The sequence below is a fragment of the Phytophthora ramorum genome (assembly GCF_020800215.1).
Source record: "Phytophthora ramorum isolate Pr-102 chromosome Unknown Phyram_PR-102_s0006, whole genome shotgun sequence".
NCBI classification, from domain to species: Eukaryota; Oomycota; class Peronosporomycetes; order Peronosporales; family Peronosporaceae; genus Phytophthora; species Phytophthora ramorum.
The window spans coordinates 190,693-727,386 of NW_027150652.1; the positions used below are offsets into that span (position 1 = coordinate 190,693).

Consider the following 536,694-nt stretch of genomic DNA (forward strand, 5'->3'; position numbering starts at 1 on the left):
GTACTTCGACACCGCGTCAAATGCACATGTGACGGGATATCGTTCACACTTTGCTTCCTTCACGGAGGATGCGACAATCTTGCGGAGCATACGCGGGGTGACGCCAACTATTGCCTCTCGTATTGAAGGAGTCGGGACAGTAGCTTTGGTTACGGAAGTCGAAGGGGAACAAGTTGTAATGTACGTGGATGATGTATTTTACGTCCCAGGAGCCGAGTTCGGATTGTTCTCACCAGGTCTCGCGTACGAGCAAGGTTTTGATTTTGATTTTGACAATGCTACGCGGAACTTCACGATCTCAATGGAAGGGAGAATTGTGGTTGTAGCCATACCACAAGAAGAAACGAGGGGGGGGGGTTCCAAGTTGCAGATACTTCTCATGGAATGAGATTGGAAGTGGAGAACCGGGCTTTGTGCAACTAAACTGTAGCAGATGGAATTGGCTCATTGACACGCTGGCACGAGCGGTTGTGCCATACCTGTCCGCAATATTTGAAGACTATGGCGGACCATTTAGGGAAACAGAAGAGGAAGGCGCACCGGAAGAAACTTGATCGGGCAACCATTGAGCCGAACCAAGTAGTGTACGCAGACTTGCTTTTTCCTGGCAAATCGAATGGAACGCAGTATGAAGCTGTGCTTGTCATTATGGATGAATATTCGCGCTTTGTCACGGTGCACTTGCTACATGACAAACACATCAAGGTGGTCAACAAGTACATGAAGGAGTATGTTCTATGGGCTGAGCGGCAAGCTGGGCGAAATCGCGAAGGGGCCGCGTACGAAGTGAAGCGGATTTTGTCAGACAAGGGCGGTGAATTCTTCAATGACGAGATCGACTATTGGTATCATTCGAAGGGCATTGAGCACGAGAAGGTCGGACCGAAGAGCTCGCAATTGAATTTGTGCGAGAGGACTCATCAATCGCTGGAGGGAATGACAAAGGCGACGATGGCGCAGGCTGGCTTCCCACGTAGTCTTTGGCCAGAGGCGATGCATAATGCAGTGTATGTAAAGAATCGAGTTTATAACAAAGGCACCCAGGGCATTCCGTACGAGATGATGTTTGGAGTGAAGCCGGATGTACATCATATCCGGAAGTTTGGCGCGCTAGCTTACGTTCACGTTCCGCTGGCTCCAGGACGGAAGAAACTACATCCAAATGCCAAGATTGACGTTCTTGGATATGCTGAAGATGTAGTGGGATACAAAGTCTTCTTTCCTGAAGAACGGGCTGCTAAGTTTGTGGCGGACCTACGAGTAGCGGAGGAAGTGGTGTACCGGGACCGCCATGATATTGACGTGGAAGATTCGGACTTGTCGTCGCTACACTTCACGCGAAACGGTGAAGGTGAGAGATGACATCAACAGTGCTTCTGATGATGATACCAGTGATGGACTGTCTTGGAGCCTAGAACACAACGGTGAAATGCAGTCCGATGTCCAGAACGATGTTCTCGAGGAGGGCGAAGAGTCAGCATTTCAAGACGAAGAGCAACAAGAGGATGTTGAGACAGCCATGCAAGACGTGATTGAGGATCAACGCGACACATTTGACGGCAAAGAGAAGCATGACATGCACGGTGGAAATGTAACGAGTCTCGAAGACATAAATGGAGATGCGGATGCTGGTCACGAACCTACTGCAAGTCTAGAGTATGATGATAAATGTAGCGGGGCTACACATTCGGTTCACCTCCTACCTTAGTGCAACATGCACTAAAGGATACATTCAGGTTGACCACTCCACAGGGTGGTCCACATTCATAGCAAAAGGCATATGACTGGTAGATAGTAACACCTTTCTACCAATGAGAGTCATTCAATAGATAGGGGTTCTGCCAGCCATCCAATGGCAGAACCTCTCATTAGAAATATCAGTTTTAGGAGGAAACCCCATTTACAATCAATACAGTTCTCATTTGGCACCAAAGCTATCGTTCGGTCCCTTTGTCTTAGTTTAAGTATACTTGCGGATACAAGTATACTGAACTTAAGTAAATTACTCCTACGCTTCCTCATACACGTGCGCACACGTGTAAGCTTAAGTAGTGGGTCTAAGCAGACCCACCACACCTGGTAGCACTTTGTAGTCCGTCCAACGACCGACTAACACGTTCGTATGGAATACGAACGCGGGGCTGAGAACCTGCCCTCGGACAGTAACATGTCCGTGGGTAACCCAAACACGTCTGCAACGCATGTTGCGCATGCAGACTGCCCCCCCCCTGTCGGAACCAGAGTGGGAGGCCCTCCAACGACTGTCAACAGTCATTGGGGAAGCGGCGGTAGCAACGATGTTGCGAACGCTATCGCCGACGGAGCAACACGGTGTTGCTCTGGGTTTCATCGTGAAGGAACAGCGTGAAACCACTGCTCGAGCTTCGGTGTCGCCATCGGCACACCGCGCGTGGAGTCTTTGAAACTCCACGTAAGCAGTTACGTTGGAAGAGAGGGCGAACCTCTCCTCCGTTGGCTTGTCGAGGTCGACACTGCCATTGCGGCTCGACGTATTGTCGACCCGTTGTCGAAGGTTGCGTTCGCCATGTCATGTCTTGGCGGACGAGCGAGGAGTTGGGCGTACGGACGCCGACTCACGGACCCCACGTGCTTCAGCACGTACGAGGATTTCAAGGAGGAGCTCAAACTAGCGTTTGAGCCCCCGCAAAACGAGTTCCGATCGAGGGCGGAGTTCCTCGATCTGCAACAGGGCAAGCATGACGTGCATGCTTACGCCCAAAGAGCACGGTACTTGGTCTCGAACATCGTGACCAACCCGATTGACGAGGCGACAAAGGTCGTCACGTTCATGAAGGGCCTTAGAGATGGGCCTGTGAAGACCTATCTCTTCCGAGAGTATCCAAATACTCTCGAGGCTGCAATTGCGCTCGCAATGCAAGAAGAGTTTAGCCTGCGGCAGGCTAAACTGCATGTGAACGCCCCACGGCTGATGCCACGACCGGTGGTAAGGCTGTCGGGAGGTCCCGAACCAATGGACCTCTCGAGTGCGACCGCTGCTGGTTCCCAGCAGCGTCGTGGATCAACGAATGTGCGTTGTTTCCGCTGCGGAAACATCGGTCACTATGCCCGCGAGTGCACAGCACCTGTGCACGCGGCGAGGAGCCGTCGTGGCGATACCGGGTATCGTCACGGGCAATCAGAAAACTAAAGGGACCAGCAGGCGCGGGGCGCCCTGCTGGTGATGCGGTCGAGCGTGTCGACATCGGACACGCTGCAATGAAGATCGCTGCCCCCAGTGAGAGTCAATCTCACTGCAAGAAGCAAGATGACAAGCCGAACCTTGTCATCCTGAAGGTAAGCTCGAAGAGAGAGAGGTCTCTTCGTGTTCTAGTGGACTGTGGTGCGTCGAACAACTTTGTTCGACTGCAGAGCCTTCCAAGGCTTGACTTCCAGGAGGTGAAAACACCTCGAAGTCTATTGGAAGTGAGGCTAGCAACGGGTGTCGTTGTTAGAACCGAGAAGCGTATCGTACGCGTACGCTTCTCGTATCAAGAGAAGGAGTTCGTCGACGAGCTTATCGTCCTGGAACTGGACGATAAGTTTGATATGGTGTTGGGCATACCGTGGCTTGCACGGCATGATCCAGTGATCGACTGGACGAAGCGCACGATCGTGCGCTTCGGGAGCAGCAGCAGCGCGACAGAGAGAGATGGCCCTGTCGGCGCAGCACATGCACCACATGGTGCATGCGGCCCTCCACCAGAGACAGCGCGGAATGCGGCTGTCTCCAATCACCCCAAGCGAACGCCAACGACTGAGAGAGTCGTTGGAAGAAGATATGAACCGAATCAGCAGGGCCTGATTTGATCGGATTCGAGAGGGTCTCGAAGCGTCCGGGGCGACGCGGTCGTGTCGACAGATAATGTCGACACACAATTTGTCGAAAGACACTCCGTCGTTAGGCGTAGAGGCAAAGAAGGCGCGTCGGCTCTGGGAGCCGACGCTGCAAGCAGTGCGGACGGTTGCAAACGTCCCGCACCGGAAATGCTTGCAAGCTCGCGTGCAGCCGGGCTGCACGACGAAGCGATGCGCGATCAAGCCGGGCTTGAACGCGTGCGCCCGCGGGTAAAACCCGCCGGCGAATACAAGGAACAACTGTCCACGGCCGGGCCTGGACAAGAAGAAACTCGCGGAGCCGGGTTCCGCACGAGAAGTGAACGGCGCAAGCGAGCAAAGATGCGCAAGTCTCGGTCAGGGACCGAGACGCTACAAGCAGTGTCTGCCGGGCAGACGCAGGGGTTGGAGACGACCGTCGAGACATTGAGTGTCTTGACGCGTACGAGTATTGGTCTCCAATACAAGAAGATGAGACTGGAGAATCCTCCGACGTTAGCGTCGGAGTTGATGTCGCTCCCAGTCACAAGCTGGAAGCGTTTCGCTCGCGAACTGCACGATGGACGCATCGAGCAGATCTGCATCCTCTCGGACGTCGAGAGAGTGACGTGTGAAACAGAAGAGCTGAGGCAGCTCATCTCTGAGGGTGCGGACGCCCTCAGCGCGAAGTCGAAGAAGGAACGCTTCGACGAGCAAGGCTGGGACTCGCTCAAGGCGAGCCCCTTTTACAAGGTCTTGCGTGAGTACAAGGATGTACTCCCGGACGACATTCCTGCGGAGTTACCGCAGGACAAGGGTGTTCAGCACGAGATTGATCTCGTGCCGGGAACGAAGTACTGCGTCACGCGACAGTGGCCACTGACGCGTGAGCAAGTCAAGGCAATCGACGACTTCTTTGAAAGTCGTCGCAATGCAGGACAAGTGCTGGAATCGAAGTCCCCGCACAGCGCGCCTACGTTCTGTGTGAAGAAACCACAGGGCGGGTGGCGCATCGTTCATGCGTACAACAAGCTGAACGATGCGACGGTACCGGCGCAGACGCCGATACCTCGAAAAGATGTGATCATCGATTCGATGACCTCGAGTACTATCTTCAGTACTCTGGATCTGAGAGACGGGTTCTATCAGATCCTAATGCGTGAGAGTGATATCCCTCTCACGGCGGTCAGCACTCCGAGCGGCATGCTCTGGGAGTGGCTCGTGATGCCGCAGGGGCTGAAGAACGCCCCAGCGACGTTCAACAGGTGCGTCACGCACTTGTTGCGCTCGGTGCGAAGCTGCGCACCGAGCTATTTCGATGATGTATTCATTCACAGCCGGGCTGTGAATGGGAGATCGGATGTGGAGATGCATACGGAGCATCTCCGCAAGTTGCTTGAGCTCATGCGAAAGCACAAGCTCTACGCGAACCTGAAGAAGTGTATCTTCGGGGCGACCGAGATACCCGTACTTGGGTGTCTCGTGGGGAAGAACGGCGTACGCCCTGACCCAGGAAAGGTCAGAGTGATCAATGAATGGCCTACGCCTTTAAACGTAAAGGAACTGCGGCAGTTCCTTGGACTCGCCACGTACTTGTGCAAGTACGTGAGCAACTACGCGGGCAAGATTCGCCCGCTGTCGCAGCTCTTAAAGAAAGAGGCTGCATGGGAATGAACTGCTGATTGTCAGCAGGCCTTTGAAGCAGTCAAGCAGGGCTTGACTGAGGCGCCGATCCTGGCGGTGGCCGACCAAGATCGCCCATTCCACGTTGTGTGCGATGCATCCGATTTCGCGATCGGATGCGCACTGATGCAACTCGATCACGAAGGTCGTGATCGTGTGGTTTACTACCAATCGCGTCAGCTGAAGCCAGCTGAGCGCAATTACCCGGTACATGACAAGGAACTCCTTGCCATGAAGTATGCACTCGCAAAGTTTCGAGTGTATCTACTTGGGAGTAGACCATTCGTGGTCTACACCGACCACGCATCGTTGCGTACGGCGATCAAGTCGCCGCGCATATCACAAAGAATGGCACGGTGGCTGTCATTCTTTGCTAAATACAACTTCCAGGTTGAGTACAAACCTGGAAGGTTGAATGTCGTGGCCGACGCGCTTTCGCGTCGACCAGATTATGCGGTATAAGAGGCCGACGCCAACTGCGTTGGCGTCGTCAGGACGACTATTCCCTCGTCGTCCTTGTTGGATGACGTGAAGGCCGCATACGCGCATGATGCGGATGCGAAGCAGTTGTTGGAGTACTTCTCCACACCTTCTGACAAGTCTCGTCAGAAGCTGGCCAAACACCTTCGTGCTCGTGTACACCGTTATCGTGTACACAATGGTCTGCTGCTTTACAGCGCAGTCGACGACAACGCAGATCGCATTGTCGTGCCGGATGATCATAAGTTGAAGCTCAAGATCACGTACGAGTACCACGATGCCCTGACATCGGAACATCCCGGCCGTGAGAAGACGTACTTGCTTCTCACGCGTGACTTCTACTGGAGTCACCAGTACAAATGGGTACGCAAGTACGTTCGTGCTTGCGAGGTATGCCAGCACGTTGAAGCCTGCGCCCAACTCGCAGGCTCCGCTTCAATCACTACCGACTCCGTCGGAGTGCTGGCAGTCCATTTCAATGGACTTTGGTTTTGGTCTTCCGCAAGACAACAAGCGGGGGACTGGTATAGTGGTCTTTGTTGACCGCTTCAGCAAGATGGTGCATCTTGCTACAGTACCAGCCGAGGTGACAGCCAAACAGACGGCATGTCTGTTTGTTGACCTGGTGTTTAGACACCATGGTATGCCACTCGACATCGTGTCGGATCGGGATCCGCGCTTTACAGCGCGATTCTGGCAAGAAGTGTTTACACTTTTTGGGACGCCGTTGTCCATGTCGACTGCGGATCACCCGCAGACCGACGGACAAACAGAGCGTGTCAACCGCCTGTTGGTTGACACCATGAAGAGCTACGCGCACTCGTTCCATCAATGGAGGGACTGCTTGCCGATGGCGGAGTTCGCCATCAACAACTCGGTGCTTGTCTCGACAGGACACACACCGTTCTACGTGAATGCCATGAGGCACCCACGCGTACCGAGCGTACTCGGTGCGGTAGCTCCTTCCTTAAGTGGGGGAGGATATCCGGTTAATTCAAAACAACCGGATATGCACGCTGATACAAGCAATGTATCAGCTGTGACGACTCGCGCACGTACTGCGCGCAGTCATGGCGACGACAAGACAGTGTCTACGACGGGCGTAGACACTTCAAACGACAACGAACAACACGCGCAGGCCGGGCCTGCTGCGAACAAGGAGCACGAACTTAACCAGGGGTTCAGCTCGGATGCAATGGACTTTGTCCAGCGCCGACAAGCCGTAATTCGGTTTGTCCAGGACGCAATAGCAGCTTCTGTCGATCGACAGAAGCTGAACGCCGATAACACCGGCAGAGGAAACACAAATGAATTCAAAGTGGGTTCATTAGTTCTGTTAGCTACGCAGAACCTAGCTAAAAATGCAGTTTCCGATTTCGGAGCAAGCAAACTTGCTCCGCGCTTCATTGGGCCATTCACCGTGTTGGCGAAGCATGGCAACGCGTGCATACTGGACATACCGTCCAGCATGCGCCTGCACCCAACGTAAAACGTTGGGCGACTGAAGCCGTACGTGCAGCACGAGTCACCTACGTCGGGTAACTCGTCAAAGCGCCCTCGAGAGCGGCGACGCGCTTCAAGGCGGCAGAGAGCCTCGTCCCGACCTCGACCTTTACGTTCGAGGTCGTCTGCGCAACCTCCGCAAGCTGGGCCTTCAACAAGCTGATCTCCTGACGCAGAGCAGCGAACTGCGACGCTTGGAGGTGTTCAACAGCCTCCAGGCGAGACTCAAGGTTTGGTTGGCCAAACCCGAGGCGTCTTCCCGCCGCTCCCACCCCCGTTGCGAGACGCACGCGGGGCAACTCGCTGGATCGTCCAGCGAATTGTTTGTCATTGGAACCGGACCTCGGGTCCGGTTCATTTTCGTATTCGTTGGAGAGGATTTCCTCTCCTACACGATACGTGGGAATCACGGAATGTCCTGATGGAGGACATTCCGGAAATGGCGACGGCGTACGAAGGCCGCCACCACCACCTCCGCCGAAGGGCGTAAAACTTGGGCGAGCGCTGTAGTCGCCTACAGCACTAGAAGACGCCTGCGCCTGAAAACTAGCGCGCAGGGTCTTGAGGTCGTCAGGTACACACATGGACGTGTACCCGTTGATGTCCCGTTCAGTAATGCGTACTGCTCCGGGGTAGCAGTACTCACAAGCAGTGTCGTAAGGCACTGCGCAAGGAAGTCCGATACCGATTGCACCATGGTGCAATCGTTCTAGTTTACCACGCTTTGAGAACTTCTCGTAGCGCTCCCGCGCCTGACTAATCCGGTCACGATAGCCAGCAGGATTTTTGTTGAAGTTTTCAACAAAGGCGCTCCAACTCTGACAAAGTGCCTGCCACTCGGGCACTTTGCTTCTGCGAGAAGTCTTCTTGCTCGCAAACCATCGGAGCTCATGGAAGAGCCCGATGTAGTAGTCGCGCCTTTGATTCGTCAGCGGATCAAAGTGCAATCGCTTCGCAACGTCATCGTCAACGATGGCGTTGCACGAATACAGCGCATACAGATTCGGTGGCGCGGTCGCACCGAATCGGCTGCTGATCTCAAGTTGAGACGGCATCCACGGCTCGCGCACTGGCTCAGTGCGCGAGGCCGCAACAACAGCGGATGGAGCGGAGTCATCTCCATCCCGCGGAGTCGTTAAGGCTCCAGCGACAGCGAGCGGTGTTCCACTGCCGCTGCGCGAACGCTTCGAGCCCGAAGCGTTCGAGTCGTCCTCGCGTGGACGACGCAGACCCACATTGGGGTCAGTATGACCCGGAGACAAGGTGTCCTTGTCTCCTTCGAGTTCCCCCTCCTCGACTTCACTTCCGTAGTCGAGGGGAACTCCCTCTCCACCAGGAGAGTAGATACCCACTCCGGTTTCGACAGCAATGATCTTGCCTGTCTTGTTTCGGATGGCATGTTTCTCATGCCATCTCGAGTGGTACCCAGCAACAGAGAGGCGACTCTCTGTTGCCACGCTTGTCAACATCGCCGTCGAGGCGATGTCAGTAGCGGTCGTGGCTGAGGCAGCGGCCATCGTCGCCTTGGAGGCGACGACAGCACTAGCTGTTGCCGAAGCGGCCGGCGTCTTAGACGAAGACGTCGTTGGCGTGCTCATTGGGAATGAGCACGTGTTCTCCCGAAGAAAATACGAATTGACGTGTCGAGACCGGCACGTCAAATCCTAACGGGGGGATGGTGTAGCCGGGCTACACATTCGGTTCACCTCCTACCTTAGTGCAACATGCACTAAAGGATACATTCAGGTGACCACTCCACAGGGCGGTCCACATTCATAGCAAAAGGCATATGACTGGTAGATAGTAACACCTTTCTACCAATGAGAGTCATTCAATAGATAGGGGTTCTGCCAGCCATCCAATGGCAGAACCTCTCATTAGAAATATCAGTTTTAGGAGGAAATCCCATTTACAATCAATACAGTTCTCATTTGGCACCAAAGCTATCGTTCGGTTCCTTTATCTAAGGTTTAAGTATACTTGCGGATACAAGTATACTGAACTTAAGTAAATTACACCTACGCTTCCTCCTACCCGTGCGCACACGTGTAAGCTTAAGTAATGGGTCTAAGCAGACCCATTACAAGATCATTATGGCTGAAAAAACAGTGCCCAAAGCATGCCACATTATTGCTGCAGCAGTTGTCATGCATAGCATTTTCATTTTGCTGGGAGACGGAACTGAAATTGACAAAGCAATCAAGCCTACCAATAATGACTCCAATGACGAGCCAGATTCAGTATCTGCTCGGACAGTTCGAGGAATAGCAATTGCTAAACGGAATGGGATCATGTCACTTGTTCTCGGGTAGATTCTCGCTGATTTTCGTGAGTTGGGCTAACATCAACTGCATTGCCTTCGATTGCTGCTGTTGGTGTTCAGAAGTTGGATCGTTAGTTGGTTTTGGCGCTGCTGGCTTTCAGCAAGCGTCTGCAGCACCAGCTGGTTCGTGGTCTCGGCGATGGTTTCACTTGCTGGCTTTGAAATTGCAGAGGCTACCTCCGATATGTTCTTGGATAAAAGTTTCATCCCTTCCGCAACATGTTCGCTTTGCGTCTTGTACTTTTTCTTTGGTCTTGTGTTTCAGGCTTGGGTTTTGACGGAGGGTTTTAAGTCGTGACCGATCCTTGAGCTGGGTTTTCGGAGAGACGGAATGATGCAATGGACTGGCTAACCGCCTCATCAGAGGTAAGTTCTTGAGCAGCGATGCCTTGTGTCGGCGCTGGGGGTCGAACGATGATGAGATGAATGGTGTCGAGCTCATACCGTTGCTTTTAGACCATAGGCGATGCATTAGATCGTAGCACGGTGGCTCTTCAGGCGGCGTAGCATTTTCTGTCTGGTCCCGCGCCTTGTTGTACGAGTGTTACAACCGCGGCATGTGTTTGATCTGTGTCCAACAATCGATTACAACATGTCAGAGACAACACGTCATCAAACATTATTCGGTACCTTATTCTTGCACTGATCCACGTCGATCTCTTCGCCCACGGCGGTGCTGACACTACTGGCCAGCAAACGCCAGCTCTCTTTACACAGTTGGTTTGACTTGCCGTTATCAAAGCGATCCTTCAGTTGGATGAAGCGATGGCGCAGAAGAATTTCAATGCGAGGGTCTGTCCAGTTAAACGGCGCCTTCGCCTTGTTTTTCGGTGGTCTCCCTCTCTTCGTTCGTCCCGATTTTCCTGCAGGAAGATCCCGATCTTGGGGTCCCTGTTGGGTCTCTGGTAGCTGGGTCTCTGGTGTCGCCCTTGTTGCCGGTGATTCCCACCGTTCTTGGGCATGGCCACATGCTGTTGTAGCGGATTGCGACTCTCTTGTCTCGAACGTTTAGCCCTGCTCGGCGAATCCTCTCTGATAGCTCTCGTTCAGCGAGGCTGCCTCCACTTACAAGCTGTACGGTTGAGCTAGCCACTGCGAGCCTGGATCACATAGACTTAGTTGAACAGCGCTAGCAGGAAACACACCGAACCCGTCGGTGCTCCCATCGGAGCCCTCGCCATCGCACGCCATCTTGAACTTTGGGGGTGAGACACGAACCGGTTAAGTGTTGACTCAACAAAGACGAAAAGCTCATCTCGTTAAGTTATCACATAACTGAACCAGACGGAAAGCGCTGGCAAAGACGCTCTTATTGTACTGGCCAAAATAGTTGATACCAGGAATTGTAACACGAGCACATTTGCTGTCATTGCTCATCTAATATTAGACGTATGGGAGTGTAACGACCCGCAAAATGATGCAGGGCGTCAGCGCTAGCGACTGCAGTTAGTTTTATACGCTGCCATCCACAAGAAGAATGGTAAGAGGTAAACGACTATGTGATGCTGAGCGGGATATGATCGTGAGCGCATACAAATTCCTCAAAAATCAGAGGCAAGGAGAACCCGAGGCGTCAGGGCGAACGCGCAGAATGGTTCACCAGTGTATTGGGACGCCAGAGGCCACGGTAGGACGCGTCTGGAAGGCGTATCAGGACCGCGAAAGCTCTCGACCTGCGGAGGTTTGTGTGATTTACTTACCTTAACGATACATATCAATAACCTGTAATAACTAATAATGCAGGCACCGGTCAAGGAGAGTCGACGACGCCCACGGAGCTATGAGCCCGAAGACGTCTCGCCCGCCATCAACGCGTACATTGAAAAGTGCCCATTACTGCACAAATGATTAGTGATGAAGTTCTTCGGTGCACGACTATTAAGATCTCTAGGCGTTCAATGAGCCGACTTTTACGACGTCTTGGCCATAGCTACATCAAGGTCGAAAGTCGCCATTACCTTGCCGACTCTGTGCAGAATGTGGCGTATCGAGCGACCTACCTACAACATACGGTGGCCAATCGGGATCGTAACAACAATCCGATCAGGCCTGAAGTCTATTTAGATGAATCCTACGTGAACGTCAACCATGTCCGTGGTGCAACGTGGCTGGGTAAAGATCGAAAGCGCTATGCAGCTAGTGGAAAGGGCCCCAGGTATGGCTGTTGGAATTGCGGTTGCTTTTATAAAAGTCCTACTGGAAGGCATCGTACAGACACGTACATCAGGAAGAGGTAATACACTTGCTAGCTCTAGAAGACAAAGACATCGCGTGCGTAGATGAAGGAGAAGCAGACATTGACAGTGAAGGAAGCGATTACCTCGAGGAAAACCCTTAAGATATAATAGTGATACCACGCTTGGATGTGTCATGTTACAATCAGCCAATATCTCCCTTCAGCTGAAACAGGCGACAGTACCCTAAACATCATATGATTTGGCATATGATGTGACTGTTCAGCCAATAGAATGCCTTTATGCTGATCATTCATCGTCTAACCCTTATTGGACCCTTTCCCCAAACTTTTGTGTGGCCGAGAGCGTTTTTTCTAGCGGCTATATCTCGACAACGACCTTGAATTCCTCAAATCTGACCTCAATATTGGAATCTACGGGTGCGAATTACCCTTATATCTAACTATCGTATATGGAAAGTCACCATTTTCCTTGTGTAAAACCACGTTGAATTTTGGTATCAACTATTTTGGCCAGTACAATAGTGGAATCTGAGTTATTCGTAATCAGCTTCTGATTGCAGAAGTTGCTGTGCTCCAAAATAATATTTTTATCTGTTCTCAAAAGACTGCATTACAGTTATAAAGTCTGACGAGTCAATTATCCAAAAAGATGGCGTAATCTCGCTATTGATACGTCAACAGCGACAAGGGGAGGTTAGGTGTACAAAACATATGGCGAGAATAGGGTGAGGAGTAGCCGAGGATCACGTCATTTGTGCCCAAATTCGGTCTTTATTTTTTTATAAATTCGTTGCTTTTTGCGGGGATATGGAGTATAGGAGGGATATCTGCGCGTAATCGGTAATATTACATTTTACAGCTCGCAAAAGAAGGGAAATTCTGTTTCTATCTTATTGACTTACTCTTTTTACCGCTCGTGTTGGTAAGCGGTGCCTGGGGGGGGGGGGGGGACACGTGCCCGCCAGCTCGCCAAGTCGCTCGCCTCGTAGCCGTTGAGCAAGACCTTGCCCTGGACCGTGCCGCTAGTCTTGCGACCGGCAATCACGTCCATGAGTGTCGTCTTGCCTGCTCCCGTTGACCCCATGAGTGCCGTGATGGAACCCAGAAGTGCATATCCGCTGATACCCTTGAGTAGCGTTAGCGACTCCTTCAGGTTGTGTGGATCCGGGACGGAGTACCATAGGTCCTGGAAGGCGATGATGACAGGCTCGAACTTCCGGGTGGTGGCCCTCACGTGGAGTGCGACGTGTAGTCATCGGTGGCGGCAGCAGTTTCCACAGTCAAAGTAACGTGCTCGGGGCTTTCGTAGCGCTTGTACTCGAGCACAGCCCAACCAAGCACCATGAAGATGGCGTAGATAGCAAACAGTACGAGGATACCCAGCCATATCCAGCTTGCGTCGAATGGCACGTCGTACAGTGAGAGGAAGTACTCACCCATTTTCATCTGGTATTGAGTGCAGTAGTTTACCCCAGCGTATTCGCACACGTCGAAGGCAGACGACCGGTACTGGCCAACAGCGACAGAACGGAGACACCAAGCGATAGGGTCCATCCAGTAGATCCAGATGAAATAGTCTGGGATTTGGTTTTTTGGGATCACGAAGCCGGCGAAGGCTACGAACGTAAAGATGGACATCATTGACACAAGCTTCGCAATGTGCATATCCGGCGTCACGGCTGCCATGAAGAAATACCACGCCGCAAATGCCATCAGCGTTTGGAATACAAGCAGCACGTACAATAAAAAATTCCACGCAGTAGCAACAAACCCGCACATCCAGTATACAATTGTACCGAATACAACCGTCTCACCAAGAGCCCACGGAATTTGGCAGTGGTGCAGATATAGTTGGCTCTGCGCTGCTTGTAGAAGATCGCACGGATGCTGCAGTAGCCCGGAACCTGGGCGTACTGTCCGAGCCCAAGGAAAAATAGGCTCTGAAACAGAATACCCATCGTCACTTGAACGTCGGTCGGCTCGAGCTGATAAAACAAGCTGTCGTACAAAAGCGCGATCACGATCACCATAAATCCACGGACGTGAATAAACGCTTTGTTTCGAATTGCTATCACCATTTTTCGCCACGTCACTGCCATCGCATTCTGTACGAACGTCTGCTGGAACGTTGGAGTAAACTCTATGAACTCGGCCGCGCTCGAAATCAGTTCATCTTTCCACGGTTCATCCAGGCGAGCAAGCGTATGGCGGTACATACCAGAGCGCTGGAAGAATTGTCCAAACTCAAACGGCCAGCGTGGGTGCTCCGTCATTCCAACAGGAAGTGCATTCTGATACTTGACCCGCTGGTTCGTGCCAAGATCCAACAAAAAATCTGCCGTGTCTCGATGCGGCGGACATTGGAAGCCTAGACTCTCGAAGTAAGGAAGTGCATGGTACATCACCTCACCGGCGTTCAGAATCAGCACGTTGTCAAACAACGCGAAGATTTCAGGTGATGGCTGCAGCAGCGAGATCACCACCGTCTTGCCGAGCGTCTTGGCAATGCTGCGCTGCGTAGTGATAATGTCGAATGCTGTGGCACTGTCCAGGCCCGTGCTGTGTTCCGAACTTGCTGTGAGTCTTCGCTGCCTCACATGTGCACGCTGGACCAAGTTGCCGGAGCATTGCTGATAGTGCCAAAGACTTCCGACCAGACCTATGTTCCTCGTACCAACAGTTTCGAAGGCAGTTTTCTGAAAATTCGAGGAAAAATCACAATTGGTGTGCAGCAACACACAAAAAACACAACTCGCACAAGTCATCGACTCGACGTGAAGAGAAGGCGAGAAGGTCCGCAGGCCGCACCGACAGGAACGCAGCGCACGACGGCGAGCCACGAGAGCGAACGCATGCACTCAGAGGCCGTGGACACGCAGGGGGAAGCTTCTGGAGACTGCCCGCCGCCCGCCGCAGCCGCCGCCGAGACCGTCGTGGCCTCCTGTGTGGCCCACGCGACTGGCGCCGAGTCGCCTGCGACGCCCATGGAGGTGGCGCTAGCGACCCACACGACCAGCGGCAGCACTAGCAGTGTAGAGCAGGAGCAGCAGCAACCGAATCACCAGGGACAGGAGCAGGACGAGCCTATGACGGCCGCACAGGTAACGCAGATGCAGAACGAGCAGCGACGAGCGCGACACTGGCGGCGGATGGTGCACAGCGAGCTCAGGGACCGACTCGTGGCTGAAATGTACGTTGGGTGTTGAAAGGGGAGACGAGGGAGCGTGTGTACTGATGTAAACTGTGCAGGATGGAGCAGTTGCAGCGGATAACAGGGGACCCGGACACTCGACACTTGCGGATGTGTGCAGCGCGCTACGAGTCGTTTGTATGGAAGAAGAGCGCGAACCAGGTGCAGTACAAGCAGAAGCTCGAGCATCGCATCGAGTCGCTGCGTCGCCAGCCGTCACATGGCGAGAACGGGGGCATGGAAGTTACTGTTCGACTGGTGGAAGGCCACCGCCTGAATCTGATCCGGTCTCCGAACCCGTCCTTTCAGCGGCAACCTGCTACTACCAACGCGGCTCCGTCGCTGGTGCCGTGTCCTTACAGTCGACATCAAGCTCAGCAGCACGAGAATCTAATTGATGGGGCCTGCCCGCTTTCAGGGAGACCACACCGACACAGCAGTCGGATGAGCAGTCGCAGCAGACCCAGTAGCTCTAGTGGCAGCAAGCGATCAGGGAAGCGGAAAATGCGCTCGTCCTCGGCGGCGTCGTCCTCGGCATCAAATAATGCGTCGTCCGCTCGACGCGACGCGATGTACTTCGCCAAGCTGCGCGTGATGAAGAATCAGTATCGCGACGAGGTCGCGTTGGTATTCCGCGAGCTCTGTCGCGTGAACACGGTGATCCAGCACTCGGCCAGTCTGCGACGCCACGAGTCCAACAACCTGGGCGACTTCCTGGCCAACCTCAAGAAGATAATTTATTTGCTGGAGCAGCAGCCCGGCGAGGCCTGCGGCATGATCCCGGCCCGCAAACGCACCGTCGAGTACCTGGACGTGGTGGAGTCGCACATCCAGCGCAAGGTGTTACCGATCCTCCACCGCCTGCGTCACACATACTCGACCATCCTGCGCCCCATCGTGCTCAACTACATGAAGAACAGCCACCGCTTCAACCGGCGATTCTAACACGAAAGTCACAGCGACCAGTAAGTAATTTCAAACAAACCCCCGAGAGGAGGAATCGGACCCTCTTATTATCAACAACTCTCTACTAGTTAGATAAAAGTTATGCAATTCTTTGTGTCACTATGTCACTAATCAATCAATTGCAGTGTTGCGTGGCACATTGCCGAGAGCTCAGGACGATGGCGTCGACGACCGAGGAGCTGCGCGCGCTGGACAAGCAGATCGCCGAGCTTATGCAGCAGAAGGCGGCGGTGCAGGCTCGACTGGAGCAAGAGGCAGGAGGCGCACGTGCCAAGCAGATGAGCGCTGAGGTGGTGGACAGCAACCCGTACAGTCGCCTCATGGCGCTCAAGCGCATGGGAATCGTCAACAACTACGAGCAGATCCGCGACTTTTCGGTGCTGGTGGTGGGGTTGGGAGGTATCGGATCCGTGGCTGCCGAGATGCTCACGCGCTGCGGCATCGGCAAGCTCATCATGTACGACTACGACACGGTGGAGATCGCCAACATGAACCGCCTCTTCTTCCGGCCGGAGCAGGCCGGCATGACTAAGACGTCAGCGGCTAAACAAACACTGCACAGTAGGTCAAAATGCTGTAGAAATGTGGGGCTTAGGGTGTAGATATTGAGGAAGTTGTGGTATTTTTTGTGTAGGTATCAATCCGGACGTGATCTTTGAGGAGTACACGATGGATATCACCACGACGGCCAACTTCGAGCAGCTGCTGGACCGCCTGCAGCATGGAGGAGTTGACGGCAAGAGCAAGGTGGACCTGGTGCTGAGCTGCGTGGACAACTATGCGGCGCGCACGTCTCTCAACCAGGCGTGCAACGAGCTCAACCAGGAGTGGATGGAGTCGGGCGTGTCAGAGGACGCAGTGTCGGGCCACATTCAGTTCTTGCTGCCGGGACGCACCGCGTGCTTCGAGTGCCTGCCGCCACTGATTGTTGCGAGTGGAATTGACGAGTCAACGCTGAAGCGCGAGGGCGTGTGTGCCGCCTCGCTGCCCACGACCATGGGACTGGTCGCTGCCATGCTGGTGCAGAACGTGCTCAAGTACCTTCTGGGATTCGGTCAGGTGTCGTACTACCTCGGCTACAGTGCCATGAAGGACTTTTTCCCGTCGGACGTCATGCGTCCGAACCCCGAGTGCTCGAACTCAGAGTGCCGCAAGCAACAGGCTGCGCCTGAGCATGCCAACTGGACTCCTATGGTCTGGAAGGCGCTCGGCCATGATGGACAGGAGAACATTGTTGTGGAGCACGACGACAACGAGTGGGGCATCGAGCTGGGCGGAGACGACGATGCTGCTGCTTCGGGAATTGCAGAGCCCCCTGCCGCCGCTAAGGCCGCGGACCTGGCTTCGGGTCTCTCCTTCGCGTATGACCAGCCTTCTGCAGCCCCGGTTGCTGCTGCTGCCGAGCAGTCCACTTCAGTAGCAGATGTGGACGTTAGCCTGGAGGACCTCATGGGTCAGTTGAACTCGCTGTAGACGTGCTCAGCAACCCGAACGTGAGTGGGCTCCGCTTCTTTCTGGAAGCCCCCTTGGCTGCTTAGCTACGGGGTAGTAAGTTAGATGGCGAATGAAGAGAGTTGGGCGCTGTAGAGTGCTTTCGGTTCGTCTCTTTATTCATATTATTGCGCGTCTAATACGTCCCGGAAGGCGTGAAGCAAAGCGATGCTCGATGTTTCGATGGCCTCGCTCCAGAAGCCTTCCTGTAATCGTCGATCTAAGGCTCGCGCTAGTTTGACAACATTAGCAAGAGTTTTGGTGGACTCTGGCGATGTCTCAACCATAATTCGCATGGCATCTAGCGCTGAAGAGCCTACGACCACTTCCGTGCAAGTTTCTAGCTCACGCAAGAAATCTTCAAACGTAAGTCCAAGCTCAGCGATTTCCTGTGCGTGGATCTGGTTGTTGGTACTCTGAAGTTGACTTCCACTTGATGTCACGTACAACTCGCGGATGCTCGCTGGCAGGAAGCTGTAGTTGATGCTCAGCGATTCTGCCTTGCGTGCACTATCCAGATCCTCATCCTCGATAAGTCTTTCAGCTGAAGATGATGACATGGAGAATGCAGACGACTGAAATGGGCAGACATACAAACGGTGAGACTACAGTAGAACGATAGTATCCGCCCAACAATCACAGTGTAGCTTACATGTTTTGAGAGTTCAGTTGACGACGAACCAAGGAGCGATTTCAACGACTTCCGAGAGAGATGGCCACGTCCAAGAGCTTGAATGCACGTGGCAGCCTCAATTTCCTCAATGCTGTGATCACGCGCGGCAAAGAACTGTCTCCAAAAGTTTTGAATGGTGCTAGCAGCAATTTGCTGAACGCTCAATCGTTCCTCATCCACTGCAGCTTGGTGAACTGCTGCTCTCTTTTCCTCGTAGCCCCGATAAACCTGTTGGATTGTACGAGCCGCGATACTGCGAACACCCTCATCGACTGCTCGCTGAGTGCTTCGTCGGTGTGATCGAAAAGACCTTTGAATCGTGCTTGCTGCAGTGTGAACCCCAGCCGTGATACATTCAGTCAGTAGACGGCTTTGCCGGCCACGCACAAGAGCCTGGATCTTGATTACACTGAGCTCTTCCAAAAAGTCTTGTTCCAGTGCCAGCTGCAAGAAACATAGCGTCGTAAAAAACAAATTTAAAAGGTTAAGCCAAGAAGGTCGGAAACACAGAGATCACAAAACGCGCCTTACCGCGTGGTCCAGTGTAACACTGAGGTGCTTCCGCTCGATGTACATCCGACTCAAATCGCCCGCAGTATCTTGAGCAATACGCCGACGAACTGCAACACTTCTGGTGAACGCTTGGATACGAATTGCTGCATCATTTTGGCGCTGAGTATTCATTTCTTCCCGTGTACTACGACTTGTTCGTGGGGTTGCTGATACTGAGCGCGGTTGCGGTGTTTTCAGCTCTTCCGCATTGCTACGGTGCGTACAGGGAGTTGAGTGTGCCGAATCCTGCGGAGGCGACTTCCATTCTGCATCGTCGTCATAAACGTCACTGCGTGGAGTTGACTCAACCTGTACTTTAGAAGGCAACGCTACTCCATCCAAGTCACTCAGGGGTATGGACGAAATAGTAGAGCTTCGACGAGGAGTGCTCGACTCCGGCTGATGACCAAGTTTGATGTGGGATACTGTAGCTGCCGGATTCAAATGGGGTGGGTCTTGTCTTCTTCCTTGGTTTAAAGGGGACTTGTTAACCGCGGCCCCAAGCGCGACGTCGGCGATAGAAAATGGCTGACGCCGAGGAACAGGGGACGACTTATCACCCTCGTCCTTACTTTTGACCAGACTCGCTCTTTTCTGGCTGAGGGCTCGGCGACACAGTCGTTGAATGAAGCAGGCGGCCATGTCCTCCACCTCTTCTTTCTGAAGTTCCAGCAGTAACCTCTCGTCTTCACGCCTTCTTTTCTCCTTTAACGTTTCAACATACTGCCGCACCTGCCGCTGAATCAAGTTTGCCGAGTCATTTTCAAGTTTCACCTAAACGGAAAAACAACGACTCAGTCAGACGGATGGAATGCAAAGAAGAAGCTCGTAGAGCTACTACAGTCGCTTACCTGTTTCATCTTCTTGACTTCAGCACGACAACATTGCCCGCGGAAAAATGATTGAAGTCGGCACCCTGCCGCAGCTCGAAACATTTGCTGCTCAGCATCGCGCGCTTCAGTCTCGGATTCAAAAACATGAGCTTCTTCTTGTAGCTCAATATCATCATCCTCTTCGACATTCTGGCTGCCCTCCGCTGGCATTAGTGATTGCAGCTGGTTCGCTTTACTGTCGCATGCTTCTGTATCCTGTAGGTTATCCTGTGAATCGCGTCTTGCTTGTTCAATACGATCGCGTAGCTTGGAAGTCGCACTGCGCGGGGTTGATACCCTTGAGCTGCACTCATTATTTGTCGGGTCGGTATCTCTTCGGTGGGTTGGGCTTGTAGAGTGATTCGCAGCAAGTTCTGCTGGTTTGACTTGCGGTGGACGGATCCCAGCTCCATTTAAATCGTCCTTGATACTTTCTGCGAGCTTTTTCATGCGGCGAAGGTACTCCATGTGGCATACACGCTGAGCTGGCAGATCAGAATCGGTGTCATCGTCTCCGTTATAGCCAGTGAGGGATGTACCAGGCGAACGCTCCTCTCGTCCTTGACTCGAAGGCGCCACAGATTCACTGTCATCATGCGATTCACTCTGGTCAAAGGATGACTGTGCGCGACTATCATCCAGAACCCTTTGATGCCGTTGCATTCCTGCCGCACCAGGGCGCTGTTTTCTTGGATTAGTAGGGAGCCGGTCACTATGCAACCTAGTTGTAGCTCCCTGTTTAACCTCCCTGTCTCGTTGAATATCTCTACAATCAGAGGGCACGGTGCCAGCGTAGTTGTCAAAGCCGCCATCACTATCATCATCGTCAAGTATAACACCGTAATCTTCGTCGTTCCCGATGATATCTTCATCACGGGCACCAAAGTACAGTTGCCCCTGCAGTTTTTGCTGTCGCTGAACCTCAATCGGTATCGGATTTCGTCGACGTGCTGCTGCAGTTGCACTGCCTGCGCTTTGAGGCCGACGAGTTTTTCCCTTCGTTGGTGGTGAAGGTGTTTGAAAGTCAGTAGCGTGCTCCTTCTCCAACTTATTCCAGTGCTGCTCAAACGTGTCTTCAGCTGAGTCACGGGATCCTCGAGAAGTGTTGCGATAGTTTACACGCGTAGCAGGCTTTGCGGAAACTGGTCGCTGCCGAGTCGTTGCTGAAGCTGGACGCTGAGGCTTTGCATATCGAGCTGCTGCTGCCGCGCTACGTGGAGATCCGTAACGTTGGCCTGCAGTGGAAGGTTTGGTCGCTTTGTAGCACTGAGAAGCGACCGTAGAGCTGTACGATACATCTCCTCTGTCGGCCTCATTCGCACCCCGCGATAATGCGTGTGCAGACCTCGGACGAGTAATTGGACAGCGCCCATTAACAGAATTGTTCGCTGTGCTAGCAGAAGCAGGGATTCCATTCTGCCGGACATTTGCTGTCTGCTGCTTCTTCTTGGCATCGAGAAATATTTTCTTGAAGGACTCGCAAAGTGCTTCGTTGGTTTCACGATACTTCCATACGAGCTGCAGAGCTTTCTTGTACCATTGCAAGCTCGCTTCGCCTCGTCCGTTAAACTCCAGCTCAACCGCCAAATTATGGTAAGCCACTGCAAGCGAGATGATTTTCTCCTCTCGATTCTTGGGGTCCAGCGCATCAACCAACGCAGTCTGTTCTCTAGTGTCGCTGTCGCGCTCGCCATCTTCACCACGCTCGCCCGTTGTCCCGTCTTCAAGGCTTACGAGCTCTTCTTGCGTGTGGAAGATTGCAGCTTGAGCGTGTTCTAGTGCTAAGTCATGTCGTCCGAGCTGAGACTGGATCGCACAAAGGTTGAGGTGGGTAATAGACAAGTTCTTCACGTGTGCTGAGCCTGATCCAATCTGTGCAGCCTCCTTCAGATACTTCAGAGCTGATTTCAGCTTGCCCAGTTTGCGATAGCAGCAACCGATGTTGTTGAACGTAAGAATCTGCAGAGCCTGGCATCTCTTGAAGTTGCCCGGGGTCGTAATGGCCTCAGCCTTTCGCAACATCGCCAAACATTGGTCAAACTGCCCCTGCGCGAGATACTGCATTGCTATCGAATTGTAACTCAACACCACCTCGTTGAGTGCCTTGTGCACCACCGAGTTATCCACGCCAAACATACGCCGCTTCAGCCACAAGCTTTGCTCAAGGCAACCTAGCGCCTCCAAGTCCATATTCTTCTGCTTCAAACACGCAACTGTCGAGCTCAACATCTCCAGGAGACTTTTGTCACTATCATGATTTGACGGTTGCTTGCGATCTGGGTGAGCTCGCATTTTAGTTGGGGAATAGCCTGTCGGGTTACCAGGTAAGTCGCGAGGCATACGCGAACTGTGTGACGGGGTCTGAAATGGAATCCTCTTTGGGGGGTGGGCTGTCGGAGCTGCTTCATGCTGGTTTTCATGTCGGTAGAAGTGGCTCATTTTTCAAGCCTAGGTGCTATCTTGCTGTCGGCGAGCAGGAACGAGAGGAGCGAAAATGCGTAGCACGGAAATAGCGGTCTCGAGTAAATCCTTCCAATGCGCCAAGATCATCCTCTGGGTATGCAATGCTTGACTCGCGCTCAGCCACGACCGAAGTTGAGTTCCTCGCTTGCAACCCGACAGCACGATGCTATTTTCCATGCATGTTTCACCCACGGTTTCAACGAGTCTCAGAATACAAAGTGTTGAAACGAACGCGAGCTGCAGGGTGAAGATTGCATTCCAGGAGCACCTGCGCATGAGATATACCAAGTCAATCACTCATAGGCAAGCACACAGGTGAGTCGATGATTTTGTCAAAACCACATCAATTCTCTCTACACAAAGCTCACTTCTCATATCTGGAAGCGTAGCAGGCCTTCGTCTTTGTTCACCTTTAGCAGCTCAACTAGACGTTTTGAAGCCGGGATTTCTTCAGCTGCAGCTCTAAGGACTGGATTTGCTTCTTCATTTGGGCAATCTCTTGAGCCTGGCTGGTCACCACCTTCAGCAAGTCGTGCTTTTCTCCTTCCAGTCGCGCAGTCATTTGCTTGTACATGTCTGAGAGCTTCAGCGAGTCATCCAAAGTTGACAGCATCGACATCCGGCTCGGGGCCATACTCGGGGCATTAGAAACAGCGTCGTCTTCACGTTTACCAGCGGGGAATTTCATGTGCCGTACGTCAAGGCCAGACTTGAGTGGGGACTTAGCAGGAGTTGATAGCTTCATGGAGCCGAAAGCAGGAGTAAGATGGTCTTCAGGTCTCATCACTGGAGACGCGGGAACTGTAACTTGAGGTCTCATGAGCGGAGATGAGGCGTTAATCATCGGCGAAGGCGGGGCGTGGACCGGAGGCTTCATTGGCGAGGGTGGGACGTTGACCGGAGATTTTGTCGGCGACGGTGGGATGCCGGCCTGGGGGTTCACCGGTGACGGCGAAAAACTGACCTGTGGCGGCGACGCACAGATCTGGGACTTGGATGGTGCTGGGGGGCTCGCCTCAAATTGTGACGGAGCACTACCACCAAACAAACTGCTAGCAGTAGGCGCCTCGCTGGTAAATGCGTTCTGCGTTTGTGCTGGGCTCGGTTCGGGCTGTGTAGCCTGTGCCCAAGCTCCGTTGTTTGACGGCGCAGGCGACGAAAACAGGCTGTCAGCACTCGCCATACGCTGATGTGCGCCGTCCGATGGAGCAGAAGAACCAAACAGGCTGCTACCCGAATGAGAAGGAGTGGAGGCGAATGGGTCCACCGATGCGTAAGTCGATTGAGAGGGAGCAGAAGCGAATGGGTCCGCTGGTGCAGCCGAATTAGAGGAGACAGCGGCAAATGGGCTCGCAGACGTCTCTGAGCTTGCCGGCCGTAGCTGCTCATGATGCTGCTGTTGCTGCTGGTATCCTTGCTGTTGATACTGCAATCCTGAGTCCATCGGCCGCTGGACCGCAAAAGGATCATGAGCACTGGCGCCTACAGATTCGCCTCCAAACATATTCCTTTTCTCCTTGGAGGGAGGAGTTGCGAACAGGTCATGCTGCGGGGCTTGTCCACCAAACCCTCCATTCTGCGACGGTGACGCAGCAAACGGATCATTTGGCGGCGATGTACTGTGTCCAATCAAACCCGCTCCATTCCCATTCGCTGGTGACGCAGTGAACGGATCCTCCACCGACTCGCTGTGTCCAAACATCGCGCCTCCATTCGCATTCACTGCCACTGAATTGTTCACGGGGTTCGACTGACGTCGGTACGGGTTCCCTCCGCTGCCAGAGCTCGACTGAGGCCCGCCAAAGAGCTCTCTCGCGGGCGGTGGCCCATTAGCAAACAACTCTCCAGTACTCCCCGGGGTTTTCTGCTGGTAGAACGGCGCTCTGTGGGCCTCTCGACTCCCTGGTGGGGTCGCCGTCTTGTACCCGAAGCTCTGCGCCTGACCATTGGGCGTGAATAGCCGCTGCTGCTGGCCGCTGTCGGCGTCCAGGTCCACAGTCTCGTACACGCCGCCCGTGGACTGCGACGTGAGCGGGATTTCCTCCAATCCGCTGCCGTTGCGCTGCTGGTAATGAGTCGGCGGCGGCTGGTAGTAGAACGGTCCTCCCGGCGCCGCGCGCTGGTACGAGCCGCGGTTGCCGGCGTTGTAGGAGCCCCCCGAAGACTGCGGGGGCGCGGGAATGGGCGGCCGCGACGCCGCGGACGCCTGCGACCCGCTCGAGTCCACGAAGTGCTGCAGCAACCGGTTCATTCTGGAGAAGCGTCTTCCAATTTGGTAGAATTTGTGTCGGTGTATACAGAATTGGTGTCGTGTGACGAGAATTGGTGTCGTGTGCAGATATTTTGTATCGTGAGTCATGATACATAATTGGTGTCGTATGGCGAAATGGATGCCCAAAGGACCAATTCGGACTATATTATTGTCACAGATTCTGTGACGACACACATCGCGAAAATGGCTACGCGCACTCGCACGCTCAAGTACCTGGACGTGCATGAGCTGCGCTACGCCATCGGGGTGGTGGCGCGCGACGAGACCTCAGGCGACGTAACAGAGGCCGTATGTCTGTTCTGCAAGCACTTCGGCCGCGAGCAGCGCGCCGACAAGAAGCGCAAGAACACGAGCACCGTCAAGTTTTTCCGAGAGTCCTTTCGGCCGGACCAATACACGCAGCACCACCTGCTGCAGCACCCGACGCAGTGGGAGCGATACAAATCCTGTAGCAATGAGGACAAGCAGCATTTTTTCCCTTCTAAAAGCACAGAAACCACTAATATACAACCATCTGCAGCGGTGGAGGCGCTGATCCCCAGCGTCGAGGAGAGAGGGCGCTGCTTCGACCTCAAGGCGGCAGTCGTAGAGGTTGTCGCGGTGCTGGCTGTGGGGCTCGGACCTGTAAACCCGACGGTGGAGACGAGAGATCGACGCAATTACCAGTACATGCTGCACCATGACTATGAGGAGGAGGAGCCCACGAACTGTCCACGCTGGTCGCCACCGCCCGACACGTTCCAGAGCTGCCAATTGGTGCAAATGGAGCCGCCCGTGTATCGTGTCGTGGTGTACTCGAAGGAGCAGATGGACCTGCTGATGGAGATGGCGGCCCAGGGACTGTCGTCGGCACAGATTTCGCGGACCCTTCAGGTGTTTAGAAATCGTGCAGTGACGTTGCTGGAGGATGTGATCGGAGACGCGCCGATGTCCAAGCGAGGTGTTATACTGGCGGGGGAACAAGCTGTGAAGTACAAAGTTCGAGTTGGGGGGATGACCCCGGAGTACAATGAGGACCAGACCGCAGAGTTTGTGAGGCTCGGCGTCGCGGCGAGTATAAGTATTATCGCAAGCCTGATGGAAGACTCTTGGGCGTTTTCATTGGAGCTATGCACTGTTGCGCAGCATTCGCTGTACTCATATCTGGATGTGCGCGTCAAGTTTTATAACCGTGCTAGTGGTTTGTGCAGTGCCCATTTGCTGGCAATCCCGAAGTATGTAGAGAAATGTGATATTATGATGTTCCGGACGCTGGATCGGGTGCTGACTGCAGTGCTTCCCAAATGGAGAAAGCGGTTGCTTGGTATCACTACGAACGGTGACATACCCATCCCAATTCGAATTGACAAAGTGATCGAACACTTCCACGACGCGGTAAGTGGTCCCGCTCTGCACCGCGCTAATTGCTGTGGCAACCAGCTCCAGCGCACTCTGGATACGTTCTACGCTTCAATCGACAGCGGGCACTTTCTCTTGACACTTCAAGCACTAAGCGAATATGCTCGCAATGAGCCCAACTTGTTGTCTGAGATGAAAAGACATCCAGATTTCAGAGACCTAGACAGCGATGTACACGGTTGTTCCGGCACGAGGGCGGGCTTTGGACGAGAAGTTGACAGAATTGCGACTCAGAGCACGCTGCTGCGAGCGTATTTCAAACTGATTGATTCCGCGTCAGAGCCGCCTGTATCGTGGTGGTTGGCGCTCGAAGTTTTGCAGTGGATAACCACCCGCTCAAATCCAGTGTTCGCGACGCTGGAGAAGCAGCACGCGACTATTTCGCAGCAGGGAACACTAGTGGCGAGCCTAGCAGAGGAGTGTATAACGGGACTCCACGCTCAAATTCGTAAGGAGAAAAGATCTGGACCCAAAGCAAGTACCAGCGAGTTTATCTCGGACGATGGGCGTGTCGTTCTGTCCAAGAGTGGCATGCTAGAATTTGTCATGGCCTCGAGCGCACTTGCACGCGAGCTAGTAAAGCACGGGGGCACCGCAACTGTGCATGCGACCACCGAGCATTTGGCTCCCGGTGCTGCAAACATGATCGCGTCGCTAGTTGAGCTCAGCATCTACCTAAAACAGCAGTATGCTGCTTGCACCAACAGTGAGAGCAACAAAGGTAGTCGCACTGTTGCAGTCACGGATATCCTGCCACCTGTGCTGCCTCACGAATTGGCTCGCTTCAGCCCAACCGAATTTCGCGAACTGCTTCAAGCACATGAGGTAGCGTCGCGAGGAGTTCTCAACGAAGCTGGCATCAAGACTATCCGTGAAGAACATGGGGCATTGTGCCACGATTTTGCTGAGGATGAAGATTTCAGGTGTGCTCTGAAGAACTGTACACAAGATACTCGATTCAACGAGGCTTGGGGCCTGACTAATGGACGCTTCAAGCACCTTGAGGCTCTCGCCGGTGGTCTTGCGACAGTGCGTCCATTAGATGCAATCAAACTGAGCGAGGCGAATGTTGGAGACCTTGTTCTCTGTCCTAAGGATATGGAGGAGGCTCGCCTGCTGTTCGCGGACTTGGAGCTGGAAAGTGTTTTGCACGCACAGCAATTCCAGCCACTGACAAAGCTCCAGGAAGAGATATACGATCAGCAGGAGGAAATGAGAAGCAGCAAGCGGCAGAAGAGAAATGTACATACAAAGTAGACCGTTTGTGACCGATGCAGACGAATGGACAAATATCTGGCCGGTCACTTCAACTTGATGCGTGTCATCCGATCTTTAGGGAATCTTTGACCGCCATCAAGACGCCTCTTGGATTCAAGTCGAGGTCTCTACTCATTTCTTGACTGGAGACGTCAAGCGCACATCGAACAGTTCAAGGCTACTCCGGCTCGACGTAATGCAGTTCTTCGCTTCGCAAGGCAAGGAAAGTTTGGCTGCAGCAGCGCTCGAGGCGTCGATGCGATCGGTCAGAATGTGTGGCGCGAATGCCAATTCTTTCGTCCTAGAGGAGCACCAAGTACGTTGCATATCCTCATGAATTGCGACGACAGGTTGGCATGCGTCTGACATCGATGTCTTTTTGGTAGCGATGGTGTGATGAGACTGTGCGAGAGCGTGTGGTTCTAAAGGTGAGCGCCCCGGAAGCTCGCGGCACGTACCTCCAGAAGCACACGACGTACCTCGTCACCCAAGAGCCTCGCCAAGAAGGTGTACGCCGTCGCTTCCGCGACTTTGAGTGGCTGCGTGCCGTGCTACACGCCCGATACGTTGGACTCTTGGTACCGTCGCTTCCGGACAAGACGACAACTGCGACGGTGATCAAGAACGATGCCTTCTTGCAAAGTCGTATGCGCGGGCTGCAGCGCTTCCTCAACGACATCATGCAGTCGCCATATCTGCGTTGCGATGCAGCTGTTGCGAGCTTCTTGGGTGAACCGGGCGATGAAGCGACGTGGGAGGCGATGAGGAAGGAGACGGCAGTGATGGACAACGCTGGAGAGGGACACATGCGCTGGCTGCAGCGCATTATGTGCGAACATATTGCCAGCTCACCAGACAGGTATGAATACGTCTACCTACAGCTCTCTTCTGTGCATTGTGCACTGGCTGACTCGTGTGTATGCTTGGTTCTCCAGCGAGATCTCCGTGTTTAAGCGGCACGTTGAGCAACGAGAGCGGCTACTCGGAGAGCTTGCTGCTTGTGCTAAACGCCTTGCGGACAAAAGCGCTGCCATGGCGAAGGATGTGAACACCTTGCACGCAATCTTCGCAGGGTGGCAATTGGCGGAGACGGGTACAGGCTCATTTGTTGCGCGCAACGACGCACATCTTGTAGCCCTTCTCGACAAGTCCAGTGAGTGTCGTGCTCTGTTGCTCCTCGGTCGGCATTGTGATGATTAACTGCGCTCTCAATGATGGTTTCAGCGGCAACAATCAGCGGCTGGAGCCAAGTGGAGAGCTTTCAACCGGCAATCTACGAGCTGCTACTGCTTGAGAACATCAAGTACATGCTCCACCAAGCCACCGCCATGAAGCAGCTGCTAGTCGAACGCGAAAAGGCGATTGTTGGGGAGTCTTCACCGGAGCACAAGCCGTCTCCGCCTCCGTCTGAGTCGCCTGCATCCTCACCGACTTCCGGCTTCTCTGTGGCGTCGTTCACGTCAGCAGCCTCCTCGGCGGCGTCGAGATTCATAAACGCAGTGGAGCCACCGTCCTTAAGCGTCGAAGAACAGCGACGACGTGCGCACCACACCAGCGAGCTCATAACGCGTGCCTTAATGGCCGAAGAGATGCAGCGGTTCCGGTCTGAGACCACGACGGCACTGGAAAATATCATGAACCACTTCTCCTGTGCCGAGGCTCAACTAACCAAGCGATCGGGCTCCGTGTGGCGTGAGTTCCTCAAAACTTCTCCAGTCGATCCTCAGGTACGAACCTGTCAGCTCCCCACAGTATCCAGGCTTCTCATCTCAACACACCTCACTTGATCACAGGCGCTCGCTCAGAGTACGAAGGAGCTGCTGGACTCGGCTTCAACCAGTAATCCACAACCACCTTCCGCTGCCGACGCGTTTTGAAGCAATTGCAACGTACATGTATGTAGCCATCTCAACTTCAACGTCAGAAAACAAGTTGCTCCTGCTGCAAGTCATTCATTACACAGCATACATATCCACTCCATCAACCACCACTCATTCTGCCTCCCTGATTGCGTGGTACTTCCCGTCCTCCGCCCCATACTAGAACATCCACTACTGCAGCATCGAGGAGGGCAGCTACATGCCTTTGCTTTGATGTCGCTCCATGGGCAGCAACTTGATGCGCTTTCGGGGCTTTGTCGGGAAGTCAGAGACAATTCTATCACCATAGAAGTAAGTTCAAAGCAGTTGGCCGGCCCACGAACTCTGTGCACGCGTGTAGTCTTTCTTCTATTGACGTCAAAACATGGAGTATTTTTTTCTTGATTGGTTTCATTTGCAATACATTTCCGACTACACTGCCGCTGGGAACGTCATCATGAAGCTGCAGAAGTCGATGAAGATGTACTCGGTCAGGAAGTAGAAGATCGTGGCTAAGAAGATCGAGATAGGCAGCGCCGGCAACGCCTTGTGCAGAACCGCCAGTAAGAATAGCGTTCCACCAAGACCCTGTTATCACGAAAGGGCATGCATGATCAGATGACCGGTAAACACCAACGAGTAGGTATTGGCCGAGTAAAACTTACCATCACGATGCACACGAAGGTAACAGCGAATGTTGAAAAGTCCTTGATAGCAGCGCGGCCGACCAGCACACTGTAGAAGATGAAATCACCCAGACCCAGCTTGATGGTCTTGTCGTCCTCATCTTCCTCCTCCTGCTGACGTTGGCGGCGGTCTCGTCTTGCCTGCACGGGGCAGGGCATGTCCATTGAGCACGAGCAGACGTAGTACTTGTGGAAGATGAGAAGCCATAGGCGGTCCTGGGTGGGGAAGAACTTTTCCGCAACCTGTGGGGCCTTCCACGTGTCTTCCGGACTAAACGTCTCGTAGAACACCGACAGCAGGCTGACGAGCGCCTCCATCGTCTCACACTCGTACGTGGTGAAGTTGGACTCGGCCACGTTACGAGGGCGTCCGGACGACATCAATGGGATTGGAGAAGATTCCGTGCGGTCTGTCGAGGGCTGAGTCATCGGGACGGGCTCCGCTACTGGAGCTTGGGGTGGCAGAGCGTGGGTGCTGTTAGTGACCGACGCGTTGTGGTTGCTGTTGCTAGATGACTGCGAAGTAGCAGACGACGACTGACGCTGTGCAGCGGTAACCTCGTCCGTCGGCGTGTTCTTGGGGCGACGCTGTTCCTGCTGCTGACGCTGTTGCTGCTGTTGTTGACGGTGGTGGTCGTGAGAAACTCCGTCTCGGACATCGGCTTCATACAACAAACCAGGCAGCGGTGCCTGCTTCTCCTGAATCAAGCCAATGAGATACTTGAGCGGTCCGCAGGGCGTCAAGACGGCACACAGGTCGTAGCACGCAAACATGACGCAGAACGTGATGGTCGTCCACTCGGGCCACATGGAAAACTCCCACGCGAGGATCACGCTCACCATGACGAGGTACCCGTTCTGCACGAACTTGGGCGTGCCCTTCTGGTAGAAGATGGAGATGACCCCAACGAAGCCAAAGTTGATCATCACGAAGAGAAACGAGGGCCAGTCCACAGCCCAGCCAAACTGGTCGTTCACGATCTCGTCCACGAGCTGACCGCCCACGAAGCTCAGGATGGCCGTGGACGCGAACATGATGTAGCCGCTCAGGAACTTCATGCAGTTGTACTTGTACAGCAGCGCCATGCCGAACGTGAGCACGGCGATGGCGCCGATGATCACGAGAGCGTTGACGAGCGACTCTCCGATGCCGGAGCCGCCGCTGCTGCTGCTGCTGCTCGTGTCCGCGCCCGAGTCTCCGTACACGAGGTACGTGGACATGGACGCCTCGATGCTGGAGCTGCGGTAGTTGACGACCACGAGACTGGCGATGATCATCGTCACGCACACGGGGAACACGATGGCCCAGAACGAGTTGATGCCGTGCATGAGGTCATCGTAGCCCTCGCCCTGATCCGCGGATGTCTCCTGCTCGTTCTGGTCGTTGCCCGCGCGGTGGGAGGCCGACACTGGCGTGTCTCCGCTGTTGGGCGTCACCAGTTTGTCGTAGCTGGCGCCGGCCAGCAGCGCCGTGTTGTCCGCGGGCATGGCACCGTCCTCGCCGTGCACCTGAGCGTCCGTCGCCATCTAAGAGAGACAAGCGTCGATCGGTTCTCTGCTCTGGGTCCTCTCGGTCTCACGTGCCAGCAACCGATAGCTCTCCGCCAGAGCACAATCCCAGAAATGAAAGACAGTTCGAATGATCCTGGAGAATGTATGGACGGCTCCCCTATCCGCATGAGAACGTACCGTACTTCATCTCGATTTCAGTGTCTTTGTGATATTATAACTTGTGTTTATAGATTGCTGTTATAGCGTTTGTTATATGCAATTTTACCTTCCATATCTAATATCACTGTAGTAATGACACGTATTGAAGGCGGAAAATATTGAGATGAAGCAAGTGAGCTGAGACTTTACTATTGGATTTTCTACTGCGGTTATCCAGGAATGGCTACAGACGCGGACTGCGCTGCTGGCACTTTTGTCTGCTTTGTGGGTTTCGTAGCGTGTGGCCAGAATCGAGGCATTCGAGGCTGTTGTTGATTGCCGTTTCGATGGGGAAGATGAATCGGAGCGCGATTGGCAAGTCGAGCATGGCGTCGTCAGAACGGGACGATCAGCCGACTCTCAAAGTCGGTGGACTGAATGACCTGCAAGTTGAAGTGGATGTGTCAATGGCACTCGTCCGGCACAATTAGCAATACGCAATGCAGCTTGCCTTGATAAAGTCGTCGTAGACAAGGAAATCCCGAGACGGCGCGGACGAGGCCTCGCTCATGACGTGCTCGATCAACGTCTCCAAAGCCTTGCATATTTGTCCAGAAATTGTTAGCGACGAGGGTTGGGTACCTAATGCGGATACAAGTTAGTTACCCCTTGCTGTGCCGTGACGGCCTCGCTGTCGGAGACCTTGGGGAAGACGAGGGCACAATACGCTCGAAGGTCGTCGCGGGAGATCTTGCCGTCGCCGTCAAAGTCGTGGATCTTGAACGCCTCTGTACGAACAGCAGTAAGTATCACTTTCTGAGAAGGTGTACTCTGCCATCCAGACCTTTGAGCTTGACGTCCTGCAGACTGCTGTAGCTGAAGATCTGTATGAACTTGGCAAACTCCTGCTCCAAAGGAAACGTCGATGTTGAGCGGAACGTTTTCAACAAAGCTAATCTTTGAACCTGAGCAGCTCACCGCGAATGTGATCGTCTGCGCCGGCGATAGCTCCAACGACTTGAACAACTGGTCTCGCAGTGGGTTCACCGAAATGGCCGGTAGTGCGTAGAACTCGTCTTTCGTCATGTCTTCGCCCTTCACCAGGGTCTTGTACTTCCGCCGGATGCGATGGATCTCTTTCGGGGGAACTGGAAGCACAACAGACAACGCCGAGGTTAGCCGATAGCAGGTCCCACGCCTTGAAGTGCAGCTCTGATCATGCATACGCGAGGTGGTCATGTGGATTTCCTCTATCTGTTCCTCGCTTAGATCGCAGACCTTGCGCGACGACCACAAGCTGCTTGCTTGCCCCATCCTGCATCGACAACAAACTACTATGCGTCCTTTCACAAAACTCTGTTTCGGTGCATTCATCCATTTGTTATTGTGAATGTCTATCCATCTTCTGGCCCATTCATCACGTTTACAACCTTCGTCCAGGCTCCCCCGTTTCGGCGGTTCTTCCTGTATCAACCTTCTTCCGCCGCACTTCCGACACTATTAAGCATCAAAATCGCGCAGGCGGTCAATCTTTCGGAGACCATTGAGCGCAGCCACGCGGTACGCTTCCGCCAGCGTCGGGTAGTTGAACACAGCATTGCGGAAGTACTCAAGATTCCCGCCAGTGGACATGACAACCTGGCCAATGTGAATAATCTCCGTGGCACCCTCGCCGATGGCGTGAACGCCGAGGATCTTGAGGGTGTCAGGGCAGAAGATGATTTTCAGGAATCCGGGCACACCGCCCAGCATCTGTCCCCTGGCCAGCTCCTCGTAACGAGCCATGCCCACCTCGTACGGAGTCTGCTCCTTCGTCAACTGCTGCTCGTTCTTGCCCACCATCGAGATCTCAGGCACAGTGTAAATGCCGAACGGGAACACTTCGCCAGAACGCATGCGAGTTCGCACGCGGTCCGGGTCATCCATCTTCTTGTCGTCAGACAGCACCTGGTTGTTGAGTGGTTTCGAGGTACGCATGTGCACGGAAGCAAGTCGTCCCTGCTCCATCGACGTGGAGGCGAGTCCTGGGAAACCGATGATATCACCCGCTGCATAACTGCCCAAGAACACAAACACATGAGTCTCTGTTCAGCGCTTCACTTGCTGTTCGGAGAGAACCATAACGTACATATGAGGCGCCGCAGTCTGGAAGTTGTTGTCCACCTTGATGCGTCCGCGTTTGTCGGGTGCGAGTCCCACAGCCTCCAGGTTCAGACCCTCCACGTTGCCCTGACGCCCAACGGTGTACAGCAGACCGTCGCCCACAACCGTCTTGCCACTCTCCAGGTGGACAAAGATCTCGCCGTTGTCCGCCTTCTCCACACTCTTAATCGTCTCCTCAGTGAGGAACCTGGTGCCTGTTTGCGCCATGGAGTAGCACAGCCCCTCGGACACTTCCTTGTCCGCCATGTTGAGGATCTCCTTGCGTCCGTCAATCACCGTGACATCCGTGCCGGGGATAATCGTCATCATCGAGGCGTACTCCATTCCGACAACACCAGCGCCGACAACGATCAGGCGGCGCGGAACCGTCTTCACCTTGCCCCACAGAAGCTGGTCGCTGTCGAAGATCGTCTCGCCATCGAACGGGATGTCCGGATGACGCGCTGGACGCGTGCCCACGCACACCAAGAACTTGTCCGCCGTCAGTACACTACAAAACCACACCAAAAACACTTCAGCACGACAATAAAGCATCAACAATCAAACTCAAAATTACCGCTTGCAGATATCTGCGCTCGTGTGTCGCTTCGCATCCGTAGCCGTCTCGTACGACTCGTTAGACAGAACGGCCACCATGTTCTTATTGCCAGGCAGGAACCTCGCCGTGCCATTGATGAGCTGGACGCCGTTACGCATCAACTGGTGTCGCGTAATGTCCGTCTCGGCGTCCTCCACCTTGCGCACGCGCTGCAGGATGTCCTCGACTCCGAAGCGCTTGCTGGGTCCCGCCTGGCCATTGTAGAACGCCTTGTGGCGGTAGCCCGTCAAGTGCAACGCCGCCTCCCGGAACGTCTGCAGCAAAAACACCAGTCGTGAGTTAAAACACCGCTTTGTCGCTCGTATTTCGGCGGCCCAGACCGCACCTTGGAGGGCACCGTGCCCGTGTGCACGCAGACGCCGCCCAGCATGTCGCGCTTGTCGATGATGGCCACGGACTTGCCGTGCTTGGCGCTGTCGATGGCGCACTTCTGGCCCGCGGGCCCGCTGCCGATCACGATCAGGTCGAAGTGCTCGCTGGCGCGCAGCTCGCGCAGCGTGTCGGTCAGCGGCTTGGGCTCGCAGGCGGCGGAGCTGAAGCAGGCGGCGCGCAGCACCGCGGGCCGCGAGGCCAGAAAAGACGACGCGGAGCGACGCAGGAACATCGAGAGATCCCTGCACCTCCGGTAAAGTGAAGTGTGGGGATGGCTTGTGCCACACCACCGCAACACAGTTGACGGTTCGGTTCGGACCGGTCCAACTTGAACATTGGATCCCCTGGACTAGAAAACTGGAAGCTGAAGCTAGAGCCAGGAGACGCTGGCCGCGTGGAGAGGTCCAAGCCGAAGCTTTTGTGGTTGATCGCTAGCAGATTCAACGTGGATATTCTATAAGGCGTATCTCAAGGAGCGATGCTTCCATTGCTGTTTTGGTTCGCACGGATTGAGGTTTGACGGGTCTTGGCAACGACGACAGCAATGAATACCACATCTTGGCCGGCGATGCAGATCCGTCTGGCTCAGCGGATTCAGTGCAGTGTGAGCCTCACAGTCTGGGCGGAGAGTGAAGCTCGTACGTGGCGCGAATAGGGCTCACTTTATCCACTGTGAAAGTGGCATGGAGTTACCATACTCTCTCCAAGTGACATTTTCTCAGCGGGTCTAGTCGAGATTCTCGAAAGTCTCCGTGTACACGCATGTACGCCGCCCGCAATGCATGAGCATGACAACTGAAGCCAAGCATCTCCGTGGCAGCAAGCAGCTTTACGACCGGAGAGGGCGGCGTCCACAGAGGTCGGACGTCTAAAAATCCAGAGCATTTCTCTTCTGCGACCTGGAAGGGAAAATGTCAAACGCATACGCCAATCGTATCACATTATCATTTCGTCGCCCAATCGGAGGCCGTGTTTACCCAAACATTTGTAGTAGCTTCTACCGACACTGAAACAAAACCAACTCGCCGACCGAACGACATCCAAAAGCGCGAGAAGCTTTGCAGCGCGAGACACAGCTCAGCACGCGCCTCCTCCTCGACACTCGGCCGCCGCACGCACCCGCAGCAGGCCGCAGCGTGGACACAGACCTTCTCGCCAGCGTCTCTACAAATCTCCGGCTCTGGTCGCCCCCAGGAACGACGCCAGCGCACACCGAATAGGGAGGGACCTTCGAGCGGATTCCTCGCGCTTCGGACCGGCCCCAGCTCCTGCAACAGGCCGCGCAGTGAGCCAGCGAGACCGCAACTCAATCAACCAAGCACGTACAGCGCCTGCAGCTACACAGCGCGCGTTTTCTCCGAGTTTTTGGCCCGACTATCAACCTTAGCGCAGTAGGCGACTCGAGGATGGCAGACACTACCAAGCTAGGGTGAGTGCAGCAGTTACTACATAGTGTCCGGAGGGCTGCGTGAGGTTAATGAGAAGAGTGAGGGGGGAGGGAGGGCGGTGACTGACCACGTGTTTCATGTTTTTTTATATGCAGGAAAATATTCATCGGGGGCCTCTCGTATGAGACGACGGACGGTGAGTTGGGATCGATTTGAGGGGAGGAAGGTGTTGTATTGGTGCTGATACCGGGCGCTACTTGTTATCTTTGCTTTGCAGAGAAGCTCCGGTCGTACTTCGGAGCGTACGGCGCGGTGACGGACGCCGTGGTGATGAAGGATCCGATTTCTAGACGATCGAGAGGCTTTGGATTTATTACGTATGCGGACCCCTCGTGTGTTGATAGAGCGTTGGCACAGCCCAACCACATCTTAGACAGCCGTAGAGTACGTCTGCCGACCATCTTGGTTTTCGTGCTGGTTTTAACTCTTGTGTTTTCTGCTTTCGCAGGTTGAAGCTAAGCGTGCCGTTCCGCGGGCAGAGAGCATGCGCGACATCGGGAATGGGACGTCGTCAAATCGTGGCACTGGTAGCAATTCAATCGCCAGCCTCACCACGAACAGTGCTGTCGGCGCCACGAAAAAAATCTTCGTGGGCGGGCTACATTATGAAACGAAGGATGGTACGTTTGCAACTAGGAACTGTGTGACGGGTATGTGAGGTGTTGGTCTGACCTGTTCATTATTGTCGTGTTGTGTGCTTGCAGCTGACTTTAAAAAGTATTTTATGCAGTATGGTAAAGTGGTGTCCGCTGAGGTGATGTTCAACCGCGAGACGAACAAGTCACGTGGATTTGGCTTCGTTATTTTCGAGAGTGAGGCCAGCGTGGAGTTGGTGCTGGAGGACAAAAACCACGTGATTGATGGTAAGTCCGTGGAGGTGAAGCGCGCTGTCCCGCGTACAGATGTGCCTCCTCCGAGGTCCGTCTCGTCGCGTGGAGGCAGTTTCAGCGGCCCCTCTGGCCCTGGCTCCGTGGGGAGCCTGGACGACCTGAGCACGATGACCACACCCCCGGTATCGCTCTCTGGCAGTATCCCATCTACTAGTGGGCTTGCCGCTGCGATGGGATCTGAGAAGTTGAGCCGAACATCTTCTGCGTCAGCTAATCTCACGCCCAATGGCACATTGCTTGGCTACGCTGCTGCTGTTCGCTACGGTAATCGAGGATTGTCGAAGACATCAAGCTCCAATGCCATGCTATCGTCGTCGTCAGTCACGTCACCCCGACCTCTTTCCAGTAATGGCGACACCGGCAGCATTAGCAATGGCTTCAACCTGGATACTTCCACGATCAGTGGGGTTGCAGATGCGCTCTCCAGCCTCGTGCTTGGTGATGGCAGTTCGTCGCGTGGCGGCGGTATCCTAGGTGGAGGCAGCAGCGCAGCGTCGCCACCGCTATCGGCGAGCTCTTCGTCGCGTGGGTCGTCGGACCACCTCGTTGATTCGGCAAATGTGTCAGCTGCGAACGGGCACTTGTCACCGTTGGACGTCGCGCTTCACCCTCTTGACAATGACCCGGTGATCGAGCAGTGGAAGCTATCTCCTAGCTCAGGTCCGCAGCTCTCTACTGACCCCCCCCTAGGTTCGCCTTCTGAGTCAACCTACCTCCCGCACGGACTTGTGAACGATAGCGCGGAATCGTCTTCGAACCTGTCGTGGCAAGCAACTCCATGGCAACAGCAGTCGTGGGGCTCTCCGCCGTTGCCACGGAGTCAGCAACAGCAGCAGCAACCTCCGTTACCACCGGCTCCTGCACCACTCTTTTCGATGTTCTCGAACCAGCGTAATGGTGGCACTCCGCTTCATGGATCGAGTGCATGGCACTCAAATGCAGACAGCGGCTACGGGAACAACGACGCTGCTGTGAACTCTGGTGGTGATGGCTTTGGGAATGGCGTCATGGGCATGGGTTTGTCAATCGATGGTGGATTTGGCAGCGATGGTGTCGGTCGTGGCACTTTTGGCTTGCACAACGAGGGCGACAACAGTGCGCCCTACAGTTCGTTGGGCGGATTTTTGCAGCAAGACTACCTCCCTCCTCACGAGCAACAGCACGAGACCGGAGTCGCTGAGCACCCGCTAGACTCGGCACCCTTCGGACGGATGATGAGCAATGAGGTCGCGCCTGGCACAGACGACTTGCGCAAGGAGCCAACCTCTTTGGAATACGACATGCCGTCATCCGCAGCAGAGTACCACCGGCAGTACAGATAGAAAGTGACGACGTGAATCCAGCAGGGCAATGCAAGTGTAGCGACGTAGGGGGCTGAGGCTCTCACCGTTGTTGTGCTTGGCATAGAAGCCCATCATGCAGCTCACGCTTGAGCATATTCGCACTCTTCTGCCGCTTACCCTACGTGCCAACGATAACGGGGTCAACGGGGGAAATGTGGCTGTGTTTCAAGCTGATGCGGCGTCTTTCACGGGCGTGTACGTCACATCGGCCGTTTCTCAAGACGAAGACAACGACGAACAATACTGAGCAGAACGAGGATCGGAGACGCGTGAGTATGCTTGGACAAGACGAAGCGGACGAGGGAGTGAACGATCGGAATGAGTTGACGGATTATTAGTCGTAGCGAAATAGTGGAGTAGGAGATAGCACCTAGGTAGTTTGCAGGCGAAGGAAAGACAAGCGAGAGATGAAAGATGAACGCGGATAATAGCAAAGGCATACAAGGCATGAATATACACTTTTGCTTGCTAAAACCACTTGTACGTCAACTTCAACGCTCTCCAACTGAATCCCAATCGTACCGTCCGCATCTGATCCTATAGCCACACAATTTAAGAGCGTTATGGGCACCGAGTGGGCCGCGGACGAGGAGAATCACTGGCGACGCACGTTCTGCCAGGTGCCGTTCGGCGCCATCTACGCGCACGCGGACAAGGGCAAGCGCAGTCTACAGGGACTGGCAGCCTTCTTCCGGCGCAAGGCGCAGGCGGAGCGCAGCGCAAGCGAACAGCTCCGGGAGCTCCTTTTGGATGAGATCGGGACGCTGGAGGAGCCGGGGACGGGAGTACGGCGCGCGCTGCTGGAGCTGCGCGGCTTCGTGGACGCCAGTTGCAGGCAGCAGCTGCTCATGGCGCAGGTGCTGGACGAGCAGGTCGCGCAGCCGCTCGAGTCGCTGCAAGACGCGTCCGAGACATACATCCAGACGCTGCAGGGCGAGATCCTGAACGCTGATAACGAGTACGAAGAGGCTGCTATATCCCATCGAGAAGCTGCAATGAGACTGCACAGAGCTACGAATGAGCTACGAGAAGCCAGGGACAGACAGAGACTCGCTCTGCATGTAAGAAGAGAAGTTGATGAGGTTTGAGAGGGGTTCTGAGGTCTGATTGGAGTTGTGACTGTGCTTTATGAGGACAGGGCATTGGTGTGCCCGAGTTTGAGCTGCAGAGACTGGCTGCGAAGGTGGCCAAGTGTGGGGAGGAGCAGGCACGAGCAGTGATGGCGAGGGCCAGAGCCAAGACGACGCTGTACAACCGGATTATTTCCAGGGACGAGATGACCATGGCCGTTAGTGTGGCGTATCAGAAGGCGGAGGAAGAGAGACTGGACCAACTCAACGCGAGCTTGCATCGCTTTCTTCATGTGGAGAAGGAGCGGCTGCAGGTCTCGCAGAAAATGCTGGCGTCGCTTGAAACGCACGTGCAGAGTTTGAGCCGTGCAGAGGATATCCAGTTGCTTATTCATAGCCAACGCGACCCAGACAATATGCACTTCCAGGGCAAGGCGCTGGCGCTGTTGGATTGGCAGTGGGGCAAGATGCAGGTGGACCATGTGGCAGCTACTAGACGGCATCCGCTGGGTCTCCTGGAGCGCAGAAGCAGCGCTGAGGATGGCTCATTTGCGTCACCGACTTCATCATCGGCTTCAACATCAACATCAGCTTCTCCGAGGCGGGGGCCCGCTATCAACACAGCCGCAATGGTGTCTGTAGCGCCCTTAGACAGCCCTCACACTGTTCTCACCCAGACCCCAATGAGTGCTGCACTTCACCAGTATTTTGCAGATGATGCAGAACATGGACCAACGTTCAGTGATATCGACGAAACGACCGAAGAACCTCCAAGACCGCCATATAGCGTAAATCGCAGCAAATCCGTCCCAGCGCCGTCGACACAAGTGTCAAGCAATGGCCAAGCAAAAACGTCAGCAGAAGAACTAGTACGCGAGACTTGCAAGACCGCAGAAGGCCGAGCCCTTTTTGTGAAGTGTCTGAATCGGCAGCGAAGTCTAGAAACCAAGGTGAAGGACCAAGCAAGTTTTGAAGCACTCGTCGCTTGCTTCAATGCGTTCCTCGACGAGTGCGTCCGCGAAGACGATATTAAGGCGGCGAAAACTGCAATGATATTGGCCGAAACATTCTACTTCCCCAAAGAACCTCGATCAGGATCAAACGGTGAAAAGCGAGATTCTGCAGACCCAGCACGCAATGGCTGTACGCACAGGGATGATGACGAGGCTGAAGATTTCAGGAGGCGTAGATCCTCTCTATGTGCGGATTGCAGAGACTACACTGAACGTACGAGCGAAGAGCTACTGCAGTATGTGGACGAAGCGCATCCGTTGCTTCACGGCGGAGGGATTGGACGCGGTGCCACACGGACGTATTTGCAGGAAGAGGTGAAGAAGCATGCTATTTGGAAGACGCCCTCGGTAAGTACTCCAGGATTCTTTACGGTTACTTGCTTGGCCTTCTGACATGCACATTTGCTGTATGTGCCACGATCTCATTGCTTGGACCGCGATAGTTTTGGGAAAAAGCGCTTCTGTTAGCGATCGGTGAAGAGCTTCAGCGGACACCTCAGCCTTGTCCGTGGGAAGAGCTGCCGAGTGGCGTGCCCAAGCATGATGGTACGTCTCGGCCTATCGTTGCTTCTGTGGCGAAACAGTTTCGCAAACTAGGCACTAACGAAGCGTGGCTCTGTGTTGTGTACGATGCTCTAGGTCTGCCATCGCGCGAGGAGGCCGTGTGCCGCGTGCACAATATCGTGTTCGGTCAGCTAGGCTCGTTCACGCTGAGTATGCTAGAGTTCGATGTGTCGCTTCCGCAGATTGAGTCATTTGTGGAAACCATGTGCGACGCTCATGAGTTGACGGAAGACCAGCGCTTCCTGCTGCGGAAAAACTTGCAAGAGATATTCGCCACATTGCGGTAATGGCAACATTTTTGTGTTTCCGAGGGTGTGATGCAAATGTACAGGCAGACTGTTGCTTTGCCGTTCATTTGGTTTTTAGTTGTTGCTGTTGTTGAAAGTTAAGACACTTGCGCCTTCCATCTAGTTCAAGCGTTCAATGACCATGGCACCAGCACCACCACCGCCGTTGCAGATGGACGCACAGCCAATAGTGGCATCCTTCTCCTTGAGGATGTGGATCAGCGTACCCACGATGCGCGTGCCAGACATACCGATCGGGTGGCCGATGGCAACGGCGCCACCGTTCACGTTAACGCGGTCGTGCGGGATGTCCATGAGACGCATGTTGGCTAGTGCCACCACGGAGAAGGCCTCGTTGATCTCATGGTAGTCCACGTCCCTTAACTGAAGCCCCGCGTGGTTCAGCGCGAGCGGAACTGCCTTCGAGGGAGCGATCGTGAACTCCACGGGGTCCTGGGCAGCATCAGCAAAGCCGCGGATACGCGCTAGGGGCGTGACGCCCAGCTCTCGAGCCTTGGCCCCAGTCATGAGCACCATCGCAGCAGCGCCATCGTTCAGTGTCGACGCGTTAGCAGCTGTAATCGTGCCGTTCTTCTTGAATGCTGTGCGCAGGCTCGGGATCTTGTCCACCTTAGTGTTGTACATCTCCTCGTCCGTGTCAAAGACATTGGGGGGGCCATGTCGTCCCTTGATACTCACCGGGGTGATCTCCGTCTTGAAGAACCCTCTCTCGCTCGCAGCCATTGCACGGCGGTAGCTCTCGATAGCGAAGGCATCCTGGTCCTCCCGGGAGAAGCCAAAGTCCTCCGCGCACTTTTCTCCGCACATGCCCATGTGCTGGTTGTTGTACGGGTCCCACAGTCCGTCGTGGATCACGCCGTCCACGAGCTCGCCGTTGCCCAGTCGGTAGCCCGCGCGGGCCTTGGGCAGGTAGTGCGGCACGTTAGTCATACTCTCAAAGCCGCCGGCCAGGACGACCTGTTGGCTGCCGCTCAGGAGACTTTGCGACGCGAGTGCCAGCGCCTTCATGCCGGACGCGCACACCTTGTTGACGGTCGTGCATGGGATGAAGTTGGGGAAGCCTGCCTTGAGCACAGACTGGCGTGCGGGTGCCTGGCCGATGCCGGCGCTCACCACGTTGCCCAGGAAGGCCTCCTGGATCTGCGCGGGCTGGATGCCGGCGCGCTTGACGGCCTCGACGTTGGCCACGGCGCCCAGCTCCGGCGCGTGGAGCGGCGCGAACGAGCCGTTGAAGCACGCGACCGGCGTGCGCGCGTAGCTGGCGATCACTACATCCGTGTCGGCCACACCCGTGCTGAAGAGGCGGCGAGAGGACGGCGCGGCGCGGCGCAGCAGCATGGACATGATAGCGACGTGTGCACTACGAGGCGGAACTGGAAGTGGCGGTTGAACAAGGATCGGATGTGGCCCACGTCAATCATCACGATAGGATGCAGCCGGTCTCATCTTCAACATGTATCAATATTTAATACCTGTCAAAGTAAGGAGTATCGATTTCAGAATACGTTTGTTATTGTTTACCTGTAAATTGATACCCTGATCAATTTGATATTTATTTATCTTTCAGATTGGATGACGAAAGGACTTGAAAAGGTTGCACGAAGGTATCGGAGTGCGTTGAAGGAATTGCTTGACCAGTTGACGTCATGCTGTTCCTGGAGCAGACCCAGGGCTTCGCGGGTGATGAGGGCGCGCAGACGGCGGTGGCGTCGCCCTCGCTGTTCGAGCTGCTGATGCAGCAGCGCATGGCTGCAGGCTTCAAGCCGGCGGTGCAGTACCTGGCGCACACGCTGTGCGAGTCGTACCCGAACCTGGCGCTGGCGCTTCCCGTGCGCCGCCTGGACGAGAGCTACGCGCTGCTGCGCTATTGCGTGGAGAGCTACTTTCTGTCACGCTACGACAGCCTGGCTACCGAAAAGTTCTACGGCATGAAGCGCGTGCTGCTGACCGGCGAGAATGGGGAGGCCAAGACGTCTCCGTTAACGCCGAGAGCCAGGAAACTCACAATGCTGTTCGCTGTACGTTGAGGGGGGAAGTAGTACTGTTGGAGATGATTTTGTAATAATGGAGAGTACTGTTGTGTTATGTTGCAGGTAGTGCTGCCGTACTTAAAAGCCAAGCTGGACGCGTACCACAAGGAGACGGCAGAGCAGCTCTCCAGGACGTCGACAGGTGCTGGAGAGCAGAGGATGGGGAACTTTCTGCATCAGCTGCGCGGGTTTGCCTACTTGCGGACACTCAAGAAGGGTCTTGTGGCCACGTACCCGTTCGCGCACTTTGCGTACGAAGGGTCCTTCTTCTTGTACCAGTGGCTGTATCTCTTTGGAGACACTCCGTACTTCTCGCCATTCTTGAGGTGCATGAAGACGGTGCTGGTGCGAGTTACTGCAGACGACGAGTCGGCATTCCGACAGAATGAGACATCCTATCGGGAGAAGCTGATGGAGAGGTTGGGCGGACCAGGTCTGTTCGACAGGATTCGGAGATTGGCGCTTCGCACAACGTGGGCGACACTAGACCACTCGTATGTGTTGCTGATGCTGGGTATCGCTGGCTACAAGTTTGTCGAGTGGATGTATTCGGAAGAGGGAGTAGCAGCCAAGCTGCGACTTACCGGCACGGACGCTCCGATCCCGCCTCCGCCGCTTCCACCACAATTTTCAGGCCATGCGTTGACGCTAGCTACCATGGACTCGTCACTTTGTCCGCTTTGCAAGCAGCAGCGCATCAATCCGGCCATGGCGCCTTCAGGATATGTATTCTGCTATCCGTGCATATACCGACACGTCGAGCAGCACGGAGAGTGCCCCATCACACAAATGAAATGCGAGCCCACCAGCATCGTCAAGATCTATGACGATGCACGAGATCCTTAAGTTTCGCCGGTTAGAGCGCACATGGAGCGGTGGTGGAAAGGTATATTGTAGCAGACAGGTACTGTGCAGACTAGGAGTAACGCCTGACAATCACAAGGGGTATTGGCGTCTTTTGGAGAGCAACACCTGAAGAGTACATGGCTTCGGTAGGGATTTCAACTGAGCTGGAGCAGAAGCTGGTCCAAGCTTGCACGGAGGGGGACCTGGAGGCGTCTCGCACAAGTGTACTAGAACTGCAGACGCGATGCGTAGTATCCGCCGAGCCTGTCCAAGAACTGGTTGGATACGCTTTCTCTTGTGCCGCTGCACACAACCAGGTCGAGATCATGTCGATGCTGCTGTATCCTGCAGGAACCAAGGATAGCGCTTCCACAAACTCCGGCGTGCCTTTGGCCAAGGATATTCATGAGTGCTTGCTGTACGGCATGTGTCGCTGGGAGAAGTATTTTCCTCGCAGACCACGGTTCCAGTGCTGCTACGCCGTACGCTACCTCGCCTACGCTGCGATCGTATGCGTTGAACAGAATTCATTGCTGGCGCTCGAGTTTCTAGTTCAACATCCAACACCACCAACGCCCGCACTGCTTGTGGACACGGATGTGGTACGCTGTTACCAACTTGCGCTGGAGCTGGGCAGTGACTTTCAAGCGCCAGCACCCGAGGCGTATCGTCCAATGCTCATACTACTCTTGCACCGATACTCGATGCTTCTACTGCCTCACGTGGATGGCAAACACGATCCAGATCTGGATGGGTCGGTGGATGGTATCACCCGGGAGCACATGGAGGCTTTGAGCGCAAGCTTGATGTACGAGTACGTCACGAACCCCCAGCTACAGACACCGATCACATAAGACGAGCTCTGGGAAACAGAAGTGTGCGTATGCAGCGAGAAACACAATTACGATAGAATAAAGCAAGAAGACCTGTCGGTAGCACTCAGCTGTGCATGACTTACTTGCCGGCACGAAGGCCCGATTACTTCTTGAAAGCAGCGTCGAAGAGCACGACGATGGCGCTCATGTTGTCGCGACTGCCCTTGGACAAACACTCGTCCAGCAGCATCTCGGAGATGTCCTTGGGGTTCTTGACACCGTTCTTAATCTTGCTGCGGATGAACTTGCGAAGTTGGTCGTTGCTCATGACGTCATAAATGCCGTCGCAGCAGAGCACCAGGAACTCGTCCGCCGGGTCACGACGCTGCACGCGAACGCAGGGCTCCGACGTCACGAGCTGCTGATGCGGCTTGAGCTCGTCATTGCGCTTGAACCACAAGTCGCCGAAGCTCCGCGACACCGCCACACCACCGCACACGCGGCCACGGAACACGGTCCCGCCCGCAGCCACAATCCGCTGCTTCTCGAACTCCAAGTCCGGCTTGTGGTCCACTGACAGCTGCACCACCTCGGGCGTCTTGGCGTTGCTCAAAATGCAGCGCGAGTCGCCCACGTTGGCGCAAACTATGTCCTTGGGCGTGACGATCGCAAAGAGCCCCGTGGAGCCCACTTCATCACTCGAAGTGGCAAACTCCGGGTCCGTCGTCAGCAGCTCGTCAGCGATCATGAAACCCTCACACAGAGCCACCGCCAGCGACTCCGGAGACTTGCAATCCTTCTTGAAAGCTTCAGTAGACGTAATAGCCTCCACGATCTTCTGAGCACTATAGCAACAATAAAAAAAAATCAATTAAACTAGTCAGCACAGTCCACAAACGTATCATAATTTGTGTATTTCGTCACATACATGAACGTGGAGACGGAGGCTCCTCCGTGGCCGTCAAACACAGCGATACACGTGGTGTCCGGCACATCTGGATGCATTGGAATATCCACAATATCCACGTCCTGGTGGAATAACATAATAATGTGTGTGTCAATAGGTTCAGTCCCCTGTGCACTGCGCTTTTGTATGGCGCCATACCTCCATCGTGTCGCGCCATCCTTGCATGCTGGCCTTGCCGATGGACATGCCTGGCGCCGAGAAGCTCTCGGACGTCTTGGTTGTGATGGGTTCCGCGAGGAAACGAGACATCGTTAGCGGCTTGCTTCGAGTAAAAGAAGAAAATGTGCTCTTGAATTATTTGGTAAATTAAAGTTAGTGTAGAATACATAACCACCACCGAATGGGTTCACTTGACTGACTTCAAAGTTGAAGCCAAATGACACATCGGAGACCGTGATTTACTGCAGCGCATATACAAGAGCACTACGTTTATTCAGGATGCAACCCTTTTACATGACGACAGTCATTGCACTGTTGGCTTCACTGTCCAGCTTCTCGTTGAGTACCATCAATGCTGGGAACTGCTGGGCGTGCAGGGATCCTTCCAACACAAAGTCCGCGAGCAACACACGAGCCGTGTCCATATCACTGCGGCAAATGGCCAGGTCACTGGTGCCGCCAAACGTGGCGATGGGGGCGCAGGAGAACACACTTGCGAATCCGCCGGCGAAGCACTCGAGCAGCTTAAAGCGCCGCTCGGTCAGCGCCCATGCTGCTTCGAATGGCGTGTCTGCGTTGCAATCAGCCAAGGCTGCACTGAGTACGGACTCGCGAACAGCGCCACGACGGAGGCCTTGAAGTTCTTGGTCCATAAGATCAATGTCTTCCTCGGGCAGGAAGTTGCGTACCATCGGACCGTAAGTCTGCAGCAGAGCCGCAAATTCATGACCGCTGAGCTGCGCCAGCTCGTGGGGAAGAGTCGGCGGCAGAAATTCGGTCACCTTCGGGTCGTTTGGTCTCCGGCTTGCGCTGGGACTCTGCTCTTCTTTGAGAGCGGTGCTCAGCTCCAACAGCGACTCGATCATGTTGACTCCGCAGATGGCCAAATTCTCTGCGACCAAGTCGACAAAAGGAGCTTCGGTAGTGTTGATGATGTGAATTGATGGCGGGTTGGTCTCCCTGAGGAATGCAACGATATTTGGCTTGCTCAGCGCAAATCGGCCCTTGCGCGACTTGTACATTTTGGCGTTTGCTACGCTAGCCATCAGCGGATCATCCAGAGGTCCCAGCGCATGGAAACCAGCAGCACATACTCTGGACAACGTAGCAACTGCTTCAATTTGATCGGCGATAGTTGCGTGGTTACGGAGCAGCTTGATGAAAGTCTCGTTCACACGAGTGGCCAACCAGTCAACTGCCGCAAAAAACAACCACCACGAGATATCAGGCGCGCTTTGAGGTTTCTCAGTCTCCAAATGCTCGCAAATTATCGCGCGGTGAGCCGCGATCCAATTGGTCTCTCTTCCTAGCCCAATCCATCTTTCCTTAGAGCTGATTGAAGTGCAATTTACCGACAATGGAGGCGGGGTATCCATCCTCGCGAGAAGATCCGGTTGTCGGCGAATGTAGGCAGAAAACTCCTTCAAAACCAAGAGGAAACAGCCACCCTGTAGAGACGAATAGAAGTTTGACACAATACAGTCCAGTTGGTGGCAGCCACTCGACGAGCGGTACACCACGAGACTTCCAGCTTCCTGCTGCAGACGCGCCACAATGTCCAGCACTCGAGCTGGCATTTGTGCATCGCCGTCAGTGGCCACTCCAATCAGCCGTTGCCTCCAATTAGGCAGAACAACATTCAGCACTCTCTCGAGCGTATTAAACATCATCATTTTACACTTGTTCTCGAACGCTGGAATCGAAAGCAGGTGCACGTTGTGGATGGCGCCACTACCATAGACCTTGACTCGAAACTCCAGGTACGACCGCACCGGTGCGTGTTCCATGGACGCTCGCAGTACCAACGAGAAAGCCCAGCATCCACGCAGCAGTCGTGCTATCACGTTTAAGTTCACGGCGATGATCAACCGTACAAACTCGGCCGTCTGTTCTTCGTTGTATTCAGGGCTCCAGTTCTGGTTGCTGCGGAGATGCCTCTCAGTGGCAGTTGCAGCGCTATCGCCCTCCCGACCTCGCCCCCCCACAAGGTCACACAGCAGCATCGGCGCATGCGAGCGGAACGACCTCATCACACTTGAAATCTGTTTAAACGACAGTCCCGCCGCCGCCAGCTCCACCAAGCAGTCAATCTGCGAGCGCGAGTACGCCACCACACGGTACAGTGGGTCCACAACAGTACCCACTAAGTGATACGACTGAAACGTGTTTTCAGGCGGGGACCAGCGTGCCACCGCGTTGGACGTCGGTTCATGGGCGTGGTTCATCAAATGGTGACTCTGTTTCTCAAAGGCATTGTCAACCGTCGGCTCCGTGGATCCAATGGCCATCACCGCCACCAGCTCCACAATGGCCGGTGCCACATCAAAACACCTCTGTCTCTCCTCGCGCGTGGGCTCCACCGCCCACACTTCACCGGGGGCGAGCTCGACCTTCAATTTCTGAGTCTGCGTCTCAAGAGGCACCTGCATCTCGTACGTTCCCCCTTCCGGCAGCGGGAAGAAGAGCTTCTTCTCCTCATTCGTGCACGCCTGATACTTCTGCCAAGTCTCGCAGTGCGACAGCTCGTGGTGTTGCTGATACTGGTCCGTCCGGAACGAGTTGCGGAAGTACTTGATGTTTTTAGTGGAGCGCCGCTGTTTGTCTGGCCGCTGCTCGCGTCCAAAGTGTTGACAGAACCGGCAAACCACGAGCGTCACGTCGCCTGACGCTTCGTCCCGTGCTACGGGCGTCAGACCATATTTGAGTTCGTGGGACTTGAGGAAGCGCAGGAATCGCTTGCGGTTCAGCGGCTTGGCAGGCGCTTCGGGGGTTGCTATGTCCTTGCGGCGCTTCTTGGGGTCGGGGCCGGACGCGGCTTGGGTATTGGGGGAACGGTGAGCGGGTGGCGGAGGCTGGCGGCCCTGGCGCGAAGGCGTCGCCATCGTGGTGGTTGATGTGTCAGACACTAAACGTTTCTAACTGGAATAGAAAAATACAAAATAACGAGCAGGAGGGGTTCTATTTGCTTGCCAAGATAATCTTGGTCGTTTTGACCGTGGCGCTCGTTCCGAGATGACTTCCCAAGTTCTAGACACATAAATTGTCTTTCATTGCGGGAAGAGCCTTGCACGAAAGATTCTTTTGCAAAGGGTGCTGTCACTTGAGAAGGATCGAGCAGTTAAATCTTTTTGGCGGCGAGTTCGGTGGTCTAGCTCTGTCCTTTGTATCGCCATTCAACCAGGAATGGCAGGAATGTGTTCCTCACGTTTGCATGCTCTGGATTGGCGATATTTCATTCGATTTCTGCATTACTTAGCATCCCGTCGGCCGGACATACGCCGCGCAGTGCTGCAGTGGCCGCCAAGGGCAACCAAATCGCCAACGTTGACCGTAACGTGGCGTTGGATGGCACCGATGACCCCTTCATGCAAGGACCTGCCCTGGCCGTGCCGTCACTGTATTACACTAAGCTGGCAGCTCAGATAACCTACTCGGTAACTCTCGCCGGAAGGACATCTTGGGCGGACTGACTGCGGCAAGGCCGTACAACATCGTGGAGAGCTTCAAAGCTGGGTATGCCTCACTCGAGAAGGCTGGAGTCATTCCGACCCCACAAGCACATGATAATAGTGATGAAATGTTCGGCGAAATGAGAGCCACACCACGAAAGTGGGAGTGGACCGATCCGCCCAGTCGCTCTTCGCAACGTGCCTGTGCGTGAGCAGTGCGATGCACCGAACATCCGAAGTGCCATCCAGAGGCACAGGGTGTTTGTGGAGGATTTCTCGGCTGTTGGACAGTTTACGGCCCCCCAGGGTAGCAGCAATGAAAAATACCCCAAATGTAGTCGGGTTCTTTTGCAACACGCAAAACGCGGTCTGCTGTTGCCTTTGGCGATCAGAATTATCGACATGGGACTCATATACACGAAGAAAGACTTGGAAACAGGTGAGACGGGATCGTGTAGTCACAGTTTTTTTACTCCGGTCTTCGTGGGAAAAGTAATTGTACATCACAGCAGGACTATACGGAGCTACCTGGTTGTGCCACGAAGCTCGCCCATTCGTGAAATGGTGCCTCACAACATTCTGGAGACGAGGTTGGTCACGATCTTAGTGAGGATATCAAACTCTCGGGACGAGAAAGGCACGTCCCGCAACTTCGAACAACAAAAAGCCCATATCTGTAGTTCTGTGTCAGTTTTGAATAGCTTTCAATGAAGGGTAGTAGGTGTGGTAGTAGGACACGCCTTGTGCCTACCTCCATGATTCACATATCGGCTTCTGGGTAGATATTTCAGCTCACGATTCTTGATGTAAGCAGGGTAGTCCTCCACTTGAATAGGAATGCAGGTGTGTCTGCACAAAGTGCATCGTTTGCCTGAAGCTTTTAACTCGGATGAATCCAGTGCCATTTTGGCCAGCTGCCACTCACCTGTTTCCAGTTGTATCGTTCATGGTTGGTGGGTTCTACGGCAGATCCCTTTATCTGTGACGCTTCTGCAAGTCTATATAGTGCGTTTCCCTTCGTAGATGAAGAAGTTCTCAAGGACCCTGTTTACAAGCTCCACCTCGCGATGAAATTGGTGGAGGCATTCATCAATTAGTCTGGGGCTTGCGAAGTGTATCCGATGGCCCATTTCAAACCATCCCAAGCACCGTGGTACGCGTTCATTTGAGCAAGAAGCAGCGAAGTCGAGCTCATGCGCTTTTGCAAATATATTTCCTTTACTAGTTATCTCAGTGCGGCATTCATATGAATAAATGGAATTCGCTGCCGCAGGTCGTTTCAATGTGCTCTGCTCCTTCGGATATGCTGCTTGGGAAAACGAGCTGCGATGACATGCCGCTCATTCCGACACCGCTTTCATCGATCACCAGAATATCCAAATGAGCCGAGGTCTCGTGGCTTTGATATTCCCACATGGGTCAACATCTCAGGAACTTTGTCTAGTGCGCTGATAGTAGGATACCATACGGGTCTCATTTGCTGTGTGGCAGACGACGAAAGCTTTTGAGTGTATTGATGGCTATATTGCTCTATACACAGATGATGTAGGGAGCATTTCAAGCTGGCCTAATGCTGCGATGCGGACTGCTAATCCACTATCGTCGGAAGAGCCCTGGAGTAAACAGAATCGACCGTCGAGTTTCTGGCCTTGTCTCCATGAGCGGCGCGTGCTTCGTTCCGAATCCTCTTTCTTGCTGTCTGGCACGTCTTCATGTAGAGCAAGAAATCCATCGCCTCTGTTGAGTGTCTCTTCCTGACCGCTGTGCGGTTTGACATCTTCAAAACTCTCAACCATCACGTCCAGATCGTCATCTTGGTTCGCGTACGAACTGTAGCTCGCGTCTGCCTCCTCGCGCTCTTCCTCTTCATCCGTGTCATACGGTACGATACCAGAGCCCAATCCCGCCGCTTCTTCCATTCGGTCTTCATCATAGACTTCGCTATCTGCACTCTCATCGCCCTCGCTGATGTTTTCCTCCTCCCAGCTCGTTCTACCCTGTGGGAATTCTCGTGCATGCTCTTCAGGAGAATCTACCTCCGCGTCTACTTTATCGCTTCCTTTGACAACATTATCATTAGATGCATGCTCCAGTGCCGGAAAAACAATCACTTCTTGACCAAATAAGTCCACGTCCAGCTGAAGGCGCGTCAACAACTCCTTCGCAAAGGTGTGTTGGTCGCTAATACCCTCTCGAGAGGTGCTTTTACTGGACAAAACCTCGAGCCTTTCCAAGAAAGCAGTGATGTTGTCCGGTAAAAGCCTCCTGCACGAGGATCGACCCGAGTTTGAGTTGAAAACGCTAACGACGAGGCCACGATCGACATCCCGAATTGATTGTCGTTGACTTCGCTGCTGAAACCACGAGTCGCTTGTGCTTTCGGCATTGTCGAGCGCAACCTCAGCCAGAAGATACGTATTCCTCCAGACCAGGCCGGACTGGAACAAAATCGTAGAGCGTATCGACTGAGTGAGCAATTGCGACGTTGAGTGTGGAAGTTGCTGCCTTAGTCGTTTTCTCTCCAGACTTGTTGTCCCCACTGGTCGACTGGGGCACGGTTGAAGTAGCGTGTTCACGTGAGCATTGACAATTAGCTCATTTCGTAGTGAGTTATCACCACTAGGAACTGCGATGATGTGGAGATGCCGAAGAGCAGTGATAACCACTCTATCCACGCTAAGTATTTGATTCTGATCCCGACACGAATCGAAAAGGATGCTGTATAGTTCATCGACACTCACGTCCACTTTGAGCGTCGAAGGAGAGGGAAAGCTTGACTCTGACAAAGGCGACGTGCATCGCGAAGGGGGTAAACCCTCTGTAATGTGAAAACGTATCATGAGTCCAGTAGTGGTGGATTTCCCACTTGCCGGGTAGCTTGTGGGAGGGCACGTAGACGCAAATACGTGGCGTTTCCGCTTGCTGCCGATGAGACGAGAGCTCGAGCCATGATTGCTTGGTATTTCATCACTCTCCGTCTCTCCTAACTCGACAGCTTGATGCAAGCAAAACGCCACAAGGGTCGGTGATGCGTCGAACCGCATCGCTTGTTCACTTTTCCGCTCAACACTTGGAGTGAGGAATATCATTTCGCCTTGATCCGTGCCAAGCAAGGCAAAGTTAATGTGGTCGCATATGTTGCGTGCAATCTCCTGCATTGACAGATTCGTTCCAGCCGCGGCTGCCGTCTCGGCGGCTAATGATGACGAGCTGCTTTTATCCAGAAGTTCGTGGGTCATCTCCTTAGTGATACTCAGTTTGTACTCGCATTTGAGTTCCCGATGATACGCGAAGACGTCAAAGCCGTAAGGGTTGGCAACACCATCTCCACAAAATACTGTCAGCACGAGATATGTGCCGCCCACAAAGCGTCCTGTCTTCAGCAATTGGTACTTCGCATCGCCCGAAACTTCATTCTCTGCTTGCTTCCCGTGAAGGTCCCCGATAAACTTTGTTGCGGCAATCGCTGTAGAGCTCCGGTATGGCAGACCACGCCCCATCCTGTTTTCCGTGAAGTCTTCATCCCTAGGACTATTGGGGCAGGAGTTTCGACCGCTTGGAGATGGCAACAGTGTGTTGTTCACACCTGAGCTGAAGTCGCTTGCCCCACCAGCATTCAAGACACTGTGAGGCGACGAGATTGGAGGTAGAGATGGATGCTGTGGCATTGCCTTTCGAAGCGATCGGAAGGCTGGGGACATATTGAGCTGTAATTTCTTTGGAGATGTCGGGATCGACTTGATCGGGTGGGCAACCACTGGGATACTTGGTAGAGTCTCTGCACGAGGTGATGGTTTGAGAAAGCTTGAGCGTCTAGGAGAAGGGCCGAAGCAGCTTCGGGTATCGTCTCCAGCGTTGTGGTGCTTGTGCCCAAGCTTTGGTGAAGTTAGCGAGTCCACTGAAACTGGAAACTCACTGATGGACGAAAGGTACGACAGATTCTGTTGCCATTCGCGCTGTAGATCATCGTTGCGGTAATGCGAGACGCTTTTTCGGATACGGTCGACTACGTCTGCGTTGTCAGCTTTGATTTCCTTCAGCCGTCTAGCACGAAATGACGCGTTCATTGATATCTTCCTCGAACCAGCAGGAGGTGGCGCGAGCTTGTTGGCAGGGTGTTTGGCAGGCACGACACTGCCTAAACCAGGAATGGGAGCTACTTCCCGGAACTCGTCCATTTTCGCCAATGAGCTCTGAAACTCGTCTAGCTGGTTCTGCTGTGAAGTGCTAGCGCATTGAACGCCACCGTCCAAAATTAATATGTCGGTGCTCCCCTCACAGATTTGCTGCTCTACATCCCTCAATGGTCCTGAATTTGCCAAGGATGTGCCGGCACTCAACGGCGGCTCTCCCCCCACAGACGAAAAGCTTCCCGTCATGGATCGTGCCGGTCTCAGACGAAAAGAGGTAGATGATCGTGACACAGCTGGCTTGGGGATCTTGCCGCACAGGTACGATTTAACACCATCGATTTTCTTTCGGTGAAGCTCCTGAGCTTTTTCCACTTCTCGAGTTCGGCAGATATTACTGCTCGATCTCTCAGCACGATGCATCCTGCTTCGCCCTCGATGTGCCTGGTCACCAAGACGCGTGAGTTGACCAGTTCAGAAGACGTAGGTCTACACAACCTTTCCCATCAAGCGTTGTTATCGTTCAGAAAACTAGAGCGCAGCAATGCCTCCCTCTCAAATTTGTGCCTAGAGCGCTCGACATAAATACATGTTGAATGCAGTGCATGCAACCAATTCCAGCTGCGTAAGAATAGCTCGTCTAAGTGCAAGCTGTCTGCCGCAAATACTTCATTAGGACCATGTGGGGTTGGCTGCATCAATTGACGAGCATTAATCAGCTGGCGACACCAGCTTCGTCCGCGAAATAGCGGTCTTCTGCATCTCGCTGCATTTCGTCGAAGTCGTCCAGGGTCTCATCAGCGTCGATCTCTGCATAGTTCACGTACTCAGCATCTTCCCCATTTAGGAACCTGGTACTCATAATCTCGACGAGTTGTTGGCGCCGTTCGTCCATACTGTGGACCGTCGGATCCTCCTCGTCATCTTCTTCCTCCTCTTCCTCTTCAACGGTAACTTCTTCATACAAGCGCTGCAGTCGACTCTGTTCCTGCTTCTCGTCCTCAGTCCTGAATGGCCCCCAAGTTTCTTGCTCCGCCACCCGTCGAGCTTCCATTTCGCTGCGTTGGCAAGTGTCCATCAGGAAGGAGGATAATGTCTTCTCCCCGGGTGGGGCGCCGCTCTCTAGGCCGCGATACTGCCCCAGATAGAAGTGGAAGAGTGCAGGACTGCGTTGCTGCATCATCGCATCCGAGAAGTACCGGTCCTCCTGAGCCGTCTCCTCCAGTAGCTGCTGCAGTCTCCGGTAGCGTCGGTTCTTCACGACTGCAGTGCGCCCATCTCGACCAGCAGCGCGACCAGCAGCGCGACCAGCATCACGCTCAGCTCGTGCCTGCGCCATTGACGTGGAGTTGTCGCCCGACGGCAGCTCCAGAGACGCCATGTAGACGTCCAACGAGTCCACTTCCTCCCCACTCATATTCCGGTGATGCGAAGACCTCGATTTGCGTCCAGTCCAAAGTGTCCCATTCGGGCGGGCGTTGGCGAGTGAAGGCAACGCAATGCAAGGAACAAAACACGAAGCAGCGTATGGTTACATTGCTATTCCATTGAGTATGTTCATGGCAGCAACTCGTACACTAGGAAATTGATTCATGAGCTAGACATCTCACTACCTCACCACCCTCTTCTCTTTACTCCATCCCAATAGCTCGTCTGTGTCTAGTTCTTCTTGAATTCCGCCAGCAGCTCTGCCAGCTCGCCCGACTTGCTCATGTCCGTGATGATGTCGCAGCCGCCCACGAACTCGCCCTTCACGTAGAGCTGCGGGATGGTCGGCCATTGGCTACATCAACCACCAACACAAGTCAGTACACTATCTCCCCTTGTCTATCACCTCCTACCGGTAGCAGCTACGTACGAGAACTCCTTGACGCCTTCGCGGATCTCCGGGTGGTCCAGCACGTTGACGCTGTCGAAGCTCACGCCCTGCGCGTGCAAAATGCGCACCACCTGCATACTGAAGCCGCACTGCGGGGCCGAGGGCGTTCCCTTCATGTAGAGCATCACCGGGTACGTCTGCACGTGGCTCTCGATCATCTTGAGGATCTCGTCCTTCTCCGAGGACTTGGCGGCGTGGAACTGCGGCTGGAAGTCCGAGTGCGAGTCGTCCTCGCTCTTGGCGGAGAACAGGCGGCGCGACGCAATCGAAGGAGCGACGTACTGCATGGTACGCGCAGCAACCGCGCGCTGGCTGCCGCGCACGGCGCCGCGGGCAACTCGGCGGACAATCGTCGTCATCATCTTGCAAGGCTTGGAATTGTGGGGGTTTGCACCATCGAGTCGTCCGTTCAATATCATTGGATTAAACTGGGCATTATCCACCAATGAAACACACGTCACTTTTCTGAACCTCTGTCACTCAAACGGAGTTCTTTCCCCCCACCGTCCAGAATTACAACTAACGCTCCTGGAAGGAGGAAGATGACGTCCAACCCGCCGCACGTGGCCACGCAGAGCGGAGGTCTGGCCGCCAAACAGGCTGCAGCCGCCGCCGCCGCGCGCTTCGCCGGCTACTCGTCGTTCTACGCGTCGCCGTCTAACGTTCCCGCGCCTTCTCAGACGCCGCAGTTCTTCCCGCACGGAGCTCCGCCGCCGCCTCGCCCCGGCATGTTCAACGGGCCTCCTCGCGGGCCACCGCCCCCACGACCCCCACATTTAACGACCAACTTCGGCCGTCCCCCGCCGCAGTTCGCGTTCAATGGCCGCGGACCGCCGCATCTGATGCGGCCGCCGCCCCGTAGCCAGGCGCCGTCTCCTCCCTCCACGTCCCAATGGCAATGGAGCAGTGGTCAGGCCTCGGCCCCGCCCCCTGTGAGATTTAATATCAGTCCTGCAGCTCGTGGCCCGCCCCCCAGAAACTTTACGGGGCCTCCTGGAGCCTTTGCAGAGCCGATGCCGACGCCCACTGCTGCTGCTTCACCCATGGGAGGCAACGCCAAGTGGCCCGATACGTTGCATAACTATGTGAAGCGGGCGTTCGCTCGCTGCAAGGGCGCGGCAGACCAGGCCATTACCCAGAACTCGCTCAAAGAGATGATCACCAACGCCATCATGGCCAACAATTTGTGGACCAGGAACTGGGCGGCCGAGCCGCTGCCAGTGCTCGTGGGAGACATGCCGACAGCGGCCATGCAGTCCAAGATCGGCATGGGGGGACCCATGGCAGGGGCGGGCCATAGGGTTGCTTCTTCACCTAGTAGCAGTAGTTTTCAGCCGAATCAGGCTTTCGTTCCGTTCAAAGAGCCCTCTGCCAAGAAGAACAAGAAGAACAAGAGGAAACATGACGGTTTTGAGATTGGCGACGCTGACCTGCACCGCAAGAATCAGAGGAGACAGCGATTCCATATGACCCAGCAGGAACTCAAGAGTTTGGTGACGCCTGAGGTGGATACCAAGAAACTACAGGTACTGACGCTGGACGGAGACCTGGACCTCGCAGCCATGGTCATTAAAGGTACTAGTCAGACCGTTGAAAAGGAATACTTGCGATTAACCTCTCCCCCGCATCCGTCGACGGTACGACCCGAACCAGTGCTGCACAAGGCGCTGGAACTCGTCAAGTCGAAGTGGAAGAAGGGTGACCACGATTATATTTATGCCTGTAGCCAGCTCAAGTCCATCCGCCAGGACTGCACAGTACAGCATATCAAGAACGAGTTTACGGTATCTGTGTACGAAGCCCACGCGCGGGTGGCACTCGAGTCCGGTGATATCAACGAGTTCAACCAGTGCCAGACGCAGCTACACGAGCTGTATGAGAAACTGATTCCAGGCGAGGCGCTGGAGTTCCTCGCGTACCGCATTTTGTATTGTGTGTACGTGTCTCTGCAGTCGAAGAAGGGTGACTCGAATGCAGGGCAGCTTGGCATGTATCACGTGCTGGGCATGGTAACACCCAAGCTGCGCGGCGATCCGGCGATCGCTCACGCTCTGGCCGTGCGCCAGGCGGTTGCTATGAATGATTACCATCGTTTTTTCAAACTCTATGTAGATGCTCCGAATATGGCAGGTTACCTGATGGACGTGATGGTCCCCGCGATCCGACTTGGCGCACTTCGAGCAATGTGCAAAGCGTAAGTTGAGCGACGTTATCTATCTCCCTATCTGGTGTTTGCTTCTAACATTTTCTGTGTGGTCTGTTTGTTGTAGTTATCGACCAACTATCTCAGTCCAGTATATTCGAGACGAGCTCAAGCTTGTAGGCAAGGAAGGAAAAGCGTTCATTCGTCAGTCTGGCCTTGCCTTCATGAAGGGGGACAAGACACGCGTGGACACCAAGGCCTCGAATATCGTCTGGGTGCTGAGCAATCAGTCTTCGCTTATTTAGCTTGTTGCTAGCGTGCGCCATCGACGGAACGATGAAGGATCATGTTGTCTTGAGAGGAAATACGCTGGGGATACCGTTGAGCGGCAGGGGCAAGCATTTCGTTGTCGTGTTTACTGCGTCAAGCATCGATAGGTGAACTGCTTGCCATGATAAAAGCATGTCCGTCGCATCTCTCCGCCTCTTCATTGCGAAGGGAGTTCACGTGAGAGTCTCAAATGTACGCCAAGCGTGTCGACCGATCAATTCACAAGGTTGGGTGCGGAGAGAGCAAGGCTGGATGTTGCTGGCGCAGCGATCGAGACGAGGTTAAAGGGAGGGAAGTGGAGAGCACCAACTATCGCAGCTGCGTATCTCCACGCAGCGTTGTGAAAAGCTTGCTTGTGTAGCTAGAGGTGAGGTAGCCAAGCTGTGGTGTGCTGTGCAACACGATCACGACTCAAGCTACTACTGCACTGCTAGCAAGAAGTACTCTACAGAAAAGGAGAGGGGCATGCATCTTGCATAACTATGATAATGAAAACTGCTTTTGAATTCGCTCGAGGAGCTTTATCTATGTTGTATCTACGCAGAAGAACTCGCTTTCGCGGCGAGGTTGCCTCGTACGTGCGTTACTACCGCCACTGCCTTCTTACAGCTTGCGCTTCTTCTGGGCGGGCTCATCCTGCTTGCTGCCATCACGAGCGAGCTGGATCATGGCGGCATCGGCGATGGCGAGCGCTGCCATGGACTCCACAAGAGGCACGACGCGAGGCAGCACACACGGGTCGTGGCGGCCCTTGGCCTCCAGGACAGTGTCCTTGCCGTCATAGTCGACAGTAGGCTGCGCACGACCGATGGTCGACACGGGCTTGATGGCCACACGGAAGTAGATGTCGGCGCCGCTCGTGATACCGCCTAGCACACCACCAGCGTCGTTCTTGGTCACGCCCAGCTTCTCCGGGTGCGACGAGTCCGAACCCGCACAGAAGGGATCGTTGTGCTCCGAGCCGCGCTTGCTGGTGCCCGAGAAACCCGAGCCGATCTCGAAGCCCTTGGTAGCTGGGATGGACATCATGGCGTGCGCCAGCACGGCCTGCATCTTGTCGAAGCACGGCTCGCCCAGGCCCACAGGCGCGTTGCGGATCACGCACGTGACGACTCCGCCGGTGGAGTCCTCGTCCGCCTTCATGGTGCGAACGACGGTGGACATGGCGCAAGCCGACGGCGGGTGCGGGCAACGCACGGGGATCAGGTCGTCCGTAAGCCACGCGTCCAGGTTCTCCGGGGCAGACACAACGCCACCGTTGCGGTTGTACACGATCTTCTCCGCGTCGATGTAGGCGGGCGTCGTGAGGTCGTCCCCGGCCTTGACGAACTCGGCGTCGTACGCCTTGTCGTTCTCGAGCTGCTCGGCCGCGTCGTTCACCTTGGTCCACTTGGCAGGGTCGCGCAGGATGCGGATGGAGCCGATCGTGTCCACATCCTCGCGGGTGTAGACGGCCTTCTTGGGGTCGTTAAGTAGCTCGCGTGGCATGTCGACCGTGCCGATGGAGCTCACCCAGCACACGATGGACGTGCCGAACTGCTGCTTGAGCCATTTCTCGGCCACGGCGCCAGATGCCACGCGGCCAATAGTCTCCCGGGCGCTGGCGCGGCCGCCGCCGCTGCTGGCGCGCGTGCCGTACTTCATCTGGTACGTGTAGTCGGCGTGGCCCGGGCGGGGCACGGCGTCCATCTCCTTGTAATCCTTGGGGCGCACGTTCTCATTGGGCACGAAGAGCGCCAGCGGCGTACCGAGCGTGAAGCCCTTCTCAGTGCCGCTCATGATGGTCACCAGGTCCTTCTCGTCGCGAGGGGTCGTGAGCTTGCTCTGGCCGGGGCGGCGGCGCGTGAGCTGTGGCTGGATGTCAGCCTCCGTGAGCGCAAGCGACGGGGGCACGCCGTCCACGATGCAGCCCACGCCCTTGCAGTGCGACTCGCCAAAGGTTGTGACGCGGAAGAAGCGGCCAAAGGTGCTCATTGTGTGTGGTAGGTTGAGGCGGCGGCGGCTACGTGTGCGCACGCGAGCGGATTCTGAAGTGACGAGCACCGCTAATTGCTCAAACACGAAATGACTGACGTACGTCCCGGGGATCGGCCCCGCGATATCTGATGTGCCTCATAGAGAGTATCTATCAACAATAGAATACTTGTTAAATAGATACATTAGTAGTTAAAATAGTTCTATGTACTGATGACCTGTTACCTCTAATATTATCATTTTGTAGTTCGTGTCTTTACCGCAATTGTGACCCGGAGCTACTATTTAGTAACCCCGGGCCACTGCTCGAAAGGTGGCTACATCTTCTGCGGTCATGCCATAAAACCATCATGGGGGAGTTTTAATGCGCGCTGCACAATATGAACGCGAGACTAGGCCCTTAGTTGCATCCAGACAACTTGTATCTAAAGGTTGCGAGTCTAACTAAGCTACCAAGAGGGCAATCACTTGTGATATAATGACATTTGCCGAATTCTGAAAGCTCTGACTCAGTATTTAATAATACAAACGGCATTTTAAGGTTGCGAACGTTTCCGAGACGTACACGATGAAACAAACGTTAGCCGAGCACTGGTAACCAATCAAAGTCTGGCTGAATCGCTTCGTGAACGCGACTGCTACGTACTACGTAGTAGTTTTTCTTTCTGTTGGGCCAATAGGCCGCAGCAGGCGTCGTTTCCGGCGTGATTCAAACACCCCGCAAGCAAAAGGCAGCAGGATTTGCTCGAAAAAGTATACTCACGGCGGGACTTGAACCCGCAATCTCTGCCTTAGGAGGGCAGCGCCGTATCCATTGGGCCACGCGAGCTGCATGATAAATTTGTACTTTTTGAGTACTCTGCACAGAACCGAGCTGTATCAGAGCACCAGAATTCAAACCTGTGAATGCCTCTGCCAGAAACCTTAGTGCACGCACTCGGCCAACGTACCATCAACAGCTCCACGCAGCAGTTTCGGTGCACGAAGCAGCTCGATCGCCGCGATGACGGATCCCTCCTTCGACCATTTTCAATGTCCATCATACCAGTACTTTTAAGTACTGATTTTCATGGATCGCTGCCATCGGCACCTCAGACGCATTTCCAGGCGTACCCCCCTAGGTGAGGTAGATACCGGTCAACCTCAATGAGAGTTGCTTGTAGCGGCAAAATCTCGATCTGTTCTCCTCCAAGAATCTCAAACAGCAAAAACACTCGCACTTAACTGTAGCGATTTATCCCCCCGGGGGCACTGTCAACCAAACACTGGTGGACATTTTCTTGTGGTGACGCTGTCAAACCGCACATCGAAGTTGTCATTCCTGAATTTGCCTCGTGCCTGTCAAGTCGATCCAACTGTCATCATGCCGAGCACACAGCCGCACCCCGAGCCCGAGACTGAGCCCGCTCACAAGCGCCAGCGCCTGGGAGACCGCAACGTGCTGGCCATCAAACCGCTGGTGCCGCCCGCCTGCGTGTTGGAGGAGCTGCCCGTGACCCCCGAGGTGCACGAGCTCGTGGACGCCACGCGCGACGCCGTGTCTCGCGTCCTGCACGGCCAGGACGACCGCCTCGTGGTGATTGTGGGCCCGTGCTCCATCCACGACGTGGACGCCGCCATGGACTACGCCAAACGCCTTAAGGTGCTGGCCGACGAACTGGACGGCGAGCTGCTGGTCATCATGCGCACGTACTTCGAGAAGCCCCGCACCACCGTCGGCTGGAAGGGCCTGATCAACGACCCGGACCTGGACCAGTCCTTCAATATCAACAAGGGCATCAGAATTGCCCGCAAGCTGCTGCTGGACGTGAACGCCCTGGGAGTGCCCGTGAGCCTCGAATTCCTGGACACCATCTCGCCGCAATTCACCTCCGACCTCATTTCGTGGGGAGCCATCGGTGCGCGCACTACCGAGTCGCAGCTGCACCGTGAGCTCACCAGTGGTCTGTCGATGCCGGTGGGCTTCAAGAACGGCACCGGTGGCAACGCCAAGGTGGCGGTAGACGCTGCTGTGGCGTCATCGCAGCCCCACAACTTCTTGGGTCTGAACGAGCATGGCTTGGCGTCCATCGTGCGCACCAAGGGTAACAAGGACTGCCACGTGATCCTGCGTGGAGGATCGAGCGGCCCCAACTACGAGCAAAAGTTCATTGACGAGGCTGCGGATCTGCTGGTTAAGGCCAAGCAACCTTCCAAGATCATGGTGGACTGCTCGCACGGCAACTCTCGCAAGCTGCACGCCAACCAGCCCAAGGTGGCCAGCTACTTGGCCGGTATTGTGGTAGAGGGCAACACTAACGTAATGGGCGTCATGATCGAGTCGAACATTGTCGAAGGCAACCAGTCGCTCGGCGACGACCCGTCCAAGCTCGTCTACGGCAAGAGCATCACGGACGCGTGCATCAACTGGGACGACACGGTGACCGTACTAAAGGAGCTCGCCGCCGCGGTTACGAAGCGCCGCAAACGCGCCGCTGCGAACCCGACCGTCAACTAGTTTGTCAGATATCTAATGCGTTCACCAATATAAACCCTTGCTAGACATTCAGATGCGTTGTAGCTTAGTGGAAATCGTGCCGCAGGAAAAGAGAAATGGCAAGTTGGACTTCAACCATTTTCACAGCATAATAAGTGGTAGCTGTCTTCCATCAAGCAAGGAAAACTAAAATATGCATGGCACATGCCCTTATAGATTAACAGAGCAAATGTTGCTGTTGTAGTCTGTTCTCATCAACTGTGGTACAGAGCTCTCATCTTCAAGCATAAACACCGTCGACGACTACAGCAAAGTTGGTATAATGCGCTTGCCAAAGCACCAGCATGCCGAGTTCATGCACGATTCACCGCTTCATTGATAGGATCAGTTTCGATTTCGTCGACCAACGAGCAAGTCCGTCTCGCGACATCCGAGTACTATGCGCATCTCCAGCGTCGCACTAATGCTGGCACCGGCACTGGCCGCCGTGTGTGTTGCCGACAACCTCGACAAGTACGGCGTCTTCACCCCCAAGAAGATTGCACTGGGCTCCTCGCCGTCGAAGGACGGCCTACCCTACTCGGGTGGTTTCGCGCTCACTCCAGATGAGCCGCTGGCCACGCTGGACTATGACTATGAAGTGGCAGGACTGCCGTACTTCGTGGTCTCCTCCGTCTCCAACGGGCCCGTGGAAGTCGAGGTCAAGTACGCGGAGCAATTCCCGGCTCTCTCGCTCAACTACTCGGATGGCCCATCCCAGTTCTCCACGTCCACCGCCAACTCGCGTCGTGTGGAGACTCACCGCTTCACAGAGAACGAGGTCGGCGCCACAACCACCTCCATGCTCAGCCAACCCGGTGAGCGATGGCAGACACTGCGTCTATTGACTGGCGACTCCGTCACATTCGAGACAGTCGGCTTGCAGGCATCCGTGGAGGTCATCGACGACCTGACCACCCTGCCAGGCAAGTTCTCCAGCTCCAATGCCAAGTACGACGATATTTGGAAACTGGGTGCTCGTGCTGTGACTGCAGCCTGCGTGGATGCAGGCAGCCAGGTGCCGTCCTGGAGCTCCTCTGAAGAGAACGGCACCTTCGTGCCTGGTACACGCCCCGGCATCTCGTACAAAACGTCAAACTTGACCGACTACGTGCTCACGTTCGAGTCGCAGATCATCCGCGGTGGTGCAGGCTACACGATCGCGTACGACCTCGCGGGCAACCGTGACGGCGTTCAGATCCACTTGGCATCCGAGTACCCGGACGACACGACCTACTCGAACACCAACACCACGCTCTTCCCTGCCAACACGGCGACTCTCGCTTACGGCTACGACTTTGCCAATGCCACGAGTGTAACGAGCTACATCCTGGGTCAGTACAACGTGCCGTTCAGTGTGAAGGAGAACGCCTGGTACCCCGTTGAGATCCGTGTCAACTCCTCAGCCGGCAACATCACCTTCTCCATCGACGGACAGCAGGTGTTCGACATCGTGTTGACCGAGATGGGGTTCACGGATTCCCAGCTCTCCTTCTACGGTTGGGCTTCTCGTGGTGAAGGTGCCATCGGCTTCGGCGGCTGGCAGGACCAGGCGTCTTTCGTGCGAAATGTGGTTGCCACCAGTCTGACCGACTCGTCCGAGGTGCTCTACTCGAACCCGATGACGGACAAGAGCGTGGTGGTGCCGGAATTTGGCGGCCAAACTAACACCTACGGCGCATGCCTGGATGGCGCCAAGCGTGATCGCTACATTTGGCTTGGTGACTTCTACCACACGACGCGCATCATGGGCGTGGCCAACTCAAAGCCCGAGCAGATCGCGGGCACCTGGGAGTTCCTGTTCGACTACCAAGCTGACTACGGTCAGCTCCCCGGCTTCATTCCCATTTCGTACCAGACACCGATGCCCACGCCGGAGGTCTTCCTATACAATGGCGACACAAGTGACGCCGTCTACTACTTCCCAGACTACGTGATCCTCGGTCTCATCGGTTTGGAATCTTACATGGACTACTACGATGACGTCGCATTTGTCGAGGCGCACTGGGAGCAGTTTACTCGCGCAATGACGTGGCTTCTAAGCTGTCAGGGCGGTAACGGGCTTATCGATCTTACGAAGTACGAGGTCGTGTTCCTCGGAACTGGGGCTGGAGCGGCTGTTAATACTGCTGCGGTACAGTGCCTCAACGGAATGGCCCGTGTCGCTCGTGCTGTTGGCGACTGGGAATCTGCCGACGCGTGGGTCGAAGGGGCTGCCTCTGTCAAGACTGCAATCAACGATCTTCTCTGGAACGATACGCTAGGCAACTACGCCTTGGACTTGTCGACGCCGGATGTGTACGGCGTCTCGGCTATCGCGTTCGCACTCACTTCCGGCGTGGCGAACGAGACGCAAATCAAGCTGTGTGTGGAAGGCCTCGAAGGTCTTCGTCAAGGTCCTGGTTATCTCGACACGAGTGAGACTGCCAATACGACCGCGATCTCACCGAACACGAACGGGTTCCTTCTTGACGCTCTGCTGCAGCACGGATACACTGATCAGGCCGTCTTCCTGCTGGACAACCTCTGGGACGCTATGATCTCCAACGAGTTGTATCGTTCCGGCGCAAGTTGGGAGTACGTAGCGCAGTCGCTGGAACCGGGGATTGATCTCTTCACCTCGCTGAGCCACCCTTGGGGTGGAGCTCCTACCTACGCACTCACGAACTACGTGGCGGGCATTCGCCCCGCCGAGTTCGGCTTCCGCCGCTGGGTCGTGAACCCGCTGGTCACTGGCCTGAACACGACCAGCGCCAGCGCCACGGTGAGCACTCCGTATGGAGATCTGTCGGCTTCCTGGGAGCTTGTTGACAACCAGCTCAGCGTGACCATCACTGCACCGGTGGGAACTGACGGCACTTTTGAAGTCGCCCAGCCTAGTTCCCCAATTGGCATCTACGAACAGCATCTCGTCGGCACTGGTGGAAGCACCTCGATCACCGTTCAACTTTGAGCGAAATGAATTTACACTTGCTGAACTATCCGATTGCGAGCGTACCAATACGTTTTAAGCTTATACAGGAAGTGAAGACAACACGGCATACATTTCGATACACTGTAGGTTTGTTGTTTGACCGAACAACCGAGCGAGCAATTAGACCGTAGCTCCGTTGGTACAACAGTTATACTATAACTTCAACGACATCTGACCGTGACTTCCAAGCAATCTAAGCAGAAATCAAGATGGGCTGTTGAACTTTAGCCATTCGCTGCAACTGATGATGCCTATCATAGCTTTCACCATCTTGCTTCAGTCCAAAATGCAGCCAGCGTCTTCGCGGGTTTTGGCAAGTCAACAAGCATTTCCAAGTTACTTTGAGCGGATGCTCTCTGCAAGTGCCCTTTGTCAGGGGGCTCAGATGATTCTCTTGTTTTGCATTGCGTTTGCCATAAAGTAACTGCAACTTGATCAGCTCATAGTGACAGCTCCAGCGAACCGCAAACGAGATTTGCTTACTGGTACTTCAACCGCCTCAGAGTTGCCCAGCAACTTGATTTCGTCCCAAGCTTCGCTGCATCTCAATTTCCATTTGGATCGAACGAGCGTGCATCACGTCGACGCAGTACTTCGAACGCGATGCGTGGACTGGTCTCTGTCGTTCTAGCGCTGGTGGCAATCTACGCTAGCAGCTCAGTGGAAGCAGGAAATGACTATGGAGTCTTCACGCCCAAGAAGATTGCGGTGGGCTCCGCACCGACAATGGGATCCGGTGCATATGCAAATGGCTTCACGCTCACTGCCGACGACCCCATCGCCACTCTTGACTACGAATACGAGGTCGCAGGACTCCCATACTTCGTGGTGTCTGCCGTCTCCAACACACCTGTTGACGTCGAAGTCAAGTACTCAGAGCAGTTCCCGGCGCTCTCAACTAACTTCTCGGATGGCCCCTCTCAATTCGCCACGGCTGTCGCCAATTCTCGTCGCGTGGAGACCCACCGTTTTACCGAGGAGCAAGTCGGCGTGACGGTGGCATCTATGCTGAGTCAACCAGGTCAGCGCTGGCAAACCCTGCGCTTGTTGAGTGGCGACTCGGTAACGTTCGAAGCTGTGGGTCTGCAGGCTTCAGTGGAGGTGATCGACGATCTGTCCACTCTCCCCGGCACGTTTTCGAGCTCGAACGCCAAGTACAACGAGATTTGGAGCCTTGGCGCTCGCGCAGTGAGTGCGGCGTGCTTGGATGCGGGCAGCCAGGTGTCCTCTTGGAGTTCGTCCGAAGAGAATGGCACTTTTGTACCAGGGACACGTCCTGGCGTGTCGTACAAAACCTGGAACTTGAGCGACTACATGCTTGAGTTCGAGACGAAGATCATCCGTGCGGGTGTTGCCTTTTACGTCGGCTATGACGTAGCAGGGAACCGAGGATCTCTCATGTTCCATTTGTCGTCGGAGTATCCCGTGGACTCGACCTATGTGAATGTCAACTCGACACTGTTCCCAGCCAATACGGTGACCCTCGACTACGGTTTCGACTTCGTCAACGCGTCGAGCATGACAAGTTATGTGCTGGGAAATTACGACGTGCCGTTCAATGTGAAGGAGCACGTTTGGTATCCAGTCAAGCTCGCTGTGAACTCGACCGCAGGCAATTTGGTCCTGTGGCTCGACGGCCAGCAAGTGCTGAATGTCACGATATCCGACCTTGGCTACAGCGAGACTCAGCTCTCTTCTCAAGGTTACTCGACGACTGGTGCGGGTGCCATTGGCTTTGGTGGCTGGCAGGACCAGGCATCGTTCGTGCGGAACGTCACCGCTAAAAGCTTGGGCGATTCATCGAATGTGCTGTACTACAACCCGATGACGGACGATACCGTGGTGCTGCCTGAATTCGGCGTGCAAACCAATACGTACGCCGCGTGTCTGGATGGCGCTAAACGCGACCGGTACATTTGGCTCGGTGACTTCTACCACACGAGGCGCATCATGGGAGTGGCTAACTCGAAGCCCGAGCAGATCACGGGCACTTGGGAATACCTGTTTGATTACCAGGCCTCCAACGGACAGTACCCGGGTCTGATGGTTATGACGTACGAGACCCCGATGCCCACGCCTGGGATCTTCATGGTGAACGCAGGCACGGATGACGCGTATTTCAACTTCCCGGACTACGATATCTTGGGGCTGATCGGATTCGTGTCCTACATGGAGTATTACGATGATGTGGAGTTCGCGAAAGCCAACTGGGGGTCGCTAAGCAACGCTACCGCTTGGCTCGTAAGCTGCCAAGGCAGTTCAATGTTACAAAATACGCAGTGGTGTTTCTTGGCTCAGGTACTGGTACCGCTGTAAATGCTGCCAGCGTGCAGTGCCTCCAAGGCATGGCAAAGGTGGCTGAAGCTGTAGGAGATACAGACTCTGCCAACGAGTGGGTGGAAGTCGCTGCCAGCATCAAAACTGCTGTCAACTCACTACTCTGGAATGATACGCTGGGCAACTACGTCGTCGATGCTTCGACACCCGAGATCTATGGGGTCTCGGCCACTGCGTTTGCCATTACGTCTGGCGTGGCCAACGAGACGCAAGTCGCTCTCAGTGTCAAGAGCCTAGAAAACCTTCGTCGAGGCCCTGGATATCTCGACACGAGTGCCACGGACAACACGACCTACATCTCGCCAAACACAAACGGGTTCTTGCTCGACGCGCTCTTACAAACTGGGCACACGGACGAGGCTGTCTTCTTGCTCGACAACCTCTGGGACGCCATGGTCTCGAACGAGTTGTACCGATCCGGCGCTAGCTGGGAGTACGTCTCGCAGTCGCTGGAGCCGGGCCTCCAAGAGTTCACGTCGTTGAGCCACCCGTGGGGCGGAGCTCCCACGTACGCGTTGACAAACTACGTGGCAGGTATTCGCCCCGTGGAGTTTGGATTCCGCCGCTGGATCGTGAATCCGTTGGCGTCAGGACTGGACATCAAGAGCGCGAACGCTACTGTGAGCACCCCGTACGGCTCTATCAGTGCTGCCTGGGAGCTCGTCGATACGCTGCTTTGCGTGACCATCACCGCGCCAGAAGGAACGGAAGGTGTGTTTGAGGTGGCACAGCTCAATTCAAGCACCTATGAGCTGAGCTTGAACGGTACTGGGGAACCGATCTCCTTTAGCGTTGAGCTCTAGCGAGACGCTCGGCTCTCTCGGTTGTGTCAGCAAAACGTTGTGCTAACTTATGAAAACAAGTTATACTGGAGTAGCAATGCATTTGCTCTTCCTTTTCGTGGTTCACATGCTGTTGGTATATATCTAGGACCATGTTCTCACGTTTTGAAGTCCCGTGGCGTTCACCCAACAGAGTGCGAGTTTAAAACGCTTTTGGACGCCGTCTGACGGACTTGGTGTTCAGTAGCTGCCAAATCGCTAACTACGCTGCATCGAAAGCTGACGCAGAACTGCAAACATGGACTTCTTTGCGCGAAGTTGCGCGACGTGAATGATTTTTCTTCCTCGTTCCGCGATAAAAATGATGGAGGCCTTCTTCACCAATGAGTATGAAGCCAGCGAAATGTATCCGATGAATTCAAGCCATTCGAATTGCCATGGTTCTCGTTTACCGGTAAGGGCATGTCGGGCTCGTTCATTTTAGCATGAAATCCTTACCTGATTATCTTTTCAATAACGTTACCAGCACAAACCTACGTACTTGCTTGGGTCGCATTAATCGTGAACGCAAGGCGAAATCCATTCGTGATTCACATTTATACAGCTCAGGCCAACTTGACGGAGCAGCGACACAACAGGGCAAATGAATCCATAGTTAGCACGCCTCGAACGAGATCAAAACGAGAACCGCTTTCTGCTTCCACACCCAGGTGCATCGATTTCCGGGCTATTCCAACATTGGACCCAGCAATTGTTCACACCGAGATGCAGATTCTCCACCGAGATTCTCCAAGGACACGACATTTTTTATTCTCTGCTCTCGAAATGTCGTCATTGCAGAAAGCAAAAATTCGGGAATGCTTTCGCGCACGCCAGCAATGCCAGATACGACTGCAGGGGTGGCTGGAATCGTGCTCGAGCCACTCGTACATAGCATTGGTGCTCTCCATTTGCACATGCGGAACCACATTAGCCAGGGGCAAACAGTCCAAACCTCGTCACCGAACTCTGAGTGCGAAGTCGCTCTCTGCCAAGTGCCCAGCAAGTTCCCGACTGATTCATGGCCCCTGGGCTCGTGCTAGCTGAACACCTTCGCGCTCCCTCTCGGGTAGGACCGTCGGCCCCTGCGTAGCGGCCAACCACCGAGCAAACGCAAGCTGCGTCGGCCCAGATTGCCCTGCGGTCCAGTGGCGGCGGCGAGGCGCCCGCGTCCAATCAGTTCTGCTTCAAGCGGACAAGCGAGCGCCACGTCAGGGCGACCTCCACCGAGAGCACGGCCAGCTCTTCGCGCGTGGCGGCCTCTTCATATCCGAAACCCGAACGATGATTAGAAGACCCCCGATCCGTTTTATCCAGACCTTTTTGGAACGCGGCGGTCTAATCATCCGATCCCACATTCGATTAGACTTGCTTCGCCTCGTTGACGCACGTTTGCAGAGCACGAGCTCATCTTGTCGGCGTCAAGGCAGTAATGAAACTGTATCCATCTCATGACTGGCGACGAGGCAGCCAGGTGCCACTGCGCCAAACGCGGCATGCTCTTTCGTAGGCTGCGCTGCACAAGTCGCAGATGCGCAGATACAGCTGGTGTCCACGATCAGCGTGACGATGCCTTCGGTAATGAGTCGCGTGCCAGTGAGTCGCAAGAAGGCAATGCATTACGAACAGCTCCGTCGCACCGCAACTAACTCTGGTGCATCTATCCGGTCTACACCTACTCGGCAGTGGCCGCGACCTTCGGGTAGCGCTCGAGCATCTGCTCCCAGGTGGCCTTGCCCTTGATCAGCTTGTTCACCTCGGCGCCGATGGCGTCCACGGGGATCCGCACCTGCGCCGTCGAGTCGCGCTCGCGCAGCGTCACCACGCGCTCCTTGACCGTGTCGAAGTCGATCGTGACGCCGAACGGGATGCCCAGCTCGTCCGCGCGGGCGTACTTGCGGCCGATGGCCACGCTCGACGTGTCCACCTTGCACTCCAGACCCTCCTCCACGAACACGTGCTCCAGCTCCGCCGCGAACGGCTCGAACGCCGGGTTGTTGCTCAGCGGCAGCACCGACACCTTGATGGGCGCGATCAGGGGCGAGAACGACATCACGCCGCGCTTCTCGTCGCCCTCGCGGGTCGAGAAGTTGTGCTCAAAGACAGCGGTCAGGATGCGGCCAATTCCGAACGAGGGCTCGATCACCGAGGGAACGAACTTCTCCTCGCTCACCATTTTTTCCACGACCTTGATCGCCACCATGTCGCGCTGTAGCGTGAACTGCTTGCCATCGCACAGCGGGCCAAGCGTCGCCTCGCCCTTGCTGGCGAGCTCGTCCTCGAAGGCCTGCGCGCGCGGCACATCGTCCTTCAGCGTCTCGAGCGCCTCCAGGATCGTAGCCACATCGGCCTTGAACGTGCGGCCCATTTTGCCCTTGTTGGGCTTGATCTCCACAATCTGGCGCTTCTCGGGCTTGTCGAACTTGTGCGTGCCCACCATCTCCACCTTGCTCTTCTTGGCGTGCACCGTCAGGTCGTAGCACGAGCGGTCAGCGTGACCGGCGCACTCGACCCAGCCGGAGCTCAGCTTGATCTCCAGGTCCCAGCAGTCCGTGGCGTAGTGGGCCATCTCTGTGTCCAGGTGCTGACGGAAACGCAGACGCTCCAGGTCAATGCCGATCGCCTTGCAGAACTTGTACGTACGCGCGAGGTAGTACGCCAGGCTCTCGTTGGCGATGATGCCCTGCTCCACCGCGGCGCCGCACGTCATCTGGATGGACTTGCCGTGCGTGAGCTGGTTCGTCTTAGTGAGCAGCGGCAGCTCCAGGTCGTTCACCGTCGAGAACTTGGCGTGACTCTTGTCCTTCGGGTTCACGAAGAGCTCGATCTCGGCCTGCTGGAACTCGCGCACACGCAGGAGCCCCGCGCGGGGCGAGATCTCGTTCCGGAAGGCGCTGCCGATCTGCGCGCAGCCGAACGGCACCTTGCCGGCGTTGTACTCCAAGAGCCGGCGGAAGTTAAGGAAAATGCCCTGCGCCGTCTCGGGACGCAGGTAGCCCACGAGACCGCCCTCGGGCCCAATGGCGCACTTGAACATGAGGTTGAACGGAATGGGGAAGCTGAGGTCGGCGCCCGTGCCGGGGGCCTTGATGGCGTATTCCTGGAACACGGCGTGGATCTCCTCGGGCGAGTAGGACTCGGCCATGGTGGCGTGCATCTCGTGCTGCTCGCGCTCGGCCTGGCTCAGGTCCGGGTGCTTGTCCAGGAAGTTCTCGACGTGGTCCTCCAGCAGCTTGTCGGCGCGGTAGCACTCGCCCGACTTGGTGCACTTGACCATGAGGTCCGTGAAGCGGTCCACGTGACCCGACGTCTTCAGCACCACCTCGGGCATGAGGTTGGTGCACTCGACCTCCAGCAGCTTGTCGGCGAATACGAAGTGGCGGCGCCAGAACTGCAGCAGGTTGCTCTTGAGCGCGCAGGCCGGCGGGCCGAAGTCGTAGAAGCCGCCCACGCCACCGTAGATCTCGAAGCTCGGCACCACGAACATCTTGCGCAGCAGCAGGTCGTCCAGCGCCTTCTTGTCGCTCTTACTGAGCCCGTCCAGCGCGGGCCCCTGCAGCGCCGTCTGCGTCTCCAGCTCCAGCTTGAGCTGCTTGAGCGCATCCACGGCCGCCTTGACCGCCTCGGCCGCCGCGCCCTGCTGCTTGAGCTCGCGCACCTGCGCGCCCTGGCGCGTCACGCTCGCGCGGAGCGCATCCAGATCCACCTCGGGCGTCGACATCCTTCAACGCTAAACTTGGCGTTTGTATATAAAGTGGGGGAATCGGTGGCTCGGCCAGTCGATGCGAGGTGGAAGATTCTCGTGGACGGTGTGCGACACATCAAATATATGCCGGAGAAGAGGGCGAGAAACATGCTGGACGAAAGGTATGCGCTTGCATGGTGTTGACGATCCGAGCGTCACCCTCCTTGAACTTCCATTGGCTGGCGAAGCGTCGCGCACGCGGCTCGTCTGTCGCACTCAACGGCAACAGGAAAAGGCAGTGGGAGGGAGGACCTGCCGTCTCCTCAACATGGCGCTCACATCGTTTTCGCCCAGCCCGAGCCCCAACGGCTTGCGGCCTCCACTCCCGAGCTCACATCGCAACTTGCCTCGTGGAGCTCAAGCGGCCCCCACCACCAGAAGCCACAGCCAACGTCCACTCGCGAGATGATGCTCCGCCACGCCGCGCGACTGCCGAAACCGACCGTGGCCCGCAGCAACTTGCAGCGCTCGGCCGTGGCCTTCTCGTCCAAGGCCTCGCCCCGGCCGTCGTCGGCCGCGCCCACGGCCGCGCTGGCCCACGCTGCGCCTCACGCGCACTCGCCCGCCGCTCACGATCAGAAGACGTCTATCGCGTCCGAGTTCTCCAACACGAAGCGCATCTTCGCCACCAAGAGCACCCCCGAGCTCGTACGCGCCTACGCCGTCTACTTTATGTCACAGTTTCGCCCACTCGTGCAGCACAGTGGCGAGCTGCTCGACGTGTCGTACAAGTTCCCGGGCGCCAAGTTCACGGACGCGCTGCTGCGCTCCACGTTCTTCGGTCACTTCTGCGCGGGCCAGGACGTGAACGAGATCCGGCCAGTGATCCAGAAGCTAGAGTCGGCCGGCATCGGCGCCATCCTCGACTTCGCCGCCGAGGCCGACGTCGAACAGCCCCGCGACCTCAATGGTGTGGACCAGAACCTCGTGTCAGCCCGCACGTACGCCTACGACGGCGAGGCGGCCTGCGACGCCAACGCGGCCATCTCACGCCACGCCATCATTGACGCCAGTGAGTCTGCGTCTGCCGGTGAGCCCGCCTTCGTGGCCATCAAGTGCACGGCGCTGGGCAAGCCGGAGCTGCTCATGCGCATGTCTGCCATCATTGTCCAGGCGCAGCTGCTGTTCCACACGCTGGACGGACCAAACCTCTCGCGCGCCAAGTCGCGCTACCTCGAGCGCATGATCGACTACCCGACGCTGAGCGCGGGCCTGCGCAACGCCGGCGTCGACTCCAGTGAGGAGGAGATCCAGCAGCTCTTTGCCGAGCTCGACCAGTCGTCTGGGGACGGCGTGATTGACTACGTCGACTGGGTCAGCTTCCTGGACCCGTTCGACCTGACCATGGGCCCGCTGACACAGTTCATCGAGGAGGAGCCGCTCTCAGACAACGAGAAGATGCAGCTGCGCAACATGATTGCGCGCCTAGAGTCGCTGGCTAACGACGCGGCTGAGCGCGGCGTGAAGCTCATGGTGGACGCCGAGCAGACCTACATGCAGCCGGCCATTGATCACCTCACGCTCAACCTGCAGCGCAAGTACAACCGCGACGGCGGCGACGTCATCTACAACACGTTCCAGTGCTACCTGAAGATGTCGAGCGACCGCATCGACATCGACCTGGAGCGCGCTCGCCGCGAGAAGTTCCGCTTCGCCGCCAAGCTGGTGCGCGGTGCCTACATGGTGCAGGAGCGCAAGCGCGCGCGCGACAAGGGATACACCGACCCGATCCACGACACCATCGAGGACACTCACGTCAACTACGACTCGCAGGTGGCCAAGCTACTTCGCCACAACCACCTGGCGAGCTTCATGGTGGCGTCTCACAACGAGCAGTCCGTGGTGAACACGGTGCAGCAGATGCAGGACATTGGCATCGACCGCGCCACTGGCGGCGTGTACTTCGGCCAGCTGCTTGGCATGTGCGACCACGTGTCGTACACGCTCGGCGCCAACGCCTACAAGGTGTTCAAGTACGTGCCGTACGGCCCTATCCACGAGGTGCTGCCGTACCTCATCCGCCGTGCACAGGAGAACTCGGGTCTCATGACCGGCGCTCAGCTGGAGATGCGCATGCTGAGCACGGAGATCAAGCGCCGCATGTTCGGATGAGCGTTGCCAGCATACAGCAAATTGTGAGTGTGCAGTTCGGCCTTGGAAGAAGGCCGGCAATGTTTGTCCTAACGTATTGACGCTTCTCCCGTCCGGGCTCCTGTCGGACCGGGAGAGCGTAGAAGCAGTGGAATGGCGACGGTCACCCCGCTGTTGCAACTGAGCCTGCGAAGCGAATGAAGCAGAACAAGAGATGAAGCCGAGGTAACTCGGCGAACCAAGTCGCAAGGGTGGAGCGCAGAGCGCGAAGCCCAGACGAAGTAGCGGACCTATTGAAGGTTCCAGGTAGGAGAGGATGCATGTTTCCCCTTGAATCCATGAACGATAAAACCAAATCGATGCAGATAGCGTTCAACCATTACTTGTGCAATACACTCAACTGCAACAATTTCCGGCACGGAAGCCTTGCGCTGGTGTCGCACGATGGTGAAGAACATTGACGTTGTAGTTGGAAATAATTCATGGGGCTGGTCAAAACTGTCACGTGCTAGACATTCTTCTTCACCATATCGGGATGATCAGTGTATCCGCGCTGCAGCAGCGCGTCGAGCAAGAACGTGTTTGGCGAAATCTTGGTGATGTTGTCACTGTCAACTGGTGCCGAGGTAGCCTGGGCCTTGACGAAGACCCTCGAGGCATTCCACACACCAGTTGATCTGCGCCTCATTCGATCTCGGGAGTGAGCGCGAACGCGATAGCCATAGATATCGACGGTTGCCGAGATCGTTGACAGCAGTCTTGACGGTCTCAATCCACGCGTTCACAAACTCCCAGTTGCCCACAGCACGTGTCGCCCGAGCTATACAACTTGCCATAACTCTCGGTCTGGAATCGTACATGGCAACTACGACGACATACCTTCGTCGAGACGCACTGGGGGTACACTCGCGCAGTCACAACTAGGGCAGCAACGTGCTCATCGACCTTGCCAAGTACGAAATGGTGTTTCTCGGCTCCTGGCAACACTGTTACTGTTCAGCGTCTTGATGATATCCTTAGGAAGCATCGGCCGTGCCTGCCGCCAAATTCCGGCACCACCACGCTCTCGTCCGTCATCGGGTTCGAGTAGAGCACCTCGGACGAGTCGGTCAGACTGGTGGCAACCACGTTTCGCACGAAAGACGCCTGGTCCTGCCAGCCGCCGAAGCCGATGGCACCTTCACCACGAGAAGCCCAACCGTAGAAGGAGAGCTGGGAATCCGTGAACCCCATCTCGGTCAACACGATGTCGAACACCTGCTGTCCGTCGATGGAGAAGGTGATGTTGCCGGCTGAGGAGTTGACACGGATCTCAACGGGGTACCAGGCGTTCTCCTTCACACTGAACGGCACGTTGTACTGACCCAGGATCAAATCGCCTCATCGTGCTCCTCGTTGTAGCTTGCGTGCAAGGCAAAGTTTATGCTGCTGCTACTTGAAGCTGCTCTTCTCGCGTTGCCTGTACAGACCGTTTTTGTTGCACTTCATGCTGAAATGGAAAATAGTTCATAGCAATGTATTCATTTGCACGCTCCAGTATGTACTGCATCGCACAGTGATCAGCAAATTCAAGACACAATCCACAACACCTGAATCAAACATTTCAGTTCAACTCACACCAACGCGACACCGTTAGCACCGGCTTCTTCATCGTCATCACCAACCTTCTTTTCCTCGCCATTGTCATTAGCCGTCAGTCGTCGACGCTTGCCTGAGCTTAAGTGACCGTCACTCACGTGGCCTTCAGCGCCCCCAAGCGCCGAGTTGTCGAATGCAAGATCATCGCCATCTACAGAACAGCAAAGAAAAGCAACAGTACGTTAGTTTGACGTCAACTCGGCAAGACAGATAATGATAGTGCCGTACATGGCGACACAAGGAAGGTTGTGTCCTCCTGGCCAGTAGCCACATCGTCCGTGTGTACTTCGCTGACGCTGGTACCGCGAGCAATCGGGATAGACACGGAAGACAGACGTTTGCAAGTACGCTTGTTGTGGCCCTTGACGCCGCACACACTGCACGAGAGCTTCTCCTGCTTCGGGTCGCCAAACTGCTGGATTTGCTGCACCTTGCGCGGACGACCGCGCGTCTTGGGCAGAGGCTGCGGAATCGTTACCCCGTCAGAAGTCACTGTGTCAATGTCAATTGGCGTAATGCGCCCGGCGTAGAGCGCTTTCAGAGATGTCATGAGAAAAATGCGCGGAATCACTTCCGTTTGCAGCATACCGGCGTGTGTTACCGCTAGGAACACGTGAAGACACGGGAAGCGAGAAACGTCATACTCTCCACAGGTGCAGGTCTGCTTCGCGAAGTTGACCACCCGACCGGCACTAGTCTGTTGATCAATAACCTCGAACTCACTCTCCGACGTGCGCACCACATCAAAGCGTGAGGCCTCTCCCTCGTATTCTGCCGCGAGTGAGTGAAACTCGGCAGGGTACTCCGAACTAAGGTGCCCGTAGCGTTCATAGCGCTGGAAGAGAGTTCGAGCCACCTGTGACACCCAACCGGCGAGGATCATCAGCGGAGACTTAGCGCATAGCGCTTCCATCCACTGCATGGACAAGTCCAGAGGCAGAGTGGCTCCAATTGCTCCAGGAGTGGCTGAAGGCACAGAAGACGCTTCCGAAGCAGCAGCAGCAGCAGCAGCAGCTTGGACTCCGTTGCGTATAAACATTTCCACTTCATTCGACTGTGGGCAATTGGGGAACACGTTGTGAGCAGCTCTAGTGAGTTCGTCACCGCGGTTGTGCACAAGCGAGGTGACGGAGCGTTCCAAGTCAGGAAAAGCGCGTCGCAAGTTCTGCAAGAAGAAGCTCCAGGCATTCTCCGACTCCGCTGGTGCCAGTCCAATCGCTATCGGCACGTTATCACCCATTGCGTCCTGTCCTGTGGCCGTGAACACCACTCCTCCAAATGGCGACGTCACCAAAAACACACTCAGCAGCATCGATCCTCGACAGTACCTCAGCGCATCATGCAGCGGCTTAGGGCACAAAAAGGCTCGTGCAAAAATCTTCGCGTTCGGCTTGCCAACGGGTGGCGGGACTTGGCTGCTATCTTGGTGCTCAAAGGCCACTAAACTTCCCGCGTTCGTCTCCGCGAACGACTGCAGGTACCCATTCAGCTTCATATACGACTTGGAGTCATCCTGTTTGCGTTGCTGTCTAAAGGCACTCAGCGCCCTCCACGCCGTCATGTACGACGGCTGCACGCCAAACTTCTCCTTCATAATGTTACTGATGTCCTTGGGCTTGACCGCATCTCGTCCTCCTCTCGAGCTCGCGAGTTCCCCCATAAAGGGCAGCGCCGTCTCCAGCAACGCCGACGCCGTGACCGTCGACGACACGCGGCCTTTCTCTCCTGCTGTACCGGATTCCCCAGTGTTCGCAGCATCGGCATTGGCCGCGAGCCGTGCGTGGAGCACCGAGCACGTCGGGGAGTGGGTCACCACTGCTCGAGTGACATACACGCGTCCGTTGGCGTGGCGATTGGCCGACACGACGAACTCACAGACCGGAGCTGCTGCTGTTGATACTTCAGCGTCGCTGTCTGCGCCTGCGCGGCGCTTGCGCTGCCTCCAGGAGGGACAGCGCGCCTCCACGCGCTGCGGACTGCTGTGCTGCATGTAGTAGGGGGCGTTTCTCTGCACGGAGAGCACTTTGAGAGCTCGGCGCAGCTCGTTCATGTCTGTGTAGCTTTCCTCGAACGGCGCGAACCTCGAGACGCTCGCCAAAGTCATCTCGGCTTTCGGGGAGGACGCGACGTAGACCGAGTCCGGCTCGTTTTCGCCTTCCAGTGCATCGTTGGAGTCCGCGGAGGTGTCAAGAGACGCATCGACATTCGGTGCAGAGGGCGGAGAGGGTTGCAGCGCGCCTGGGGTGCCCGCGGAGACGTCGTCGGCCGCCGGAGACGACGACGGATCGGTGAGGGATGGCATATCCAGTAATTTGGGCGGCTAGAATGGGAATATCGATAGAGTGGGAATTTTCATTGTGGCTGAGTATGCCGGAGCGTTGATGTCGCCTCTCCTGGAGATAGTTGAAAATGGGAGGGGTCGCTCCTCCTTGCCAAGTAACATGTAATAACCGCAATCAGTTCTGTTAATGTTACATTCATGTTGAAGTTACTCGCCAATCAAAAAGCTGGAGGTGCTGAGTCAGCACCGGAGCAGAGGTAGCATTATTGTGTAGATGATCTCAATGCATTACTTTCACGTGACGCACTAGCTCGACGCGGCCAGTTTCCGTCTAGGAGAGGCATGCTGAATGCGCTGGGTGCCGCCGTTGCCTTGACAAACCGTGCAGATATGCAACCTCAAGGCTCATAGGTAAACCGACCCTATGTCGTTGGAAGCGCACAAGAAACACCGCAGCCAGTGGAAGCTCACCAACCCCATCAACATCATTGCGAGACACATCAAACAGGGGACTTTGTAGCATATCCCCAACGGTATGCAGCCAGCACCTCGTCGCTTTTTCTCTGACGTCTAGTCTCACATCTCGTCTTATCGCCCTACACACAAAGACTGGGGGGGGGGGGGGCATTCGTTCATGAACGTGCTGATGAACTGGTTGCTAAACCAGGCAACTACGATAAATGGGAGGCGCAAAGGAAGAAGGCATCTATTACCGAGGAAATCGTCAAGGAGATGAAGGCAAACGGGATAAACGATCGCCCCCCGAGGCGTATACGTCAAGGTCTACAACTTGAAGCACCATTACAATACTGTGAAGAAGTGGCTTAAGGATGAAGGGCAGCTTGGTTTGCTTCGTGGCGACGAAGCTACCGCGAAAATTGAGGATGTTGTACAGCAACGTTGGCCGCATTTTCGAGAGCTCGCACTATTATTTGATCGAGACAAAGGCACGAGTGAAAATAGCGATGGTGAAGAGCAGGAGGATAGCGACACCGACGAAGATGACAATGGACCGAGTGACGTGGATGATGATGGCTTGGGCACCAAGTCGGGTGTCCATGTGGAATGTCCTCAGGATAAGAGGAAATTCACCTCCAACATCCCTGGTTCGAGTAAGCGAATAAAACGAGGGGCTGCACAGTCTCAAGCGTTGGTGGCGAAGCAGTCCGAGTTGCATGAAGTCGACTTGCTGGTCAAAAGTTACCCCGTCGGTCCCTCGTTTCGGGAAGATAATGAAGCTGGAGGTCACGATGGCATGAATGTCACCCTATCTGAAAAAGCGGGAGACGAACTAGGCCGGCGCTTGATTGAGTGCGAAGTCAAGCGCAAGGAAGCTCTGGCTGAGTGCCACCTTGAGGCTGAGAAAAAGCGCGAAGAAGTGCGGGCGAAGCTCGAGACGATGCTTTCGCGGCACAGGCTGAAGCGCGCAGGCTACTCGGAAAAGGACGTGAATGACGTCCTTCCGCTCTGAGGTCGATCCTCTCGTGGGCAATCCGTTCTCGTTTGTCACTGTCGAAGTCGTTCGCTTCAAAATGTTCTGTTAGACCGCTTTACATGCGCTCGGATCGCGAAGTCAAAGAGCAGTATACGCGCGCAATAAACCAGTACAACCAACGCAGCCCAGCAAAATACATTTGTCGTGCTCAATTTCCTGCAACTAAGCTCACCATCGCGGTCAAATACGCACAACACTGCAGTCTCACATACGTCGGCTTCGGCTGCTTCAGTCCTTTCCAAGTTGTAGCAGCGGCATGACACGATCCAATTCATATTCAGGGACGCCTCCGTTGTTCATTACTTGGGGAGCAATCACCATATCCAGTTGCAGCTTCAACTGATCGCGAACTCGCTTGGCCTTAAAATCGGACTTCATTATCTACTCACGCGTGGTGTCTTGTACCGCATCGCTGTGCTTCTTCAAGTGGTTCAGCTTGATTTTTTCTCGCACTTTTCAGTGCGCTGGAACCAATTCCGCGAACCATTAAAATCGAGGATGCCACGATGCATGGCGCCATAGCTCGTGGTCTAGCTCGTGGTCTGACGAATGCAATTCAAGTCACTAGACACTCCCGGGTGACTTTCACTTTTCGTCAGCAACCACTGCGAACTCGGACTCATCCCTCTTGTGCTGCTTATTTGGACGGCAACCCTGCTTCTCCTTTTTGCGCTTCTGCGTCGAGTTTGTCAATTTATCGCCTGAATTTGTCGTATCAACATAATCGTGAGTAGTCCCAGCAGCACTCTGCTGAGTTGGCGCCGTACCGTTGAAATAATTGGAGTGACGAAGTACTAGTGTGAGCTCACAGTAGAGAGGGCATAAGGCAAACACCTCTACATTGCCATTCACCACGTCGTCGCTGCTAACGTGCCTCTTTTCCAGCCAGGCTTGAGGAGAAAGGAATTGATTTTCAGTGGAGCGGATTTCACCGCGGATACTCGAGTCACTGCGGTGATGAATCCCGTTCTTCTTGAGCGAGAATGTTCTGCACTGCTTGGCGCCTTCATATTTCCCAGGCGTCATGATTCACTTTACTAAGATATCAAGCGACGTAGGGCCATCAAGTGTTGTGTGATCTACATCCCACGGAAATCGTACGTATCCTGTTGCTTCATACTTTTCTGGTACTCTTTAATCTGGCGCATGGTTCACAAGTGCCAACCTAACGGGATGCATCTCTAGCGTCGGGTCTCAGAGCGACAGCAACGGTGGCCACCAGCACAAAACATCTTTGCTTGAAGACCAAACTCTTTTGCGTTGTTCTTGCCTCCGTCTCAGTGTAATCGCTGTCATCGCAAGTGGTCCAGCCTTTCGGTGTCTTATTGCGAAAGGAGAACTTGCTGAATATTGGAGTCAGAGTCCGATGGTGCGGACAGCGCTTCAGGACTCTCGCGTCGATCTCGGTGTCAACTTCCTCGTTATCGAGGTAGTCACTAGTTAGCCTCTCCTCCAGCAACGATCGTGATGCAGCGATATATTGTTGCACCATTGTTTTCAACATGGAGTCGATAGCTCGTAGGGTTCGATGAGAGATTCCGTGTTTCGCCAAAGTCGCAAACACCTCTTTAACGGCAGCAGGTCTGCTTATACCCCCTCTGTGCCAGCGCGCGTAGTTGCCAGGGATACGAATCCATCGGAGGAGAATGCCAAGCGATGACAGTTCGCTAGGCGTCGTGTTGTCAGTGTCCCACGGAATGTTGCCTTTGTGTGGGGGGTTTGATCGGGATGAGATGTCTTCATTCCTTCTTGCTTTCTTCTTCTACACCCTTCTTACCTCGTGGTATGGGGCACGTTTCGGTCTAGCTGCAAACTTCGCGAATGAAGTCAACGGCGAACCGACCTGCTCCTGGTCCCATGCGGTGACAAACGGCTCAATCCTCGTTGCTTGCAAAATACCGAACGAGTTGCAGTTTCCGAAATTTAGCGGTGCACGACACTATGAATGTGCTGCATTCAACAATCCTAACGGACGAAGCTGCAAAGTCATGTCGAGGTGCTACGAGTATTCGGCTCTTCAATAGTTATATTACCTGTGGTAGAGGACACCAAGAGGAAATGATCTGGAACAGTGTTGGGTGGAATGCTGAAAACACGACTGAGCTCAAGCACAAACGGGTTTCTGGGTATGGTTCTGGCATCAGCAAGATCGAGTCCATCTTGAGGTGCATGTTGTCTTTAGCTCCGTTTCAGCTTCATGTGCCGGATGCCCTCGCTTAATCACCCTGCTTTTGCCGCTTCGCTTTGAGACGCCACACATAGCGTGCTGCAGAGCAGATCACGCAAGAGCTATGAGAACGTATCTAGGGCAACGAAGGTTCCGTACCTCTGTTGAAACACGCTGTGAAGAGCCCTAGTAGGTGCACTGTGGCAGTTTTCGATGACTATTCACATTGAAACCGAGGCGAAAGATCAGCACTTCATCGTCGAATCAACATCATTTTCAGGCTGCGATCGCATTAACAGTACTCGCATTATCTGGTCTGCACAGCACTCGCTCGGTCACTCTTCAGTTAATCCCGCCCTTCTTGGATGAGAGTAAGAGAGTGTAGTTGGTCCGACGAAAGCATACTCGCGTTCTTCTTACAGAAGCTTACGAAGCCTCGCATCTTCAGCTTGCTCTCAGGTGGACAAGACTTGATTGCGGTCTGCACCTTCGGATGTGTCAAGATTTTTGTCAAAGCCACAGAAAATTTCGGCGAAAACGGCGGCGCGACACGCGCGAACAGCATAGTGATGAAGTTGCGTAGCAGAGCCTGGTCCAGCTCCATTGTATTCGTGAACACGAACTCCAGGACAGGTAGCACATAGCCACTCGTGATCATAAACACCATGCATCGCAGTGTCTCCCTCTTCAATTCGAGCGCCTTCACGGGATTGATCTCGGGGTGCAACCGCAGCGACGTTACCAGAACACCGAAAGCAATTGGCCACTGCGCAACGTGAAGCTTGATAGATGCCTTGAGTACCCGGAGCAGACTAGGAAAACAAATGTGCAGGGGGGTACTGCTGAAAAACTCTGGCGAGGTGAGGATAACCTCCAGCCAGTGCAGCACGCCCATGGACACTACAGGGACGGACATCACCGAGATCAGCTTGTCCACCACTCCAGATTGGTTCATCTGTAGATTGCACACAGTAGCGCACAGTTAGTTCCGATCAGTTGAGCCACACATGTAGGTGGAACAAGGACCCACGTTATAGCCGAGGGTGTGATCCGATTTGCAGATCGCCGAAGCCTCAACAAGTGCCTTCTTCGTGGATTCGACACCATCGTCATCTACTGCAACTTGATCGGACGAGCCTTGAACGCCTGTCTGTAGCAAACTCCTGTCATCCTTAGTAGATGCCGCGTACGCCAGAAGGAACACGCAGTTCTGTACAAACGTCGGAGAGGTCGAGTCGGACGGGTTGAAAAGCCGATCCAACAAGCTTGACAAGACCTGGGCACGGAAAATCAAGCAGGGCAATGTTAACACTTGTCCATCAAAAACCCTAGATCAATTCGCGATCAATCGTACGATGGGGTCCCGCAGGTGAGCAACTGGGGGTGGTGCCTTTGACGTCTGAAACTCCTTGGCTAAAGTCTCTGCAGCCAGCTCGGAGCATTTTTTTGTCTTCACGATTGACAGAATTGCGTCACAGAACTTCGGGTTTGCATCGTAGATGTACCGCCGACGTAAAATGTGGAACGGCACGATCTTGGCACCAAACCTGCTACTCGCCGTTTCTTGGAGCTCGCCGCCCACACGGTTCAGCTTGGAGCGTACCATGCGGATGTGAGAGTACTTTGCGCTTTCAGCGCCAGCATCCTTCTGCATCAAATACAGCTTGTCGTCCATTGAACAAAGGAGCTCCTGTGCATAGACGTACGAGTGCGAAGACTGACAGCAAATCTTGTTGAGTGCGGTGATGTCCTCCACCACTTCTTCTTCGTTGGCAAATGGAATCTGTGGGAGACAATTGTCAGTTAGATTACGTAAGGTTAAAGCCGTAGGAGCAAGACCTTACTTACTCGGCTGAAGGCGTCTACCAACACACCGCCGAACACAGGGAAGAAAGCATTCGCGCTCGTGATAGAGGCAATTTCCTTGTGGTGTCCAGCCTCTGAGATTCGTCGGATCGCGTACTGCAGCAACGTGCATGTCTAAAAAACGAAAGCGACACCGTCAGCATCTGCCATCATCAACTCCACAACAAGATCACTACAAACCTTGTGTGTTTCGGCCAACTCAATCAGCATAAGTCGCCACTTGCGATCGTTCAGCATCTGTGTCAGCCACTCGGGTTCCACCGCCGACCCGCTCAGCACATTCGACACGAGTTTCGGGTCGTAGTTCTCATTAATAACGTCCTTCAGATGACTGTACAGAATCTCCTCGGCCGGGTCCCACGACGCGCCCTTGTTCGAGATCACCGCTCCCTCGTTCACATCAAACGTCATCTTGTTCTCCAACGCCGTCGTGGAAACCGGCAGCGTGTCCAGCCACGACGCCACGAGGCCGATCATCTGAGCATGGCCACGGTACGAGGACGACAGCTTTTCCACGAGAATCTCCGGGCCATTGGACTCGGTATGAGCTCTCAAGAACCCGTTAATCACCGAGAGCACGTTGGCTTCCATAATAGCGTCCGTCGTGGACAGCTCCTGTAGCAATCTAGTGGCTTCCTTGCCGTCCTCCGTATCCTTCTCCTCAATGCCCCGAGTAACATCCACTCCCTGCTCCTCATCATCCCAAATAATGAGTCGCTTTTCATCCTGTCGACGCCGTTTCCTCTGAGTGTCCACCACCGCAGTGTCCGCCTTGTCCCTCTTGGACTTTTTCTTCTTCTTCTTGCTATGCGTCGACGTCGGCGCTGCTTCTTGTGCATTAACATCGTCGTTCCGAGTCTGATTCGGATCTTCAGCCTGATTCTGCGTCTGATTCTCCTCCCGACTACTTTTAGCCTTGCTCTCCTCAGCCTCGGTAGGCTCGTTCTCCCGCGGGGTAGAACCGTTCTCGTCGCCCTTCCTGGCCTTGGTTCGGTGCTTGTCGTGTTTCTTGTCGCTCGCTCCCGCGCGGGGCTTGATCTCCACGCCCTCGGGTTTCTGCCATTGGGTCTTGCGCGTCGCCCGGTTGTAGTAATAGGCGCGTTCGTTCTTGGGGTCCCAGAGCTCCTCCCACTCGAGCCTCTTGGCGCCAAAGGGGGCAGGGGGTTCGTCTCCGTCAAAGTCCTCGGGCTTCTCCCACGCGCTTTGCTTCGTGGTGCGGTTGTAGAAGTATGTGCGGCCCTCCTTGGTCACGTGCGCGCTCCAGACACCCGGCATGGTAGGGCGCTCTACCTTTTTTAATGTATGGGTAGATGATGATTTGATTTTTAACGAATGAGGAGAGTGGAGGTAGGTGATTGGATGAAAAGACGTGAATGCGGCGTCATTATCGAATATTCCAGCAGATACGATGTCGAGCGGTGAGGAAGACGCCCCCAAGATGCACAGCGGGTACCACGGCTGGATGAAGACGATCCCCAAGACGTCGCAGGTGCGGGTGTAGTAGCATTAATTTACTGCTGAAATGGGGACTAAAATGCTGTTTTTGGTGCTGGAATTCCGCGGATTCAGGACTTCACCCCTGTGCGGATCGACCATTCGGCGGCGGTGACGGCTCCCGTGCATCGGAGCGACTCCAGCTCCGTGTGGAATGCGGCAGGCACTTGGTGCGCTGCGGAGTTACTGGTTGGTGTCGGCGGGGAAGGAGTTTTTCTAACTGGTGTCTGCAGGGAGGAGCGCGACAAGTCCGAGTGGGCTCGTGAGCGACTGAAACACCACATCCTCACGGCCTTCAGCTTCGAAGACGAGGCGCAGGGACTGTCCATCAAGGCCACGTCCATTGTGCGTTGTGACGGTGAAGCGAAGGTGAGTGGGTAAAAGTGTTTTGAAGAGGGGTTTGTGGCTGAGATTTCGTGCTTTGAGAAGATCGTCTTTAGTCGCGGCAAAAAGCGCTGCGGCTACGAACTGTCGGTCAAGTTCGCGTGGGAGGGCAGTGACGATGTATCGGGCCATGTGGAGCTGCAGGACTTTGACGACACGAGCGGCGACGACTATGAGGTGCTCGTCTCAACCAACGGTAGCAGCCAGCGCGAACTCGCCGCAAAGAAGGTGGTGAGTGACTGGGAGCCGGAGCTGCGCAAGATGCTCGCTATGTGGAAGCAGGAGCTGCTTCAGCAATAAATGAAATCAATACATTTGTGCAAACACGCACGTGTGCGCTGTTTACAATGACTAAATAGCCTTTACTACAGAATGTTGTCTATCTTTGAAGATGTGGAGACAGCGGCACCAGAGCCTCTTTTCGGATGCTGACAAGCGATTGCTCCATCAGATTCGACAAGTCTGTCATGGCGTTGGACGCTCGTCGGGATTGCGGATACATCATGCGGTACGACGCGTCCGAGTCCTCCTCCGTTCCGTGCGATGATGACGACATGCGCAGCGCTCCCTTCGTCGAACCCCCACCGCCAGCGTTCTTCATGGCCAGTTTGGCTTTCCGCTTCCACTTGCCTGCCTGTATGTTGAAGAGGTAATTCGCAGTCAGCAGGGCGTTGAATAAAACTGCGCAAAAGTACAAATTCTCACCGCTTCGCGAAGTTCATCCGTCTCCTTGTCAAGTTTTTGATGTACTTCCTTGAGTTCTTCTTCTGTTCGCTCTAACGCCATTCTCTGCAAAAAGTAGGAAGAACGTGGTGTCATCCATCAATGATGCAGAATAAAACATCGTGCGCACTATCTTACCAGCTCAACAAGCTCGTTCTTGGCATGGTTGGTGGCTCGCCGCTCTGCTTCGAGTACATCCCTCAATTGATTCGTCGCAGTCTGCCAAAACCCAATACACCGAGATTAGCGAGATTAGCGAGAGGGGAGAAAAGTTAGGCCTTCATAGTAACAATGACCGTACCTCATAATCCTGATCCGATTTCATAATTGATCGGTCGTGTCGCTGCTTCAACTGCTCGATGCGCACATCATACTCCGCACGAAGCTCTTGAAGCTCTTGCTCTTTCTTTTTTTGCAACGTTTGGCGGAGCAGATCCATCTCTCGCAGTAAGGTGTCCTTCTCAAAACGCAGCAAATTGTTGGCCTCTTGCCACTTCATCTTTTTCTCCAGCACCTCTTTTTTCTGCACTTCTTTTGCTGCAAGCTCCTGTCGAAGCGCTGACACCGTTTCCTCGTTCGCCTCCCGCTCTCTCCTGATAGTTCGGACAGAACGAAGATACCATGGAAGATGTCCGTCGTACTCACTATCACTAAGTACTGGCTCACTCCACAAAAACTTCAACGCCTTCTTTGCGGACTCCAATTCGGACACCAAAGGTGCACTGACGCCTTCCTTTGTGCTGACGGTCGCTTCAGCAATAGCGTTGTGAATCGCTTGAGCTTGGGATTCTTGGAGGCGTGCTGTTAGCTTACCCAATTCATCAGAGAACTGCCGACGCTCCCAAGCCGCTTGTTCGTCCCCAGCCCTCTCATGACTCTTTTCAGTAATAGCAGAGTCAGATCCACTCATTTTAGCAAGCGATGCGACGAATCCACGGTATTCTTCGCACATTGCTTTCCGTGTCTTCAATAAGGCACTCACGCGCTCCTTTTCCTGGGTCTCTTTGTGAATACCAGCCTGAGCAGCGGATAAGCGTTCCTCAAGGTGCGACTGCTCTACCAGCCGAAGCATCTGCTCCTCTTCAAGCTTCTGAATAGTTTGCTGTAAATCGGAGTTTAGGTCCAGTTGGGCAGTAAGCCGCGTCTCTAGCTCTTCTAATTCACGAACTTTTTTTCCCAAACGCTCCACAATCTGGTCATACTTGGACTGATCATTCACGCGTTGGCTGGACAACAATCCATCCATTTTCTTGTCTTTTTGAGCAATGCGCGTCTTCCACTCTTGTTTATCTTCTTTGGCTTTCCGTCTCCACACTGAGTCGGCTCCCTGAAGGAGATCATCCGTTCGTTTCTTCCACTCCACACCAGCCAAGGCGAGTTCCTTTTGCAAGTGTACCCAGCCAACATTCATTTCACTCGTAACACCCTTGCGTACTTCTTTCCAGTCGTGTACCAGTTGCTGCAGGCTCTGACGATAAGCACTCACGCATTTTTCACGCTCATTTTTGACTCGCTCAACAAGTTTTTCTGCCTTTAGCGCTCTCGTTTCAGCCGTGATGCGTTTTCCTCGTTCCTCTTCCACAGCTTCGTTTGCAGCGTTCACTCGACCATTCATGGATTCAGCGAGGTTCTTGTGCATACGTGACAAGTCGGCAAATTGTTTCCTGTGCTGAGTTATCTCAACTTTCTGCTGGTCCACCATAGCTTGCAAGGAATTCTTCGCAGCGGTCAATTCGTGCACAGACAACTCTAACTGACTGGCATTCGTTTCCTGTTCCAAGCGCCCCTGCTGTGACTCGTCGATTGTTTGTTGGAGTTTGCGCAAATGCGTGTCATACTGTGAGGACACGTTACGCAGCTCGCGTGTATTTGCCTCCTCTACGGCAGACATTTCCGCCTCAAAGTTTTCTTCTCGAACTTGAATGTGGTGTTCCAGCACTGCAATTCGGTCGAGCAGCTCCTTTTTCGATTGCTCACTTGATTCCACGGATGTGTCAAGAGAGTTTTCAAGACGAGCGGCTGCCTCAGTTAGGCGTCCAAGCTGTTCGCGAAGATTTTCGCTAACCTTGTGAGCATTATCAGCTGCAGCTTCACTTTCCTCTTTCTGCGCAACGGCGGTTTTGCACTGCTCCCCCAGTGATTGACACTTAGATTGCAAATCGCCCACAACATTCCGAAGTCTGCCGAGATTTTCGTTCGCCTCCTCCAGCCTCTGCACAAGCGTACGCTTTGTATCCTTGGATTCATCGTGCTCATTCTTCAGAGTGACAAATGCCTGACGCTCACTCAATAGCTGCTCCTCAATCCGCTTCTTTTCCGCTCTCGCCTCCTCCAGTGATACCTCCAGCTTTTGAATGCCCTTCCTCACATTCACCATTGCAGCCCGAAACTCGGATTCTTTTCGCTCCTGAAACTCTTGCATAAGCTTTTGCACTCTTTCTTCTGCACGCAAGGCAGCTTGAGCTTCTTTTGCTTGTATCTCAGCCGTATGCTGCGCAAGGGGAATACTGTCGTTGGTTTCCTCCTGCTCATGGCGTTCCCTTTCCGAAAATTTTCTACTGTGGCGACGGGTTGTAGGAGCTACTCTAACCACCGCATTACTCGTCGCTCGTTGATCTCCAACCTCGCCATCCTCGGCAGAGCCCATATTCAAAACGACAACACTTGGCGTAGTAGGTGCCGGAGGTGGGATTGCCGCCTTCTTCGCCTCTTCTTGCCTCCGGCGATCATCCCGTTTTTCTTTTTCTGCCAGCGCTTTTTCTCGTTCCAGAAGACGTCTCTCTCGCTCGTCAAATTCGTGCTGCATGCGCCTTTGGGAGAGTTGTAGCACTCGTTGCTCTTCTTTCCGTTCTTTTTCTCGAGCCGCATCTTCGGATCGGCGTCGACTTTCAAGCTCCTCGTCCTCCTTTTGAGCAAGCTTCGCCTTTTCCCACTTCACTGCTGCGGTATTAGCGGTTTCCAATGCCATTTGCCGAGCCTGAAGCAGTTCTGTCTGCTGGTTCTGCAATGCAGTATCGTACTTCTCCTTCAGCTCCTCGATCCTTGAATCCTGTTTAGCAACGAACTCATTCTGCCAACGTGTACGAGCCTCTAACTCCTTTTCTTGGGCCCCTTGTCGGTTTTGCCGGTTCATTGCGTCTTGAAGCGAAGAGATCTTCCGTTCGTATTTATCTCTCGCTTCTGCCAGCACATTTTGGAGAGTCATAACTTTTTCCTGTTCTTTTTCCAGTGCGTGCCGCCACTGGACAACTTCCTTCTCCAAGCCTCCAACTTTCTTCTCGTGCTGTAACTTGATATCTACTTGCTGGGCCTCCACCGCAGTCGCACGCTCTTCAAGGGATGCAATCTTTTTATCCGCCTTGATCAGTGCCTCTTGTCGAAATTTAACTTGATCCATTGCCCGTGCAATCTCACTTTGCTTGGTTTTGAGTGCATCTTGAGCTTGTCGGCCAACGGTATCCAGCTGGACCTGGAGTTGTTTTACCTGCTCGTCGCCCTTCAACACTAGCGCCGCTTTCTCTTGTGCCTGTTCATTCATGTACTGATCCACCTGCTCGCCGAACTCTTCATATCTCTTTTTAAGATCCTCATGGTTTTTTTCGGCGAGCACAGCCATTTGTTGTTGATGAGTCAGCTCGGACTCGAAGCGCGCCAATTTACTTGGGTAATCTTCACTCTGCAGTAGCTGTAGCGTCTGCCCTACTTCCCGGGTATTACTCTCCGAGATTGTCAGCAAGTGCTTCAAATGGAGCACCTCCTGTTCACTCGCCTGCTTCTCTAGCTCCAATTTCTGCAATCAACACAAATCAACAATCAACACGAGCCCCACCGCTTCATGAGCCTCCCAACGAGCACGTACATTTTTGGCCTCTTGCAAGCTCTTGACACTCCGTTCCAGCTCGCCACGAGCCTCTCGTGTCTCTTCACCTTCACGTTGCATCCTGTTCTTCAACATTTCATGCTCCTGTTGCAGCGTCTCCAGTGTCTGGACACTCTGCTTCAGCACGTCCACCTCCCTCCTCGCCGCATCTCGTTCTTCAATCACTGCACGGCCGCGCATCTTGAAATCCCCCTCCCTCCTCTTCTGTTCCTGTAATTCCTTCACCCTCACGTCCAGCTGATGGTGTAGCGCCTGGACATCCTGTTGCGCCAGTTTCCAATGCCGCTGCGCGTCGCTCTCTCGCTTCTGCACGACTCTTAGCTTCTGCTGCGCCTCCCGAAGATCGCTAGCCTGCCACGCGATCTGGTCGCTCATGGCCTTGACGTACCGCTCTCTCTCCCCGTAGAAGCACTCGTGGACGATCTCGCCCAGCCGTGCGCTCGCGTACTCATTGGTCAGCGCGTTCTCCTGCAGGCAGTGGATGGTGGCGTCTCCGTGCACCTGGCTCACGGCCTCCTGCACGCGATTGGCCAGAACTTCCAGGCGCTGCTCGTAGGCCAGTTGCAGCGACGCGTAGCGCAGCCGGAACTTCTTCTCGATGGAGCGCTTGAGTTCCCTGCGTGCCGAAGTTTTTTTGAGAATTTTCCTCGATTTTGGACGGATCTTGTGTCCCCTGGAGGACGTCAGAGAGCTCGAAACATCAGACGAGGAGCTGGAGGCGAGCTGCGGGTCCATGGTCTTTGTCTGTAGTGTCGCCATGCCGCTGGATTCGTTTCTAGAGCCCGAGGAAGGCCCATGCAGCGGAGCAGCTACAAGTTGCTCTCGTCGACGTTCAAATTTGAATTCTAATGGATATTTCCCTTGATTTTGATAGGTTGAAATGCTGGCTGCGTTTAGGCCAATAAGATGGAAATGTAATATGATTGGATTAAAAAGGGCACGGAGACGAGGCAGATGTTGAAGACGATGACAAGCTAGGATTCACATGTCAATACGGGTTGCTTCACTTCGTCCACTTCCTCACACTGCCAACAGCACGCTAAGGGTGCTTAGTGGTCCGTGGCCTTGAGCACACGAAGAGCCGGGCGGTCGAAAAGGCTCGGAGCCGAGCGACCGTCGTAGAACTTGACCAGCTTGCGGGCCTCGTCAGCGACGGTGTTCGGGTTGAAGCCGAAGTGCTCCTTCAGCTGGGCAATGGTGGCCGAAGCGCCGAAGCGGTCCAGGCCAAACTGCGTGTGCGAGTAGGTACCCCAGCCGAAGGTGGCAGCGGCCTCCACGCTCATGGCGGGGATGCCCTCACCCAGAACTTCCTTCTTGTACTCAATCGACTGCTCGTCGAACAGGTCGCGGCACGGCACCGACACGATGCGCACCTTGTAGTTGGTCAGCAGCTTGGCGGCGTCGATCGAGAGCGACACCTCCGAGCCGGAAGCAACCAGGACGAGATCCGGCTCACCCTCCAGCGACTCCACCTCGGCGCCGTTGGCAACGTTGGCGACGATGTAGGCGCCCTTGGCCACAACCTCGGCGGTCGAGTTGGCCAGGTTGGGCAGGCCCTGACGGGTCAGAGCGAGCACCGACGTCTTGTGCTGGTTCTCCACGGCGGCGATGTAGGCACCCACCGTCTCGTTACCGTCAGCGGGGCGGTACACGTACATGTTGGGCATGGCACGCAGCGAAGCGTTCATCTCAATCGGCTGGTGGGTCGGGCCGTCCTCACCCAGGAAGATCGAGTCGTGCGTGGCGATGTAGATCACACCGAAGCGCGACAGAGCGCTCACACGCACGCCACCCAGAGCGTACCCAATGAAGTTGTAGAAGGTAGCGCAGAACGGACGCACACCGCCGTGAGCGAACAGACCGTTCGAGATGGAAGCCATAGCGTGCTCACGCACACCGAAGCGGATGTAGCGGCCAATGGGGGTGTCCTTCTGGAAGTCGCCCGACATGGACAGGTGCGTCAGGTTGGACGGGGTCAGATCGGCCGAGCCGCCCACAATCTCGGGCAGAGCCGTGGCAACGGCGTTCAGGGCGATCTCCGAGTACTGGCGGGTGGCCTTGACGGCGTCCGCGGGCGTGTACTTGGGCATGTTCTTCTTCCAGTCAACAGGCAGCTTGCCCTCCATGCGGCGCGTGAACTCAGCAGCCTCCTTGGGGTATTTCTCCGAGTACTGGGCGAACAGGTCGTTCCAGTGCTTCTCGTTCTCGGCGCCCGAGACGGTCTTGTCGTAGAACTTCTTGACCTGCTCCGGGACGAAGAAGGACTCAGTTCCCTTGAGGCCGAACTTCTCCTTGGTGGCCGACAGGTCGTCGGGCTTGAGGGGGGCACCGTGCACAGAGTGGGTGTTCTCAAGCTTGGAACCGAGACCAATCGTCGTGTGGATCTTGATGAGCGACGGCTTGTCGGTCACGGACTTGGCCGTCTCGACGGCCTTGAGGATGGCGGCGTGGTCGTAGTTGCCGTCGTCCACAACCTGCACGTGCCAGTTGTAGGCCTCGTAGCGCTTCTGCACGTCCTCCGTGAACGAGATGTCGGTGCTGCCGTCAATGGTGATCTTGTTGTCGTCGTAGAGCACGATGAGCTTGCCCAGGCCCAGGTGACCAGCCAGCGACGAGGCCTCCGAAGAGACACCCTCCTGCAAGCAGCCGTCGCCGCAGATGACGTACGTGTGGTGGTCCACGATGTCGAGGCCGTCCTTGTTGAACTCGGCGGCCAAGTGCTTCTCGGCGATGGCGAGACCCACAGCATTGGTGATACCCTGGCCCAGCGGGCCCGTGGACACTTCCACGCCGGGAGTGCAGAAGTTCTCCGGGTGGCCAGGGGCCTTGGAGCCCCATTGACGGAACCTCTTGAGCTCGTCAATGGGCAGGTCGTAGCCCGTCAGGTGCAGCATCGAGTACTGCAGCGCGCAGGCGTGGCCGTTGGACAGCACGAAGCGGTCGCGGTTGCTCCACTTGGGGTTCTTCGGGTTGAACTTCATGGTCTTGCCGAAGAGCACGTGGGCCATGGGCGCGCAGCCCATGGGGGCGCCCGGGTGGCCCGACTTGCCGGCGCTCGGCTGGTCGGCCGACAGCATGCGGATCGTGTTGATGCACAGCTCCTCGCCGATGCGCGGCTTCTTGTCCACGTGGTCAGCCATAGCTACTTGAAGGGAGGAGGAGGTGAAGATTCGCTTGAGCCCCGCGGAGGAAATCCGGAAATGTCGTTGTTGGACCTCGCGATCCAAGCAACCGCGTCATGGCTGCTTTGCCCCCCCTGTCGAAATCGCTATGCCTTTCATTGGTTAATCGGACTTTCGACCAATGACAGAGCCGTCCGGCACGTAAACGAGATGGGACAGCTTGTGCAGGGCAAGAGCGTTGCGACACCGACCGCGAGATGATGCAATGCGCCCGACCCCAGGCCGGCCACGTCGCGATCGAGGCCAGGGCATCGCATTGTTGACCATGTTGCGAATCGATCCGCGGGACAAGTGTATACACTCGCTTTTCCTCGCCACGTCACAATGGAAGTTGAGGAGATCGCGAGATTCGTCCCTTAGCGCTGAAAGATACTTCTACACGTTGTCGCCGTTTGCCGATGCAAACCGAGTTGTCCACGTGAGCATGGCCGTCACGTGATACGTAGCTGCGGGTGCTTACTATTGTAGCGGTCCCCGCACTGGTTTTGGTAGATGTACAGTGAACAAGTAGCAAATCGAAGTACTAGAGCGACACAGCCCCGGCCTCGACGCTTTCTGGCAATTGGCAATACATGAACATGTATCTACAGCGACATCGGATAACCCCCACCATGTTGATACGCGATCTTGCCTTGCCACGTCGAATCGACGGTCGATTGAAGCCACAAAGTCAACATGAGCAAGCAAACCGCTAATATGTAGTGTGTAGAACACAACGTTCATGTGCAGGTACACCATACGTGCGCTGACATAGCATCGCTGCCAGTCGACATCAGCGAGAGCCGAGCTGCCTGCACGATGACGCTCGAGAAGCACACCTACGCGCTGTTCGGCGACCGGTGAGGCTGCCGCACTTCGACACTCGCACAGCACAATCCGGTTAACTCGAATCTCTGCGCTGATGCTGCAGGACGCTCCACGTGGGCTACTACACGGACGTGAAGAACAGCCCGGCGCTGCGTCAAGGCCTGCTGGACAAGAAGTTCGACGTCGCGCTGCTCAATGCTCAGCTGGTACGAATACACACTGGCATCACTGGCATTTGTCACTGGAAGGATCATACGCAGTGATTTAACCGTGTGTTTCGGCCAGATCGTCGGCCCGTTCCAGCTGCATGCGGCTGCCTCGCGAGCGCTGCTCTGCGACGCGTCCGGCCGCCTGACCACGCGCAGCTTGCACGCCGAGCTGGTCTTCAACATGGCCGGATCGAGGAACGTGTCCGAGTCGTTTAAGCGGTTTGGAGTCAACGATGACACGTCGTCGCTCGTGGTGTGTGTGTTCGACGCGGACGAGGCGGCCCTGAAAGAAGTGGAGACACTGGTGGAAGGCATGCAGCTGCCGTTCGAGGAGCTGGGATCGCACTTGACGGACGGAGACATGAAGCTCATCAAGAAATTCTACAAGATCTCCGAGCAGGAGCTCACCCAGTCGTCGTTGGTGGACGCCGCCACGTGCAGAATAGCGACTAAGAGCTGCAGCAAGTAAGGCGAGTTGCAATGGAGGGTAGAATGCCTCTTTATCAATGCTGCGATGTAGCAAAGCAATCTCGTGTTTGTTAAGCTGCAGTGGTGTATCACTACGCTGGTGTCAGGGCAGCTCGTACAGCTTCATGAGATCATCCACTTCGCGCTGTTGGGCCTCGTCGCCATCCTTGACCTGTTCTTGCAAGTTTGAAATCACCCAAATCATATCCTCCTTCTCGCTGTCTGACAAAAGCATGACCGTCATGTTGAACCGCGTAACTTTCGCAAGCTCGCTCGCATGTGCAAGCGCAAACGAGAAACTGTCATTTGACACGGCCGAGTCCGCGTCCGATAGAGCCAACACAGCATAACGAAGGACCTGAAAGATCTCACACAGCACATCTGACTCCATCCCAGTCTTGAAGACCGAACGGAGGGTAGTCGGGTTGATCATGCGTAGGTAGTCGGCGCGTAAGCTGAGCAGACGGATTTTGTGTTCGGCATCTCCACGCAAGGCAAGTGTCTTCCATACTCGACCGAATTCGTACGAAGTGGCCGGTGCCTTCTTCGGGAGCTTGGGCAGAATGGCCAACATCCTCTTCTTTTTGCTTTCAGGCGTTGTCTGTACAGACGTTGTGGTTGAAGATGGTGGAGATGCCGAAGCCAAGCCTGATTCCTGGAGTGGAGAAGGCTGCTGTTTCGTGTCAGTAAAGTCCGCGGATAGATTCACCTGCTGGTGCGAACCAAGGTTTTCCTTGTCCTCGAGCGCTTCACTGCCTACCTCTGGCTTGACCAGAGAACTCTCACCAACTACTTCAATGGAAAACTGCGTGCGCTTTGGAGAACGTTTGATAGCGGTTCGAATGAGGTCCCGCGTCGACTGAAGCTGCGTCTGAATCTGACGGCTCTTCGGATCCAACATTGCAGCGCGGTGAAAATCAAGCAACGCGAGTCGGTGCTTTCCTAACGAGTTGCGGGCAGTACCTCGACGTGAGAACGACTTGACGTGGGTCGGGTTGGCCTTCAACGCCAGCGTGCAGTCGTCTTCAGCGTTAGCAAACTCGCGATTCTTCAGGTACGCCATCGCTCGGTTTGACAGCACCACCGCGTTCTGCGGGTTGTAGCCTAGACAGCGCGTGTAGCTCTTGACAGCAGCCACATAGTCACCACGCTTGTAGTGCGCATTGCCCTCTTCCTTCTCCAACTCCTCCCGGCTTTTCGTTGTTGCCGAAGACGCAGCAGATTGGGCCATCACAACCACCCGACGTGGGACTGACGACGCTGGTGAATCTTCAAATATTGGCACTGCAGAACCCCCTCCATCCGCTTCTCTCAACGCTGCGTCCTGCACAACAATCATTGCACATATCCCCAGAAACTCAGCGTCGCCAATTCAATCGTCACCAACAGCAAAAGACGCAGCCTACCACATCGAATTTCTCCCACCGCTTGTATCCTTTGTCATAGGTATGTGCACCAGGTTGTTTCCCATCAGTAGCATCTCCTTCTCCACTCGATTCGCTGTTATTGCCAACACCAACGACTGTCGCCGTTCGTGGCGGTGGGGTTGCATCCAAACTCTTGGTAGTCCTCGCCGCTCGCTTCCGCGCCGAGTCTTCCTTGTCGATACTCTTCTCCCATGCGTACAGGTCCGAGAAGTAGTCCTGCAGCTGCGACGCGTTCGAGCGGATCTGGTGCTGCACTGCCACAACCGACGGCTCCGTCATCGCTGCTCGAATCCACAAGTGCATCAAGCGCCGCCGACTGTTCCTGTCACACTTTATGCGTATCCTCCAGCATATTACAGAGGCTATATGGTTACACAAGACCTGTAAACGTTGATTCGATAGACTCCCATTTGACGATGGCGATGGAGGTGGACCGCGCGCTGATCGACAAGGACTTCGACAGCTACGTGCTGGCTAGTGATGGGATCGATAAGCGCGCTATTGCTCTGCCAGTACCGGCTTTGACGCCGCTGGACGCGAGCCTGAGCATGCGCAAGGCGCAATGGGAGTCGCGTGTGCACCACAACGCGCTGGCCTCCGATCCGTTCCTGAGCAAGAGCTTCGGTGCCAGCGTCGCGTACTTCGTGGATGCAGAGTACCAACTTATGCAGGTCGTGGATCGTAAGGCGGACGGCGTGAAGCTCGAGAAAGTTTATACTTTCCCGATATTGACGGCTAGACAGGAGAATGTGACGGTGCAGGTGGCAGGCAAAGGATTGCTGGCGTACTGCGATGGCCACGGAACGCTGCACTTTTTGAAGGCGGAGAGCGACGAAGAGGGGCCCAAATGGAGTGTGGTGTACGAGTGTGCGCCATGGGGCGTTGTGTCACTGTTGCTACTGGGAGCTTTCTACGATGAGCAGAACCAGCACATTCACGTTGTGGTGGCGGAGCCGTTGACGGGGAACGAAGCTGACGGGGCCTTCCGACTTTCGATGGTTGGTGTGCTTGCAGCTACTACTTCTAGAGGTGGGATGGAGATTGACAGCGGAGCTGTCGGACTGGAGCATACGACGACGGGGATAGCCGTCGTGTCGGAGTTGCCGACGTATGTCTCTTTCAGTGGCCCTGAAGTGGTTCTGCTCGTCGAAGGAACGCACCAATTGCTACTGGAGCTGATTGCACAAAAGAAGGTGCAGACTTTGGTTAAGGGGGATCATGGGGCGGCTGGCAAGTCGTCGCCCCACAAACGTCCTCACGGCGAAGACGATCTGGACGATGATGAAATGGCCGCTCTGCTTTCCAAGCTCCCGCGAGCTGGAATTGGTTTCCACGGAGAAATTGCAAAGCCTAAGGATCCTAGTGAATTAGCCTCGCTCGACTTCAATACTCCGTTGAGTGAGCGGTTCCGCAAGTCGAGCACCCCGTTCAGCTCTGTAGATGTGCCTCTCCATGGCGCGCCTGACATCTCGACTCGCTACCGCAAGGAGAGTATTGGCAGCAATCACGACCGACCACTCGAAGTTCCCACGGCAGAGTCCATTCTAAGTGGTTTTGAAGAGTGTGATAACGGAGACCCGAATGCCAAGGCGGCACTGCTGTTGGTGAATTTCGAGCAGAAGGTGGTGCAGGAGCAGCTCGACATTGACTGCTTGAATTTCCAATTTTTGTGCCCAAGCGCTCGTGTGAACGGCTCCAGCGACTTCAAGTCCACTTTACTTTTCCGAAATGACGTGCATGGGCTGATCTACGAGTTGAATGTCGAATTGGCTCGACTGTCCTTGCGGCACGCGTCCACGCTGCCAGCGTTCGGCTTTGTCCAGGCGTCCAAGCAGGATAAGAAGTTCATGTCTTTTCACCCGTCAGGATCGTTTGCGTGTATTGGTGAGCTCGAGCGGCGAGTGTTTATATACCAGTGCATTAGCTCTGAGGAGGAATGCAAGTCGCACACGCGCAAGCAGCACGTGATGGAGCTCGGTGACCAGCAGCTTCTGGGACTGCAGATCGTCGATGACGACACCATCCTCGTACTCACTTCGACCCAAGTTTATTCGCTTCAGTTGCACGTACAATGCTGATTGATACCTTGGTGTCAAATGACTTCCAGAGGTAGTGGAAGCGTTAATAATGCGAGAATAAAAGCAACATGGAGGAACCACTTCAACACGTTGCACCATCGGAATATATTTTGATCCAATCAAAAATCGTCTTCGGTCAATCCTGATGCTGTGTCAGTCACGCGAGGGAGCCTACTGACGCGCAAGTGATGTCATCCACAAAAGCAGACAACCGCTCGTTCGAAGAGATGGTGCTCCCGATGCGACGCCTGCAGCCGGCCGCGATGGCCATGGCGCGCTCCACCACCCGCAGGTGCGTGCACCAATCACACCCCTGCTTCTCTTCAATGTACCCATTGCATCACCATATCCACTCTAATTGCCATCTACATGCTTGCGTATCATCAGTGGACCTCGCGTCGGACGCGCGCTGCGCTTCGAACACGCGGCCCAGCTGGGTGCTGTGCAGCTTATCCCGACGCACAGCTTCAGCGGTAGGTCGTTCTCCTCCACGCCAGCCACGGGGTACGAAGCGCTCGCAGGTGCATTGATGTTGGCTAGGTGAGACTCACTGTTGTTTTGCATTGCAGACTGTTTAACGACGACCAGATCGTTGCTGCGTCCCCTTTGGAGGCGGCGGAACAGGCGCTGGAAGTTTCCAGTACGATGCTGCTATACTCTCCTGAGTTTGATTGATGTGCAGGTGATGTCTGACGCTTTTTTGGCTGTTGTCTGTTTGCTGGCTACAGGTTCAATTGACTACGCGTCCGTTTCCGACCTTGGTTAGTGAATGTTATGGTAGTGCAATTGCAGACGGCTGGATGCTGACTTTGTGTTTGTTTTGCAGGTTACTCTCTGTCGGACATTGCCATCCGCTCGCTCGATGTGATCCACGCAACGACGGGGTTGCCATGGTGGGCCACTATCATCGCCACGACGGTTGCCGTCCGCACTGCTTTCTTCCCAATCACGGTCGTTTCGGTACGTGTCTGGGTGGGAACGAGATGAATTTATTGCAATTTTCAAATGCGTATTATGGTTTGCACTCGCGGTTCATTAGATGAGAAATGCGGCCAAGATGAAATTATTCCAGCCGGACATGGAGAAGCTACGTGACGAGATGGACGCGAACCCGACGCGTGACGAAAAATCTACGAGGGAGTTCCAGACGAAGTACAAGGCGTTGATGAAGAAGCACGGCGTGAACCCGTTCAAGAGCATGCTCACGCCACTGGCACAGGTACGACACAATCACCAGTATCCTGGCCTTTGATCCCCGGAGTCTGTGCTGATAGCCGTGCGTGTGGGTGTGCAGATCCCGGTATTCCTTGGATTCTTCTGGGGTCTCCAGGACATATCTAAGTACTTCCCTGAATACGCCCACGAGGGTATCGGCTGGGTCACGGACCTGTCTGCTTCTGACCCGACGATGGCGCTGCCCATAATTTCCTCTGCTTTGATGGTCGCATCTGTGGAGCTCGGTGGAGAGGCCATGGGTGATGAGATGAAGGGCAAGATGAAATTCGGCATGCGTTGCTTTGCGCTCATGATGATCCCGCTCACTATGAACTTCCAATCGGTATGACGGCACATGACTGCTTTCATCATTTAGCGTATGTCTTCTGACCTCCAATTTGCTGTGCCATCGTTTGTACAAATAGGGCATCTTTGTGTACTGGGTGTCGTCGAACATGTACACCTTGGTGCAGACAGCGTTGATGCGGCTCAACTTTGTGAAACGCGCGCTCAAGATTCCAGTGTCGGAGGTGCAGCGCCTGGAGGCATCCAGTATCACGACCCAGACGCCTTTCGAGGCTGCAGTGTCTCGTGCGAAGGAGGGCACTGTTGTGAAGACGCACATGTACAAGCCGAGCAAGAAGAACTAGACCCACCCATTTTTTGTTCTAAGGTGGACAAGCAAGGATGAGCAGTGGAGGTAGATTACATTCGTAGTTAATGCGGGCTATTCGTGAGCGGGTGATGCCTCTACTGCCTCAGTAGAGAAGAGTGCATACACCTAACTTGTCCCGAACGAAATGAAAGCATTGCATGCGTATTGGAATAGATCCCAGCTACCGGCTGCATCGCTTTACTGCGCATTTTCTACAGCGTTGCCTTCGTTTGGCTCTTGGACGATGCTGCACTTGTCCGGCAAGTTCTTTTCTCAGCAAGCACATCGTGTTAATCATTTGTATTACAGTAGTAGTGACCTAGGCGAAGATCTCTATCACACTCGTACCTGAATCTCGGGGCAAAGAGTGGAAGGCAAGAAGCGTGCGTGGTCCTCACAGAATGCGCTTCGCATATTGATCTCTTCTTGCTCTAGGAGAGCAAGTTTAGTCCTTGTATCTTCAATCTGTGAATCATCACAACCCATACACCACGCGGTCATTCTTGAGTTCGCATCGGTTAGTAACATGGCAACACGGGAAGATGTTACTTACAAATTGGCGAACTTTCGAGTCATACTGCTTGCGCCGAAGCAGTTCGGCTCCAACAGACTGGTAAGATGCTAGGAATTGGAGATAGAAGTCCCGAAGGCTTCGCAGCTCATCAAACAGAAGCTGTACATCGCCAAAAACCACCTCGTAGCTAGGTAGGCAGATCAGCTTTCGATGAAACAAGTCCTATGCATGAATCACGAAACTAAACGTACTGAGGATAGATATCGTTGATCGTGGTGAAGTATTGCAGCAAGAATCGATCACACTGCTCCATGTCGACGAAGAAGTTCACCTGCCAATGCAAGAAAACGCACAAGAGTGTAAGCAGCTCGTACGCTTGTAGCCATCTCCCAATACGCACTGCTGCTTCATAGATCTCTTCGATTGGCTTGCATTCGTCGTCACTACACGAAATAGAGACACAGCCTTAGCTCACGATCCAGAGCTGCGGTTACGCGAAAACCACCATACGCGATTGACGCGAGGTCTCGATGGTCTCCAACAAGCGCGTCAACATCGCTCGCGTGAACTTTGTCGAACATCCGGAAGAACTCGTAGATGGCTGTGATTCTCGTAATAGCGTGCTGATGCGCTGCTAGCAGCTCTTCCACTCTGCAATAGGCCAACGTTAGTCCCCAACGAAATCGACAAGCTTAGCTAGAACAGCCATAAACCCACTCCTTCGTCTGCTCCAGCGCGTCCTGCTGCAGCGATTGAACCGTTTCAGAGTCGACGAAGTCGAACAGCGTTTTGCCCCGTTCCCCGCCCACCATATTCGGGTCCACTGAGCTGCTTTGAAGCTGTCCAAACACGCGGTTCATCTCGTGCAGGAGCTGGTCCGATCCAGCAAGTTAACACGTCAATTTTAGTTTCAAAAGCTGGTGCGATCAGTTGCAGCAACCGCACCGGCGTCTGCGCAAAGACCGAGGCCTGCGCGATCTCCTGCGCGCTGTGGAGTTTCACGCGCGAGGCTTCCAGCATTTTGCCCAGCACCTGCAGACAATCGGCAACCGTGAGCCTACAGCTTTAGGAGGTTATATGCAGATGAAAAACGGCGTCGCGCCTGGCATTTCTCCGAGATAGTCTTGGCCACCTCGCGCGTCGCGACGGCGAAGTACTCGGCAGCGCGGACTCCCATGCTGTGGGGATTGACGATCTGAGCCGTTTTGACAGGTGTCTGATAATCTGATAACGTCTGATACCTGCGACACGCGCGTGATTATTCTGCCTACGCCACGTTGAACTACGCTGCTATTGGGCCAAAATAAGAATCTTGTGGAAACTGAACAATACGGAACACTAACTATTATATATATTTGTGTAATATCGAATATCAGAGACGTGAAAACAAGTACAGATATCCACATATACAACAATTTACATGGAAAGGAAACAACTATAGTCAGATCACCCATTTACGCGGGGAGCGAAGAAATCCACCACGATCAGCCATCGCCGCAATCACCACCATCAACGACCTCCGAGACGCTCCATTGTATGCTGTGACCATCATGGACGGCGGCGTGCTGGCGCTCCTGGTGAACGTGAGCTTCGTGGCCGTGCTGGCCATCGCGTTCTTCGTCATGCGGCGCAAGCTCGTGCGCGTGCACACGCGCCGGCTGCGCGAGCTGGCGGCCCCGCTGCTCGGCAAGTACGTTCCCCTCGCTTTTTAGCCACCTTTTAGCCCTCGAAACTGACGATTTGCGCGCAATTTACTGCAGCCCGGCGATTAATGACCACCGGCTAGACACTGCCACAAGGTAGGGCGGAAGAAGGGGAACCTGCTCGCTGGACGGAGACTGATACTGATGCTTGCTGTAGGGAGGCCGAGAAGGGCTTCGAGGTGTGCGGCGTGTGCGAGTTCGAGAACTTCAAGGACGCGCTCTTCTGCTCGATCTGCGGTCAGCGTATGCACACGGGCGAGGGTGCTGATTCCAGCGGCAAAAACAGGAGGAAACGCAGGAGGAAGGAGAAAAAGGAGCGGAAGGCCACGGAGGCGCTGCCTCGCCACTTGACGGAGCGGCAGCTCCGAGCGAGGAAGCGCAAGGAATGGACGCGGAAATTGGACGTGGAGGGCAATATGTTCTGGTTCCGCGTGAAAGAAGGCAGTGGACCCATGACTCCTGCGAGGGTTGGTAAGGTGATCCGGTTTGTGAAGCCCAACGAAAACGCCAAGATGCCAGGACAGGTGAAGGGCCCAGAGGCCACGCTCAGCGAGGTAGCAGTCGTGGAACCTGCCAAAGCGAAAGTGTTCGCGGAGGTGGCGGACATGGATATTATCCCGGCCACCAAGTGGGACGCCGCGGCTCGCGCGACCGGAGAAGTGCTGGAGGACGACACGCAGGCGGGTGTGGAGCGTCGTCGCGAGATGCTGGAGCTGGCGGAGAAGGATTTCCCGTCAAAATATGCGTACTTTGTCAAGAGCACGGCGTCTCTACTGGTCCCACCCGAAGTGGAGTTCCTCAAGCTCTCCATTCACCGAGACTACATGTTTGAGGAATCCATGGAGCACTTGGGATGCATAGAGGAGAAGTATATTCGATCCGCTATGCGCATCAACTTCCTCGAAGAGAGCGGCGTGGACGCTGGTGGACTGCATCGCGAGTGGTTCATGATGCTTACTGAGATGCTCACAGACCCGAGGGCGGGGCTCTTCAAGGCCACCAATGGGGAAGATCGAGCCTTCTTCCTGAATTCGAATTCCCGCTACGAAAATGGCGAGGAACATCTTATCTACTATTACGCGGCAGGGCGGCTTCTAGGCCGCGCTCTGCTGGAGGGCACGGTGTTGAATTTCCATTTGTGCGTTCCGCTGTTGAAGCTCATTCTCGGCACGCCGTTGTGCTTGGACGACCTAAAGTATTTTGACCCGGACGTGTTCAAGAGCATGTCTTGGATGCTGGAGAACGACGGCGTGGAGGCGCTGGACTTGGACTTTAGCGTACTGGAGCCCGTTGGCGATCGCACCATGACGGTCGACCTCATTCCAAATGGACGCAACATCGAAGTGACTGACGCCAACAAGCACGAGTATCTGGAGCGCAAATTCGAGCATTTGCTGCTTCGAAGCGTTGCTGATCAACTGTACGTGTTCCTCAAGGGCATCTACGAGGTGATCCCGCAGCAGCTGCTACTGCTGTTTGACTACGAGGAGCTGGATTATCTTATGTGTGGCTCACCCGAGATCGACGTGAACGACTGGGAGAAGAACACGTCGGTGGCCGAGAGCGTCGCGCGCTCTCCGGTGCTATTGTGGTTCTGGGAGATCGTGCGCGAAATGCCGAACGAGTACCGCCGGCGTTTGTTGCAGTTCACGACAGGATGCTCGCGCGTGCCGCTCGTGGGCTTCAAGGGACTGACCAGCTACGACGGGAAGGTGTGTCTGTTCACGATCCGGGGTATCGTCGGCGCGCCTGACGAGTTCGTGCGCAGCTACGCGTGTTTCAACCGGCTGGACCTGCCGTTGGGCATCTCGCGGACCGAGCTCAAGCGCATGCTGTACGCTGTGCTGGACACAGAGCTCTATGGATTCACTACGGACTAGTCGTCGGCTGGCGCGAGGTGAGATGCTGGAAATTCTGCTGGACAGCTGCATGTAGCTACGCACACTTGACCTTGAAGTGTATCATTTGTTTTTTTATTTGCGATGTTAGCTCCATAATCATGAAGACTACCCCATAATAACGGAGTTTGCTTTGCTTATTGTGTACGCACGCAACATGTGTGCGCACCTACGATGTGGTCACAACGTGACCAGATAAGCGAGCAAAACTATGGTAGAATTCGCTGTCGTGTTGCATGAAAGGGTGATTGGCGTGCATGGCGTTCGTGAGTTCAGTCAACTTTCTCGGCCCCGTTGCAACTTGCTTCAGCATCGCGTTGGCATGCTCAAACAGGTATACCGCATCGTTCACCGCGCATCAAGCTTATTGAGGGACCAGCACAGCCTTCGGCTTGCGATCTTGGCGACAAGCACAGCTTGATAAACGGAATTTAGCTTGGTTTACAGTATGCAATCATTCCTGAACCCCGCCAAAACGTGCCCTTGGAATGCATTTTTTAATTGCAATTAGTGCACGATTTGTCAATTGATTGTATTAGTTATACCAGGTTCTTCCCACGCGACGTTTCAAAAATACGATATCGCAGGTCTTCTGCCAGCCGTTTCGGCGTCATCGTTTCTTCTTCAGGATTTGCGATTCGCGAGGCAGCAGTAGCGATTTCGCCTGCTGCGATTGACTCCCCTTCGATGACGACGCTCGCGAGCAGAGGCGCCTCCCTCCTGGCTGCCAGCGACCTGTCCGTATGCTGCGCCGTGCTGCTATTAGCCGCCGTCCTCATCACCAGGCGAGCTGTGCGCAAAACCAGCTCCAGCGACGACGTCCCGCACCCTTTACTTCTCTCCGCGTACGTGGCATCGTATTAACTGCTGCAGGACCTGTACTAATCACCTCCGCTCTCATATCTTTCAATAGTGAACAACTGGCTGACCACCGCATGCTTGCCGCCCAACGGTGCGACTCCTTGAAGTCGACTAGTCCATAGTAAGACGACTAACTAATTTACCCATATGTATCATGCAACAGGGAAGCGGAGCGCGGATTCACGGCCTGTATGACCTGCGGCTTCAAGAACTTCGCGCGCGTGGTGCACTGTGCACTGTGCGGACTGTCCAGTACTTCTCAGGAGCTTCCAGTCGCTGTCCGTCCCGTTGTCGACGGTCCGAGTGAAGAACAGGCAGCTCCGACGTCGCTGCCTCGTGCTCACAAGCGCCGGGAATGGACAAGACAGTTAGATGTTCATAACCGGTTAGTGTGGCAACGTAGACTTGCGGAAGGCGGAGATCACTCGCCGGGCTACGTGCTGCAGTTTGACTTGCCGCCGGAGACGGAGCCCGAGTCGGAGCGGGGGCCGTTCAAGCACAGAGAACGTAGTCTTAGTACAGGCTACGATCCGTGTGCGGGCGTGCAATTTGAGCTTCTGGAGCCGCGCGACGTCGACCCGACGCAGTTCCCGCTGCCACCGCCGCGCGCAGACACGACAGACACGATGGAGGATCTGAAGCAGATGGCGGTGGACCTCGCTGCGCAGGATTTCCCCACCAAGTACGCGCAGTTTATTGCTCGTGCTTCCGCGGTGCTGCAAGCGGGAGACCGAAGCACGCGCTCCTTCTTGTCAGTGCACCGCGACTACGTTTTAGAGCAGTCGGTTCAACACATCAACTGTATCCGCGAGGCTGACATTCGCTCGGTTCGTCTCCATGTGAATTTTGCTGGTGAAGGAGACGTAGCTAGCGACGAGAAGGACGTCGGTGGACTGCATCGCGAGTGGCTGACTCTTCTCAACGAGAAGCTGGTGGATCCTGATGTCGGACTCTTCTCCTGCACGCAACGCTGTGACCAAACGTACTTCATCAACCCGCAGTCGAAGCGAGTGCTTGGGTCGGACCATTTGCAGCACTTCCACGCCTCTGGGAGGTTGATTGGGCGAGCTCTGCTTGAAGGAGCCGTGCTCAACTTCCACCTGTGCGCACCGCTGCTCAAGATGCTGCTGGGAATGCCTGTGGCTTTCGGGGATCTCGAGTACCTGGACGCCGACATGTACCGAAGCCTGACGTGGCTGTTAGACAACGATGGTGCCGAGGCTTTGGAGCTGGATTTCACCGTGACGCAGCGTCATGGCAACCATTCACAGATCGTCGCGCTGATCCCTGCCGGTCGCAACATCCATGTGAACGACGACAACAAGTTTGAGTTTGCGGATCGTAAGTTCCGCTTCATGATGTTCGAGAGCGTGGCACCGCAGCTGGCTGCATTCCTCAAGGGTTTCTACGAAGTTGTGCCTCAGCGGCTGTTGCTGCCGTTCGACTACGAAGAGCTAGACTATTTGCTGTGTGGTTCGGACGAGATTGACGTGCTGGACTGGAAGCATCACACGCACTTGGCACTGGAGTCGTCTCGACGTGAGGTCGAGTGGTTCTGGGACGTCGTGAAGGACATGTCCAGCGTGTACCAGAAGCGTCTGTTGCAATTCGCCACGGGCTGCTCTCGAGTGCCGCTGGTAGGCTTCCAAGGCCTCACGAGCTACGACGGTCAGCTGTGCAAGTTTACGCTGACCGATGCGGGCGATGTGAAATACTTCCGAAGTCACGCGTGCTACAACATGCTGGAGCTGCCAATCTTTAAGTCGAAGGACGAGCTGCGTGCTGCATTGTACGCCGCACTGTACAACGAATCCACCGTTTGCGATGCCTAGGTAATTGTCAACACTATCAGTACCATAGATGTAGGATGTGCTGTTCTACACGCTTTGTGTATGAACCTGTAAGACTCCAAGTTTTTTTATTTTCCCTCCAACCATCTAACGAAATTGTTGTGACGTTCGACCGCAGGTTGCTTGATGGTTATGCTGACAACTTCCCTGCATTTCACTACTCCATTGCCAAAACACCCCTTATTTGCACTAACGTTTGCCACCCAATGCAACGGAGCTGAAATTTGTGGCAAGGTCTCACTACTCGCACATGTCCTTGGTCATCACTACACGTACTGGGACTAGTCCAAACATGTACACACTAAAGCGGGAAAATTCGATCGACTTCTTTGGGAGAGATCCCCGCATCAAGTAGCTTTTTCCGTGCCAGCGTCTTCTCCAACACCAGCTGAATATTTCTCGTCTCAATCTCTGACTGAAGCCGCGTGCATTCCAGCTCAAACAGACGCCGTTTCTGGGCTCTGGTCTCATCATTGACGCTGTCATCTGGGGAGGACTCGGTGCTTTGTCGCCTAGATTTCTTGGCCGGGTTAAGAGTAGCATCATTGCTGCTGCTAGCATTATCTACTTGTTTTTCGGTTGCTTCGCTGCAGTTTACTTGCGTTGAAGGCTCAACGGTTGTTGGTGGAGGTGGAGTCGGGGCCGGGGCTGTATTACGTTGAACCACACCTCCCGCGCTCTCATCACAGTTAACGTACGGGGACAGCACAGACACCAGCCTCTCGTAGTGTGGACACATCTGAAGCACATGGCTCTTGATACGTTCCTGCTCTAGCGTAAGTTCGTTCGCGCCCAGCGGGTAGTTCAATCTCGCCTGACGCAGCCACATATGCGACGCCTGGAAAGTCGCTACAAAAGCCGTAAGCTGTTTCCGGATCTCTACGCTGGTCATACCCCGCAGTCCATGCGAGCGCAGGAACAAGTTGATCTCCTCACACAATGGCTCCTTATCGGCATCATTCTTCAGCAGCCACCACCTCGAGTAGCTCCCAGGCACTGCAATCCAGTCCAGCAGCAGCTCAGCCGTCGCGCGGCCCTCATCCGACACCCCCGTCCCCATCGCCTCCCACAAGTCTCCACCATTGCTCGTCGTAACCCGTCTCCGCTTCACACCCTGTATCGTCGCGTCCCCCCCAACCGTCTTCGTCGTCTCAATCTGCGCCTCCTGTTCCTCCTCACTCTCGTCCACATCCACTGCATGATCCACCTCCTCTTCCTCCTCTTCTATCTCCTCGTGCCTCATTTCCTCCTCGTGCTTCTCCTTCTCCACCTGCTCTGTCCTCTTCACCGCAGCCTGCACAGCGTCCGCCGTGGCCGCCAGCATCTCGTGTCTGTGGTTCTCCTGCTCTGCAGCGTTTCCTCCTCTCAAGTTGATCTGATGCCTGTTCATGAAGCTGCTGACCCACCCCTTGGAGAACGTCACGTCCGCGGGCAGCTGCATCTCCCTGGCCACCTCCATCGCCCTGTTCTGGATGGACACGCGCGTGACCGCCGCGTCGCCCTGCAGCTGTTGATGCACCCACAGGATCATACGCTGGTCCAGCTCCGGGTGGCGTACGCGCCGCGCCGAGCGGAAATCTGGTGGCACCGCCGTGTTGAGCAGCTTGTCCTTGCCGCGCAGCAGGTTGGAGATGGTAGCCTGCGTGGGCTTGGTCTCCAGGCGGAAGTGCTCCTTGGCCCACATCGCCAACACCCGTTGCGTCCACGCGGGCTCCTCCTCCTTCTTCTGGATGATCGCCAGCTTCTCCCGGTACGTCAGGTTGCGCCGCCCGCGCCGCGGAGCGCCAGCGCTTGGAGCAACCCTTGTACTGGCAGGTGTAGCCATGACAATAGATTAATGGACTTGAATTAAGTATATGATAGTACGTGAATGATAGTAGCGAAACGGATTGGAGCATCTAACATTATGTGGTAAACACGAATAAGACGCCATCATTGTGTACCACGTTGGTGCTAATCATAAAAGCGATGGGTCGGCACCCGGCACTGACGCCGGAGCAGAGGCTGGCGGTCGTGCGTCAGAGCGAGAAGCAGCCCGAGTGGAAGCAGAAGCAGTTGGGCCAGTGGGCGGCGGATGTGTTCCAGCTGGACTTTGTGCCGTCGCAGCCCACGATCTCCATTGTCCTCCGCCAGGGCGGGCGGCCCGTGAAGGTGCGAGGCCCCAAGAAGGCGCGGGGGACAAGGCCCAAGGTCGTCAAGTGTCCACAAGTGGAGAAGCAGATGCTGCAGTGGCTGGACAAAAAGATCGAGAAGGATGAGGCCGTTTCCGTTACAGCGGTGCAGACCAAGGCACAGGAACTCGTGCACCAGCTCAAAGCCGCGGTGGACGGGTTCGTGGTCTCGGACACGTGGGTGGACAGCTTCATGAGGCGTCACGTCCTCAATTGCCCATTTGGGCTGTCAGATTCGGAGGCGACGGATGTAGAGGAGGACGCGGAGGTGGTCGGAATTGCCTCGAAGAAGACGGCCAAGAAGGAGGCGGACACGAAGGACAAGGCCGGCAAGACAAGTCGGCGGGTGGCTAAAGTGTTGGTTGCTAAAACGGACTCACGTACCCCTGTGACGGCAAATGTGGCACCACCGGCGGGCAAGAGGAAGCGTGATGGACAGGAGAGTGAGCCGGAGAAGCGCGCGAAGGCGCACAGATAAGTTATACGTCAGTGATTAGTATTTTTTTCTAGGGTTGAATTTGTCGCTGTTATCGTTGACTGGACAAATTGAGTTCTGCATTTGTGAAGGAATGACAGTAGGATAGCCGTGACGCTGCGGTAGACCTCTATTGCGGCTACGGAAAGAAGACGGATGACGGTGATAAACAGCGTGCATTGTTTTAATGCCGTCACTCTATGCGGCAGGAGATCTGACATCCGTGGCCCACCGATACATGTATATGCATCGCGTCTATAAAATACTCGTGGACCTTAATCCAAGTTGAAGCACTGGCGGCAGCGGGGCTCGTACATTTCGATGCCACCAATGAGCTGCTCATGCAGACAAGTCAATAAACAATCACAAGGTGGTGAGATCGCTGAACTGCATAGGAGGAATGCAGAAGTGCTTACCTCGAGCGTCTTGTCGGCCACAAGGCGTCGTGTAAATGCTGTTCATCATTGATACAATGTTGCGGCATGAGTTAGTAGCTGGTCAACATCTCCGGCAACTTCAGTCCAAGCAACGCACCTGCATCTTGGCCACACGACGAGCAGATAGCGTTGAGCTTGATGACCTGCTCTGCCGTAGGAATTAGCTCGATCACGCTGTCAAACGCCTGCATCAATCAATACCAATTGTGTCAGCACGCCGCATTCATCAACTGCATAAATCAAATATTTCTCTCCACCTTGCGCTCGAACGTCGCATCCAGCGCCGCCACGACCACCACCTTGCCCATGTTCGCCGCATCCTGGCAGAACTTGACCAGCTAAGCGACAGTGTACATGTGCGTCAGCAAACCGACCCTTCCCACTGCATGTACAAACACTACGTACGTCGGGATAGAACTGTCCTTCGTCGATGCCAATCACGTCGTACTCGTCCAGGAATGGTCGCACCTCGGCCAACGTCTGCACCGGCATCGCCTCCACGAACACCTTGTCGTGCGTCGACAGCATCCTACGAAATGCACACAAACGAAACAATATGCAAATCAGCTTGTCTAGCATACCAATTGACGACATAAACTATTTTCATGGCCGCGTCACGTACTCCTCGGAGTGGCGCGTGTCGAAGAGGTACTTAACCACGAGGCACTCGAGCTTGGCGTGCTGGTAGCGGTGGATGCGGCGGATGAGCTCCGTGCTCTTGCCGCTGAACATGGGCCCGATGATGAGCTGCATGTTGCCCTCGATCCTCATCTTCATCTTCATCTCTCCTGGCGGATGGCGGCAAAGCGCGTGTGAAGCGCGCCAATGCACGTCAATGAGTGCCCAATCGCGAAGGCAATCACAGTTTATGGTAATATTGGCAAAATATTGGGGTCCGATTTGTAACGTCCGATTTACAGATTTTAACATTACTGTACCATTTTGGGAAACCGTCACTGTAAAGGCCTCCTTTTCCAAAAGTCGAGACAACAAAAACAGATAAGAGACTCACGAAAATAGTCGCCGTTTTAGATTGCAGGAATACATCGTAAGTGGCAGTAGTACATCGTCTTGGTTGCCAAGATATGAAAAGTTTAACACATGAATTTAGGTATCACAAACTGATTGGCTTCGGCACAAAGCCTCGAGCGCCGAATACCGGGTATCAAAGGACAGAACCGTACAAACACCCAATAAAATGATCTGGCACACAGATCATGTGATATCACTTAAATCCTGCAGTGCACACACTAAGTATGGGTTTAGCCACACTAAATTAATCTGGCTCGTAAGATCATACAAAGACTGGCGTTCATGACACGCTCGTGAGAGATCCACGCAAGCCCAAGCTCACTCCCAGACTGAAGGATTAGGGTCGGGAGATGGCGATACAAGGTTTGAAGCCGTCCCGCATTCGCATAGGGATGTGCAGTCGTTTCGGGTTGTCGGAATCCGAATTGCCAAGTTTGCGGCAAGTACAATGGTTCTCGAACGCCTTCATCAAGAAAACGCTGCATCAAAACGATGACTTTGACAACATCGTGAACCAGGTGCATGAGCTAGCGTATGTGTTTTCCATTGCTGATACGCAGCCGTTTTCGTTCGGATACCAATTAAACGTTCACGGAAAACCCGATCTCGGAAATGGTTCTGACGAACATCCGGTTTTGGTGGGACTAACGACCAAACAGCTGCTTCAGAATGCCAGAGGGTGACTGGACCGTTGACGTGAGATTGCGGACATGCGAATGTAAGTACAACTTCAAATTCGCGCTATGCATTCATGTGCTGTTTGGACTTTAGGTCAGGAACTACATCGGGCTAGATGGCAAGCGCACCCTTGTCAGCCGCTCCGTGGCGAAGAAGCGCTGCCAATCGAGAACGACCACTGTACGAGTTCCAGCAGACAGGCCACTTGTTAATGTACATGCACTGAGTGGAAATAATTAGTACAACCGTAGTAACATGTACTGCATTGCAGTTTGTTCATTTTTATTGTAATTGAGGCTGCTATATCATAAATAGATACATGAAACCAACATTATTCGATCTTCCCTCCATTTCAGAGCTCACGTTTGATCAACGAATGAAGATGGCAGCCCACGAGGACCCAGTAGCTACTAACGAGCCCCCCCCCCCCACCCCACCCCACCCGGCGCGTATATCGTTTTTTTAATGGTGCAAGCAGCATCTAAAGAAGGTGGATGGGGTCGCCTAGATGAGGCGGCAGCCCGTTACCTGAGGATATGGGTGCTTATTCCACGCAATTCCACCTCAACAGCCAGTGACGCTATCAAGGGACTACTCGACGCGGTACCTAATGCACGCATCACCAAGGCTCGTCTCATTGAGGTAGTTACCAAAGGTGATGATGCTGGCGAGGAGGTATGGGTCCTACCAACAGGTGTTGACCAACGGGGTAGGTCAAGATACCAGATGCGAACCATTCTCGATGACCAGCGAGTAAATGGGCGCGTGCTGTTCCTGATGTCATGGGAGTCAACGCGGGAGTGCCATCAGGTGAGATCAAGACGTACAGGCACCCCAAACGGCGCAAAGTGGAGCGCGCCTATATTGAAGCTGAAGCTGCCGAGAACTAACAACAAACATTTGTGCGATGGTAGTAATTACATATTTTCTTAAGCTTACTTAATACAACACACTACAGAAATGCAGTGGGTTTGTAGCGATTGCCACGCAGCCACCAGCTAAGGTGGTACAGGGCGAGCCCTTCAACACGCCTTGCACAAGCCACGCAACAACCGCTTTGCCCACACACTTCAACAGGCACCGCCGAGTCGGCACTGTGTCCGCCGTGGCACGCCGCGCTGGTCGCTGTTCGTCGTCGAAGGCGCCGATTGGGAAGTGAGGAACCTGTTGACTGGCCGAGCCGTGGGATGGATGGTCCGTGTTCTCCCACCTGGACCGGCCAAGTCCACGGATTTTATCTGTGTGGAGTGTGGATAGCTATGTGTTTTTACTATTTTTTCGTATCAAAGGGTGACTATTGTCCATGTTATGTTTCCTTACATACGTTTTAAAATCATCATGAATTAGCTATATCTGGATATGAAACGAATGGCGGGACCCCGGTGCTCTCACCACAAACCGGTATTCATGAAGTTATGTATATTACTACTAGTTGGAGTGCAATGAGGTAGCCTAGTAACGTACTATCTATCCGCTGTGTTTGTGCTGAAGAACTGCAGTATTGATGGTTGGCTGTTGCGCGGTCGTGAGTTGTTTTTGCGTGGTCGGCCTGGTCTTCGCTTGGGTTCCTTTTGCTGTTGGCCCCCCTCATCAGTTGAATCAGGTGTCTCCGCGATGGAATCAGCTTGAACTGAAGCATCGAGAATGGCTTCCGGTACGCTCGGGTAGTAGTGTAGATATTGTGGTGGAATTGTGAAGTATTTGGCCGACAGCGATTTCAACTTCTTTTCCGCTAGCTCTTTGATCGGATGGCGTGGAAGCTGAACAGACGCAATTGACGCCTGGAGTATGTCTGTGACAGCAGGACCAAACAGTTCCGCCAAGACGGCCCTCCGAATACTGTCAATGTTGTCAGATCTTAGCATTGCGAACGAGATTGACTCCGACTCCGGCGTACCAACGGTTTTGCGAGCGGTACAAGTGCCTTGATCAATCTCGAACAGATAGTTAGCAGTATACCCTGCAGGAGGCGGGAGGAAGTACTTGCTGAGCAAAGCGTTCCAGTCCACGAAAAACGGCCTCTTGGAGTCGTTGTGGTCAAAGAACACACCGTTCACGCCCTTTACTTTGTTTACTTCCTTCAAAAGATCCATCGGTGTGTAGAGGTTCAGACCTTGAGTTGCCTTACGGCACCAGGCAATAACGCGGTCCGCAACGTTATGAGAATGACCAGGAAGCAAAAAACACAGAACAACTTTCTGTAGGGGAACACTATCGAGAGCATTGCGAAAAACATCAGAACGGCTTTGGACTTATTTTGCCCAACACAGTTGTCCAGCAAACTGAAGCTGACTTCGGCAGCAGGCAGACAATTACTTGCTGCTTCTTGCACCTTTTTGAGATGGTAAAGCAGCCTTAAGCTGCAGAGGGCATCTGCATCTTTACCCTGAGCTCTCTCATCGTAGAAAAAGACATGGTTGACGCTGTTGCTGATGTCTGCCACGACAAAGTTCTGCAAAATGAGGTTGCTGTTATAATAGTCGATCGACGGGCGAGAGTGGCCAAAGTAAGGCATCGATATACCACCACCATAGTCCTCCGCTTGAATTTGCACCCGACAGTGCTGATTCGAGGGACGTTCGCCTGACTAGCATCGAAGGCGTCATCCACATTTTCCATACAGTCCACGTTGCCATCGTTGTCATCGGCTGTATCCGGAATGATTTCACAAGGCAGGTACTGCTCTGGTGCATGGAGGGCCGTGTAGTTTCTGATGAACGACGAAACAAATCGTCTTTGGGAGATAGCTTCAGCAAGATGAATTTGCTTTTGGAGAAGAAGACATTTCCGTTCATCAGGAGTGATATCCTCTTGTCGAAGCTGAATATCTAAACGAGTGCAGCAGTCACAATCGTCTTCTGTCGTTCTCGTTAGACGGACACCGGGATATAATTTGCGGACGTATTGAATGAAACGAGAGTAGCTCATTGTGCGAGCGCTGGGATCATCGCGCTTGACATCATCTTCATATCGCGCATGGACCACAGTCCAAGTTAGTCCTGCTTCGTTGAAGAATTGACGAGGTCGTCTATGGGGGCAAGGAAAGCCGTCTTCCAGTATCCATGTCGAGCAGTGTGTCTTAAACGCAGCCAGGTCTAAATCACTAAAGGCATGCCACGGAGCAGCAGGAGTACGTCGGGTGTGCAGTGTATCAACCCCTTCCTTCAAAACTGTCCTTAATCTTGCGATTCGACTTCCTCCTACGTGAAGCATGGCGCGAATAACTCGTTCAGACAACCCTTGCTGAAGAAGCTGCAAGATAGCGCCCTCTGACTGCTCCCATTCACGTCCTCCAACTCCTGTTTCCCAGGAAGCCCACTCACGCCTGATTGCGGCGATCTTCTCCTCGCTGAGGAGCTCAACAGCGCGGGCATATGCCGTCTCCTTGCGATCAGCTCGTTTGCGTCTCTTGCGTGGGGGTATAGTCGATCGGGAGCCCCCTGTGGCTCGAGATGACATGCTTGGCGCTGCTTCGAAGGACGCTAAGTGGTTAAGGGGGCATGCCACCTCGACAAAAATAAATAACTCCTCAAGCGAAAGGTATTTTATGCGGGACCCCGGGGTCCCGCCATCCGTTTCATATGTACGGCGTCACAGTAACCATTGATTGTCAACAGATAAGACGGATAGTTGCACGGCGAATTTCGCGATACCACTGGCTGAAACAGCCTTCCCCACGAAAAAGCGAGCAGCCCTCACACAGAAACGAAAGGTATCGCTGGTATGGTCCCTATCAAGCCTCTAGTGACACCCGCCCTCTTGACAGCTACCTCAACGCTCCGAGAGTTAGCAAGGACACCACCGATCCCTCCAGTTGATTGGTCGACTATCTCAGCGCTAATAACGTTCGACGTGCTTTCACGACCTCGAGAACCCAGCATGCGTACCGCAGCTATCGAAACGATATCAATGCATGGGTCTGCACGATCAAGACCACTCGTGCACCGTATTTTGATCCTAGCGGTGATATTGATATGAAAGTATTTACTCCAAATATTTCGAGGTATTTCTGCTATCTAAAATGAATTCACATGGGGAGAAAAACCTCAAAGTGACAATTCTCTCAACGGTTATCGAAGCGCTGTCAAAGCTGTCTACTGACAAAAGAAGCTGGCACTCCCGGTAGCATGCATGGACGACATGAAAACCGTCTTGGTTGGGCTCAAGCGCATCGATGCGGACTGCAACCAAAAAGGCCCAGGAAAGGAAATAATGGCGGAGAAAGTGGCACTACCGTATTCAGTATATGAGAGAGATGCTGTTGCTTAATGACGGCGGATTATCTTACCTGTTTTTGATGATGCAATGGAATCTCATGTGTCACTCTCAGGCTGTTGAAACAATGTATACTGGGCATATCTGCAACGAAGACGACAGCATTGTTTCGTTTTTCACAAGAGATAAGCTAATCAAGACGTCAAATGTCTCAAGACCCCAGACATGTTTATGTAATGGGTCTGCTTAGACCCAATACTATAGCTTACACGTGTGCGCACGTGTATGAGGAAGCGTAGGAGTGTTTAACTTAGGTTCAGTATACTTGTATCCGCAAGTATACTTAAACTAAGACGAAGGGACCGAACGATAGCTTTGGTGCCAAATGAGATTGTTAACTGGGTCTCCTCCTAAAACGGATATTTCTAATGAGGGGTTCTACCATTGGATGGCTGGCAGAACCCTTATTTATTGAATGACTCTCATTGGTAGAAAGATGTTGCTTTCTACCAGTCATATGATTTTGATATGAATGTGGACCACCCTGTGGAGTGGTCAACCTGAATGTATCCCTTAGTGCATGTTGGACTAAGGTAGGAGGTGAACCGACTGTGTAGCCCCGCTACAACGTGACCCTAGTGTAGGCCCTTGCCCCTGGAGGAATTGCAACAGGGCTGACCGCCCCATCACATCAAATGATGGTTTCCTGTGAACTCCAGCATTCGCAGAAACTCGTACCAACCCCACTTTTCGATGCACCAACTAACGAACTCCCGACGAGCACGACCGGCGGCCATCTTCTTCTTTCGATGTGCGGCTAACATCGCGTTGGTAGCTGGAACGCTTAGTTCAAAAAGCGGGTCGATGCAAATTCCAGAACCTCCAGTGCGCGAGATGTACACCCTCGTAATCTGCAGGGTCACACCACAAGTACACGCCCTCCCACGGGTACGCCTTATCGTACGGAAAAACTTCTTGGGTGTTCGTCTCCTCATTCATCTGATGAAGATTGCTCAAGACGACGACCGGGGTTTTCGCCGACGACTTGAGCTCGGGAATGGGTGCGGTGTTGACTACGATACCGTCGGTCTGGACAATCTGACCGAAGACGCCGTCTGCCTCCGTCAACCCTTTAGCATCAATATGTTCGTTGTACACGCAGCCGCCTTCGCCTTCTTGGGGAGCCCTGTCTCTCCTTCAGAGGCGCAGCTGGACGACATGCTATTGCGCTTTGCGGGTGGGACGCTGCCGTGGATTCGACGCAGGATCGCTGACGCTCGGGCCGGGGGAGAATCATCGCGGGCCTGCAGAACGCCTGTTCGGGTCAGGCCTGAACATTAATATTGGGCGCGGCGATGTAATCAAGCACCTCCAGGTTGTTCGACACCTCGTTGGCGACCAGCGCCGCCTTCATCTTGGCCCAAAACTCGGCTTTCACCTGCTGTGCCCTCTCCGCGGAGAACGTTTGAAACTAGGCCTACTGAATGCACGCTTTCTGCTCCACAAACGCCTTGCATCGCTCGATCAACTCTGCCTCCTCCTTGGGGGTGCCTATGGTGCTCATTTGCGCATGTAGGAAGGAGGTGGACTGCCGGGCGGCGGATTGGCGAATGAGAGTTTTGCTCTGTTGTCGACTCTGTGGATTTTTGATTGATGGGGCCCGACCTAAGTATGGTCCAACTGCCATCATAAAATGGCAACTTCAGTGGTGACTCAAGATTGTAGGGGCTCGCGTGGTTAACAGACTGACGATAGGACGTTACTGACGGTGAGGGGTGGGTGAGCGACGGAACGCCCCCAGAGCCCCTTGAACCGTGAGCCACATGCAGTAGCTGGATTGGACGTAACCACACACCGACGGGACGTGGTTACGAGATAGAACGCTTCTCTCGATTATTAGCGAGGAGGAGAACAGTGATGGATGACTAGCCTGAAGCTCGAGAGGTGCGAGAAGACAAAAGGCGGGTTGCTCTTAGCTAATCGTTTCCCGTGGCGATGGAGTTGTTCAGGGCGAGGAGGATTCTTAGGTCGATGGCCCACTCTGATCGATCATGGAAGCTCACTTTCGAAAAGACTTGAGGTGGCGCGGGTGAACGCCCCCGAGTCTTCTGAGCTGACCAAGTACGTCTCCGCTGAGTTTCTCCCTGCCAACTGCGCGGGACTGTGCTGCGTGGTCGGCTGGGCCCTGACGACTCCTCTTCCAAGTGTTGGCTGTGCGTTCATGCAACCCGGTTGGAGCGTGCTACTGCTACGCTGCGGTATGTGCTCGACGACGAAGGTATCTACGTTCTGGACGGGTCGGCCTACCTATATACCCTGAGAGGCGCCCTATTCGCTGTTCCTCTGCAAGTGTTGGGCAACGAGGAGATGAAGTACGGTCGTTATGGGCGTTTGATCTGCTCCTGGTGGACGGCTGGCTACTTGACGTTGTACGAATATCGGCCCGATCTACTCTTGCTCAGCATTAGATCTGCCGCTAAATAGTGCAGAGCAACTATGGAAGCCGTTTCAGCTTCATGGAAGCGATTCTGTGAGGCGATACGAGTCGTCGGATGGATGGTCATTTTCTTGCTGTCTCTACTCGTTTTCTTGCCTATCGCTGCTTACGAATTGCTGGAGTTCGTATTGTTGGGAGGTGTAAACATCACCCTCGTGGTCGCGTCGTGGAACGGCGTCGTGGGACGCTGCTAATATTAACTTCAGTAGGACGCCGTGGGGCTTGCATGCCAGTGCTGGTGTGTTCGTGGCGGGGCTGGCTTCTTACGTGCGTCACCTGGGACAAGCCAGACACAGACTGACGGTAATATCATCAACAAGTGTGCTGACGGATGCCCTGGCTGGTGTGAAGAGTAGTGCGGCTTCTCGTATCGAACATGAACGCGCTAGGCGACTGCGTCTACAAGACGATTTCGAGGTACCACTCGACTTCCAAAATGCCATTCTCGAGAACGTCGTTGAAGTTGAGCCTGAAGTGCGGGCCCCTGCTGCCATCACCGCTGATCTCCGTGCAGCAAGGTCGCGTATTGAAGGCCTTCATGACGAGCTGGAGCTACACCTTGGACGTTCACCGGAGACGGCAAACTCGGAGTCGGGGAGGATGTCCCGTACCCTGGAATTCGGAATGCCTGCCAGGCCCTCAAGTACTTGGGCGAGTGAAAGATCCACGGGCCAAAAGTGAACCCGTTGTACGGTCGAGCTTATACCGCCCCTAAGTGCCGTTCTTGCGCGTGAAAGCGTACAGCGTTGTGTGAACGATGTGTTGCTCGGCGGTCCTGACCTCGGAGGAAAGAGGCCGTGCTAGTCTAGCCCGACGCAATGCTGCACATTGGGCTGGGCGAGATCATGGTCGGCAAGCGTGGATACATGGCCGCGCCGTGCATTGGACTTTGGATGGTGCGTGCTCTTTTTAAGACGGGAGACACGCTTATGTGGACCTATTGCTGTGGATATTATACTACTTACTCATTTGTTAGGATGGGGTCTCAGACCTACGCGGCGAGGTCCTCGCCGTCGGTGCCTTGACTACTCGCAAGTCAGTCGTGGATTTCCCGAGTTAACTCCAAGACAAGACAACAATAACAAGCAAACTTTATTGTCCTTCTTTCTCCTCACCCTTCGCTTCGTATGAGCTTTCTACTCTTAAGCACAACATTCCCACCAAACTTGATCAGCCGACCTGGGAAGTACACAACAGCCCCAGCTTGTGAATGTTCAATCTTGTTGCGAAATCGAAGGCAGCCAACGAAGATATGTTTGAGTTCTAGTCAGACTTCCACTATAAATACGTTCCTGTCGTCACCCGTCGTGTTGAAGACGTAAGCAAACGGCTTGTTTGTTGCAGTCATGTTTGAACTGCAGCGATCAAATAGCCATAGCGGAATCAACGGTTCATCTGCGTTAGCATGCTGTGCGCCACCTGGACGGAGCGAATGTGACGAGAGCCCCTCCAATACGCCAGCCTTAGCTTAGCGTGAACTTGCAACCTTAAGCACCCGGCTGATATATCCTTGTATTTTCAATGATGTAGGCGTGTGGCGTTGAGACTTCGTCTATGTCGTCGTAATGTTTGGTCATTTTCGTTTCCACAGTCGGGTAGTGCCCCCGCTAACGACGTCGAGTCCCTTATTGGTGTGGAGTCGCTTTTGTCGATATCGGTAAATTGTGCAAGGTCGAGAATCGATGCCATCGGAAACGCTTGCATCGTAATCGCCATCTCAATTGCGCGCATCGGACACGTAACCAAGGAACTATTGTCAGGGAAGATAGAGAGGCCTTGTTCCTCAGATGTTTTGGCGCGGATCAGGCGGAGAAACAAAATATTTCCTGATGATACTGACAGATTGCTCTTCTGGATGAATGAATGATCAGATGCGCCCCCAAAAGCGTACCACATGATGCAAAAGAGAGCAGTGTCTTGGTATACTTCGGCAGTGTAAGCGTTAAAATACAGGCCATCGATCAAAGATAGTATGTCATTCTTGGTGTACGCTGGTAACCGTGTCACCGAGCTGTCGCTTCAGACAATAGCGCTCCATGATGCGTCCCATCTTGAGTAGAACCTCATCAATAAGACGGCGGTACTACGGAAAGTATTTATATTGCGTGGACCATCAAGAAGCTCAAACAGGGGGATGAATCGTCTATACTCCTTACAGGATGACATTATTTTCTATCAAGCTAAGGAAGACCAGACTTCAAGCTTGTATATCCCTAATGTCGAAGACATGAAGAATCTAGTCATTTGCAAGAATCCCGATGCAGTAGCGGCTGCACGCTCAGGATTTTATAAGATCTATTTTGCAGTACACGAGAAATGCCACTGGCCGAAGATAATGAAGTACATTCAGCTCTATGTCAACACATGTGAAATGTGTCAGCGCAATATGGCGAGGCAAACCAAACCGCAAGTACTACTTCAGCCACTAGGCATATCTTCGGGTAGGTGGACAGACATCTCAATGGATTTTATAGTGTCACTGCCTGTCACCGCCGAAGGTTACGATACCATTATGGCGATCGTTGACCGGATGACAAAGCGAGCGAAGTTCGCTGCGACGAAGACAACGGGCAACACCACAGATATCGTCAACGTGTTCATGAAGAATTACTTCAAGGATCATGGTTTACCCAAAACCATTGTATCCGATCGAGACACCAAATTTAAGTCCAAACTTTGGCAGAGTATTGTGAGTGCTCTTGGTACACAGGACAACTTGTCATCGGCTTTCCGACCCGAAATAGATGAACAAACAGAACGGGCAAATCCATTTATCGGAGATTATCTTCGAGGTGTCGTCAACCCAGCTTAAAATGATTGGGATCTATAAATTCATTTGGCAGAAATTGCTTATAACCGACGTGTACACTCCACAATTCAAATGCCGCCGTTCAAAGCGGATCTAGGATATGTTCCCTACATGCCAGACGGTGTGGCATCAGACCCGGAGTTTATGAAATTGGAGAAAACAGCGCAAGAGTTTCTACTTCAGCAAGAGACTCTTCTCAAGGTTGCACAGGACCGTATGAGCGAGGCGCAGGAGCGTATGAAGTATTACTACAACAAGAATAGTCTTGTCCAGAATTTCGATGTCAACGACATGGTGCTTTTTGACGGAAAGAATTTGGATATCCGTCACAAGGGGTATGCCCAGTCGAAGATAAATACATTGGACCTTTTCCAGTGATAAAGAAGATCTCAAAAGATTCTTATGAGTTGGGATTATCGAAGGGATTAAAGTTGCATCCTTTGTTCCACACATCATTACTGAAACCGTATCGCAAGGACCCAAAGCGAAGGCAGCAAGCGAGCAAGGTCGTGTTGGCCGATGGAACTGAAGGACATCTTGTTGAAGCAGTGATTAATCACCAAATGTACAAGGGCGTGAGTGCTGCACCCACCTCATGCACATGGGACAGGACCCCATTCTCCCCTACCCCTTGATATCCGTATCCGTCCTGCTGGTATACGTCGTATATCGGTATACTTTCTTCTCCCCCACTCATTTTTGTAGGGGGGGGGGGGGGGGGGGGGGGGGGGGGAGGGCCAGCAACCTGGAAGCTTTGATGAATGACCTGCGCGTCAAAGAAGTGGTACGACCGCGGCGTCAGGGCGAGGTGAGTGATAGGGAAGTGGTGGTGGACAGCGACGAAAATTGGCTTGACTCGTCAGCGGAGTCGTCGGGTACCGGCAGTGGAACGTCCAAGCAGCGTCGTTCGGATGATTCTGACTGCCCGCAGACAACGCAGAGCCGCGAACAATCAGTGGGGATGGCTCCGCCGCCCGAGAAGACCGAGTTTGATTCCTGGACCTGGCTGCGAGGAAACCCTTAGCGCTCAAGTCATGCAGATGATCCTACACAAATTATTTGGTGCAGATCATAGTGTTTGAGTGCTCGACCCGTCTAACCTGGGGATTTCGAACGGAGCTGTGACAACAGACAGCGGGCATTTTAAACGGGCGTTAGCTGGAATCACAAATAAGATGAAAGTGCTGTTACCAATCAACTGCAACAACAACCACTGGTGCACTGTACTGATGAATATGGTGAGCAGTAGAGTGTACGTCTACGACTCAATGTCGTCCTCCTACGCTGTCAGTATCCGTGCCGTGGCACAGCAGATGGTCGCGTTGCTACCAGACGATGTCAGACCCAGTGCTCGCTTGCCGATCCATGAGCCTGGTCTTGGCGCCCAGAGTGACAGCTACAACTGCGGTGTGTATGTCGTGCTGTCCTTCGAGATGTTCTGTGGGTCAGAGCCGATCGGCCACCTCGACAAGAAGACTCTACAATGCATGCGCTACCGCTACTTGCGCTTGTGTATGAATAAAGAAGGAAGTAGGAGTAGCTAAGTGGCTGTTAGCACGTAGGGAGTAGCAGCAGCTAGATCACTGAAATTGTTGCATTGAACGGCGTGTTTAGGCTCGATAATGATCTTAGAAATTGAAAGAGAAGATCTGCCCAGCAGAACACTTCTCACACTTCCGACTCTGGCTCTACCAAAACTAACCAATGTCATGACGCTCCGGCTCTTTTAAATCTTCCGGGTATACGCGTAAAGTGTATAACTTTTACGCCGGCTCTCCCGAGTTGGGCGCTGTAGTGGGCACAGGATGGGTGCCAAATGGTCACAAGTGGGTTTGACTGGGTGCTAGCTTGATGTCGTAACTCCATCCTGCCCCGTCCCATGTGCATGAGGTGGGTGCAGCAACGAGTGCCAATGTACAAGGGAAAACGTAGTACACGATTTGGTGGCTAGGTGAATTCAGAGCTGACTCAACCTTGGAGCCCACTGAGATTCAAAAGCAGGTTCCCGGACTCATCGACCTCTATTGAAAACACAAGAAGGGGCCGAAGACATTTTCAAAATAGGCGTCTTTTTGAAGGGAGGTCAGGTGACGCAGTCGCAGTCGGCGGCAGGCACTGCAACCAATCTGGTTGAACAATAAATTTTCTTTTGCATGTCTACCAATATGTGTATGGCGCAAGACATCCAACGATACGATCAAGCATCTGAAATGTCCCATATTCATTCATTTGATTGGTCTAAATCATCAAGATCTGCTATTATCGAGTATGGGATCTGGAGTTTTGATGAAACGACAACTACGCGGATATTTTAGACAAGATTATTGGTAGAACAGAGAGCAACTTGGATTAGAGAATCCTGTTTTGATTTGATTTAATTGCGGTTTAGTTGGTTGACTGTGCCCAAGGCCACGCAAGCGCAGCCCGCTTACGGGTGTACCCGCGACAGCAACTCATTGTGATTAGAGAATGCTATGCTTTAGGATAGGACACTTAAGCGGTCTCCGGATCATCCGTAAAAGCAAACAGCTCAATCTCAATCCCTTCTCGATTAGCTTTCAATAGCAACAGTACCTTCATCAACACCGTTACCTGCCAACTCAAGGACCTCACGCCGGACACGCCTGTCAAGACCTTCCTCGGCGCAAACTGTAACATATTAGCACTTGTCGTATCAAGCTTCGATTCAAGCTTCGGCTCAAGTTCAAGAATTCAAGGCTAGGGTACTTGTGGTCACACTGTGATAAGCGAGTATCATGTGACTATTGGTGCGATCCGCATCGTGGCCTTTCGGCGCAAAAATTTCACATCCACTGTTGATGCGCGGGGGAAAACCTTCTGCTGGTGCTTGTGTGAGCCTGTCGGTAGGTGCCAGTCTTCTCATAAATGTTAATCCAATTTCCAATTGTCTTGATCGACTTGTGGTAGATGTGAAGAGCTCTCCACGCGAATACCCTAGACAGAAAAATCCGTAGAGGCAATGGAAGACAGTCTTGGGATGAAAAACTGCCCCAACACTGCCCGTTCTATCTGTGCGCTGCAAACGTTGAGATATTATTAAGTAAATGATTATGAACAAACAAAGTTGCAAGGTATGAATGTACACATACCACGGGTTCTCCCGTCAAATCTGTGCAAAACGCCAAGTATGCTACCAATCACGCATGTGTAACTGACGGTGGCCTTGGTGCTGCAGCCGCCCACGCAGGCGTCGCTGACGGTGGCCTTGGTGTTGCTGCAGGGTACAGAGACGACTCTTATAGCGGTCTTGGCCCCGGAGACGACTTGCTGCTACAGGGGAAGAAAAGCAATTTCGACCAATCAAAGCAAACGCTTATTCGGTGGCGGTTGACTGGAAGGCAAATTTAGACGGAAATCACAATAACATTCTTTCGTAGTGAGCGCCAAGGCGTCTGGCTATCGGTAACACGGAAGTTTAACATTGCTGGGAAACTACTTTCTATTAGGTATCCGAGATGGAATGGTTCCAGAAAGACTGACCCAATATTTCTTCATTCGGTCAGTGCTTGTCTGTGTTTGGCATCAAGTCAAGCGCATATTGTATAGTCTAGTGATAGTTTCCGCACTCGAAATATCAAATAAATTTTGCGTTGAACCGTAAGATTTTACCAGTACCTTACGATTTTTACGGTAATATCAATTAAATTTGTAATATTAATTTGTTTCACGAAAAAGCAAGAAACGATGGTTGGAGAAGACGAGACCAAGCGCCAGAGCTTCTACGTGGTGTACATCCCGTCGAATGAGCGCAAGGAGCTGGAGGAGTGGGCCGTGGACCTGCCTGCCGACAAGGAGGCTCAGCTGGGCTGTCTGACGGAGCGTCTGCGCGCGCACTTCAAGGCCGGGGCCACGACCACGAGCAAACTGCAGCAGGAAGAGACCTTCAAGCAGCAACTGCTGGACCAACTACCCAAGGGAGCCACCATGACGGACGAGATGCTGCAGATGATGCTGCAAATGGACAGTCTCGTGGACTCGATCCCACTCGTGCTCAACACACCCGGCGTCAAGCACGTGGGCGTCAACATGTACGTGGATGACAAGGGCACGGCCAAGGCGCTACCCACCAACGTGCGCGCGTCGGCCATTGCCCAGGCGTGCGGCAAGATGCTGGAGGTCAAGGGCGACGCTTTTATCGGTCGGGTATTCGACAACGGTGAGTGGGGAGGTGTAAGACGAAGTTTGAGGGTGCTTTTCGTGATCTGACGTACTTTTATTGTGGTTGTCGCTGGGTAGACGATGACTTCGTGCGTATGGATTTTCGGTTGGGCGAGGTATCGGGCGACGCGCAGTGGGTGCAGACGGCCAAGCTGCAATCGGCTGCCGCTGCTGCTGGAAATGGAGGTGCGGCTGCGGGAGCGGCGCTGGCACGTGCCAAGGCTCCGGGCAAGATGATGCTGCCCGGATCGATCCAGCGCGTTTGCGGCGCTGACCGGTGCTCGAAGAATGGCACACTGCGTTGCTCGCGATGTAGGGCGCAGTTCTACTGTAGCCCCGAGTGCCAGAAGGCAGACTGGAAGCTGCACAAGATTGGATGCAAGAAATAAGAGATGCAATGCAACTTGTGAGAGTTTAGACGGACGATTCGTTGCGAGGTGGTGTTTTACTTGTTTAAGTTATCCAGGAAAGGGGCTGAGCCGCTAGCCTGACTGATGGGTTTTATCAATACCCACTGGAACCACCGTTCGCCTTTGTTGTCATTTAAAAACGCAAATCTTGTCGTTGGCATAATGCGGCCAAATTTACAATACAGGCCACTTCCTGAAAAACATCGCTGGTTCTTCCCCATACGTCTGCCATTCAGCACAATCGAGCATTTATCACGCCGTGAGATCAAAGCACTCTAAAATCTGCCGTTTCCAGGCATCAGAAACTTGCCTTCAGCAACCAATTCGCGTGAGGTCTGAGAATGGACAAGGAATCGTTGGAATTCGCACGAACGCCACGAATTATTAAAAGTCATGCACACCGAAAAATCTTTGTTCACCAAGAGAGCGGGAAACGGTATCTGGATAGGGTTTTTGGCGATCGCTGGCAGACCGTCGCAAAGCACTTCTCGAAGGCCATATTGTGCCGCGATGTGACCTTCAAGCATTTTTGGCATCTATTTATCCAGCGAAGAAGATACTAGAAGTACTTGTGTATTGAAAACACAACACTAGCCAATCTTTGTTTTAGCTTCGCACTCCAACGTTTGTCACGACATCATTTCATCGCCGACAGCTGGCATGTAGATACAAAATGAGACGCACTATTCACGGTCGCTCCTCCCTGCAGATTCCATACGCTACACTCACAGCGGCAGGATGAGGTCAATCTCTTCCTGAGAGAGACCAAGCTGATCAAGCTTCTTGCGCGCGGTAGCCTTCTCATACAGCACCTGAACCTGCTTAGCTTCGAGCTCACACTTGAGCTTGGCGCGCTCAAACGCATACATTTCTTGGCGTTGCTGCTCTTCGTCTTCAACACGTTTAAGGAGTGCCTTTCGCTCGATCTCTCGGACCAGCTTCCTCTCCGCGTCCATTTCCTCCTCTATTCGTGCGCGCTTGGCTGAAATCAACTCTTCCTCGTGTGCTTTTTGTTCAACAGCGTTGCTTTCCTTCGCAATTTCATGCGCACCATCCGCAGTGGCCTCGACTGAAGTCGACTCCTCATCAGGAGACTTTCGTTTACCAGTGTTGTTCTGCTTCGCCGTCTGTCTTTCCTCATTTGTCGGGCGCTTGGATGTAGTCGATTTCTGGATAGAAACCTTCTGTTTACCAGCGCTGCCCTTCTTCGTAAGTTGCTCTTGGCCATTCGCCGTGCCCTTGGCTGACATCGCTTCCTTCTCGTAGGCCTTTCGTCCCCCGGCAAGGCTCCGTTTCGCAGTTGTCTTTGCACTGCTTGATGTACGCTTCGACTCCTCTTTTTCCTCCTGAACATTTTGCTCATTGGCATTGGTTTGCATCCCGGCGCCACCCGTAGAGCGCGCAGCTCCGTTCGACTCTTCCTGGTCATTTTGATTGTTCGCACTCGAGTTCACAGCTGCTGGCTCCTTGTACGCTGTTCGTGTCGCAGCAGTACCTCGCTGCGCAGTTACCTTCTCAACACGCGTCGTGCCCTTCCCGGATGCCACCTCCCGAGTCTTTCGCTCACTTGCACTATTTTGCGTCGCCGCATCCTCAGCACCATTCCTCGCCACAACAGCCGCAGACTTCGGAGGTCGCCCTTTTCTCTTCTTGGGAGCCGCTGGAGAACTCTCGGCTGCAACTGCGTCCATAGCCACCTTCGCAGCCGACGACAATATGTCCTTAAACTTCTGCTGCTGAGCGCGAGGCTTCCCAGTGATCTCCTTCTCGACGGCAGCTTTCTTTCTCTCTTCACCCGCCCCACTCTGCTTCGCAATGTGTGTCAACATCGTATCCCTGGGAACAGAATCCTCCTCGCCGTCACTTTCCTCCTCGCCGATCTCACTGCTCACCTCATCATCACTCTCCATCGCCTTCTTCTCCTCCTCCTCCACGCTCTCTGCGCTGTCCGCATCCAGCTCAATTGTCTTTGCGTTCTTCTTCGTGAACGGAACGCCTCGGAATGCCGGGTCCAGCATTCTGAACGGCGGACACAAGTGCTCCACGTGGGCCTTCACCTCCTTCGTGGCCTTCGAGCGCATGAAGGCGTCGTGCATGCCTGTCTCCAGCAGCCACTGCTTGGCAGCGATATACTTCTTCTCGATAGCGTCCACCTTGTAGCGCACGAACTGCACGTCCCGGTGCTTGATGTCCACGGCCAGTAACGCGTCCACGATCTCTCGGCACAAGGGACCGCGTATCTCCGTGCGCCAGCGCTTCACGTTGCCGGCGGTCGTGAGCCAGCGCAGAATCACGTCCATGGACGTGGCCGAGCCTGGGTGCGCATTGTCCGCCGTCGCGGACGGGTGGCGCACGCGCTTGCCTCGTATCTTGGGCGGCATCTTAATTAGGGGGGGGGGGGGGGGGGGGGGGGGCGAATTTAACGCTGAAAATACGCGCTTAGTGTTATGTTCAATTATCCCGTGTATTATTCAAGAAAATTGACGGTGAACGAGGATTGCCCAGCTTGTACTTCTTTCAACTTGCTGCAATTGATATTTTGTTACGATTACAGCGGCAGCACGCGATCGACTTCAGCGAGTTCCACGCCGGCGCCCAGCAGCTTCTTGCGCGCGAGCGTCTTCTCCATCGCGAGGTGCACGCGTTTGGCTTCCAGCTCGCATTCGAGCTTGGCACGCTCGAGCTGGAATAGCTGCTGGCGTTGGGCTTGCTCCTGTTTCGCCCGCTGGATGTACGCCTCGCGCTCGAGCTCGTGTGTTACATTGCAAACGCGCTTGACGTGTGGGCCTGGGATCTCCTTCGAGCTGCGCTTGCGAGAACGGAGAGGGACCTCGGCGTCAGAATCACTGTGGTCGGCTCCGTCCATTTCGTCGTCATCGTTGCCGTCGTTTTCTGAATTGTGCTGGTCGTGGTCTGAGCTCTTTGCAGTCTTTGGTGTTGAGCCGGCTTCCGCCTCGTCGTTGGATTCTTCGCTTTCACTGGAACTGCTATCCCAGTCGTTGCTGGAAGTGTTCGCCTTGGCAGCATCAGCTTCATCCACCTCTTCTTCTTCTTCTTCACCATCGTCCTCATCACCTTGCTCCTCATTGTTGTCGCTTGCGTCATCTCTGTCAGCCTTGACTTCGCTGTTCGCCTTATCTTCTTCTGCCTGCTCCTCGTCAGGTTGAGCCAATGGAATGTGCTCTTCTACGTCAACGTCGTCCACTTCGTCCTCTTGACTGTCATGTGTCTCTTCGTCGCTACTGTCTTCCTCGGAGCTGCTTTCTTCAGCTTCGTGCTGCTTTGTTTTCAAAGAATACTTGCTTTTCGTAGCAACAGCGGCTTCTTGCGGTACCGGCTCTTCTTCCTCTGAACTTTCGTCCTCGCTCTCAACGTGAATTTGCGTTTTCGGCTCATCTTCGCTTTCGACATCCGCAAGTGTACCATCTTCTTCCTCCACAACATCATCTTTTCCGTTGATGTTGTTTTTCTGGTCACCGAACTTGCCGTCAGCACTCTTCTTCCAGCTTGCCACCACTGTAGCAACACCAGCAACGGAACCAGCACCCCTTTTCTCCTTGCTCGTTCTACTTTCTCCATTGGCAGCGTTGTTCTGCTTCACTAATCCACTCGCAGCTTGCTCCGCGTTCTCCTCCTCGCTTGCCGTCCTCGGCCTATTCTTCTCCAGACTTTCCTTCCACTTCCCCGCTGCGCTCTTTCTTCCTGCATCTATAGGCGACGACGCCACCCCGTTATTTTGCGCAACAGCAACAGCAGCTGCCGTCACTACGTGCACCTCTCTACCCGTCGAAAACCGCCCGAAAACCGTCAAGAGCTCGCGGTACTGCGGGCACAAGCGCAGCACGTGCTTCACCACGTCCGCGTCCCCCTGCTCAAAGGCCTCCCCCGTCTTCTTCCCGCTCAGGAACGCGCAGGCTTTCAAGAATTGTTTTTCCAGCACGCGCACCTTAATGTCCACGTCCCCCACCTCCCGGTGGGAGATGCCGTGCCCCTCCAACGCCGTCAGCACCTCCTGACACAATCCCTTGCTCGCGCGCGCCTGGCGCCAGCGCAGCGCGTTGCCTGGCGCTGTGAGCCAATGCATGAGCACGTCGAGCGACGAGGGCGAGCTGGGCGTCACGCGATCCGACTCCCACGGCGTGAACTTGCGCTGCCGTCGCTCGCCCGCGCCCTTGCTCTTTCGCTTCGTCATTTATTCTTGAGGGCGTTTCTATTTGACTAAATAATTAATGTATGCCACATCAAACAACTTCAACGTCAGGATGGATGGGGCAGATTTTAGAGGGGAAGGAGGCGGCTGACGTCATCGAGAGAGGAGCCGAGTTCCAGGAGCTCCTTGCGCGCTGTTGCGCGCACGCAGATAGCCTCGTCGTGCTTGGCCTGGATCTCGAGGCGGAAGAGCTCGAGGCGCAGATCGGAATCGGCTTCCAGAAGAGCCGAACGCTCGGCGCGGTCTTCCTCCTCTTGATCGGATGCTCGAGTGTTGCTCGTGTGGTTTTCCCATCGAACGCGTTTCGTGGCTTCGTCTTCGTAGGAGTCACTGGTACCGGCTCGCTTCGAGCCAACCTCATCGTCGTGACGCTCGTCTTGTTGCTGTTTGGGGGTCTGGTAACAGCGATGTAGACTTTGGGTATGATGGCCCTTGGAGAACGTGAAGGTTGCAGCAAGGGCTCGAGCTCTCGGTAGCATGGGCAGATTCGCAGCACCTTGCGCTGTGTCTTGCCGTTCGCATTGAAATGGTCAATGCTCTTGCGATCGAGCCACTTCTCGGCCTCTCCGAATTTTGTTTAAACATGAACCATATCTTCTTCTGGACGCTAGATGGAGTACGCTGTGTGATACCATGGGCGACCAGCAGATTGTGAATTTCGTTGTTCAGCTCATTGCGCCTCCCGTCCTTGAGCAACGTTGGCTCCAGCCACCGTGCGGCGTTCCCAGCAACCGAAAGCCATCGAAGCAACACATCCATCGACGACGATCCTCCATTGACAGCGTCGGAGTGCCAGCCCGTGTTCCCCATCACAAGCTTCGCCAAAGATATTGTGTGCGCTAAGATATATATGCTGGACTGGAGGTACTTCGAGGTATCTTTGCCGGATCGTTCACAACCTGGGTGCTCGTCAACTGCTCTTGTAGAGGAAGAATTTTCACTTCAACTTGACCCTTTGGACCGCACATGTTCACGCGTAGCATGCAGGGCAGTCATAGCAGTGACGATCGGTCGATATCTCGACAAGAGACGTTCGTGTCTAGCAATTCTTTGCGTGTATTTGCCCTTACACAAATCGCTTCATCACGCTGCCATGTAGCTCGAGGTCGAAGAACTCACAACGCTCTGTTGGCTCAGCTTCCAGTACCGGTACACTATCGGCACCATCTGTACCGGTACGCCTGAAGGATTGCCAGCAGCTCTCAATCCGAACACGCTTCGAGCTTGATGCTTGAGTCGACACGAGATCGTTTTTACGTATTCGTCTTACCGCGACCTTGAGAATGCTGCAGATCGACGTGCTGGTCGTAACACGGGATCAATCTTCGGATAAACATGGCACGCCTGCAGCAATGTACGCTCGGCCTCGGTGGTGGCTCTAAAATGGCGAAGTCTCTTGCACTTGAACCAGTTCTTGGCTTTATCGAATTGATCCTCCAGTGCACGAAGCTTTGATTCGGTGTGTGTGATGCCGTGAATCAACAACAAATCGTAAAACGCGCAGGTAGGATCGAACCGAGAGTCGTCCACCCTTTGTACTACTTCTTGTTCTTCGGGGTTTGAGAATCACAACCAGCAGCGACAGTCTCTCATTCACTCCACCAGAGTCCTACCCCCCCCCCATTTCCCGCGGATTTCAGCCTAGTTTCATCATTCCGAGAGACCGTCAGTCATTCCAGCAGCATTTTCATGAATGACGGGCCTCCTTGGGCGCCGTCCAAATCCCATTTGCTGCTCTGCCTTCCACGGCTTTTCAAGATATCTGACTATGCTCTTGTAAAGGAAGATTCGAGTGCGTGGCGCATCGGTTGCTGCTCGCACGGGGCAAAGGATGTATTAGACAACGTGTAGCCGCAACACAACTACAGAGGCATGAGTCGGTTAACGTCGTCGGTAGAGACACCCATGTCAAGCAACTCTTTCCTGGCTTTGGCTCGCACCAAAATGGCCTGATCTCGCTTCACTTGCAGTTCCAGCTTGAAAAACTCGCGGCGCTCATCTGGTTCAGCTTTTAGTAAAGCTACACACTTGGCTCCCCCTTGTAGTTGGTGTTCTACTCTGGCACGTTTGGGTTCTTCATCGTGAAGTTCGAGACAGCCTCCTCGTTTGAAACCAACTTTTGCCAGCTCGTCTTCCTCCTCATCACTACTGCGAAACCCAACTCCTGCATTTGATCCGACGTCCTCGTCCTCGCGGCAGTCGGTCTGAAACACTAGTGCTGCTGTAGGGGCTCCTTCTGAAACTGAAATTGCTGCCGACCGCATGGGTCTCAGCAGAGGTTCGATCTCCGGATAGTACGGACACATGTGCAGAACCTCTCGCTCCGTCATCTTGCTCGCGTTATAGTGTCGCAATCCCCTGCTCCTGAGCCAACGCTCTGCGTTCTGCAGCTGGTTCTCCAGCGTCCAGAGTCTGGCGTTGATGCTGCCGATGGTTCGGTAATTAATGCCGTGTCCCAGCAGTCGGTCGGAGATCTCGTAGGTCATCTCCAGACGCGATCCGTCGCCTTTGCCCGCCGACTTGAGCCACCGTGCTGCATTCCCGGGAGCCTCCAGCCACTGCAGCAGTACGTCCATGGACGACGGGCCGTCACTCACGCCGTCGTCGTCCCAGCTCGGCTTCCCCATGGCGCGACTCAACAGCCACTCACAAAGTCCAGGATTGGCAGGCCATGCGTGTCATTGCTCTTGTAGAGGGAGATATCACTTCAACGTGGAAACGTGCTGGATCTGTTGTCTTCTGTTGGCCGCAACTGGAAGCGGGTGTCATCTGCAACAAGGCTCTGAACCGGAAGAAGATCGTGTATGTGGGCATTGACCGAGGTGAGGTCGACCGACTTCTGCCCCAGTAGGTGGACGTTCGAAGTAGGCAATTTATTTTACGATTGTAGTTTTGCACAGATCAAGTTGAATTGGATGCAAACCATTAACCACGCAGGGGGTTGCTGCTATTTACCTGTGCTTGGCATGGAAATATTAACTTAACGCATTCTGCGCAGAATGCGGATATACCCGCTTCTTAGGGGTCGGCTGCGCTATTGTGAGCTGATACAGGCCACTGCAAATGGTGACGTTGTCCTCGCTCAGTAACACGCTCGAGAATTTGGGGTCGATGTCAACGCTAGAGACGAACATTTGCAAAGAGACGAAGGTGACGTTCCGACATGAAGTCGGTATCTGGCTCGGACTAAACCATCCCCACGTCGTTCAGCTTTCGGCGCCTGCAATGCTGGCCGTCATTCTTCGTGTGTGAATTCGCCACGAATGGGACATCGGTCAATTATTTGAGAGAGCACCCAAGGAATTATTGGGAGCGGAAAGAAAGCGAAAGTGACGACGGATGTTGGACTGAGTTCATTTGAGACCCCGCCTCCAATGTCATGCCTCGCATTGGGTGGCTCCAGAATGTTTCCTTGGCTGAGATGACCATGCGTTACGCCGTCGTGCACAGGAGGCAAATTCTCTGCAGGTTCTGCGACAGCATCGATGTCAAAATTCATAGTACTTGCAATGCCGCCCTCACTACACACCACATGTATCTGTGATCACTCCTTGCGCTCATTATTTGTAAACTCTAGTTGTAAGTTAGCAGAGCCCCAGTAGTCGGACATCCAAAAGAGACCAAAATGCTTCCTTACATGTTCATACTAAAGGAACTTACCAGAGCTATTACAGCCGCACTGCTAGCCACTACGCACGTATCGTACGATAGGTTGTCAGTTATCAAGGCATCACAAACAGTAGACTCGTTGCACAGTGCAGCGTACAATTTAGCACGCAGCTCGCCCTTCGACTCAAAAATCGGCAGCTCATGTGGTACTTCAGAAAAACTTTACATCGACCGCATTGGTCACCATGAACTTGCATAGCTGACCGATATAGCTTGTGGGACATTAAAAGCTTAGCAGCGCGTGGAAATTACAACAGAAAATGTCCTTCTCGACGTCCCAGGCACTTCGGCGCTGTTAATAGTCGACAATCCTCTTTGCTTGATCTGCTGAGGCAGGATTTCCCCTTCAGCTTGGCTGTAAATCGTTGGACGACACTGACAAATCAGAACGAACCCAACACACTATCAACAGCTCGCGTCACTTACGAATCATAAGTTACGATTGCTCTTCAATTACAGGGGCAAAAGTCGGTCGACATCTTCACGAACAACGCCCATGTCCAGCAACTCCTTGCGTACCTTTGCCCTCACACAAATCGCTTCATCCCGCTTTATCTGTAGCTCGAGTTCGAAGAACTCCCGACGCTCTTGTGGGTCAGCTTCCAGTACCGATACACCTCCTGTGTCTTTTGCATTTACACGCTGGGAGGATCGCCAATGGTGATCAATATGGATACGCCTCGGACGAGACAATCGAGCAGCCACGGGATCGTGTGCGACCTGCCTAAACCTGGTATCCACCCCCACGCTTTGGCTGGTCTGAGACCTTGTTGCAACTGTAGATGGCTGCACGTGCTGTAGCAATAGTTTGATGTCTGAGTAAACAGGACACATTTGCAGCACCGTCCGTTCTGCCTCACGGGTGTCTTCGTAGTGGCGAAGTCCCTTGCTCTTGAGCCAGTTCTCAGCTTTGTCAAATTGCTGCTCCAGCGAATAAAGTTTTCTATCCACGCCACCATGGGAGCGATGCGTGATGCCGTGAGTCAGTAACAGGTCGTAAATCTCGCCAACCAGCACCAGTCTTGACCCATCCGCTTTTCGTGCTGCATTCTGCCAGCGTGCGGCGTTCCCTGGAGTCACTATCCATTTCAGTAGCACACTCAGTGAAGATGGTCCCCCATCCACCCCATCCGAGTCCCATTTTGCATTCATGAAATGGAAGTTTCGTTGGGGCTTGCTCCATGATCGACGAGGATTATCGAAATGTTCTGAACTAGCATCAATCTCATCATCACTGTCTTCACACTCAGAATCGTCCGATGTGTCATTGGTCTCCACATGGGTTTGAAGCGTTGTGTCTCTTGAAAACCGTGAAAACCCAAGCGAAAGCGCGATTTCAGGATAATAGGGACAAATCTTCATCACCGCACGCTTAGTCGTCTCATTAACGTCATAATGGTCAAATCCTCTGCTCTTGAGCCACTCCTCGGCTTCATCAAACTGTTTGCTCAGCTCCCAAAGCTTACACCTGATCGCCTGACGGGAGCGATGGTCGACGCCGCGTCTGAGGAACAAGTCGTGAATTCTGTTGACTATCGCGGCCCGCAATCCACCTCTTCGCGCTGGTGACCTTTGCAAGCGCTTAGCGTTCCCAGCAGCCATTAACCACTCCAGCAGCACGTCCATCGAGGACGGGCCACCCAACGCTCCATCAGAATCCCAATCCATACCCCGCGGCATCACGCGACCTTTCAACAAATATCGTTTGAAATGAGAGATCGAGCCAGTGTTGGCAGGCAGGCTGAAATTTGGTTTTAACCCTTTCGCGGTGCGAGGGCGCATTTTTCGCCCTTTTACACTGTTTGCAAAACACGGTGAGAAATAGCCTCGATAAAGGACCCTTTTATCATTCTGCCGCTCTCAGCCTATCGTGTTTTATTACTACCAATCAGAACACTGTATGCAAAAGGGTTGGGGGTAATTTTGGAGTGCCTGCTGTTCCATGCTGTATTTTATTGCCAAAACGGCCCTATCGACGCGGTCCTGTCCCGCGCCATAAACGCGAATGGCCCGACGCCAGTCATCTCACCCATACAAAAGATAAGACCAATGCAATACTTTCTCTTTTCCTATATTCTACTCAATACGAATGCGTACAAGCTTCACAGACGCTGAAGACAAGTTGTTGGTGCAGATCGCCTTCCAGTTCAAGAGGGAGGGTTTGCGCATCACCTGGGCATATGTGGCCCGGCAGATGAAGACTCAGCGCGCGCCAGCTTCGACTCCGGTTGGCCAGCCTCAAGAGAACTTAAGGGAAGTCGCTTAGCGACTTCCCGCCTTGTTTTTTTAGAGGGGCAACTACGACGCGCCTTTATAACGGTCCGGGACGCGCAACCACCGCCGCTCCGCGTTTCGGCAGGCAGCGATAGCAGTCGTAGTTGGTGTGGTGGACTCGTGGGGCCTACAACTCGGCGGATTGACTGTCTTGCTGGAGTCCCAGGTAAACGCGTGGTAGTGCTTGGCTGTTTAAATAAGCTTATGTTGCTGATGGTGATGTATTGTGCTAGGTGCAACAGACTTAGTCGTACCGGGAGGTGATGATGGAGTGAGCGGTAAAGGTGCTGCTGTACCCTGCCATATCTCACCTATACTACGCGACGAACAAGCTGCCCAAGCAGTCAATTCCATATTCGGCAACATCAGTGCGTCCGAAGTTCGCCAACAAGCTGGCCGCATCTATGTCAACGCGGGCGAAGTGCTCCCAACAGGCGTCTCTCACGTACTTGCAGCTATTGGGTCCCTCGACGAAGCAGACGTCTTTCTCGATGTTGGAGCTGGAGTGGGCAACATCATTGCCCAAGTCGCTCTTACGACGGACGTCAGGCTTTGTGTTGGCGTCGATGTTCGTAGTGACCTCGTCTCGCTTGGGCAGCGTTGTATGCAACAGTATCTCAAGCGCCAGCCACGACTTGGTAAAGTGTTGATCAAGGCGGTAGATGTCAGGGATGCTTCCATGTCGAGGCAGCCGCCTATATGTCAAGCAACCATTGTCGTTGCGAATATTTCTCTATAAGAAGAGGATGCAAAGCTGGTAGTATCACGCGAGATCAGCGCTATGCCGGTGGCACGCGTTATTATAGCAACATCAACATTCTGTCCGCGACACCGCCCCTCATGTTCGGAGCCATTTTGCAAGCGCTGGACATTAGCCAAGCAGATAGAAGTGCATTGCAGCTGGAAGTCGTCGGTTCATCCAGTCTACATATATCGTAAAACAAAGACAGTCTAGATCGTTCAGCTTTTGTTGCGCTCTTGAACAGAAGCAGCCTGACCGCTAAGCCCGAGAACTGACTCGCCACCTTGCCCTTGGCCACAACTCGCCTGGCCGCCAAGTCCGTGAGTCGCTTGGCCCCCAAGTCCGCGAGATGTCGCGCCACCAAGTACGAGTGAAGCTTGGCCACCGAGCCCACGAGCTGCCTCGCCACCAAGTCCATGAGCAGCTTGGCCGCCAAGTCCGCGAACTGCCTCGTCACCAAATCCGAGATCGGCTTGGCCGCTAAGTCTGCAAGCGTTGCCACCAGGTCTATAAGCAGGCCCATCACCCAGCCCGCTAACGCTGTAAGGTCCGAGAGCGTTACCACCATGTGTAATGGGTCTGCTTAGACCCACTACTTAAGCTTACACGTGTGCGCACGTGTATGAGGAAGCGTAGGTGTATTTAACTTAAGTTCAGTATACTTGTATCCGCAGTATACTTAAACCTAGACAAAGGAACCGAACGATAGCTTTGGTGCCAAATGAGAACTGTATTGATTGTAAATGGGGTTTCCTCTTAAAACTGATATTTCTAATGAGAGGTTCTGCCATTGGATGGCTGGCAGAACCCTTATTTATTGAATGACTCTCATTGGTAGAAAGATGTTACTTTCTACCAGTCATATGATTTTGTTATGAATGTGGACCACCCTGTGGAGTGGTCAACCTGAATGTATCCATTAGTGCATGTTGCACCAAGGTAGGAGGTGAACCGACTGTGTAGCCCCGCTACAGCGGCAGTGGAACACCGCTCGCTGTCGCTGGAGCCTTAACGACTCCGCGGGGTGGAGATGACTCCACTCCGTCCGCTGATGTTGCGGCCTCGCGCACTGGCTCAGTGCGCGAGCCGTGGATGCCGTCTCAGTTTGAGATCAGCAGCCGATTCGGTGCGACCGTGCCACCGAATCCGTACGCGCTGTACTCGTGCAACGCCATCGTTGACGATGACGTCACGAAGCGATTACACTTTGATCCGATGACGGACCAAAGGCGCGACTACTACATCGGGCTCTTCCATGAGCTCCGATGGTTTGCGAGCAAGAAGACTTTTCGCAGAAGCAAAGTGCCCAGGTGGCAGGCACTTTGAGTTGGAGTGCCTTTGTTGAAAACTTCACCAAACCCCCCGCTGGCTATCGCGACCGGATTAGCCAGGCGCGGGAGCGCTACGAGAAGTTCTCGAAGCGTGGTAAACTTGAACGACTGCACCGTGGTGCAGTCGGTATCGGACTTCCTTGCGCAGTACTGCTTGTGAGTACTGCTACCCCGGAGTAGTACGCATCACCGAGCGGGACATTAACGGGTACACGCCCATGTGTGTACCTGATGACCTCAAGACCCTGCGCGCTAGTTTTCAGGCGCAGGCGTCTTCTAGTGCTCCGGATATTCGCAGCACTTATTCCAGTGTTGTAGGCGACTACAGCGCTCGCCCAAGTTTTACGCCCTTCGGCGGAGGTGGCGGTGGCGACCTTCGTACGCCGTCGCCATTTCCGGAATGTCCTCCATCAGGGCATTCCGTGATTCCCACGTATCGTGTTGGGGAGGAAATCCTCTCCAACGAATTCGAAAATGAGCCGGACCTCGGGTCTGGTTCCGATGACCAACAATTCGCTGGACGATCCAGCGAGTTGCCCCGCGTGCGTCTCGCAACGGGGGTGGAGTGGGGGTGGGGGGGCGGCGGGAAGACGCCCCGGGTTTGGTAAACCAAACCTTGAGTCTCGCTTGGAGGCTGTTGAGCGTCTCCAAGCGTCACAGTTCGCTGCTCTGCGTCAGGAGATGAGCTTGTTAAAGGCTCAGCTCGCGGAGGTTGCGCAGACGACCTCGAACGTAAAGGTCGAGGTCGGGACGAGGCTCTCTGGCGCCTTGAAGCGCGTCGCCGCGCTCGAGAGCGCTTTGGCGAGTCACCAGACGTAGGTGACTCGTGCTGCACGTACGGCTTCAGTCGCCCAACGTAAAACGTTGGGTGCAGGCGCATGCTGGACGGTATGTCCAGTATGCACGCGTTGCCATGCTTCGCCAACACGGTGAATGGCCCAATGAAGCGCGGAGCGAGCTTGCTTGCTCCGAAATCGGAAACTGCATGTTTAGCTAGGTTCTGCGTAGCTAACAGAACTAATGAACCAACTTTGAATTCATTTGTGTTTCCTCTGCCGATGTTATCGGCACTCAGCTTCTGTCGATCGACAGAAGCTGCTATTGCATCTTGGACAAACCGAATTACGGCTTGTCGGCGCTGGACAAAGTCCATTGCATCCGAGCTGAACCCCTGGTTCAGTTCGTGCTCCTTGTTCGCAGCAGGCCCGGCATGCGCGTGATATTCGTTGCCCATTAAAGTGTCTACGCCCGTCGTAGACACTGTGTTGTCGTCGCCATGACTGCGCGCAGTACGTGCGCGAGTCGTCACAGCTGATACATTGCTCGTATCAGCGTGCTTATCCGGTTGGTTTGAATTAACCGGATATCCTCCCCCACTTAAGGAAGGAGCTACCGCACCGAGTACGCTCGGTACGCGTGGGTGCCTCATCGCATTCACGTAGAACGGTATGTGTCCTGTCGAGACATGCACCGAGTTGTTGATGGCGAACTCCGCCATCGGCAAGCAGTCGCTCCATTGATGGAACGAGTGCGCGTAGCTCTTCATGGTGTCAACCAGCACGCGGTTGACACGCTCTGTTTGTCCGTCGGTCTGCGGGTGATCCGCAGTCGACATGGACAACTGCGTCCCAAGAAGTGTAAACACTTCTTGCCAGAATCGCGCTGTAAAGCGCGGATCCCGATCCGACACGATGTCGAGTGGCATACCATGGTGTCTAAACACCATGTCGACAAACAGACATGCCGTCTGTTTGGCTGTCACCTCGGCTGGTACTGCAGCAAGATGCACCATCTTGCTGAAGCGGTCAACAAAGACCACAATACCAGTCCTCCGCTTGTTGTCTTGCGGAAGACCAAAAACAAAGTCCATTGAAATGGACTGCCAGCACTCCGACGGAGTCGGTAGTGATTGAAGCGGAGCCTGCGAGTTGGGCGCAGGCTTCACGCGCTGGCATACCTCGCAAGCACGACCGTACTTGCGTACCCATTTGTACTGGTGACTCCAGTAGAAGTCACGCGTGAGAAGCAAGTATATCTTCTCACGGCCAGGATGTCCCGATGTCGGGGCATCGTGGTACTCGTACGTGATCTTGAGCTTCAGCTCATGATCATCCGGCACGACAATGCGATCTGCGTTGTCGTCGACTGCGCTGTAAAGCAGCAGACCATTGTGTACACGATAACAGTGTACACGGGCACGAAGGTGTTTGGCCAGCTTCTGACGAGACTTGTCAGAAGGTGTGGAGAAGTACTCCAACAACTGCTTCGCATCCGCATCATGTGCGTATGCGGCCTTCACGTCATCCAACAAGGATGACGAGGGTGTAGTCGTCCTGACGACGCCAACCGTGTTGGCGTCGGCCTCTTGCACCGCATAATCTGGTCGACGCGAAAGCGCGTCGGCCACGACATTCAACCTTCCAGGTTTGTACTCAACCTGGAAGTTGTATTCAGCAAAGAATGACAGCCACCGTGCCATTCTTTGTGATATGCGCGGCGACTTGATCGCCGTACGCAACGATGCGTGGTCGGTGTAGACCACGAATGGTCTACTCCCAAGTAGATACACTCGAAACTTTGCGAGTGCATACTTCATGGCAAGGAGTTCCTTGTCATGCACCGGGTAATTGCGCTCAGCTGGCTTCAGCTGACGCGATTGATAGTAAACCACACGATCACGACCTTCGTGATCGAGTTGCATCAGTGCGCATCCGATCGCGAAATCGGATGCATCGCACACAACGTGGAATGGGCGATCTTGGTCGGCCACCGCCAAGATCGGCGCCTCAGTCAAGCCCTGCTTGACTGCTTCAAAGGCCTGCTGACAATCAGCAGTTCATTCCCATGCAGCTTCTTTCTTCAAGAGCTGCGACAGCGGGCGAATCTTGCCCGCGTAGTTGCTCACGTACTTGCACAAGTACGTGGCGAGTCCAAGGAACTGCCGCGGTTCCTTTACGTTTGAAGGCGTAGGCCATTCATTGATCACTCTGACCTTTCCTGGGTCAGGGCGTACGCCGTTCTTCCCCACGAGACACCTAAGTACGGGTATCTCGGTCGCCGCGATGATACACTTCTTCAGGTTTGCATAGAGCTTGTGCTTTTGCATGAGCTCAAGCAACTTGCGGAGATGATCTGTATGCATCTCCACATCCGACCTCCCATTCACAGCCGGCTGTGAATGAACACATCATCAAAATAGCTCGGTGCGAAGTCGCGCACCGAGCGCAACAAGTGCGTGACGCACCTGTTGAACGTCGCTGGGGCGTTCTTTAGACCCTGCGGCGTCACGAGCCACTCCCAGAGCATGCCGCTCGGAGTGCTTACCGCTGTGAGAGGGATATCACTCTCACGAATGAGGATCTGATAGAACCCGTCTCTCAGATCAAGAGTACTAAAGATAGTACTCGAGGTCATCGAATCGATGATCACATCTTTTCGAGGTACCGTCGCATCGTTCAGCTTGTTCTACGCATGAACGATGCGCCACCCGCCCTGTGGCTTCTTGACACAGAACGTAGGCGCGCTGTGCGGGGACTTCGATTCCCGCACTTGTCCTGCCTTGCGACGACTTTCAAAGAAGTCGTCGATTGCCTTGACTTGCTCACGCGACAGTGGCCACTGTTGCGTGACGCAATACTTCGTTCCCGGCACGAGATCAATCTCGTGCTGAACACCCTTGTCCTGCGGTAACTCCGCAGGAATGTCGTCCGGGAGTACATCCTTGTACTCCCGCAAGACCTTGTAAAAGGGGCTCACCTTGAGCGAGTCCCAGCCTTGCTCGTCGAAGCGTTCCTTCTTCGACTTCACACTGAGAGCGTCCGCGCCTTCAGTGATGAGCTGATTCAGCACTTCTGCTTCACCCGTCATCCTCTCGACGTCCGAGAGGATGCAGATCTGCTCGATGCGTCCATCGTGGAGTTCGCGATCGAAACGCTTCCAGCTTGTGACTGGGAGCGACATCAACTCCGACGCTAACGTCGGAGGATTCTCCAGTCTCATCTTCTTGTATTGGAGACCAATACTCGTACGCGTCAAGACACTCAATGTCTCGACGGTTGTCTCCAACTCCTGTGTCTGCCAGGCAGACACTGCTTGTAGCGTCTCGGTCCCTGACCGAGACTTGCGCAGGTTTGATCGCTTACGCCGTTCACTTCTCGTGCGGAGCCCGGCTCCGCGAGTTTCTTCTTGTCCAGGCCCGGCCGTGGACAGTTGTTCCTTGTATTCGCCGGCGGGTTTTACCCGCGGGCGCACGCGTTTAAGCCCGGCTTGATCGCGTACCGCTTCGTCGTGCAGCCCGGCTGCACGCGAGCTCGCAAGCATTTCCGGTGCGGGATGTTTGCAACCGTCCGCACTGCTTGCAGCGTCGGCTCTGGGAGCCGACGCGTCTTCTTTACCTCGACGCCTAACGGCGGAGTGTCTTTCGACAAATTGTGTGTCGACATTATCTGTCGACACGACCGCGTCGCCCCGGACGCTTCGAGACCCTCTCGAATCCGATTGAATCAGGCCCTGCTGATTCGTTTCACATCTTCTTCCAACGACTCTCGCAGGCGTTGGCGTTCGCTTCGGGTGACCGGAGACAGCCGCATTTCGCGCTGTCTCTGATGGAGGGCCGCATGCACCACGTGGTGCGTGTGCTGCGCCGACAGGGCCATCGCTCTCTGTCGCGCTGCTGCTGCTGCTGCTCCCGAAGCGCACGATCGTGCGCTTCGTCCAGTCGATCACCGGATCATGCCGTGCAAGCCATGGCATGCCCAACACCATATCGAACTTATCGTCCAGTTCCAGGACGGTAAGCTCGTCGACGAACTCCTTCTCTTGATAAGAGAAGCGTACGCGTACGATACGCTTCTCGGTTCTAACAACGACACCCGTTGCTAGTCTCACTTCCAATAGACTTCGAGGTATTTTCACCTCCTCGAAGTCAAGCCTTGGAAGGCTCTGCAGTCGAACAAAGTTGTTCGACGCACCACAGTCCACTAGAGCACGAAGAGACTTCTCTCTCTTCGAGCTTACCTTCAGGATGACAAGGTTCGGCTTGTCATCTTGTTTCTTGCAGTGAGATTGACTCTCACTGGGGGCAGCGATCTTCATTGCAGCGTGTCCGATGTCGACACGCTCGATCGCATCACCAGCAGGGCGCCCCGCGCCTGCTGGTCCCTTTAGTTTTTTGATTGCCCGTGACGATACCCAGTATCGCCACGACGGCTCCTCGTCGCGTGCACAGGTGCTGTGCACTCGCGAGCGTAGTGACCGATGTTTCCGCAGCGGAAACAACGCACATTCGTTGATCCACGACGCTGCTGGGAACCAGCAGCCGTCGCACTCGAGAGGTCCATTGGTTCGGGACGTCCCGACGGCCTTACCACCGGTCGTGGCATCGGCCGCGGGGCGTTCACATGCAGTTTAGCCTGCCGCAGGCTAAACTTTTCTTGCATTGCGAGCGCAATTGCAGCCTCGAGAGTATTTGGATACTCTCGGAAGAGATAGGTCTTCACAGGCCCATCTCTAAGGCCCTTCATGAACGTGACGACCTTTGTCGCCTCGTCGATCGGATTGGTTACGATGTTCGAGACCAAGTACCGTGCTCTTTGGGCGTAAGCATGCACGTCATGCTTGCCCTGTTGCAGATCGAGGAACTCCGCCCTCGATCGGAACTCGTTTTGCGGGGGCTCAAACGCTAGTTTGAGCTCCTCCTTGAACTCTTCGTACGTGCTAAAGCACGTAGGATTTGTGAGTCGGCGTCCGTACGCCCAACTCCTCGCTCGTCCGCCAAGACATGACATGGCGAACGCAACCTTCGACAACGGGTCGACGATACGTCGAGCCGTAATGGCAGTGTCGACCTCGACAAGCCAACGGAGGAGAGGCTCCCCCTCTCTTCCAACGTAGCTGCTTACGTGGAGTTTCAATGACTCCACGCGCGGTGTGGCCGATGGCGACACCGAAGTTCGAGCAGCGGTTTCACGCTGTTCCTTCACGATGAAACCCAGAGCAACACCGTGTTGCTCCGTCGGCGATAGCGTTCGCAACATCGTTGCTACCGCCGCTTCCCCAATGACTGTTGACAGTCGTTGGAGGGCCTCCCACTCTGGTTCCGACAGGTGGGGGCAGTCTGCACGCGCAACATGCGTTGCAGACGTGTTTGGGCTACCCACGGACATGTTACTGTCCGAGGGCAGGTTCTCAGCCCCGCGTTCGTATTCCATACGAACGTGTTAGTCGGTCGTTGGACGGACTACAAAGTGCTACCAGGTGTAATGGGTCTGCTTAGACCCACTACTAAGCTTACACGTGTGCGCACGTGTATTAGGAGCGTAGGTGTATTTAACTTAAGTTCAGTATACTTGTATCCGCAAGTATACTTAAACCTAGACAAAGGAACCGAACGATAGCTTTGGTGCCAAATGAGAACTGTATTGATTGTAAATGGGGTTTCCTCTTAAAACTGATATTTCTAATGAGAGGTTCTGCCATTGGATGGCTGGCAGAACCCTTATTTATTGAATGACTCTCATTGGTAGAAAGATGTTACTTTCTACCAGTCATATGATTTTGTTATGAATGTGGACCACCCTGTGGAGTGGTCAACCTGAATGTATCCATTAGTGCATGTTGCACCAAGGTAGGAGGTGAACCGACTGTGTAGCCCCGCTACAAGCACTGGCAACCTCTGGTACCACGCCATCACCGATGACGACTCATGCAAGCAACACAGCAACACAGCGGTAGCGGTAACTAAGTCAATGTAAATCCAGAGTGGAACGGCCACCTTCAGCGCTCGCGTTGCTCGTGGCTTGTCCAGCACTGAGCCCTTCCTAACCTGTGACGGCTGGCTGGCTGGTCGGGGAGGGCGTGCATGTCCTCTATGTACCTGAGGACAGCAAGCTCGCTAAGTAGGTAGTCTTTTCCCTCTTCGCCTTCGTTCTTCAGCGAGGCCGAATATATTTTGAAGTGGAGTGCTTCCACTTATACAGTCAAGCGCAGAGAGAACAACGTCGATGCCAGTCGACGATCTTGGCGGCAAAAGCCACCTTTCAGGGACGGAGTGTATTCTCAACTGGGGCTTCTCGCCCGTTAGTTCCATATCTCAAGTATTGTCATACGTCTCCAGCAATTTCTCACAATTACAGCAAGTCCTATAGTGGGATCAGTATAAATCCTCAACAGCCCCACCTACTGATTTCCAGTATTACGCTCGGACTGCACAAACGTATCTTTTGATATTAGCCCCATGGCTGATCGATGCTTTTCAAAGGTCGTACGTGGCAACGGTTTTGTGAATGCATCTGCAACATTTTCAGAACCAGGAACTCGCCGTACATTAATTTCTTTCAGCTCCACACGTTCTCGCACGAATTGATGACGAACATCAATGTGTTTTGTTCGGTTGTGGATGACTGGGTTCTTGCCAGCTTCATAGCACTCTCATTATCCACGTACACTTCAGAGGGTTCATTCTGCATCAGCTTAAGCTCTTTCAACATTTGACGAAGGTGAATTACCTCCTGTACCAGTAAGATTTACGCCATATACTCGGCTTCTGTAGTGTGTAGTGCGACCGTCTTCTCTGTCTGGCTGCTCCAAGAAATTGTACTCCCACAAAACTTAGTCAGATAACCTGCGACAGACTTCCGATCATCAACACGGTTTGCAAAATCTGCATCCGCATACGCTTGCAGATGTTTGTCCAAATCTTGGTTCGTCCACTTTAGCCCCCCAAGACGTAATCTATAGTCTAAAATCTCCTGCAGATAACGAAGACCTCGCTTGGCTGCTCGCCAATGCATCAGGCCTGGATTCTCCAAGAATTGGCTGCATTCGCGTACAAGATAAGCTAGATCAGGACGTGTACCAAGCATCAAGTACATTAAACTTCCAATGACCGATCGATACGGCTTGCTAGACATGAGTTGTCGCTCATCATTTGCTGTAGGGCACATGGATTTGGTTAATTTCAGGTCTGCGGCACTGGGACTCTTGCAGCCATTGCAACTGTCCATATTGAATCGCTTCAGTACGGACGCAGCATACTTCATTTGCCCAATAAATATCGTTTTCTCTTTACAGTTTCGTTTGATCTCCCAGCCCAAAATGTAATGCAGCTCACCGAGATCCTTCATCTCAAATCGATCACGGAGCATTTGTTTCATCTGATCGATGGGCGCCATGGTAGGAGCAAACAAAATCAAATCGTCCACGTAGAGTGGAATGAACACCAACTGTCCATCAATAACTTGGACTGCAACACATGCTTCCGACTGTAGCATTGTGAAATCTTGCTCCTCCAAGAACGTTTTCAGCAACTGAAACCATACCCTATGTGCTTGCTTCAAGCCATAAAGGCTTTTAAGCAAATGACAAATCCATTCCTCCTTGCCTTTGACTGTGTAGCCCTCAGGCTGATTCATGTAGACCTCAATGTCTATCTTGCCATTCAAAAAGGCTGTGGTTACATCCATCTGATGCACTTCATAATCCCACACTGCTGCAAGAGTCAAAAGAAGACGTAGTGTTTCCAACCGTACAACAGGCGCACCGAATCCACGACCACCGAATCCACGACCACCACGCACTTGACCTCGGCCACGTCCACGTCCGCTGCTACAACCACCGCCACGTCCTCGACCACGACCTCCGCCAGCAAAGAAGGTTTTCTCCTCATCGTCACCTTTACCTCCTTCCGACTTTCGGCCTTGTCGATGATCATAAGCCATCTCCAACGCAAGTTCAAGCTGTTCATAATTTGGTGGATCATCAAATGTTTGCACCACGTGATCGTACTCGCGGGGAAGAGATCCAATTAGTAGGGGAGGCTTTGAATACTCATCAAGGGGTTGTCTAACTTCTGCAATTGTCTCCATGATCCGACGGATTTCAATTAGATGATCTGGTACGTCGCCGTTCGGGCTGAGACGGAGACGACTCAACTTGGCTCTCTCTTCAGCATACTTGAAGAATGTATTGCCCAAAAATCGCTTCTTCAAGCGCTCCATGACACGACACGGGGGTGGGCTCATACTTCACAGGCTTCATTATCTGGTTAGTCATCGCGTCATAAATAATCTCCTTCGTCCGCGAAGTTTCACTTGCCCAGGTTGCATGAGCGTCCTCGCTCTTGCTCTCCTCGGGCTCTGGTACGTCCTCTTTGCAGTACTCCCATAACTTTTTGCGCTGCAACTTCAACTTCAACCGCTCGTGCCAAACCTCGTAATCCTTGCCGTCGAAAGACGGAATGGTCTTCTTCTCGTCTCTCGACTCCTTCCCCTCTTTCTTTTGCTCCGCCATAATGACTCAATTGCTGGGCGTTCCTTGCGTGAGCTTTGGGCTCATAACCTGAAGTGGAGTGCTTCCACTTATACAGTCAAGCGCAGAGAGAACAACGTCGATGTCAGTCGACGATCTTGGCGGCAAAAGCCACCTTTCAGGGACGGAGTGTATTCTCAACTGGGGCTTCTCGCCCGTTAGTTCCATATCTCAAGTATTGTCATACGTCTCCAGCAATTTCTCACAATTACAGCAAGTCCTATAGTGGGATCAGTATAAATCCTCAACATATTTGAAGCGCGGGTCCAGGCTTTTGCCTCCGGGTCGCTTGGACTTCCATCCAGCTTTCAACAACACTCCCCACACATCCTTAAACGCGACAACGCCCCCGAGACTGCTGGCTGCCTCCGAAGAACCACCCTCGACGTTAGTTCTCGTGCGGCGGCGCTTCCTGGCACGGGATGGCTCGTCCCGCTTGCGTTTCTGTCCAGGCGGCGCTCCCTCCATAGCCGTCCTGATTTCTTGTGAGAGGGAATCGATGAGGGGGCTGGACGCGTCGTCTATTCGTCAAAAATATAAAGGTCCACAAATATGTTTTTGCATCTATTTTTATATTCCATATGTATTCAAAATACGTATCTATTTATGTTTAGAGTATCCAACAAATTTTGTTTGGCGCCAACAATTCAATGAATACTCCCCCCCCCCCTACTTCGATACAAAATCGTAAATGTATGCACCAGTGGGCAGCATTGATGTCACACGTACATAAACCACATACAAAATTGAACATATATGCATACAACGCGCCGAATGCCAATCAATTCACGACGGCATGTTCCTTGCTGGTGCTGGGTCCATATTGGGCCTTCTAATGCACTTAAAGCCCCCTCTCTGATCACCTGGAAAATAATCTAGCTCTGTTTTAGCGCTATAACGTTGACGTTAGGGCCCACGTCATATTGGCGCGGAATTAAAGCGCCAAACGCAAGCGGAGCGAAAGCGAGCATCATCCATCTACCAACACCGACGCGTCATCGTCCAGAAAATGGGCCACGATGCGGATACCCGTCCGTAAGTTTCGATATTATATTTCCACGGAGGTACGCGGTACCATACCGTGACGGTGCCGACACGGTGCCGACAGCGTGCCTACACGTGTTGATTGGTCAAAAAAATATATTTTTCTTTTATTGGCTAAAACGACATGAGTGGGCTCACACACAAAAAGAAGCAGCCAGGCAAGCAAGTGGGAGCGGCGCATGCGTGCAGGGCGTCCGCGCGCGGGGGGAGGCGGGTCCCCTTGCCTACAAGATGCAGCGGCAGGAGCAGCGGCAGGAGCAGCGGGGCGGCGCATGCGTGCAGGGCGTCCGCGCGCAGGGGGAGGTGGGTCCCCTTGCCTACAAGATGGATGTAGATAATACTCTAGGACCACTTCGCAACTCGCGCCGATTGGCTAAAGTGGTCTCCGGAATACCTCCAGCGCCTCTTCGGAGGATCCCCCTTTTCGGATGCGAAGTCCCCCCGCGTGGGGCCGAGAAGAAGGGATGGGGTGTTCCTGTACGCCGGGCGCGGAAGCAGCGCCGTGCTTGGCGAATACCACCAAGATTATCAACTACGCTGCAGCATGTGGGGCCTGGTGACCCCTGCGTGTACACAAGATCACACACCAAGCCGCGACGGACCTGGCGGACCCATCGCGTTCAAGATCTCGCTGCCAAAGCACGGAGGATCCGGTAACCCCTCCAGTGTTCCAGTTATCTACCAAGGCGCCAGGACATGGTACACCCTCGCGCTCGGACAGCTCAAGCATCAGCTGCTTAAGTACCAAGGCACGGAGGGCATGGTGACCCCTCCCGTGATCAAGATTTCCCACCACATCGCGACGGACCTGGTGCCCCGTAGCGATTCTGATCCAGCACCAAACCACTGAGGACGTGGTGACCCTCACGTGTTCAAGTCTGCCCATCAAAACGCGGAGGACTTGGTGGAGCCTTCGTGTTGCACGATTATCGTGATCCACCGTGGCGGGAGATCTTGGTGACTCTCCTGCTTCCGTACAGTTCATCTGCCGTTCACCTCGGCCTCGATACATCAACATTAGGTTAAAATCCCACAGAGATATTGGGCTTCGACGCCCCCAGCGACTTTCAGGGCTCTATAGTTTCTAGTTAAACACAAATAGAGGACCTCATTAACCCCCCCCCCCCCATAATACTCTAGGAGGAATACATGTTAATGTGCATTGATGGCTTTCTATGCTTAGTCTGGGTATGATTTAGTGATACTTCTTAGTGGAAAGTTTCGAGTTCTTAGCCAGCGGCTTCCCCATGCGTCCCTCAACGAAGGCCAAGTGAACACTGAAGCGATCCATGAGCCTCACGAACACAGCCCCACTCACATCTCCGATGAGAGAGGCAGCGATGAAGCCCATGGAGACGCCTTCTGCCGCAAGAAAGCGCCCAAATGCGTTGATAGTGGTTTGTAGAGCGCGCTGGGAGTTGACTGGCGCAAGGTCTTAGAGGCTCATACTGAGTTGGAGTGTTCTGTCGGCAGGAGCGCGAATATTCGAGAGATATGAAATGAACTGGTGATTTGTATTGGCGGTCAGCATATTTCCCCCCCGGTGCCTACATTATATGTCGGCACGGCGTCGGCGTCGTGTTACCCTACACCTAATTACTCTCATTGGTCGACGTTGAGTGTCTCTAGATGTCATTGGTCAATAAGCTGTTATCACGTCCACACTGCCTATACTAAAACAAAGTAAAAATAATATGTCGGCACCGTGATGATATTCATCCATATTGTTTTGACCAATCACAATCGTATATGCCTCCATTTTATAACGACGGCTCTAATGCTGACTTATTAGCCAATCAAAACGCAACCTAAAAAGGTGAATTTAAATCGAAAGTCATCATTCCCAGCTGCATCTTGTCTGATTTGCTCACACCCCTGTCTTTGTCAAGCACTAAAAGGGCGAGTTTTGCGCCCTTTTACATTAGTTTGACTTACATTTGTATGGTATAGTTCCGAAGAGACTATAGCAGCTCCTCGCGAAAGGGTTCACATGGGAATTTCGGCCAATACAAACAAGCCACGGCCAGCGCATTTAGGCGTTTAGAAAATGCTATCACTATCGATGTAACATTTAAGGCCTCCACGGGTACGATTTGGATTTTCAAACCGAATCCTGACGCGTGCGAAGTATAGCGCATTCTGGTCGGCCATGTGTTCCTGAGCAAGACCGTTTCACCATGGTCGAATATGCCACCTCTACACCAGGGGGTGAAAGATTTTCGAGTGCAACCACTGCAGTAGGACCCACAGAGCTGACACGAAAAATGATTCTCAATATTTTATCCAAGGTCGAGCCCGCAACTGGAGCCAGCTCAAGACCTACTGTTACTTTCATGGTTCGTAATCGCTGGTTGGTGTGACGCCTCTATCTGCCATGGTTGGAGGCAAGCGCTTGCGTTGTTCCGCTGGCATGGACGACTAGGCTTCACATTCTAAACGTTTTACCAGGCCACAGGCCTATCATCTACAGTGCTTGGTCGCAAACGCTCACGGTATTTCACCAACGCAGAGGATGACCAGCTGCCAAGCGAATTGCACGATCGCCAGCATTATCAAGCACGGAGATGAATGCAGAAAACTCAAGCGCTCTGTCGCTTGTCAACAAGACTACTCCTGGGCAGTTCTCAAGGGAGCGAAAATGGAAGGTTGAGCGAACGCTCGTCGAACTACGTATAAATAACAACATAGCAGACCGGTTCATTGAGCAGCCTCCAACGCGGCAATTTCTAGAGCTGTTATGCCTAGGGACATCCAGTATTTTGCCTTCACAGCGTGGCTTGGGTGACATTCTTCTTGATGATCACGCTGAGCGTTGCTACAAGAAAGCCACCAACGCTAACGCTCTGCGAGCGATGCAAGACATTGGCGGCCGCATGAAATTCGTATCTCATGTGTGGCAAAATGTGTGCTAAGGGCACTTAACGTGATTCCTACTGACACAGTCGCTGATGTATACCCATCCAAACGCTGAAGACCGACACGAAGGCATCGCAACTGCAGAACAAATTGAATTGTGTCCTGTTGCGTGCGCAGTCGTTAGGTCGGTGGAATTATCACTGATGATGCTAAACAGTGCTGGTGTGCGAAGCAGATTCTATTCCGGTGGTCTAAAATCGCTTTCCTGTCCTACTTCGCTCACGACATCAACAACCTGATGAAAGCGGTAATGAAAACTTCATTCCCGCAGATTCATGTGAGGCTGTGGCGGCTGCCAATGCCCTGAACGACTCATTTAACAAATGGTTAAAGCGGGCCAGAGATGTTATGGAGAAGGCGTATGGATGCAAACAGAGTCTGTGTTCACTTTGTGTGACTCGATGGAATTCAATGCAAGCATGCTTTGCTTCGCTACTTCGAGTGCTATCAGCACTGGTGATGTTGGCACGAAGATCGCATCGCGACGACGATTTCCCTGATGTATTGTCTGTGTTCCTGGAGAATTACTTCTGGGAGAAGCTGAAGCGCGCTGAGCGCGTGATTGCACCACTCTGGGTATCTTCGTATCGGTTGCAACGTGACCAAAACACTGATCAAGTAGGTTGGAGACATCTACCTAGGATTCAAGCAAGCACCTCAACACAGCACACGGCGTATTCAGTGCATGGTAAAACGGTGGAAGAAGTGCGAACTCTAATTATGTTGGGGTATGCACTTTGTGGTGTAGCGATTTCACGTTCCGATCCGCGTTGAGACCAGGATAAGCCTAACGTGGGCTCAACTGAGTCTTAGGACCCGTAATCTGCTGTACAAGCTCGGGTTATGTCTTGGGACTGGTGTTCCACGGTACTAAATCGCCTGTCCCGCACGACATGGCAAACAGTGTATTAGGACGAGTGTTGCACGGTACGAGATCAGTGGAAGATACACAGATGCCAAGCCGAGTCCAGAAGCCGTCAGGATAAATGGAGAGTTACTGACTAAGTCCCACCCGTCGCTGACCTCAGTCAAAGAGTTGGTGAGATCCGTAACGACTCCAACTCTGTTGGCAATTGTATAGGGACATATCATAGGTATCTTCTTCGCCAATGCTTTCGCTCCGACTTCTCTACCAACTCCTCTATAAATCGCTGGATCACGTGACATGGATCTTGTTTCGGATCTTGTTTCGTTTCAACGAAGCTGCTACATACATTCGCTATCATCACTCGTGTTTTGTTACCCCCATCACGTACACAAACAGGAGCTAGAGTGGTGAGGCGACGCGGGTGATCGCCTTTGTCGTCCAGGGTGTACAACGTGTTTGCACCAGAAAGACTCGGCCGGCCAGGAAGTCTAAGCTTCTCCCTTTCGTAAAACCCAATGGGGTCAGAACGACTTTCCAGAAGTACGGATATCCTTCTGGAACGCTTGTGTTAATCCCTATAAGCGTTGTTTACCTTCGTATGATCGGAATCCACCGGATGAGTTGTTTCTACACAGACAAATAGAATACAAAAAGTACGTTCACTTCTGGATGAAGCCAAAATACCCTGGGGTTTATATAATAGCAACGTCTTCCGTGATGATCTTAAAATATACAGGAGTTATGCACAATATACAGCTGCTATATGTACTTTTGGACCCTTGAGCAGTGGGTCCGTACACCAGTCATACTAGTGTTTCACTTGGAACACTGGTCAGTTCCAAATACACACTGTCGCGCACCACCCCAAAATAATGATTTATTACTCCTTCCAGAAGACATGTCACGACGCGTCCGAACGCTGGCTTCGCGAACAGCATTGGCACTCATTCGTTCCTGTTCTCAACAATTGCTCGTCCCATATCACTTAGTCTTTTGGACCAGTCACCACCCGAATATTCACTGGAGGCTGTTCCAGCATTTCATGCCAACTCGCCACGCGTCAGTGAATTTAGTGTCCACCATCGACACAACTGACTTCAGAATCGCTGCAGACTCGTCGCGATTCTCCGAACGCGTCAAACCCCTAGCAACAATTTGCCCAATTTCATTTGGTACTAAAAGAACCATGCGTTACATGTGTCGACTACCCTCAGGTCCGATCACCTTCAACTAACTGCAGAACATCTTCGAGTGATCGATGTGGAAGATTCGATTGCACCTTGTTTCATCAATATGAGCTTCCAGCAGCCTGGAACGCACCTCTGTTTGAGAAAGCCAGAGTCCTCGAAACATTCCTTCGTCGATACAGGCGTTAGCTCCCATGTGCTCTTCGATCGAGGCTAGCAAATGTCAGCATCAAAGTCGTAGCGACTGAACAGCGAATCACTATTGCCATTATCAGATCACAAAATATTCCCATAGCGGGAGCAATAGCGACTTCATCACTCGATGCGGGCCTTGTGATGCGCGTCTGTTAGCTTCGGAGCCTTGTTCATGGTCACGTACATGAAGAGCTCGGTGGAGTTCAAAAAACGGCGAACAGTACGGCTGGAAATAGTCAACTGTAGCTGCTCCTTGATCCCCGACGAGCTCAGCGTCTCTTGGTGTGTCGCTCGCACAACACGACGGCAGTCGCGCGGTGACATCTTCCGCGGGCGGCCGGGGCTGAAGCGCCTTCCATACGCGTCAGGATCACGCAGGTAACTGGATATAGGCTTTCTGGAGCGATCTATAGCAGCAGCTATCTGGCTAGCGCTGACACCTTGAGCTGCAAAGACATCGAAATGACCGCGCTCATACTCCGTGAGTTGGCCCTTCCGGCCCATGGCAAGACGGAAAATGAGCGTCCTGCTAAATGATATGTGGTACACATAACTTCTCAATCGACAATCTAAGTCAAAATTAGTGTGACCAGCCTCGTTTTCGAGGGCTTGTATAGAAACTCCCTCATTATGGCGCGGATTTCACTCAAAGTTGATTGGCGGAATCAACGCATAGAGCACGTTAATTGGTTCGAGTTTGGGCGCCACACTTGAAAAATTGACCGAGTTATACGGGAAAACATAGGGTGGACTATCCTTTTGGCCAGCATTGTATTGATCCATGATTTATTATGCTTTGTAACAGATACAATTACCAGTTGCTCACCTTCATGACAACGAACGAATTTGGGGAGGGCGCAGTGGTCCAGCTGTCTCTATTGGAAGCCAATTGAGACTGGCACATGGAGCGCGCAGTGGCCCACTTCAAGCTCCTCCATCCACACGTATTGACAGGCTTCGTGCCATCGTCGTTGACAAGGACCTCAACGAAATCAAGGTGCTGGAATCGAACTTTCCCAGGGCGCGCGTGTTAATTGGTCACTTTCACATGATCAAATATCTCAAGGAAAAGCTGGCTAAGCCAAAATTTTGCAAGACATCGGCAGATGACGCTACGTGGCTGTCCACGCTATGGTCTACGCAGACAGCGCAGACAATTACAAGATTTCGCATGACTCCTTCCAGGGCATTTGTGATCGTGTTGGTTTGCAGGATTTCTTCACTTACTTTGAGAAGAATTGGGATGCGTCGCAGGAACGCTGGGTGCTGTACCATCGGGCCGAACTTCCGCACTTCAGGAACCATACCAACAACAGGTTGGAGAATTTCTTTGCCAAGCTGAAGGATGCTGTGGACAGGTCCTTGTGCATGTCTGGGTGCGTGAAGGCCCTTGTTGCGTATGATCGCCGCATGGAGAATAAGTATGGCGAGGATTGGACAGTTCGTGAACAGCAACTTCGACGAGGAGATGTCCAACGTCCTTCGCTTCATGCCGCACTTCGGGGCCTAACAGATCGCAGACCAGTACACTAGAGCGCTTGCCAGCGCTGGACGGTACACGTTCGCAGTCTCCGGTGGAGAAGAAGGTCAAGTCGTGGTGCAAGGACCCCGGAAGATGCATCGCCTTAGCGTGGACACGTGGGAGTGCGTCTGCGAGATTGGAATGACGATGATGCTTCCTTGTAGACACACGATCGCCTACAGAAAGAAGGAAAATATTCCTGGGCAGATGATCCCTTGGGTGCACATCGACTTTACGTGCGTCCAGTGTTACTCAGTATTTATCCATGATTTTAATACTAGCAAGCCCATGAATAATCATGTTCTAACCCATGTATATCCCATGATTTGTCCACGATTTGTTTTACAGATGGACGAATACAACGATCGATTTGAAACGTGTGAACCGGTTCTCGTTTGAGACCTTCTCGACAGACTCCAAGCTTGCACGCAAGATTGAGAAGAGGACGCATGCTCAGCGCTACCGCGAAGCGGTCAGAGCGACTCATTTGATTTGCAGTAAACTGGCTGACATTGGCGATGAAGAGGAATTCGAGGATATGATGGAATTTGTGCTGAATCAGTGGAGAAACGTCAGGCAGCAGAAGATGTCCGGTGTTTCTCGTGCTGTGATAGCGAGCGAAACCTAGACGATAGCGGGTGGGACGCAGGGGCCACGGATGAAGACGTGAAATTGGGGTTTGGGGTCAATTCTAGCGACAGGGATGATTTACCCGATGGTGAAGACAATTACAAAGAGAATGCGCGTCTCCAGGGTGCTCAGGAGCAACGGGTGGCCGCGGGCGCAGGGCCCAAAATCCTCCTTAACCCTAAAACGAAGAAGGCCGGAGATCCGCGCAAACACATGAAATTCACAGCAGCTGACGTGAGGGCCGACAGGAAGTGGTATGATGTTGCACAACGAGGAAGAAAAGCGGCTGGCGAAGTAACATTGAACGATCTACTGGATTCTCTAGAAGATGAACAACCATCCCTGATGGACAAACAGCGCCGCCTATCAGGTGTTCTTGTCAAGTACGCCGAAGTGGAGAGCAAGAAACCGAAGTATAAGCTCATGAAGAACCCGGTTGCAGTCAAGGATCCATTTTACGCGCTTCCGGACAAGCTCCTCTCTGCGTGTGTGAAGGTTCTGCCTGTTGGAAACTCTGAAAACAGCGCAATTTCAGTAGACGACTCCCAAGAAGCTGCTGCTGGCGCTAGAAAAGGGTCCAGTGCTGGTCAAGTGGAAACCGCAGTTATCAAGGATGTCGGTAATTACACGCGGGCGCAGATTTAACGTTCGTGCGAATTCAGAATTTGCGGAAGGACGTGCAGCTTGGGCTTGATATGAACAAGTGGTTCACCGTGCAAGGTATTCCGGCCCTTCCCGCAGAGTATCACGACATTGGAAACAAGGTAGCAACAGAAATTCTGGAATCGTACCCACATAAGTTAATCGAGGGGCTCCTCAACACTGCTGACTTGGCATTCTCCCTGCTGTACTGCGCTACACCTCCGACATGGCTCACGGACGCGGCGATAAGGGCTCTGTGCTTGCGCCTGGCAGACGATTTCCCATCTTGCAGATTTGCCGGGTTCCAGGCAGCGGTGTCAGCAAAGAACAAGACCAGAAGTTCGAGTGGAGGATCTGTTGACCGGGCAATCTGTGACCGGGTGATCCTGCAAGTGGCGGAGAGTGGGGTGGAGGCCGTGTTATTTCCTCTGAACTTCCTGAAGGACCACTGGTGCTGCGTGGTGGTGAGCGTCGATGCCAGGCGCATGTTCTACTATGATCCCCTCAATCAAGCTCCCTACCTTAAGTCGGCGATGGCGATGGCGACGCAGCTGAAGATTGCAGGTCTCCAAGAGTACGATGTCATCGCGCAGAACAACCCCATCCAGTTCGACGCCTTCAGCTGCGGGGTGTATGTGTGCTGGATGTTCATCCGGCACATGGCCAAAGGGCCGCCCCTGGATATGAGCTTGGCGGTGCTGCCGAGACGCCGCTTCGAGCTTTTCTATTATTTGCTCAGCGGGCGACTCCTCCCGAAGGAAGGTGTGGTGCAGCACGACGAGAAAGAAGAGAAGACGCTTGCACCTCTGGCCGGGGGCAACGACCGCGATGAAGAGAACCTCCCTCCAACCCAAGTCACGAAGTAAAGCGGCAAGTTTTAACTACAGAATAGCTACTAATGCTTCCGATGATCGATTCTGCTATTGAGTTTTATCTTTCGTTGAAGACATTGCATTCTCGAATGCATGCTACTATTATGGTGTCTGCTCTCGTTCAATGCGGGATCAGCAAGACAAAGTTTATTTCACAGCACGTATTGAGTAATGTCCTTTTACGAAGTCGGTCTCTGCATTAGCCGCCGTGGGTCATGAGCTTACAGCAACTGAGATTGATGATGTGGTGAGCAAGAAGGTTATGTCTCGGGACACGTTGCGTCAGGCTGTCGACGTCATCAATGAGAGAGAAAAGTCGCAAATGTTTATTTGAGGTAAATGCAAAGCTCTCAAGGAGAACTATAGGTTTACTGCAACACTAGAGATAGACAGTCTGGAGATCGCTTACCGGCTTCAAATGACCACGTGCACAAGTGACAACGATCCCTTTCAAAAATGACGAATTGACGCGTCTTATTGAAGCGCTGCCTCCGATGTTGTCTGACTGTCGAATGGATTGTGCTGGAATGGGTTACATGCTGTCTTCATTGGTGATCTTGTTAAATCAGCATTGGTGGAATCATACAACGAGTTGCTATAAAATATCGAAATCGACTGTGAACGATTCCTTTTGCCGCTAACGTAAAGTGCACGCATTTGAATGAACTGGGAAAGCGGCTCGTGCGCGACAACCACAAATAATTAGCAGCTCGTGCTAACGTACATTTATTGCAGAAAAACAAGCAATCTCGATACTATTGACGTCCCGACTAGTTACGCACTGATACAGCAGATACGAACAATTGCATACAAGTCAATAGAAAAAAATGCAAGTGATCAATTGAGTGCACGCTGCTATTTTTATTCACGATGAACACTGAGAAACATCGTCATTACCTACCAGCACTCCGACAAATTCTTCATTAATTCTAGCTTTCCTCTGCAGCAGGTGGAAGCGTCAGTATCTCACTTCGTGACTCCAACCGGACCTCCTCACGCTTCTACTTCAGCCAATAGTATGTATCAATCTCGCCCTTTGTTCCACCGTCGGTTATACAGCTTCAGTCGTTTCGTCATGTTGGCGATCGATGGAGGAAACAACCCGGTGCGGGAAAACCCGCTAATAGCATTGTTGGGTCGCTCAATAATAGAAGTCTGGTTGGCCGCACGCGCAATCTGAATAGAGGCTCCTTAGGACAGCACCATGTCAACTGTATCGTGCAGCTTTGCCTGCAGTGCGTTCGTAACTGTATTCGTGAAAGACTTGAATACGGCGACGACTAGCGGCTGGTACATATGGATAGCATTTGGTGGCAACGCGAGCAGCAACATTCCATTGTCGTGCGCTACGCCAATTGACTCTTAAATAAAATACCCGTCCAAACTGATAGCCAAAATAATATCAGTTTGAGCGTATTTTGGTAAGTGCAGCACGTGCCGATGTAGACGTGAGTCGAGCAGTTGTCCAGCACTAATACGATAGGGAATTCAACGCCAAGACTTGTAACTTCATCCACAAACATTGACAACCACCAACGAAAGATACTTCCTTTGCTGAACCCCTTCGGTGCACCTGTCGCCCGTGCACCCTTGATGGAAAGTTTAGCCTTCTCTGTCTTGTAAATGAGCTTGCCTGGTAGAACAATAAGGGGAGGAATCGCAGATCCCGCAGCGTTTGCCGCAACCTCCACTGTCATGTGGAAGTTGGGGCGCATCTCCTTACTCCATACGTTGGGGGAGCCCTTAAGCGCGATCACCTTGGTTAACGTGCCCTTAGGCATAAATGAAGTCTCGTCCATATTAAAAACACGTTCTCCTGTTAAGCGCAACTCGATCACGCGCTTAGCGTGAAACAGAGCACGGAAGGCGTCATAGTCCACCGTGTTCCGCACACAGGCTGTCTTCTGTGCCGTGTGTGGTGCAAGCTCAGGGTGGCGGGTTTTAAACCGCCGGTACCAGCCTTTGGTGAGCGGATTAAACGGCGTCCCAGCATGGCTCACTGCACCATGAAGCTTCTCGTAGACCTTGTTCACGCGCTCAAGGACCCGCGCTACTCTGACAGGAAAGCCTGCACGCTGCATGCCTGCAATCCAGGTGACGAGGTCGGTTTCTTGCTCTACCAATAACGCTGGCGTGGGCCCTCGACGCTATTCCGTGATGGTCCCAGTAGCTTGGAGTTCCATGGACTTCTTGAAGAGCGTACGAAGGAGCACCGACGACGTTCGTGCCACAGCCGCAAATCCCCCCCCCCCCTCGTACGCCCTGTCTAAGGCTTCTTCGACGTCTACCTTCTTGCTGCCCCCCCCCGACGCACCACCATACTATCGTTTGGGCTTCACATTTCGTAGTGCCACCTGGAGACTCGGTAAAGGCAATGTAGTGCTAGCCACCACCCAAACAGAATAACTCTGATAGTTTTTACGCCCCTGCAAAAACGTGTAGTATACCAGTGCACTAAAGCGATGCTGGGATATCTAGCCAATCAGGGGGCGCCACTATAAAAACACGAGCTGTGATTGGACAAGAACTTGCATCTTGCACTAAAACTGATTCCAGGCACTGAATTGGCACTTTCCGTTATCTCTTTCCTCGTGAACGTTCGCCGCGTACGACGTTTGATTTAACAGGGGTAAGCCTTGAGCGAAAAATTGCGCACGAGTTTTTATCGATGGCTTTAACTACGAGATCATGGTCACATTTAAGTGTAACCACGGCATCCAGATTCTCCTTGCTGGGAGAGATGCAACAGAACGGATACACTACTGTACTAAATACGTGACAAAATAACAGAAAAGTCTTGACTCTGTAGTTGCGATGGCGTTGACATCATTCCAGCGACGTTAAGAATGTGAGCAGGCAGAATGCGGTACTGAATTACAATCCGCCAAATTGCTCGCAAAAGCAAGAAAAGGGGTGGCGTCAATGGTGTTTACTATGTCGAGCCGCCAAGAGTAGTAGCAGCCATCCCTGGCGGCACTTTATCTTTACCGCAGCTCTTGCTGTTATGAAAGTTCGAGGTGCTCATTTGTGCCGCAAACGATATAATTCGTCAGTTGTGTTCCACAGATGAGTACTCTTGTCTCCTAGTGAACGAGAGTAGTGATTCAGGAGTACCTTCTCATTTCCAGGACGTATCGTTTTTAGACGATTACATCTATCGCCCCGATGAATTGGAACATATCAATATCTACTAATTTGCTATGCTGCACTTCAGGAAGAAAGACATCCATTCTTTTATTGCCAAATTTCCGTTTAAGACGTCGCATCCACTCCACTGCTCACACAGTACCGGCAAACGAAAAAAGGAGGTGGTGCCCGTAATTCAGGGATTTCGGCTTCCATACGTTGCAGACGACTCGCCAAAAGCCATTCGATACAAGCATGTCATTTTGTAGTTAGTGCTGTCTAAGCCATTTCGGACACTGAAAGATTTAATAGATCCGACCACTGCCTCTGAAGATCAATGGCTTGATTCATATACACAATGGGAAGGTACTCGCAGTAGTTTCGTGATCAGAATCATGGAGGTGCTGCAGGCGTGCAATCGAACGCTATGCAATGTGAACGAATGCAGCGGTGTCGACCACCCCATATTACACGCGTCATTGCAGAGATGCTAACTAGTTGCGTCATAAAAATCGTTCTGGAAGCGTCAATCCTCTGAGTTTGTCTGGCAAAGTGCCAATGTAAAATCCATTCGAAATAGGACATTTGGGCATACAACCACGTTCGATGGCTTTATTGCAAACGTCGCAGATAGAAAACCAAGCTGTGGTGTTATCATTTCCATCTGTATAACACTGAAAGCTATTCGGAGCCACCATTACATTGGTCAAGCAGGTGATCCATGCAGGCGCACAGAAAGCTTCTCTGAAAGATTGAGCTAGTGTTACGTCCATCTCACCAAGCCTGCGCCTCATTTCATCCATAAATCTCCAGTCCGATACTTCTTTTCGCGTCGCAGCACTACGCGTAAGCAATTCGTCAAAATGCCACACTTCCAGATCGCCAGATCCCCCCCCCCCCCCCCCCGGAGTCGTTTCATGGTCTCCGCACGCTCATTATCGCTGAGACGTCGGAGTCGGTCGATTGACACAGCTTTGGCTTTCTTTCGTTCCCTAGTTCGATGTTTTCGCTGGTAGGCTTGGCTTCGGCACCGAAACATTTCACCACTATCGATAAAATGTTCAGTAGGCAGCGTCAAGATGACATAGAAGATCATCTTCATCAGATGTTGGGTCACCTTCCTCGCTGTAACTTCTTCGGCGTCCCTCGCTGCAACTTCCGCTTGACGGTAATGCTACACTTCTGTGTCGCCATTGCCAATCGAGCAGTGTGTAGGTGCTCGCGGAAGAGGCCAAATTTCTATATAGTGTGTACAGCATCTGCCTCCGTGTAGATGCTGGCGACGCCATCGCTCAAACCCCTTTCAGTGTCCACCTCGCAGGCTGCATCGAGAGCCCGAAGGAGGTCGCTCTCATCTCCCCGAGTGTCGTCAAGATCATGGCTTCCCCGCTTGGATCGTTTGCGTATCATGCCGGCCCCATGGACGTCGTGAGCATTGACACAGATATCTCCAGAATCCAGTCTATTCATTTCGTCAAGCTTACGTTTCGTGATACGGACTCCACCACCACATCTATTGAGGTCAAACCTCCTCCCTCGTTCACCGTATTCGCCACCGTGATCTCCAGCCACTCGATCGATACCAACACGTCAATCCACGAAAATTCTCCCGTGCTCTCCGCAATCTCCATTCTCGCCCGCACTTACCACACCTCCAGCTACCCCACCGACACCAAAACAGCCAACACCACTCATGGTTCGGTATCCGTCGTACACGCCCCACGGGCTCGCGCTCTCATCCTGCATGGAATCGTCCAGCAAACGAGAAATGAGAGCGCTGGCGAGCGACGCACCACGTGAAACCACCACATTGTCCTGCCGGCGGGCAAAGGAGGACAATTTGAGCCCAACGTGCTCTCAACTTCAAGCACGGCGTCCTGCCGCCAGACAAAGGAGGGCAATTTGAGCCCGACGCGCATTCAGCTTCAATGTGACGCTTGCAGTCTTACCTTGCCTACGCGACCTGTTGACACGTCGCTGCTTCAAATTATACGGGGCTCTGCTGCCAACGCGGTTTGGGCCCGCGGCGTTTATATTGTCGGGGAGGCCTGCCATGCAGTGAGGTTGCTCCGCCTTGCTAGAAGGGTAGTCGTCTGAAAAGTCGTCTGAAAAGAGCTACCTACTAACCGTTTGATGTGGATTTACATCAGTTTCCACCCGCATCACCCACCCCAGACTCCCGATAGAAACTCATCCCCACCACCCCCAGTACTTCACCGCGCTCGCAACTGAGTCCCCTCGGCCAGGCCGGGGTGTACCGGAAAACATCGCTCTCGCCACCCTTCGGGAGTACACGCTTCATGTCGAATGCCTACAGAACGCGAAGTCCGCTGCCCAAGAAACGTTCGCGACTAACCCCTTTAGAGACGTCCCAGATTCGCAAGCGATATCAGAAAGGGGAGAGAATTACCCAGCTGCATCGAAGCACGGGACACGCCCGCAGCACGATCGACGCCATCGTCCACGCCAAGCCCAATCAAGACGAGTCCAAGCCCGGTAAACCCTATCGGTGGACTTCGTGGTGGAAATGCTGAAACGAGGTCTTAGCGTCACGCAAACCCTATCGCTCAAGAACATCGCAAGGATAATGGGGGTCGACCGTCGAGTATTTGGCCGCATGGAGCATGACATATTGTGTAGACTACACACTGCAGTTGTAGACTACTGGTTTTCTCGCAACGAAGCTGCACCTCAGAAGCTCATTGATCTGCTCGACGGCGCAGAGACCTCAGTAGATATTGCTATGTTTATTTTGACGCATCCGGAACTGACCGACGCTATCATCCGGGCCTCCAAGCGTGTCACGGTTCGTGTTCTCGTTGATCGGGCACAAGTCACCGAGAAAAGTGCAGCTATGATAAAAAAAACTGGTCGAAAACGGGGTCAACGTATATCACGCAGGCCCCAGACTCATGCACTGGAAGGTAGCGATTATCGATGGAACCATGTTGACGATGGGAAGCTGCAATTGGAGTGTGGGGGGGGAATGACGATAAATTGGGAACATACTTTGTATTGCGTGGTCCTATTGTTGGAGCACACGCCGCTGAGTTTGACCAGCACATGTGGTCTTTTGCCGTGCAAAACAACTGGAGAGTTGAGATAGGTAACCGCGGTAATGTGCATCTGTAGCGTCAAGCGATGGTGAAAGCAGGTGCAGCAGCGGACCGGCAGTTTATTTTACAAGGCACGGGCAACTACAGCACGGGCAAATGACAGTGTCGTATTCTGTACCGGTACAATAGCGACCACGCATTTCATCCCAAGATATTTCATATGGCTACATTAACGTCCACCACACCATCTCTCATAATTCGATCGCATTCCAGCAGACATGAAGCTGGCCAAGGCCGCCGCGCAGCAGCTCAAGGGCGTGGTGATCGAGTACGACGTGCTGTGTAGCACTCTGCTGGGAAAATCTGCTGCTGAGCAGGCGGAGCAGCAGCACCGCAAGATCGCGACGGAGAAGATGCGCCAGCAGAGAGATTCGTCGTCGCTCTTCGGCGCGTCGTCCATCAAGTCGATGCTGATGAGCGACGTGCGCGGGCTGCTCAAGGGCCTAAACGAGGACTCGACGGGGAAACCGTGGGTCGTCAAGGAGCGGCTGCAGAGCACGCTACAGGGTCTACCGAGCCAGAGTAATGGGCGCTGGACGGTTGCAATTTGAATGTTTGAGGGACTGACGAGCTCGTGTCACTGCAGTTCTGGAGCGAGTCACGGGCTCTGAGGAGAAGGCGGCGGCCGGCAAGTCCGAGGACGAGATTTACCTGGAGAAGCAGCTGCAATCGGCGTCGCAGGAGTTGGAGAGGATGAAGGAGAAGAAGGAGCAGGAGAGACTCGAGCGAGAGCAGTGGAGCAACAAAGGCATGGGCGCCAAGAGCAGCAATCAGGACAGCACGCTGAGGGACAAGTACATGGACAAGATTAATAAACTCAAGAAAAAGAAACAGGAAGCAACTGTAGGAGGTGCGGGTGGATTGGGGGAGGTGGTGGCAACGCCGACGACATCCGCGGGATTGTCCACGTGGGTCGTGAATGATGGAGCGAATGAAGTACTGGTAATGTGGTGCTGGACTCGAGTAAGTATATAGGTAGCTGCTGATTTGAGCTATTTTCATGCTCGTGCTGCGTAGAGCTACTCGGATCTGCGAGGATTGTTCAAGGCTGTGATCCCGCCGCGAGACCCGCTCCAGGACGTACGTACTCGTGTAATGGCGTGCACTGTTTAGTGGTGGCGTAGATTTACTTATTGTTTTGCTGCTTTGTGGCCTCGTTGGATATGCAGGACGAGTACAAGTTTTTCTTAAAGGAGGTAAACGTGTCGTTCTATTCACTAGTTGATGGTCTCTTTGTACGCCACTGACAAACTACGGCATCTTGTTATCTCTCACCAAAGATGGTGGGTCAGTTCGATATGTTCATGCTGAAGGAGGAGCAAGAGAAGTTCCCGAGCCCGAAGCCGATCCTCCGCATCTGTGAGGAATTCGGCTTGAAGCCATCCGATGTTATGGTGCTCGCCCGGCATGCACCGACGATCAAATCGGCCAAGTACGTACTTACCCTCTATCTGATTTGTAATCTACATGTAGTCACCTCCAATGGTGCAACAGGGAGGCAGGAACGCACGTGTGTCACTACATGCCCGGGGACAAGGCCATCCCGAACCACACAGCGCACTACCACGTCATGCACCTGCACGAGTTCCAGCACCTAGTTGAGGACTTCAACGGCGTATCCTACCGCGACAAGATCAAGATGGGCTCCATCGAGTTCTAATGCGCTGCAAATGTTAATCGTTCGGTCTCAAAGGATTATGTAGCCATTTTGATGATGCGGTCAATTCAAATTTGAATCGCAGTTTGCTATTTCGTGTTCCGTACACACTTGAAAGATTTTGACTCGCACTCGGAAGCACAAGTTGGCGTCTGCAGAACCCCCGCTCCGCGCCTAGCATCTTCCGTTCTGCAGCTCCCCCACGTGCTCCTTATAGCTTTCCCGAAGCTCTTGCGTGTACCCTCTCCCCCTATACAAGTTGAACTCTTCACCGTTCCCTGTAGCGAGCGCAAGAAATCGACCCTAAACCGAGTGTATCCACGGGAGAATGGCATACAGCTACGTGGCCACGGCACAGAAGCCGACGAGCGTCACGCACTCGCTCACAGCGGCCTTCACGGGACCCAACGACACCAATTTGCTGCTGGCCAAGAGCACGCGTTTCGAGGTGCACCTGTTGACCCCCGAGGGGTTGCAGCCCCAGCACGACATCAACCTGTACGGCCGCATCGCCATCTTCGAGGTGTTTCGGGCCGCCAATGAGCCCCAAGACTGGCTCTTTATTGTCACGCAACGGTTCCAGTTCTGCGTGCTGGCCTACGATGCAGCCACGCAGCAGGTGGTGACCAAGGCCCACGGAACTATCCGTGACTCGATCGGTCGCAGCAGTGAGATCGTCACAAGTGGCAATATCGACCCGGAAGGACGCCTTATTGGCATGAACTTGTACGAGGGGTACTTTAAGGTAATCCCTATTGACAGCGGCAAGGGAATTTTGAAGGACACGTTCAATATTCGTCTGGATGAGCTGCGAGTCATTGATATCAAGTTCCTGCACGGATACAACAAACCGACGATTTGTGTGCTGTACGAGGACTACAAGGCCGCGAGGCACTTGAAGACGTACCATATCTTGCTCAAGGAGAAGGACTTTGCCGAGGGACCGTGGAGTCAGTCGAACGTCGAGTCCGGTGCCAGTTTACTGATCCCTGTACCGGCGCCGACGGGGGGGGTGCTGATTGTGTCGAACCAGACTATTGTGTACCACAATGGAAGCACGTTCCATGCGATCCCGATGCAGAGCACGGTGATTCAGGTGTATGGTGCTGTGGATAAGGATGGCTCGCGGTTCCTCTTGGCCGATCAATATGGCACTTTGTCGGTGGTGGCGCTTCAGCATACCGGAAAGGAGGTAACGGGTGTGCATCTGGAAGTGCTGGGGGATACTAGTATTGCGTCCTGTTTGTCGTACCTGGATAATGGTGTGGTGTTTATTGGAAGTACGTTCGGTGACTCGCAGCTGATCAAGCTCAATGCGGACCGCGATGAACATGGGTCCTATGTTGAGGTTTTGGACACTTACGTTAACGTAGGCCCGATTATCGACTTTTGCGTAATGGATCTAGACCGCCAGGGGCAGGGCCAAATTGTGACTTGCAGTGGTGCAGATAAGGATGGAACTCTGCGCGTGATCCGCAATGGAATTGGAATTAACGAGCAAGCCAGTGCAGAGCTGCCTGGTATCAAGGGTATGTGGGCGCTTCGTGAAACGTTTGCTGCAGAGCACGACAAGTATTTGCTGCAGAGTTACGTCAGTGAGATCCGCATTCTAGCTATCGGTGATGAGGACGAGATGGAGGAGAAAGAGATCCCGGCATTTACTAATGCCAAGACTCTGTTGTGCCGCAACATGTACGGTGATGCGTGGCTGCAAGTAACCGAGTCGGAGGTGCGACTTATCAGCTGCTCCACATTTTCGGTTGGCTCAACCTGGTCGCCCCCATCGGGATCGCGAATCACGGTTGCCGCCGCAAACCCCACGCAAGTGGTGGTTGCAACGTCGGGTGGTGTGCTTGTCTATCTGGAGGTTGAAAACGGCCAAATTACCGAAAAGACCAAGGCCACGATGGAGCATGAAATTGCTTGTGTGGATATCACCCCGCTGGCTCGCAACACTGCGTCAGACGGTGATGTTTCAATGACAGGTGCTTCGACTCACTGGGACATGGCTGCGCTGAGCAGCTCGTTCTGTGTCGTCGGTCTTTGGACTAACTTCTCGGTGTCCGTCGTGAAGCTACCAACACTCGAGAAGATAACTACAGAATCACTTGGAAATGATTTGCTTCCACGATCGGTGCTGTGCAACACATTTGAGGGCAAGGACTACCTGTTGGTGGGACTAGGCGATGGAAGTCTTATGAACTATGAACTGAACGCCGAAAAAGGAACACTTGGAACAAGAAAGCGGGTATCACTAGGCTCGCAGCCTCTTTCCTTGTCAACTTTCCGATCGAAGAACATGACGCACGTATTCGCAGCGTGTGATCGCCCGACGGTCATCTACTCCAATAACAATAAGCTGCTCTACTCCAACATCAACTCCAAGGAGGTCAATGTGATGTGCCCATTCGATTCGGAGTCCTTCCCGGAATGTCTTGCCCTTTCTTCCGAAGAAGAGTTGACGATTGGTACGGTCGATGATATCCAGAAGCTGCACATTCAAACGTTCCATTTGAACGAGTGGGCTCGCCGAGTTGCTCACGACCCAGACTCGCACACGCTTGGCGTGCTGACTGTGAATTTCACGGTGGACGACACAGGTGAAGAGGTGGATCAGGGGTTTGTGCGTTTGTTTGATGACCAAACATTCGAGGTGCTCCATTCATACCGTCTGGATCCCTTCGAGACTCCATGCTCGGTGGCTGTGTGTCCGTTTTCAGGAGATTCCTCGAGTACATCCTACTTTGTGGTTGGAACAGCCTACGTGCATGAAGAGGAAGCTGAACCCCACCAAGGTCGTATCCTCGTGTTTGCTGTTACAGGCATCCATGGTGAGCGGAAGCTGCAGCTGGTCACCGAAAAAGAAGTGAAGGGTGCCGTGTATTGCTTGAATTCTTTCAACGGAAAGATTCTGGCGGGTGTTAACAGCAAAGCGCAACTGTACAAATGGAGTGAAAGTGCTGACAACGAGAAGGAACTGGTTTCCGAATGCGGTCACTACGGGCACACACTGGTGCTGTACATGGAATCACGAGGCGATTTTATTGTTGTGGGTGATTTGATGAAGTCGATTTCTTTGCTGAGCTACAAGCAGCTGGATGGTACCATCGAAGAAATTGCAAAGGATCTCAACTCGAATTGGATGTCTGCTGTGGGAATCGTTGACGACGATACGTACATTGGCAGCGAGACAGATTTCAACCTATTTACTGTGCAGCGCAACAGCGGCGCGGCGTCTGATGAAGAGCGTGGCCGATTGGAGACTGTCGGTGAGTTCCACCTGGGTGAATTTGTGAATCGCTTCCGATATGGATCGCTTGTGATGCAGAACAACACTGCAATTACTCAAAACCCTGCTGCTATTATCACCGGTCCCACTGATATGGTTGACGTGGGCCAGCCAGCTCCTGTGGTTCCAGCCGTTCAAAACCAATCGATGCTATTCGGAACTGTCAGCGGCATGATTGGCGTCATTTTGCCGATTTCGAAAGACCAATACTCGTTCTTGGTACGTGTCCAGCAAGCGCTTACCCAGGTTGTGAAGGGCGTCGGCGGCTTTTCCCACAAAGATTGGCGCACGTTTGAAAATCGGCGATCGGTATCAGAAGCACGAAACTTCATCGATGGAGATTTGGTGGAAAGCTTCCTGGACTTGCCGAAGCCCCAGATGGCGAAGGTGGTGGACAAGCTGAATAATGATGGTATGCTGGACGGCACGGACCAACTCACACTGGAAGATCTGACTCTGCGAATTGAAGAGCTTGCCCAACTGCACTGAACCATAAGTTGTGAGCAGGAATGATGACTTTGCACCTAAAATACGCCCCTGCTACTTGCAGTTTTATTCTAATCGTGGTAGCACCTGTCAGAAGACGCATTTGTCCAGTTCAGCTATGACACAGAAGAACGGAAGCGGCAAGACTGTGCGCGTGAGTATGGACGCGCAGAAGGTGAGTGCTTTGATTTCCCATCGCAGCGAAATGACCTTGCATGGAAATGAGCCCTGTCGCTCGCAGGTGAAAGGTGAAAAGGTAGAAGTCAAGTTGCCTGCGTTGTCGCCACTTTTGCCAAACAAGAAGGTGTTTACACGAAACGTATAATATACCTGCTGCAGTTAGCTTGGGCACTGAACACCGTCTCTTTGAGCAGGTAAAAGATCCTCCGATGCCCAGCAAGCCTACACCAGTAGTACCCAACGGAGGAGCAAAAGCAGTGAAGGCACCGTCACCGAAATCTCCTTCAAAGCCTACAGCCCGCAATACTCCAACAAGACTGTCGGCACCTATAAAAACGCAATCAGTCCAATCAACACCTCCACATGCCGCTCAAGGCGAGCCCCCCGAAGAAGACACACGCTCGGATGCTAATAGTTCTGTCTCTGCCACTGAAGACAGAAGCGCTTCTCCAACTTTTGAAAACGTGCGGTTGGATGATAGCGAAGCTGTTGAAAAGGCGGAGGAGGGCCCGTCAATCTTTGCGGAAGGCCTCTCTGTAGGTGTTGCTGAACCATCTCCCGATGGAATAGCTGCTGCAGAAGCTGCGGCCGCAGCTCTACGAAAGCTAGATGGCAACGGAATGGTGAAACTTGTCTACGAACAATATGATGAACTGTTCCCCATCGAAGACGGATCAACGACACAGGCAAACATCGACGAAGTTTACTGTCTGTCCTTCGTAATGCCACTCTGCTTAGTGCGACTTTCACGGCACCCGACCCTCGAACGCTTTCAGCGTGAGGAAAACGGCATTTTTGACAGTCTAGTGCGTGAGGACCCGCGCGGCACGTACCACGACTTGGAGAAGGAGCAGACATACTATGTCGTGGTGGACCAAGAAGCCGATCAATTGCGCAGAGACCAGGAAGCGACGAAGGTGCTTTGGGACAGAGAACTTCAGAAGCAAAAGAAGGTAGACAAAGACGACGGTCGTGGGTTCGAGACTTGCTCGTGCATCTACGGCAATCCGTGCGTGGATGAGTATGGTTGCCGCGATTGGCACTCTCGGCTTGCAGTGGCTACAAAGAATGGGTGGAAGGGCTTTTGAGGTTGTTTAGGTCGATTCATGCTGGGAATGTCAATTCGCGATACTGCTGTCATCATCACCACCAGGAGGTCACAAATGGAAAGGCCGTAAATATTATCGTACGCGGCAAAATTGGCGACTTACGACGAACACGTTTTGTACTTCCGAGCTAGTACTTGATTCAGAGTTGCGGTACCATCAGCTGACCCTAATGCACGACTTTCGAAAGCTCGCGCTGGCAATCAGGTAAGTGGCGGGCAGCATGACGTAGCTCTTCCTCCATCCAACACAAGGCAGCGATCCATACTCGGTAAGTCGCCTGCTCCGTGAGCTGGACTCGCACTCACGGGACCCGCTGGCAAAATAAATGGTGACCGAGTGCGAGGGTGACGATGTGATCCAACATTAGACGGATGACGCCGACGCGGACGTACTCGGTAAAAGATCGGCGGGCAGCCGCCGAGATAGCCGTCTGCGACTTCGGTTCAGAAGGAGGCGCACCGTGGCCAGCGTTTTTTCGGTGCTGTCTGCGTCTGGTGACAAAAAGCCGAATTGATATATCTCAGCGGCATTGGACAGCATCGAGCGGCCATACAGGGACGCCTATCCACTCGGTTCCGCCGGCAGTGCTGTAAATCGAGAGGAAGGTAGCAGGAAGGCGTCGCCCGTGAGGCCAGACATTGGCGTCGGAACAGGGAGGGCAACAGGCCGCGTATCGAGGTGCATCGGTGGTCATCAAATAGATGGCGTTTGCATTTAATCTCTTCGCTTCCATGCTCACTGCCGGAAGGTGCGGGGTCGATTGGCCTTGGGCAATGACAATCAACCAAGCACGACGACATCGGACCAAAATGTGGTCAACACAGCACTTGCCCACTCATCAAAGATTTGATTGGTTGCACGCGTGCTTCACTTCAACGTCCAGCTAGTCGACTCTCGGTGCATGGGGCCACCTGCCACGTCTAAGGTGAAGTTGCCTGCCTCATTGCTGAAAAGTCCTCGCCCAGCGCAAGAGAGAGCGCTTGGAACAATAAAAAAAGTCATTTGCCAGCATGGCCCACGAGCTCGTGAGTCCGCACTGCTCGTCGTGGTCCTTCAGCAGCAGCTTCAGCCTCAGTGGCGGCAGCGGCTCTGCAGTGCCAAGTACGACCCGCAACAAGTTCGACGCGGCGTCTACAATCACTGCCAATCCGCAGGACGACGAGGACCGCGACAGCAATTCCTGCTTTTACGAGGCCTCGTTCTCCCCATTGGCAACAGTCTACGAGCAGGAGAACAGCCATCGGTCACGACGCAGTGCAGCGCTGCTGATCAACTACTTTGCCGCTGGGCTGTTCCACGGCGTCGCGCCAGCTCTCGTCTACCCACTGTTCAAGATCAGATTGGGGCTGCAAGGCTACCAAGCCAATGCAACGCAGACGCTACTGGGCTGTGCGTGGCACGGCAAAATTCTGCTGTGTCTGGTCACGGACTGCGTGCCGATCTGTGGCCGCAGACGCACGCCGTACCTGTACGTCGGCTGGGTGCTGGTGCTGTTAGTATTCGGGCTTATGATGATACTGCGGCCGGAACTGGCGGCTGATGGTGATGCATCGGACGCCCCGAGGCTGATTGTAGCCATCACGACTGCGTCCGTGGGATACTTACTGGTGGACGCAGCGTGTGACGGCCTTATGGTGGAAACGGTCCACCGGGACAGTCAGATTGAAGAGCACAGCCTGTTCCGATCGTCGAGGCTTTCGCAGAGCGCCGTGCATGCGGTGAGATTCCTTGCTGAGCTTTTGGGCACGCTTCTCGTCGCGTTCGGAATGAACTCGGAGCAGTACAATGGTGGCTTTTCAATCGAGCTGTCATTGCGGACGCTGCTGGTAATATTGACTGTAGTTGCAGTGCTTGCGATGAGTGCAACAGCATGGGGACTCAGCGAGCCTCGCGATGGTGTAGCCGAGGTTATTGGCAATATTCCAGTCGCTGTTGCGGTGCCGAATTTACGCACAAAACTGGGCGAGTTTTGGCGGATCATGCAGCAGCGCGCGACGTGGCAGGTTGCAAGCTTCGGCTTTCTCCAGAAAGCATGTCTATCGTTTGGAATGGATTCGGCACCCCACTCGCAGGCAATGCATGAATTCTGGCTGCAGACGGACCCTTTCATGAAGAACGTGTTCCTGGCGGTTGCGAACGGTGGTGTCTGCGTTGCAGCCTCTATCTTCGTTCACCGCTGCCTCTTGTCCACGAGCTGGCACTCGTCAGTTCTCTTTGCGCTGCTAGTTGGGCTCATTATCGGCTTCCCGGTGGTGATGGCGGTAGTTTTCGACGCGTGCCGCAGCAAGTTTTTCTTCCTGATCGCCACAGAATTTGTCGGGTTTGCTGATTGTGTCGCTATGGTTGTGCGAATGCTCGTCGTTGTGGAAATCGCCGAGCCCGGGTTCGAGAGCAGCACCTACGGACTCGTGACTTCTGTCTACAATCTTGCTGATCCGGTTGCAACTGCTTTGAGCAATGTGGTGGGAGCACACTTTCGCGTATTCGACAGTGACATCAAGCAGGACTCGGATGATGTTCGAATGCGAGCTGGGGCCTTTGCCGCTGTGCTTTTCAGTGTTCGTGCCTTTGTTGGTCTCGGAACACTACCGCTGCTACCCAAGCAAAGGCGTAGCGCTCGCGAGCTAAAGGCTCGAGGAGGGTCCAGCAAACGCGCGGCATTGGTTGTATTTTCAACTATTGGGATCGCATTCTCCGTCGCGCTCGCTGCCAATTTTCTTGCCGTTTTCGAGACCACATCCTGTCTACTGTTTGCTGGTGGTGCAGGTTGTTGAGGAAATTTCCAGACTCGCTATCGGTTAAATTTCCAGACTTGTTGTACTATGTAGTACTACAGATCGTGCTCAAGTGCACCCGGAACGTCTTGCGTTGTAAGTACCAAACAGTGAACGCAAGGCAAACTTCTGGAACCGAGACGTCAACGCCGCCAGGAGCATGTCCGGAGCGAACTGAAGGGGAAGCATGGAGCAAGAAGGCTGAGAGCGCTCCGTCGGAGGCAGCCGCACAAGTAGACGGGAAAAAATGTGGGTGGAAAGCCCGCGCTGCTTGCGCGCATGCAGGGCCTCATACCACCCACAAGCATATACGCGGAGCATAGGGAAACCAGTACGACATTCTCAGAGCTCTTTATACTATACTATTTCACCTGATCAATCTCTGCCACCTCGGCGCCTTCCTCAATAGATTTCTGCCCAACAGGCCGGTCGGCGAACCGGACGCCCAGATCAATATCCTCTTCGCCCCGCGAGACATCTCCGAAGAATCCGGCGATAAACGCCCCCTCGGGCGCTTCCACCGCCTTGCACAGCTCGCCACGCTTGGTGCCTCCGAAGCGATCCGACGTTCTCTGGTTCGTCACGAACTGAATCGCGTGGATCTCACGCCGCACTCGGAACAAAAAGACCTTAAGGATGGCCTCGTCCTGCTGCAGCTCGAAGCTCTGCATCTCGTCCTTCGTCCCCTCATCTGGTAAGTAGCAACCCTCCACCTTGACCAATAGCCCTTCGGACATCTCAATGCCCACGCTGAGCATCTTGTAGTCCACCGCCAGAGGCTCGTGCCCCCATTTCTCCTTGGACCCCACACGTCCCGCCGACTTGCACATGGCCTCGTCAAAGACGACGGACCCGTCGGTCGACACCTCGTCGTCCTCGTGCTCCGAGTCCGTGTCTGCAATTGCGTCCTCGTGGAAGAGAACGTCCGGCATCTTGTCCTCCAGCAGCGCTGTGCTCTCCCCGGGCAGCTCGTCCTTGTCCGCGTCCAAGAGAGGGAACGCCTCGTCGTGGTGCTCTCCTTCGCTCCTCATCTCCGTGGTCGACATCCTGCTGCTTGCGGTGTGTCTTCGGACTCGGCGCTCTCTGCTAAAAATGTGGAAATGCGGCTGGAACGCCGCCAGATCGTCCTCACACACTGCGCATAAGAGCCCACACCATCTGATCAGCTGCTCCTGCTTCATCTGGATAGTACACAAAATCACAAACTGCAACCCAAAAAAACTGTAGGAGCAAATTTGAACCAAATAAGAACACTAATGGAGATGGAGGAGCAGTTCACGGGGCTGTACACGTCCAAGCTGCTGGCCAAGCTGCGCGAGAGCGACAAGACGCCGGAGGCCGCCGCCGCCGAGCTCCAGAGCGCGTTGGTAGTGACGAAGTTATAAGTTGAGGTAAAATACGGTAAAATACTGACGCTATCGTTCGGCGGGCAGAGCAAACTGCGCGCGTTACAGAAGGAATTCGTGGCCACGCAGACGAAACAGAACCTGCTGGACCGACTGGCTCAAGTGGAAACGCTGGACGCGCTGCAGAAGGCGGCGGTGAGTCAGAAGGCAGCGGTGGAAGCAGGTTACGAGCAGGAGAAGAGGGAGCTGCAGCGTGCGACACAGGAGCGACAGGATGCGCTCCGAGTGCTGGAGCGACTGGCAGATGAGGTGCAGCAGGAGCAGCAGGAGGTCGTGAACCACGAGAGCACGAGAGAAGCTCACGAGAGCGAACTGGCACAGCTCAACGAGGTCTGGAAGCAGATCCAGAAGAGAAACGCACACCGAAAAGCTGCGGTTCAAGTGGCAACGGGGGTCATGATCACGGACGAAGAAGACTGCAGCCGCGTGCTGGATCACCAGACGCAAAGCATCCAGGAAATGCACCAGCGGCAGAAAAAACTCGAGGTTTGAAGCTGGTAGCGAGTTCTGGAGACGCTTGGGGATATGTCTAAAGGTGGTTTGTGCAGGACGAGAAGATTGACATCAGCACGCAAGTGAAGCGGACGAAGCGGAAGATTGAGAGTCTGTCCAAGCAGGTGTGTGCTTTGCTGCCGGTCGCCTTCTTGGGTTATGGGTGGATGCTGAGTTTGTGATCTCCTCGCTCAGAACGATCTGAGAAGCAAGGATGCCGAGGTGAAGCAACGAGAACAAGATTACATGACGCTCCAGCAAATGAAGCAATGGTACGTCGACTCGGCTAAAGCGTCACTGTTTATCAGGCTCGACCTCTTAACCACGGCAACGTGTTGCAGGTATGACCACGTCAGAAGCATCCAGGAGTCCCTTTCCGGAATAGAGACCACGAAGGTTGCTGATGACTACCTTGAAGTGCGAGTGTTGAAGTCGCATACCGTGCGGCTATTCTGTGACCCGGAATCTACGCATCTACAGCATGTTCAGGTGAGCCGTGTTCCTGTTGCTTGTATCGAATCTAAATATTCCTCACGCGGATGTGTTTCTTGCAGTTCCTCACCCCCGATGTGGACGCTACTGACCTTGTCGAGGTTGCTGTGCGTGGGAACAATGTGCAGTATCTGTTGTGTGAATATCGTGAACGCGTGCGAGAACAGTTAGCGCTGTAAAGTCGACAGGCAAGACAACATATCACTTGGTCAAGGGAAAGCAACAATGGGGACGCATTTTATACAGCTACACGTCCGTTTGCCAAGACTCTTGCTGCCGCTGATACGTAATTGAAGCTAATAGGGTTGCAGGAGGCAGCATCATTCCTCACTGAGTGTATACGATACCCCAGGGCACTTATTTGGGGAACAGCTCGTTCACCTGGGCTTCCGGCAGGCCTGCATCCATCAGCTTTCTACGAGCAAGAGCTCGGTCGATTGTGAGCTTCAGCTTTGCTGCTTCCACCTCATAGCGCAGCTTCTCGCACTCGAGTTTGTTGCGCTCCTCTTCCATGCAGAACCGTTTGCGTTCCCGCTCCTCGCGCACTGCCTCAGCCAGCATCCGTTGCGTGCTCTCCAGCGCCGCCGGGTTCGTCCACGTCGCAGTCAATCCAGCATTCTGCAGCGCACCACTCACAGCGAGTGACGCCGCTGCCCCCACCGGTGTCGACACCGTCTCAGCAACAGGAGCACTCTGCACACCCAGCTGCACGCGCGGTTCCTCCACGGCTGTCTCTGCTGCCGTCGTCTTGGGGTCCAGCTCCTGTACATCCTCTTCCCCTGGCAATTTCCTCTTCCGGATGGGCACGGGATACAGCGACGTCCGTGGATGATACGAGCGTCTCGCCCTCGCTCCCTTGTCATCTTCCTGTCCGAACACGTCGTTCAGTACGTGATAATAGCGACACATGCGCAGCACGTGGACTTCTGCAGGACCCTGACCGGCGTCCACCGTTGCAGTCTCTTCGTCCGTTACGTCCTCCGCCACGCGCTTGAACGCATACGGGTCAAGGCTGTTCTCTTTGAGCCACGTGCGCGCCGCATCGAAGCTGCGCTCCAGCTCGCTAATCTGCGTGCGGATGTTGGCGTTCTCCCGGTGGTGGATGCCGTGCTGCCGCATGTTGTTCTTGATCTCAGAGCACAGCGTCTCGCGCGTCTCGCCCGTCTGCGACTTGCCATCTCGCCATCGCGCGTAGTTGCCGGGCGTCGTGAGCCATTCCAGCAGGATGCCGATGGACGTCTTGCCGCCGCGCGTGGAGCTGTCACTGTCCCAGAGCACGCGCTGTCGCCGCGCAGTGGGCGCCGACGAGCTCCGAGAAGCGCCTGCCGATGTTGAAAACGATGCGGCCGAGCTCATTGAGTTAGAGTCTAGGTTGGTCGGTTGCCGTAGAAATCTAGAGAAAGTTTGAGAGTGGCGTGGTGTACATCAACACACGTCGTGCCAGTCATACTGGCCAAAGTTCAGGTCAATATTTGAGCACTCAGCGGCGTCGAGCTTCTTTGCGTACGCGTAGCCACTGAAGCAGCCGAAGGTGGCTTTGGATGCGATGATGCGCTTTCTTGACATCCTTTTCTACATGACCCTAGTGGATAAAGGTGAATACTCAAACTATTGGGGCTCTCAGGTTGGGGATAGCATTCTGAACGCTGATACTTTGGACGGTAATGTCACTCAAGCGATTCCAGCACATCTGCAAGAAGCTATGCTTCCGCAACGATGTCGATCGTGCGGGTCTTTCACGGGGTCCTGCAACCAGTGCTCGCCCGCTACCCGAGAGTCCCGACCTTATACAGCACGCTGATGGTTAGTTGAACAAACAATTGCCCCGGGGAAGCTACCAAAACTCCGGGGCGGTATTAATACGCAACTGTAATATATACACTAGCTCTTTCAGAGAGAGACCCCGCCGGCTATTGCCGTAAAATATTTATGGGGCGAGACCTTTAGAATACGAAGTGCTACTCCCGTGCCGGCTTGACCGCGCTCCGGGGCAACATATTTGGAATGCCTGGACATCATTGAGAAACCTTGGCAAATGTGATATGGTGTTACCTTCGGGGTAGTCTTCTAGCGTGGATCCCCGTGGCCACGGTCTTCTCCGTAGCTTGTAGTTGTCGAGCTCGAGCTCTGCGCTTAAAGGGAAAAAAGTAAAACTCGAGCTTGTTCTTGCGCGAGAAGATGTTCATCATGGCGTCTCTTGTCGTCTGCTGTGCCTGGCTAATGAGCGCCTTCCTCGCCTTCCTCGCCTTCCTCGTAAAACTGAATTCTGCTCCTGCTGAAGCGTCAACCCCAGCAAGAGGCTTAGCCCTATGGTATCTCTGGAGTCTGCTAACTGCTTGGTTTCACTAAAGGATGATGTGGACACATCAAGCCCAGGTCGCCCACGGGGGCATCTTGAACCTCTACCTTGGGGATCGTGTCTTAGCTGTCTGCAGGTCTGGGATCAACATACGCGGGCGATATATTCGCCTTCACAGGAAATTTCAGGGCACTATGCCACTCATAGGTTGATGGGTCAGTTGTGAGCATTTTTTCGCGTAGTCAGGTAGAGAGGTTCAGTTAGGGAGGTGTGACTGTACTATCCCATTTTTACTTAGTATTGTAAAAATGTTTTTACCAAAGTAAAATGCCACTGAAAAAGTGGCGACTGTTTTAACCCAATCAGAATTCACGCCCTGTAGAAGAACGAGCCGCAGTCTCGAACCATGGAGTCCATGGAGGAGTTCGAGCGCGCGCAGGCTCAGGCCATGGAGCTGTTGATCCAGCAGTGCGTCACTGCGCAGGACGGCTCTCTCTCTGTGTCCCTGAACGGCACAAGCGCGCGCGAAACCGCCGCAGCCAACGTCACGATCCTGGATCTGTTGGCTCAGTCCTGTGCGGACGCCAACGCGGCGGTGCAGAAGCTCAGCGTGGACCAAGTGGCGACCGGTCTGGCCAGCGCCGTGGCCGCCACGCAGGAAAGTCTACGCAGCGTGAGCATAAACGTGGGCGCGATCCTGCAGGACCCAGAGCAGATGCGCGAGCTGTGCTACCACGTGAAGCAGGCGGACGCTTCGGTGCTGGAAGCGCTGCACAGATCATCGTCGCTGCTGGAGGACGAGAGTATTGGGAGGCAAAGTAATGGTGCATTGGTGGAGACCGAGTCGACAGCGCTCATGGTCCCGCCGGATGAGGAGAACGTGCGCAACATGATGCTGTTCGCCGAGAACATGTGCACGACTATGGATCATGCTCTGAGCACGATCACGAAGGACGAGTTGGGTTTGGCGGCCCAATTGTCGCTGAATATTGCTCAGAAATTGCTGGATGCAGGCCAGACGTTGTTCACGTCGATGGGAGATGAGGAGAGAAGGAAAGTGCGAGCGGGGGATCGACGGGATCGTATTACAATTGAGGAGTTGGAAGAGGAAAAGGAAGTAGAAGCATCGGGTGATCGAGCAAAGCATAGTTGTCAGTTGAAACGTGCTGCGGTGCTACGCACATACGTGACGGATCTGTATAACCGGACGCGGGAAGAAGCGGTCGAGCACCCGTTCCTTGCTGGAGCACTCACTGCAGCGGGGTTGCCGTTTATTGGCTTAGCGGTAGGGCGTGGCCACTCCCAGTTGTTTTGACTATTGGAGGAGCTGATGTGACTTGTGTGCTACCTGATGTGTCAATTTGTAGATTCCAGTGGCAAGCTTGGTCGCGCTGGCGCTCATGATAGAGAAGTATTATCCGGAGCATGCGAAGCTGACACTGGAACTCTGCTCCAACTTCATCCAGGTAAAGGAAATATCTATAGACGACGCACTACATGCAATGCTGAAGAATTTACTCACGCTACTGTTTATGCTGCGTCTAAACACCTACATGTAGATGTCCAAGCTATGGTTCCTCCTGCTGAAGATTAGTGCGCGTCAGGTCAGTGTTGTCGCTAAGGAGTGCTTCAAGTCGTGGTACGAATACGCTTCCAAAAACGGCTTCATGGCAACGGGTCTGGAGCTGGCATCGACAGGATGCAGCCTTGGGTTTCTGGGCGTCTCGTATCTTTACCAGACCGCCATAGGTTTAACCAAGCAAATCCTTCAGTAGCGTGGGTGAAGTATGATGCTTGGTACGTCTCCGTGGGTCTCGCCTCACCAACTCGACGTTTCAACTTCTTTAGTTAGTCCTAATTTTTTTATTAACAAATGTTCCCCGTTATTTTTATCAGACGAGTGCTTGATGTTTGCCATATATAAATCACCACGCAGTGAGTAAGCCATGGGCGCGAAGCCAAGTGCCTTGAAGAGGGAAGTTGCCGCTTTACAAGCTGAGGCTCGGAAGAGGTCAACAAAACATCAAGAAGAATTAGAGGCCGCTTCGAAAGAGAAGCGCCTGCTACAAGTGAAAATCGATGAACTGCAAGCAGTTGTAAGCTAATCAAACATTGTGGGGCGTCTTCTAGCATTTACTGACGGAATTCGAGTGCGCAGGTGGCCCTGGCTCAGCAAGATGCAGAGAAGACGAAAAGCGAGGCTCGTGAGCGGGAGGAGCGCATGAAGGCGTTGAAGTGGGAGCTGGTTCGTCAACTCAAGTTGACCGGTTCTTCGTCGACCAGCCCGAGGGCTTCGTTGTCACCATCATCTTCAGCTCGTATTGCTTTGAGTTGGAGGTTGAACGAGGACGTGGCGCTGCGGCAATCCGTTGTATCCCCAAAGAAGGAGCCAAGCAATGCAGCAGCCAGCGACAGTACCCCAGAGACAACTGCCGCCACTGCCAGCCTGTTACTAGCGCCTCGTCGATCACTGAACAAAAGAGCGGAACCATCAGCTGCAAGTTCTCCCACCCCAAACCAAGCAATTGACGCCGATGCCAAAGAAGCTGAAACACCATCAGAAACGACGGTCAAGCTTGCACAAACAGTTGACAGCAAAACGAGCAGCGACGATCCTCCACCGTCTGAACTAAAACACAACGATCCATGTCCAGCCAAGACGAATCCACGCGAATCAAAAAGCGAGAACAGTAGCGACGACGATCGCTCACCATCCACCACCGACTCCAAAGACGACGACGACAACAAAGACGACGCCCCACAAATACTCCATGCCCCCAGCGCCGAGAGTAAAGACAGCGAGGCCGGCAGCCCAGAGACCAACGACATCTTCAACTTCTCCGATAGCAGCTAAACAAAAATGTAGCCACTTGCACTTCAACTTGACTGTACTCCACACATTCTCTACACCGTGCCACACCATCCAGAAACTCATTCGACAAAACCGATCCTCAGGCGTTGCTTTGGTATTTCGTCTTGTGGTCCCCAGTCCGCAGCCATGGAAGGCCGCGAGCGCCTCCAGATCGACACGGAGGTGCCGTCCAACGTGTACGCGCTGAACCTGCACAAGCTCAGCGAGCTGGCGCACATCCCCGAGGCTGAGCTGGTGCGCGGCATGCAGTCCGAGGACGCCGTGGACATGCAGGGCGTCGTGGTGAACCGCGGCCAGGAGGTGCCGTTCGAGGCCGTGGGCAAGTCGCCCGAGGACGACGAGGACGCAGGTAGTCCGTACGCCAGCCCCTCGTCCGTGGGTGTCTCGGACGTCGGCGTCAAGCAGGTTCTGCTCACTGCGGCCTCCAGCACCATGTGTCTGGACGGCTCGGACACGCCTAAGTGCCTCATTCTGCTCGGAGAGTACACGCTCATCGAGCACATTCTGGCGCAACTATTCGTGGCTGGCATGGAGCGTGTGGTGATCATCATCTCGTACTTTGGCCACGAGATCATGGAGCACGTCAAGGAGAGCTTCCTGTACGCCAAGCTTCAGATCGAGTTCCTGAATCTGGGCGAGGAGACGCCCTATGGACACGCCAGGACGCTGCTGTCGGCTCGAGAAATGTTCTCCAAGCCCTTTCTGATCCACACGGCGGACCATATCTTTGACCGGGCGATTATTAGTCGCTTGGCGCATTTTGAGCTCGAAGGGTGTGTGGCCTGCGTGCTGGTGGATGCAGACAAGGACAAGCTGACGGGGTTACCCTCGACGGCGGGGAAAGTGTTGCTGGACTCGACGAACGGAACGATTCGCAAGATTGGACGTGGCTTGAAGCACTTTGATGCTATCGACGCGGGGCTGTTCCTCACGACGGGGCGTCTCTTTGCGGCGCTGGAGATGCTTGCGTACGAGAAGCCCAAGTTTTCGCTGGCGGAGGCGCTCAATGTGCTGCGTCCGAGTTATGGGCTCAAGTATCTCGAGACGGATGGCGATGCTTGGCTCAGTGTTGAGACACAGGCGCAACTGAACGCTATCGTGGCGAATGACAGCGTTGCATCGTTGTCCCCGTGGCCGGTGTTTGTTGCTAAGGAACCATCAGAGAAGTCACCCGCACGGCCCGTGACTCCAGGAGGAAAGAATGTGTTCCTGGCTGTTTCTGCTGCTGATGACGACTCGATGCTGCGCGCGGTTGACGCGCATGTGCGCCAGTCTGCGGACGTCTTCGAAGGATTCGTGGTAGGAGTGAGCCAACTACAGGAAGTGGATTTAGGTTTTACCACTCCCACTGGAGCTTCCGTTCAAGCGCGGGAAACTACGCCGCTGCTTGGACTTTCAGCGAGATCGCCCTCACGCCGTGAACGTGAGGCTTCAGGTGCTCCGTTTGCTATCCGGCGTAAACGGAGTTCGTTCCTCGAACAGACTGAAGATTCGTTTGTGCTATCCATACCGTTCGAGCAACCGCCTGAAGCCACCACCGATACCAGCGTCTCACACGGTGAACGTGGCGTGCCATCCGTCATTGAACGAAATGCGTATCTGATTGAGCTTCCTCAAGTGACGACGACTGGAGGTGGACCTAGCGCTGTCCAGGAAACATCTCAGCAGTTTGTGCTGGCTGTACCTGATAGTGACACACTGTACAAGCGTCCTGGGCTGTTGCGTCGCCTGTCCTCGCTACCTACAGATGTGAAGGATATTGCTGTGGAGACGGTTGAACTCCGTGACGGTACGATGGAGCTGCAGTTACTTGTTAAACGCCAGGTGCCGTTCATCGGGTATGTGCTGCTACTAGCAGCACTATTTACTATTTCGTCCATGGGTGCGGCGTTGGACCTTCAGCGGAATGTGGACCCCTTCATGAAGCTGTTTTGGCGTACGACTGCGTCTTTGATCGTGTTCATCCCGCTTGCCGGCGCTGCAATGTACGACCAAGGTTTGCCACAATTCTCGACGCGGAATATGATCCTGTTCGTGACATGCTCGCTGTCCTACGCGGTCTTCCTTATGACATTCCTGTGGTCTCTGTCGCACACATCGATTGACCACGCCTACATATTTAACAACTGCCACTCGCTGCTCATGGTAGTGGGGCGCTTAATTCTCGGGCGCTATGTATCGCAGTTTGAGGGTCTGGGTACGGCCATTGGTGTGATTGGTGGCGCACTAACGACACTAGATCACCAGCAGCCATCGTCGTCGGGAGCTGAAGTAGTACAGGTGTCATTGGCCGGAGATCTTGTGGCTCTCGTCGGTGCTGTGGGCGGTGCGCTGTACCTCATCACGGCGAAGAAGTTGCGTACCGAGATGGACATCAGCGTCCTATTCGTGGGTATGTTCTCGTTGCTCGCCCTGCTGATATTCCCCGTGTTCTCGCTGCTTGAGATTCCGTTCGAGGCGTCTCGAGATCCGGAAATGGGGCTGTTCGGTTGGCTGGACCCGTCGCGTGCGGCGTCGGAAGCTTACATCGTCCTAGTGTGCACTCTCATTGGTACTCTCGGCTACATCGCCGTTATGAAGTACTTCGCTCCCATTGTCGTATCGGTCGTGATGCTCGTGGAGCCTGTGCTGGCCGCCTTCATGGGCGTGGCGGTGGGCGTGGACGTGTTCCCCGGCCTGCTCACGATCGTGGGCTCACTGCTGATTATCGCTGGTACGGCGCTGGTGGTCATGTCCAACTCGTCCAAGACTCAGACCATCGACGCGACAGAGGCCATGTCTTCCACCTCGTCAGCGTTGCCCCGAGGTCTCAGCTCGGCCACCGCCGCCGGCCTCAAGCTGCCGCAGACCACGAACCTGAGATATGTTTAACTGGGAACGCAGCCAAGCAGCCAATTCATCGACCAGGAACCTGCACAGCAAAGGCGATTACTATTACAGTAGCCAAAAGCGTCCACAAGGACATGTACGCTTGAAATGCAAACGCCGGGTGTATTTCACTTGAATTCAGTATTGTTTTCTTAAGTTGCTGGAGCGCTTCCGCTTATGTTGCTACTTGTCAATACATGAATTGCGAAATCTAGCAAACATGGAGGTCGTGGCGCTCAACGAGCGGCTCCGCGGGGTTTTCTCGGCGCTGCTGAAGGTGCTGCCGCCGCCCTACGCCGTGTCCACGCTGTCCACCACCAAGAGAAGTGTCTCTTCTTCCTCTGCGCCGGATTCTGCGCCTTCAAGCGACCGCTACACGCAGCACTGTCGCTTTATGTTGTGGCGTCTCAACTCGTACCAGTACGGTACTGCCAGCGCGTTTCTACTGGATCTGGAGCAGTTGGTGCGCGCCGCGGAGGCTCCAGAGCGCAAGAAACAAGTGCAGAATCTGTTGGACCAACTCGCAGTCTCTGAGGGCGAGAAACAAGGCCAGGAGAACGCACTGAAGACCTACACGAGTGGAGGAGGGACTGTCTTGTTGAGCGCGTGTTGTGGCGTCCCTGGTCTGCAAGAGGTCGCTGCCGTTGGCTCAGAGGGGGAGGAGACAGAGAACAAGACAGTGTGGCTCTGCAACGTGTCGCTGAAGGACCATATCGTGACTATCGGCACTTTCAAGACCCAGGAAGAGGCATTGGCAGGTTATGAAGAGCAGAGGGAGAAAATGGCGGACAGCACTGCGGGGTTTACCAAGTTGAGACAATTAGCTGATAAGGTGGAGGCAGAGCAACGTGCAGAAGACGAGCGGGTGTTGAACGAGGCGGTGGCACAGTGTCACCCGAGACTGACGTCATTGAAGGCGTCGGCGTTGGCCGCTTCGGCTGCAAGCGCGAACAGCTCGGTGTTGAATGCGAGTGGAGCAGGGCGAGCTATTCCACGGTCGGTGGCTAGGAGCATCGCAACTGCTGCCTCGTCGTCGCCTGCAGCGAGTCCTGCGCCTTCAGAGGCTGGAGCTTCGCCGCTGAGAGTGTCGAGAGCATCAAAGAGGCAGAAGGCGGAGAGCAGCAGCGCTGCTACGGCGCCGGCAAAGCGGCAGAGAGTGGAGTCGGCCAGCAACTCTGGAGCTAGCACGGCTTCCTCGTCGACCGGGCGCTCATATCTCAAACTGCGGCGGCTTATCCAGAAGCGCTTGTGTCGGCACTTGAAAGGCAAAGAAGTCTGCGTGCTCTCGAGTCCGGAGAAGCTTGACGAGGCCAGATTGCGGGCATCGGGGCGGCTAGAGGCTGGCAAGGTGTTCTCATTCCGTCGCAAGAAGCAGTTGACCTTCGCCAACTACGTTCAGGACGAGCTGGGCCGTGCCGAATCGGCGTGTGCGCACATGTTTCTCGTTCGGACGAAAGAGTGCATCGATGACCACTTGAAAGTCTGTGATGCCTTCTCAGACAGAGAGCGCGAGCTTGAGCCTAGCAGGCACCCGCAGCCAGCGAAAAGCCGGCGCCGAGCGCGCTAACAATGCGGGTTCTTTGTGTGCAACGTCTTCTAATATGAATTTCTGTGCAACTTGTCAGGCGCTTTCTACTACATTTTTCACACCAACTCGAGCTAACGAAGCATTGCTACGCTGCTAACTGCGAAGCTTGCTCAAGAGAAGCGCTCCCCCGTGACAGGGCAAAGCTGAAGATTGCTGTTGGTACAGTTGTAATGCACGACCTTGCCGTTCGGGTAAACAGCGAACACGATATCGCCAATGCGCTTGTGGCACACCGGGCAAAGCGTGTTCGGGTCGATCTGCACGCTTTGAGTTAAACGCTCAACGCGATCGCACTGGACCTGAAGGTTGTAGACGTTCGACAATGACTTGGTAATACTCATCTCGCGCACGTTGTGGGCGCTGTGTGGCAAGGCCTGTGCGAAGAATTCACCCAGCTTCGACAATGGTGTGCTGGGCGGCACCATCTCCAGCACCGTTTCGCCGTCCAGGTTTTTGCCGTGACGAGCGAGCAGTTGGAAGCCGAAGTCGTTAAATGCCGCTTTCTTGGACTCATCGCGAGGCGAAAAGCAAATCTTCAGCAGCTCCATCAGCGCCTCGTTACGCTCCATCGCAACAGCTCCAGCTCCGACCGATTTGTTCGTAGCTGCTGACGAGCCTACTGACGGTGCACGGGTTCCATACTTGACTGAGTAGCTCTCTGCACCACGCATATCGTTCAGTTCGTAAACCAACGAAGTCACGGCCTCCTCGTGCAGTGCACCGCGGCCACAGAGAATGACGAACTCGTTGTAGAGTGGCTTGCCCTTGATTTTCTCCACCAGCGGTGCCACGTCATAGCGTGATGAGCTAGCCTTCAGGAATTTGAGTAGTCGCTTACGTGCATCACCCAGCGCACCAGGCTCCTTGCCTGGCTGGGACTTGGATGGCACGTCTCCGCGGGCTACAAGCCGAAGCGTTTCATCCAGATATTCGAGTGCTAAGCGAGTGTGGTGCGGGTCAACCACGAGTGACGTTGCCCCTCCGTCTGGGCCACGCGTTGGTTCGTCATCGTCGTCGTTGTCTCCAGCCAAAAAGTGACTATAGCTATCGTTAACCCCAAGCTCTGCCGCGGCCGGGTCCGCGAAGGCGGTAAAGCCTCTGCTGCTGCCTTCAACTGCTGCGCTGCTTCCACCAACTCCGCTGTCAATTGCAGAGGCACCCGCCGCGCCACCAGCGAGTGCCGTTCCAGCTTCACCAGTGGCCTTGACTAGAGTTTCGAGATATCTTTGAACAATAGCGGGATCATCCGAGTGCTGCCGCAGATGCGCAACCACGTCATTCGAAGCCAACGGTGGCCGGCGGTCAGTGAAAATGCGCAGAGCCTGCTTAGCAGACGTCGCTTTAATAATCCAAATTGACTGCTTGAAGATAAACTCGCTCTCTGACTCGGGTATGGCAACAAGTACATCAATGGCTGCCTCAATTGGAGACTTGGGCATACCGCTGGACCCTCCACGCTGCTTGTACTCGCCGTGGTGCAACAGAGCAAATACTTCCAAGGCCTCGTCGTAACTTTGATGAGCACACAGGAGCTGGCCGGCTTCATAGTACAGTTTTTGCTTCGTCAGCAGCGAGCGGGATGATTCCAGCTCAAGTGCGCAGCCTCCAAGAGACCCTGGCGGACCTTCCACATCTGGATTCGGCTCCTGGATGAGAACAAGCAGCTCCTTGTAGCGCTTAAAGTGGACGTACAGACGGAAGAGCGCTGTATCAATAGCTTCAACGCGACGCGCGTCCTTAGGCGTTGCACTCGAGACTGCACGACCGCGCGCCGACGACATCGTACGCACGCGGGCACGAGCCTTGTCGCGCATGTGCTTCTTATACTGGTTCAAGAACTTGAGAAGTGCTTTCTGCGCAACATTAACGAGATCCGCCGCGTCAGTCTTGGCGACATCACTGTCTAGCGGGGCACGGGGCGAGGAAAGCAGCTCCTGGATAACGGATGAGATGTCGGGTGCAGAACTGTTGCCACGCGGCAGCACTTCGGGCTTGAGCACTGAGGGCTCGTACGCAAACGAGGAGCACTGGAGGTCCGGGAAGAAGGCAATAAACTCACAAGGCTCAATAGCTGCGCGGTACATGTAGTCTGCGGCTTGGTCAAATTCCAGCCGACGCAGCAGCGCCACTGTGGCCTGGCGCTGGAACCGTTTGATCTTGCTGCGCTGCTTGTCGCTCGACAGCGACGAGATGGATTTCCGCACCAAGTTCTGCGCCTCGTCAATCTGTCCTCGATCCAAAAGCTCGCCGACCTGTTGATCCAGTGGCATCGGTTCAATCTTCATGACACTGGAAGTGCCGTTCGCTTCTCTCACACCGACAATCACCACATCCTCAGTATCTCCACTCTGCCTGGGCTCCATATCCCACTTCATGCCGTTGCCAAACATGCACGCGGCTCGTGTAAGCGGCATAGTCTGCACCAGAGCTCCATCACTAGCTCGATGGATCTCCACGCCCACTCTGGGCACCAGCGCCAGCAGGTATGGCGCCGAGAACTCGACGTGCTGCGGGCTCTGAGACCACGTGAGCGAGTTCTTGGGCAGCGTGTCGCCCGTGAAGCCCACGAAGACCCCGACGCGGTCCATGACCGCCACCAGAATCTCCTCCTTGGGAAGCAGTTTGACTACGGGGAAGACCGTGGGGTCCTGAATCCCGGGGGAGTTGATCTGCGTGGCCTCTCCGGACTTGTCGTTGAGCAGGAAATAGTCCTTCCGGAAGCCCACGACCACCTTGTTTCGGTACCAGCTCATGGCCTCGGGTACGTCCTGCGTGCTGAACTCTCTCAGAAAGACGTAGCTCTTGTCGCTGCTGTGGTATTGGTAGATGGCGATGGCCTTGCGCTTGAGCAGCGCCACACCCAAGCGGAAGTGCGGCGGCCCGCGTTGGTTCACGCACACCAGACGCACGTGGTGCGCGTTGGCCTTCGAGAAGTCAAAGTCCAGCGGCTTGAGGTCCGTGGCGCCGTGGGCCGACAACTGCCCGTTGGACACGGCCACGAGCATGCGGATGTGGGGCACGGCCAGAAGCTGCTCCACGCGCTGGCCGTGTGGGAACGTGTACGAGGCTGTGCACGTGGACGTGCCCTTGCGCGTGTCGTACATGGCGAGACGTCCATCCTTGGAGCCTACCACCACGCGCGACGAGTAGTGTGTTACACACTCTATCTTGCCCTCGAATCCCGTGACCACGGCGCTCGACCGGAACGCCACGCGCTGCTCGGAGGTCGACATGGCGCCTACAAGGGGGCTCTGATACTTCTTGCGCGGATTGCGAAGTGAGGGAAGCGTGGTGTCCTGTACTTCAAATTGGAGTGGCAAACATTATAGATGATATTTTACCTTTTAAATAATGGCTACATTAACTTCAAAAACGATCTTTCATGAAGGTGGTCGTGTGGTTCCGGAGAGACCTGCGTCTGCATGACAATTTGGCGCTGAGTGCGGCGCTGCAGCTGATGCAGCAGCAGCAAGGGGTGGAGCTCATCCCGCTGTACGTCATCCACCGCCCGCAGATCATGCGCTGCGGCGCCAACCGCTTCCAGTTTGTGCTCGAGAGCGTCCAGGACTTGGCTCAAGCGCTGGAGACGCGCGGCTCGCGACTTGTGGTGGCAAAAGGAGACGCACTGCAAGTACTAAGACGGCTGCTTCCTACCTGGGGTGTGACGCACCTCATTTTTGATGCAGTGAGCGAGCCGTACGCCGTGGAAAGGGACAATCGCGTCCAGACGCTGGCCAAGCGCCTGGGCGTACAGACGCAAGTGACCCACGGCTACGAGCTGTTCGATTTGGATGCAGTGATCAAAGGTTATGGAGGCAGAGCTCCCAAGACTTACCAGATGTTCCTTCGCCAAGTGGGGAAGCAACGCAAACCGCCCAAGCCTCTTCCCACGCCAGAGACGCTGCCTGCTTTGGCCTCGAAGCCCAGTGAACTGTACCAACTAGTTCTGGACTACTGGAAGGATAGAAATAAGGTGGACTACGTGGTGAAACAGAAGGAGGAAGAGGAGGAGGAGGAGGAGGATCCGGAAGAAAAAAACAACCAACTTGATGAGATTGCGGGCCCTGACAAGCTGTTTACGCTTCCAGAATTGACGGACTTTGGCTACGAGGCTATCAAGAGACATTCATTCCTGTATGGTGGAGAGCAGAAAGCGCTGGGCATTTTGAAAGAGTACTGCAAAGATGAAGAGCGTGTCGCCAAGTTTGAAAAGCCCGATACGTCCCCGGCGCAGATACCCCCGACGCCCTCGACGACAGCGTTGAGCCCATACTTGTTTTACGGCTGCATGAGCCCCCGGACGTTTTTTCATCAACTGAAGGCGATTCAAGAACGCAGTAAAATGATGTCGCAGCCTCCTGTGAGCTTGGAAGGACAGCTTCTTTGGCGGGAGTTCTACCATTGCCATGGTCATGCGAATCCGTATTTTGACAAGATGGAAGAAAGCCCAACGTGTCTGCAGGTCAATTGGCGTTGGCACATAATTCCTGACAAGAAGGAGGACATGACTGATGACGACCAGCTCGCTCGCTCGCAGTTCCAGGCTTGGAAAGAGGGTCGGACTGGTTTCCCTTGGATCGACGCCATCATGACTCAGCTGAAGGAGGAAGGCTGGATGCATCACTTGGCGCGTCACTCAGTAGCATGTTTCCTAACACGCGGTGATCTGTACATCTCGTGGGTGCGTGGACTCGAGGTTTTCCAAGAGTACCTGATAGACCACGACTGGAGTCTTAACGCCGGCAACTGGCTCTGGCTTAGCAGCAGCTATTTCTTCACGGCCTACTTCCGCGTGTACTCCCCGATCAGCTTTGGCAAGAAATCGGACCCGGAAGGCCACTTCATTCGTAAATATATCCCGGCGCTGAAGAAGATGCCTGCCAAGTATATCTATGAACCGTGGAAGGCCCCAATGACTCTGCAGCATGCCACAGGGCAAAGACTATCCGTGCCCAATTGTAGACCACAAGGAATCGATGTCCCGATGCGTGGCCGGCATGAAGATGTCTTATGCCAATGGCCAGTATGGTACTCCACCGGTTCCTGACCCCTCTGCTCGCAACAAAAAGCGTCGGCGTGAGAACTCGGAGGCATCCGACGACTAGACCGCAGTTCAGTGTGCGCATCCGTATGCACACCACTAGTATGACGGCTTTGTGCAAGGCGTGCCTGAAAAAAAACAAGAGTTGTTCTCGTAGCGGGATCGAGTGGTGGTCTATTGTTTACCGCCTCCACGGTCGAAGCACCTCTCATTCATACAACTGCACCGAGCGTATCCACCGTGTCGAACATAAAGAAGACCTATGCTGCAAGCTTGAAAGCGCGATGAGCTCCGACAGAATGTCACTACAAGACAGCTCGGGCAGTGCACGTGGTCAAGCAATATCGGTTCTGCACTTGCCACGCATAACTAATGTTCAGGCGGCAGACAGCAATAAAACGGTGACATTCATCAACGTTTAATTGGAAATCTTTGAAAATGCGCAAGCTCCTCGAGCCACCCTAACACATGTAGAAGTACTGCATACTACCATCAATTAAGTCTTACCTCCTGCTTGCAATCCAACTTCTTCTTCATGAGCAAGATCCTCTCGACTGAGCTGGGCATTGTTACCGAATATCCATTCAAAGAAACGCTGTGGACGAACAACAAGATCAGTATCTGATCTCGCAGACGTCGCCGACACTGGCAGTGCCATTGGCAATGGGAACTGACTGGGCAGGTGCAGAGCTCCCCCGGGCACCTGGTTCGTGACGACTCCAACATTGTCTCCATCCCCACTTGGACGAGGTGGCTCCGTCGAAGGGGCTTGAGACGGCTGGTTGCCTTCGTCCTCCGAGCCACTTACGTTCACCCCATCGAACAAGAACTCGCCAACAATCGCGCCTCTGTCGCTGCTGCGTGGCGGAGGAGATCGGTAGCTCGTTGCTGGGTTGGCATCACGCCGTGGGGATGCCATTCTGCGGCGCTTTGGTGGTCCTGCAACAACAATTGTACTGCTTAATAGAGCTTGCATTGTACACCCGAGACTAATTCAAAATCGTACCGTAGATGTCCAGCCTGCTACGTCTGCCGCTGTCAGGTGATTCACAACGCTCGCGAGATTCTCGTCGGTCCTGGCGGCGCCCAGAGCGGCAGCTTGAGCGTCGTTCGTTCCCATGACCCAGCCGGGAAGAACGCACGTCAGGACGTACTAGCCCTCCTCGTCCTCGCCACTTGACACGGCCCCACATATCGTTGACCCAGACAATTCGTGAGGCAAGCTGCTGCAAGTCCCCCGAGACGGTGTCCCAAAAGCCTACGCAGTTGCGAGGTTATCAAACGATCGATAGCTCGACCATTTTCGACCAAGAACTTCCACTCACCGACGACCCAAACCTCCTTTCGGAGTGCATTGCGCACGTAACCAAGGGACGTATGAAAGTCTCCATCACCGCTGAAGACAATCAGGCGGTCGATGTGCTGTAAACAACCGCAGCGAGAATAACTAAAGCTGCCACATAAGACCTGTGCTTCGGAAGACGTACATTTTCCAGCGTCAGCGTTAGCATTTTAGTTGCCATTCTGTACAAACACAAGCGCGTTAGTCAGTCTTTTGCATATGCATTCTGCATAATCGTACCCGTTGTCGACACCTTTCTGCACATTTTGCGTAAACCTGTATCCGCACTTCGTGCAGTGGCAATTGTATCTCTTCGTGGAGAATACTTCGACCTGAAACTGCACGCAGAGAGCAACATCTTGTCAATAAGCAACGCTCAGTGTATCAGCTAGGCTAGAAGCTATACCTGCGCCCCCAGCGGACGTGCGAACTTCAAAGCATGGTACTGGGCAGCCAGCGCACTATTTCCCCGCGCGTCGCTCCTTTGGCTGTCGAAGTACCAGCATTCTGAGCAGAACAGCACTAGTAGTCAGCATCAAAACTGCTCAAATGGTTAACCGATCCTGTCTACCTAGCGTTACCTTCAAACTCGGTCGCAGCCAGCTCCTCGAGCTCGGTCCGAAGGCTTGCAAAGTCGATGTTTCCTCCCTTGGCCATTCAAACAATAAATGCACAAAGGTTAGTACTCCTCAGCGCAACAAGCAGCATCGTCTGCGTCGCACTCACCAAGCCTCGCGCTTGAATTCGAGCGTACGACCCATCTGCACACAAACACATCACTGGGTCAGCCCCATTACAGAAGAGGAAGCAACAAGCTCGCCATACCAATGATCAGCGCGGTGGTCTTGCTGCGGCCCTTCCTTTTCTTGGCCATAGTTCTCCCGCTTGTCAAATTGGAAACTAACTAGAAGAAAGAAGACGCCTTGTCGGCTACATCGTCCCTCGTCCCAAAGCTCGCGCACGCACGGTTAGCAAATCGTCACGCGGTTTACCGTATGCTTAACTGTCGTGCTCCGAGCCGTGTAACCATTCCCTCTTTTGCCAACGTTTCTTGTAGCTGCTACGATGTGAGCAGGTTGTTTGTAGCAAGAGCAACCGTGATAAATTCCTGCGCGAGGATGTCTTGTTAAAAAGCAAAAGCAGAACAGTGCACTTCGTAGATATAGTCCGTGTACATACAGCATATATTCTCTTTTCAGCCAAGGGTAATAATCATCGATGAACATACACGAATTTCTGTACAAGCATCATGGCTACATTCGACTTCAACGTGGTCAATTGCTCTCCTAGTAGTCGGTGTTGAGTGCGAGGGCGACACCTTGCAGTACCCAGTGCGAGGCGTGCTCGGTGGAGAAGAGATCTGCTTCGAAGACGAGTCCGACGCCCATGGCGTTTCGACGAGACTGGGTCACGTACACTGGTGTGCGGAACGTGTTCTGCAGCTTGAGGCGACTAGCCTCGATGGGGATGACCTGCAGAATGGGCAGCTCTTCCACGAGCTGCTTGGGTCGCTGTGGGGCGAGACATCCATGATCGAGGTCCCAGGATGCGCCTTCTAGGAAGAGCCCCTTGACGTAGCACCCGGCGTCGTCCTTCGTGCCGTCGAGCACAGGCAACTGCGAGTCGTGCGTGTAGCTCGTGACCCGCGTGTACAGCGTCGACTTGTCCAGCGGCCAGTTCTTCGCTCGGCAAGTGGCTTGCACGAGAGCGGTGAGATACGACTCAGGAATTCCTAACCCCGAAAGCCACATGACGCGCGGGTCGCCGTTTGCGATCCAGTCCATGTACTGCTTGAAGCGCTGTGTGAAGTGCTCCATCCAGCTGCCAAGCGGCTTCTCTGTCTTGGGACACAGTGAGCGCCACAGGTTGGGCAGGAACCCATCGTACAGCGCATTCCCCACGGCATCCAGCTCATCGCTCATGCCGATTTCTCCGACGAGAGCCTTCTGGAGATCTCCAAGCGATACGCGCATGCGCGCCGTAAGCAGGTTCCAGCGGTCGAGTTCTTGGAGCAGCACCACTTGCGTGGGCGTCGGTGTAAGGCCCAGCTTCTTGCGGATTTGGTCCACATCGACCGGCTCTGGAACCTTTGACTGGATGTCGCTAGCCACGTTACCGATATGGTCTTCACGGGATATACCTGCGCCCGACTGCGCCGACCTCGGCTGAAGAGAGATCAAGTCCTTCCACACGCTCTTCGACATATTCGTGTAATAGCCGATCTCGGCGTTGGGGTGTAGACCAAACACTGCAGGACTATTTGTCAATGGCAAAGTCTCAACCGTGGCCACGTAGTCGTCCAGCCGAAGTGCTAACGGGCTCGAGTTGCCGTCCAATGCACCAGGAAGTACGTAGTCGAAGCCTGAGCGGCTGAAGTAGAAGCGCTGGCAGTCGTCAAAAAGGAAGTCGCCCATGTACTCGGACAAATATGTGGTGAGGATCCGCCGGTCGTAGTCGTCGCTGACGCGGCCGCCGTACATGGCGTCGCCGATCAGGTACTTCAGCGAGCCCCAGGGAAGCTGCTCGTCGCCATCCTCGTACGCCTTGTAGAGGTAGAGGCTCAGCAACTTCCGCGAGATGGTGAAGTCCGACTCGTTAAAGTCGTAGCTCACGTTCCAGCCAATCTTGCCGTACTTGCGCCGCTCCAGCACCACAGCATGCAGGAAGCACAGCACGTAAACCACAGAGCGGAACGCTGCGTGAGGACATTCTTCCAGCATTGTCTGATCTAGTTTCGAGTAGAGACTTCGCATGTTCTGCTTGAGACCGTCAGGCGGCTCGGTGACCACCTTTAGCGAGCGCTGGAGGATACCCAAGGGGAATCTGTCCGTCGGCTCCGTGGTGAGCCACAATCGGAAGTCCTTGTGGGGCTTTGTCATAGCCAAAAGCATTTTCTCCAACGTTCGCAGCCAGCTAGCGAGCAGGTGACAGTTTTGCAACAGTACCCAGTGTCCACGCGTTGCTCCTGCTTCTAGCATTTGCTCAGCTAGAGGTCCTTGCCCCTGTCCCAGTGCCAGGAATTTGAATCGATGACCAGAAAAGCCGTACTCGTCGCCCAAGGTTTGGATGTCGCTCTGGGGATCAGCACCCGGACTCAAGATGCAAACAATTGGTGATGTGGCGGCGCTCTGGCTGTAAATCCGCGCGTAGTCCAGCACGGGGGGCTGGACGAACTTTTCTCCCATCATTGCCATCACGAAGAGCTTCATGGCATTGTACACACGGTCCTGTCGGAAGCACCTGAAGACCAGCAGCTTTTGCAAGCTGGACAGCTTCTCCGAGTATCCACAAGGAAGGTCTGCGAGCTCAGGAGCTTCGAGGTCGTACCAAGCTTTCCATTCGCTTGTCTTCTGTGCAAAGTCGGACATGAGTGACCCAAACACGCTGCCTTCTCCTTCGCCAAGCCTGCTGAGGCAAAGGAGGTCCTTCCATCCAGCAGTCGACACCCACGTAATGTCCTCCGGCTTCTGCTGAGATGCGGCATCCAGAGATGTGTCCCCCTTGAGGAAGAAGTCGAGCTCAGCTCGGTTGAGATCACCCGAAGCACCCAGGATCATGCACGTCATTTGGAACGAGAACATGAGTTTGTGCCGCTCAAAGATGCCTGTGCACGTGTAGTCGTACATCATCTCCGTGATCGAATGTACCATGAAGCGCAGTCGCTTCTCAAGGACAACATCGCGTTTGGCCGTCTCGAGAGCTGTGTGGAAGACCGTGAGGAAACTCGCAAGCGAGATTTCGTACATCTTCATAATCGTCGCGAGAGCTGCCATGGCAAAGTACATAATGGACCCGCGTAGCGCCACGGGTGTGTACACCTCGCGAGCCTTGGTGATCTCGTCCTTGGTGAAACTTGCCAGCTCGAGCTTCGCACTGATTTCAGTGGCCTTGTTCTTGGTCTCGTCAAGAGTAGCGATGAGCTCTTCATTGTCTAGGATGTTCCCGGAGCTGCTCGATAGTTCCCGCAGCAGGGTGTCTTCGAGCTCCACGATCAGCTGGGTGCTCTCCGACATCTCCGTCACGAGGTCGCTGTACTGCTCCTCCAGATCAGGTCTCTCGTGGGCGACCACAACATTCAGCAACTGGTTTGCAAGGCCGTCTTGAGTCACGCTGTAGTTCACGATCATGGTCTTGCCCATGACTTCAGGTGAATAGTGTGGATTAGCAAGCTTCGATGTGAAGTATAGGCGGAAGTTTGCATCCCACTCGACATTCTTGTCCCCTAGCTTGATGAGTCGCTGTGATCCCTCCATGAACGTGCTCTTCTCGAGCACCGGGTCCAGTATCGGATCCAGCTCTTCGTCGACGCTTTCAAACAGGAACGGGTTACCGAACTGAATTGCCAGCTCCAAGTGCTTCATGAAGTCTGGGTCGCTCAACGTCTTGACAGTCAAACTATTCTTCTCTTCCTTCTTCTTGATCCAGTTCACAGCTTGTTGCTGTGGATCGATACACAACGGGAAGCGACTGGCCTTCGTGGTCAGGATACCATTCTGGACTGAGTGTTCGTCTGCTGGTAAGCCTTCAGAGACCCACTTCTGGATAGTTGCATCGTCCGTGAGAGAGCTTTCTAGACGGAAAGGTGTCGTCACAGGAAGCTTGCGCGACTCGATGTCCTGGAAAAAGTCGCGGTAGATGAGGTCTGACCGGTAGTCGAAGCTGAAAGCCCCGGCATAACTTAGGAAACTGGCCGTGAGCAAGCAGTCACCCACGAGTCGCTCGCTCTGCAGGTTGAGTGAATCGACATCCTTTGTCCAGCGCGTACGCTCGGAGCCGAGACCAGCGAGCAATTTGCTTGCTGCCTGCAATCGCTTCTGCATCTGGTCTGCTTGAGTCTTGAGCCCTTGCAGCTCCGAGTTGGCTTCCTGGAACTGGGTGGACAAGGTATCGAGCTCTGTCTTCAGTCGATCGAGCGTAGCCTTGAGGTCCGCAAGCTCCTGTTCTTTAACGGTCTGCTCCTTCTCCATCGTCTTCACCTTGAGACGCAACGGCTCGACGTTTTTGGCCACATCGTGATACTTGACGATGGCCACTACCCACACGAGCAGCCCAGCCCCAGCCCTCGAGATCGATTTCATGTTCTCAATGTTGAGATCCGGGTTTTTGAAGAACGTCTTGATCTTCGTGATCATCTTGGACGAGATTTTGTCCTTCTCGTACTCCTTGAGCAACGTGATCAGGTTGGCGTTACTCAGCATGACCTTGGCACCTTTCCAGTCCAGGTCTAGCTCTTGGCCCGTGGGCTTGAGAATCAAGACGCACATACACACTGACATCACCAATGGCGGTGGCGACGCAAACGATTTAAGTTCCGTCAGATCCGCCTTGGAGAGATCCTGCAGTGCCGCGGCTGCTGCTTCCACGGCGGGAAGAGCTTCGAGCAAAGCTGCATCCGCTTCTTCTTTCTCGCGAGCGATGAGAACTGATGCTTTCTCGCACTCAATTTGTGTCGCAGCAGCAACCTCTTGCTGCTTCGACGCGACAGTTGACTTCTCCTCAATAGTCTTGATCAGTGCCTCGCATGCCAGCGTCTTCTCGTCCACGATCACCTTCTTCTCGGACAGTTCGATCTGCATCACATCCACAGCTTGGGCAGCTTCAACGAGCTTTGTGAGACCACCTTTTAGACGAGCGATACTGGCCGTGACCTTGAGCTTGTTCTCTTTGAGCTGCAAACGGTAGTTCGAAATGAAATCGAGGTAGTTCTTTGGCGTCACGTAGTAATGACGACGAAGCTCTTCACCAAACTGGTGGGCAACACGAACCACTCTTAAATGCGCGTGCACGAGATGGTTAGTCACCTGTTCGCGAGACTCCTCCGGAATCGCCTCTTCGGCCAAGAAGTACTGCGCCACGTTTCGCAGTGCATCTTCGGGCCACGCGAAGAACCAGTCGATAACTGTGGCTGACACAAGGCCAGGGAAGTTGCGGCATCGGGTTCGAAGTGTACTACCCGAAGGAGACATCGCTAGAATCACGTGGAGGTTCTGACGGCATAGGTTCACGTAGAATCTCCAGCAGCTTTCGTTTGTTTCAACAAGCCCAGCGGCCTTGACTTGATCACGCACGGAACTTGCAAGTACGTCACGCTCATCCGTCTCAAATAGCGCGGGGACAACACCTGTAGTAAGCATGTTGTTGATAAACTCGAGGAAGCCTTCTTCCACGGCGTGTGCATCTGTGAACAGGAAAACGACAGGCTTCTTGCCTAGCATACGATACAGGTCTTTGAGGTTCTCACGGAACTCCGTCTCGCCATATCCTCGAGTCAGGAAAATCTCAAAGAGGTCGTACCCGGCCGTGAAAGCTGCTAGCCGCGAAAGACTCTGCTTGCCACTGCCACCCACGCCTATCAACAGAGCGTGACCCAGCGGGTTACGGATGATACGCAAAATGCGCGACAGGTGCTCCAGTGCCATCTCAAACAGGACCAGAGCCATAGGTTTGTTGTCCAGGTTGTACGTCTCCAATGCTTCGTCGAATATGCCGCGAATGCGGCGGTACGACTCCATGTCCTGGTACAATCGAGCATCTTCAGTCGCAGCCTGCCCAGTGATACGTCCAATGCAGTCTGCATAGTCGCCAAAGATGAGAGGGTCTGCAGATGCTACCTCCGCCTCATCAGGGAACGAATCGCGTAGAATCTGAGAGATAGCACCATCCACTAGCGCGTTGTCGGACTCACTTGTAAGACGATCGCAGAAAATCCGCTTCACTTCGTTGCGCCACAGACGCACAATCGTGCCAACGCTGTCGAACTTGTCCGTTGTGGCCATGCAGATGCCTTCGCAAACTCGACCGAGGTCGCGAAGGTTGAAAATGTAGTGGAACTTGGACGGCGTGGGCGGCAATTTCTCGAGCGTGAACTCGAAGAATTGAAGCAGCGCCTCGGTCAGTTTAATCCCTTTAGCTTGAATTGCTTCGTTGAAATTGCGCAGATATGTGGTCACGATAGAGCCGTAGATGTGCTTCAGCACCTCTTTTGTCGGAGGTGTGAGGTTGTACACGTTGAACTGTGCCACGAAGCGCGGGTCGACTTGGTTTCGGCCACCACCGGGAGGTCCCATGGCCCCGATGAACAGCAAGTCTTTCAGAATACGGAGGTCAAGCTCCTTTCCACGATCATAGATACTGCCACGATTCATGACAAAGTGCAGAAGAGCAATCGGTTGCTGGGTTCCGTAGAGATCCACCTTGGGCATGTTCAAGTCATCGATGAAGATCAGCAGCTTCTTCCCCGCGGGAGGACCGTAAATCTTGCCCGAGCGCTTGTCCACGTTGGCTTGAATGTTCGTCTGGACGTCCAAACTGCTTGTACGGCTTGAGAAATTAATACTGAGCGTCGAGCATGTCTGCTGGTCCAAGTCCTTGAGGTAGCTCTGAATTGTCACCGTCTTTGCTGTGCCGCTTTCGCCTACGAAAAGAATCGGCTTCTCCGTGCGCATGCAGCTAGCGAGAATGAAGCTGTAGAGTACCGAGTCGGTGGTGGGGACAAACACACGAGAGAAATTGAACGGAGCGGGTTCAGCGTACGGCACGACTCGTGATTCCCACGGCTGCCATTTTCGCGTTTCCAAGTCAAAGAAATTGTAGTAGAGACTCGTAGCAGGGAGCGGGCAGTCTGCAATCTTGCGGATGAACTCGTTGAACCGCACTCGACTGCTTCCGAGCAGTGCCGCTCCCAATGACCATACAACACTGAACAAGAAGAGGCCTTCGACGCTCGCCCGGTCCGTAGTTGGGTCCAACGATCCATCACTTGGCAGGAATGCATCCAGTGAGATGCAGAGCTGCTTGCACATTTCCATGTTGCTAATGGGAATTACTTGCTGGCACTTGGCCACCACCTCGTCCGCTCCGAAGACCCCTTCCAGAATGAAGTCAATACACTTGGGCACGTATTTATCAAACAACTCGAGAAGCACTATGCGGTCTAGTGGAGTTGAAAGTGTTCCTGGAGGCGGTGAATTGGAGGTAGCAGGCGCATCCGCCGCTGGAGTCACTGCTACGAGCGGATACTTTTTCTTGAGCCACCGCTCGTAGTACGGTCGATAGCCGAGGTTCTTTGGATCGACCCAAACCATACCACAACGACTAATGGTAGCGGGTGAAGCGTACTGTAAATCAAAAGTCTCACAGATCATGCTGCAGTGAGTCTGCAGTCGTATGCGCTCACCGTTAGGCAGCGTCAGCAATTTGTTGTCATCCATGACACTGTTCATATTCTCCACCCAGACGGCGTCGACATCACCGTCGTAGATTAACCAGCGCTTTTCGTTCTCCTTCCCAGCGGGGAGAGGTTGATTGAGCTCACGGAAAAGCTTTGACAGCACACCGTCGGTCCAGTCGCGGGTGACTGGGTCCATGGTGCCATAAAGCTCGGCAATCGGCTGGGCTTTCGGGTTGAGCACAAAGATTTTAACCTGTTCGTCCAGAGCTGTTTTCGATGCGGCAGCAAGAGTGTTGAGTACCAGCGTCTTGCCGCCTCCTGTCGGTCCGACTATCATGGTCGTGTGACGCACAAGCATCGTCTCGTACATTTGAATGATCTTGTCAATCTGTTCGTTGTACACGGCGGTGTTAGTCGTGTTATACTCACCGGCAATGAGTTCTGCCTCGATGGCGTCTTTTAAGGCTGCGTATCCCACACGAGGGCAGTCCAGACCAGGGAAGAGGTCATTGATAAGTCCGTGGAAGAGCGGAACATCCTCGAATACGAACTTGGGCATATTACTATCACGCAGTGCCCGCATGAGCACCAAGTCTTCGTTCATGTCATTGTACTCACGTTTGAGCGATCCCGCCATAACCAACACACTCTTCAGAGCTCGGAGACCAAAATCGTAGTGGTACTGCTTCGACAGCTGCTCGCGCGAAAGCTTGTACAACACCGTCATCTTCTTTGCGAGCGACACAGCATTCTCAAAACCTTCAGAGAAGAGCATGATCTGACAAATTTGCAGCAAGTCGGGCACGATCATGGTCACTGGCCGGAAGAGCGCTTTGAGGTTGTCCGGAAGTTCCGTACGTCCTGCGTAACCAGGATTCATCGTGATGAAGAAGCCACAAGTGGCGAACCCTGCTGTGCGATGGATAGCAATCTCGGTTCCGAAACCAATATCAACAGTAGGCTTGTCGTAGTTGAGAGCGTTCTGGATAGCACGAAGTTGAGCAGAAACCACGGACAGCACTTCAATGTTGATTCGGTTGAACTCATCGAAGCAGCCCCAGGCACCCACTTGAACCAGTCCTGAGAAAATGCTACCCATGGCCTTGTAGTCAAGGCCTTCACCGCAGTTAATTACATAACACGGCAGTGCGAGAGATTTCGCGAGGTCTTTCACCGTTTCGGTCTTGCCGGTACCAGCAGGACCCGCAGGAGACCCTCCGAGCTTAAAGGTTAGTGCTTGAGTCAGTGTCATGTAACATCGATCCGTGAGTGGTGTGATAACAAGTCGCCCATTCAACCCCATGTACTCGTAGCCGTAGCGGAAGTTGCCTGTGCACTGACTGATAACAACGTCGTCCACGTCCTTCCGCCAGTAAAAGCGGAGCTGGGACTCCCACGCAAACTCTTTCTCGTTGAGGATGCTGTCACGCACGAATGAGTCCACAATATCGCGCGCGTGTACGTCAATGATCAATAGGGTGTTCACTTTCTTCCGTGTGAGCTTATCAAGTGGCTCGCGCACACGTCGCACGAGGCTGTTCAATTGTTCAGTTAGTCGTCCTTCCAGGCCTTTCATGGCGTACTTGTCGCCACCTTTGACCCGGTGGAACACGTCCTCCACTTCCCACGTCCACCAAATTTGACTTCCAACGAGCGACACCATCCCCAGTACGTCTTCCAGCCACTTCGTGCGATCCATATTAGCGTACTGAAACACACCCTCCTTAGCGATGCGCTGCAGGGTGGCTCGCATTTCGTCTTCCACACCGGTCATCCAGGATTCAACAGGACCTTCAACGGCCGATAACGTCCGGAATTGAAAGCCTTCACCTTCAGCGCTCTCCATAGCACCGACGCTCTTGTTGTTGCGTACAAAACTCAACAGCTTGACATTGTCAAAGAGCTTGAGCATGTGTATCTGGATAGATGTTGGGTCCGAAGATCCGAGAACACTCAGAAGCTCGTCATCAGAGATGAAGAAGAACCGTGGGAAGGAATTTCGCTTCGTGTCCAGATAGTCACTTAAGGACTTTTGACACTTGTCAAGTCTTTCGGAGAGAGAATGCAGCGTCTCCACTCGGTTTTCGGCCGTGCAAGCTTCCACTGCGTTGGCGTTCTTGTACGTAGCCCCCATGATGGTCTTCCACGCTTTGTCGATCGCGTCAAACTTCTTGGCTTCCTCTGGTAGCTGCTGGCGAATATCCTCCGCTCCAACAAAAATGCTCTCGAGGTACATCCACTTGCGCTGCACAACGAACCAAATATCCAAACACTCGTTCACCACGCCGAGACGCTTTTCCCACTTGCGAACACGCTCCGCAAAACTTGCAATGAAGCGTGAGCCAGACATCGTCTGCAAGTTCAGCATGTGGTCTTCCAGTGTGATCTTCAGCTCGTCTGCAGCTCGCAGCACCCAACCGCGATCAGTGCCATTCTTCTTGTACTTGACGAGCTCCAGCACTGCCTTTGACCACGAGTCTTCAATCTTCAATATCTCCTGCTCGATCTTTTGCTCCTGCATAGCTGCGTTTACAATCTCGCCGATCTCGGACGAGAATCGATGCAGCTTCATAGCAAACAGGTTGCCTAACGTGAAGGTTTTGAGGTTCATATCAAAGCGCACTTGGGTGACCGTCATGAGTTCTTCCCAGTGACGTGGCTTCATGGCTTCGTTCTTGAGGCTCTGGATTAGAGGGATACTCTCTTTGAAAGACAAAATCTGCTTCTCCACCTCCACGAATGTAGACATCGCTTTCAGGTCTTTCGGGATTTTGCGGCAGCGCTTCTCCAGCTCCTCAATGCCCTTGTTCATGGCCGCCACATCGAGCTCAGCCCAAAGCATACTCGAGAGGTTGCTGATAAACTCCTTTTGCTCTGTGTAGAGAGAATAGATCACGGCCTGCTTTTCCAGAGCCTCTGCAATTTGCTGCAGCTCCGGGTACGACGTAATTGGTAACGCAAAGAGGTTCTCAGCGTTTGCAAGCTCCTGACGCCGCGCCTTGAACACTGTGAGCTTCTTCTGAAAAGCCGATAGCATCTCGAGTCCAGCGTCTAGATCGATTGAACATGTCCCTGGTCCATGCTCAAGAAAGTCCTTCTTCATATTCTTGCACTCCTCGGCAAAGTTCACGGCGTCTTGCTTGGTCACACCTCTGAACTGGTCCTTTACTTTCACGAGCCGAAGGTCCTTTGTCTTCGATGAGAGGTACAGGTTCCTCCACCGCTGTTCCAGTGAGAACGCCTTGATGAATTCAGCGGGGTCTCCAGCAATGCTAAAAGTCTGGAGTGTGCGATAGCGCTCAATGATGTCGGCGTATTCGAGCTCCATCTCCATACCCATGTCGCTAATACTAGCAACGGTGTTTAACACCTTCTTGAGTGACTCGAGGTCTTCTGGGGTTGCATCCAGCTCTGCCTCAAGCTGGTCCATGGTAGCGCCGATCGAGAGCAGTTTTTTATTTGATACTTCCAACAGGATTTTGCCATAGTCGTCCTTCCACATCTCGGCTTGTTTGGCGATCGACACCGCCAAAGGCAGACAATTGATCTGCAAAAAGTCTGTGTCCTTCTCTGTGGGCTGATTGCGTACAGACTCTGCCAGTCGCGTGTACTGTGCCATACGCGTGTCGAAGTACACACACGGAGGTTTCTTGTCTGCAAGCTTTTCGAGAGCACTACGTCGCTTGGTGTTCCAGAGATTATACACCGTGTCGTATCGACGCCAGCTATCCAAGTATCGGTTCACGATATTGAAGACCTTGTGGATCTCCTGGTTCAGGGACAGCGTCATCTTAATGACGTACGGGTTCTGAGAGATGTCCGAGTAGAATGTAAACGTGATAGGCTCTTCATCCTCGTTGACAACGAGTGGCGCAGTCTCGCGGCAAGTTCCGTGCATCCAGCGGATAAAGGCTTTGGCACTCTCGACAATGTGCTTCACAGACTTGCTCAGGTACTTGTACATATCCGAGAGCGACGGTGTCACGATGATGTCCTTCCCGTTCATAGTAGCTTTCACCTTGCATAGTGGTGGCCGCTTGAGCTTGCCTCCTTCTCCAGGACCCATGACGGACATTGCACTGCTAATGTCCTTTGTGTGGACATTCAGCAGCGCCTGGAACGTCGTCATGGACGCGATGATCATCTTCGTGATTGCATTGAAAATGCGACGCTCCCAGTACATGTAGTACGTCGACATCTTCGGACTAGTGCCCGTGTTTACGCCGGCGACGATCTCTTCCACTTTGATCAATAGAGGGCCGATAGAACGATAACTTTGCACAAGCTCTTCAATACGCTGCATGCGGTTTCGCTCAACGAGCTCGTAGAACTCGCCCACCTCGGTCACGACGCCCTCCTCAAAGTCTTCGATCTTGATGAGTAGCGTGTTTTCGATGTCCATCACGATCTCCTCCACCATTTTGCTGCTCTTGTGAATCTGGCTTACGAGGTTTGCGAACTGGTTGAGCGCCTTGTTGCAGTTCTCAATGAAGCTCAGTACGCGCTGCGAGTTCCAGTTTAGAGGCGAAAACCCCACGCGCAGAACATCCTCGAGCGCTTTCAGCTGTGACCGCAGCAAGTGCGTCTCCACGGGTGTGAGCTCCGCGAGAAGTGAATCATAACGCCGGAGCATCAGCGTCAGTTCTTGGACGTACTGATGGTACTTGTCCTCCTGTAGCGTGACATTCAGAGCCTCCTCCGGGATTTCAAATCCAAGTCGGTCCAGATATTTGGACTCCTTGATTATCATCACCAACTCGGGTGCGAAGTTCGCGTAGAACGGTGGCGGTGGCAACTTGTAGAGCATAACTCCGGTTTCCGACTTGCCCGCCTCCAGCAGCTTTGGGCCCAGAATTGACTGCCTCAGACATTCGTTCGTGAGGGCAGGAACCTTCTCCTTCCAGTCTTTATGAAGCTGCTTGATGTACGCGTCCACGCCGCGCGCGAAAACCAAATATTTTTCTTTGACTTCTTCACCGTGGGGACTCTTAAGCAGGTCATTCATGGCACGAAAGCGCAGGATAGGCTTTTTGGCGCGTAAGTAGAGCGCGCGTGACCAACTGATGGCACCTGCAACAGGCGGGTGGTTCTTGTACACGGGTGGTCGGTGTTTGTGTCGGTGGAACTGATCCTCTAACTTTTCCAGCTCTTTCGTGTACTGCATGAGGATGTCCTTGTACTTCTCCATCATCTGCTTGTTAATTGACTCGCGCGACTGGATGTTTTGGAAGTTCTGCAGCAGATCAAACGCACCTTCAGCAGATCGGAGCTTTTGGAAAGACGTGTCGATGAACTTCCGCGTCATGTGCTCGATCTCGCTCACTTTGTCGCGAAACTGCACCATGACAGACTCCCAGCTCGTCTTGTAGCCACGGTCGAAAATCTTAAAGGGGACACTTTCGAACGGAGCGATGAGACTTTCCACGCGTGCCATGACTTCGTCAATGCCCTGGGAATCACCAGTCACAGACTTCAGCTCGGGTCCAAGGAACTTGTTGAACTGATCCAAGACCGTGGCAACCTCCTGCAGATTTTCACAGATCTTGGCCATGTAGTTTGTCTGTTCAAACAGCCGCTTTCGGTCGAACTCCCAGCGGTGGTCTGTCCCGCTGGCCTCGATGCGCTCACGTACTTTCATGTACGTCGAGTGCCACAACTCCAGTACCATTTTCGCCTCCTCAATGGCGTGCAGAGCATTTTCAGGACTTTTACGCAGGATCGTGTGGATGTTGATTTCCACCGCTACCTTGTCCACGATCTCTGACGCAATGCGCTCCATGAGAGGCACCATTCGCTCGTCTGTGTTGTAGTGACGTGAGATGATCCAGACCATGCGAATAGCATTCATCATTGACGGCAACGTGTCGGCGATCGTGGAAAAGGAGCCGCTCGCGATGTTCTTGAAGTGTCGCTCCAGAGTCGTGAGGAACTTGACATTGTCCTTCGCCTCGACGTAAAGTTTGCTGAGCTCTGAGAAATGGTACTTGAACGTGAGCAGCATGCTAGCCTCGACGAGTTCCAACAACTTCAGCATTTTCTGGACCGCCGGCATGTTGATCTGCTCGAAGATGGTGCTTAGCGTGGCGTTGCGCTCTCGCCAGAACTCGATCTCAGCCAGTGGCCCCTTGCGCTTAGGTGTCTTTCGCGTTTCCTGCTCCACAACGCTCGCTACGCTTTTTGACCATTCCTCCAAAGCCTGTTCGAGTGTGTTGATAAGTTCATAGTCATCCAAGTGAGACTCTGGCTTCGTGATGATGACGTCTGGAATGTTCAAGTGAATGTCGCCCTGGATCTGCTGAATCGCATTTGAGATCTGCGACGAGAACTTGACCAAGTTGCTCTTAAACTCGTTGCGTACAGCGTCAATCACCTTCAGCGCCTGGTGAGCAGCAGCGGAGTTCTTGGCGCCTGCATCGTCGCCTTCAGCACGTCCAGTAGCCTGATCCGCTCTCGAAAGTTGAGGATCCAACAGGGGCATGAACACGTGGCAAATGATCCCTTCCAGGTTTGACAGCAAGTCCCCTGTCGAGCAGCCAAGCTCGACGTTCGTATGCACCACTTTCTCATTCGCCTCAGTCACAACAGTCTGGATCGTCACTGGTCCCGCCGCCACCTTGATCAAAAACACTGTAGTCGACTCCGAGGACTCCGCGGGCAGCGAGTTCAAGAATGCGTGACACACTTGACGCGTAGCTGTCCGCGACCGCTTCACTAGTCTCTTCACTGTCTCCGTCTGTGGCGGAGGAGCCTCCGCATCAAGAAACAACTGCTCGTCCGTCGGCTCAATCGGTGATGCTCCATCACTTGGTGGCTCTGCATCGACAGCCACAACACAACATGCAATGAGTGATCAAGGCCTGACTAGTGCTATTATTCTTTCTCATCTGACCTGTCGGGGAGGCTTCTCGCGTCACTTCCACCTCTTCTTCCACCTCTTCTTCGAGTTCATACTGTTCTTCCCCCTTATAGATGAAGAGGACGCTGCCTGCCTCCGTCCGGGCTGAAAAGAACGACTGCACCAGCTCGGAAGCTACAGGGTCTGTTTGGTTGTCCGTGGCCTTAGCTGCCAGGAGCTGGTCGAAGACGGAAAGTTCCACATCCAGCGCTCGCGATACAAGGCGCCGCAGCCATCGACGCGTCTCATCGTCCAGCGACATGGTCTCTGTCCGAGCTGTGGTCTGCTTTACGGCGTTGCTGCTGCTGGCGGATCGCTGGCGCCGCTTTGGCTCGCGTCGTTTCGATCCGACGATCGGGTACCGGATCTGTGGCACATGGCTACAGACCACTTCAAGTTGAAGTGCAGGTTCGCATTGACGTTATCACTTTTCCAGTGTCCATGAGATGTTCAATCCATGGTTTTGGTGGAGTGGGGTGTTGGTTTTGAAACTCACGTTTTTGAACAGCTAAAACGAGCGAGTCCATCACTTAGGAAAGCGCTTGCCGAGGCGAATATGGAGTCGAAGCCACCTCCTCCTTCGTCGCTGTCTCGAGACGAGAATGGTGAGGCGTCAAGAATGTCACGTGTGACCAGCGATTTTGCTGCGGAAGTACCGCAGGTTATTTCCACGGCAGAAGGCAGAAGTGGAGCGCGATGGAGTCGATCATCTGCACTATCATCGTCGCCGCTGGATCTCCATCGGCGCTGCAGAGAGACTATTGAACGATGTGCTGCGCGATTGCGAGAACGACAGCGCAAGATGGAGCGACTGCAGGTCGCACTCCCTACTTCGAAGACAACGCGAACGACACGACAGCGTCAGGTTTGCCAGGATGCTGCGCCACCGTCACGCTCGACTCCGCCGAGACCAGCGAAGAGAAACAAACTTTCCATATTCGACAGGAAGGAGAATTCAGCAGGCGCAAGCCCACCAACTTGGTCGCCGTCTTCGATCTCGATGGTTGGCAGCAGACATTCGCTTCACACTACCCCGATTTCGCGTTTCAATGAAATGACAACGTCCCCATTTTTCAATCGGAAGTCTACGATGCAGACACGAACAAAGTACGCCACGGGGCCCTCGATTAGCAACTCCTCATCTCCAACCCCGAATCAGGAAACCAAGCAACAGGGAAAACACGAGAATACGCAAAGCAGCGAAGGCGCTCACCAGTTCAGTTCAACGAATGAGTCCTCAGGCCCCGAGGCCATTCCATCGATGACGTCGTCGCCAACGTGGTCACAACGACAGCAATCTTTCATGGAGGCGATAGAGGCGGAGGCCCACAGCAATGCGTCGAGCTTGACGGAGGCCTAACCAAACTTTTTGTTTTCGCAATTGTAAGAAAAGCTCCTCCTTGGAATTGTCATTTTTAGTCGTCATTGTTCCGCGTTTTTCATTGGTTGATACCTTTCAACGAAGTAATTTATCGTGTCAGTCAGTCAAGATCGCTATGGCGATGGCCGCAGTGGACGCTTCTTCCCGGCCGCTGGCCGAGGTGGTGCTGTACGCCGAATTCGACCTGACCAAGGGCAGCACTCTACGCGCGAGCTTCCCGACGCCCTTCGCGCACTACTCGCCCGAGTTCTTCGCCGACATTATGTTGCCCGAGGGCGTGCACAACCGCGAGGAGGACGTGACCATCTTCTTCCTCAACCGCCAGAACGCGTACAAGCCCGCAGAAGACCAGAACGACGCTGCAGTCAATGAGAAGACAGAAAACGACCCGCTGCAGAGTTTCATGTACTGCCTCAGCGTGGTCCGCACGACACACGACTCGGCGGCTCGTCGCGGCGCCAAAGTCACGGCCGTGGCGCTGTGCTCGACGCACAAGAGCTGCTTCGCTCTTAAAGACGTGCTCAACCTGGCCGTGCTCAAAATCGTGGGCGCTAAAAGCGAGGCAGAGAGCGAGAACGTGCTGAAAGAGCTTTTCGACGTCGTGAACGCCGTTGACGTCTCGGGGGTGCGCGGCTTGTCCAACATGGAGAGGAGACTCATGAAACGCACCATCAGCAGCACCGGACGCGCTGCTGCCAATCGGGAGGACGCCAAGACGCTCGAGAAGGCGCTTTTCTTCAGGACGCAGGCCATGTGGGACGACATCCCAGTCCCGCTGCAGTTCAAGATCTGCAGTACGGACGACCAGCACGATGACGGCACGTTGACGCAGTTGTTGCAGACTTTTGGAGACCAGACCATGGCGCTGTTTAATGCCGTGCTGACAGGACAACGCGTGATTTTTCTCGGATATAACCGACCGGCTGGCGAGGTGTGCAACTTTGTGCTGGCCACGAGCTCGCTCGTGTGTCCGCCGCTTTTCGGACTGATCCACCGCCAGTACCCGTAAGATGCTGCTGCTCTGGAAAGCGTGATGTCATTTTGTCTTTGCTTACTCGATCTGTGGAGACAGGTATGCGAATCTCACGGATCTGGGCTTCTTGTCCACGCCGGGATACATTGCTGGTGTGACGAATCCGATGTTCAAGACCAAGCGGGAGTGGTGGGACGTGTTGTGCGATATCTCTACAGGCGAAGTCTTTGTTTCAGCGCCAGTGGAAAAGGAAGATTACGACGCTACAGACCGTAACTTGGTGCTTGAGGTGGGTTGAGGAGGAGCGTGTACTAGTGATTCCTCTACCAAGTTATAACGCCAAGGAACAGGTTTTGGATGGTGTAGCAGCAGGGTACGACGAGGAGTGGGTGAGGTGCATGTTCGAGGAGTACACGCGCAAAAATGTCGTGGACATTGCGTTGGGTGAGGCCAACTACCTGAGCCCCGACGCGCTGGCGAAACGCTCAGCAGTTAACAACAAACGCATTACCAAGTGGGCCCGCACGGACAGCTACAAGCGCTTCATGGACTCGCCGCACCGAAAACTCTTCCACTCACCGGCGTTCGATATATCCTACTCACAGTTATCTTGTATTTGTTCGCTCTCGTAGTTAGCGTGCATGTTGCGGCATACTGAATGTGTTGCTGGTATGGTGTTCCTTAACTGTGTGAGGCATGTGCTGTGCTCTTTGCTGTGCTGTTGTTTACGTAGAGAAAACGGGCGTAGATCTGAAGCGGCACATCCGAAGTCTGCAGGGTGACATGGTGGTGCTTGACGACACGCTTGTGGAGAAAATCTACACAGACTTTGCGACACTATTGCACACAGAGCTCGAGCTGCAGGAGTTCCTCAGCTTTTTGCCGGTGCTGCGCGGTGGCTTGCAGACAATCGCGCAGGGAATCTTCCACCCCTCCATCGGCGTCAAGCACAACACTGTGGTACTGCTGAAGCGGCTTGAGCAATTCCCGTCCACTGCTGACAGCATGCGCCGCCTCAATGCGTTCCTGCTAATGTCCTACCAGCGGATTCACGACATTGTGAACCCGGACACGCGGGATTAAAAGCAAGGATGTAGATCGGATGGGAGAGCTAAAGTCAATGAGGCAGTCATGATGAACAAAACACTTGACCCTCTCACTATGGCGTTGCGAATGTTTTTATGCTGAAGCAATAGATCTATCGCAAGTACGAAGCTAGGGATTCAAGAGTTTCGTGAGCTCGTCGAAGCCTTCACCAAAGAGCTGATCCCCGCTGAATATATCGCTGCCAAGGGAGTTTGCGCCTTCTCGCAGAGCCATGGGCTTGAGGTCTGGCTCGGCTTGCTGGCAAAGTTGATCAAAGATGTGATCTCCGTGATCGATTTCTCCGGATTCTGCTCGCTGTGTTGTCTTCGTTGGCTGTAAGAACGCCATGGTTTCCTTGCGTTGGCCCTCCTGTGCCTTCCGCTGCCGCTCAGCCTCGCCAATATCGACGACTTTGCTGCGACTGAGAAGATTTACGTACGCCGACGACGGACGCCCCTCACTTGACCCCTCCGGGTATAAACTCGCTTTGGTCGAGTTGAGGAATCCTCGCTTCACTGCGCTACCACTCTTTTTCTTTTGCGGTGCTGTGGTCTGTGAGGTTCTGCTGGCTGAGGTCGTGGCCATTGTTGCAGTTGCAGATTGATCACCGCTGGCATTGTGCGCAGTCTTCGAAGGTGACGGTAGCTCTTCGATCAGCACTTTCTTGTTTTGCGGCTCTGTCACTGTTGCGTTTACAGGTGCTGGCGGGGGCTGAGCATGCTCCGACGAAGGTGCTTTCAGCAGCACCTTTGGTGTCTGGATAGTGTTTACCTCTTTGAACGGTGTGATTGTCAGCTCCTGCGTGGCTTCATCCTTCCCCGCTTCGTCAAGGTTGATCTGCTTCAGGAGGTCAGTCGGTGATTCCATGCGCTGCTTGGCTGGGTCGGCGTCCTCGATACGGAACTTGGACGTGATGATCTCATTGCCCACAGCCACGCCGCCTTTGTATCGAGCTTTGATGAATTTGCCTGTGGGCGTGACGAGCCGCACACCAGCGTCCTCCTGCACCCACTGCACAGCGAGCTTCATGACCTCCCGCTTGAAGTTTGCGTCCCATTCACAGCGACGCAGTACCCACGGGTTCACCACCACATCCACAGCGCAACAGACGGCGCCACTGAAGTCGGTGATTTCGTGCAGCCTGCCCACGACAAGAGGAACTTGCAAGTTGTTGGTGTTGGGCACGGCTCGCGTGTCGTCAGGCACCTCCTGACCGGAATTCGGGTTCTTGGGTGTGTCGACGAGCTTGTGCGCGCAGATATTCAAGAAGAGCTTGGTCTCTTTTTGCTGGCACTTGATCGAGTGATACATGGTGCACTTGACTACGAAGCCGGGGTCGGGAGTGAAGAAGCGAGGTGGTGGTGCGGCATCGTTGGTGGTCTGGTTCGACGATGGCGAGTCCGTGGAAGGAGGTGCCGGAGGTCCGTCCTGCAATTGCTCGTTGATAAAGGACTCGTAGCGCTTGGGATCCGACGTGGACAGGTCGTTGAGCGTCTGCCAAAGCGCCTGCGCCTCCCCGCCGAAGTCTTTGGGCTGCAGTCCCATTTGCTTTGCGATTTCACGCATGCGTGGATCAGCCAGAAGTGCATTCACGGAGGAGGCAGCGCCGGGCTTTCGCGCATCTGGCCGCCGATTGTTGATGATGCCGTAGTTCATGGCAGAGGTTGGTGAGCGTGTACGAGTGAGTGCTCGCAAGTAGAGCGAAGACCGAGATGTGGATCGCTGGAAGACGCTCAATGCCCGCGAAACGACGCGACCCTGAAATTTCGCACAACAGACCCTGTTTTTCTTCCTAATGATGCATTCCTACCTTTTGTCATCAAATACGCAAGACACACAGAACTTGCTAATCTCAGCTTCACCCCTGCATGACTTTGTCCTCACACCTGTGGTTTCTGCTTCGGCAGCTTCCGTTGCTTTGCAAGTTTTCGTCGTATCAGCTCTAGACGGAAGACGTCCACACTGTCTCGTTCGCTGAAAACTATGGTCGAGGTGCGCCCAAAGCGAAGTTGTCTACGTGCACCGGCAGTACCATCGCCTTCGTCTTGCTCGTCATCGCTGATAGTGAGATCAACCAGGTGGGCTTGCGTCTTTGGCGGAGGTGAAACTTCGATCGAATGTTTGGCAATCGATGCAGTTTGTGTGCGCCGTAGTTTTCTGCGCTGCAAGTCGACTTCCTCATTGCAAGGCGCATGCTGCTCCTTGGGCTGGGTGCGTGTTGGCGAGAAAACACCTCCGCACTTGCCTGTCCGGCAGCAAACAACAGCATTACCATCCGCACTGCTAAACAAACGAAACGAACTTACCGGACAGAAGCTCTCGCAAATGACGATCGCACGGGGAGATCATACGAGAGGTGCTTTTGGCGGCACGACGTGATACTTTCACTTTGTCTGCTGCGTCTCGGTCAGGAAGTGGAGTCACTTGACTCGGTTGATTTCCTCCTTCGCCAAAGCTATCACCTGTCTCGGTCGCCCATTTGCGCAGTGTTCTGTTCACAGCATCTAGTCCGTCTTCTTCAATGTACCTCGCGAGAGCTGCGCGGGGCTGCATTCCTGGTTAATCGTCTCATGGATCTAGCATGATAGCCCAAACGTTTAGCTCACCTGTTCGATGCGGTTGTCCAGAGTGGCGAGCAGCGTCCTTTGCTTCTCGCCAGCAACTTCGAGCACCGTGGTCAGCGCCCACAGAATGTCCTGAACAAACTTAGACGCAATAGGTGATACATCCTCAGGAGCAGAAGCAGGTTTTGTGTCTTCTTCCGCCACGGCAGTTGGCCTCTGCACCTTGCACCGCTTTACAAGCGGCGGCGTAGGCCCCTGCCGTTGGTCACTCGCTTCAGTGCAACACTGCGTTCGTCGTTTCTTCGAGCTGCGCTTGGTATGCGGGAATTGCAGCAGCAACGGCACGTAGTCGCCGATCTCATCGGCCGACACGCCCTCCGAGGACCCGTCCGAGTATCGGAGCACATACCGATCCGACACGGGGGAGTAACTGACCACTTTCCCTTCAATCTGCTCTTCGCATCCATGCCCATCCGCCTTCAGCTTGAAAACTGGCTGGCCGACCCATTGATTCCAATGGTGATCGCTCGGCTTCATCTCCACCAGCAGAAGAAGAAAAGCGGAGCTCCCCACCGTTAGGACAGTCCAACTTCAACCAGTAGCCTTGTTGGTGGAGCACGTGGTCCACACACTCGAATGTTCTTGTGGCCACATCACTTTCTCTACAAGCAACTTTCCCCTTATATACGGAATACAATTGGGAGCTCATTCCGGTCGTCACCAACACGCGCACAAGTCCCCAGTCCCCACGTCGCCATGTCCTTCCAGCCGCAATTGGAGCGCATCGCGCAGCTGCAGCAGCTGCCCGAACACGCGGACAAGAACCTCGTGCCCGTGTACCTGGATGCCGTGGCCGACCTGGACACGCCCGTGAGCGTGCTGCTGAAGCTGCGCAAGGGCCAGACGCACGCGTTCCTGCTCGAGTCCGTGGCGCCGGGCGAGAAGATCGCGCGCTACTCGTTCATCGGCGCCGGACCGCTCAAGGTCGTAGCCACGGGCGAGGGCCAGAGCTTCCAGGGCGACCCGCTCGTGAACCTCGAGCAGGAGATGCAGCAGTTCCGCACCGTGACGCTGCCCGAGCTCAACGTGCCCATGACGGGCGGCGCCGTGGGCTACTGCGGCTTCGACGCCATCCGCCATTTTGAGCCCAAGATCGCGCCCTACGTGGAGGCCCAGAAGGATGTGCTGCATGTGCCCGAGAGCATCTACATGTTCTTTGACACGGTCGTGATCTTCGACCACGTGTTCCACTCGCTCAAGATCGTGTCGCACTGCCGCTTAGACACGGGCGATCTCGCCACAGCCTACAAGGAGGCCACTGACAAGATCCTGGCCGTGAACGCCGCGCTCGAGAAGCCGCTGGTGCGCACATCCAGCGTCGCGCAGCACGCCAGCGCGCCCGCCACACCGTCCATCGACCTGGAGGAGGCCTCGAACGTCGGCAAGGCCGGGTACATGGGCTTCGTGGAAAAGCTCAAGGAGCACATCGTGGACGGCGATATCTTCCAGGCTGTGCCCTCGCAGCGACTGGCAGTGGACCTCCCGAAGGACGTGACTCCGCTGGATCTGTACCGTCAGATGCGCGCCATCAACCCGTCGCCGTACATGTTCTACCTGGAGATGGGTGAGGACTTCCAGATCGTGGGTGCGTCGCCCGAGATGCTGGTCAAGGTGGACCACGACCGTATCGTGGAGACGCACCCGATTGCCGGCACGCGCCACCGTGGCGCCAACGATGAAGAGGACGCCGCGCTGGTGGCCGAGCTGCTGGCCGACGAGAAGGAGCGTGCCGAACACATTATGCTGGTGGACCTGGGCCGTAACGACGTCGGTCGCGTGGCCAAGCCTGGCTCCGTTCGGGTGGAACACCTCATGCAGATCGAGAAGTACTCGCACGTGATGCACATTGTCTCGGTGGTCAAGGGTGACCTGCGCGAGGACCGGACAGTGTACGATGCGTACCGCGCCATGTTCCCGGCTGGCACGCTGTCCGGTGCGCCTAAGGTGCGTGCCATGGAGCTAATCTGCTCGCTGGAGACGGAGCGCCGCGGAGTGTACTCAGGCTCGGTGGGCTACTTCAGTTTCTCCGGCTTCCTGGACACGGCCATCGCCATCCGCACCATGGTGGTGAAGGACGGCAAGGTCTACTCGCAGGCGGGCGGCGGCATCGTGTACGACTCGGACCCGCAGGCCGAGTACATGGAGACGGTGAACAAGCTGGGATCGGCCATCAAGACTCTGGAGAAGTGCGCGGCGCACATGACGCCGAGTGCTCATTAGAGAGCTGCACAGGCCTGCTTTGCCCGGCTGCTGCTAGTCTAGTGCAAGTCGAGATACAATACACAGACGTTTGCATGTAGTACACTCTGACGGCTGGCGTCGCTCGAGCACCATTTTCACGACAGGAAATCACGTTTGCTCGCTGCAAAGTGTCCACACGGCTGCTCAGTATTTTTTGAAGCGGATATCCGTCATGAGCTTCTTGAGTAAATGATCACTAACGGATTTCCGGTAAGTACAAGGTACATGTGTGGAGCAAACAGTCGTGGAACGAGTCGCACGACGACAAATGATGCGTGTTTTGCAGAGATTCATATTGCGTGCTAATAGGAAGTACGAAGACACTTTGCGGTGGAGGAGAATGCAGTGCAGGTCTTCGTGGGGGAGCTCGTGCGTCTGACAAGCGTCGCTCGTTTCTTCACTTCAGCATGCCTCGAAAACACGTTATTGGGAAATCAAACGCTTTTTGCAGGTAAACCCGCGGGTTCTTGTCAGACACTGTGGCACAACCCGGCCCGTTTCCCCCTCGCACCAAGGCGGCGCTCAGTATCAAAAACGCCCCGTAGCCGCCATACGGGTCGAGAGGAAGCAAGTCCGCAATGGCGAGAGCTGACGACGACGAGGCGCAGCGTCGCCGCGGACGCCCGCGCCCTCGCCCACCTCCCGCGCCCACGTCCGTCGCCTCTATGTACGCTCCGCTGGATACCAGCAGCAGTCGCGCGGCGCCGTCCTCGTCCAAGATGAAGCTGGCGTCGCTCATGGCCGTCGCGGAGGACGCGCAGAGCCAACCCAAGCGCGTGAAGGTCGAGACAGACGAATCCTGGGACAGGAACGGACCAATAACTATCAGCAGCCTCACCGGCAGCCGCTTCTCCGTGGCCGACGAGCAGGCGGCCGCTCCGTCACTGTTCCAGAGCGAGATGCCTGTGATCCAGAGCTTCAGCGACGAGCGGCGCACTGCTAACGGAGAGTCCAAGAGCGGCGTGGCCAACGGAGACGCCAGTCCACCCGCCACTCGGTCCATGTACGACTTCTTCTTCCCTTCTGGCAGGACGGAAGGCGCCAGATCGCTCAAGAGGAAGCGGCGCAGCGCAAGACGCACAGAGGAGCTGGCGGCAGACGTGGACCTGCTGAGGTTCGGGGTGGATGCGGCCAAGCTCGTGCCGCAGGGACTCGCCGACCGCGTGGACGTCCATTTGAGCCGCGCGGTGCTCATCAAAGTCGTGGGCAACCACGTGGCCAATTGGTGCCGCCGCGCGGGATTCGCCCCGAGCTTCCTGCAGGAAATCACGACGCTGCTGGCGGCCTATTACCCGTGCAACTACCCGACGCTGCTGGATGAAGTGCTGGCCGGATTTTTGTTCAAGAGGCCCGAGTTTATAGACTTGTTGCTGCCGGCCATGGTAGAAAAAATGAGCAAGGCCGGCGAGTCGGTGTCCACAACCAAGTACCCGGTTGCAGATGCGTTGGTTCGCATGTGTGGATCGTCGGCTGTGAGGACGGACCCTCAAGCTGCGGGGCGCCATGAGCTGGCGTGCTTGACGCTGCTGCGCTGTCTCGTGGAACATAATGGTGACAGATTCGTTCTTAGTCCGTGGATCGCGGCGTGCGCGATCGAGTCAAGTGATAGTGTGCTGAGTAGTTTGTGGCGAGCGCTGCTGCCTCGCTATCTTGTTGCAGACGGCAGGGCTTCGCTAGCTGAAGATTGGCGGATTGAAGACCCGATGCAACAGATCGTGGAGTTATTGGCGGAGGAAGGGAAACTGCGCGCGTGCCGTATAACGTGTGGGTTCGTGAAGCTTCTTTTGGTTGATGACGAGCTGAAGAAGCAACTGCTGGATTCGCAGTCGTACCTGGTCCCAGACTGTCTGGAACGGGCATTCGCGTACGCTAATACAAGCTGGAGTGCATCGCTAATGGCAGAGTGGCTGGAACGGCGTCGGAAGGAACGATCGGAAGGGGCAGGCACAGCTGGATCATTCAAGGATCTGGTTGGCTTCTTAGTTCGCTTCAATTCGAAGTTGAGTGTGAAGAAACCAGAATGGTTTGTCAAACACGTTCTGAGCTTCGTACTGTCCCCTCAGTGCCATGTAGAAGAGCAGGAGTCGGCACTACGTACCATCCTGCGTGACTACATGTCTTTCGTTTTTGGCGGAGCAGTCGCCCAGTCGCTCGAACAGAAGAGCAAACAAAACGGAACGAGCGAATCGTCAATCGCCACTGCTAGTGTGGTCACGGGAGATCTTGATGTAGTTGGCAGCCAGGCTGTCGTGGAGGCGAAAAACAAGATAGAGGTACTTGCTGGCCTCTTGATTGCTGCGAATGCACGTACGAGTGCAATATTTCTGGACGTTTGGTCCGAAGCTTGGTCCGATAAGCGTGCGGCTCTTCCTTGGGGCTACGTGCATGCGCTCCTTTCCGTGACAGTCCAAGATACCATCGAGGACCGAAGTGAATTTGGCCAAAAGCTTCGGAGTTTCGCAACGCGCGTTTGCCGGTCCTATTATCACCGCCTGAGTCGCCACCTTGGCAAGGAAAACATGCAGGATGAAATCGCTGTCAAGTTCACGGAGGCGCTTAACCTTCTCCTGCCTTCTACACGTCCTATTGGGGGTGTCTTATTGCAAGAAATTCTTGGCTCCCTCGCGGACTTGGACCAAACGCACTCGACCGATGCGTGCACAATTTTCGGCAATGCCGTCATCCTGCACCTGGGCTGTAGTGGTGACCGTGGCGTGGATACCAGCGCGAAGCGAAGCGTTGTACAAAAGTCGCTTGTAGAATATGACCGCTCGCCTGCTAACTCCGCCATTTCGCTCAACACATCAACAATGACCGCGCAGCTTCTCGCCACGCTCAAGACACTAGCCTTGACGAAGAACGACACCGGAGACTTCACTCGACGCGTGCTTTCCACCGCGCCTGTAGTCCGTTTGTTAACAGGTCTGCTAAACTTTGGACGCCGGAGACGAAGACAGGAAATGATTTTGGACGTTATGAATACGGTGGTCACGACCAACATGTCGGCGAAGCTCAACCTGGACTGGACTCGCCAGTATGTTGTGCAGGAGCTTGTGTACTGTGCGTACACGGGTCCACCCAGCTCGGCAAGAAAAGCGATCGCGCTGCTGCAAAATCTTTTTCGGCATACCACCAACGGTATTCGGGCACTGTTGTGGGTCGTTTTACAGCAGTGCACCAAACTTTGCTGTGGACGCGAAGATATCAGCAACGGCGGCAATCATAGCCTCCCGTCTGATAGCAATTATCAGGGAAGAGCGGACACATTTGCGGAGCTTGTGAAGGCAATGGTGATCACGGTCCCAGCTAGTACAGTGCGTGGCGTACTCAGCTTTGTGGAGCAACAGCTTGCATCGTGCTCCGTAGGGAAGACGCGGATAAACCTGTTTTTGCTGCTGTTGCTCCGGAAACTTGTCGTTTGCGAGCTGCAGTGTGGCGTGCTCCTTCCGGTCGTGCAGCTCGCTGTTTGCCCGCTGGCACCGTCGGACCTGGATCAAATTCGCTTGATTCAGCTGCAGCTCCTTAAAGCTTTGTGCACGCGGCTAATTGCAGTTCGGCATCGGCCAGCGGTGTCGAAGCATTCCGACGTCGACAGAGAGTGGAAGCGCTGGGAAGATCTGGTGTGCAACGAACAATTGCAGTCTGATCTACGATCAATGGCGGCGGTATCGCCGCTAGCTTCTGGCGGTGCGTGCTGCAAGATGGAACGAACTAGTCGCGCCTCGGAAGTGTTGGCTCAGGGTATTTTGGCGTTCACAAACAAGCTCAAGCATCATAGCCCCATAGACGAAGAAGACGGGGCCCGAAGGATATTGAAGAAAGGCAGAATGATGAATCAACACGTGAATAAATAAAATGCCGGACGCAAATTCCCCCACTCCAGCTCGCCACACTGTCCCCAATGGTACGTTGATGCTCTTGCTGAGTGCAACTGACTTGCTTTGTGCTACAGTATTACAGGGTCGAGGCGTCCTTGAGCTCAACGGCTAGTATCGACGACTGGTCCTCTGTTGGAATCTCCCAGGTGCATTTGCCGGTACGAAGATCTTGAAAGAAGCGTTTTGGCCTCGGTGGCTGTGCTGTAGCGTCTTCCATCTCTCGCCACTGAGACTCCGGTCCTCGGCGATGGACCTCCTAAACAGGGAAACGGTATTAAGGAATGGCCAACTTCCAGGCAAGTTGGGACTGACTGACCAACGAACGTGCAAGTGCAATCTTTCCTGGTCCGGCAAAGGCGTACTGACCACCAGGGGCTCGCTCGGACAGTAGGCGTTGGTAGTTTGTCACGAACAGGTCGTTTACTGGATCCAAGTCAAGTGCTCGGCGATACAGGAGTTCAGCCTATGGAGAATTTTGGGTTAGGCGTTCCGGAAAACAAGCAACGATTGAGAGATGACGAAATGCACCTTGTCGATGTCGAGGTGGACGCACTGAAGATACGCAGCATAGTTTGCGATGGCCTGTATGGGGAAGCTTTAGTCTCGTCAAGACGTTTGGTTCACAGTGGGGTGAGTTCGGACAACTTACGTGAGGGTTCTTTGGCTGAAGAAACAAAGCCCAGCGGAAGGCATTCTGCTCGACTTCGTGCATTATGGTGACTATCTCATCGCCCACCAATGTGCGGACCTGCTGCAGACACGACAGCCCGCGTTTCCACGACTGTGCGGCGGGGTAGCGACAAGAGATTATGAGCAGTGTTGCGAAACAAACGAGCGTTTGAGGGTCGTCGGGCGATAACTGTGAGCAAGTAACAGACGGAGGTGCTGGAGTTAGCACGAAGCTCCAACTGGACTGCTACAAGTGCGAACCTTCAATGCCGCCTCGTAGATGGAGTAAGCTGCTTTGTACTGGTGACAGCGACATTACGCGTGAACAGAACGCAAGTTAGACGGCGAATACCCCCACGCGAGCAAAACTCAGGTGGTGTACCTGATGCAGCATTGCATGAAGCTGGAGACCATATCGCTTGAGGTTTTCCAGTTCGCCGGCGTCTGCCATATTCGTCGGCTTCTTAACGTTGTTTTGATAGCGCAGAGCGTGGACAGTGTCACGTAGTTTCCAGTTGTTGACCCCATTCCACATCTTGCCGCGAAACCAGCGCTGGATAGCTGTCGCCGCGAGAATATTGTTATACCGACTGTAAACCCCGCGCCGTGGGTTGAAGAAGCTTATGTTATTGTCTGAAGCAGATTCGAGCTGCCACGCATCTGGTGGCAACGGCACATCCTTGTCAAAGAGACTAAATGGTTTTCGTTCTCCCAACACGACGCGATTGCCTGACTGATACTGCAGAACGTACAAGAAGCGGCCACTCTCGCGATCGAAGTGCTTCGAGTAAGACGACTGCAAGGATCACTCAAGCGCACAAGGTGAGGACATACTTCGACTTTCGCTCAATAGTCCAACGTACCAGTGCGAGCTGTTGCCGAATTTTTCTTGCGAGGTTCTGCCGTAAGTGAGTCTGCACCATCACGATGAGCTGCCGTTCACGAGTTAGTTTTGCGCCGCGCTGCTCGGACTCGCGCTCTTGGTGCTTTCGTTCCCGCTCTGCAACGATATGAGGCATCATTGCGTACGTTGGCGTGCGCACGCCATACTTCAGCACGTAGCTGAGAATACTTTGAAGCGCGAGAACTTTGTGGGGGCCATTCAAGATGCGATGAATTTTGCGTGGAATGAACTGTGGACGGCCATTCAGAGTACACTCCGATTCAGCAGCTCTGTCTGCCTCCTGTATATCTGCACCGACGACATCGTCGTCTTCTACGTCTGAAATGGCTAGGCGCATCGATCGAAAGCCTGAAAACTGGAGAACGGATAAGACGAATGATGCATCCAGGTCGTATCGGCGTCTATCGGATGCATCGGGCGTGTACATGAGAAATTTAAAGGTGCCAGCCCACTCCAAGACTCGCACGACATGGCGTTGTACGAATATTCTCTCGCGGCTAACAGACTGAGCAGATTCAGATCGAAGAACTCCTTTGAAGACGAGCTGAACTTGCACCAACAGCAACACACAGGAGTGAGATTGCTACGACGGACAGGCAGTTGCCACCACGCAGTTGTACAGCGCAACGTACCTTTCCCAATGAGGTATCGGCCGGATCGTTGTACCAGCGCAAGTGTACAGAATCACGTTGTGCGTCGTTCAAAATGACCAGACGGCGCGCTAGCGCAAGCAGTATGATATTTGGCCCCAGCAGCGGATGCACAACTGAGTCTCGCGCGACGATAGCCTTTACCTGTCTGTGCCCACGTGGAAGCTTACTTTGCACCAATGTTGATGCGGAGGGCACGGAGCTGAGTGCCAGCTTTTGAGGGGGCTTGGCCAACGTTGTCCTCCCCAGCTCTAGCTGCAGCAACAGACGCTCAGTCTCTTCGGTAACGAATTGATCGACTTTATGCTGAGAGACGGAGAGCACATGACCGCACGAACGCCTAGAGTCAACGACTTCAAGGTCATACATCTCACTCGCTTCACTTTGCTGTGCAGCCAAGTCAACGGCACCGTCCACGCTTACCAACTCTTCAGTCAGAGGAACAGGCCTGGCTCGATACAATGAGAAGCGCACACACGACGTATCCAAGGGGAAAACGGCGACGCCCAGTCGCCGTAGCTGCTTTTCACGTATTCGGTCACGCCTGGCAGCTATCTTAGCATTGACTCGCTTCCACTCACGTAGAAGCCAGAGGTGATAGCGCATCCACTTGACCATGCGAAGCCTCATGCGCTCTACGAAGGCTGCCCGTTCGGCTCGAAGACGACGCAGCTCTGAACGTGCGTGTATTCGGAGTTGTGTTCTCGTGATAATTCGACGTACGCGATGGTATTCCAAGTAATGCTTCCGTTCACGAGCAATACTCTGGAGCTTGGTAACCGCCAAACGCTCTTCTTTCATGCGTTGCCGTCGCCGCGAGAATATCCTCCACGTGACCAAGCCGATCCAGCTTGCACGCAATCGAGTAGCTGCGCAGTACTGCAGAGCGTATTCCTGTAGAAACTGCTGCTTGCGCGCTCGCCGCCAAGAATCCATGATCTCGTGCCATGTCCAAGTCAAACTGGGTAGATGTACCAGTATTTCGTAGCAAAACCGTCGCAGTGATGCTAGCAAATGATCACGATTATTACTTCGAGATAGCTGCCACTTCATCATGGCGTGCTGGATACCAGGTAGCGCCTTACTCGGACTAGTCTTGACTTTCGTGGCAGTGTCGGCATAGAATTGCTGAGAAAGCCATTCGACCGCGCGCACGAAGCCATCAAAGTCCATTTCGTACGTGAACCCAGGCGTGATGTTGCTTGCGAACAGGAAGGCAGCATCGCCGATACCCAACATTGAAGGCTGGATTTTAGCTTCATACAGCAGCTTGCTGAATTTGACGCTATCTACGCCAAACGCCGGGGGATGTGAGCGACACAGCGCGTCGAAGATTTGGCGCAACACTGTGGCGTACAGGTCAGTCGAGCTTACGGTAGATGCCCAGTCAACATCTTTACTCCAAAAAGCAGCTTCGATGGCACGCTCTGCTGTGTGCCAAGGCATACGCACACGGAAATGGTTGACTAGCTGACAGCTAGACGCTTGAAAGTCGTATGTGGGGTGCTGAACGAATCGATAGAGGTCGATCATCCATTCAGTGGGCTGCGCAGGGCCCTCCCGGTCCTTGTGCGTTGTACGCGGCATCGTCAGCCAAGCGTAGACGTCTTTTAACTTGGCCAGCGATTCCAATGAACATGATTCATCGCGCACGAATGTGACGTCAAACACAGTTAGCTGGGCACCAAAAGCGTCACGCTCTGTTATCACCCGGTTGATTCGCGTCAAATGGATCACATTGGATTCTTCTGCCAGGACAAGGCGACATGGTGAAGCAAGTGCGTGCTCGACGTCTTGGCGGAATGGAGTCTTGCAAATTGCCGATGTGGGGGATGCAATGTCCACCACGGCGTACAGCGGTTGCAACCACTCCTTCTTTCTGTTGAATTTCTACACGAAACAGAGGAGATCGTAAGTGAGGAGGAATTGAGCACTGAGAACTAACTGGGAATGGATGCAGCGCGTACTTTTCGAGGAAGTGGCTGAGGGTGTGGTCCGTAGGGCACGCTTTCATCTCTGCCATCCTCGTCAGCGTTGTTCAAACGACGTTTTGATGACTTCTGCGGGGACTTCGTTTGCTTTTTCGGGGAACGCTGTGGTAGCTGGAATAGTACCGATGAGTCTTGCAATTGCTGGAAGTACACGAACGCTCGCCAGTGCGTGAAAAACTCGATAACGACTGAGGAAGTTGACACTCGTGGCGCTGTTGAACTGCACGCAGCTATCGTGGGCATAAGTGGTTGGTGCATGGCAAACACTTGTGTCGCAGTGGTAGGGGAAGCATCTGATGATCCGGGAACTACATGTAGTAGACTCTCAGTCTGTTGAAGATGTTCAGGCAATCCAGCATTCACGAGAGCTTGTGAGACACCACTGTGGTGGCGCCAGAGCTGGGAGGCACAACTAGCGACCCGATGTTCTTTCACGCGGTTGCTGTCGGATACAACAAGCAAGGCAAATGGCAGCAGTGAGACAGCAGGAAGATGCCGCTCTTGTGAGACTGCGAGATATGATCCGCGATACATGAAGCGGAAGCTGCTGCGATTTTCAGCAACGCTAGAAAGACGGGACATTATTGGCGAGGTTAACTGACTACGTAGGTCACCCACCGTGGTTTCCATTGTGATCAACGCATTTCCGATGCCCACGAGAGATAGTTGCTGCTGCGAATCGATGGCCACCACGTCAAACTTTAGCGTGACTACTGGTGGAGCTACCCGAGGAATTTTTGCATGGGGGATACTCTGCGCTGGGCGATCGAACAACTGCTCGTGAAGACCCAGCTGAAATAGTAGTGAGTGCTGTGCAAGCTGTGTCAACTGACATAATGCAAACGATTGCAATGTACTCGGCATCTGCGTCTCGATTTCGTGTGGAGGCTTCCACCAAGCTACGTTCAAAGGGAACGAGTCAAACCCAGACGCCTTGTGCTGTTGTCGTCCGATCCGGTTGGCATCAAGGCAGTAAACAGACCATTCACCAAATGACTCAGCAGACTTGACATCGAGGCTAACGTTACTCGCAAATCGAGTGTGGAAAAGCAAAAACCGACCACCAACTTTGATTCCGACGCGCCTCGATAACCGGAGGAAGCGATTTTGTGCCGTGATCGGCAATAATTTTGAAGCTGCAGCATTTTTCGCTGATGGAGATGTAACATGTCGGTGCGGATCTCGTTTTTGCTGTGATCGATGTCGTACCGCGGGCTTTATATCGGGCAATGCTTGAGCACTGTTGCCATTTTGTAAACTGGGAGCAGCAGAGCAAGGATTGATCGACAAAGGCGGCAAGACAGAACAGCACAGGCAGAATACGACCCATGCACCAAGTGAAGCTGCGATCGTGCTTACTTGTGCCAGCCGGCCAAGCTGCCATGTCCCGTGATGGTGAGGATTTTCGTGCTTTGGTGGCAGAATGAACGATACGAGCTCCTGGCATCCGAAACGAACTTGAACAGGGGATAGTGACTTGGCTCGAGTCTCCAGCTGCCATGCACGCTTTCGCATTTTTCGCCAAATCTGTGGGGTATCGTCGAGTAGTTGAAGTCTCAGCAGTGGCCATGGTGGGGCGCAAAGTTCGAGTGTTGTGTGTTCCGGCGCAAGTGATAAGAGCAGGCAATGTGCGACTGCAACAACGCGGCCGATGAGCTCGTGGGGTTCTACCGGAAAGCTGGCGAGTGCTGTAAGGTCATCCACGCTGAGCCGTTCGAAGTCTCGACGTAGCGCTGCAACGTTAAACCTTGACAGCAGGACGGTCGGTGCTGTTGACACATCGATCGTCGAGGAAGGGGTAGTCGATTCTTCTGTTCCCATGCACCTACCGTCGACTGCTAGGGGAGTCCAGACGCATGCAGGAGACGACTTCTGGCTTAACTTAGTGACGAAACGGACGCTATGGATGAGGAGAGGACACAGAAGATGGAAAGGGTTTATTGATGTATGAAGTTGACAGCGTGGATATGCTGCTTATAATGGTGGCTCGAATCGCTTAGCTTCCGATGGCTTGGGAATCGAGCAGATGGGTCGTTAGATCTTGCTATTAAAAAGTAGCGGAGACGAAGAGCGTGCCATCGTCAATAGCCACACCCACGCGCGAGGTTGTCGTCACAAGGACCGAATTATTCGCTGCGTAGATGTATTCAGCCGAGCTGGAATCCAACGAGTCGCCCTTCGCGACAAGGGCTCCCGATGTCGTCGCGTAATGGAACTCACCAGAAGCAAGTCCATCAACTTCCACCCGACCCTGAGTGGCAATGGCTGTGCCATCACTTGAAACGGACTGAATCACGCCAACAGGCTTGGTGAGGGTCTCAAGTACAATAAAGCGCTGGTGCACGATATTATCGCGGTAACCCACATAGGATGCCACAAAGCCATCAGCACCTACAGGTACCAAGTCTTGAGTGATACTGCCGGCCGAGTTCGCTGTGTCTGTAAGAGCCAACGAGACCCCTGGCAGCGCAACGGGAAGCACCGGAGTGAGTTCGTTGAAGGTCAGTGTCAGGGCCGAGTAGCCGACAATGCGAACACTCAGTCGACCAGCAAGAGCGGGGTTCAGGAAACTCACAGCAAGGCGGTTTCCAGACAGTAAGCGGAGGCGTGGCTCCGTGTTGAATTCATAGCCCTTGCCATAGTCGAAGCTACCGAAAACCTCCTTGAAGACGTAGCTGGTCTGGAACGTCAGTGCTGAACCCACCATCTTCAAGGTAACCAGCGTGAGTGCATTGCTGTTGGCCTTGTCGTAGAAAACAACAGCCATGGCGTTATCGCTTAAAGCAATCGGTTCAGGGTAGTGTGCCGGACGGTAATAGGTTGTGGCACATACGTCGGTGAAGCCCGTGATTGTGTTGCTGCTGAAGGCACTGTAGGCCACGCAAAGCCCCTTTAGGTCGGCATCGGTTTTGGCTGGAGTGGACGGTGCATACGTGTTGAGCGTCGTGTAGTACGGGATCGCGATTCCAGCGCCTTTGAGTGCTAGTGGGGCTCCAAACTGTGTGTTTAAGCCGTCAGCATTCTTGACACCAAAGTTCTTGGCGGATCCGAGAGTAATGGTACCGTCGGTTCCAACGGAGCCAACCACGAGATTCTGCCAGTACGCATCGTAGTATGCCACGACGAATGCTGAGCTGGAGAGTGGCGCGATAAAATTGGTAACGGAGCCGGCAGTGACTTGCTTGATGTTTCCCTGTACGAGCTTCACTGTCTTGCCGTCAAGAACGGCTGGCATCACGGAAGTCTTAATACTCGCGCCATCAGCCGAAGCCCACACAGTCAGCACAACCATCGCGGTATCCGAAAGTGTTGCAAGACCGCGGATCTTGTCCGTAACCACATTGTTGGTCCTATCAGTGTCGGCCGTCGTCAGTGTCTTGGTGCTGGCATCGTACGAAAAAGTTGTCAAGATGGATTCGGTGACACCGTCGGCAGTGGTTCGAAGGTAACTCATCACATTGGTAGTGAAGTATGCAGCCGAGGTGCCAATCGGAGCGAAGTTGATGTAGGAGACACTCTTCAGGTCAGCGCCAAGGTTGAGCTTATCCAGGTAGGCAGTGGTGCCAGCACCAGTGTGCAAAGCGTTGTCGCTGTCGAAGCTCACTGCGTCGCCCACATTTGGGGTTGCACCATCGGTTATGCCAAGATTAGTTGTCGTGAAGCGCGTCGTCGACCGCAAACTTCCCTTCGTCACCGGACGATCTGCGAAGTGCAGCGCCCACAGTGCCGCCAGGTTGAGAATCACAAAGACGAAGCCGAGGAGCGAGAGCAGCCAGCTTTTGTTCCCCAACTTGCAGCAGCCGCCCACTTTCGATGCGAATCCCATCTTGACCTGCGAAGCATCAACGTCGTTGCCCATCGCGAACACCGCAAAGCCGAAGTACCGGAGAGCGCGCGAAAAAGAGGAGAACTGATGCTGTGCCTTGAGTTGGAGGAGGCAAAAGCAAAGTGAGGATAGTATCGCCGGTTGCTCCGTCAAGCAAGTCAAGTGCAGAGGTGTTTCGAGCAGACCCAGTCAACCGAGAATAGTCGTCACCCCACACCACAGCAGTTTAGTCTCAGATCTGTCGCCAGCATGATCCCGTTGCAACATCCCAAAGCTATCGACAAGCCCCACACACTCTAATCATAGGCAGCGCTCGCCGCTGTGCCATCCTCCATTGGGTCGATCCCAGCAACGAACAACAAAGTGAATATAACTCACTTCAACTTGGCTTATACAAATCACAAGTCTTTTGGCAACCTTCCATTCAGCATATATGATGCAGCATTCCGACGGTCCAGTCTCCGTTATGTGGTGCACACCATCTCCATGAGAGGTTCATAATCAATCGCCCCTCAGTCCAAGAAGCCTCTTGTCCCAATGGTCCTCGGCAAGTTCATCCGTCACTACCTGGACCGCGAGCCCATGGTGGTGGTCTCGTGCGCCATCGGCGCCGTGGCCCTGTCGCTGCCGATCGTGGTGGTGCCCATCCGGCGGTCCATGGGCCTCCCCACGGACCAGTACGACGGCCCCATCATCCCGGACTACATCAAGAAGTCGCGCGGCCACCTAGCCACCCCCACGCCCCAAGAGTAAACGAGTTGCACCTGTGCATACAGACATCAAGATCAAGAAAAAAAATTATGCTCTGACTACCCAGAGATAATACACGGTCGATATTTGGTGACAGGTACAATCCATTCCGCACTACGAGTAAGTGGCGAATTTTAATGTTTTCTGTGCATATTTTTTTGTAGGTTGAGGGCATAACGACGTCAAGCTGCAAAAGGAGGAAATATATATTGCTCTCGTAATATATCGAAGGAAGGTTTCCGAGTCAAGGTGTCTGTACTGGCTGGGTGGAGCTCATGGCGTTGGCAGCCTTTTCTTTGCCGAAGAGAGTTTGGTACTGTGTCCATACAGGTGGGCAGGACTGGAGAGTGTCGAGCGCGAAACAATTGTCAAAGAGTTGGGAGACGACCGAGAAGTCATCGAGTGCGCAGACTGCGCTGGAGAGACGATGCATCTCGAACTTGTTGGCGTACGGAGCAATATGTGTGAGCACGCGCTTCTGAATGGACTTGTTGAAGTGAGCCACTTTGGCCAAGAACTGCAGGAACCGCACAGCTTGAGAACCCGTGAGCAAATACAACGCCCGAGCGGCGAGGGATTCTGAGGATCGACCATTGGTCTTCTTTGCCGGTTGGCTGGATACTGCATCGCTGCTGAAAAGCGCGTCTGCATCATCACTGAAGCTTGTTGGACGGGTGATTTGGTCGAGAAATCGAGCAGCTTCGACAGTGACGTTCTCCGCTACGTCCAGGCAGCTCCAGCAGATCAGGTTGAAAGCGTCGCCATACGATGCGTTGGCATACGCGTATAGCATTTTGCGAGCGAGATCATGCTTTTCGGCGATGCTTGCTATGGGGAGCACGGTCGAGAGGCCATGCCGGATATACTCTTCGTCGAGATTTCCCTTCAACATGATATGGAGCAGCTCACTTGTAGGAACTGTCACTGCGTCGTCCATTGCCATGTTGAGGCACCGCAGGGCTAGCAGTTTTTCGAAATCTTCCAGCTCCTGAGAAATCTCCTCGCGCAACGTGAGTACACTTCGCTTGCCGTGGACCTCGTTCATTTCTGCCATCATGTACACGAGTGTAAACGCTTTGTTGTACAAAGTGAAGCACCATCGAAGAACACTGTACGTACTTGTTGCGTACGCGTTAAACTTCCCCTCCACGATACGTATCGCTGCTTTTCCGTGACAGTGACGACCACTCAAGTTCAGCGCTTCGAAGAGAGGATCTGGATCAATTCCCCAGTCTACAAGAACAGTTAGTTTTATCAAGCGATTCGTGTCATACCAATTGGCCTGCATACCTTTTACGCAGGAAATCAGGAGATCCAGGCAATGCTGAGCAATCTCGTCGACCGAAAAAGTGTCCAACACACGTTGCTGTTCTTGCCGGAATCGAATATCAGCCTCCCAAGTGGCGCGACAATTGTCAAATGACTCAAACGACAATGCAAGGACACTGCGGTAGTCGCGAGCTACCAGATGAGCTGATTTTTTCCCGACTGCCTTACGAGTGAGGCGAAGACGAGCTAGGCGATCTAGATTAGATTGCTGGAAGGATAGAGACGTCTTCAGCATCCATCTTGGTGGGCCTGAATCATCTACCTCCAGTGTCTGTTGCTTCGGTCGCTGCACGTCCCCAGTGTTCATTCGACGGGCACTCGAAGAGAGACCAAATGTATCGTCGTATTGGTCTCTCAATCCGAGCAATAGTGCGGCGCTAACCTGGCTGTTTGAATACAGTCGTGGTGGGGCGTTAGCGTCAAATCCATGGGTCGAATCTCCAACACGAGAATACAGAGCTTGGTCCGGCACCTTGCCCAGATACGATGCCACTACGTCGCCAAAATTCGTCGAGCACCCAACTACCACCCCGTGCTCATTGTAGATACCTTGGACAAGCTGGGCAGACACACGAAATTCGTCATCGATAAAGTTCTCGGCCACATATCCTTGGATAACTTGCATGAGGAAAGCATGCCGCCGTCGCTCAGCCTCTGTGCTAAGTTCGCGAGCTCTGAGTCTTGGGTCTTTCATGTTCGCGGTCGCATGGTACAAGCTCGATCGAAAACCGTAAAATAAGTATTTTTCTCGCTCCACTTTCATCTCGCTGTATCGGCGTCGAGCGATGATACCTCGCTGCAAGGCTTGCAGCATTTGCGCTGCGCGCATTCGGACATGCCGCTTGTGGTCGTAGGATTTCTTCTGGGCGCTCATGCGGTACGTGGCTTGAACTTTACTTGCGTAGTGATCGTCGAACCCGCCTGAGTACTTTGCCGTTTGAATCTCGACACGACATTCAAACGCAATCAAATCAAGAATCATGTCGTCTACGATAGACACAAAGGCGATTTCCTGGTACGTCCAGCCAGACAAATAGTTGTAAGAACCAGACAAACGCGACCTAGCTAGTAGACCTTTTGGGCTTCGAAACTTGTACTTACCCTTAGTTTTGACATCCTGGCAGCCTCCAGGTTGTGTTCCACACGGGCATTAAACGCGGCCTCACTATCAATACTGGCAGCTTGTTGCATGAAAGCGGCCACGTTTAGCTGTATCGCTTCCTGCTGCTGGAAGTGCCGCAATGTCGACAGCATGCCGCTCTCCACATACGCCTGCACTAACAACGCTACAGTCCCAACCGACTTGTTTTCGTCGAGTAGCTCACGCACGAGGTTTGTCGAGCCTACTAGCTCAAGGTCGATCAGATCCCTCGCAGATACGTCAGTAGTTAACTCTGTGGATATTACTGGGCATTCACCGCTTAACAATGAATCGTCTAGCTCATCAGCAAACCCCGAGCAGCTCATACCAAGTCGAATCACATTACTCTTGGTGGCAACCTGGCTTAGAAACTCCGGATCATCGAGCAGCGAAGACGCCTCTTGATCAGCACCACCTTCACTCGGCGATTTGCCAAGTGATAGTGCAAGGCGTCGCAGATCAGCAGATCGAAGCAATATCTCGACGTCGTTGCGAGTTGACGCTGCCTCTCTAATACAAATGAGTAGGCTGGTTGTTGTCATTAGCGCGACCATTTCAACAGCGATATCTTTGCCATTGACACGAAGAACTTCAGAAAAACAGATGCGCTTTTCACGTTCTTCAGCATCAGTGAGATCCAAATAAAAACTCAACCTGGAGTCACAGTGCACTCTCGTAATGACCCATTTTGCCCACTTCGGCGTAAGCACTTGCAGGTCTGGGCGGACCATTTTTGACTGTTCTAGCTCCGAGTTAGCGATACCAAAGGTACATTCGTCAGCGCTTTCATTGGCTTTGCAGGTGATATGAGTTGCTCCACGCGAGTTGAGAAGTACAGTGACAAGAACATTTCTACCGCCAAGAGTTCGCAGATCCTTTCCCAATGTTTTATATACTACCATATCGGGCTTTGGAGTTCGATTAGCCGCAGACGGTGGCTTCAAATTCAAGCATGGTGTCGTAGTGGCTGGCGAAGCTATTTCGATGATATCTCGCATCCAGGTCAACTTTGGCCCCTCCGTCTTCAAAAAGGGCTCGTAGCAGGAAGAAATATCCAATTTCTTCAGCAGTAAAGGGCATCTATCTTCTGCTGTGTCGATACGTGATTGATTCACCTGAGTGGGAGCTCTCTCCTCCAAATTTCCCAAACCTTTACTGTTTCCAACGGGAGAAGTCGGTGAAATCGTTCTCGATTCATCTTGGTTCGATGCATCTCGAATCTCATCGGGTTCCAAGAGAACGCCGTTGTCCTCTCCACACCCGCACTTCGTTTTCAACACAGCAGGTCTCTCATCAACATCTAAATCATCCTCGACAGAACCCACACTCTCACCAGTTTCTCCTTTCTTCGTGCCTCGTCTCACTTTTCTCTTCGTGGATGGAGGCCTCGCTTCCTCCAAATCCCTCCTCTGCTTAAACAATGGCTTGATCGCCATCCGCTGCTCCGTCCCTTGACTGTACCTGTAGATATCCACGTCCGCCCGAGACGAAATCCCTGCCGGTGGTTGGGGCCGTAAAACACGTGGCGACTCTACTCCCTCCCTACTCTTCGGCCGTTGCGGCTGACTCGGCATCATCAACGGCGACTCCAATGCAATTACAACAGCCCCCAGCCCTCCCACATCTTCATGAGCGAGCTCCTTCTGCATCTTCACGGCGTTTGCGACCATATACGCCTTGGGCGAGGACGCCAGCACCGGCTCGAACTGGTGAATCACCGGCAGTGCAAACACATTCCTGCCCGCTCCTTCTTTCGCCTTGGATCGAGGCGAAGGCAGCGGCCGTCGCGGCGCAACCAAATGCTGCAGGGGATCCATGCACCCCGACTGGTCCCTGATGTTGAAGTGACTATTTCGGTGCAAAATTTGACCAATCACCAAAAATTGCACCCCGAAAATAGTCTCGCAGCACTCGGCCGTTATCTTCATTTGGCTTTTTGCAAGCATAAGACCGACGTGACGACAGAGGAATTGGCAGGTAGAATGAGCTCGGGAAAGCCCGTGTACGTGCCCACGCAGGTGCGCGACGCGTGGTTCCAGAAGCTGCGCTCGTCCGTGGCCAATAAAGGCTGCTTCGACTGCAACAAGCGTCACCCGACGTGGGCCACGGTCACATACGGCGTGTTCATCTGCCTGGACTGCTCGGGCTACCACCGCCGCCTGGGCGTGCACCTGTCGTTCGTGCGCTCCATCGACATGGATGAGTGGACGGAGGACCAGCTCAAGACCATGTCCGAGGGTGGCAACGCTGAGGCGCGTAAGTTCTTCAAGCAGTACGGCGCCGCGGAGATGACGAGCGTGAGTGTCGAGCTGTGGCAGGAAGAAGTTTTAGGGATAATGTGGCTGAAATTGATGGGGTTTGATGACAGATTGAGGCGAAATACAACTCCAAGGCGGCGCAGATGTACAAGATCGCGCTGGCGAAGAAGGTCAAGGCCTCGACGCTGCAGATCGTCGCCCCGGAAGTGGAGGTGGAGATTTTTCTTGTTTTGTTTTTTTGACGAAGTCGTGGACTATTGTGGGTTAATTGGAGATTTTTATTATGGCGTAGGAGACTCGGGATGAGGAGATTGATGGACTAGAGGCTCTGGTGAAGCACGTGGAGATCAAAAGCGAGACCAACGCGGCAGCTGTGCATGGACACCTGAAGCGGGAGGTTCCTGCTGCATCTGCGGGGAAGAAGCCGACACCGGTTGCAGCTCCTGTGCCGCAGTCGGGCCTGCTGACTGTCAACCGCCCGGTGGTGTTGCTCGGAGCGAAGGCTGGAGAGGCCACGACCCCCGCGACGACTAGCGCTGGAAGACTGAATACGCGTACTACCAAGGTAAACACTTTTTGCATGCAAGGCTGTGGTGTGGTCGCTTTGGTGTGCTAAGGTTTGGGCCTTTGGATATATATTGTGGACTATAGGCTACACGTCTCGGAGCCACGAAGCTGTCGACGGGCGGAAAGGCGACGCGTCTGGGAGCTACCAAGCTTTCGACTGGTGCCGACGATTTTGACTTCGATGACATTCCATTTGAGGTGCGTCAATATTTGCATTTGAGTTTAGTACTGTGGCGATTATGCTGCCGTCGTGCCGTACTAATTGAATACCGAATGTCTGCTTGACGCCATGCAGAACCCACCCCCGCCTGCTCCTACTGCCGAAGAGATCTCAACGGAGAAGCAGCTCAAGGACGATGAGGCGCTGGCACGGGCACTGCAAGAGGCTGAAAAGTGAGTTGCATGCTCTTCTCGTTGCGATGAATAGTTCCAATTCTTACATTTTGACGTTCGTGATCGCATAGTGAGGCCAGAGTTGCACCTGCAACTGCACCTGCACCGGCGGCGTATCAGCCCGCCCCGGTCCAAACCCAGACCCTTGACAAATACAAGAACGCCAAGTCGATTTCCTCCGACAACTTCTTCGGTGGTGAGGCGGTGCAGGCTGACAACTCGCAGCTTTCAAGATTCCAGGGTTCCCAGTCGATTTCAAGCGACGCTTTCTATGGCAACAACACCCGAGGCCGATCCGCCTCTGGAGAGAGTACGTTGATGACGGACATTGGCTAGTAATGTGGTTCCTAACATGTTGTGAATGATGCAGTGAGCGATGAGGCAGCGTATCAACTGCAGCTGATGAAGGACAACATGGCGAACAAGGCTGCAAAGGTCAGGACTGCTGTATTCTTTGTAGATATCAGTGGCGCTCACATACTTATTGTCATTTGTTTCAACAGCTCAAGAACATGACGAGCGGCTTCTTCAATGACTTGCAGTCACGCTACGGTTGAAAACAATAGGACTATTGAGCAAGTGCTTCAATTCTAATGCACATCACCGACACATATCCAAAAGTGTAGCCATGTTCGGATTGCACCGCTTCGGTCCACGTGGCAGCACATCAGAACCTGTGCACAGTTAATATAGCCGGATAGATATGGGCGACTTAACGTTTCACTGCATGTTTATATGTATTTAGATTTTTAAAACTCATACCCTTCCACGTTAAGCAAATCGAGTTGGAAAGGGAACTGGACACGCGTCGCTTCCAGCCGAACCATTTCTGGATATCCGCCGTCCTGCCAACGAAGATGTGGAGCACCAAGCGCGTTATGCTGCTGGCCCTCGTGGCCCTCGTGCTGGGCACCACCCCGGCCGTGCAGGCCGACGACAAGCAGTGCGAAGGTCTGTTCAAATGCAGCAATCAATTGCCATCGAAAGCTCTACGATTGACACACGAAGCTATTGGTTGATACAGTGTGCGTCAAGGTGATCGACGACCTGAAGGGCACGTACGCGCAGCTGGTGGAGGAGACGCCTAAGGCCAAGAAGCAGGAGCTGGCGGAGAAGGCCGTGACCAAGTATTGCAGCAAGAAGCTCAGCACCAAGGACAACAAGCTGGTACGTCGCTACTGGAAGGGACGGATACTTTGTGTCTGGGACTGACATTTGGTGATTGCAATGCAATGCTGCAGTGCTACAACCTGGAGCCGCTGAAGAAGGACGTGGCCCGCCAGGTATCGTTCAAGAAGGACTCGCTCAAGATCTGCAAGTCCCTCGAGAAGAAAAACCCGGACTTCTGCTCCATGCGATACCGTACGTTACGAAGGAGCGTGTTTAGTGTGCAGTTAGGCTAACTGGTTCTTCTGTGTGTTTGCTGCTCGCTTTGTCCTGCTGTAGCTGTCAAGACGGATGCCAACACAGACTACTCCAAGATGCGCGTCAAGCAGCTGCGGAAGATCCTGGGCGAACGCGGCGTTGAGTGCGTCGGGTGTGTGGAGAAGGCGGACTTCATCGCCAAGATCAAGGCCACGGAGTCCCTGCACTCTGAATTGTAGACAAGGAAGGCACCGCAACCAGGAGCAAGCAAGTCTCATTGCAAGAAACACTCTCTTGGCTACACACAGCCTATTGATTCAATAAAACATTCAAAAGTACCAGCTACAGTCGGACCTGCTTAGGCACAGCGATGGACACCAACTACAATCGGAAGGAACTGCTTCGTTTACTATTAAATTAGCGGCGGTGGGGCGTCAATTGCAGCGTATCACGGCTCTGAAGCCAGCACTCGAAAGATACGGCGTTGGAATCACCTCGTCATTGCAGCTGCATTTGTCTGCTCTTGCCGTCACTCCATACACACTGACGGACGCTTGGGCGCTGACTTACAGACCGAGCTGCGCCGTCCTCAGGATCTGGATCACGGATGATCCTACCAGCACGAACAGGAAGAAGCCCATGAGAATGGGACCCACGCTGTAGCCCTTTTCCTCCTGTAAATAATACACACACACACCAACAGTCACGACATGCAACGGATCCATGAAACACAGGCTCGAAGTGACTAACCGTCTGGGGCTGCGAGACGTGGCCGCGCTTGGTGATGTTGGCCAGGTGCTTCTCGGAGCGCAGACGCATCTTAGCGGGGGCGGCCTGCAGGAAGATAACAATGACAGACACACACAGAGGTGAGAGGTCTGTGCTTCACGCAGTCAGATTGGCAGAGCTGGCAGCGCACCATGGTTTTCAAGAGGTTGGTGCTTGTTGCTGCTGCGGATCCGGAAATGCGATCCGGAAATGGGCCGCAGAGGCACGGTTGTCTTGGTGTGCGATGCGAAGCAGATTGGATGAAATAACGTCGAAAATCTCGTTTTGGCCAATTGCGAGTCGGCCACGTGTCGCGACAGATCTTTCCTTGAATTTCGAAGCTGTGTGAGGCACACAAAGCGTACGTGGCCCACGCGACATTATTTTCCGGTGGTTGACAACTTCAAGGGCAACTTTGGCAACAGTACAGTATATTGACTGAAATAAAAGAATAAGGTCTGCGCTAGAGCGGCAGGACGCATGCTATATGCAGCAGTGCGGCAGGCGATGCAGCTTACTGGCGCGCGTCGATCTCGCTGGCGAGCTTGTTCTCCAGCAGCATGTGGCTCTCGGGTGTGAGCCCCACGCATGCGCGGAAGATGTTGATCATGCACTCGCGCTGCGCGAAGAGTGCGTTGACCACGGGCGTGCCGCGCGGCACGAGCGGCGCCTTGAGCATGTAGCTCAGGATGGACAGGATTGAGTGCAGGTGCTCAAAGTCCTTAGCGCCCTCCTTCTTGAGCGTGATGCGCTCGGCTAGTTCGCAGACGAGCACCAAGTCGAGGATCAGCGGCGACGCTAGCAGCGAGTCTTCGCACGTGTTGTGCATCGAAATGGTGTTCTGGCCGTTCATGAAGATCTTGGACGTGTACTCGTCCAGAGCCCGCTTGCTGTCGCCCACGAACGGCACGTACTTGATCACCACGACGTGGTCCGGGTGTTCGTTCTCCTTGTACAGCAGGCGGTTGGAGGCCACCATGTCGTCGACGACGTTCGACTTGGAGATCTCCTTGGAGCGGAACTGCTGCGGCGCCGACAGGTTCTTGCCGTCGTTGTTACCCAGGTGGTTGTAGCTCACGATGGACGTGGGCTTGATGCCGGCCGACACGAGGAAGTCCACGAGCACAGACTTCATCTTGGTCTGGCCCGACTTGAAGTCGTCGCCGCCCACGAAGATCTTCTTCTCCTCGGCCAGGTCCAGCACACCTGGCACGAACGTGTTCTGCGGGCTGCCGTTGATGTACGAGCAGCCCTCGAGGATCGAGGCCACTGCGAAGACAGTGGAGGGCGACACCTCGGGCTCGCCGGCCTTGATGGACTCGAGCAGGTTGGCAGAGGTGTCGTTCACGCCCTCGACGATGTCGGAGAAGCGCTCCGTGTTGGCGGACCAAAGCACGATGACCTTGTCGAGACCGTTGCTCTGCTTGAAGTCACGGATCTGCTGGCGGACGGCGTCCAAGTGCTCCTGCTTGGAGCCCTTGAGCAGGTTGTCGGCGCGGTCGGCCTGGTTGGCGGCAATGAAGTCCGGGTAGTAAATGGAGGGAAGCGGCTTGATCTGCTCGAGGTGCGGCACGAGCTGGCGCTGCAGGTCGTGGTCCAGCACCTGGGCGCGCTTCATGGCCTCAGCCAGGTTGAGCGACGAGATGTCCCATCCGCCGATGACCAGGTCATTGGGCGCAACCATGGGCAGGAGGTTGTGGAATGGGATGTACACGCCCTCGCCATTGGCGTTCGTGCCGAGACGCACCGTGGAGGCCTGCGTGACGGAGCCGAAGTAGTTGGGCTCCTGCACGCCCTCCTTGGTGGTCCACGTGATGTGTTGCTTGTTGGCGATGATACTGGCCAGCAGCGTGGAGCCGTTGTTGCCGCCCAGCCCCACGATCATGACGCCGAGCTTGGGCACCTTCCGCTGGGTCTTGAACGTGTACTTTTCCTCCACGGGCGTGGCCACCGTGCCCTCCACGCGCGTCGTGGTGTACGTGTACTGCGACGTGATCTCGTCGGCCGAGTACACCACGTTCTTGCTGTTCACAGTGAACGGTTCTTGGAAGAAGTCGGAGGACGCCATGGCGGAAAAGGAAGCGGAGTCTGGCTGGATGGAAGCTTGAGCTTGGCACGGAGAATTCGAAAGTGAGCAGCCAAAGTGGAGCTCGGCTGACGCCGCCCCCTTCAAAGCCGATGCTGTCCAAGATACCGCAAATTGCCCAACCGTCGTATGACTTGCAAGGCCAGGCGTTCGGATTGCCCGCGCCTTCTATCGCCGCTCGCGTCCTTCACTTGTTCTTCGTGAGCGCCGAAAATGTGCCGAGACTATCGAGGATAAGACCCGCGGCCTCTATCCATAGGATAGCGTCTTAGTCTTAGTATGGCGGACGTCGCTGGCAGGGCTGCAATTGGCACCGGTGAAGCGGTTGACCTGCATCGAGTCTGGCCGCTTAAAACTGAAGATCAGAAACGACAGCGGCATACTACAGGTAGTAACTCCCAGGCTTGCAAATCGAGAGAGCACACGCAGCATCCCCGGTCCAGCTCACGTGGCCGTTGAGCCAAGTGTTTTGCTTTAGTACCAGGAACCAGATATCCCTTCCTCGGTTCATCCTTGCTTACCAGAACCAAGGTCTTCGCCGCCACCGCCAGCGACTCGCTCTTGTAGTGCTTTGCTGAAACAGCGCTTCGTCTTCGCTCGGCACGTGCTGGCGCAGACCAAGAGCAGAGCACAATCGCGATCTGCGATGTCGGTGCTGCTCACAATCACGCCGCTGGCCTTGCCGTTCGCAGCGCGTGGACAAGCCAGACGTGATGTCATCTGCAACTTCAGGAACGGATCAGCGGTGGCTACGCGCACCGGAGATTCGCGGCACTTGGAAACAGCAGCGCTGCCGATGGATTTTCGGTCACTCGCCACGATTGCTCGAGGCTCGATTGCACGCCGCACACGTGGGTATCCGCAATGGCGCAGCAACTGTGGGCCCCACAGCAACAAGTGCACTTTGCACGATGGCCGCGCGCTCTCTGGATCACGCCGTTCCCCGAGCCCCGTCCTGCATCACGTCGGATTGCTGTACGCGCCGCAAAGTACTTTACGCACCGCCCTCAACGACAACAGCAACAGTGTTGCCCACGGCCGGTGGTATCACGTCCCATCGAGTTGCGCAAGCCTGGAAGTTCGTTCCTGCGAGAGAGAGAGAGCCGCTCCAACTCCTATTCAAGCGCGTTGCCATGAAGGAGTGCTGCCCTCAGTGCAGATTCATGACTGCCAAGCGCTTCGGCCGTTGGATCGAGCTTTGGCTTCAATACGGACGGATTCGGAATGATGGTAACGGTCAGAAACCGGACCAATGCGGTAAAAACCGAGCCAAATACCGTCATTCTGTCTGATTTGGTGCTTTTTGATGATTTTTGTACAGAACACTCGTTTTATGTGTCTATACATGTACCATCATTCCGGTGTCAGCTGTGGGCTGTAGGCAATTCACAAAATACGGAGTGCTGGGGAAATGTTTCACAATCCCAACTTTTTCTGACAAAGTACGGAGTGGTTAGCAGCTAACCACTCCGTGCTTTGGCCCCTAAGACTATAGTTGCTATCCGTTAGCAACTACCAACTATATTCGCAGGGGCCAACACAGCGAATCGTTGAGGTACCGACTTCCTTGGCTTATTACGGTTACTCATGTACATGGTACAATGTACCACCGATAAACCCCGTGTGCACCATTATCGATGTTTTACCCATAAAGTATGATATTTATTAGTACATCATTGTACCGAACAATGCACAGCGTGCATGTTGCTGTCTGTCGGTTCTGGCTCATACATGTACCAGTATTGATCTTGTATTTTTCCTCTCAGATCATTAGCACACCGTTTGCCGCGCTCAGCTTATGTTGTTACCAAATGAGCGGGAGTAACCATGGCAATAAAACCGTTATATAACGAACTTAATAAGCAGATAATAGCTGAAACACCAGTGTTGTGACGGGAGTCACACAGCACATTGCGCTTGAGGAAGTGTTAGGAGCATACAAACTCCAAGTGAACGGCAGTTCACAAGTTCCCGGTCTTGGGAAACGGTTGACTTAGACAACGTAGTTTATAGACTGATATATTTATAGTTAGTTTCCAAGAGATCGTCTTGCAATACAATTCCTAAGTCAACTTTAGTTTCTCCTATATGATTTATGTATGGGTGGGGTCATCATCCACCTGTCAGTGATGTTGTACCCAACTCGGAAGAGTGACAGGCACTCTTCATGTAACCCCGTTACAAGTATTGAGATGTGATTGGTTGGCCGTTGTATGCAGTCGACCGTAATCAGTATAGAAAGTCGGTATCGACACAGTAACAACCCCGCGAGGAAACGTGAACGCCGGTGAGGCCAACGGATGCTGGTCGATGCGTTGAAGAAAACGTACACGATCATACACAGTCTGATGTTTAAGTACATGTTCACTCGAGGCGAGATGATGAAAACCAGCGCGCGCAGATCTCACGATTAAATCCGTTTCGTCAAGTGCAGTACTCTGCGTAACTTTCTTTCCAGTGAGTCGACGCGGAGGAACATCCTTCGGGCTTTTAGTTGTGAACATCCGTCCTGGCTGTCGTCACTTTTCAAGATGCCGTCAGTGTTAGGAGGAAACGCCGAATCTGATGTCTGTGCCATCAGCAATTGCCGTACTGCTATTGGGTTTGAAACCAAAGATTCCTTAGCCGCTTGTCACCATGCCTCGAAGCCACTTGGAGTCCTTACGAATACGGCTATTAACGGTTAGTGTAGGGGGTCTGCTTAGACCCACTACTTTAGCTTACACGTGTGCGCACGTGTAGGAGGAAGTGTAATGGGCCCCTCCCATTTACATATGTAGGTAGATCTATATAGGTAGATCTACAAAGTAGGTACAAAGGCACGCGGCTAGCGTGTGCCTCGTTGTCATCCTGCGATTGGTTGAAAGTGGGGAGCCAGACCCATTTCGACCAATCAGGTGTCGACCTACATTTGAGTGGTTTACATGGATCCGAGGGCCACCCGCCCCGGTCCCAATAATAACCAGAGTTGATTTTACCCTAGACTAAACACTTGGTCTCAGTATACCTGAGCTTATTGGACGCTTCCTCACCGCTACGTGTAAGCTAGTGACGGGCACTCACCTGGCCCGTTACACAAAGCACACAAAGGTGCTGCAAAATCGTTGGGTTTTCGTCGCGTCTATCGAGTGGCAAGCGTTGCACCGCCTCGCGGCGGTGTCCGGAGAAACCGTCGTCACGTCGCTGCTGATCTCAGCGACCCCCGACCAACAGCACCAAGACATCCAAGAGTTCATGGACCGCGAGCTCGCCGAAGCAAAACGGCGAGTATCAACTCCCTCGCATGCGTCCAAGAACAATGCCGTCAAGATGGAGACATCCTCCTATTCTGGCGAGGGTCCTGATCGCCTACCTCTGAATCGCTGGTTCAGAGAGATCGACATCGCGATCGCCTCGAGGCGCCGTCAGCCAAGGTGAACTTCCTGCTATCCCGTTTGTCCGGAAAGGCCAAAGAATGGGCTCTCGGCAAATTTGTCGTCGACCAGTACGCGTTCCCGACTCTGGAGGCACTTCAGAGCGACCTGCGTCTCGCCTTCGAACCACCGCAGGATGAATCGCGCGTTCGAGATACATTCTTCGCCCTAAAGCAAGGCAAGATGGCCATGTGCGACTACGTCCAGAGAACCCGACACCTTGCATCGTGTATCGTCACGAAGCCGATCGACATGGCTTCCCAAGTCCATGTCTTTGTGTTTGGTATGTGCGAAGGTATGACGCGGTACTGTCTCACGCGCGCCGAGCCTGCCACGTTGGAAGAAGCCTTTGCTCTCGCGCTACGCGAGGACTACCTGGTGACGTCGTCATACGCCAAGATGATGCCTGCGCAGACTCGGGTGTCGGTACCCGAGCCAATTGAGATCGATACGATCGAGGCTTCGCAGAATCGACGGTGGTCGTCCTCTGGGAGAGGCCGCGGTGGTCAGAATGACCTCTCGCTGAATTATTTCCGCCGCGGAAAGCCTGGTCATCGCGCGGCGGTGTGCCGCGCGCCAGCTCCGATCCTCGCCCACATGAAGCACGTCACGCCCGACGAGAGGATTCCGGCCGCACAGCCAAAAAACGGCCGGGGCCAGTAGGTGCGGGGCGACCTACTGGCTGAAACGGAGGTCCGGGTCCCCCAGCGGCAGCCCGAACTCCTAGCCCCCCCCCTGTGCTCTATGCACACTTTAATGCCACCACTGCTAGTGGCGACTCGAGGCTGATTATTGTCGCCGGTGTCCGACGACCACTCCGCGCACTCCTGGACTCAGGAGCGACGAATAATTTCCTCCGCGCTTCATGCCTGTCGATCCTACCCGCGGGTGTTCCCGTGCGTGATGTGCCTGGTGATGTCGTTGTCAAGCTTGCGGATGGAAAGCCGTTCCGTGTCGCGCGACGAGAAGTCTCGTTACCGTATGTGTTCGACGGCTTCCGCAGCAATGACAACTTCATTGTGTTTGAGATGAACTACGGGTTTGACTGTATCCTGGGTATACCATGGCTGTCCTGGTATCAGCCCCAGATCGACTGGTTAGCCCGGTCAGTCAAACGGCGACGCGACTTCGATGTGAGCGAAGTCTTCACGCACCTCTTGGTGGCACCAAGAGACTGGCCCCATGTCACAGTCGTGCGCAGAGCGAGCGATGGCCCTCTCTGCACGACTTGCGCAGTACTGTTGACTGATGACGACAGCGTCGAACACCCGTCCGGTTACGGGCGCGCGAGGCGAGCGGTTGAGCATCCGCGGCTCCCGCGGACGAGGAACAAGACGGCGGAGCGCACGGCGCTCCCAACGACAAGCACGACGGTCGAGCAGGGGCTCCCGCATGTATACGAGACGGTCGAGCAGGGGCTCCCGTATGATGATGAAGCGGTCGAGCTGGGGCTCCCGCATGCCAACGAGGCGGTCGAGCAGAGGCTCCTGCATGCCATCAAGACGGTCGAGCAGGGGCTCCCGTATGCCAACGAAGCGGTCGAGCAGGGGCTCCTGCATGCCATCAAGACGGTCGAGCAGGGGCTCCCGTATGACGATACCGCGGTCGAGCAGGAGCTGCTCCCGCGTATGAGCGGCGCGGTTGAGCATGGCCTCTCGCGCCTAGAGGAGGGTGAAGCATCATCCGGCGACAGCGAAACATCGGTCTTGAGCAGGGGCTCGAGACGCACGAAGACATCCCGACGGTCGCGGAGACGTTTGAAGCCGCGCCGCAGTCCAGTGGAACTCACGACGCCACCGATCGAGTCGGTCTGTGCAGTCGAATATGTGGGAGGTGTTCCCAACCACGCTCGAAATGATCAAGGTCGCGAGTCCACCTCGCGACGCCAAGTCCATCACGGACCTGCCAGGTCTCTCCTGGAAGAGCTTCCTCCGGGATCTCAAGGCTGGTGACATCGAGCAAGTGTGCCTGATCACCGATGCCAACCCAGTGTCTGACGAGATGAACGCAATTGCCCATGATGACACGTCGTCGCGCCCGAAAAGCGCTGAACCAAAGTCAGTGCGCGAGAAGCGCTTCGCTGCGCAGTCGTGGGAATCACTGAAGGCGTCCGGCAATCCGGTCTACGAGACAGCTCGCGAGTTTGCCGACGTCTTTCCAGACAAGATCCCTGCGGAGCTGCCAGCGGATCGCGGAGTGCGCCACGAGATTGACCTCGTGCCTGGATCGAAGTACTGCGTGACGCGGCAGTGGCCACTGTCGCGTGATCAAGTCAAGGCCATCGACGACTTCTTCGAAGGCCGCCGCCAAGCCGGTCACGTCCGTGAGAGCATCTCGCCTCACTCGAGCCCGACCTTCTGTGTGAAGAAGGTTGTCGCATCGTACACGCCTTTAACAAGCTGAACGATGCCACCATCCCGGCGCAGACACCGATCCCGCGGAAGGACATGGTACCGGACTCCATGTCGGGCAGCGTCATTTACAGTGCCATCGACTTGACCGATGGCTTCTATCAGATCCTCATGAGAGAGAGCGATGTACCTCTCACGGCAGTCAGTACGCCCAGCGGTATGCTCTGGGAGTGGCTCGTGATGCCCCAAGGTCTGAAGAACGCACCAGCCACATTTAATCGCATGGTGTCCCATGTGCTACGCCCGCTTCGTGACTTTGCTCCGAGTTACTTCGATGACATTTTTGTGCACAGTCACACTGAAGAGGGTCTCAGCGCGGTAGACGTGCATCTGCGGCACTTGAGGCAGGTCTTTCAAGTGATGAGAGAGAACAAGCTCTACGCGAATCTCAAGAAGTGTGTCTTCTGCGCACCGGAAATTCCGGTGCTTGGGTGCTACGTATTGAGGGTATGGAGGGTTACCGGTTTGGTATCGGTTGTTGACCGTGAACCGGTTAACCCGAACCGGTCCAATCCGAACCCACACCGATTACGCCACCGACGATTACGCCACTGTCGATTACGCCACCTGTGGGTACAAGATTGTAGGTACAAGATGTGTAGCGGGGCTACACATTCGGTTCACCTCCTACCTTAGTGCAACATGCACTAAGGCATACATTCAGGTGACCACCACAGGGTGGTCCACATTCATAGCAAAAGGCATATGACTGGTAGAAAGTAACACCTTTCTACCAATGAGAGTCATTCAATAGATAGGGGTTCTGCCAGCCATCCAATGGCAGAACCTCTCATTAGAAATATCAGTTTTAGGAGGAAACCCCATTTACAATCAATACAGTTCTCATTTACCACCAAAGCTTCCGTTTGGTTCATTTATCTAGGTTTAAGTATACTTGTTGATACAAGTATACTGAACTTAAGTAATTTACTCCTACGCTTCCTCCTACACGTGCGCACACGTGTAAGCTTAAGTAGTGGGTCTAAGCAGACCCATTACACCTGGTAGCACTTTGTAGTCCGTCCAACGACCGACTAACACGTTCGTATGGAATACGAACGCGGGGCTGAGAACCTGCCCTCGGACAGTAACATGTCCGTGGGTAGCCCAAACACGTCTGCAACGCATGTTGCGCGTGCAGACTGCCCCCACCTGTCGGAACCAGAGTGGGAGGCCCTCCAACGACTGTCAACAGTCATTGGGGAAGCGGCGGTAGCAACGATGTTGCGAACGCTATCACCGACGGAGCAACACGGTGTTGCTCTGGGTTTCATCGTGAAGGAACAGCGTGAAACCGCTGCTCGAACTTCGGTGTCGCCATCGGCCACACCGCGCGTGGAGTCATTAAAACTCCACGTAAGCAGCTACGTTGGAAGAGAGGGCGAACCTCTCCTCCGTTGGCTTGTCGAGGTCGACACTGCCATTACGGCTCGACGTATCGTCGACCCGTTGTCGAAGGTTGCGTTCGCCATGTCATGTCTTGGCGGACGAGCGAGGAGTTGGGCGTACGGACGCCGACTCACAGATCCTACGTGCTTTAGCACGTACGAAGAGTTCAAGGAGGAGCTCAAACTAGCGTTTGAGCCCCCGCAAAACGAGTTCCGATCGAGGGCGGAGTTCCTCGATCTGCAACAGGGCAAGCATGACGTGCATGCTTACGCCCAAAGGGCACGGTACTTGGTCTCGAACATCGTGACCAACCCGATTGACGAGGCGACAAAGGTCGTCACGTTCATGAAGGGCCTTAGAGATGGGCCTGTGAAGACCTATCTCTTCCGAGAGTATCCCAATACTCTCGAAGCTGCCATTGCGCTCGCAATGCAAGAAGAGTTTAGCCTGCGGCAGGCTAAACTGCATGTGAACGCCCCACGGCTAATGCCACGACCGGTGGCAAGGCCGTCGGGAGGTCCCGAACCAATGGACCTCTCGAGTGCGACAGCTGCTGGTTCCCAGCAGCGTCGTGGATCAACGAATGTGCGTTGTTTCCGCTGCGGAAACATCGGTCACTACGCCCGCGAGTGCACAGCACCTGTGCACGCGGCGAGAAGCCGTCGTGGCGATACTGGGTATCGTCACGGGCAATCAAAAAACTAAAGGGACCAGCAGGCGCGGGGCGCCCTGCTGGTGATGCGATCGAGCGTGTCGACATCGGACACGCTGCAATGAAGATCGCTGCCCCCAGTGAGAGTCAATCTCACTGCAAGAAGCAAGATGACAAGCCGAACCTTGTCATCCTGAAGGTAAGCTCGAAGAGAGAGAAGTCTCTTCGTGCTCTAGTGGACTGTGGAGCGTCGAACAACTTTGTTCGACTGCAGAGCCTTCCAAGGCTTGACTTCGAGGAGGTGGAAACACCTCGAAGTCTATTGGAAGTGAGGCTAGCAACGGGTGTCGTTGTTAGAACCGAGAAGCGTATCGTACGCGTACGCTTCTCTTACCAAGAGAAGGAGTTCGTCGACGAGCTTATCGTCCTGGAACTGGACGATAAGTTCGATATGGTGTTGGGCATGCCGTGGCTTGCACGGCATGATCCGGTAATCGACTGGATGAAGCGCACGATCGTGCGCTTCGGGAGCAGCAGCAGCGCGACAGAGAGCGATGGCCCTGTCGGCGCAGCACATGCACCACGTGGTGCATGCGGCCCTCCATCAGAGGCAGCGCGGAATGCGGCTGTCTCCGGTCACCCGAAGCGAACGCCAACGACTGCGAGAGTCGTTGGAAGAAGATGTGAAATGAATCAGCAGGGCCTGGTTCAATCCGATTCGAGAGGGTCTCGAAGCGTCCGGGGCGACGCGGTCGTGTCGACAGATAATGTCGACACACAATTGGTCGAAAGACACTCCGCCGTTAGGCGTAGAGGTAAAGAAGACGCATCGGCTCTGGGAGCCGACGCTGCAAGCAGTGCGGACGGTTGCAAACGTCCCGCACCGGAAATGCTTGCGAGCTCGCGTGCAGCCGGGCTGCACGACGAAGCGGTGCGCGATCAAGCCGGGCTTGAACGCGTGCGCCCGCGGGTAAAACCCGCCGGCGAATACAAGGAACAACTGTCCACGGCCGGGCCTGGACAAGAAGAAACTCGCGGAGCCGGGCTCCGCACGAGAAGTGAACGGCGCAAGCGAGAAAAGCTGCGCAAGTCTCGGTCAGGGACCGAGACGCTACAAGCAGTGTCTGCCGGGCAGACACAGGAGTTGGAGACGACCGTCGAGACACTGAGTGTCTTGACGCGTACAAGTATTGGTCTCCAATACAAGAAGATGAGGCTGGATAATCCTCCGACGTTAGCGTCGGAGTTGATGTCGCTCCCAGTCACAAGCTGGAAGCGTTTCGCTCGCGAACTGCACGATGGACGCATCGAGCAGATCTGCATCCTCTCGGACGTCGAGAGGATGACGTGTGAAGCAGAAGAGCTGAATCAGCTCATCTCTGAGGGCGCGGACGCCCTCAGCGCGAAGTCGAAGAAGGAACGCTTCGACGAGCAAGGCTGGGACTCGCTCAAGGCGAGCCCCTTTTACAAGGTCTTGCGTGAGTACAAGGATGTACTCCCGGACGACATTCCTGCGGAGTTACCGCAGGACAAGGGTGTTCAGCACGAGATTGATCTCGTGCCGGGAACGAAGTACTGCGTCACGCGACAGTGGCCACTGCCGCGTGAGCAAGTCAAGGCAATCGACGACTTCTTTGAAAGTCGTCGCAATGCAGGACAAGTGCGGGAATCGAAGTCCCCGCACAGCGCGCCTACGTTCTGTGTGAAGAAACCACAGGGCGGGTGGCGCATCGTTCATGCGTATAACAAGCTGAACGATGCGACGGTACCGGCGCAGACGCCGATACCTCGAAAAGATGTGATCATCGATTCGATGACCTCGAGTACTATCTTCAGTACTCTGGATCTGAGAGACGGGTTCTATCAGATCCTCATGCGTGAGAGTGATATCCCTCTCACAGCGGTAAGCACTCCGAGCGGCATGCTCTGGGAGTGGCTCGTGATGCCGCAGGGGCTGAAGAACGCCCCAGCGACGTTCAACAGGTGCGTCACGCACTTGTTGCGCTCGGTGCGCGACTTCGCACCGAGCTATTTCGACGACGTGTTCATTCACAGCCGGGCTGTGAATGGGAAATCGGATGTGGAGATGCATACAGAGCATCTCCGCAAGTTGCTTGAGCTCATGCGAAAGCACAAGCTCTACGCGAACCTGAAGAAGTGTATCTTCGGGGCGACCGAGATACCCGTACTTGGGTGTCTCGTGGGGAAGAACGGCGTAGGCCCTGACCCAGGAAAGGTCAGAGTGATCAATGAATGGCCTACGCCTTCAAACGTAAAGGAACTGCGGCAGTTCCTTGGACTCGCCACGTACTTGTGCAAGTACGTGAGCAACTACGCGGGCAAGATTCGCCCGCTGTCGCAGCTCTTAAAGAAAGAGGCTGCATGGGAATGGACTGCTGATTGTCAGCAGGCCTTCGAAGCAGTCAAGCAGGGCTTGACTGAGGCGCCGATCTTGGCGGTGGCCGACCAAGATCGCCCATTCCACGTGGTGTGCGATGCATCCGATTTCGCGATCGGATGCGCACTGATGCAACTCGATCACGAAGGTCGTGATCGTGTGGTTTACTACCAATCGCGTCAGCTGAAGCCAGCTGAGCGCAATTACCCGGTACATGACAAGGAACTCCTTGCCATGAAGTATGCACTCGCAAAGTTTCGAGTGTATCTACTTGGGAGTAGACCATTCGTGGTCTACACCGACCACGCATCGTTGCGTACGGCGATCAAGTCGCCGCACATATCACAAAGAATGGCACGGTGGCTGTCATTCTTTGCTGAATACAACTTCCAGGTTGAGTACAAACCTGGAAGGTTGAATGTCGTGGCCGACGCGCTTTCGCGTCGACCAGATTATGCGGTGCAAGAGGCCGACGCCAACGCAGTTGGCGTCGTCAGGACGACTACACCCTCGTCGTCCTTGCTGAACGAAGTGAAGGCCGCATACGCACACGATGCGGATGCGAAGCAATTGTTGGAGTACTTCTCCACACCTTCTGACAAGTCTCGTCAGAAGCTGGCCAAACACCTTCGTGCCCGTGTACACCGTTATCGTGTACACAACGGTCTGCTGCTTTACAGCGCAGTCGACGACAACGCAGATCGCATTGTCCTGCCGGATGATCATGAGCTGAAGCTCAAGATCACGTACGAGTATCACTATGCCCCGACATCGGGACATCCTGGCCGTGAGAAGACATACTTGCTTCTCTCGCGTGACTTCTATTGGAGTCACCAGTACAAATGGGTACGCAAGTACGTTCGTGCTTGCGAGGTATGCCAGCGCGTGAAGCCTGCGCCCAACTCGCAGGCTCCGCTTCAATCACTACCGACTCCGTCGGAGTGCTGGCAGTCCATTTCAATGGACTTTGTTTTTGGTCTTCCGCAAGACAACAAGCGGAGGACTGGTATTGTGGTCTTTGTTGACCGCTTCAGCAAGATGGTGCATCTTGCTGCAGTACCAGCCGAGGTGACAGCCAAACAGACGGCATGTCTGTTTGTTGACCTGGTGTTTAGACACCATGGTATGCCACTCGACATCGTGTCGGATCGGGATCCGCGCTTTACAGCGCGATTCTGGCAAGAAGTGTTTACACTTCTTGGGACGCAGTTGTCCATGTCGACTGCGGATCACCCGCAGACCGACGGACAAACAGAGCGTGTCAACCGCGTGCTGGTTGACACCATGAAGAGCTACGCGCACTCGTTCCATCAATGGAGCGACTGCTTGCCGATGGCGGAGTTCGCCATCAACAACTCGGTGCATGTCTCGACAGGACACACACCGTTCTACGTGAATGCCATGAGGCACCCACGCGTACCGAGCGTACTCGGTGCGGTAGCTCCTTCCTTAAGTGGGGGAGGATATCCGGTTAATTCAAAACAACCGGATAAGCACGCTGATACAAGCAATGTATCAGCTGTGACGACTCGCGCACGTCCTGCGCGCAGTCATGACGACAACAAGACAGTGTCTACGACGGGCGTAGACACTTTAAACGACAACGAACATCACGCGCAGGCCGGGCCTGCTGCGAACAAGGAGCACGAACTGAACCAGGGGTTCAGCTCGGATGCAATGGACTTTGTCCAGCGTCGACAAGCCGTAATTCGGTTTGTCCAAGATGCAATAGCAGCTTCTGTCGATCGACAGAAGCTGAATGCCGATAACATCGGCAGGGGAAACACAAATGAATTCAAAGTTGGTTCATTAGTTCTGTTAGCTACTCAGAACCTAGCTAAACATGCAGTTTCCGATTTCGGAGCAAGCAAGCTTGCTCCGCGCTTCATTGGGCCATTCACCGTGTTGGCGAAGCATGGCAACGCGTACACACTGGACATACCGTCCAGCATGCGCTTGCACCCAACGTTTTACGTTGGGCGACTGAAGCCGTACGTGCAGCACGAGTCACCTACGTCTGGTGACTCGCCAAAGCGCTCTCGAGCGCGGCGACGCGCTTCGAGACGCCAGAGAGTCTCGTCCCGACCTCGACCTTTACGTTCGAGGTCGTCTGCGCAACCTCCGCGAGCTGAGCCTTCAACAAGCTCAGCTCCTGACGCAGAGCAGCGAACTGCGACGCTTGGAGACGCTCAACAGCCTCCAAGCGAGACTCAAGGTTTGGTTGACCAAACCCGGGGCGTCTTCCCGCCCCCCCCACCCCCGTTGCGAGACGCACGCGGGGCAACTCGCTGGATCGTCCAGCGAATTGTTGGTCATCGGAACCAGACCCAAGGTCCGGTTCATTTTCGTATTCGTTGGAGAGGATTTCCTCCACGTGGGAATCACGGAATGTCCTGATGGAGGACATTCCGGAAATGGTGACGGCGTACGAAGGCCGCCACCACCACCTCCGCCGAAGGATGTAAAACTTGGGCGAGCGCTGTAGTCGCCTACAGCACTCGAATAAGTGCTGCGATTATCCGCAGCACGAGAAGACGCCTGCGCCTGAAAACTGGCGCGCAGGGTCTTGAGGTCGTCAGGTACATGTACCCGTTAATGTCCCGCTCGGTGATGCGTACTGCTCCGGGGTAGCAGTACTCACAAGCAGTGTCGTAAAGCACTGCGCAAGGAAGTCCGATACCTACTGCACCATGGTGCAGTCGTTTAAGTTTACCACGCTTCGAGAACTTCTCGTAGCGCTCCCGCGCCTGGCTAATCCGGTCGCGATAGCCAGCGGGGTTCTTGTTGAAGTTTTCAACAAAGGCACTCCAACTTTGACAAAGTGCCTGCCACTCGGGCACTTTGCTTCTGCGAGAAGTCTTCTTGCTCGCAAACCATCGGAGCTCATGGAAGAGCCCGATGTAGTAGTCGCGCCTTTGATTCGTTAACGGATCAAAGTGTACTCGCTTCGCGACGTCATCGTCAACGATGGCGTTGCACGAATACAGCGCGTATAGATTCGGTGGCGCGGTCGCACCGAATCGGCTGCCGATCTCAGACTGAGACGGCATCCACGGCTCGCGCACTGGCTCAGTGTGCGAGGCCGCAACAACAGCGGATGGAGCAGAGTCATCTCCATCCCGCGGAGTCGATAAGGCTCCAGCGGCAGCGAGCGGTGTTCCACTGCCGCTGCGCGAACGCTTCGAGCTCGAAGCGTTCGGGTCGTCCTCGCGTGGACGACGCAGACCCACATTGAGGTCAGTGTGGCCCGGAGACAAGATGTCCTTGTCTCCTTCGAGTTCCCCCTCCTCGACTTCGCTTCCGTAGTCGAGGGGAACTCCCTCTCCACCCGGAGAGTAGATGCCCACTCCGGTTTCGACAGCAATTATCTTGCCTGTCTTGTTTCGGATGGCATGTTTCTCATGCCATCTCGAGTGGTATCCAGCAACAGAGAGGCGACTCTCTGTTGCCGCGCTTGTCGGCATCGCCGTCGAGGCGATGCCACTAGCGGTCGTGGCTGAGGCAGCGGCCGTCGTCGCCTTGGAGGCGACGACAGCACTTGCTGTTGCCGAAGCGGCCGGCGTCTTGGACGAAGACGTCGTTGGCGTGCTCATTGGGAATGAGCACGTGTTCTCCCGAAGAAAATACGGATTGACGTGTCGAGACCGGCACGTCAAATCCTAACGGGGGGATGGTGTAGCGGGGCTACACATTCGGTTCACCTCCTACCTTAGTGCAACATGCACTAAGGCATACATTCAGGTGACCACCACAGGGTGGTCCACATTCATAGCAAAAGGCATATGACTGGTAGAAAGTAACACCTTTCTACCAATGAGAGTCATTCAATAGATAGGGGTTCTGCCAGCCATCCAATGGCAGAACCTCTCATTAGAAATATCAGTTTTAGGAGGAAACCCCATTTACAATCAATACAGTTCTCATTTACCACCAAAGCTTCCGTTTGGTTCATTTATCTAGGTTTAAGTATACTTGTTGATACAAGTATACTGAACTTAAGTAATTTACTCCTACGCTTCCTCCTACACGTGCGCACACGTGTAAGCTTAAGTAGTGGGTCTAAGCAGACCCATTACAAGATGGGCTTCGACGTGGCGCTCTCTCATTGGCTGAAGTAACTCAGTATCCAGTAAAGAATCAAGTAGTGTGTATCCAGTAGGTCTAGAGTAGCGAGAAGGCTAGCGAGCTAAAGACCTCAATCAATCACTTTCGAATCTTCGTTCTACCCATCAAGTGGTTTCCAGTCTCCGCTCCGGTCTCGCCCAGAGTGCTGCCCTCCCTCCGCTCCGTCAAGCTTCACGGTGTCAAGATCCATACCTTCCATCAGGTTATGAGCCCAAGCACCATGTCCTCTGCCCACGACGCCTCCACCAAGGTCTCCATCGACAAGTTCAACGGAGACAACTACGCGATGTGGAACCGCTACATGCGTGGCGTGTTCCTGACCAAGTCGGTGTGGCATGTCGTGAACCGAGAGACGACGCCGAGTTTCACGGACTCGCGGCCCAAGGACGAGTACGTCAAGTCGAGCAACATCGCGTTCGGACTGATGTTGCTCCACATGGACGCGGACTACCACCATGTGGTCGACGACTGCGAGGAAGCGTGGGTTGCGTGGACGCGCTTGAAGACGCTGTACGGTGGTTCGCAGAAGGCTGGTCGCATCTACCTGAAGCGCCAACTCTTCAGCATGGAGATGTCGGAAGGCGGGAACGTGTTGCATCACTGCAACGAGGTCCTCAACATCAGCGCCAAGCTCAGCAGCATCGGCGCCAAGATGGAGGACGAGGACGTGGCGATCTGCCTGTTGCGCAGTCTCCCCAAGAGCTACGAGAACGTCGTGCTGAACTTGGAGATGAGCAGCGCTGAGCTGCGATCGCAAGACGTCGTGAAGGTGCTGACGAATGAGCACATCAAGCGGCAAGGCGAGAAGACGGCGACGGTGAAGACGGAGGACGCGGCCAAGGCGTTCAACACCGACCGAGAGTCTCGCCAGTGCACGTACTGCGGGAAATTGGGGCACACCATCGACAAGTGCTCGACCAAGCAGAAGGACGAGAATCGGGGCCCAAGACGCGGCGGCAATGGCAATGGCCGTGGACGCGGGGCCAACAATGCCCAGTGGAGGAACGACGACGCCAGCTACGACTACGGCTACGGCTATGATCGAGTGGCGTTCGCGGTCTCACTGGAGTGTGGCATTTCGACGGGCAAGGATATGCTCGGCATGTGGGCGGTCGACAGCGGCGCAACGCACCACATCTGCAACGACAAGGCCAAGTTCGCCCATTTGATTGAGCGAAACGAGGGCGAACTTTCGGTGGCCGACGGCAACAAGGCGGCCATCATGGGTGTGGGGACCATCGTGGAACGAGTGGTTCTGCCCAACGGTGACGAGCGCGACATCGAGATCAAGAACGCGCTGTACGTGCCGAGCATGAGCAAGAATCTGCTCTCCGTGCCACAGATCAACAAGAGTGGTCTGTTCCAAGTCGTGTTCGACGGCACCCAGATGCGCGTTGCGCACAAGGCCTCCAAGCAAGTGGTGGTGGCGGTGAACCTCGTGGATGGCCTCTACTGGCCCCAGACGCCTCAGCGATCGGCGAATGCGGCGACCAGTGGGAAGACGGTCGACCTGCACGCGCGTATGGGTCACGCTCCGGTGGAGGTGCTTCGCAAGATGGTCGACAACGACATGATCAAGGACGCGAAGCACCTTCCAAGTCGAGCGGACCAAGCGTGTGTCGCGGCTGTCAGCAAGGGAAAATGGTCCAGAAGCCGTTCCCAAGCAACCGTGACAAGCGTCGCTACGACACGTTCGAGCTGCTCCACTTCGACATCTGCGGCCCCATGGAAGAAGAGTCTCTGGGTGGCAGCAAGTATCTGCTGCTGATCGTGGACGAAGCCAGCGGATGCATGAAGGGGTTCTGCCTGCGTGCCAAGTCGGAGAGCGAAGACTGCATCAAGACGTACGTCACGAAGGTGCAGACGCAGTTCGGCAAGAAGATCAAGTTTGTGCGGCACGACGGAGCTCGTGAGTTCGCGACCAACTCGCTCAAGGCCTTCTACGAAGTCGAAGGCATCGAGCAGCAAACCACGATTCCGTACGCGCACCAGACCAACGGCACGGCAGAATGTGCCATCCGGACCATCGTCACGATCGGCCGCAGCATGCTGCATCACGCCAAGTTGGACAAGTGTTTCTGGGCTGAGGCGGCCATGACGGCCATCTACGTGAAGAACCGCCTGCCGTCACCCAAGGTGGAGCACAAGACTCCATTCGAGATCGTGTACAAGTCCAAGCCAAGTGTGAAGCACATGCGTGTGTTCGGATGCCAGACGTACATCCTGACGCCGAAGTAAAAGCGGCGCAAGTGGGACCCCAAGGCTCGCGCCGGGTTGTTCCTCGGCTACGAAGAAGTGTCCAAGGCGTATCGACTTTATGACATCGAGGCGGGGCAGGTGGTTGTCAGTCGCGATGTCAACTTCGATGAGTCGGCCTTTGGACTTTCGGCGCATACTTCGGATGAAGACGTCGATGATGCTGCGCTGGACCTGGACGCGCTGGACCTGGACGACAACGATGGACCGCGCCAAACGAGCTTCAAGCAGGCGGGGAAGCGCAAGAGCCGACCGAGTGGCGACGACGACACTGCCAGAAGATCGCGTCCCGTTCGCCACCGAGCTGGCTTCGAAGAAGCAAGTGCGCCGGATGTATCCTCCTCGCGCCGAGCTGAACCGGACGAAGAAGAAAAGTCTGGGGACCAAGATGAAGACGACGACTCGACGCCTCCAGTGTTTTGGCGTGCCAGTGCCAACGCTGTGGAAACAGCAGCCGATCTATCGGAGCCGACGACGTTCCAAGAGGCTGTGAACGGTCCGGATCAAGTGCACTGGCGCAAGGCGATCCGCGCGGAGCTCAAGTCGATGCGACTGCGTGGTGTGTTTCGAGCTGCCAAGTTGCCCAGCGGCCAGCGCGCCATCGGCACCAAGTGGGTGTTCAAGATCAAGCGCAAAGCGGACGGCTCGATCGAGAAGTACAAGGCGCGCCTCGTGGCCAAGGGCTTCAAGCAGAAGTACGGCATCGACTACACGGAGACGTTCTCGCCCGTGGCCAAGTACGTGACGCTGCGCATGATCATCGCGATCGCCAAGTACTTCGGCTGGCCTCTCGACCAACTCGACGTCGTGACAGCGTTCCTGTACGGGGTCATGAAGGAGGTGGTGTTCTGCGTGGTTTCCGAAGGCGCTGAGCTGGATGGTGACTTCGACTGCCTGGAACTGGTGAAGGCCATCTACGGTCTCAAGCAAGCTTCGCGCGTGTGGAACGAGACCTTCGACGAGTTCATGTGCTCTATCGGCTTCCAAGTGTCGGCCTTCGATCCGTGCCTCTACATCAAGGTGGTGGACGGTCAGTGCGTGCTCGTGCTGGTGTACGTGGACGACGTGCTGATTACCGGAAGTTCGCCCGAGCGGATCTCGCGCACGAAGACGGACCTGAAGACGCGCTTCGAGATGACCGACAGCGGCAAGTGCGCGTTTGTTCTCGGGATCGAGCTGGTGGACGGCCCGGACGGCAGCGTGACCATGTGCCAGCGTCGCTACGTGGACGACATCCTGAAACGCTTCGCCATGGACGAGTGCAAGGCTGTGGTGAGTCCGGTGGACATGAGCACTCGACTGGTTCCAAGCGACGCGGCGACCAAGGTGAACGCTCCGTTTCGCAAAGCTGTTGGTGCGCTGATGCACCTGATGACCGCCACGCGCCCGGACATCGCGTACGCCGTTGGCTATGTGTCGCGCTTCATGGAGAACCCCCAAGAGGAACACTGGGTTGCGGTCAAGCGCATCTTTCGCTACCTGCAAGGCACCAAGACGCATGGCATCTGCTTCAAGCCGGGCGACAAGGTCGACTTTCGTGGCTACTCGGACGCGGACTGGGCCGGCGACCTCGCGGACCGCAAGTCCACTTCAGGCTACACGTTCATGCTGATGAGTGCGCCTGTGAGCTGGGGAAGCAAGAAGCAGTCAAGTGTGTCGCTGTCCACGAGCGAAGCGGAGTACATCGCGCTCAGTCTGGCTATCCAAGAGGGCAAGTGGATCCATCGCCTGCTGTGCGAGATTCTGGCGGCTGCAAACGAGACGGGACCCGAGCTCATGATCCGTGAAGACAACCAGTCGTGCATCAAGATGACCAAGAACCCGGTGAACCACGGCCGCGCCAAGCACATCGACATCAAGTACCACCACATCCGCGACGAAGTGAAACGCGGTGAAGTGAAGCTCGAGTATTGCGAGACTTCTGTGATGCTGGCGGACATCATGACGAAGGCGCTTGCGGGACCACGCCACACGGAGCTGACGGCGGCTCTCGGCATTCATGGGAGTTCGCATTGAGGGGGCGTATTGAGGGTATGGAGGGTTACCGGTTTGGTATCGGTTGTTGACCGTGAACCGGTTAACCCGAACCGGTCCAATCCGAACCCACGCCGATTACGCCACCGACGATTACGCCACTGTCGATTACGCCACCTGTGGGTACAAGATTGTAGGTACAAGATGGGCTTCGACGTGGCGCTCTCTCATTGGCTGAAGTAACTCAGTATCCAGTAAAGAATCAAGTAGTGTGTATCCAGTAGGTCTAGAGTAGCGAGAAGGCTAGCGAGCTAAAGACCTCAATCAATCACTTTCGAATCTTCGTTCTACCCATCAAGTGGTTTCCAGTCTCCGCTCCGGTCTCGCCCAGAGTGCTGCCCTCCCTCCGCTCCGTCAAGCTTCACGGTGTCAAGATCCATACCTTCCATCACTACGTAAGCCAAAACGGAGTCCGTGCTGACCCGGAAAAAGTGTCGTCTACTTGCTCGTGGCCACCACCATCAAACCCCACTGAGTTGCGTCAGTGGTTGGGCCTCGCTAACTACTTGCACAAGTATACGAATGGATATGCCGGCTTGATACAGCCACTGTCGTCGCTGTTGAAGAAAGACGCCACGTGGTCGTGGCGCCCCGAGCATCAAGTAGCCTTCGACTCGGTGAAAAAGAGCTTGGCCTCGGCGCCAATACTGATGATCCCAGATGACGTGAAGCCGTTTCACGTCGTCTGCGATGCTAGAGACTTTGCTATTGGGTGCGCGCTCATGCAGTTTGACAACGAAGGCTGCGAACGAGTCGTGAGCTATCAATCACGACAGATGAAGCCGGCCGAACGCAACTATCCCGTCCACGATAAGGAACTTCTTGCGATGCGATACGCTCTGATCAAATTCAGAGTGTATCTGCTCGGAGAACAGACGTTCGCGGTGTACACGGATCACGCATCGCTGCGCACAGCGATGAAATCCCCACATCTGTCTCAACGCATGGCACGATGGTTGTCGTTCTTCGCTGAGTACAACTTCGTCGTGCACTACAAGCCCGGCAAGAACAATATCCTCGCCGATGCTCTGTCTCGGCGTCCAGACTATGATCCACGAGCGACGCGGGGTCGTCAAGTGATTGACGAAGACGAGGATGACGAAGATCACTGCACGATGTGCTTGACATCAGGTGTCAACCTGATGAACATGACTCCAGAAATGCCGCTACGCGAAGAAATCGCCGTTGCGTACAACGACGACGCGGTATATGCCGCCATCCTAGCACATCTTCTTTCCCCCAGTGATAAAACACTCCGCGCGCTGCCGAACAACACGCGCAATCAGATTAATCGATATCAACTCGACGGCGATCTGCTGACGTATAGCATCGATCGATTCGATGCTCCCCGCATCGCCATCCCGAACGACGATGATCTGCGCGCTCGTATCATCCACGAGTTCCACGACAGCCCTGTCGGTGGTCACTTGGGCCGCGAAAAGACGTTCGCGGCAGTGTCCCGCGACTTCTACTGGCCCCACATGTACAAATGGGTGCGCAAGTGGGTCCGTACTTGTGAGATTTGCCAGCGCGTGAAGCCGTCAAAGTCGTCGCAGGCTCCCCTGCGACCCCTGTCGATTGCAACTGAGGCGTGGCGCTCAGTGTCGATGGACTTCATCTTCGGGCTTCCACCCGATGCCGACGGTCGGACTGGCGTCTTGGTGTAGGTGGATAGGTTCAGCAAAATGGTGCATCTCATTCCGGTGTCCGACACGATCACCGCGGCTGAGTCCGCGATGCATTTCGTTGACGCGGTCTTTCGAAACCACGGCTTACCTGAATCGATCGTCTCTGACCGCGATCCGCGGTTCACGTCGGCATTCTGGTCGAGTCGTTTCCAACTTCTGGGAACGAAGCTGCTCATGTCAACGGCGGTGCATCCGGAGATGGATGGTCAAACGGAGCGGGTCAACCGAGTCCTCGAAGATGTCCTTCGAAGTTACGCGACTTCGTTCACTAATTGGAGCTCCTTTTTGCCGCTTGCCGAGTTTGCGCTAAACAACGCGGAACACGCATCGACGGGTCTGACCCCTTTTTTTGTAAATAACGCGCGGCACCCGCGCGTTCCCGCTCTGCTCGCCGTGGGCCTCCCCACGATGCCTCGTGGCTCCACTCTGGGTGGGGAAGGAAATGATGGTGCTGGTAGTACGAACACAGACACACCGATACCGATACCGGTATTACCAGTGGTGAGCACGGATGGTACACCACCACCACCAGCAGCTCCCTTGTCGAGTGCAGCCCACAAGTCCGTGACGCTGAATGCAGTCACCCGCGCGAAGTCGAGACGGACCCTTGCGACGCCGAACAACGCGGTGTCTTCACTGACAGATTGGACTGCGCGCACGTTAATCAACCATGGCCCGGCTACCGATCCCGTCGCAGCTAACTACGTGCCGAAGCCTCCGGCGCGTCCAGTCGATGATGCGGCCGTCTCTGAGTTCGTGCTGCAGCGACAATCGGTCACCCGATTTGTACGAGATGCACTGCAAGAAGCAGTGGATAAGCAGAAGGAGAACGCCGACAAACGTGGGCGCAAGAACGTGGCTACATTTACGACAGGAGATCGTGTGCTCTTGGCGACAGACGGCATACGCTCTTCGGCTGTAACGAATCTTGGCGCGAGCAAACTCGCGCCGCGCTTTATTGGTCCCTTCAGGGTTACGAAGGTAATCGGTGATGCCTACACACTGGACATACCATCTTCCCTACGACTACATCCGACGTTCTACGTCGGGCGACTCAAGAAATACCACGCAGATACAATCCCGTCGGCCCCGGAGCATCCGCCGGCGCAACATGAGCAGGACGTCCCTCCCGACGTGCCCGCCTTGCCATCGAGCCATCCGAGCCATCCGTCCGCTCGCGCGGACGTGCTGCCATCTGCGGAGCCCCGAACACGCGCCTTTCCAGCTCCCGCGTCCGTTACAGCAGTTCCGCACTCGTTTGGCGAGCAGCCGCTGCTGAACCCTCCGCCCGACGAGCCCGCTCCTCTGCCGCCTCAGCATCAAGCTGAGCGTCCCGCGCCCAATTCACTGCCTCGTCCACGTCATCCTGGGCGACCAGGACGCGAGGTCTATCGTCGCGAAGGTCCCCCGCCGATTGTCGACTCGGCTGGTGATATCCGCTGGATCGTGGACCGTATTGTGGAGCACGAGGCTCCACCTCGTACGTATGCCCATACCCGTACGAGTACGCGCTCCAAGCACGCGGTTCCGACCGCGCGACGTTACCGAGTACGCTGGCTCGGGTTCCCTCCGGACGAAGATACGTGGGAGCCTCGCGCCGCACTCCTCCGGGATGTCCCGGATGTTGTCCGCGAATACGAGAATGCGATCGTGAACAATAACGACGCCACAGCCGGTCCTGCGGTGAACGAAAACGAAAACGAAGGCAACGACGCAGTCGACCCTGCGGCGAATGAGAACACGAACGAGAATGATGCCTTCCACGTCCGCGTGCCGGCGGAGACGTCCAACACTGAGAGCGTCCACGGTGCGAGCCGCCGCGAGTAAAACAGAGTGGACCGCTTGGGTTTCAGCCGGTGACTCGCGTGGGGATCGAACCCACGCGCACTACACAAGGGTGTTGTGGCTAAACAGCCTTGTAGCGGGGCTACACATTCGGTTCACCTCCTACCTTAGTGCAACATGCACTAAGGAATACATTCAGGTGACCACTCCACAGGGTGGTCCACATTCATAGAAAAAGGCATATGACTGGTAGAAAGTAACACCTTTCTACCAATCAGAGTCATTCAATAGATAGGGGTTCTGCCAGCCATCCAATGGCAGAACCTCTCATTAGAAATATCAGTTTTAGGAGGAAACCCCATTTACAATCAATACAGTTCTCATTTGGCACCAAAGCTATCGTTCGGTCCCTTTGTCTTAGTTTAAGTATACTTGCGGATACAAGTATACTGAACTTAAGTTAAATACTCCTACGCTTCCTCATACACGTGCGCACACGTGTAAGCTTAAGTAGTGGCTCTAAGCAGACCCATTACACCTGGTAGCACTTTGTAGTCCGTCCAACGACCGACTAACACGTTCGTATGGAATACGAACGCGGGGCTGAGAACCTGCCCTCGGACAGTAACATGTCCGTGGGTAGCCCAAACACGTCTGCAACGCATGTTGCGCGTGCAGACTGCCCCCACCTGTCGGAACCAGAGTGGGAGGCCCTCCAACGACTGTCAATAGTCATTGGGGAAGCGGCGGTAGCAACGATGTTGCGAACGCTATCGCCGACGGAGCAACACGGTGTAGCTCTGGGTTTCATCGTGAAGGAACAGCGTGAAACCACTGCTCGAGCTTCGATGTCGCCATTGGCCACACCGCGCGTGGAGTCATTAAAACTCCACGTAAGCAGTTACGTTGGAAGAGAGGGGGAACCTCTCCTCCGTTGGATTGTCGAGGTCGACACTGCCATTACGGCTCGACGTATCGTCGACCCGTTGTCGAAGGTTGCGTTCGCCATGTCATGTCTTGGCGGACGGGCAAGGAGTTGAGCGTATGGACGCTGACTCACGGACCCTACGTGCTTTAGTACGTACGAAGAGTTCAAGGAGAAGCTCAAACTAGCGTTTGAGCCCCCGCAGAACGAGTTCCGATCGAGGGCGGAGTTCCTCGATCTGCAGCAGGGCAAGCATGACGTGCATGCTTACGCCAAAGAGCACGGTAATTGGTCTCGAACATCGTGACCAACCCGATCGACGAGGCGACAAAGGTCGTCACGTTCATGAAGGGCCTTAGAGATGGGCCTGTGAAGACCTATCTCTTCCGAGAGTATCCCAATACTCTCGAAGCTGCCATTGCGCTCGCAATGCAAGAAGAGTTTAGCCTGCGGCAGGCTAAACTGCATGTGAACGCGCCGCGGCTGATGCCACGACCGGTGGTAAGGCCGTCGGGAGGTCCCGAACCAATGGACCTCTCGAGTGCGACGGCTGCTGGGAACCAGCAGCGTCGTGGATCAACGAATGTGCGTTGTTTCCGCTGCGGAAACATCGGTCACTACGCCCGCGAGTGCACAGCACCTGGGCACGCAGCGAAGAGTCGTCGTGGCGATACTGGGTATCGTCACGGGCAATCAAAAAACTAAAGGGACCAGCAGGCGCGGGGCGCCCTGCTGGTGATGCGATCGAGCGTGTCGACATCGGACACGCTGCAATGAAGATCGCTGCCCCCAGTGAGAGTCAATCTCACTGCAAGAAGTAAGATGACAAGCCGAACCTTGTCATCCTGAAGGTAAGCTCGAAGAGAGAGAAGTCTCTTCGTGCTCTAGTGGACTGTGGAGCGTCGAACAACTTTGTTCGACTGCAGAGCCTTCCAAGGCTTGACTTCGAGGAGGTGAAAACACCTCGAAGTCTATTGGAAGTGAGGCTAGCAACGGGTGTCGTTGTTAGAACCGAGAAGTGTATCGTACGCGTACGCTTCTCTTATCAAGAGAAGGAGTTCGTCGACGAGCTTATCGTTCTGGAACTGGACGATAAGTTCGATATGGTGTTGGGCATGCCGTGGCTTGCACGGCATGATCCGGTGATCGACTGGACGAAGCGCACAATCGTGCGCTTCGGGAGCAGCAGCAGCGCGACAGGGAGCGATGGCCCTGTCGGCGCAGCACATGCACCACGTGGTGCATGCGGCCCTCCACCAGAGACAGCGCGGAATGCGGCTGTCTCCGGTCACCCGAAGCGAACGCCAACGACTGCGAGAGTCGTTGGAAGAAGATGTGAAACGAATCAGCAGGGCCTGATTCAATCGGATTCGAGAGGGTCTCGAAGCGTCCGGGGTGACGCGGTCGTGTCGACAGATAATGTCGACACACAATTGGTCGAAAGACACTCCGCCGTTAGGCGTCGAGGCAAAGAAGGCGCGTCGGCTCTGGGAGCCGACGCTGCAAGCAGTGCGGACGGTTGCAAACGTCCCGCACCGGAAATGCTTGCGAGCTCGCGTGCAGCCGGGCTGTACGACGAAGCGATGCGCGATCAAGCCGGGCTTGAACGCGTGCGCCCGCGGGTAAAACCCGCCGGCGAATACAAGGAACAACTGTCCACGGCCGGGCCTGGACAAGAAGAAACTCGCGGAGCCGGGCTCCGCACGAGAAGTGAACGGCGCAAGCGAGAAAAGCTGCGCAAGTCTCGGTCAGGGACCGAGACGCTCAAAGCAGTGTCTGCCTGGCAGACACAGGAGTTGGAGACGACCGTCGAGACATTGAGTGTCTTGACGCGTACGAGTATTGGTCTCCAATACAAGAAGATGAGGCTGGATAATCCTCCGACGTTAGCGTCGGAGTTGATGTCGCTCCCAGTCACAAGCTGGAAGCGTTTCGCTCGCGAACTGCACGATGGACGCATCGAGCAGATCTGCATCCTCTCGGACGTCGAGAGGGTGACGTGTGAAGCAGAAGAGCTGAATCAGCTCATCTCTGAGGGCGCGGACGCCCTCAGCGCAAAGTCGAAGAAGGAACGCTTCGACGAGCAAGGCTGGGACTCGCTCAAGGCGAGCCCCTTTTACAAGGTCTTGCGTGAGTACAAGGATGTACTCCCGGACGACATTCCTGCGGAGTTACCACAGGATAAGGGTGTTCAGCACGAGATTGATCTCGTGCCGGGAACGAAGTATTGCGTGAGCAAGTCAAGGCAACCGACGACTTCTTTGAAAGTCGTCGCAAGGCAGGACAAGCGCGGGAATCGAAGTCCCCGCATAGCGCGCCTACGTTCTGTGTCAAGAAGCCACAGGGCGGGTGGCGCATCGTTCATGCGTAGAACAAGCTGAACGATGCGACGGTACCGGCGCAGACGCCGATACCTCGAAAAGATGTGATCATCGATTCGATGACCTCGAGTACTATCTTCAGTACTCTTGATCTGAGAGACGGGTTCTATCAGATCCTCATGCGTGAGAGTGATATTCCTCTCACAGCGGTAAGCACTCCGAGCAGCATGCTCTGGGAGTGGCTCGTGATGCCGCAGGGGCTGAAGAACGCCCCAGCGACGTTCAACAGGTGCGTCACGCACTTGTTGCGCTCGGTGCGCAGCTTCGCACCGAGCTATTTCGATGATGTATTCATTCACAGCCGGGCTGTGAATGGACGGTCGGATGTGGAGATGCATACAGAGCATCTCCGCAAGTTGCTTGAGCTCATGCGAAAGCACAAGCTCTACGCGAACCTGAAGAAGTGTATCTTCGGGGCGACCGAGATACCCGTACTTGGGTGTCTCGTGGGGAAGAACGGCGTAGGCCCTGACCCAGGAAAGGTCAGAGTGATCAATGAATGGCCTACGCCTTCAAGCGTAAAGGAACTGCGGCAGTTCCTTGGACTCGCCACGTACTTGTGCAAGTACGTGAGCAACTACGCGGGCAAGATTCGCCCGCGGTCGCAGCTCTTGAAGAAAGAGGCTGCATGGGAATGGACTGCTGATTGTCAGCAGGCCTTCGAAGCAGTCAAGCAGGGCTTGACTGAGGCGCCGATCTTGGCGGTGGCCGACCAAGATCGCCCATTCCACGTTGTGTGTGATGAATCCGATTTCGCGATCGGATGCGCACTGATGCAACACGATCACGAAGGTGGTTTACTACCAATCGCGTCAGCTGAAGCCAGCTGAGCGCAATTACCCGGTACATGACAAGGAACTCCTTGCCATGAAGTATGCACTCGCAAAGTTTCGAGTGTATCTACTTGGGAGTAGACCATTCGTGGTCTACACCGACCACGCATCGTTGCGTACGGCGATCAAGTCGCCGCACATATCACAAAGAATGGCACGGTGGCTGTCATTCTTTGCTGAATACAACTTCCAGGTTGAGTACAAACCTGGAAGGTTGAATGTCGTGGCCGACGCGCTTTCGCGTCGACCAGATTATGCGGCGCAAGATGCCGACTACACCCTCGTCGTCCTTGTTGGATGACGTGAAGGCCGCATACACGCATGATGCGGATGCGAAGCAGTTGTTGGAGTACTTCTCCACACCTTCTGACAAGTCTCGTCAGAAGCTGGCCAAAACACCTTCGTGCTCGTGTACTCCGTTATCGTGTACACAATGGTCTGCTGCTTTACAGCGCAGTCGACGACAACGCAGATCGCATTGTCCTGCCGGATGATCATGAGTTGAAACTCAAGATCACGTACGAGTATCACTATGCCCCGACATCGGGACATCCTGGCCGTGAGAAGACATACTTGCTTCTCTCGCGTGACTTCTATTGGAGTCACCAGTACAAATGGGTACGCAAGTACGTTCGTGCTTGCGAGGTATGCCAGCGCGTGAAGCCTGCGCCCAACTCGCAGGCTCCGCTTCAATCACTACCGACTCCGTCGGAGTGTTGGCAGTCCATTTCAATGGACTTTGTTTTTGTTCTTTCGCAAGACAACAAGCGGAGGACTGGTATAGTGGTCTTTGTTGACCGCTTCAGCAAGATGGTACATCTTGCTGCAGTACCAGCCGGGGTGACAGCCAAACAGACGGCATGTCTGTTTGTTGACCTGGTGTTTAGACACCATGGTATGCCACTCGACATCGTGTCGGATCGGATCGGGATCCGCGCTTTACAGCGCGATTCTGGCAAGAAGCGTTTACACTTCTTGGGACGCAGTTGTCCATGTCGCCTGCGGATCACCCGCAGACCGACGGACAAACAGAGCGTGTCAACCGCGTGCTGGTTGACACCATGAAGAGCTACGCGCACTCGTTCCATCAATGGAGCGACTGCTTGCCGATGGCGGAGTTCGCCATCAACAACTCGGTGCATGTCTCGACAGGACACACACCGTTCTACGTGAATGCCATGAGGCACCCACGCGTACCGAGCGTACTCGGTGCGGTAGCTCCTTCCTTAAGTGGGGGAGGATATCCGGTTAATTCAAAACAACCGGATAAGCACGCTGATACAAGCAATGTATCAGCTGTGACGACTCGCGCACGTCCTGCGCGCAGTCATGACGACAACAAGACAGTGTCTACGACGGGCGTAGACACTTTAAACGACAACGAACATCACGCGCAGGCCGGGCCTGCTGCGAACAAGGAGCACGAACTGAACCAGGGGTTCAGCTCGGATGCAATGGACTTTGTCCAGCGCCGACAAGCCGTAATTCGGTTTGTCCAGGATGCAATTGCAGCTTCTGTCGGTCGACAGAAGCTGAGCGCCGATAACACCGGCAGGGGAAACACAAATGAATTTAAAGTTGGTTCATTAGTTCTGTTAGCTACGCAGAACCTAGCTAAACATGCAGTTTCCGATTTCGGAGCAAGCAAGCTTGCTCCGCGCTTCATTGGGCCAATCACCGTGTTGGCGAAGCATGGCAACGCGTACACACTGGACATACCGTCCAGCATGCGCCTGCACTAAACATTTTACGTTGGGCGACTGAAGCCGTACGTGCAGCACGAGTCACCTACGTCTGGTGACTCGCCAAGCGCTCTCGAGCGCGGCGACGCGCTTCAAGGCGCCAGAGAGCCTCGCCTCGACCTCGACCTTTACGTTCGAGGTCGTCTGCGCAACCTCCGCGAGCTGAGCCTTCAACAAGCTCAGCTCCTGACGCAGAGCAGCGAACTGCGACGCTTGGAGACGCTCAACAGCCTCCAAGCGAGACTCAAGGTTTGGTTGACCTAACCCGGGGGTGTCTTCCCGCCCCCCGCCCCCCCCCCCCCCCCCCCCTCCCCCACCCCACCCCCGTTGCGAGACGCACGCGGGGCAACTCGCTGGATCGTCCAGCGAATTGTTGGTCATCGGAACCAGATCCGAGGTCCGGTTCATTTTCGAATTCGTTGGAGAGGATTTCCTCCACGTGGGAATCACGGAATGTCCTGATGGAGGACATTCCGGAAATGGTGACGGCGTACGAAGGCCGCCACCACCACCTCCGCCGAAGGATGTAAAACTTGGGCGAGCGCTGTAGTCGCCTACAGCACTCGAATAAGTGCTGCGATTATCCGCAGCACGAGAAGACGCCTGCGCCTGAAAACTGGCGCGCAGGGTCTTGAGGTCGTCAGGTACATGTACCCGTTAATGTCCCGCTCGGTGATGCGTACTGCTCCGGGGTAGCAGTACTCACAAGCAGTGTCGTAAAGCACTGCGCAAGGAAGTCCGATACCTACTGCACCATGGTGCAGTCGTTTAAGTTTACCACGCTTCGAGAACTTCTCGTAGCGCTCCCGCGCCTGGCTAATCCGGTCGCGATAGCCAGCGGGGTTCTTGTTGAAGTTTTCAACAAAGGCACTCCAACTTTGACAAAGTGCCTGCCACTCGAGCACTTTGCTTCTGCGAGAAGTCGTCTTGGTCGCAAACCATCGGAGCTCATGGAAGAGCCCGATGTAGTAGTCGCGCCTTTGATCCATCATCGGATCAAAGTGCAATCGCTTCGCGACGTCATCATCAACGATGGAGTTGCACGAATACAGCGCGTACAGATTCGGTGGCACGGTCGCACCGAATCGGCTGCTGATCTCAAACTGAGACGGCATCCACGGCTCGCGCACTGGCTCAGTGCGCGAGGCCGCAACAACAGCGGATGGAGTGGAGTCATCTCCCTCCCGCGGAGTCGATAAGGCTCCAGCGGCAGCGAGCGGTGTTCCATTGCCGCTGCGCGAACGCTTCGAGCCCGAAGCGTTCGAGTCGTCCTCGCGTGGACGACGTAGACCCACATTGGGGACAGTGTGGCCCGGAGACAAGGTGTCCTTGTCTCCTTCGAGTTCCCCCTCCTCGTCTTCGCTCCCGTAGTCGAGGGGAACTCCCTCTCTACCCGGAGAGTAGATACCCACTCCGGTTTCGACAGCAATGATCTTGCCTGTCTTGTTTCGGATGGCATGTTTCTCATGCCATCTCGAGTGGTATCCAGCAACAGAGAGGTGACTCTCTGTTGCCGCGCTTGTCGACATCGCCGTCGAGGCGATGTCAGTAGCGGTCGTGACTGAGGCAGCGGCCGTCGTCGCCTCCAAGGCGACGACAGCACTAGCTGTTGCCGAAGCGGCCGGCGTCTTAGACGAAGACGTCGTTGGCGTGCTCATTGGGAATGAGCACGTGTTCTCCCGAAGAAAATACAGATTGACGTGTCGAGACCGGCACGTCAAACCGTAACGGGAGGATGGTGTAGCGGGGCTACACATTCGGTTCACCTCCTACCTTAGTGCAACATGCACTAAGGAATACATTCAGGTGACCACTCCACAGGGTGGTCCACATTCATAGAAAAAGGCATATGACTGGTAGAAAGTAACACCTTTCTACCAATCAGAGTCATTCAATAGATAGGGGTTCTGCCAGCCATCCAATGGCAGAACCTCTCATTAGAAATATCAGTTTTAGGAGGAAACCCCATTTACAATCAATACAGTTCTCATTTGGCACCAAAGCTATCGTTCGGTCCCTTTGTCTTAGTTTAAGTATACTTGCGGATACAAGTATACTGAACTTAAGTAAATTACTCCTACGCTTCCTCATACACGTGCGCACACGTGTAAGCTTAAGTAGTGGGTCTAAGCAGACCCATTACACAGCACCACCGCCAGGACGTACTTCAGATACCGCTGTAGCACGGGGCATCCATCAGCTGCTGAGACTCTGACTCGACTCAACGCGACTCGAGGCTCGCGGCTACCCCGCCTGCGAGCTGAGCCCGTACTTCCAAATGTCCTTGCACTGCTGCCTTCGAGTGCTGCTGCGCGATACCAAGCATTTGATCCCCAGCAGCGTAAGGGTGACGTCTTGGCCGTGTTGTGCTGTGCTCGCAAATGGCATGCAAAAAACAAAACACCTATTTATACAAAACCTCGTCGACTTGCAAAATCAAGTATGTCAGCTGCGTCGACTCGTCTGGATTTGCCTGGATTTCACTATAGGACGGCGTCCGGTCGGGACCGGAGATACCGGCTCGGTATGACAGAGGCGAAGTAGCGGGAGGTTCAAAACTTATAACTCTGAAATCCGATAACTATTCAAGTATAGAGGACCTCCGAAAACGAGTATCGGTTCCTCAAAAAGATTTATCCGTCCGTTCCGAAATAATCGATTCTATTTATACTCATCTACGTATTGGTCCGGTGTATTCATTTCAGTACACCTGACCATACGCTCCCTCAAGCTCCATTTATAGAAGTCAAAGCGCTAGCTAGACAAGACTGCGGCAGTGTGCATCGCTCCAACTCGCGCGCAACGATGGAGGTCCCCGCGCCGCTGCTGAACGGCTCCATCACGTACCTGGTGCTGACGCTGTTGGCCTGCTTCGCGGGCATCGGCATGGGCATCACGGGCAAAATGAGTCGCGAGAACTCGTCGTACGTGGGCAGTTTCGCCCCCTATCTAGCTCTTTGACACTAATTTGTTTCTTATTTGTGTCACTGCAGAGTCTTCACGTTGTTAGCCTTCATGACCGGCATCTGCCTCTGGATGTTCTGGTACGGAAAGAAATAGACCCGCGCTATTGTGTATGGGGTCTGCTCTTTTACTAATTGTTGTTTTTTGTGACGTAGGGCTTGCTGTTGGCTGCACCAGTGGCACATCCTAGTGGTCCCCACATACGGCGCCGAATAGGACGAAGCTGTCGACGGCAGCTGGAAGAAGAGAGCAGGCAACAGTTTTCTAGAGCCGACGGCGAGACTTGAGCTGTCGTCGGGCAGTCGCTATAATGGAGCGGAACACGAAGTCAGATTTATTTTTCACTTTCTGAAGCTTACCTGGGGTGTTGTGGTCTGTGAAAGGTGTCAGACAAGTCGAAACGCAATTGCTGCAAGGAGAATTCAAGTGCTTCCTTTTGTTGGGCTCAGTGAAGGTTATCTGCTGACCGTCGACTGGGCTTATCCACACGGGCGCACTCTCCTCGCTCCCCCTAACTAAAGTTAAAGCGCACGCTGCCTCCGTCGGCAATAGTACTTGCGGCTCCACCGCCCACCCCAAATGCAAACTGATGCGAGCCGTAGTCCATATCGGGTGCGATGTCAAAGTCTTCCTCGTCCTCGCCATCAAAGTAGTCTCGAACGATACGTACAGACTTCTCGTAAATGTCTGCACACGAGGCAAAAAAAAAGAAGCATCACAGGTTAGACACCACATGCACAATGTCAAACTTGGATCATGCATCGCCAGCGCACCTTCTTCTTGATGAAACTGCAGGTTCTGGATCAGGTCAATGCCGTCCGCTTCGTCAATGTATCGCGCCATGCGATTCTCGGTGTCTGTCAGCGACATGTCTGCCTCTCCTGCCCGAAGAATGTTTTCAAGAGCGTCCAAGGACACGTTAATTATACGCGGGTCTTGAACGTCCAGAAGCTTCACTAATGGAGGTATGCATCCTATAGACCGACGATAGTTAGTCACTGCATCTACACACCACGAAGCGAGTTGCCGTACCTTGCTGTACTAAATATTTGATCTGCTCTGTGCTGCCTCCGGATGTGGCATTTGAGATTGCCCAGGCTGCTTCTTTTCGGACGTCAAACTCGACTGACATCAGCTGAAACAGTAGCGGCGGAATCACGTTGGCGTCGATCACCTCCTGAATTTGACTCGGCGTGCCGGCGGTAATATTGGAAATAGCCCAGCACGCTTCCTTGCGAATGAGCTTCTTCTCGTGCTTCAGCAGAGGCACAAGCCGCGGCAACACTGCGAGGTCCAACATCAATTGCGTCTGGTGCTCATTACCAGTCACGATATTTCCAATCGTACGTAGTGCCGGCGTCTGAATAGCTGTAAGTGTATGGCCCACCAGGTCTACTACCCGCCTACATACGCCAGCATCGATAACGGCTTGAACAGTCTCGGTTGAGCCATCCGAGAGGTACGAGAGCGTCCAGCACGCATCCGTAACAATTTCCTCGTCCGGCGAATGAATAAGATGCGGGAGCAGCTTCAGCGCTGGGCTCACGAGTGCAAACTCTGGTCTGGGCTTACCACGACAAAAGTTCGACAGCGTCCACGTCGCGTTCCGGAGGATAGTGAGTTTTCCTGATGACCGTCGCAGGACCGCCAACAGCGGCATCATCGCGCCCGCGTTCAGTACCAAGTCACGACATTGCGGCGAATCACCCGATATATTTCCCAGCGCCCACACGGCCTGTTCGCAGACATCTTCATTCGGCGAAAGCAGCAGTCCGCACAGTAATTCAACCGCGCCGCAGCTGATGACCACCTCGGTGTGCTCTGTAGTGCCGGACGCGATATTAGTAAGCGCCCAAGCCGCCTCAAACTGCATCTCCGGTCTGTCATGCTGCCGCAAAAACTCCACCAGTAGCGGCACGACGCCCAGGTTGATCACCTCTTGAATCGGCGGGTTGTTCTCTGACCACCACCACCACCAAAATCAGTCACATTTAGACCAAAACCATCTCTCCAGCACCTCAATTTCTCCTTACCGAGCGACAAAAGCCGTCGGAGCTTGGACACTGCGTTCGACTGTGCCACGGGGTCGAGCGACTGGATTGTTGCGGCGATCTTGGGCAAGTCCACCACCTGTAGAAGCAGCCAGAGTCACCCAAATTATCTCTCCGTGCCTGCACCCCAGTCAGCAAATAGAAAGCGTACACTGACGCCATTAAGGGAGCGCATAGTCACGTCAGGATTCGTCTGCATAGGGGTCGCCATGTTCATGGCGCTGTGGTCCTGCTGCCATCATTGCACTGCATTAGTCCACCCTATCCGTGTCAGTAACTGCGTGTCGGTAAGTCTGTACCATGGGGATCATGCGTCTCCGCTGGTTCAGGCGCTCCTCGCGGCGGCTCTTGCGGATCTGCACAGTGGTGTCCTCGCGCCGCCGCCGCGTCTCGTCCGCGTCGATTCCCTTCTTGAAGCTGCGCATGCGCTCGGCGACCCGCGACGCAGAGCTGGAGACGCTCGTGGCCATGGCGGAACTGGTTGGTACTCGTGGAGTGGTGCCTGGCCGGCGCTAGTGACGTGCTCTCGGTCCGAGTAATCGTCGAGTGGCGGCACGCACGCACTTAAAACCCCGCCAAATTGTCTCGTAACAGGTATGAAGGGGATACCGGTCAAGTAGGATATAACGATAACCAGAGGTGGAGGTAAAAAGTTAAAGCATTTGCTATTTGTATTAGGGCGTAGAATGAAAACGGATATGGTGGGAGGGTAATCTGTAGTATGTGATAGAGCCGCAGCAACCAAGTCATTGACGCCTTGCAGGAAGGCCCATGCTGTTGCTAGAGGCGTGCGTGCCAGCCATTTGCTTCGGTGTTGCTTGGTGGAGGTGGCAAATAGGGCCGGAGCGCGCCTCACTGAACTCTTGAGCTACGGCGCGATCAAAGTTTAAGAAACAGATATACTATTGGGCGTCACTATTAATACATGTAGCTTGCTGCACGCGGTCTGCGTTCACCACTCGTCTGGTCAGATGCAGCTGGGCTGGTTGCTGGTTGGGGCGGAGTGCTTTCACCGTCGTTGTCTGTATCATTGCCTGCATGTTATGATCACGACCAGTGCTCGACCACGCAAATTGCAAAGTGTCCTCAGCTTTCGTTCAAGAATTTGCAGTTTCCTTTGCTGACCTCGCTTCATCAATGAGGGGCTAAGCCTATCTGCTAATAAAATATCTGTCATGGTGTTCACCGCTGTCAATATGCAGCAATCGCTGACATCAATCCACACGGCAGCGATCCGAACTTAGCTGCGCCCCTTGTCTCACACGTCCATGCATCCCTCATCACTTCCCAATCCGATCCAAGATGCTCGCAGCAGGCCGCTTCGTGTTCCCCCGCCGCCCAATTTGGCAGGTATCCCGTCACCACCATCGACCCAGTCGCCGTTGCAGTAGAACGCACCGCGTTTTCCGCACCCCGCAAGCTGCTCCGGAATCCACGGGAGCTCTCCTGGCTCTACTTGCGACGATGTGCGGCGTCCAAGTGTACTCCAGTCCAGTAACGGGCACTCTTGAGAGCGCAGACTTTGTTGCGAGACACTTTGAGACCTCGTGGAGCCAGGTGGAACGCGGTCGCGCCTACACGTTAGTCACCTCGACGCTGTACACTCCAGTGGCGGGTGCTGCGCTACTGAACGTCGTGTGGCTCGCGATCGCGGGGCGTCACGTGTGTCGAGCGGTGGGCAACGCCCGGTTCCTGTCGCTGTTTATCGGCAGTGGGACGCTCGCCAATGTGGTCTCGGTGACGTCCGGAGGTGAGCTGAGGGACGACCCAGTGTTCCCCAAGTTACAACTGCCTGGAGGCGCGTCCTGTGCTGTCGACTGCGTTGTGACGCTCAATGCTTTGATGTATCCGCCGTCACGAGTGGCTCTGACGCGACGGTGGAGGCGCTGGCCGCTGTGGCTCTTCAGCGCCATGTTCTTGACGAGAGATGAAGGAGAACGGCCGCCCTGGGTGCCCGATAGTGCTCCTCGAGAAGGACATATGACGGGGGTGCTATGTGGACTGGCGGCGTTCTTGGTACTGAGGCGCCCTCCTCGTTATATTTGAGCATGGCACTCGCGTGGGCAAGTTGATGAGCGTAAGTGAGAGAGATGCAGGAGGAAAATACCTGTTTTGAATGATTTGGCGTTCTCTTGGGACTGCTCTAAACTCACTCCGACGTTTTCATGTAAAGCAAAATCTTCGCGGCACTTGACGTCGCCTCGCTTACGACAATTCGTCCAAAATCTCCACCAGTCTCGTGACCAGAAACTCGAAACTCTCGCCTGCTCGCCCCTTGGCTAGCATATTACGTGGTGGAAAGGCTTGCAGGGAGGTGCAGCCTTGCTTCTTGGAAAGCTGGAAGACCAACCCTCGGAAATCCACAGTACCAGACACACTCTTGATGCTGACAAACTCGATTCGCAAGTCTTTGCTTGAGCAGGACACGAGACTCACTTTCGTCGTCAGTGGGTCGCCATTTGACTCGTCAAACAGCACAAGGTCCTTGATCGAACCCCACCAAGCTCTTCCTGGGGTTAAATACTGGGCACAGATTTTAATGCGAAAGTTGGTGCGGTTATCCAGAGAGAGATCGTGGCACGCGTACACATCAGACAGACCGCGTCCCTGCGCAAAGACCCACTTGCCGCCTTGACGAAAGTACAAAAGCTTGGCGTATTGAGGTCTTCCTTTTAAATTCAAGCAGCAGCGCATCGTTAGCTTGAGTTTTACCACCGCCATATCTACGTCCGAGTCTGCACGGTTCAATTCACTGATCAGCGCTTGGATGGCGGGTGCTTTATCATCGCAGACATTTGACCAGCTTGACTGGACATCGCTCGGATGGCGAATGTGAGTCAAATCACTGAGCTGGTAACTGCGACCAGCATGTAGAGAGTGCAGGCGGTACAGCGTCCGCCCAAAGCACGCCCTCACTAACATTGAACCGTCAATCGTGATTTCACGTAGCGCTCTCGCCGTCCTCAGGATGTAATCCCCGTCGAAGCAATCCAGAAAATAATTTGATACATCACGATCTGGTGGTTGCTGAACCAGCCACTGCTGCTGTCCATCTTGCTGCCATTGGTGTTCCCACTGTTGCCAATACTGTTGTTGATATAGGTGTTCCTCGTGGTTCATTTTAGCATCGGGGAGTGGTTCCTTGCGCACCAACTCAAAGGGGTATTTGAGGGTGTCAACATCGCACACAAGCTGCTGGACCGGTACAAACTCCCATGCGTAGCTTAGCGCGTTGCGTGCTGCTCGACCTCGGATAGTTGTGGTGTATATCTTCACTTGGCTAAACCAAAGGAGCTTTGGTCTTCTATATCTCTCGCGCGCGTAGCTTTCGTCATCCTCAGCAGTCCTATCTGGCGCTCTTGACACACTCGTTGCTCTCCCCGCAGAACGAAAACGTTGCGGGATCTTGAACACATTCCGCGAAACTCCGTTAGGGAGATCGTCAACGAAGTCCGTATACGTTTTCATGGGGTTGCCTACAAAAATCGCGAATGACTCCGTTGTCGAGAAGTTTGATCTTTTACTAAGCTTACAACTGAATGGTCTTGACTACCTTATTGCGTGGGTGTGAGCCGATCCTCGTCCCGGATTCAACAAGGCAACGGTGTCCATCGGTGTGCTGCGGGATGGGCTTCAAGCGCCGTAAAAAAGCAGTGACTGGGCTCCACTTACCATCCTCGCTGGGTTTAGAAAAAGAGTGGAAATTTTCTGAGAACGACCACGTCGTGATGTCGTTCATTAGCATCTCGATTTCTGGATTCGGTAAGATATATCTCTGACGTCTTGATTTTCCGTTCGGGCTCCCGTTGGTGGCCATATCGCGTCAGCCAAATCAGGTTGTCCACCCGCAAAACTCGTGGCGTTTACGTGTACATGTATGTTGAATACTTCGAAGTAGGTTTTTGACTCATGATGTCCGTGGTACAAAAGTGTGTTACTGAGAAGCAAACTCGCATTGCAAGCTCTCACGTGTACGCACCAGCAAGTCAAGCATATCATTAGGCAACTTCGCCTCTGTTGCACGCCAGTGGCTTTCCATGATGGCCAGGGATTTGAGAACGTCGCTGGGATCAATGGTCGAGGCTGAATGTCGTAGCTGCGTCGATCTTGGAGCTACTTCATCAAATAGCGTAATTTTAGTTCTACTACATATAGTACTACCAGCTCCTTCGGTTGTGTTAGCATTGCTTCCAGTAGCAAGAGTTTTGACATTGTCATCGCGACGTATCATCTCCACAATCTTCGAGACTGAAACATTTTTACCAAGCGCATTATTTGCGCCCAACTCGACGAAGTCAACTGCACTGTAAAGCGTCACAGGCAACTGACGCACCTGAAACTCTGCACGGAATACATTCAACACCTCCTGTAGTTCTTGAAGTGGCTTTAACACCAGTGTGTTGGTCATTTGAGACGGAACATGAGCAGTCTCAAAGTGACTTTCTTCGTGCTGCACTGGAAGTATATGTGTGTGCATCCAACAAGCTGCAATCCTTGCCGTCTCCACGTTTTGCCAGGCGGTCTTGGCTAAAGCCACTGCTTCCGGCAGGTCAATCTCGAAAAGGTTGTCACAAATTTTGCTGTTTCGAAGTCTGATCAAGGCACGGTGTACAACCAGTTGCCGGTAGTTTGCATGGAACGTATGGTTGAGACCAACGCAGCCGGGCTGCACAAAATCTGTCACTGCAGGCGAAAGAAACTCCAGCTGAATATTAGTTAAAGCCGCCAGGTCTGCCTTGTGGCCTCGAAACTTATCCACTAGAAGCAGGACACGGCGGCTAGCATTCACCAACTCTTGATTCCACGTTTTCAACCACGCACAGAAAATATCGCCCGTCATCCAAGCAGTAGAGTTGCAGTAGAACCTCCCACATCCCAAGAGCTTCATATCCTGACTCACGTGCCCAATAAAGATAGGCTCCAGACGCTCCGACCCCGTAGCATTAGTCGCCAACGTCACAGTCAACCTCGTTTCCACCTTCTTCATAGCATCCACCTCTATGTCCTCATCCACTGCAACCACCGGACTGCAGTCGTAGAAGAACGACGCTTCGTCCATATTCCATACATCGTTCATCGTCCTGCCTCCTCCAGCAGCAATAAACTCCTGAACCACCTCTTGCAGTCGAAACTGTTCCATCTCCACGCTATCAACTCCAGTATCACCTCCCCGAGTCTTGTGCAGTTTGAGGCCATGTCTCGCTTGGAAGCGACTGAGCCAGCCATTGGACAGCTCCAGTCTCTCGTCAGCTGGAACCCCCAGAGCGTCATAAATGCTCTTCGTCATGTACTTCACCTCTCTTCCTGTTAGCTTAATGTACTGGTTTAGTGGTAGCCGGTCCAGCCACAGACACAAACAGCGCTCCACTTGCGGATGCCTCACGCTCTTGTCCCTGATGATCGCCGCCTGGTGGCTCAACACGAGCTTCTTGAACTTGTCCTCGCTCCGCAGCCAGCGACTCACTGTGGTCTGGTTAAGGGACCTGAACCGCGGCTCTGAGGCCTGGAAATGGGCCGCTGTGTGTCTTTGATTGCACCCATTCGCACGATGCCAGGCCAAGACACGGAGCTTCTCTTCAGCACTGATTTCCGAGCGCTTCACAAGGTCTTCCGAGACGGAAACAGCATCATTAGAAAAAGGAGAACGCGGTGCACATGAAGATGAAGACGATAGTCCCATATAGACGCCGCTAGCCGCGACATCAGCGGCGGAAGCCGACGCAGCCCCCGCACAGACATGCTTCGTCGAGTGCATGAGTAGCATGATGTGGCGCCCACCAACCCATCACCCTTCGTATCCCACAACAGAGGTTCAACAGGCGCCACAGACTCACTTCCAGAGTATCTGCGATGTTGATGAAGATGTTGTCGCTGCGCGGACCCGCGCTCTCCGCTGCGCGCAAGCAGCTGTCCCCGATGCGCTTCAGCTCAACGCGCGCGCAGAACCCGAGCGTGTTCTTCGACGTGTCAATCGGCGGCCAGCCCAGCGGGCGCCTGGTGTTCGAGCTGCGCGCCGACGTGGTGCCCAAGACGGCCGAGAACTTCCGCCAGCTGTGCACAGGCGAGGCGGGCGTGGGCCAGAGTGGCAAGCCGCTGCACTACAAGGGCAGCAGCTTCCACCGCATCATCCCCAACTTCATGTGCCAGGGTGGCGACTTCACGCGCGGCAACGGCACGGGTGGCGAGTCCATCTACGGTGCCAAGTTCGCGGACGAGAAGTTCGCACTCAAGCACGAGGGCGCGGGTGTTCTGTCCATGGCCAACGCGGGCCCCAACACCAACGGTTCGCAGTTCTTCCTCACCACGGTGGACTGTCCTTGGCTGGACCAGGCGCACGTCGTCTTCGGAAAGGTCACGGAGGGCCACGACGTGCTCGAGGCCCTGGAGGCGGTGGGCAGCCAATCGGGCGCCACTAGGTACGGTTGTTAGTGTTTTATTGTTACTTTGGAGGAGTCTTATTGATGATTTTGCGTGTTGCAGCGCCCCGGTCGTGATTGAGGACTGCGGCGAGCTGAAGGACTAGAGAACCATGTTGCAAGATCGCAACGAGAAGGTCCTCAATGCTGAGCTTTTTAAGCTAAATTGAAGTTTTCGTTCTTCTGTTAGTTGGTGTGGAAGGTGAGACTTGCTACTGCCAGTTGGGTTGCTTCTGCTGAGGAAGAGAGCAGGAGAAGAGTATTGTTGTTGCGGGTTCTGGTCGGGATGCTGGCACTTCGACAGAGCTGGAGCTGCAAGGTGTGCGCTGTCTGGGTATCGACGGGGATTAGTAACTGGCGGATGTAGTCGAGAACTGCCACACGCCCTTGCGAATCCATCAACAGCACAACTTCCTCCGTTTCGGGAGAATCGGGTTTCAAGGTTGCGTGGACGCAGCGAAGGAGAACGGGGTCCTCAATGAGAGGGTCGGCAAATGCGAGACGCTGAATCACGCACTGTTGTGTACAGTCACGGATCTCCATACCCCAACTGCACCGATCTGTAGCTTGTGCTTCATCCTCAGAATCGCGCTCCAATCGCTCCTGCTTGTGAGTGTACAAGACTCGTACGGTTCCGGGTAAAGCTGCGATGAACACTGCAGCGAACTGATCAAGCTCGGGGCGAAAATTCAGCCTCCACTCGTCGGTCGGTGCTAACCCTTCTCCTCTCACCACGCTCATAGCTGGCTCAGCAAAAACTTTTACCACGAATCTCCCCTCTTTGTACCTTGCAGGGCCTGTGTACTTCACCACCACGAGGAAAGGGTGGATATTGGCATCACTAGCTGCCAACACATCGATTACCCCAACTTCCGCGTGCATTTGCTCGCTCTTCGCGAGAGATGGCAGCCGTTTTCGCCGAGTGTAACTTGACGGTAGCAGGTTCAGTTCTCGATACGCCACCTCACGACCATTTCTGCGGTTATCCGTCACGCGAGACTTTGTCTTCGTTTTACCTTTCTTGGGTGGGCGAGCATTCGGTCGTGGTGGCGTTGAGCGTATGCTCGTGCCTTGTGCACTCGGAGCTTCTTCAGTTAACTCCAAGGCGTTGGAAATGTCCACAAGCAGTATGGAGTGATCGTTCGTCTCTATGAGAGCGACGAACGGTCCCAGAAACACTATCCGGTGAAAGGCAGCTCCTTCGTACCGTGTGGATTTTGCAGGCGAAGGGGTGAGCTCAAATCGTGATAACAATCGCATTTCGTGAAGATCAAATACGCGAAGAGAGCCATCGTTGTAAGCTGCCATGACCATCGACTGGGGAACACCTTCGGGAGTCGTGGAAAACGGATTCACTGCGAAGCACGTGCAGGCTGCAGAGTCGACCTGGAAACTCGCCACTTCCCTCGAAATCTCGGGTAGCCAAACGCGGATCGTGCTGTCGTTGTGCGAGCAGGAGAGAAGTACGGCACCATCGAGTCCCCACGACGAATGTGACGGCGGAGAAGCTAGATTGCGATCGATGTCACCAGAAGGTGTCTCCCTTAGCACTTTTGTGGACGGTAATGCAGCAAATTGAACAAGCAAAACAGTTCTATCAGCCGTCGTCGCAATGCCAACATCGCGAGCTGGATCGACTGAGAGACCCCGCAATAAACCACCACCATTCAGGGCTACCTTGCACAAAAGTGACACCCCTGCTCGTGCCACACGTTGCCAATCTATTTGCACTCGAGAAGAATGTTTCGTAGACACCATGGGAAGTCCGTGCACGTACAACACGCTCTCGTTTCTGGATCCTGTTATGATGAGTGACTTCCCAGTAGTGGTCGCCCACTCCATAAACTCAACTATTTTCCGAGAAGTTGAGTTCGTTGTTGTGCTGCTCCGTTGGGAGCTGCCATTTTTGCTTTTGGATGGTAGTAGCAAAAGCTGTGTCGTTGCGATAAATGTACTGCGCTTGAGATCGTAGAAGTAGCAATATCGGTCGTTGTCGATCCCTGCAAGGTAGCGCAATTGGTCCACGTTCCCTTCCGGATTGTAGAGGCTGATCTGCCGAACTTGAGTTGGGAAAACACCAACCAGTGGCTGGAGGTCGGCGTCCGCTGAACAACACAGCTCAACACCATCTTGAGCCACTACATCTTGAAAAACAGTGAGTGTGCTCACGCTGCGGTGCTCGCAAGAAAGCAGCAGGAATTCAGAGTCAGACGTTGGTACGATTTGCCCAATGCTCGGTGGCTCTAATCCGTTGGAGTCCAAACTCGTCCAAATGATACTTTGCTGAGCGGTGCTTGCAACAACCACTGCGTCTTGCTGCTGAAGATGTAGTTTTCCAACCCGACAAGCCATACAAATGAGTTTGTCAGCTGGCTTGTGATGAGACTGCTGAGCAAAAGCCAGCGCAGAGACAGCACGTGTGTCTGGAAGGAGGTCGATCAAAATGCTATCGCTGTCTTGTATCCATGCGGCGTTCTTCTCGGTGGACGAAGTGTCCTCTCTGCGAACAAGTGATCGAACCGAAAGAACGTCAAAGTCAGATGAGACGACGGCGACATACTCTCCGCTCGGTGACAACACTATCAGGACGACTTCAACTGATGGAGCCTGTGTCCCAATTCCATCCATGACTCGATCTTTGCCGTAGCTCTTGAAATCATTACAAAGCATTTGCTGGCCAGACGAGATATCTTCCACAACTACGACAGAATTTCTTGTGTAGAGTAACTTACCTGTCGAGCAGGACCAAACAAACTTTGAAGGATCGAAACCACCGACAGCGTGAGTGATGACCAGATCACCGCCGACATTGGAAGACGCACTCACAGCCAGGGTCGGAGCATCAGCTCCCTGCATGTCGGTCTTGTCGCTGAGCACACTACCAACCTTTCCACAATCACTACCTGAACTCAGCTTAAGAGCGTCGGCCTCAAGACTCAGCTTGAAATTCGACTTGGACGTAGTTCCAGCGATACTGGAAAGACATAAGCTATCAGCGTTGTCGTCCACGTCACACTCAAAGGTTGCACCGTCGGCAGTATACTGCTGCTCAATACCTGCGTAACTTGAGATACCGCTCTTCGCTCTCGGTGACATTGGCGACGAGTCTCCGTGGAACTGCCAAATGCATATAGCGCTCGACTCCCCTGAGGCGACGATACTCTTGCCGTCTTTGGTGAAGGCTAACTCCTTCACTTTGCCCGCATGCCCGATAAACGACTGGTGCATTCGACCGATACGCCCTGTGTCATCCCAGTTCCAAACGCGAAGAGATCCGTCTGTGCCTCCTGTGGCCATGTATTTCGCGTTTGCACTCATCACTAAAGCACTGATACCATCTTGACCAAGCAAAGGCATCGACTGCACATAATCCCTGCCCGGTAAGGAGAAGATGTGTAGTCGATCACTTGCAGATAATACCAGCATCTCTGTTGAATGGTTTGAGAAACGCACAAGCTTCATCTTCTCTTCATGCCCGTTAGAGGAAATGGCTGATGTCTTCGGTGGTTGAACCGTGGACACCACACGTAGTGAGCATGGATCGAGCATGATAATACCTTGACGATCACCACTGACTAAAGCCAACCATTTCTTGTCTTGACTAAGCGCAAAGCGACCATCGTCTGGATCCAAGTCCACTAGCAGCATTTTCAGTGGCAAGTAATCTTGCTGGCGTGCATCATACAGGCATAATTGTTTACCTACAGCAGAAGTATAGAGATGCTGAGCATCTGCATCAAATTCGATGTGGCGAATTGAACTCTGGTGCTGGCGGAATTCGTGTAGCACACTTGAGTGCACCTCCTTGTTGGTATTGTCATCATTAGCAGCGTCGACTGAAGCGGACACGCGGTGTACATCGAAGATCCGTGTGCAGCCTGAAGCAAAGCCCACAGCAACGATGCCACTGTTGCTGGGCGATGCAGCTAGGGAAGTTACTTGATCTTGCTGCATGTCAAATTCGTACAATTGATGCCCCGACGACATATCCCAAACTCGTAACGTGCCATCAATGGATGCCGTTATAAGTTCGCTCTCTGCAGTGCCAATACCCCCGGGGCGCATATCCTCAAAAAGCAAGGAGGCTAGCGGGGACCCCCAAGGAGCTGGTGAAATTGCAGTTATCTCCTTTGTGTGAGATCGCAGCAAAGTTGTATAGTGTTGGTCTGCAATATCTAACACTCCGATGGCATTGTTGCGGCTTCCGACTAGTACTTTTGTTCCTTCGGTCGAGACGTCCAAAGAGCATACTCCAGCTTCATGGTGTGCTTCCAAGAAGAAATCCGTGAAGTCCAGAGGCCAAACACGCAAGAAACAGTCATCTGAGCCAGTGACGCAAAATCCCTCATTGACAGATAGGCAGTTAATGCTGGCATCGTGGAGCTGGTATACACACAAAACCTGTTTCAGGTCGTAGTCAATCACGAGCAGCGTACCTAGGCTCGATGCCACATACAGCGGACGCACACGACGGATGTCAGAAGGGTGTGACTCTACGATGGTGTCAAATCCGATATCCGTGAACACAGTTCCACGCGAGTACTCGTTCAGAATAACAGGGCAACCAGTGAGATGGCCTGTGTTGGGGTTCACACGCCAGTAGCGAACGTTTTCCCGACCGCAGGATACGAGGTGGTAATTATCGTGCTGCTCATACGGTGAGAAGGCAATACGATCAATCACAAAGTCCGATGTTTGTCGCGCCATGAGGCTGATTGCTGCACCGGCCGCTGTTGATACGGACCCCTCTTTTCCATGCTGAAGACACGAGCAGTCCCAGATAAAGATCTGCGTACGAAAACATTCGTCCCGACCGACAACACAAAGCAATAGACGTCTCTTTGAAGGCGTAGAGAAGCATAGCGCATGAACTCCTTTTGGTTGAGCCCTGAGGACAGTAAAGCATTCGCGACTTGAGAGATCCCAGAGCCTGACACCATTGTTAAGCTTCGACTCGGTTGGCAGTTCTGCTGATGCCAGGAGACTTCCATCGCACGTGACAGCAAGCGCGCAGATTGGAGCTGAGTGTCCATACAAGAAATTCTCTTGAGTGGCAATGGCTGAGCCTGAGCTCTCTACAGAACCTTTTACAGCTTCTGTGCTCCCACTGGTTTTAACAACTCTTCCAGATACACGCTGCGGATTATTTGTCCGACTTGGGGCGCTGTTGTCACCATAAAACTCTCGAACAATGATCGTTGATGAACTTGTGTAGATACAAGCAGAGCTATTGGGAAGCCACAGCAAGGTACGAGGATAAGTGTTGGAAAAACCGATGACCCGATCAAGCTCCAAAATTGGGTCTGGCCACTCTGCTTTCGTGGATGAGGAAACGATCCGAGATCGCAACCCTCTCTTCGTTAATGCTGCAAACCTCATCGAGGGTGAATCAAGTGGCGATTGATACGCAGCATTTATGGATTCTTGATTGGTTGCAGTGCTGACGTCAAAAATGCCTGCATCGCGAAGAATTTGATCTGCCTGAAAAGGTGAATAGCACTACCGAGTGAGTTTTTTGCATAGAAGCAAGTATCGTTAATTCGAACCAACCTTGGAGAGGATATCATTTCTGTCCCGACGGAGGTTTGAGTCTTTAGTTCTGGGTGACTCCTTCATTATAACTTCGACCTCAGCCTCGCGCGGTTGAGATACCTTTTCGCGCTCCGTGTAATTCTGATTGATATTCGTGGATTCATCGGAGTTTTGACATACTCGAATACCTGGCTTGGGTGTAGCAGCGATACGTTGCTCTTCCTGTTGTATCGCGTCACGGCGCGGATGTTCAAGTGACGGACTCACTTCTGAGGGCACCACGAGCCAGCGATATTGGTCTCCAAAGGCACCAGGAAAGCAAAGGTTGGCTGGCAAGGTCTGGTCCAGTCAAAAAGACAGTGGTCACACAACTTTACCATTGAAAAAGCCAACCGAGAAAATGCAGCGTACCCTTGGTGTGTACAGCGTCGGAGAGACAAAGAAGTTCCGTACATTCATGGACGCGCACAAGGTGATAGTCTACACGTAGTAGGATAACCAGTGGCTTACAGTCAGCAAAATCGAAATACGCAAGTCAATTGCGCGATGGTCACGTTACCTTGAGGTGCCGATAGGTGTCTCTTGCGTACTGGTTAAACGAATGTAGTTCCAGCAGCCGAACCATATCAATCACAACCACAGTCCACCGAGCATCCAAACTGCAACAATAAACAAAATCTTAGACAGCAGGTCATGAATGCTACTACAATGAACCAACCTTAGAGGTGCTCTCAGAGCCGTCCCCGTGCTCCGAAATGCCTGGTAAATGGAGCTCAGTGTAAAGCGTAATGCAACCTTCTTGTTCGTGACAAAGTCGAGATGAATCGTCATCGGTAGATCTCGCACCCGCCGCATCTGGATATACGCATATCGCCCCGTAAGGCCCAGGCCATGTGTCCCTTTTGTTGCATCCCTAATGTCAAGATACCAACGTTAGAGCTTTAGGCAATGACCATAGCAACTGTAACCCAACCTTGGGACCCGCAAGTAGTTGGTGGCGGCGATTGCCCCGCGAATACGAAATACGTTTTTGTGGATCTGCTGGTCCTGAGTCTGCTCCACCTCGCCCTGGGCATGCCAGCCAACGTTGCGATGCGTCATCCCGAACTTGATCACCTCCACGTACGGATCCTGCCATACTATTCAAGCATATGTCAACCACAGCCATGGGCATTTATCGCGCGATAAATGTTCACCTGGTATCACCGAAGCAAACGGAGACGCCATCGCCAATTCCAGGATACCCGACCTTTCACGACCTTGTTGGATCGACTGGGTTCGTATACTCGTACTTCGTCAATCAGATATCCCGCCATTCAATGGAAAACTGCACTTAACCGTATCAACCTCAATTTCGATTCTCAACCGCGTCGTCCTGATGTGCGAGCCACTTCTCCTCAAGTGCTTTTAGACTTGATCGAGATCAGGTCGCCACGACAATGAACTGCGTCACCCAGGTCATCTTCCTCGGTGTCGTTATCGTTTTTCTTGTTCTTGTCTGGCATCGTGAACCATAGGTCTGGAAGAATCTTGCTCATATCATCTCGGTGCAATTGCCATACTGAAATCGGCTCAAATAACGTTAATCATTTGAAGGTGATATCGAGGCACCTCGAAAGCGGAAGTCAAAGTCGACGGTAGCCAGTACAACGAGCTCTTTCGCGTGCACTAGCAAACTCCAAATCTAGGTTTTCACGTAAGATTGGTATATTATACCCGCCGCGGCAGGATTAAATGCTTGAGAGTTTGAGCTTGACTACAGAGAGAACATTGATCTCCTCCATGCTCCCATACGAATGCTAGACGGGATAGCCCTAACACCGAAGAGGTGCTGATTGGGGTTACACTCACTTGGTCGAGAGGCCACTCAAATACTCTTCCAACTCCTCAAAATCATCCGCTCCAAAATTCATAACGTCGTCGCTATCGTCACCAGCTTTTGGTGACAAGCCCTCGAGACCCTTAAGCTCGGCATCGAGAAGTTCTAACTGCGGGTCAATTTTACCATCCGGAAGACCAGCCAGATCGCTCGAAAATGATTGAAGACCCAGTTCCTTCTCCAAGTTTTTCATCTCATCAAATTCCTTCGAAAGGTCTGTCAGGTCATTCTTCCCGCTCGCGGATTTCGTTGCATCAGCAGTCTTCTCCTCCAAATCGACGTCATCGGCAGCCCTAGCCAATGCACCACTCGTTAACGACTCAAGCTCACTCATGAGTTCCTTGTCTTTCTCCTCATTCCAGCTGCCCTTTCGGTGGATCTTCTCTTTGACGCCAAATCCAGCGTCTTCGTCTGCTCCGCTGATACTGAATGAGTTTTGCTTTTGCGCAGCTTGTGCCTTTTTCGCGGCCTCGGCTTCAGCTTCAGCCTCAGCCTTAGCCTTAGCCTTGGCTTCAGCTTCGGCGGCAGCTTCTGCAGCAGCCTTAGCTTCTGCTTCTGCCTTCTTCTTCTTCAGTTGCTCCTCACGCTGCTTTTGAAGCCGCTTTTTCCTATCCTCAATATCCTGCCAGAAGGCTTCATCGCGATGAAGCATATCTTCATATGCTTGGCGGTCCTCTTCATTCAAGGAAACACCCTCGCTCTTGGGCTTATTGACAGATTCGTCATCTAAAAATCGGCAATGATGTTGGTGAGAAAGAGCAACGCGGGTTGCTTAAAACTTCAAAACGTACCATTCGATTCCGTAGTTGCAGCTTTGCCTTCAGTTTCAACATCCGCGAAGATCAAGTCGACAAAGAAATCTTGGTCAAAACGGGGATCGCTGCAAGCACCGTCCAACTGTGCCTTCGTCAGCCTATTATCAGTATATAACATCCATATCAAAACATTGGTGAGAACGAAACGAGTGTACGGAACTATTGGCGACAGCACATACCTCAAAATGCCCTGTGGGATGTAGCCAGTGTGGAATGCGCCACGGAACATCGAAACACGCTCACCAGCATCCGTGAGATGGCGACAACGGATTAAAATGTCCCCTTGCAGCATGCAGTTCACGTTGAACGACACAGACCCATCATCCGTGCTGGCCCACTGGATACCATTGCCATCCTCCATGTCACGCCAGGTTGTTGTGAAGACGAGTTTACCGCCCTTGAAAATCTGAAGATACGGGCAGCAACCCTCTTCAACGGTTTCATGCATCTCTTCTTCTTCTTCCACCTCCTCTTCTTCGGCGGCAGTTGCAGGAGACGTAAGCGACTCGCCTTCGACGCCTACAGTTTCAGATCCGTCATCTGTAGACGAGTCCTTCTTCGCAGGCTCCAGCACTCGTCGCTCTCCAAACACGGGAATAGTGTTAATGATCACTCGACGAAGTAGTAACGGCGACGATCGCGGCTTCACGCCCTCCATCACGTTGTTAAAATACTGAATATATCTGCAAAACAAAGTATGACGCACAATTCCCTCAGTCTCCAACACCGCAACAACAAAAAACTAACAGCACTCTGCTTTGAGCTGTACCTGCGCTGCGACGGGATCGTGAGCTTCTCCACCGACGTTTGTCTCTGCTCCGCCACATACTCCAAGCTCTCCATGGCATTAGGGAACTGGCCCACCCACGCTAAGTAGCACGCAATGACGGTGCCCGTGCGTCCTTTTCCCGTCAGACAATGGATCGCCGCAAGGTTCTTCTCGTCAGCCTGCAACCAGCTCTCAATGGACGAGCAGATCTTGAACACCAAGCCAAGCGGCGGCGCAGGGTGGCCTGGGAAGTTGAACTCCAGCACTTGGTTGTCAAAGTACGTGTAGTCGTATGTCTCTTCGCTCAGGTTCCAGATCATGTAGTGGCCGCCGTGCTTCCCGTTGAGGTACATAGCCACCAGGTCGATCGGGTTGTCCTTGAGCAGCGTGCGGTTCGTGCCCAGGTTCATGTTGGGGAAGCCCATGGCCACGAGGTTCTCGGTTACGTACGAAAAATTGAGCAGCTCCAGGTTTACTTCACCCGTGGAGCGGTCCAACGCGTAGCTGAGTCGGCGCTGCAGCGCGTCCATGTCGGCGGCGTCCAGCGCCTTGCGGGCCTTGACGGCGCCCTCTTTGGCCGCCGAGGCCGCCACCACCTGCGCCTTCTTCATCAAGCCCATCATGCTAGCGGCCGCGGCCGAGACGGACTCCGAGTTGAAGCGCTCGGTCAAAGTTGCCTTTAGGGTTGCGGTTTGGTCACCACTCTTTGTTTCCTCGCCGAAGAGCGTGGGCGGCGGCGGACTCGGCGCCGCCTTCTCATCTGATTCCTGCGCCGGGGACGGCGAGCCGGCGGTGTCTGCGTCCGAAGAAGGGGGCGTGGTCTTGGTGTCGTGGCCGCTAGCGCCCGTGTAGGCCTCCAGTCGCGTGGCCGCCGCGGGGAAGCGCTCCGACAGCCTCTTGAACATGGTCACTCCGATGCGGAACTCTTGCTTTTGATCCCTGATGGATGCGGAATGCTCCTGAACTAGCAACGTCGTTGCATGTAGTGACTTCGAATTAAGAACGTAAACAAAACGATCCGACCAGAGACCTTGTTTTAATGACAATGAAGAATACTGACAGTACCCTTGTTTGGAAACCCTGTGAAAGCCGATCGCTAAAGCAACGTGCGCCACACAAAGACGGCGAATAAAAAACTGAAGCCATTTCCAACTAAGACCGTCGACGATTATGGCCGAGCAATTTCTATGGCAGGTGGGCCGCGATGCGACTCGCGGGCGGTTGCTGCGGGCCACGCGCGCCGTCAAGACGGGCGAGAGCGTCTTGAGGGAGCGCGCGTACGGCAACGTGGTGCTGTCGGCGAACCGCGCGGTGCTGTGTGCCGTGTGTCTGTGCGCGGCCGACGCCGACGTGTGCTGCGACGACTGCTCCAAGGTGTTTTTCTGCAGCGAAGAGTGCCAGGAGGCGCTGCAGGATGTTCACGAAAAGGAGTGCGAGGCGCTGGAGGAGGTGGATCTGGCGGCGTCCAAGACAGGCACGGACGTGGACTTGCTGCGGCTCCTGATCCGGATCTTGGCGTCGCGCTCACTGGACGAAGCGGATGGCAAGCTGCACGCGGACGACCAAGGAGTTGTACGGGGCAGCTACGCCAATGTGAAGGACTTGGTACATGTGCTGGACAAGGAAGGCGGACTGTGGGCGGACCACGTGCGTGCTGGAGCCAGAAGGATCTTGGACGATCTACCCAGTGAGTGCCATTTGCCAGTGGAGGAGATCCTGGCTATTGCGGCGCAGATCAACGAGAACGCGTACTCGCTAGATGCCCTGGATGAAAAGCACTTGGTGGCAGCGGTGGGGCTGTTTCCGATCTGTGGACTGATCAATCACAGCTGTCAGCCGAATTGCACGTGGTCGAACGCTGGAGACGGAATAATGGAAGTGCGAGCACTGCGTGATATCAACGAAGGCGAGGAGATCACGCTGAGCTACATTGGCATCGACAGGGAGCGCAGCGAGCGCCGCAAGGAACTGCGGGAGACGAAGCACTTTGACTGTCAGTGTGAACGGTGCACTGCACCGCTGAATGAGTCGGTCGACCGATACTTAGAAGGCTTCTGCTGCCCGCCCTGCTCTGCTATGGCTGGTGAAGAGAAAACCTGCTTGCTTGTCCGGGTGGAAGATAAACTCGTGTGCCCGGACTGTCAGCTGGACACCCCGGTCGCTGCCGTTGCTACGGCAGTCCTGGCGGCGAAAACGAAGCTGGCTAAAGCGAAGCAGACTCTCAACCACTTCAGGTACGCCGACGTGGTGAGTCTGCTCGCGAGTTTTTCGAAGGGAATCGAGGTGCGTGGACAGGTGGTGCCTTTCCACCGCAGCCACGGTGTGGCCATCGCTGTGGCACGGGTGCTCTCAGACGCGCAAATCAAGTTGGGCAATGTTATCGAAGCCTACCATCTTCGCAAGCAGCTGCTGAGAGCCCTTGAGCTTGTATCGTGGCGCAACCACCTACCACTCGCGCTCGCTCATTTCGATTACGCGGAAGCGCTGCGCCGTATGCTGTTGCACCCCACCACTCCAATTCCTGAAAACTTGGACCGCGAAGAGCTCTACCAAGAGATGCGCGCGTCATACCAAGCCTTCAGCGACATCTGTGCCGTTTGTCTCGGCAAGCCTCATCCATTGCGCCACCGTGCACTTGCTGCTCTGAAATTCTGAGCACATATCTAACACTATGCTTTGATTCACCTAGAAACTTCTCACGGGCTGGACCAAGCACGCAGAGTAGTAGTCGCAGACTTGACTTCGCCACGACTACGTGGACACGAAGATCACAGACCCGACACGAAGAATAGGCAGATGATAAATCATTGTGTAAATAGCCACCACCCATGTCGAAGTAAGAGCCGCCCTACTCAATCATTTATTCAGCTTACGAGCAACCATCAAACACTTCCCGACAACTGTGTACTGCTCATTCAAACGAGTCCTTGCTCCGGCGAAGGTTCTCAAGAACACTAACGGGGTCTGTGCCCCCAACAGCGCTGCGGATTGTTTCGTTGTGCACGCGCAGGAACGGGTTATAGAGCATCTCTTCACGCAGTGAGGATGGCACGCTGGGCAGGTTCTTCGCTCTGCGGATACGGACGGACGCAATCTTGTCACGCAGCGCCTGGTTGGATGGGTCCACACTCAGCGCAAAGCGCAAGTTCGACATAGTGTACTCGTGACCGCAGTAAACTTTGGTGTCTTTTGGCAGCGTCAGAATCACCTCATACAGGGCCCTGTACATATCTTCGGCAGTCCCTTCAAAGAACCGACCGCACCCTCCAACAAACAGTGTGTCTCCTGGAAACAGCAGCGGTGGCGTCTCGGCGTCACCGGTAATGACATAGGCCACGTGCGCTTTCGTGTGGCACGACACGTTCAGCACCTTGACGTGTGCGGCTCCAATCTTGAATTTCTCTCCGCCGTTCACAGCACGATTCCTCGCGGGGATAAGCTCGCCCTCCGGGCCTGCGATCATGACGTTCGGGTACTTCTTAGCTATCTCCTCGTTGCCGCCAGCATGGTCTCTGCGGACAACACAACACAGCAAACCCAATCAACCTCCACTAGTGCATGTACAGCAACCCCAACACAAACCTACGCGTGCTTGTGCGTGGTCAAAACACCGAGGAACTCGCGCTTCCGAGTTGTCTCTTCCTCCTTCAACACTGGCAGGATCTTGCTGGGCTCGGCCGGGTCCACCGCGAACATGGTGTGGTTCGCCTCGTCCACCACCACGTAGCCTAACAAAACACACATCTATTAGCGTCTACGACATCTATTGTATTGCAAAGATACATTACAGCTCACCGTAGTTATCTTCCAGCATGGGTACAACGCGGACGCGGAGACTCGGATCATTCAGGTATTGCTTCTTCTTGGGTTTTGCCGCCTCTGCAGCGCTTTTGCCCGACGCAAACCTCCACGGAGACGTCGTCGAGGACAGCGGACTCACTGCCAGCGCCACAGGACGCCGCAAGCAGCGGCGCAGCATCACAACTCGGAATTTGAGGATCCGATTGGTGGAAATCTATATACCGGTAGTAAACCGGTGCGAGTTCTCCAAGGTTTTTAGGGGGGTGAAAAGCTCATCTTGGAGACGGCCATGGAGAGCTTCGGCACGGAGCTCAAGGAGACGCCGTATCCGCTGATCGCGGCGCTGGGCGCGCGCGAGCTGCAGGGCAAAGTGCTACCTCACGTGCGCGCGGCCAACGAGGAGTTCGTTCCCAAGTTGCACTTCGCGTCGCTGCCACGCGAGCACCGCTTCCCCGCCAAGAAGGAGCTACGCGAGAAGCACGGCACGTTCCCCAACCAGACGCAGCGTGACTTCGAGGGCTACCACGCACAGGGCGTGCTCAAGGCGCGCTGGCTCAAGAAGCACCACGAGCTCCTGCCGGCCGTCGTGCTGCTCTTCGACGAGTTTGACCCGCGCTGGAGCGCGCAGGACTGGCAGCAGAGGGAAACGGCGCTCCGGGAGGAGGTGGAGAAGCTCAAACGGACGTTATCTGGTGCGGCACTGGATACGGTTTTGGTGTTTTTTTAATTATGGGTTTAATGGGTTTTATTGCGTTGGGCTTTTGACAGCTAGGGAATGTCGCGTGATGCTGGTTCTCATGCAGCAAGTGGACGATGCAGGCGTGGCCCCGATGAATACGACGGAGGAGAGGCTGACGAATTTGAGGAGGAGACTGGATACGGACGCCAAGGGGCTGGTGCTGCTCAGATCGAGGGATTTGGTGCGTGGGTCCAGCGTGCTGGCTAAGTTGGAGTCGTCAGTACGCAACATGGCGCTGGAGTATTACAAGGCGCAGTCGAAGCGCGTCAAGAGGTATAAGAAGGCACTGGCCAAGACACCCGGGTATCAAGTACTGCATGCGAGATTGAGCTTCAAGATCGCACATTACTACGAGTTCCGACGTTACACGACGAAAGTGCTGCAGCACTACGAGGCGTCGTATCGCGCGATTATCGCCTTGCCACTGAGCGAGAACGAGGCGATGGATGGGATCGCGTACACACAGGTTATGACGATGGCAGAGTTCGTGAACTTTAAGCTGTGCTATCATTTGATTTTCTCGTCGAACAACATTAAGGGTGCTGTGGATCAACTGCATCGCCACATGGGTGTGTACTCGCGAGCGATTATTGTGGCAGATCGAGCGTACGAGCACTGGGAGTGGGTGTCTCGCCAATATCACGTCTTCGCGCAGTTATTGTCGGAGGCAGCTTCCATTCGAGGATCACTTCCCAGCACTGGGTTGGACTCGGATGTGTATAAGGAGCCATATTTATATTACTCCATTGCGGCAAAGTACGCTATGTTCCGGAGGAAGGCGGCTGCGAAGTTAGGTCTCACAGCCGCCACAGCCGTGCCTACTGCCACCCCTAATGGTGAAACTTTATCGGAACGCGATTTTGTGGTGGTACCTTCTGTTTTCGTGGGCGGTGATCCCGTAGTTTCCGAAGCGAGCGCGGCGTCGCAGGACCCGTCAGTGGCGGCACTTGTGAAGTACAGGCACGCCATGGAGAGAACTACCTCCCACGCCAAGCGGTCCATTCTGCTCCTGGAGCATGCGATTCAGCATTTAACGATGTTTGTGGCAGACCACAATGCGCCGCGTAGTCGGTTGAAAAGTCGATTGCTTGTGCATCTAGGCACGGAGCGTCTTGCGTCGGGCGAGTATGAGCGCTCGCGTGCCGAGTTACAAAAGGCGAAAGCAACTTTCAGTATCGAAAATTGCTGGGCACAAACTGCTCAGATTCTGAAGCAGTTGCTAATTTGCACCTTTCGTCAGGGAGATATTGCTGCGTATCTGGACTACTCGCTGCAGTTGTTATCTCCTGTTGTGGAGGAGTTCGTGTCTCCCAAGGAGCGTGGCCGCATTCAGGACTCCTTCCTAACAGCGTGGAGAAATCCAGCAGCTCTGGGAGCGCCTTTCACAGAAAACTCGGCGCTTGGAAATGGCCATGAGCTGGCACTTGACCGATCACGCCCAGTTTTCGCGTTAGCAGCGCAATTTGATCGCGCATCTGCTTGTGTGAAGGAAGATGTGACATTGGAGCTAGAATTACGATCGCATTTCCCCTCCTCGCTTGTGACGTCGAAGATAGAGTTGGTGTTTAACGACGAGCGCTACCGCACGGCGATCTACCACCAAGCCGATGTTGAAAGTGGATCATTGACTTGTGACGATGGAAAGTTTCTCGCTTCGCTGGAATTTACGCACAAGGCGATCAAGAATCTTCGAGTACCGTTGCATGTGTTGGATGGTCGGCAAATGTTGTCCATCCAGGAAGTTCGATTCTACTTGAGCGGTGGAGATCACGGTGCTAATGTGAACGGCGTGGAGGCAGATGGAGCTATGCCGGATGAAGAATTCTTGATTTTCAGTCTACTAGTTGAGCGTGCGTCTGTGGAGCAACGAGAAACGCCGCAACCGTATCTCGTTAATGGACGTGTACCTGCCATGGGCAACGGCTCTGCTTCTCCCAGCTTTTCTAGGAGAAAATCAATGTTTTCACTGGTTGAGGGTCCTCGGCCTAGCCATGCTGATGTGAGTGAGCCCATTCAAGAGGATGGCACTGTTCACCTTCGGGGTTCTTCACTGATGATTTTGCAGCCTCGTGCGAAGGCCACGCTGAAAATGCTGTCGACAGAGCCGCTCTTGACTGGGGACTTCCGTGAACTTGCATTCCAGCTGTCAGCGAACGAAGATACTCTAGAGAATGTGACGTTCCAGATTGTGTGCGAGCCTCCTCCAGCATCATTAGCTCCCGGTGATGCATTTTTCTTCACCGAGCAGTCAGGGGTTTTGACACCCGTGCCACTGGATGCTAATCTTCGACCACGAGATCTGATCTCACTCCCGAACAAGAACCCACAAAGCGAGGAAACTCTTCGCATTATTGTACGCTCCACAAGAGCGACTCCAGTGACACTTGTCATATCAGTTGCGTACTCTACAAAGGCTGGCGTGGCTGTGGGTGTTGATGAGCGGTTCGACCTGGTTTGCCACGACCCGTTTGCCATTCAGGGCGGTCTCATACACGACTTCCTTAGTGGGGGTGGTGTACCTGGCGCTGCCCAGATGCCGAAGGGCTCGTACGGATGCGTCGGGAACTCAGTGAACTTTCAAGGCAGCGTCACTTGCACATCAGGAGAGCCCCTCAACGTGCTGGCGCTGGAGTTTGAACCTCGTGAAACCAACATGATAAACGACTTGGCCGTCTCAGGATTCAGCACTCTGTCATCGGAGAGCAGCAGTGAAGATATTTGTTCAACTTTCAACGACGGTGATTCGCGATGTTTTTGCCTGCGGTTAGTGCCGAAGATCGCGTCCACCTTTGTCACGCTCGGCCGTGTCAAAATACTTTGGAGACGCGAGTCGTCGGCACTCGCGAGCGCAGCTGATGGCACCCGCAACGATATTGTGGGTACGTGGCTGGAGATCCCGATGGTGTCGTTCGTGGATGCTCCGCTCACTTTTAGCGTGGAGACGCCGCCATTTGGCGTCGAGGGCGTAGTCGTCTCCATGGACGTCCGTGTGAAGAACAACGAGGCTGTGTTCCATAGCCTGCGTGTCAAGCCGGTGGACGCAGAGGGGGCGTTTTTCATTTCAGGTCGCACCAACGCCACCGAGGACTTGCTCCCTTTCGACGAGCAAGTTTTCCGGCTGGGCCTGGTCCCCACGAAGACTGGTATGTTGCACACTGCTGATCCATGGCAGTGGTACCTCAATTGTTTCCTTACATTGCACTCATTTGTTCCATTAAACTAACTCGTCGCTGCCACTCGCAGGTTACCTTCGTCTGCCCCGCCTAGAGATCGTGTCGTTGACGTACAACCTCCCGTTCACGAACCCGGACGAGCGCCAGGAGTTGTTTGTGCTGCCTCGTGAATGTCCCGAGTGGGAGGCATGAGGCGAGAACCCTGCCGCCTAGAGCTGTGCGTGAGATAGACTTGAATGGAGCTCTCGGTTTCACGTGAGCAACCCAAAATGAACTTCAACACTTGTCTTCCAGGCACGCATGTGTCGCCAACTCTTTTCAGTCCACACAGGCGTCACTCTCACGCAATAGTGACCATACGTTACAAGCATCGAGTCACTACGTCGCACCGAAAATTTGGGCGTCCCGTTGCAAATGGTCGAGAAAGTCACCATCGCGCGATTCAACGACGCAGTTTAGTGGTTACACTGGTACCCGCAGACGAGGAAGAGGTCTCCCTCGAGTTGAGTGCAGCGTAACGTGGGAAAGCTCCGCGCCGCACTTCCCAGGGCGGAGAACCTCCGCGCATGAGTCTCTGGTGTCGCTGTCTGTCGCGACGACGCGGTGACGTGCAGAGACGCATGCTCTTCCAGGAACAGTTCGAGCGCATCAAGGCCGTGTACCCGGGCACCAGCTACGTGTGTCTCCTGGATGGCGATAGCGGAGACATGATGTGCGTCACTAACAGACCTATTTATCAATAGTTGACCCTCACTAATTCTTTTGACTGTTGATGCAGTGCCCAGTCCGAGACGACGGAAGTGAACACGGACGAGTTCACGCGCACAATTATCAACCTCAAGGACGCGGCGCTGCAGTTTGGTGCGTGGATGAAGGCGTTGAATGGAGTAGTATGGGGAATGACTAATGGAGATATTGACAGCGGCGACGCTTAACCAGATTGACCCGCAGGTGGTGCATGTCAGAGGCGCACAGGGCATGTTCTCGTGCTATGGCTCAGCACACATGGTGCGTTGATGAAGGATGGTGGTATTTAAGGAAGGGGACTCATGTGGTGGCTGCAGATTTTGGCGTTTTACAGTGAAATGCCCGGCGTAGACTTGGAGCTGTTCGACTGCTTTGAAGCGGACAAGAACATTGAGCCCATCACAGGGGAACTGCATCGAATTTTGGACGCCAACCAAGGTGGCAAACGACGGTATCGGTCGTAGTCCGGTGGACTGTTGGTGTCTAGGACGCTCTGCAGATTTGACAACCCGCGCCTTCCAAGTACGACGGACTCATACCAAGCAATAACGCTGCTGCGCGTAATTTGACCAGGTACAGACACAGGAACACCACTCCACGCATCGCAAACGACCTTTTGCTGAGTTTTCGGGAACGGACACTCGTCTGTTCAACATACGAGCTCAGGACGACCGCTTACGAGGATACAGGCTAGGACAAAAAGACACAAAACCAAATGAATATATTTAAGTGGGGATGCAGTCTGCACACAGCTCGTGCTTCCCTCTGTAGTCCCATTCCATCTCGCTTGTCCGGAACTCGTGCTGTGCTTTAAAATCGTTCGTTCATTCTACTAGCTACATTGCGCATCTTGTTGTACACCTTTCCGGGCGGAGCGCCCATGATAAGCGAGCAGATGGCGTCCCGCGCGAGCTTGATGTTGGCGAACGAGCCCAGGATGTGGATCTTCTGGTCGGCCAGCACGATACGCGTGCGGGTGGCGTTCTCCACGGCGTACTTGGTCTTGCCGTCCTGTCCCGCCACTCGGCCAATGGCGCGACTTAAGTGGTCGCCCTTGAGCATCTTGACGTCGTTCACCTCGAACGTGTCGATGAACAGGTCTTCGAGACGCAGCAGCGCCACGGCATCTTGCACCTCAAAGCCCATCATGTAGGCCTGTACGAAGTCGGCCGCCTTCTGCAGGGCGCCAGCGTCCGTCGTGTGCGGCGAGTTCTTGAGCTCGATGCAGCGCGTCTTGGTGTTCATGCGGATCTGCAGCTTCAGGTGCTCCACGATGGGCTTCATGATGTTGGGCCAGTCGTTCTTAAGTGGAGTGTAGCGGTGCGCGGGCACGCGCACGCGGCGGAAGTCGTTCTTGCCGCCGGCCTGCTGCTGCGCGCTCAGGGCCGGGAAGTTGGGGCGCACGACGCCGTCCTCCTCGATCTCCATGTCCACGCGCTCGGCGGCTTCCTGCGTGATCGCCTGCGCGTCGATCACCATGTCTTGTCCGGCCATCGAGTCCACCTCCATGATTGCTGTACTGTGCTGCGTAGACTGATCCAGAGGAAGCGCAAGTGATGGCCTTGACAGCCAACAACTCCGAAAACGACTGGAGTCGAGTATTCGATGAGATGATTGGCTGAAAATGCCAGCGAATGTAATTAATGGTACCGGTATATTGGACCGGTTTTCGATTGTCAGATGGCTTCAAAACGTGGTCATTGAAAGTTACGTAGTGAGCTGCTCATTGAGTTTTCAGCTCGTGCTTGGTGCGGAAGAAGAGGAATAGGCCAAGTACCGGTGCCCATCCACCGAAACAAAGCGCGATCGCCCACAGCGGTCTGCAACGAGAACGACAACGGTGGTAAATTAGTAGGAATTCACAACAACCGAGATCGTTCCAACATACCTGAACAGAATCCAGTTGACCCCCACAACAGAAAAGGTGAGCGCAATGCTCATGCTGCTCGCAAGCATGTGTTGCTGAATGCCAGCAAGAAGGGGGCCGAACCGCTCGATCAAAGGCTTGCGCAGCACCAGAAATCCCATGAAGCCCAGAACAGCTGCGAAGAGTCGAAAGAATCGGTTCTTGCGCACCTACAGAGAAGAACACAGCTGCATGAGATTCGAAGGGATATGCAAGGTTCTTCTCTGCAGCTCGTTGCCTTACCTCCGCGTGGGTCTTCTTACCGAAAAGTTCATTCGCCGTCATGATCCCGTCCTCCAACAGAAACAGCGAGTCACCAGAAGAAGTACTAAAAGGCACCACCTCATTGGTACTCTGTCTCGCACACACTGTCACCGGATAGTTGGGGGTCGCCTCAAAGTACACACGCTGGTCCCCCAGCACTGGTTCCCTCAGTTCATTCCGCAGGTAGAAAAAGTCTTCCTCAACCGTGACATTCGTCAGTGCACTGCCCTCGTCCCACCCGTCTCCTTTTCGCTGTTCCAGCAAATTCGCCATCACCCGTCGACTAGCAGCATCTAAGTGCACTACATCTCTGCGCTGAATTTGGTCAACCAATGCGTCCGGCAGCGAGAATTCACCAACCACCAAGTCGTCAGCCTTCACCACCAGCGATTTGTAACTCCAGGCCTCAGGTGGCGGGTTCCAGTAGCTCAGATCGTTAAACCCGCTGCTGTCAATCACTTCCTCTCTCCATCGTAAGTCGTACATGTAGATCCGCTCCCTGTCGTCGTCAAGCCGCCGATCCTCGTCTTCTGGCGTGCTGCTCGTCGAGGTGTGCGACGTCTCCACCCACTGTAGCGTCTCAACGTGTCGGTGAAGTCTCACACCTTTCACAGCGATGCCAAACGTTGAGTCCAGCACAAACGGACTCAGTCGGAGCTGCAGCTCAGGTATATCGTGTTTATTCCATTGTAGTTTGCCATTCCCCGCGGTGGTGGTGATCAGTCCCGAGAAATGAATCAATTCGCCATCGTTGCTGGGCGAAACTTCGGGCTTGGCCAGCGAAATCACCCTCGAACGGCCCTCCTCGAAGCTCTTGACGCTGCGTACCAATGTAGACTCGAACACGCACGTCGTAGCCACCGACGCCAGTAGCAGCAAGCCCCCGATCGTCACCTCCTTCATCAGATTCGTTTTGACCAATCAAAAATCTGGTTTGATGATTTTACTATTCTTGTTGTCCTAAATGACTGCATCATGCCAAACTGTAGTATTATCTGATATGAATCAATCATTACATTCAGACGAATTGTGATAAACCTTTGGCTAAACTGGTTTTCGCACAATTTGACAGTCCGTGGCCATCATGGGGCGGCCAGGCGGCTACACGAAGCAGTGCAAGTTCTTCCTGCAGGGCACGTGCCGCAACGGCATTAACTGCCGCTTCTCGCATGATTCTTTCAGCGGCAACCGCAACAATAACAACAGCAGCAGCAGCAGCAACAACGGCTTCGGGGGTCAAACGCAGTCTCCGTTCGGCAATGGGGGGCACAGTTTGGCGCCGTCTTCGGGCTCTCAGAGTGTCGCGATGACGGAGTCCGGCCGCGCTCTGGCCATTGAGGAGCTCAAGCACCCGCCCATGTGGCCGCTGTCAGGTTTCGCAGTCTCCAAGGGGCTGCCGAGCGTCGTGGCCGGGGATGTGAGCACGGAGGAGGCGCGGTGGGAAGCCTATCAAGAGCTCAAGACGGCGGGCAACTGCATACAGTCCACACAGAAACTGCAGGCACTGGCGGTAGAGCAGCAAACGCAGCGGCAACGCGTGGCCTCGCTGCTCGAGAACCACCAGGCGGCTCAGAAGCTCTTTGCAGGTGAACCGCTGCCTGGAACGTCAGGTTTTGGTGGACAGAGTGCAGCGGCCAACCCTTTTGGAGGGAGTCCGTTTGGAGGTGCGGCAGTGACACCGGCGGCAAGTCCGTTTGCTGGAAGCGCAGCTGCAGCGAATCCGTTCGGTGGTGGCGCTGCAGCGGCTCCGGCGGTATCGCCGTTTGGTGGAGCTGCTGCGAGTCCGTTTGGCGGAGGTGGTGGGTCCTCGACGGCGTTTGGATCACTGTCAGCGTTGGGGGCAGGAACAGGCTCAGCATTCGGAGGAGGTGCGGCCGCCAACCCATTTGGAGGTGTTGCTGCTCCAGCATCATCGCCGTTCGGAAAGCCGGCAACGTCTGCAGCAAGCCCGTTTGGAGCGCCCACCACGACATCTTTCGGAGGAGCGGCTACAGCACCATCTTCGTCACCATTTGGAAGTGGTTCCACGCCGACTGCTTCGCCATTTGGAGGTGCTGCTGTGGCTTCTACCACTACATTCGGAGGTGGTAATAGTGGGTCAGAATTTTCAGGTTTTGGCAGTGGTGGAGCAAAGCCGGCGGCGTCGCCGTTTGGTGGGGGTGCTGCTGCGGCTCCGACATCCTCGTCATTCGGTGGTGCATCAGCGGCTCCGGCAGCATCTCCGTTTGGCGCGCCTTCAAGCACACCTTTCGGCGGATCATCGGGCGCATCAACAGCTAGTTCAAACCCTTTCGGTGGTTCGACAAACGCTGCCGCCTCACCCTTCGGCGGATCCTCGTCAGGATTTGGTGCATCGACCGGTAGTACAACTGGAGCGGCCAATCTGTTCGGAGCCCAAGCTTCGACCAGTGCTGCGGCATCTTCTCCTTTCGGGGCGCCGGCAGCACCATCCAGCAGTGCACTTGGTGCTCCAGCGGTATCTACAAGCAATACCGGTGCATTTGGCGGGTTTGGCAAGCAGACTGCAAGTGGTTCAGCGTTTGGAGCGCCTGCAACCACAACGACCGCGCCTCCGCCTCCACCACCGGTAATTAGTGGTCCGCCGCCCGATGCTCGTGACGACGCATGGAATGCGGAGCAATTTCAGCATGCTGAGTTCATGTTGGGGATGGTGCCTACCGTACCGCCTCCCCCACAGTTTTGTTAGAAGGATTGTAGATAATGCTGCAAGCTTCACGGAATAAATCTATATAAATAAGGTGCGAGTTTGACGCTGATGCTACGACGTGCGCTCAATATCCATCCAGGCCGCTGAACGAGCCCGTATTGCGAGTCTTCTTCTTGACCACTTGGCCGACGCCAGCGTCCACAAAGTTTTTGCACCGCAAAGCGCGTAGCGGCACGTCCGCCGTGTGGCCGTGCGCACTGTTCAATTGCAGCAATAGTCGGTAGACGGCATTCTTTTGAGCCAGCGTTGCTCTTCCCACCAACCTCGGACTCTCCGCATAAAGGAAGAGTGGCTGCGTAGTCGTCATTGCCGAGCGGGAACTGCAATTAAATCGCTGCAACAGCTCGAACGGCACGGCCTTCCCGTCTCGGAATTTGGCCATCAGCGTTGCAGTCGGACTCGTCATGAAAAAGCCGAGCAGCAGGCCGTCCTGCTGCATGACGAACATGAATCGGCACTCGAAAACGCAGTCCGCTGCTGCGGCAATGTCGTCACACTTGCTACGAATACGTGAAGCATTCGTGCGAGCTGCAGTGCTCAGCTCCATGGCCCATTGTTGGCACATGGAGCTGTTCCAGAGCTCAATGTTGACGTCCACCTCTCGTCCGAAGAAGGACGTCACTCGAGAGATTCCAATCGGCCTGGACGCGCACGAGGACGCGGAGTCGCGGGGCTGCAAAGGGTGCGTGGCGATTGGCGACGACGTCATTGCATCTCGGTCGCGCGTTTCCAGCGGCGGGCGGCAGATGAGCTGCTGCAGCACATAGAACTCGACGCGGGCCGACACTTGCTTGCACAGCTGCGCCCACTTGTAGATCAAGCTCTGCGTCATTTTGCTGCGTGGGATGCAGTCGAAAAACAAAAACTGCAGCGGGCCGAAGTGGAAGCCGAAGGCCAGCAGCGCGTACACCAGGTACACGACCATAATGAGCAGCGACATGGTGTAGTACGCCGTGCCGTGGAACGCGTAGTCAATCTGCAGTCACAAGTTTGTTAGTATCCTACATGGGCATACTCACGTCTACAGCAACGCACCAGTCGAATCTTGAGCCAGCAGTACAGCAAGCCAATCCACATCCGTTGCAAGGGTGACAGGAACGACACGCGACAGCCGCGCAGACAGTGCTGCGCGATGCGGTAGCCCACGAACGTGGCCAGCGGCTCGGCCACTACGAAGTAGGCGGAAAAGAGGCGCAGGTCCAGCTCCAGGGAGCGGGCTGAGTCGTCGGGCGGTCCGTACGAGTGCGGCCAGGGTGCGGCCGGCCCAGAGAAACCGAAGCCCGGGCCTCGACGATACAGCGGCATTTTTGGCGAGTGTCGGGAAGCTCTTGCACGGCTCCTGCCAAGTTGCAAAGTGCGATGAGTGGCGCCGTTAAATTGGTGCGGGGCTGCACGGCGCCGTGGATACGTACCCGCTGCTGGTCGTCGCTCGCTTGCTCTGTGTATCCACGCGGGGACGGAGATGCAGCTCCGTTTCGCCAGCTTTTCGATAGTGAGCGCACGCGAGTTGAGTCTTGCATTTTTTTTTAGGACTACAAATGTCCCTGCTTTGTAGTGTGTTGACCCGAGAAATGTGATTTCGCTCGACGGCTGATTCTCTGAAAGCTCATGTTACCCGTGTTGTCATGTTTTTATGTTCACATAGTTTTTATGCGTAAAATATTTGTTTAGTTTGATTGTTGGTACCTTTGATGCGGTCTCAAACCGGTAAATTGGGGCCGGAAAGAGTTCGGAGTGCAAGAGACGAAAAACAGGCTAAAAGGCATCCGATGTGGCGCGGGCCAATCGGCATCTGCCACCGTCGATGCTGGATCCAAAACCAGTGGATCCGCAGTTGAATGAATCCTGGGCGGAGTCGGGGCGCGGGGTTGACTCTTACCACCGTTTGGCCAAGAGCCGGTGGTCAACACGATGTGGCGCGCACGGTGTTTCCAGCAAGCAAGCAAGCGCTGCTTGGTGCTGGGTATCGCCGCCGCAGATGAAGTGCTCACGACGGTGTTTGCGCTTGAGGCGCTTACGGTACGGGTGCTCGAGGCGCTTATGGTACGCCAGCACTTATTACAGACTGTACCGTACAGTACATATTATGGACGAAATCCGTTCCACTTCTGAAGCCGGATTCCGGCTGATTTGCGTAACATCACGGGTATACCGTCATAAACCGGTTTAGCACAAAACGCAGCCTGCTTGGAGCAATTAGCTCAAAATCGACGACCGTCCACCTGCTCTCTTCGCCGCTGTTGTCTTCGCTCCCGGCACGCCATACATGTATTCGCGTGCCGATCGTGTCGTGCATTGCATGGACGGCAAATCTTGGCGTTGTATTTGATCAGAACTGATCTAAGGGTACTTAGCGGTTGTCGAAAAGCTCACTCTTGGTTTCGTGCTTGTATCCGTACAAGTACATTGTACTGGCCTCGAGGAGGAGAACGTTACATTGAGAGGATCATGGGTAGCTCATGTCACTGCACTGGAGGTGCATACCTCACCCACAATCGTGGACAATCGCCACCCTTCGGTGAAAATGAGTTCAAACAAGCTTGTCAGTAAAATCACCGTTGCTGCCTCTGGGATGGCGTCCCTGAACATTGGTATGCTCACGCGATAAAGGACCTCTGGGAATACTGTGCTCTACTCGCTCAATTCTCGGAGAATCCGAACGACTTGTTTCACACGTTACTGTCGAATCGACAGCCCATCGTGTCCTTGACATATTTTATGAGGCTCGAGCCCTGTGGCCAAGGTAAACCCAGGAGGGTACCGTTGCAATTACAACCATCACACCACACGCTCCAGAACTTTTCCAGCAGCGAGTATGCACATCTTCCACAATAGACTTCATGCTGATGCGCCTCATGGTAATAAGTAGATCGAGACCAAGTTTTGAATCCCGCCTCCCTACACCACCAAGCACAACGCGTTTGTTATTATGACTGTAAAGTTGGATAGGAAAATGGAGATCGCAGCAAGGCAGGCAGGTAGAATTCCTTTGGAGCAGGGACATATCTTTCAGTTTCGGATCCATTTCACATTCTGCTGTAAATCTGGTTATCACACCGCTACAAGACGCTTAGTTGCAACAGGCATGTGAGAGGAGAGTTCCAAACGAAAGGTTATCCGCAAGAAGGATCATTTTCTTTGTCCATTTCACCTCCTCATTCTCCAAGAGATTCCGCAGTTGGCCGATCGTGTAGACCCCAGCGCTCTTCACGAAATCTACCCTCTTCTTCTCAATTCTATTGAGTTTGCGCACACTGTCCTCGCCCTTCGATGTCTCTAGCCCGCAGCCTTCTCCTCTGGTATCACAAAGAGTCATGCAACTTGCTGTGGGTGGGTTTCACCACCTCCAAAAGCCCCAACCACTCCAAAATGTGCGCCAATCCTTCTCCGCTCACAGGATAAGTCTGGACCACCGACGTTTGGAACAGCTACAATTGACCTTCGTCATTCAACATTTTGCCATTTGCTTCCTGTTTTGGGTATTGAAACAAGTCAATTGATATATAGTTTGCCACGCTCGGCACGTGGTACGGACCACTCTGCAGCACCGACGCGGAAAAATCGTTATCGAAGTAGCAGAAGAACTCGTCGTTTTTGGTTGAAATCGACTTTTCGCATTCAAATGCGACTGATGACATCGATTTGTCTTCATTAAGCCGCCGTGTCCCGAAACTAAAGTCAGAGTTAAGTTTCTCGTGCACGCCCACTTCAAATACCGTACCCCAGTGGCTTTGGCAACTCGCAAGTATTGAACGATCTCATTCGTTTTTGCGGGCCGGAGCCTGCTTAAGCACTCCACAAGTAACCGCCTCACAAATGTAGTCGGCTCTGCAATGGTGCATTCCTTCATTGAGCTCTTTGGGTTTGGCACATAGTGGCAGATGCAATGCTGTGTCGTCAATCCGGCCTCCGTTCTATCGAGGACCTTCCACAAGTAGTTGATTTTTTGAGCTGCTCGATAGTAGTCTTAACCTTGCGTTGCCGATCCTTGACGAAGGTTTCGTCGGTAGCGAAATATTCACGAACAACACCTCCAAAGAAGTGGAAGCGCTGCCTGACTAGGTCCACAAGACTGGATCCGCAACCATAACATCTTCGTCCGGGGCGTGAGATAATGCGTTGATCTTTTCTTTCTAACCCAGTGCACCTGCATGCTCAAGCGGTTCATCCATGGTAAGGTTGCGTTCTTTGGCAGCAATTTGGAGCTCTTTGAGATTCGCGGTATCGACTTGTTTGAACCACGCCTCGTCCGGACTCGTAAAGCAAGTTTTTCTGAATGTGATGGGATAAATCTATAATTCCAAACTGATTTTCATCCAATTACATTTGGAGAACACAACCATCATGGCGGACTCGGTGCGCTGCGTGGTCTTCGGGCACCAGGGCGACGCCGAGCTGGCCGAGGTGCTGACTTTCCTGCGCGGCTTCAGCGCGCTCTATGGACCCGGCCTTGCACTGCAGAGCGAGACCCGCGCCAGCACCGCGGAGGTGGCCGCGTTGGCCGCGCAGGAGCTTGCGAAGGACGCGACGCTAGTGAACCAGCAGGAACAGAGCCATGTCTTCGCGTGTATCTCAGTGGAGAAGCAGACACAGAAGTTCCTCGTGTTCGGCAAGGCGGCGCTGATGCAGTGGATGCGACAGCAGCTGCTGGAGACCAGATACTCCGCCGCTAGCAGCGTGGCCAGCGCTGATCAGACGCCGCCGCCTCTGCGACTGTTTATCAGCGGGGATAGAGCCCAAGTTGGCAAGTCCACCGTGTGTCTGGGGCTCGTGGGTGCGCTGCTGCAAAGTGGCTACGCGGCCAACGATATCGCGTACATCAAGCCGGCCACACAGTGCGAGAAGCCGCAGCTCGTGACCAAGTTCTGCAGACAGCAGGGCATCACGTGCTGCGAAGTGGGTCCCATTCTGTTCTACAAGGGCTTCACACGGGAATTTTTGAAGGGCGAGACGGACTCGTCGGCGCAATTGTTGGCGAAGGCCAAGGCTAAGGTGGAAGAAGTGGGCAGAGGCAAGAAGGTGGTGGTAGTGGATGGTGTCGGGTATCCGGCCGTGGGCTCCATCTGCGGAGTGTCGAACGCTCATGTGGCCAAGACGTTGGAGACGCCCGTGATTCTGGTTGGCAAGAAGGGCGTTGGCGACGCGGTGGATTCGTTCAACCTGAACGCAACGTTCTTTGAGAGCCACGGGGTCAAGGTGCTGGGCGGTATTTTCAACCGCTTACCGATTGATGGTTTTTACAGCCTAGAGCACTGCCAGGAGAACGTGACGGCGTACTTCGAGCAGTTCCAGTCCGAGAAGCGAGTCTACGGCTTTCTTCCGGAGCTGACAGACGGTGGACACAGTGCGCTTATCGCAGAAAAGGCCGATGAGGACGACCAGAACGAGCCCGTGCAAGGCGTGTTTCTAACGGATGCTGAGGATGACCTGGCTAAGAATGTTGTGAATGCATTCGTTCGTAGCATTGACTTAACGAAGTTGCTTGCGGATGCAGAAGCGAATCAAGGAGGCAAGAAGAAAGCTACTGGTGGGGCTACGAAGTCTGACGCTGCGGCTGCTAAGCCAAAGCCGAAGAAGGCAAAGAAGGCACGCAACTTTGACATCCCGACGTCGTTTGAGGTAATGGAGCTACCCGCGTTCGACGTTGTCCCAGTTCCAACGTCGCTCGAGACCATGGAGATCCCCACATCACTCGAGACCATGGCGATTCCCACATCTTTTGAGACCATGGCTATCCCTACATCCTCAGAGACAATGGCCATCCCTACGTCGCTCGAGACTATGGAGATCCCTACATCTTTTGACACTGTTCTCATCTGAACAAGGGTCAAGACGCGCAGTGCTGGGGCCAGAACACTGAAAATATATGAGTTTCGTGGTCGAAAATGTGGGCGCCTACCAATTTCGCCACTGATGTCCCGTTAGCTTAACAACGCGAGCTCCGTTCATAATTGACTCTAGTATTGTATTTGCCAGGAGCTCGACGCTACCTCGTTTTGCCATGACGCTCTCAATGAAGGCTGCATGTATGCAGCCGTCACCTTACATCACATCGGACTTATTCCTGTGCATGTATCGCACGCATAAATGTGGCCGCGCTGGCAACAACCGACATAGGCGGTCAGCAAGACTGGTTCCATTGGCGGTCTTCCCTTGCTAGTGGAGACCAAGGGTGGCAGGCAACAGCTCAAAGGCCCCAAACGCAATCGTCCAGCAGATATCACAGGCGCAGTGTGGTACATCCAAATGCATTGCAGCCATATGCAACACGAAGGTGTTCTCCCCGCTGGGCTCTTCCAACGGGTGGCGAGATCCACCAGGAGCGGCTGAACACCGACCTCGACGCCGACAACAGGCTCCATGCTGCTGCGAGTGACGATTAACGCAGAACGTTTTGCTGGAAGGCGACCAGCAGGGCAGTAGTGCAGCCTGCACTGCAGGTGTGGAAAGCGGATCCACTTGGTTTCTGCGGTTTTCAACGGATCGACACTTGCTGTCCGTGCGGTACTTTTCACTTCAACATGCAGCTTATCCGCCAATCGCAGTCGAGCTAGGAGCACATAAAACGTCGATTTTCAAAAAGCGAACGCCAATTGCCAAAACGTGCTCGCACCGAGAGCCTGAGAGAATACTGTTAGCACGTTTTGGCATGATGACCTTTTCGCTGTCCAGCGATATGGTCAGTCGGCGACCTGTCAGCAACTTGCCAGTCAAGCATAGAGCGCCACTCAGTGACTGCGTTTCCTCGAGCTCATCCATGTGATCCGCCACTCTTCGATTCGCGTCCCTGCGCTCAAGACACGCCACTGCATCTCCACCATGGGCGGCAAGGACAACGAGCCCAACGCCGACGGCGTGTTCACGCCCACGACCGACTACACCGGCGCGCCCTCCTCCTCCGCGCAGACCAAGCGCCAGAGCCTCCTCTTCGGTGGCGTCTCGATCTTCCTGCTGCTCAACGTCATCGCGCTCTACATCCTGCACTTTGTGGACCGCGGCAGCTCCGGCGACTCGGTCACGAGCACCATCTCAGCCTCGACGCTCTCGAGCGCCAACGCCAACTCGGCCACCGAGGGCCAGGCCGTGAGCTACACATCCGACGGTCAGCTCACGGCCGGAGCCGGCACGACCGCCTACCTGTCCGCAGCCTCGCTGCCGTCAGAGGACCAGTACGTGGCCTACATCACGTTCGCACCGCTCGGCACGTCCGAGAAGGCCTACGCCTCCAACCTCATGTCCTTCCAGACAGGCACGTCGCCCGACGTCTCCGGCACCGTGACTGTGTGCACGGCTGACGCTGACGCCAAGACGGTGAGCATCGCCGACGCCGCCAACAGCAACGTTTTCTCCGGAGCCACCGTCAAGGGGCTGGCTACGCTCTCGGACTCGCTGGCCGTCGCGCTCACGACGGTCACGGGCTCCGACGGACTCACCGTCACCACGTACGTGACACCCGTGCAGATCAGCGACGGCGGCGTTGCGGTGCAGCAGGACCAGACGCTGGAGGTCTACAACATGTCGAGCACCACGTTCATGACGCGCGTGTCGGACACGAGCTTCGCGCTGGTCTACTACGAGTCGTACCTTGAGAGCCCCTACTACCAGCGCGTTGTGGTCGGCACGATCGCGGACGACGGATCCATCTCGTTGTCCGACAGCCTCGAATTTGGCAACGCTAACGGTGCCACCTACACGCAGTTCGGCACCCCGCAGTCGGTCTTCAACTCCAGCGACACTGTCACGGTGCCCTGGTACGTGGAGGCGTCCACGGCTTCCAGCAACGACACAACTTCCTCGGCCGTGGGGTCAGTGGGGCTGTGCCTCTTTACGGCCAGCCTCTCCGACAGCACGCTGACGGAGACCGTGGAAGCGTGCGATACGACGGTGAGCCCGACGTACTACGTGGACTCGGCCAAGATTTCGGAGACCGTCATCGCACTGAGCTACTTCGACACAGCCAACAACTACGCGCTCACCGTGTCGCTCGTCGAGTTCTCCTCCATCACGGGATCACCCACTTTCCGCAGCAGCTACGTGATCGACGAGTCCGTGGGCCAGATCGACTTCGGCTCGGCCTTCGGCTTCTACCCGACCCCGATTGTGCGCGTGCTGGCCAACGACCGTCTCGCGGTGGGCTTTCTCAACCCTGCCAACTCCGGCAAGCCGAGCATCCAGGTGCTGTCGTACTCGTCGGACCTGTCTCTCACGATGGAGTCCCCAGTCCTTCCCGTGGCGAACGCTGACTTCTCGCTGGCTTCGGCAGACCCGAACGCTGTCGGGTCGATCGTCCTCGACGTGGTTGGGACGGAGACCGGTGCCATTATCGGCTACGCCGGTCTGTGGGCTGGCGCTCAGAACCAGCGCGTGGCTCTGGTGGAGTCGTACGGCAAGCCCGTGGGTGTTGTTTCAAACGTGGATGGCTCGGACCTCGATGTTGCGTTATCTGGCACCGTCGATGTCTCAAGCTCGCTCGTCAAGGGAACAACCTACTACGCCTCGACCGAGGGCACGCTGTACGCCGCCTCAACCACCTCGACGGACAACTACATCCTGGCCAACGACAACAGCGTCGTTATCTCCAAGGACGCGCTCGTGGGCGTTGCCGTCAGTGATAAGAAGCTGGTGGTCACGGTCTAGCCCGTCAGACCAACTGGATCCGTTGTTTTATAGTCTTCTGTCGTCAGTTCCAAGCGTCAGCTTTGTTTCTTGGTCAAGTAAGCACACGGCATTGTCACCACAGCGAACGAACGCGGATCCATAAGGCATTTTAACAAACGTATTTTTTCCGTCATACTTCGACGAACCAACATTGAATCGCGTCAAAGGTTGAAGTGAGAGTGATGCTGTCACCGCCACGTGATCTGTTTGTGCACTGCAACTATCACGAACGAAATTGTGACTCAACTCTGGCACCAACGCCAACAAGGCATGCAAGAGTGAGTCTACGAACTCTATTCCTTTTGTCGTTAGTATGTTCTACTTTTTCTCCTCCTCGTTGTGCTCGCGCTGGGCAATTTCTCTGTGCTTGCGGGTGCTGCCCTCGAGTCCACCCAGGACATCGTCGCCCTCCTGGCCGCTGCTCGGGATGACCATGTCGAACGTCTCGGTCACGACCGTGTACTGGTAGTAGCCGCAACGCGCGATCGGTTTGGTCTTCTTGACATCCAGGATGCCGTTCGTCAGCACCTCGTCCTTGATGTGCACGGCCACGACCTTGCCGATGATCACGTCCACGGAGCCCATGGGCGGATTGCCAGGAAGACGCAGCGTGCTGTAGTACTCGCACTCAAACTTGACGGGGCTGTCGGCCACCATGGGGACGCCGTGCTTGGACATCTCCTTGGCCAGGCCGGCGCGCTCGAACTCGTCCACGCCTGGAGCCACCTGCTCGGCCGTGATGTTGACCGCCTCACGAAGATCCCACGTGGCCAGATTCCAGCAGAACTTGCCAGTCGTCTCCGTGTTCACGGTCGTGTCTTTCTGCTTGCCCGAGGGCTTCTGGTTGGCACTGAACATGACGTACGGCGGGTCGAAGGTGAGGTTGTTGAACTGCGAGTACGGCGCGAGGTTGGCCTCGCCCGAGGCCGACACGGTGGAGATCCATCCGATCGGACGCGGAACCACGCAGGCTTTGAACGGGTCGTGCGGGAGGTTGTGCTCGGTTTTGCCAGGCTCGTAGAACATGGTGACGTCGATGTGGTTGGTGCTTGGTCGGCAGCAAATTTGAAAGTGATCAAAGGAGGGAACCTCGACAAGTGTGAGTCCGATCTGCGACTATCGGAGTCAACGTGCCACGTACACCTGATGAGTGCTTGCATTTTGTATTGCGCGCCTCCGCTATGAGACTTACGCGCCGGCGTTGTGACATTCAAATCGATTCCTTTGCATCTTCATCTGATCCTCCACAAGAGAAGAAGTCCTGCAAGCTGCCACGCAGTTGTCTTCCTCGTCGTCATTGACGCACCTATTATTTTCATTGTGCTGCGGGCCTCGAGTAGATGTAGCCTAGCCTGGCCACGAGGTCCCCTGGCGCAGCATCCTTGAATCACTCGTAGCTTCTCGAGCGAACCGGAAATGACCCGCTCAGCACTCCAGCGTGACTTCTCCAGCTTCAGATGTATCCTTCCTCTCCTTGTCCTCCTCCAAAGCTGTTGCCGCCGGTCGACTTGAGATGCTCGAGAGCACCGTCGTCCACACGAGGTTCACGCAGTTGATGAACAGAATGCGATACTGCAGCGGCACGCAGCCGTAGTTGACAATATTGGCGAGCGGCCAGATCGTGTAGTTGGCCTTGAGCGTCTGCGGCAAGCGGTCCACCGCGAAGTCGAGTCCGTGGCGGAGCGATTCGCCCTGCATCATTTGCGTCGACGTGAAGAAGAGCGTGTTGATGCTCGGAGCGAGCACGAACATGTCCAGCAGCATCTTCTTGACAACCACGACCTTGCCGTGACTGCCGACCGTGCGCTCGACGAAGTTCACCCACGTGTGCGCAATCGGCGCGAAGAGGACGCTGCCCCATATCATCATGCGCACAGTGCGAGCTGTGCTGCGACTCACGAGTGCTGCATCGTCATCCGCTTCCTCGACTCGGAAGCCACTGCCCTCCGACGCGCGAGACTTCTCCACCCGCTGTGCAAGGCGGTCTCCCAGTCCAAACAGAAATGCCGATGTGACGCACTTGGTCAGCACGGGCGAGCGGCGCAACCAGCCGTCATACAGCAAACCCAGACGCCGCATGACAGCAATCCTCCACTGATGTCATCGTCGGGGACCACCACACGATTCACCTCCGGTACAAAAACCAAGCAAAGCGCTCATGATGTGTTCGTCGAGTTAATAGGCTGCGAGAGCTTGGTGCTGGTCCTAATCTGCTCTTCATCGTCTGACACGGGTGTGCGCTTCAAGGGCGGCAGGAACGGCAGCGGTGGAAGGGGGTGGGTGGCCATGTACGAGAGGACGGAAGCCCACCCGACGTTCACAAGGTTGGCAAACAGGAGTCGGTACTCGAGCGGCATCACGCCGTACGTGATGGAGTTGGCTGCGGGCCACAACATGTAGTTGGCCATGAGCATCACCGGCTGCTTCTCCACGGCGTCATCGAGTGCCTGTGGGAACGGCTTGCCGGCCATGACGCCCGTGGTCGTGAAGAACCAGATAGGCATCTGCGGTGCTATGAAGACCATATCCGCTACGACCTTCTTCGCCGCCACAAGCTTCCCCGTGCCGACGAAGACTCTCTCCATGAGGTTGTACCAGTTGTGCATCATCGGGCTCAGGAAGAGTCCGCCCCAGACCATCATGCGGACGGTTTTCGCTGTACTCTCGCTTACGAGACGGTCTTCCTCGACGACGTTATCCTTGCCCATTTCTTCCAGCTCTTCGTCCGTCTTGCCAATCTTCTCCACGCGTTGGGAAAGTCGATCTCCCACACCGAAAAGCACGGACGACGTCACCATTTTGGTCAGAAGCGGCCGTCGACGCAGACACTCATCGTATATTAGTCGGAAGCTGCGCATGCTTAGGTTGGTCCTCTGCTTGCTGCTGGGTGAGTGTTCGATTGAGAAGTGATCTGTGCGGCATGCGGACCTTGTTGCGTGCACAGGGATTGCGAATTGGCAGGCACAATCATGGCGGATGCAAACTCTAAAGAGGGCACCAGTTGAGCAGGGACGAAACGACTTCAACGTGCCCAAGCAGAAATCGACTGTTGAATCGTTTCTTGACAAGCAGCTAGACAACTATGCATGTGCAGTATTCACAGTGTTGATACGTGGTGGCTGAAGCGACAGCTCCTGCCGCGAATGCAGCCGAGCGTTTAACAGCGGCGCAATGAGACACCGTGCTGTTCCCTTGCGTGTGCATCCCGTTTGTGCTCGGTCGACGTCATTTCGCGATCTCCACCGCACGGGCCACATCTCGATCAACGGAGACCTCGACAGCAGAAGATCAGGCCGACCATGCGCAGCTTCCGACTCCTCTACGACGAGTGGCTGCATCGCCGACCGCTGCTGACTAGGATGGTGACGTCGTCCGTGCTTTTCGGACTGGGTGATCGCCTCGCTCAACGCGTGGAGAAGATTGGCAAGACGGACGACGAGCTCGAGGAAATGGCCCAGGACGACATCGTCGAGGATGGCAGGATGTTGAGTGAGAGTGCGGCTAAGACGGTCCGGATGATGGTCTGGGGCGGCATGATCATGACTCCCTTGATGCACTCCTGGTACAACCTCATGGAGCGGGTGTTCGTTGGAACTGGAAAGCTCGTCGCGGCGAAGAAGGTTGTGGCAGACATGGTCTTCGTAGCGCCCCAGATGCCCATTTGGTTTTACTCAAGTACCGGGGTCATGGCTGGCAGGACACTGCAAGACGCCTTCGACGACTCGATCGAAAAGCTGCCGATGACATTGATGGCCAACTATATGTTGTGGCCCGCAGCCAACTCCATCACGTACGGCGTGATGCCGCTGCAGTATCGGCTTTTGTTTGCTAACTGCGTGCATCTTGGGTGGGCTTCGTTCCTCTCCTACATGGCGAACCACCCCCTACCAGCACTGCCGTTTTTGCCGTCCTTTCATCAGACAGCAGTGGAAAGCTCTACATGCAGTTCCAACGACCAAGAGAGCAAGCAGCAAAGCAAGGTTCTCTCGCGCAGACAGTCAACGTAGCTTGGTTGAACCCTTGTACAATAAGTCTTTGCCAATGACAACTCGCGCACTGCCAACCGGTAGCAGTGCGTTAAACTTGTGCGTCCTTGTGCTTATCCTTACTCGTCTACCAAAGGTGGGGTGACTTCCTCCTGAAGATATAGCGGAATGGTTTCGGCTTCGTGACTGGCCATCCCAGACAAGAAGGTCGACCACACGAGGCTGACGCAGTGCGTGAGCGGTGTGCGGTAGTGCAGTGGCACGAGCCCGAAGATGATCGCGTTGGCCGCCGGCCAGAGCATGTAGTCCGCCAGCAGTGTCGGAGGCAGCTTCACTTTGGCGACCTCGAACGATTCACGCAGCGGTTCTCCCTCCATACACTTGGTCGCGGTGAAGAAGGCCAGCGACGTCCCCGGCGCGATGACCATCATGTCGGCCGCCACCTTCTTGGCGACGACGAGCTTGCCGGTGCCCAGGATCACTCGCTCGATGAGATGGAACCACGTGTGCATGATCGGCGCTGCGAAGAGTCCTCCCCAGACCATCATGCGCAGCGTTCGTGCCGTGTTTGGGTCGACGAGTCCGTCATGGCCTTCGTCTCGGCTGAAGTCGACCAGAGCGCCCCTCGTCTCGATGCGTTGGGCGATTCGGTCCCCTGCACCGAATAGTGTGGCGGCCGTCAGCGCTTTCGTCAGCAACGGGGCCTCGTGCAACCAGTAGTGGTAGATCTGGCCAAGGCGACGCAGCATTGCTGATCAAACGCCAAAGAGAGACTGGCCAAACGGATCCCTCCGGTATTGCGCATTACACCTTGGCAAAGACACGATCTTGAGTTGTCCTTCGTGCGGCTGAACAGACCTTGACCATGGTAGATTTGCTACTGATCTGAGCGCTGTCCGAGCCTCATGGCGCTATTTGTAGCGTCCAGAAGGCTCGTCCTCTTGGCAATTTCGTTGCCCAGCCTTGCAACTGCTCGCACTCGAGACAATGCGACGCATCGGTGAGCTTTACCACTTCTGGCTGCACGAGGCCCCGCTGGTGACCAAGATCGTGACGGCGGCCACGCTCTTCGGCGCGGGCGATCGCATCGCCCAGAAGCTCGAGACTAAGACTCTGCCTCTTTTGGGGGAACTGTCGAGCGAGCATATCGAACATGACACAGAAGATGAACCACCCAAGCTGCTGAGTACCAGTACAGCTCGAACGCTGCGCATGATGGTCTGGGGAGGACTCTTCGCAGCGCCGATCATGCACACGTGGTTCCATCTCATCGAGCGAGTGATCCTGGGCACCGGCAAGCTCGTCGTCGCCAAGAAGGTGGCGGCCGACATGATGGTCATCGCGCCGGGGACGTCGCTGGCCTTCTTCACCGCGACCAAGTGTATGGAGGGAGAACCGCTGCGTGAATCGTTCGAGGTCGCCAAAGTGAAGCTGCCTCCGACACTGCTGGCGGACTACATGCTCTGGCCGGCGGCCAACGCGATCATCTTTGGGCTCGTGCCACTGCACTACCGCACACCGCTCACGCACTGCGTCAGCCTCGTGTGGTCGACCTTCCTGTCCGAGATGGCCAGCCACGAGCCTCCGAAGCTGACGTGGGGGACTGGTGCTCCTAAACCGTCCGTGCCACCAAGCGCGATTCCTCTGTGAACGGGGCCGAACAATTAAAATGCAACCAACTTAAGCTGAAGAATAGAGGCGTCTAGCATCGAAGCTGTATGCAAAGAATCATTATTATCTAACCGCCCTCAGCGCCCTTGACCTTCTTGCTGGCCATGCCGGACAAGAAGGTGGACCAGCCCAAGCTCACGCAGTTGACGAAAGGCGTGCGGTACTGGAACGGCACCAGCGCGAACACCATCAAGTTGGCGAGTGGCCAGATCTTGTAGTTCATGCTGAGCGTCGGCTGCAGCTTGTCCTTAGCCACCGCGAACGCGTCGCTGAGCCGTTCGCCCTCCATGCTCTTGGTCACCGTGAAGAAGCCCAGGGCCATGGCCGGCGCCATGATAACCATGTCGGCTGCCACTTTCTTGGCCACCGCCACCTTGCCGGTGCCCGGGATCGCGCGCTCAATGAGGTGGAACCACGTGTGCATGATGGGGGCCGTGAACAGCCCGCCCCACACCATCATGCGCAGCGTCCGAGCGATGCTGGACCTCGTCAGGCCATCGTTGGCTTCTGGCTCGGAATCGGTTGCCGGAGCGTTGCTGGCTTCGATTCGCTGCGCTATTCGGTCCCCGGCACATGACAGAGTGGCGGCCGTCAACGCCTTGGTCAACAACGGGGCTTCATGCAGCCAATAGTGGTAGAGTTGCCCAATGCGCCGCATTTTCACGAGTGTGCGGACTATTTCGTTTAACATTTTAAGAATTTAGAGCTACGTATTTTTTTACGATTAGTGCACGGAATTCTACTTTGTAGAATTAGAAACGCTTCAAGTTTTGAATGACATTTAGCTTAGATTTTGTGTATTGCGCTGAGCTCACGCGGCTCCCGAGTCCTCCATCTGCCCGAAGAAGTCCTCAATCTTGTCCGCGTTCGAGACATCTCCGTCCTTGCTGGCCATTCGGGATAGGAACGCCGACCAGCCAATGTTGACCACGTTGATGAACAAAATTCGGTACTGCAACGGCACAAAACCGAAGGTGCACACGTGCACGAGCGGCCACACGGCCCAATTCACTGCGAGCGTCGGTGGCAGCTTGGCCACCGCAGTGTCCACTGTTTCACGCAATGGTTTGCCCTCCGAGCAGCCGGCGTAAGCGAAGAACGCCAACGACAGCGGCGGCGAAAAGACCAACTGGTCCGCGGCGATCTTCTTGATGATGGAAGACGTGCCCTTGCCTCGAACAGCCTTCTCCAGGAAATTATACCATGCGTGGCCCACGGGAGCGAACAGGAGGCCGCCCCACGCCATCATTCGCGCTGTCCTTTGCAGTCCGCTGCGGTCTGCAGCATCGCTTTTATCATCGCCGTCGCTTTCGGAATTCTCGATCCGTTGGGCGATTCGGTCACCGATGCCGAAGAGCACGGCCGACGTGACGCCTTTCGTCAGCAGCGGCGAGTCCTGCAGCCACCGGTCGTACGTGAGTCGGAAGCCCCTCATGGCAAAAAGAGGAATGAAGCGGCTGTTGTAAGTGCAAGGGCAGTGGGTAACCGTTACGTGAACAGCGACACAAGACTGTCTTCGCCTTCCTGATGGTGTCTGTTAATCCACTGGTCTGCTAATCCACTTTGGGCACAGCCGATCGCGTGAGATGGTATCAAGACCTTACACCGATGTGTGGTTGAAGTGGAGGTGAAGAGCAACCCTATCCGATGGCAGAAGCGCTTTGCACGACGTTGAAGCCCGCTTCAACCACGACTGGTTTGGAATCACTACCCAGACAACACCAAACACTGCGTCATACAGTCTGCAAGAACAACCACTTGGGCTCACCTATGGCTAGGATGATTGACCAAAACTGGGAGAGCTTTGGCGCACCCCGTTGCGACGGCAGTCAGAACAAAGCACACAAAGTACAAACACGTTTTGCTCAGCATTTGCTGCTGATAATAAATAACAAAAATGATAGCACCTCGCTCGCTCGCTGCAGTATTCTACAGGCTCATCGGTCCTGCCACTATTATACAAGCAGCGAGTCCGCAAGACTTTCTCCATGATAGACCACGTCGCCCTCGCTCCCTTGGAATGATGCATTCACTGAACGGCGCACTGGCTTGAGCCGAACACACGGTCTGCATCTTCAGGCTCGGGTCGGAGTCGACGCGCCTCCGCAAGGAGCAGCTTCGCTCGTCGTCGCCGACGCCACCACAGCTGCAGAAGCACAACAGCCTTGTGGTCGATGCGCTCCTGCTCTTCTTGTGGCACGGAGCCCGGGCCATACACCGTGAGCAAACCAACTCCACCCGCATCGAACTCTCGTGGCTTTCGCACAATCACCTTCGTCATTGTGCGTTCTTCGGCGGCGTCGAAAGCATCCACTTCCTCGATGACAGCACGCTGGAAGGCAACTAGGTCTTCTTCAAAGGCTTTGCGCCTACCTTCAGGTACAAACGGTGTTAGGACAGCACCGAGAATGCCGGTCGCTCCTGCAACGATCTCGTAGCTGGCACTGATCGTGTTCATGGCCAACGATCGGACACCCAGATATGCGCCGCTGATGAGCTCTAGAGGGCTGCCAGAAGCTAAGCCACGCGCAGGCAGACGCACAAGCTCCACGACACCGTGACCTAAACGGTACACAATACGGAACGGATTTGCGTACACGGACACCGTGTGCAAACCACTGAGAACCAGGATGACGGCCTGCTGTGAGTACCGTCGTGTCACCTTCTCTACCACGCTAGCCTGAGGCTCGTACAGATGCGTAAATGACAGCTTTGTCAGATACAAACGGAAGTCCTTCACGTTCGACTCAGGAAGGTACACAGCCAGTCTTCGACCTGAGGGTCCCAGAGTCTTGATAAACCGTCCACCATGGAGCTCCATCGAGAACTTGATGCGGACGGCTTCGATTGACAACTCTTCAATGTACACGCCACTGGGCTCAGTTCCTGTAGTAGTTGTAGTTGTTCCGCCACCACCTACGGCACCAACAACGAGGCTCCGTTCGTCTACTCCAGCGGCAGGTACAACAACACCGCTAGTGAACCCGCCAGCATAGTCCAGTTGCGTGTTCACAATCTCTTCAAAGGTGTGGTGGCTTGTAAGGCCTTCCAAGCCTTGGAAAACGCTAATAAGATTGACGACAAACTTTTCGTCTGTTGACACCTCCAGTTCCTGCATAATTAGCTCGATGAGCTCGTAGTGCGTGAACTCCCCAGCGTGGCAGCTCGAATTCCACAGCATACGGAACTGAATGACACTCAAACTGTTAGTGTCGATCTCCTCGAAAATGCCGCGGTAGCGATAATTCATGAAACTGCGCCAGCGATCGCGCAACCGCACCGACACGCCCTCTTTCACACGGTGCACCTTGGGGCCAAGCACCACTTCACGCTCCATTTGATTGTCCATTTGCAAGTTGCCGAGTGAAAAGACCACCTCGCTACTGCCACCGGCGCACGAGTACAATAAACCGAGGCGCTGCATCGACAGATAAGCAACTTCCACCATGTTGGAGTTTGCGTTGTGAAGGAACGACAATCCAATGCTCGGGATTATCACGCTCATGTTGTAAATGCCCGTGGGCTGTATGTGCTCACGAACCGACGTGCGGAACTTCAGTGCCACCAGGACCTCGCCCACTAAATCGCCAGTCTCCGGGTCTCGCATTTCCCACCAGTGCCCTTCTACCCGACCAAGTGACCGACGCGCCTGCTCTGCCGTATTATAAGAAAGAGCGATAGATCGCTTTGCTCCGACACCTAGCTTTGTCCAAGCTTTCTTCGGAATCTTGATTTCAACAGTACCAGCTGCACCATATCCATGCTCCTTTTTGCGATTCGCCTCCTCATCCGACTGCTCCGAGCTGGCATAGGAATCGCTTACACGCCCGACATCACTTAGCTGCAGGCCTCCATCTAGATATGATAGGTCGCTGTCGTTACGGTAAAATCCTTGGTTTCGCGGTAGCGACACCATACTATCCGAAGAAAAATTGCCCGACAACGGTCGGCACCGTCGAACTGGAGAAGCTGCAGGTGTATGCATCATTTCAAATGACGTCGAGTCTTCACCAGTCCTAGGACTTCCAGGTTCTGCTAGCTCCGTAGCGTCCAGCGCAATCTCCGCGGAGCTGTTGCCAGTTCTGGCACGGTTACTGTTGAAGTAGCTTTCGTCATCGATACCAATCGAGGACGGGTTCATGTCATAGATCACGTCTTCTTGGTCTCCTTGCGTTTCGTAAAAGTTAAGAGTGAGCTTCTTTGGTCGTGTGTCGCATGCGAACTCTAGGTCGGAGTCGAAGCGATACACGTGAGCGGTTTTCAATTCTTTAGATTCCGTCGTTTTTGCCTGTACATTCATAAAATAAAACAGAATGTGATCGTATAAAATCTTAAACCTCCAATCAGTTTTTCGCCTTACCTCATGGTTATCTGTTTCTGCAATGAGTTCTGCAGTAGAATCCGGCTTCAAAGAGAACTCGTTGCGCAGACGCGCCGCAACGATCTTCACTTCCAAGATGTAACTTGGCGGTTTGTCAGGGTTATAATCACGGAATACCAGTACACGGGAAGCGCGGTCAACGACAATATCACCTGACACAGTCTTTGACTTACTTCCAAACATTCTGTAGCGTAAGGCATCGATATTTCGCTCCCGATCCAAATTCGCGAAATCATAAACACCATAATTTCGAGAAATCATTTCGTGTCGACCAACAACACTGCCAGTTCGACAAGCCACACGCCTACAAACGCACGACAGACAACATGGCTTAGTACCGTAGACATAGCATTGGAAAGGAGGCACAGTATTCAATTCCCCCCCTAAGCATGATAACTTACCAGGGTCCATCGGGCTTCACCCACGCGAAGGGAATAAACTCTTTGCTCCGAATAACCACCGTCTCGTCTGAACAATGCACCTGGTTCACAAAAACATCCGAGCTGGATTCGTTGCGGATCACATACATTGGTGGGTCGTCTCGCAAAAGCGTAACAACCATACTCGGGCCCATGTTGCTGATTCGGACTTTCACACGGTACATTTCCGCAACACTACGCCGGAAATCCTCATGTTTGTACGCGGATCCGCTTCCGTCCCTCCACGTATCCATCACTGAGCCATTCAGCTTCAGAGAAAACTCGTTTTCCTCGTCCACTGCAAACGGTCCACTCCATTCTGCCCCGTGGTGGTCCATCCGCAAGTATACTCGTCGGTTCGTCAAGCTTGTCGCCGCATCAAAATCAAAATGGTGGCTCGATGGATTTCCTTTGGCAGGCATTGCAGGCAGCTCTACCACTCGGTCGCTCGTCTTCATGTACTGCGATACCTTGAATGTGGCCCGAGTCTTATTCACGAACACGAAGTGCGAAGTGATTATCACTTGAGTAGTGCGATGAAACTGACCCAGCGGCCGCTGGATGGAAATCCCCAGCTCATTGCGCGTCTTTGGACCCAGCTTGCTCCCAAACTTCAGACTGATAGGCTCTTGTACGCCCACAACCGTCGTATGAATTTTGTCCGACCAACGAGAGACCTCCGTGTCAATAATGGTGCCTATCTCAAAGACTTGGCCAGGGCAATCCATCAAACGTGGCACGGGTCGCTGAGGAACCAGCTGAGGCACAACCAAGCTGGACGCATCAGGGTTATCGGCACAACGAAATAACAGTGTCTGCACGTGCGACTGATTGTACACCCACAGCGAACAGAACAGCACAATTCGCGGGCTTCCGTCATCTGCGGCTGTGTGATCAATACGTGTGATAACCTTGTTAGACGAGATATCACCCTCTTTGAAAGCAATACCAGGACTCTGTGGGGACGGAAGGAACTCCACAATTGGATCCCAAGCACCGATTGCACCCAGCATCGACTTTATCGATCTATCCATACCATCTCGATAGATGCAATCGCCGAGATTAATCGGGCGGCTCCAGATTGAATCCATTTCAGGTAGCCGCAGGATCAAGCATGCATCCAGCTGAAAATCGTGTATAGGAACTTCTTCGCCTGGGGAGAGTGTGCCCGTCCGAATAATTTCCTCTGTTAATCCACTCGCAACGATTTTGTACTGCACTCGAATCGGCAGGGTGTTCTCAAACATTAAGCAGGAGTGCAGGGATATCTGGTACTTTGTTGCGTATGTCTGCAACTCGCCGTCCTGGTTTGTGTTTCCACGAGTGATCATTTCCTGATGCTCCTCTCGGTACACCTTGCGCATATGTGACGTGATGTTCACGTACAGGCAATAGCCCAAGCTTTCAGCATCCTCTGCCTCGAGTGTTAAGATGGTGGAACCTGCTGCTAGCTTGTTCAAATCCGCAACAACAGTGGGCTTGCACCCGTCCACTTTCACGACGACGGAGTCTTTCTCGTCGCCAAACATCGCGCTAATTGGAACCGACATTTTGTTGCTTGCAGTCAACGTCATCAGCTTTCCCATCCGTGGAAGCGCACCACTCTGCACAAACGCAGCAAAGCAATCAATGCGAAACATTGTCAGCGTGAGTGAACAAAGAAATTTTGGTAATGAAGCTGCAGATCTACCTCGCCCGGCGCTAGACGCGTGCGACAAGTCCATAATTCCATGTCAATGCTTGTGTCTGTCCACACATACCACATTTCATGAGTCAACACTTGCCAGCGTACCATAATATTTGTGCAAGGTCCGTTCTGAAACAGTACAAACCATTTTTCAGCTGGACTGGTGAGCTGAGCAGCAGCACTCGCCGAGACTCGTCTCTCTGTGCAACCTTAACTTCAGCCAACACCTTTTCGCCCTGAATAAGAAACTTTCCTGCACGCCGGAGCGGGCACATCAAACTCATCCGTGATGCACCGATCATGACTTCCAGAGCCAAGGGCGGAATATAACTTCCTCGTAGGCCATCCGACAGCATGGCGTGATCTTTGCACTCGTCTGTGGGGCTGCTTGCGTTTGCAGTAACAATCTTCAGAGGATCAAATACCAAGAATTGGCCGTCTTTCACTTGCTGCGGTTCGTTCACCCTTGTGCGCTGGACGGGATTGTTCACGTCCGGTACGAATTGCAACCCCACAAAAATCTCTCCAGTAACATTCCCGCGCAAATCGTGAAGACGATACCATCGGTTGAGCCTCATTCGGTTGGGATCCAGCGAGGCCATGACGTTACCAGCTAGATTGATCTCTGCTGACCCAACTGAAGACCATCTTGTCCGTTGAGAGTTGTTTGTGTTAGTGCTGTCTCCACGGTCCATGTGCTGGGTGTTAGGCGGTGTTATCCGCTGTGCTGCCGGTATGTCCATGTAATCGTCCTCATCGTCCACTTCAACTTCCACGTACTTATTCGTGACGTGATCAAACACGTAGTTGCGCTTGCGTTCGTCTGTTGTTAGTACGTCAATCCTCAAGATTGGCGTGACACCCGACTGGGCTCCACCGTAAGGCAACGAGAACTTATGGCGGAAGTTTTCCACGGCCTGCATTTCACGTGGGTGCCACCAAGGCAGCAACACCACTGACACACGAACATTATGGAATCGCGAGTACCCAGGAAATGACCACCCATCTCTCACATCGACATGAAGTGTTCCAGCGTGTGACGTGTTTAAATTGGCAAGCCGAATAGGAACACCAAGATTGTTGAGTACACACACGCGTCCATCTTCTTTTTTCGCTTCCCCATCAGCGGCCACTGCAGCAAGTGTGCGCTTTTCCACGATAAAGTCTTGCTTGCGTCGATTTTTAGCAATGCTAGATAGCAACCGAATAAGCGAGTCCGTGCAATTTACGTTCAGACGCTGTAACGCGCTTAGCTGCATTGTCGTTCCATCTTCTCCGCCTTTACTTCTCGCCTTCCCATAAGCTCTCCAGGGTTCGATAAAGGGCTCCCAGTCTGCCAATGAAGTGTTATAGTAACGCGCAGATATTTCAACGCTTGCATCTACCACGTAATCTGTCGAAAATTCAGTCCGAGTCACGCACTGCATCTTCATATCACTCATGGAGAAGTTCATCACCGGGATATAGGTATCCAAGGAAACCACAGATAGGCTTCTCTTGATCACTTCAAATACCACGGAGTAGCACGTGATGGATAAACGGTCGTGGATCCTCCCAATTCGCAAACGTGTGCGAAAAATGGACCTCGAAGACGAGATCTGACGCTCTAGGGTCTCAGATGAAATGCCAACAAGCGACTGGTAATTCAGCAATGGGATGAATACAGACACCTTTGGCTGGCGTTTTGATCGTTCTCTGGCATTATCTTGCAGACCGTAGTTCAACCCAGCAGAAGTTGCAGTAGACATTCGACTGCGACCCGATGGAGAAGCGTACGGGCGACTGAAACCAGTCGTGTACATCGGACGCAGGTCCAGCGAATCCGGATCTTGAAAACTTATCTGCATTGACTGCAGCCGCTCGGTCTGCGACAAATGTCCATCTCCAAGGAAGCTGACGCCGTACTCTCTCCTGTCAAAACCATCTCTGTCGCTGTCCATAGCCTTTTCCTCATTAGCGCTGTCAAACTCTGCATCGCCTTCCGCTTCCGCCGGCGTCTCGCTGTATGTTAATGCCTCCAATAACGCAAAGAGTAACTCTAACCTTCGGTCAGCCTCAAGCTTGACCTGGCCAATCGAAATGCTGACGGACCGATGGCACACCGGCCTCTTCGGTGAGTCATCAGCACACAAATCACATCCTCCAACAGCCGAATCTGTCTGTCGGTGTAGTCGAAGGTCGTAACTAATCCAGAGTTTATCAACTTGTACGAGTCGAAGGGCAACATCTTCGGTTAGTACAAATAGCGCAGTCGGCCCCAAGTGGAGTTTGAAGTTCTCTACTCCTGGATCGGCGCGGTACGAGCACGAAGTGTCTTCAATCGTCAGTTTGGCTACGCAGTGCGAGTCCTCAAGGTATGCCTCCAAAATTGGAGCACGGATCTGGATCGCAAGTTCTGGTACTTCTCTCCAGGGAGCAGTGCCTGCCGGCTCTGCGTATGTTTTGTCGATGTTATCGGCCCAAAGAACATCCAAGACTCCTATCACTTCGAATAAAATCTGTGTCAAAGTCAGCGGCATCACCCAACCCGATATTGTAAGATCTGCATGGACCCCAGTTTGTATCACAAAACAATCCGCTCCAGCCCGGGCACCCCGGTAGGACATCCGTAGCATGAGGAAGGGACCATTGCTCAGATGATCCGCTCGCATCTTTCCAGGGGTCAATTTGCCATTTTTCAGGCTTAGAAACTTGTCGCCAATATGCAAAAGACCGTATTCTGATGACTGCCGGTGGTCCAATGCTGTAAAATCTTTCAAGCCCAGATACAACGCGAACGCGGAACGATCCGGCTCCGAAACGCGATGCACATCCACTACAAAGTTTACATCGGTAATACTTAAAGAGATCCATGATGACTGCTCTTTTTTCAGAGTGGCAACTGGTCGATATATGCTTGAAAACCCTCCCAGCAGAAGCTCGTCCAAAGCTGAAGCGTCCCACCGCTCCGATTTGCGAAACTGCGAGGATTCCTCTTCTTCATCTTGTGCTGTTGAATCGTACAGAACCTCTTCGTCTTCAACATCCTCACTGACAGATCGCTTTGCTGCGTTCCTGGCGCTAGATTCTATGCTGTGTTTCCACTTTTTCAATTCCATCAGATTGTCAGAGCTCAATACTTTTCGAAGAATACCAGAACGAGTCGTGATTTCAAGAACTTCTGCCAAATTGTCACTCCATGGGCCTCCAGAAGCATAAGGTAACATGATCACCTTACAGCCCAACAAGCTGAATTCGTCAAGTACATCTGCACCCGAGCCGTTACTATGCATCGAAAAGTTTCCGTCATCATCAAGGTGGCACCACGAGCGCCGCCAACGTCGAAATGCGAGGGAGTCGTCTCGAGTATACATCCAACCCATCATCTCGCTGCCTTGGTAATATATCCAACGATTCCTCGCCAGCGCCAAACGCACCATTTTCCGTTTGCGCACGATAGCGCCTCGAATAAAACGCTGCATCACCACGATCGCGTGCGCAGCTCTTGCCCAGTCCGGAATTGCTGGAGGTCCACCTGGCTCATCGCCAACGAGCTGTTTTAGAAGTGCTCGATACGAAGGTTCATTAGAAATCTCGACAGGAACTGTGGGTGCTTCGGGAGCACTGATAAACAAACGCAAGAGGTCAACTTTGACTTCGTACGAGTAGCTGCTAATTTCAACCGGTGGATACATTTCATCTCCAAGAGCGATATTGGAGGGGCTTGTTGATGCGTACGATGACACCAGCTGAGAGGTAATGGACTGTGACATAGCGGCTGGATCAGCATCGGTTCGAGGGACACTAGGAGGAGCCATTTCTCTAGAGTGATCACTTGAAATCGCGCCAACCCAGTCGTGCCATTCGCCTAGCAGTGCAGTCATCTTTGCTTCGTCGAAAACTGCGATAGAGTTGCCGATTGCTAAGGAAATCTTCGATCCATACGTATTGATATATCCCTGGCGAGCGTCGGGATGAGTATCGTAGAGGTAGTTCATGCTGAACTGAAGAGCTGGGCTCTGTGCATCGACGCCAGCTAAACCTTCCCCAGGGTTGCATATACTCGATGCAATGCAGTGGTTGCCTATGTCATTCTCTCGCGACATACTTTGAATGTAAAAGTCCTCCACCACAACTTCGTAAAAGTGGTACGAGAACAAACTCGGGCCAAAACCCCTGATCGATACCACTGGATGGTCCAGCATCACTTCCGCGATTACTTGTTTCTGGAAAGCGCGAACAAGGCAAAATTTAAGCTGATCGGAGCTAAACGAAACTTGAGCAACAGCACGAGACGGGGTAACCTCCAGAGGCATGACGGAAGGGTGGCGGAATGTCAATACCTTCGTTCCTGGCATGGAATCGATCGCAAGTTCCACATCCAGTCCAGACTTGAACTTAAACACTGAGCGGAGCGGCCGGTCATCCACCTTGATCAGTAGCAGCCCGGGCTTCACACTGTCCTTCGTGGCAGCAGGACTTTTATCGGCGCACCGCTTGACCGTCACATCACCGGATGGCAGTAAATCAAACAAGAGTCCAGTTGGACCTTCTGGAAATGGCACACTGATCTCCGGGAGCGGGATACCCAGTACATCTCCCACTTCATATAGTTTACTGGGATACGGTACTATCTTTCCCTTTACCATTTCCAGCCCGAGTCGATTTCGAATTGATACCACCACCTCGTACGGAAGTAGTTGCTCGATCTTGGTCACCTTTATCCACGCCTCGCTTTTCCGCAACGCATCCATTCCCTCGTTTTTCATCACCATCACCTGGTTCCAAAGCAATAAATAATCTTCTGCCAGCTCGGCCATCGTGGCCTCGTTGCTCGCTGTGTGACGCTCCGACGCTTTGACCTGTTCTGCCACCATAAGTCGCCACTTCTCATGTCGAGAGAACGAGTCAATAATCAAATTCAACACAGACAACTGCTCCTCATCCAGCGTCATCCATATCCTCGACAAATGAAACACCGCGTCATAGCGCGGATCATCTGTCTGTGCGTGCTGCGCCGCCGTGTTCATCGTCAACTTTAGCGCCACATTAATCGGCGCCACCAAGAACCTGTGTGCATGTACGCTCTCTTCTGCGTTCCACCAGTCGGCCTTAGCCGCCCTGGACCCCATCTCCTTCAACCTCGACAGCGTCGACTGCAGCACCTTGGGATGTACTCTCGAGTGGATAAAATGCAGCGCATTGGGGTCCACGTACGCCGACAGATCAATGGCATTGATCAACTTGAACACCAAATGGTTCTTCTCCTCTGAATCCTCGTCCTTCTGGTCGTCAAAGCCTCCAACCCGCCAATTACTGGGCGTCGTGACGGCGGACAATGCCCCCAGCGTGATACCTACTGCGAATTTCACGCCTTCCGTTCTGTTTTTCTCTTTAGTACTGGCCCTGGAGGTGGGTGGGCTTCTCATGGGTCCAGACGGGACCCACGTGCCTTCCACTCGAATGTGCAGGTTCCTGATGTCGACCTGCAGGTTGTCAATTAACTTGGTCATGGTGCGCCCTATCCAGCCGTCAGTACCAAAGTATCCTTCACTCTCATGTGGTACTGTGTACTCAGGAACTTGGGGGCCGTTCCATCGGTCCTGCAGGTCCTGCTCGAGCTTGCGCATCTTGTGCTCCACCAGTACCGAGATTTCGTCCTGCAGTTCATCCTCGTCCTGTTGCAGCGGCGCCAGCACCAGCAGGACGTCCTGGAACTTGATCTTGGCCGAAGCATTGCCGAAAATGGCGGAAATGGGCAAATCCGCCTCGAATAGGCCGATGAAGCCCGTTTTGAGTCGAAATGGCAGCCAACTGGGCACGACGCTGGACTTGAGTGTCAAGTTCTCGAGCTTCAGGCGCTCCGACGACTGCCAAAGCTTGGCCGACACGTTCACCGTGTGGCTCTCCACATACTGGCCCAAGAAGTACGCGATCCACGACTTGAGTGCGCCCTCCAGCATCCTCTCGCGACAATAAATAAAAAAGGAAGAGGATGGCAATTGAGATGAATATGGGCTACTGGCTTTCGTAAGTAAAAACATGCGATTGGAAGAAAATGCCGGTGTAACGGACGGGAAGTGACCAATGGCAGGTGATTAAAATAGCAGACGAGACGAAAGCGTTAAAAAAACTCAGCGAAAGCGATGAACGGGTTTGGAGGGTTTACCCACGCTGTGTAGCACGTCGCATGTGAGGATGCCACACGCCGAGGACTGTAATGTGCAGCCCGGCGTAAGGTGTTGCGATACGATAACAAAAATTCTAACAACGATAAACGAGGGACTTTAGTACAGTGTTATCTGCAAAGCAAAACTTTTTCATGCTAACAGCGTTGGCATGAAAGGTTGATTCAACGGTACTCGGAACTGGCGATACATGCCAAGTGCCAGGACTGCGAATGGACCAGCTCGAGAGCTTGCCTAGCTGCCTTGGATTGTAGTAACAAGAACGCGTTTCATACACTAATGGCATTTTCCCGGATAGTCAGTAGCAGCTGACTTGAAAATACTCGGCCAGAGTAAGGATATCTACTGCAGCTCATCCTCGCTGGGCTCTGGGTTGCACAATTCGATGGTGCATGGCATCGACGTGGCTAATTGTTGAAATTGAAGCGCTTGGGGAACTCCATTCGCTGGGATCATGTGCAGCGCCGAACTCGTAGCGGACACGCACCACGTAGCTTTTCGAGTAGTCGAGACCGAAGATCGTCGTGACCAGCTCGCGCTCACTGTCGCTTGATCGTCTCGGTCGTCCTGACCAGTTCTTCCACACCTTCACCGTCCAGTCTCGAGAGAACTGCAGGTGGTACGACAGAGCCTTGGCGTGCACTCGCCACTGTACGTTTATCGCCGCCTACATCACCAGCAACAAGCGCATAAAATCAAATGTCTCTTCGCTATACTTTGAACCAAAAAGAATTTGCCGCAATACCTTGGAAGGAGACTCGAGCGCAATCTTTGCGCGTGGAGAAGCAGGTACAATTCCCATACGAAGCTCCCACCGTCCTCCATCAAACCCGTCGCTGCGACGGAAAGGTTTACGAAGAAACGCTGCTAACCGCGACGACTGCCGACCTGAAGTCAACTCAGTGTCCGTGAAATCTGTGATCACCGAGCTGTTTTCAGTCGATCTCGCGCTGTCGCCGTCGCCAAAGCTCTCGGACATGACAGCACCCTGACTGTCCGAGTCGTCTCGGTCCTCCTCCAACCCTGGACGTTCAGGAAATATAAACGACCCAACTGCAACTGGTGCACGCAGCTCACTGTCAGCACTCCCAGAGCTCGATCGTCGTGAAGACGTTTCCTGCTGATCTTCTCCTGACCACGCTCGTCGAGCTCCTCGCAGTGTGTATCTCGTCCGGAAACGCAGTCGAATCGGCCTCGGCGCGATCTTTAAAATCCGAAGTACGTCTTGGAACTGCAAGTTGGTGATACTCTCTCCATTCACCGACTGCAGCACGTCCCCTTCCTACAGCAAATATAATAAAAATCCAAGAGGACTCAATTCAGTATCCCTTTCCTTTAATGAGAAATGGAAACTGCAACGCACGCGAATTTGGTGCGAGACTTGTCCAACACTGAAGATCGTCGACTTGACAATGGTGACGGGGATGCGGTAGCCCAAAGGGTTCATCTGCTCTTCGCTTTTCAGAGTTAACCCCAACTTGTCTTCCGTAAACACCACCTGGTCCAATTAAGAAATAATAATAATAACAAGGACAACGAATGTCATTCAACGTCCTCCTGGTGTATCAGTTTCCACTGGGCCAAACCTCGTAGTCCTCGTAGGACTGATCGGGCCCCAAGTGCCAACACGGACCAGGACGAGACGCCTGTGCCGGATAGTTGCTCACGGTGCTGCCGTTGCTGCAGGCCGAGACGCTGAGGCTGCTGCTGCTGGAGCTGCGGCGACGGTGGTGGAAGGACACGGACGAGCGACGCAAAGGCGGCTGGTGCATGATCGCTATGGGCTCCTCCATGCGATGACACTAATCAGAAGAGTCAGCGCCTATTATTGCTGAAGTGTTGAGTTGTTTTTCTTCCGACCTTTTTAGTGTAGGCATTTTTGTAAAGGGTAAGATCGTATTTAAGAGCATGAACATGGTAGATTAGTACAGATATTTTGTTAGAGCAGTGGACAATTGTGTCCACTTGTGGATCTTAGCAATAAAGTTTGTTGAATGGTGCACTGCCGCCTATCAGCTGGTCCGTGTAGCGATGCCGCGCCTTTGCCTGAATATTTCTTGCCGTGCTTTGGCCACCGCACTTTTGCACCGACCGAGCGATGACCAAGATGCTGCTGCTGAGCTTCGTCGTGCCGTTCCTGCTGCTTTGGTCGCGCTATGCCGAAGCCCACACGTGGATTGACTGCTTCGACACAGACCGATCCAAACTCTACGATCAGAGCGCGTCGTACATCTTTGGTGGTGCAGGTGGCAACGGATTTTGCGAGGGCTACGGAGCAGGGTACCCCGGTCGTGGTGATATCGACATTGGCACGGTCTACACGTACAAGATGCTGAAGAACGAGGTCGAGGCCGGCACCACCGTTTGCCAGTCGGCCGATGCGAACACGTACAGTGACTGGCGAAAGCGTCTTTCGGTGGCTCCGGGTCAGACCGCGTACTTCGCGTACCTGCCAAACGGCCACATCGTCAAGGACAAGAAGGCTATTGGAACGCAGCATGGAGTCTACTGGACGGGAGTGGCCGGTACCTCCTTGACAACGACTCTTGATATGACCCCGGAGCACCTGCTGGACGGACACACCACGGACTACGACGACGGGAACTGCGGCGAGACAGTCGACTCCTATGGAAACCCTGGTGGACGTGCAGGTGACGGCAAGCCGTGTATCGGTTCGTTCGTCTTTCCGGCGGGGACGGCCCCAGGCATCTACAACATGGTGTGGTATTGGACGTTTTGGCTGGACAACGAGACTTCGTACGTCGATCAAGCTCAAGCGAAGGGATATTTTGGTGCCGCGTATTCGACATGCTTCGAGGTGGAGGTGACGTCGAGTGATAGCGTCACCAACACTGCAGCACCGACGACTGCTGCCGTTACTGCTGCGACTGCGAAACCTGCAAACGATACTGTCAGATACAAATCGGGTGCCACCGCTACGTTTTCGGGGCTGAAAAGTGGCGATGGCAGTTTGGCTGGTGTGCACGCTCAAGATTCAAGCAGCGGCTCGCAAGATTATGCGGAGGTCACTTTTGAAAACACAACCGTGGATTCGAGCGAAAGCAGCTCCTCAATCACGTCTTCAAAACGCGAATCCGTGGACACCCTGACCTCGGACGACTCTGTGCCTGCTGGTGCAGGCAAGGTGACCATTGTGGTAACGCTTCTCTTCGCAACTATTGTGACTCTGCTAGCCCTCGAGCTGTAGCCCCGAAAGGAAAAGGAACCACACATTTTGTGTATGATGATACGTGCCATCGCGTAATGTGAAGCCGTATCCATTATCACTTGTTTTAGTTGCTTCTCTTCCCTTTCACTCTTCCAGCAAACGTGCGATCGGCCGAGAAACCGGCACACGGAAGTTGGTATTGGATAGCGACAGCCAGCGCGTTTCCTCGGTCTCGCCTTTGCGAAGAAGGTGACGGTCCGTCACCGGATCATATCGAACAACCACCGCCTCAGTTTCCTCCTCCAAAGCTACATTGTATCGTTTCACGACTGACACGAGCGGATCGCCGAAATGCCGATTGTCAAAGAGACGAATACGACATCCACACACCAAGTCGTCACCCCAGCAAACGTGTTGGCTGGCGTCAAAGTAACGAATTCGCTGGTTCGGACGCAGCACTTGCGGTCCCTTTCCAGCGCCGCGTCCGGTATCTCCTCGTCCACTGTTGAGCTCATCCGGGTCCCTTTCGCTGTTCGTGTATACCCCCTTGCCCTGCATCTCGTCACGAATGAAGTTTCCCTTCCACGATTCTCCCGAAGACCAATAGTACGTGCCGTTGCCATGCATAAAGCCGTCTTTCCACTCGCCAACGTACTGAACCACTCGCTTGATGTCTGCATTCCGTCCAACAGGACTAGCATAATTATCTTCAGGCACCCATAATGTGCCGTACCCGTGTGGAATCGCCACTCCATTCTCCGTGACGCCGTCGCCGTCGTATTTGCTGCCGTTTTCGTACCGTTTTACAATTTGTCGCGCTCTCCAAGCAGCAAGTTCTTCTCGTTCCTGCTCTTCTCTATCGCGAGCTGCCTGAGCATTCATAATGCCGACCACTTTTGCCTTCTCCCCTTTGATGAACTCCCTCTTGGCGAGGCGAAAGGCCGATCGCTCGTCAAGGAATCGGCGTTCCAGCAGCTTCCAACCCGTTTCGGATGCGTGTTCGCCTTCCTCTTCGCGATTGTGCTGGCCAACTTGGAACAATGCGTCAGCCTCTTGACCGTAGGCCATCAACAATGCACCTGCCGCCGCCTCCTCAGACAGCTCCTCCCCGTCATGAGACGACCGACCAGCTTTGGTTCGTACACGGGCGATCGTCACTTGCTTGTACGGATATTCAGGCCATTGCAGCCGCGAATCCTCGTGAGCGTGAAGCGCCCGCAGTGGGTCGAACGCAAATTCCAGAACTCCTGAGGCGTCTAGAGCCGACTTGTACATGTCGATTCAACTGCAACGCAATAGCACCACGTCGAGTTAGTAAAATTCGTTTCTCGACGCTGCAAATAGGGTGTCGTGCAGCTTAGTTGTGTTTCGCGAGTCCGGTTAATACTGGTCACGGCCAGCATGGACCCTGAAGAATACTCTTGGGGCAACCAAACCAACCTGGTCTCGAGCTTGGACCTCCTAGAGGAAGAAGTCCTACGCGAAGCGAGCAAACACGGATCACAATGGAATCGAGACCAGCAGCTCATTGTCGAGGGTGAACCCGCCGTCACGATCCCGAGGTTCGTCCGGTAGCGAGCTTCCAACCAGGACATTGCTTTATCTTGATGCTCGATGCATGCAGGGAAGTCTCGAGAATATCTCCACGAAAGCCTTCAATCGTGCCAAAATCCGTGGGTCGTCGAAGCTCAAGCACGAGCCGAGGGGGAGATCGTAGCGCTAATAATGCAGAGGAGGAAGAGGGATCGAGGAGGCAGCTGCAGGTGCGGGTTGTCTATCTCCTTCCACTCAGGTTATGATGAAGTATTGACCTCGTTCGTTCAATTCAGCTTGAAAACGAAAGACTTCAGCACGAGATCATGCAATGGCAGCGCGAGGTGGAGCACGGTCGTGAGGAGAAGCTTGAACTGGAGGCATCATTCCGAAGACTTGATCAAGAAATTGGCAACGGATACCACCTAGCAGAGCGCAAGGAGAAAGAGCTACGTATCGCTGAGCTCGTGACAAAGAACCAAAAGGTTGGGAGACTGAGGGTTTTCAGTTGTAGCGTACCTCTAACTGAGCACCATGCTTCGTTGCCCTATTAGATGTCACAACTGCTGGAAAAGGAGCTTCAAACTCACGAGGAGATTCGTCGAGCGCATGCAGACCAGCAAAGCGAATACAAGAAGCTGAAAGAGCAGGTAACACTCTTGAACCAGGTACTTGACACCGTTGAAGGCAAAAACGCAGACCTGTCCAGCTCTCACACGACACTGACTGCAAGCTACGAGGCAGCGCAGACGACAATCGAGACTTTGCAGCAAGAGGTTCATGTTCTGCAAGACAAGTTGACCACCTCAAACACACACGTACAAATTGTTGCCGAGTACGAAGACAAACTTCAGCAATGGGAACGCACTTGCCGAGAGCTGGAGCGCAAGTGCGATAGCAAAGTACAAAAGCTCACTCGGACCCAGCAGATCGCTAGTGCAGCGCAACAAGAAGCGCAGCGAGCTCTGCATCGCCAGGAAGAACTGGAGCAGGAAGTGCGCAACGCACATGACCAGCTGATCCAAACTAACGCCACAATAAGAACGATGGAAGCCAAGCTAGAGGCTAATTTGAAGGCTGCACAGCACGGTGGCAGTCACGAATCGGTGTGTTCTCGATCACTATCGTGAAGTTTGGATGGCCTTCACTCACTACTGTGCGGTTTTGTTCTAGCTGCACCGACGCATCCGACACCTGGAAGGAGAACTGCTACAGAAGGATCAGGCCAATACCGACCTTATGCAGACTTGCAACCAGCTACTTGGCTCGCAAAAGCGAACCGGAACCAGTAAGGTTTCTCTTTCGACCAGGAACAATCACGCTATGGCCTCTCGCGTGGCCAAGCTGACCACGCGGATCGCATCTTTGACCGATAAGTTACGCAGCACGGAAGAATCACGGTAAGTGCAAAGCCCTGTTTTACTGTTCAAGCCGTGATGTCTAACTAGCATTTTCCTGAATTTGAACCATATAAGCGACCAAAAGGGCCGCAGCTTGGGGGTGCTCATGCAGGCATTTCCTTTCCTGTTGCATCGCCTGGACGCATTACAGGACCAGTTAACCGCTGCTGTAGAATCCAACGACATTCTCAAAAGTGCTCTGGAGCAGATGCAAGACCCTCCAAACTCTGTCTCCAACTGGATTAAACCTACTGGTGTTCACAGTGAAGCAAGTTATGGTGGGCCCTGCGTTAGTGGATCCATGTATCTCCACTTGGCACGGGAGAAATTCTTGCTAGAAGCCCCGTATCCAGTCGAGCAACTTGCTGATCTTACTGGCGCCCAAGCGCTCACTGGGAAGTCGGAGTCTACAACTTCGTTACCCGGTGCAAAGAAAAAGAGGTTTTCCCCATTCCGAGTCACCAGCAGCGCTATGAAACTGAGAGACAATCAGCACGAAGAAGAGAGCGAGGATCAGACTCATCAGCTTGTTATGCTTTCCGCTGATACAAATGATGTGAGTGGAGCGTCCTATTTGAATCGAAGTAAGATCAACGCGTTCCTAGGAGTGATCCAAAGTAGCGCTGCTCGAAAGAAGTTCAAGACGCTTGTGATCGGAAAGCTCGCTGAGTGTCTGAATAAACTACGCGAGCTAGCACACCGGTCGGCTACGGAGGCTGCAGCCCAAAATGCATCGATTCAAATGTTGCAGCGGGAGGTAGTGGGTCTTCAGCAACAACTGAAAAACTACCCCATCGAAAACCAAGATATCCGTGACGGTGCAGCTCCAACAACCGCAAAGGCTTCCCAAGACGTCGGGAAGATGCGCCATTTTTTGCTGAAGGTAGTCGACGTATACTCTGAGAAGCAGCAGGAGAGGGATCAACGCCAAATGACCTTCCTCACCCAGCCATTGTCCAGCGACATGCTCATTACCGAGGCACGTCCTAATCACAGCGAGAACAATGGTACGCTAGACGACCGGCTGTGTTTGGCGGACAGTGGACTGAATGATGACGATGTGGCCCAGTTGCTGCTGAAAGTGTTAGTGAGTGGTGTACGATTCCGTGAGATAATTCTTGACTCGAACAACCTCTCGGACGTTGGAGCTCAACACGTGGCTGATTTCCTGGAGAAGGCCCCGACCAGTGTCCGGGTGGTAAGTTTCGTAGGCAATAAGCGCGTCACTGGCCGCAGTATCGAGTATATCCGTCGAGGTCTCCTAAATAATCGACGCGTTCAGCGCGTTAAAGAGGATGACAGTGAACTGGACAACGGGGTTGTCATGTACGGCCTTGCCCTACAGCGAGACTTTGACGTCACTGGAAATGCGACCGAAATTCTTCGCGTCGTACTACCGACCCCATCGATGAACGAGGCGGTTGAGATAGACGTGAAGACAACCACGACTGAAGCTGTGGATGCCATGACGGACAAGCTCCGCCAACTCGGTTTCAGGTACAATGTCCGGCCAGCATCCGCATCTTCGCGTCTACGAACTACCACAACCAACACTCGCGTTACAGGTCAACAGAACGTGACTCGTCCTCGACCTTCCTCAGCTGCTTCTTCGACCAGCTTTTCCAGAAGAGCTTCCGTTCCTAACAATTCCAACGCCACCTTGAACAGGAGAGCAGTAGTTGCACGCAGTAGTGAGTCCAGCACTAGCAGGCGAAAGTCCCTCCCGAGTACCAGCGCGGGTAACAATGAGACCAGCAATCGGCGTCAGCAAGTGAAGACCCAGCAAGAACTCCGGTTTCAATCGCTAGAGGCTGCCATTCGGCGAGCGTCGGTACCATCCTCCCGCCATGTATCTTCTAGTCGCGGTGTGAACACCAACACAACCACCAGCAGGAACAACCGCACATTCGGCAGAGCTCACGTTGATACGATAAGAGGATTGAGACGGTAACAGCAAAATCAAGCACACCCCATATTAATTGCTCCAGTAATTTACTGCTTGTACTTACTTACGACATTGAATCACTAAATCTAATCCCTTCCTCTTTTATTGCTTTCATCAAACATCATGAGTAGACCACAGTAGCAGCAACGAGAGCACACAACAAAACCAGGCAAGACTGGAAGTGTGATGTCTTCAGTGAAAAGCTGGTCTCCGCATTGGCCGACGCGCTCGCAGTTGACGAGGAAGCGGATGATGATGATGGTATAGTAGAAGACGACTCATCTGGTGCCTCTGAAGTTGAAGCCGAGTCGTTGGATACTTCTGGCTCAATGTCAAAGCTACCTGAGCCCACCTCTGCATCACTGGTGTCGGAGCCCAGCGAGCTGCCATTTGAAGAGGAGGATTTGCTGGTGGACGTTGAAGAGCTTGTACTGGCAGCGTGAACGGTCCCCACGCTGTCTTCATCGTCGTCGAGCGACGAGAACGTGGCAGAATCAAGTGACGAGAATCCATCGTCGACTTCGTCTGAGCTCGTGCCGGTCTCAGGTGTTTCGGTGTTTGTTATCGGACTTGCAGGAGGAGTGCTTGTAGTTTTAGGAGCAGCTGCTGTTTGTGCAGACGTCTCAGTTGCCGGAGCATCCGTCACCTCTACTGGAGCACTCGTGATCGGTACTGGGATGCTTGTTGTTGCGACTGGGGTTTCTGCTGCCGCTGCTGGAGGACTTGTAGTGGCGACCGGAGGACTAGTAGTGATGACTGGAGGACTTGTAGTGGCGACCGGAGGACTAGTAGGGATGGCTGGAGGACTTGTAGTGGCGACCGGAGGACTTGTAGTGGCGACTGGAGGACTAGTAGTGATGACTGGAGGACTTGTAGTGGCGACTGGAGGACTTGTAGTGGCGACCGGAGGACTTGTAGTGGCGACTGGAGGACTAGTAGTGATGACTGGAGGACTTGTAGTGATGACTGGAGGACTTGTAGTGATGACTGGGGCATCCGTCACTACTACTGGGGTGCTTGTTGTGACTACAGGGGCCTCTGTTGCAACAGGGGTTGACGTGGTTACCTGCGGAACTGCTGTCACTACTTGAGGAGCGCTGGTTAATGTTACCGGAGCGCTCGTCGTCGTTGAAAGACCCGCTTCACCTGCTGCATTGGTCGCGTCTACTTGGTCCCATGAAGTCACACTCGATGACTCTGGAGCTGTGGTTGCTGCCATCGGAGTAGCAGTAGTTGCTACCGGAGCTGGTGTAGTCGCTACCGGGGCTGGTGTAGTCGCTACCGGAGCTGGTGTAGTCGCTACCGGAGCTGGTGTAGTCGCTACCGGAGCTGGTGTAGTCGCTACTGGAGCTGGTGTAGTCGCTACCGGAGCTACTGTGGTCTCTGCTGGAGTCACAGTAGTCAGCTCTGGGGTATCTGTACCGGGCGTCGCGGGGGCCATCGCCACACTGCCAGAGCCGGACGTCACCTCAACCTCAAAACACGTCGAATATGCAGCACCAAAGTACCCTCGAGCTTGGGACTGGTCCACGTACGAGGCCTCATTGTCTAGCCAAAACGTCCAGTACCAAACCATGCTGTATACTCCAGCTGCCGTTCCTGCCGGGACCACGAAAGTGCCGATGCACGGCTTGCCATCGCCCGCTCGGCCTCCTGGGTTCCCGTTGTAGTCGTACGACTCACCGCAGTTGCCGTCATCGAAGTTCAGCGTGTAGCCGTCCATGAGATTCTCCTGCGTCATGTCCAGCGTCGACATGAGGGACGTCCCAGCTTCCCCCGTCCAGTAGACGCCATGCTGTGTGCCGATAGCCTTCTTGTCCTTGACGATGTGTCCGTTTGGCAAGTAGGCAAAGTAGACGGTCTCTCCTGGCGCGACGGAGATCCGTTTGCGCCAGTCCGTGCTGGTGTACGTATCGGCATCCGCTGTTTGACAGACGGCGGCGCCTGCTTCCACCTCGTTCTCCAGCATCTTGAAAGTGTATCCCGTCCCGATGTCGGTGTCACCGCGTCCAGGGTACCCCGCTCCGTAGCCTTCACAGAACCCATTGCCCCCAGAACCGCCGTAAATGTACGACGCGCTCTCGTCGTAGATCTTGGTGCGGTTGGTGTCGAAACAGTCGATCCACGTGTGGGCCGTCACAAGCTGCACGACAGCGAGCAAACTCACTGCCAGAGACCTCATCATGAAACGATGCACTCCTCGCACGAGTATTTGAGGAATACATGTAGCGTGGCCATGCAGAGGAGACTGAGACTGCAAATGATACGCGGTTTGTTCTTGCTCGCCCAGCTGCCACGCAGGCAGCCCGCACAACAACGGATGGCGTTCCTGCAACACAATTACAACAAAACGACAGGCCTTGCTGCAACACAACAGGGTTCGGCACCACTAGGAGCACCGCACGACAGCAACACACGAGAAGGAGATGAGCACGACGCGTAATCTATTCCCGATAAGTTACAGCTATCGTAAAAGTTACGGAGGTGGTTTGCAGATATTCCCAGTAGACAGCAGATCCGACGAGATATCCGAAAGAGTTCACAGCGAAGGACGACGACACATGAACCAAGGCAACAGCGCCTCCAACGCCGCAAATACCGAGCATTTGACTCCTTTAGCGGCCCCTCCCCCTCCTGGCAATCACCGCCACTACTCTCGTGCTCACAATACGCGTCTGTGCAAGGAGCTACTGCGATCTAGATTGCAGTATATTGAGCGGATGGAAGAGAAATCGCAGATAATGACCAAGTATTTGCAGATGGCGCTGGACGCACATGAAGAACTTGTAGCGATGTTTGCCGAGGAAAAAGAAGACACAATGCGTCTGGCAGTCGCAGCCGGAGCGCCCGCGCTCGACGCAGGCTACGTGATGTCACACACTGTGGTGCTCGAAGAATGCTGCAACATTATGCTAGCGAAGCAATAACAGAGGACACATAAACACAGAGTGAAGAGGAATATAGGCTCATCGCTGTAAGGCATTGATGTTAGGCTAAAACAATCCATTCGATCGGCACCAGTTACTTCATAACAGTTGCGAGTAAGTCTACATCGGTATCAGCTACTGCTCGAGCGATCTTGTTGGTTCTAGTTGTCACATCTGGCTGCGTAAGTATCATCCACATGATTCGCAGGCGCATGACAGCTACATCGTCGCGCGTAATAGTGGTCTGGGTCAAACGAAAACTGTCCTTCATCATGGAGTACGCTTGAGCAATACATAGCACGCCACACGACGTTCCGTCAGGTTGTTCAGGAGCATCGAGCCACACACCACTTGCTTCAACCGGGTATTCCGCCGTTGGCATTGTCTCGTTATGCCATTCTCTTAGAAAGTTAGCCACCGTCCCTTCGTATATATCTTCCATAGTAGCTCGATATGCATTGCTGCATAAAGGTTCGTAATAGTACGAATTGATGCGGGGGAAATCGTGCTGATAATTCAGGTGGACAATAATGATTCCCCAATGGATATCACTTAGGTGGACGGGCAGCACAACGTAGTGGAACCTTGATATCCTATCCGTTGGTGGTTTCCCATGCCCAAACGTTGGAGCGTGCGAATCCATAGTGTAGCAGTCCCCCAGTGAGTTGCATATGCAACGAAGGATGAAATCAATGATCATATCATTCAGCATTCGATCTCGCGCCAACATGCCGACCAAATGATCCACCTTTACGGTGCCCACACCACTAGATAGCCGAAACGTGGAGCCGAGACACGCATCGCCAAGAATTTTAGTAACATCGTCCGCCAGCGCTTTGTGTTTTTCACCTGCTGTGCTTGGGGTCAACTCGTCCGAGTCAGTTTCCTCATCAAAAAGCTCTGGGGTTGCCAATATGTTGTCCCATTTGGTCGAGAGAACCCAATCCATGTCTGCCAACCAGGCGTCACACTTTCTGCGGATGTCGTAGAACGATTTCATTCGATAGACAGCTCCACTAAGTAAGCCGAAAACACGTAAGCGGTTAGTAAACTAAAGCAACACAACCAGCACCACAATGACAGCAACATTGCCAGCAACACAACGTTGTACGAAGCAACATTGTGAAATTGCAAGCACCACAGCAACACACATCTGACGAACCTGGTGAACTTTGGCGTTCCCCCCGGGAAGAAAGCGATTATCTCTTCTGTTGTACCTTCGAGGTGATCTGAATCAGAGACATTGTCAAAGTACTTCGACTGCTTCCGTTTCATCTTCTCTGCTTCTACTACCGCGTCCAATTTCGTCACCAAGGTATTGGGAATCACGAAATTGTAGTCATAGTCACCACTACAAACATATTCACGTCTGCACCGTGCAGTACGTGCGCCAACGAAGTCATCCTCCATGATAAGAGGGTAATTTTGAAGCAGCTCGCTGATGTGGTACCTGTCATTGGTATTGCAGGCCCACTCCAGTACCCGGGACAGGGGTGGCACACGTTTATCCGGAAGAGTCATGGCCGCTAGCTTTTGCGGTTTAGATGTCGTCTCCAGTCGAGCTTGCTTCATTTTTTTTCGTCGATTGTGCCGGGGTTTCGCTTGGGGAAACTTGAGTACTTCTACTTGGCCGTGTTTTCGAGCGGTAGATTTGATTGGATATTGTCCTCCCTTCGCGTGATCTTCTGCTTTGGTCGGTAGGTTCTCGTGAGTAGACAGCGGCGTCTTGGTTGGGCACGTTTCTGTCTTCCGTCCCCAAGTTTGGGTCAGTGTTTGGACTGTAGAAGAAGTGATAGTCCGGCCACCACTGAAACTGGAACTTGATCTCGCTTTAATTGTTGGAATCTTTATGAGACCAGCAGTTGGAGTTTCCATGTCGTCTAGAATGTATTCTTGTTTCACATCCGCAAGCTGAGCGTTTGCACTAGTACCACATACTCCGTGTTCCTGTATATCTAGCTCCTGAAGCATGTTCATTGTATCGATGAGGTCTGCAGGAGTGAAATCAGAAGCCGTATCACTTTCATTGTCGCCCTCAAGATCATCCGACTCATCCGATTCATCCAACTCCATATTTTCATGTGAGACTGTCGCGGTTCCCGCCGATCTAGTTCCCAGTTCTCGCATACTCTTATCAATAATCTCTCTCCACGATTTCAATGCTGTGTAGAACGCAGGACTGGACAACCCCGCGAGATGCTCCATTACTGGCTCAAATGCGGCTTTTGCATAGCAATATTTCTCTTCCGAGGAGAGAACCACGACATTTGCACGCTCACGACGCCGCATTTTCACGTAGATCACTCGGCGGTTAAGCTGACGAGATTCGCCCTCTTTCCATGTCGCGATATGCGGTTGTGTTGCATCTAATGTCACGGCTTGTGTTGCTGGTTGTGTTACTGTAACGGTTGTAGAAGGTTCTTGTGTTGCTTCAACGGCTTGTGTTGCTCCACTATTTTCGTAGTCGTCTGCAAACTGCGTCAAGCCGTCGTGTGGGAACGACTCTCCAGTGATTCGCAGCTTGTCTTGTACAGCCAGAAGCGATGCTACCCCACCTCTAAAATCGTCATCCAGCTTTGCCATTACCGCCATATCCCAGCGTGGAGGAACGCTTGGCGCCGGCATGTTCTCAAATCGGTGGACGCGGGCAGCAATATACATCAGGTGCTGGCAAGGCAAGTTGTAGGTGCAGTAAAACAGACATGAGCATGACCACTCGAAGTCATTGCACTGATACACATGCCCCCATATGCTTACTTCCCATTCACCTACTTCAGACCCTCGCTTAGCACACACCATGTTGTCAGAAGTGACCATGAAATGGTCCCATTGGCAGCGAACTTTTGCAAGTGTGTCGTCGCTCAGATGTTTCGCCACGAGTGTAAGAAAGTCTGGAACGCATTCAGGTTGCCGAGATGTAGTCAAGTGCTTGCGGATGGCAGTGATCTGCTGTCGAATAATTGTGACTTGGTGAATTAGAAGTCCACTAATGGTTGAGTCGATCTGTGGCCTCTTGCCAAGAAGAAGTTTGACTTGGTTCCAATTCGATTCGATCCGATTGGTTGTGGTATTTCCAGCGGTGAAGAATGTACCTCGGACGTGATTTGCCCACATCGGGGCACAGGTTTTCCAGTTTGCCTGAAAGTACTTCAGAAGTTCAGGGCACTGTTTCGCACAGGTTTGAGTAAAAATGGCAAGCTCAGATTCAAATTTTGCCTGGGTGTTACTGAAATCAACACAACAAGCAACACAATAACCAGCAACATAGAGAACAACACAAATATAAGCAACACACAGAGCAACATTAATACCCTGAAACGTGCAACGCACCAGTAGATCAGCTTCGCGAAAGCAGTCTCCATTGAGTCTCTCTGCACCATCGTCAGGTCAAATTTGGTCCTTCGGCAGACCTTCCGCCAATAGGTCAGCGCATGAAATTGACAGAGAAGAACAGTAGCAGCAGGAAAAGCCTTTTCGAGGACGCGCCATTCAACAAAATCCTTGTCGATAACGATGGTTTGAATGTCGTTCCAAGACGGATTTTTACGCTTGAAAAACTCAATGATGTGCTCCATCGTAACCGCCTTCTGGTCAAGTGCCAAGAAGTCAATCACGGGAATTCCTCTTCCTGTAGCGGAGGTGACAACGAGGCTGCCTATATAATACAACCAAATCAAAGTCCTGTTAGCATACCTCTTATCCAGGTGCAATAAATATCAGCTCACAAATGTCGCTATTACCAAGATGATACCCCAGGTTATTAGTACCGTGAGTCCAATCCATCACCAAGCTGTCTCCCCACTGCTCAAAGCAACGTTTTTGTATCGATGTCTGCATCGCAATGACGCAAGTGATATCCATCTGATCCTGAACAAGCAGGACGTCGTTTTCGCAATTCTCTCCAGCAAAAGAATCCAGGATAGCTTTGGATCGCTCAATGGTTGTCGTTCCCAGTACACGTTGCAGAATATTTCGTGTTTGCTGCGGCGTTAGAACCATATCTGTCCTCATACCAGTACAAAAAACAATGTTAATAGAGATAGTTAAATTTCGCTACTACTGGTAGACAAAAACAACGACACAATAGAGAAGCCAGATTCACCAGAAGCACCCACCAAGCTTATCCGACAAATATCGGTTAATGTCTGCAGTGCGCGTCTTCATTTCGGTCAATAGACCCAGTTCTTTGCGGACCTGGGGTGCAAGAGGCATCGACTTTGCTCCGCGGTACGAGTCAAAGATGATTTTGTTGGTTTTGTGATTGTGCAGCGATATCTGTACATCAATATTCGGTTAGTATCAAGTAGATGGTTCCGATAATACTGTAGGTGCACCTCCGAGCCTGGAACAACACACGCCTGCCACTTGACCTGCCCGTCCTCGACAATCGTCTCTGAACGCACATGAAATCCTGCTTCACATCCGGTATACCTCGAGTCATGATCGCGTAGGCCCTCACCACGAGAAGCCTGTGAAGCTCCATGCGTACACCACATTCGCTTAAATTTGTACGTCATTTTGAGTGGAAGCTGTGTTGCTCCAGCCCGACTAAATCGACATAAAGTGATTCTTTAGTGTGAGCAACACAAGACCTAAAACAACATAACACATACATACCTGTTGTGCTTAGCCCGGGTTTCGGAGCTTCTAACTCGGAAACACAAGTAGTTCTTGACCGTGTAGCTCTCCAATGTTGCTTCAAACTCGTCCCAACTGTCAAACGCTTTTTGTGGTAGCTCCGGCACATAGTTTGTGACTGGTGAATGGGCTTTCTTCATTTTTTCACGGGCTTCCCAAGTTTTTGTTTGACGTGTTGGCTTTCGGGCGGGTTGGCGCGTATGGTTGTTCTTGTGTGGCATTTTCGCCTTTCGGATATCACTATCCGTCTCGTCGAGCAACGCTCTCGTTCTTTTTTTCTGTGACGGTTTTGAGCGCGCTGGTCCTTTGTCTCGTTTTGATCCAGCTCCTAGCGCTAAATAAAGGAACCCACCAACAACGAGCAGCAACAAAATCAAGCAACATACGCAAGCAACATTAGCAAGCAACATAATAATAGCAACACAATAATAGCAACACAATAATAGTAAAACGACTCACAGGAAATGGTGCCCTCCACAGTATCATCACGCGTCTTCTCGTGAGCAGCATCTGCCGCAACAGCATCGTTCTGGCCTTCACGAGCAGCAACATCTTCATCACGCGTATTCTCGTGAGCAGCATCCGCCGCAACAGCATCGTTCGGGTCTTCGCGAGCAGCATCCGCCGCAACAGCATCGTTCTGGTCTTCGCGAGCAGCAACATCTTCATCACGCGTATTCTCGTGAGCAGCATCCGCCGCAACAGCATCGTTCGGGTCTTCGCGAGCAGCATCCGCCGCAACAGCATCGTTCTGGTCTTCGCGAGCACCAACATCTTCATCACGCGTATTCTCGTGAGCAGCATCCGCCGCAACAGCATCGTTCGGGTCTTCGCGAGCAGCATTCGCTGCAGCAGCATCGTTCGGGTCTTCGCGAGCAGCATCCGCTGCAACAGCATCGTTCTGGCCTTCACGAGCAGCAACATCTTCATCACGCGTATTCTCGTGAGCAGCATCTGCCGCAACAGCATCGTTCGGGTCTTCGCGAGCAGCATCCGCCGCAACAGCATCGTTCTGGTCTTCGCGAGCACCAACATCTTCATCACGCGTATTCTCGTGAGCAGCATCCGCCGCAACAGCATCGTTCGGGTCTTCGCGAGCAGCATTCGCTGCAGCAGCATCGTTCGGGTCTTCGCGAGCAGCATCCGCTGCAACAGCATCGTTCTGGCCTTCACGAGCAGCAACATCTTCATCACGCGTATTCTCGTGAGCAGCATCCGCCGCAACAGCATCGTTCGGGTCTTCGCGAGCAGCATCCGCCGCAACAGCATCGTTCTGGTCTTCGCGAGCACCAACATCTTCATCACGCGTATTCTCGTGAGCAGCATCCGCCGCAACAGCATCGTTCGGGTCTTCGCGAGCAGCATCCGCTGCAGCAGCATCGTTCTGGTCTTCGCGAGCACCAACATCTTCATTCGGGTCTTCAAAATCTAAGCAAACAACACAAACGATCAAACAACATAATGAAACAACACACTCACGTAACATAACCAAACAACACAGACAATCAACGTACGGGAACTTGGCCCCTCCGCAGTGCCATGATCTCGGTTGTCGACGGCAGCGTCGTCAATCAGTTCGTCGTCCACTTCGACGGCATCCACAGCGTTCACGTTATCATCATCTAGTCCATCGTCCGGGTCATTATCCGGTTCGTAGTTGTCGTCGCTTTCAGTGTCCTTGACGAATCCATGAACAGCACGAACGTAGTCGACCGGCTTTTGCGCTCGAAGTGACTCGCGTCGCTCTGTAGCAAGCGTTAGCAGCATTAATCACACGCGTGTTAGGGCCCAGGATGTACCAGCTTCTCCATCGAACTTGCTTACTCTTGATTTCCTCTGAACGTGTGCCCACGCGTGCCTTCTTCGTCGTACTCGGCATCTTCTTCCCCCCCTTGGGTCTCGTGGTGGGTTTCGTGCGCGCGCGCGCAGCGGGCGTCCCTTTCCTCGGCATCCTAGCTGCCTCGCTCCCGGTTCAGGCAAAAACAAAATGGGAGGCGGGGGGGGATCGTACTTAATCCATTTTTAAGATCCCACAATTTTTTGAGTTTGAGTGAGAATTGCTTGGAAAGTAAATTGGTAATTAAAGTGGAATAAAATACACAAGCAACACAAACAGTGACTGTGTTGCTCTCAACCCGATGTCGTAGGGTTGTACAGACAATCCTCTCGGTCGTGATATCCTGAGTAGTGATACCCTCCACGGAGAGATATGGGGAGGGCTCCCGATGACCGTCACCATACAAGCACGAGTCAAATATACCTCTACCCTCTAGTTACTGGTTTGTGATACAAAACACGTCATTATCACTATGCAAAGGTGCTTAACTATTGCTAAGGTCCATTTGGTGCAGGACGTCCGAAGAAGTCGAGCATCGACTTTTGCTGCTTGTGGCCTTGTCTACACGCAAGCTCCTCTCTAAATACTCGCTGCATCGTTCGAAGCCCGATAACGTCCCTTGAACGGACCCCCATCGCACCGGCGGTAACGAAAAGTTGTGCTATCCATTGAAGACGCTCCTTCAGCTCCTCTGTGGACAGGTTTTCGGGCGTTGGATAGGTTGAAGAAGTGCTTTCTTCTTCTTCGTCCTCGATACCGCCATCACCGACATCTTGACCGCACCCATTCTCGCGCTCTGAAGACTCGACCCGGCAGAAATCTTCGTCCGTTGGTTCATCCGCGAGGATGTTCTCGTCCGGTGGGTTCAGCAGCTCTTCAACCGACATCGGATTCGAGGGGTGGAGACGCGTCAGCATCTCTGCCAGCTCGTTCACGATGTCATCCTCCACGCCCGGCTCGGCGTACTCGCACGTGTAGTAGTCAAGCAAGCCAGTCTTCTTCCAGCAGTTACTGAAGACGCTGGGAAGCAGGGCGTTCCAGCTCTCGATGCTCCACAGTACTGCCTGCTGTACGTCGACGCTGTAGAGCTGTTAAGTTCAAATGTACCAATTTTACGGCACATTTCTGCCTTGTAATAACTCCAGCGAGTGATAATGTGGTGGTTCCCGACGCTATCACAAAGGAGAGGATTGTCTGTACCAATGTTGCAGGAACGACTCCGCACAACAACAGAGACTTGCCCAGTTACTTTAGTCGACGCGACCAGATGGCTTCGCGAGTCTTTCGTGTCCGAGAACGGACGGCCGAGAGGCACGCGCCGGTTCCTCGGTCCTCTGACATGGTCGTCACGATATGACGGACTCTGCGTTGGCTGCAACTCCGCGCAGACAGATGAAGACTGGTGGTGAACCACAACGCCACGAGTTTGATATTTATTGGCTTTAGACGACAAGCGCCTCTATCTACCTACTGAAGAAAGTCTCCGATGCTGCGGACACCTTGAAAAGGCCGGACGTCCCCGGCTTTTACGGCGCTCCGACGGATCACCAGCTGGGAACCATGAAGGTGGTCAACTGCGACTTGCCTGGTCCGAGCTGCTCCTGTGCCGGAGCCGGTTGCAATTTGCGTGATTGCCAGGAGCAAACCGCAAGGAAGGGTGCTTGGGAAGGCTGAACCGTATCAAAGCAGAGCCCCCGCCAGCAGCGCCAGACCCAGCACCAACCACCGCTCGCTGGTCTTGATCAAGTTGGCCGAGCTTTCCAGCGTCGCCGCAGATGTGCTCGATCCCGAGCCAGAGCCCGAACTTGATGCCGGAGCGGACACCACCATCGACGGCGACGACGGTGACGAGGGCTCCTCTTGTCCGACCTCGGCGGCATCGGATGCTGAGCTTGCCGAAGCTGAACCGCCACTTGAGCTGTTGCTAGCCGAGCTGTCGATGGCCGGATGCACGGTTGCGACGTCGCCCACGTCGTACTTGGTTGGTGGAAGACCGTCGTCACTGCTATCCGGTGCGGGCGCAACGGTGCCTACTTCCGACTCAGCAAGTCCAGTCTTTTGAGCCGCAGGGGCTGCAGCTTGAACGATAGCCGGAGTTGCCTGAGGGGCAGGAGTGGCTGCCGGTGGAGCAGGTGTCGATGCCGGAGTTGGCGCTGGTGTCGGAGCCGGAGTCGGGGCAGGTGCCGGGATCGGAGCAGGAGTTGGAGCCGGAGTCGGGGCAGGTACCGGAATCGGTGCAGGAGTTGGAGCCGGAGTTGGTGCTGGGGTCGGTGCCGGCGTTGGTGCTGGGGTCGGTGCCGGCGTTGGTGCTGGTGTCACAGCAGGCACTGCCGTTGTCGTCTGAGCTGCAGCAGTCTTGCCACCTGCTGTCACCTCCACCTGAAAGCACGTCGAGTACGCAGCACCGAAGTACCCTTTTGCCTGCGCCTGATCGATGTATGCGGCCTCGTTGTCCAGCCAAAACGTCCAATACCACACCATGTTGTAGATGCCTGGGGCCGTCCCCGCCGGAAAGACGAACGAACCGATACACGGCTTGCCGTCACCCGCGCGGCCACCTGGATTTCCATAGGAGTCGACTGTCTCGCCGCAGTTCCCGTCGTCGTAGTCCGTGGTGTGTCCGTCCAGCAGGTGCTCCGGGGTCATATCAAGAGTCGTTGTCAAGGAGGTACCGGCCACTCCCGTCCAGTAGACTCCATGCTGCGTTCCAATAGCCTTCTTGTCCTTGACGATGTGGCCGTTTGGCAGGTACGCGAAGTACGCGGTCTGACCCGGAGCCACCGAAAGACGCTTTCGCCAGTCACTGTACGTGTTCGCATCGGCCGACTGGCAAACGGTGGTGCCGGCCTCGACCTCGTTCTTCAGCATCTTGTACGTGTAGACCGTGCCAATGTCGATATCACCACGACCGGGGTACCCTGCTCCGTAGCCCTCGCAAAATCCGTTGCCACCTGCACCACCAAAGATGTACGACGCGCTCTGATCGTAGAGTTTGGATCGGTCTGTGTCGAAGCAGTCAATCCACGTGTGGGCTTCGGCATAGCGTGACATCACTGATAGTAGCAGAGGCACCAAGGCCATCGTGCACGAAACTACGGAGACCATAGCTGGTCACTTATCTTGTGGTAGTATCGCTGCTTGTCCAGCGAGGTCTGCCCACGACTCGAGAATTTAGAGAGTGTCGGCTTCTCCACCTGTTGTGGAAACGGCAACACGTTTTACTGTTAGTGGTTGGGCTGATCTGGTTTGTAGGAACGGCACAGAGAAGGACTGGGAGCAGGAGAAAAGCTGGGTACTTCGCTCTACATGTAGTCAATAGTATTGACCTGGTCATACCGGGACAAGCTGGTCGGGATCAGCGCTTGGGAATATTCACAAAATTGGGAATCAAACTGTTGTTGCTGTACACATGTACTGTAGCCTTGGTGCTGAAAGGAATGCCATTGCTTAGGCCCTGGTTTCTCCGTCTGGGTTCATACATTTTTCGTGTTGATGGTCGACTTGCCATCTGGGACTTGAGAAGTGATCGTCCTAACTTCACGTGGCTGTGTCGCACCAGACACGAAGGCTGGTGCAAACTGCACGCATGGCTTCGGATCGGACACTGCACACCGGGACGTTCGCGCTGCGAATTTCTCGCTACATGTACACAGTGGATACGGTACACTTTCGGCCACGAAATAATCAAACATGAGATACATGAACATCGTTGTCCACATTCAACGCTTGGCTGTATTATTCGTAGTGTATCTTGGCAGCCGCCTAGGGAAACGCATTACTTCTTGTACTCATTGAGGACGACCATCTGCGCACTTCAACGATGACTTAGTCCGCGATATGCTCTTCATCATCTTCGATCGATGATTAGGCACGACGCCGACAAATTGAGCCTTTGACTGCTGGTGTTTCTGGACTCGGTGTTGAAGCAGCAGGAGTCACTGCCGGAGCTGCGGGTGTATCGATGGGTGTTGCCGGAGCAGGAGTCGCCATTGGAACCACCGGAGTCTCAATGGGTAATGTCGGTGCAGACGTCTCCATTGGGTTTGTCGGAGCCGGCGTTGCCATGGGTGCTGTCGGAGCCGGAGTCACCAATGGAGTTGTCGGAGCCGGAGTCACCAACGGAGTTGTCGGAGCCGGAGTCGCCAAAGGAGATGCTGGTGCCCCCATAGGAGCGGGTGTCGCCCCTGGAGTTTGTGCCTCGACGGGAATGGGTGCTGTCGTAGCCGGCATCGCCTCCGGAACAGGAGTTGCAGCCGGAGGAGGAGTCGTTCCAGCCAGAGCAGCTTCTGCCCCCACAAGAGCGTCTGGTGCTGGTGTGGATACCGGAGGGGCAGGAGTCCAAGGCGAGGGTGCTGCTTGCTGCACTATCGTCACGTTGCCTGCACCTCCGGTTACCTCGAGTTCGAAACACGTCGAGTACGCAGCACCAAAATATCCCTTCGACTGCTGTTGGTCCTTGTACGCGCTCTCATTGTCGAGCCAAAACGTCCAGTACCAAACCATGTTGTAGACGCCGGGCGCCGTACCTTCCGGCACAACGAAAGAGCCGATACATGGCTTGCCGTCACCTGCGCGGCCACCAGGATTACCATTCGAGTCGACCGTCTCGCCGCAATTGCCATCATCGTAGTCCATCGTATGTCCGTCCAACAAATGCTCCGGCGTCATATCCAGCGTAGACGTGAGCGACGTGCCGACCTGTCCAGTCCAGTAGACTCCGTGCTGAGTTCCTACGCCCTTCTTGTCTTTCACGATGTGGCCATTCGGCAGGTACGCAAAGTAAGCTGTCTGACCAGGTGCCACCGACAACCGCTTGCGCCAATCCGAGTAACTGGTAGAGCCGACGTTCTGGCAGACGGGTGAGCCGGCCTCCACCTCGTTCTTGAGCAGTTTGTACGTGTATTCGGTACCAATATCACCGTTACCTCGACCGGGATAACCTGCGCCGTAGCCTTCACAGAATCCATTGCCACCGGACCCGCCGAAAATGTAGGACGCACTCTGGTCGTAAAGCTTCGAGCGATCTGTGTCAAAGCAGTCGATCCACGTGTGCGCCTCGGCGTAGTGCCGAACAACCGACAATACCAGCAGCGGCACGAAAGCTATCCTGGCTGAGACAACAGAGACCATGGCGATTAAAGCAATTGAGTTGTGCCCTGTGAGGAGTGGGAGCGGCTCAGCGATTCGGAGACTGCCGGCTCTTGATCGGTCCTCATTCGAGCTGTGAGTCACTGTGCGGCCCACGACAAAGGGGAACGGCAAGGCGGTTTACAATGGCAAACGGAGTGGACTGGCGTGCAGGGGCAAGGAAGGGGCCAGGATCGGCAGCAATGCTGGGCATTTCCCCCGCCCCCAATGGTTGAGCAAGGGAGAATTGGACCGGTCGGGATCGGCGCATTCGGAAGTTGACGACAATTCCGCGCCACGATCGTTGATTGCCATGACATTCGGTGCAAGTTTGATAACGACGCGACTGCAATACGAGCCTCCTACCATTCGGACCATCGAAAGGCGACTCGTGCATTCGTTGCGCAGGATTTTCCGATGAAGACAACCCGCTTTCGTAAGCTTATCCACATCTTAATCGTGCTCGGATGACTCAGGCTGACACTCAGCATCTGGTGCATGGGGCTGTCGATGAATTCTGGTTCGATGCGTCGTAGAGGCATTTGTTGCTGCTGCTGCTCAATATTGGACGGAATTTGTGGGACGGTGAGGGATTTGTGTTATTTAACATCTGTGGCTTGTGATAATAGGTAGATGGAACGACTGTGAACTACGAGCGCGACGGGGACGGCGGAGCTCGTTCATACAACTGAGCCGACTCCGCACCTTGCACTCGGCTGCTCGATTAGACGTGCTCAACTCGATGGCGTCTTAGATCGCGTCGAATTCCGCGCAGGCATCCATAATGCATACACGTCAAAACGGCAGCCTATTTACCATGAACACGTGAAGCTACATGTATTAGTAGCGAAAGCCACGCCGTATTCGGGCAGTTCGTGGTAGATGCTGGCGAAGACGACGACGGCGGTGGACAGGACCCCATTTAGGAAGGACCAGGTCTTGCCCACGGGCGTGCCGTACGCGAAGGGCGTGACGAGCTGCGACGGGTTGGCGGCCGTGTTGGCGGCCGTGTTGATGCCGCTCACGCTGAGAGCGAAAAAATCGCTTTCGCCGCGCCTGTTATCGTTGGCGGTGCTATAGCCCATCAGCGGCTGATGCAGGCCCAACGAGTCCGTAAGCGACCCCAGCACGTCCACCGAGATGTTCACCATGGTCGGCTGCGAGCATCGGCACTCTCGAGCCGTCTCACAACGACCGCAAATGATGACGTCAAGAGATCAGCAGCGAGCCACGATAATAACCGAGACGACGTCACTTGGTTCGAGTGCCGACGACTTGTGTGAGAGCGGCAGCGCGGGCGAACAGTGACATAGCCATAATAACGGAGGGGCAGACACCCCTCAATTTCCGGTCTGATCTTAGTTACTAAGGTTAGCCGATTATCGATCAACGGAATTTGTCCACCCCCAACCTGTTCAAACCTCACCTGGATCCCTCAAAAGTCAGACAAGCACCATCAACTCGTAGACCATCTGCTCCGAGCACTTGAGCGATCAGGTTTGAGTCAGAGACAACCAACTCAGAGCAAAGAACGCATTTGACCAAATTGAAGTTGCAACGAAAGGATGGATTCATGTTGTCGGTGGCAAGACCAACAAACTTGCACAACACATTTTTTTTCAAACCTCGCACTCCCTCTCACCGCAGCTCCGAAGCATCAGCAGTTCGTTCGCAAAAGCGTCACCCAGGGACACGAGCAGCAGGGAAAGAGACCATGAGTCTCGCTTCCTCGGCCGAACAATGACGGCCTCGACAAAGCATACTTAACCCATGTGCACCGTCACGCGCTTGCCCATCTTGCCCATAATGACGAGGTGGTCCAAGTGACCAACCAGGGCCTCCGTGAAGTTGGGGAGCACCGTGTAGTGGACCTTGTACTTCTTGCACACCTCGATGATGATCGGAGCGATGCCAGGGTAGTGGTACTGCGAGACGCCCGGGAAGAGGTGGTGCGTCACCTGGTAGTTAAGCGCGCCGGTGAGGAACGTCGTGAGGAACGAGCCGTGGCCATAGTCCACCGACGACTTGACCTGCGAGATAGCCCACTCGTCGTCGATGGCCGTCACCTCCTCATCGCCGCCCGGGTACTCACACGCCGTGGACACGTGGCTCACCTGGAAGTTGAAGGCCAGGTACCAGCCCGTCATGAACTCACACAGGAAGAAGACGCCCCAGAAGCGAGCGGGGTCTACCTGCAGCACGACCAGCGGGATGTAGATGCGGTAGAACGTCCAGAAGGCTTTGGACAGGATCATCTCCACCCAGTCGCCAATCGAGTGCGGGTTCACGCGCAGCGGCCCGTTCGTGAGCGCGATGAACGTCTCGAAAATGTCCTGCACACGGAACTTGAGGCCGAGCACACCGTACAGCGGCGGCAGGTAAAGGTGCTGAAACTTGTAGATCGGCAGCAGCACCTGACGGTACACAATACGACGCACGTCGCTCTTGAAGTCCACTGGAAGGTCAGGGTCTGCGCCCGCCACGTTCGTGTAGATGTGGTGGCCCACCACGTGCTGGTTCAGCCACGACACCATGTTGGCGCCAGCGACCCAGTCCATGGCAAGACGTCCAATGAGCGTCCAGCCCGTCGGGCTGCTAGTGATGGCAGCGTGCGACGCGTCGTGCATCACGTGCAGCAGCGGCAGAGCTTGGCACACACCGAACAGGGCGCCCCAAGCGTAGTGCGCGTAGATGTTGCCTGGCAGCAGTTGGTTCATGCCCATGTAGGCGAAGACGGCCACGATGGCCACGAGCAGCATGCGCCAGAGGCCCGAGTACGGGTTGCGTGGGTCCAGCTTGTTGTCCTTGAAGTACTGGTGCACGCGCTCGCGGCACTCCTTGTAGAATCCCGTGTCGGGCTTGTACGTGGGAAACTCAGAGCCGCCCACGAGCTTGCCCACGGCGTATTTGGTCAGGATCTTGTCGGCGCGGCTGGAGAAGGGGTGGTACGAGTCGAACGTGTCCGTGCACTCACGCCCGGAGTGCAGCAGCACGAGCTCACGGCCGCCAGGGTGACGGTCCGCCCATTCTGGTGGTGCGGCAACAAGCAGCGCGGTCAGTACAAGTGGAGGGAGATGATACAGTTGATACACACGCACCAGTCACGTCGTACACGACGCCGCGGATGATGACCCAGGCGCTCTGCGCGGTGTTGTGCTTCGCCACGTCCTGCCACGTGTACGTGGCGCTGTCCTTATCACTGGCGGCAGCAGCAGCGGCCTTGCGCTGGTGCAGGCCTTCTGTAGATTTGAGAAATGCACAAACAGTGAGTGGAGCCATTCCAGGACCACTGGGGGAGACGGATGCACGCACCGTTGGCAGTCACGCCCTTGTCGGTCTCGATGGGGGCCATGGCAGCTTCGTCAATGACTGGCAGTAGCTCGTGCGCAGAGATTCCGTTGGTCCTTCCGGGCGTGGGCGCGAATCGAAGTGTGATGTCATCCTGCGTCTGTTGGTCTCAGCTAAACTGAGGTCTTTTGGATGAATTTAGCTTGTTGCGTGGCAATAAAGCGGGGTAGACAGTATCGCATGCATTTGATCGGATGGGAGGTTTACTAACAAGTTATAAGGGTGATTATATTTGCCTGATGGAAGATGTGTCATTTTTGTACTGTGTTCAGGAAACGAATTGAATGTGCTTATAAGGGGAATAAAATTAAATAGTTTTGCGTAGAGCACACCACATTGTTGCTGGAAGATCGCCTCAAAATGTGTGGCTCGGAAGCCGGCCTCATCTCTTTGTAGCCAAGAGCTCGTCTTAGCAATCGCTGGTCCGTGACGGCCGCGACGTCTTCGACCAGAAGCGACTGCACTCGTCCTTTTGCTATTGTTGCTGTGCGGCGCGTTCCTCGCATTGGCGCGAGTGAGAACGAAGACAAAGCGGTTGGTGGTGCCGGATTTTGATGGTCTGCGTCATCGGACAGAGCCCCGGTCGGGAGCCGCGGAATTAGACGTGTTTTTATGGGTGGAATTAATTGTTAATTCGCGGTACGCAGTACCAGTTGTCGGATACACAAGTACATCAGAGCTTGATGCGGACGCCCGCGTGCTGCAGCACCGAAGCGAGCACGCAGACCACCAGCATGTACGCGAGCAGCACGGCGCAGGCGATGGCAGGCTCGGTGTTGATGGTGTGCATACTCAAGTTGACGGCCCCCGTCATGAGATTGGCCTGAGTACCAAGTGACATGTTAGCTCCAGGCGCCATACCAGGCGGACACCAGACGTACCACGATGAAGACGAAGAGCTGGTTGTGGTTGATACCCTGGAAGAGGAGAGGAACCCTCGGCAGCATGCTGTAAGTAGAGGAGTTAGAGTGCAAGTGTTAGCAGAACAGGTTGTGCGCTATGATTGAGAAGCTGGAGTACAGCACCTGAGAGTTTGGATCCCGCAGTAGAGCGCCAGAAGGGTAATGGACTCGGCCATGACCCACAACAAGTACGACAAGTTCAACTGCAGTACAGCACAACAATATATGAGGCACTGAATCTTTTCGGGCACAAGAAGCAGGGCCATGTACCATTCGACGCGACGGACGCGAAACAAGCTGCACGGAGAGGAACGTCGAGAGCCACAGCAGTCCGGCCACAGCAAACAGCGAGATCACAAGCCACCGCATATTGCGCTGCAGTTTCGCTCCATTGGTGTCCATGTAGCTGAAAATGCTTTGGCCGGCGTAGACTGCAAGCATGTAGAGCGAGGTGTAACCTGGGTGAGGAGTATCAACATTGCAACGTCAGTTTACTCTTTCTTTCCCAGCAATAACTGTTCACAGAAAGCGACTTACCTGCCAGACTGAGGATCCCTTCGCGGTTCTGGCTCATCAAGTTGTCCCGAGGCGCGTCGAGGATGTATTCTTCGCCACCATACTGAGAAAGGTACGTTTGGTAGCCTGTCGGGTCACCATAACACCATCGATCGATCAGCAAATAATGTCAAGAAGCATCATGCTGATGCGCGTCTGTACGCAGATTGCATACCGAAGGCAATCAAAATCGCCGCAACGGGGTTCGTCGCCCATTTGCCAAAAGCTTGCAGAAAAGAGTATGCCAAGTACACGCCTGCAAGGGTAAAGTAGAAGTTCCAGTGCACCCCGTACTCCGATACGTGCTCCTAATCACCACACGCGAGGTTAGTACGCAGCGTTGTCGTCTTAGAGACAGACAGGCATACCTGGTAGTTGACGCCTTTGACCGTCAGGAATCTCGCTATTGCAAAAATGAGCACAAGCGCAATTGGTCGGAGGAAGGCATAGCATTTGCTTAAGAGGCTCGGCGTCGGCTTGTCCTCCAACGAAGACCTGCTTTGACCAAGTATACGCACAAGAATCGATCATTGTTATTAGTTTGTAGTAGTACCAGCGTTTTGAAACATTTCGCAACTTACCTCTTAGTGCTTGCATTAGGACGGGCCTGACGAGCAGGGGCTGACGTAATCGCCGACGACACGATAAAGGCACCAACTCCGATGTCCATCTACACCATCACAGTCACAAGCAGTAATATGTCGCTGCGCTTTTAGCACAATATTAATGATCATATTGTGCGTACCACACTGAAGCCGTAGTTTTCCGTCTTTGCAAAGCGACGAGGAAATACCGTGAAATCAACTGCCAGAATCGCGAAGCACCTGTACATCAGATCCAGCAACAAACATCAGCATCAGCACTAGTACGTAGCTCGCATGAATTTCAACAACACACGTTGAGATCATAATCTGCGCTCGGAAATTGGTCAGGAACGGCAGTTCTTTCTCTAACAATTGGTTCATCTTCTCCTTCCTGCAGTGCTTGTGGATGAACTCCTTGGCATGGAACCGCGAGAGCGCGCACAGCATCGCCGCCAAAGCGTACACCATCACCACCAGCGGGACCTCGTACTCTGTAAAGCTAAATCCGATCATTGTCGGCACCACCGTCACCAGAGACTCCAGCAAGATCGTCGTCGCCAAGTTCTGTCATGTCAAACAGGTCATTGCATCAATATCATGTTAAATCACTCTAAAAGATCCTAGTATTGCCATCATATCATCTTTTTACGTACCAAGTTACCGGATCCAACTTGTCGGATACCCACGACCTCCAGCAGCAGCAACAGCTCCGAATAGAGCCACAAGCTCCCCTAATACAACGTCACAACGTCACACGCTGCATTTTAGGCTCCTCGACGCGAATTCTCAACGGTGGAGCTCCATTTCCACCGTCAAAGCAGCTACAAGTTAATACGAACTGGTGCTATCGCGAAAACTAAGAAAACTTCGAGTGCGGTGGTGCCCTGGAGGCCGGCCACGAAGGCCTCCTTGGCGAGCTTGTAGTCCTCGTCCATCATCGCGATTATTATATCTGAGCCGCGATTTGCAGCCAATCAGCAGACGCATGATCTGTCACATTCGACCAATCACCGGGTGGAAGGGGGCATTTAGCATCGAGATGACTGGTACGAATGGCGATATGCCGGCGGGCGATACACGCGCCGCTGTGGGGATGTAGTGCGCACGGAGGCTCGGTTTCTGTATCGAAGAACGAGGCGTAGGTGGACACGAGTGATTGACGCGAACTTTGCATCCGTTTGATTGGTGTCAACGCGCAGATTACAAAGAGGAACAGGCCATGGAGGTGGAGGCCCTCGAGGCCATCTACATGGACGAGTTCACCAGTGCGTTGGACGGCATAAAACTGCAGCTTACTGGTTGCAATGCTGAAATATGAATTGTGGCGTGATTGCAGAGCTGTCGGACGAGCCGCTGACCTACCAGGTGCACGTGGTGCCTAACCAAGACGGCGAGAACAACTTCGGTGCGTGATGCTGCCATTCGCAATGGATCTGGAACTGTTAATGCGCGTCTTCAATGGCTGACAACGTGGTTGTGGTGGTGTGGTGCTTTGTATTTTATGCAGTGGCGATGCTGCTCAAGGCGGAGATCCCTGACACGTACCCCGACGTGGAACCGAAGGTTGGTGGTGTTGGTGTTGGAGTCACCACTTGTGACTTTGTGAGGCTGATTGGGATACACGTTCGATTGGTGTGCAGCTAGATATTATCGTGAAGAAGGGCCTGGCGGATAGTCAGCTGAAGGAGATCAAGCAGTTGCTGGATCAGCAGGTCGAGGAAAATATGGGCATGGCCATGATGTACACGCTGTGCGAGGCTGTACGCGAATATTTAGTGGAGAACAACCGCGAGGGAAATGTAAGTTGCGTGCTGCTGGCAAAAAGAAGAGGTCGTAAATGCCACGGTGTTCATTCACGCCTGTTTGATGTGATGATGCTGACATGGTGAATCTTGTGAATCTATGCTTGTTTGAACAGGATGGCTCGGAACACCAGGAGATGCTGCGTCGAATGGAGCTGAAGAAGAAGAAGGAGGATAAAGTGGAGGCGGACAAACTAGAGCAGGTGAGGGAGACGTCAACGCGTGCAAGGTCCATCAAGTTTGCAGCTGCTAACGTACGGCCTTTGTGATTGACCTGTACAGGCTCAAGCGCATGCCGAGGAGCACCGGCGCGAGTTCCACGGTAAGATATCGCTCTTGCGTTGGCATGGCGATTGCTGTGCAATGTTGCAACTGTACTAACTGTCTTCGGTTTATGACGCATTGTAGGCACGCCAGTGACAGTCGAGTCGTTCGCCGCCTGGAAGGTAAAATTCGACTCGGAGATGCAGGTCACGACGAAAGCATCCGTCAAGGACGAGGCCACGGCGAAGCTCTCAGGTACCGCAGCTTCAGCTTGGTGAGTGGTCGACCACCTTGTCTAACGTAACATCCGTTCTCCCCGCAGGTCGTCAACTGTGGAACAAGGGTCTGGTCACGGAGGATGACGCTGTAGAGGCCGAAGCCGAAGCAGAGGCCAATGAAGACGAAGCCGACGAGGAGGAAGAAGACGGCGGCGCGGAGGAGGAGCAGGTTGGCAAGTAAAAAAAGGCAACTGCAAGGTAGCCATATTCTTCATAGAAGTTTGTGTATGCCTGATGAGGGTAGCACATCATTGATCAGCTGCGCTTTATAAGAACCCATCTCACTAAAAATAGTCTTGCCATTTGCAAATAAGATTGCTCAAGGGAACTCATGGCGATCACGCGCGGATCCGCGGCCACGATGGCCAGAGTGCCAGACACGGACGTGATTGAGGCATCTCCGTTCTGCCAATGCTGCCAGGTGGCCTGCCACCGCTTCCGTCTTTCCAAACCATGCAGCGTCAGTGCTTTTACGACCGTTTCGGCGTCCTGATACCGTCAAATTATTTTTTCTAAAGAAAATCTCATTTACGTTGTGGTAATGTGGATATGGCTACAGTTCTGCCACGCACCGGTGTGTCAATTTTGCTCGTGCGGCGCGGAACCCCATGTGCTGTGCAAAAGCTGCCAGCCGCAGGTGCGCGGTGCGCAACCCGCGTTTTCATTCAGGCAGCTGCTGTGGCGCTTTAAGATGCTGCCGTTTAGCTGCCACGGAGAGAAGTGGCTGTTCTTAGTGCGCAAGCGCCAATCGTTCGTGGTGCCCACGGACCTCACGGGCGACGAGTACCAGTGTTTGGTACAGCAGTTGTCGAGGCAGCGGAGACTGCAGGGAGCACACTTGGAGCAGCAACGGACGCTGGATCGGGTGGGTGATTAGTTGCTGCTCGGAAGTAGGTCGTCGCTAATACTGGTACTGTGATTCTGTAGGATGTTGATCGCACGTTCCAGCAGCTGCAGATACGGATTGCCAACTCCAAGCGCCCAAACTTTCGGGCTAAGACCCAGTACTCATCGTCAGAGTTGATGAACTGGAAGTCAAACACACACCAGCTGCTAAGTGTGTTCCTAATGCTCAAGCCACAAATTGGATACTGCCAGGTCAGGAAGGTGTCAGACTGAGTTGATCAGTAGTCAGCGAGTGCTCATTATTTTGTTTTGGTTGGGAATAGGGTATGACGTCTGTGGCGGCAGTGCTAGTGCAGGAATCCAAGATGAGCAGCGAGATTGCGTTCCGACTGTTCTTGGCCCTCACGGAGAAGTATAGGCTGGATGACGTCTATGGACCCGACATGAAAGACGTGAATCTCCGCTACTTTCAGCTTGACGAAGCACTGCGTCTACACCTCCCGCGGCTGCATGCCCATTTCTCGGATCGAGATATCCACCCATCAACTTACGCATCTTGGTGAGCTCCTCGATCTTTTGCAAGGACCCCGTACTGTTCGTCACGGACACCTAACCATATTTCGCTCTCGAGCCCAGTTGGATTTTGACGTTGTTCACAGAGTGCCGGTTGTTCCCACACCGCTATGTCATTGCGTTCTTGGATTTGTTCTTTGAGTTTGGTTGGAAGGTATTCTTCCAGGTGTGTTTAGCTATCTTCAGCACAATTGAGGTAAGAAGAACTGCAGCTGTCTTGACGATAGCTGGCCCTCCCCTGATGTGGCTTTTTGTTGGACTTGCTCGTTCCATAGACCTCGTTGCTACGTCAATCGACATCAGGAGAAATCTTCGCATATCTATCAAAAGTTACGTGGTTTCACCGGCACAAGGTAAAACAAAAGACGAATTCATTCCATCGTGCTTCAACCCTCTAACAACTTGCCGTTTCTTCTAAATCAGAGCGACACTGACATCGGTCGATTTTTTGCGACTGCAAGAGCCTTCAATGTACATGCACAATGACCGGTATGCTGGATTGGGTCACAAAAGTTTTAATTTGTCCCCATGTTTACCATGATAGGTCTCGAGCTCGTTCCTGGACGTGTTGCAAGGCGAGTACTCAACCGAGGCTAGCATGAGCATGAACGAATATGACTAAGCAACCAAGATTCTGTTCAGTTTTGACGAGGAGTGCTTGATAGCAATGAATCAGCCGCTAGTCTTCGAGCAACGGATTTGGTTTTCTTGCGAGAAAGATCAGATCCTCGCGCGGCATACAAATAATGCTGGCCGGTTCATCCGACTGAAGGACGAGCTTGTGGCAAATGCCCAGAACACCACCACCCGGCAACAATTCTTAGCACAAGTATGTAAGTCGGGTTTGCGTGTAGCAAACGACTCTCGGTGAAAGAAGTGATAGGAAGACAACATTAGTATGGACTGGAGGTACTTTGCGTTCCTTTCTGTTGAAAACGGTACGGCTTAATAATAATAACAACAGCTTTTCTCCTTTGCCGTTCATTCGCCTGGAACTTGCACAGTCCAGCCATCAACCTTGGAAACGCTGTCCTTCCTGGCTCATGTTACTGCGTTGTTGTTTCGAAGGTTACGTGCTGGGTGAATGACACTCGCTTACGTTTACGCAGCGACGCTGTGAGCGCACGCGGCTTCGCCCGCTTCGACGCGACGCCTGTTTGTGACCCCCACTTGAGATGGTTGAACAGAGCCTCCGTGAGAAGATGCTCGCGGATTACACCATCATTCACCAGCGGGCGCACTTTGCCGTATAGGTCACTGACGCTCATTGTAGGGAAGCGTACAAACTCCATCATGTCTGCCAATAAATCCCCCAGCGGCTTGTCTGCATTAGCCACGCGAGACTCGCCCCACATGACTAGCGCCTCCATGAGAGCGAGCTCGCGAATCTGCAGCTCGTCTTGCGGGATCAGCTCTAGCAGTATTTTCTCGGGCAATTGCACGATCTGCGGGTCGCAGAACACTTCATGTGCGTACTTCAGCACGAATCCTTTGCACATTTCTCGCAGCGCCAGCAGCTCGTACATCTCGGCAGCGATCAGCAATCCCAGCACACTCTCGAGATCCAGCACCACGTCTCCCGTGTACATGAACAGCAGCATCTTCTCCACAATCCCAGACTCAATATCATGCAGTTCCACGTCTCGCCGTGACGATTCCCTCATATTCCCCGTCAACATTGCACGGAACGGCGGCGAGCTAGCAGCGAGAATGAACCGATGTGCGTGGAACCTCCGAACTCCTATTGCACCACTTCCTCCATTACTAGTCGTATTTGCCTTTCCATTTGCACCGTGACGGCTGTCACTACGGCTGACACATAGCACCACATCTGCTCCAATCATAGCCTCTCCGAAGCTCTCTTCTTCCCCATCACATGCCACAGCCTTGTTTAGTCGCTCTGACAGGTTCCGGTGGTCCGAGCACGCCGTGGACACGCGTTTCCTGGCCCCACGGCGTCTCACGACTCGTCCAGAACCCAAACTCACCTCCGACGACGTCTCGGAGCGCGAATCTTCGTCCTCGTTGGACTGTGGCGTCGATTCCACATCTGCGAACGGCGACATATTGGCGGTTGTGGGGCCCGTGGGCGAGCCTGCCAGCGCTTCGGCCATGGGCAAAGGCGGAGACGTCGGCGGGGAGCGTCTCTGCACCGGCGGAGGACTCGTGTCCCCCGCGGTGGCTGGAAATTCCTGCGTCATTTGGTCTTCAATGGGAATCTGTGTCTCTTCTTCGTCGTCCGAGTCCTCATCCTCCTCTTCCTCCTCTTCTCGCTCCATATCCTCGGAGCTCGCGGCGTCGGGAGTTCTGCTTCCTGCCATGGTCGAAAACTGGCAAAGTGAGCTAATTTTGCGTCGTTTCATTGGTTGAAAAAAGCGGGATATGTGTATGCGAGTAAAGAGGACCTCTCGATATCTGCGCCATCACTTTGAAAGGAAAGCGCAACGAAGATGATCAAGGGGATCCTCATCGTCAACAACCATGGCAAGCCCCGCATCGTCAAGTTCTACGAGCATGTGGTGCGTCTGCGGGTGGATGTACAGTAGTGCAGCGTATCTGCGGTGTCTAATCTGTAGGTTGTGGCGTGGATTTGCAGCCCGATGCCGAGCAGCAGGCTGTGATCCGAGACATCTACACGCAAGTGTCCAAGCGCCCCGACACGCTCTGCAACTTCCTCGAGGGGACGTACGTTGACATACAACAAGCTCTATAGACCTACTTGATCTTGTATTGATGTGCGGGTTGGGCCATGCAGGGTGCGGTATTGGGGGAACGGCGTGAAGCTCATCTACCGACACTACGCGACGCTGTACTTCGTCTTTGCGGTGGACAAGCAGGAGAGCGACCTCGGCATTCTTGACTTGATTCAAGGTGGGTACTTGACCGTTAAAGTACTGTGCTGTGGTGGCTAATGGGGCGTGCGCTGCAGTGTTTGTGGAGACGCTGGACAAGATCTTTGAGAACGTGTGCGAGCTGGACCTGATTTTCCACAGCGACAAGGTGCACTACGCGCTGGACGAGATTGTCATGGGTGGAATGGTGCTGGAGACGAACATCAACGAGGTGCTCACGGCCGTGAACGAGATGAACCGCCTGGATAACGTCTCATCTCGGCGCTCGCTGCAGTCGACAATCAAGAAGTAACAGAGAGGTGGATCGCGAGACCTTTCCCGTTGCGGTAAACTACCACGAGACCAGCATTTGAGCATTTTGATGGATTTCTCAGCTTTTCACGCGTGGCTATCCTCTATGACCGACGTGTCTGCTTTGCTGTAGGCCCCTCTGGCCTAAATAAGCTTGCTCTTCTTGCCCTTCGTGTCATCAGGAGAAGCAGTTGCCAGCGCTTTGGCTTCCTCCTCGCGGTCCCGCAGCGCCTTAGCCTCGGCCTCCTTGGCGGCGTCCTTGGCGGCCGCTAGCGCATCATCGTCCGGCAGCTGGCCACCCAGCTGGAGCACGAGGTTCTCCAGCACCTCCACCTTCTCGCTGAGCTGCGTCTTTTCCCCCAGCTCAGCCTCGTAGCGCTGCTTGTACGACACCATCTGCGACGACAGTGAGAGCGTCAGGAACGCCACGCCGATGTTGAACACGTTGAGCTTCTGGGTGCGCAGATGCGAGATGAAAGACGTCGGGTACTCTGCAGCAAGGTACAGTCGGTCAGAGCCTCGTGGCAGATACTAGATGCACTATACGACGTAGCCCATGGCGTACCCTTGCGCGGCGCAGCCGTGGAGAAGCGGCGGATACGACGAAGAGCGAACATCATGACTGTGTGTGTGTGTGTGGTGATTGGGTCTCTTGCAATGTACTGAGAAAACGCTAACTGCTAACTTAATCGTACTTAATTCGCAGACCAGTTGAAGTTGACCCAAACGTGCGAATAAGCCGCAGGTGGCTGAGAAGGTGAAGGAGCTGCCGCGCGCGATAATCCAGCATTCGCACCGCGAGGTTTCGCTGCAGTAACCTCTCACCTTTCATCTCAATCTGTCTAGCGCATTCGTCCAGTCTCCAAGCTTCAGCGCTTGTTAGTCGCGCAACCGCAAGCGCCGTCCTCTGGGGGGCGAGGATGGAGAGGAAGAAGAAGCAAATTGTACGGGCTCATGCGGGTCGCGTGATATGACATCCGTTTAGCAGCTCTGAATACCAATAGGATAATGAGTGCTAGACATTATGCGCTGGCAACTGCCACGGTCTATTATATTTCGCAAGCCTCGCGCTGAACGACACACCATATTGTCTTGTTTCGTACCAAACACTCACCGCCCAGCGCACAGCGGGCAGATGTACTTGTCTTCGGTGTTGGCCATGGCTGCGATGAGCTCTCTGCGAGGCAACACAACAACGGAACGAGCATTAAGACTCAGAAACAATAAACTGACCGCAAGAGCACTACGTACGGGGTAAGGGTCGGGTCGCAGGCACCATGGACCCAGAGTTCACACGAGTCGCAGCACACAAACGTGTTTTGATCGTCGTCCTCGTAGACTTCGTTGCATACTGGACAGTACTGGCCCAGTGCACGGAGCTCCCGCTCGCGTGCCAGTTCCTTCTTCGTGCGAGAGCGTTTTCTCGCCAAAGGAGTCGGAGGAACGGCAACCACAACAGGAGCAGGCGCGGCACTTGCTGCTGCTCGCTTTGATCGCGACGAAGACATCTTGCGTTTCTTCGAAGAAGATGCCGGTGATTCTACCGCTATGACCTGCTCGGTACGCTGCAGACTCTTTCGCTTCCGGGACGAATATCTGGATGGCGTCGATGCCGAGTCTTCTTCCTTGAACGCGTGGCTATCAAAGCTGCTATCTAACGCCTCTGGCTCTGTATCCACTGCCAGATGCCCCAACGAATCCGCCTCCTTGGCCTGGAACGCCGAGTTTTGAGGCGTTGAGTACGGCTCGGGGGCTCGATCCGCGTACACGTACCCATTCATCTGTGCAGGCGACGGAATCGGCGTCGGCCCGTCACTCTCCGAGTCGTCCATTAACTCCCGCTTGCGGCGATGTTTCTTTTTCTTCTTTTTGTCCTTGCGGCTGTGCTTGCGGTCCTTCTTCCTCTCCTTGCCACCAGTAGCAGCTTCGATCTCCTCCCTCGTAAACTTGAGAATCACTGCAGCAGGGCCAGCCTTGTCGTCCTCCATCACTTGCCCCGCTGCTTGCTCGCCAGTCGCCGCCAGCATATCTTGCTTCTTGTGCTCCTTCTGCTGTTTCTTCAAAAGATGGATCTGGTGTTTCAGCCGCTTCTTCTCCAACAGCGCCGCCGCCGCGGGTTGCTCCTTGTTGCGTCGTTCCTGTCGCTTCTTCTCCACGCGCTTCTTGCTGAATAGATCCGCTCTCTCCAGCTTCAGGTAGCACTGCAGACACAGATCCACCTCAATCTTCTCCTCAACCTCCTGCATCTTTACCTGCATCGGTTCAATTTTCGCCATCCCTTGCGCAACAAATGCGTTGGCCAAGCTTGCCGCTGCCGCCGCAGCGTTGATCGCCACCTGCTTCTTCACTTTCACCATGCGCGTCTGCGTGCGCCACAGCGGCGTGGACTGCGTGCGACATTCCTTGCACGTCTTGGCCAGCAGTGGAACCGGATCCAGCACCGCCGCCATGGGCGCCGCTTTGCGCTTGCCGCCTCTTCCTCTCGGTTTGGTCACGGGTTTTAACGCGAACTCCTGCGGCGGCCACGGCCGGTCGCGCACGAACTCCACGGTGTCGAGCTCGCCCTGGCTCTTGTCCGGTGGGTAGAACTCCCGGCCATCCAGCACGCCGTCCATTTTCATCTTGCGCAGCAGCAGCTTGTCGTTGGCCGGCTGCGGCGTCCACGCGTCGCTGCCCGCGGGCCGGAACTCGAACTGCTCGGGCATCGCATTGCCCCATTGCGCGTTGCGTTGCGCGAAACAGCCGCGGCGCAGCAACTCAAGCTCTGTGTCGATGCGCAGCGTCATCTCGCTCACCGGTTGGCGGCCGTAGCGAGCCAGGAGCTGACCGCGCACGTCCTCCTTGGAGTCCACGAGGCCGAACTGGGACACGGCGCGCGGCGGCGCGGGGGACGCGCAGACGACGCGCGCATCCGCGTCATGGCATGGAAGCAGCGGCAGGCCGTCGCTGCCCACGCGGAACGGACGCCCGGGAGACGCGGAGCGCGCATGATCCGCTCGAGTGCGAGTCACAAGTGAAGACCCAGCCATGGTCGGCCTTTTCGAGCCAAACAAATAGAATACAGGAGACAGGGGCGAATCTCTGTACAAGGGAATTCGTGAAATCGTATAAAGAGGGAGGAGGATGGATGGTAATTGTTGGGAGTATGGAATTATACTCACAAATTTTGCGTAAATTTACAGTGGCTGAATGACTTGTGAACATTTGTGATTGAAAGCGAATAACTTAGCTTGATTCTGCATGTAGAGTGGGGAGTTTGTGAGCCATTTTCCAAACACCTTGTCGATCCACAAGTCATGCCGCATTTTGCTGCCGTACACTTTGACTTTAACCTCTCGAAGAAGATGCACATAGATGAACACTTCATGACGCCTCAAGAAATGCTGAGGTTGGACACTTTCGAATCGATTCTATATGACGATGAATCGGTCGACTTGGACATTGCGGACTAGCTGGAGTCGAAGGAACTAGAAGAAGAAGCTTTCGCGTTTCTCGAGACTCTCCTTGAAGATGCAGACGAGCAGAACGACCAAGGCGACTGTAGCTTTGCTGCTTGGCGCGAGGCCCTGCAACACTGACGATGTTGTACTACTATCACTAGACAAAGCAGAATGCAAACGTGCTGCACGCATTTCATTTCCAACCAAATCGTGCCGACGTATCCTTTTGTATAGCGTGTATGCACCTTGACTTCTTAGGTGCCTTCTGTGACCTTCCCTTCTGTACTCCCATGCGTCTTCTGTGGAGACGCCTTAGCCCACTCACCCAACAGTTGGCGCCAGACTACCTTCTTGTAGATCGGATTATAATATGATCGCTGCAGAGGTTGGAATGGATAGCCGTCAATATCGCTGACCGGCAACACGTTTACACTGTAGCGCTTCATATATTTTGCCAGCTCATCACGGATTGACTGATTCCACCGCATGCCTTAGCTGGGAGAAATACTGACGAAAGCGATGGCGCTGGCGGCGCATTCGCAACTCGCCAGGCATTTGTTGGAACACTTCTGCAGGTAAGAGTTCACGAAGAGCACCTTCTTCAATCACCACTGTAGACACAGCGGATAAAAAGCCACCTTCAAGTAAACACTTGGTTAGAACACACAATCTAAAATTCTTTGCACAACAGATGCAACGTACCTCGGATTTGCACAGGCATCTGAGGTGCGTGCAGGCACTGGAATAAAAAATCCCAGAGGTTCCGCACACGATAATGTTCACGCTTAGGCCCTAAGAAACTCAGCACGATGCGCACAACTTCCGCTGCAAAGAGACTTATCCTTTCTAAAATCAGCTGTGGCTGGCAACGCATTGCATCCAAGAGGAAATCGCACGCAGCATCGCACATTTCTTGCATCTGTACCACACACGAATTATTAGTTTGATCGTAAGAATACCGAGTAGCAAAGGCATTTACCTGATGATCCACTTTTACAAGTCTCGTTGCCAAATCCAGGCAGGTCCAATACAAAGTTGGCTCTCCGTTTGGACGGTTTTGCAACAGTACTTGTGGAAAAGAGCGTAACACCTCGCGAGTCAACTTCATGAACTGCTCGACCTCTGGAATCATGGTATGCGCTTCGTTGTGACGTGCCAAGAAATCCTCCATTGGCATCTTCCCAACGCTAGATTCGGCCCCTGCACTATCATGTAGTTTGCTGCGAAAGCAAGCGAGAAGACGCTCCAGGAAGAAGAAAACACAGGTTAGCACAGCATTGCATCACTTTCGATGACCTTTCCTCACCTCGAATACTTGATCAGCTGACGGCTGGAAACTTGCGTTGCCACGCTGCCTCGAGATTACCCGAGAGCAGCATGTGAGTATATCAGGGGCGATACTTTCACCATACCACCACAAACACACGTCCAATATTTGTGCTTCGATCGGGTGAGCACCCTCTTTCTGCAAATGAGGAATTACGTTGAGAAAAAACTGAATTCCTGCATGGCGGCAGGCATCGTCTACTTTGTGTTGCAGCAGTGCAGCACTAACGAGAGGCCAGAGCAGGTCAACTAAGGCGGGGCCGTGCTGTTGATCTTGAACACCACTAAGTGCACGACCCAACATGTAGACGCCACTTGAAGCCTCGAAAGGGTTTGCACTTTGCACGCGAACAGTTAGGCTCGACAGGATGGATGAGCACAATGTCTCAAAATCTACAACCGCAATAACAGTTAGAAATTTGCTTCATCAAGGACTCGATGGATAGATCATGCCGTACTTACCTGCATCTGTTGCGCCGTTTGCAACCCGAAACGTTACTTCCAGTAGATCACCTTCACTTTCTTGGGTACTTTTCACTCGGGGAGTGCTGCAGTATCGAAGAAGAGCGTGCATTAACGGCGCTCTCTCTTCGACCGTTGTGTACTTACTGTAGACAGCAATAAAAACTTAGCTCATTACGAAACGTACACACGATGCCTTTAATCCAGAAGGTTCATTCACTACGCACGTAATTGGTGAGCTGCTTTGCAGCAGTGATTGCACAGCCACCGGGAAAGATGACGTGAACTGAAGTCCTTTGCAAACGATCATTGATGCGCGAAGATACACACTTGCTGGTAACGCAAGAGAAGCACACAGAGATCGCAGGTACCTATGCTCAAGACAATGATAACTTCAGTGGGAAGATAACAGCGGCGAGGCTTACCATGCGTGAGGTATACGCGTAGCTTACCGTGCAACGCCGTTGATCACGAGAGGGTGCAGCGGAAGGTTGGGAGCGCAGTCTAATACACCCAGTAGAATATCCATTCCGCTCGATGCTGGGGTTTGGAGCGAGTCGGGATCGTCTTCAGACTCAGAATCCGACGATACAACGTCAAATAACTCAACCATGTATGAGAGTAAGAAAAGCAGCGCATCAATCACAGCAACCTCCTTGCAATCCGACAGCAAGTTGCATATGCCCTTTACACACGATGCGTAGTCTCCATCAGGTTTCCCAGGGCCACCAGGCCATTTGGCGAAGAGGCTCAGCATAGTGTCCGCGATTTCTCTGAATGGAGCCATTGAATATGTGAAGAGTTTAATAAACAATATCTAATGCGCCGCCTGGTCCACAACGCACACCTTACCTGCGTAGATCAGCAATCGCTTCAATCTCCGGATCGTCGCTAAAAATCTGGTGACTTTCGATGAACCACTGAGGGTACTTGCACCTCTCAAGAAGTGCGTTAACCAAGCGTGCAAGCACACTCACGACACGGTCCCGGACAGCTCCGTCTAAGAGTTGCCACGAAGTCTCATCTTGCGACGAATTGTCTTCAACGAAAAAGAACCAGATCTCCAATGTAGGCTGCACCACATCCATGTCATCGTATGAGGAGCAAGCCAGAAGTAACTCCAAGAAATCAATGGAGAAACATTGCTGCTGTTCAGATGTGTGACTTTCGAAAGATGATTCACCGTCTGCCACTTGGTTGGCGAATAGTATAGACGCATGGTTCATCGCCAGAGAGCAAGCAATTCGCGAAATACCCCGGCAGGCAGTTGTCTGCTGTTCCTTCGTCATCACTTGTCCAGTCGTAGATTGCACTTCTGATTGAAAAATAGGCATCGCTTCTATCAGACGATGACCTGCGTAAAGTACGGCGTTGGTCATGCTTCCAGGCGTAGGTGCTGATACAGTGTACACGAACGAATCGGCGATTATCCCTGCAGCCATCTACACAATAAAAGGTGAGAAACGAAACAGTACGCAAGACTACTTTTGAAAACTTGCGCGCACTGGGAAGGCCAAACTAGGCTTACCTGCGCCTGCTCCTCACAGCCACCGATGACGATATTGAACAACTCGTCAATTAAACCGCTAGAATGCATATCCATAAACACATCGTTGAGTACATTCAAGCATATCCAAAATTGCTGAAGAGCAAAGTCGAGGCATACCGAGAGAATAGATGCACAGCATTCAAGCCAAATGCCTCGTGAGTCGGCATACATCCGACAATCCAGCCTTCCAAGCATCGTAATGCATTGCTCCGTTCATCAGGTCTACACATTCGAAAGACACGCCACTGTAAAAAAGGAAACATACAACTAAATAGCCGAACTGTCAGCAAGTCATACATGGTCGATAGAATCATCTGCACTGCCGTCACGACTTCCTCTCCTTCAGACTGGAAAATCATGAGCATTTCGTGCATCTCCTCCGCATTCCACAACCTCTCGCAGCCCATAATTTGCAGTGGAATAGCGCCCATGATCTCTGCCAGCTGCAACCACATCGTCAATACACAAGCACCAACTCCCAATCCAACCAAAGCCACTCGTACCGCAGCCGCCGCTTTATGCTGTCTCTGGGCCGCAATACCCGCGTCCACGAGCCGCTGCACGTCGCTCTTCCATCCCGTCCATCTCTTGCACGACTTGACGATAATATCGGCTAACGTCACGCAGGCAATGCGGAAACTCACGGCTGAGAGCCCATTGCTTGATACGCACGTCACCTCCAGCAGCTTCAACAAGGTCTGTCTCACGGCAAAACGGCAACTTGTTCGTCACCGATACGCCAAATGACCATCACTCTTGCGAATAAAATTGAAGTAGCAAGTACCTGTTGCACGACTTGTTGCTGTTGCGCACTGATCCGTGTCCACTCGTGCTGCGTTTTGAGGCGCAGGATCTGCACGGCCACAAGTTGCGGGGCGGTCAGCGCCTGGTGCGTCACTGGGTCGCACACGGGCTGCTCCAGTAGCTGCAGCGCCGCCTGCCACGCCTCCTCGCGCGTCTGGAACTGCATAAGCCACGAATTAGCGGCGCGCTGCTCTCCGCCGCCCGACGCGCCCTCGAAGAGCTGCCGCGCGCATGCCGCCAGTTGCTCCGCCATCTTCTGTTGTCTGATTGGCTGAATTGTTATATGATGTTGTGCACGTGGATGCTTGTGTAAGTTACACCACAAAGTGTTGAACTTTTCAGACAAAATATGACCAACATGGAGCTCTTGGGTGCGTGTGTTTGGACGAGTGTGGGGCGAAGAAGACACTTCTAGATCAAGTTTTCTTTGGTTGCACGTGTAGCTGAGATGTGGGTGTTGTTGTTCGTGGCTGTTGTGTTTTGGGCGGCTCGATATTCGCAGAGAAAGCGACGGGCGAGGGGTTGCACGAGTTCGGCGCACTTAACACGCTGCTGTTTGTACGTACATCGACTTTGAAAGAAGGTGCAGAGCAGCCTAACCAATATACTACACATTGCAGGTGGTCATCTTGGGCGTGTGCATTGTGTGCGCGTATCTGATCAAGGAGTATCGCTTTTATTACCTGCCGGAGTCGGGAGCCGCTATGCTCGTGGGGATGATCGTCGGTGCATGGTACACAGCAGCATTAGTTTGATGGTTGCCTGAAGTGGCTCTGACTGACAAGTTGGTGTATTTTTGCTGGTACATTACCCAGTGCACGTCTATTCTATCCGAGTCGCAAGGAAATGGAATTCCTTCGCTTCAATGTAAGGGCCGAGAAGACGCGGGTTGTTGTGGATATTTGCTTATGATGCCTCGATATTATGCGTGTACGCTAGAAAATCCTGTTCTACTTCCTGTTGCTGCCACCGATTATCTTCGAGGCAGGATACTCACTACACCGGGTAGGGACTGCAGCTTTGTGCTTTCGTGGGGTTTAAACTGACTGACTTGTGCTTGCCTTTCAGAAACGATTTTTCGACAACTTTAAGTACGCGCACAACTGGAAACGTACTCTATTGTGACCATAGTTGAATAACCGATAGTGTGTTTGCTGTAGCACGATTCTTCTGTACGCTGTGCTGGGAACGGTGGTGTCAACTTTTGTCATCGGCTACCTGACGTACTACGCTGGCAAGGTACAAAGTGAAACCTGGTGGATCTGCTTGTTGAATGTGAGTTAACGTGTGTTGCTTGGCAACGGTAGTTGGGCTGGATCAGCATCGATTCGTCGTCACCCCTGGAAGCTTTGCTGTTCGGAGCGTTGATCTCAGCCGTCGATCCGGTGGCGACACTTTCAATTCTAGGAAATCCAGAGCTGAACCTGGACCCTTTGTTGTACAGTCTTGTGTTTGGTGAAAGCGTTCTGAACGATGCCGTGGCCATTGTGCTATTCAACACATTTTTGAAGGTGAAAAAGAATGCGTTGTGGGGGTAGACCGACACTTGTGAGATTGACACACTTTTTCTGTGAATGCACGACAGTTTGAAGAGTCTCAGAGCGAATTCACGTCAGGAGCAGCTGCCTCTTTGATGATAGAGTTCGCTCTTATCTCGTTGGGCTCTGTTGCGTGCGGCATTTCTACCGGGTACGCTGGGATCTTTGCTGCTTTTCCGTTTTAATACCGACTTTAATTTTGTTTGGGCGTACTACCAGACTCGCATGTTCCTACATGTGCAAGAACTCAAACATCAAGGGATACCCTGCGTATGAAATTACGCTGCTGTTTCTCTACGCCTACGGGTCATACGCACTCGCGGAAGTCATGAAGCTGTCTGGTATCATGTCACTTTTCTTTTGCGGCATCATCATGGCGCATTACAATTCGTACAACCTGTCCAAGCCATCACAAGTGACAGCAGAACACATCTTTAAGAGCTTCGCGCTCGTATCCGAGTTCTTTGTGTTCCTCTACATGGGCATGGGTGTGTGTGCGGGTCAATTTGGGCGGTGGGACTTCATGTTCGTTTTCCTCGCCATCATTATATGCTTGATAGCACGTCTGTTCAACACGTTTCCGCTCAGTTGGATTGCCAATCAAGGGTATGTTCATTAATCGGTAGGCGTATGCGCTTACGATATTCAGAAGCTTATCAAGTATTCGGCATTCTATGCTCTAGGCGTACCACGAAAATCCCAGCAAAGATGCAAGTGGTGCTATGGTTCTCGGGGCTGCGTGGGGCCATTGCTTTCGCGCTATCGCAGTATGTTGACATCAGAAAGTGTCACTACTGTACTGAGTATACGATAAAACTGACACTAGTTTTTCTTTTCATAAAGGAATATGCCAGGTCCAAACCAAGATCTCTACGTCACCACGACACTATCTGGTAAGATGCTGGAGTGGTGATATACAGACGGAAATTCATTTAACACAAGTGTAGTTTGTATTTTCACTACCATCATCTGCGGTGGTATGACGGAGCCGCTGTTGACATACACGCGACTGAAGGTTAGCCTGAGAGCTGCTCTACTTTGCTGCGTAGCAATTTTTAACGGAACTTATTTACCTATTATCACCAACCAGCGAGAGCCAAATCATTCAGAAGGAAGCGAAGAAGGTGATGAGGAGGAGGGTTTGCTGAGCGAAACGGTAAGCAGTGTTCAATCGAGATCTTTGATTGTGCGAAGAGTTGACCATGTGATGCACATAACCTAGATTTCTGATCACGATGACGACGAAGATGTTCGTAAACACCCTGTGTTTGCTCTCCAAGAGGAGAAAAGCGGGCTACACTCGTTCTGGAGTAATGTAAGTCAGTTTAGCTATTGTGTATGGCACCCATTCAAATGTTATCGATTAAACTTGTACCGCTTTATTTTGCAGATTGACGAACGCTACATGAAGCCAATCTTTGGGGGTTCCGTTCATGGCCGGGTATGTTTCTTGAATATGGATCTGATCTGTTGACAAAGCAGGTATTCATTTGATTTTCTCTTGTTTTTGTCAGCCTTCACGCTCTCCATCAAACACACCGCCGAAATCAGGTAGCCATGGAAAAGAGCTTCAGTAGACTCATTCTCAGGAATACTGGATGAAATCAAAGAGCCTTCTGTTTCCCTCGTGTGGTCTTATGATGTTGTATTAGCAAGGCGGACCTCTGCTTCTGCTGACCCATAGCTGGCGGCTGGCTCGCGTTTATCGCTTTTGCGTCTGTCCTTCTTATCGGCGTCACCACTCTTCTTGCGGTGGTGGCGGCGGTGGTGGTGGCTAGAACCTTCATCGCCCGAGACTCGCGAATCGGAAACCCGTGATGATGTCGAAGATCGAGATGACATTGAAGCTTGTGACGAAGTCGAATCTGTACGTTTGTCGGCTTCACTGTGGCGAGTGGTCTTGGAACGGCTCCTACCGCCTTCCGAGCTTGCGTTGCTCGCAGCACTCGTACGGGAATGTGACGATTTCCTGTCCTCAATGTCGGATGCCCGTGAAACAGTTGATGCTCTCCTGATGTCTCCATCATCGTTCTGCCTGGATGCACTTCCCTTCGATTTGCTTCGACTTCCTTTCGCTTTGTGAAGGCTTTGATCCTGTTAAATCGCAACAAAGTTAGTGGTAAAGTTTTAATCAAAGCGTGAAAATGGTTAGTCCTGCTTACCACGTCCTCACAGTTTTCGTCGAACTCGAAGAAAGCCTAGATGATGCATGTCCAAAGTACACAAGGTCATGAGCACAGGGTGTTATCGCCCGGATCGGTTGTGGTAGACTCTACCTTGAGGTGCGGATCATAGTGGTGCTTGAAAAAATCGACCGCAGTACGAACATTGCAGACGTTCGACACAAACGAGTCTAGTAGCACACGCCGGTCTTCGAGGAAACCGTGATCGAAAGCCTTGCCCAGGACACCTCGAAAAGCGTCGCGTTTGTGCTTGATGAGATCGATCCCCTCCATCTGAGGACCCAGTGTTTTCTTTAACGCTCTGCCAAAGCAGCAAGCAAACACACATCATTAGAAAACTGGGCAGCCCAAAGCAGGACAGCAAACAATGCATACATGTGCAGTTCATCAAATTCTGAAAAGCGCCGCCAAAGACTCCATTCTTTCATCAAACGCCGGGCAACCAGCTTGCTAAATACTTGGCACGAGCAGGTGATCATGTATTCCTGCACATTGATAGACATACATGTGAGGTGAGGAAGGCATGCAACAAAAGTAATGCGAGGTACACACTGCGTGGGTTCCATCCACGTGAGGTCGGAACTTCACGACACGAGCATGAAACTCAAATTCATTTTCAGCCTGTGAGACTGCAAACCGAGGAACCCGAGGTCCGTCTCGAGCGATTTGAGTCAGCGCTTTCATCCACGCTTTCTTTGACGAGTCATCCGGTGCGGAGAAATAGTGAGTGCAGTCCTTGACCACGCTAGTTTCCCGGACGTAAAAGCAGTAAGGCGTGTCGTTGACGTCGATACCGTGACTGGGTTCCCCAGGAACAGGGGTTGAAATGTCTGCCCCGACGAGCTGCACGCTCCAGCGCACCTCGAATTGTGATCGGTCGGTGAACGCGATCAACCGAGCCGAAATATCGTCGAGTTTGAGGAATAGATTTCGCCACTCGTGCTTCTTTTTCTGTTGAAGGTGGTGTCGATGCTGGCCCTCAGACGACACCGTCAAAATGATCCCCTCCATGACTTCTTCCTGGTTATCTTGAAATTGATCAATGCAAAGCCTCAGTCAGCTTCACCAGCAAGAAATTTGATGCCTGTAAATCATCTGCATCAGGAGCAGAAGACGAATTGAAGACGCTTTCCTTGCTTATTATTAGCGACGTCAGATGTGGTTGGGCTGCTACCCGTTGGTTGTGGCACCCCTAGATCTGTAGGTGAATGAAGAAACATCCAACCCGAGCTCTTCAACTCCACTGAGGGTTGTAAGTGTTGGTTCGAGAGGTTCAGGACCTAGAGCACCACCTTGTCCACTCAGATCACTTGGGACTTGCCCGGGTCGACTATTAGCCCGAACTAGGGTAGACGTCCTTGGTCCAAAGACCGCCGCCTGCAGGAGTATCACGTTGAAAAATAATGAGTGTACTGACTTTATCGATGCACGGAAGAGCTTCGGATGCGTACTCTGACTGGGAATCGAGATCTGCGCTTGCCCTTGGCCGACTCTAGGGCCCTGGTGAAGGAATTGCCGAGGCGCTTTTGGAGCAGCGGAACGATGAAAGCGCGGTTTTGGACCAGATCAATGACAGTCCGGCCTTTATAATTCTACAAACAATGAACCACCATGACAAGCGTTCGCGGTAAGCTAGCACACACCATCAAACAAAAAATATAAACTAATCTTACCTTCATGACCCAGAGCGTGGGTGTAGATCCAGACTGTAGTCGTTCTTGTTCGAGAGCCATTTGCAGCAGCACAGTGCCATGGCCTTGACGCCCTGCCCAGTGAAAAGGTGTATCTCCCTATTAAAGCAGGTATTATGATAAGTGTGCTTTACCGAAAGTCACGTACATCACCTGCTACGTACGTGGCTGTCGCAGCGTCTCGGGTTCGCTCCATGCCGAAGTAAGGACACGCATACATCAGCGTGTCCTGCGCGTGCAGCCTCACTGAGAGCAGTAGTCATGCTTGCAACCTGCCGTGAGCAGCATGGCGCTAATTAAATACTACCCTCGGTCGAAAACGACTTGTTCCGAGGTTTATAAGCACGTACACTGTCCACTACGTCCACATCGCACCCAGTAGTCAAAATGAGTTCAACGATGGCCTTGTAACCAAGCCTGCATGAACCACAGCCATGACAGTTAGCAAGCATTAACACCGCGAGCCAACCCCCTGCTAGCAGCATTGTAACATACCACGCCGCGCAATGCAGCAGTGATCTTCCTCCTTGTTCTGCGTCTGGGTGTCGCTGACGAAGCAGCATTTGTGCTCCCTCAACCAGGAAGTAGTTCTGCACCATCCCCAGCTCGTTGTTGCTCACCGCATCCCACACAGTGCCACGGTACTCTATAACACGCTTCCTTGCCTCGGCTCGCTCTCGACGCTTTATTGCGTCTTCTCCCGCTTCCGCGGCTATCGGTCGATGCGAGTTGCCGTGTACTGAAGAGCCAATGTCCTTCCCTGGTGAAATGCTCTCGTGTCCTCCTCTCTACGGAAGAAGAGGTAATAACCATTTGCAAGGTTAACTTTACCTAGAGTCGAGTTGTATACTTGCTCAGCAGCTTACCACTGCAACTTTCGTGTTGATCTCAGAACCGTGTGACGCTGCAGCCCCAGGAGAGCGCGAGAGCTCCTGTTCCAACTGCCTCTGCAGCATCCTCTCCTCTTTCTTGGCGCGCAAGCGTGACTGAAACACTGGCTGAGACTCCGCATCTTCACTACTCGCGTCCGGCATCACCCCTGGCTTGTCACCACCGCCCACGGCGAACTCTTCACTCTTTGCTCGCGTCCGCTCGTGCATCATGGCTACATCCAACATGGCTACACAAAAAACCCTTGCTTTTTATATTGACACATCGATGCCGCAGTCCAAGAAGCAGAAGGTATCCGTCTACGAGCCTCCAGCACCTGCTGCAGCGGCCCACGCCCCTCCCAGTCACTCCAACTGCATCGGTCGTATCCGTGCAACACCCTCAAACTGCAATGGGCCCAGCATTGCCGTCTCTGTGGGCCCCAAACTCCCACAATTCAAGCCCAACGACAAGTTGGTAGTGCTCGATTGGCACCACGCCCACGGACACAACCAAAAGGCCACTGCCGCTCATTTCCAGCGAGAGCCGCAATACAATAAACTCAACCAAGGAACAATCAGTCGATGGCTCAAAGCAGAAGCGAAGATTCGAGAGGCGGTGACCAGCGCATCGAGCCCGAAAGAAAACAATACAGTGAAGTGCTGTTGTCACAACGCGGCAACTCGCGAGAAGAGTCTTAAGCATCCGGAGCTTGAAAAGTGCTTGATACTGTGGTTGGATCGGTTGGATACAGCGCAGCGCGCTCGGTTAACGGGGAAAGAGATTAAAGTGACCGCTCGACAGATCTATGACGAACTTGAAGTGTCGGAACCTGACAGACTGAAGCTGTCGAACGGGTGGCTCAGCAGATTCCAGGCACGGCATGGATTGAAGCTGCATCGACGATATAGTGGCAACCTAGTGGGATCTGGTGAAATTAATATTGAAGCGGAGAGAAAGAGGATTCAGGACGATGTCAGGGTCTTTCTGGATAGGCATGGCTCTCTTAATGACGTGTGGGGTATGGAGATGACAACAGTGCTTCTCAAGTGCAGTCCAATGAAGGCTGCCTATGCCGGTAGTGATGGTGAAAAGCCAGCGAGGATTACAGTTGGGTTGATTGTCAGTGCGTCGGGTAAGGAACGCCTGGAGCCGATTTTCGTTGGGCACAATACTACCCGCCAGAAAAGCCTCCAGTATTCTTTCAACAATCGAATGGCCTGCATGACCTCCAGCATCGTTTTGGAGTGGTTGCATGCTTGGAATAAAACACTAGTGGAGAGCAATCGGCACGTGCTATTGCTCGTGAGCCACTCGTGGGGTCGTTGGACGGATGGGATGACGTTCTCTAACGTTCAGCTACGATTCATTTCAGCCTCCGCCACGGACCACCTCTCGCCATATAGTCTCGGTCTGACAAAAGCCTTTCACACACAGTTTCGCAAGTTGGTGGTACAACGTGCTTTGGGCAAGCTGCGGAGCAATCAAGACGAAATAATCGACGGGAGCGCGCTGTTTGAAATGGGTGACGACGGTGCCCTGGAGCTAGCGAAAGCAGCTTGGCAAATTGTTGCCCCGGGCTCCAAATTGGCAGCTAGCTGCTGGCGGAAAACGCAGATCCTACCTCCCGAAGCAAAATTTGCTTCGGCATTTAATGCTGTGGAAGAATCGACAACTTTGACTGAGGCACACGCCTATGTCTCCACTGCAGTCAACGAAGGGTTAGTCGAATTAGAGCAAGCGCTGGAGGTGCTGGTTCTGGAGGCTTTCCCCTGCAACCTCTCGCTGAATTGCGTGAGTGCAGCAGAGTTTGTGCACCTCAGTCTCCAAGAAGCCAAGAGCAACGTCTTGACCATCAAGGAACTGGTCCAACTCGTTGTGTGTCAAGACGAGCCCCAAGAACATCGTAATGCACAAGAAGAGTCACTTGCGATTAAAGAGAAAATCCTCATTAAGGAAGCTCAAACTCCGACCTCGAAGCCAAGCGACCATCTTCCCAGTCCTCCACCCAACGAAGTCGTCCTTCACGCCCAACTAACCCTCGAGCAATTCTGGACACAAAACCAGTTCCATCTCTCACCTGCCGTCCTCCAGCTCCTCCAGCAGTCACGCTCCCAACTCCAGCAGCAAGCACCAACATCTTAAGTGCTTGCCGTAAACTACCCGTAAACTACCGTATTTTTCATGTGTCATGTCATCATTCGCCATTATTCTGCGCAATGCTGCGGACAGCTCTCCTGGGCGCGGGACTGCCCCTGCGCCGCGGCTTCGCGAGCGCTAAGCTTGGTCCCAGACTCCCGAATTCACTGCAACCAGCTGCTCGTCCGACCGCGCGCCGCACATCTGAGCAGCAGGTGCGTCACCGGTTCGACAGCAGTCGCCGCTCGAGCCGCGCTGTGTCCGGGGACGTCGTGGTGCTGGGACTCATCTCCGCCAATGTGGGGGTGACGATAGCCTGGATGCGCGCGCAGACGCCACCCGCGAGACACCCGGTGCAGCAGCTACGCAGCTTCAAACCGTCCATGGCGACGATGCTCACGCACTTCACCACGTCCACGCAGCACCTACGAGAAGGACGGTACTACACACTGCTGACCGCCATGTTCAGCCAGGCGTCTTTGGGGCACCTCGGCGCCAATATGCTGGGGCTCTACTTCTTCGGGAAGCAGCTGTGCGATGTGCTGGGCCACCGCAGGTTCCTGGGCTTATACCTCGTAAGCGGCGTGCTCTCGTCCGCGGCGGCCGTGTACGAGCAGCAGTTGTCGGGGCGGCTGACGTTCAACTTGGGCGCCAGTGGGGCGGTGAACGGCATTACGGCCATGAGCATTTTGCTCTTCCCGCACGGCACGCTGCTGATCTTTGGCATTGTGCCCATGCCGGCGTGGCTCGCAGGGTCGCTGTTTATCTTCAAGGACGCATACTCGTTCGCAACGGACCGACAAGACGGCATTGGCCATGTGGCACACCTCAGTGGCGCCTTTATTGGAGGTGTGTACTACTACTACCTGCGTCGTGGCGGCTTCCGAAGCTTCAGACGCTTCTGAGGTGGCTGTTGATGAATCAGAACAGGGGACGTCTGCTTAATGGAGATTGATACAGGATAAGCCTGAAATGACAAGAAATAAGTGAGTGCGGCTGCATTTACGCATTGCAAGCAGCTCATGCTTTCCAATACGCTAAAATCGTTCGTGCCGCACTGTACAACGCAATCGGCTTCAAGGACACGTTCGCCAAGGTTATACGATGTAGATCGACCGAAAACTTGTGAACCCAGGACTGATCCTTTCCACTGAGTGTAGCCATGTTGAAGTTCATGTTGTGTGCACCACATAATTCACCCCGCACCATACCGTGACGGTGCCGACACGGTGCCGACAGCGTGCCTACACGTGTTGATTGGTCAAAAATATATTTTTTCTTTTATTGGCTAAAACGACATGAGTGGGCTCACACACAAAAAGAAGCAGCCAGGCGAGCAAGTGGGAGCGGCGCATGCGTGCAGGGCGTCCGCGCGCGGGGGGAGGCGGGTCCCCTTGCCTACACGATGCAGCGGCAGGAGCAGCGGCAGCGGCAGGAGCAGCGGGGCGGCGCATGCGTGCAGGGTGTCCGCGCGGGGGGAGGTGGGTCCCCTCGCCTACAAGATGCAGCGGCAGGAGCAGCGGCAGGAGCAGCGGGGCGGCGCATGCGTGCAGGGCGTCCGCGCGCAGGGGGAGGCGGGTCCCCTTGCCTACAAGATGCAGCGGCAGGAGCAGCGGGGCGGCGCATGCGTGCAGGGCGTCCGCGCGCAGGGGGAGGCGGGTCCCCTTGCCTACACGATGCAGCGGCAGGAGCAGCGGCAGCGGCAGGAGCAGCGGGGCGGCGCATGCGTGCAGGGTGTCCGCGCGGGGGGAGGTGGGTCCCCTCGCCTACAAGATGGATGTAGATAATACTCTAGGACCACTTCGCAATTCGCGCCGATTGGCTAAAGTGGTCTCCGGAAGCCTCTTCGGAGGATCCCCCTTTTCGGATGCGAAGTCCCCCCGCGTGGGGCCGAGAAGAAGGGATGGGGTGTTCCTGTACGCCGGGCGCGGAAGCAGCGCCGTGCTTGGCGAATACCACCAAGATTATCAACTACGCTGCAGCATGTGGGGCCTGGTGACCCCTGCGTGTACACAAGATCACACACCAAGCCGCGACGGACCTGGCGGACCCATCGCGTTCAAGATCTCGCTGCCAAAGCACGGAGGATCCGGTAACCCCTCCAGTGTTCCAGTTATCTACCAAGGCGCCAGGACATGGTACACCCTCGCGCTCGGACAGCTCAAGCATCAGCTGCTTAAGTACCAAGGCACGGAGGGCATGGTGACCCCTCCCGTGATCAAGATTTCCCACCACATCGCGACGGACCTGGTGCCCCGTAGCGATTCTGATCCAGCACCAAACCACTGAGGACGTGGTGACCCTCAAGTGTTCAAGTCTGCCCACCAAAACGCGGAGGACTTGGTGGAGCCTTCGTGTTGCACGATTATCGTGATCCACCGTGGCGGGAGATCTTGGTGACTCTCCTGCTTCCGTAAAGTTCATCTGCCGTTCACCTCGGCCTCGATACATCAACATTGGGTTAAAATCCCACAGAGATGTTGGGCTTCGACGCCCCCAGCGACTTTCAGGGCTCTATAGTTTCTAGTTAAACACAAATAGAGGACCTCATTAACCCCCCCCATAATACTCTAGGAGGAATACATGTTAATGTGCATTGATGGCTTTCTATGCTTAGTCTGGGTATGATTTAGTGATACTTCTTAGTGCAAAGTTTCGAGTTCTTAGCCAGCGGCTTCCCCATGCGTCCCTCAACGAAGGCCAAATGAACATTGAAGCGATCCATGAGCCTCACGAACACAGCCCCACTCACATCTCCGATGAGAGAGGCAGCGATGAAGCCCATGGAGACGCCTTCTGCCGCAAGAAAGCGCCCAAATGCGTTGATAGTGGTTTGTAGAGCGCGCTGGGAGTTGACTGGCGCAAGGTCTTGGAGGCTCATACTGAGTTGGAGTGTTCTGTCGGCAGGAGCGCGAATATTCGAGAGATATGAAATGAACTGGTGATTTGTATTGGCGGTCAGCATATTTCCCCCCCGGTGCCTACATTATATGTCGGCACGGCGTCGGCGTCGTGTTACCCTACACCTAATTACTCTCATTGGTCGACGTTGAGTGTCTCTAGATGTCATTGGTCAATAAGCTGTTATCACGTCCACACTGCCTAACTAAAACAAAGTAAAAATAATATGTCGGCACCGTGATGATATTCATCCATATCGACTAGGTAAAAGATGCAGAAGACGCGCAGCAAGTACGTGGGTCGCCTTCGCGCGTCCCCCCTTGCGTCCACACTGCGACAATGAAGGGGGGAGCGACAACAACGACTTCCCCATTGTACCACCATCCCCAACCGTGTGCTTCTTTTGCTCTGAATCAGCTCCAACCCCACAGGATTCCACAGTCTGCAGGGGGTCACCGTGCTTTGGCACGGCTGGCTCAAGAAGCTCGGGCGCTTCAGCAAACGGTGGCGCAAGCGCTACTTCGTGTTCCTGTCGACGTCCAACGGCCTCAAGGAGCTGCGCCACTATGGTGCGCGGCTAGATCCGAAGTTCCTGCGTCAAATGACGCGGAAGAGGACGCAGAAGCTCTAATTGACAGTCTGTGCCATTGCTGCGTGCTGCAGACACGTACAAGGACGTCTCCACGCTGCTCATGTCCACGCCCAAAGGGGTCATTTCGATGACAGACGCGACGGGCATTTGCTGCTTCACGCCCGTGCCCACAGCTGGCAAAAAGCCCATGAAGTTCGTACGTCGTCTGCTAATTTGGTTGTTATTGCAAGTTTGCAGTGCTGGAATTTAGTTTTTGTGTATTGTAGAACCGATCGGATACAAATGACTCGAGACCCGGCGCGTATGACCAGAAGTTTGCGGTGTTGACGCCTCTTGTACGTCGATCGAAGGCGTTGTGTAGTCTGTTTTTTGTTGCTTATTTTGCAGGGTGATTTTGGTTCTAGCACGTGAATTTGCTGGCTTTTCACAACGGCAGAGAGTGGGGAGGGTACGTTGAGATTTTTTTGATTTTTTTCATGGCGGCATTTTGTGAGGGATACGACGTTGATGATTGGCCCGTGTCTTTTGTAGTGCCAGTGAATCGCAGCAGGGGTTATCTTTGCTGGCATCTCTTTCTGCTTTTTATCCTACAGTGGACGTGCTTCACTCTGGATGGATGGCGAAGCGACGAGAGCGCAACGTTCACAGCCCGAAGAGCATCATGACGTACTGGAAGCGACATTTTTTCGTGTTTTTGACATCGGGCGATTTGCTTTACTTTCGAGACGATACGTTAAGCGAACTTCAAGGTCGCGTGGACGTTCGCCATGCTCCCACCGTTCGTGTTACAGGAGAGCAGCTTATGGAAGAGAGGAAAAAGGATGGAGGCATGTTCAAGTTTGGTAAGATGCCAGCGCCCGAGCGTGAAACCTGCCTGATTTGGATTGCCACGCCCCCCTCGAAGATGTTCGTTCTGAAGCTGGAGGACGACCACGAAGAATCAGGTGTCGGTGTTGGTGGAGGAGGGAAGAGCGCCTTAGGTGCTTCTGGCGTTGGCGTCACTACGAGGAAAGCTGAGCTAACACCGAGCTCAAAGAAGTGGTTGCACTTGCTATTACAGGGACATGCCGAAACTAAGTACACACAGCTGGAGAAATGCATTGCAATGGGCAAATACGCATTGACCACGGAGGTAAGTGTGGAAGTGAGCACTAAATCGCCTAATATCTATAGTTAACGTATCTCCTTCAACTTCACTCCTGTGCGGAACAGATTATTTCGGCTGTCCGTGCCGGAATTCCAGATGAACTACGAGGCCAACTTTGGAAAGGATTTTCTGGTGCCACAGATCTCCAGCGGCGAATTGAGCTGAAACACGCTATTCGCAGCGCGTCCAAGTCATCTAATGTGTTTCGCATGCCTTCGCGGGAATCATCTAGAGCTGGTCTCAAATCTCCAACAGCGAAAAAGCACGCGATTTATGAAATCTGCTCTGCAGGTATTGATGGAACGAAAATGGACACGCCAGAAAACCAAATGCTGTTCTCCCGTTTGTGCGCATTGGCACTGCACGAAAGTGGGCACGTGGCTGTCAGTGCGCGGCCTAACGAGCTTCACCATCTAACAGGTCGCTTTACGCGCGCTGTTTCGGATGCTTCCAACCCGTCCGATCTATACAGTGAGGATCGCGGATCACTTTATGATGATGAACGTGACTCCATGGATGACGACGACGTCGATCAGGTTGGGATGGAAGATATTAAAACGGCAAATGACCCTTTTGGTAAACGCGCTTCAGCGCGAAATACACTCAAGCAACTCGAAAAGGGCAAAATGGGCAATTACGTGTACCCCAGCGACTACCCGGCAACAGACTGGGAATTAGCAGCACGGCGTCGCCTACTGATTGCAAGCTCGCGCTACAAGTAAACCGAGTGCAGAGTTGTTGTGACGGGATATTCACTTGTTCTAACCTGTTGCTGATGGTTGCATCGTTACATGTGTACAGCCCGTATTCACATCCATTTCCCTGGAGGGTATCCTGTCTACTCCTGGCGTATGTCGAAGAAGAGAGCGCATTTTGGATCATCAACAGGTAGTTTGACCACGAGTCGTTTGCACATAATGGCCACTACATCCCTATTGATGCATACATGTCTTGTATGATTCTAGCATAATTGACTCACTTCTACCAGGTTACTTCCACGGCTATCGACCAGCTGTGCAAATTGATGTGGCGGCTTTCACCGCACTTTTGCAAGACCGCTTGCCGGCCCTCGCGTCTCACCTAGCAACGTTGGAATTTCCTCTTGGCCGGCTAGTGGAACGCTGGTTCCTAAGCCTGTTTACTGCGTCGCTCATCCCGCTTCCCACGGTACGAAATCTGTCTGGTTAAGAAGATTTCGAGCGTTCGGTCACTGAAGCATTATGCTCCTTCAGGTGCTGCGGATCTGGGATGCGTTCTTCATTCGTGGCGTGCTGGTATTCTATGGTGTGGGGCTTGCATTGCTGTTTCGGGCGGAAGAAACACTATTCCATGCCAAGACAGCCTCCGAAGCTGAGGAATATTTGCGATCTAGTGAACGCAGCTGCATCGATGCCGATGGTGTCTTCTCGCTAGTCTTCAAGGACGATCTCACTATTCCATGTACGGTTCTCCTGTGTAACCATCTCCAGGAAATATACTCTTAATCGATTTTGCGCTTGCAGGGCTCACGGACGAGCAGCTCGAGAAGCTGAGGTCAACACATCGCCATCGCGTAATGGAACGCGTGTCGCAGAAAGTCGGGTACTTTAAAGACAAACTTAGCGTTCTGCAGCTTACACAGGATCTTGGATCACGTTGTGAGCGTGTGTCGAAGCAGTTCCTGTGTGATCGAAAGGATATCAAGGCACCATTGCGGCTAAGTGCGACAGCCCATGGACAAGAAGAGAAAGACCCGTATGACACGGACGGGCTGGATGATGAAGCCGACGAATTAGGCATTGGCGCGGAAGGCGACAAGCTAGAGGATTCATTCCGGATTACTCTGCAGCTTCTGCTAGAGCAAGTGAGGGAGTCCTCTGCAGCGGCTGAACTACTCGCCGTGGAACTTGGTCAGAGACAAGCAAAGTGGTTGGCTGCGTCAAGCCAGCTTGCAGCATGTCCTCTTGCCCGACCTCCAACGCCGGACTCACACAGTTGGCTTTCGCAAGTCAAGGAAGGCAAAATCTCGGGCGCAGGGCACGATGCCTCTCCGCTGTTTTCCTCCGGTGGTGGTGGGTTTCCCTCAGCTTTTCGCCTCATCGAAGCGTCTGGGATGGTGTTTGACACGGGTGAGGCTCGCCTTCCAAGCAACGATGCTTCAGAAAGTGGGGGTGACAGCTCAATCACTGGTCAACGTAGTTGTTTGTTGATGGAGAGGGAGGACCTGGCACTATCCGACCGCCATCTCGCTGATATGTATCTGTACGCACTGGTGTCTTCGCTCAAGGCGTTGTGTGCTGTCCGGCTAGAATGTCTGGGTGTTACGTATCGCTTCATGTGGCATGGTGGGTCTTGGCTGGAATCTGCTGTTGAGTACCCTTCATTCTCCTCAATAGCAGGGGCAGCGACAACCCCATCCAGCGATAGCTCGAGCACACCGAACTCCCGACAATCCGTTCGGATTAAAACCTCAACGGTATCACAGTCATCCATATCTTCTACCTCGTCAATACGACGCCCGCGTGCGGTAGACGACTCGGCGTTATCTGGGCGCAAGCGTGGCGACTCTGGGGCAACTACGCCAAGACGAGGTGGACGTCCGACAACGCGCAGCTTCTACAACCCAGGGAAGTCGCCCACGCGACTACGTCCAACCTTGTCGTCTGGTGACTTCTCGGTATTGGAGTTTGCAGCTGGAGGTGTCGGAACTAACTTGTACGATGATCCCATAATTGAAGGTCAGCCCGCTCCATCATCGCCCACGTATGCCGAGCAGCTTCTTGACACAAGCGACTCCTACCCAGTCACGCCTACATCGCCTCCTCCCCAAGACAGCAACAGTTTTGGCTCGGGGCTGTCTTTCGGGCGTGGACTGAATCGGTGTGGTGCTTCCACTCTTGATACGCCAAACAAACCAATTCTCGCAGCACTTACGGCACAACACCAGGAAGGCGAACGCGTGTTTCGGGAGTCTCATAAGCGGCTGCTGAGCGGGCTTGGCAAATTCCTACGTCTTGAGTATCGTGACAAGGACTGGGCTTTGCGAGAGCGCGCTTTGACCATCGAACGGGAGCTGCAGCAAGAGCTCCAAGAGATTGAAGCCGAGGTTCATGGCGCTCAATGGTTACAGCATTAGGTCTACATGGAGATTGAGCTCATAATCGTAATGGCAACGCACGTGAGGTATAACTTACGCTTTTCGGGTCACACAGCGTAGCCTATCATCAGAGTTGTGTGCGCGGACCTTTAACCCCGTTACTGGTCGGCTGAGCTCCCACGATGGCACCAATTTCGCTAGTGAACGGATCTCCAACGCTGCTATCGTCGGCATGACTACTTGTGCTGCTAGTTGATCGCTTGAAGAAGTGTGGAGACTCGGCAAACGGATTGTCGGGCTCGTCATTACTCAGCACACGGATACTTAGCTCCTCCATGATTTCTGTCACGGCAAGCCACACCTCAGACTTTAGCATGGCATACTTGCGCGCGTCCAGCTCCTCCGTATATGAGTACACGCGGATAGTGTACAGTTCCTCCATCGCCACGAAATAAAAGCGTTCCCATTTCTCTCCATTCCTCAAGTCCGACTGGTTCTCTTCGTGGGATGTGAGCCCAACATGCAACGACTGCAGCATGCTCTCAAGACGTTTGAGTGCCTGTCGCAGCGTTTCCACTGCTGTAGCACGCGAAACACGAATGTGCAAATCCATGTCGCGCTTAGGTCGCTGCGAGAAATTGATCATGGGTTTGTACAGAAAGAAGCTGTTCGGTACGTAAAGCGTCGTCCCCGCAAGGCTCACTACTGTCGTGTAGCGCAAGGACACGCGGTGTACGAATCCCTCAGCGTCTCCAACGCGGATGAAGTCGTCAATCTTAAACTGAGAGTTGAAGGCGAGGAAGAGCCCACCAACAACGTTGTGAAACGATGGCACGAAACCCAGCGCGATTGCCAGTCCAATAACACCGAGCACTGAGTACTTCAGGGTAGCGCTGTTTCCCAGCGCAGACGAGTAAATGATCAACGCAATGATCAACAGTGTTGTCAGTCGAAGAATCTGTCACCAGTGTAACCAGGTCAGCATTGCATCAGAAACATTAAAAGAGTCGATGCAACGGCACCCGTTTTCCTACCTTGACTGACTCCGAGATGACCATCTTTTTGGAGAAGTCTCCATTGGCACCTACAAACCGGCGAACAGCCAACTACATTGATCAGTATAAACAATCAAACGCAGCAAAGTGTTAGATCAATAACCAATAGTACAAAATGCAAGGAACCCGGCCAACTTACACTCTGGACGACGTTGAAGAGCGAGTACAGCCAGTAGAGGAAGAAAACTCCCCAAATGTATGTGGGTAAATGGCAGAAAAACTTCATAAGCTCCGACACCGTAAGTGCCAACAGCACGAGGGACATGGAGATGAAGTAGGACGTGGAGCCCACACAGGACTCCCGAAAGTCCTCGGCCACTCTGCAAAGACAGCAAAACAATGTCAGCGGCCTCTATCCGTCATATAAAATTCTTATTTGGCATAGTACACAGTATATATATCGCAGATCGTACTGGTGCATGAATGGCAGCTTGGTGAGCACAAAAATGAGCAGCCGGACGAGGACGCGGGGCAGGAACGTGGCGAAGAAGACGAGCACGGCGGCCACGACCAGCTGCGGCGCGTTGGAGCTGCGCCACCAGTCAGGCAGGCAGGACACGGAGGCGCAGTCATCATCGCAGCCGTCGGCCCGCGCCGCGTCAACGTGGAGCAGCACGAGGAGCAGCAGCAGCAACTTGTGCATTGTCATTATTCGTTTGGATAAAATGGGTGGAATGTTTCAGAGTACTGAAAGCAAGTGAAAAATATGCGTAAAACTTCACTTGGAAAATTGTTTTGTGAGCCTAAATCAGCTGAAGCGCGTTGTGATTGGCCAAAAGTCTATCTCGCTCCTCATCACACATTTCGGCGATGCTGAGACTGGTGTCGGCGGCTCGGAGGCGCCTGCTATCCGTGGGGGCGATCCGTGTCGCCGGTGTTTTGGCCCCTCAAGCCTCTAGCTTGGCAGTCACCAACGCTTGCTTGCAGTATCAGTCGTATCAGTTGCAGACGTCCCGATTCTCCTCCTCATCCCGAGTACAAGACAGTGGCTCCTGGACGACGCTCGCGGTGCGCAATCCCGTGGCGTGGCAGCAGGCGGCGAGGCCTGCATTCCACACATTCCTCCAGCTCAAGAAGCACCTGATGGTTCCAGTTAAATTCTGTGTTCCCGACCAAGATGAAGCGTGGCCGGAAGCGGCGTGGGGGTATCCCCTGGGCCAACACGCCCAGTGGCTGAGGAAGCAGTGGAGAAGAGGGAAGATGAACCTGAAGCAGCAGAAGGAGCTGGACGAAATGTCGTTCGCGTGGGACACGTTACGATACAGATGGGACCACTTTGTCCTTCCAGCGCTTCGTCGGTTCTACGAGCTTAATGGACACACGGAGGTGCCTGATGATTTTATCATTCCTAAGGGCGACCCTGAGTGGCCCGACCATTTGTGGGGGCAACTTCTAGGAAAAAAGGTTACGAACATACGCTGTCGAGGCGACTTTGCCAAACAGGTGACTCGAGACATGCGCGAATTGGAAAATATTGATTTCGTGTGGGACTTTTCCGAGGTGGAGTGGAGTGAGCGTATTCTACCATCACTGGAAGTATTTCATCGGGAAAACAGCCATTGCCGAGTTCCGAAAGGCTTCGTGGTACCATCAAATGATAGGTGGCCGAAGCAATCGTGGGGCTTAAAGCTAGGAACTGTTGTTGGCGGTATTCGTAGTCATGGCACTTACCGGACACAAGTTTCTCGAGACAGATCACAGCTAGACGCTATAAGTTTTGTGTGGGATGTTTTCGAGGTGGAGTGGAGCGAGCGTATTCTGCCAGCGCTGAAGGTGTTCTACCGCGTTCATGGACATTTACGGGTGCCAGCATCATTTGTCGTGCCATCAGATGCAGCTTGGCCAGAAGAGGTCCACGGACTGAAAGTTGGGTATGCTGTGAATAATATTCGGGGCCGCGGTTCCTATTTTGACCAGGCTGCTCGATCAATCGATGAGTTGGAAGCGATCGAGTTTGGGCTTCAGATTCCCGTTGTCAAGTGGGAACAGCGCGTCGAACCTTTGCTAGCAATGTTCGAGCAGTTGCATGGTCATCGCAACGTGCCGGTTGACTTCGTTATCCCGACCAGCGCTCCTTGGGAAGAGAAAGACTGGGGTATCCCGCTGGCCAAGCTGCGACGGAAAGTAGCTACTCAAGAGATTGGATCGTCTTGGGTAGCCTAGCTACGTGGTAAGAATTTCGTGTGCACCAATTTCTGACCGAGGAAATACTTAAGGAAAGGTATCTACATCTCCACTATCAGTGTCGGATACATGCACTTCTAGCTAGTACCGAAAGACAACTAGTACAGAGGGGTTCCAATAAGGCTCGATGAGAGCTATGGATTGTCTACAGATTCGATAACAACAAAACTGGAACGACGCTCGTATTGCTTGCGCCATATTTCTGTTTAAGCTGAGCTCAATACCACGACAACTTCCTATACTTTCGATGTATCCATTTACGTCGATTTTTTTTTGGTTTGGTGTCTTGAACAAGCAGTCATTCTTGCGCCATGCTGCTTATTTTTCTCGCACGACTTGACGGATCGAACTCTGCTATCCCAGCCATCGTATAGTGCAAATTTTTCACATCTGGCCAACCGTGGGGCAGATACGACACTTATATCGCACTTTCTTCTTGCAGCGACGCCGTGCCCTGTGATCGCTAGGATCAACGGTTGTTGTAGCGGTACAAAATTTAATGAGACTCGCTACTAGTGTAAGAAGGAAGCAATCGTCCGTCTCTAATACTGCGTCGTGCATTGGCGCTACAGGTAACGGCGGGTCTTGGTCCAGGCCGTGCTTGTTTTTAGTCAGGCGACGCGGGCGAGTGGTGTGGCCTGCTCGAGCGCAGATGGCGCAGAAAGTGACATATATCAAGATATCGCTACGGGTAGACCAGCCCGGTGACATTGATGAGGCATGCGGTTCCACTGGCTCAGGTCCTCCATGCGCGACACCTGCGCGAACAGCGAGTGCACTCGCCACACGAGTTACAGAAGACAACAAAAAGGTAGAGTGCATTGCCGGCAGAGCGTACCTCGAACACGGGTGCGACAGCCATGTTGACCGCCCCCGCTGCTCGGAAAACACAAAAGACGCGCAGGCGTGCTGTTGGGCGGTAGAACGCACCGTTACGCAGCACGCAGGGTCAATTGCAGCAGCTTCCATCGCATTTGGCTGTTAAACGCTACACTACTGTAGATGTTCCTCAGCTTCAGCAGCGCGATTCGCTGCCGCTGCTTCTTGCAGCCACCCGTTGTATTTCTTTTGCACAATCACTTCGTCTTGCAAGTGTTATGAGTTCGTGCAGCTAGATGGCAAATTAGACACTGAGATTAGCTAGACTTTTTTTGATCTCTTGCTTCTCTTTTCTGTGCAACAAGTTTATGGGCGTCCGTAAACTTCCACGTACCGGTATGGATATTACCAGCATTCATCCATGTATCCCAAATCTGGAGACACAAAAGCTCAAAAGCCAATCTGCCACAACAACAACAACAAGTGATGCGCTCGTGGTTCTACACCAAGTGCGTCCGTCCTCCCTTGTAGCCCCTCCCGCCCTACTACACACTCTAACTAGATTCAACCCGCAGATACGGAGGCCCCACTGTCCTTCAAACGGGTGACCAGCCCGACGCCGAGCTGCGTGGCCCAAGGGACGTCCTGGTCAAAGTGCACGCAGCCGCGCTCAACCCTGTATGTTCACAGTTCTCGCGTATGGAGAAGAAGAAGTTGCTCACTGGTGTTGGTGCTCTGCAGATCGACTACAAGCGGCGCCAGGGCGTACTGAAGATGCTGCTGCAAGAGACCTGGCACGTGTTTTTTTTTCGAGCCAAAAAGGCGACAATTTGCTGACTGTGAATAATGTGGCAGGCCGCACATTGTCGGATACGATTTCTCCGGTGTCGTCGTCAATTGCGGGGACGAGGTGGACAGCTTCGCAGTGGGAGATGAGGTGTTCGGCATGCTGCCGCACGACAGCAATGGAGCGCTGGCGGAGTACGTGCTGCTAGATGATTGCGAGCAGCTATTGTAGATTTTATGGACTAATGACAGTGCTGCAGCTTTATCGTCGTGCGGGCGGACTATATCAGCAAGAAGCCGGCCAATTTGACGTAAGACGGCTTTGCCTTGGGGTCGGGGCCAAACCACTTACTTATTGTGTACTGCTGTTTGCAGTCACGTGGAGGCAGCGGCATTGCCACTGGTGGCGCAGACGGCACTGCGGAGCTTTCGACTGGGTCAACTAGCCGAGAACAAGAAGGTGTTGGTCACTGGCGGTGCTGGTGGCGTTGGGTCTGTCGCTATTCAGATTGCTAAGGCTGTTTTCAAGGCAAGGCTTCGTCAATTGTTTGAAAATTTGGTATTGAGATGCTGAAACCTGAATGCATCGTTCTGAAGGCACAAACGGTTGCGACGACCGCTAGCACCAAAAAGGTGGAGCGGATGCGATTGCTCGGCGCCGATGAGGTGGTCGACTACGGGCATGAGCGCTTTGAACGTGAGCTGGCTGAATATGACTTTGCTCTGGATTGCACTGGAGAGGTACGCGACTCCTACGATTTCGTTGCTGCGTGGATTTACTCAAAGACGAAACTTCCTTGTTTTTTTGCAGGCCAAGCAATGCTTTGAGTGCATCACGCGCGGTGGTTCTGTCGTGTCAATCGCAGAGACACCGACGTGGAAATCGTTCACGACTAGCGGAGATCATCAAGGCGTTAGCGTCTCCTATTTCTTGGGGGCTATCCTGGACTGCCTTAGCAGCTCGGTGACTCGTCGTGCGCGCCAAGCTCAGATCACGTACGAGTATTTGTTCATCGTGGCCGATGGCGCTGTTATGGATGAGGTGCGCCAGCTCGCGGAACAGCGCGTGATCACCCCCGTGATCGACAAAGTATTCCCGTTTGAGAAGGCTGACATGGCCATGGAATACTTAGAAGCGGGGCACGCCATGGGCAAAGTAGTCGTGCAGCTCGTTGACAGCACCAAGGCATGCTAATTGGTGATCCTAGCTAGCATCACAGAGGAGGTAAGGAGCGAGCAAGCAAGCGCATGAATTTGAAACACACACATTGTCTATTATTCAACGCCAGATTCTGTGGAGACTGCAGTCAGCTCCTCTAGTGAGGTGTGCTGCCGTACCGCGGGGTTCGCTTACGTGAGCGGGTGCTGTACACTGCACGAGGAGTGGCGTCCGACGCTAATACAGCTTCGGTTGCGTCGATCTTTTCTGTCTTGCGACTCTGCGAGTAAATCACGAGGAACGTGCCACCAATGACTAGAGTAGCCCCCACGAAAGTGAACAGGCCGGGCATGGCATCCACACCCATGACAATGCCCTGCCCCGTAGCTACGATGGGCTCCATTAGGCAAACCACAGACACGACGATTGGGTCGAAGTATTTCATCACACCAATGTAGCCCATGGTGCCGATACCATCGCTGATGAAGACGAGGTAGAGCACGACCAGCAGCCGGTGAACGGACGGGGTCAACCACCCGAACACGCCATTGTATGGGTCTGTAGATAAGCTGAGCTCTTCACCAGCCGCAAGCATATACAGGAGCAGTGTAATAGCCGACGTAGCCGTGAGACCACAGAGGAAGACCAGCAGGTGCATATGTGGACGCACTTTCTTGGCCAGCGAGAAGTAGACCGCTCCACCTGCGGCGCCAGCTAGTGCCATGAGGTCTCCTGCTGCGGTAGGTGACACGATATTGGGGCCTCCCTTCGTCGTGTCCATTGTGGTGATACCGCCACCTACAACGCCGATTGCAGCGCCCAAAGCCTCGAACGGAGCCACCGGCTGCCGCTGCGCCACCTTCCAGAACACGAGCAGCATCGAGTGTGCGTTATTAAATAGCGTTGCATGCCCAACCGATGTGTATGACAGCGCCGCGACGAACGAACCCAGATAGAACGCGTACGCCATGCCAGCCACTACGATGGAAGGAAGCAGCTCCTTCCAGGAGGGGCCATGTGGATCATCGCCGCCCCGGAAAAGAATCATCATAGCAAAAGGAAACGTGGCCATCGACGTGGCCATGTTTCGCCAGAAAATGCGAATGACCGGTGTTACGACATCGTCCATCTCATCCAGTGCAACGCCCACAGACGCGAGCGTGAACAGAGACGACAGCAGCAGCATGTAGCCGATGATCGGTGCCTTGCGTTTCACCACGACAGTCACCTCGAGGTTTTCGTCGAACCCCCGCGTATTGAGCGAAATTTGTGTGATATCCGACGGCAAAATCGTAGCTTTGTGCAGCGGTGTCAGTGTTGCCCGCGGAGTCACCAAGCTTGTCGTGATAGATGCCTCGTCCTCTTCGAAAGTCTGTTCGTGTCTGCCAGGCACAGCCAACAAATATTCGGACATCCCCGAGCCAGGAGGTAAAACACCAGACGGATCGCCCGGGGTCATCTCAATCAGGTACGCGTGGTGGTTTGAGTTCACCTCCTCGACCGTCTTGGAAGTCTCGTCGTCCATGGGAAACGATAGCACGAACGGAGACAACTCGTCATTCTCAAACGCTGAGCCCTTACTATCCATAAACGAACGAGCAGAGAACGGAGACCTTGCAGAGCGGTTTGACCACAGTCCTTTCGAGCGCGCGCTGTACGACAGCAGTGGTCGAGACTCCGAATCATAGGCACCGCTAGGGGTGAGGCCCTCCACGTTCACGTCAACTTCATCATCTTCATCCTCGAGGTAATCTGCGTTGCCTACGCCCACAACGAACCCCTGGAAGAGCTTGGATCCGTCGGTGTTGCCTGCAACTCGAAGTGACAAATCCGGGTCGGGCGCCGACACTCCAATCACAACGTTCTTGGTAAGTGACGGATCTCCGACAGGTGTAGAGGCCAAGAAAACCGTCCAAGGAGACAACTTGGCTGTGCCATCCGTGTCCTGCGTGTACGCCAGTTGTTCCTCCGTTTCAATACTGAACCACGTCTCTCCAGCCGTCGGGAGGTACGTCAGTCGGCTTGAAGTCGAAGCTGCCGACCGCTTCGAGCCATCCGAAAACTTAGACGTAAAGCTGTCGAGTGCTTCGGCAAGCGAAAAGTAGCTCTTTTCTGCAGCAAGCGCTTCCAACGCGTCGAAAATGTCCGGCGAGCTCAGGAACAGACCAGCCTCAATACCATCGTAAACGTCCAATTCACGACCAATATGCGTCACGTGCTGGTTGTCCTCATTGATCCTGACCTTGACGGTGGTGGGCGGCAGTCCCGTCAGTTCGGCAATGTCCGTCTCCACCAGCACACATGCCACCGCGTCTCCCAGCTGATACGCCGACAGCTTGGACACCATGGACTTGTCGAAGATGTGATCCGCCGTGTGGATCAGGAACGGCTCCGGCCCCGGGAACATGCTCCTCGCGGCCAAGATGGAGCGGGCGTGTCCGTCGTCATTGCGGCGCCCCAAGTCCAAGAACTCGATCTGCATCTTGGTGTAGAAAGGCGTCTGCTTGACGGCCGCCATGATCTGTCCTCCAGCTGCAGCCACCGACACGACGACGCGCTCCACACCGGCCGCGTAGAGCTGCGTGAGGATGTGGCTGATGATGGTCTGCTGTCCTAACTGGATGAGGCACTTGGGCCGCTGGTTCTCATCCAGACCGCTGGGTCTCACGGCCGCAGTGAGCAACACTTGGCGCACGGCAGGACGTCGAGACGTGGGTGTCACCGCTAATGGCGCGGGGGAGCGCACGGCGGTAGGACGCCCGGGAGGCAACGGGGGCAAAGCGCTGGGGCGAGCGGAAGGACGCGGTCGCTCCTCAACGTCCAGCGCCACTTGGGGCGATGGAGCGTGCACGGCGTCGTGACCGACGGTCTCGAACGGGACGTCCTCGCCGGCGTCCACGATGACGCCCTGGATCTCGGAGCGCGTGGGATCCGCCTGGAAGCCCGAGAGCAGCTCCGTCTCGGGGATGCGCAGCAGCTGGCTCACGCGCTGCAGGTCAAGCGCGTACACGGCCGTGGGCACTTCGGCCTCCACGTCCATTGGGCGGCGCTGCACCACCATGGTCGACGTCGGGCGGTTTGCGCAGGAAGGCGACGAAAGGAATCTGACTTTTGGATTGGTGGGTGGCAACAAGTCACTTGGAGTTTGTATGGGATTAAAAACCCGATTTTGAGTTCCGGACGTGCACCGGACGGCCCGGACATCTGCCTTGCAGCAAAGCACTTGGCCACTGCAAGTCTTATTAGGCCCCATGACATGGGGCCATGTGACTGCGTGCGTTGCTATGGACAAGGACTTTGCATAGCGCTCGGCCATGTGGAGCTTTCTCAACTTGATTGACTGGTATCAGATTCGGCGACAGTGAATTGTTACCGAGGAGCATTTTCTACATCGTCGAGCTCGATAGCCGTCATGAAATCGTCGTCGAACGAAGTCAGCGTTCGTCCTCGCTGGAGTCGGAGTCGCACTCGTTCTCGCGATGGTAAGCTTCTCGTCGGCGTCAATCCTCGCCACCTCGCCGTCGAAGACCAACGCCTCCATCGACGAGCTGGTCGACGAAATTGTCGCCTTCGTCCGGTTCACCGAAACCAGCAATACAGGGGTCGTAGAGCTACTCGTACGTGCGCTGCCGGAGTCCTCTTTCGACTCGCTCGCGCTCCCTCCTCCCAGTCCAGTCCTACCTTCTTCATCATTTTCATTGTCTTGGCTGACCCAGCGGTCCCCGCGGACACTAAGCGAATGCACTGAGGAGATTTTTCGTTGCCCTTCCCTTCATCAGCCGCCATCTCTGAGGTCTCGGGCGTGCAGGTCTGACATCGCTTTGGTTGTCGGCAACAGCCAAGGTGGCTACACTCACGTTGAAGTGGTTTCTGGTGTGGCGCACATCCGCTTCGTATCCACTTTTCGTCCAATCCGCGCCGTGATTCCCAACTTGACTTGGCGTTTGTATGACAGAAGGGCTCCCCAGCCAAAACGACTCTCGCCACAAAGCTCCGAGAGTTCGCCACGCAGGCTCATTGCCGGCCTCGTCGTCGCCCTCCACGCGTCCTCCAAGCCCCCTTCGCCTCCTCTCACCAATTGCGCACGTGGATTATTGTCTCCGTCTGCTGCTCGCGCTTCTCCGGTGGTCGTAGCCTCGCTCTGCTCCGAGATTCAGCCAGACACGCGACTCCACACCGACCTACCGAGCCGTGGCTAGCCCCCAGGGCACCTACGCGCTGTGTAACGGTGCGTTCTACCGTCCACCATGCACATATGCGTGTCTTTCGTGTCTCCCGAGAAGCGGGAGCAGCCAACGTGGCTGTCGCACGCGTGTTTAGAGACTGCCCAACGCGTCTGACGCTCTACGGGCAATACACTCTATCTTTTGTTGCCTTTTATAGTGTAGAACCGTTCCCCGCTCACTTGATGAACAAGGGCCACCCCATGTCGCCGTCGCCCTCGTCGGTGCGAGGCCAGCCGCACTCGCTGTCGCCGCCCAAAGGGTCCCCCGTGCACGGAGAGGGGAAGATCTCGCTGCGGGTGGACCAGCCCGTGGAGGGCTGCACCATGATGACGCACGCCTTCTTCCGCTCCGGAGACGGTGACATTGACGACAAGGACGTGGACATGAAGTTCCACTGGTTCAGGTCTTCCATGCGCCGCGCTTGCGCGAACAGCGAGTGCACTCGCCACACGAGCGACGGCGCTGGCAACGTACTACTGCTCATGGCCAAGATCGAGTGTGTGCAGTGCTGCAGACTGGGCATCACGCGGGAGCACTCGTGCTTTTGCAGTCCGGACTGCTTCCGCTTGGCCTGGCACAAGCACAAGCAGCTGCACGACGTACATGCACTTTTGGAGGCTCAGACGCGGGATGGCGACAACTTCTCGTGGAAATCGCAGTTGCACAACATGGAGACGTTCTGTCCGCTGCCGAAGGAGTCGTGGCTCAAGGTGCAGGAAGCAAAGTAGGGCCCTAGCTAGATGGAACCATGTCGTTGACCCCTTTTGGTCGAGACGGAGTTTCTCACGCGCCTGCCGCTCTTGTCTTACAGTCGGTCCTACACGCCAACTGCCGAGGACGTGGGTCACGTGATTCGAGTGGAGTGCAAGGCCACCAAGCGCGTTGGCGGCGGCGTGCTGACCAAGACAGTCGACACTGGGATCGTGCTGCCGTGTAAGTGTGTACTTTATTGCTCTGCTAGGCTAATTCACTCCTGTGTGCTGAACTGATGCGTGTGGTTCGCCCAAAGTCCCGCCCATGCCCCCAAGGCGGCAGATGCTGGCGAATGTGAATGAAGAACGGTTAACACCGCGGCTGCGGCAAATCGGCGTCTTCCGCGTGCTCACGTACAATGTTTTGGCCGAAATCTACGCGACGCGGCAGATGTATCCGTACTGCCCGATCTGGGCTCTTAGCTGGTCGTTCCGGAGGGAATTGCTCAGGCGCGAGCTGCAATCGTACAACGCCGATATTATCTGCCTTCAGGAAGTTCAGGGCGACCACTACAAGAATTTCTTTGCCCGGATGATGGACGAATGGGGCTATGAAGGCTGGTATTTGAAGAAATCGCGCGAATCGATGGGACTTGAAGGCAAGGTGGACGGCTGTGCGTTGTTCTACAAACGTAACCGGTTCATTCTCAAGGAACGGTACCCAGTCGATTTCAATGATTTAGCGAATGATTTCCTGGAGCAGGTGCAAACCGAGTACGATCTGGACTACCACGGACCTTCGATGGCTGCCCGCGAAATGTTCGTATCTACGCTCAACAAGATGCGACAGCGGCTCCAGCGCGACAATGTGGCGCAGATCGCGGTGCTAGAGGTGGTTCCCGCTAATAACGATGTTGTTGCACGGAAGTCGCAGTCCGGGCCGTTGCTCTGCATCGCGAATGTGCATATTTTCCCCAATCCCAAGTTTCCGGACGTCAAGATGTGGCAGACAAATATGCTCACGAAGCAGGTACGTTCGAGCCAACGTGAGGGGTGAAAATTCAGGCGTGTGTGACTCATTTTCCGTTGTATGCATGCGTTCTGACAGCTTGAGCGGGTGACTCTAAGTCGGAACTTGCCCACGATACTTTGTGGAGACTTCAATAGCGAGCCTACCAGCGCAGTGTACGATTTTATGACGCGCAACCACGTCCCGCTCGACCACCCGGACATTCAGTGCCCGCCACCGCAAATCGCGAATATCTACGCGTCGCTAGACTTGGAGCACAACATCGGCTTTGCCAGTGCTTATGCATCCGTCTTCGGTGCCGAGCCGGAGTACACGAACTACACAGGTAAGAACGGGCGCACGCACCTACGCGAAGTGAGCCAGCAAGTCTAACACTGTGTTCTCTGTTTGTGCCAGGCCACTGGACGGGCGTGGTGGACTACGTATGGTATACACCGGAGACACTGACGTCGTTCGCTGGGCTCAAGGTGCACTCGCCCGAAGTGCTCAAGGCGTACTCGAAGACGGCGCTGCCCAACTGCCAGTTCCTGTCGGATCACGTTCCTCTGTGTCTAGACTTCAGCATTAAGGCGGGCAACGCCAACAATGGGAGATACTGATAGACTCCAAACTGTTCACGCGGACAACTACCCACTGTCTGCAATCGTCCACCTTTTGTCCACGTATCAATTTTCGCAGTTTTGTTTACACCGTACCCTATAAAGTCTCACAACCACTGTCTCTATTATGCAATCCATCCCCAAAACTTCACTTCACATCTGAAATTGTAGCAACAATGCAGACGTCGCAGGTGTACGCGGTGGACCGCGTGTACGGCGACCTGCAGCCGCAGTTCGTGGCCAAGGACGTGCTCAAGGCGCTGTCCCAGCTGGACGCCGTGGTGGGGGATGTGTTTAACCGCTTGGTGCACAAAGTCTCGCAGGAGAAGGAGCGCGTGGCCGCCGTAGACGCGCGCATCCAGGTGTGCCAAGCCAAGGTGAACGCACTCACGGCTCGGCGCGCCAGCAACAAGCCCACGACGGTCTTCTCCACGTCCAAGTACCCGGCGCCCAACACGCTGCCGCTGTCTAAGACGCTGTTCCACGACAAACCGTACGCGGACGCGCCCCCGCTGGTCCCGGACGCGGACGACGACACGCACTTCCTGCCGGCAGAGCCAATGCCCCCGGCCCAGCGCGGGCAGCACATGGCGGAGGTGGTGGAGCTCTTCGAGAAGGTGAACGAGTATCAGCAGACGCAGCAGCCAGAAGCGGACATGGAGAAGGAGGGACTCGGACGACTGCCAGAGTACATCCCGTCGGTGGGCAGTGTCCTGCTGTTCAACTCCGGGGAGAACCCGTACCAGAAGGTAGGGAGGTTGAAGTGGGTGGGTGGGATGAGGCTGATGAGGTTTTGGTGGTGGCGCAGTACACGTCGTGGGACAATTTGCTGGGCACAGACTATGAGGAAGAGGAGGAGAAACGCAAGGAACTGGCCAAGGCACCCCGGACAATTGAGTACGGAGATGAACTGGTGAGGTGGCAATTGGTTGTGGCGAGGGATGGGTGCCGTACTGATAGAATTTATTGTTGTGGTTGGGTTTTTAGCCGACAGTGCACGGACTCAATTATGAATTCCATCCGACGATGGGCATCATGCCGGACATGTCGGCGAAGCTGCCTACGAACCTGCCGCTCGAGAACATTGCCGACTACAAGTACGCGCAGGAAGGCAACACGTCGATCGCGCCATCCATGTTTCAGGACAAGGCGTTGCCTGACTTGCCCACCGTGGCGAGCTTTGCGGAGGGACCTGCGGCGCAAGAGCCATCAGATCAAAACTTCCAGGTTGGCCCGGTGGACGGTGCCCCCCCACCACCTCCGCCTGCGCCTACTGTGGACTTCACAAAGATCGATGATGGCGCACCACCTCCGCCGCCGCCTCCGCCTCCGCAAGGAGACGAGGAGGATGACTCGGCTCCACCCCCACCTCCACCACCGATCGCTGATGGTGAGGACGAAGACGCTCCGCCGCCGCCACCACCGCAAGAGGTACAGTTTCAATGATCGGCTGCACGTCATGCTATAAAGGTTCTCATACGACCGGCGTATTGTTTCCGCTACTTATGCTCTGTAGGACGTCCCACCTGCCCCGCCAGCCCCGGAAGAAAAGGATAACGAGCCTACTGTCGTCAGCTTCCTGGACCAGATTCGGAACCCCAAAATCAAGCTCCGAAAGGTACACTCTTACTCGATATAGGTCACGTGCTCATCTACGCTGTTGATGCACTAACTATTGGTTGTCTAACGAAATGGCAGATTGACTCGAGTGAAGAAAAGAAGGCCGACCCTGTTGCGAAGGCGGGGGACACCGCTAGCAAACCGCTGACGATTGCCGAAGAAATGCAGCAACGAATGTTGCGGCGGCAGGCTGCTATCAGCGGGAAGCAGGACCAAATGGAGCAGAGGCGCGAGCGAGAAAAGGCTACCGCGAAACCTGTGACGGTGCTGACTGCCAAGGAGGTGACAGCTCCAGTCCAGCCGCCGCCGCCACCACCGCCGTCTGACGACGGTCAGCAACATAACAGGCTGCCAACGCTTGCAATGTCAGACGATGGTAGTGATGATGGCCGTGGCCACATCTCTGACGACGACAAGTCCAACGACGGCGACGATTTCCTGGCCCAGATCCGGAACATCAAGAAGAAACAAGAGGAAGATGGTCAAACTTCTGCCCCGCCAAAGCAGCCACCACCGCCCCCAAAGACGCAAGAAGCCAAAAATCCTGTGGCAGATTTTGAATCGGTGCGTGTTTTGTTCATAGACTTAGTTCACCTGGACAACTTGTCAGTATCTCGCTCGGGATGAACTGATCTGACGATTCCTTTGTGTCTGGGTGTTTGTAGCAAATGATTGGGCTACGGAACCGCGAGGACTCTTTGAGCATGTCGGAAGCTTCGGACTGGTCAGACGATTAACCGACCCGTGAAAATACCGTGACGACATCTTCAGGTCGAATGTTGAGTTGTCACAAATCAATCTTGGTATCGCCAACGTTTGGCCAACCTGTTTCGGCTCCGTGCGTTGATCATTGCACTGTTTCCATCCAGCTTCTTTGTGGCTCCTTCAGGGGCTCCGCCTTCATCGGCAGACTCGTTGTTCTTTAGGTGACAGTCACAAGTGATCCGACCGCAGCCCGAGCACATCGCAGATTCGACATCTTCTCGCAGATCTGTCTTCGGGAGACGGTATTGAAACGAATATTCTTGTGTGATCGTCTGCATGCGCTGTACAGCCTCATTGAAGCCGTGAAGAACATTTGAATCACGCTTCATCTCCATCATGACCTCGTTTTGCTTGGCTCGTGACAGTGCAGCGTCTTCAATCGCTTGCTCAAGCTTGTGCTTCACGAACTGCTTCTTCTCAAATGCCAACACCCCTAGCTCTTCAACTTGGCGCTTGGCGAGCGTCTCCTTTTCCACGATCTGGAGGTCCTGGCGCTCACGCAAAATCACGTGCTTGCGCACGTTCCTAGTTCCCCATCGAATACGCTGCAAACTAACTCTCCGCGCCTTCTCCTCAGCAAACATTGCACCTGCTCGCTGAAGCTCCATGTCTCGATATAACTCAAGCTCCATGGTCTCGTTCATGATACATTCCTCCATGTCGCGCTCCAGGTCTTCCAGCTCGATACGCAAATCCTCGATTTCCTCTTCGTACTCTCGTACCTGCTGCTTCTTGGAAAGGATGTCTTCCACACTCAACTCGAGACTGTAATGCAGGATGTGTTTCTCAGTTTCAAAGGCTTCGCCCCAGCCTCGGTCCATGTCTTCTTCTGTAAGCTGGCTCAGCTCTTTTTCAACTACCGGTTGTCGTCGTTCCCACTCGATCCGCATCTCCTTCACCTCCTTGACCCGCCGCAGTGTTTTCGCCTTGTACTTCATCACACGCTTGAGATCGGCACGGGCATCGAAAATATCGAACTCGATCAGTTCACGATCTTCTTTAGACTGAGTGAGCGAAGAAGCCCTCCGCTCAATCAGCGAGCAGAAGCGGAATTGCTTCAGCTGTTCCCGACTGCAGTGACTCCTCCAAGCAGCTTGCACAGCAAGAGCAGCTTTACCATAGCAAGCTTGTTGTGTAAGACGCCGGAAGTTAAATTCTTGGCGAGCTCGATAGCACAGGTAGCAGCGTCGAATTTTCCCGGCAGCGGAGTTCCGAAGCAAGACCCGAAAGCCGCGCAGCTTCTCACGAATTGTTTTGACCATGGATCGGGATCGCCACATTTGTTGCAGCGTGATAGCAGCTTCGATTTGGTCGCGCATGCCTTCCAGGCGCTTTCGAACGATGTAGCCACGAAATACTCGCTGAATTCTCGCGGCGGAGGGCTCCAAGACGCTACGGAAGTATCGTTTTCGCTTCTCGCGCTCTATAAACTTCCGTGCAAGAATGCCTCGAGCAATCGACCCAATCTGGGATGCCATTCGATCCTTGCGTCGCAGTTCCATGAGCTCCATCCACTTCGTAAAGTATTGATGAGAGCGCCAGCACTTCTGAATGACTTTCGCGGCTCTGATGGCGACACGAAACTTTTTCACTAGCCTTCGAGCTAAGTAGCCTCGGATCAACGTCTCGATTCGTAGCGCAGCTGGGAGATGCACGCGTACCCTATCTCGTGCTTGGCGTTTAGCAGTAGCAAACCTGCGCTCGCGATGTCCTCGCCATAGTCGCTGGATGAGTAAACAGGCAGGACTCACAACTTGTTGCTTATGTTTGGCAAGGAAAATGCGCTGGGCACGACAGCGCCCCATGAACCCTCGCACGAGTTTTTCAACCATGATCGCGTTGGCCTGCAGTCGACGAATTCGCCGAACGTGTTTTCTTCCGACGAAGCCTCGATACACTCGCTGGAGATTGAGTGTTGCTCGATGGTAGCGAATACGCATCACCTTAGTCTTATGCCTAGACTTGTACGATCGATAGACGGATTGGATTATCAACACAGCACACGTGATGACGCGGAAATACGCCTTTGCGTACTTTCGACGCTGGTGCCCGCGAAATAGTCGCTGAAGTGCAAGAGCCCCGAGGTGGCGCCGAAAACACCGCCTCAACGTCTTGCTGTGCATGTTGCTTCGATACAACAGCTGGAGTTTGATGGCCACTTGCAAATACTCGCGTCGCCGTTTGAGATACTTTTTCACAAAGGTGCCCTCAGTGTTCTTACTGAGCTTCTGGAAAGCGAGGGACTCTGCTCGGCCTTGACCCATTCTGGCTTGCTCCTCTGCAATCATGCGCTTCACTTCATCGGGGAGTCCGTGGTAAAAGTGTGGAACCGACTCTGACTTGTGCTTAGAATTGAAGTCCTCCTGGTTCAGTGACACCAACTCAGCGAGCCCGCGCGATACTGGGAGCACTCCCCGGTTCACGTTAAACGCTCGATCGTTAGCTAGATGACTTAGACCAAAGCGCTCCGTGAAAGACCGTTCCATCTGCTGCCTGCTCCGACCAGCTCTCCACTGCGCTGACGTCTTCGCAGAAATTATCAAGTGGCAGTCCAAGGACTTCCACACCTCGAGAGCGACCACATTTTCCCCAACTGTCGAGAAACCCTGAAGTCGAGATTTTGTTGTGCGCCACAGCGTCTGTGTCTGCTGGAAAACAGTCGTCTTCTCATGATCTTCTTGCGCGTTGGCAGGGGCTAGCACTGCGTTCAACAGAAGTGTGTAGATCATTTCAAGTCGCTCGTTCTGCGACTTCCTCTGGAACTTGTCCGACACGACCACTACTTGAAAATACTTGACCAGTTCCACGGGCAGCTCGCTTCTTTTCGTACTCAACCCTGTAAAGGGATTCGTGACATCACGCGCCTTGACAGCAGCCTCGAGCGCCGTCATCGCCGCTCTCTCCGTGTCGAACAAGCCTAAGGACGTGACAGCGACGTCTTCGCTGGCAAGTCGCGGCATCGAGTGCCACGTGCACTTGAGCAGAGCATCGAGCATGGATTTCCGACAGCAAATGTGATAAATCTTCACCTCCCAGCGGATCTTGCCCTGTTTCTCCTGCTTCACCGACCGGTACCAGTAGCGCTTGGTGCCGAGCAGTCTGTACTGCAGTCGCGCACAGCTCACGTCGCTCACTTCAAGGTGACCAGCAGCCAGAGGCTCCAGCAACGCGAGCTGAACAGCTGAGATGACGGCTGCACTTTTCTCCGCTGCAGGACCTGGCGGCTGAGCCGATCGACGTCTCGATATCTGCGAAGAGCCGAGGCTCGAGAGCTGTCGACGTAGCTGGTGGAGGTAGGGCGAGCCCCCCGAGTCGGCCGCAGATCTGCCAGTGGCCCCCAATTGGCTGTTTTTCCGACTGAGAGACATGGTAAACTGGAAGAAGAGGAATTACAAGCTGGAACGCGCCATGAGTCTATCGGAGCCCAAGCAAGTGCATGTTGCGCACGAAGAGACACATGGCGCAACTGACATACTTCGACCACCGAGAGGCCTTCTCATTGGCTAATTTATACGTCGAAGGTTTGATCATCATGGCAATGCTGCTGCGGACGTCACGGTCCTCTGGGCGCTCATTGCTGCGCCCCCAGTCGCGGTTCTCCATCGGATCCAGTGGCCTGAAGGCTTCTAGCGCCTCTGCATCACTGAGAGTCACGAGGTTTGCCATTATCACGCCCGTTCGCGCCGGTTAAAGCGCTAAACTCACCGTCTCACTTGGGTTTGAGTGCATTTCCAGGTCCAAGGGGAATACGCGTGGTCTCTCAGTGTTAGCGTCAAGCTGGTGCAGCGGCAATTCTGCGGGCAATAATTCACTGTCACGTTTAGAGTTTTGGCGTGACAATGGCTGCGGACGGATGGGAGCCATGGGGTTTGCTACTCAAACTGGGGAAGAGAACCCGGAGGAGGACGCTGCAACCGCCGAAGAGAAGCTGGAAGAGGCCAGGAAGAGGTATCGCTTCACGCGCCAGGATTTTCAGCCTTTGAAGACGAAGCCGCTGCACTTTGACATGGTTTTCGACATCACGGAGGAAAAGGTGAAGGTGACGCTGCAGACGACGCTCAAGCACACGGGCAAGGACGCGCTCTCGCAGCTCAAGCTCAACGCGAAGGAGCTAGAGATTCTGTCTGTGGAGCAGTTTGACAAGTTCACGCTGTTGGGTGATGGGAAGGACTTTGTGACCCACGTGCAGAGCTTCGCGGAGCCCCGCGCGCTGGCGTACGAGGTGGACAAGGAGGACCATTTCCTGGTCGTCAAGTTCGCCAAACCCGTGCAGGCTGGAGAGGAGTTTGTGCTGCGTACGGTGTCAGTGGCTACTCCGACGGAGAACATTCTGGAGGGACTGTACTTCGACTACACGCCCGAGGGCGCCCCCAAGACCATCATCACGCAATGCCAGCAGCACGGATTCCAGCGTATTGTGCCGTGCGTTGACACGATGGACGCCAAGGCCTACTACACTACTACGATTGTGGCTGGCAAAAACTACACTAACGTCATCACGAACGGAGATCTAGCGCCTGGATACCACACGGAGACTGGTGTTCCTGTGTTCCACCCTGCGTCGGAAGTACTGGGCGGGGAGGACTCGTCTCGTCACGTCCTCAAGTACTACAACCACAAGGTGAACATGGCGCCATATCTGTTCTTCTTGGGTGTGGGCACGTACGAGACGTTCCGTCGCACGCTGGAGTTCCCGGACGGCGACACGACGTTGCTAGAGATTCTGGCGTTCCCGGGGTACTTCGAGTCGGCTGATGCCAAGGCTGCTGTCAAGATGCTGCACGACTCCGTACTGTGGGTGATGGTGAGTCTGGGCCCGGAGGCTTGTGAGCACCATGACGAGCGCAAGCGCATGTACGAGCTGCTGGAAGAGCGTGAGGCGCTCAAGGCCAAGGAAGGCGAGCTGTGTCTCGGGCCGAATGAAGAGTACGTGAAGACCCCGCTGAACGCTCCTGATGCTGCACGACTGGCTGCTGTTCGTGCCGAGTTGAAGGAGCTCCTCAAGGTATGGAAGAAGACCGGATATAAGTACACGGGTGCTGTGTACCGCGAGATCGCGATGGAGAACTCGTACTACGGTGGTATGGAGAACGTCGGAAACACCACCATCGTAAGCTCTTGCCTGTGCCCCAGCTGCCGCATGGACGACAAGTCGTACGAGTACATGGAGCACGTGAAGGTTCACGAGTACTACCACAACATCAACGGCAGCCAGGTCACTGGACAGTCCCCGTTCGAGATCTGGCTGAACGAGGCTGTCACGGTGCACATGGAGCGCAAGCGTGCCGCCACCATTTTCGGTGAAGATTACAGTCGTCTGAGCGAAGTGCTGTACATGTTCACTCCTGCCATCGGACCTCTCGCGCAGGACAAGTCTGCGACGTCTTTGTCTGTCGAGCCGCAGGGTTTCAACCAAACGCAGGAGCTTGTGTCGGTTGTGACCTACTCGAAGGCCCCTGAGTTTGTTCGCATGGTGGAGCTGCTCCTAGGCGAGGCTGCCTTCCATAAGGCCCTTGATAAGTACCACACGAAGTACGCGTTCGGCAATGCAACGAGCATGGAGTGGATCAAGTGCATGGAGGAATGCTCTGGACAGAACCTGCAAAACCTGGCCAAGACGTGGCTTAACCGCCCGGGTCACCCTGAGGTGACGTACTCTGCGGAGTACAAGGCTTCGTCGAAGGAGTACGTCGTAGAGATCTCGCAGACGGGCTTTGAGGACAAGCCTGAAGGCAACAATGGTCCGTGGGAGATTCCGATCGATTGGTCACTTGTGAAGGACGGCAACTCGATGAAGAATGGTGTGTTCCTCGTGAAGACGAAGGAAGCCAAGCTGGTGATCTCGGATGTGACGGAGGAACCGGATTTCCTGTCCTTTGCTCGCGGCTGGTCGTTCTTTGGTAAGTCGAGGCAGACGAACCCGTCCATTGCGCGGCTCACGAAGCAAGCACTGTCGGACCCGGACGCGGTCAACAAGTACCAGGCCTACCGCAGTGTGGCCGATACGGAAAAGGCGAAGGTCATTGAGGGGCTGTTGAAGGGCAACAAGCAGGTGGAGATTTCGCCTGAGTTTGTGGAGCTGCACGGCTCCATCCTGTTCTCGGATGAGCTTACTCCTTCTGCGCGTGCCCTGACATTGGTGGAGGCCAAGACGATTCCGAGCCGCGATGATTTGAGCCACCACTACGCTGCGATAAAGGAGGCAACGACCGCGCTACTGCAGTCTGTATGGACTAAGTACTCTACAAAGATCGAGGCGGCATACACCAAGTTATGCGAGGCTGCTCATCCCGGCCCGCACGTTGAGCAGTTCCAGGAGCGTGCGCTCAAGCGCCACTTGCTGCTGCTTATTGTGGCTGGTGGAAAGAGTCCTGTGCTCACTACGACTCCTAAGGTTGCGCCTTCGGTGGCACCGCACAAGCTGGCGCTTGACCTGCTGAAGAAATCCACTTTCGTCACGGATCAGACTGTTGGCTTCCGCCTCGTGTTGGAAGATGAAAGCTGTGCGGATCGCGCGAAGGTTCAGGAGGAGATTTTCGAGGAGTGGCGCAAGACGCCTGACATGCTGACGAAGTACATCAGTATCGTGAGCAGCCTGGACTCGAGCGACGTGGGCAACCAGATTCTCAAGTTGCTGGCAAACCCGAGCTTTAACCCGACGCAGTCCAGCCACGGCCGCACACTGTCGCGTTGCCTATCGCAGATCCGTGATTTCTCGCTGGCGACCGACGAGGGTCTCGACGTGATGGTGCAGGCCTTTGTGAAGATCGGCAAGGTGAACCAAATGTCAGCGTATCCGTTGTTGCAGTGCTTCGACCACCTGGACCGCTTCGACGATGCCACCAAGGCGAAGATGTTTGTGACACTGGAGCGCATGCAGGACTCGATCGACAAGAAGAAGGAGGAGTCACTCTACAACCAGCTTAACATCATCCTGGAGAAGAAGCAGTAAGCCGTGCTGCCGTGTTAACTAGGCATCGGTGCGGGAATGTTTTTTTTCATGAAAGCAATGCTTCAGAATCGTAGTGATAACGCTAGTTGACCCTTCAAACTGCGTGCCTCTTCGTGCGCAATGCAAATCTTGCGCATGGAGAAGCATGTTCTTAAGCTGCTTGTGGCGGGATTGCACCATCTCGTCCACTTCGTACGGGTCTGCATTGGGTTCGCTCGACACTATGCAAATGCTGCGGCCAGGTCTCCGCTAGTGCTGCAGGTCGCAGCGTGGATGGCGAGGACTGTCAAACGCCCCTGGTTCCGAAAAAGCCGCAACGCTTTGTATCACTGCGCTGCACTCATTGTCGGCTCCACCTACGAGGACGAGTTTGTGGACTGTCGTACCATAATTCTCAGTATATGACTAGTAAGGAATCGAATTGAATCGGTTAATTAACGAGCATGAAGTTGAAAATAAAATCGATTTGTATGAACACTTGCCAGAAGATACCTTGATCTCCGGATCGCTCTTGAGCGAGCTCTGGTACAAATACTGGTCGGATAGTTGAGTTTCACTCATTGTTGAATGTATATGGATGAATAACAACGTCTCTCCGACCAAACTTCATTTTAGTATGTGCATATTAGCCAATGAGACTGTTCTTTAATTCGTTTTGGCAAATCAAAACCATCTCTATAGTTATTGGCGAATCAAAGCACGTTACCGATTATATTTTATCCAATAAAAACACGATTGTACGTTGCAGTCGGAAGCTGAGCGATTCCAACATATCTGGTCGGAGCCGACGCCCAGATATGTACAAGCGAGAGGTGTGGCACGTATCACTCGCATATTTACCGCCTCTCCGACCAAGAACAATGAGCCTGAACGACTTGAAGCCTGCAAACACCAAGCGTGCGCGCGACGGCCATAAAGGCGTTCAATCGCTTTCTCTCCGCCGAGAGCACGAGCATGGAGCATGTCAAGGCTTTGATCGTTGCGGACCCAAGCCGCGCGGGGGGCATTCTAGTGACTCTGATGGACAGGTTTGATGTGTGCCTGGCATTCCATGCAGGAGCTAGGGGGCTGCACTTGTCGCGCCACTCCGTCGCTCAATATTTCCGCCAAGCGAAGTGCTGGCTCCTCGACGAATACCCTGTTCAAGTTGGAGCTGTGGCCCGGCAGCTGCTCTGTAGCGGGGCTACACATTCGGTTCACCTCCCACCTTAGTGCAACATGCACTAAGGCACACATTCAGGTGACCACCACAGGGTGGTCCACATTCATAGCAAAAGGCATATGACTGGTAGAAAGTAACACCTTTCTACCAATGAGAGTCATTCAATAGATAGGGGTTCTGCCAGCCATCCAATGGCAGAACCTCTCATTAGAAATATCAGTTTTAGGAGGAAACCCCATTTACAATCAATACAGTTCTCATTCAGCACCAAAGCTTCCGTTTGGTTCATTTATCTAGGTTTAAGTATACTTGTGGATACAAGTATACTGAACTTAAGTAAATTACTCCTACGCTTCCTCCTACACGTGCGCACACGTGTAAGCTTAAGTAGTGGGTCTAAGCAGACCCATTACACCTGGTAGCACTCTGTAGTCCGTCCAACGACCGACTAAGAACACGTTCGTATGGAATACGAACGCGGGGCTGAGAACCTGCCCTCGGACAGTAACATGTCCGTGGGTAGCCCAAACACGTCTGCAACGCATGTTGCGCGTGCAGACTGCCCCCACCTGTCGGAACCAGAGTGGGAGGCCCTCCAACGACTGTCAACAGTCATTGGGGAAGCGGCGGTAGCAACGATGTTGCGAACGCTATCACCGACGGAGCAACACGGTGTTGCTCTGGGTTTCATCGTGAAGGAACAGCGTGAAACCACTGCTCGAGCTTCGGTGTCGCCATCGGCCACACCGCGCGTGGAGTCATTAAAACTCCACGTAAGCAGCTACGTTGGAAGAGAGGGCGAACCTCTCCTCCGTTGGCTTGTCGAGGTCGACACTGCCATTACGGCTCGACGTATCGTCGACCCGTTGTCGAAGGTTGCGTTCGCCATGTCATGTCTTGGCGGACGAGCGAGGAGTTGGGCGTACGGACGCCGACTCACAGATCCTACGTGCTTTAGCACGTACGAAGAGTTCAAGGAGGAGCTCAAACTAGCGTTTGAGCCCCCGCAGAACGAGTTCCGATCGAGGGCGGAGTTCCTCGATCTGCAACAGGGCAAGCATTACGTGCACGCTTACGCCCAAAGAGCACGGTACTTGGTCTCGAACATCGTGACCAACCCGATTGACGAGGCGACAAAGGTCGTCACGTTCATGAAGGGCCTTAGAGATGGGCCTGTGAAGACCTATCTCTTCCGAGAGTATCCAAATACGCTCGAGGCTGCAATTGCGCTCGCAATGCAAGAAGAGTTTAGCCTGCGTCAGGCTAAACTGCATGTGAGCGTCCCACGGCTGATGCCACGACCGGTGGCAAGGCCGTCGGGAGGTCCCGAACCAATGGACCTCTCGAGTGCGACAGCTGCTGGTTCCCAGCAGTAGCGTTGTGGATCAACGAATGTGCTTTGTTTCCGCTGCGGAAACATCGGTCACTACGCCCGCGAGTGCACAGCACCTGTGCACGCGGCGAGGAGCCGTCGTGGCGATACTGGGTATCGTCACGGGCAATCAAAAAACTAAAGGGACCAGCAGGCGCGGGGCGCCCTGCTGGTGATGCGATCGAGCGTGTCGACATCGGACACGCTGCAATGAAGATCGCTGCCCCCAGTGAGAGTCAATCTCACTGCAAGAAGCAAGATGACAAGCCGAACCTTGTCATCCTGAAGGTAAGCTCGAAGAGAGAGAAGTCTCTTCGTGCTCTAGTAGACTGTGGTGCGTCGAACAACTTTGTTCGACTGCAGAGCCTTCCAAGGCTTGACTTCGAGGAGGTGAAAACACCTCGAAGTCTATTGGAAGTGAGGCTAGCAACGGGTGTCGTTGTTAGAACCGAGAAGCGTATCGTACGCGTACGCTTCTCTTACCAAGAGAAGGAGTTCGTCGACGATCTTATCGTCCTGGAACTGGACGATAAGTTCGATATGGTGTTGGGCATGCCGTGGCTTGCACGGCATGATCCGGTGATCGACTGGACGAAGCGCACTTCGGGAGCAGCAGCAGCGCGACAGAGAGCGCTGGCCCTGTCGGCGCACATGCACCACGTGGTGCATGCGGCCCTCCACTAGAGATAGCGCGGAATGCGGCTGTCTCCGATCACCCCAAGCGAACGACAACGACTGCGAGAGTCGTTGGAATAAAATGTGAAACGAATCAGCAGGGCCTGATTCGATCGGATTCGAGAGGGTCTCGAAGCGTCCGGAGCGACGCGGTCGTGTCGACTGATAATGTCGACACACAATTTGTCGAAAGACACTCCGCCGTTAGGCGTAGAGGTAAAGAAGACGCGTCGGCTCTGGGAGCCGACGCTGCAAGCAGTGCGGACGGTTGCAAACGTCCCGCACCGGAAATGCTTGCGAGCTCGCGTGCAGCCGGGCTGCACGACGAAGCGGTGCGCGATCAAGCCGGGCTTGAACGCGTGCGCCCGCGGGTAGAACCCGCCGGCGAATACAAGGAACAACTGTCCACGGCCGGGCCTGGACAAGAAGAAACTCGCGGAGCAGGGCTCCGCACGAGAAGTGAACGGCGCAAGCGAGAAAAGCTGCGCAAGTCTCGGTCAGGGACCGAGACGCTACAAGCAGTGTCTGCCGGGCAGACGCAGGAGTTGGAGCCAATCGTTGAATCACTGAGTGTCTTGACGCGTACGAGTATTGGTCTCCAATACAAGAAGATGAGGCTGGAGAATCCTCCGACGTTAGCGTCGGAGTTGATGTCGCTCCCAGTCACAAGCTGGAAGCGTTTCGCTCGCGAACTGCACGATGGACGCATCGAGCAGATCTGTATCCTCTCGGACGTCGAGAGAGTGACGTGTGAAGCAGAAGAGCTGAATCAGCTCATCTCTGAGGGCGCGGACGCCCTCAGCGCGAAGTCGAAGAAGGAACGCTTCGACGAGCAAGGCTGGGACTCGCTCAAGGCGGGCCCTTTTGCAAGGTCTTGCGTGAGTACAAGGATGTACTCCCGGACGACATTCCTGCGGAGTTACCGCAGGACAAGGGTGTTCAGCACGAGATTGATCTCGTGCCGGGAACGAAGTACTGCGTCACGCGACAGTGGCCACTGCCGCGTGAGCAAGTCAAGGCAATCGACGACTTCTTTGAAAGTCGTCGCAAGGCAGGACAAGTGCGGGAATCGAAGTCCCCGCACAGCGCGCCTACGTTCTGTGTGAAGAAACCACAGGGCGGGTGGCGCATCGTTCATGCGTATAACAAGCTGAACGATGCGACGGTACCGGTGCAGACGCCGATACCTCGAAAAGATGTGATCATCGATTCGATGACCTCGAGTACTATCTTCAGTACTCTGGATCTGAGAGACGGGTTCTATCAGATCCTCATGCGTGAGAGCGATATCCCTCTCACAGCGGTAAGCACTCCGAGCGGCATCCTCTGGGAGTGGCTCGTAATGCCGCAGGGGCTGAAGAACGCCCCAGCGACGTTCAACAGGTGTTTCACGACCTTGTTGCGCTCGGTGCGCGACTGCGGATTGTCAGCAGGCCTTCGAAGCAGTCAAACAGGGCTTGACTGAGGCGCCGATCTTGGCGGTGGTCGACCAAGATCGCCCATTCCACGTTGTGTGCGATGCATCCGATTTCGCAATCGGATGCGCACTGATGCAACTCGATCACGAAGGTCGTGATCGCGTGGTTTACTACCAATCGCGTCAGCTGAAGCCAGCTGAGCGCAATTACCCGGTACATGACAAGGAACTCCTTGCCATGAAGTATGCACTCGCAAAGTTTCGAGTGTATCTACTTGGGAGTAGACCATTCGTGGTCTACACCGACCACGCATCGTTGCGTACGGCGATCAAGTCGCCGCACATATCACAAAGAATGGCACGGTGGCTGTCATTCTTTGCTGAATATAACTTCCAGGTTGAGTACAAACCTGGAAGGTTGAATGTCGTGGCCGACGCGCTTTCGCGTCGACCAGATTATGCGGTGCAAGAGGCCGACGCCAACGCAGTTGGCGTCGTCAGGACGACTACACCCTCGTCGTCCTTGTTGGATGACGTGAAGGCCGCATACGCGCATGATGCGGATGCGAAGCAGTTGTTGAAGTACTTCTCCACACCTTCTGACAAGTCTCGTCAGAAGCTGGCCAAACACCTTCGTGCCCGTGTACACCGTTATCGTGTACACAATGGTCTGCTGCTTTACAGCGCAGTCGACGACAACGCAGATCGCATTGTCGTGCCGGATGATCATGAGCTGAAGCTCAAGATCACGTACGAGTACCACGATGCCCCGACATCGGGACATCCTGGCCGTGAGAAGACATATTTGCTTCTCACGCGTGACTTCTATTGGAGTCACCAGTACAAGTGGGTACGCAAGTACGTTTGTGCTTGCGAGGTATGCCAGCGCGTGAAGCCTGCGCCCAACTCGCAGGCTCCGCTTCAATCACTACCGACTCCGTCGGAGTGCTGGCAGTCCATTTCAATGGACTTTGTTTTTGGTCTTCCGCAAGACAACAAGCGGAGGACTGGTATTGTGGTCTTTGTTGACCGCTTCAGCAAGATGGTGCATCTTGCTGCAGTACCAGCCGAGGTGACAGCCAAACAGACGGCATGTCTGTTTGTCGACATGGTGTTTAGACACTATGGTATGCCACTCGACATCGTGTCGGATCGGGATCCGCGCTTTACAGCGCGATTCTGGCAAGAAGTGTTTACACTTCTTGGGACGCAGTTGTCCATGTCGACTGCGGATCACCCGCAGACCGACGGACAAACAGAGCGTGTCAACCGCGTGCTGGTTGACACCATGAAGAGCTACGCGCACTCGTTCCATCAATGGAGCGACTGCTTGCCGATGGCGGAGTTCGCCATCAACAACTCGGTGCATGTCTCGACAGGACACACACCGTTCTACGTGAATGCCATGAGGCACCCACGCGTACCGAGCGTACTCTGTGCGGTAGCTCCTTCCTTAAGTGGGGGAGGGTATCCGGTTAATTCAAAACAACCAGATAAGCACGCTGATACAAGCAATGTATCAGCTGTGACGACTCGCGCACGTACTGCGCGCAGTCATGGCGTCGACAACGCAGTGTCTACGACGGGCGTAGACACTTTAAACCACAACGGACATCACGCGCAGGCCGGGCCTGCTGCGAACAAGGAGCACGAACTGAACCAGGGGTTCAGCTCGGATGCAATGGACTTTGTCCAGCGTCGACAAGCCGTAATTCGGTTTGTCCAAGATGCAATAGCAGCTTCTGTCGATCGACAGAAGCTGAATGCCGATAACATCGGCAGGGGAAACACAAATGAATTCAAAATTGGTTCATTAGTTCTGTTAGCTACGCAGAACCTAGCTAAACATGCAGTTTCCGATTTCGGAGCAAGCAAGCTTGCTCCGCGCTTCATTGGGCCATTCACCGTGTTGGCGAAGCATGGCAACGCGTACACACTGAACATACCGTCCAGCATGCGCTTGCACCCAACGTTTTACGTTGGGCGACTGAAGCCGTACGTGCAGCACGAGTCACCTACGTCTGGTGACTCGCCAAAGCGCTCTCGAGCGCGGCGACGCGCTTCAAGGCGGAAGAGAGCCTCGTCCCGACCTCGACCTTTACGTTCGAGGTCGTCTACGCAACCTCCGCGAGCTGAACCTTCAACAAGCTCAGCTCCTGACGCAGAGCAGCGAACTGCGACGCTTGGAGACGCTCAACAGCCTCCAGGCGAGACTCAAGGTTTGGTTGACCAAACCCGGGGCGTCTTCCCGCCGCCCCCACCCCCGTTGCGAGACGCACGCGGGGCAACTCGCTGGATCGTCCAGCGAATTGTTGGTCATCGGAACCAGACCCGAGGTCCGGTTCATTTTCGTATTCGTTGGAGAGGATTTCCTCCCCAACACGATACGTGGGAATCACGGAATGTCCTGATGGAGGACATTCCGGAAATGGTGACGGCGTACGAAGGCCGCCACCGCCACCTCCGCCGAAGGGCGTAAAACTTGGGCGAGCGCTGTAGTCGCCTACAGCACTCGGATAAGTGCTGCGATTATCCGCAGCACTAGAAGACGCCTGCGCCTGAAAACTGGCGCGCAGGGTCTTGAGGTCGTCATGTACACACATGGACGTGTACCCGTTAACGTCCCGCTCGGTGATGCGTACTGCTCCAGGGTAGCAGTACTCACAAGCAGTGTCATAAGGCACTGCGCAAGGAAGTCCGATACCGACTGCACCATGGTGCAGTCGTTCAAGTTTACCACGCTTCGAGAACTTCTCGTAGCGCTACCGCGCCTGGCTAATCCGGTCGCGATAGCCAGCGGGGTTCTTGTTGAAGTTTTCAACAAAGGCACTCCAACTTTGACAAAGTGCCTGCCACTCGGGCACTTTGCTTCTGCGAGAAGTCTTCTTGCTCGCAAACCATCGGAGCTCATGGAAGAGCCCGATGTAGTAGTCGCGCCTTTGATCCGTCATCGGATCAAAGTGCAATCGCTTCGCAACGTCATCGTCAACGATGGCGTTGCACTAATACAGCGCGTACAGATTCGGTGGCACGGTCGCATCGAATCGGCTGCTGATCTCAAATTGAGACGGCATCCACGGCTCGCGCACTGGCTCAGTGCGCGAGGCCGCAACAACAGCGGATGGAGCGGAGTCATCTCCATCCCGCGGAGTCGACAAGGCTCCAGCGGCAGCGAGCGGTGTTCCACTGCCGCTGCGCGAACGCTTCGAGCCCGAAGCGTTCGAGTCGTCCTCGCGTGGACGACGTAGACCCACATTGGGGTCAGTGTGGCCCGGAGACAAGGTGTCCTTGTCTCCTTCGAGTTCCCCCTCCTCGACTTCGCTTCCGTAGTCGAGGGGAACTCCCTCTCCACCCGGAGAGTAGATACCCACTCCGGTTTCGACAGCAATGATCTTGCCTGTCTTGTTTCGGATGGCATGTTTCTCATGCCATCTTGAGTGGTATCCAGCAACAGAAAGGCGACTCTCTGTTGCCGCGCTTGTCGGCATCGCCGTCGAGGCGATGCCAGTAGCGGTCGTGGCTGAGGCAGCGGCCGTCGTCGCCTCCAAGGCGACGACAGCACTTGCTGTTGCCGAAGCGGCCGGCGTCTTGGACGAAGACGTCGTTGGCGTGCTCATTGGGAATGAGCACGTGTTCTCCCGAAGAAAATACGGATTGACGTGTCGAGACCGGCACGTCAAATCCTAACGGGGGGATGGTGTAGCGGGGCTACACAGTCGGTTCACCTCCTACCTTAGTGCAACATGCACTAAGGCACACATTCAGGTGACCACCACAGGGTGGTCCACATTCATAGCAAAAGGCATATGACTGGTAGAAAGTAACACCTTTCTACCAATGAGAGTCATTCAATAGATAGGGGTTCTGCCAGCCATCCAATGGCAGAACCTCTCATTAGAAATATCAGTTTTAGGAGGAAACCCCATTTACAATCAATACAGTTCTCATTCAGCACCAAAGCTTCCGTTTGGTTCATTTATCTAGGTTTAAGTATACTTGTGGATACAAGTATACTGAACTTAAGTAAATTACTCCTACGCTTCCTCCTACACGTGCGCACACGTGTAAGCTTAAGTAGTGGGTCTAAGCAGACCCATTACATGCTCAGCTTGGGGCGTACCCTTGGACAGCACTGCATGTAATGGGTCTGCTTGGACCCACTACTTAAGCTTACACGTGTGCGCACGTGTATGAGGAAGCGTAGGTGTATTTAACTTAAGTTCAGTATACTTGTATCCGCAAGTATACTTAAACCTAGATAAAGGAACCGAACGATAGCTTTGGTGCTGAATGAGAACTGTATTGATTGTAAATGGGGTTTCCTCCTAAAACTGATATTTCTAATGAGAGGTTCTGCCATTGGATGGCTGGCAGAACCCCTATCTATTGAATGACTCTCATTGGTAGAAAGGTGTTACTTTCTACCAGTCATATGCCTTTTGCTATGAATGTGGACCACCCTGTGAAGTGATCACCTGAATGTATTCCTTAGTGCATGTTGCACTAAGGTAGGAGGTGAACCGACTGTGTAGCCCCGCTACACCATCCCCCCCGTTAAGATTTGACGTGCCGGTCTCGACACGTCAATCCGTATTTTCTTCGGGAGAACACGTGCTCATTCCCAATGAGCACGCCAACGACGTCTTCGTCTAAGACGCCGGCCGCTTCGGCAACAGCTAGTGCTGTCGTCGCCTTGGAGGCGACGACGGCCGCTGCCTCAGCCACGACCGCTACTGACATCGCCTCGACGGCGATGTCGACAAGCGCGGCAACAGAGAGTCACCTCTCTGTTGCTGGATACCACTCGAGATGGCATGATAAACATGTCATCCGAAACAAGACAGGCAAGATCATTGCTGTCGAAACCGGAGTGGGTATCTACTCTCCGGGTGGAGAGGGAGTTCCCCTCGACTACGGAAGCGAAGTCGAGGAGGGGGAACTCGAAGGAGACAAGGACACCTTGTCTCCGGGCCACACTGACCCCAATGTGGGTCTACGTCGTCCACGCGAGGACGACTCGAACGCTTCGGGCTCGAAGCGTTCGCGCAGCGGCAGTGGAACACCGCTCGCTGCCGCTGGAGCCTTGTCGACTCCGCGGGATGGAGATGACTCCGCTCCATCCGCTGTTGTTGCGGCCTCGCGCACTGAGCCAGTGCGCGAGCCGTGGATGCCGTCTCAATTTGAGATCAGCAGCCGATTCGATGCGACCGTGCCACCGAATCTGTACGCGCTGTATTAGTGCAACGCCATCGTTGACGATGACGTTGCGAAGCGATTGCACTTTGATCCGATGACGGATCAAAGGCGCGACTACTACATCGGGCTCTTCCATGAGCTCCGATGGTTTGCGAGCAAGAAGACTTCTCGCAGAAGCAAAGTGCCCGAGTGGCAGGCACTTTGTCAAAGTTGGAGTGCCTTTGTTGAAAACTTCAACAAGAACCCCGCTGGCTATCGCGACCGGATTAGCCAGGCGCGGGAGCGCTACGAGAAGTTCTCGAAGCGTGGTAAACTTGAACGACTGCACCATGGTGCAGTCGGTATCGGACTTCCTTGCGCAGTACCTTACGACACTGCTTGTGAGTACTGCTACCCCGGAGCAGTACGCATCACCGAGCGGGACATTAACGGGTACACGTCCATGTGTGTACATGACGACCTCAAGACCCTGCGCGCTAGTTTTCAGGCGCAGGCGTCTTCTAGTGCTGCGGATAATCGCAGCACTTATTCGAGTGCTGTAGGCGACTACAGCGCTCGCCCAAGTTTTACGCCCTTCGGCGGAGGTGGCGGTGGCGGCCTTCGTACGCCGTCACCATTTCCGGAATGTCCTCCATCAGGACATTCCGTGATTCCCACGTATCGTGTTGGGGAGGAAATCCTCTCCAACGAATACGAAAATGAACCGGACCTCGGGTCTGGTTCCGATGACCAACAATTCGCTGGACGATCCAGCGAGTTGCCCCGCGTGCGTCTCGCAACGGGGGTGGGGGCGGCGGGAAGACGCCCCGGGTTTGGTCAACCAAACCTTGAGTCTCGCCTGGAGGCTGTTGAACGCCTCCAAGCGTCGCAGTTCGCTGCTCTGCGTCAGGAGCTGAGCTTGTTGAAGGTTCAGCTCGCGGAGGTTGCGTAGACGACCTCGAACGTAAAGGTCGAGGTCGGGACGAGGCTCTCTTCCGCCTTGAAGCGCGTCGCCGCGCTCGAGAGCGCTTTGGCGAGTCACCAGACGTAGGTGACTCGTGCTGCACGTACGGCTTCAGTCGACCAACGTAAAACGTTGGGTGCAAGCGCATGCTGGACGGTATGTTCAGTGTGTACGCGTTGCCATGCTTCGCCAACACGGTGAATGGCCCAATGAAGCGCGGAGCAAGCTTGCTTGCTCCGAAATCGGAAACTGCATGTTTAGCTAGGTTCTGCGTAGCTAACAGAACTAATGAACCAATTTTGAATTCATTTGTGTTTCCCCTGCCGGTGTTATCGGCGCTCAGCTTTTGTCGACCGACAGAAGCTGCTATTGCATCTTGGACAAACCGAATTACGGCTTGTCGACGCTGGACAAAGTCCATTGCATCCGAGCTGAACCCCTGGTTCAGTTCGTGCTCCTTGTTCGCAGCAGGCCCGGCCTGCGCGTGATGTCCGTTGTGGTTTAAAGTGTCTACGCCCGTCGTAGACACTGCGTTGTCGACGCCATGACTGCGCGCAGTACGTGCGCGAGTCGTCACAGCTGATACATTGCTTGTATCAGCGTGCTTATCTGGTTGTTTTGAATTAACCGGATATCCTCCCCCACTTAAGGAAGGAGCTACCGCACCGAGTACGCTCGGTACGTGTGTGTAGCGGGGCTACACAGTCGGTTCACCTCCTACCTTAGTGCAACATGCACTAAGGAATACATTCAGGTGACCACTCCACAGGGTGGTCCACATTCATAGCAAAAGGCATATGACTGGTAGAAAGTAACACCTTTCTACCAATGAGAGTCATTCAATAGATAGGGGTTCTGCCAGCCATCCAATGGTAGAACCTCTCATTAGAAATATCAGTTTTAGGAGGAAACCCCATTTACAATCAATACAGTTCTCATTCAGCACCAAAGCTATCGTTCGGTTCCTTTATCTAGGTTTAAGTATACTTGCGGATACTAGTATACTGAACTTAAGTAAATTACTCATACGCTTCTTCATACACGTGCGCACACGTGTAAGCTTAAGTAGTGGGTCCAAGCAAACCCATTACAGTGTGGGTGCCTCAAGGCATTCACGTAGAACGGTGTGTGTCCTGTCGAGACATGCACCGAGTTGTTGATGGCGAACTCCGCCATCGGCAAGCAGTCGCTCCATTGATGGAACGAGTGCGCGTAGCTCTTCATGGTGTCAACCAACACGCGGTTGACACGCTCTGTTTGTCCGTCGGTCTGCGGGTGATCCGCAGTCGACATGGACAACTGCGTCCCAAGAAGTGTAAACACTTCTTGCCAGAATCGCGCTGTAAAGCGCGGATCCCGATCCGACACGATGTCGAGTGGCATACCATGGTGTCTAAACACCAGGTCAACAAACAGACATGCCGTCTGTTTGGCTGCCACCTCGGCTGGTACTGCAGCAAGCTGCACCATCTTGCTGAAGCGGTCAACAAAGACCACAATACCAGTCCTCCGCTTGTTGTCTTGCGGAAGACCAAAAACAAAGTCCATTGAAATGGACTGCCAGCACTCCGACGGAGTCGGTAGTGATTGAAGCGGAGCCTGCGAGTTGGGCGCAGGCTTCACGCGCTGGCATACCTCGCAAGCACAAACGTACTTGCGTACCCACTTGTACTGGTGACTCCAATAGAAGTCACGCGTGAGAAGCAAATATGTCTTCTCACGGCCAGGATGTCCCGATGTCGGGGCATCGTGGTACTCGTACGTGATCTTGAGCTTCAGCTCATGATCATCCGGCACGACAATGCGATCTGCGTTGTCGTCGACTGCGCTGTAAAGCAGCAGACCATTGTGTACACGATAACGGTGTACACGGGCACGAAGGTGTTTGGCCAGCTTCTGACGAGACTTGTCAGAAGGTGTGGAGAAGTACTTCAACAACTGCTTCGCATCCGCATCATGCGCGTATGCGGCCTTCACGTCATCCAACAAGGACGACGAGGGTGTAGTCGTCCTGACGACGCCAACTGCGTTGGCGTCGGCCTCTTGCACCGCATAATCTGGTCGACGCGAAAGCGCGTCGGCCACGACATTCAACCTTCCAGGTTTGTACTCAACCTGGAAGTTATATTCAGCAAAGAATGACAGCCACCGTGCCATTCTTTGTGATATGTGCGGCGACTTGATCGCCGTACGCAACGATGCGTGGTCGGTGTAGACCACGAATGGTCTACTCCCAAGTAGATACACTCGAAACTTTGCGAGTGCATACTTCATGGCAAGGAGTTCCTTGTCATGTACCGGGTAATTGCGCTCAGCTGGCTTCAGCTGACGCGATTGGTAGTAAACCACGCGATCACGACCTTCGTGATCGAGTTGCATCAGTGCGCATCCGATTGCGAAATCGGATGCATCGCACACAACGTGGAATGGGCGATCTTGGTCGGCCACCGCCAAGATCGGCGCCTCAGTCAAGCCCTGTTTGACTGCTTCGAAGGCCTGCTGACAATCCGCAGTCGCGCACCGAGCGCAACAAGGTCGTGAAACACCTGTTGAACGTCGCTGGGGCGTTCTTCAGCCCCTGTGGCATTACGAGCCACTCCCAGAGGATGCCGCTCGGAGTGCTTACCGCTGTGAGAGGGATATCGCTCTCACGCATGAGGATCTGATAGAACCCGTCTCTCAGATCCAGAGTACTGAAGATAGTACTCGAGGTCATCGAATCGATGATCACATCTTTTCGAGGTATCGGCGTCTGCACCGGTACCGTCGCATCGTTCAGCTTGTTATACGCATGAACGATGCGCCACCCGCCCTGTGGTTTCTTCACACAGAACGTAGGCGCGCTGTGCGGGGACTTCGATTCCCGCACTTGTCCTGCCTTGCGACGACTTTCAAAGAAGTCGTCGATTGCCTTGACTTGCTCACGCGGCAGTGGCCACTGTCGCGTGACGCAGTACTTCGTTCCCGGCACGAGATCAATCTCGTGCTGAACACCCTTATCCTGCGGTAACTCCGCAGGAATGTCGTCCGGGAGTACATCCTTGTACTCACGCAAGACCTTGCAAAAGGGCCCACCTTGAGCGAGTCCCAGCCTTGCTCGTCGAAGCGTTCCTTCTTCGACTTCGCGCTGAGGGCGTCCGCACCCTCAGAGATGAGCTGCCTCAGCTCTTCTGTTTCACACGTCACTCTCTCGACGTCCGAGAGGATGCAGATCTGCTCGATGCGTCCATCGTGCAGGTCGCGAGCGAAACGCTTCCAGCTTGTGACTGGGAGCGACATCAACTCCGACGCTAACGTCGGAGGATTCTCCAGCCTCATCTTCTTGTATTGGAGACCAATACTCGTACGCGTCAAGACACTCAGTGTTTCAACGATTGGCTCCAACTCCTGCGTCTGCCCGGCAGACACTGCTTGTAGCGTCTCGGTCCCTGACCGAGACTTGCGCAGCTTTTCTCGCTTGCGCCGTTCACTTCTCGTGCGGAGCCCTGCTCCGCGAGTTTCTTCTTGTCCAGGCCCGGCCGTGGACAGTTGTTCCTTGTATTCGCCGGCGGGTTCTACCCGCGGGCGCACGCGTTCAAGCCCGGTTTGATTGCGCACCGCTTCGTCGTGCAGCCCGGCTGCACGCGAGCTCGCAAGCATTTCCGGTGCGGGACGTTTGCAACCGTCCGCACTGCTTGCAGCGTCGGCTCCCAGAGCCGACGCGTCTTCTTTACCTCTACGCCTAACGGCGGAGTGTCTTTCGACAAATTGTGTGTCGACATTATCAGTCGACACGACCGCGTCGCTCCGGACGCTTCGAGACCCTCTCGAATCCGATCGAATCAGGCCCTGCTGATTCGTTTCACATTTTATTCCAACGACTCTCGCAGTCGTTGTCGTTCGCTTGGGGTGATCGGAGACAGCCGCATTCCGCGCTATCTCTAGTGGAGGGCCGCATGCACCACGTGGTGCATGTGCGCCGACAGGGCCATCGCTCTCTGTCGCGCTGCTGCTGCTCCCGAAGTGCGCTTCGTCCAGTCGATCACCGGATCATGCCGTGCAAGCCACGACATGCCCAACACCATATCGAACTTATCGTCCAGTTCCAGGACGATAAGATCGTCGACGAACTCCTTCTCTTGATACGAGAAGCGTACGCGTACGATACGCTTCTCGGTTCTAACAACGACACCCGTTGCTAGCCTCACTTCCAATAGACTTCGAGGTATTTTCACCTCCTCGAAGTCAAGCCTTGGAAGACTCTGCAGTCGAACAAAGTTGTTCGACGCTCCACAGTCCACTAGAGCACGAAGAGACTTCTCTCTCTTCGAGCTTACCTTCAGGATGACAAGGTTCGGCTTGTCATCTTGCTTCTTGCAGTGAGATTGACTCTCACTGGGGGCAGCGATCTTCATTGCAGCGTGTCCGATGTCGACACGCTCGATCGCATCACCAGCAGGGCGCCCCGCGCCTGCTGGTCCCTTTAGTTTTTTGATTGCCCGTGACGATACCCAGTATCGCCACGACGGCTCTTCGCCGCGTGCACAGGTGCTGTGCACTCGCGAGCGTAGTGACCGATGTTTCCGCAGCGGAAACAATGCGCATTCGTTGATCCACGACGCTGCTGGGGACCAGCAGCGGTCGCACTCGAGAGGTCCATTGGTTCGGGACCTCCCGACGGCCTTACCACCGGTCGTGGCATTAGCCGCGGGACGCTCACATGCAGTTTAGCCTGACGCAGGCTAAACTCTTCTTGCATTGCGAGCGCAATTGCAGCCTCGAGCGTATTTGGATACTCTCGGAAGAGATAGGTCTTCACAGGCCCATCTCTAAGGCCCTTCATGAACGTGACGACCTTTGTCGCCTCGTCAATCGGGTTGGTCACGATGTTCGAGACCAAGTACCGTGCTCTTTGGGCGTAAGCGTGCACGTAATGCTTGCCCTGTTGCAGATCGAGGAACTCCGCCCTCGATCGGAACTCGTTCTGCGGGGGCTCAAACGCTAGTTTGAGCTCCTCCTTGAACTCTTCGTACGTGCTGAAGCACGTAGGGTCCGTGAGTCGGCGTCCGTACGCCCAACTCCTCGCTCGTCCGCCAAGACATGACATGGCGAACGCAACCTTCGACAACGGGTCGACGATACGTCGAGCCGTAATGGCAGTGTCGACCTCGACAAGCCAACGGAGGAGAGGTTCGCCCTCTCTTCCAACGTAGCTGCTTACGTGGAGTTCCAATGACTCCACGCGCGGTGTGGCCGATGGCGACACCGAAGCTCGAGCAGTGGTTTCACGCTGTTCCTTCACGATGAAACCCAGAGCAACACCGTGTTGCTCCGTCGGCGATAGCGTTCGCAACATCGTTGCTACCACCGCTTCCCCAATGACTGTCGACAGTCGTTGGAGGGCCTCCCACTCTGGTTCCGACAGGTGGGGGCAGTCTGCACGCGCAACATGCGTTGCAGACGTGTTTGGGCTACCCACGGACATGTTACTGTCCGAGGGCAGGTTCTCAGCTCCGCGTTCGTATTCCATACGAACGTGTTCTTAGTCGGTCGTTGGACGGACTACAAAGTGCTACCAGGTGTAATGGGTCTGCTTGGACCCACTACTTAAGCTTACACGTGTGCGCACGTGTATGAGGAAGCGTAGGAGTAATTTACTTAAGTTCAGTATACTAGTATCCGCAAGTATACTTAAACCTAGATAAAGGAACCGAACGATAGCTTTGGTGCTGAATGAGAACTGTATTGATTGTAAATGGGGTTTCCTCCTAAAACTGATATTTCTAATGAGAGGTTCTACCATTGGATGGCTGGCAGAACCCCTATCTATTGAATGACTCTCATTGGTAGAAAGGTGTTACTTTCTACCAGTCATATGCCTTTTGCTATGAATGTGGACCACCCTGTGGAGTGGTCACCTGAATGTATTCCTTAGTGCATGTTGCACTAAGGTAGGAGGTGAACCGAATATGTAGCCCCGTTACAGTTACGCATGGGTCACGAATACTCGCTTAGGTATCCATGTACCCACCTGTTAAAGTTGACGGAGGCCCCTATTTTCAGCCAATGACAGGAAAACACTAAATATGGTTCTGGTACCCCACTTGCTTTCAGTACCCCCCCACACACACACCCCACACACACACACACCCCACCTTCAAGTACATTGCTAACATTGCCCACACAATTTCTTTTCTAATGCCATGCACCCACCACACTGCTTGTTTTCACTGCTAGACGGAAGCCAGGCTGAAGGCTTTAACGAGGTCGCCCTTGCGACACACGGGGCGCCCTCGTACGCGCGTCATGGCGCTACGCAGCATCCGTTGGAGCTGTCAAAATCTCGGAGGGCTACATAACGCCACAGCCGCAGATGACAAGGCCAGACAGCGAATTGTCATCACAGAAACTGACTTTGTGCGATATATGGGTGATGGGAATTCTACAGGGCGAAGGGTGATGACCACGAGGTCACGTGCGGGTCGAGGCGGCCGGCAAGGCTGTTTACTTGGTCTTGTTCGTTGGTGGGGTCCAGTGACGACCGCCATCCAGTCGCGGAATGACTTCTATATGGGGCTGCTTATGGTAGCACTGTTTATCCTACGTGTATTGGAGAGTTAGTGCCCGCCTAGGTTGCTGCCACGACGAAAATCGCACGATCGCACCAACAATATGCGTGCTATGTTGGCGTCGACGCTGCCGTCGTGCTGGAGGTTTTGATACCAGGTCGCGCGCTGGCGAGGTATTTCACGAGAACGACAGTCGTGAAGTTACAGCTGTGGATAGTCACTGTGGAGTCGGCATTTAGTGCAGCCATTTTGCAACTAAAAACCTGTGGTGTGGCAGCGGGAAGTACATCCCGTGCATGGTGTATGATACTATACTGAATTTGAACTCGCGCTGGTGGTGAATTCGGAACGAACTATGGAATCAATGATTACACAAACACAACAGAAGTCCTGGAATTCAATGGTAGCACGTCAAGTATCAAGTCATGATATGACACTACGTATGGTGTGAGATGCAGTTTGTACATCCGCACTGACACGTGAACAGTGATAGGTGGACGCGCGATATCGATGTGTCAGTTCCCGTAGCGGAGGAATGTCGTCTTTGACAAAGACGCCCAAGCGCGACATGTTCGTCCATTCAAGATCGAGGAGGCCGCAGTTGGGACTGCATGAATGGTTAATGAAGCGACTCTCATTACCGCACCTCACAGCATCGATGAACACATCTGTTGGGGCTTCCCAGCTACCTTTCGTCTTTATCTCAACCTGGTAGTGCTTATTGGCGCGCTGGATGGCATCAGGTCCGAGCAGCACTTCGCCCACGTACTCGACAATGGATACATCTTTTGGATTTGTGACACTGCAGATGACGCCGAGTCCGACACGCGTAGTGATCAAGTCAAGGGCGTAGCGTTGTTTGAGACGATTTCCGCACGTGGACCCAATAAAGCAGATTGAATCATCACAGACAATGTCCTGGTTGACATTGATGCACGAACTGTTGTGCCGCGTTCCGTTGTCGGGCATGAAGCGCTCTCATTCGCATTCGCAGTCATCGTGGTAGCTTGAGTATCGCTTCGAAACAGGATACGGCTGTGATACATTGAACACATTGTTGGCTATGTGGACGATGTTGCGTGGCCACGCCTACGTCTCGACAAAGTCGTAGTCCCCACCAACGACGGGGATGGTTTCTGCGAGTGGCACCGCTGAAGAGATATTTTCATGGTGGCGATAGCTGTGACGGCGCGGTTGCTCGGAAAGCCGAAGCCACTCCTGTTGTGCCCTTGTGGTTGCAGTCGTTGTCGGAGCTGCGCTGGCCGTACGCGCGATTACAACGGTTTCATGGTCATGACCAACCGTGTCGTGCATGACCTCTCGAGAGGAATGGCTTGCTGCGAACGTCACGTCGTAGTGAGATCAACAATTTTATGTAAATGAGAAACTAACCTTAACGGCAAAGTTGCTTAAGTCCACTCGCGAGGCGTGATGCATAGTGTATTGACCGAACACATCGGTATGTGCGTGCGTTTGATTCCATGAGGACTCGGCGTTTCCAAGATAGGAGGATGACGTGACGAACACTAAGGAATGTCGTATCTGTGGAAGCTGACGGTATTAAACTACGGCTTCATGTTTGTGTTCTAAATGATCGACGATAACAGAATGCCCGGGTGAATGAGCGCAATCTGGCAGCAGCAACCTGCGCCAGGTTGCAGGACTAGTGGCGTGGTCTACATCTAGGGTATGCAGATAGTGGTGCTTGGTGAATTCACCGCGGACACCACGCCATGTCGGTCCGGGGTGTTACAGACGTAAATGGATGGCGTATCGAACACTAACGTATGTCGTACGTGTGGAAGAGGATGAGGCAAACTAATTGTCCGTGTTTGCTTTCGTTAGAGTTCGTGTCGATGGCGCACGGGAGCTCGATTGTACAGCAGTACGCTGGCAAAGCACCCTTCGTCCATGATGTAGGGTAGCTGATGGGGTGACCCCACCATGGTATACATGCTTTATGCGTCGATCGCGGACACCAAGACAATGTAGTTCCATTGAGTAGGGGCGTTAACCAGGTAGGACGGTTGCATGTCGAACACTAAGGAATGTCGTATCTGTGGAAGGTGACGAGGCGAAATTTATTATCCGTGTTTGATTTTGTTATTGTAAGTGTCACGAGAGACCCCGATGCGTGCGAGCTTGCTCAGTACGAAGTGGGTTCCCGGCGACAGCCTAATCATTTGCCAATTTGCCACGATACCAACAACCCTGGAACTGTAGGAAGCAGAACGCTAAGAACAAGAGGTCGAAGAAGTTCGGCCACCAGTCCGTACAGTGGACGACGCTCGGTCGCTCATCACCAACGAACTCCCCGCTCCGAACGTGAATGTCCCCTTCGAGATGTACATTCTTCGGATGGAGGAGTACGAGAAGGTTTGGCGCTCCGAATTGATCGATCGAGACAACGAACCTGACTTTGACAAAGTACTGAAAGTGTATGAAACGCTGGACATTTCGCGTCGCAGCAAGTGCGTCTTCCTGCTGACACTTTGGCAGAGCCATAACGAAGCCCTAAACAGACTTGGGTATCGTCAAGGGTTCAGCAATCGGTTCGACAAAGTTCACACATTGAAGCTCCTGTACGATAATCCAGTTGGTAGCATGCAGATTTGCCACCGTCTACAAGCAACGCCTCTGGTCAGCGCTCATGAGAGTGATGTCAGCCGTGAACCGATTTCTGTAGGAGACCACGCCACTGATGTCGGCACCGCGCAACAGCTTACAGGAACAGCTCAAATTGTTGACTTAGGTACTGAGCAGCACACCAGCGATGATTGCTCGAGCGCCACTGGTATCAATGAGCTGTCGGTGTGTCCGAGTCAGGATAGGCAGGACGGTATTGGTCACACGCCACCCCAAACACCAACCACGAGGGATGAAGAATTAATGATTGCGACACCGGGGATGCCGTCAACCAAGCGCAAAACACGTAAGGAGGATGGGAGTGGGCCCCCGACGAAACAACGTAACCAAAACCCCAAGGTGTTGTGCTTCGAGTCCCCACCGAGAACGACCCGCTTTAAGCGAGCGACACTTGGTTGATCGTGTGTCAGCAAAACTGCTGTTTGATATCGAATGGGTATCACATGGGCTGTTATCGTTGGTAGTTAACGTTGGATGCAAATGAAGCTACAGAGGCAAAGAAAACGACAGATTTAGTGTGTCCATCGGTTGATCATCTTTCTTGCTGCTGGTGACAATTTGTTGCCATTGCCTACTCAGTTGTTATCACTAATTTTTCTATGGATAAAACGTGACCATACGTGAACCTGTAATGATCGATGGGTACTTCGAAGTTTAGAAGGAAAAAAATGAACTGATGTAATTCGAAACTTTGAGAGAAGCGAACCACTGCACAGTGGAAACTTCTGTGGTTTAATGAATTGTTCGTTTGCACAGGGAATTATGGAGTCGTCGTGTTTCCTGACTATACGGTGACGACATACAGCAAATCAAGCTATAATGCGTTCTTACTAACAGCTCAAAATAACGTCGTACCAGGACTGACAAACCAGAGGAGCCTTGACGTTTGTATGGTAGCATACATACAGTGATAATTGTTCAGTTTAAAGTTGACAGACAACTCATTGCACACCGATGGAAACTTCTACGTTCTGAATTTCTATGGAGTGTTCATCTCCTGAAGAAACCTTCCTTGACAAACGCAGTGGAACAGTCGAATTTAATCGCTTGTCGTGCGTGTCCTACCAACACCATTGCGTGGGGGCTGCGGAACCCAACCACTCCGGGTTGAGCTTATTTTCATTTTTTATGTCAAGCCAAGGTGCTGTCGACAAACCGAAAAAAGAAGGAGCTGTCTGAGGCGACGCAAAACAAAAGTTTAAGATCCGTTATCAGTGCTTTGCGAGGAGAACACGACGCCTGTGGAGTGCGAGCTGCAGAAGCCACCGCTGTGCGAAATTTGACGTCGCCTGGTTGTGTAGCAGAGGACTCATCTTCAGGCCTGTTTTTCGAGAGTGCTGCAGTTCGCTCATGGTACAGCGGGTCAAATATTCTTCCAGTGGTGAATCCTGGAGTAGTTAATTCATCAACCACGGATCTTTCGTCCCCAAAATCACCGCGTGCGAGTTTTCCCCGGATAGACCTAGCCGAGTCTCATACATAAACAGTTCCTCGCAGCGACGCGTCAGTTTCTTGGGGGAACGCCACAGCGCTAACGTTTACAATGAAGGTGAGATGCTCTAAATGGACAAGGACCAGATCATCACTTTTCTTTAACCTAATCACGTACAAGAGCTGATAACGGAAGCTGTAGCAACTATGACGACTGCTTGGGAAGAAACGAAGGCGTGCTGTGTATGTGAACTATGCTTTGCCCGCACCGAAATCGAAACAAAACTGCTGACAGATGTGCTTATCAAGGTATGATCCTCCTTTGTTATCACATTTGTACCCGGGATCACTAACCACTCTATTGTTGATACTTCGAAGTCGATGTTATTGTGCACCCCGACATTAATATACCAGTCTTTATTCGGAAGCAATATGATGTGTCAGATGTATACTCTCGTCTTCAGGGATTGCTTCTTTACCATGTTGGTAAATGTCTCCTCTTCGATCCATACGCGTTTCACGTATGATGGGATCTAACTTATTGTACACAGCGATTTTCAAGGATGCCGATACGGTCTATATGAATTTGTATCACACTTGCAGAGAGCACATTGAAAGTCAAAAGCACACCGTTCCCCCAGCATATGCTATTGTAAATGGCAACTACATCGGTCATCTACCAAATCAGTACAACGCGTTGACTAGAACGGATGAACAAGCTGTTGCACTCGTACTTCCATGCGCGTCGCTGTCGGCGGTTAGCGGAGGAGCGTGTAAGGCAATCAAATCTCATCATTACGTAGTTCAAAATACGGAGGAGTCCATTGCCGAGATGTTGCCGCGTGATTTAACGTCTCGTAGGCAGCATGGCGTCATCTCAGGCTGCTGCGTACAAAAAGAAATGCGAGCTGAATCTACTGTTGTGTCGCCCGTTCCTGCGTTTTCTCAGACCCGACAATCGAGAATACAGGAGCCAGTCAGAGTCACTGACGGAGCCGCCGCCCCCCAGTTGGCACGTTAGTCCGACATGTGTGATAGTCGAAAAACTGGTTTGTCTGATCTAACACCAGACACTGAAGAAGTGGTATCTAGCATCCGAGACGAAAGTACCTATTCATGGTTTGGTTCTGAGACGCAAGAAGGCCAATACCAAACAATTGAGGAAACTTGGATTGGAGCTTCCAGTTTGCTATTGCAGCCTCAGCAGCGGAATTGGGCTGATATACTCAAACGTTCCTTCTTGTTCATGGTATATTTTTGCTGTGCGTGATTGCTTTTACGGAACAAAAATGCTAATGGTCGTCCGTTTTCCATGATCACTCCACCAAATTGATGCTCAGACGCGTCAGTATAGATATCAAACACTTGGTTGTAGTTTGGATACACGAGCTGCACTTGCTGTATTATCATTATATTTGCTTGATCACAAGCCTGTTCTTGAATGGTTCCCCATTGGAAAGGCCGCTTGCTTGAAGTCAATTCCGTCAAAGGAGCAAGAACTTCTGACCGTTCACGCCACATATACTTCCAATAATTAATCATCCCGAGGAACCGTCGGAGATCACGGATAGTGCATGGCCGCAAAAGACGCGCAATAGCTTCGACCTTTCTTTTCATCGGTTGTTTTCCTCCTGTGCTAATTTGGAACCCAATATATTCAACCTTTTTCATGCAGAATTTGCTCTTTGTCGAGTGAACCACTACTCCCACATCTCTTTGAGTCGCTGAAGTACCACTTGCAAATGCTGCAAATGTTCATCAAAAGTGTTTGAAAACACTAGAACATCATCAAAGTACACTCTCACAGATACCAAATCTCCTAATAACTGTTGCATTACAGCATGGAATTCGTCAGGCGCGGTACTAATTCTCATCGGCAACCGGCAATATCGATACTTCCCCCAGGGGAGTACATGACCGGCTTTCTTCAGATAATTCGCGACTGTAGTAGCCCATTACCAAATCTAGCGCTGTCACAAACGCTGGTTTGGTAGTTCCCGGATCACATCTTGAATCCGAGGCAGCGGATAATATCGTCGCTCCATGCAAAGAATAAGACGTCGAAAGTCCGATAAAAATCGTATGATGCCATCTTTCTTGGGAATAATAAATGCTGGTGCAGCCCATGGTGAATCTTTGTCTATTTCCAATACTCCAAGCTTCACCAATCTCTCTACTTCGCGTAAAGTACCATCCTTGTAAATCAATAGAATGGAATATGACTTCTGTGCGCTTGATTGACTACCCGGTCTAATTGGCAGTTTATACTGCGGCAACTTCATTTTGCCGATTTCCCACAGAAACACCATCCTAAATGTTTCAAGTAGTGCCAGGAGACGTTGTTTTTTGTTCAGGTTTCAAATGTTCTTTCAGCACTAACGCATTTAGATCGAATTCTTTGTCCGTCACATCCAGGATGCGTAAAGTGCGGTCCTCTTTGCTTGATAATGCAAATGCTACCCGTTTTTCTGGCCTCGATTTAGTTTCCATGACTAGCTCCATTCCGTCCCATGGAATAACTTCCTTCCGATAATCAATCACAATCTCTTGTTGTTGTAGGAAATCTGTCCCCAGAATAAGTGGACGAACCATCTAGTCTATCACCATGAATTCCTGAGAACAACATCGCTTGTTCGAAAAGTGGGGAAGAACAAAAGAAAGATAAACAGCTCCGAGCGCCTGCTTACGTTTACCGTTAACATTCCGATATTCCCCTCCACTCTCACGTGGAGTATACTTCTTTCGCAACCAGTACCATCATAACCAGTGTCAATCCAATTCAACTGTACCACCGGGGTGGTACCATGTCGATCTGATCAGGTGAGTTCGGATGATCGCGGGTGTCCAGATGATCGCAGGTGTTAAGATGATCGACTGTACCGAAAAGGTGGTACCAGGAAAAATAATTACCTGTAGCCTCGTTGTGGTACCAAGTCAGGTACTGGGGTCATCCGAAAATATCCGACACCAACCCAAACCCTTCTGGTTCAATCAGTCCAGACGCGATCTCTTCCCATCATCGGCAGTTTGACCCACGTCACTTCACCTCAATCGCCCCCTGCTCTACGACCAACCGTACGGTGGTTGGTCTCAGCGCATTCCATAACAATTCTGCTTCCTTCTCTGAACCACCACCAGCCTCCGTGCTAGATACAGTCATGACTGGAGCAACTGACGCGCCGTCCGAAGACCCTCCCGCTGTTGCATCTGGTACATCCGCTGGCCGTATCTCTGAGGCTCCGGTCGTCTCCACTGCTCGCGTTGCGCTTCCTAGCGTTGACTTCGGCGCCGCCCGAAACTCTCTCGCAATATTTTTGTCCGTGATGGAACGTATTGAGGCCCAATCTGATCTCGACGACGATCACGCGGTGCATATCGCGACCAACTGGCACGTGCTGACCAATTGGAGGCTGACCTGAACTCTGCATACGCAGCCGTATGTGCTACATTGTCAGCACCAATAAGATCTCCTGTTCGGCGCTATCAAGAAACCCAGCAGGTGGCGGCTGACTTCAAAGAGGCGGTGCGCGAGCGTCTCGACAATTTGCACGAGATCGCGGCCGTCCCGGATCGTCTGCGCGTCGCTGAGAAGGTCCTCGCGGAGGAAACAGCACGATTACAAGCGGAGATCGGCGAGCTAACTCGTCCTCTGGCTAATGTAGAGTCTCCGGCGGCTAAACAGCAGCCGCCGGGGTCAGAACGTCGTATCGCCACGTTACAGGAAGGGTTGGACCAGGCGATCGCAGATCGCGACCGCGCCGCTTTGGATTTGGCCGAAGCCAACAAGATACTCGGCGCACTTGAGTCGTCGCAGCGCGCATTAGAGGACGCGACGTCTCGACTACGCGGTCAGAACGAACGTCTCGAGCAGCGCGTGTCTAATCTTCAAGCACAGCTGGCCCAACAGACAGCTCGAGCCAAGCGGGACTTCGATCGCATCGACGCAGAGAGAGAACAGTTTCGTTCTCGTGCAGAGGCTGTTGAGGCCACGCTTCGGACCACTTCCAGCAACCGGCAACAGATCATGACTGATCGCCATCGGGCGTTAGCTGACCGCCGATCACTTCGTAAGTCCGCCTCGTACGTCCGATGAGTCTTTCGCGCGTGGCGCTAACATTATTCTTCTATGTTTGGTATCGATGATCCAAGTTGATAACGCGCGGGCGTCAATCGCTCGATTGGAGCGTGGTCTGAAAATGTCGCAGGCAGATCATAGTCGCATCAAGACGCTCAATCACGAGAACGAGTTGCTCCTTGCTGACTTAGCTAACGCACAGCCGGCATCTTCTGCACTCAAAAGATACCATGACCGTGCGATACAAGACCGCGATCAGCTCCGCAATAGGGTGGCGGGGTTGATCTCGTTCATCCAACCAGAGCAAGACGCAGCACCACTTTCTTCCTCTTCTAAGTCAACGCCTGCCGCATCCAAGAAGGCGATCAAGCGACCGCGTGGTATGACAGGTCAAGTCCGCCCCGTAGTCGTCCGTGACAGCGACCCCCTAAACCAGTGTCGGAATCAAGTACTGTTCCGCCTTCTCACGGTGGATCTGCTTCGCGATCTCTTTTTTCTTCGGGACCGTCAACTCCTAAATCCGGCAGGCTCTCTGGTGACAACCGCTCTCAGTTCCAGCAGTCATTGTCTGCTCGTGCCTCTCCACCCAGTAGTGACAACGACTCTCTACTGGCAGCTCTTGCAAGTTCGCGATCGTCCGGTCGTCGCCGTTCGTCTTCTACCGGTAGCCTTAGCGGTAGGTCACCCTGCTGCCCCATCGACATCGAGTCATCAAGTACTTCGGAGGCTTCGAACCAGGATCCCGATTAACTCGAAGAGTTGGAAGATGACCCTGGTAGTGCCTCTTCCGGTGATGAGAGTGATGATGGCGGGGACAGCCATTCGACTGCGCGACGTGATTCCGATCGTGGCGACGGGCATGACGATGACAGTGACAGAAGCGTAGCTGATGAACCGCGCAAGTTGCTCTGGATCAGCTTGATGGTCTCACCGTTCCCCGTGCTAGCGGGATCCCTGGATATCGCGATCGTGTTCGTAGGGCGGCAGCTGACGTTCGTCCGTGGTCGGTGAGCACAATGAGCCGGGTCAGTGTCTTGGAGATGGATATCGAATTGCTCTTCCATCACCTAGCGAAGCGAGGCTTTTTCCGCCGCAGAGTCGATTGCCTTGTCGCGGCGCTTGGTCACCCGGTCTGATCACCGAGGACAGTATTGCGGTACTTTACGCGACGACGCTGTGGAATTCTCTTAACGTCTTGGTGCCAACCCTTATCTTTTGACGTGACTGGTTGGTTCGAGGCGATGTCTCGGAAGTATTTGGAGATCGAAGATGATCAGCGGCAGGCTCTATGGGAGGCTACTCACGCGTTCATGATCAGCTCCGCGCTTCGCAAATCGAACGCTTATCTGGCACGGCTTTGGGAAGATCGCAAGCAGAGGCGATCCCATTTCGGTGCCGTCTAGAAACGCTTCCTCAAGTTGATCTTGCAAGGGATGATTGCTGGGCACTGCGACTTGGATATCCTGTTGGACCCTTTCTTTCTGCATTATCCCCGGGCGGACGAACAACGGGTTTGGTACCCTGGACTTGGTTGTAGCTCTCCGCCTTCCAACCTGGTGGACACCCTACGTGCCGTCGATCTGGTTGACCCGTGGCGCAATCAGTATCGCGGTCACCTTCAAGATCATCCGGGCTCCCAACTGTCCCACCTCACCGGCAAGTTCTCTCCTTTTGCCGACTAAGATGAGGTAGTTAGTGGATCGTATGTCTTCTCAATATGATCCATCGGCTTCTCCTTTTGTTGTTGTTCTTCATCATTTTCTTGCTTATCGAGCATCCCGCTCCGATCGAGAACAGTCGTCCTCGATTTACACAACAATATCACATAAAACACTTCCACGGCCACCTCGCACACTGTTCACACCACTCCTCCGCCCGCAACAGCCAACCTGCTACGAGCTTTCCTCCTCCTCCTCGTGCGACTGCATCGTAGCGAAGCTATTTTGGTTGGTGACTCCTCGCTCGTATTCGCGCAACAAAGCTCCGCAATTCAGATCGGCTACATCAACCCACGAAAGCTGATCGTAACCTTCCAGCGTACCTGAAATTCTCGATGGACGCGACCATACCGCGTACATCGACCTGATCACATATCCACGATCTTCTCCACTCCGAACTCGTCCTCATCGAGACCGCCTTCTCAGCTGTCTTCGGGCAAAAGTGCCTCATCAAAGCCGAAACGATCTCCTTCGTCCACCACCAGCGTCAGCGTGGGACGATCTGGGAACGATCGTATAGGCTTGCGTTTTGACACGTGCACGATCGGGAATAGCCGGTATTTGGTGCCAGCGATTTCCAATCTTGCTGCATGATTGTCCAGCATCTCGATCACCCTGACCGGTCCGTGCCACATGTGGGCAAATTTGTGTGCATAGCCCTTCTTCACGCGATCTAGGTACAGCCACACTTGCATATTGGCCTCGATACCAGGAGGTCGGACCTGATCGTTATGCTCATCTTCTCGCCCTTGGATGGCTTCCCTCAGGGACTCGTTAACCTACTCTCTGGCTTGACAATACTGGCTCTGTATATGATATCACCACCGACGCGGGTCACGATCACGTCGGCGCGTACTTCCGAGAGGTAGCGACGTCTCTAACGCAGATCGCAGGTCCCATCCGTGTCAAGTAGAACGGCGTATCTCCTCGAACCCGATTCTGTGACGTGTTGAGCGCAAACGTTAATCGCTCCGCGTACTCATCCTGCTGGTTGACGTCTGCGACATGAATCTTCAGCGCGCGTGTCAATGTTTGTACCATCCGTTCTGTCGTCCCATTGACCTGTGGTCGGTAAGTCATAATGGCCCACTGTTTCTGTCTCACTATCCTGCTAAAAGCACGAAAAAAATCAGACATAAACCCGGGTTCCCTGTAGCCTCACTGGCTCTAAAACGTCGGAAGACGCATTCCTCGTAGTTCTCCGCAATCATCTGAGCTGTTCTTGACGCGCTCGCTTTAGCAATCACATAACCCGAGAACAGGTCTACCCAGATCAACAGCTCCGTATTGCCTTTGAAGGACTTGGGCAACGACGGAATGTGATCCATAACGATGATCTGAAACGGGTACGTCGCTTGCACGTTCCCAGGGGATTCTCCTCTCACGAAGGGTCGACCTTTCCCTGTCTCTCAATCTGTACATTCTCCCACATAGCGCTGGACACTTCGGTACAAGCCCCTCCAGTGGAAGTGTGATTGGATTCGTCGGTACGTTCTTCCGATCCCTTGATGCCCCCCTGCGTGGTAATCGTGAAGGAGATCTTGCTGCAGGGTTTCAGGCACCACCAGCTTCGCGATCTCGTCTCGATCCTCGTCCTGCCTCATGGCTGACGGGCAATTGAACAGCAGATCGTTTTCGTCCAGCTCATAGTCGTTCGCGACCTTGGCGCACGATTTAGCTTCGGCCGCGGTTAGAACCCCGACGTTCCCTTTCAGGTACGCTTTCAGATCGATGATCCACTTCTCTTCGTTCTGCGCTTGGATGATTCGTTCACCGCGTATGCGCTGTACAATCGCTTCCTGCAGGACTTCAGCGTCAGTCGTCTGCGTCGCGTTGATCTGGTCACGGACGATGGTATCGTCGTCCCTCGCCTTGAGGAGATCGTCCAAGCGGTTGAGCGTGATCAAGTCTTGATGATCTTTGTCTGAGGTGATTACGATCCCTTTGCCCCCTTGGAGAGCTTCACTGGCTAACTTGTCTGCACTCTGGTTCCGGTCTCGTTTCATCTGTAGGAACTCGTGTTTTGACCACGATCTAAGTTGATCCATCACCTTTTGACCAGCAACAACAGGCCAGAAGCCTTGCACGCGATCTCGCCACGCATCTGGCGGATTATCAGATTGGAATCGCCGCAGATCACGATTCGCCCCCTGTCCATAGTGGACAGCAGATCGAAGCTGTTAAATGCTGACGACGAATCTAGTGTTAAATGCTCACGGCGACTAAGGCAAAGAATGTTGTCAAGCATCGTGGTGGTACATCAGGGTCAGTCATCGGAGTGTCAGCGGCGCGGCGTTGCAAGCTGAAGTCAGGCATCGCGCCATCTGTACATCGAGCCATCATTGAGCAAGATGAGAAGGAACCAAGAGCACACACAAGGGCGCCGTGGTGTGCATGTAGGACAGCAGTAGCATAGGAAAAGCAGCAGCAGTCAGTGTGTTTGATTTTTCCCACCTCTCACATTCAATCACTTTCCAATTTTCATTCTAGTGCTCAATCACTTCACTTCACTCGCCACTAACCTTCGCTTCTGCGTCTACGTCTACAATCCTCTGCAAATCGACTCCAAGCCTTCCAACAGAAGCATAACAACAGCCCGCGGTACTCGGCCTCGTTCACAGTTAGAGCGGGCAATTACTCAGATGCGGCGGTGACGATCGTCCACTCTGGCAACTTCCATATTATCGCGCTGTAAGCCTCACCACTGCGTTTGGCACGTGCCTATCCTTCGAAACTCGCGACCAACAAGGTTTCATCCGCTTCGATCGTAGGGGGTGGCATGGTAATCGTCTGTCGGGGCTGCTTCACGTGTGCGATCGCGATCAACGCCTCGTCTACTTCCGCTCGAGGTCTGCCATCGTGCCTCGGATTTCGTCTTCCCCTTTCGTGCACTTCCTGATCTCCAGTGTCCACTCTGATTGCAAGGCTGCCCAGTTGCCCAGACTCGCGATAGGGTGCTTTACAAAACGATACCGAGTCGACTCCTGAATTATTCTCGTGTGATACGGTTGTTGCATTGCCAGTGTATTCGTATTGTTCGCAAATCTCCATAAAGAAAAACAAAATACAATGCCTCCTCACGCTTTCAGTAGCGCTCCAGCAAATTGTCAGTCTTTCCTCTCTATATACCAGATTGCTCACTCCCAACCATTTCCTAGGTGAATCAATTCGCTTTCGTAACTAAGTTTTCAAATTGATGTGGACAATTCGTGAAAAAACCAAAACGGTGTTTCGTGCAGGATATACAGCTCAGCCATCGTCGCAGCTACATCTAGTCAATTCATGACACTGTACAACATGGAACTCAAGATTCGGCATCCTCGTTCCATTGTTGTCGTTTCAGGTGGTAGTGCGCTTTTTTTTTCATAGCTTTGGCGAAAGCAGCCAACGATAGCACTGTGTAGTTTCGACAGAGTTTTGGCTCATGCAACAGTACTTAATAACATAAGCGGCTGTATGTTTTGCTCCGCTGTTAATTACAAAATGTGCGTCGTGGTTACACTTCAGTGTAGACATAACAACTGGGTTATACGCATTCACCTATTCACAGCCAATTCCACGGTGAAGTCGGAGCTCGTCACCATCTTCAATCGAAGTAGCACCACGATGAACTTCTTCAGGTTTAAAAAACCTGCAAACGCTCCCTTCTGGTGTGCGGACTGTGGACTGCATAGTTTACCGTGCCTGTCAGAGTTGTTGCTGAGTATAATATTGGATATATAATGCCTACCTTAAAACAGGATTTGCAATGATTCCAGTAATGAACTTGTATATCCCGCCCCAGCAATGACGTTGCTAACACTCCAGCCGTAGATATTTGAGGTGGCCGGCACTTCTCAAAATCTGCAGTACTGCTGTCGACCTGCATTTGGTGTTCGTTGACAATGCCTTGCAGAGAAAGGTTGACCCTTTGGCGGTGCAAGGGCGCATTTCTCGCCCTTGAACGCTGTTTCCAAAACACGGTGACAAATGGACTTCTAAAAGGGCGGTTTTTGCGCTCTTTTAGCCTGATCCCGCGCTCGACCTACCGTGCTATAATACTACCAATCACAGCATTTTGTTTAAGAGGGATGGGGGTATTTTTCAAATGCTCGCGTCTCCGAGGTGTATTTTATTGCTTCAGCCGCCGTAATCGGCCGCAGCCGCACCGCCGCGTCATCGACCAAGCGCCGCAAAAACAATGAGCACCAGTATCACCGTGCAGCCAGTCATATCGCCATACATAAGGTAAGTCAAATGCACTACATGCTGACTTCATTTCACATACAAAAATTAGCAGAAATGTGCACAAGTTTCACTGACAAAGAAGACAAGCTACTGGTCCAGATCACACTTCAGTTCGAGAGGGAAGGCCTTCGCATCACCTGGGCATACGTGGCCAGTCGGATGAAAACCAAGCGCTCTGTGAACGAGCTCCGTCTTCGGCTGGCCAGTCTCAAGAGGACGTACGGGAAGACCATAAGCAGCTTTCCGCGGTGCTTTTTCAGTGGTCTGCCTTCCAGGGGAGTTCTAGTCGCGCGAGCGCGGCCGCCGCCATCTCTCCCCATTTCCCAGTGACTAATAGCGCCGACGCACGCACCACCTCCCCGTCTCGGCCTCACGCCCTCCACCACAACCTTGGCTAGTCTTTCCAACGGATCAGGCGGTGGTGTCGCCATTAGCACCGACACCGGGTCCTCCTTCAAGTCCGCAAGCAACAGCCCCGACCAGCCCACGAGCAGCACCGACACCGAGGTCATGCGCACCAAGTCTGTCCGTGACACCGCCGTCACCAGCTGCCTCGCAGCTGAGTCTGGTGTCCGTGCCGCCATGGACGTCGAGGCCAAGGCTTCATACCGCGCTGCCACCAAGTCCGTGCGCGACTCCGTTACCATGTCCAGCCTCTCCGCCGAGGCTGGTGACCGTGTCGGGATCGCCGCCGTAGCCACGTCTGCGGTCAACACCACGTCCGAGCCGGCGAGCCACACCATATTCAAGTCTGTGGGCAGTACCACCTTCGCGGGCTGCGTCGCCGCTGAGTCACGTGAAACTATACTCAACCCAGGGCAAGCAGCGAAAGCTGTGAATCTCATATTTGCAGGAATCAGTGCACACGATGTCCGCCAGCAAGCCGGCCGTACTTATGGCAATGCTGGTGAGGTGTTACCGTCGGGTGTCTCAAAGATACTTGAAGCTGTTGGACCCCTCGGAGAAGCCGACGTTTTCCTCGACGTTGGAGCAGGTGTGAGCAACATTGTCGCTCAAGTTGCACTTGCGACGAGCGTTAAAACGTGCATTGGCGTCGAGCTTCGAAAGGATTTAGTTGCACTTGGCCAAAGCTGTGTACGACAACATCTCGAGCGCCAACCACTGCTTCGTAAGGTGATACTGAAGCAAACAGACGTTCGGGATGTTTCGCTGTCAAGACACCATCCCATTTGTGAAGCAACCATCTTGTTTGCGAACATATTTTTGTTCGAAGAAGATGCGAAGTTGGTCGTTTTGCGAGAGCTAAGCGCAATGCTAATGGCACGTATCACTGTATCAACATCGCAGTTTTGCCCAAGACATCGCTCCACGTGCACCGAGCCGTATTGCGAGTACTGGAGTTTGGTGAGGGAGATCGATGTACATTGTAGCTGGAAGTCGACGCCTTAGCCTGTTTACATATACTCTAGGAAATATTAACCCTACACTGCTCGTCTATACTTATTCAAACCACCGCTGCCACGTGTACGAACAACTTCATCACGTGCTTACGCGACATCACCACTACAACCGCGCGCAGCACCTGTGTCTATAGATGTATCGCCACCGCGTTTGTTGTCTGTGCCGCCGAAAGCCAGTCCTCGAGCAGCGCCGCCTCCAAGTCTGCGACCAACAGCACCGCCTCCAAGTCCGTGAGCAGCACCGCCGTCAAGGCCATGCGCAGAGCCACCGCCAAGTCCGTCCTCAGCACCGCCGTCTGTAGCTGTCACGCCGCCAGGTCTGGTGTCTGTGCCGCCGAAAGCCAGTCCTCGAGCAGCGCCGCCTCCGAGTCCGTGATGAACAGCACCGCCTCCAAGCACGCGAGCAGCGCCGCCACCAAGGCCATGCGCAGAGCCACCGTACGTGACCAAGCTGGGAGCGGAACCGCTACCAAGTCCAAACGCCTCAAGGCCAACCGAGCCACCACCCCCGACGAACCGATCTGTATCGCTGGTGTGACCGAGAGCGGCACCACCACCTAGGCTACGTCTGATAGGAGCATCAATGGATCCGCCACCGCTTTGGCAAGCAGCAGTAGGCCGCTGTGTGACGTCAAATTTAGGTTCATGTGCCTCCTTCAGCTTCGCAAGATTGGAGTGGCGTCGCACGTTTCCTTTGTCGGTAAACAGCCCGTTGGGGTAGTAGAACTGGTGGAATTTATCCCAGCAAGTGGAAGTCGTGGCCGGACTCATCCACGGCTTGGCAGGATGGTCGTGCACAACGCGGCACAACCACACGTCATGTGCGAGGCAATAGTTTGTGACTTCAGTCGGATATATCCCCTCCCATCTGCAAACAATACAGCGCCGCCGCTTCCTGCTCTTCTCTGCATGAATTTGCCTAGACGACACTGATGTGCACGCAACCATCGCAACTCCAGCAGCTTTATCAGCAGGTCGCTGCGAAGAAAGTGTGCCCACTTGCTCCGCTTCGGCTTCGTCAAGTATTTCTCCACTGTAAAGCATGCGGCCGTCACTGGGTGCATTCCTCCATTGACCATTCAGAAGTTCACCAACCAGCTCCATCACAAAACCTCGATGTGGATCACGAGTCGTCGGCTCTGAGGATACCAGCCGTCGCGTAAGATACGCATTGGACCTCGCCACGTCAATCAGCGCAAGGGCAAGCTTCTTGTGCCAGCGTTTAAAGGAATGACCGTCCGCAGTAGCGAATCTTCCTCTTATCTGGTCCAACCTATCGACACCTTGCATGTTGGCGTTGTACTGAGCGACGCATTCTGGAGCAGGAAACGGCTGGCTTTCGTTGCCAACCATGCGGACGACAGTGGTATCATTTGTAGAGTCAGCATTTGAAACCAAGTTGACGACATTTCCGTCACACCACGACGCTGCCAGCATACTGTGGTCGTGCGAGACAGACTGGCGATAGTCTCCACGGGTGCAGTCGTCCTTGTGCAGTATAGTGTGAGCTGGATAGTGCTTGCTATTTGCTCGGATGGTGCCTCGGCCATAAAGCCCCTTCAGCCGAAGCTCCTGGAGCAGTTGAACGGAGGTGTAATAGTTGTCCATATTGACGACGCGGTTAGTTTCCAACAGTGGCCTCGTCACCTCTAGCACATGCTGTCGGATTTTCGATACTTTCTCCAGATCCTCGCTCAAGTTTTGGGCATCAGCTCGATCGACTACACCACTGAGTCTGTTCAAAACGTCACTCCGGTTGCAGTGAAGCTTGTAATTCAACGCGATCCACGTCGAAGAGCAGCACACCATGTACAGCCTGAAATGATATTTTCCCGTCGGCTTCATGGGATTATACACGATCATGTGGCGGCCTTGACGCGAGCGGCACGCGACACTCGCTTCGTCGAGAGCAACATCTCGTCCAACGTGAATATACTGACCGCCAGTAATCTTCAGCAAGTTTAGTAGTGGCCGGATGCGAGCTGCGGCATCTTTCTCTAGCGTGTTTGGAGTAGCATTAAAGCTCAGGCACCGACGGAGCAGGTTGAACCGATGCAGGGACATGATAGCGTCGAGCGATGTGGAAACGCCACCAAAAATAAGATCTTCGGCTTGAACACCCCAGTATTTTGCGTACTCGCCCTTGTCGTTCATTGCCATGAAAAACAAAATGCCCAGAAACACCATCAGCTCGTCGAGAATGAACGGATTTATCATCCGGATGTTGTTCGCCACAGCGTACTTGTTCGTCTCATGCAAAACTTGGCGCCAAAGTAGAGGGGGATGTAGGCGAAGAAACTTGAGCTGGCAGAATGTTCGAACAAGTGCATGAACTCAGGACGCAAGTAGGTATTCGTCGATCCGTCGCTGTGCTGATACAGGTACGAAGGCACTGCAACTTCACCCGACGGAACGAATCGCATGCTTCGAACGGCTTCAACTTCTGCGAGGCAGGTTGGAAGCAATTCCGTAGGCTCGAAAGCCTCGAACACCTCTTCTTCTTCGCAATCCGAGTCGTCCTCCTCGAAGTTGATGTCCTTCGTCGGATCAGGCCGAACCGGTATTCGCCAATCCGGGTTCTTCACTCGTGTTAGCGCAACGTAGTTCTTGATCCCAAGCTGCACAATGCCAACACTGATGTGCTCTACTGAGCTCTGGAATTGGCTGTCCAGCCAACGAATCTGAAAAAGAGAAGCGTGTTTTCCCTTCTTGACTTGGCGGTAGACTCGGCCAATAATGTAGGCAGTACCGATAGGCCGATAGACCTTCGCTTTCATCCATCGTTCCTTGTCCGGCGAGAATGCGACCAGCTTGCTCACGTACACGTCCTGCAGCATGATGGGTGGTGTTCGTGTTGGCGTCGTTGTAGCACCCGTTACTCCACTGGTTGTTGCTCGCCCAGACTGTGGTGATTCGGGGATCGCGACTCCATCAGCTGGAACTCGGTCGCCGCGGCTAGCAACAGCGCTCACAACCACTGCTCCAGCCGTGTCACCATTATCACCGCCACCCGCACCAGCTCCTGCAAAACCAGCAACACACCATTAGCTTATCTATTCCTGCTTGCACTCTGAGATCAAGCACCGCATTTCTAGTACCTGTGGCTCGAGCTGCACGCTGAGCAGCCCGTCCACCGCGTCCCCCACGCGCACCACGTTCACCACGCGCACCGCGTCCACCACGCTCGTTCTCAATAGGCACAGCGACACCTGCCTGGTCGGCAGCACCTTCAGCGTCCACCATGACGTCGTCGGTCATGTCAACGATGCTGCCGTCAACTCCTGCATCAACACCAAACCCATAGTTAGCCACGGCACGCGCTCATTCCTCACGCTGCCTTTTGTCGCAAGTCGCACCTGCTGGGCTGGCGGCGCTTGCAGCCGGACGAACCGTACCTTCTCGTCGTCTACCTACGTGCACTAGAGGCACGGTCACTACTGCTTGGTCGTGAGCGACCACCGCCGCTATACTGACGCTTTCCATGACTTCATCGAAGCTGACATCATTCTCTGCGTTACCAATGCACCCACCGTTAGTCAAACCACCAACAAACACAACGTTAGTCGCGCCACTCGCTGTTGTAGCCCAACTTCCCAAGACGCAACCGCGCCTGCAGCGCTTGAGGCTTCCTGATCGGCGTCGCCATGCCTAGATCCTTGCCAGCGACGTTCGGCAATGACTGCCTGTTCAGCAGCTCTGCTAGCGACGTCGCCACTGTCTTCTCCACGTTGAGCTCCAACGCCTACGCCACAAACAAGTGCAACGTTAGCCATACAGCTACCTAGCCACTTGCCATACCGCTGCATGCACAGACAAAACGTCTTGCCTGTGTCTTGAACGGCTGCAGCTGCTGCGGCGTCACGGTTGCGCACCTCCTCGACATACCTCAGCACGGCCAGCTCGCCGAGAAGTAAATCAGCACCCTCTACACCATCATGCCTCCCCCCAGGCCGAATGTACTTGTAACGCGAGTCAAGACCCTTGCTGGACGGTTTCTTGGACGTCCATCCTGCTTTCTTCAGCGCGGCCCACGCGCCCTTGAACACTGCAACACCTCCGAGACTGCTGGCGGACTCCGTCGGTGTTGTATCAACACCAGATACCGCGTGGCGGCGCTTGCTGGCGCCTACAGGACCGGTATACTTGCGCTTCTGCCCGGGCAGCGCTTCCGCCATATACGGCTCTTTTTAGAAATGAGAGAAGGAATCAGCTGGAAGGCTGATACGTGTCGTGTGTTTGTGGTCAATATAAAGGTTTCTAAATACAGATATTGGATGAGTTTTTATTCTTTATACAAATGCAAACATACAAGCTATTAAGTCTGACAGTAGGGACCAAGCTTTGGGCGCCATGATTTGGCGCGAACAGCGTTTCATACGCAATCCCCCTTTTGGAATACAGTGTGCAAGATATATGCACCAGTGTATTGCGTCGAAGATATTACGTAGTATACCTTAACGGAGTCATACGAACACGAAGATATATGCACCCATTGAGTGACCCGCACATTCATTGCTCTGCATTGCCGGGAATACAAACATACTGGCTGTGTAGCTGTACCTGAAGCGATTAGCTGTGAGAATGCTGGCGACAAAACGAGCCAGATACAGAGCTATAGCCAACTAGTCGCGTCCGGCAGAGAGTGGTGCGATATATACGCGCCAACGGCGCGCGCGAAAGACTCACGCGAAAGCCAAAGCCGAGCATCATCCTCTGGCCAACGTTGGCGCGTCATCACCCAGAAAACGGTCGACGAGGCGAATATCTTCGTAAGTTTCGCTGTTATCTTTCCGTGGTGGAACGCTGTACCATTTCATTTTGACCAATCATAGTAGTAGAGGGCTGTTTCAGCTGGATCACACCAAATAATCCACTTATTAGCCAATCAAAATGCAATCTTAAAGGGCGCATTTTGCGCCCTTTTAGGTTGGACATCATTAGTGCCAACTGCATCGTGTTTGATTTGCACACACGCCCCGTCTCTATCGACAACTAAAAGGGCGAATTTTGCGCCCTTTGAGTTTAATTGACTTGACTTTGTATAGTATAGTTCGTAGAATCTATAGCAGCTCCTTGCGAAAGGGTTAATTATGTCTTTATCACGGAAAATTTGGTCGCAGTTGCTGCATTGAGCTGTTGCAGGGGGAGAGGCCCCAGGAGCAGGGCGGCGGAAAGCATCAACGTCTGGAACAATTGGCTGCAGCGAATCTTCTGCTAAACAATTAGGGACATCTGAGCTCGTTCACAATGCAAGGCGGTTTCGTAGAGAGAACGTTGTCGGCCAGTAACACAACTTGCTGCTGGATAGTTGGGTTCTTTTCCAATGCCTCATTGTAAGCCTCTGAAGTAGCAGGGAACTCATACAGCCACACTATGCAAGTCACCAGCGATTTCAGTCTCGGTTGCATCATCAAATGCTCGCACGACGCCAAAGATGACTCCTTCATACTTTGACGCATGCGCCTTTGGTTCCCATCCCAACAATACCTCAATTGTGTTTTTCATCATTCACAGGAAGTATTGCGCACATTAGACCGGGTGCAGAGCGGTTATTGCCTTTAATGCAGCTCTTTTGGGTAACAGTGCTACGTTTGCGTGTCTGATCACCACTTCAGTCACCCTACCGGACTTGATTGCAATGCTACACGTTCCGGCAGAGTCAGGTGATACCGTGAAAACAATTTGTAGCGGTCCAAACCACTTCTTCAGATCGAACAAGTCGTGATGAGCCAGCATCAGCCCATTGCTTAAGCCATAAAAGACAGACTCCGGTACATGTAGACTCTTTCTTAGATCGATCACACGTTGTACTGCAAGAGATGGCGGGTGCGGCTTGATGCCTCTTGAACGACAGACGGTCAAGTGATTGAAATATTGTATGGCCTCTAGGACAGTAGAGCGAGTAATCTCTGCGGCTTTTAACGCCTGTCGTTTAACATTCATTTTCACGTAGAGCGTGCGTCTCGCATTTTCCGATGCAAAATAGTTGAATGCTAGTAGCATGAACGCATGGTGTGTTTCAAATTAGTGTCCATGGACTTGCAAACATCGAAAAATCCACTTTCGGAGCGATATCCGATTGAGACGCGGTTCGGCAGGACCACCACAACTACCCGGAAATAGGGTGGGAAACATTTTCACGCAAATAGACCATTTGGACATCGACTCGTACATATTTGACTTGCGAACTAGTGTGCTCGAGATATTGCGGGAGTTTCGATCTATTCTGTGGGGACGTCGGCTACGCATATTTACCGATTATAAGAATTCAACTGAAGCTACCTTCAATACCGCTCAAATGTTGCGTTGGCGTCTCGAAATCGAAGAATTCGGACCAGAAATTGTATATATTAGAGAGCATGATAATGTGGTGGCAGACGCGGTGTCCCAGCTCCCACTACAAGAGGAAGTTGTAGCCACAAGTGCGGCAAGCCGCTCAAAAGAGCAAGAAACGACAGAAACCCCATTATTTTGGCGTTCGCTCGAAGAAATCGCGGAAACGTAGCAGCAACTAGGCCTGGAAAAAGGACTATTTGCAAGCTGGCGGGCGATTGGCAGCACCAAGGTGCTTGTCAGCAAAGCAAATGGGAAGATTGTATTGCCGGCCAAATTAACCACCTAGGTGCTTAGAACGTATCATCAGTGGCTGGTTCACCCAGGAGAGACAGTGATGAATGAGTCCATTCGGACAGTTTTTACGTGGCCAGGTATAAGCATTGCTGTCAAAGAATTGGTACGCAACTGCAAGCGGTGCCCACGAAGTAAAGACTACCGTACCAAATACGGCAAATTGTCGAGCAAGGAGGCTACTGTGCGGCCTTGGGCAGAAATTGCAGTGGATTTGATTGAGCCTTTTGGTGGTCAATGGCGTGCAATGACAATTATCGGCACAAGTACTCGGATGATTACAAGTACTCGGATGAAATAATAGCGCTAAGTGATGACACAAGTGCTGAAGTAGCCCGTGTAGTGGATCAAGGATGGTTCAATCGCTATCCACGGCCCAATCGATGCACCTGTGGCCAGGGATCAGAGATCCAAGGAGAGTTCAGAGAACTACTCGAAAGCTACGGCGTACAAAGGGTCGTGACAACTGCAAAAAAACACGAGCAAATGGAGTTGTGGAACGGGCCCATATGTCTATTAATGACAAACTTCGAACGGAGACTATTGAAACGATCGAGGAATGGGAAAATTGTTGGTCCGCAGTAATGTTTGCGCTGAGAGCCCAGCACCATACGGCAACTGGTCTATCTCCAAGTCAAGCAGCTTTTGGGCGAGATAAGCTTTTTGACTATCAAGTAAACATTGTGTGACGGGCCACACAGCACCTTACACAGAGGAGGTGCTAGAGAGCGTAAGCTCTCGGTGAACAACAAGTTCACGGTTCCCGGTCTAAGGGAACCGACTACGACTTAGACGGTAGGTTTAAAGACTGAATATATTTTATAGGTGAGCCAAGCTTGATCCTCACAAACTCTAAGTCAACTATAGCAAAAGCTAAACAAGTGCCCAATGGTTGGCTCATCGCCAACCGGTACCACGTACCATGGGCACAAAAGAGAGACATCCCGTCATTCTTTATGTAACATGGGTACACGTCGGTGTACCTCGTTACACATTGACTGGCAGAAACAACAAGAAAAGCTAGACAGGCAAACGGAAAGGGCAAATATGCGTGAAAATGCAAATCGGCGAGAACATGAGTATCAACCTGGAGATATGATCATGGTAGCACGAAACGAACCACGTGCTCCCAAGCTGCAGCAGCCATATGAAGGGCCGTACCGGATTGTGAGCGTACGAAGTAATGGTACCCTGGTTATTGACAAAATTCGATATCACGAAAGCCTTCAGATTCGGCGGGCTAAACCTTTCCAGACAGTCACCATGGGGGAAGATGTGATAAACAAGTAAATGGTGAACAGCAGGAAGGATACGCCGGTGTTTCGAGTGCTGGACAAACCTGAGAAAGGGACCAAAAGAGAATACCGTTAGGAAGAAGGAATTGATAAGCCTAACATGAGCTCAGTCTTTAATTTGACAAGCGAAGTCTATAGCATGCTCTTGTAATGAAATGGAGTAGTAGCTATCAACAGCGTGAAAACTGCGCTGTTGCCACGTATTTGAAGGAAATCGAGGCAGTATACATAACAGTGTGTCAAGGAGCCCGCCCCGGTCCTTATTCCGAGCAGTTCCAGCAACACGCCTTGAAGCGGCCCTGATTGTTGCTCATTGAAGCTGGCGGAAAGCCCCCTGTGCTTGGCTCCACTCTATCAGTGCAGCCCAGTGCTCGGACATTACAATAAAGTAATGCCCTCACATCAATAGGAAATACATGTAGGGTGAGCAAATCAATAATAAAAAATGGTTCAATACATAATGTATTGTACTCCATGCGTCTAGTTCTCGTCGGCAACAGCTGCGTCGACACTCATAAGGGTGTTAGCATCCCAGAACTTACGATTGGCGCGCAAGAACACGATCATCTCGAAGTTGACCGGGAGGAACGACGACCGGTGCGGCGTCATGACGAGCTTGCACTGCGAGAAGAGTCTCTCGCAGAGGTTACTCGTCGGTAGTATAGCTGTCACGATGGGACTGTAGCGAGGCGAGAGCTGCGGCGTGGGTGCGTCCGAGCGCAATCGCGCCGTCGCAAAGTCCTCTGCGGCATTGCACGATCGCGTGCTCACACCGGAGCCACTCGTTGCTGGGGTGGGCTCCGCAACCGCCTCCAACTCGAAGGGCTCCAACGCTCCCAGCTCCTCAGGTGTCAGCTCTTCTCCGCGTGCTCCTGCCACCTAATAGAAGCAGCAGCTAGAAAATTAGCTATGAGCACCATAACGTATAAATGCCAACATAAGAACACAAACCTTCACAACGGCGCTCTCAAACGCCGGGGAATGCACGATGTGGGCGTCAGGGAGCAAGTACTCCTCAGTCACGGGGTAAATCTCGGTCATCTTGTCGAACACGACACGGACAGCGCTCATAGAGATCGTGCCCTCCTGGAGCTTCTTGCAGACGCTATTAAACGTCTTCAGATTCTCTACGAGAGCGATGATACGATGATAAACAGCTGGCTTTGGCACGAGGTCATCCACTGCATCCACGTGCTTGATCGCGTCACGAATACGCACGTAGCGCTCCAGCATCATGAACGTCGAGCTCCACCGGGTCGCGTTCGCCCGCAGCGGTGCCAGTGGCGTGTGGCATCGGAGCTCCGCGCGGTTCTTGGGGGTGCGTAGCGCCGCCACCAACGCGGCCACAGCTCCGATGAGGTCCTCGTGCTCCGCCAAATACCGTTCGGTCGCCAGGTTGAAACGGTGGGAAGCGCAGCCAACCAATGGTATGTCGAACATCGTCGCCGTCAGCTGATTGGTGGCGCAGTTGTCACCAATCAAAAGCGTAAGTGCGCTGGCAATTGGCCATAAATGACCAAAATGTTCCGAATGAACGTAACGTGAGACGCGGCCGTCTGGTCCGCCTCGTCAAGTGGGGTCATCGCTAATAGCACGCAGTGCAGCTGGTCATCGCGCCAAAACACAATGTACGTGGCCACGAAGTGCTCAGCAAAGCACAACCAGCCGTCGTACATGACGCCAAAGATCGACGGGATGATGGCAGCAATCGCTCGCTCGTTTCAACGTCTTCGAGCAGATGGGCTTGAGACGCGACATGGAGCGGGTGAGAGGTTTGTCGACCTCAGACAGAGGCATGTTGCGGTCAACCACCCACTCCATCCAGTGGTAGATGTTGGCGATCTTGTCGTTGACAAAGCCGAAGGAGTGTAGGGTTCCGGCGTGCGAGCTGGCGTGCGCGAGGTAGTCGGCCTCGTACTCGGCGTGCTTGTCCTTCAGGTGGCTCATGAGGTTGCCGTAGCCACTGGAGGGAAGCTGGCGTCGCACCGTACCGCAGTACTTGCACTTGAAGTAGTAGTCGGGGAGAGCGGCGAAGAGCACGCGGCAGATGTCGGCGTTCTTGGCCATCGTTTGGGGAGGAGGAGGAGTTGCTGGGAAATGATAGAATGAGCTGGTAGCCCGCCCAAACTGTCACTGTCGTTTGGATAAAATCACTGGAGGAGGGAGACTCTACGTAAAAGACTTGGCTTCACTATATTCTTTACTGAGTACATGTATTGTCAGCGAATAGCATTAATACAGCCCAGTAGCGTAGTACAATAATAATAATTGTGGTAGTAAAAAACAAATTCTATTTATTATATTATATTTTTCCGAGCACTGGTGCAACCATCAGTTGCGTCATCGACGCTAGCTCTCGACCTGTTGTCAAATGTTGCAAGTGAGAGGGCTACTGGTTTTCATAGGGTGCTTGAGGGCAATAATTTCCTGGACCGTGCTAAGGTACAGGAAGAGGTTTTTGAGGAGTGGCACAAGACGCCTGACATGCTGACGAAGTACATCAGTATCGTGAGGAGCCTGGACTCGAGCGACGTGGGCAAGCAGATTCTCACGTTGCTAGCAAACCCGAGCTTTAACCCGACGCAGTCCAGCCACGGCCGCACACTGTCGCGTTGCCTATCGAAGATCCACTATTTCTCGCTGGCAAGTGACGAAGGCCTTGACGTGATGGTGGAGACTTTCGTGAAGATCGGCAAAGTGAACCAAATGCCTGCATGTCCATTGCTGCAGTTCTTCGACCACATGGACCGCTTCAATGATGCCACCAAGGCGAAGATGTTTGTGACACTGGAGCGCATGCAGGACTCGATCGACAAGAAGAAGGAGGAGTCACTCTCCAACCAGCTTAACATCATCCTGGAGAAGAAGTCATCTGTACTCACAGCACAGCGCGCGTACGGCTGAAAAAAAAACTGATATACGAAGGCTGCGCGCTTGCATAATGTTACTAGAGACGATTACACGCATTGCCATACTAGCTTGGTCAAGCCGAAGTAGTGGCGGCTTGCTGAACAGGAGACTCGATACTTGCAGCCCCACCGTCTTTCGGCTCTGTGGAGCAGCTTGCTGGGGCGACCATATCACCCCTTGGAGAACTATCCACTGCGTCACCCGACGAAGCCTCGCCTTCCTCGGATGATTCGTCATCAGAGACCACAGGTGACAGTGCCTCCACCGGTGTTGATGGAGATGACTCCTTAGGTGCATCCAATTCAGGTTCGAGCTTGCCATTCTTGTCATCACTCACAGAAACTTCGCCGTCCTCACTTTCTTCATCCTTCTCAGTAAAATCCAACGGCGGTTGCTCCGAAGTCGGAATGCAAGGAGGTGGAGAGAAGCCTTGCTTTCTCTTCTCCGTCGGACTCACGACCTTGGATAGCTTTGACGTGCTGAACATGGGAGACTCATCAGCGGTCCCATCTCCCGATACTTCGATAGGCAGCGAAGGGCGCTCAGACGGCACTACAATACGGTCAATTGCAGGCCTTGCCGTTGACTGCACCGTCGGTGGGGCTGAGTCACCTTCACTGCTACGCGGCGTATTTTCGTGAACAATGGAGGGAGGAAGTCGCACACGAAGAATGGACCGCAGAGGGCCTGAATGTGGCTTCACTGGCGGATGTTCTGGAGCCTTCGTTGACCCAACTGGGCGGTAGACGAGCAGCTTTGAAACTTCCACCTCCTTGTCAAACAAGCATGTTGACATGCCCTCAGCGAATGAGATTTTCGACGGCTGCCAGTCGTCCTCTTCGACCTTCTGCGTTTTTAAAACCTCGACTTCTTGAGCGTGCTCGGTTAAGCGCTTGCTAACTTGATCCAGCACCACTGTTGAGCGCCTAGCTCGCCAATTGTTCGCAGTACCCAGCCTTCGCTTGTTCTGCACGTTCCCGAAAATGTCTCGGTCGCGCCGAGCAGTGCTTGCATCTCTGCCATTTCGTGAGTCTGTTTACAAGCAGAGAAATCAGGTCGTTTGTGTCAGTTGGAACGGATTAACCAACTAGGGAACACACAGCTCAAGTAATGCAATACTTACTCATCAGGTTCAGCAAATGGCCTGCCGAGTTGGACCGCTTTAAGTCCGGACCGCTACCATTCGAAATAATGGCAGCTTTTCCTTTGCTCGGACGGGTATCCTGGGGCCGCGAGCTGCTAGTCATGGCTGATCGTCCATCGCGCTTAGTGTCACTACGATGCTTATTGGAAGTGCTTCGTCTCGGAGAGCTTAAGCCTCGGGACCGGTTCTCTTTATCGCCTTCAGACTTGCCGGTGGCGCTCTTGCTTTGAGCTTGGACTTCGTTCTGAGCACCGACGTCTGCTTTCATCTTCTGGATTACCCAGGTAGCTAGGCCAGGTATAGCTGGGTCCCTAAAGGAGCCACGTTTTTCAATGCTTCGTACCTTCTTGCCGATGTTACTTTCAATAATTGCGTCACGAGTCACGCCAGGCAACACTGCAAGTGCCTATCAGCAAAGAAAACTACAGTCAGACTCGGCGAATAGATAAAACTAGAATCGACAGCATACCTTCAAGAGCAGAAGAACCCCTTGCTCCGCCTCCACTTGATCCTCCCATTTAGCAAGAAGCCCCGCTAAGGAAATTAGACCGTTTTTCCGTACAAATTTTTCCAGCGCTTCCTTATCCTGCGAACAAGATACATGAAGCAATAATGGGTGTTAGTGCGAGGTAGCATGCCAAAGCAGATTGACAGCTACTCAATTGCAGAGAATCCACATACCTTTAGCTGCACCGAGGAAAGAACATCTAATTGCATCTCCACCGCCGAGTTCTTGACCGTGCTGACAGCAATAAAAAGCACTTTGCGAACAATGTTGAACTCGACGTCATCAACTGCTACCATGTCCGTCTCAGTAACGGTGTAGTTCACAGGTGATCGAACCCCAGAGGAATGTGAACTGGCGGTGGGGCTCTGCTTCGTCGGTACTGTAGCCTTGATAGACGTCGCAGCATTTAGTTCGAGGGTTTTTGTCCGCTTCGGAGGCGCTGATGGGACAGAAGGCACGCTGTCAGCCTTTCCGTTTCTGGAAGTCGTAAGCTCCTCCGCCTTTCGCTTTCTTGTTTTCGTCTTAATGGGCCCCAGTGGCCGTAAATCGACGGGGATGCTGTCGAACACTTGCCGGTACGTAAGGTCTGAGCATTCCCCATCGAAATACATCACACGAAACATCCGCGTAGCCGGGAAATAGCTCGCCACTGCACCCTGCACGACATCGATGCCGCATCCTTCCTTGGTGACTGTTCGTTCGACAGGCTTCCCAATAAGTTGCATGACATCGTCTTGGCTGAAAGTTGCTGAAACATCATCATCTTCTTCTTCGTCTTCTTCTTCATCGGCCATTTCCTCCTCCTCCTCTTCCTCCTCCTCCTCTTCTTCAGCCGGAATGGACACACTCAGCAGTTTTCTCGCTTCCTGAGATGTACAGGCATCGGTAAAACTGTTTCTGCGCGTCAGTCCTGGCGCATTCGCGTTAAGACTCAGCACTTTTGGTCTTCTTTTCCCCTCAGATGCAATAGGAGACGGCACCATTGGTAGCGACGAGGCAATATCAATACTACTATCGCTATTGGCTCTCTTCATCACGGGCACTGTAGATGGCTTGGTTGGCTTGGCTTTGGGCTGCTTGGAGGACTTGAGTGCCTTGGCAGGCTTGGATGCCTTGGGTGGTCTGGGTGGCTTGGGTATCGACAGCAAGTGTTTCTCAACGTCATCTTCCGTCATCTCCTCACTATCCCCGTCGTCGTAGGAAATGTGGTAGAAGTCGGTCATGTCCGAGTGCTGGTCCACCGTGCCTCCAAAAGGGTCCGTAAACCCGTTAAAGTACTTGGAGACTCGCGTCCCCATCGGGAACCGCTGCGTGTGATGAATCTTCACCTAGTAACAGCAACACATGCAACGCACACACATGAGCATCCACCATAACTGAGCATAAGAGAAGGAACACCACACACCACCGCCTTCACATTCTCGCGGAAGGCGGCGGGTAGACAGCAGAGCCAGCAGGATGCGAGCTACTGCTGCTGCTGTTAGCGCCGTTCTTTAGTAAATGTTATAGTTGCTACCGACCATTTATCTTCAGGAATCTGGATTTCAACTGTAGCGACGGCTGAGCGAGTGATTTGCGACCAACGAACGGCCCTCCTTCGTCTTGTAGGGGGTCGTTATGCCTCACTCAACCGCACCAAGGTGCGCCAAGGCGTTGTAAAGGTGCGGTGCTAGATGACACTGAGCAACGGCGACTGGGAGACGTCAAGCCGGCGCTGCGAACTCGCGGTCGCTTCGCCCCCGTTCGAACGATTTGAATGTTGTTGTTGTTTTTTCAAAGCATGTCAGATCGCACCTAATTGGGTTTTCGGGTCGCACCTAAGCGAAGGGTTTGTCTATCTTTCGATTAAATCTATTGTCGAGAAGAGCCTTATTGTCAAAATCTGGCCCAACGTGAAATATGTAGCACTCCTATTGAATATGACAAAAAACACGGGTTTGTTTCTTACCAATCATTTCAGTACACTAGTCTTACTTTCACTATCAAGGTCAAATTATAGCCCTATTGAAAAACATTGACAGAAACTGCAATATTATTGTAATACTGCTGTATTAAACTGGAACTTATAATAATTTTGTAATGTATTCATTATTTAGAGTTCCACCAGGCAACAAGAATTCCACTAATAGCGACTTTTGTAAGTAAAAAGTCAACAACCCCGCACTGGGACGACAAAATGTTTGGAATAGTGGTCAGAAATTCCACCCAAAGTTGGTGGAGTTGCTATTGAAGCTGAAAGTCCATAATATACCGGTAACGTTTTAATGTAATCGAATTGTGCTAGACACCATATTAAAAAATGGTTGCGACCTTTATTGAGGTGATATTTCTGTACTCGCCGATGCTACTCCATCCTCTTATTGCTGTGAGTAAGACCAATCAAGTGACTAGTCAATGAAGCGTACTCTTATGAACCAGACGGAATTTGGACTCCTCAGTCATATAATTATATCAGAACTACTGAGTAAAAAGCAATGCATGATAGATTTAAGGTGTTCAAGCTCAAAGAGACTAGTCACGCAGCGAGTAGCGTAATAGATAAGGAGAAGAGCGCTACACATCTTAAATCACACGAATCAAATCTCGTGCACCGCCAAATAAAATGGAGAACAGAGAATGATGAAAAGCTGTATCTGCAACGCAAAAGCTTGTCTGCAGCGTCGTCCAACCAAACAATGACAGAGGTTCAAGGCATTTGCAATCGGCGAACTCAAGTTGTTCCTCAGCTCGGAAATCACCAAGGAGGCAGCAGACGTGGCCGCAATGCAGCGTCTGCTATAGCAAGATGCTGTCGGGAACTTGGAGCTGAGCATTCATGCGTTTAGGGCCAACGTTGACTATGTCGATGAGAAGCTTGTGGAATCCGAGTAGCCAGTTATGGACTCATTTTACCTGCAAGGTGGAAATAGAGTTTTGAAAACCCAGATGAACTTCACTCAGGCTAGATTCGAACTGCTTGGGGTGTTGTGGAAGGAAAACTGTACAGTGCGTGGAATCTGGGACGTTGCCGGAAAAGCAAGACTACTGCGAAGGATGCTATGTTTATGACGCTCGTCATCTTGAAGCCCTTTGATACCTGGGACAAGCACGCTGTAGACTTCGGACTAATAGTTGGAGAAGATGATACAGAAACTTTTGACTATGTTTGAACCCATTGTATACAAAAAGTTTGTCAAGAGTGGCGATGACCGAGCAATGCGAAAAAAGAAAAACCATTTAAAACTACTCGCAGGCACAGTACGCAACTGACGTGGTAAAGCTCAAGATTGATGATAATGGAGAAGGTGGGGTTTAACACCCTCTACAATGGGGTGTGCTCGTTGATAAAGAGGGCCAAGGAGCTGAAGGCATCATTCGAACGATGCAAAGTCTCAATTGGCTAGAGCCCCTACTTTACTGCATAAAACTGCGCCACCATTTTAATACAAAAATCAAGATTGTTTGACAAAAAGAAAACATAAACCGATTTTAGCGAAATCTTTAAAAGAGTCGGCTACAATCTCTCCCGTACCCATATGGTATCATGAATTTTTGGCAGCTCTCCCGCAAATGTTGCGGCCATTCTCCAAACGAGCAACAAGAGCTCACATTTCGACTTACTACATCCAGCAATTCTGACTTGCCGCCTAATAATCAAGAACGGTGAACCTCTCACTTCGTGCCGCAACAAGACCGACCCAATAGAGTTTCCTTTTGAGGTTGGGTGCGGTTTTATGGTTCTCAAAGCTCAAGTCCCGACGGAATTTCTTCGAAAGCTCCCGGACGAGTGGCAAGAGAATTTCAGCGTTTTTCTCAAGCCTTCAAAGCATGCTCCTTAACGTGATTTTCTAGAGCTGGATGTGGAAAATTTCGGTAGCCGGATTTCCAAGGCTTGGAGCCTCACTCGGCTTTGCTTGTACGGTCACTCAGACTTTGTTTTGATGCTCTTTGTGTGTGTCCCTAGGGAAGCAGATCCACGCACAAACACAATTCGGAGGACGACAGAAAATCGGATCCAAGAGCAAATTCCTCACGTAGCCGCATTATTGGCTGAGCGCAATATTCTAAGTGGACCAGCTTCGCAACTCTACATGGCGACAATGCAAGCACGGCTTCCCGTTGATGCGCCGCTGCAAGTTCCCGATATTGCAACTTTTCGCCAACTTCAAAATATCGATCAACTTTCCCAAGATATGCAAGCCAATCAGCAGGCCGATCAAGCAAATGCTGACTCAAATGTCACGTTGATCAGGGTGATGGTCCAAGGTTTCGTTCTCCAAGCAAGTGTCCATGTTGGAGATCTGCGAGAGGTACTTGGATTACCATCGTACAACCTGCGACCTCCATTTCGTGATCCGGTGAATTTCGAGACACCAGCTCCGGTCGAAGACATGGGAGATGTTGACCACATGAGACAACGTCAAACAAAAACATACTAATCAACCATTAATTAAATCGCAATTTGAGCACACCGTTGTAAAGCCCTTTATCTTGGCTCCCCAGAGAGCCCTCAAGCAAAGAAATCCATTCAGCCGTTTCGGAGAAATCGGCCGACCAAAAATATATCTCGGTCCGAGAAGGCGAAGTCGAAATTTTTTTTTATTGGTGAGATTTGCCCCAAATCGTGCGAGAAATCCAGTGGTGGTCTCGGTTTTAGCTAATTCGCGCTCTAAATGTTCAGTTTTGCCACTTTTGTCTGGCCACTTCAGTGTAGCCAAGTGTAGTTTCTGAATTTTTTTCAGAAATTCATAAAGTCTAACAAAGGGGATGTAAGTATCATTTCGATTTACTGGTTACACCTCAAGTCAACCTGACGCCCCGCTACAACAGCTTACGAGGAGGGCACCTTCCGCTTCTTCGACGGGCCTTCGCTTGCGCTTGACTCCGCCTCCTGTTGCCCGCGACGGTCCTGGTTTTCCTTAGCAGCCAATGCCATAGCTGCACGATGAACTCGACGTGCCTGTTTGGCCGCTTTAGCGTCCAGACCCTCCTGCATGCTCGGCTTCGCGTACAGAGTGTCGTCGCGGAACTCCTCCGGGACGTACGGCCTGATGTTGTGGTACATGTTTTCGCTCTTTTTTACGTTCGGCGGTGGAGGGGCTAACACCTCCACGTGGTCGCACATCATTTTCATCACTTTCTCCTTGGTAGTTAGCACGCCGTCAATTTTACGCCGAAGGTTCTTGACGACAGCCTCGTCGTCGGGCCCCTTCCAGCATGACACTACCCCCATCTCGGCCTCATCCATGGAGAATATCTGGAACTGTTGTATGCCCTCTAAGCGCTTGTACAATTCAGTGAGCACCTCCTTGTACGCCTTGAACTGGCCCGTGCCACGGGGGAAATGCACGGTCACCGAGTTGGACGCGGCGTTCTTCACTGCATCCACGACATGTTCCACTGTGTAGCAGTCCACGCTACCAATGTACTTCCTAATGTGCCCAAATCCACGATCACACGAGTTCTTGGTTGGACTTTGACGAAAAACTTGTAGTCGACGTGTTTTAGGCGGCCCATGTCGACTTGACCAAGCAGAAATTTAATGACGTAGTTGTTTTTGTTCTGGCCCGAGCAGTTGTCTGCGTATACCGTCAACCGCGTCTTCCCCTCCGCCAGCACCCTCGTTCTCAGAAAATGCTCCAGCATTGAGTTAATCTGGTCGCTTCCTTTGCCACTGACAGTTTCATCGTAGAGATAGTTTGTCTGGGCGCCATCATTCTCGTAGAAAATGCCGAAGCAACTCACGGACAACAGCGAGCAAAAGTACCATTGCGAAGGAGTACTGGTAACACTGGGGACTGTTAGGTTTTGGGAGAAGTCCATGACGATAACTGCATGATCGTCGCTCGCTGCTGTCTTGTCTTTCTTGTACTCTCGGCTGGTTACACAACGAAATGATACCAACATCCCCCGTTAAAAGTCAGCAGTAGATCAGACTGATACTAATATCCCTTACCGCATTCTGCGCGCCGACTCCGTGTGTTTTCCCAGAGCTTCTATTTTCTCAGCAGAAACCTCGTTGCGCATGTTGGCATGGTAGATAGAGCAGATATCACACACGTTGCTTCTTGGAGACCGAATGCGGATAGTCGGAAAATGCAATGTCAACAGCTTCCTCATGGTAGAACGAGCCGGCTCTCGCACTCGAAGCCGAATCTGCTCCACAAGAACGTGCATCTCATCGTAGATGGTGTCCCAAGTGAAGTGCGCAGGCAACAGCGTGTACTTCTCGCTGCTGTAATATCGCTTCACAGTGCCGTCTTTTTTTCTCTGCATGCAGACACCGACTGGCACGACCTCCCCTACTTCTTCTGCAAAATTCTTAAACTACTTGAAGAGCCAGACAAGATCTGTAATGGGTCTGCTTAGACCCACTACTTAAGCTTACACGTGTGCGCACGTGTATGAGGAAGCGTAGGTGTATTTAACTTAAGTTCAGTATACTTGTATCCACAAGTATACTTAAACTAAGACAAAGGGACCGAACGATAGTTTTGGTGCCAAATGAGAACTGTATTGATTGTAAATGGGGTTTCCTCCTAAAACTGATATTTCTAATGAGAGGTTCTGCCATTGGATGGCTGGCAGAACCCCTATCTATTGAATGACTCTCATTGGTAGAAAGGTGTTACTTTCTACCAGTCATATGCCTTTTGCTATGAATGTGGACCACCCTGTGAAGTGGTCACCTGAATGTATCCCTTAGTGCATGTTGCACTAAGGTAGGAGGTGAACCGAATGTGTAGCCCCGCTACACCATCCCCCCGTTAAGATTTGACGTGCCGGTCTCGACACGTCAATCCGTATTTTCTTCGGGAGAACACGTGCTCATTCCCAATGAGCACGCCAACGACGTCTTCGTCTAAGACGCCGGCCGCTTCGGCAACAGCTAGTGCTGTCGTCGCCTTGGAGGCGACGACGGCCGCTGCCTCAGCCACGACCGCTACTGACATCGCCTCGACGGCGATGTCGACAAGCGCGGCAACAGAGAGTCACCTCTCTGTTGCTGGATACCACTCGAGATGGCATGAGAAACATGCCATCCGAAACAAGACAGGCAAGATCATTGCTGTCGAAACCGGAGTGGGTATCTACTCTCCGGGTGGAGAGGGAGTTCCCCTCGACTACGGAAGCGAAGTCGAGGAGGGGGAACTCGAAGGAGACAAGGACACCTTGTCTCCGGGCCACACTGACCCCAATGTGGGTCTACGTCGTCCACGCGAGGACGACTCGAACGCTTCGGGCTCGAAGCGTTCGCGCAGCGGCAGTGGAACACCGCTCGCTGCCGCTGGAGCCTTAACGACTCCGCGGGATGGAGATGACTCCGCTCCATCCGCTGTTGTTGCGGCCTCGCACACTGAGCCAGTGCGCGAGCCGTGGATGCCGTCTCAATTTGAGATCAGCAGCCGATTCGGTGCGACCGTGCCACCGAATCTGTACGCGCTGTATTCGTGCAACGCCATCGTTGACGATGACGTCGCGAAGCGATTGCACTTTGATCCGATGACGGATCAAAGGCGCGACTACTACATCGGGCTCTTCCATGAGCTCCGATGGTTTGCGAGCAAGAAGACTTCTCGCAGAAGCAAAGTGCCCGAGTGGCAGGCACTTTGTCAAAGTTGGAGTGCCTTTGTTGAAAACTTCAACAAGAACCCCGCTGGCTATCGCGACCGGATTAGCCAGGCGCGGTAGCGCTACGAGAAGTTCTCGAAGCGTGGTAAACTTGAACGACTGCACCATGGTGCAGTCGGTATCGGACTTCCTTGCGCAGTGCCTTATGACACTGCTTGTGAGTACTGCTACCCTGGAGCAGTACGCATCACCGAGCGGGACGTTAACGGGTACACGTCCATGTGTGTACATGACGACCTCAAGACCCTGCGCGCCAGTTTTCAGGCGCAGGCGTCTTCTAGTGCTGCGGATAATCGCAGCACTTATCCGAGTGCTGTAGGCGACTACAGCGCTCGCCCAAGTTTTACGCCCTTCGGCGGAGGTGGCGGTGGCGGCCTTCGTACGCCGTCACCATTTCCGGAATGTCCTCCATCAGGACATTCCGTGATTCCCACGTATCGTGTTGGGGAGGAAATCCTCTCCAACGAATACGAAAATGAACCGGACCTCGGGTCTGGTTCCGATGACCAACAATTCGCTGGACGATCCAGCGAGTTGCCCCGCGTGCGTCTCGCAACGGGGGTGGGGGCGGCGGGAAGACGCCCCGGGTTTGGTCAACCAAACCTTGAGTCTCGCTTGGAGGCTGTTGAGCGTCTCCAAGCGTCGCAGTTCGCTGCTCTGCGTCAGGAGCTGAGCTTGTTGAAGGTTCAGCTCGCGGAGGTTGCGCAGACGACCTCGAACGTAAAGGTCGAGGTCGGGACGAGGCTCTCTTCCGACTTGAAGCGCGTCGCCGCGCTCGAAAGCGCTTTGGCGAGTCACCAGACGTAGGTGACTCGTGCTGCACGTACGGCTTCAGTCGCCCAACGTAAAACGTTGGGTGCAAGCGCATGCTGGACGGTATGTCCAGTGTGTACGCGTTGCCATGCTTCGCCAACACGGTGAATGGCCCAATGAAGCGCGGAGCAAGCTTGCTTGCTCCGAAATCGGAAACTGCATGTTTAGCTAGGTTCTGCGTAGCTAACAGAACTAATGAACCAACTTTGAATTCATTTGTGTTTCCTCTGCCGGTGTTATCGGCATTCAGCTTCTGTCGATCGACAGAAGCTGCTATTGCATCTTGGACAAACCGAATTACGGCTTGTCGACGCTGGACAAAGTCCATTGCATCCGAGCAGAACCCCTGGTTCAGTTCGTGCTCCCTGTTCGCAGCAGGCCCGGCCTGCGCGTGATGTTCGTTGTCGTTTAAAGTGTCTACGCCCGTCGTAGATCTGTGTTGTCGTCGCCATGACTGCGCGCAGTACGTGCGCGAGTCGTCACAGCTGATACATTGCTTGTATCAGCGTGCTTATCTGGTTGTTTTGAATTAACCGGATATCCTCCCCCACTTAAGGAAGGAGCTACCGCACCGAGTACGCTCGGTACGTGTGTGTAGCGGGGCTACACAGTCGGTTCACCTCCTACCTTAGTGCAACATGCACTAAGGAATACATTCAGGTGACCACTCCACAGGGTGGTCCACATTCATAGCAAAAGGCATATGACTGGTAGAAAGTAACACCTTTCTACCAATGAGAGTCATTCAATAGATAGGGGTTCTGCCAGCCATCCAATGGCAGAACCTCTCATTAGAAATATCAGTTTTAGGAGGAAACCCCATTTACAATCAATACAGTTCTCATTCAGCACCAAAGCTATCGTTCGGTTCCTTTATCTAGGTTTAAGTATACTTGCGGATACTAGTATACTGAACTTAAGTAAATTACTCCTACGCTTCCTCATACACGTGCGCACACGTGTAAGCTTAAGTAGTGGGTCCAAGCAAACCCATTACAGTGTGGGTGCCTCAAGGCATTCACGTAGAACGGTGTGTGTCCTGTCGAGACATGCACCGAGTTGTTGATGGCGAACTCCGCCATCGGCAAGCAGTCGCTCCATTGATGGAACGAGTGCGCGTAGCTCTTCATGGTGTCAACCAGCACGCGGTTGACACGCTCTGTTTGTCCGTCGGTCTGCGGGTGATCCGCAGTCGACATGGACAACTGCGTCCCAAGAAGTGTAAACACTTCTTGCCAGAATCGCGCTGTAAAGCGCGGATCCCGATCCGACACGATGTCGAGTGGCATACCATGGTGTCTAAACACCAGGTCAACAAACAGACATGCCGTCGGTTTGGCTGTCACCTCGGCTGGTACTGCAGCAAGCTGCACCATCTTGCTGAAGCGGTCAACAAAGACCACAATACCAGTCCTCCGCTTGTTGTCTTGCGGAAGACCAAAAACAAAGTCCATTGAAATGGACTGCCAGCACTCCGACGGAGTCGGTAGTGATTGAAGCGGAGCCTGCGAGTTGGGCGCAGGCTTCACGCGCTGGCATACCTCGCAAGCACGAACGTACTTGCGTACCCATTTGTACTGGTGACTCCAGTAGAAGTCACGCGTGAGATGCAAGTATGCCTTCTCACGGCCAGGATGTCCCGATGTCGGGGCATCGTGGTACTCGTACGTGATCTTGAGCTTCAACTCATGATCATCCGGCACGACAATGCGATCTGCGTTGTCGTCGACTGCGCTGTAAAGCAGCAGATCATTGTGTACACGATAACGGTGTGCACGGGCACGAAGGTGTTTGGCCAGCTTCTGACGAGACTTGTCAGAAGGTGTGGAGAAGTACTCCAACAACTGCTTCGCATCCGCATCATGCGCGTATGCGGCCTTCACGTCATCCAACAAGGACGACGAGGGTGTAGTCGTCCTGACGACGCCAACTGCGTTGGCGTCGGCCTCTTGCGCCGCATAATCTCGTCGACGCGAAAGCGCGTCGGCCACGACATTCAACCTTCCAGGTTTGTACTCAACCTGGAAGTTGTATTCAGCAAAGAATGACAGCCACCGTGCCATTCTTTGTGATATGTGCGGCGACTTGATCGCCGTACGCAACGATGCGTGGTCGGTGTAGACCACGAATGGTCTACTCCCAAGTAGATACACTCGAAACTTTGTGAGTGCATACTTCATGGCAAGGAGTTCCTTGTCATGTACCGGATAGTTGCGCTCAGCTAGCTTCAGCTGACGCGATTGGTAGTAAACCACGCGATCACGACCTTCGTGATCGAGTTGCATCAGTGCGCATCCGATTGCGAAATCGGATGCATCGCACACAACGTGGAATGGGCGATCTTGGTCGACCACCGCCAAGATCGGCGCCTCAGTCAAGCCCTGTTTGACTGCTTCGAAGGCCTGCTGACAATCCGCAGTCGCGCACCGAGCGCAACAAGGTCGTGAAACACCTGTTGAACGTCGCTGGGGCGTTCTTCAGCCCCTGCGGCATTACGAGCCACTCCCAGAGGATGCCGCTCGGAGTGCTTACCGCTGTGAGAGGGATATCGCTCTCACGCATGAGGATCTGATAGAACCCGTCTCTCAGATCCAGAGTACTGAAGATAGTACTCGAGGTCATCGAATCGATGATCACATCTTTTCGAGGTATCGGCGTCTGCACCGGTACCGTCGCATCGTTCAGCTTGTTATACGCATGAACGATGCGCCACCCGCCCTGTGGTTTCTTCACACAGAACGTAGGCGCGCTGTGCGGGGACTTCGATTCCCGCACTTGTCCTGCCTTGCGACGACTTTCAAAGAAGTCGTCGATTGCCTTGACTTGCTCACGCGGCAGTGGCCACTGTCGCGTGACGCAGTACTTCGTTCCCGGCACGAGATCAATCTCGTGCTGAACACCCTTGTCCTGCGGTAACTCCGCAGGAATGTCGTCCGGGAGTACATCCTTGTACTCACGCAAGACCTTGCAAAAGGGCCCGCCTTGAGCGAGTCCCAGCCTTGCTCGTCGAAGCGTTCCTTCTTCGACATCGCGCTGAGGGCGTCCGCACCCTCAGAGATGAGCTGATTCAGCTCTTCTGCTTCACACGTCACTCTCTCGACGTCCGAGAGGATGCAGATCTGCTCGATGCGTCCATCGTGCAGTTCGCGAGCGAAACGCTTCCAGCTTGTGACTGGGAGCGACATCAACTCCGACGCTAACGTCGGAGGATTCTCCAGCCTCATCTTCTTGTATTGGAGACCAATACTCGTACGCGTCAAGACACTCAGTGATTCAACGATTGGCTCCAACTCCTGCGTCTGCCCGGCAGACACTGCTTGTAGCGTCTCGGTCCCTGACCGAGACTTGCGCAGCTTTTCTCGCTTGCGCCGTTCACTTCTCGTGCGGAGCCCTGCTCCGCGAGTTTCTTCTTGTCCAGGCCCGGCCGTGGACAGTTGTTCCTTGTATTCGCCGGCGGGTTCTACCCGCGGGCGCACGCGTTCAAGCCCGGTTTGATTGCGCACCGCTTCGTCGTGCAGCCCGGCTGCACGCGAGCTCGCAAGCATTTCCGGTGCGGGACGTTTCCAACCGTCCGCACTGCTTGCAGCGTCGGCTCCCATAGCCGACGCGTCTTCTTTACCTCTACGCCTAACGGCGGAGTGTCTTTCGACAAATTGTGTGTCGACATTATCAGTCGACACGACCGCGTCGCTCCGGACGCTTCGAGACCCTCTCGAATCCGATCGAATCAGGCCCTGCTGATTCGTTTCACATTTTATTCCAACGACTCTCGCAGTCGTTGTCGTTCGCTTGGGGTGATCGGAGACAGCCGCATTCCGCGCTATCTCTGGTGGAGGGCCGCATGCACCACGTGGTGCATGTGCGCCGACAGGGCCATCGCTCTCTGTCGCGCTGCTGCTGCTCCCGAAGTGCGCTTCGTCCAGTCGATCACCGGATCATGCCGTGCAAGCCACGGCATGCCCAACAACATATCGAACTTATCGTCCAGTTCCAGGACGATAAGCTCGTCGACGAACTCCTTCTCTTGATAAGAGAAGCGTACGCGTACGATACGCTTCTCGGTTCTAACAACGACACCCGTTGCTAGCCTCACTTCCAATAGACTTCGAGGTGTTTTCACCTCCTCGAAGTCAAGCCTTGGAAGGCTCTGCAGTCGAACAAAGTTGTTCGACGCACCACAGTCCACTAGAGCACGAAGAGACTTCTCTCTCTTCGAGCTTACCTTCAGGATGACAAGGTTCGGCTTGTCATCTTGCTTCTTGCAGTGAGATTGACTCTCACTGGGGGCAGCGATCTTCATTGCAGCGCGTCCGATGTCGACACGCTCGACTGCTGGTCCCTTTAGTTTTTTGTTAGCCCGTGACGATACCCAGTATCGCCACGACAGCTCCTCGCCGCGTGCACAGGTGCTGTGCACTCGCGGGCGTAGTGACCGATGTTTCCGCAGCGGAAACAACGCACATTCGTTGATCCACGACGCTGCTGGGAACCAGCAGCTGTCGCACTCGAGAGGTCCATTGGTTCGGGACCTCCCGACGGCCTTGCCACCGGTCGTGGCATTAGCCGTGGGGCGTTCACATGCAGTTTAGCCTGCAGCAGGCTAAACTCTTCTTGCATTGCAAGCGCAATTGCAGCCTCGAGAGTATTTGGATACTCTCGGAAGAGATAGGTCTTCACAGGCCCATCTCTAAGGCCCTTCATGAACGTGACGACCTTTGTCGCCTCGTCAATCGGGTTGGTCACGATATTCGAGACCAAGTACCGTGCTCTTTGGGCGTAAGCATGCACGTCATGCTTGCCCTGTTGCAGATCGAGGAACTCCGCCCTCGATCGGAACTCGTTCTGCGGGGGCTCAAACGCTAGTTTGAGCTCCTCCTTGAACTCTTCGTACGTGCTAAAGCACGTAGGGTCTGTGAGTCGGCGCCCGTACGCCCAACTCCTCGCTCGTCCGCCAAGACATGACATGGCGAACGCGACCTTCGACAACGGGTCGACGATACGTCGAGCCGTAATGGCAGTGTCGACCTCGACAAGCCAACGGAGGAGAGGTTCTCCCTCTCTTCCATCGTAGCTGCTTACGTGGAGTTTCAATGACTCCACGCGCGGTGTGGCCGATGGCGACATCGAAGCTCGAGCAGTGGTTTCACGCTGTTCCTTCACGATGAAACCCAGAGCTACACCGTGTTGCTCCGTCGGCGATAGCGTTCGCAACATCGTTGCTACCGCTGCTTCCCCAATGACTATTGACAGTCGTTGGAGGGCCTCCCACTCTGGTTCCGACAGGTGGGGGCAGTCTGCACGCGCAACATGCGTTGCAGACGTGTTTGGGCTACCCACGGACATGTTACTGTCCGAGGGCAGGTTCTCAGCCCCGCGTTCGTATTCCATACGAACGTGTAGTTAGTCGGTCGTTGGACGGACTACAAAGTGCTACCAGGTGTAATGGGTCTGCTTAGACCCACTACGTAAGCTTACACGTGTGCGCACGTGTATGAGGAAGCGTAGGAGTATTTAACTTAAGTTCAGTATACTTGTATCCACAAGTATACTTAAACCTAGATAAAGGAACCGAACGATAGCTTTGGTGCCAAATGAGAACTGTATTGATTGTAAATGGGGTTTCCTCCTAAAACTGATATTTCTAATGAGAGGTTCTGCCATTGGATGGCTGGCAGAACCCCTATCTATTGAATGACTCTCATTGGTAGAAAGCTGTTACTTTCTACCAGTCATATGCCTTTTGCTATGAATGTGAACCACCCTGTGGAGTGGTCACCTGAATGTATTCCTTAGTGCATGTTGCACTAAGGTAGGAGGTGAACCGACTGTGTAGCCCCGCTACAAGATCCACAGCTGATGCATTTTTGTTTAGCGTGTTCCCATGTGCCTTGACACCAATGTTGCCGTCGCGAACGTGCGCCTTGTACCGTTGAACCGTTAGAGGTACTACACCGTAGCATCGCGCAAACGTAGGTCGACACACCTTCCCCACAAACGGTAGGTAGTAGGCAAACTTATCACGTAGCCCGTAACCACGAGCTCGATCAACAGGAACAGTCATCAACACGCCTAGCAGTGTGTAGAGGCTGATGGACCTCTCCGCTTTCGTCATCGTAGACAGCGAGCACAGCAACGACTCCACTTCCTTTGCCTTGCCCTCCAGGCAGCGGCTCTCGCACGTATCAGCTTCAAGAACGGCAGTGACTTGCTCTCGCAGACCAAGGTCCATCAAATAGATGCTAATCTCCTCCGTAACATTAGCATCAGCATCGTTGCCTCCACTCTCAGCGCTCTCAGCAGTCAGGGGATCTTCGTCGTCACTGGATGGCTGTGAGTCAAGAGTAAAGTCCTCGTCCCCGCTGTCGTCAAGCTCATCGCTGTCAATACTGCTGTCACCGTCCTCCAAACCCTCGCCATTGCTTTCATCGCTGCCAGCAGCACCGGCACGAACGACAGGAGCAGGGTCCTGCATGGTAGGGCGTCGTTATGGGCAGCAGCGGCGTACGCAGCGAGATCTTCCATGGCACCGTTGAGACTGATACACCTCGCCCAAATTTTTGAAAAGTGAAAAGGGGCTCTAACTCAGCAATTCAGTTATGTCCGAAAAACGGCTGGTCAACTTCAGGCCCGTTTTTTTCGAAAACACCAAATGGTTGATTAGTAACATTTTGTATCCCGTTGTCTCACATTGACATTCCACAAGACAATGTCTGATGGCTAGGAAGTTCGATAATCGCCCAATATATGACATTTATTGACAATCACGTATGCTACGTTTGTTTCCTTCGTATTCACAGTGTCCGTATCAATTTACTCCCACTTCTTCTTTTTGCCTAGTACAGTAGTACATCGCGGCATTAAGGACAGTCAGCGGGTTTTCACGAAAAGCCACGTTGGCGTGACGCTGCATTCATCTCTTCAACAACGAAAATCCGACTTCAATCGGATTTATATCCGGCGAGTATGGGGGCAAAAAACAATAGCGCGCCAGTACTGTAGCGGGGCTACACAGTCGGGTCACCTCCTACATTAGTGCAATACGCAATAATGGATGCATTCAGGTTGACCACTCCACAGCGTGGTCTACATTCATTTCAAAAAAATATTACTAGTAGAAAGCAACATATTTCTACCAATAAGAGTCATTAGATAGGGATTCTGCCAGCCATCCGATGGCGTAATCCCTCATTAGAAATATCAGTTTTACGAGGAAATCCAGTTAACAATCAATTCACTTCTCATTTTACACCAAAGCTATCGTTTAGTCCCTTTATTTAGATTTAATTATACTTATGGATACAAGTATAATGCATCTAAGTTTAATACTTCCACGCTTCCTCATACACGTGCGCACACATGTAAGCTAAAGTATTGGGTCTAAGCAGACCCAATACAGAGGGACAAACCCGGTCAAACGTTATATCCAAAAAGGAGATAGAACGACCGAGGCGCGATGATAAACGTCGCGCCAGCTCGCGTCTCCGACGAGAGCAAACACATAAATCTAGTGTTTTAATGGTCAGACTAACAACGCTTCGGGATAATTGAATACATGTAAGGTAAGCCTACGTCAAAAATATGCTTTTTGTCTGCGCTATCTCAGGCCCTGCAGAGCCCTAGTTACAGTAAATGGCAGATTCCAGACGTCACTCCGAATGATAATTCAACGACTTGGAAAAACTATTATCAATTAAATGAATTGCATACAAATCGGTGGCTATATGTGCAGGTATCTGTAGCAGCGCTTGCTAAAGTACTTGGACAATGCTGATTGCTGCTTTTTGCATTCCCTCGCTTGTTCTGCTCTTTCTTTCCTTTTACCGTTTTCCTTATGCAGCTCGTGTACCAGTTGATTACACAGCCAGCGAGTCTCGATACTGTAACGGGAGCAGGAGCGGTAACCAGCAAGTGCGACGAGTCAGCCGTGACGTTCTCCATCCAAGCCTACGTGTCATGAGTGGCAGTGGCTCTGACCAAGACCGCTACAGCATCTTCTTCACGACTGATCACGGTGAGATGGCCCAAGATTCTCTTTGAGGTGGACGCAAGCAGCGCGTCCCCTCCTGTGGCGACATCGCTAACTTGAGCGTGGTTGACTGTCCGCCATCGCGCTGCAAGGTGGCGTCCTCGAGAGTCGTGTCGGTGAAGCCGCTGACGTGCTCCAATAGCTTGACACGCAGAGTCACTAGCTGGGCATACTCCAGACCAGGAAGGAGTTCTTCCAGCGTTGTTATCGTCGGCGTGGCGCAAGGCAGGTGCGGTTCCCTGAAACTAGCTAAGACTTTGTCAACACTTTGATCGTCGCGCGTGATAGTGTCGACGTACGCGAATGCTTTCGTGAAAGAGTTTAGCAGCCAAGCGCCACGCGTCGAGATCCACTGAATCACAAGTCGCGACGACGCGTTCGCGTACGCCGCCGGCCCACAGCGTAAGGAGTGCTGCTGTCAGTCAGTATCATGCATATTCGTATAGCCTGATCCCCCTGGTGGCAGTTTCTTGCACCAAGACACGCACGTCACCAAGCGTACAGCCCGGAGCTTCTCCTGTCTGCACGTCCGCAAGCAAATTTTGTTCCTCATGGCTGAGGTCATCTTGTCTCGATTTTTCGCAATTCGCCTGCTGTCTGACAAGTACTGGGGATATCGCTTGCGTAGAAGGTTCACGACTTGGGACATATAGCCCACAGAGGTAGCTCTTGCGAGACGGCTTCCTCGAGCTCTTGTTTTAATTTGCAGGGAAATTGTAACGAGTACAAGGTTTGACTAGGGGGAGCATCAAGAATCGACAGTGTTTTAGCCATGCTCCTCATTCATGCTACCCAGCGGTAAGATTTCACTGAAGTATTTCATCGCTGCTCCCTCCTGCCCTGTGGGATATCAAGTCCTCTCGCCGCGCGCTGCATCTTTCCAAATGCTAAGGTCCCACAGTCAAATTTTGTATTGGGAATTTGCTGGCATTTATTAGTCATGTTATGTTTACTCTTGTATTTTGTATGCGAAATTATTCGAGAACGGCTTTGAATTCCATAAATCATTAGGAAACCGTTGTAGATATCGAGTATGATTGGCTGAAATGTGCCAAGCGCTTGCCCTGATTGGATATATACCCATAAAATCAAGTTGGGAGTAACTTACTTTATCTACAATATTGGCTATAGATCAATTGTTTCATTTTTGGATAGGTTTTTGCGAACACGTTTCATCAAAAGAATGTCTTGGAGCAGTGAAGACGAAGACGTCGGGGCGAATGCTGCCACAAGTGCCGCGCCTCTGCCAACGTTAACGTGCACCGCCGAGAGCGTCAAGGTGCTCGTTACGCTACTGACCTGCTTGGCGCACAGCAAGCGGGACCAGCGCGTGCGCTGCGACGTGGACCGACGCGGCCTGCTCTTCACGGCTCACTCCAAGGGCAAGTCTCTGCAGATCAAGACTTCTATCGGGCGGGAGATGTTCGAGAGCTACCGGTTGGGTTCTACCCAATGTCCAGAACGAGAGCAGGAAGAAGAGGAGGACGACGAAGAGGACGCCGTGCAGCTGAGCTTTGCACTCAATGTGAACCTGCTGATCGAGTGTCTGTCCATGTTCGGACCCTCGGCACTGGCCACGACGTCGCTTCGGATGACCTACGAGCCGGAGGTAGAGTGGGGGTAGAGTGGAGGTGGATTGGGGATGCTACTGCTAACTGTTGGCTGTTTCTTGGTAGAGTGCGAGCTTGCTGCTGGTCGTGGAGGACAGCGGCGTCATGTGCGAATGCTCGATGCAGGTGCTGGAGCATGAGGGCGGAGACATGGATCAACTGGAGTTCGAGAGTGCCTTCGAGCGGTCGGCAGTGGTGGCGCGCTGCATTATGCAGTCGGAGCCACTGCGGGATGCCTTCGCGGAGCTCTACGACCTGCCCAGTGCTGCGAGCGTGACGATCGCCATGGCAGATGCAGGTAGTAGAAATCCGGGTGATAGGTCCGAGGCCAAGTGTCTGAGCTTGAGCGCGACTTCGGAGACTGGCTCGTGCGAGATCGACTTTGCGCCGACGTCATCGGCATTTATCGAGTTTTCGTGCGCTCCGCCGAGTGAAGGCGACAACGGTGGTGCGTGTGCGGCTACGTTTCACGTTGCGGTGCTGCAGCAGGCATTTAAGGCACTTGCTCACTCTAATGAGACGTTCTTGCGAATGAACGGCGATGGTTTCTTGTCGATTCAGCACATGATCGAAAGTGGATCAGGTGACAAGGCTTTCGTTGATGCTCTGATCAGCCCCGAGGACACGTCAATTTCCTAGAGGCGGTGGCGATAAGTGGTGACAAACACCCATGGTGTTTTCTATTTATTAATCCTGAACCTCAGCTACCATTTACATGTGTACGTCCTTCGACTCTTCAGTTTTTTCGGTCCCTATCCTGGAAGGACGCGTCCAGAGGTCAAGCACTATTCATTTCAAGAGACGTTGATCCGTGAAGTGTTTTAGCAGTCGTGGATGTCATGAACCTCGCTGCTGAAGAAGCTGGTCTTCCTACTGATCATCGACAGGAGAACAGGTACAAGGACGGTGGTGAAGACCAGGAAGGTGCTATCGCTTCTTTGGACGCTCAGCTGGTCGTCTTGGAGGCGCGCATACTTGCCACAGACAGACAAGGCAAGTCTGACGACGCGCAGACTGATGCGTCGGAGCAAGACAACAACAACAAAAAGAAGAGTGAGGCGCTGAGGCGGCAACTGGTAGAGCAAAGAGAAGACGCACCATGGATCATCGCTGAGCTGCCCACACAAGTAGCCACGCCAGCGTATGCAGCGTTGGAGGCCTTTCAGATCAAGAAATGGCGTGAAATCTTGCAGCTGGTAAGTGCATTGTGCCTGAAGTTTTGGAGTGTCTAACTCCGCTTTTGGTACACTGATTTCCCTGAACAGATGAAGCTAATGTCGGCACCGTGTTTCCACGGCATTCGCCTAGCAGGAGATGACCGAGCATTGTACGAAGGCTTTTTTCGCGCGTTCCCGCACCACCTCGTCACCAAAGCGCGATTCACCAGCGTCGTCCGGCACATTTTTGGTATCCCAGCTGTATCAATGGTTCACCGTCGCAGTAAAACAGAGAAAACTGGGCGTGGTCGTAAGGAAAAGCGAGATAGTCCACAAGATGAGAACAACAATGCTGATGACCAAGAGTATGGAAAGATGGCTGCACGTCAGGCACTGGATAGGCATCTGGATAGGTTGCAGTATTGCTGCGAGCGGTCCGCTGACAACGTACCCGTACTCAACTGGAGGACCCTACTCGTCGCGCTCAGGTATCATTTTGCGTACATGTAAACAAATATCGATCTTCAACTCACCACCATATTCGTGCTGCAGGATGTTCCAGGAGCCCCTGTTGACAATCCGAGAGCACCTGACCTGGGCATTCAGTGTGTTTGCCTCCAGTGGTTGTCTCGAGCTCAATGATTCGGACGCAATTGATGCTGGTGATGTGTCGCTCGTGTTCACTCACCCAATGCGAAATCCCGCCGCCTCTCATTTAGTTTCCGGACGGGTAGGTGAACGAATGCTTGTACTTCGCCTTCCTCTAAACTTATGGAATTACTGTTTACGTTTAGCTTCTAGCTGCTCTTTCAATCACTCCATCCACCTCTTCTTCTGCAATATCGTCGTCGAGAATCACCTTCCGAGTATTCAAACGGCTGCTACAACTTCCACCACTAAGAACGTTGGTGAATCACCGCATGACGCCGCATACAACCGTAGTTGATGAACTCAGCGTTTCTATTTACCGTGACTTCGTGTATCGAGCTCGAAGGCGTGAGCACAACAGGAGGGTGCTACGGCGGCTTCGTTACTTCCATGCTACTAAGATTGCGCGCTTATGCTTTCACACGTGGGCACGATATGCCAGAGACTGCAAAGCTGCTCGCACAACAGTAAAGTTCGTGCTCACCATTACAGCACGTATCAAGCAGCGAACTGCTTTTGAAATACTCCGTCGGCACGCGCTGGCGAGCATTGCCGCTTTAGAAATTCAGCGGGTGTTTCGTGGAATGCGTGGACGAATGCGGGCCGAAGAGGCCTGGCGTCATATTCAAGCCGTCATGGCTGTTCAAGGTGCATTTCGAATGCGCGCTCACTTCACGCGACATCTGCGCAGGTTACGGCGCCAGAATCTCCTCGCCATCCGCATCCAGCGAGTTTACCGTGGTCGCTTGGGGCGGATCCAAGCACGCCAAAAACTACTTTCATATTACTATCGTGAAATGGCGGCAATACAGCAGGAGCGAGAGGCTTTCCGTGCGTATGTGCGAGGGGAGATGGCGCGTAGGTTGCAGCGATTCTTTCACAAACTGGTTGCTGACAAGCGTAAAGCTCGACAAGCTCTAGAAGAGTTGGCATAGCGGACAATTCAGCTCGCTGAAAACGCGACGCAGAAGCCAACAGGGATAGGCTTGAGCACGAAAACCGCTGGGTGATCGTAACAGAAGACGTGCTTGGGAGGTTCATGAGCATAGAGTAAATTTTGTTGCCACTAGCATTTGGTGGCACCGTTATGCTTTTGATAGGTGACGAATGAAGCAAAGCTGGATTAAGCTAGACGACTGCGAACTCTGCGAATCTTGTAGCGGCAGTGTTTTTGGCATCAAAACGGTATTTGCCGCAGTGTGGAATTGCCAGGAAGAGTACATAGTACGAAGTCAACACGGAGATCTCCAGGTCGATGCGGACGTAGTATATGATGGATCGTGCCCAATAACGCAACCCAAGTCGGGATATCAATCAAGGTAATGCAGTTCGTGTGTGCATAGCTCCCTCACTGCCTCGCTTCGCTTGGCTGGCATCTTCTAAATTTGACCCTCCATAGTGAGCACGCCGTCTGCAGTGGACATGACGTTAGTACAGTTCACGTTGAATGTGTAGCAGTATCAAACGTAATGCACGCAAACATACCTATTGAATCCCGCGGCGGACTTCCCACAGTAGACGTCCCCCTGCACCACATTACACAGAGACATGATTAGTGTTATCCATATTCTCTAGAGATTCCATCAGAGCGATTACCTTTTTGCGCGCTGCACAGCTGCAGCTGCCTGCTTTTTTGTCTTGGTGAGCTCTATCGACGGATGATCCCACTGCGTGATCCGCAAGGTCGGGTTGCAGTAGTAGGCCTTCCCCTTTGACCGGGACAAGCGAGTCTCCCAGCCCGGAGGTAATGGCAACGCGTCCAAGTTGAATGACTCTCTGGCTGCAGAAGCCCTCCGGAGATCTGTGCTCTGGCGCGAAGCAGCACTTGGTCCATCTTCGCCGTAGTACTTGTCTTTGACAGCTGTAAGTCTGCTCTTCAGAGTTTCCATAGCGCCCGCACTTGCCGCGCTGACCTCTTGCAAAAGAGATGGTCGGCCGCCTGACTCACCCATGTCACTTCCCGAAAAACGATTTTCACCGTCGCTGTCGCCGCCGCTGTTGTTACGCCACAACTTATTAGCGCGAGACATCCGTCGCGCAGACTGGCGAAGGAACTGCGCTGTGTCTGCAGACTTCTGAGCAAGGGCCGCATGCATGGCCGTCGAGGCCCGGCTCGCATCACCATTGTCGAAGCCGTCATCGAACTCTTTCTTAGATCCTAATCTTCGAAACACTGAGCGTCGGTCCTTTCGCATAGATTTTTGGCTTGAGAGCATCGGATCGGAGCCCACATGTTCACGAAGTTTCACGCACTCGCGTTCCACGGCTTCGAGCTTCTTGTCCTTCTCTCGAATCTGCAAAACATATTGGTTGATAGGCATCAGTCGTGGAGATAAAGAAATAGGAACACTGTTTGAAAGCCTTACCGTGTCCTGAAAACCGCGGATCTTCACTTGAAAGTTGGCTGTTAGCACTGTTTGGTCAAATCTGAGCTTTTCAACTTCACTCTTCAGCTGTGTTGTTAATGCCCGCTGCTCTTCATTCTCTTTGCGCAGACGACCCGCCTCTTCATTAAGCTGGCTGATGATGCCATCGGCATCGGCCATCCACACGTGAGCCGTAGATCGTCCGCGAGAGCGGGTACCGTTTGATTCTGAGTAGAGTTGGCTATCATTCGACGACGTTGACAATCGATCCTTCTTGTGTTCAGCATTTCGCCGCTGTTCATCATGAAGACGCTCCTGTAACTTGCTCAGTTGGTACGCCATGTCTGCTTGCTGCTTCTTCTCTTGGAGGGCCTTCATGTACTTAGGTCGCTCGTATTTCATACGGAGGAATGCCTGAATCTTCACAGCACCCTTTCGTTCGCCCTTGAACTGTTTGCTGTTCATCGGAGCGTATAATAATGATAAATTAGTCATGTGCACACAGGGAAAGTTGTCTAACTACAAATGCAGGCTAACCGTTTGACAAAGCGACGAGCATATTTCTGAATAATGATCGCGCTCTTAGTCTTCTTGGCCTCAAGCGCGATGCAGCGTCCCCTGTATCCACGCCAGTGCGCCTGGAGAGTGATAATTGCCATCTTAAATGCCTGATACCGATTCATCATGATAACGCATCGAGCTACAGACTGTAATTTCACAAACGCGATAAACGGTCAGAATAATCGTAAGCCAAGCTCATACTGTAACAACAGCACGAGAGATGCATACCTGTAGCTTCACAATCGCTCGCAGCTTGCGAAGGTAGCGCAACCGGCAGCAAAAACCACGCATAAAATGCTGCAGGTGTCGAGCTTGAAGGTCCAGCCGCACCGCCTTCTTGTCCTCCATCTGCTCCAGAATACCATACCGAAAGTAAATGCGCGACAGCCCAATCTGGTATTGTTCAGGCGAGGACAACTCCATCTTCCCCATCAGTGCCTCACAGCGCCGTTTGATGGAGATGTCAGTACTGCGATGCTGCACGTCAAAAATCCAAAATTTGTCCACCAAACCCTCCAGCAGGAGTCGATTCGGGTACGCAACGCGTGAAATACGAATTGCCTCAATCACGCCAGCGCAACGCAGCTGTGATACAACCATGTGCTGATCCATTTCGTTTGGACTCTTGTTTTGGTTGGGCTTGATGCAACGCACATAGTGTACTTTGGTTTGCCGGATGTTGGCCATGAGCTCATTGAGGTTGTCCTTAAATTGTGTACCCACGTTTGCCACCGTCAAAGCACCTCCTGTGCCTCGACCGCCCAGACCTCGAGCGTTGCTAGTGCTTCGCCCTGCTTTTCGTGAGTCTCCAGAGCTGCCAGTCTTTTCGGCAAATACTGTTTGAAGGAACTGTTTGGACGACCCGCGCATTAAGTCGGACAGATCTGGGAGAAGTGCATCCTTGTGCTTTTCGAGGAAGCCCAGTGATTCGTACGTAACTGCTCCAGCATAGTGCTTGATTGTGAATTGCGTGCGCGACGTACGCGGAAACTCAATGACATCCTGCTCGTCTTTGTGAATTGTTGAGAGCTTGGAAACGAGAGACTCATCATTGCCCTTAGGGCGCATCACTTCGTCGTTAAGCAGCGAAATAATACCGAGGCGATCTTCGATCACTGAGATCACATCTTGGTTATCCGCAAAGTCGATATGGCTCCAGATGATACCTTCAGCTTCATACTCCAGTTGGACGGTCTTGAAGACATCTTGTGTGAATTTCTGCTGGAGTTTCTCGTTGGCGTAATTGATGCAAAACTGCTCGAAGGAATTGTGCTTAAAGTGCTCGAAGCCAAAGATATCGAGAATTCCGACGTGATGGCGCATCTTCCTGTCGTTCTCCAGTGACGTATTGATCGTTGCGACGAGCCAGTCAAAAACATTAGAGTAAATGGCCTTGGACAGCGCACCACGGCATTCCTCGGCTCGATCCTTCTTTAAAAAGGCCGTCACCTTATCACCAGCGACGGCGATCTGCCGCGAACACAGAGCCTTCTCCAGGTCTGCTGCCGAAATACCGAGGAGCTTAGTTGCATGCTTCGTCCCTCGATCGCCAGGGACAATGGCTGACTCTTCATTATTGTTCTTCGACTGAATTTGCACTTGTCCAAGGTGCAGTACACCCGCAAGCACTTCAAAGAGAACTTCTTGCTGTTGCTCCGTTACACCAACGAGTCCAAGCGCGGTTTTAGTGCGCTCGAAGTGCTTGTCATCCGACATGCCTTCGATCTTAATCGTTTTGTTAGCGCCCGTGTACGCATAGCACTCGTTGGCGTCATCCAGAAACCACCGCTCCTGGCTGTCACTAGCAGACAGCAGCTGGTAGAAAATGTGGTAGTTCCGCTCCATCTCTTCGTGGGAAATCACTCGGGTCTTTTCCAGCAAGTACGTGCGGCATCGGGCTCCCACTAGAATGCCCGCGTTATCAAACTGGAGCTGGGTGAACTTGCCGAATCGACTGCTGTTGTCATTGCGCACCGTCTTGGCATTACCGAACGACTCCAGTAGGGGGTTCACCTCGATAATCTTCTTGATCGTGTAGTCGTTCAAGCCTCCCGCGATGGAGGCCAAATGGTTCATGAGGATTTTGGTCGTCTCGGTCTTCCCGGCACCAGACTCGCCACTCACCAGAATTGACTGGTTCATTTCGTGGCGCTTCATGTCGTTGTACGACGCCATGGACGTGGCGTACACGTGGGGCGACAGTTCATTCCGAGCCTTGGTGAGGTACTGGGACTGCACTTGCTCGGAATAAAGCTCAGGCAGCCACTGATAAGGGTTCACGGCGATGCAAATGTCCCCCGTGTAGGTGTATGGGAGCTCCTGGAGGAAGCGCTTCTTGACGTTGTACAGAATGGCGGCCTCGTGCAGGTAGTTGAGCGCCGTCATGTCCTCGATGCCCTCAGGTCCCAACTTGTCGTTCTGGTACGGCAGCGACTCAAGCTGCAGCGCCTTGAGCATGGCCTTGACCTTGGGGTCATTGAAGTCCAGCACGCGCTCCTCCTGCACAACGGTGCCGCTGTCGCCCGGCGGAGGGAACACGCGCAGCACCAGCGTCTTCTCGGGCTTCTTGGCGTCCACGCTCTTGACCTCGCGCAGGATCTGCGCTGGCAGCCACACGTACGTCTCATCCGGCACGTAGCATTTGGCACCAACCACCATCTGCAGGTCGCTCATGGTGTCGTCGAAGTGATGGTCCTCGAAGTGAGTTCCGAATACCACAATGCGCCACGATCGATCGGGTCCAGCTCGCGGTGTCGTGTTGACGCTGATTCAGTCGGTCGCATACAAACTCCAATATACTTCAACTGCTGTCAGGCTCACCTGGGTTGTTAACGCCAAAAACCTCTCCTCCGTCACGAAAACCTATCTCCCATCATAGGTGTATCTGCACGATGGAGCAAGTCGTGCGCGAGCTTCAGAGCGATGGTACGCAGCCTTCACGCAGCGGCTAAAACCTCTACGGGCAACTGACAAACACTCTGTACATGTGCAGCACAGCTAGGCGTGTTCCTGAGCGCAGAATGCAACGTGAGCGCCATCGCCAGCGCCGTCGTAGCTCGGGACTCGGCCTCGCGGGACGTCAGCGGCACCTCTCGCCGCCGCGCGAGCTCGGCTACGAGCTTTGCGGGAGGCAACGATGACTTGGACGAGTCCAGCCAATCGGAGCAGTTCGTGGAGCGACTGGACGGCGCCGTGCAGCGCATCGACCGCGTCATCTCGGAGCACATCGGCGAGCACCACGCCACGCTGCTAGGCCAGGTGGGCTCTGTGGACGAGCTGCAGGACCATGTGACATCGGTGCAGAGCTCCGTGGGGCAACTGAAGCAGTCGGTGCACTCGCTGGAGAGACTGGTGCGCGAGCAACACGAGAACCTGCGTGACACGATCCAGCGCTACCGCAACGTCGAGCAGTGCGGCGACGTTGTGCGGCGAGTGCTGCGCTTCCAGCAGCTGTCGGACCGCGTACTGGGCTCAGAGTTGAATCATCTTGACGCGACGGCAGCGGCGGAGAATGGGGGCGGACCCACGGGAGACACGAGGCAGAATGAGATGGCGTCGGTGGCACTCGCGATCAGAGAGATGGAGACGCTGGTGCAGGACGAGAGCTTCGAGGAGCTCAGTGTTGTGCGTGCTAAGCTGCCGGCCACGCGCAAGCTGAGCGCGAACCTGAAGCGCGAAGTGCGTACGACGTTGCGGACAGGCATTCAGAGTCTGAGCCAGGCGGACGTGGGTGACGCGCTACAGATCCTCTTCTACCTCGGAGACTTGGCTACTACAGCTCAAGCATCGGTGAATGACGTTATTCAGGAGGTGGAGCGGAAGTGCACTGCTGCTATCTCTGAGGAAAAACTTGTGCGTTCCGGTACCAATGGCTCCAACGCCTTGGACTCGAGCAATGGGCCGTCAATTGGAAACATTGTGCAGAAGTCTGACCTGTGGAAGGCACTCCAAGATGTGTTTAACGTCATCCGCGCACATGCTCTCCAAGTGTGGAATCTGCAGCGCGTGCTATTAAAGATGGTGGATCCAGCGTCAGGTAAACGGTACCTGGACCTGGTGCTTGAGCCGGATGAGCCGTCCCTCTTCGCCACTTTCTGGGAGGTCACATGCGCCATCGTGAGGGAGCTCTTCGCGTCCACGCTCGGCTATAATACCGCTGTGAAATCTGTGCTCATCGCAGAATATCCGCGCATGCGTGACCAAGCCACGCGAGTTCTAAACGAATTGTATGCCGCCACAAAACAAAGTGCGGGTGTGGAATTCCTGGCCGATCCACCGAACTCATCAGACACTAACGGACAAGATGGTGTACTGGAGCGAGAACTGGTGCCGATTGCGGGCTCTGTTGGTGAGCGTACGCAGCTACTAGATTCAATGGCACCGCTGTATGATGCGTTTATCGACCGCGCATACCGCCGCATGTCGAACCCCATCCAGCTCATGTTCCCTCAGAGCTCTAATTTCCACGCATCGCCGCCCGGCCGCAGTGACATGCAAACGCTTTCTCGCACAATGTTCTCTGAGCTCGAGCAAGCCGGCCAAGACCCTGTCCTGCTGGATGGTGCACTACAGCAGGTTCGGAAGGCTGTAAACTTGTTCTGTTCGAACGTGAAGCGAATCATGCATCAAGGCAAGGCAGCAGCAGCAACGATGCCATCGTTCGGCCGAACACCGGCTCAGGCTCACAATGTTGGGCTCATGAATGTGTTAAGCTTGCTGGGAGACACAGTTGAGGAGGTGGTAAACCGCATTGAAACTGCTACAGCTACCGATGGAACTCAAGCTGGAAGAGCGGCCGCAACCGGGGTAGTCGCGCCCAAAGATGCCAAATCATTGTGCACGAAGAATTTAGCCCCGTGTCGTGAGATGATCACTGACTTAGAATATGCCATGCTAGGCTACTATCTACAAGCTCTCGCAGTGCTGCTGGAGGGGATTTTCGCGAAAATGCATGACGAGTCATTTGGCGATCAAAGTGCTGCAGCAAGAATGCCAACTTCGAGGGAACCGCCTCGAAGTGGTGGTGGGCATCGTTCGTCGCCAGGCACGAGCGGGTCCAAGTATATGCAAGAATTCAGCAACGCTTTTGCGGTGATTCTAGAGGAGCATCTGCGTCGACTTCCCATCGCTGCTTTTGCCACCAAGTGCCTGGCGGATTTTGTAGAGCGCCTAATCTCGGTATTCATCCGCCACGCATCACTTGTGCGTCCGCTTACTGAGAACGGTAAGTTGCGCCTAGCGAATGACATGGCTCAATTGGAGCTGCGCTTAGAGCATATTCTGCCACTGCGCAACGTTGCCGCAGCTTATGAGGAGCTGCGCGCGTTCCGCCACATGATTTTTCTTGAAAACAGTGAAATTCTTCGAGACACTACGATCGATAAGGTTCGCCCAAGCAATGTGTGGCACCACCTCACGTCTCGCGCTCCCCCCGAGCTTCAACTACCACATCAAATGAAGCATTGGACTGCATCCAAGTACATCGACTGGCTAGACACTCGCGCGGCCGTAGGTCAGTCTTCATCGCCGTCCACCACACCACCGTCTTCAAGTGGCAAGTCAACGGCGCTGTCGCTGTCGTGGAGAGAGCTTCCGCTCGGTTATCCGTGCCTAAAAGACTCTCGCTTGGCTCTGCAAGCTGAAAAGCAAGCTTGGAAAGAAATGACGAAGTGCCTCGATGCATACTCGCAGCGCGTGAGTGCATCAACTAATGCCGAATTGAGTCCGATTTACGACTTGCTACAAGAATCAAGTGCCATCCTGCTGGCAGGTTACGAAGTGATGGTTTCTCGGTAAATGAACTCGATAAAACGAAAATCGACTGCGGTTTTGATCCAGAAGCCTCGAGTTTTGAAGTTTGAGAATTGTTGGCTTCCTACTTCATGCAGGTTGTTCCTGTGATTTAGTATTCTTCGGCTTCCGCCTCCTTCTCGCCTTCTTCTTGCCGACGAAGTTGGCAGGTTTCTCCCAGCGAGACTCACCCGTCCGAACGTTGTAATAGAACGGTCTCTTGGCTGCTGGATCCTCAAACTGCACCATATTTGCAAAACAAAGCGTCAGAGGCTTTCGCTGACGTTGGATCGATATGTACGTGGAATCGCAACGCAGACCTCTTTCCAGTACAGAGCTTTGTCTTCGGTAAGACCACTGCCACGCCATGCCTTCGCATAGCGCTGCTCGGTGCGACGTTCGTCCAGAGGTGTTTTCGATTCGTGGTTCATCTCTTTCACGCTGCTCTTCGCCAGGAGGGTGTGAGTGAAGCGATAGCCGAACTCTTTCACGAGTCGCTGACGGATTCGCTCGGATCGCTCGATACTTAGCTTCCCCGCAAAAATTTGCTTGGTGACTCGTTCAAACTCTGCTTCTAGCTCCTCCTCACCTATCGCCGACGCATCTTCCAGTAGACACTGAATATAAACGGATGCCAGGGCGTGGTTTGCTGTGACTCGCCATGCTTCCGCCAGGGTAGAACACTGGTCAAAGGCCAGCCTGAGTCTGCTGGGATCTTCCAACACGTACGATGGTGTCTCTCCGTCGGATGTTGCCAGTTCGCTAGCACTTTAAAGGCACGTACACAAAGTATGAGGTGATTTGTTGGTCGTGTGCATATCCATATAACGACGTACGAGCACGGGATCACTTTGCGTGGGGTAGACTTTCTCGAGCTCGCGCTGTCGCTTCTGGCACTCTCCCCATAATTGAATAATGCTGCTGATGGTGCACTATCGAGGTCCTCCTGGGGCCCAGTTGAAGTCAAAATGGTATCCTCCTGATTGCGTTTATCCTGCAGCTGAACTTGAGACGCCGCTATGATATCAGCGATAGATAGGAACAGGGTACTGGTAGGGAGGTACGGTTGAAGCTGTATGCGGCGTTGCTGCAGATATTGCCACGTTTTGACGCCCAGAACTCGTGTTCGAAGCACGCGCAGCGTCCAGATGCATGGGAAGATGAGTACTGCACTTTAGAAACCAGGAACAAAAGTGAACATACGAGCCCTCCCGTAAAATGAAAAGGTTTTCGCTCACCGGGGAATAATCGCACGACATCAAAAATGGTAGATGCTCCGTGGATCTCCTGGAAGCTGATGCGTGACGTTTTTGTCTCGCTACTTTCGTGCTGGTCTCCGGCACGGTTGTCATCGTAAAGAGTAACCAACAGTGTTTGCAAACTGCGCTCAAACGAATCAGGGACACCCACAAAAAATGCGAGGCACTGGTCAATCTGCTGGCAAATGCTGGGAGTTTCCCCGCGATTTGGTTGTCTATCGCTCTCCACTATTTTGCTGTCCTCTTGCTCAATCATCTCCTCTTTTTCAACCTGTTCGGTCGCTGGTATCTCATTATCGCTTTCGTCAGCTTCAGCATCTTGGAGGCAGAGGGCTTCCGCCACCGCAAGTTGGACAACCTGTATTCACACAACCTAAGTGTAATAGATTGAAGAAATCTATGATCAGCACGTGACGCACCTCGACAATATCCGCAGTACAAATGGAGAAGCATGCGACCATCAGCTGTATGACATCCCAACGATTCCCTACAGTCTCTCGATGTGTCGCTGCCTTAGCATTCGGCAATAAAAAACTTGTAAGTGGCGTGCCTCGTAAGTTGCAGTAGCGTAGCAGCTCCGCGCGTGATACACTGGATCGCCTCATAAAGTCAACGTGCAGGAAGCACTGAAAGTACGCTTTCCGTTGTGGCAAGGTAAGGCGCAGAGCATCGCACAACGTCACAAGGTCTTCGATCTCTGGAACAAGTAGTCGGTCTCGGTACGCGTCGTTCTTCACGAGTTTGCGAGCTGTGAACGCCACATACTCGTCCTCGTAGGTGGAGCCGACAATGAGTGCAGCGCAGTGATACAAAGCGTTGCGGCTTTTTCGGAACCAGGGGCGTTTGACAGTCCTCGCCATCCACGCTGCGACCTGCAGCACTAGCGGAGACCTGGCTGCAGCATCTGCATAGTGTCGAGCGAACCCAATGCAGACCCGTACGAAGTGGACGAGATGGTGCAATCCCGCCACAAGCAGCTTAAGAACATGCTTCTCCATGCGCAAGATTTGCATTGCGCACGAAGAGGCACGCAGTTTGAAGGGTCAACTAGCGTTATCACTACGATTCTGAAGCATTGCTTTCATGAAAAAAAACATTCCCGCACCGATGTCTAGTTAACACGGCAGCACGGCTTACTGCTTCTTCTCCAGGATGATGTTAAGCTGGTTGTAGAGTGACTCCTCCTTCTTCTTGTCGATCGAGTCCTGCATGCGCTCCAGTGTCACAAACATCTTCGCCTTGGTGGCATCGTCGAAGCGGTCCAGGTGGTCGAAGCACTGCAACAACGGATACGCTGACATTTGGTTCACCTTGCCGATCTTCACAAAGGCCTGCACCATCACGTCGAGACCCTCGTCGGTCGCCAGCGAGAAATCACGGATCTGCGATAGGCAACGCGACAGTGTGCGGCCGTGGCTGGACTGCGTCGGGTTAAAGCTCGGGTTTGCCAGCAACTTGAGAATCTGGTTGCCCACGTCGCTCGAGTCCAGGCTGCTCACGATACTGATGTACTTCGTCAGCATGTCAGGCGTCTTGCGCCACTCCTCGAAAATCTCCTCCTGAACCTTCGCGCGATCCGCACAGCTTTCATCTTCCAACACGAGGCGGAAGCCAACAGTCTGATCCGTGACGAAAGTGGATTTCTTCAGCAGGTCAAGCGCCAGCTTGTGCGGTGCCACCGAAGGCGCAACCTTAGGAGTCGTAGTGAGCACAGGACTCTTTCCACCAGCCACAATAAGCAGCAGCAAGTGGCGCTTGAGCGCACGCTCCTGGAACTGCTCAACGTGCGGGCCGGGATGAGCAGCCTCGCATAACTTGGTGTATGCCGCCTCGATCTTTGTAGAGTACTTAGTCCATACAGACTGCAGTAGCGCGGTCGTTGCCTCCTTTATCGCAGCGTAGTGGTGGCTCAAATCATCGCGGCTCGGAATCGTCTTGGCCTCCACCAATGTCAGGGCACGCGCAGAAGGAGTAAGCTCATCCGAGAACAGGATGGAGCCGTGCAGCTCCACAAACTCAGGCGAAATCTCCACCTGCTTGTTGCCCTTCAACAGCCCCTCAATGACCTTCGCCTTTTCCGTATCAGCCACACTGCGGTAGGCCTGGTACTTGTTGACCGCGTCCGGGTCCGACAGTGCTTGCTTCGTGAGCCGCGCAATGGACGGGTTCGTCTGCCTCGACTTACCAAAGAACGACCAGCCGCGAGCAAAGGACAGGAAATCCGGTTCCTCCGTCACATCCGAGATCACCAGCTTGGCTTCCTTCGTCTTCACGAGGAACACACCATTCTTCATCGAGTTGCCGTCCTTCACAAGTGACCAATCGATCGGAATCTCCCACGGACCATTGTTGCCTTCAGGCTTGTCCTCAAAGCCCGTCTGCGAGATCTCTACGACGTACTCCTTCGACGAAGCCTTGTACTCCGCAGAGTACGTCACCTCAGGGTGACCCGGGCGGTTAAGCCACGTCTTGGCCAGGTTTTGCAGGTTCTGTCCAGAGCATTCCTCCATGCACTTGATCCACTCCATGCTCGTTGCATTGCCGAACGCGTACTTCGTGTGGTACTTATCAAGGGCCTTATGGAAGGCAGCCTCGCCTAGGAGCAGCTCCACCATGCGAACAAACTCAGGGGCCTTCGAGTAGGTCACAACCGACACAAGCTCCTGCGTTTGGTTGAAACCCTGCGGCTCGACAGACAAAGACGTCGCAGACTTGTCCTGCGCGAGAGGTCCGATGGCAGGAGTGAACATGTACAGCACTTCGCTCAGACGACTGTAATCTTCACCGAAAATGGTGGCGGCACGCTTGCGCTCCATGTGCACCGTGACAGCCTCGTTCAGCCAGATCTCGAACGGGGACTGTCCAGTGACCTGGCTGCCGTTGATGTTGTGGTAGTACTCGTGAACCTTCACGTGCTCCATGTACTCGTACGACTTGTCGTCCATGCGGCAGCTGGGGCACAGGCAAGAGCTTACGATGGTGGTGTTTCCGACGTTCTCCATACCACCGTAGTACGAGTTCTCCATCGCGATCTCGCGGTACACAGCACCCGTGTACTTATATCCGGTCTTCTTCCATACCTTGAGGAGCTCCTTCAACTCGGCACGAACAGCAGCCAGTCGTGCAGCATCAGGAGCGTTCAGCGGGGTCTTCACGTACTCTTCATTCGGCCCGAGACACAGCTCGCCTTCCTTGGCCTTGAGCGCCTCACGCTCTTCCAGCAGCTCGTACATGCGCTTGCGCTCGTCATGGTGCTCACAAGCCTCCGGGCCCAGACTCACCATCACCCACAGTACGGAGTCGTGCAGCATCTTGACAGCAGCCTTGGCATCAGCCGACTCGAAGTACCCCGGGAAAGCCAGAATCTCTAGCAACGTCGTGTCGCCGTCCGGGAACTCCAGCGTGCGACGGAACGTCTCGTACGTGCCCACACCCAAGAAGAACAGATATGGCGCCATGTTCACCTTGTGGTTGTAGTACTTGAGGACGTGACGAGACGAGTCCTCCCCGCCCAGCACTTCCGACGCAGGGTGGAACACAGGAACACCAGTCTCCGTGTGGTATCCAGGCGCTAGATCTCCGTTCGTGATGACGTTAGTGTAGTTTTTGCCAGCCACAATCGTAGTAGTGTAGTAGGCCTTGGCGTCCATCGTGTCAACGCACGGCACAATACGCTGGAATCCGTGCTGCTGGCATTGCGTGATGATGGTCTTGGGGGCGCCCTCGGGCGTGTAGTCGAAGTACAGTCCCTCCAGAATGTTCTCCGTCGGAGTAGCCACTGACACCGTACGCAGCACAAACTCCTCTCCAGCCTGCACGGGTTTGGCGAACTTGACGACCAGGAAATGGTCCTCCTTGTCCACCTCGTACTCCAGTGCGCGGGGCTCCGCGAAACTCTGCACGTGGGTCACAAAGTCCTTCCCATCACCCAACGGCGTGAACTTGTCAAACTGCTCCACAGACAGAATCTCTAGCTCCTTCGCGTTGAGCTTGAGCTGCGAGAGCGCGTCCTTGCCCGTGTGCGTGAGCGTCGTCTGCAGCGTCACCTTCACCTTTTCCTCCGTGATGTCGAAAACCATGTCGAAGTGCAGCGGCTTGGTGGCCAGCGGCTGGAAGTCCTGGCGCGTGAAGCGGTACTTCTTGACGGGCGTCGTGCTCGCCATCTTCTTCAACTTGTTGAGCTCGGGGGGCTTCTGCTGCTTGGTCTTCTCCCTTGCGCGGCCGATTTCTGAATGAAGGTGACGATCTTTTGTAACGTGTAGAAAACATTATTTTGGCCAATAAGGGACGGCTTCAACTTGGCTAATAAACTGCAGGACTTCGAGCTAGCCTCTAAGGCAATGCAACTTGCATGCAGTCCGTTCTAGTTTGGTTTATTTGATTGATACGCTGGACATTCCTAAACTGTTGTCACTGCTGACCGCCTTAGAGCTCGGGCTCGTGGGGCTTGGACAGGAACGGCGCGACGGCCTCGCAGATCGCTCCACTGCGCACGAGATCCAGCACGGCGTCGATGTCCGGCTTCATTACGCGGTCCTTGTCGAACCTTGCCACGCGGGTACGCACCAGCGCGTGGACGGTCTCGAGCGCCTCCGTGGTGCGCAGCGGGCGCAGCAGGTCAAGCGCCTGGCATGCCGCCAGAATCTCGATGGCCACCACAGTTTCCACGTGCTCTACGACGGTGAGCGCCTTGCGGGCAGCAAAGCCTCCCATCGACACGTGGTCCTCCTTGGCTCCGCTCGTAGAGATCGAGTCCACCGACGACGGGTGCGTGAGCACCTTGTTCTCCGAAACTAGCGCTGCCGCCGTGCAGTGAGCGATCATGAAACCCGAATTGAGGCCGCCCTCGGGCACGAGGAAAGCCGGCAGGTTGCTCAGCGTCGGGTTCACGAGACGCTCAATACGGCGCTCGCTGACGCTGGCGATCTCGTGGATGCCGATGGCCAGGTAGTCCAGCACCTTCGCAGGGTACTCACCATGGAAGTTGCCGCCAGAAATGACAAAGCCGCCACCGCCACGGTAGAAGGTGTCGGAGGTGCGCTTCATGCCAGCAGCAGGGTGCTCCACGGGCTTCTGCTTCTGCTCCACGAGGGCCTTGAGGCGCTTGATCTCCTGCTTGGCGTCATCCAGGTCGGTAATCTCGTGCTCGGCCTTGGGCTGCTCGATCTCGGGCTCGGGCTTCACCTCGTTTGTCTGGTTGGAAGGCGTCAGGTCCGTTGTCACTTCAGCGCTGCCCGTGAACACCATCGGGTTGTCCGTGGCACTGTTCATCTCGACGTTGAGCACACCGCGCACGAACTTGATCGTGTCGTGCACGATACCGTGCACCTGCGGGGCACAGCGCAGCGTGTAGGCGTCTTGCACCTTGCCCTCGTAGTTGTGGCTCCGGAACAACTCGGACGGGTTGTCGGCACGCAGCAGAGTGCGAATACGCGAAGCCACCTCTATCTGCCCGGTGTGTGGGCGAGCCGCGTGGATGCGCGGGTGGAAAGCGTTCACCGTACCGCAGAGTACCTCCAGCGTCAGCGCCACAGCAATGTCGGCGCAGTCCGCAACGTTCTGGGCGCGCACGACTGCCTGGGCGCCGACGGATGTGATCAGCTGGGTACCATTGATCATGGCCAGACCCTCCTTAGCACCGAGCTGCACGGGCTTGAGTCCGTTCTTGGCCAGCACCTTCGAGGCCTCGCTAATGACGAACTGCTCGCCAATCTTGTCCCACATGGGGCCTTCACCCATCATGCCGAGTGCCAGGTGAGCCAGCGGGGCCAGATCGCCCGAGGCGCCCACCGTGCCCTTGCTTGGCACCACCGACAGGCAGTCGGCGTTGAAGGCGCTCACCAGCTGCTTGAGTGTGTACACGCGGATGCCCGAGTGGCCCTTGGCCAGCACGTTGATGCGCAGGGCGAGCAGCATGCGGGTCTGCTCCGGCGACAGCGGCTCGCCAGTGCCCGACGAGTGCGAGCGGATGAGGTTCTCTTGCAGCTCTGTGAGCTTCTCGGGGCCGATGATGACGTTGGAGAAGAGTCCAAAGCCCGTGTTGATGCCGTAGGCCACGCGCGTCTTGTCCTTGAGGATGTTGTCCACAACCTCGCGGCCGCAGGATACGCGCTTCCAGGCCTCCTCGCTCAGCGATATTTTGGTGGCGCCCTTGGACAGCGTGACGAGGTCTTCGGCGCAGAGCGACTCGCCGTCCAACACGAGCTCGAACTTCTTGGGAGTGGTGACGCTTGTGGTGGTCATGGCGTTGTGATAGGATCGACGGCGGTCGGAGGGCCTTCGACGGACTTGCTCGCTGCCGAGGGAGTTGTAAAATGATCTTTGCTCCACGCAACGGCGGACAACCCTGGGGTGTTGAGCATTCGAGTGCGGACGCCTCTTGCAATGCAGGTTGCATGTTGCTGTTGCCGTGGTGATGGGCAGGCGGTGACGTCGGGCCGTGACGCGCCGTCTGCGCCGCTTCGCGGGCCAATGAGAAACGGTCTGGTTTATGTTGTGTATGATGCGTACATAGATTATGTGGCTGTAGCGTTTTAATAACTGCAAACAGTACATAAAGGCAACTCACTCGTCTATCCTGAAAAAAATCCTCCCATCTTCGACAGTCTACTGAATTAGGCGATTGATTAGACGCGATTTCTGATTGGCTCATTCCGCCTTCAACTTCAAATCCGCGATGGCACCACGATTGGATGCCGCCGCCGATGGCATTCGCCGGCGTCGCGCGGAGTAAGGGCGTATGGTTAGCCGTACATGTATTCATGTTGCCGGCTCCTGCGCTGCTGCAATATTACCCGCAACATTTGGTGCCTCGAAGTACAGCGGGGCTCTTTCCATTTGTGTAATAACCCATGACGAGATTTCGAGACCAAATTCTAACGTCAATACACGAAGCGTCCGCTACGCCGCCGTTACTCTGAGCAATTGTCAGCTCTAGGCAACCTATAACTGAATATGAAGTGCCGCGTATCAAACGTTTTGGGCCGGATTGTGCTGCACGAAAGTACTTTCGTGTAGACTCTCGTGTAGATTCCCTTTCGGTCAGTGGAGGCGTGGGCGTCCCGGCGGTGCGACGCACGAAGCTCACGACGCCTGTGGTTTTTGAGTTTCAGATCGACAAGTGCGCGGCAGCGGCAGAGGCAGAGGCTCGGAAGAGTCTGAAAAGGAAGAGTGTGGCAGTGACGGCCAAGGACGTGGAGGAGGCGTCGGCGGAGGGCGGGAACGCTGAGGCCGAAGAGAACGAGCCGCCGCTCAAGCAGCGACGAAAGTCGGCAGCCGCAGAATAGAGTGAGATGAATAATGCGTGACAGCATCTAGCGATATGACACAACAAAGACTTCCAACATGGCCGCGATCAAAGCGCTATCTGGCGCAACTCGGGGCAGTTAATCGCTATTAGCGATTACGGCCCAGTGATTCAACCAGAATCAATCAGTCTGAGCCAAGCGTTTGCGTCAGTATGGGCGCGTACCCGAAGGCAATCGGAAGTTTTAGCGGCGTCTTCACGTTTTGGCGGTGGCTTTTTGAGCACGTACCCGATGCGAAAATTTTAGCGGTGTCTTCAGGAGAGCGTACAATCGAGTCTCATGCATGCAGACCGACTACTCATTCTGCTATTTGACACAAGAAGCTCAAGCGGTGGACCGACCGGCCTGGTGGGACGAAGATGTCGTCGAGGAGGTGTGGTTACCCGTTGCTGAGGACTTCTCTGAACGGAGCGGTGAGTCCAGGGGCGTTCTTGCCCTTCCGCTGGTGGGCACGTCCTTCTTCGGTCTGAGGAATCTCAGCAACCAGTCCGTCCTGAGAAGGACCCCAATGCGCGATATCGACTTCGACGACCCAATGCTCCAAGACGACGACGTCAACAGCTGCATCAAAATTGAGCTTGACCCCACTCCTTAACAGCGCGAGCTCCTGAAGAAGATGCTCGGCACATACCGAGCGGTCTGGAATGAAGTCGTGACGCGATCGAGTGAGGACTGTTTCTGGCTGAACGATCTTACGTCGGTACCGGCCAATCTGTACCAAACAAACCCGCACGGACTACCTTCCAGCGTACCACTTCGAAGTGAATTCGAAAGTGCTCGATTCGGTCTTCCTATACTTTAAAGAAGCAATCCATTCGGCGTGGGCACACTTCAACGGCTGCAACTACCGGTCCACGCACCTAGAAATCTCCGTCGGAAGTCAAGGAAGGACCTTCAGTCGCGCAAGCGGCAGCGAATGAGCAAGACCATATACGCTACGCACCAGAAGACCAAGCGTAGAGTGAAGGACTTGCATCAGAAGGTCACCAAGTTGTTATCCCTCACCTACCGCGAGGTGCAGCTATCTGAGTTCCGAGTGTCGGAGATGGTACGACGCCGAAATCGCCCTGATGGTCGTCCTCGCGACATCAACAAGAAGACGGCTCGGATGATATAGACTTGGTAGCCGTACAAGTTCAGAAATATGCGGGAGAAGAAGACGGCCAGGACTGGAGGCCGACTGATTGTGTGCACGGAGCCGTTCACTAGGAAGACGTGCTCGCTCTGCGGAAGAATCAACCGCGGGTTAACGAGGCAGAAAGTCTTCAGATGCCCGCACTGCGCTACGTGTGCGACTGAGACATTAACTCGGCTCGTAGCATCTACCTGATGAACGAACACATGGTAAGCAGGAACTATCTCCAGGGCTGGTTTCTCAAGCGGTCAAGCCTACACCGTGGTGCTCCTGGGGAGATTCTCAATCTCGCTGGGTCAAGCATAATCACAGGCGGGGTGCTCAGTATCAACAGTCACGGACCATAGCAATTTACTGTACCGGTAACGAAGCGAAAGAGGGACTCCAAAAGCCGCAGTTGAAGCATCGGAAAAAGGCAACAAAAAGACCATCACTCTGCCCAACTTGCCGAATCTCCCTGGCTTTGGAGTCCAGAGTGGCTGCGAGGACGGTACCGAAGACTACAAATCAACAGGTTGAAGCTGGTCTGAGGTCTTTGGTGTGAGTGAACATTTGGAAACACTACCGAGTCATCGGATCCGGTGCCAGCGCCGCGGAGCTCTTATAATAAGGCGAGGATATATTGCGTTACTGTGTCCCCTTTGCAGGGTCCGAACTCTAATAACCATTCTTGGTAGATGCACAAATCCTACCAAGTAACTACATGTATCGGAGCTCTGCACTCCGATGATGTGCAGGGTCTCGGAAAAATCGTCGGTGTCAGCTCTGCTTGTGCTCTGATGCCATCGATGGGTGCAATTCGCAAAGCGGGGCCCTTTGGACACAGAGTCTATTATAAGTCCCAGACATCCGGGGCGCGACCACGAGAGCATGCAGGATCTGTAATCTGGCGCTCTGTCATGAGGAGCCTGGTCTTCGCTGCGTGCATTGACACGGCGCGACCAGCGACAGGCATTACCACCAGCGCATACAAATGCCCATATAAACCTCGATTAAGTACGAAGTCGAATGTATCGGAGAAGGTCCACGCTGATGGAGCTGGTCGAGGGCGAAGACGCCGCGCTCATGGCCACTCCCCAAGTCTCCGCGTACGGGCCCGTGACTGACAGTCTCACCCCCTCCGCCACGCACTCCGAACACGACGACCTCGAGACCGCGTCGCTGCTGTCACAACCGCTGCTCAGCTCGTCCAGTTCCTCGTCCAGCAGCATGGGATCCTACAAGCTCGGCAAGCAAGGCGCCATCGTGCTGCTATGCTGCATTAACCTGCTCAACTACGTCGACCGCGGCATCATCCCCGGAGCCCCCGAGAAGTTCAATCAATTCATCACGGACACGCTGGGCGTGAGTGTGCTGCGCCAGTCCGTGTACTTCGGCCTGCTCACGTCGGCCTTCATCGCCAGCTACTCCATCTTCTCCATTGTGTTCGGCTACTTTGCTCTCACGCACAGACCCTTCCGCATCATTGCCTTGGGCATGAGCGTCTGGGTCGTGGCCGTCGTGATCTGCGGCATCGCGCAGGCGTCCGAGAGCTACTACGTGCTCATTTTCGGTCGCCTTGTCAGCGGTGTGGGTGAAGCCTCGTTCCAGTGCACGGCGACGCCCTTTATCAACCGCTTTGCTCCCCCGGCCAAACGCTCGCTGTATCTTGGCATTTATCTGGCTTCCATCACGGTGGGCACGGCCGTCGGCTACATCTACGGGTCGATCTTTGCCAGCTCCGGACTGGGCTGGGCTGGTGCGTACTACGTGGAGGGTGTTATTATGGTCGGGTTCGTGGTCTGCTGTCTTGTGATCGTGCCGGACGAGCTGAACCGTATTCCGGCCAATGAGGCGAACGCGGAAGAGCTGGAGAACAAGCAAGGCGACGTAGTGGTGGCTACCCCCGACGACGACAAGATGAGTTCGACGGCGTTCCTGGAGGACAAAGACCGCGGTCTGCCCATGCCGAAGCCGTCGTTCATGGTGGAGTGGTGGGCTATCTTCAGCAACGTGCCGTTCCTACTAATCATCCTCGGACACGCAGCGTACACGTTCTCGCTGGCGGCCATGAGCACCTTCAGTCCTGCCATCTTCATTGGCCTGGGACTTTTTGAAAGCGAGACGACCGTGTCGCTCATCTTCGGCGGACTTGTTGCTATCACTGGCACCATTGGCACTCCTGTGGGAGGTATCCTGGTCGACTGGCTCGCTAAGAAACACCCGGACGAGATTGGTCGCCGTTGCATGATCTCTGTGAAGGCGCTGTTCTACTTCATGCTGGCTGCAGTCGTGTTCGGGCTCGTGATGGTTGCGTTTGCCAGCACCAAGATGGCCTGCCTGATCTTCCTCACCCTGTGTCTCTTCTGCATGTGCGCGCTTTCCGTGCCCGAGACGATTGCCGTACTTGAGCTCTTCCCCAAATCGCGGCAGTCCATGGCCGTTGCGGCCAACACGTTGATCATTCACGCGCTAGGTGACGTGCCGTCCCCTATCATTCTCGGTGTTATCAAGGACTCCTGGGCTCCTCTGTGTGGCACCGTGGAGATCGACGGCGAAGCGAAGCTTAACCCGCGCTGTTCGGAGGACCACGCTGGTCTTCGTGACGTGCTACTATTTGCTGTGGTTTGGCTGGCGTGGGGTGTAATGTTCTGGGCCGCTTCGGTCGTGGTGCTGAGACGGAGGCAGCAGGATGACCAGCGGCGCGCTTCTCGAGCTGGTATGCTCGACAGTTCACACTAAGCCGCTACCGTAGTAGTCATCGCATCGATGCAATAGAACGCAACGACGAAAGTGCACAGCTAAGTGTAAATAGCTATTCAGGAGAAGTACAAACCCCATGGACACGCGTATTTTAAAAAGCTTTTTCGTCTGTATTACTCGACCACTCCCAATCTTCAAACCCTCTACGCCAGCAGAACAACCGCAAGTTGTTGCCTCGCTCGCTTCACACCAAAACAACAATAGAATCGAAGTGAAGCAACGCCCGCGAATACTCTTCTGTGCTTCTCTCCAACGCCTACAAATTCTTGCGGTGCAGGATGGAAGCGCCGTATTCCTCGTACTCGCTTTTGGTGATCCACATGTTCTTGAAAGTCGCAAGCGAAGCCAAAATGGAGCCACCGATCCATGTAGAGTAGATTCGCGTGGGCGGTGCTGAGATGCGAATTTTAATGTCCTTCGGCGCTTTCTTGCGCACCTCGGCGAGCAAGCGGTCACCAAAGCCCGGGAAGAGCGTCGAGCCACCGGAAAGAATTATCTGCGAGAAGAGCGTCTTCCGCAGGTCCAGGTCCGACTTCATGATAGCCTGTACCAAGCACTCATGCACGCCACGTGCCTCCGAGCCGATAATCTCCGGTCGGAACAGCACCTCCGGGGCGCGGAATTTCTCAGGACCGATCTGCAATAACAACAAAAACACGTAAAAAAAACACGTTAATCCATCAAACACCTGCAAAGATCCCAACCATAACAAAAGGCACTAACGTTGAGTAGCGTGCCGTCCGGTAGGTAATACGCCGAGGTGTCATCACCCGAAGTGCCGGTCGGCTTGGACTTGACACTGAGCATATCCTTGACGGCAAGCGCCGACTTTTCCGCTTCCAGCTGCTCCTCCTTGGTGGGGTTGAAGGCCACGTAGCAGAGCTTCTCCTTGATCTCGCGCACCACCTCGCGCTCCGCCGACGTCTGGAAGTTGTATCCTGCACGGCGCAGCAACAGCTGCAAGTGGCGCGTGACGTCGCGTCCTGCAATGTCCATCCTGGTGATGGCGTGCGGCAGCGTGAAGCCCTCGTAAACGGGAACGACGTGGGCCACGCCGTCGCCCACGTCCAGCACGACGCCAGTCGTGCGTCCCGAGGCATAGAGACTCAGCACCGCCTGCGGGGACACGAAGAGTGATGGTACATTAAAGGCCTCGAAGAACACTTCGCCGGCGCGCTGGCGGTTGGCCACGGGGTTCAAAGGAGCCTCCGTGAGCAGCACCGGGTGGTCCTCGCTCTGTACGTTGAGCATGTCCTTGGAGTACACGTGCTGCCAGATACGGTGCATGCTGTTCCAGTCCGTGACCACGCCGTGCTCCATGGCGTACTGGATCTTGAACAGCCCGCGGTGGTGCTGCACGCGGTTGCCCACGAACACGTCGCCGCCCTCGTACGCGCCGCCCGGCATCATGCGCGTGTGCTTAGTGGCTCCCACGAAGGACGGGAACACCACCTGTGGCGTCTCGCCACCCGCGAAGCCCGCCTTCATGAGGCCGCTGCCATTGTCGATCACCAGCGGCTGGTTGCCCAACACCTCCCGGGTCGCGCTCATCTTTATTGTGGAAAGGGGGCAATAAAATCCGAGCACCCGCTTTTGACAAAACTGTCCGAGATACGACCATCACTCCTTCGCGCGGGGAGTCCCAATACAATAGTCAAAAAGGGAAAACCCCGCATTATTGACTATGGACGGCGCGGAGCGAGAGGTGGCGGCGCTGCTGGAGCAGCTCCAGGGCGCGACTGGCAACGCCGACCAGACAGAGCTCTTTCGCCGCGTGCAGGAGATCGTGCAGCACCGCGACCCGTCGGGCCAGGAGCGCCGTGTGCTGCGCAGCGCTCTGCCACTGCTGGGCCAAGTCGCGCAACTGCGAAACGCGGCGCTGGTGGCTGCGATCCTGCAGTTGGTGGCGCAGGAGGCGGCGGCGGCCGCCGGCACAGAGAATACAGCGTCGGCTGAGGCCGTGGACACGGCGGCCGCGCTCCTAACGGGGCTCTACCACGTGAGCCACACGGTTCTGCTGCTGAGCCACTCGACGGAAAAGAACGTGGTCTTGGCGCTGCAACTGGCGCTCAACAGTCTGCACGCGAGCTTCCAGGTGGTGCTGCACGCCGAGAGCATCGAGAACCACGCGGACGTGGAGCCCCGGAGTGCGTGGGGTGCCACGATCCGCTGCTTGGAAGCGGCGGCAGACGTCGTGGCCAACCCACCCGAGACGGGGGGCAGCAACCGCAGCGCGGCGGTGTGGCTGCGGGCCTGGAAGTTGCTGGAGAGCGGCGTGATGCTCTTGAGCACGGCTCAGGACGCGTCTGTGTACCGAGACCCGATGCGCTCCAATGTGCAGCCGAACGCCTGCAGCTTGGACAGACTAAGTGCTGGCACACAAGCCATTCTGGTGAAGACGCAGCTCGAGGAGTTCGGTGTCTTCCTGTTGCAGCGGATGTGCGCGACTGTCGCCGGGGCGTCGGACGCCAAGCTGGCGTTGGCGAGACGGGAGCTAAGTGTGGCCGTGAACTCGTTGTCGCTGCTTGCGGCGGTGCGACCGCAGCATATGCCGCACATTTTGCCGAAGCTGATTGCACTCTCAACTACGGTGGCGACGCCTGGAACGGAAGATCCGGCTATCCAGAAGACGTTGTCGGCGAACCTAGGCAAGCTTTTGAGCCACCCAGCGGCGCAGGCGTTCTCGGACGAGGTGACGGATATTTTGATTGCGGTGGGTGCTTCTCAACGCGCGTTCGCTGCTATTACAAAAAGCAAGGAGCAGCGAAGGAGGTATACTTCTGCTCCTACAGAGGCATCGCTGCGTAGAGCAAGGATCGGTAAACGCACAGCCACACAGTCGATCACGGAGCGAGTGGAAAATGCAAACGCCCACGCCAAGCGTAGACGTGTGAACCTTTCAGGGTCTTCAGCAGCTCCGATTTCTCGGGAAAAGGTGACGCACGATGGGATTGTGAATATGCAAGCGGTGGAAGTAGCCAACCTAGTGCTGGAGAGCTTTGCCTTCAATATGCCGCCAGCGCCACCTAATCTGCAGTTAGAGCTCGTTCCTAGCGCATTGAAGGCGCGAATGTCGAGCTTGCTCGCAAAGCTTGCGACTCCTTCATCAGTTTTGGCGATTGAGAAAAGCTCCAAGCGAATGCGGGACCCACGACTCCGACGCGATCCGAGATTACAAGCACAGAGTAAGGAACAACCGGCGTTGGTGCCAATTTTTGACGAGACAGTCATTGAAGAAGTAAGCGACTGGATATCGAAGAATGCTGCTACGATTGCGGAGCCACTGGTATCCGTTTCAGAGGACAACGTCATTCAGGTGCATCTGAAATCAGAAAATGTGGTTTGGCAACACGAAATGGCAGTCGATGCACTTGTGCGAATCTTGGAGAACGAGTATGGCGTGAAGATTCGGGGCGATGAGGCATTGCGCGAAGGTGTTGTCTGTCGACTCGCGTCCAGCCCATGGTTGCTTAGCATGGACGAAAACAGCAAGCCGGTGGCGGCAAGTGAATCACTGAAGCTGCCGTTTGTCTACCAAAAGATTTTGGACTTCGTACTGGGCGATTATTCTGTGCGATCAACTCTGGCGACAAATTTGATTTCTCAAGAGTATATTCGCGCTACGACTTGTCAGCTTGGTACGATCACCGCGGAGAAGACAGTGGATCCGCCTGGCACCACGGATTTTAAGATTTATCAGACTGTTGTCAACTATTTCTTTGACGCACTGCAGAAAAAGATGGATTTGTCCTCTTCAGCGGACAAGAAGCTGTTTGGGAGCCTCGTGGCACAATTACCACGTGTACCGGTGGGAATTCTTCACATGATTATATCGCTGTTTGGTGAGAAGGCTGGGATTGTACTCGGTATCACTTTGCTGCGTGATCTTACAAAGGAGCGGAAGGCCTGTCAGGCACCATGTCTTTTCCTTTTGTTGCGGTACACGTGCCACGAAGACGAGCACTATCGAAACTCTACCATTCGGTGTGTGGCTAACCAGCTCTATGGTATTGGTGCTCTCAAAAACGACATTGAAGAATTCGCAATCAAGTTAGTTAACTCGCTGCGGGAACCTGCAAAAGTTGACCAACCAAGTGCAAAAGATGAGGATGAAGCGATGCCCGAGACTGCGAATGAAGGCAACAACAACGAAAACGACGCGAACGGTCAGAGTGAAGAGGACACCAACGCCGATGAACCCATGGAAGCAACGAAAGAAGACAATTGGATTCAGAAGCAAGTAAAGCAAATTTCGTGTGCCGAGAAGGACACTTGCCAAGAACTACGCGCTTATGCCGACGAAATTCAATGTGAAACCGAACTATCGAAGCCCTTGGACAGCGAGCCGGAGATTCTTCGACGTTTGGAATTGTACCTGGCACTGTGTGCGAAAAAGCCCTCCTTGTTAACGCATTTGGTAGCGACGTACGCGTACGCATCTGAAACCGTACGCCAAGTGGTTTTCCGTGCCATTGAAAAGCTCATCAAGCATCTCAAGCAACGCGGAAGTGTGAATGTTGTCGCACAGCTGCACGGGTATGAGTCGAACGCTCTAGGACTGGTGTGTCATATTATTCAGATCTTGTCGATCCGTGGACGGCCGAATGAATCGTCGTCGGCTACCGATGAACTCGTACAGCAGATTTTGAAGCTGTACCATGGCCACGAGCACATTCCTGACTCCATTTCGGTCCTCATTCCCGTGCTGCCCAGCATCCGTGGTGAAATTCTGTTCCCGTTGTTGCCCCAGCTGCTGTCGCTGCCCCAGGCTCGACTGTCCGTCGCCATTACGCGGCTACTAGAAGCAATGCCTCCGCAGGTGGTAGCTCCAATCGACTTGCTGGTGGCGCTGCATCACGTCGATCTGAAGAGTGAACCAAGCATGCAAAAGAAGGTGATCAACGCCATTAACTTCTGTGTGGAACACCGCCATGCTTTCCCGTCCGATGTGCTTCTCCACGTGTGCCGTGTCTTGGTTCAAGAAGAGAAAATCTCCAAGCTCTCGCTTCGTACTCTCATTCTCAGTGTCACCGCGTATCCGACGCTGCAGAACGACATGGCATCACTTCTAAACATTCTCATTGACAGAAGGGTGTGGGAGATGGAGGACGCATTGTGGAAGGGATTCGTCAAGTGCTCGGCGCTCATCCAGCCGGCATCGTTCCCATTGCTGCTCCATAAGCTTCCCACACCTCAGCTTGTTTTACTACTGAACGAAGAGAAGGAGCTTCGCGTTTTGCTACGCGAGTTCGCCTTCACTGCGGGCCCAGACGGGCAGCCCATGGATCTTCCTTCCGAGATCAACTCGCTGCTTGAAGACGCGAAGGAGGTTAAGACTGAACCAGCCGTGGAAACTGAAGTAGAGGACGCAGATCCCGTAAAGCTGGAGCCCAACGATGAAGTCGGAGCTTAAGTAGCTCAGCTCGGCAATTAACGAGGGGTGTAGTTGGTTGCACCACCGCGTTAGATACTCTGTGCAGAGAAGAAAATAAGAGGTCCAAAAAACAAACACTTCGTACTCGTATGGATTCAAATTCTACTTGCGCATTAGCGGGTATACTTGTGTGTTCTACGGCTTAGCCGTGTCTGCACTACTAATGCTGTTCATTGTGGTTCTTTAACCGCAGGTGTGGCTACTGTAGCGAACGTGGCAGATTTCGCTCACTTCTTTTATGGCCTTCAGGGCTTCGTCCATATCCTCCTTCGTGTGCGCCGCCGAAATACAGAAACGCACTCGGGACAGCAACAGCGGTGTAGCAGGGAAACCAACTGTTACCACAGCGAGGTTGCGCTTCAAGCACTGGCGGGAGAACTCACCCACCTTCGACATGTGGTACAGCATCACCGGAATCACAGGCGAGTCGAAGTCGCCGAGCGTGATCACGCCCATGTCGATCAGCTTCTGACGGAAGTAGTTGCTGTTGTCGCGCAGAGAAGCAATCTTCTTGCGACCGATATCCGTACCATCCAGGCCAGCAATGATGTTCAACGCCGTCAGAATCTGCTGGGCGATCACCGGAGACAGGCTCGTCGCGTAGATTGCACCTGAGCTTGAGTTGCGAATGAAGCTAATGATCTCTTCCGACGCAGCGATGTATCCGCCCATGCCACCGAAGCTCTTCGAGAACGTGCCCATCAAAATATCAATCTCACTGGGGTCCACTCCAGCGTACTCGCAGATGCCGCGGCCAGTGTTGCCCAGCGCGCCAATGCTGTGAGCCTCGTCCACGTAGATGTACGCCTTGTACTTCTTCGTCACGTCCACCATTTCACGAAGACGCACGATCTCTCCTTCCATCGAGTAAATGCCCTCAATCATCACGATGATCTTCTTCCACGGGCGGTGCGTACGCGGTTGTCCCTCAGCAATCTTCGTCCGCAGTACCTTCTCAAGGTGCTCAGGCTCGTTGTGCTGGAAGACACCCACAGAAGCACCTGACGCACGCGCGCCGTTAACAATGGACGTGTGGTTCAGTGCGTCACTCAGAATGAGTGTGCCTTTGCCCGTAAGAGCTGGGATGCTGGTGGCGTTGGTGGCGTAGCCCATGTTGTACACAATAGCCGATTCCTTGCCGATGAACTTGGCAACCGCCTTTTCCAGCACCACGTGCACCGACGTCGTACCGAACTCCATGGGCGGCACCGTGGACGCCAGCGAGAACTGCTCCACCGCCTGGAAAACATCGTGACTGCACGTGTTCATCCAGTCGTCGGCATAGCCCAAGTAGTTGTACGAGCCCAGGTTCAAACAGCGCTGCGGGGGCGCGTCCAGGAGATCGAACGTCTTGTTGTCGTCCTTGGACGCGCGCTGGACCAGGTCAATGTGGGCGCCAGGAGCACCCGCCACCGGACGGTTGAAGACGTCCTGTACGCGGTGGTACAGGCGGCGGGTGTAGAAGCTCTCCCACGCGACGAGCAGCTTGGCCAAGCCGGAACGTGCCTCCTCCGAGCGGTAGCGGGAGACGCCCGAGAGGCTCGCCGCGAGGTCACGCACGTGGCCGAAGGTGATGAGGATGGAGTACTGCAGAAAGCACATGATGGCGGGGAACCATGGCACGTGCTCGGCGGCCATGGCAGGCGATGCAGAGGCCAAGGAGGCTGCAGGAATTTGTGAATGCCATTTTGTCAACGTTTGCACGCCGTTTGGGACATGCTTGGAACGCGATCCTTAACGGATAGGGTCGTATGTAATATGGAAGGTAAAATGGACTGGAATGAGAGGATAGAGAGAAGTTAGGATGTTAAATACAAGATTTGCAAGGTAGTAGACTTGAACGACTGCAACGATTGTGAGTGGCGCGCTCTTTATCTTACTGCCTCCGACTTGGTTGGGTGCGTTGCGTTGCATTGCGTTGCGTTGGCACTGCACTCAAACTCCCCCAAGCTGTTTGGTCTGTACCGGGCGTAGTCGAAGAAAAAGGAGAAGCAGCAGTGTTGATGCTGACGCAACCAAGGTCAAGGCCCAAGACAGAAGAGGTTTTCAAGGTCAGTACAGATTTCTACGTGGCGTGCGCTTTCGTTATGTTAGCGGTGGCTGAGAACCAGCCAACACGGCTAGAAAACTAACTTCCCGGATTCCTGTTCGACGAGTGCACAACACAAGCAAGACCGAACTCCGCTGGCACGAGGAGAAGGTCGTCTTATCTAAGAGCGAGCGTTCTTCTCGAAGCGGATATTGCACAAGTCCGAGACCTCCTTCAGCGTCACCAGCGCAGTGTCCATATCCTCCCTAGTGTGCGCCGCCGAGACGCAGAAGCGTACACGAGCGAGCAGCAATGGCGTAGCAGGGAAACCAACCGTTACCACAGCGAGGTTGCGCTTCAAGCACTGGCGGGAGAACTCACCCACCTTCGACATGTGGTACAGCATCACCGGAATCACAGGCGAGTCGAAGTCGCCGAGCGTGATCACGCCCATGTCGATCAGCTTCTGACGGAAGTAGTTGCTGTTGTCGCGCAGAGAAGCAATCTTCTTGCGACCGATATCCGTACCATCCAGGCCAGCAATGATGTTCAACGCCGTCAGAATCTGCTGGGCGATCACCGGAGACAGGCTCGTCGCGTAGATTGCACCTGAGCTTGAGTTGCGAATGAAGCTAATGATCTCTTCCGACGCAGCGATGTATCCGCCCATGCCACCGAAGCTCTTCGAGAACGTGCCCATCAAAATATCAATCTCACTGGGGTCCACTCCAGCGTACTCGCAGATGCCGCGGCCAGTGTTGCCCAGCGCGCCAATGCTGTGAGCCTCGTCCACGTAGATGTACGCCTTGTACTTCTTCGTCACGTCCACCATTTCACGAAGACGCACGATCTCTCCTTCCATCGAGTAAATGCCCTCAATCATCACGATGATCTTCTTCCACGGGCGGTGCGTACGCGGTTGTCCCTCAGCAATCTTCGTCCGCAGTACCTTCTCAAGGTGCTCAGGCTCGTTGTGCTGGAAGACACCCACAGAAGCACCTGACGCACGCGCGCCGTTAACAATGGACGTGTGGTTCAGTGCGTCACTCAGAATGAGTGTGCCTTTGCCCGTAAGAGCTGGGATGCTGGTAGCGTTGGTGGCGTAGCCCATGTTGTACACGATAGCCGACTCCTTGCCGATGAACTTGGCCAGAGCCTTCTCCAGTGCAATATGCACGGGGGTGGTGCCGAACTCCATGGGCGGCACCGTGGAGGCCAGAGCGAACTGCTTTACGGCAGGGAAGACCTCCTTGCTGCACGTGTTCATCCAATCGTCGGCAAAGCCCAAGTAGTTGTACGAGCCCAGGTTAAGGCAGTGCTGGATGCAGCCATCCTTGTTGTGCAGCGTCTTGTTCTCGTCCACCGAGTAGCGCTCGATCAGGTCAATGTGGGCACCTGCCAAAGCAAATCAAAGTCGTCAGCATATTTCTCCCCCGTTACAAAGAACAGCAGGACGCGCCTGGTGAACCAGCCACAGGACGGTTGAAAACGTCCTGTAGGCGGTGGTAGATGCGCTTCGTGTAGAAGTTCTCGAAGGCCACGAGCAGCGGTGCGTAGCCCTTCTTGGCGTTCGTCGAGTAGCGCGAGCCGCCGAAGATGCTTCCGGCGTGGTCGCGCAGGTGGCCGAAGGTGATGAGGATGGCGTACTGAATGTAGCACAGGAGGGCCGCGGCCCACGGCACGTGCTCGGCCGCCATGGCGAAGGACAGGAAGGGGGGCGACTGACGCTTATCCGACTATGCGCCTGGGGTCCCTTCACTGCTGAGAAAAACAGCAACCGTGTCAGTACCGGTATTTTCGAGACCAATCAAATGCATTCTCGCACCCCATTCGTTGAAATGCTGCGGCGTGCTGTGAGGTGGCTCAACCTCATTGCTCAACATCGCCGCGAATAAATACGGCAGCAGAAGGAAGGGCGGCATTTTGCTGGAAGGTGCCCTTGTCTGACAATGATTGTCGTGTCGCCTTCGCCTGGTGATGGAACTAAACTTGGAGATTCCCAACGAAGATGCGAGCTTTTTAACGGTGATTACGCGCATACCGATTATTACCGGTATTACCGGCGCTCGAAACGACGCGAAGGGCTCTCCGATCCGCAGTATGCGCCGATGGAGCGCGCTGTGCGCTCACCGCAGTCTCGCCACCGCAAGCGCCGCCTGCTCGAGGCCACGCAACATGTATCGCCCCCATCCGAGCGCACGCTGGTCGAGAGCCTCGCGGCGCAAGTCGCGGCCCTGCAGAGCCCCGACCAATCCGTGAGCGTCTGCGTGCGCGTGTTGCGCAACGTCAAGAACAGCGTGTACCTGCGGGGTGGGTGGGCTGTGATGCAATAGATTAGTAACAGATAAAGCGTGGGGACTAACAGAGAGTTGGTGGCTGACTGCACAGCGCTGGCTGCTCGAGCGCTTGGACTACTGATGTTGGAGAGCCGAGCACTGGCAGATCGGCTTCGACTGGAGACCGAGGGGTTGGTGGACGCTCTGCTGCAGCTTGTGAGCTATTGCCGCCGTAGTAGGACGCAGACGACGGATACGAGGCGTGTGCATGTCAACTGCTGCCTCGTCATTTCACTGCTTATGCAAGGTACGAGACGTTGAAGGTGAGCGAGGGGCTGAAGAGAGGTGCTGCAGAAGTAGCTAGCAGGTGATGATTGATTGTGGTGTGTTGTCTTCTGGTGCATCTAGCTCCGTCGCAGCAGCAGCAGCAGCATCTGCAGCTTGTGGTGTCCCTGGACTCGGACCTGCTGGTCTTGCAGCCTCAGCCTTCCGAGCGAGAGAGCGCGAACCTTCTTTTGACGATAGCAGGACGGCCGGCGAGTGGGGACACGTCACGGCCAGCGAGTGGAGAAGATGTAGGTGGGATGCTTGTCGTAAACCACTTTGATTCTGTCTCTGATGCGAAGAGGAAGTCGAAGAAAAAGAGGAGGCAAGCTGGCAATTGGATGCCCTCTCCACCTCGAGCGGCGGGGAGCACGAACCAGCTTTCACCTCCGCGTCAACAACATCGCAAGGTGGCATGGAAAGAGGACGGCACTAGTACTATCCCTGGTCAGGGACTTGGGCGCTCTACGATGCAACGGTATGCCGCTCATTCTTCCGGAAGCAGAAACGTGTATAAAGTGAACGGTGAACTAGCTACGGATAACTTGGCCGCTAACGTTGCCAGACGGGAGACCCCGAGTCGCATTTTCAAAATGGAGCGGCATCGCTTGATGACGCCTGTATTTCCTCGGCAGAACAAGATGGACCCGGCTCTAAGTTCACTGCCACTGATCCAGCCAACCGGTGTTCAGCGCATGTCTGGAGGAGAGGTGCCTTTAAAGAATCGAGACAAAGAAGACGGCGTGGAAGACGCAAAACTTGCGCACGTACTCCCACCACATCCCGCGTCAGAAACGCTCTTACACCCGAAGGACATGCTAGAGATTTTTCGCACTCGTCGGATGCCACTCGCATCTCCAGCGTACTTTCAGCAGCACCTCCGAGACGGCGGAGAAAGTGATGCAAAAACCAAAGATGGGAGACATTTAGTTCCCAGTCGGCTCCAGGTTACCCGATGGGACCAATGGAACAAGGAACACGAACATGATGATGATGAAAGTGAGCGCGAGGCAATGACGGCCGTGGCTATTGTCCCAAGGGGACGTCCTGTTGCTGCTGCTATCAACGGAAATGGATTCAACACTGATGCGGTTAGTCCATCCAAACGTCAGGTGGCTGCAATGAAATTGTCACCAGAGGAGAACGAACCAGCAACTCCAGCACTTAAACGCCAGCGACTACGTGAAATCTTGTCATCTCCCGTCGATCCCAACGAGTTCAATGTGCGGCAACTCCGATCCCTTGCTCAACGTGTGAACACCTCAGTTATAACGTCGCTTGGGTCTGAGATCACACGTGTAAGGCATGAGGAACACCAAGCACGGCAGGAAATACATTCAATGATTCAGCAAGAACGCGAGCGATTGCCGCTTAAATTTCTCTTTCAGCTGCCTGGAGGTGCCGCGTACTGTCGTCATCGAATGCGGCGGGCTATGGCGCTTTGGATACTCGAATTTGAAGACAACCAGCGCCGCATGGCTCTCATGCAGTGGAAAGCAGTTGTAGAGCATGCGCGATTTCTGGCGCGTGGGGAGGAATATCACCGCCAGGCGACTAAGAGGCGTCTCAAGGTCGCTATCGAGTACGTGTTGCGTGGGTATCAGCAGCAAGGGCTACGAAAATGGGTTGAGGCTACCCAAGTGCTCATCTGGCGGGACCGCGACGATGCAGTGAGGCTCATTCAGAGAGAAATCCGACGCCATTCAGGTCGCCAACGCTTTTTGGCACTGCACCGCCATCATCCTTTTGCAAGTCTTGTACTGCGGGACATCTACCTCGCCCCAGCTCGACCAGATCTACCGTTTCGGATTCCAGACGAAGTCCGTGAGCACAGACGGACACTGTGGCGATCAGCCGAGCTCGTGCAAAGTGCATATCGCTATCGACGATTCCGTATTGCGCTCGCTCGCTACCGTGTTGCGGCTATTAAAATTCAGACACTTCAACGCATGCGCGCAGTTCGCTCTCACTATCACCACGTGCGAAAACAAATTATACTCGTGGAGGCTCGAATCCGAATGCGTGTTTGTCGTGATGCGTTCTTAGCACTTCGAAACGCAGCACTGTTCGTTCAGGCAGTCTTTCGAACGGTTCGAATGCGGAGGCTGCGTCGATTAGTTTTGTGTGCGCAGCGAAAAGAAAGCGAACGTTTGTTGTCCAGTATCGCGTTACTGCAGCGAGTCGCACGAGGCTTCCTTGGTAGGTGTGCTTCGCGTGAACAACGAATTATTCGAGACCAGGAGTGGCATGCTGCGCTCACCTTTCAGCGTTGCTGGTACAAGCGCAATAATGAGTGGTCTACGTTCTTACTGCTCGGATGTCTACGCGAAAAGGAGAATGAAGAGCGCGAATTCGACACCCAAGTGCTGGCTTACAAGAGAAATCACATGGCACGCGTGATTCGCCGAGCGTGGTTGGCGTATCTGGCTACGAAGCGCAATAATGCTACTGCTTTCATTCAGCGAAATGTGCGCCGGCATTTTGCTCAGCAACTAGTCACGTTAATGCGTCGGCAGAAAATGGCACATCGACGAATTAAGTGGTTTTTTCGCGTACAGCAAGCTCATCGCATTCGGACAGCAAGATATTTGCAGTTCTGGTGGCTCAAAGCAGTGCCGGGGAGAATGAGGCATCATTTGTACGTGCGTCGAATCCTGACTGCTCAGGAGGACAAACGCCACCAATTTGAACGAGACCAAGACGCTTCATCTCGAATGCAAGCATTGGTGCGTGGTCATATGGGCCGGCAGGTTGCGCTACGCGAACGTTGTGCCCGCTCCATTCAGCGTGCTATTCGTGTGCATTTAATGCGCAAGCATTTCCGGGAGGAGATGACACGCATCAGAGCTGTTGTATCACACCAAACGACTGGCGAATGCATTGGCACAGCTCTGCGCAACGTACTCGAATCTACTATGAAGTTGTACAATGCATCTGCATGCCAGATCCAGCGCATTTTCCGTGGTTGTCACTGCCGAATGCATATCATGAGGAGTATCGTTTACACAGAGTTGCGCACGCGCATGGCAGTTCGAATCCAGCTCAAATGGCGGCAAAATGCGCACCAACGAGCAGCACGAAAGCTTTTGCGGGCTCAGAAGCGCAAGCGGACGAATCCTTTCCGAGCGGAAAGCTCAATGAGTGTCATCGTTGATAAAATGTTATCCTCGTCAGCCGAGTTCTACGAACCAGACGATGATCTTCGAGGGATGGCTGTGCAGGAATGGTTACATCGACTTGGTCTTGGTCCGAAGTACAGTGAGCTGTTCCAGAAAAGTCGCTGGGTTGCCTCGACTGATCCGGTAGGCGCACTAAAGCGGCTGCGCGAGCTTGGTATTGACGCCTGCGAAGAAAAACTGGAGAGCATTGGCGTTCACGACGCTGAGGATATGCAAATGATAGTAACCAACCTGTTTGCCTTCCAGACGATCCAAGAAACAAAGAGACAACGCCGGTTGTTGGCTCTGGCACGAGATAAGCAAACGCTGCTTAAACGCAGTTGTGATTTTGCGCAAAAGCATTTGCAAGCCCGCGTTGACACAGAACAGCAGTACGAAAATGCGCTGGATGAAGTGCTTCAGGAAGCTAAAGAGTTTCGGAATCCACCGAAAGCTGTGCGGGAGAAGCAAGCAGTTTGCACCCGCGAGCTCGCAGATGCCGTCAAGAAAACATCGGAAGCCCACGCTAAATGCGAAGCTGCAGCAGCGCTGCATGCTGCCCATGTTCGTGAAATCGCCACCCAACAGCAGCAGTTTGCTACGCGACAGGAGCCTAGAGAGATCTCTGCCGTGCACAGTTTACGCAGTCTCAAATCAATTGACCAGCTGAACGTGGCTCGCGAGATATTTCTTGAACGGTTTCCTGGTTTGGATGCACGGGCACTTTCCTTTGTCAGTGCTCTTGAGGAAAACCAAGTGACCAGGTGGCAATTACAGCGCTTCTTCGAGGCGTATACTACAACCTCCGAGGCAAAACTCAATATGAAAGAGCTCACGTTCTTCTCGTTTGAAACCGAGGTAAAAAGACATGACTACACAAGATTCGGTCATTGCGCAGACATTCTGCAATTCGGTCATGAACGAATGGCGGAACTCATGGGGATTTCTATGGAGTTGATTGTACTCGGTGATGATCATACAAACGTCGATGGCCAACGCGTCGTAACGGAGCGCTTGTTGCTTGAACGCATACTCCTGGGAACTGTTACTGCATCTAGAAATGCTCGTGGCAATCAGGAAAAGGCACTGATTTGGCGGATGGGAGCTAACACTATTGCCAAGATGAACGCAACAGCAATAAAGCTGCAGAGTCTTTGGCGTCGGCGGGCTGGGAACAAGTTGGTGGCCGGCCTACGAGTCAATCGACGCCACCAAGAAATCCGCGAGGAGTATCTTACTGAGTATCATACTGATCACGTTACGCCACTTTGGCAGTCGGAGCGCAAGAAAGAGCAAGCATCGTTGGATGCTTGGCTAGAGGAAGAGGCTAAAGCGCACCGCATTCGTCTTCTGTGGAATATTTTACGCTATCCGTACGTCGAGGAATGGGACGACGATTGGCAGGTATATGTGTACGCAACTTACTCTCGTCAAGCGGATGCTACCGAGGCACCGCTCGGTGAAGATCAACAGCCACTGGAGCAGGTGCGCATCAGGAGCGTTGTCACTGAGAAGCCTACTTATACAATCGAGGAAGAGGACAAGGTTGTCCAAATTCAAGCCCAGACGCGCCGCTTTCTTGCACAGCGTCATGTCCAAGAGCTACAGCGATTGCATCGACGAAAACGCCAGCGTATCGCACTCGAAGCTGAGTGGGATAGTGCTCGACAAGAACGGACGCAGCTACTCACGCTCAAATTTCAGTTCCAGTTTCGAGGCAATTCTCACGTAAGCTCTTGGTTAGGTGATCGAGTGAAGTCAAAGCCTGTCGTATCTTCACCAATACGTCGAAATGCTATCGCAGGATCTTCAGCTAAACGCAGCACTAACTCAAACAAACTTGCTGAAATGCCTGCACCTGATCGAGCCAAGTCACCTACAAAGGCAACAAATCGAGCTCAGCGACGAGATGCTGCCAAGGATTCGGCAAAGATCAGCAACTCAGTTGCTCAGGAACAGCGACGTATTCGATGCCACACCACGCTCAATGCTGCTGTTGACGCACTAACTCCAGTCTACCATGGCAGTGTGCATGCTGAAAATCGCCGCAATTGGAGCTTCCCGGCGCACTCGCGCCCAGGTAACGCGCACGGTCGAGCCATCGTACGTCTTCTGGAGCAGATACCGACTTTCTATCGACAACTTGCGCCTGAGTCACAAACGTCAACCTCTCTACGATATACAAAGATGGCTCTTCGTTTCGGTTGGGAAGAAGTACTGCCAAATGCAACCACGATACCGTCAGCAGTGAGCTCGTCTAATGCACCACCTTCGTACTTTTTCAACAAGGACACGCTACAGACATCTTGGGAACGCCCCGATTACTCCTTCCACGAGCAGTTTGCAGCGATCCGAATCCAAGCACTCGCTCGGACTCTCTTGGCTATCAATGCTCGTGAAAGGGAGCTTGCAGCTATCTCTTTTGTGACCGCCGTTCAGGACACTATCTGGCGTGCAGCACAAGTCGGTTGGGTCGGCTATTCCCTGGAGGGGATGACATCTGCCGTGTTTTTGAGTAGATTTGGACTGACCAAGTACGTGGCATCACCTCTGGGTAAAGCTCCGCTGAAGGATCTTCTAGACACCGTCTCATCCGAGCAAAACGCTAAGAATCTTGGGTGGAGCAAGGAAGAAGTTGCATTAGTGTCGACATTTCCTAGGATTCGTCCACGCCGGTTCCCACAGAGCTGCACTAGAGAGACATCCGTTTCTGCGAGCACCAAACATCCGTTCAACATCCTCCCAACCGAGCGTGTGGTCTCACAGTTCGTGACCCAGAGTTTTCCGAATCAACAAGGGCGTGTTGCTGGCTTAATCCGCGCGTTGCGTAGCTCGACGACGCCAGTTTCGTATCGACAGCTAGAGATGCACCTTCGACGATATGCGGGACGCCCTGATGATGCAATTGCAAACGTTGGCGAGATCGCCTCCCTTTCGTTCGCCACACGGGAACCACAGGAGAAGTCAATTTTCATGTTTTATCGACAGTGTGCAGAGCGCTGTGTGGTTTTCGCTGCCAACCTAAAACTCTCGACACTTCAACGCGAACTATCAGCTGTGCTACGAATGCCACGACGATTGTTGCTATCGTCTCCAACGTCGTCATCACCGACATTGGTAGAAGGAGGATCACAACCACTTGGCGATGCTGAGGCCATCCTGGGAACAGCAACAACCGCCGCCGTCATACCCGTTGTCCCGATTTCTGCAGAAGAGGAAGAACGATGGCTAACAAAGGCTCTATCTCGATACCCACACTGCGCGGTGAAAGGCCTCTGGGAAAACGAGACGCAAACGTCGTTTTCATACGCTCAAATGGCTCTGTATCTCCGTGAAGAAGCTCTAGAGCGTGTGCTCGCCTGGGAACATACGGCCCTATTGTGCCAAACAATTTTTCGGATGCTTCGGGTGCGGCGATGGTACGTCGCTACTCTAAGAGCTCGAGCTCTCGCGACAACGGCGATTCAGTGCGCGTGGCGGTCGTTAGGTGCTCGGGAAGTGCGTGCACTGCTTGAGTCTCAACAGCAATCGCCATACGAACAACGGTTGGATAAACGCACGGCCACCTTCTACTTTGTCTACACGCCCACAGACGAGAAACTGCTAGAGGAGCCTCGTGATGAAGTTACTGGAGGAATCCTACCCTTTCGTCCTATGATACAGGATCGGCTCACGAAGAAATGGATGCTCGCGTGGCCACACTACATGCCAGCCTCTCGCCGAGCGCGTGCGTCAAACCCAGGACCTGGTATTGAGACGCCATGGGTTGCTTGCAGTCTTTGCGTCGCAGAACGCGCAGCTCGCCGCTGTTCCGAATGTTATTCACCTACCGGCGACTACGAGGATTTCTGTCTTGCATGCTTCTACGACCGCCACTTCCCCGCTGAGGTGGCGACTGGTTTGGAAGATTTGAGCTGGCACACGTACACAGCGTTGAACCCGTTGAGCACGCCATTTTTCCGCTGTGTTGAGTGCTCAAGGCCGTCCAACCTTCGGTGTTTGCCTTGCAACGAGCACTACTGTGAACGCTGCTTCACACGTGTGCATGCTCGAGGAAAAACACGTTCACACCACGCACGTGAATGGTACGCAGCTCATGCTGCTGCTTGTGTTGAGTGCGAGACGAGAGTAGCGTGCCAGAGGTGCCTTACATGCCAAGATGCACTTTGCGAGACATGCATGACTCGCACTCATGCTCGTGGTCGACGAGCAGACGGAAAGACGCACACCATGGAGTTGCTTCCGCAGCCTCTTGAGCCCGGTGAAGTGTACTGCGAGCAGTGTCACGCACGTCGCGGCGATGAACGTTGCGAGTTCTGTGCCCAGACGCTCTGTGCGGTTTGCCACTGGAGCTCTTCATCACCAACTGGAGTCCGAAGCAGTAGACATGCACTTGTGTGCGTGGAGACGGCCTTAGCCGAAAAGCGACGCGAGTTACTTGGAGATCGAGGGCTGTGCGTTGAATGCGGCAAAGCTGCTGATCGTGAATGTATCACGTGCGGTGACCCGTACTGCAGCGTGCGCTGGATGGGGAACCCTGGGTGCTTCGAGCGTTTCCACAGTAAAGGAAAACGCTCTGATCACACCTTCACGATGGTCGAAGTGCCGACAGAAATGCCGCAGGAGATTCTCGCGCTTGAAGAACAGGTTCGAGCCAAACGACGACGAGATGCTGAGATGGCCGAGCAAGAAGCTAAACGCATGGCTGCAGCGTTACTGGAAGAGGAAGGAGCTGCAGCAATGAAGCGGGTTGCCAAGACACGGCAAAAGAAAGCCAAAAAGAGCAGAAGCAAGAAGCGGTTGTCGATGGACGCAAAGAACTGCGCTGTCCCGCAATGTCGGCGCCGTGCACTCGTGCTTGGTGTTCCTGGTGTGTCGTTTTGCCCTGATCATTTCACTCTCCAGCACGCGCTTGAAGTCGCTGGAAAAGACCCTCTGGAAGCCGCACGATTGCTGGCGCTGGTTGAGAGCGGCGGTGGGCGCGTTGTGAAGGGTCAGACAACCGGGTGGAAGACGCTGCTGCCGAGCAAGCTCTTTTCGCACGGTCACCGCGACGCACCAGGTCAGACAAAAGAGGCTTCATCGAGCGTCCAGGCGGAATCCACAGCCACTTCATTCAATTGATATAGGGAACGGGTACTAGGTCGGGTCATTGATTCTTCGGGCAGTGTTTCTCGTTGCCACTGTTATTCGCACAGCGCACCTGTAGTCTGAGCCAAGATGTCGTTAATATCTGGCTCGTTGTTGGGCCCTTCAAACATTCGTTTGCTTTATCCCACCTCGCTAGTTATTCGTCGTTATCGTCGCGAGCAGGAGCTGCCGGCGTTTCTTGCACCGAATGTGCCTGCAGCGTCAGACCCGAGTTCGTGACCAACGACAACTCATACAGCGTATTCTAGCAGCACAGTCACGACACACAACCACAAGTTATTAGCCCATTTCCAACCTTCCCAGCATACAAACACGCCAGCATCTCACCTCCAGCTTGCGTAGGTTGTACTTGACCGAGTCGAACTTACGACGCAGCGGGCCGTTCCGGAAGTCAAACTGGATGAGCTCTCCGGAAATGGCCTCGACTAAGGCCTTGCATCGCTTGACCTCCTCCACGTCCCTCGCCGTGGCCTTCACGACCGCGAACCGCATCAACTCGCCTGCACCATACAATCACCTGTCAGCCCGAGCTGCAAAACAGCTTCAACATGATCCCCCGTATCACCGGTGAAGTCGATGACGCCGCCTAGGTACTCCTTCTTCTGCACAACCGGCACATCGCGACGTGGCAACAGACTCTTGGTGTCGAGATAGTAGCAAAAGCATTTAGCCTCTGTGTACTCCTCCAGTGAGGACGACAGTGCACCGTCCCGCAGCGAGGGGTTTTCCTCCGTGAGCGCCACCAGCTCCGGAATCACCTGTTCACAATAGAGTCGTCAACAATCAGACCCCCGGTAGTCTCCACTAAGCTGTATAATATATGTCTCCATAGCCGCCACCTTTTCCGCGTTGTCCAGTAGCTTCAGCGCCTCATCACGGTCCGCGCGGTGCAACGCGAAGATTGCCTGTTTGCTGTTGCGCAGAGAGTGATTTATATATTGCAATTAATAATGCAGCTGTGTGAGTATTGCAGTGCAGCCGCGAACCTGGCTTTGAGGATCTCTCGAGAGCGCTTAATGATCTTCTCGCGCATCTCGTCGTACTCGTGCATCTCTGCGCAGAAACGGAAGGTCAGCGCAGGGTGGTAGACTGAAGTGGACAGAGCATACGCACCGCGGTTCATGTCCACAAAGTCCTGGCGCTCCAGGAGCGCCTCGGTGCTCGTTGCTGCAAGCTCCATTCCGCTTGTCCGCTGTCGCTTCATCTGACCAATGATTGGCAAAACAGTACTTCGAGATATGCGTTAAAATATGAAAACGGCAAAACAAAAAAAAACGTTTTCGATGTTTGAAAGCTATTCAGAACGAAAGAGAGCTGGGACTACGTCCTAGAACGATAGTACTGCAAATAAAATCGTCAAAGCAGGCATACAAGCTACAACAACATACTCACCATACATGTATTATAACAGCTGTCGCTTCGTCTATCAAGAAATCAATGACCGCCTAGCTCGCATTGCAAGTACTCGGGTTCAACCACGACGAGACCTGTCTGTATACGGTAGAGGAGGGCTTATGGTGATGTTCGAGTATAATACCTTTTGGCATTGCAAAGCAGCTCGATTTCGATGGCTCTCTCTCTCGTTTGTGTCGTGTGAGACAGCCTGTATTAGGTCTGAAAGTAGAGGGCTCGCGTGCTCGAGAACCACCCAGGGCACGTTCTGTGATAAACATTGTAGCAACAACAAAACACGAGAAGTCGCTGATGCAGATAAGGGAATCACTCGGAGCGAAGCGCATGTCCCCGACTGCACAACGCAACGCTGAGGAGTGCACGTACATGTAGAGGCTGTAATGGGGGCTGCGCTCAAGCATGTTCCGCCCCGGCCTTGGCTTGAAGAAGTGTACCGGTACGACGCGACGATGCGAAGTGCCGCTATCTGCTATAATTGCTCTTTCAGTGAGTGTCTCTCTTTCTGCAAGCGAAAATGCCACTACCTTGCTAACAGTTTTTCGCAAGGATATTTGGAAATGGGGTATTAACCAAAATATCAGAAAGGGGTGAATCCCACCTCAGCAAAGCGAAGAAATGCCTGCCGCTCAATCTTTGCAATGCCCAGCACGCGTGTTTCAACCCAAGGCCAAGGATCGCCTCGATAATATCTCCCTCGTCCCGATACCTGACGGGGCAGGTGAGGCAAGATACAGCTAGCTTTTGCAGGTTCATGACATCCGTCCTTCAGATTGTGGCAAGCCAACAACAGCAAATCAGCAGAGGTTTTTTCCTCGCGAGGTTTTACTTTCGACGTGGCCAAGCTTGAGGTGGCTCCCCCCGCTGTGCATATTCAAGAAAGAAGCTGCGAGGACTAAGAGGTGAGTGCGCGTCGTCCGTGTCCTTGCGTCTCCGCCATCTCCACCGCGCGCTGCACACGCAGGAGCAAGCGCAAGCTGCTTGCACTTCGTCTGCACATACTGTGCGCGCGTGTAGCAGTCGATTGGCCGCTTCCCGCGCCGAGACCCGACACTTTTGGCGGAGATGGCGGCAATTGTCTGATTCTGCTGGTCTGAGTCTGATTCTAACTGCAATTTTTGCTGGTATTGGCAGTCCCTTCCTGTGCACTGCTGTCGCCGTCCCCGCCATGAGCCACTTCGTGCGCCAGAGTAAGTTCCGCCACGTGTACATCGAGCCGGCCAAGCTCGAGTCATGCTACACGAACGTGCGGCTGGCCACAGCCACGGGCGAGCAGAACTACATCAAGGGCAACACGAAGTTCTTCGCCGTGTCCATCCAGGCCGGCGGCGGCGCCATGGCCGTCGTGCCGTATGAAAAGGTGGGCAAATTCGACCCAGACTTCCCGCTCATCTCGGGCCACCGCGGCGCCATCCTGGACTTCGACTTCAACCCGTTCCACGAGCACCTGGTCGCGTCCGCCTCGGATGACACCACCATCAAGATCTGGGGCATCCCCGAGGGCGGCCTCGCCGAGACTTGCGTGGACCCGCTCGTGGACCTCACGGGCCACGGTCGCAAGGTCACGCTCATCAAGTTCCACCCCACGGCCAACAACGTGCTGGCCAGCACGTCGGCCGACTTTTCCGTGCGGCTCTGGGACATTGAGAAGGGCTCCGAGATCGTCAAGTTGGAGGACCACGGCGAGAACCTGATCCAGGACCTGGCCTGGAGCTGGACCGGCAGTCTGCTCGCTACCACGTGCAAGGACAAGGTGGTGCGTCTCTACGACGCGCGGTCGGGGCAGGTCGCGGCGCAGAAGGAGAACGCGCACATGGGCACTAAGAGCGTCAAGATGAGCTTCCTTGGCAACAAGGAGACGTTCGTCACGGTGGGCTTCACGCGTCAGAGCCAGCGTCAGTTCAAGGTCTGGGACCCGCGTAACCTTGACAAGGAGCTCAAGAAGGTGGACATCGACCAAGCTGCTGGTGTCATCATGCCGTTCTATGACCCGGACACGAACCTTCTGTACATGTGCGGTAAGGGCGACGGTAACATTCGCTACTACGAGATGTCTGAGGGCGAGCCCTTCGCGTTCCCCATCAGCGAGTACCGCTCCACGACGTCTGCTAAGGGTATGGCTATGATTCCGAAGCGTGGCTGCGACATCATGAAGTGTGAGTCCACCCGCCTGCTCAAGCTTACGTCGAACGCCATTGAGCCGCTGCACGTGTTCGTGCCGCGCAAGTCGGATGCTTTCCAAGACGATATTTTCCCTGATACGTACGCCGGTATTCCCTCGATGACTGCCGACGACTGGGTGGGTGGTGCCGACAACTCGCCAGTGTTGATGTCTCTGCGTCCCGAGATGCAGGGAAAGATTACCAACGATGGCAAGCGCGCACGCTCCGCCTCCAAGGCCAACAGCGTGGGCGCTGGCATTGCGGCTCGTGTGGCTCGCTTCGCACGTGGTGGCAACAAGGCGGACAACACGCCCGAGGGCAAGCTCAAGTCCGAGTTGGATACTGCCAATGCACGAATCGCGCAGCTGGAAAAGCTGCTGCGCGAGAACGGCATCTCGTACTAAAAAGTCAGCGGAGGAACCTGCTGCAGAAACTGAGTAGGGGGCTGTTATCCTCTATGGAAGTTAAATTGGAATGCCGTTGGGAGCGTGGAGATCGTATGGCAGTTCGAGATGCAGCGATACTAATTGCCGCTTCGTTTTCTGTTTTGGCTCTTGCAGTCGGAACCAAATACTTATTAGATTCGTGAGCAAGCAAGAGGCCTATGCACGCACCGAGTGGATAGCAGGACAGCAAGAATACCAAGAAAGTGTGAGAATACACGCGAGTGCATGTCCAACAAACCTGTGTATCGTTCAGTTGTTCTCTGCTGTACCTGTTTACGACTGACCTATCGTGCATGCTCGAAGTTGATTTTACAGATCGACGATCATGCTCTATGACACCTGAAGCTGCGGCGTAGTGACAATATTATGCCGCAACGACTGGAAGTCCCAAGACATAATGTCGAGTGTTTGCCACGCATGTTCCCCGGTCGCGCCCGTGAAACCCACCCATGCACGACCATGAAAAAGCTCCAGGGTGTTTTCGATTCGCAATGGTACGGTCAGCACTGGACTGTTCATGTCATCCAGATAAACAACAAGTAGCCCGATGCCCGAGCGCCAAGCGCCGGTGGAGAAGAAGTTGCCAGCTAGCGTGCTAGCTGTGAATGCCTCGTCGAAGAGCCTGTACAACCAACAATTACGTCAGGTATTGTCGCTCGACGTTTATCGCGGTAAGTGTCGTACATGCTTTCGTCAAGATTGGGCTTGTACGTGATGCGTACGATGTGAGTGTCCTCCGTCATGTCTGGTAGGTTGCTAGTGGAGCCGAGCGAGTGGGTGTGATCCGCTTGCAAGACGCCGCCATTTCCGCTGACATGCACACTGATGTGGTTCTCGTAGACATCCAGCAGCTCCGGGTTGAACCACGTATCGAACTCGATGGCGAGCGCATTCTGGAGACCCCCGTAGCCTAACGCCATGCCTCCAGAGCCCAATGCAAGCTCCTGCTGTACATCGTTATGTACAACGAAAGCAAAGCCGTCGCCGCCTCGAGACCGGCAATTGGTGTGAACGTTATCCATTACACGACACACTGTTGACGGATTGGTGGCTCGAAACGAAAAGGTAGTGGTGAACCCTTCACGCACGTTCATTTGTCGCGGATACCATGCCGCACCTGTGAGAACGGATTGCGATGCTGTGAGTCGTAATGCAGGGCCACAAGCCGCTGTGATTGGGGCGGCGTCTACTGGTTCCTTCGAGGTTGTCGAATCGAAGACATACACTTGCTTCGCTGGAAATGGTACAGCTGAGAGTGCGTTTGTAGGCAGCGAACGATCGGTTGTTCCGTTAATGTAGGTGGCGCCACGGCTTTCTTTGACAAAGCATACATGTGAACATCCCGCAGTAGCTGCAGCCGATCCAACTGAAGCTGTAATATCGAAACCATCACAACAAGAGACCGACGCATTGCAGTTTTGTACCTGGTCAAGAGTCTGTCAGTCTGGAGCGATACAAGTAGCAGGCGAAAATATTATCGTACGTGCGTGTCGCCGTTGACATAGAGGCCAAAGTGCCCTTGATCACCGACTTCACCGGTAGGACCAAGCGTCGGAGAAGTTCGCAGTGCAACAGCTTCTGGTAGAGCGCTGAGATTCGTCAGTAATCGGGCACTGAACTGAGGAAAAACAAAATCTGTGATAGATATCGCGATGAAGACCGTGAGCTCACAGAGGTAACACTACTTTACAACTGAAACTGCGAACATTACCTTGATCCAGAGTATGCACGCAGGACGATACTGGTGAATCAACGCCGACCACAGCATTTGGCAAGATAGAGCGATGCCCATACAAGTCGATGTCCTTCCACTCATTTAACCATTGCCACTGATTCTCGGTCAACGGTGTCACTTTGACCTGGTAACTCGTTGAACTCTCAAGCTCGATAAGAGTAGTGGATGTTACGTTTCCCACAACGATAGTCTGTTTTGGCGAGAATGTGCTCTCGGAACACTGCTTCCAAGCTACGCGATAGCCCGTGACAGTCATGCTCACCCACACATCAACAGGCGCCTGCCAGTTTACATCAAGCGCGTGGGCAGCCACATTGGAGATAATCGGTGTCGGAGGTGTTTTCACGGGGGCAGCATACGATAGCAAGGGAACCTCATCAAACAACTGGAGCAGCCGTCCGTTGTAAACGCGAACTACTGACGGGTATGTTGGGTTCTCCAGCCACTTTGATGCTACGGCAGGGAGTCTGCACTGCAGCTCCACCTCCGGTACGACATGTACTATGTCCAGGCATTCGACCCCGTCGATAGAAATGATCGCGTCTGCCGTGCCAAAATGTTTTCCGCTTATGGAAAGCAGCTCTCCGCCTTCACGGGCGCAATTGTACGTGGATGCTCGTGGTAGTTGCATCGGCGAGCACACCGCTGATGAAGTGTGGTGGAAGCCGTTGGTCCAGCGCTCAGTCTCTGTGCAATTGAGGTGTGCTGTTGTGTCGCTACCACTGCTACCGGGAGTATCATCATCGTCGAAGTACTTGTCGATACAGCCGCGGACCTTCGTCACAACTGGTGCCTTGGTCAAGGCCACCCAGTCAATCGAAAAGCTTTGTCCTGTGACTTTAGGACGCGAAACACACGGGTGAAAGCGTACGCGGCGGATGACGCCCGTGACGTGCTTCCAAATTGGTATGAAGTACAGATCGTCTTGCTCTAGCGCGTTGGTGTGTAGCTTGAAAGGGATACGAATGGGGTCGTTCATCACTCGTGGATCAGCGTCTGGCCAGACGGGTCGCTCGGATGGAGCTCGCTCTAACGATATCATGGCAAGATCACACTGACCCAAGTATTTCATGCGGAAGACGAGATAATCGCGCTCGTCAGCTCCCACATACACGTGGAGCTCCGGAGAATCTACGAAAGCGAGCGTTGGATCTCCGCTGCTCAGCACCACTCCGCGCAGCCGCCCATCGCCTGCATCAACCTCCACCCCCATTTCCAATGCAGTGGATTGTCCCCATCCGTTCCTACCATCGTCAAAGTTCCATTGAACTTCGTGTAAGGCAATGAAAGGGAATAATGTTAGACATGAGCACAGACAACTACAATAGATACGATGCAGCGCTTACGAGCAATAGAGTTCATGATGTTTGGCGACGCTGATACCAAGGTAACTCTTGCAGTCGTCTGCGCTATCAGCAACATACTGACGAGCAGCGCAGTGCGCGAAGTTGTGCGTCGTTGACATCCAAGTGGCGCATTTGCAAACGTGAAGGTTCCGCAGTGCTGATGAGCCTCCATTGCAGGAATGCCTTTCAGATCCAGTTTTGGCGTCTCTTGGCATCCGACCTGTCGGTATTTGATCAGCATGGCCGTCGTCCATCGCATTGCCTTTTGCTGGGCCGATCCAGGAAATAGTCGTGTCTGTTGAACGAAGTGAAATCGATTTTGGACCGAATTGGAGTCTTCCCAAGCACTTCAGCTCGGGTCTTCTATCGCATTGGAAACAACAATTCATACAGCGTCGTGATCTCCAAACCGGTCAAGCGCTGTCATCCAAACTGTGTGCTTCCACCGCAAACTATCGCTTCCAAAATTCCTCAATCCGGCACCACCGCCATTTGCCTCCCGGGTATCACTGATACATGCCACCACTCCTCCACGACCGACTGATTTTTCGCTTGTGGTGGGAGACCTGCGCGACTTGATGTTGCCCGACGACGATAGCGATGGCGAAATCAATTCGGGGTAAGAAGCCATACCAGACGCTTTTAAAGCGGAACCGTCGCGCTCAAGACGATCATCTGTTCTTAAAAGAATGGTCTCTTGAATGTGGGTCTCCCGCCGAGCAAGGCGACTAGCGTGGCTTGCCATCGTGGCCGGAAAGATCACACCTTCTTCACTTGGGTGGCGATGGTGCAGCTTGTTTCGAGGATAATGCTGGCGCTCACTACCCCCACCTGAAAAGCACGCAGTGAGGTTTCAAGGCAATCACAGTTCATTAAGAATAGGCACTGTGACGGATCAAAAAGTAAGGTCATGTATGTTTTCGAACGACCATGAACCAATCATCCACACTGTATTTCCGAAAGTACTGAGCAGTCCTACCGCGTTTGATCCCGTTTGTAACTTCTGAATGTGTAAACGGGAACTCAATCGCTAGTCAGGATATCTAAGTCAAAAATGAATGGTTCATAAGTTTGGTATAATCAGCAAGTGCATCCACAGTAATCACGCTGCTTCCACTAACAGGCAGTTTTAAGGCACTTGGCCATAAACCTGTATTTTGCATCATTTCCTATTTGTAAAAGCCCAAAGGACTTTTACAGGTAAGGATTACCAACTGATGAGTGGTTTGCTATACCCTCAAATTCCGTCAGGCTATACCCCACCTCCACCCTTACGCACAATCAGCTATTTCCGTGCAGGCAATATCACCGATGAGCAAAGCTGAGTGTGCCCGAGTCTGCTTGCAACTCCGGCAGCAGGCAGCGCCGGCAACAATGAAGGCCGCGGCAGATCTCATTTCAGTTATGAAGTACCATGTATATGCCGCGGCTCGCAGCAGCAATCACCCCACCGGCCAATCACAGCGCTCCTAGGCTTGCTACTTCAACGATGTGCGTCACTTTTCAATTTCCATCACGCCGCGCACTGCAAGTACATTCAACTGCACCGCCAACTACGGTGGACAACATCTCCGCTGCTGTGTCGCCTGTTCAAAACTGTGTTACCATACCGCGAGTCTTTGTCGACTCCAGATCACCCCTCACTCCTACGTTTCCTTTAAGGATTCGCGCCCCACCCCAGGAGCCATTGTCGCTATTTGCCTTCCTACACACATCGCCAATTCCGCTTGCTCGGGCCACTACTCTGTGCATCGTTCGACGACAACGAAGAGGTGGGCATATTCTCCCGAATCTATTGCATCCGATGTGGTGGGGTTGATGGAGAAGCTGAGCTGATATGACCAACCTGCACCTTCGTGCTGCTCATCAATTGTGCCAGCGAGCGTAGGGGCAATGGTGGTCGCAACAGTGACCATGGTGAAGAAGGCATCGTCGGTTGACTATTGGCAGGAATGATGGTACTTCACTTCAACAGTTGCAATCATAACATAACAGTTAAGTTGATGGCGACTATTAAACAGAGCAATCACCTGACCAACTTCACTTTCTGCATGCCTTTCAACGTTCACTTCGCAACTTACCACGCACCACGCACACCGCTTTCAAACCACCCACCCATAGCAATGGACAAGTCAGCTACCTCGTCGCCGCAAACTCTGTCCACGCTCAGCATCCCCCGAGTCTTCGCCTCGTCGTCAGACTTTCGCCTCCAAGTCACTGCTCAATCCTACGTCTTCTTCGAGGACTCGCGCCCAATTGCAGCACCTGGCACCACTGTTGCCATCTGTCTCCCCGGTATCGGAGATACCCGTCGCCAGTTCCGTTTTCTTGCGCCAATGCTGCACGAACAACTCGGCTTTCGCGTACTGCTCGGAGACTTGCGCGGCTTCGGGGATTCCACCTCGTTCAACGACGACGACCAAGTCAACTACTCCGCGTATTCCCCCGAATCCGTCGCGTCCGATGTGACGAACTTAATGGAAAAGTTGACGGCTGTCGACCCGACGTGCAGCTTTGTGCTGCTCGGCAACTCGCTCAGTGCTGGATCCATCGTGCTAGCCGCAGCTGCCGCCAAAAAGGCGCCGTCGGGCCTCCGTGTCCGAGCTCTCGTTTTGCTCGGGCCTATTCTGCGGAATTCGCCAATGGACTCGTGGTTTCGACCGCTCTCGCATTTGCTCTTTCGTCAGCTGTACGGTGCCTGGGTCTGGGCAGCCTACTACAAGACACTCTACCCGGGAAAACTTCCAGGCGATTTTGAAGCCGAGCTCAATGTTCTCAAGACGCACATGAAGACTCAGCCGGGGAACATCGTCAATGTAGGCCGTTTCGTGCGTGCCGACAAAGCTGGCGTCGCGTCTTCTCTCGATGATCTCAAAGGGTGCCCGACACTGCCGGTATTCGCGTTCTTCGGTGGGAAGGACCCAGACTACGCTGACATCAAAGCTGAGATCGAGTGGTTCACCACAGCGGTACCGCACGCTCATCATTTTGAGGACGATGAAGGAGGCCACTACCCACATCTAGAAAATCCGGAGCGAGTCATTAAGGCGATTTCCGAAAGCTTAGCTTCGGCTGAGAGGTGAAGTGAAGGGAAGCCCGTCCAGGCGAAGTTTTTGATAAACTTGACGCATTGAGTCGTCGAATTTTCATGGCGAGTCTTGTTAGGACATTACACGTTGTGGTTTAACTCTCTCGGCAGCAAACAATCTTCTTCCGCACCACAATTTGTAAAGCGATACAATACGAGCGGCATCACAATAGTAGGAATTCTACATATGATGTTGTCTAATGAATCATTACGACGCCTCAGAATCGAATTCGCCACCTCTATCAACAACTATGACCGACTTCAATGTGACACTGGAACTCCTCCAGCGCCTCAGCGTTGAGAACAAGACCGAAGAGCTGCAGGTGGCGATATCGCTGTGCTGTCCGAAAACGCTCAGGTCGTTCTGCCGGAGTTTGGGCGTACGCATCAGGAGCAAGAAGCACGAGGCGTATCCAAGCAAGGCTGACTATGAGAAGCTGCTTGCCAAGAGGCTGGCGGTGGAGATGGCTGCTAAAAAGGGCGATGGCGCTTCTTCAGCTGCGCAGCTGAAGAAGAAGAGCTACGTGCGCCTACTCAATATGATTCTTTTGGGGATCACTACACCGGCGCTCCTCGAAATCATGACCCCCTCACAAGAAGAGATAGAGGCTGGAGAAGAAGCCGCTACTGCAGCAGATCGAGCGCTGACTGGAGACGAGCAGGGTTTGATCAAGACACTGCTAGAGCAGATTGCTGCTTATGTCAGAGCAGTGAACAAGGGCATGAAGCCCAAACACTTGAAGGCTTCGATCGAGCTAACGCGCAGGCTGCTGACTGAGATTTCCCCGCCGGTCTCTGAAGCTACCAGGATGATACACATTGAGCTGGTGTCATACATCAAGCGCTTGAAATGTTGGCAGCAAAACGAGAGGAGGAAGAGGGCAGCAGCAACTAGGCGTCTCCACTTGCGCGCACACAGACGGAACCTCCTGGTGCCCATGCTGAGCTTCCGTCTGTACAGGAACTTCGAGTGGGGACCCCATCGTCCGCTACCCCTGAGGCCTACAACGTATCTCGCATTCTACCAACAACATTGAACGTTCACAGTTGGAGCGTAGGATACACTGCGTATCGCATCACTTCGGCACCTTAGTAAGCTATCGAGCGCAGGCTCGGGTTTCGTAGTGGCGTGTTCTGTTACGTCATGCCATGTTGTGACCTCATTGGTACTGCTGACGATGAGCTGCCGGTACATTTGTGCCCGAAAAGCTTCATTTACTTCTCAGGCCTGTACGACCTCAAAAAGGAGATCGTGCAATTTGCTTGTAGCGCTACCTCCCGTGGCCGAGCTTGGAGCACCAGAAAGAGCCGCCACTGGCGATCGTGGCAATCTTAGCATTGTACCAATGCGAGTATCCCGAGAATGAGCTGAACTCACTACGAAGGGCTGGAACGCCAGCGGCTTCCTCAACCGCTTGTCATACGCGTACGTACTTCCATTGACGTTATCGCTTGTGGAGACCTCAACCGGCTAAAGAAAGCTGCACGCGACAGTGGGCACTGATCTGCCAGCGAAACTGCTGGGCCCACCGCAACGTGGCAGCGACAGAAACACCACCAAGGGCAAGTTGCCCCCGATCTCATGTTCATAGCTGCTGCATTGTCGCAGCCGTTAAAGGCCATGGCAACTTCATTGCGGCACATTTTGCGGCTTCGCAGACGATCAAGTGGCGCCCCCGCAGTGCGGCTCGGTGGCGAAGGGCTCCGCTACAGCTTACCGGAAAGATCAGCGCCACTTCTTGACTTCAGTATGCCCGAACTTGAAGTCGAGTCCCTTTTATTCCAACGGTTGACACCGTTTCCGGCGGAATGACTGGACGAGATGAAGCCAGATGTGTAGGCGTCGAGCAGCGCTCCCCTCGGCACGGTGCGGCCAGCGCAGCGCAGATCCGCGCTTCGACACATGCCCACACTCCTCCTTCATGCACACGCACAGATATCATAGCCCCCAGTACCGAAGCCGGCATCGCCGCAAGCAGTGGCTGCCGTTTCTCCCCCAGCATACAAAAAGCAAGTCACTTCAAAAAGCGCGGGAAATGGATCTAAAAACAGCTGAAAAAACCTCGAAGAAGCCGGCGAAAAACCTCTTGATTTCACTATCCGAATAGGGAGCGCCTTTTGAGAATTTTTGTCAGAGACCTTCATATCGAGAACGACGGCCTAATTCGTCGAAGAAACCCCCGCGCTGCCACCAGTTCCCGCCCTGCCCTGCCGAGATGCTGACGGAGAGCGCGTCGCTGACGGCGCCACTGGACAGCGGGGAGCGCCGCGCTGAGGCGCGCCACCGCCGCCGCGAGGCTGCTGCGCCCTACCCGTCGAGTAAGCGCGAGAAAGAGGAGGAGGTGGAGTTCTTCGCCGAGACGGCGCCCGCCACACACACGCGCGGATTCTTTTCCCGTCTGGCCAGCTACATCCCCATTGTGGGGAAGCTCGTGAACGAGGAGGAGGCCCCGGCCTCGGACGAAGCTTCGGACGTCCAGACGACGCAGGAGGACGAAGAGGAAGAGGAGGAATACGAGGAGGAGGAAGCTGAGAAGGAGGAAGCTGAGAAGGAGGAGATCCTGGAGCCTGAACAGACGCAGGAGGACGCGCCGATGCAGCCGCAGGTGGAACAGCAGAAGGAGCAAACGCCCGAGGATGAGGAGATGCTGGACGCCCCTGCGTCGCCTGTGACCCGCGCTACACCGTCTTTTGTGACCCACAAGGAGCAGCTCGCGACGCCGCCCAGACACCACAACAAGAGAGGATCTAGGAAGTCGCGCTCACCTTCACGCGACAGCGGCATGGAGAGCGAGGAGCGCAGCCCCGCCATGCTGCGCCAGCAGCGCAAACGTGGAGACAAGCGCGTGTTCCTGCCGGGCCCATCGCAGCAGTCCAAGATGCTGCGCATCTCGAACACGCAGCGCCGACGGAAATCTCCTTCCCCTTCGCCCCACGACTCGGCGCTGACGGTGATTAAGCAGAAGAAAACCATTTCGCTAGAGGAGTTCGAGCGGCTGCAGCACCAGCTGCACGAGATGGTGGAGCCCACGCCCCAGGCGGCGCTGGCGATGACTCAGGCGGCTCTGGCGAATGGACTCGAGCGGCCATTCACGCGAGGGTTCCCTGGCCCCATGTCGTTCCCAGGCTACGTGCCCGGCTCCATTGCCAACCAGAGCCACGGCGCCTTGGTCGTCCAGGACGAAAGGAAACAGCTCGTGCCGAAGAACGGCGTGCCTTTCGGCAAACGCCCCTGGAACCACGAGAACGGCCCAATTCTCTTTTCGGGCAGCACTTTGCGCGGACAGTTGACGCGCGAGGAGCGACTCATGAGGAAGCCTCGCCCGTCGCGTCTGCTCACTGGCGCCAAACGGGATGCAGCTGCGCGTAATGCGTACTCGGCAGCTGTTGCCGAGAAAATCTTGTCCACTCTGAACAGGGTGCAGACCCCGCTGGAGCGGGAGGCGCAGAAACCCACGCCGTCGACGTCGATGTCCTGGACAAAGTACCACTTGTCGTTGGTGGATGGCCAGAAGAGCCTTGAAAACGGAATGGAGATTGACAGTGACGACGTGCCCCCTCCGACGACTACGGTCCCCCGCGTGGCATTCCCGCAGCCTACTCAAAAGCCGTCGACTCTTTCTTTCGGCAACGCGCCGCAGTCTACGTACGAGACGCCTGCAAAGAGTTCTACCGGATCGTCGAATGGAGTAACACCGCTGTTCTCACACCAGATCGTGTCTATGACCCCCGCGCTCGCTGCCAAGGCACCTCAGCCGAAGTTTGAGACGTTCGGTCAGTTCAAGTTCACCCTTCCGATCAATGTCGAGGGGGCACAGCAGGTAAGCGCGGACGACGAGGACAGCCGTGTATTATTTGTGTTCTCTCCACCAGCTAGCATGCGTGAGCCACCAGTGAAGGCTTCCAGCCAGAAGACTGCAGCCAAGGGTAACGGTGGCGCTGCTCCGTTCGATTTTATGCCATCCTCACCCAAGGTGAAGACGACCGAGTGGGTGTCGAAGCCTCCGAAGGCGAAAGAGTCTGAAAAGCTGACGGTTGCTGCGAAGACGCCCGCTGCGCCTAAAGGAGTCGAGAAGCCGAGCTCGACTGGGCCGGCCTCTGTTGCTTCTATGAGTGGTGCTGTGAACCCTCTCGCGAGATTCATGCAGCTAAAGCCTGGACAGTGGAAGTGCCCTGGTTGCAGTGTTTTGAACGAGGCGACTAGTGCCAAGTGCCCATGCTGCGAAACGGCAAACCCTGGAGGTGCGTCTGCAAAGGTTGCTGGTCCTGCAGCGTCGAAGACCCCCGGATCCATTTCATCTATCGGTTTTAGTTTTGGTGTGCCCGCGTCGGATGATAAGAAGGATACTAACAAACCAGCTGCGGGATCAATTACGACGGGTGGCTTCAGCTTTGGAGCCCCTCCTGCGGACTCGATGGAGAAGACCGAGAAGCCTGCTGGGTCGATCTCGTCTGGTGAATTTAGCTTCGGAGTTCCAGCCGCTGATGCAAAGAAAGATACGAACAAGCCTGCGGCTGGAATTACGCCCGGTGGGTTTAGTTTTACTGCCCCGGTTGAGAAGCCAGCTGGTGGCTTTAGTTTCGGTGCCCCCGCTGCGTCAGAGGCCAATGCCGATGCTTCTGAAAGCACTGCCCCGATCTCGTTTGGGTTTTCGGCTCCTGCCAAGAAAATCGAAGATTCGTCGTCAGAGGAGGCAACTGCAACCCCTGCGGTGACTGAAAATGGGCAGACTACACAATCATTCTCTTTTGGCGTCCCAGCAGCCTCGGCTTCGGCCTCAGCAGTTACCAGCACAAGTGCGTCAGGTGGATTCACGTTTGGTGCCGCTAGCTCTAGCACTTTGGAAAACTCCAACAACGGCAAGCGCAAAGCTCCTGAGGCGGAAGAACCTAAGAAAGGCCTGGTTCCTTCGTTTAGCTTCGGTGCATCCACGCCGGCAACCACCGAAACACCAAAGTCGAGCACTACCACCGGATTCAGCTTTGGCGCCGCACCGGAGCCATCGAGCCCGAAGGAATCGGACCGTCCCAAGAAGCGTGCGGCTGTATCGTTTGGCACGGCTGATTCGAAGCCTGAGGCATCAATTCCGGCGTTCTCCTTCGGTACTGCGGTGAAGCCTCCTCAAATGCCTGCTAAGGATAACGTTGGCGTGAGTTCTACGCCTTCGTTCGGTTTTGGTGGATCTAGCACCTCTACGACGACTACTACTGAAAAGCCAAAGGAGACGGTGACCTTCAGTTTCGGTACCAGCTCCACCGATAAAGGAAATGTTGCGATGGAGGTGAAGCCGAAAAAATCGTTAGCACCGACGACCGGCTTTACGTTTGGCTCATCGTCGACTACTACGGCTGCACCGGCAGTGAAACCTAGCATGGAGACAAAGGCACCTGGTTTCTCATTTGGCACTTCGTCAGCCAGTGCGGCGCCTGCTACGTCCGCGCCTGCTGCATCTTCAACCGGCTTCACTTTCGGCCAGAGCTCAACGGCACCTGCTACTAGCAATGCCCCAGCATTTGGTGCTGCTCCTGCGACGTCTTCTGCCACCCCTGCTTTCAGCTTCGGAGCTCCCACATCTACGCCGCCTGCCCCTGGAACATCAACTCCTCCCATTGGCCAGTTGTCGTCGGCTCCTTCCTCGACACCCGGCTTTACGTTTGGTGCTTCGGCTGCTGCGAATCCAGCAGCATCTTCAGGTTTTGGTTCGTTGTCGGGACCCGCGTTTGGTCAGGCACCAGCGACCACGTCAGGCTTTGGTTCCACCACCGCTAGCTTCGGATCGAGCACGCCTAGTGGCTTTGGATCTGGCCCGAACGCTGGAGCCTTTGGCAACACGTCTGCTTCTGCCCCTGCGACTTCCTTCGGAAGCTCCACGTCAACTGCACCAACCGCCCCGGCGTTCTCTTTCGGTGCATCGAGCGCTGCGAGTGCTCCGGCACCTGCAGCTGCCCAGCCAGCGTTTTCGTTCGGCGCATCGAGTGCTCCTGCCTCCAGTGGGTTTGGAGCGGCCCCGAGCGGTTTTGGCTCCAATGTCCCCGCGAATGGCTTCGGCGGCGCTGCTGCACCTGGTGGTTTCAGATCGTCTAGTCCCGCACCCGCCTTCGGTAACCAACCTGCCCCTGCATTCGGCAGTAGCCTCCCACCGCCGTCGACCACATTTGGCGCCCCGGCGTTTGGCGCTCCTGCGGCCAGCGGTTTTGGCAGCGGACCCTCAAGCTCCGGCTTCCGGACGCCTAGCCCAACTCCTGCTTTTGGCGGTGCTCAGACTCAGGCTCCCGTTCCGGCCTTCGGTGCTCCTAACACAGGCTTCGGTGCTGCCGCCCCGGCTCCCGGATTCGGAGCCGCCCCTACCGCTGCTGCCTTTGGTGCCCCCGCTGACGGCGGGTTCAACATGGGCGCTGCGCCCCAGCACGCAAAGGGTCGACGCATCTTGAAGGCCAAGTCTCGTGCTCGGCGAACGTCATAGAAGCAAGAATGAATCAATCTACTATCAAATGTCTTATTCTAACTGTGGTAAAACCAAATGTTTACTGAATTGTTGTTTCTTCTTGAGGTCTCACGAGTGTGCTGCTGTGGTGCTGTTTGCAGGCTGGTACATGCAAACTAATTTTGGAGTCTGCTGTACGATATAAAAAGCGTCGGCGCTGCGGCGGCGCTGATCAAAAGTCTGTTGTTTTCCGACGAGGTGCAGAGCAAGTTGAGTGTGCGGGGTCAACATGGCAGACATGACGGGCGTATCGACGTCGGCTGTGAGCATCGGCAACTATAAGGGCGTCATGCTCTGCAATCGTCCGTTCAACGGGGTCTCGAGCAGTGAGTGGCTTGATTCGTAAAGGAACGTGAAAGCTGCGACTCTGACGATGTAGTTTTGTTGCTGGTGTAGCGTTGGCAAAGGAGAACCGATACGGGGCCAAGACTAACAACAATGTGGTCGACAACAGCAAGGCGGCGTTTCTGGCGGGTAACCCCGGCGAGCCTCTCGGCCTGAACGTGCCAATTCTCAGCGAGCCTGCAGTGCGTTTAATGCTACTACAAGTTAGTACATTTTCTGAGTGTGGACTCGTGATTTTTGTCTCGCAGCATGGTATTCGACGCGACAAAAAGAACACAGCTCTGTCAAAGCACAAGAAGTGGCTTCACGACTTGCAGAAAGAGCGATCTCGATTGCAGGACGAGCTCGCTGAAGATGAAGAAGCTGCTCAAATGCGTCGAGAGCGGTTTTCGCAGCGTGAAGCTAAGATGCGCGAGGCTGTTCGCAGCAACAACGATGACGAGGATGACCTTGATGCTGATGTGGGGCCTGCGGTCGAAAAGAAGAAGAAGAGCTTGAATCGCCCTATGTGGGCGTTGACGAAGGCCACAGCTGATGAGAAACTTGATAGCCTCGAGGACGCTGAAGCCAACGACCTCATTGAATTTGCAAATAACCTGGATATTGATCAGTTCATGGACGACGTGGAGATCAAGGCGCGTGTTGCTCAAGTAGAGCAGCAGTTAGCACAGGTGCAGTCTATCGTAGACTATGAGGAGGCTGAGGAAAAGCGCTGCGAACGCGAACAGCAGCGTCTTGAGGAATTAGCAAATGGAGGTGGCGCTCTCAACGGGAACGATCTATCTCGGCTGGGATGGGACCGTGCAGATGCCAAGGGTGGCGACGACGACGCTATGAGTGTGGCAAGCAGTGTGTTGTCTGAGTGCAAGTCGATTCGCTCAGTGCACTCTGTTCGGTCAGTGGCAGCGATCACGAAGCGCGTCGAAGCCAAGTTGCTCACCGACGGACCTGCGCGATCCGAGGCAGACAGCACCCCACCAGCACCACGCATAGTGACCATTGATGAGGAGCAAGGAATTCGCATGCAGATCAAGACCCTCCCGAGCAACTTGCCTTACATTCATCGCAACCCTGCCATTTAGCCCGCCTGGACCTAGCAACCGTGCAATGAACGCCAACGCATCGTTCGCAATATACCATATCCAGACTCTTCAAAGCGTCGCTTCATTTTCCTTTCATTGTCACTTCGATCCATTTCAGCATGGGTCGGCGTAGCGTGGCTTCCCAGGTGGAAGAGGCCAAGAAACATGGCATGCTCCACCTCATACAGTACCAACTCACACGCGTACCACCCGAGCTCTTCTCAAATGCTTCTTCCGGAGACTTGGCTGCCACGCTCGTACGACTCGATCTAAGCTTCAATCAACTGGAGGGTCCGCAAGCCATTCCCGACGCGATCGGATCATTGATGGCGTTGCGCGAGCTCTACGTGAACAACAACCCGAGGCTGAAGCAACTACCCAGTGCACTCGTCTACTGTATCAAATTGCAGGTACTGGATGCCAGCTGTTCGGCACTCGAGATACTGCCACAAGTACTCGGCCGCTTGCAGCATCTTCGCGTGATCAATATCGATGACACACCACTACAACGCCGCTGGGAGGCGAAGGGCCATGTCTTGCGAAGGAACGAGGACGATGACCCCTTCATTTTCTCGATCGACAGCAACGATAACAACATCCTGCGTGCTTCCACTACAACCGGCTGCCCTGTCAAAATAGTACCAACGCCGTGCCAGCAAATACTGCGAAAATTGCGGCGCAAAGATGAACGTGAGCAGCTCAAACGCGAGCTGTTCGACTTGCTCCGCGACAAAACGTACCGCCTCGGGCGCCACAACGACAGTGCCGCGGCAAGTGCAGTGCTTCATTCCACGCTACACCGGGTACTCAAACTTTTCCCACAGGCGGTCGACATCCGCTCGCTGCTGCGCAATACTGAGCGACTTTTCCCTGGCGAGTTTACCAATGACACCTTTGAAAAGCTCGATGCCACACGCATACGGTGCGACTTTGACGTACTGAAAACGGCTACCGAGCGCAAAAAGCGAGCCGCCGACCTCGAGCTGAAGATCCGAAACCTTTACTTCGACCGTATCGACCCCACAATCGTCGAGGGTATGGTGCACCAAATCTACAACCATCTGCCAGAGCTGTCCGACATCAAGTTCCTCATCAAGCATGCGTCCAAATTGTTCCCGAAAGAGGCTCGTAACGTGGACGGCAAGCAAATTCAGCGAGATGTCGTGGCACTTCAACAGGAATTCGCGCGAGAGCGTGCTGCTGCTGTCGACAAACTGTTAGTTGCCGTTAAAACGATGTACAGTGACACCGAACCGGACAGCGTGCGTGCTCTCGTCACAAGCGTCGCTACGCTTTTCAAGGTACGCCTTTTACTCTTGCTGTGATGCCCATGCCCTCGAACGCCTTATTTTCCCATTTGAATACTTGTACAGAATACCAAGGAGCTCCTCAGTCTCGCTGCTGATGCCTCAGTACTTTTCCCCGTCGATTTTCTAAATGCTCAACCAGCCGAAGTTCGGTCTGCCTTCTTGCTACTGAAAGCCGAAGCCATGGGAGGTGGTAGTGGAGGCAATGCAAACGCTACAGGTGTCAGTAACCCCTCTCGTGCTCATAACCACTTGTAACTTGGCTGCTTTTGCGTGCGTCAGCAACTCACACCGCACAACGAACAAGAAAGAGAAGACGAACACGGGGCGAGGGAGTAAAGTGACGTGCTGCTCCCGTTGTATTTTCTGTTGTGTGGTTTCCCCCCTCTTTGCTTTTCTCTCTCCTTTCCCAGCTCCTGAGCCTTTTGTGTATCTACACTTCAACTTGCTGTAAGGCAAAAGCTAAACTGCAACAGTAGCAACCGGTGAGGACCAGTAATTCACAACAGCCCCACCTACTGGTTGTCAACGTTGCACAAGTTCTTGTTAGTCTCGTATTGCCCTTTGGAAATCAATCCCATGCTTGCTCGGTGCTGCTCAAGTTTCACACGAAGCCACTACCTCGTGTAGCAGTACACGTCGAAAAAATACGGCGATAAGACCGCACGTGCGGTTGGTTGCGCATCTATTCACTTGACATTCAATCAGAGGATTGATCTTCTTCATCCACCTCTTCCTCTTCTTCCTCGTCATTTCCCCCCATTTCTTCTTCATCGCTTTCTGATTCTTCCCTGCTTTTATCCGCATTATGCTTCTCAGCATTCATGAAGAACGATTGTCGACGTTCACCGCTGCTTGATTGAGTAACTTGCAGGTGCGCAGTGAGACTCTCCTCAATTTGATGTAGCTTGAACGCGCGCACTTCGGTACCACTGATATTGATATGAGCTTGCGCCTGTGCGCAATCCTCCCCGGTAGGAAACATCAGCAGCACATTCCAGTCCTTTAGTTTCCCGGTTGCGGATGCGCTCTGCTTATCCTTTCGAACACTGCGACAGCCTGGAACAGGTGATACAGAACGCACCGACACTTGCAGCACACGATCATCTCGCGGGTCCATTGTGCAGTACGTGCGGTGAATTGGCGCAAACACCTTCACGATGCCGTCTCCCTCCCCGTCGTGGGGGCTGCTGTCGTCATTTTGATCGGGAATCTTTTCTACCAGCACAAACGCCTCTGGGTTCATCACCATCATTAGCCTCGTGGGCATCAGTAAAAAGCGCTGTTCGCGATACATGCACTTGAGAGAGACCATGCCATCCAAGGGCGCTGAGCAAGAGCCCCGGCCACCAGCAGCATTCGCTAATACGCTCGTGCGTGGGTGACGATACACTATTAGCTGTTCCAGTTCATCATCCACATAGCTCCCATCCAGGAGCTCACGTAGTTTTCGCACCGAGAGAAATACTCTCATAGATTTGCGGCATACTTCCATCTCGTTAGAGGGACGACGCAGTGCTAAGGTGTCACGCGCACTAGCCCATGATGGAGAGTTTGTAGACTCTTCACTCTCAAGTGGAACGAGGCACTCGAAAGGAGATGAAGAATCCAGCTGCAATTCCATTGGGAAACGCTTGCGCTGGAAAGTTGCCACCTCCTTCTCAAGCACGTAAATGAACAAGTCCACTTCAGCCATAGCACCGCGCATACTCTCCATAACGAGGTGTGCACTGCTTGAGTGAATATTCTTTAGGGTAGCAGCATGATGCTGATTGAGGTAGTGTGGAGACGGAGAACGCGGGTCCACCATAATGTCCACTATGAGCCGCGCGCACAGCTGCACGCTAAGCAAACGTGAGCTTTGATTCCGTGCAAGGATCTCCAAAACTAAGTCCATTAGCCATTCAGGATATGCGTCCGTATAGCCGCCTGATGCTTTAGCATCTTTCTGTCGTGAAGACCTTGAAAAAATAGTTTCCTCGTTACCATTACCGTCGTGTGCTGTGAGTTCAGTGTCGTGAACTGTGTCGGCATCTTTTTCACATCCTTCTTCAAATTCTTGGGATTCAGATGAAGAAGCGCACGAAGGCGACGATGGAGATGCAGTAGCCGGGAAAGCCAAGTTCTCTTGTTTGGCTTTATCTCCAACCTCGCCCGACGTGAGATGACCTGAACACCCAACGTGTCTTCTTTGACGAAAACGGTATGGAAGCAAGTCTAGCTCCCGCAACAAGGAGTAGTCTAGCGCTTTGTTGTTGACAACAGCCAGTAGAAGAAGCAAAACTGTCGAGGAGAGCCGCTCATCGCTTGAACAGAGCAACGATACAAGTGACTGACGATAGCAGTTGCTACCTTGTGGCACGAATGCCTTCACCTCGTCCACAGGCCACTCTCCCATGGCAAACCGCGTTTGCACGTAACATAATGACGACTCGCATGTAGTTGCCGAATGGGGACGGAACACGTGCATTGGAGGTGCCTCTTTATCCCAACGCAAAGAAGGCCGCGGAGACAGCGGCGGCGACGAGCTTTTTGTCGTAATAGTACACTCTCCATCGTCGTTGCCATCCACAGTTTCCAAGTTGTGTGAGCTGCTGTGTCGCCGTCTTGACCCAGCTCCAAGCGCCACTGCTGAGTACTCGCAGTCTTCGGTTGCATCAGGCGACAACAACATGAAGGCTATTGCATTTACGAGAGGTGCATGCTCCAAGATGCCCAACAGTCTTGTGAGTAAATAAAGTGCCAACTGTGTCGAAACTCGTTGTGGCGGCGGTCCGCAATCCGGTAGTATGCTAGTAGCCAGCAAACTCTTGATATGCCGTGAAAAGAGCAAGTCCCCAATTTTATAGCAGAGCTCCGGCACATTCACATCCAGCAGATCCTGTAGGTAGAAGCAGTGGTCAATGTACGCGTCCACTGCTTCCTCAAGCTTCTCCGTCCCCGCCGTCCGTTCCACCTTGTCCTCCGACGTCGGCCAATTGTTCAGCAGCCCCTGCAAGTTCAACGTCAAGTCGTTCGCGATCTCGACAATATCCCGAAAGCAGTTGAGGTCGTCGTACTGCAGTACGAACCGCCGCACTCTCGTGTCCGGTACTTTCAGCACATTTAGCGTCAGCGTCTTGACCGCGACCTTGACCATGGTCTCGTTGCATCTGCCGAACCGCAGTGCGCGCGCATACAGCGGGAAGCTGAAGTCGTCTCCGTGCTGCGTGTCCAAAAAGAACTGCACTGTCTCCTCGTTCAACCGGAGCGACAGGGCCTTTAGCAACGTGACGTACCAGTCCCGCACGTCGTCATCGCTGTCCACTACAAAAGGACACTCCAGCAGGCGGTTCACGTGATTGTTGCTCAGAATGTAGTACAGCGACGTGCGCGTTGCGATATTTTGCACCAATATACTCATGGTCTGCAGCAGCTGCACTTGCACCGGCACGCTGGGCTGGCTGGCGCCCAGCTCCACCAGCAGCGCGAGCATGTTAGTCTCTCCGAAGTAGTCGAAGAAGGAGCCGGCGTCGTCCGCCTCCGCTTGGTCCCCCAGATCCACGGACACGCGGTGCTGGTCGGAGTAGATGAGGAACTCGGACAGCACGCGCAGCAGTTCGACTATCTCGGCATCGGGCAGCGCCGAGAAGCGCGTGAGCTGCGCGTGCAGCGTGCGCATGTTGGCGAGCGTGAACTCAAGGCGACGGCCCGAGAGGAACGCACCCAGGAAGCCGCCGCGCTGGCCGTGGCCGCTGCTACTCAGAGGCGTCGCGGGGCTGCTGGCGTTGTTGCCCATGACGTTGATCCGCCGGGACCGTGCTGCTGAGAAAATGAGCTGGAACTTGCAGGAACGTCACGTTATGTAAACCACATAATGATCGACCACCGAAATATCGTGCTGAAACACGAAAATTTCAATTTCTAACATGGGCTATTACATAAATAAACTTTGAACGTTTTATTTATTGATGTATTAAAATGTCATAACTAAAATACTTTATTATTCAAGTTTTCACACACGAAAACTTTAAAACAAAGTCTAGTTTTTTTTTGTAATACCAGACTTAATCAGTTTAGTGCAGGACCGCGGATAGGTAGTTGTTGTACAGCGGTGCCCACTTACAGTCGCCGTCATCGCGCGACCAGCAGCTGTGGGTGACGTTCTCCACCTCGTGGATGAACAGACCGCCACGCTCATCCAGCGTCTTCAGCCCGAACGTGTCCGAAGTGTACTCCAGCGTGTCGTTCATGTTGACGATGGTCAGGTTCATGTACTGCGTCTCGATCTCCTCCAGTGTGTCCACCTCCGAGTAGCGGCCAAAAATGGAGCTCTGCCACGGCATGATACGCTCGTCAGCGGGCGAGGCGAAGAAGTGAGCCTCCTCCAGCTTCAGGAAGTTGGCCTTACGACGTTGCTGGTCGTAGACGCACTGGTCGTCGCCCAGCAGGCAGCGGTTCACGTTGTTGTACACGGGCAGGAAGAAGTTGGCGGTCGAGAAGCTACCGAACTGCGGCCAGCGGTTGACGTTGAACTGCGAGTACGTGTACTGGGCGTCGGGGTTCTCGATTGAGTAGATGACGTAGTCCTTCTGCATCTTGCCGTAGTAGTCCTCCGGACCGTACGCGCTGTAGTTGAACATGGTCTCGGGCACCAGAGTGGCCAGGAAGGGTCCGTCATTAGCGATTGAGTACTCGACCTTGTCGGGTCCGATGAACTGACCGTTTTGCAGGCCAGCCATACTGATGTAGCGCTTGACCTTGTGGTCATCCATCTCTTCAATGACAGCACGCGAAATAGGACCCCCCTGGGAGTGGGCAACAAAGATGTATCCGTCGTCGAACTCCGAGCTGTTGGACACGATCTCGCGGATCTGAGCAATAGCCTTCGGGACTTGAAGAACAATTGCTTCCAGCGAGCATGGCATTTCACAGAAGGTGAGCGCCACGACGGTGCGGCCTTCGGCAGTGAGATTCGCCACGAAGTTCTTAGCATTGGTATGGTTACCGCGGACACCGTGGAAATAGAACACAGGAAGCGAGGAGAAATCCGTCGCGGCGGCAGTCAGCGCGAACACAGACGACAGGAGCGTGAAAAGAGCACGGCGACCGAACATCGTTGCTGACGGTAGGAGACTTGAGGGCTTGTCGGCAAAATGGATTGTGCTGCCTGTGCACGAACAACGCGCTGCGTGGATCCGCATCCTTGCTACTGTACGTCCACTCAACCTACGGACCGCGCGGTCAACTTGATCAGGCTGTGTGCATGTATCTTTGCACGCATTTTCCGCTTTGATTTGTATCTACAATTTGCGAGAGCAACAAAGCGATGTGCTGCGGTACCAGTGTAACTCCACGCGAATATGGCACTGTACCCGGACCGCTGCCAATGGCCCTGCCACCGTCTGTAGAGTCTGCAGACTATGTAGACAGCCCAGAGATGACACATGTACCAACAGATCTGGTGCGCCTCCACACTCCGCTCGCGTGCTGGACCCTCTCACTACCGAATTTGCCGACAAGCGCTCAAGTCCCCAGTCACCTCAATGTTTGGCCACCGTCTCCTATTCACGCTCCTGTCCACCGCCATCGCGGTGACGTCCGCTACGACCGATTTTTTGTCGCTGCCGGTGTTCTTTTTCCACGGCATCCGCGGTAACCACTCCAACGCCGACAATTTTGTGGCAAACCTCACCGCTGAAGGACGCACTGTGGTGCCTCTTACCTTTTGTGAAACCACGTGCTCGTTGGAAGCAATTGTTCTGCAAGTCCCGAAGGCTATTGCTCAGATCCGCGAGATCGTGTCCAACAGCTCGGAGTTCGAC

At 53.9% G+C, this 536,694-nt stretch overlaps 165 protein-coding genes across 169 annotated transcripts; 80 read left to right on the forward strand and 85 right to left on the reverse strand.

Annotated features, from left to right (window-relative positions):
- Positions 1 to 14,872: 14,872 nt before the first annotated feature.
- KRP23_6880 (uncharacterized protein) lies at positions 14,873 to 16,155 on the forward strand (the record flags this gene model as incomplete). The annotated part of the gene is made up of 2 exons (XM_067892123.1): positions 14,873 to 15,210; positions 15,270 to 16,155. The coding sequence occupies 2 exons, from the start codon at positions 14,873 to 14,875 to the stop codon at positions 16,153 to 16,155; spliced, it is 1,224 nt and encodes a 407-aa protein (XP_067744034.1).
- A 179-nt stretch (positions 16,156 to 16,334) lies between these two features.
- KRP23_6881 (Ubiquitin-like modifier-activating enzyme 5) lies at positions 16,335 to 17,649 on the forward strand (the record flags this gene model as incomplete). The annotated part of the gene is made up of 2 exons (XM_067892124.1): positions 16,335 to 16,737; positions 16,811 to 17,649. 2 exons carry the CDS (start codon positions 16,335 to 16,337, stop codon positions 17,647 to 17,649), a joined length of 1,242 nt encoding a protein of 413 aa, XP_067744035.1.
- Positions 17,650 to 17,792: 143 nt separating this feature from the next.
- KRP23_6882 (uncharacterized protein) lies at positions 17,793 to 21,993 on the reverse strand (the record flags this gene model as incomplete). The annotated part of the gene is made up of 3 exons (XM_067892125.1): positions 17,793 to 18,242; positions 19,202 to 19,666; positions 19,744 to 21,993. The coding sequence occupies 3 exons, from the start codon at positions 21,991 to 21,993 to the stop codon at positions 17,793 to 17,795; spliced, it is 3,165 nt and encodes a 1,054-aa protein (XP_067744036.1).
- A 658-nt stretch (positions 21,994 to 22,651) lies between these two features.
- KRP23_6883 (uncharacterized protein) lies at positions 22,652 to 24,478 on the reverse strand (the record flags this gene model as incomplete). Its single annotated transcript, XM_067892126.1, has 1 exon — positions 22,652 to 24,478. The coding sequence occupies one exon, from the start codon at positions 24,476 to 24,478 to the stop codon at positions 22,652 to 22,654; it is 1,827 nt and encodes a 608-aa protein (XP_067744037.1).
- Positions 24,479 to 24,682: 204 nt separating this feature from the next.
- Positions 24,683 to 27,154, forward strand: KRP23_6884 (uncharacterized protein; the record flags this gene model as incomplete). Its single annotated transcript, XM_067892128.1, has 1 exon — positions 24,683 to 27,154. One exon carries the CDS (start codon positions 24,683 to 24,685, stop codon positions 27,152 to 27,154), a length of 2,472 nt encoding a protein of 823 aa, XP_067744038.1.
- A 196-nt stretch (positions 27,155 to 27,350) lies between these two features.
- KRP23_6885 (Sorting nexin MVP1) lies at positions 27,351 to 29,031 on the forward strand (the record flags this gene model as incomplete). Its single annotated transcript, XM_067892129.1, has 5 exons — positions 27,351 to 27,470; positions 27,541 to 28,013; positions 28,090 to 28,307; positions 28,379 to 28,881; positions 28,948 to 29,031. The coding sequence occupies 5 exons, from the start codon at positions 27,351 to 27,353 to the stop codon at positions 29,029 to 29,031; spliced, it is 1,398 nt and encodes a 465-aa protein (XP_067744039.1).
- Positions 29,032 to 29,445: 414 nt separating this feature from the next.
- On the reverse strand, positions 29,446 to 31,226 carry KRP23_6886 (Presenilin-like protein; the record flags this gene model as incomplete). Its single annotated transcript, XM_067892130.1, has 2 exons — positions 29,446 to 29,601; positions 29,679 to 31,226. The coding sequence occupies 2 exons, from the start codon at positions 31,224 to 31,226 to the stop codon at positions 29,446 to 29,448; spliced, it is 1,704 nt and encodes a 567-aa protein (XP_067744040.1).
- Positions 31,227 to 31,836: 610 nt separating this feature from the next.
- On the reverse strand, positions 31,837 to 32,588 carry KRP23_6887 (Calcineurin subunit B; the record flags this gene model as incomplete). Its single annotated transcript, XM_067892131.1, has 5 exons — positions 31,837 to 31,947; positions 32,016 to 32,137; positions 32,194 to 32,254; positions 32,328 to 32,497; positions 32,576 to 32,588. The coding sequence occupies 5 exons, from the start codon at positions 32,586 to 32,588 to the stop codon at positions 31,837 to 31,839; spliced, it is 477 nt and encodes a 158-aa protein (XP_067744041.1).
- Positions 32,589 to 32,849: 261 nt separating this feature from the next.
- On the reverse strand, positions 32,850 to 34,714 carry KRP23_6888 (putative soluble pyridine nucleotide transhydrogenase; the record flags this gene model as incomplete). Its single annotated transcript, XM_067892132.1, has 4 exons — positions 32,850 to 33,405; positions 33,478 to 34,002; positions 34,069 to 34,364; positions 34,436 to 34,714. The coding sequence occupies 4 exons, from the start codon at positions 34,712 to 34,714 to the stop codon at positions 32,850 to 32,852; spliced, it is 1,656 nt and encodes a 551-aa protein (XP_067744042.1).
- Positions 34,715 to 35,888: 1,174 nt separating this feature from the next.
- Positions 35,889 to 38,142, forward strand: KRP23_6889 (RNA-binding protein Musashi-like protein 2; the record flags this gene model as incomplete). The annotated part of the gene is made up of 5 exons (XM_067892133.1): positions 35,889 to 35,911; positions 36,026 to 36,066; positions 36,148 to 36,314; positions 36,379 to 36,550; positions 36,635 to 38,142. 5 exons carry the CDS (start codon positions 35,889 to 35,891, stop codon positions 38,140 to 38,142), a joined length of 1,911 nt encoding a protein of 636 aa, XP_067744043.1.
- Positions 38,143 to 38,726: 584 nt separating this feature from the next.
- Positions 38,727 to 41,097, forward strand: KRP23_6890 (uncharacterized protein; the record flags this gene model as incomplete). Its single annotated transcript, XM_067892134.1, has 4 exons — positions 38,727 to 39,224; positions 39,302 to 40,594; positions 40,690 to 40,792; positions 40,886 to 41,097. The coding sequence occupies 4 exons, from the start codon at positions 38,727 to 38,729 to the stop codon at positions 41,095 to 41,097; spliced, it is 2,106 nt and encodes a 701-aa protein (XP_067744044.1).
- A 120-nt stretch (positions 41,098 to 41,217) lies between these two features.
- KRP23_6891 (Acetyl-CoA acetyltransferase) lies at positions 41,218 to 42,462 on the reverse strand (the record flags this gene model as incomplete). Its single annotated transcript, XM_067892135.1, has 1 exon — positions 41,218 to 42,462. One exon carries the CDS (start codon positions 42,460 to 42,462, stop codon positions 41,218 to 41,220), a length of 1,245 nt encoding a protein of 414 aa, XP_067744045.1.
- A 302-nt stretch (positions 42,463 to 42,764) lies between these two features.
- On the forward strand, positions 42,765 to 43,994 carry KRP23_6892 (Peroxisome assembly protein 12; the record flags this gene model as incomplete). The annotated part of the gene is made up of 2 exons (XM_067892136.1): positions 42,765 to 43,136; positions 43,212 to 43,994. 2 exons carry the CDS (start codon positions 42,765 to 42,767, stop codon positions 43,992 to 43,994), a joined length of 1,155 nt encoding a protein of 384 aa, XP_067744046.1.
- Positions 43,995 to 44,131: 137 nt separating this feature from the next.
- On the forward strand, positions 44,132 to 44,848 carry KRP23_6893 (uncharacterized protein; the record flags this gene model as incomplete). Its single annotated transcript, XM_067892137.1, has 1 exon — positions 44,132 to 44,848. One exon carries the CDS (start codon positions 44,132 to 44,134, stop codon positions 44,846 to 44,848), a length of 717 nt encoding a protein of 238 aa, XP_067744047.1.
- A 124-nt stretch (positions 44,849 to 44,972) lies between these two features.
- Positions 44,973 to 46,025, reverse strand: KRP23_6894 (Protein phosphatase ppm-1.A; the record flags this gene model as incomplete). The annotated part of the gene is made up of 3 exons (XM_067892139.1): positions 44,973 to 45,654; positions 45,738 to 45,838; positions 45,915 to 46,025. 3 exons carry the CDS (start codon positions 46,023 to 46,025, stop codon positions 44,973 to 44,975), a joined length of 894 nt encoding a protein of 297 aa, XP_067744048.1.
- Positions 46,026 to 46,225: 200 nt separating this feature from the next.
- KRP23_6895 (uncharacterized protein) lies at positions 46,226 to 48,817 on the reverse strand (the record flags this gene model as incomplete). Its single annotated transcript, XM_067892140.1, has 1 exon — positions 46,226 to 48,817. The coding sequence occupies one exon, from the start codon at positions 48,815 to 48,817 to the stop codon at positions 46,226 to 46,228; it is 2,592 nt and encodes an 863-aa protein (XP_067744049.1).
- Positions 48,818 to 50,904: 2,087 nt separating this feature from the next.
- KRP23_6896 (uncharacterized protein) lies at positions 50,905 to 53,562 on the reverse strand (the record flags this gene model as incomplete). The annotated part of the gene is made up of 2 exons (XM_067892141.1): positions 50,905 to 51,439; positions 52,424 to 53,562. 2 exons carry the CDS (start codon positions 53,560 to 53,562, stop codon positions 50,905 to 50,907), a joined length of 1,674 nt encoding a protein of 557 aa, XP_067744050.1.
- Positions 53,563 to 54,229: 667 nt separating this feature from the next.
- Positions 54,230 to 54,931, reverse strand: KRP23_6897 (uncharacterized protein; the record flags this gene model as incomplete). The annotated part of the gene is made up of 1 exon (XM_067892142.1): positions 54,230 to 54,931. The coding sequence occupies one exon, from the start codon at positions 54,929 to 54,931 to the stop codon at positions 54,230 to 54,232; it is 702 nt and encodes a 233-aa protein (XP_067744051.1).
- A 242-nt stretch (positions 54,932 to 55,173) lies between these two features.
- Positions 55,174 to 55,755, reverse strand: KRP23_6898 (Monothiol glutaredoxin-5, mitochondrial; the record flags this gene model as incomplete). Its single annotated transcript, XM_067892143.1, has 2 exons — positions 55,174 to 55,297; positions 55,373 to 55,755. 2 exons carry the CDS (start codon positions 55,753 to 55,755, stop codon positions 55,174 to 55,176), a joined length of 507 nt encoding a protein of 168 aa, XP_067744052.1.
- A 180-nt stretch (positions 55,756 to 55,935) lies between these two features.
- Positions 55,936 to 57,841, forward strand: KRP23_6899 (Leukocyte receptor cluster member 8; the record flags this gene model as incomplete). The annotated part of the gene is made up of 2 exons (XM_067892144.1): positions 55,936 to 57,587; positions 57,664 to 57,841. The coding sequence occupies 2 exons, from the start codon at positions 55,936 to 55,938 to the stop codon at positions 57,839 to 57,841; spliced, it is 1,830 nt and encodes a 609-aa protein (XP_067744053.1).
- A 628-nt stretch (positions 57,842 to 58,469) lies between these two features.
- KRP23_6900 (Chorismate synthase) lies at positions 58,470 to 59,840 on the reverse strand (the record flags this gene model as incomplete). The annotated part of the gene is made up of 1 exon (XM_067892145.1): positions 58,470 to 59,840. The coding sequence occupies one exon, from the start codon at positions 59,838 to 59,840 to the stop codon at positions 58,470 to 58,472; it is 1,371 nt and encodes a 456-aa protein (XP_067744054.1).
- Positions 59,841 to 61,203: 1,363 nt separating this feature from the next.
- KRP23_6901 (Phospho-2-dehydro-3-deoxyheptonate aldolase, tyrosine-inhibited) lies at positions 61,204 to 62,337 on the forward strand (the record flags this gene model as incomplete). Its single annotated transcript, XM_067892146.1, has 1 exon — positions 61,204 to 62,337. One exon carries the CDS (start codon positions 61,204 to 61,206, stop codon positions 62,335 to 62,337), a length of 1,134 nt encoding a protein of 377 aa, XP_067744055.1.
- A 418-nt stretch (positions 62,338 to 62,755) lies between these two features.
- Positions 62,756 to 65,308, forward strand: KRP23_6902 (uncharacterized protein; the record flags this gene model as incomplete). Its single annotated transcript, XM_067892147.1, has 1 exon — positions 62,756 to 65,308. One exon carries the CDS (start codon positions 62,756 to 62,758, stop codon positions 65,306 to 65,308), a length of 2,553 nt encoding a protein of 850 aa, XP_067744056.1.
- Positions 65,309 to 65,932: 624 nt separating this feature from the next.
- On the forward strand, positions 65,933 to 68,469 carry KRP23_6903 (uncharacterized protein; the record flags this gene model as incomplete). The annotated part of the gene is made up of 2 exons (XM_067892148.1): positions 65,933 to 67,593; positions 67,656 to 68,469. 2 exons carry the CDS (start codon positions 65,933 to 65,935, stop codon positions 68,467 to 68,469), a joined length of 2,475 nt encoding a protein of 824 aa, XP_067744057.1.
- Positions 68,470 to 70,162: 1,693 nt separating this feature from the next.
- Positions 70,163 to 72,208, reverse strand: KRP23_6904 (Glycine--tRNA ligase; the record flags this gene model as incomplete). The annotated part of the gene is made up of 1 exon (XM_067892150.1): positions 70,163 to 72,208. The coding sequence occupies one exon, from the start codon at positions 72,206 to 72,208 to the stop codon at positions 70,163 to 70,165; it is 2,046 nt and encodes a 681-aa protein (XP_067744058.1).
- A 429-nt stretch (positions 72,209 to 72,637) lies between these two features.
- On the forward strand, positions 72,638 to 74,344 carry KRP23_6905 (Proline dehydrogenase 1, mitochondrial; the record flags this gene model as incomplete). The annotated part of the gene is made up of 1 exon (XM_067892151.1): positions 72,638 to 74,344. One exon carries the CDS (start codon positions 72,638 to 72,640, stop codon positions 74,342 to 74,344), a length of 1,707 nt encoding a protein of 568 aa, XP_067744059.1.
- Positions 74,345 to 75,319: 975 nt separating this feature from the next.
- Positions 75,320 to 78,263, reverse strand: KRP23_6906 (uncharacterized protein; the record flags this gene model as incomplete). The annotated part of the gene is made up of 4 exons (XM_067892152.1): positions 75,320 to 75,682; positions 75,759 to 75,866; positions 75,943 to 76,112; positions 76,190 to 78,263. The coding sequence occupies 4 exons, from the start codon at positions 78,261 to 78,263 to the stop codon at positions 75,320 to 75,322; spliced, it is 2,715 nt and encodes a 904-aa protein (XP_067744060.1).
- Positions 78,264 to 82,250: 3,987 nt separating this feature from the next.
- On the reverse strand, positions 82,251 to 85,045 carry KRP23_6907 (Negative elongation factor C/D; the record flags this gene model as incomplete). The annotated part of the gene is made up of 5 exons (XM_067892153.1): positions 82,251 to 82,859; positions 82,935 to 83,180; positions 83,259 to 83,687; positions 83,753 to 83,884; positions 83,951 to 85,045. 5 exons carry the CDS (start codon positions 85,043 to 85,045, stop codon positions 82,251 to 82,253), a joined length of 2,511 nt encoding a protein of 836 aa, XP_067744061.1.
- A 133-nt stretch (positions 85,046 to 85,178) lies between these two features.
- KRP23_6908 (Activator of 90 kDa heat shock protein ATPase-like protein 1) lies at positions 85,179 to 85,948 on the forward strand (the record flags this gene model as incomplete). Its single annotated transcript, XM_067892154.1, has 4 exons — positions 85,179 to 85,259; positions 85,340 to 85,434; positions 85,498 to 85,633; positions 85,694 to 85,948. The coding sequence occupies 4 exons, from the start codon at positions 85,179 to 85,181 to the stop codon at positions 85,946 to 85,948; spliced, it is 567 nt and encodes a 188-aa protein (XP_067744062.1).
- Positions 85,949 to 86,027: 79 nt separating this feature from the next.
- KRP23_6909 (uncharacterized protein) lies at positions 86,028 to 90,986 on the reverse strand (the record flags this gene model as incomplete). The annotated part of the gene is made up of 5 exons (XM_067892155.1): positions 86,028 to 86,282; positions 86,354 to 86,437; positions 86,510 to 86,590; positions 86,673 to 90,161; positions 90,231 to 90,986. The coding sequence occupies 5 exons, from the start codon at positions 90,984 to 90,986 to the stop codon at positions 86,028 to 86,030; spliced, it is 4,665 nt and encodes a 1,554-aa protein (XP_067744063.1).
- Positions 90,987 to 91,300: 314 nt separating this feature from the next.
- KRP23_6910 (Transketolase 1) lies at positions 91,301 to 93,391 on the reverse strand (the record flags this gene model as incomplete). Its single annotated transcript, XM_067892156.1, has 1 exon — positions 91,301 to 93,391. One exon carries the CDS (start codon positions 93,389 to 93,391, stop codon positions 91,301 to 91,303), a length of 2,091 nt encoding a protein of 696 aa, XP_067744064.1.
- An 840-nt stretch (positions 93,392 to 94,231) lies between these two features.
- KRP23_6911 (EKC/KEOPS complex subunit Tprkb) lies at positions 94,232 to 94,918 on the forward strand (the record flags this gene model as incomplete). Its single annotated transcript, XM_067892157.1, has 3 exons — positions 94,232 to 94,272; positions 94,344 to 94,446; positions 94,526 to 94,918. 3 exons carry the CDS (start codon positions 94,232 to 94,234, stop codon positions 94,916 to 94,918), a joined length of 537 nt encoding a protein of 178 aa, XP_067744065.1.
- Positions 94,919 to 95,020: 102 nt separating this feature from the next.
- Positions 95,021 to 96,623, reverse strand: KRP23_6912 (RNA polymerase II-associated protein 3; the record flags this gene model as incomplete). The annotated part of the gene is made up of 2 exons (XM_067892158.1): positions 95,021 to 96,241; positions 96,324 to 96,623. The coding sequence occupies 2 exons, from the start codon at positions 96,621 to 96,623 to the stop codon at positions 95,021 to 95,023; spliced, it is 1,521 nt and encodes a 506-aa protein (XP_067744066.1).
- Positions 96,624 to 96,760: 137 nt separating this feature from the next.
- On the forward strand, positions 96,761 to 98,422 carry KRP23_6913 (NudC domain-containing protein 1; the record flags this gene model as incomplete). The annotated part of the gene is made up of 1 exon (XM_067892159.1): positions 96,761 to 98,422. The coding sequence occupies one exon, from the start codon at positions 96,761 to 96,763 to the stop codon at positions 98,420 to 98,422; it is 1,662 nt and encodes a 553-aa protein (XP_067744067.1).
- Positions 98,423 to 98,610: 188 nt separating this feature from the next.
- Positions 98,611 to 100,287, forward strand: KRP23_6914 (Mitochondrial inner membrane protein OXA1; the record flags this gene model as incomplete). The annotated part of the gene is made up of 8 exons (XM_067892162.1): positions 98,611 to 98,714; positions 98,810 to 98,926; positions 98,992 to 99,062; positions 99,151 to 99,183; positions 99,249 to 99,382; positions 99,462 to 99,641; positions 99,717 to 99,980; positions 100,063 to 100,287. The coding sequence occupies 8 exons, from the start codon at positions 98,611 to 98,613 to the stop codon at positions 100,285 to 100,287; spliced, it is 1,128 nt and encodes a 375-aa protein (XP_067744068.1).
- Positions 100,288 to 100,490: 203 nt separating this feature from the next.
- Positions 100,491 to 101,983, reverse strand: KRP23_6915 (Autophagy-related protein 17; the record flags this gene model as incomplete). The annotated part of the gene is made up of 9 exons (XM_067892163.1): positions 100,491 to 100,559; positions 100,641 to 100,757; positions 100,846 to 100,993; positions 101,058 to 101,137; positions 101,207 to 101,249; positions 101,317 to 101,457; positions 101,524 to 101,678; positions 101,752 to 101,838; positions 101,909 to 101,983. The coding sequence occupies 9 exons, from the start codon at positions 101,981 to 101,983 to the stop codon at positions 100,491 to 100,493; spliced, it is 915 nt and encodes a 304-aa protein (XP_067744069.1).
- A 373-nt stretch (positions 101,984 to 102,356) lies between these two features.
- Positions 102,357 to 104,389, forward strand: KRP23_6916 (E3 ubiquitin-protein ligase TOM1-like; the record flags this gene model as incomplete). The annotated part of the gene is made up of 3 exons (XM_067892164.1): positions 102,357 to 102,496; positions 102,567 to 102,605; positions 102,667 to 104,389. The coding sequence occupies 3 exons, from the start codon at positions 102,357 to 102,359 to the stop codon at positions 104,387 to 104,389; spliced, it is 1,902 nt and encodes a 633-aa protein (XP_067744070.1).
- Positions 104,390 to 105,094: 705 nt separating this feature from the next.
- Positions 105,095 to 107,100, forward strand: KRP23_6917 (E3 ubiquitin-protein ligase NEDD4-like; the record flags this gene model as incomplete). Its single annotated transcript, XM_067892165.1, has 3 exons — positions 105,095 to 105,252; positions 105,321 to 105,359; positions 105,432 to 107,100. The coding sequence occupies 3 exons, from the start codon at positions 105,095 to 105,097 to the stop codon at positions 107,098 to 107,100; spliced, it is 1,866 nt and encodes a 621-aa protein (XP_067744071.1).
- Positions 107,101 to 107,419: 319 nt separating this feature from the next.
- On the reverse strand, positions 107,420 to 108,943 carry KRP23_6918 (Protein PDC2; the record flags this gene model as incomplete). Its single annotated transcript, XM_067892166.1, has 1 exon — positions 107,420 to 108,943. One exon carries the CDS (start codon positions 108,941 to 108,943, stop codon positions 107,420 to 107,422), a length of 1,524 nt encoding a protein of 507 aa, XP_067744072.1.
- Positions 108,944 to 109,086: 143 nt separating this feature from the next.
- On the forward strand, positions 109,087 to 109,767 carry KRP23_6919 (Protein PDC2; the record flags this gene model as incomplete). The annotated part of the gene is made up of 1 exon (XM_067892167.1): positions 109,087 to 109,767. One exon carries the CDS (start codon positions 109,087 to 109,089, stop codon positions 109,765 to 109,767), a length of 681 nt encoding a protein of 226 aa, XP_067744073.1.
- Positions 109,768 to 110,039: 272 nt separating this feature from the next.
- KRP23_6920 (Thymidine kinase) lies at positions 110,040 to 110,984 on the reverse strand (the record flags this gene model as incomplete). Its single annotated transcript, XM_067892168.1, has 6 exons — positions 110,040 to 110,099; positions 110,181 to 110,218; positions 110,299 to 110,386; positions 110,459 to 110,539; positions 110,607 to 110,730; positions 110,824 to 110,984. The coding sequence occupies 6 exons, from the start codon at positions 110,982 to 110,984 to the stop codon at positions 110,040 to 110,042; spliced, it is 552 nt and encodes a 183-aa protein (XP_067744074.1).
- A 14,153-nt stretch (positions 110,985 to 125,137) lies between these two features.
- KRP23_6921 (Tudor domain-containing protein 1) lies at positions 125,138 to 126,000 on the forward strand (the record flags this gene model as incomplete). Its single annotated transcript, XM_067892169.1, has 2 exons — positions 125,138 to 125,609; positions 125,690 to 126,000. 2 exons carry the CDS (start codon positions 125,138 to 125,140, stop codon positions 125,998 to 126,000), a joined length of 783 nt encoding a protein of 260 aa, XP_067744075.1.
- Positions 126,001 to 126,746: 746 nt separating this feature from the next.
- KRP23_6922 (uncharacterized protein) lies at positions 126,747 to 128,402 on the reverse strand (the record flags this gene model as incomplete). Its single annotated transcript, XM_067892170.1, has 1 exon — positions 126,747 to 128,402. The coding sequence occupies one exon, from the start codon at positions 128,400 to 128,402 to the stop codon at positions 126,747 to 126,749; it is 1,656 nt and encodes a 551-aa protein (XP_067744076.1).
- A 167-nt stretch (positions 128,403 to 128,569) lies between these two features.
- On the reverse strand, positions 128,570 to 130,213 carry KRP23_6923 (uncharacterized protein; the record flags this gene model as incomplete). The annotated part of the gene is made up of 1 exon (XM_067892171.1): positions 128,570 to 130,213. The coding sequence occupies one exon, from the start codon at positions 130,211 to 130,213 to the stop codon at positions 128,570 to 128,572; it is 1,644 nt and encodes a 547-aa protein (XP_067744077.1).
- An 86-nt stretch (positions 130,214 to 130,299) lies between these two features.
- KRP23_6924 (uncharacterized protein) lies at positions 130,300 to 130,710 on the reverse strand (the record flags this gene model as incomplete). Its single annotated transcript, XM_067892173.1, has 1 exon — positions 130,300 to 130,710. The coding sequence occupies one exon, from the start codon at positions 130,708 to 130,710 to the stop codon at positions 130,300 to 130,302; it is 411 nt and encodes a 136-aa protein (XP_067744078.1).
- Positions 130,711 to 132,093: 1,383 nt separating this feature from the next.
- Positions 132,094 to 132,858, reverse strand: KRP23_6925 (uncharacterized protein; the record flags this gene model as incomplete). Its single annotated transcript, XM_067892174.1, has 1 exon — positions 132,094 to 132,858. The coding sequence occupies one exon, from the start codon at positions 132,856 to 132,858 to the stop codon at positions 132,094 to 132,096; it is 765 nt and encodes a 254-aa protein (XP_067744079.1).
- Positions 132,859 to 137,089: 4,231 nt separating this feature from the next.
- On the reverse strand, positions 137,090 to 137,484 carry KRP23_6926 (uncharacterized protein; the record flags this gene model as incomplete). The annotated part of the gene is made up of 2 exons (XM_067892175.1): positions 137,090 to 137,098; positions 137,173 to 137,484. 2 exons carry the CDS (start codon positions 137,482 to 137,484, stop codon positions 137,090 to 137,092), a joined length of 321 nt encoding a protein of 106 aa, XP_067744080.1.
- A 16,399-nt stretch (positions 137,485 to 153,883) lies between these two features.
- On the reverse strand, positions 153,884 to 154,267 carry KRP23_6927 (Transposable element Tc3 transposase; the record flags this gene model as incomplete). The annotated part of the gene is made up of 1 exon (XM_067892176.1): positions 153,884 to 154,267. The coding sequence occupies one exon, from the start codon at positions 154,265 to 154,267 to the stop codon at positions 153,884 to 153,886; it is 384 nt and encodes a 127-aa protein (XP_067744081.1).
- A 9,622-nt stretch (positions 154,268 to 163,889) lies between these two features.
- KRP23_6928 (uncharacterized protein) lies at positions 163,890 to 165,331 on the forward strand (the record flags this gene model as incomplete). Its single annotated transcript, XM_067892177.1, has 6 exons — positions 163,890 to 164,193; positions 164,258 to 164,613; positions 164,689 to 164,751; positions 164,841 to 164,867; positions 164,952 to 165,103; positions 165,166 to 165,331. 6 exons carry the CDS (start codon positions 163,890 to 163,892, stop codon positions 165,329 to 165,331), a joined length of 1,068 nt encoding a protein of 355 aa, XP_067744082.1.
- A 325-nt stretch (positions 165,332 to 165,656) lies between these two features.
- On the forward strand, positions 165,657 to 169,106 carry KRP23_6929 (DNA damage-binding protein 1; the record flags this gene model as incomplete). The annotated part of the gene is made up of 1 exon (XM_067892178.1): positions 165,657 to 169,106. The coding sequence occupies one exon, from the start codon at positions 165,657 to 165,659 to the stop codon at positions 169,104 to 169,106; it is 3,450 nt and encodes a 1,149-aa protein (XP_067744083.1).
- Positions 169,107 to 169,221: 115 nt separating this feature from the next.
- On the forward strand, positions 169,222 to 170,371 carry KRP23_6930 (uncharacterized protein; the record flags this gene model as incomplete). The annotated part of the gene is made up of 2 exons (XM_067892179.1): positions 169,222 to 169,407; positions 169,478 to 170,371. The coding sequence occupies 2 exons, from the start codon at positions 169,222 to 169,224 to the stop codon at positions 170,369 to 170,371; spliced, it is 1,080 nt and encodes a 359-aa protein (XP_067744084.1).
- Positions 170,372 to 171,402: 1,031 nt separating this feature from the next.
- Positions 171,403 to 173,166, forward strand: KRP23_6931 (uncharacterized protein; the record flags this gene model as incomplete). Its single annotated transcript, XM_067892180.1, has 1 exon — positions 171,403 to 173,166. One exon carries the CDS (start codon positions 171,403 to 171,405, stop codon positions 173,164 to 173,166), a length of 1,764 nt encoding a protein of 587 aa, XP_067744085.1.
- Positions 173,167 to 173,528: 362 nt separating this feature from the next.
- KRP23_6932 (uncharacterized protein) lies at positions 173,529 to 174,212 on the reverse strand (the record flags this gene model as incomplete). Its single annotated transcript, XM_067892181.1, has 1 exon — positions 173,529 to 174,212. One exon carries the CDS (start codon positions 174,210 to 174,212, stop codon positions 173,529 to 173,531), a length of 684 nt encoding a protein of 227 aa, XP_067744086.1.
- A 210-nt stretch (positions 174,213 to 174,422) lies between these two features.
- On the forward strand, positions 174,423 to 175,735 carry KRP23_6933 (uncharacterized protein; the record flags this gene model as incomplete). The annotated part of the gene is made up of 6 exons (XM_067892182.1): positions 174,423 to 174,533; positions 174,600 to 175,058; positions 175,121 to 175,189; positions 175,260 to 175,336; positions 175,406 to 175,553; positions 175,619 to 175,735. 6 exons carry the CDS (start codon positions 174,423 to 174,425, stop codon positions 175,733 to 175,735), a joined length of 981 nt encoding a protein of 326 aa, XP_067744087.1.
- A 178-nt stretch (positions 175,736 to 175,913) lies between these two features.
- Positions 175,914 to 176,912, reverse strand: KRP23_6934 (uncharacterized protein; the record flags this gene model as incomplete). Its single annotated transcript, XM_067892184.1, has 1 exon — positions 175,914 to 176,912. The coding sequence occupies one exon, from the start codon at positions 176,910 to 176,912 to the stop codon at positions 175,914 to 175,916; it is 999 nt and encodes a 332-aa protein (XP_067744088.1).
- Positions 176,913 to 178,261: 1,349 nt separating this feature from the next.
- On the forward strand, positions 178,262 to 179,630 carry KRP23_6935 (uncharacterized protein; the record flags this gene model as incomplete). Its single annotated transcript, XM_067892185.1, has 3 exons — positions 178,262 to 179,140; positions 179,223 to 179,321; positions 179,415 to 179,630. The coding sequence occupies 3 exons, from the start codon at positions 178,262 to 178,264 to the stop codon at positions 179,628 to 179,630; spliced, it is 1,194 nt and encodes a 397-aa protein (XP_067744089.1).
- A 171-nt stretch (positions 179,631 to 179,801) lies between these two features.
- KRP23_6936 (uncharacterized protein) lies at positions 179,802 to 180,709 on the forward strand (the record flags this gene model as incomplete). Its single annotated transcript, XM_067892186.1, has 2 exons — positions 179,802 to 179,951; positions 180,014 to 180,709. 2 exons carry the CDS (start codon positions 179,802 to 179,804, stop codon positions 180,707 to 180,709), a joined length of 846 nt encoding a protein of 281 aa, XP_067744090.1.
- A 144-nt stretch (positions 180,710 to 180,853) lies between these two features.
- On the forward strand, positions 180,854 to 183,598 carry KRP23_6937 (Bifunctional IPC transferase and DIPP synthase; the record flags this gene model as incomplete). Its single annotated transcript, XM_067892187.1, has 1 exon — positions 180,854 to 183,598. The coding sequence occupies one exon, from the start codon at positions 180,854 to 180,856 to the stop codon at positions 183,596 to 183,598; it is 2,745 nt and encodes a 914-aa protein (XP_067744091.1).
- Positions 183,599 to 183,815: 217 nt separating this feature from the next.
- KRP23_6938 (uncharacterized protein) lies at positions 183,816 to 185,162 on the forward strand (the record flags this gene model as incomplete). The annotated part of the gene is made up of 1 exon (XM_067892188.1): positions 183,816 to 185,162. One exon carries the CDS (start codon positions 183,816 to 183,818, stop codon positions 185,160 to 185,162), a length of 1,347 nt encoding a protein of 448 aa, XP_067744092.1.
- A 131-nt stretch (positions 185,163 to 185,293) lies between these two features.
- KRP23_6939 (Vam6/Vps39-like protein) lies at positions 185,294 to 188,416 on the reverse strand (the record flags this gene model as incomplete). Its single annotated transcript, XM_067892189.1, has 1 exon — positions 185,294 to 188,416. The coding sequence occupies one exon, from the start codon at positions 188,414 to 188,416 to the stop codon at positions 185,294 to 185,296; it is 3,123 nt and encodes a 1,040-aa protein (XP_067744093.1).
- A 149-nt stretch (positions 188,417 to 188,565) lies between these two features.
- KRP23_6940 (Cryptochrome-2) lies at positions 188,566 to 190,230 on the forward strand (the record flags this gene model as incomplete). The annotated part of the gene is made up of 1 exon (XM_067892190.1): positions 188,566 to 190,230. One exon carries the CDS (start codon positions 188,566 to 188,568, stop codon positions 190,228 to 190,230), a length of 1,665 nt encoding a protein of 554 aa, XP_067744094.1.
- Positions 190,231 to 190,720: 490 nt separating this feature from the next.
- Positions 190,721 to 192,440, reverse strand: KRP23_6941 (uncharacterized protein; the record flags this gene model as incomplete). Its single annotated transcript, XM_067892191.1, has 9 exons — positions 190,721 to 191,163; positions 191,231 to 191,482; positions 191,550 to 191,646; positions 191,712 to 191,748; positions 191,807 to 191,904; positions 191,973 to 192,073; positions 192,148 to 192,214; positions 192,293 to 192,327; positions 192,392 to 192,440. 9 exons carry the CDS (start codon positions 192,438 to 192,440, stop codon positions 190,721 to 190,723), a joined length of 1,179 nt encoding a protein of 392 aa, XP_067744095.1.
- Positions 192,441 to 192,852: 412 nt separating this feature from the next.
- On the reverse strand, positions 192,853 to 206,893 carry KRP23_6942 (Dynein-1-alpha heavy chain, flagellar inner arm I1 complex; the record flags this gene model as incomplete). The annotated part of the gene is made up of 2 exons (XM_067892192.1): positions 192,853 to 206,549; positions 206,626 to 206,893. The coding sequence occupies 2 exons, from the start codon at positions 206,891 to 206,893 to the stop codon at positions 192,853 to 192,855; spliced, it is 13,965 nt and encodes a 4,654-aa protein (XP_067744096.1).
- Positions 206,894 to 208,127: 1,234 nt separating this feature from the next.
- Positions 208,128 to 210,068, forward strand: KRP23_6943 (Protein mesA; the record flags this gene model as incomplete). Its single annotated transcript, XM_067892193.1, has 4 exons — positions 208,128 to 209,017; positions 209,085 to 209,274; positions 209,336 to 209,575; positions 209,715 to 210,068. 4 exons carry the CDS (start codon positions 208,128 to 208,130, stop codon positions 210,066 to 210,068), a joined length of 1,674 nt encoding a protein of 557 aa, XP_067744097.1.
- A 132-nt stretch (positions 210,069 to 210,200) lies between these two features.
- Positions 210,201 to 211,727, reverse strand: KRP23_6944 (PIH1 domain-containing protein 1; the record flags this gene model as incomplete). The annotated part of the gene is made up of 1 exon (XM_067892195.1): positions 210,201 to 211,727. The coding sequence occupies one exon, from the start codon at positions 211,725 to 211,727 to the stop codon at positions 210,201 to 210,203; it is 1,527 nt and encodes a 508-aa protein (XP_067744098.1).
- A 224-nt stretch (positions 211,728 to 211,951) lies between these two features.
- On the reverse strand, positions 211,952 to 213,172 carry KRP23_6945 (uncharacterized protein; the record flags this gene model as incomplete). Its single annotated transcript, XM_067892196.1, has 3 exons — positions 211,952 to 212,316; positions 212,378 to 212,618; positions 212,678 to 213,172. The coding sequence occupies 3 exons, from the start codon at positions 213,170 to 213,172 to the stop codon at positions 211,952 to 211,954; spliced, it is 1,101 nt and encodes a 366-aa protein (XP_067744099.1).
- Positions 213,173 to 213,391: 219 nt separating this feature from the next.
- On the forward strand, positions 213,392 to 214,915 carry KRP23_6946 (putative anthranilate synthase component 1; the record flags this gene model as incomplete). Its single annotated transcript, XM_067892197.1, has 1 exon — positions 213,392 to 214,915. One exon carries the CDS (start codon positions 213,392 to 213,394, stop codon positions 214,913 to 214,915), a length of 1,524 nt encoding a protein of 507 aa, XP_067744100.1.
- A 599-nt stretch (positions 214,916 to 215,514) lies between these two features.
- KRP23_6947 (uncharacterized protein) lies at positions 215,515 to 218,790 on the forward strand (the record flags this gene model as incomplete). Its single annotated transcript, XM_067892198.1, has 1 exon — positions 215,515 to 218,790. The coding sequence occupies one exon, from the start codon at positions 215,515 to 215,517 to the stop codon at positions 218,788 to 218,790; it is 3,276 nt and encodes a 1,091-aa protein (XP_067744101.1).
- A 504-nt stretch (positions 218,791 to 219,294) lies between these two features.
- Positions 219,295 to 223,286, reverse strand: KRP23_6948 (uncharacterized protein; the record flags this gene model as incomplete). Its single annotated transcript, XM_067892199.1, has 8 exons — positions 219,295 to 219,396; positions 219,464 to 219,673; positions 219,745 to 219,783; positions 219,866 to 220,279; positions 220,347 to 220,931; positions 221,020 to 221,108; positions 222,069 to 222,927; positions 223,005 to 223,286. 8 exons carry the CDS (start codon positions 223,284 to 223,286, stop codon positions 219,295 to 219,297), a joined length of 2,580 nt encoding a protein of 859 aa, XP_067744102.1.
- A 1,789-nt stretch (positions 223,287 to 225,075) lies between these two features.
- On the reverse strand, positions 225,076 to 226,887 carry KRP23_6949 (uncharacterized protein; the record flags this gene model as incomplete). The annotated part of the gene is made up of 1 exon (XM_067892200.1): positions 225,076 to 226,887. The coding sequence occupies one exon, from the start codon at positions 226,885 to 226,887 to the stop codon at positions 225,076 to 225,078; it is 1,812 nt and encodes a 603-aa protein (XP_067744103.1).
- A 504-nt stretch (positions 226,888 to 227,391) lies between these two features.
- Positions 227,392 to 227,781, forward strand: KRP23_6950 (uncharacterized protein; the record flags this gene model as incomplete). The annotated part of the gene is made up of 3 exons (XM_067892201.1): positions 227,392 to 227,603; positions 227,672 to 227,701; positions 227,769 to 227,781. The coding sequence occupies 3 exons, from the start codon at positions 227,392 to 227,394 to the stop codon at positions 227,779 to 227,781; spliced, it is 255 nt and encodes an 84-aa protein (XP_067744104.1).
- A 67-nt stretch (positions 227,782 to 227,848) lies between these two features.
- On the reverse strand, positions 227,849 to 231,891 carry KRP23_6951 (uncharacterized protein; the record flags this gene model as incomplete). The annotated part of the gene is made up of 5 exons (XM_067892202.1): positions 227,849 to 228,651; positions 228,724 to 228,819; positions 228,895 to 229,945; positions 230,035 to 230,584; positions 231,536 to 231,891. 5 exons carry the CDS (start codon positions 231,889 to 231,891, stop codon positions 227,849 to 227,851), a joined length of 2,856 nt encoding a protein of 951 aa, XP_067744105.1.
- A 165-nt stretch (positions 231,892 to 232,056) lies between these two features.
- Positions 232,057 to 233,849, forward strand: KRP23_6952 (putative ADP-ribosylation factor GTPase-activating protein AGD9; the record flags this gene model as incomplete). Its single annotated transcript, XM_067892203.1, has 8 exons — positions 232,057 to 232,371; positions 232,443 to 232,544; positions 232,625 to 232,897; positions 232,984 to 233,097; positions 233,195 to 233,292; positions 233,364 to 233,602; positions 233,663 to 233,727; positions 233,796 to 233,849. The coding sequence occupies 8 exons, from the start codon at positions 232,057 to 232,059 to the stop codon at positions 233,847 to 233,849; spliced, it is 1,260 nt and encodes a 419-aa protein (XP_067744106.1).
- Positions 233,850 to 234,149: 300 nt separating this feature from the next.
- On the forward strand, positions 234,150 to 234,896 carry KRP23_6953 (Mesencephalic astrocyte-derived neurotrophic factor-like protein; the record flags this gene model as incomplete). Its single annotated transcript, XM_067892204.1, has 4 exons — positions 234,150 to 234,243; positions 234,317 to 234,459; positions 234,534 to 234,654; positions 234,739 to 234,896. The coding sequence occupies 4 exons, from the start codon at positions 234,150 to 234,152 to the stop codon at positions 234,894 to 234,896; spliced, it is 516 nt and encodes a 171-aa protein (XP_067744107.1).
- A 1,043-nt stretch (positions 234,897 to 235,939) lies between these two features.
- KRP23_6954 (Inositol-3-phosphate synthase) lies at positions 235,940 to 237,493 on the reverse strand (the record flags this gene model as incomplete). The annotated part of the gene is made up of 1 exon (XM_067892206.1): positions 235,940 to 237,493. The coding sequence occupies one exon, from the start codon at positions 237,491 to 237,493 to the stop codon at positions 235,940 to 235,942; it is 1,554 nt and encodes a 517-aa protein (XP_067744108.1).
- Positions 237,494 to 240,745: 3,252 nt separating this feature from the next.
- On the forward strand, positions 240,746 to 249,615 carry KRP23_6955 (Transposon Tf2-6 polyprotein; the record flags this gene model as incomplete). Its single annotated transcript, XM_067892207.1, has 8 exons — positions 240,746 to 240,814; positions 240,883 to 241,583; positions 241,697 to 242,732; positions 242,788 to 243,243; positions 243,324 to 243,525; positions 244,477 to 245,309; positions 245,432 to 249,486; positions 249,597 to 249,615. The coding sequence occupies 8 exons, from the start codon at positions 240,746 to 240,748 to the stop codon at positions 249,613 to 249,615; spliced, it is 7,371 nt and encodes a 2,456-aa protein (XP_067744109.1).
- Positions 249,616 to 249,785: 170 nt separating this feature from the next.
- Positions 249,786 to 250,181, reverse strand: KRP23_6956 (uncharacterized protein; the record flags this gene model as incomplete). The annotated part of the gene is made up of 1 exon (XM_067892208.1): positions 249,786 to 250,181. One exon carries the CDS (start codon positions 250,179 to 250,181, stop codon positions 249,786 to 249,788), a length of 396 nt encoding a protein of 131 aa, XP_067744110.1.
- Positions 250,182 to 250,263: 82 nt separating this feature from the next.
- KRP23_6957 (uncharacterized protein) lies at positions 250,264 to 251,367 on the reverse strand (the record flags this gene model as incomplete). Its single annotated transcript, XM_067892209.1, has 1 exon — positions 250,264 to 251,367. The coding sequence occupies one exon, from the start codon at positions 251,365 to 251,367 to the stop codon at positions 250,264 to 250,266; it is 1,104 nt and encodes a 367-aa protein (XP_067744111.1).
- A 737-nt stretch (positions 251,368 to 252,104) lies between these two features.
- KRP23_6958 (Retrovirus-related Pol polyprotein from transposon TNT 1-94) lies at positions 252,105 to 252,643 on the forward strand (the record flags this gene model as incomplete). Its single annotated transcript, XM_067892210.1, has 2 exons — positions 252,105 to 252,509; positions 252,590 to 252,643. The coding sequence occupies 2 exons, from the start codon at positions 252,105 to 252,107 to the stop codon at positions 252,641 to 252,643; spliced, it is 459 nt and encodes a 152-aa protein (XP_067744112.1).
- Positions 252,644 to 268,348: 15,705 nt separating this feature from the next.
- KRP23_6959 (uncharacterized protein) lies at positions 268,349 to 268,723 on the forward strand (the record flags this gene model as incomplete). Its single annotated transcript, XM_067892211.1, has 3 exons — positions 268,349 to 268,467; positions 268,537 to 268,587; positions 268,663 to 268,723. The coding sequence occupies 3 exons, from the start codon at positions 268,349 to 268,351 to the stop codon at positions 268,721 to 268,723; spliced, it is 231 nt and encodes a 76-aa protein (XP_067744113.1).
- A 295-nt stretch (positions 268,724 to 269,018) lies between these two features.
- KRP23_6960 (Importin subunit alpha-1b) lies at positions 269,019 to 271,028 on the reverse strand (the record flags this gene model as incomplete). 2 transcript variants are annotated; one of them, XM_067892213.1, is made up of 6 exons in its annotated part: positions 269,019 to 269,194; positions 269,281 to 269,481; positions 269,540 to 270,466; positions 270,541 to 270,637; positions 270,710 to 270,787; positions 270,858 to 271,028. In XM_067892213.1, the coding sequence occupies 6 exons, from the start codon at positions 271,026 to 271,028 to the stop codon at positions 269,019 to 269,021; spliced, it is 1,650 nt and encodes a 549-aa protein (XP_067744115.1). The 2 variants fall into 2 exon arrangements, with proteins under 2 accessions (XP_067744115.1, XP_067744114.1); XM_067892212.1 differs by having other exon boundaries at positions 270,710 to 270,790.
- Positions 271,029 to 271,860: 832 nt separating this feature from the next.
- Positions 271,861 to 272,604, forward strand: KRP23_6961 (uncharacterized protein; the record flags this gene model as incomplete). The annotated part of the gene is made up of 1 exon (XM_067892214.1): positions 271,861 to 272,604. The coding sequence occupies one exon, from the start codon at positions 271,861 to 271,863 to the stop codon at positions 272,602 to 272,604; it is 744 nt and encodes a 247-aa protein (XP_067744116.1).
- Positions 272,605 to 272,763: 159 nt separating this feature from the next.
- On the reverse strand, positions 272,764 to 276,313 carry KRP23_6962 (Tigger transposable element-derived protein 6; the record flags this gene model as incomplete). Of its 2 annotated transcripts, none has more annotated exons than XM_067892216.1 (3): positions 272,764 to 273,227; positions 274,231 to 274,238; positions 275,199 to 276,313. In XM_067892216.1, 3 exons carry the CDS (start codon positions 276,311 to 276,313, stop codon positions 272,764 to 272,766), a joined length of 1,587 nt encoding a protein of 528 aa, XP_067744118.1. The 2 variants fall into 2 exon arrangements, with proteins under 2 accessions (XP_067744118.1, XP_067744117.1); XM_067892215.1 differs by having other exon boundaries at positions 275,199 to 275,845.
- A 95-nt stretch (positions 276,314 to 276,408) lies between these two features.
- KRP23_6963 (Peptidyl-prolyl cis-trans isomerase) lies at positions 276,409 to 277,081 on the forward strand (the record flags this gene model as incomplete). Its single annotated transcript, XM_067892217.1, has 2 exons — positions 276,409 to 276,974; positions 277,039 to 277,081. The coding sequence occupies 2 exons, from the start codon at positions 276,409 to 276,411 to the stop codon at positions 277,079 to 277,081; spliced, it is 609 nt and encodes a 202-aa protein (XP_067744119.1).
- A 4,101-nt stretch (positions 277,082 to 281,182) lies between these two features.
- On the reverse strand, positions 281,183 to 283,733 carry KRP23_6964 (WD repeat-containing protein 90; the record flags this gene model as incomplete). Its single annotated transcript, XM_067892219.1, has 8 exons — positions 281,183 to 281,296; positions 281,376 to 281,732; positions 282,687 to 282,845; positions 282,918 to 282,986; positions 283,066 to 283,165; positions 283,225 to 283,419; positions 283,480 to 283,645; positions 283,703 to 283,733. 8 exons carry the CDS (start codon positions 283,731 to 283,733, stop codon positions 281,183 to 281,185), a joined length of 1,191 nt encoding a protein of 396 aa, XP_067744120.1.
- Positions 283,734 to 284,353: 620 nt separating this feature from the next.
- KRP23_6965 (Phosphatidylinositol 3,4,5-trisphosphate 3-phosphatase cnrN) lies at positions 284,354 to 286,874 on the reverse strand (the record flags this gene model as incomplete). The annotated part of the gene is made up of 4 exons (XM_067892220.1): positions 284,354 to 285,111; positions 285,177 to 285,298; positions 285,380 to 285,883; positions 285,970 to 286,874. The coding sequence occupies 4 exons, from the start codon at positions 286,872 to 286,874 to the stop codon at positions 284,354 to 284,356; spliced, it is 2,289 nt and encodes a 762-aa protein (XP_067744121.1).
- A 265-nt stretch (positions 286,875 to 287,139) lies between these two features.
- KRP23_6966 (Histone-lysine N-methyltransferase Smyd1) lies at positions 287,140 to 288,624 on the forward strand (the record flags this gene model as incomplete). The annotated part of the gene is made up of 1 exon (XM_067892221.1): positions 287,140 to 288,624. One exon carries the CDS (start codon positions 287,140 to 287,142, stop codon positions 288,622 to 288,624), a length of 1,485 nt encoding a protein of 494 aa, XP_067744122.1.
- Positions 288,625 to 288,880: 256 nt separating this feature from the next.
- KRP23_6967 (Hydroxyacylglutathione hydrolase-like protein) lies at positions 288,881 to 289,948 on the reverse strand (the record flags this gene model as incomplete). The annotated part of the gene is made up of 3 exons (XM_067892222.1): positions 288,881 to 289,481; positions 289,556 to 289,697; positions 289,765 to 289,948. The coding sequence occupies 3 exons, from the start codon at positions 289,946 to 289,948 to the stop codon at positions 288,881 to 288,883; spliced, it is 927 nt and encodes a 308-aa protein (XP_067744123.1).
- A 111-nt stretch (positions 289,949 to 290,059) lies between these two features.
- On the forward strand, positions 290,060 to 293,874 carry KRP23_6968 (Trafficking protein particle complex subunit 11; the record flags this gene model as incomplete). Its single annotated transcript, XM_067892223.1, has 3 exons — positions 290,060 to 290,462; positions 290,539 to 293,652; positions 293,753 to 293,874. The coding sequence occupies 3 exons, from the start codon at positions 290,060 to 290,062 to the stop codon at positions 293,872 to 293,874; spliced, it is 3,639 nt and encodes a 1,212-aa protein (XP_067744124.1).
- Positions 293,875 to 294,248: 374 nt separating this feature from the next.
- KRP23_6969 (uncharacterized protein) lies at positions 294,249 to 294,893 on the forward strand (the record flags this gene model as incomplete). The annotated part of the gene is made up of 4 exons (XM_067892224.1): positions 294,249 to 294,394; positions 294,461 to 294,543; positions 294,605 to 294,690; positions 294,747 to 294,893. The coding sequence occupies 4 exons, from the start codon at positions 294,249 to 294,251 to the stop codon at positions 294,891 to 294,893; spliced, it is 462 nt and encodes a 153-aa protein (XP_067744125.1).
- A 346-nt stretch (positions 294,894 to 295,239) lies between these two features.
- On the reverse strand, positions 295,240 to 295,938 carry KRP23_6970 (RNA-binding protein pno1; the record flags this gene model as incomplete). The annotated part of the gene is made up of 1 exon (XM_067892225.1): positions 295,240 to 295,938. The coding sequence occupies one exon, from the start codon at positions 295,936 to 295,938 to the stop codon at positions 295,240 to 295,242; it is 699 nt and encodes a 232-aa protein (XP_067744126.1).
- Positions 295,939 to 296,152: 214 nt separating this feature from the next.
- On the reverse strand, positions 296,153 to 297,502 carry KRP23_6971 (Transmembrane protein 43; the record flags this gene model as incomplete). Its single annotated transcript, XM_067892226.1, has 3 exons — positions 296,153 to 296,249; positions 296,318 to 296,505; positions 296,579 to 297,502. The coding sequence occupies 3 exons, from the start codon at positions 297,500 to 297,502 to the stop codon at positions 296,153 to 296,155; spliced, it is 1,209 nt and encodes a 402-aa protein (XP_067744127.1).
- Positions 297,503 to 297,683: 181 nt separating this feature from the next.
- KRP23_6972 (Nucleoporin-like protein amo1) lies at positions 297,684 to 299,306 on the forward strand (the record flags this gene model as incomplete). Its single annotated transcript, XM_067892227.1, has 1 exon — positions 297,684 to 299,306. One exon carries the CDS (start codon positions 297,684 to 297,686, stop codon positions 299,304 to 299,306), a length of 1,623 nt encoding a protein of 540 aa, XP_067744128.1.
- Positions 299,307 to 299,391: 85 nt separating this feature from the next.
- On the reverse strand, positions 299,392 to 301,916 carry KRP23_6973 (uncharacterized protein; the record flags this gene model as incomplete). The annotated part of the gene is made up of 4 exons (XM_067892228.1): positions 299,392 to 300,303; positions 300,363 to 300,666; positions 300,740 to 300,840; positions 301,812 to 301,916. The coding sequence occupies 4 exons, from the start codon at positions 301,914 to 301,916 to the stop codon at positions 299,392 to 299,394; spliced, it is 1,422 nt and encodes a 473-aa protein (XP_067744129.1).
- Positions 301,917 to 303,671: 1,755 nt separating this feature from the next.
- KRP23_6974 (uncharacterized protein) lies at positions 303,672 to 305,147 on the forward strand (the record flags this gene model as incomplete). Its single annotated transcript, XM_067892230.1, has 1 exon — positions 303,672 to 305,147. The coding sequence occupies one exon, from the start codon at positions 303,672 to 303,674 to the stop codon at positions 305,145 to 305,147; it is 1,476 nt and encodes a 491-aa protein (XP_067744130.1).
- Positions 305,148 to 306,146: 999 nt separating this feature from the next.
- KRP23_6975 (uncharacterized protein) lies at positions 306,147 to 307,964 on the forward strand (the record flags this gene model as incomplete). Its single annotated transcript, XM_067892231.1, has 1 exon — positions 306,147 to 307,964. One exon carries the CDS (start codon positions 306,147 to 306,149, stop codon positions 307,962 to 307,964), a length of 1,818 nt encoding a protein of 605 aa, XP_067744131.1.
- A 339-nt stretch (positions 307,965 to 308,303) lies between these two features.
- Positions 308,304 to 309,011, reverse strand: KRP23_6976 (uncharacterized protein; the record flags this gene model as incomplete). Its single annotated transcript, XM_067892232.1, has 1 exon — positions 308,304 to 309,011. One exon carries the CDS (start codon positions 309,009 to 309,011, stop codon positions 308,304 to 308,306), a length of 708 nt encoding a protein of 235 aa, XP_067744132.1.
- A 399-nt stretch (positions 309,012 to 309,410) lies between these two features.
- Positions 309,411 to 310,064, reverse strand: KRP23_6977 (Protein sym1; the record flags this gene model as incomplete). Its single annotated transcript, XM_067892233.1, has 1 exon — positions 309,411 to 310,064. The coding sequence occupies one exon, from the start codon at positions 310,062 to 310,064 to the stop codon at positions 309,411 to 309,413; it is 654 nt and encodes a 217-aa protein (XP_067744133.1).
- Positions 310,065 to 310,141: 77 nt separating this feature from the next.
- On the reverse strand, positions 310,142 to 310,843 carry KRP23_6978 (Protein SYM1; the record flags this gene model as incomplete). The annotated part of the gene is made up of 1 exon (XM_067892234.1): positions 310,142 to 310,843. The coding sequence occupies one exon, from the start codon at positions 310,841 to 310,843 to the stop codon at positions 310,142 to 310,144; it is 702 nt and encodes a 233-aa protein (XP_067744134.1).
- Positions 310,844 to 311,284: 441 nt separating this feature from the next.
- Positions 311,285 to 311,992, forward strand: KRP23_6979 (Protein SYM1; the record flags this gene model as incomplete). The annotated part of the gene is made up of 1 exon (XM_067892235.1): positions 311,285 to 311,992. The coding sequence occupies one exon, from the start codon at positions 311,285 to 311,287 to the stop codon at positions 311,990 to 311,992; it is 708 nt and encodes a 235-aa protein (XP_067744135.1).
- A 98-nt stretch (positions 311,993 to 312,090) lies between these two features.
- Positions 312,091 to 312,720, reverse strand: KRP23_6980 (Protein sym1; the record flags this gene model as incomplete). Its single annotated transcript, XM_067892236.1, has 1 exon — positions 312,091 to 312,720. The coding sequence occupies one exon, from the start codon at positions 312,718 to 312,720 to the stop codon at positions 312,091 to 312,093; it is 630 nt and encodes a 209-aa protein (XP_067744136.1).
- A 238-nt stretch (positions 312,721 to 312,958) lies between these two features.
- On the forward strand, positions 312,959 to 313,621 carry KRP23_6981 (Protein sym1; the record flags this gene model as incomplete). Its single annotated transcript, XM_067892237.1, has 1 exon — positions 312,959 to 313,621. The coding sequence occupies one exon, from the start codon at positions 312,959 to 312,961 to the stop codon at positions 313,619 to 313,621; it is 663 nt and encodes a 220-aa protein (XP_067744137.1).
- An 88-nt stretch (positions 313,622 to 313,709) lies between these two features.
- KRP23_6982 (Protein sym1) lies at positions 313,710 to 314,300 on the reverse strand (the record flags this gene model as incomplete). The annotated part of the gene is made up of 1 exon (XM_067892238.1): positions 313,710 to 314,300. The coding sequence occupies one exon, from the start codon at positions 314,298 to 314,300 to the stop codon at positions 313,710 to 313,712; it is 591 nt and encodes a 196-aa protein (XP_067744138.1).
- A 153-nt stretch (positions 314,301 to 314,453) lies between these two features.
- KRP23_6983 (Protein SYM1) lies at positions 314,454 to 315,077 on the reverse strand (the record flags this gene model as incomplete). Its single annotated transcript, XM_067892239.1, has 1 exon — positions 314,454 to 315,077. The coding sequence occupies one exon, from the start codon at positions 315,075 to 315,077 to the stop codon at positions 314,454 to 314,456; it is 624 nt and encodes a 207-aa protein (XP_067744139.1).
- A 594-nt stretch (positions 315,078 to 315,671) lies between these two features.
- Positions 315,672 to 326,071, reverse strand: KRP23_6984 (Vacuolar protein sorting-associated protein 13; the record flags this gene model as incomplete). Its single annotated transcript, XM_067892241.1, has 5 exons — positions 315,672 to 317,930; positions 318,003 to 318,327; positions 318,425 to 320,046; positions 320,133 to 320,188; positions 320,275 to 326,071. 5 exons carry the CDS (start codon positions 326,069 to 326,071, stop codon positions 315,672 to 315,674), a joined length of 10,059 nt encoding a protein of 3,352 aa, XP_067744140.1.
- A 577-nt stretch (positions 326,072 to 326,648) lies between these two features.
- Positions 326,649 to 328,089, reverse strand: KRP23_6985 (uncharacterized protein; the record flags this gene model as incomplete). The annotated part of the gene is made up of 4 exons (XM_067892242.1): positions 326,649 to 326,963; positions 327,042 to 327,578; positions 327,660 to 327,794; positions 327,883 to 328,089. The coding sequence occupies 4 exons, from the start codon at positions 328,087 to 328,089 to the stop codon at positions 326,649 to 326,651; spliced, it is 1,194 nt and encodes a 397-aa protein (XP_067744141.1).
- Positions 328,090 to 328,394: 305 nt separating this feature from the next.
- KRP23_6986 (uncharacterized protein) lies at positions 328,395 to 329,504 on the forward strand (the record flags this gene model as incomplete). The annotated part of the gene is made up of 1 exon (XM_067892243.1): positions 328,395 to 329,504. One exon carries the CDS (start codon positions 328,395 to 328,397, stop codon positions 329,502 to 329,504), a length of 1,110 nt encoding a protein of 369 aa, XP_067744142.1.
- Positions 329,505 to 329,609: 105 nt separating this feature from the next.
- KRP23_6987 (uncharacterized protein) lies at positions 329,610 to 330,740 on the reverse strand (the record flags this gene model as incomplete). The annotated part of the gene is made up of 1 exon (XM_067892244.1): positions 329,610 to 330,740. One exon carries the CDS (start codon positions 330,738 to 330,740, stop codon positions 329,610 to 329,612), a length of 1,131 nt encoding a protein of 376 aa, XP_067744143.1.
- Positions 330,741 to 331,324: 584 nt separating this feature from the next.
- KRP23_6988 (uncharacterized protein) lies at positions 331,325 to 334,042 on the forward strand (the record flags this gene model as incomplete). The annotated part of the gene is made up of 5 exons (XM_067892245.1): positions 331,325 to 331,483; positions 331,553 to 332,104; positions 332,172 to 332,398; positions 332,474 to 333,895; positions 333,964 to 334,042. 5 exons carry the CDS (start codon positions 331,325 to 331,327, stop codon positions 334,040 to 334,042), a joined length of 2,439 nt encoding a protein of 812 aa, XP_067744144.1.
- A 422-nt stretch (positions 334,043 to 334,464) lies between these two features.
- KRP23_6989 (Salivary glue protein Sgs-4) lies at positions 334,465 to 336,528 on the reverse strand (the record flags this gene model as incomplete). Its single annotated transcript, XM_067892246.1, has 1 exon — positions 334,465 to 336,528. The coding sequence occupies one exon, from the start codon at positions 336,526 to 336,528 to the stop codon at positions 334,465 to 334,467; it is 2,064 nt and encodes a 687-aa protein (XP_067744145.1).
- Positions 336,529 to 341,368: 4,840 nt separating this feature from the next.
- KRP23_6990 (uncharacterized protein) lies at positions 341,369 to 343,787 on the reverse strand (the record flags this gene model as incomplete). Its single annotated transcript, XM_067892247.1, has 4 exons — positions 341,369 to 341,415; positions 342,368 to 343,336; positions 343,423 to 343,653; positions 343,733 to 343,787. 4 exons carry the CDS (start codon positions 343,785 to 343,787, stop codon positions 341,369 to 341,371), a joined length of 1,302 nt encoding a protein of 433 aa, XP_067744146.1.
- Positions 343,788 to 345,425: 1,638 nt separating this feature from the next.
- Positions 345,426 to 346,850, reverse strand: KRP23_6991 (uncharacterized protein; the record flags this gene model as incomplete). The annotated part of the gene is made up of 1 exon (XM_067892248.1): positions 345,426 to 346,850. One exon carries the CDS (start codon positions 346,848 to 346,850, stop codon positions 345,426 to 345,428), a length of 1,425 nt encoding a protein of 474 aa, XP_067744147.1.
- Positions 346,851 to 347,609: 759 nt separating this feature from the next.
- On the reverse strand, positions 347,610 to 350,023 carry KRP23_6992 (uncharacterized protein; the record flags this gene model as incomplete). Its single annotated transcript, XM_067892249.1, has 2 exons — positions 347,610 to 348,852; positions 349,806 to 350,023. The coding sequence occupies 2 exons, from the start codon at positions 350,021 to 350,023 to the stop codon at positions 347,610 to 347,612; spliced, it is 1,461 nt and encodes a 486-aa protein (XP_067744148.1).
- Positions 350,024 to 350,635: 612 nt separating this feature from the next.
- Positions 350,636 to 352,224, reverse strand: KRP23_6993 (Delta(5) fatty acid desaturase A; the record flags this gene model as incomplete). Its single annotated transcript, XM_067892250.1, has 3 exons — positions 350,636 to 351,900; positions 351,971 to 352,111; positions 352,185 to 352,224. 3 exons carry the CDS (start codon positions 352,222 to 352,224, stop codon positions 350,636 to 350,638), a joined length of 1,446 nt encoding a protein of 481 aa, XP_067744149.1.
- A 669-nt stretch (positions 352,225 to 352,893) lies between these two features.
- KRP23_6994 (Phosphatidylinositol-glycan biosynthesis class W protein) lies at positions 352,894 to 355,199 on the reverse strand (the record flags this gene model as incomplete). Its single annotated transcript, XM_067892252.1, has 12 exons — positions 352,894 to 353,043; positions 353,102 to 353,168; positions 353,246 to 353,325; positions 353,393 to 353,580; positions 353,660 to 353,764; positions 353,853 to 353,985; positions 354,046 to 354,172; positions 354,259 to 354,347; positions 354,423 to 354,501; positions 354,575 to 354,825; positions 354,915 to 354,992; positions 355,101 to 355,199. The coding sequence occupies 12 exons, from the start codon at positions 355,197 to 355,199 to the stop codon at positions 352,894 to 352,896; spliced, it is 1,446 nt and encodes a 481-aa protein (XP_067744150.1).
- A 101-nt stretch (positions 355,200 to 355,300) lies between these two features.
- On the forward strand, positions 355,301 to 356,786 carry KRP23_6995 (RWD domain-containing protein 1; the record flags this gene model as incomplete). Its single annotated transcript, XM_067892253.1, has 9 exons — positions 355,301 to 355,307; positions 355,461 to 355,526; positions 355,598 to 355,666; positions 355,769 to 355,824; positions 355,902 to 356,060; positions 356,180 to 356,266; positions 356,346 to 356,385; positions 356,472 to 356,582; positions 356,650 to 356,786. The coding sequence occupies 9 exons, from the start codon at positions 355,301 to 355,303 to the stop codon at positions 356,784 to 356,786; spliced, it is 732 nt and encodes a 243-aa protein (XP_067744151.1).
- A 150-nt stretch (positions 356,787 to 356,936) lies between these two features.
- Positions 356,937 to 358,646, forward strand: KRP23_6996 (Rab GTPase-activating protein 1-like; the record flags this gene model as incomplete). The annotated part of the gene is made up of 8 exons (XM_067892254.1): positions 356,937 to 357,065; positions 357,165 to 357,470; positions 357,533 to 357,703; positions 357,775 to 358,010; positions 358,088 to 358,220; positions 358,300 to 358,377; positions 358,448 to 358,495; positions 358,569 to 358,646. The coding sequence occupies 8 exons, from the start codon at positions 356,937 to 356,939 to the stop codon at positions 358,644 to 358,646; spliced, it is 1,179 nt and encodes a 392-aa protein (XP_067744152.1).
- A 424-nt stretch (positions 358,647 to 359,070) lies between these two features.
- Positions 359,071 to 360,345, reverse strand: KRP23_6997 (Kelch-like protein 17; the record flags this gene model as incomplete). The annotated part of the gene is made up of 1 exon (XM_067892255.1): positions 359,071 to 360,345. The coding sequence occupies one exon, from the start codon at positions 360,343 to 360,345 to the stop codon at positions 359,071 to 359,073; it is 1,275 nt and encodes a 424-aa protein (XP_067744153.1).
- Positions 360,346 to 360,474: 129 nt separating this feature from the next.
- On the forward strand, positions 360,475 to 361,168 carry KRP23_6998 (AP-3 complex subunit sigma-2; the record flags this gene model as incomplete). The annotated part of the gene is made up of 4 exons (XM_067892256.1): positions 360,475 to 360,543; positions 360,621 to 360,709; positions 360,780 to 360,895; positions 360,954 to 361,168. The coding sequence occupies 4 exons, from the start codon at positions 360,475 to 360,477 to the stop codon at positions 361,166 to 361,168; spliced, it is 489 nt and encodes a 162-aa protein (XP_067744154.1).
- Positions 361,169 to 361,311: 143 nt separating this feature from the next.
- KRP23_6999 (uncharacterized protein) lies at positions 361,312 to 361,787 on the reverse strand (the record flags this gene model as incomplete). Its single annotated transcript, XM_067892257.1, has 2 exons — positions 361,312 to 361,658; positions 361,733 to 361,787. The coding sequence occupies 2 exons, from the start codon at positions 361,785 to 361,787 to the stop codon at positions 361,312 to 361,314; spliced, it is 402 nt and encodes a 133-aa protein (XP_067744155.1).
- A 490-nt stretch (positions 361,788 to 362,277) lies between these two features.
- On the reverse strand, positions 362,278 to 364,196 carry KRP23_7000 (Histone-lysine N-methyltransferase ATX3; the record flags this gene model as incomplete). The annotated part of the gene is made up of 2 exons (XM_067892258.1): positions 362,278 to 362,344; positions 362,419 to 364,196. 2 exons carry the CDS (start codon positions 364,194 to 364,196, stop codon positions 362,278 to 362,280), a joined length of 1,845 nt encoding a protein of 614 aa, XP_067744156.1.
- An 873-nt stretch (positions 364,197 to 365,069) lies between these two features.
- On the reverse strand, positions 365,070 to 369,001 carry KRP23_7001 (uncharacterized protein; the record flags this gene model as incomplete). The annotated part of the gene is made up of 13 exons (XM_067892259.1): positions 365,070 to 365,245; positions 365,310 to 365,526; positions 365,587 to 365,850; positions 365,914 to 366,326; positions 366,396 to 366,541; positions 366,623 to 366,766; positions 366,848 to 367,168; positions 367,248 to 367,837; positions 367,924 to 367,981; positions 368,062 to 368,166; positions 368,242 to 368,387; positions 368,448 to 368,642; positions 368,729 to 369,001. The coding sequence occupies 13 exons, from the start codon at positions 368,999 to 369,001 to the stop codon at positions 365,070 to 365,072; spliced, it is 3,048 nt and encodes a 1,015-aa protein (XP_067744157.1).
- A 105-nt stretch (positions 369,002 to 369,106) lies between these two features.
- KRP23_7002 (Sodium/hydrogen exchanger 8) lies at positions 369,107 to 371,863 on the forward strand (the record flags this gene model as incomplete). Its single annotated transcript, XM_067892260.1, has 17 exons — positions 369,107 to 369,119; positions 369,251 to 369,306; positions 369,369 to 369,481; positions 369,564 to 369,615; positions 369,688 to 369,753; positions 369,817 to 369,839; positions 369,909 to 369,987; positions 370,056 to 370,259; positions 370,334 to 370,437; positions 370,506 to 370,892; positions 370,970 to 371,053; positions 371,130 to 371,179; positions 371,234 to 371,301; positions 371,377 to 371,442; positions 371,509 to 371,601; positions 371,677 to 371,727; positions 371,801 to 371,863. The coding sequence occupies 17 exons, from the start codon at positions 369,107 to 369,109 to the stop codon at positions 371,861 to 371,863; spliced, it is 1,572 nt and encodes a 523-aa protein (XP_067744158.1).
- Positions 371,864 to 372,514: 651 nt separating this feature from the next.
- KRP23_7003 lies at positions 372,515 to 375,278 on the reverse strand (the record flags this gene model as incomplete). 2 transcript variants are annotated; one of them, XM_067892261.1, is made up of 6 exons in its annotated part: positions 372,515 to 372,770; positions 372,845 to 372,954; positions 373,022 to 373,497; positions 374,468 to 374,577; positions 374,656 to 374,948; positions 375,027 to 375,278. In XM_067892261.1, 6 exons carry the CDS (start codon positions 375,276 to 375,278, stop codon positions 372,515 to 372,517), a joined length of 1,497 nt encoding a protein of 498 aa, XP_067744159.1. The 2 variants fall into 2 exon arrangements, with proteins under 2 accessions (XP_067744159.1, XP_067744160.1); XM_067892262.1 differs by lacking the exons at positions 372,515 to 372,770; positions 372,845 to 372,954; positions 373,022 to 373,497 and adding exons at positions 374,145 to 374,234; positions 374,325 to 374,432 and having other exon boundaries at positions 374,511 to 374,577.
- Positions 375,279 to 377,249: 1,971 nt separating this feature from the next.
- On the forward strand, positions 377,250 to 378,074 carry KRP23_7004 (RHOMBOID-like protein 12, mitochondrial; the record flags this gene model as incomplete). The annotated part of the gene is made up of 1 exon (XM_067892264.1): positions 377,250 to 378,074. The coding sequence occupies one exon, from the start codon at positions 377,250 to 377,252 to the stop codon at positions 378,072 to 378,074; it is 825 nt and encodes a 274-aa protein (XP_067744161.1).
- Positions 378,075 to 380,341: 2,267 nt separating this feature from the next.
- On the forward strand, positions 380,342 to 384,924 carry KRP23_7005 (TBC1 domain family member 2A; the record flags this gene model as incomplete). Its single annotated transcript, XM_067892265.1, has 12 exons — positions 380,342 to 380,361; positions 380,488 to 380,639; positions 380,734 to 380,858; positions 380,929 to 380,997; positions 381,067 to 381,110; positions 381,194 to 381,794; positions 381,875 to 382,527; positions 382,611 to 382,697; positions 382,775 to 382,976; positions 383,042 to 383,249; positions 383,312 to 384,454; positions 384,527 to 384,924. The coding sequence occupies 12 exons, from the start codon at positions 380,342 to 380,344 to the stop codon at positions 384,922 to 384,924; spliced, it is 3,702 nt and encodes a 1,233-aa protein (XP_067744162.1).
- An 88-nt stretch (positions 384,925 to 385,012) lies between these two features.
- KRP23_7006 (putative MscS family protein) lies at positions 385,013 to 386,589 on the reverse strand (the record flags this gene model as incomplete). The annotated part of the gene is made up of 4 exons (XM_067892266.1): positions 385,013 to 385,843; positions 385,920 to 385,991; positions 386,080 to 386,260; positions 386,354 to 386,589. 4 exons carry the CDS (start codon positions 386,587 to 386,589, stop codon positions 385,013 to 385,015), a joined length of 1,320 nt encoding a protein of 439 aa, XP_067744163.1.
- Positions 386,590 to 386,750: 161 nt separating this feature from the next.
- Positions 386,751 to 388,103, forward strand: KRP23_7007 (uncharacterized protein; the record flags this gene model as incomplete). Its single annotated transcript, XM_067892267.1, has 1 exon — positions 386,751 to 388,103. One exon carries the CDS (start codon positions 386,751 to 386,753, stop codon positions 388,101 to 388,103), a length of 1,353 nt encoding a protein of 450 aa, XP_067744164.1.
- Positions 388,104 to 389,429: 1,326 nt separating this feature from the next.
- On the forward strand, positions 389,430 to 390,924 carry KRP23_7008 (Reticulon-4-interacting protein 1, mitochondrial; the record flags this gene model as incomplete). The annotated part of the gene is made up of 8 exons (XM_067892268.1): positions 389,430 to 389,452; positions 389,519 to 389,621; positions 389,685 to 389,737; positions 389,799 to 389,924; positions 389,990 to 390,040; positions 390,105 to 390,258; positions 390,327 to 390,470; positions 390,541 to 390,924. The coding sequence occupies 8 exons, from the start codon at positions 389,430 to 389,432 to the stop codon at positions 390,922 to 390,924; spliced, it is 1,038 nt and encodes a 345-aa protein (XP_067744165.1).
- A 121-nt stretch (positions 390,925 to 391,045) lies between these two features.
- On the reverse strand, positions 391,046 to 393,949 carry KRP23_7009 (Bifunctional IPC transferase and DIPP synthase; the record flags this gene model as incomplete). The annotated part of the gene is made up of 1 exon (XM_067892269.1): positions 391,046 to 393,949. One exon carries the CDS (start codon positions 393,947 to 393,949, stop codon positions 391,046 to 391,048), a length of 2,904 nt encoding a protein of 967 aa, XP_067744166.1.
- Positions 393,950 to 394,367: 418 nt separating this feature from the next.
- Positions 394,368 to 395,276, forward strand: KRP23_7010 (uncharacterized protein; the record flags this gene model as incomplete). Its single annotated transcript, XM_067892270.1, has 3 exons — positions 394,368 to 394,505; positions 395,023 to 395,116; positions 395,272 to 395,276. 3 exons carry the CDS (start codon positions 394,368 to 394,370, stop codon positions 395,274 to 395,276), a joined length of 237 nt encoding a protein of 78 aa, XP_067744167.1.
- Positions 395,277 to 395,314: 38 nt separating this feature from the next.
- On the forward strand, positions 395,315 to 397,435 carry KRP23_7011 (Carbon catabolite repressor protein 4-like protein 1; the record flags this gene model as incomplete). Its single annotated transcript, XM_067892271.1, has 5 exons — positions 395,315 to 395,838; positions 395,926 to 396,047; positions 396,124 to 396,836; positions 396,915 to 397,161; positions 397,233 to 397,435. 5 exons carry the CDS (start codon positions 395,315 to 395,317, stop codon positions 397,433 to 397,435), a joined length of 1,809 nt encoding a protein of 602 aa, XP_067744168.1.
- Positions 397,436 to 397,611: 176 nt separating this feature from the next.
- KRP23_7012 (WAS protein family-like protein) lies at positions 397,612 to 399,792 on the forward strand (the record flags this gene model as incomplete). Its single annotated transcript, XM_067892272.1, has 6 exons — positions 397,612 to 398,184; positions 398,244 to 398,348; positions 398,423 to 398,866; positions 398,952 to 399,053; positions 399,134 to 399,619; positions 399,721 to 399,792. 6 exons carry the CDS (start codon positions 397,612 to 397,614, stop codon positions 399,790 to 399,792), a joined length of 1,782 nt encoding a protein of 593 aa, XP_067744169.1.
- Positions 399,793 to 399,849: 57 nt separating this feature from the next.
- KRP23_7013 (Abnormal spindle-like microcephaly-associated protein-like protein) lies at positions 399,850 to 403,188 on the reverse strand (the record flags this gene model as incomplete). The annotated part of the gene is made up of 1 exon (XM_067892273.1): positions 399,850 to 403,188. One exon carries the CDS (start codon positions 403,186 to 403,188, stop codon positions 399,850 to 399,852), a length of 3,339 nt encoding a protein of 1,112 aa, XP_067744170.1.
- A 164-nt stretch (positions 403,189 to 403,352) lies between these two features.
- KRP23_7014 (Aminopeptidase N) lies at positions 403,353 to 406,772 on the forward strand (the record flags this gene model as incomplete). The annotated part of the gene is made up of 2 exons (XM_067892276.1): positions 403,353 to 403,477; positions 403,556 to 406,772. 2 exons carry the CDS (start codon positions 403,353 to 403,355, stop codon positions 406,770 to 406,772), a joined length of 3,342 nt encoding a protein of 1,113 aa, XP_067744171.1.
- Positions 406,773 to 438,196: 31,424 nt separating this feature from the next.
- On the reverse strand, positions 438,197 to 438,925 carry KRP23_7015 (uncharacterized protein; the record flags this gene model as incomplete). Its single annotated transcript, XM_067892277.1, has 2 exons — positions 438,197 to 438,207; positions 438,535 to 438,925. The coding sequence occupies 2 exons, from the start codon at positions 438,923 to 438,925 to the stop codon at positions 438,197 to 438,199; spliced, it is 402 nt and encodes a 133-aa protein (XP_067744172.1).
- Positions 438,926 to 439,858: 933 nt separating this feature from the next.
- Positions 439,859 to 440,164, forward strand: KRP23_7016 (uncharacterized protein; the record flags this gene model as incomplete). Its single annotated transcript, XM_067892278.1, has 1 exon — positions 439,859 to 440,164. One exon carries the CDS (start codon positions 439,859 to 439,861, stop codon positions 440,162 to 440,164), a length of 306 nt encoding a protein of 101 aa, XP_067744173.1.
- Positions 440,165 to 442,571: 2,407 nt separating this feature from the next.
- KRP23_7017 (uncharacterized protein) lies at positions 442,572 to 444,144 on the reverse strand (the record flags this gene model as incomplete). The annotated part of the gene is made up of 3 exons (XM_067892279.1): positions 442,572 to 442,625; positions 442,688 to 442,884; positions 444,093 to 444,144. 3 exons carry the CDS (start codon positions 444,142 to 444,144, stop codon positions 442,572 to 442,574), a joined length of 303 nt encoding a protein of 100 aa, XP_067744174.1.
- A 3,861-nt stretch (positions 444,145 to 448,005) lies between these two features.
- KRP23_7018 (uncharacterized protein) lies at positions 448,006 to 449,592 on the reverse strand (the record flags this gene model as incomplete). Its single annotated transcript, XM_067892280.1, has 2 exons — positions 448,006 to 448,404; positions 449,380 to 449,592. 2 exons carry the CDS (start codon positions 449,590 to 449,592, stop codon positions 448,006 to 448,008), a joined length of 612 nt encoding a protein of 203 aa, XP_067744175.1.
- Positions 449,593 to 450,009: 417 nt separating this feature from the next.
- KRP23_7019 (uncharacterized protein) lies at positions 450,010 to 450,429 on the forward strand (the record flags this gene model as incomplete). Its single annotated transcript, XM_067892281.1, has 1 exon — positions 450,010 to 450,429. One exon carries the CDS (start codon positions 450,010 to 450,012, stop codon positions 450,427 to 450,429), a length of 420 nt encoding a protein of 139 aa, XP_067744176.1.
- A 79-nt stretch (positions 450,430 to 450,508) lies between these two features.
- KRP23_7020 (uncharacterized protein) lies at positions 450,509 to 453,610 on the reverse strand (the record flags this gene model as incomplete). Its single annotated transcript, XM_067892282.1, has 5 exons — positions 450,509 to 451,467; positions 451,559 to 451,985; positions 452,049 to 452,165; positions 452,261 to 453,415; positions 453,608 to 453,610. The coding sequence occupies 5 exons, from the start codon at positions 453,608 to 453,610 to the stop codon at positions 450,509 to 450,511; spliced, it is 2,661 nt and encodes an 886-aa protein (XP_067744177.1).
- A 16,110-nt stretch (positions 453,611 to 469,720) lies between these two features.
- Positions 469,721 to 470,786, forward strand: KRP23_7021 (Cell cycle checkpoint protein RAD1; the record flags this gene model as incomplete). The annotated part of the gene is made up of 2 exons (XM_067892283.1): positions 469,721 to 470,146; positions 470,214 to 470,786. 2 exons carry the CDS (start codon positions 469,721 to 469,723, stop codon positions 470,784 to 470,786), a joined length of 999 nt encoding a protein of 332 aa, XP_067744178.1.
- A 200-nt stretch (positions 470,787 to 470,986) lies between these two features.
- On the forward strand, positions 470,987 to 472,887 carry KRP23_7022 (uncharacterized protein; the record flags this gene model as incomplete). The annotated part of the gene is made up of 4 exons (XM_067892284.1): positions 470,987 to 471,343; positions 471,413 to 471,792; positions 471,857 to 472,034; positions 472,099 to 472,887. The coding sequence occupies 4 exons, from the start codon at positions 470,987 to 470,989 to the stop codon at positions 472,885 to 472,887; spliced, it is 1,704 nt and encodes a 567-aa protein (XP_067744179.1).
- A 444-nt stretch (positions 472,888 to 473,331) lies between these two features.
- Positions 473,332 to 477,552, reverse strand: KRP23_7023 (Unconventional myosin-Va; the record flags this gene model as incomplete). The annotated part of the gene is made up of 6 exons (XM_067892285.1): positions 473,332 to 473,363; positions 473,438 to 473,478; positions 473,549 to 474,246; positions 474,319 to 474,775; positions 474,856 to 475,025; positions 475,108 to 477,552. The coding sequence occupies 6 exons, from the start codon at positions 477,550 to 477,552 to the stop codon at positions 473,332 to 473,334; spliced, it is 3,843 nt and encodes a 1,280-aa protein (XP_067744180.1).
- Positions 477,553 to 477,770: 218 nt separating this feature from the next.
- KRP23_7024 (Conserved oligomeric Golgi complex subunit 5) lies at positions 477,771 to 480,675 on the forward strand (the record flags this gene model as incomplete). Its single annotated transcript, XM_067892287.1, has 2 exons — positions 477,771 to 477,804; positions 477,872 to 480,675. 2 exons carry the CDS (start codon positions 477,771 to 477,773, stop codon positions 480,673 to 480,675), a joined length of 2,838 nt encoding a protein of 945 aa, XP_067744181.1.
- Positions 480,676 to 480,759: 84 nt separating this feature from the next.
- Positions 480,760 to 482,926, reverse strand: KRP23_7025 (uncharacterized protein; the record flags this gene model as incomplete). The annotated part of the gene is made up of 5 exons (XM_067892288.1): positions 480,760 to 480,909; positions 480,990 to 481,437; positions 481,506 to 481,836; positions 481,908 to 482,286; positions 482,348 to 482,926. 5 exons carry the CDS (start codon positions 482,924 to 482,926, stop codon positions 480,760 to 480,762), a joined length of 1,887 nt encoding a protein of 628 aa, XP_067744182.1.
- Positions 482,927 to 483,061: 135 nt separating this feature from the next.
- On the reverse strand, positions 483,062 to 486,091 carry KRP23_7026 (Aminopeptidase N; the record flags this gene model as incomplete). Its single annotated transcript, XM_067892289.1, has 1 exon — positions 483,062 to 486,091. One exon carries the CDS (start codon positions 486,089 to 486,091, stop codon positions 483,062 to 483,064), a length of 3,030 nt encoding a protein of 1,009 aa, XP_067744183.1.
- Positions 486,092 to 486,353: 262 nt separating this feature from the next.
- On the reverse strand, positions 486,354 to 488,171 carry KRP23_7027 (putative histidine ammonia-lyase; the record flags this gene model as incomplete). 2 transcript variants are annotated; one of them, XM_067892291.1, is made up of 1 exon in its annotated part: positions 486,354 to 488,171. In XM_067892291.1, one exon carries the CDS (start codon positions 488,169 to 488,171, stop codon positions 486,354 to 486,356), a length of 1,818 nt encoding a protein of 605 aa, XP_067744185.1. The 2 variants fall into 2 exon arrangements, with proteins under 2 accessions (XP_067744185.1, XP_067744184.1); XM_067892290.1 differs by having other exon boundaries at positions 486,354 to 487,844.
- Positions 488,172 to 488,632: 461 nt separating this feature from the next.
- Positions 488,633 to 489,214, forward strand: KRP23_7028 (uncharacterized protein; the record flags this gene model as incomplete). Its single annotated transcript, XM_067892292.1, has 2 exons — positions 488,633 to 488,657; positions 488,958 to 489,214. 2 exons carry the CDS (start codon positions 488,633 to 488,635, stop codon positions 489,212 to 489,214), a joined length of 282 nt encoding a protein of 93 aa, XP_067744186.1.
- Positions 489,215 to 491,378: 2,164 nt separating this feature from the next.
- On the forward strand, positions 491,379 to 493,091 carry KRP23_7029 (putative sphingolipid transporter spinster-like protein 1; the record flags this gene model as incomplete). Its single annotated transcript, XM_067892293.1, has 1 exon — positions 491,379 to 493,091. The coding sequence occupies one exon, from the start codon at positions 491,379 to 491,381 to the stop codon at positions 493,089 to 493,091; it is 1,713 nt and encodes a 570-aa protein (XP_067744187.1).
- A 277-nt stretch (positions 493,092 to 493,368) lies between these two features.
- KRP23_7030 (Alpha-centractin) lies at positions 493,369 to 494,663 on the reverse strand (the record flags this gene model as incomplete). Its single annotated transcript, XM_067892294.1, has 2 exons — positions 493,369 to 493,749; positions 493,836 to 494,663. 2 exons carry the CDS (start codon positions 494,661 to 494,663, stop codon positions 493,369 to 493,371), a joined length of 1,209 nt encoding a protein of 402 aa, XP_067744188.1.
- Positions 494,664 to 494,796: 133 nt separating this feature from the next.
- On the forward strand, positions 494,797 to 498,525 carry KRP23_7031 (Symplekin; the record flags this gene model as incomplete). Its single annotated transcript, XM_067892295.1, has 1 exon — positions 494,797 to 498,525. The coding sequence occupies one exon, from the start codon at positions 494,797 to 494,799 to the stop codon at positions 498,523 to 498,525; it is 3,729 nt and encodes a 1,242-aa protein (XP_067744189.1).
- Positions 498,526 to 498,729: 204 nt separating this feature from the next.
- KRP23_7032 (Long chain base biosynthesis protein 2b) lies at positions 498,730 to 500,184 on the reverse strand (the record flags this gene model as incomplete). The annotated part of the gene is made up of 1 exon (XM_067892296.1): positions 498,730 to 500,184. The coding sequence occupies one exon, from the start codon at positions 500,182 to 500,184 to the stop codon at positions 498,730 to 498,732; it is 1,455 nt and encodes a 484-aa protein (XP_067744190.1).
- A 572-nt stretch (positions 500,185 to 500,756) lies between these two features.
- On the reverse strand, positions 500,757 to 502,272 carry KRP23_7033 (Long chain base biosynthesis protein 2b; the record flags this gene model as incomplete). The annotated part of the gene is made up of 2 exons (XM_067892297.1): positions 500,757 to 501,970; positions 502,035 to 502,272. The coding sequence occupies 2 exons, from the start codon at positions 502,270 to 502,272 to the stop codon at positions 500,757 to 500,759; spliced, it is 1,452 nt and encodes a 483-aa protein (XP_067744191.1).
- A 411-nt stretch (positions 502,273 to 502,683) lies between these two features.
- KRP23_7034 (uncharacterized protein) lies at positions 502,684 to 508,065 on the forward strand (the record flags this gene model as incomplete). Its single annotated transcript, XM_067892299.1, has 6 exons — positions 502,684 to 502,885; positions 502,964 to 503,158; positions 503,260 to 505,154; positions 506,121 to 507,191; positions 507,609 to 507,818; positions 507,895 to 508,065. The coding sequence occupies 6 exons, from the start codon at positions 502,684 to 502,686 to the stop codon at positions 508,063 to 508,065; spliced, it is 3,744 nt and encodes a 1,247-aa protein (XP_067744192.1).
- A 2,498-nt stretch (positions 508,066 to 510,563) lies between these two features.
- Positions 510,564 to 511,457, forward strand: KRP23_7035 (uncharacterized protein; the record flags this gene model as incomplete). Its single annotated transcript, XM_067892300.1, has 1 exon — positions 510,564 to 511,457. One exon carries the CDS (start codon positions 510,564 to 510,566, stop codon positions 511,455 to 511,457), a length of 894 nt encoding a protein of 297 aa, XP_067744193.1.
- A 163-nt stretch (positions 511,458 to 511,620) lies between these two features.
- Positions 511,621 to 512,688, reverse strand: KRP23_7036 (Translin-associated protein X-like protein; the record flags this gene model as incomplete). Its single annotated transcript, XM_067892301.1, has 6 exons — positions 511,621 to 511,728; positions 511,812 to 511,984; positions 512,050 to 512,242; positions 512,324 to 512,396; positions 512,471 to 512,537; positions 512,598 to 512,688. The coding sequence occupies 6 exons, from the start codon at positions 512,686 to 512,688 to the stop codon at positions 511,621 to 511,623; spliced, it is 705 nt and encodes a 234-aa protein (XP_067744194.1).
- An 824-nt stretch (positions 512,689 to 513,512) lies between these two features.
- On the forward strand, positions 513,513 to 515,460 carry KRP23_7037 (Coronin-1B; the record flags this gene model as incomplete). The annotated part of the gene is made up of 3 exons (XM_067892302.1): positions 513,513 to 513,615; positions 513,667 to 513,796; positions 514,029 to 515,460. 3 exons carry the CDS (start codon positions 513,513 to 513,515, stop codon positions 515,458 to 515,460), a joined length of 1,665 nt encoding a protein of 554 aa, XP_067744195.1.
- Positions 515,461 to 515,832: 372 nt separating this feature from the next.
- Positions 515,833 to 518,450, reverse strand: KRP23_7038 (uncharacterized protein; the record flags this gene model as incomplete). The annotated part of the gene is made up of 3 exons (XM_067892303.1): positions 515,833 to 516,124; positions 516,187 to 516,449; positions 517,410 to 518,450. 3 exons carry the CDS (start codon positions 518,448 to 518,450, stop codon positions 515,833 to 515,835), a joined length of 1,596 nt encoding a protein of 531 aa, XP_067744196.1.
- Positions 518,451 to 520,706: 2,256 nt separating this feature from the next.
- On the forward strand, positions 520,707 to 521,666 carry KRP23_7039 (uncharacterized protein; the record flags this gene model as incomplete). Its single annotated transcript, XM_067892304.1, has 1 exon — positions 520,707 to 521,666. One exon carries the CDS (start codon positions 520,707 to 520,709, stop codon positions 521,664 to 521,666), a length of 960 nt encoding a protein of 319 aa, XP_067744197.1.
- A 256-nt stretch (positions 521,667 to 521,922) lies between these two features.
- Positions 521,923 to 522,708, forward strand: KRP23_7040 (uncharacterized protein; the record flags this gene model as incomplete). The annotated part of the gene is made up of 1 exon (XM_067892305.1): positions 521,923 to 522,708. One exon carries the CDS (start codon positions 521,923 to 521,925, stop codon positions 522,706 to 522,708), a length of 786 nt encoding a protein of 261 aa, XP_067744198.1.
- A 1,179-nt stretch (positions 522,709 to 523,887) lies between these two features.
- KRP23_7041 (Nucleoporin NSP1) lies at positions 523,888 to 528,135 on the forward strand (the record flags this gene model as incomplete). Its single annotated transcript, XM_067892306.1, has 1 exon — positions 523,888 to 528,135. One exon carries the CDS (start codon positions 523,888 to 523,890, stop codon positions 528,133 to 528,135), a length of 4,248 nt encoding a protein of 1,415 aa, XP_067744199.1.
- A 250-nt stretch (positions 528,136 to 528,385) lies between these two features.
- KRP23_7042 (uncharacterized protein) lies at positions 528,386 to 529,583 on the forward strand (the record flags this gene model as incomplete). The annotated part of the gene is made up of 3 exons (XM_067892307.1): positions 528,386 to 528,482; positions 528,553 to 528,683; positions 528,750 to 529,583. 3 exons carry the CDS (start codon positions 528,386 to 528,388, stop codon positions 529,581 to 529,583), a joined length of 1,062 nt encoding a protein of 353 aa, XP_067744200.1.
- A 119-nt stretch (positions 529,584 to 529,702) lies between these two features.
- On the forward strand, positions 529,703 to 531,148 carry KRP23_7043 (Erbin; the record flags this gene model as incomplete). The annotated part of the gene is made up of 2 exons (XM_067892308.1): positions 529,703 to 530,884; positions 530,957 to 531,148. The coding sequence occupies 2 exons, from the start codon at positions 529,703 to 529,705 to the stop codon at positions 531,146 to 531,148; spliced, it is 1,374 nt and encodes a 457-aa protein (XP_067744201.1).
- Positions 531,149 to 531,590: 442 nt separating this feature from the next.
- Positions 531,591 to 534,668, reverse strand: KRP23_7044 (Protein CLEC16A; the record flags this gene model as incomplete). Its single annotated transcript, XM_067892310.1, has 1 exon — positions 531,591 to 534,668. The coding sequence occupies one exon, from the start codon at positions 534,666 to 534,668 to the stop codon at positions 531,591 to 531,593; it is 3,078 nt and encodes a 1,025-aa protein (XP_067744202.1).
- Positions 534,669 to 536,694: the final 2,026 nt, after the last annotated feature.